General features: G+C 43.1%; 9 protein-coding genes and 2 long non-coding RNA genes across 34 annotated transcripts; 7 read left to right on the plus strand and 4 right to left on the minus strand.

Annotated features, from left to right (window-relative positions):
• Positions 1-21,494: 21,494 nt before the first annotated feature.
• Positions 21,495-37,929, plus strand: LOC108962196 (high mobility group protein HMGI-C-like). Its single transcript, XM_018914985.3, has 6 exons — positions 21,495-21,834; positions 28,874-29,085; positions 29,639-29,755; positions 30,185-30,232; positions 32,014-32,104; positions 35,112-37,929. The coding sequence occupies exons 2-6, from the start codon at positions 28,996-28,998 to the stop codon at positions 35,195-35,197; spliced, it is 432 nt and encodes a 143-aa protein (XP_018770530.1). The 5' UTR covers positions 21,495-21,834; positions 28,874-28,995; the 3' UTR covers positions 35,198-37,929.
• Positions 21,921-29,982, minus strand: LOC127060093 (uncharacterized). The gene is made up of 3 exons (XR_007778707.1): positions 29,924-29,982; positions 27,941-28,081; positions 21,921-22,116 (listed from the first exon to the last, which is right to left on the minus strand). It is a non-coding gene; the product is annotated as an uncharacterized LOC127060093 (long non-coding RNA).
• Positions 37,930-38,773: 844 nt separating the features above from the next.
• On the minus strand, positions 38,774-49,383 carry C12H3orf18 (chromosome 12 C3orf18 homolog). Of its 4 annotated transcripts, XR_007778677.1 has the most exons (7): positions 49,257-49,383; positions 45,604-45,998; positions 44,248-44,273; positions 42,613-42,742; positions 41,173-41,364; positions 40,178-40,265; positions 38,774-39,243 (listed from the first exon to the last, which is right to left on the minus strand). XR_007778677.1 is itself a non-coding variant. In XM_030228079.2 (5 exons), exons 2-5 carry the CDS (start codon positions 45,835-45,837, stop codon positions 41,284-41,286), a joined length of 471 nt encoding a protein of 156 aa, XP_030083939.1. In that variant the 5' UTR covers positions 45,838-45,998; positions 49,257-49,383; the 3' UTR covers positions 38,774-41,283. The 4 variants fall into 4 exon arrangements, 1 of the variants encoding a protein (XP_030083939.1); XR_007778675.1 differs by having other exon boundaries at positions 38,774-40,265; XR_007778676.1 differs by having other exon boundaries at positions 40,178-41,364.
• Positions 49,384-49,491: 108 nt separating this feature from the next.
• Positions 49,492-78,600, plus strand: HEMK1 (HemK methyltransferase family member 1). 5 transcript variants are annotated; one of them, XR_001990683.3, is made up of 11 exons: positions 49,492-49,678; positions 52,107-52,524; positions 52,991-53,082; positions 55,208-55,301; positions 66,865-67,014; positions 69,034-69,098; positions 70,929-71,246; positions 71,933-72,028; positions 73,777-73,890; positions 74,228-75,466; positions 78,504-78,600. XR_001990683.3 is itself a non-coding variant. In XM_009091009.4 (11 exons), the coding sequence occupies exons 2-11, from the start codon at positions 52,264-52,266 to the stop codon at positions 74,262-74,264; spliced, it is 1,065 nt and encodes a 354-aa protein (XP_009089257.3). In that variant the 5' UTR covers positions 49,492-49,678; positions 52,107-52,263; the 3' UTR covers positions 74,265-78,314. The 5 variants fall into 5 exon arrangements, 4 of the variants coding, with proteins under 4 accessions (XP_009089257.3, XP_018770528.3, XP_018770529.3 ...); XM_009091009.4 differs by lacking the exon at positions 78,504-78,600 and having other exon boundaries at positions 70,929-70,978; positions 71,141-71,246; positions 74,228-78,314; XM_018914983.3 differs by lacking the exon at positions 78,504-78,600 and having other exon boundaries at positions 74,228-78,314.
• A 25,534-nt stretch (positions 78,601-104,134) lies between these two features.
• Positions 104,135-189,080, plus strand: MAPKAPK3 (MAPK activated protein kinase 3). Of its 7 annotated transcripts, none has more exons than XM_050979540.1 (11): positions 104,135-104,482; positions 144,368-144,717; positions 175,277-175,416; positions 175,781-175,845; positions 177,934-178,013; positions 179,448-179,571; positions 181,030-181,105; positions 181,285-181,409; positions 183,253-183,338; positions 185,952-186,032; positions 187,388-189,080. In XM_050979540.1, the coding sequence occupies exons 2-11, from the start codon at positions 144,493-144,495 to the stop codon at positions 187,544-187,546; spliced, it is 1,161 nt and encodes a 386-aa protein (XP_050835497.1). In that variant the 5' UTR covers positions 104,135-104,482; positions 144,368-144,492; the 3' UTR covers positions 187,547-189,080. The 7 variants fall into 7 exon arrangements, with proteins under 7 accessions (XP_050835497.1, XP_050835496.1, XP_030083747.2 ...); XM_050979539.1 differs by lacking the exon at positions 104,135-104,482 and adding an exon at positions 137,209-137,832; XM_030227887.2 differs by lacking the exon at positions 104,135-104,482 and adding an exon at positions 143,518-143,607.
• Positions 127,238-136,139, minus strand: CISH (cytokine inducible SH2 containing protein). Its single transcript, XM_009091008.4, has 3 exons — positions 135,482-136,139; positions 130,706-130,929; positions 127,238-130,230 (listed from the first exon to the last, which is right to left on the minus strand). Exons 1-3 carry the CDS (start codon positions 135,526-135,528, stop codon positions 129,728-129,730), a joined length of 774 nt encoding a protein of 257 aa, XP_009089256.1. The 5' UTR covers positions 135,529-136,139; the 3' UTR covers positions 127,238-129,727.
• A 13,349-nt stretch (positions 189,081-202,429) lies between the features above and the next one.
• On the plus strand, positions 202,430-203,985 carry LOC127060095 (uncharacterized). The gene is made up of 3 exons (XR_007778711.1): positions 202,430-202,453; positions 202,550-202,598; positions 202,648-203,985. It is a non-coding gene; the product is annotated as an uncharacterized LOC127060095 (long non-coding RNA).
• A 31,679-nt stretch (positions 203,986-235,664) lies between these two features.
• Positions 235,665-416,880, plus strand: DOCK3 (dedicator of cytokinesis 3). 10 transcript variants are annotated; one of them, XM_050979181.1, is made up of 55 exons: positions 235,665-235,748; positions 254,818-254,901; positions 259,231-259,271; positions 261,070-261,125; positions 263,365-263,461; positions 291,867-292,015; positions 299,726-299,810; positions 307,690-307,731; positions 309,514-309,668; positions 324,531-324,612; positions 329,013-329,073; positions 331,074-331,221; positions 335,780-335,868; positions 337,940-338,065; positions 347,108-347,232; positions 351,094-351,256; positions 351,736-351,842; positions 352,536-352,707; positions 353,193-353,290; positions 354,969-355,052; positions 355,386-355,486; positions 356,790-356,871; positions 360,909-361,079; positions 362,733-362,819; positions 364,958-365,150; positions 366,089-366,216; positions 367,157-367,303; positions 369,310-369,408; positions 371,562-371,656; positions 373,137-373,212; positions 374,091-374,191; positions 374,466-374,524; positions 375,926-376,074; positions 378,314-378,399; positions 380,377-380,472; positions 382,127-382,187; positions 382,675-382,768; positions 383,444-383,592; positions 388,234-388,320; positions 389,888-389,992; positions 393,811-393,952; positions 394,635-394,801; positions 395,329-395,415; positions 395,876-396,055; positions 397,031-397,114; positions 398,412-398,528; positions 398,938-399,059; positions 400,497-400,632; positions 401,169-401,250; positions 403,131-403,283; positions 406,656-406,774; positions 407,683-407,770; positions 411,117-411,239; positions 411,816-411,898; positions 412,383-416,880. In XM_050979181.1, the coding sequence occupies exons 1-55, from the start codon at positions 235,712-235,714 to the stop codon at positions 412,887-412,889; spliced, it is 6,357 nt and encodes a 2,118-aa protein (XP_050835138.1). In that variant the 5' UTR covers positions 235,665-235,711; the 3' UTR covers positions 412,890-416,880. The 10 variants fall into 10 exon arrangements, 9 of the variants coding, with proteins under 9 accessions (XP_050835138.1, XP_050835139.1, XP_050835140.1 ...); XM_050979182.1 differs by having other exon boundaries at positions 406,674-406,774; XM_050979183.1 differs by having other exon boundaries at positions 367,157-367,261.
• Positions 416,881-421,382: 4,502 nt separating this feature from the next.
• MANF (mesencephalic astrocyte derived neurotrophic factor) lies at positions 421,383-426,133 on the plus strand. The gene is made up of 4 exons (XM_030228162.2): positions 421,383-421,549; positions 423,812-423,939; positions 424,703-424,844; positions 425,800-426,133. The coding sequence occupies exons 1-4, from the start codon at positions 421,462-421,464 to the stop codon at positions 425,982-425,984; spliced, it is 543 nt and encodes a 180-aa protein (XP_030084022.1). The 5' UTR covers positions 421,383-421,461; the 3' UTR covers positions 425,985-426,133.
• A 285-nt stretch (positions 426,134-426,418) lies between these two features.
• Positions 426,419-431,153, plus strand: RBM15B (RNA binding motif protein 15B). The gene has a single exon (XM_009091006.4). The coding sequence runs from the start codon at positions 426,508-426,510 to the stop codon at positions 429,256-429,258; it is 2,751 nt and encodes a 916-aa protein (XP_009089254.3). The 5' UTR covers positions 426,419-426,507; the 3' UTR covers positions 429,259-431,153.
• A 3,285-nt stretch (positions 431,154-434,438) lies between these two features.
• Positions 434,439-481,777, minus strand: DCAF1 (DDB1 and CUL4 associated factor 1). Of its 2 annotated transcripts, XM_050979221.1 has the most exons (25): positions 481,643-481,777; positions 476,405-476,522; positions 471,759-471,835; positions 471,422-471,495; positions 470,368-470,481; positions 468,393-468,530; positions 467,083-467,586; positions 465,810-465,911; positions 464,420-464,578; positions 462,980-463,159; positions 462,038-462,247; positions 460,652-460,821; positions 459,343-459,467; positions 456,998-458,258; positions 455,914-456,112; positions 455,148-455,230; positions 454,325-454,409; positions 452,747-452,980; positions 452,111-452,204; positions 451,547-451,651; positions 450,774-450,847; positions 449,742-449,846; positions 438,860-439,115; positions 436,076-436,131; positions 434,439-435,418 (listed from the first exon to the last, which is right to left on the minus strand). In XM_050979221.1, exons 2-24 carry the CDS (start codon positions 476,512-476,514, stop codon positions 436,112-436,114), a joined length of 4,479 nt encoding a protein of 1,492 aa, XP_050835178.1. In that variant the 5' UTR covers positions 476,515-476,522; positions 481,643-481,777; the 3' UTR covers positions 434,439-435,418; positions 436,076-436,111. The 2 variants fall into 2 exon arrangements, with proteins under 2 accessions (XP_050835178.1, XP_030084021.1); XM_030228161.2 differs by lacking the exon at positions 436,076-436,131.
• Positions 481,778-485,571: the final 3,794 nt, after the last annotated feature.

A 485,571-nucleotide genomic window follows, 5' to 3' on the forward strand; every position in this document is an offset into this window, starting at 1 on the left:
TAAAGGCAACAAGTGTGTAGTACATGTGCTTAGAACAGCTCTGCAGGGACATACAAGAGAGGAGGTAAAGACTGAAATGGCGGAAATGAAAGATCCTAAATATAGACAAGCACTATTTGGGGTGTAGACTCCAGTTCAGACAGGGAAAGAGAAGGGAGTTGAAGCCTGGGAGAGGTGATGCTGTGTTTCTCATCTGGATGAAGACATCCAGACCATTGCTGTTTTATTTAATGGTACCTGTGCTCTTCCCTGCCTCCTTCAGTACAATAATCAACTATTTAGATGGGGTTACTCTGTGTGCATATATATAAATAACAATACCTTCCTTCCAGTGTTAAGAAACAAAACCAAGTTACTCTGTGGTAAGAGTGATGGATTCCAGAGTGCATGACTGAGGCTCATTAGAGCCCAGTGAAGTATAACCCTCCCCTCTTCCTGGGGGGGAAGCTGAGGAACAGCAGTGGGATGACTTGACTCAGACAATGTGTGACAGAATTAGGAACAGGAATCGGGAATTTAGTGCTTAAGACTTTGGCTTTCTGACAAGATCATCTGTCTGTCATTAACAGAATGGAAACATATGAGTCGTGGCTTTGTCTTTAGGAAGAAGAGATTAAATCCAAGTGGGTTATTTCAGTTTGGCCTGAAAGGCTCAGTGGCAGGTGCGAACTTTCTGCTTCCTGTCATCCAGCTCTTAATTGCAAAATGTCTTTGCTGTTTGGTGTAGCATTCTGAATTGCCAGGATGTTGTGCTACAGCAAGATGACACAAGCATTGCTCTGTTGCTGTCTGGTACCAGCTTTGCTGGTAGGCAGGAAATGCAGCACTGATTCCATGGTATTACTGCCAACAAAGTGCTGTGGAGCGCAGGGCTGCCAGAGTAAGGTGCCCACTCGTGTCTGTCCCTGCTGGCTGCTCAGGATCCCTCTCTGTTTCTGATCTGGAGTGCAGCAGCGAGGCTGGGTCAGCTCCACGTGAGTCAGGTTTTAGCACTGAGGCAGCTTGTTTTAAGGGAAAGGGATGTACCACAATCAGCAGCAAGAGTCCTGACTCCATGCCCCACTCCAGTCTAAGCTGGTGAAACTTTGTGGCTTCAGGAAAGCTTTGGACTGGTTGGTCTCAGGGGTCTGCCAGGATGCTGCTCTTGCTGTAGGCATGTGGCTGCAAAGGAAAGGGATGAGAAAAGCAGTGATAGAATGAGTGAGAAGAAAGGGGCAGGAATAGAAATTGAATCCATCTCTATATTCTACATGGGAAAATTACCATTTCTTTTAAGCCAGCAAGATGGCAGAGCCTGGCTGCATGGAGATAAGTGTGTACAGCAGCTGCCCAGTGGGGTTTTACAGGTTGACAGTGTTTAGCATGATGCATTTAACAATTTCATTGCCTAATTCTCAGTGATGTGACATAAGGTGAAAAAATCTGCAAGAGGAAGGTGAAGTGTATGTGCTGAATCCTCGAAGAAATAGCTTCTCCACTCTGTGGCCTGATGAATGCCTGGGTGAAAGAAGAGGTGAAGCAAGCATGTGTGAAGGACAGAGAGCTCACATCACCTCTGTCCAGTGAAGTGACAAGGGGTTTAATGAGGATACCCTGACAACAGACTCTGCTGTGCTGCCTCTTCAGGCAGATCACTGCTGTCCTGAGGTGGCTGCTCAGAGTTTGTATGTCTTAATGAGACTCACCCATTGTTTGCAGTGGTCAAGCTAGCTTGGCTATTCCTGCCTTCTTGGCCATTTGTCACCACACAGTAACTGGAACACCAATATAGTATAGCTTAAAGTGAACTTTTTCTTCTATGGGGAAAGGGAAGAGTTGTTCTTGATGGTATCTGTAACATCTGGGAAAAGGGGTTTTTGTCTTGAAACTCAGGTGGTTCTGAATTTCTGCATAGAGATGGGAATGAGGAGCTAGAGGGTGGATCCAGTAGGATTAAGCTTCATGTTTGAGCCCTGTTCCACTACCCCATCTCACATTCTGAACTTGGCTTGAGAAATGAGGACAGCTGAGTTGATTGGCTAAGAGAGACCCAGTCTGGTAAGAGAATGCTAAAAATTTGACTCAATGTAGCTAGCAATAAAAAAAAGTCTGACAGGTCTGTGAAAGATGTCTACTAATGCATCCTAGGAGAAGGTTGGGGAAGGGGTGCCTCATTTAAGCTGAAGGGAGATGTGAGCATTAGAATGTACAATCTAGTCCTCAGCAAATGGAGGCTGCAAAGAATAAAAATGCTTCCAAACATCAGAGTGAGGTTGTGAAGCATCTTTCCCATAGGAGCAGGGGAGAGAAACTAATTGTCTAGGGCATTGCTGATAAATTACAGGGCATGAGTGCCAGCAGTAGCACAGACTGGGCTTGAAAACACAGAACTCCCCTTCTGTGCCACACCCCAGATCCTATATTTTTTAATTTTTCATGCTATGCTCCCAGCCTGGTGAAAAGTGGTGAGAAATAAACGTTGCTGCTAGACTCAGGTCCTTCACAGAGGAGCAGGATGAGAACACTTTGAGCATGTTGTCAGCAAAGTCCTAGAATTTAGCATGGAAGCTTTGAAAAGGAAGAAATGTTTAATAATAATATGTAGTTTAAACCTGTTTTATCACCACTGGCTTGCTGTGTAAGGAAATTTCAAGATGAACTATCTGCTCTAAGTACAAATAAGTATATTTTGCATGTACTTTTTTTACAGAACTGCAGGGCAATATTGACAAGCTGAAGTTAGTCTGGGCAGAGGAAATGAACCATCAAATCTCAGCAGAGAGTATGAAGACTATAATGCTGACTGCTGAGAGCAGTACAAGATCCCTCTTGAGTACCAGGGGAGAATGATGATGAGATATTTTCACAGGGTGGATATGCAAAAGAAAACAGTGCACAGTGAAACACTGGCAGGAATCCTTTGGTATCAGAAATCATCTTCATGTCTCCTGGGATTCTACTAAGTTAAATAGCTAATGCTTTAGAAAATTGACCTGCATTATTTCAGGGATGCATCCCCCAAGTTTTTATTTTATGCTGTTAGGAGAATGTTCTGATTTTCTGCAATTAAACAAAAATAAGTAACTAGTTGACATTCTGTGACTGAAGCCAGAAGCTGAATTAAATTACTGTATGTGCAGAGACAGATACCATCCAGAGAAATGGATTTGGCCAAAGAAAGATAACTATGAAGAATGGAGTGACTTGCTGCTTCTAACAGATTAGCAGCCAAACTGTTTGAAAAAGGAAAAGACCAAATGGCAGGTTTTGCTTTGACATTTTTAATAGCAGTGCTTTTTCTCTGTGTCTATTCCATCCCAACTCTTCTGACTTTTCTTTCAAATTGTTGCCAATAGTCTGTACATGTGAATATGTCTTGTATGGTCAACAACCTTGCTGCTCTTTAACAGTGGGTACCATGTAAGAGGGACTTGTCAGAGTGGTGCTCTCTGGTGCAGTTGTTAGTGCTGAGAATGCTGCATTGTGTTTCTGTGGTTGACAGTCTGGGTGTTTCCCTGAGTCAAAGGCTCCCCCTGTGCTGTTACTCTGTGCAGAGTTGAAACCAGAGCTCAGCAAAGTCTGGCAGTGTTCTTCCATCGCAGGGGCTGCCTGCTTACATGATCACCAGTAATCAGCTGCACATTAGCAGCTTGTTTTCTGCTCTCTGGCTTGTTGGAGATGATATATGAAGTATGAAGAATAATGTGAGATGTTTTTCTTAAGCTACGTTAAGCCCACTGTGCTGACAGCAGCAAAACAGAACTTGTTTTGACAAGGAGCTGAGCTAACATGACAGAAAAGCTAAACTCAGGAAAGATGAGGATCTCTGTCAGACCTTGGTGACTTTTTTTTTTCTGTTGTGGGTCATTATAAAACCTCTCCCCAGTATTCCTTTCTTCCCAGGGTTTATTTTCTGCCCTGTTACCTTCTCCATAGTCTGAGAGACTCCTTGTTTTTTGAGTTTTTTCCCACTGATCTTTGTTGCTTCTAGCAAAAAGAGTGAAGCTTTATTTTGAGACTTACGGATCATTATAATATTGGTAGTTTTGCATCTTCATGTAGTTGTGACATGTCACTGTGAGTTGTTGCCTCCAAGGAGACAGATTCAGTTCGACAGGAGGAAGACAGTGTCATATCTCATGACATGTTTCTCTGCACTGTGGGGCATATATGAGGAGTGAGGACCCCAACACAGATGGCTTGAGCCTGTAATCCTTTTGTCTTCTCTCAGGCAGGCATGGGGGCTTCAGATCAGCTCTGGGGCATGGATCAGGCAGGACTTTGTTTCTGTAACCATCAAGGGGCAACTGCTACCCCAGTAGGTCAGTGAACCAGCTCATTCTGCCACAGTCTGAAGGATTGCTTGAGGTCTGGCATTATTCATGCTGTGGTGGGTATGAATAAATCCTGTGCTCCAGTGTCTAAATTGCTTGCATAGCAGAGGTTGGGAAGGTGGTGTTGTCCCCACTCTCCCTGCAATGTTTTGTGAAGGCTTTGCATTGCCCTGAAGGTGGAAATATTTGAGCTTAAAAGAATCAGGGTGCTGAAGGTAAATGGACTCTGACAGTCAGTGACAAATAGCATGAATGCTTTTCCATGGATCACCTGGACTGGGAGATCCTATGGCTTCATTCTGAGGTTTGTCTGGGCTTGCCCAAGTTCTCTTGCTCAAGGAGGGGTGTGTGTGCTCAGGTACAACTCAACGTGATGCCACAAGGTTGAGATGGTCTGCACCAGGGTTACCAGGGTTACAAAGCCAATTATAAAGCTTCTGTTCCATAGTTTAGATTTATTGAGTTAATCCTGCTGCTGGATATTTATTAATTTTTTGTCTATGGATATTTTCTGCTAGGTTCTCTCCTCTAGGTAATGGGCTTGTACCAGTGATCCATAGGAGCTAATCTCAACAGGAAAGAACCTTTCTGGTGTTATCAGTAGGCAAAGGTGCCTTGAAAACTGCTCACTTGTAGAAGTGTGCTACCCTTCCTCCCTCAGTACTTGTTCAGCTTTCACCAGTCACCAACTACAGTAACTGAAAATCAGTCTTTGCTGCTGCCATGGGGTTTGGATGACAGTCCACTTCCCAAAGGCCTGGTCACAAAAGGCTCTTCTGTCAGTACTGGGAACCCTTCTCCAGGGCTGCATGAGCCAAGGAGGTTCCTTGCCAGGCCATCCTGACCAGATTGCAGTGAACTGAGCCAGGAAAGTGCCTCCATCTGTTGCATCTCTTTTCAAACTGCTGGTCCCAAACACAATATTGAGTAAAGTGGTAAATGTTGCTAAAACACTCTGGGATTGTGAGCTGGGAGCAACACTGAGGTTTACTGGAAGCCTGTAAAAGACTTTTGACTTTCATAATGCTGCAATTTCTGCTTTCACTGCAAGTGGCTGCAGAGCTCCCACTGACCTCAGCTGGGCAGGACAGACCCGGGAAGTACAAAACTTGTCTTGCTGCCTTGCCCAGAGTGGTATCAACAGCCTGGTTCTGGCAGGTAGATGGAGGAGTCCCATAATCTGCAGGGGAAATAATGATTAATAAGCTTTATAATGTGTTATTGTCATGACCAGCTGTTTGGATTTTGCCTTTGTGGGTCCCTGTGCAGGTGTGCATTTAACTCCTCCTCTTCCTCCCCAGCTGAGGAAGCACAGACAGAGACATGTTTCTCACATCTGCATAAGTTTTGGGGCTAGTGTTGGTGTCTAAATCAGGAGTGGGGGACTTGGGGCCATGACAATATTCTAAGGTTTGCATGAGCACATAGATAGGCCTGGATGAAAGAAAACATCTTCACTACAACAGAGATCATGCTAGCAACCACTTCTGAATGTCAGAGCAGCAGCTAATATTACAATAATTGCTAAAATTACCATAGTATCTTATCTGAAAGTGTAATGGGAGATGAATGTTGGGCAGCAGAGGTGCAGAGGACCTGAATCATCTGCAGTGGGTGATTTGTTGAATGGAGCTCTGTGTGTGGTGAGGAGCTGGATCTGCTCTGTGGTTTTCTAAAGGACTGTTGTGCCCATCAGTGGCCAGCTTAATCTTACTGCTGCAGTGTCCAAACCAGCTCAGTGTTCCATCTATCCAGAAGCCAGGGGATCAGAAAGGATGTTCTTGGCCAGGGACTTTGCCCTTGTCAGAATAATTCCAGTTGCCCTGGGCATTTTCCAGTAGGACCTGTGTGCAAGAATGCAGGTGCTGAGTTGCATTTCCAGCCTTGCTGAGAGCTACTAGCTGCACACTGGAGTTTGACACTGTAATAATAGATTTCTTTTGTCAGATGAAATTAATCTTGGATTATCTGCTTCACCAATCCAAATACAGGCTCCTACATTAGCATCCACTTTCCTTAGGCTTGAATCTTTCAGGAAATAGATGCAAATTGGAAAACCTACGTTGAGTTAACTGAGGTTGTAAATCCCAGCCACATCACACGTGAGCCTGGGAGGTAGAGAATAGCTTTCAAACTATTTCCCACAAATTGAGAGTGAGTGCTGCACTCCCATACATTTTATTAAAGCTGTGGTGAGAAACAGACTTGCCAATACAGTGCCCCTGTGCTTGAAGCAACCACTCCCATTTAGAGAACAAAAAATGCTATCATCTACCTGCAGCCAGTGACATCCAGATTAACTTCTGCCCTCTGAATTAACAGACAAAACTTTGTAAGGTGTCTCTTGAAGCTCAGTGTATCTGACACAAGCTTGCTGTGTCAAGAACTCTAACAGGGAATCAGAGGAGCACTTTGCTCTGCCTCTCCTTATCCCTGCCCCCATTGTAAAATATGGCTTTTAATTGTCTGTAAAATTTGGCTGGTTGGTGAATCCACAGGGAGAAAGTGTGAGTAGATGTGCAGTGAGTGGTGTCAACCTTGTGCTGCAGTGCAGAAATGTCTGAGCTGCTGAAGAATCATTCACAACTGGAAGCAGGATTGCCTGGGTTAAAACTTTGGGGGCCTGGACCATTTGGATGTGGAATGACCTGGCATGCCTTTCTGGATCATCTGAGATAGTCTGTCCTTTGCTGTGTGGATGTTTAACCCTATGTACTGCATCCCTCACTGCTGAGTGTCAGACATATCCCAGTTGCCTGAGATTTAATTTCAGGAAATGCTTACATTTTCTTGGTTAGTTTGGTTTTTGCAGTTCAGATGACATCCTTTCAACTGAAGCCTTAGAAACTCCAGAACTGTAGTCCAAGTGTGATTTAAAAACATGCTAGGAGTGGAAATGCAATTAAGGTACCTTAACCTCCTTTACTCTGCCCTGCAGCAGTGAAAAGGAAAACAATTTGGTTTTAAAGGTTATTGTAATCTAGAGCTTTAAACTCTAACATGCCTTAATCATTACTGAGTGGTTATTGAAGAAGTTTATCTTCATCACAGTCATAAACAACTGCTAAATAAAATGTGCCTTTTGCGTTTTTATTAAACGAATAGCACAATAATACTGGTCACTGTGGCCATTTTGTGAAACACTGAGGCAAGTATAAGTTAGCAAATGAAATAATGTGAAGTCTCAGCTGTTGGTGTTAAGTGGAGATAGTCATACCAAGCACAGGTACTGTGTTTCTTACCTTTTTGGCTTCATCTGAAGAAGGAAAATTGCTATATGGTAAGGTATATTTCAATACAAACTACATGTTTCAGGAGCTCCCACTCCTGCTCTGGCTGATGCTCCTGGAAACTAGTCACGCATTTAATGTGAAGAGTGACATGCATGTTTTTTCTACCATGAGGGCTGGGTCTGTCTTCTCAAAGCTGCACTTAGATTTTAAGCACAGACATGAAGGACCAAGGAAACGCTTTTGTCAGGTGTGCAGCAGGGCTGCTTTGCTTGGCCCACAAGGGGCTGTACCCTGGGTAGCTGTTTCCAGCCTGTCCTCACCTGATCTGCCACCAATTTGCCAATATGATTTGTAGGTTGTACAGGTCCACACAGGAGAAGAATATGCCTCTTAAGGTGATTTATCTTAATGAGGTGGAGTGCTTGGAGTGCATGGTTTTTCCTTTTTTGTAAAGATCTTGCAAGACAAAGAAGAACCTGCTATCTTTTTCTGAGGGCGAGGTTTTTAATTTTTGGTTTAGTAAAGTGAAATTCTTCATAGGACATGAAGGCTTTTATCTCTCTGTGTCTTCACTATAATAGATCCTCCTGTGAGCCAGAGGATGAGGATTTCAAAACCTGTCACTGTTGGTCTTGCCTGTTATTTGTGGTGTGAGGAAAGCTGACTCAATTGCACACTTGGAAATTTTCCACCTTTGTAGGAAGGGAAGGACAAATCCCATGTGGATCTGTGCTGCTGCAAAGCCTTGTGCTGCTGTGTGGGAGCTATGGCTGTACACCTGCAGCTTGGCTGTGCTGGGCAGGGGGTTCACTGCACATGGCCCTGCTTAGCAGGTGCACATTTTTGTTAGTGCCTGATCTGATACTTCATTTGGAAAGCATTTGCTGTCCTCTCCTGACAGTGTTCTGTGATCCATATTTTTTTATGGCTGGTATAATCTGAAAATCAAGTATTTTGGCAGTTTTCATAGCTCCATGTAGTACACTATATTCATCTGAGCAACTGCCATTTGTCTTTAATCTGTCCAGATCCAATTATTTTAAGTGTCCGCAGGTGAAGCATTAGAGACCATGTGTTCTTTCTGGTTTTAAAAAAAATGAAATTCTTTATCTGTCATGGCTGGAGGTGGGAGCTCAGTTCCTGGTCATCCAGTGGCATGGGATGTGACAAGTACCTCTCTGTGCCTTGGTTCTCTCCTCTGTACAATAATGTTCCAGCATTCCTTCATTTATAATGGGGCCAGATGTCTACAATGTGTCTAAGGTAACCAGAAGAGATTCACATCAGACCTCTGTCATTTGTTTGGTTCCACTGGAGAACAAAAGTTTATTCAGTATTATCTTCATTTTGAAAGTAAGAGCAGTGATGCTGGAGTCTTCTGTAGCAGGCGTGGTCTGAGTAGGGACAGTTAATGAAAGTGAGGAAAATGGGAACAAATAAACTGTTTGTTTGTTCAGTGTTTCTCAAATGATTCATGTTGGCAACACAACCTGAAGGGATAAAATTAATAAAGTCCAAACTGTCTGTTCTTACACTTGCCATGCAGGTGCACAGAGGTAATAATGGTAATGGTGTTACATGGGTATAATTGCATTGTATGCTTGTTTTAAGAGGCTGGCAAAGAGCTCTTGGCTATAAAGGGTTAGGATGTTCAAGGAATGCAAGAGCAAGATTCCTTTTGCCTGAAGGCCTAGCTGCATGTTCAGCATCTCTCTAATCCTCTTCTCCTCCCTGGACTGTGTTTCTTGACCTCCTTGGGGGGTTTTGATCCCCAAGCAGAAACCCCAAATCTATTACTTGGCCATAACTGCCTGAGGGGGATCTGCTCCTTAGAAAATCTTGGCACTTCCCTAGGGAAACAGGGCAATGTCTGCAGAGAGACACAGGAACTGGACTTCTTGGCATGGGTGTCCCCGTCAGGAGTCACAGCCTGTGCTTGGCTGATAGGGAATTTCTCCTCAGAAATTTCTGAGCTAGCAGAAGTTACTGTCATCTCTTTAGGGGCTATTTGGTGATGCTTAGCAAAAAAGCTTGTGGTCTCAGCTGTAGACCAGGTAGCTACTGCTGTGTGGGGGTAAATAGCCTACCAGATTTGACAGTAATTGTCCCCTCAGTCACTGGCAGTCACCTCTCAGCCAGAGAGCTGAACTGAAGCCATGGACACAGAACCATCTCCATGCTCTGAGATATTTGTGCCAACCCAGCCTGGGAGCTCAGCAGAAGCATGGTGGACAGTAGGGCTTGGGCTGTGTCCCTGGGTGCCAGCAGAGCCCTCAGCCAAACCCCATTAGGCTGTTGGGATATTCCATAGAGGAAGAGGCAGTGGCTTTGCCTGCCTCTAAAGGAGTGAGCAGGACCAGGCAGCTGTTTGACACACCACCACTTCTGCTGGCTGCCTGTGAGGAGACCAGGGAGCCCTGGGTGTGGGCACTGGGCTGGCTGAGGGAGGCACCCACCCACCCACCCACCCACCCACCCACCTGGAACACACAGGGCCCATTAAGAGTTAATGCCTACAATTAGAAATAAGCAGCAAGTGCTGGAGGTTCAGAAGGATGGCAGTGGGTGTGAAACACTCTAACATTCCCATTAATTTGAAATGTCTCCGTTCTGGCCAGAAAGAAGTGCCCAGATTTTTTAGTCAATATTAATTTTACACTTGGCACCACAGGAGAGTGTGAACTGCTGAGTTCACAAAGGGCCCATCTAATAAACAGACAATAGAAAATCAGAAAAGGGAAGATTGAGCTCACTTGCCCAGGCAATGAGAGTATAATAACCATGGGGGCTGCAGAGGGCAATGGAAAATTCTGAGCAGTAATGAGGAGTCACAGCAAGTGCCTGTGCCTGGGCTTGCTGGGCACAGGTAGGAGCCAGGAGAGAGGGTGGGATGGTGCAGCATTGTGGGGAGAAGGAAGGCTTGGATAAGGAATCAGAGACAGATGAGGAGGAGGATATCACGTCACAGGTGTGCTATAGGAATGGAGGGCCAGATTAAAAAAGCAAATTGTTCTCCTGCAAATGTATCCCAAGCCTGCTCTCCATCTGATTTCCTTTAGAAGAGGGTTTGACATTTTAGATGGGCTCCCACATGCATGACTGTTGCTTGTCAGCTCCGCTCTGCCCCTGCCTGTTTGATCACCTCTCCTTTCAATGAACCTTTCCCATCTCCTGGTAGCCTGCAGGATAAGACATCAGGCTTTAAAAGCCACCCAGGTTAGCCAAGTGAATACTGCAGAAATAAGAGAGAAACATGATTCCAAGGAGCCAGATGCTGCCTCCTTTCTAATAACCCAGAGGAAACTCTCTGGGAACTGGAGATAATTGTAAGGAAAACAGGTTGGTTTGTCAAACATGTTTCCCTGTTTTCCTCAACTTCCAAGCAGTCTGCAAAACCAGGTTTTTTTATTCAATCTTGTTGCCCAGCACAAGACTTTGCAAAACCGGAACTACTTTATTTCAAACTAATCCATGGGCTCTTAAAGCATATAGAGCTCCTGGTGCTCCCAGGCCTTGGCCTCTCCTTTCTTCCTGGGGTAGTAGAGTCCAAAGCCGGATAACAGACTGAGGACTTCATTTCCTGCTGTGCCTGAGCTGATGTTTCAAAATAGATTGATTTTTCTGCAGGATTTTTCTTTTCGTTCCTTTCCCTTTTCTTCTTAATGAACACTTTTCATATCTGTAGAATCTGAATTCTACCTCGATTGAAATGGCACCGCTGTTATCAAAATTCAAAGCCTGTATCTCAAACCCCAAGCCACTGAAATCCATGGCAAACCTAGCACCCGGTTAATGAATACATCTTGAGGAGCCCAGATACTTTATTTTCATTTCTGTCTCACAGTTAGTGTTTTTGATCTGCCCATTAGAGAAGCAAGGTGAAAGAGTAAGAACTTGCCTGTCTCTGCGTTATCTGCCTGTGACAAGGTGCCAGTGGCTGCTGCATCTGATCAGCTATAATATTCAGGACTGATTTCTGGATAGAAAGCCACTGATTTTGTTTAAGATCAGAAGAAGGAAAAGAGGCACGACTTCCCAGCAGTTGTGATCCCGTCAGTGAGATTAAAAACAATGAAGTGCATGGCATGTGAAGTCCTTGGAAAGAGAGGAAATCAAAGCCCTGGTAAAGAAATGGGGAAAACAAAGTGTGGTTAGACAAAGGAATAAGGGGATACATGTGAAGTGCATGTGTTGAAGAGATGGGACAAATAGACTCCTTTGGAAGGATGATGAATTCCTGGAGCCTCTGGTGTGAAAAAGGAAAGGCTTGTGGAGAATTCATAAAATATACTAGCAGTGAGGACAGGGATGGGAGATGGGGCAGTCTTACGGAGGAAGTGGAGTAGCTGAGTGCAGGGGCCTCCTGCGGCAGGAGAAGTCCCTTCTCTCAGGGGTGACATGGCACCAGCACTGGAGACCTGCACTTGGGCAAAGGCAGCAGCCTGTGGGAATGTCCTGGGCTGATGACAATGTAAATCATAGTGGAGACACCTGGGCCCAATCTTTTTTGAAGCTGCAGCTCCTCAAGTCCCTTCCTTTCCAAGCTAGAGCTGTGTTGCTGGAATTGTCTTTGTACAGCCTGGAGGTTTTACTGAGTTTTCAGTCAAGCTGAAATACAAGTAGATACTCTAACTGCAGCCATCTTTTGGCACCCAAATTTGCAACACTCCTGAGTATAACCAAACAACATCTGTTTTGAAGTGTGAGTTAAAACCTATTGTGCATCCTTCTGCAGGTGCTTTGCACTTGGTCTGTGCCTTTCCCCTGCTTCTTCTGTGCACCCAGGATACTCACCCTGAAAGCCTTGGGGTGTGAAGTAAGGGCTTAACCCCAAGCAGCTGTGTGCTTCTGGGAGGTCAGCAAGGCTGGGGGTGCCATTCGTGGCAGGGGAGTGCAGTGCAGTAAGACTTTTTTTTTTTTAACCTTATTCTATCCCATTTATGAAATGTCTGCTTGAAGGTAACTGGCTGTGTTTGTACCATTGGCCTGTGGTGCTGTCTGTCTTGATCATGGCTGTATCTGCGGGTAATGGAGGGGTGGGGGAGACAAGTAAAGCTTTGTCTTGATCACAGCTTCTGCCCCAACTGTCTTGGTACACAAGCTGAAGTGTGCACATCTTCTCATCTGCATTTTTTCAGTGGAGTGACACCTCCTCTCTCAGCCCTTAACGTGAAGACTTAATAAATGCAACCTTTGACTTCTCCCTTCTCTTTCATTGAACATGTTACCCTTTTCCATGTGTTTTATCACCTTGGTGTGGTGACTGCCAAAGACCACACCAGGGCCCTGCTCTGTGATGTGATGTGGATCAGGCTGCAAGGGTTGAGGTGAGTGATGATGTGTCTGTTCTGAGATAACCACCCACTTACTAACATGCTTCATTTGGCCAAATGGCTGGACAAGTAACTTACTTGGAAACACACCCCTTTTGTGACTGCTGCTGCTCTGTGATGGGGGAGCATGAGGCCTGTTGTGGATCAGTACTGGGTAGGTGCTATGCAGTTCTAATGTTGGGTCTTGCATGCAGTGATCACTGCACCTCTTACATCTGTAGTGAGTCCCACCCTCCCACACAGGGCATGTGTGAGGGTTTTGTGTAGGAGGGTGTGTGTGGGGCTTTACACCCAGCTCTCACTAGGCCTCCTTTCATTCTGAGCTCCCCCTGGCTGCTTGCTGAGGGTGTTGATAGCACTTTCTTGCTCCCCCACTTTGTCATAGAACATAAAATGCTGGCAAAACAGGTTTCTGATTTGGATCCAGAATCCAACATTTGAGCAGCCGTGAATGCTAACAGATTGCCAGGACTGGAAGGCTTCACCTGAGGTCTGAGGAACTCAAGTATGAAATAGCTGCATTGCCAAAGGCAGTGTGTAACATTGCTTTTAAAAATTTCTTGGCACCTGAAGTACAGAGAGTGGGTAAATATAACATTAATCTTTAAAAAAAGGTTTGGGAGAATCCAGGAAACCAGGAGCTTGGAAGCCTGGCATCTGTAGTACAGAAACTAGTAAAAGCTGTAATAGACAAAAATATGTTTGACAATGAGATAAACACAATCAGTTTGGGAGAAGTCAGTGTGGTTTATATGAAGGCAGGGTGCTTGTCTTGCAAACCTAAGAGAGAGCTGAGCTGTACTAGATTTCTGTAAGACTTTTGACAAAGTTCAGAATGCCTTACTGGGAACATGTGCAGACCCTGCAAAGAAGAGAAGGTCCTGAGATGTACAAATAATTGGCAAAGAGATTGGAAACAAGGTGAGAAAATGCTGCCAGAGAGCTTCACAGTTAGGTGCTGGGATTTCTAACGTTGAACCTTTACAGGAATGACCTGCAAACAGGAAGAGTGAGTCTTTGGACTAGTCTGCTAAAATAAAAATTTTCAGGCAGCAAAGATGATGGTTAACAGTGAAGTATTGTTGAAAAATCCTGAGACTGAATGGCTGGCCAGTGAAATGGTGGATGAAATTTCAACTAAATAAATGAAATGAGGTATGCAGAGAAATGGGGATTGTTGTGCATCTAAAATCATGGGCTTGGAGTTGGCAAAGATCTTGGGGTTATGTCATAAAACCTTGTGAAACCATCATGTCAAGCTAAAGAGAAAAATAAATCAAATACTAGAAACTAAGAGAAATAAAAAAAGACTAAACCAGGAAAACACTGTTGCATGGTTCTGGAGAGAGAGGTGGTGTTTGGTTTTAGTCTTGTTTTGGTTGGCTTGTTTGTTTTAGTTAAAAAAAGCCTGGTGTGCTTTCACCTTCAGTACAACTTGTGGTTCTTTGTTCATACTCAAGGAGTATATGCAGCATGGGAAAATTCCAGTAACAGCTTCTGTATAGGATTGAATGAGAAATTGTCCTCAGCTTAGAGGAGACATGTCTGAGAAGTATAGCAAAGGTGGAAGAGCTGTTGACAGCCTTCCTCTGCACAAGAACAAGGGGTTTCCAAAGAAAGCCTTGGCTTTCTTTGGAACCATCCTGAATGTTCTTACCTCTGTTGTAGGGTGGTTTTTCTCATGTATAGCAGAATCATCTATCCTGAGGAATACTGCTTTCCTATCTGAATTTCTTTGCTGTAAAGGGAAGACAAGTCCCCCTAGGTAATATCTTGTGTGATAATTTATGCATTCATTATGCTGGCCCAGCCTCCAAATAGATGTTTGGCTGTGGAGGGAGTTTCCTCACCCAGATGAATCACTCACTGGTATTTATGCCATACATGCATGATAATCTTTTTGATCTCTGTAGGCATCTGGGATTCTTCTGCTTGGATAACTGGCAGTCAGCCTGGCTCATCACAACTGGCAGCTGCAAAGGTGGAGACTGGCTAGAAATAGCTGGAAATTGATAAGACCCTTTTGGAGACCTCTCTTCCTTTTGCTTTGAAGGTGTTGCATGCTTGATTTCCATGTTTGCACCATTGCTTACAGACTGCCCTGTGTCATCTCCATTCCCACAGCACAGGGCTTTCCATAAGAGCTGGGTGAGGGGGAAAGTGAGCTCAGGGAATTAGAAGGGGCAGGGCTCAATGTGGACTTCAGAGCACCTTCATAGTCTTACTGGATGCTGAAAATACTGAATTTGCTGTCTGCAAATCCCCATCAATCTGTGGCTTAAAGACCCTGGGGAGAGTTTTGGACTGGACAGTGTTCTATAACTAGCAGGCCAGCTCCCACCTGCATTAACACATGGTCCCATCCAAAGGTCACTTGGGAGGGCTGAGCAGGACTTTTTCCTATCATGTAGGCTTCTTCTCTTTTATGGGTGTCATTACAGGCATGAGCTCTGCACCTTGTCTCTGTGCAAGGTGTGTGTCATGTTTAGGTAATAAAGATTAAGTCTTGTATTTGCCCCTGGACTAAAGGAGAAAAATCAGCCCTTATCAGGAAAGCCTGTGTAAACAACTCTTTTCCAACTCATTTCTGCTTTTCTGTCACTCCCCCTTACTCAGTCCTGTTTCTCTGGCACAGTCCTATCAGCACACTGTTATTGTCACCTTTAATCGATCCATGTGTGTCTAGCAGAGAGGTGTTTTTGTGGATATGTATATGCTTGGGAGTCCTTGGGGCTTTTCCTCCAAAGAAGTTATGGAGGGTAAATGGTCTGCCAGAGTTTAAAGTGGTTTAAAGTGGCTGCTGGAGTTGTAGAAGAGAGAAGTGCTGTGGAATACCTGAGATCTCAAAATGGTATTGCCAGAATGTTGAAGTGCAGTTGAAGTGTGCAGAAATGAAGGTGGAAGGAAAAGAGATCCTAAAAATAGATTTCCCAGCAGTTTCAAAATTAGATTTTCCTAGTGTTTGGTTTCTAACAGCTTGTAATCAGCTAATGCTTGTGCTGTCAAAGCAGGTGCTTGACCATCTCTGCGGGTTCCACGTTGTGTGTTTCAGTGACTGGTGGTTTCTGAAAGCCCTGCCTGCCCAGCTATGAGCTCGTGGGTATCTTGGTAATGGGGAAAAAACCTGCAGGCTTCCCTCTGGGAAATGTGTGGGCAGAGTGCCGCTGTGTGGTGACACGGAGCACGGCGTCCTTGGCACGGGGTGGGGGTTGAAAGAGCATCTCTTTGAAGGTGGTGGAAGGATGCCCGATTTCTTCCCAGGGTTTGGGTTGTGCCTGGTAAAGGACCAGGAGCAACACTCCAGACTCTTATATTTTGGTTATATATTTTCTCCCCAATAGCTTTTTGACAAGGGTAAAGCAAAATGTATTCTTTTCAGTTGTCTGTTAATGTCATGCCTTTCTTCAAGGAACAGGGAACTAAAGAGGTAAGAACAGGAAATGTACAGATAATATGCCATGTTCTGAAATTTTGTCCGAACAATATGTTACAAATTGTCTCAGTTGTAGACAACACAGACTCAGGTACTTGGTGCTGTGCTTTCTTGTACCTGTGCCAGCAATGCCAGGGCTGTACTGGGATCATACCTCTATTAGAGTGTGCATTTTGCACCCACAGTGCTTATACTGAGACTAAAGTTGTCTTAGTTGCTTGTCCTGGCATCCTCATAACTAGGTCATTTGGCTTTACTAATAGGTCTCACACCTTAATTCTTGCTTTTCACTGGGTTTTAGCTTATGTATAAAGTCTGTGGAAATTTTGCTTTGGGTTCTGCTCCAGGGAAGGGAAGGCTTTCTTCTGAAGTTGTTTGTTGTAAGATTGAATGGAAAAGAGAACAGTAAGCAGCCGCCACCTTGCCAGGGGCATAGCCTGCAGGCTTTCCCTGTGCTATAAACCAGGCACTGGCTCTGCAGCTGAGCCATCCATATGCTCGGTGGCTCTTTGCAGACATCATTCCAAAGCAGCCAAGCTTCATGAGCTCTTCAGCATGATCATAAGACATTTGGTAGAATTTAGAAGTGTGTGTGACCTTCCCATTTTCACTGTCCCTTTCAGTGTTGTAAGGAGGATTTAGCTGCTGGTGTCTTGAAGCTTCACATGGGATTCATGTTGTTAAATCGGGGAAGGGAGCACTACAAAGCACCTTCAGATACACACACCCTTTTTATGTGTGTGCTGCTCTTCCCCTCACTTGGAGAGCAACCCAAGGGATAGTCATGGGCCTGAACTGTCTCCCTCAGAAATACACATCTTCCTCCATATGTACACCAATCCTCAGTCTTATAGTTTCCCATCTAGTCCTCCTTCAGACCCAGCTATCTGCTGGTGGAAGGTTCATTTTGTGTTACAAAGGTCCTTCAAGGCCATCCCCAGGCCATCTTTCACAATGTCTCCACATGGCTTTATCGACCAAAGTGTGAGCTCTTTCTAATTCTAGCTGCACCTTTCTTGCCTGCAGCAAAGCTGTTCCCTCTTCACTTCACATTCTCAGTTGTCCCACCTTCCTTGTCTGCACATTGTCAGGAACAGTAACTGTCTGTTGCTATAAAGGTAGAAAAAGGTCACCCTTTTTACCAGCTGACAGTGCTTATGGAATTACTTTGGCAAGATTTATTCTTCCAAATGCAAGAATCAAATTCTGTCACCTCTGGTAATTAACTGACAGAATTTGGGGTCTGAAATGGTGAAATATTCTTTTGTTTTCCCAATATGAATCACAAGCTTTCTAGCTGTAGAACCAGTTGGGTTCTAAAGCTTCAAGTAATACCAAACCAGTTCAGGAGATTTTGCAGCCGTGGAGAACAAGTAAAAATTCATTCTGGTCCCCAGGGATCGCCTGTTCTGGCCCTTTCATAGATAATTCTGCATAAACATACTTAACCACAACTTAGTTAGAAACTTCATGTCACAGAAAAGAGGAGTTGCCAGACACGCTTCATTTCTCAGGGAATTTTTATTACCCCCTGTGCCAATCCTAGTGTTTGTGTGACCCATTTGAAGTTTCTCCATGGGAAGAGGCTCCACAACTTTACTCTAGTGCTTTGCTGTCCTGACCATTAAGTCATTAAACTTTCCTCAGTGTTCAACTTAACTTTTGCATTTAAACTAACTCTTCATCCTACCCACTTTATTACTTTCCTAGATGCTGCATTACTCTGTGTATTGGAAAGTCATTATCATGTCCTTGGTGCTCTCCTATCTCAATCTTTCTTCACAGGCCATGTTTTCTAAGCCTCTGATTTTTTTGGAGGCCTTCCAGCAAGTCCACAACTTTCTTAAAGTGAGATTTTGTAACCCTGTGTCATCCAGAGAGTTTGAATGAAGGAATTAAGAAGTATAGTATTGTGGGGCACACTTCCATTACGATAAAATAGAGCATGGCAAATCTATTTCTTATCTTGTGGAAATCACACCTCAGCCTAATCTCCAGTTAAAATATTCATTAATACAGTCTGAATAATAAGCACATATAGAACAATTACTATGAATCCAGCTTTCCCTACAATTAGGAGATACAGGTTTGTGCACATGAGAGGTTCTGACAAGACCAGGATAGCAGTGAATGAAGCTTTTTATACTCACCTGTCTCTAACAGAAAGGGATTATACACAAATGAATCTCCAGCTGGTGTTAGCCTACATATCTCACACTGGGCCACAGTGACCGGTCTGGTTTCTGGAAGACTGAAGATAAGGAATAGGAATACAGGAAGAGACTTGTACTGCATTGTGGTAAAATCTGGATGCTTCCTAAAGGAAACTAGTGAGTGTCTTGCAGGCATAACCTAGCCCTTCTGCATATCAAGTCTTGCTGCAAATACATGAAACTCTCTGGGAACATCAATGTCTTGGCAGGTCACTCAAATTGTGCTAATTTGACCCCATGACATCTAGGGAATCCTTGTACTCTAGATTTGGCTGCTGCTGCTTTTCTGTTGACTGGTGTAGGTCATGCTTGTTCCTCCTTCATGGGACCTCCAAAAGGGACATTTCATCAGATGGTGCAGTTGAGACCAGGCTTCAGCTCTTGGCCAGGAGCTGCTCATCTCCATGGCAGGAGAAGTGCTCTTCTCCAGGGTGCTCTAGGACAGGAACAGGGTTGCACAGAGCAGTGAAGAACTGGCCAAAGAGTGAAAAGAAGCAGCAGTGTTTACTGGATGGAAGGGACAGTTTGTGAAATGAAAAAAATAATTTCATGTTCTCAAAGGACTTCTTTGATCTGTGTCTGTTAAACCACAGCTTTAACAGGGCTCAAGGCTGCTCCTGAATTGGGCACACTGCTTTGGTACCTAATATTTGGAGATGAGGAGTGGGGTACAACAATGGGGGTTTTTTTAAGGCTTTAGAGCGTGAGACTTAAGGATCTCTGTCTGCTTAATTTTGAAGAAAAATTGTTTGAGTGGACTTGATAAGTGAGCAGGGGAAGCTGGGTGCTTTTCTGAGGAAAGTATGATAGGAACCAGCACCTGCAGTCTGAAAGCACAAACCAAACTGTAAATTAGGCACTCTGTTTAGAGGGATTAGCCCCTGGAATGTGTGTCCAAGGGTATGGTACATTTTCCATCCCATGAGACCTCATTCTTTGCAACTCCCTGAAAGGAGGTGGTAGATAACCACTGGTAGGATAAGAGGAAATGGCTCAAGCTGTGCCAGGGAGATTGAGGCTGGGCACCAGCAGGAATTTCTTCACAGAAAGGGTTGTCAGGCATTGGAAGGGGCTGCCCAGGGAGGTGGTGGAGTCACCATCCCTAGAGGTTTTCAGGAAACAACAGGATGTGGCACTTGGTGCCATGGTTCAGTTAACATGGAGGCATTTGTTCAAATGTTGGAGTTCATGATCTTGGAGGTATTTTCAAATCTTAATGATTCTGTGATTGTCTTCAGAAACACATTTTCCGGGACTGATGGTTTTGTCATGTGTGAGATTTTTGGGCTCAGTCCAAGAATAATGATGAAATGTCAGTCATTTACATACAGAATGATCAAATAATTTCTCTTAGCCTTAAATACTTAAGAAATTATGAAGTGTGGATATTAAATTAAAGACACTATTTTCTAGTATGTGCCCAATAAAGATTAAATAGGACTCCATGTTTCAATTTTGTATCTGACATTTCCTAACTGAGTTTAACTTCTAGAATATTAATAATGTTCTTTAGCACTTGGGGACTGTCAACCATCTCTGGTTTAGTGTTGTAGAATCAAATTTAATACTGACTTGCTGGGAGGTATTTGTATGAAATGCAGATTTCTTCATTTTGTACCAAGGGTAACAGTTCAAGTTCTGACTCAGTCATTATGATTACACTGTGTTCATACAGCATGCTTGCAGCTTTTTCTCTGGTGATATTTAAAAACAGCTTTTTAAAAGTCATTTAAAAAGGAAAGAAGTTTGCATATTTTCATATGGAACAGTAGTGCATATGCAGGAGGATATTTGATAAATATTATAGATTTATACATTTAAATTAACAGATAATAATTTTCAGGTACTTGATTTCATACACTATTTAATGATTTTTGGATTAGACATTGTTGCAGGGGTGATCAAAGGGCTCTCTAAGCATTTAATGTTGATTTTGCTTTATTAGTGGTTTGGGGCTCCAAACAAAATCTTGAGCCACTTTGCCTAAGACATTAAATTACATGGTAGGAAATGAATCTCTTCCCAAAGGAAATATTGTCTGAATAAGCCAGATGTTACCTGGTTTGTTGTCCCCCTTTGCATGTGAAAAATGGAGTATGGAGCAAAGGTGCCATTCCTGAGGTCACAGGGAAAGCATGTGGCAGCCCCAGGGACTGGACATGTTTCCAGAGCCCCTCTGACAGCTTTAACCAGAAGATCATTCCCTGTTTATAAGGTTAAGATCAGTATTTTTCCAGACTGCAGTAAATTATTTAGGTGCCATATTTAGATTTAGAGAAGTTACTGAGGAGCTCAAGAGATGCAAACCTTTTGTACAGATGACTCTGAGGAAAAAAATTTGTCTTTGGTTTATTCAGTGGTACTGTCAACTGTAAGCAATTTACTATTTGACATAAAGAAAAGCCTCAGATTTTGTCTCTAAGATACTGCAATGGGTTTTGTGCAGGTACAGATTGAGGTATTTTAAGTCTATAGTTTTGCTAATGGTGGTGTGCCAAAAAAACCCAATATAGGTGTCTTGAACATGTCAAGGCAGTCATGAAAAGTCTGCGTTTTCCTTGGCAAAATACTTTTGGGGACTTTAGTGAGATGTAATGGCTGTTAAGACAACTAATACAAAATACCTAACTTAGAGCTATGCAACATCTCTTTTCTAAATATGTTTATGCTTAACTGAGCTCAGCTTCCCATTTTTATTTGTGACTTAAAGTAAATGCCCTGAGCACATTTTGCACTCAGATTAATAACCACTTTATCATCACCAGCCTTCCTGGGGCTGCCCAATTGGGGTTTTTGTTTTGGTGTGGTTTTGTTTCTTTCATAAAACACGGTCAGCATGGTTCTCTCTAGCATTTGTAAAGAGGGAAGTACATGAATGATCTGTCCCCTTTATTCAGATCATTCATTTCACTTTTGGAAACTGGCCTTATTTTCAGTTATCACACCAGTACGTAGAAGCTGGCTGGTCTAAGTGGTCTGGTTGGGGATTTTTCTTGGTGGTGGTGGTTGTGTTCAGTGTGTGATTCCAGGCGTGTCGAGGGGAGCTGGGTTTCACTTGCAGTCACTGCTCAGGGCTGCCATCTCCGGAGATCTCCGGCAGCGCTCGCTGTTCCATATCGCAGACTGGGAGCGCAACCCACGGCGCTGGGCTCCGTGTGACGCTCCTGAGATGAGTGTGTGCAGAGACCTGGGTTAGCTGCTTCTCACCACTGCAGGGGGCTCCCAGCTACTGGATACCTCTTTCTCTCCTGCCTTCATTGCTAGCTCTGCTGGGGCTGAGTCAAGCAGTGCTGCCCAACTTCTCAACAGGTAAATCTTGTTCCTTTCTTACCTCGTCATCTGAAATGCGTATGTAGAGCCCATCTGCAAGACACTGGGGTTTATTAAGGTGTGGGGATTAGTGAATTGCAGGTTGGTAATTGGGAAAACCTACTTTCAGGCAGTCTGAGATATGGAACTTGCTGCCTCGTGTGTCCCTGTGCCAAGTGCCTCAATGCCAGTCCTTGGCAGGAAGTGCAGAAGGCCATTTCCTGGTTTTGCTCAAGTGGACAGTGTATTGCAGATGTCAGTGGTTGAGCTGTGCAAGATATTCTGTAGAGGAAAAAGACTCAATGCTATCTCAAATCAAATAACTGTGATTTTAAAATTCTTAGTAGACACAGATTTCTGCTTTTCCTGTTATTTTCCTGTATATACTGTTGGGTTTTTCTTCACTGATTTAACTCTGCAATGCTTGGGGTGCTTGCTTTTTTGATGAAAGTGTCTGGATAGAGACTATAAGATAAGAAAGAGTTCTTTGGCTAACATTTGGGTCTTTGGACGAATTCCTTGAGGGAGAATTCTACCAGGCTTGTAATGTGTAGTGCTAGGGAGTCTACAGTCTACACAGGAGTCTCCCTGATCTGGCTTGATCATTTTGGGAGAAGTGCTGGAAGTGTCCCAAGTATGAATGGCAGGTGTTTCAGACCCTAGGCCTCAAGACTTGAGATCCTGGTTTCCTTGGATAGAGACAGTGAGCTGAGCTGTGTCCCCTGCCTGCTGGGGTTTGGGAGTGGTGGGAAGTGCTGTGTGCCTCTGGGGAACCCAGCTCCCACTCAAATGCTCTGTGCTGGGTTCCCAGGGCAGGGAACTCTACCTGACAGCTTTCGGCCAAACTGGTCCCACGAGCGAGCCTTCAGCTTCCTGGGGAAAGAGGGTGGTGAGGGTGTGTTCTGCTGCTCAGCAGGATGTGGCTAATCCTGAGCTGTATTTCTTCAGTTGCCACCGCCTCTCCTTTGTGCCCGTGAGCTCACATGGGGGAGGCTGCTCGTGCATTCCTGTAATGATGCCTTGCTCTGTTCTCTGCTGCTGGGGGTTCTTAGTGTCACTCTGCAAAAAAGGCATCACTTAATCCTCAATCACTCCACCCCAGGTGGAGGGAAGTATTAATACTTCAGTGCTATTCCATAATCTCATAGAGAGAAAATGTGAAGCGTAGAAAGATTACATGACTTGCCACGTTCAGAGTGAGAAAGAGATTCCAGATCTCTCTTCCTTTCTGCTCTTGGTATCCCCACAGTGCTTTTCCATGGCTCCCTGGGATAGTTAACTGCCTCCTTGGTTTGTCTGTTCTGACCATAGGAAACCTGGGGCTTTGATAGGGTTTAGAAGCTGATGATGCTGAGGTAGGATTGAGGTTGAACCCTTCACTGTGGAATTCTGTGGTAACCTTCAGGGAAAGTCCTGTGCATGTGGACTGAACAGAACTTCAGCACAGCCAGGACTGTATGTGTGGCTTGACTTATTGCACAGGCAAATGCAAAGCCTCCCTTTTCTGAGGAAGAGCTGGGAATACTTTAGGCTAACTGCTGCAGAACTATGGCGGTATTTCTATGACTAGTTGGGGTATGGATTAAGGTGAACATGGTGCCTCTCAGAGCAATAACTGGCTTAGGTATCTGGACACAGAGAAGCTGGCAGAAAGTGCATCAAGCAAGGCTCATTCAAGAGAGCTCTTGCAGTGCCTTGATGTTGTGCTGATGCTGGGAAAGAGGAAACAGAGCCTGTTCATGTTCACATCATTGCTTAAAACTCAGTAATCATCAGTCCTTTTCCCATGTAGCTGTGCGTGTCTCTAATGTTTAGGAAAAAAAAAAGCTCCTAGGCCTGGTTTTCTGGTAGATAGGTCATTATTCCATAAGCTCCTGTCCCAGCCTTGCCTCCTTTGCTGGCTGTGTCAGAGCAGGCCCAGGCAGGATGGCCTTTGGCCTCGCTCCAGGCTCTTTGTCCTCAACCCCATCTGCAGGGCAGCTCAGCAGTCAGGGAGCTACGCACCAGATTGTGGATGGAGAACTGAGACACACAAGGGCGCTTTGATTAGGGTGGTGCAGAGGAGTCTATAGCAAAGTGTGAAATGTAGCTCTGTTGAGCTATAGGAACTCTCATTCAGACCTTGAGCAAGTCTCTAGAGCTAATGTGAAGCGTGGAAGCCCTTATGATTCCTGTATTTTTTGTCCTCTGTAAATTTAAATAGTTTCTGTCTTCTGACCTGGGTATTTTATCAGTCAGGATATGCTGGAGGTGGTGGAATAGCTTGCTGATTGAATCATTTTGGAAGCCAATGCTATTAATGTTACACAAGAACTGAATCTTCCCCACTGAAGTGTTGCTCAGCCCATGCTTCTCAGATTCATGTGAAGTTAAGTTAGGCTGTCCTCACTGCAAATAGTTTTGAGAGTAAGTATCTTTATCATAGTCAAGGTGTTGAGATCAGATTGGAAAGGGTGCAAATGACAACCAAAATGATCAAAAGATAGAATTGCATCCAAGAAACAAACGTGCTGGTTTACTCAGCCAGGCAAGATGAGGGAGATGTGTAATTTGGTAGAGTTTAAAAATGGAGGAGAGAGAAATGCTGCTGAAGGACTTGGTGATGCAAGAACAGGTGACAATAAATTGCACATTAAAAAAAACCAAACTAACCAGCAAGGAACTAGGAGACTTTTAAGCATGAGATCAAAGAAGCTTTAGACTTAACCACTCAAAGTAGTCCGGGAAATCACCTAGAGAGGTTAGTTATGATTTGGAGAAATGATTTATGGGACGGTGGCAGTTACCTTCTGTTGCCACAACTTGATTTAGTAGCTCATAAGTTCCTCTTTTTACAGAAAAGTCTGGCAGAAAAGGCACATTTGCCAGAGTGTTACTGCCACTGTACTTTCCCAAAGGAGCTGTTCCAGTGCATGGCTATCCTGCTTTTCTGGTAGAACTGTCCATGGGGAGCCGCAATGAGCTGTGTTATATCTTGATCTACTGCGAGATCTGAAAAGATGTGAGCATTTGATTTCTCGGAAGGTGAAAGTAATTTCCCGTAATACGAGTGCAGATTGTTATTGCTGCAGTTATTGGAATGAGAGTTTTCTCCCTGCCTGGCTCTTTAGATGTCTTGACTAGCAAAGTCTTTTATACTCCTCTGCTTGAGGCAGGGCTTGGGCAGATTTTTCCCCCTGTCTTTTTACCAGAGGGAATAAAGAGTGACCATGTTGATGGAGGCAGTGAAGCTCCCCTGGGTTTGCTGTCACACATGGCAGCAGCACAGTGGTGCTGTCCTGCTGAGTGGGAGTTGTGCTTGGGAGATAACTTTTCATTTTATTATAGAGACAGCGATGGAGTTAAGGCTATAATGCAGGGTCTCTTATAATCACACTCTAATTATGCTTTGTAAAAGTCTTTGCAAGCTTTTATTTTGTAATGAGTACTGCAGCCAGAGCAGCGTTTCTGGCAGTGAATCACCCACGTGGTTTGGGAGGTTCAGTGCAATGTCTCAAGCATCCCTGTGTCATACTGTGTCTGTCCCAAGGACATAGCCCAAAATGTAACCTCACTGAGGAAACAAACAGGGAGGGGTTCTGCCATTTAATTTACCTGCCCAAGTCAGCAGCCTCATCCCCAAGGCTTCCTCTGTAGTCTATGGAAAGGGAAAAGTCCTTCAAGAATACTGTTCAATACTCTGTGTTAGGCTATAGCTGCATTGCCCCCAGGAGGAGCTTTTCTTTCCTGAGAATTTATGATGTAAGAAAAACTGGCTTTGTACAACTTAGGACTTAAATCTTGTAAAGCACTATGACTGTGAGGATTCCCTGCCCTCTGCAAGGCTCCTGGGAATGCATTTGAGACATGAGGCTTTCTTTTAGGTGATGTCTCTTCAACACAGAGGTCTCAGTACTGCCAAAACCATGCAAAGTTTGTGTACGTGGCTGACATGAAGGTGATCTAAGGCTCATAAACATTTGGATAGGTTTTTCAGATCTTGTGCCCTTGTGGACGTGGTGTAGGCCTGGGCTTCAGCCCTGCTGGCTCCAATCCCAGCAGGCAATGCAGTGACCCTGGAAGGTGTACTTGGCTTTTGGTGTACAGTGTGACTCAGGATAGGTGTGGGGGTTTATATGTATACATGGAAAGTTGTTGAGAAATTTGAAGTAAAATTGCAGTGGGTGCTTTTCCTTTGTCTATGTCTTGCTTGAGTCATGTAAAGCTGACAAAAGCCCTAAGGGCTGATGCTTGTATAGTTTTGCTTGTGTGTTTTTCTTTTCACACCAGGCTTCAAGAAGGATGTGCCTTTGGTGGGTGATGGGAAGGTGGAAGAGAGATGTACAACTGCTATCTCCTGGCTGTCTCTGGCATTTGTCTTCTGCAGTCCTGCCTGTAGAAAGCTGGCTGGATATGTTAAAAGCAGAGTGTATTAGTTCAGTAAGGTTTAGCAGAAAATCATTGTGCAAGAACTAGCTTTCTTTGCATCTGGGGAAAAATTAATTCTGTGCACTGTGGTTGCTTGAATAATGACGTGCAAAATTGCGATTCCCTGCAGGTGTCAGTTACAGTGAGCTCCTGAGAGAGGTTGTGTCAGTAAGAGCAATGGCTTCAGTGTCTGTCACAACTGTGCACATTGTGTTAGGTTATGGAGTGAAGGTTGGAAGTTGCCTTGCTGCATCTGTCAGTGAGACTGTCAGCTTCTGCATGTCCTGCCTGTGGTGACCGAGGAGGAAATGCAAGCTGAGACTGAAAAATAGAATGAAAATGTTGAACTTCACCCTCCTATCAGCCTCCTCCAGATAAGCAGCTGTAATCTCTGCTCAGGGGATCTGGCCTGGACAGAACTTTCACACTTGTCCATTCCTATGGCCATCTCTGTTTCCTTTCAACTGGCAGCTGAGGGAAGGCTCAGGCTCTAGAGGCCTCAAGCCACCTTCACAGCACACTGGGCTCATCCAGGAGCAGATGTGTGTGACATGAGCTGGGCCTGGCATAGCCCTGCCTTTGGGAAGAGGCACTAAGGCTTCTCTCCTCCTAGGGCAGTCCAGAGCCTCAGTGACCCCCCTCCTGCCTCAGCCAACTCCAGATGCTGGCACCAGCCCGTTTGAGCCCCAGTTCTGACCAGAAAATGCAGGCTCAGAGAACTGTACCTGGCCAAAGGGGAGAATATTTGTTGTCATCCTCAGTTAAGGTCCTCTCTTTGGAACCTGAACATCTGATCAGACTAGAAAACTCTGTCTGTAAAAGCACAGCTGTTCTCTGAAAGAGACCGCAAGCATTTCATGCTTGTCTCTCAGGGACTCGGTGGCAACTGTGGACAGCTTGCAAGCAGAAACTTTTTTTTCTCTTTCCCCTAACTGCCTCTCCTCCAGATGCAGCCTGAACTCAGAGACCTGAGCTGTAGTCTTTTCATCACCCTCTGATCAGAGGGTTTGATAGAAAAGCTGAGTGTGCAGCAGCACCTGTGAGCTGGGGCCCAACAGTGTGCACAAAGGGCCATCCAGGGAGTTCTCTTTGTAGGACTGCTCATGCATGAGCTGGAACTGAGCCCAGCTGCTGCCCTCCAGCATTATTTTGAACAAAAAAGTCACACTCTTCTACGTGGTGCAGCGGTGCCCTCACTTAGTGCTGCCTTTATTGCCTGAGGTAGAGCCTGCTGGGGGGACCTGGGAACTCAGCAGTGCTCAAGGCCAATGGGGCAAAGACCTCTTTATGCTTGCTGTTATCTTTCATTTAGGAGGTGGAAAAGAAGAAGTAAAACAGGTAAAGTGAAGAGTTGCAAAAAGAACCAAAAATTCTCTGGCGATGGTTTAGAAGAGAATGTAGAAATGCATGATTCATCTAGATACTCCTGCTTTCCTAAGCAATAAATGGTGCTGCTTTCCTAACTGCACTATTCTCAGCTGTGTATTTTGTGATAAGAACTACTGACAAAAGAGGATTCAGCCAGCACTGCTGGCCTCTGTCCATCTGAGCTCAGCCTCCTCATCTCCTCCCATCTTCTTGAGCCCTCCCTTGTGTGCAAGAAGAAAAGGAAGGCCAAGGTCTGGAGGTTCTGTAAGTGGACTCAGATCCTTGGCTAGGTTTTGACTCCACACACAAGCAAAACTTCAGTGACCCCCACCTCTCCTAATGTGCCTGGGATTCAGGTTTCTGTTGTGGTTCTGGTCAAGGTCTCCCTTCCTCTTCCTGCTTTGGGATGTAAAGGTGTCCAGGCTTGCAGTCAGATCTCCACTTTCTCTGGCAGACATGTCAGAGGAGAAACCTGAAGTAGGGAAGGTCATTGGTTTCCTTTGTACTCTCAACAGCTCATGATCTTGATTATTTCTTAGAGCAAACAATTTGGATCAGGGCTCATTCCAACCACAGCAGCCACTAAACAGAGCTTGGGGCCAGAGAGAAGGCTGACAAGCCTGCTGAGTCAAACTTCCAGCAGACAAGTTGGTGCTCAAGATCCTACCAAAACCCAGATCTAGAGCCTCATGTAGGACTAAGGGCTGAATGGGGTCAGGCCATCTCTCCAGACAGTGCCTGTTCAATCAGTGACTAAGAACAAACTCTTGAGGGGCAGCCCCAGAGCCAGACTTCTTAGAATTTCTACCCCAGGACTTGCTCTCTCCAGTGTCCTCATGTAAGGCTCTGTTAGCTGTAGATTTTGGTATCAGGATTAGCTTTGGCATTTGACAGCATAGGAGCTCCAAAGAAAGCTTTGCCCTTGACTGGTGCATTTATAATTCATCACTACCACTTTATCTCTCACCTCCTTCCTTTTTGGAGGAAGCCTCCAAAGAGTGGAGTTTAGAGAGCTGCAAACATTGTCTTTTTTGATTCCGATTAAACAGGGAAAGGTAGATGCAGGTACAGCATCGTCCATGCCTGGAGCAATTCAGTTCGTTTGCACAAAAGCCTCAGAAAACTGAGGAATAGGCCAGGTAAAAGAATGTGCTCTATAGATATTCTAGAACCAGTTATGCTCCCAAATGTCTGCTGGATCCTGAACTCTTGCAGTTGATGAAAACCATAGCAAGCTGCCATGCCTGATTCTTTCTCATTTCAGCCTTGCAGGTAGTGGAGAATCCATAACAAGATAAAGCAAAAAAGAGGAGGCAAGTTTTCTTTCCTAGTCCAGGAAAAATAACCTGTTGGATTATAATCTGCTAAGAGTGGAGAAGTGCCAACATGAGCAACAAGGGGGCAGAGAATCCCATCTCATCCACACTGACCCAGGGCGTGAAGAGAAAGAGGGGAAGACCAAAGAAGCAGCCACAGGTGAGAGAACATCATCCCAAGAGGATGCCATGGCAGTAGCCTGATGGGATCTGCAGGCAGCCCTGGGAATCTGCTTGCTCACAAGGACAAGGGAAGGAGAGGTGTTCTGGGGTAAATGCTGGGGCTACCCAGCACAGCAGCAGGATCTGCACTCTGGGAAATCTCAGCTCCTGGCCTCAGAGGTGATGTGACAGGCAGTGACAGTTCAGCCAGGACATGTGTGAGAGGGGCTGGCCCGGTCTCTGTTCTAGCCTGGAGACTTTCACATGTCATCACCCTCTGTTTCTGCACCAATAATTGGATAGAACAGGCAAGGCCCCTTGGCCACAGTTCTTGGAACTTACTCATTTCCCCAGCCCAAAAGACAAAAAGAGGCAGGAGTATTGCTGATCATCTTCTAATGCACTTCCCAGCTGGAAAAGCAGAGACAACCAGCTATATAGGGGTCTGGGTGCTCTTAATGGGGTAAGGCAGTCCAAGACCAACCAGAATGAGAGATTGTAAATTGTTTCAGGGATCATCCTGCTTAAATGGTTTTCTCCTTCTATCCCAGGAGGATGGTGGAAACACAGCTGTTATCCCACAGGATGCTGTGGAACCACAGCCAGTGAAGAAACCACGAGGAAGGCCAAAAGGAAGCAAGAAAGCGACTGTTCTAACTGGGGGAACGGTGAGAGGAAATGGCTTATGCTCATTTACAGAGGAGGGAAGCACTGCCAGAGAGACCAGCAGGGATGTTTCTCTTAGCTTAAAAATATTGAAAGTTGCCCCTAATTCAGCTCAGCTTTAATTGCTACCGTTGGACAAATCAGTTATTGTGGTTTTAGGCCTTACTCACCTCCTAGCCTTCTGTGTTGCCACTGTCTGTTCAGCAGTTTCCTCCCAGTGTTTCTCTTCCACCACTGCCAAATAATCACAACCAGTGCAGTCAGGCAGGTGTTTCCTCCTCAACTGTCTTCTATTCCCAGCTTTTGTTTTTTTTGCTACTTTTGAGACAAGACCTTTTATACAAAGGTCACCTTGGCTACATTCAGTGGTTTAGTCACAATGCCCAGCAAATCTGAGAGCTGACAATATTTCCCCTTTGTTTTCAATAAAGGCAGAACCTTCTGCTGGGAAGAGGCCAAGAGGGAGGCCCCGCAAGTGGGTGAGTATGGTGTTCAGTCCTTTCCCTCTTCTCCAGTCACAGATCCTGGGGAACTTTCAGTTGTGTTTGCCCTTTTCAGACTCAGTGTCTGCCACAACATTCTTTCAGCTTTGGTAGCCTGGAAATAATTAGGGAAGCTCTGACTGCCTTCCTGATGGGCCTCCAAGATTCAGCTACTGAAGAATTCTGAGAGCCCAGGGGAGATGCTGTACTTAATTCAAGACATACCAGACTTCCACAGTATAGCACTTTCTCAGGCTTGGAATGTGAGACTAGAGATTCCATCCTTTCTTACAGAGAGAGAGGTTGTCTTCCCAGGAGACTTGAAAGACTGAAGCAATTGCTTAGCATGTCAGTTTGTCTTAAAAGAAGAAATTTGAAATTAAGTTAAAAGAGAAATTTGATGAATGGAGAAACTTTGAGTCCTGTCAGCAGGAGACTCTTTTATGCAACAAACAAAGGGATTAGTAAGAATCAGTAGCTAAGAAGAAAACATTTCAGGTGTAATAACAAGACAGAAGCTTTTAATCAATAAGGATATTCAGTCCTGTGAACTACTAATGGTATGTTAGCTATCATTAGGAGTAATTAAAAACCCCCACAACAGCCACAAACCATTATTTAGTGTGCATCACAAAAATTGATAGATCCATACCCAAGCTGTGCACTTGCTGCAGGAATCCATAGGTTTTTTGTACAGCTGTGGTGGCACAGGAGTGCTCAGGAGGGAAAGGAACACTTCTGGTTCAGCAGAACCAGAGGGACAGAGCAGCCTGTGAGGGCCATGCAGGAGGTTTGGAGGGAAATGTTCACCAGCAAGGAAGTGCCAGGATATGGGAGAGATCAGAAGTTTTTTCTAATGTGACAGTGGCCTTGCATGCAGATATTTCCTGAATAGTGGGAAGCTGTTTGCAAACCCTGTGCAGAAGGTCCCAGACAAGGGAACTGTTGCATAAATCCAAATGTTCCTTCTCTGCAGTCCAAGTGAGAAGGTAACAGTCTAGTTCAGCACACTGCACTTGCTCAAAGCCCATTGCTTTCCCCAAGTCCATTTATCTTATGTCATTTAAATACACTGATTGGTGAAGCCTGTGTAACCGGTGCTTAAAGCAACCAGCTGTGCAAACTGGGATCCTCAAACTCTGTGGAAAATCAGAGGCAGAAGTGGCTGTGTCTTACAGAACAAAACCTTACCCAGTGACTTCTGCTGGTGTCATTTGTGGACTGACAAATCTCAAAGACAAACAGGAATTTTTAACATTTCAAAATATGTCATTTTCACTTTGGTTAGTGAAAGATTCTGATGTTTCAGTTCAGAATTAAACAGCTGAAGAATTTTTGGGGGGCAAAACCAAAGCAGAAGAAAAAGAACAGTCATTTTGGTTTTAACTGTCAATAGACAAAATGTTTAGCTGGTCAAGACAGGGACAGAACCTGAAATATAGAAAATATTCTTGATGAAAAAGATCTCCACAGCTGCATAATGGGCAGATTTTTTCAAAGTGTTGGGCTGTGTATCACAAGGCTGATATTGGGATTGTTTACTATGGATGCTGAAAAGTGTTCAGAGACTTCAGAATGTGTGTGGACACTGCATGCCCTGGTGTGTATTCTTGCCTATGTTTGGATATAGGAGTTGGTGGCAAATGGATGTGCTGTCAGGGCTGCACAGTCTTGTTTAAATAATAATCCACCTACTTTGCATATTTTCAATTTTGTCTTTTGATATCTAATTTTGTATGGGGGGGAGCTTGTTTATTTTTGGTGTTTTTTCTTTGTAGCCTCAAGCAGTGGTCCAAGAAGGAGAGCCTCAGGAAGAAAATCCTCTGAAAAGCAATGACTTGAATTTGAACTCAGCACCAGCCACACAAGGTTTGAAATTAGATAATCATAATTACATGAGACTAAACAGTAGAGCCACGCTCTGGCAAAGCATGCACTTACCCACAAAGCACTGGCTGTAGTCTTCCTGGTAAATCCTATAAACAGAGGAGCATTTGGAAGCCTTCCAGGCACATTCCTTCCATCTAATTCAGTTGTGACTAATTCAGCAGAAGTGGAGGTAGAAAAAAAGAAAGGCAAAGAAAATCTGTCTCTTTTCAGGAAGTCCAATATTTGAGGTTCTGATCACTGCTACAGGTACAGCTCAATGAAATTGTCTGGCTGGTGTGTAAAAAGTGAAAACAGTCTATTGTTAATGTTTTGCTTTACTTGAGAAACTTTATGAATAGAAGATCACTTGGTATTTGGGACATTTTAGTACTCTGGATTAACTCCAGAATGCTTCCTGGATGGTCTTTCTCTCTCCTTCCTGGCTTGTACTGTAAGGCAGAGCTCTCTGGCAGTGGCTGGCACTGGCAGAGGTGCGTCAGCAGCACAGACAATGATGGCACTGGCCAGTTTCTGTGGGAGGCTCCAATTTATCTAAGGTTCTCTGAGATGAGATGCCAGATAACTGTTACTGCTGTTGTAGGAATGTACAGATGCTCCACCCAGAGCCCCAAGCTCACCTGAACCCTGCAAAAATACAAAATCTGATGATATACCATGCAGGACTGTTTCCAAGGTAGATTCCAGGAAAACGTGTGTGCATCTATGTCCTACCTTCAGAGAGCCTTGTAGGAAGCTCTTCATGAAATGTTTTCCCTGGGGGTGGAAAGGGCCAGGAGCCCAGGGGAGGCAGATGTTGCCTGGTTTGCCATGTGGCAGCACAGCAGCTCCTTCCTGCCTTTGGTGTGCAGCCCAGCCCAGCCCAGCCCGGGTTCTTAGAAAGTCCCTGGAAATGCCACATGATTAAATGCCAGAGGAGTTAACCTCAGTTGCTCAATTCAGTTTCCTCTGGGGCTCCTGCTCCCGTATCACTTCCTGCCACGGAGCTGAGCGCTGACATCAGCGGAGCCGCAGGCTCACGGGGGATGAGCTCACCTCCGGCCCGGCCCGGCCGCCTTTGGGACAGTTAAACATCGCCCCAAACCACAGCCAGTGCGGGGCCTTTCTTCTTCCTTTCAGTCTGAGTGGGGCCCGCGGCAGTGGCAGGAGAATCCGTTCCCTGCTGTGGCAGGGAGGCGGCAGCAGCTGGGGCAGGATCAGCGGATGCTGCGGTTGCTGGGACAGGGCCGTGCAGAGCGCGATAGCGCAGCCCCAGCCGCTGTGCCCCGGGCCGGGCACCGAGAGGGGACTTCTGCTCTTGGGGAACGTCTGCACTTCTGGGAGGACAGAAAACGGCCAGGAAATCACAGGGGATAAGCATGTACAGTATGAAACCAGGCAATCCTCTGGAAAAGGTCTTAAGTTGTTATTTGCTCAGGAGCTTGAGATGGAGTGGTAATCCTGGCTTAAAACTTCTGACTGGAAAGAGGAAGCATGCTGTTCTGGCTTACTGGAAACTGTGGATCCTGGGGCTTGTGTACAAGCACAGTGCAGCTGTAGCAGCAGCTTGCAGACAGGTAGCTTCTGGATTAACCCATTCTGTGGGTCTGGTTTAACTGGGCTATTATATCCCTGCAAGATTTTGTGCTACTCATGCAGGAGGCTACTGCTCTGAGACTTGTTAGCAGGAGTCTGTGATCTCATAATGATCTGCTATAGACACAGCCAAAGCTTTGGCCACTGAGGATTTTGGTGGTTTTTTTCCCCCTTCCAGGTGAGGATTTTTGAGGTGTTGCACCAGGGAGGGGATGGGAGGGTACAAGTGCTTGCCCATCCTGCAGGTTGTACACTGCACAACTCCAGGTGGGAAAGAGATCTGCCCTGGGCTTTGTGTCTGCAGCACTCAGATGAATTGCTGAAATAAACACTGACTCTGTGTCTCAGTCTGTTATGGAGAAAATCAAGATAATGCAGCAAGAGCTGCATTAGAAATATGCAAGATCTGCAAGCCTCCAGTGGGGCAGAGAGCTGCTTTAAAGCCAGCTGGTTTTTATTCCCATGGCCTTTACCTGGGGATACAGCTCTGCTTTTCCCAAAGCACAGGTTATGGGGGACTCCAGGTTATCCAAGACTAGGCAGAAGTTTGTTCATGGATCAGGCTCAGTTGTGTTGCTGCCTGTAGATGCTGCCAATCACAACTCCAGCATTAACATTTCTGATTTTCTCTATCAAGAAGCATTTGGGTTTTTTTCTCTGAGTAGCATTGCTGAACAATTGATGAATCTCATTTCATAGGCTCCTAAACCACAGTGGCAGATGTGGTTTATCTGAATAACTGTTCTTGGCTAATGGACTATAGGTATGAGGGGGAAAGAGGTTGCTTTATGGTAGAATTTCTAAGAGCCAATGCAAAGCCCAGAAGCAGCCTTGGGATCTTGCTCCTTTTTGTCTATTTTGCTATCCCTGCGATCTTTTTCATACAAACTTTGTCTGCTTTGTTTCCTCTGCTGCCCCAGTGGTCACCTTAGCTCTCCTGAAAGCCAGGGGTGAGGCACAGATCACAGCAAGCCTGTGTAGCCAGAAACATTCCCCACTCACACCATTTCCAGATATTCTGCACATCTCCTTCCCTGGTGTTTAATATTGGGTAGGGCACTTGGGTACTTGGTGTCTCATGAGGATTCAAGGAAATACATAATTGCTGTCAGCAGAGGTGATTGATGAGTGTTTGCAGAGCAGAAACCAGACAATTTGACACAGACTCACTTTTGGGCCCTCAGTAGCCTTCTGCTGAGCTCTGCTGCCAGGGAAGCCATTTGTGTCAGAAGCTCCATTTAGCCTGGAGCTGGTACAAGAGCAATGGGAATGTTGTTGTGAAGACCTTTGGTTGTTGGGGAGTGGATCCTTGTCACCTCTCAGCCTTGTAAGGGATACTCTGTAAGGGGTACTGGGCAGCAGGGCTCCTGGACCCAAAGCTCTAACCCTCTGTCTCCTGTCATCTTTCCTTTAGACATCACTGGAAAAGACGGCTCCAGGTCTGGCAAAACCACTGGTCTTAGGAGATGTCTGAGTAACATCCCTGCTGCAGCTCAGTAGTGTCCTACCTGTTTGTGTCTTGCTGAAGCCAGAGGAGTGGAAAGCAAACAGGACTTTTAATGTTGTATTTCAGATTCTTCATTTGTGATAATTTTAGCCAAGCTCTCTCCTGTTGCCTGTGGACTTGCTTACCCCAAACATCCAAACAAGGATTTAGGGGAAGAAATGGCAAATTGCCTTGTTGGAGAGATGCCTTTTAGAGTTTATAGTATATCTTCTGGGAGTATAATAATTTCTCTTTAAAATACTTGGATAACCTGGTGCCTTGCCCTGCCACAGAGAGCAGTACTTCAACAGAAGTTGACTCAGCAATGCAGATACAGGAAAGGAAATCTATTTACACAGCTAATGGCTGAGCTTGTCTGCCATATCACCTCTGGCAGACTGATGGAGCAGTGCCAGGGGTTGAGTTTTGCTGTGTTGCCCATAGGGACTGGATCTCAAAGACAGCCTTTGAGTCCTTTCTTGACTATTCCAGAACAAAAAACCTTCATGGCATTTCCAGCTTGCCCTGCACTGTTGTTCCAGTGGCCAGTAACTTGCATGCTTTAGAGGAAAGTTTGCACCCTGATATCTTAGGGATTGATTCTGAATTTTTTATCTTAATGTGATCAGCTCAGGGCCTTCTCCTATAACTATTTCTGGCCTGGTGGCTCTCCCCTCAAGTTTGATAGCAGCTCCCAAGTGCACAGTGCTTACCAGCTTAGTCACAGCCACTGGATTTCATCTCTTCAAAGGAGTGTCTGTAAAGAGCCAGTTAAAAAGTTGCTTCCTTGCAGAGCCTCGGGATTCAATTTAAATTAGTTTAAATTCAGTCCCTAAAATGCGTGTGTGGGGTCCTCTAGTGTCACAACTATGCAAAGAAAAGCTGCTGATAGTTCAGTTTTGGGAGACAGCAGTAGCCAGTTGGTTTGAGATTGTTGCTGGCTGCTCTCAGTTTCACACTGTTTGCAGATTTGTGCTTTTGGTGTCAGAGCTGTTAAATTCTGAGGAATTAAGGGTATTTCCAATATCCAGTTGCAAATAGTGAAATCCCGGTGGTATTTTCCATCTCCTGGATGTTCTGCCTGCCTATTAAAGGGACAAAGTGGGTATTTCAATTATCTCTGACAGGATGTAAAATTGGCTAGCTTTACAGTGTTAAATATTTAAACAGAACATAATTGGCTTTAAATTTATGGTGGTGCATAGCAGAAGCCCATGAAATGGCTGTATATATTGAACTCATTTATTATCTTTTCATCAGAGTTCTGTTCCCTTGGCAAGTATTTGTTTAACACCAGAAAATGTATGCAGAATTAAGAAGGGCTGATTGGAGAGATAATAGGGGGAAAGTGGGTTTTTTTCCTTTTGGGTCATTTTGTCCAGTCCATCTAGTTTAGTACTGATGAATCCTGATCCCATTAATTCTGCTTAGTAGTGATGATAGTCCTAGTCCTAGTTCTGTGTGGTATCTGGTTTGCCCTAAGGGTACTCTCTTCTGGATGGAGCTCGGTGGTCACAGCACAGAACTGCATCACAGATAATCTTTGTTCCTCCACTACCAAATAGCAGAGAAATCTAGGACTAAAGGGATTAGATCACAGGGACTGACCTAAATCCTGTGCTATAGGATGAGCTGTGCTGCCAGATACAAGGAGTTTGACCCCCAGCTCCTGCTGTGGGGATAACTCTGGGTGGGACATGACACAAGTGAATCTGTACTGTTGATGGGGACATAAGAAGGTGCAGCTGGTGCTCCCCTGAATTCTGCTGCTCTTCAGTGCACTTAAAAGTTCAGCTGCAGTTCATATCTGCATTCAAAGGCTACTCCAGTAGCAGACCAATATATTTTACCAACTTCTGTGCCTGATTTTCAGTTGATTTGGCAGGTTCAGTACTCTGTTTGCAAGGCTGTACTGCCTGTTTAATTAACCCCTGTTACCTGAGAGCAGTGGTTTTTGCAGTGTGAGACTGTAACTTCAGCTTCTAAATGGATTAGGGATTACATCTGTTAGAGACTCAAGCTTTTCCTGTGACATCAGACAGTCCTTTCTCAGCTGGTGGCATGGAATAGGGGTGCACACTGCCTTGGCTAGATAGTAAATCCATCTGCTTTAGGTCAGCAGTATTCCTCTGGAAAGTGCATGCAAAGTACTTCCTAAAAATAAAAAAAATTAAAATCTAGTCTTTGCTACCTCTTACCAGTCTGCTGAAAAACCACAGAAAAGAACTTGTTTCCATAAAGATGCAAGTGCTGGAGGAGAACAAACAGAATTCCACTCTTCTAGGAGCTTTTCTGTGTGTAGTTGAAACCAATTCATAACTTCAACTTCCATGTTTACACAGAGAATTAGAATGGAAGTCAATGCCTATGAAAGGTGGGCAGAATTCCAGACATCTTCAGGGAGCTGGGATTTCACACTGGATCACTTGGATTGACTTTTTTGAAATTGTAAACTTTTTTTATTTTCCAATTAGTTAATTACCTTTTCTGTGTAGACAAACCTACCTCTAAGCAAGTGCATGTCAAGTGTTTTTAAGCTCAGGCAGTTTTGGTCTGACTTGGCCAAAATTAAGAGGTCATTACAGTTGCTTAAACCACAGGAGGTGAGTGAGGTTTGTTGTCTAGCTAAGTTTGGAAGTTTCCCATAAATGGTTTTGGTGAAGGCATAGAGAGTGTTGGCAACTTGCAAATTAGCCTTGAAGTTTGTTAAATAAAGGTCTTAAACAAATCCCCCTCAGGCTCCTGCTTTGCCTTCTCCTTGTGCAGCACCCTCAGCACACACATGGCTGGATAAGGTGAGTGTCTCTTGACCTTGACTTTTGGAGATGATAACCAAAAATCTGGTTGTTCAGGAGCAGCCCAGATTGATGTGAAAACAATAAATAATAAGCATGAGGAATCACACATGGAGAAAATCAGACAGCCTCCTAAGCCTAAATGTGGGGGCCTAATTCCATCCTTTTGTGTGTCTTGGAGGCTTGATTGGAACACAAGCCAGTTCTGCTTCACATGTACACCCAGAAGTCTCCACAGTCAAGTCTGTTTCTCCCCCACATTGTTCTGTGGGCTATGCAGCTATTTAGCTTTAAATACAATTAATTCTCTGCCTGTGCACTGCCTCTTGAGTTGATCTGACAGCTTTCCTAACTAGTCCCAAGTTTTGGGGCTGTGGGCCAGATGAGGCAGGAGCAAATCTGAAATATATCAACAATGTCATCATGTTCTGTTCCCCTCAGTCTGGGCGGAGCTGCAGGTGAGCTGATGAACCCCTGGTTTATACAGGAATTCATCTTAAGGGTAAGTTGGGATTTCTTTTTGTACTCTGGATGCCCAGGAATGGCAGCTGGAAGCTCCTGCCCTCCTGACTTTTCCAGCAAGCCTTTCTGAAGGGATCTGAGTTCCTATGCTGTGGAACACTAAACTTTGACCCCCACAGAGCTTCTCCTTCCAAGTTTTTCATATTTCAGTTCAGTTTTTGAAAGAGCAGGGGAATTCACTGCACAGAAATTACCAGCAGATACTGGGCTAACACTCCAGCAGTTCCTGTGGGAAATTGCAAATGACAGGGGAAAAAGACAATCACACTAGACTTTCATGTAAATAGTTTAATTATATTTCAATGCTTTAAAACACAGAAACACTTGAATTAAATTACATCATAATGCTTCTGCTAAATTATACATCCAAGAACTGTGAGAGGAGGTGCTATGGAACTAAAAGAATATGAGCCCAGCAATTACCCACAATATTCTTTTAGTCTTATTATCTGCACTTCTTTACTCTTAAGGGCAGTCATCACAGGACAAAGCCTACCATCACAGGGAGAATGGTTCAAGAGAATTCCTGTGTAGTTGTGTTTGTTGTTGCACTGCAGCACACAGAACTGGGAGAAGGGCACACACTGGGCTGAGGCATTGAAGAAACAGCTCATCTCACACTTGCTTTTTGTTGAGTTTAAAACAACCATTGAAATTCCAAACCTGAGTTCTGGGGAAAATGCTGCAATTTAAGACAGCTGGACACCGCTACTGCCACATGCTTCCCTGTGCTGCTGCAGAGCCTGGAAAGGGGACAGGCAGTGAAGGGAGAAATCAGCTGTGGCTGCTCTCAGTGAGCACTTGCAGGAGCTGGCAAGTGTGTGTCTGTGTTGGGAGGTATTTGTCTCTCAGCTGATGGCTGGGAGTACCCACAGACACATTCCAAATTCTAAGGACCTAATCTGCATTACACTGAGTATTTGTACCCATGCAGCTTCCTTCCAGCAGCATCCCCAGGGGCAAACAGCAGCAGCCTGGGAGTGCCTCCTGCCACATCTCCTGGCAATGAGGAGTGGGGCTGTTTTTCATACCCCAACCCCTACTCTACCCCCAGAAATCCCTAGTTCTAAAAAGACAGCTGGATACTGAAAAACTAAAGCAATTTAGCCCTGCAAAGCTGCCCTGAGGGAAGCTGGAAGAGGAAAGGCTGGTAAGGAGCTGTGCCCTGCAGGGGTCAGGGGCACAGGCCCAGGAAAGAGTCTGCATTTAATGAATCTGGGAAAAACAATCACACAGGGGAAGAACAAAAACTAACAGCAGGTCCAAACTTGCTACAAAGCACATGGTACCTGAATTACCACTCTGAAACAACTCTTTGCATAAAGCTTTAGATCTGCATTCAAATTTTGGCTTTCCCTGATTCCCTTTTAACTGATGCTGTGGATGGAATAAAATCTGATTGACGATGCCTGTAACCACACAAAGATCAGGAGGTGATCAGGGCATAGCTGGGCACTGATGCTGCTCCCTGGCTGCTGTGCTGGTCTGCAGCACTTGGGGCCAGTGCCCACCAAAAGGCTTTCAGCCAACAGACCCCCACACTCTACTGCCACATGCCAAGGTGGCCAGAGACCCCTTGGCACTCTCTTCCTCCTGCAGCCGTGAAGGATGCACAGGCAGAGAGATGCTTCAGGGCTACAGGGAAAACCCCTGGCTTACCTGTCTAGTCCCACCTACCTGTTCCTAGCAGGTAACTCGAGCAGAGGCTAAGGCAAAGCTCTGTGTTCCCTTCAGCAGGAAGAAGAGAAGGCTCTGACTGCAGGTCCTGGCAGGTAAGGAAGTACAAACCAGCTGTTAGTCATCTCTGGGGGCAAACACTGGGTTGCTGTTGAGCCAATACATGTTTTTCCTTTTTTAAAAGAAAGTATTTCAAAGCTTAATGCTTTTTCCTGGATAACACTCTGCACTGTAGAAACTTCCCTGAGCCAAAGCAGGAAGGGATAGATGGTATTGGAACCCTAGTTCTGCTCAACTCTTCTTTGTGGCCCAAGCACTTGTTCCTAGCTCAGCAGGGCTCACATAGCCAGACAGTGATAGTCCCTGGCTCTAGCTGTGTGAAATCCCCTCTGTCTATACAGTAGCTCTAATTTGGGATATTCAGCCACTTCCTCAGATTAAGATGTTATCAGCCAAATCTTCACTGTTTCACTTTTTCAAGCCAGTGAATTCCCCATGCTACAACATCACCCTGGGAGGTGATGTTTATCAGCAGCCACAGGCCTGGGAGGGGATAAATCCCATAGTTGTGTTCTCCTTGCTGTGCCCCAGGTCACCCCTCAGCTGGGGCAAGCAGCTCTCCTGGCTCAAAGAGGCTTTGCCACCAGTCCCCACCCAGGACTGGCCAGAGCTGTGGTCACTGGACAGAGAGGCTCATCCATCACTTTCCTTGGGGCCTGGGCACACAAAGCCAGTGGAGAAGTTCTCTGAAATGTGCACCTCTTTCCTTCCCTGAGCCAGAGAGCACAGCTCTGTGCTCTGACAGGGTAATCTACACAAAGCAGGCACTGTTCCTAAGCTCAAAGCTTGGTAGGTGGTGTCAGGCAGTGCCAGCCCAGAAACTGGAGCTCAGGAGCTTTTAATGGTAACACACACACCAGAAAATCACCACTGCCCTCACAAAGGGTTCATTTCCCAGAGTGATGGCACTTCCTGTGCCCATGTGTAACACAAACCAACAGGTGACCAGCTGGGCTCAGTGGATCAGCCATGCTTGAGGGAGTCACTGCTTTGTTGGTTTCATCCTCCTCATTGTCAGCAGGATCCTGGAGCAGGGCAGGGCCCGGTCATGCATTGATGGCGTTGGCCATGTCAGTAAACACCAGGCGGCTGGGTCTCTGCAGGGCTCCCTGGCTCGGCAGCAGCACCTGCAGGGGAGCAGGAGAGCTCAGAGCCAGCACAGCTGCCTTGGCTCAGGCACTGGCTGCACCTTGACAAGGCATTCACCCCTCCCGAGGGAGGCTGCCTGGCTAACAAGGCGTTAACAAGGCTGTGACAGGAAAATACAGCAGGCTGGAGAGTTAGTCAGCACATCCATGCCAGTTTAAAATCCCCCACATCATTGGATTATTGGGTCCCACTATTTATATATACAAGGCAGCATGAAAAGCTTGAGATATCACGAAGGCCTGGAAATGTGCCTCTGCCTGATCTTGAGCTGTTGTTTTAGACTCTCCCTCTGTTTTTACATTGAATCCTTAAACTTTTGTACTTTCCAAGCATTAGCAAGAGGGATCTGAGGTAGCCTGCTGGCCAGTCTGTCCCTGGAGAGGATGATTCTGGTTTTAATGGGCTGAGGTTAACTCTGGCCTTACAATTTCCCCCCTTTAGTACCTCCAGGTAAGCCCCCTATGTGGATTAATAGAGGGATCTGATGTTGTCCTAGTATGTGCTACTCAGAGGACAAGACCCTTTGCTTTTATACACCACATTTCCTGCTTTCCAAACTAGTATATTTCATATATTGGTTATCTTTAATATTCCAACACGTCTCCTTTGAACTCTTCAGCAGGCTGAGAATGTCTCAAGGTAAGTATTTTATAATTGCAGTTGTATTTATTATTTCCCCTTTCCTTTTCTGCCCACACCAAGCTTGCTACAGATTTTCTGAAGATATGAAGTGTATGGAAACAGAACTGTTTGGGAGAACTCCTGCTGGACAGGAAAAGCAGGGGATGACATGGGTAACACAGAGTAGCTGGAAAGGAACGCATGAAAGGAAAGGTATGTCTGCTCCAAGGATGGGCTGTGTAAGGGACACCTGTTCCAACCATCCCTGCTGGCTCTTTTAAAAAGGCTTTTTGTGTAGAGTGGTGACAAAGTGAACAGACAACACTGTGAAACTGGACCCAAACAGTGGTGGGAAGCCCTTCTTTACCATTTCTCCTACCTCTTGTTACACTGGGCAGGAGAGAGCCTCCTGTCAAACACTGCCTGACTCCTTAGTCCACCCTAAGCACTCCAAAACACTCAAGTCCCTACCTGCAGGGCTGGCAGAGATGGGGAAGTCCTCCTGAGACCTTCCCTACCTTGCAGCCTGCAAAATCTCCTTGGCCCTGTTGGAAAGCAGCGCAGGTAGCAGTGGCTGCAGAGAGCCTGGGCTGGTTGCTGCCTACCTTGCTGTGTGATGCCTGGGAAGATGCTGCATCTCGCCCGTGTTCCAGCAGCTCCTGCTCCAGCTCATCCTGTTCCTCGGTGGGATCGAAGTTGTACATGGGCATGAGCTGGTGCCGCAGCTTCTCCAACCTGCCCGAGGGAGGGGAGGGAAAGGCTGGGCTGAGAAGGACAGGGCTCAGGCTGCTCCCCACCCCACTGCTGAGGCTTTCTGCAGGCTCCTTCTCCTGCTGCACAGGGATTCTGCTCCTGTGGCTCTTGCTGGATGAAGCTAAGAACCTATTACAGCTGGCAGGAGTGCAAGACACCCAGAGTGCAGTTACAGGAATTAACTGCCATCACTAATCTATGTTGGCAGGCTTTTATACACAGAGGAATCGGGATTTAAGTTCTTGCAGACCTTTAAAGATTAGGCTTTATGTGGAGGGACAAAAGAAACAGTGGAACATACTGGCTTGGCATGTTGTGACTTCTCCCCCTGTCCCTCTGCCCACACCAGCCCATCCTGCCAGTCACAGCCTGCCAGCAGCATTTCACTTCAAGCTCCAGTGGCCTGAGAGTACTTTAACTCTGGGGCTGAAATACATAAAATTAAACAGAAAATAATAAACAATAAATAGAAAATAGGAAAGACATTCTCACAGGGAGCTGATGCCTGTGGACACTGTTCCTACTCTTGTATCATTGCTCCAAGAGACAGAGCTATGAATTATTACTCAAAGGGTCTCCTCAGAGCTGGATGATGGATGGGGTGGCTCCTGGGAGAACACTGAGTCCTGCCTTTGGCTATAGCTGAGTTTTGGAGTAGAAGGAAACACACAAGCAGTTACTGGCAGTGTCACCACAAGTATCTATTTTGGCAAGTTTTAGGATGACACATTCTTCCCCTGCTTCTCTATGGGCTTACCAGCACAACCATTATCTCCAGCAGTGCTACTTTCACAGGCCAAGCACTGGCTGCTCCTGCAGCAGCACCCAGACCTGGGCTTTAGGGCTGGGCTAGGAAATTTTACAGTGGGCAACAGCACTTTCTGGAAGTCTGGCCTGGCCAGATCTGCCCAAGAGCAAGGGAGGGAGGAGGTACCAGAGCTTACAGATCTTCACCAGAGTCCCTGCTGTGAGATGGAAGAACCGAGACATGATTCTCCCTGTATGCTGCTCTCCTCTCTATTTTCAGGCAGGAGCTTAGCAAGGAAATTAAGACATTAACTCCTGGGCTGAAGCTGCATCTCTGCACTGTGCTGCTGCCAGTAGCTGTCACTGCCTGGGCTGCTAGAAAACATAGGAATCTGGGAATGGCTGAAACCTGAGATATACACTTGTCATGATGGAGTTCCCAGCTTCTTTATACAGCCATAACCCTCTCCTCTGTTTTGATGCATCTCACAGGTGAAGTGTGATGAGTTTGTAGGATCCCTGACCTCCTCCTGCTCAGACTTATTCTCCTTCCAAAGCTGTGGAGGAGTCTTTGACACTCTGGTGTCAGAGGGATGCCCAGTCCCAGGAGTGCAGTGTGCCAGCCTCGGTCACACAATGTTCTCCCACAGCCATCACCTGCACTGTCCCCATCTCCTCCTGAGCTCACTCTGCATTTTGAATCACTGAGTTCCCTTCAGTCAATAACATATCTTACTTACCTCTTCCTCTTCCTGATATACAGAACCTGAAGGAGAAAAAGAAGCATCATTACAGCAGTCCCAGTAGGATGGGGAATAGCTGAGAAATTTTGGGCACACAGGAAAGAGCTAGAGAAGGTTGGTGTCACTGTGCACCGCAGTGGGGGAAGGGAGAAGTGACAATGAAAATGACATTGCATATGCATCACTGTGAGCTTGGCAGCACATCATGTCTAACACTAAGTGCTCAGTGGCCTGTTATTAGGTGTGTTAGTAGTAGTAGGAGTATTAGGTGTATTACAGGTGTAGCTCAGCACATTTCTGTGGCTGCAGGACATTTGTTGCAGTTTAAGAGTGGATGAAAAAGCTTCCCTTTGTGATTTTCATGTGCAGATTTCCTATAGCACAGAAGTGCTGCTACCCCCTCCCCAGTACAAAGGGAAGAAGCAAAGAGAGAGGGCATGCTCAGGGACTTGCCTCTGTCAGCCTGTGCAGGGAAGAAAGGGAGGCTTTGGGCCTCCACAGCCTTGTTCTGAGAACTACAGACGCTGGATGCTGCTCTTGGGAACTTTTGACTGTTTCCAGGTTTTCTTAGGGGCTTTTGGAAAAATTCCTCCTGGGGCCTGCAATGAAATTTTGCAGTAGGCTCCTCTGATGGCTGTATTAGTGAAGCCCTTCCTTGCACAAGGAATGGGAGCTTGCTGCTACCTCCTGTTCTCTGTTAGCAGGGAAATGATCTGGTTACATAAAAGGAGAACTGCAGCCCTTGCACTGCCTGTGGTGAGCCCAGAACTGGGGTACCTGAAAACTTCTGCCCACAGCATTAATGGCAAGGTTAGTGACACACCAAACCTTCAAGGACTGATACCCAGCATGCAGAACTTTGGAAATGCAGTCCAGGGTGAGTCTTGCTAAGATGGCCACTTTAATTCAAAAAGAATTACCCCATGTCCACAGGGGGGACTTACATGGTTTCAACAGTCTGCTTGAAAAGTTAATATGGAGAAACTTTCTTGTGGGGCCCAAGAGAAGGTTTAAATCAATGCAGCTGTTCCAGGTAACAAGTCAGAACAGAATCTGCTTTTTTCTTTTTTAATTTAACTTCCTATTGCTATTAAAAACAAATACTGATACATATGGATGCTCCTAGGCCTGCTGAGCACCCCATTTGGATCAGACCTCAGGGAGACTACAGAAATACTGGAGCACTTGATAAAGGCCTTAAAAAAGAAAGGAATCTCAGGAACTATCAGTTCCCACCAGTTCTGGGTGAGACTTGAATAGAATGCAAATAAATTATTCAGTGCAAACCAGTCCTAGAACCTCCAGCCACCCTCCATCCTCAAGAGACAGGAATGTTTAGCTGGGCTCTCTTACCATTGCTACAGCCAAGCCAATCACAGTAATGATCCCAAAGGAAAGCAGCATGGTGCTCATGCCAGGTCCAGTGCTGGCCATATCTGGGATTTTGGTGCTGTTGAAACTGGTAGTCTCAGGGCTTATGGTGGCTGTTTGTGGTACAGTCACATCCAGAGCTGTCCCTGGGTTTGGCTTGGCTGTGGTGGGGGTGCTGTGATGTAAGTCATGCACAGAGGGTGAGCTGTAACTCATCCTGCCAGCTCTTGGTAGCTCCTGTTACCAAGCTGTTGTCCTCTCCCATCAGCTACAGGAGTGCAGAGCTGCCCTTCCAGTTGAGGGCCCCACGTGAGACCTCTCCTGCAGCATCACCACTGATGGGTTTTCCTCAGGGTAGGAACCACACTGGACTTGGCCTAGGACAGAATGACAACAAATAAGCAATGCAGAGCTCTTGGAGACAGGCACAACCTTTCCCACAGTTCCCCAATTCACCAGCAGTTTTTGAATGCCTGCTCAAAGTAAGAAAAATGGTTTTTAAGCTTACTGTGAGCCCCCAAAGTCATGCCTGATTCACTTGGAGTTGGTGATAACTCTCCCATCACTACTCCTTGTCTCTGGTGTGCTCCAGGCTGAACCAGGTGGTCTCTATCTGCCCCACAATAGAGCATCTTCATGCTTCTGTCTCTTTCTTTTAATTTTTGAAAAGTTGTATTGATCCCCTTACCAGTGGGAACATACCCAATGAAATGACACTCAGCTGTGAGGCATCCATATCTCAGGATGCTTTTTATTGAATCCAAAGTAGGAGTTCCCTGTTGTGGTGAATTCCTGCACTATCCATTGTCTCACTGCTGCTCATCCCAGTGCTCTGGAAAGGGTGGGTTGCATCAGTCCTCCATCTAAAGACACCAAGTATTTCTCAATCCCTCATGAAAGCACCCACTCAAGCTTAGTCATGCACTGGCAATTATCAATATAATTTTAAAATTAGTCCAATTTTGGACTGGAGTTGTGAAATTTGATAGATCTGTTCATGCTGAGAACATGAAAGGCTTTAATTGCTTCATACTTCTATTGTGCAAATGATCAAGAGAGAGTTGCAAAACACCATGGGATGAGCCTATGGGAAGCATTTGCACACTTTGTTTATAAAAACACTGTATGTAACCTTAGATCATCAGCTGCTTCCCTGAAAACGCAGCTACCTCTGGAGCTGAGCTGACCTGAGAACTTCTGTAGCAGTTCTCTGGTAATTTCCCTGCAATTTAGCAGACATTACATCTCTGGGCTGGAATGTAGCTGGGACAGAGGGGTTAGCGAGCTCTGAATAGAAAAAGATGTGCCTGCAAAGAGAAATGAGCCATTGTTCTGCTCCACTCTGTTCCATTCCAGGCAAGGTTACTGTGCAGTTCCCATACTGTGGTGCCTTACTGCTGTCCACAACTGCAGGAAGCAGCATGATCAACATCTGCCACTAACAGCTGGAACAGGGAAACACCCCAGGCAAGCAGCACCAGCCTGTGCTGTGGTCAGTCAGCAGATGGAGCAGTCACCTCCACTTGTCCTGCAGCTCCCTGAGCAGGTAAATGCTTTGCCACTTATGCAGGGTCTGTCTCAGTCCCCTGGAAACAACTTTGTGAAGCAAAGGGGAATTCTGAAGTGCCTGGGAGACGCTGTCAAGCTCCCTGGAGTTTCCAGAGAAATGTTAAAAATAACAGTTCTGGTCTGGTCTCTCCTAACATTGTGCTGGGTCACGAGTCATTGCAGCTGAAGGGGATTGTGCCCTTCACTGACCATCAAGCCCTGCACTCTGCTTACACCACAGGGCACCTGGACTTCTCCAGCCACTCCTGACCACAGCAGAGCTCAGGTGCAGTACACACTTGGGCACAAAGATGGCAAACTTAAAATCAGTGTCACAACAACAGCAGCAGCAGCGACAGCCCAGCAGGGAAAGGGAAGGACTTATTGAGTAGATCAAGCAGCTGCTCAGGCAGAATCCATCAATTTGTGCTATTCAGGGAAACTTTCCACAATGATAAAACCCATTTTTTAAAGGAAAAAACACTGCCAAGGAAATAAAGAGTGGAAAAAGAGGTTAAGTGAAAGGAGTGAAGCAGACCCAAGAGCTTTGCAGAGTATGGCTCTAGGTCTTGAACAGCTCCTAAATTTTGGGAACAAAATGGGTTAGGCCTTCAGCTGAATGTGGTGTCAAAAAAGGCTGGGTTGAAATAAGCCAGCTGAAACTCTGGTCAAGGGAGAATGGGGACTCTTGCTCTTGGCATCCTGCTCATGCTGAAGGATTCCCATGCAAACAGACCTAGCTCTAAAAGAAGTCCTGCATCAAAGGTTTCTGACCTGACTTAGACAACCACTCCCAGGTTCACATAGGAATGTTTCTGCTCCCCAGCTCCTCCTGGTCCAGGCTGCAGACAGTCAGATAGAGGCTGAGTGCAAGGATGGCCCAGGGCCCAGAGCTTACACAGCAGAGCTGGGGGGGAATCATCTTTCCCCACCACCTGCCTTTCCCAGTTGTCATCCTGGTGCTGGAAGTTTGATCTGCAGGCTGGGCACACTCCAAGCCTCTGATGGCAGCTGTAGGGCCAGGGACAGCTACTACCTATCACTGGCAGGTTCCAGCATAGTCCACGCACAAATAGAACAGAAGAGGAACCAGATCCTCAGCTGCTGCCAGCTGGCATTGTTCCACTGCCTGCACCAAGAGAGCTTGCACAGCCAGGAGTGTTCTGTGCTGGGCTCTGCTGGGTCTGCAAATAAGGACAACACCTTTGTTTCTCTCCCAAGCCAGCATTTCCAAACTGAGCTCTGACTGATAGGTGCTGCTCACTTCTGAGATGCAGAAAATTGTTTTGGGCCCCACCTTGAGCCTTTTCTGAAGTACTGGTTTTAATCTCTGTGCTGCTGTTTAATTTTGGGTGTGACAGGAACAGAGATTTGTGTCACAGGGATGAAAATGGGTCTCTGGATGAAGAATAACAAGTATAGTTTATTCATTACTTCACCAAGATGAAGTATTTGTAGTAACTCAGCAATGCAAGCGGCACTGTGTTGCTGCTGGCAACGGGATGTGGCTTCCCAGTGGGTGAACTTTTGGCTTCCCCCACCTCTTCTCCAGAGCTGACCAGGCACCAGGGCAGCGACGAAGCCCCCGACCGTGTGTGCCCGCTGCCCCGGAGCTCTCCGGCTGTCACCCTCCCGCTGTCCGAGAAGGGCACAGTCCCATTCCCCCGGCCCAGGCGCGGGGACCCTTCCCATCAATGTCACCGCTCCTCCGACCCCGCTCTGACACACACCGGATTAGCAGCGAGCGCCCTGGCCCCGTGCGCGCAGCGCCGCTGCCCGGTCTCCATCCCTGCGGGAAGTCCCTCCTTCCCTATCCCGAGAAGTTTCCGGGAGGATAACGGGTTACGGGGCCCTTCCCGCTGCCCAGGCGGCGCCGGCTCAGCCTCGGGCTCACAGCCGGCTTCCCGCGCGGCGCTACCGCCGGGCCCGCCCGGGGCCGGACCCCGAGAGGCCACGGCAACCCCCTAAGTGCCCGCGGGAGGGACGGGACGGCGCAGCCGACCACCCCCGCAGCGCAGCCCGGCCCGGCCCACCCCGCGCCTCCCTGGAAGCGCCCCCCGCGCCGGGGCGGCCGGGCCGGCACTTACTGCGCGCTGCCGCCGAGGCGTCCGGTCCGCCCGGGGCGCGGGCGCAGCGGCCGCCGGGGGCCGCGCCCGGGGCCGCGGGGGCCGGGCCGGGCCGCGCCGCTCGGCTCCGCGCGCACCGCCGCTGGCCCCGCCCCGCCGCACGTCGCCCCAGGCCATTGGTCGGCGCCCGCGAGGCTCGGTTCGCGATTGGTCGGCGCGGCTGTCACTCATGCGCGCGGCGGTGGCGGGGCCGGCGGTGCGCGCGCCCGGGAGCGGCTCCGTGCGAGGCCGCTCCTTCACGGTCCTGCCGCGGGACGGGAGGTGGCTCCCCACGGCTCCGGTCCCCGAGGCAGCCGGCTGTACCCCCAGCCCCACTGGGAGCCGGTTGGGCTCCCGTCCCCGAGGGAGCAGGCTGTGTCCCCGGCCGCGCCGGGAGCCATGAGGTGAGGCGTCGCTGTGCGCGCGCTCGCCTCAGAGCAGCGCCGGGCCCACTCTCGCCCCTCAGGCGAAGGGAGCCCCCGGCCGTGCTCGTGGTGTTTCATGTTTAGGGAGAGCTGAGAGGCTGGAAGAGGAGTCGCCTCCGGTCCCGGTGCTGCTCATAAATCTCGTTCACCGCCGCGGGTCGGCAGCTCCTGGCTGCCCTCCCCGATGTGGCCGCGGGGCTGTGCGGCGCCGGCTCAGCCGGCCACTGACAGCAGCTGGAACCGGACTTGGACACTGCGAGCTCCAGCCCTTGCTCAAGCCTGTGTGCGGGGCAGGGCCGAGAGTGCGAGTGGTCGAGCCATTCCCCAGCCACCTGTGCACGTGTGAGGCTACAGGGAGAGGGAGCCGGGGCTGAAAGGACCAAACCACGGAATTGCAGAGGGGAAAGGGAAATCTGCTTCCTCCCTGTGTGCAGACTGGTATTTGTACCAAGAAGTAGCATGCAGAGATTTTACATAAGTAGCTGGTCTCCTTTATTAAAGGAGACAAAACAAAGAGCCACTGGAGAGAGTCCAGCAGAGGGCAACAAAGATGAAGGGTGTGAAGTATGTGTCTTATGAGGAGAGGCCGCAGGAGCTGAGCCTGTTTAGTTCGGAGAAAAGTGAGAGAGGATCTCATTAATGCATATAAGTACTCTTAGGAGGTTGTCAAGAGGGTGATGCTCAGCAGCAGGATGAGGAGTAATGGCCATAAAGTAAAACACAAGAAGTTTCACTTCAACATTAGGAAGAGCTTCTTTATGCTGAAGGTGGCAGGGCACTGGAATAGGCTGCTCAGTGGGCTCATGCAGTCTCCCTCTCTGGAGATACACTAAACCCACCTGGCCGTGTTCCTGTGTCACCTTCTTTGGTTGGGAAGTTGGACTGGATGATCTTCAAAGGTCCCTTCTAACCCCCCAGCAGTTCTGCGTCTCTGTGCAAATTGTTTCAGCCGCAGCCAATTAAAATCTTCTCTGCCTCCCTTAGAACCTAGTGGTTGTTAATGTTTTATTCTTTTAGTGTTTCTCTTGTAGCAGTAAATGGGGCCTTGGAGTGGGAAGCTTCCCAAATAGATACTGTAGCTGACAGACCTGGGGGCTGTTTGTCTCTCTGCTGAGAGTAACACAGATGGTAAAAATGGGATCCTTGGGCTCTTAGAGCATCCATCCCTTTGCTAGGAGGGAGCAGGTAAGACAGTCTGGAGATCTTTGCTGCAGGGTATCCTTCTGCTGCTTCCCTGGGTTGTGTTTGATTTTACAGAGGAGGGCAGTGGAGGCTTGACTGTTTTAGGGTTTCCCTGTGCAGCAGGAGCAGGACTGTGGTGCCAGCGTCTGCCAGGCTGGAGCCAAGTTGGTCTCTCCAGCTCTCCCTGCAGCAGTATTCCTAGGGGGCAGCTGCCAGCTGCTCAGTAGTTGTTTGTGTGGTGATTTTTGGGAGAAATTGGAGTAGAGGAGGTTGTGGCCTCTCTGAGACAGTGTTGAAAAGCAACCATCAATAGCAAAATGGCAATGAGTGCTCAGGGAAACCCATAGTTGCTCCAGGGACTGTGAGTCAGAAAAGAGAGGGGCCCTCATTTCTCATGGATCACAACAGGAAAATGTGGTTGTTGTTCTGTTTGTCTCGAACAGTTCCAAGTGTGATATGCCGCAGCTGTTTTGTAAGGTTTCATTTCCTTTGTCTCCTGCAGTCATCTTGTTTGTTTTTATTCCCCCTCTGTCTGGCTCTGCCTCTTCTCTCCTTTAAGAGACCGACTTCCCTCTAGCAGGGTTTGCCCTTTGTGGCCTTTCCATCTTTCAAATGTTTCCCTTCCCTCTATTATGTTGTGAGGTTTACTCCTTCCTCTGCTCTTAGCAGTTCAGCTCTGGCTCCGTGTCCCCTTGTTTGTCCTCTGGGGATGGTAACAGTGTGAAACACCCTTGATCCATGAAGTCCAGGTCTTCTGTGAGCATCCCTGCCAACCTCTGACTTGTGGTTTATGAAGAGAGAGGAATAAAAGAAATAATCTAGGAGAGACTGAAGGTCTTCCTACAGGGAAACCAGGGTGATCCACCTGTGGGGTGGAGAGCCAAGGATTGGAGCTGAAGGTTGGTGTGTCAATAACTTTCTGGGACCTGGGATGGGCAGCAGATCTATGCCTGTGTGTGGGCAGCTGACTTCTGCCCTGCCATGGGCACAGACTGGCCTCTGACCTCTGGAGATGGGCAGCTCTGGGAAGAAGCAGGTTGCAGGGTTTAGCTGGTTGGCTGTCCTGTGAGTCTCTTTTGGGGGTAGTCCTTTGTTACTGGTATAGTGTGAGTAATTGGTTTTGTGCTTGTGAGCTGGGATTAGGGCAAGCAGTCTGCATTCTGTCAGAGGGGAGCCTGTTATTTAGTAGACCTAACTCCTCCTCTTCCCTTGCCTTGTTTTCTAGCCCAGAAGAGCTGCAATTGCTGTCCTGTGGAGAACCCACTGACTGTGGTCAGCTGGTGCTTAACCAGTAACCCATGATAGCACCAGGTGAATCTCAGCACTGACAGATCAGTAGGTGGCAACAAGGAACGGGTGTGGAAGCCAGAAACTTCACCACAATGAGATGCCTCACCCATCCACTGCTCAGGAAGTTGTTGAGCCTCCCACCTCAGTGTGTGCCAGGGCGAGGGACTCCAATGAAAGGTGCTGTGCTCTGTCCAAAGCAGTTGTTTCTGAAGCAGTGCTGCAGTGCAGGACCTGGGCTCGTGACTGCCACTGATATGGTCAACTACTGGCAGAAGGTGTTCGAGAAAAATGGGATCCCTGAAGCACAAGAATCCAGTCAATATATTGTGTCATTTGTCCTGGGAGCAAAAACAGTTAAGTAATAGGAAAGGAGTAAGGTCTGTGTGTGCTTCTCACTTCTTCATTTTCATTGAATCTCTTACCTTTTTATCTCATTTAGAGGAAGTAGAACAACTTATCCTCCCTTAGATGACAGAGGGGGCGAGGGGTAGTGTATTACTGCCAGTAGAACACTCAGGGGCCTCTTAAAAGATCTCTTTTGCAGACACTGAAGTGTAACATAAACATCCACCCTGACTTGCCTGATGAAGTGATTCTTAATTTTAATTGGTTTTGTGAACCCCAAAAAGTAGCAGAAGAACAGTTGTAAAGGTTTGTTTCTAAACATGCAGATAAGTTCTTCTGATGACTCTCCAGCTGGTTTCTAGCAGTCCCAGGTGGTTGTGTTTGTCAGCATCCTGTGTCACCCTGGAGGGTGCCCATGGCAGAGGACCCTCCAGTGACACAGGTGGGCAGGTTTTAAAGTGACTTTGTCTTCAGTTTCAGAGTCTGGATTCCAAAAGCCTCCACACTCCACTTACAGCACTGCAGCAGGAGCAAATCCAGCAGCTGAGCCACAAGCGGCTACAAAGGTAGGAGCATCCTCTTGTACCTGTTCCTTTGGAGGCCTTTCCTTCAGCCTAAAAGCAGCCAGAAGAGTGGCAGCAGAGGGAAGGCAGCTCAGATGTCAGCCGTGCTGTGGTGGTTTCTCATGGTGATTCAAATGAGGGGCACAACCTGTCCACCTTCAAGGCCACTGTCCAGTTGGTCAGGCCTCAGCTTGTACTGGTACATGGGGTTATTCCTCCCCAGTTTATATGATTTCATATTACTCCTTGCTGATTTTTATGAGATTCCTGTCAGCCCATTTCTCCAGAGGTCTCTCTGAAAATCTGCACACCCATCTGGTTTGTTAGCTACTCCCAATTCTGTCACTGCAGGCTTGACAAGGGTGCTCTGTGCCTTCAGCCAGACCAGCAAGGTATTGTGGGATATTGATCTTGGGGTACTCTACTAGGAATCAGCCTTCAGTTGAGCCTCGTGCTGCTGAAATCAGCCTTCCAAGCCTGACTGTTCAGTCAGTTTCCAGCCCACCTCATTTATCCAGTCTGTACTGCATCAGTTTGTATAAGAGGATGTGTTGTCTTAGATAACAAAGGTTCTATCATCATCATAGTACGAGGATTTCATATTATCAGAGCTTCTTACCTTCTTGATACAGGCAGCTCCTCTCCACACTGACTTCTCCAGGTCCTCGCAGTAATCTGACTCTCCTCACTCCTCTTTCCTTACTCTTATATAGCACTAGTTCTTATTGATTACAGGTGTGGCCTGTTTAGATCAGGCCCACCTCCAATCTTCAGCAACTGACCCAGCTGCAACTCATTGGGCTTGCAAGATCACCCTCTACAATTCCCCCTTTTTCTTTTAATCACAGAGTTGCAGCATTTCCAGAAGTACATATTCAAATAAATTAACATTATTACATATTTGTATATTTCATTTAGAATTAAGAGTTATACAAATGTTCAAAAGAGCATGTTACAGCACAGACAGATATATATTTCTAAATATTAGTTTAGTTCTACAGCTTTTCCCAATTTACAAAAGCACTTATCTTCAAGGTCTTTTACACTCATATTTAGCAAACACCAATAGCTGTAATTGAGATATTTTGCTAATAGTTTAGTGTTCAAGTCCTGTTCTCAAATCCACAGGGTTATTTTGGTCAAATCCAGTTCTCCCATATCCACGGGGTTATTTGGTCAAATCCAGTTTCCCCCAATTCTATGGGGTTACTTGGTCAAATCCAGTTCTGAATCCTCAGGGTTATTTAGTCAAATCCAGTTTCCTCCAAATCCATTGGGCAATATAGTTTAGTCCTGAATCCACGGGTCCTCCCAAATCCATTGGGCAATATAGTTTAGTCCTGAATCCACAGGTCCTCCCAAATCCATGGGGCAATATAGTTTAGTCCCGAATCACATCAGGGTCACCATTTGTTGTCTTAGATAACTCAAATTCTATCATCATCATCATAGTATGAGAATTTCATATTATCAGAGCTTCATACCTTCTTGATACAGGCAGCTCCTCTACACACTGACTTCTCCAGGTCCTCACAGTAATCTGACTCTCCTCACTCCTCTTTCCTTACTCTTATATAGCACTAGTTCTTATTGATTACAGGTGTGGCCTGTTAAGATCAGGCCCACCTCCAATCTTCAGCAACTGACCCAGCTGCAACTCATTGGGCTTGCAAGGTCATCCTCTACAAGGATGTTACGGGGGACAGTGTCAGAACCCTAGGGAAAGTCAAGACGTGGATTTGGTGCACCAGACTGGTCATTGTGTCATGGGTGACTATCAGCTCATTCAGGAGGGATTTCCCCTTTGTACATCCATGCTGACCAGTCTCAATCGCCTTCCTGCACTTGGCATGTTTGGACGCAGCCTCAAGGACTATTTGTTCCATCAATTTCCCTGGTACCAAGGTGAGGCTTACTGACTTGTAGTTCCTAGTTCCAGTGCTTGATGACAAACTGGGCTGTGGGAAGGGAGCTCTTCCCACTCCCTCAGCGTGCACATGCACATTGCTCATGCAGTTGCTGGCCCTCGGCAGGGGTTGTGCTTAGCACTGAGGAAAGTGTGCCATGAGAGCACCTCTGGTCACCCAGTGCAGTCCCAGAGCACTCACGCTCCCTTTGCCTGCTGCAGGATGCCTGTGCAGTACGTGCTTGGAGAGTGGGACTTCCAGGAGCTGACTCTGAAGATGAGACCCCCAGTGTTTATTCCACGGCCTGAAACAGAGGTATGAATGGGAACATGGTGGGGGCAGGCTTGGATGTGTGAGTTACATGACATGATACAATCAGGGCATTGCTGTGAAGGTATCCTGTATGCTGCGAGGCTGCAGTGATGAGGAAATCACATCACTCCACTTCTTATAGATTGGGGGTGATTCAAAGCTTTTGATCTGGAGCTGATGCTGGTAACCTTTGCCTCCTACCTCAGAGGAAGGGATGTTGCAAGCTGATGTATCTCTTAATTCATAGAAATCAATTGTCATTGATGGAAGGATGTGGCTTTGCTTTCCTTAGTTCTGCTATAGTAAGGACTCTTGAGAAGTTCAAAACATCTACTGCTAATGCATCTAATGCATCCCCTGTATGCTTAGTGCATACAGGAATCTAAACGTTGTCCAGAGGTTGCTAGCAGAACCCTGCAGTAGTAGGAAAACAATAGTAAAAAAAACCAGTAGTAATTCAATCCAGAGAGCCTGAGTGTCCATGTGCTGGCTGCTAGGAAGTGTCACCTACTGTCTGTCTCATGGCTCCATGGTGGTTTCTGGACAAATACAGGAAATTGAAAGGTAAGTTTTGACCTGGGCTAGAATTAAATGTGACTGTCAGTCATAAGAGTGTAAAGGACAGCCATACATGACCAAGTTAAAATTCCGTGTTCCCCAACATTCCTACTGCTATGGAAGAGCTTAAGATCTACATGGTGACACTTGCCCTGACAGTAGCCTAGTTTCACTTTCAGCACATGGGCCATCCTAGCAAGGAAACTTTTTATTTGCTAGTCCTCAGGAAAGCTTAGGATTTACAAGGTGGGTTTTTTGTTTGGTGTTATTTTGGATTGGTTTGGGTTTTTTTTTTTTACCTTCTGAGAATTTGTTTTCTTTTGGAGCCCGTGTTAACTTCTGGAGATGAAGTGGTCTTCTTACCTTACCATTTATGAGTCCCAGAAACTTAAACCTGTTTCAGTCTAGTAGTCACGTCTTTAATTATTTGCCTGTTGTAATCTGCAAAAGTTTAACAGAAATTTAAGGACAAAGACAACCTGAGCTTCTGTTGTGCCCTTTGAAGAAAAGAGTCCTATTGAAATCTGTGAGGGGGTTCCAGAGCATTTAATGGGAATCATGACAGCTACGGCATAGACATCCTCTCAAGTCAGAGAGAGGAAGAATATTTAGAACCAGAGCCTTGGTTTGGTGTGGGGCATCAGCAGCACCTCATGGAGCATCTGCTGGGCCCTAAATCATAGTGCTGACACTTGTGTCCAGAGAAGTTGGGAGCTCTCTGCCTGGTCTGGGTTGATCACTCTGTACTGATTGAGTTTGGAGATGGAGCTCCAAGGAATAATTTTGCCAGTTGGAGCCAGCAATGGTTGCCTTTGTTATTGTCAACAGTATTGCTGCTCTGGATGATCCAAGAGAGTATTTCCAACCTCCAAATCCCAGTTAGTTCATAGATGCAATGGGAGCATTGAAGTCAGGGAAAACTTGTATGTTCTGCAAGTCAAAATATCTGCTGGTGAGGCTTCCTCTGGAGCTGTGCTCTGGTTCTTCACCCCATGCAGTGCCAGGCTCAAAACAAAGGCCTATTATGTGGGGTGGAAGCTGGGCTGGCCAGTGCTTGAGAATGTTCTTAATTGAGCCCAGATGCCTAATTTTTCTAAAAGCATCTCTGCTGGCCCAAACTGGAGTGCAGTGCTGTGTTTGAAACCACTTAACATACCCTGGTGCAAAAATGGAGTGCAAACAGCTTAACCCAGACTTGACTGGCAAAACTTTATTTGTTGTGTCACTTAACTTACTATGAAGGCACATTTTTAGCACATTTATTACAGAAGACCAGAAGTTTATGATAATGATTCAGGAATGGAGCTCTGTGGGCAATGGAGAGTTTGCTTGTGATGTGCTGGGGAGGTTCGGGTGACAGGAGAGCCACGGGGACAAAATCCAGCTCTTCAGCAGCACCTGGCAGGACATGGCTGTAGACTTCTGCTGCTTCCAGGAGCTGTGTCCTGTGTGTAACCTGTGCACAAAGTGGTGTCCAGCTCCTTTCCTTCTGCTGGAAGAAAGGCTGTTGATTTATGATTTTGTGTGATGCGTTTGGTTGGGCTTTGTCTTTGTTTTGTTTCATTCAAGTAATTTTTTTCAGCCTTCACTGGACTTGAAAACTGCTGTGGAAGTACCTGCTTTCAGAAATGTTTAAGTTCATAGCATCTGTTGCTTTCCTTTTGTTTAGAATTTGTCTGCAGTGTTCTTAAAAGCAATAGTGCTGAAACTTTTCGCCAGATAATTTTCGTAAATAATCCTTGTTCTTTAGGAAGCAGTTAATTGTTATCCCAGGTTCAAGTTTATCTCTGACTGCACACACAAGCCACATGTCTTGTTTTTGGCTGAGAAAATATGACTCCCTAAACTGACTCTGTGCAGATACACAGGCAGCTTCAAAATTTTCTTCCTAATTTTCTGCATGTAGCTTCTGCAGGTGCTCCTGTATGTTGGTTTGACTCTGAGGAGAAGGGAAGCCATGTTTATGACACGCATGTTCTCTGATTGCAACAGAAGGGTTATGACTCTTGCTCCCAGCGCCTTGGTAATGGCATGAAATTAAACACAGCATGACCCAAACCACAAGCATTGTTTCAACCCTGGGGACAGAGACACACGCCGAGAGAGAAACTCCCTTGTCTGCTTCATTCTGTCCTGTGTGAAATTTGCCCCCATGTCATCTGTTTAGTTCTCTCTGGTAGCTGAGCCCTCTCCTGTTAGCTCCCTCCGGGAATATTTGTGCAGCACATGTGGCTTTGTTCTTCTGTTCCATGGGAATCTGGCTGGGAAGGGGACAGGCAGCCAGAAGCAGGGGAAGAGCAGGTCCTATTCAAGCTCTGGCCTGCTCGTAGGAAAGCTTTGGACTCGCTGCTGTGAGTGCTGGGTGGGTGTGTGAGGGCCTTTGGAACTCAGCATCCTCCCACCTTTCCTCCTGTGGCACCAGAGCCAGGCTTCTGCACTGGGGAATGTTTGCACCAAAGTTATGGGGTGTACACAATGAGTTATCTTTCTTAGGTGATTATTGTAATGTCAGGGCATCCCTCTCTCAGCACTGCTCCCTCACTATTAATGGAGAAGAAAAACCTTTTCCCAAAGCAAGTGTTTTTTTGAACTCCTAAAATTTTAGAAGTTCATATTTTGCTACTTTGCAAGAAGTTCAAGTTCTTGCTTTGGGACAAATAGGACAAAGAGGAAGAGTATTCAACCAGCCGTGGATATGTCCTTCCTTTTTTGCCCGGGTGACTGCAGGCTCTCTGATCCTGCTTTGGCTAGGTCCAGGCCCCTCCGAGGGAGGGGTGTGGGATACACGGCACACCCGCCTGGCGCCCCCAGAGGGCGCTCCAGGCTCACACTCGCCCAGTTCCTGACGGGTCGATTTCCCAGCCGTTATCCCAGGGTTTCTGATGGCTCTGGGAAGGCTGAATTGTTCAGTGGAAATAAAAATGGCCATCGTTTGTGCCTCGCAGGTATTGATCCGGGCTCCTATAGCAGATGATGGGAGCAAAATGACAAGAGAAAATGTGGATGTGGAAGGGTCCTTCTTCTCTTGCCAGTCAGCAGTTAAGGTCTGTTCTTAGCCAAAGCTGGATTTGGGGCCATCCTGCTTTGTAATTGCTAATGGATCTGTCCCCCACTGATTTGTTTAATCCTCTCCGGAATCTGTCTATGTCTAACCTCCCTGGCATCATCTGACAGCAAATCTTGTATTTTCTAGGTGGGAAAAGTATGTTCTTTGGTTCTGGTGCTGCCTGCTTTTTTAAGCATAAAGGAAAACCTTTAGTTTTTACTGTATAACACTTAAATAATTCACTACAGCATTTGTAATTTTTAGTTACGTCTCTGTCTATTCTTTTTCCACCTGTGATTTTTAAGCTCTTTTGCTTGTTTCCCAAAATAGGTTGTTTTTTTCCCATGATAACCTCTTGAAAGCTGAATTCAATACTGTTTACTTGCACCTGCCTGTAGAATGGCATTCATTGTGTGGGGTGTTCTGTGAAAGCATTTGAGTCAAAGTTTGGCTCAGAGAAACCTTTAATGAAGTTTAACTTCTAGATAAACATAATCATTAAACTTTCAAGAAGGTCCAGCACACAGAGAAGGGAGAGTTTTCTTTTCTTGACCTGTATATGCAAATAAACAGATTGCAAGGTGGGCCCTATCTCTCTCCAGTGTTTTATGTCAAAGCAGTGACACATTTTGTGTTCCAGTCAGTGCTGAAAAGAAGCCTTTGATGCAGAAATGTCCTTTCATTTCCCTAATTTCTTTACCACAGATGGATACTTCTTGGAAAGGTTTGAAGGTCATACTGTCTAGTGAGTACAGCCATTAATCAAGAGCCAAACCAAAAGATTGGCTTTTTTTCATAGTTTTGCCTCTGAGCAGTTGTCTCTTCAAGGGAAGGCTGCATCCCCTTTCTGTGTAATGGTCTTCCCAGTTTGGGAAGTGAAAAGGCTAAAAGGGCCCTGTCTTGACATAGCTTAAGGCCCTTTATTGAAATATGTGTAGACTTGTATAAAGCATATTAAACATAAATACAGTAGAACATTATTTAATAAATCAAGAATTATCTGCTATCTTTAAAAATAGAGCTGTAAAAAAATGTGCTAAAGATGGAGTGTTGCTGTTGTGGCCTCACAGATCAGATTTTGCCCTTATGATAGGCAATACTTCATCCATGTGTTGGAGGAGAAAAATATTTTCTGCAGGTGGGCTGTGGCACAGAGGCTGGGGAATGGAAGTCACAAAGGGAACAATTGGAATTGCCCTTTGAGCTAGGCACAAGTGTTTAATAGGATCATATAGAGAGACAAACAGAGTAGACTGTGCCTTGTGGCTGAGGCACTTGTGCTGCCAGAAGGGCTTGGAGAAAGATTTGGGATTGCCAGTGTCTTAGGGATATTGGCTGACCAGGAGCACCCACGTTTTGCTGCCCAGTGGGCTGATGGGATCCTTGCATGTGGGACAGGGGAATGCCACGTGCACGTAGCAGCATTAAATAATGAGTATTGCAGTAGTGGAATAGCTGCAGAACTATTATGTCCAGTTATGTTACTGGCTGCTTGAGGAAGAAGTGGAAAATTAGATTTGGAGAAAAAACACTATGTGGATTAATAGGTTGAAAAAGTCTGCCTTGTTGTTGAAGACTGCGTAGCTCATCAAAGACAAGCTTAGGGGTAAATTATCTGGCACAGACAGCAGAAATTTGAAAACTGAAGTCTCTCTGGTTTCACAGACAAGTGTATAATAAGCACTATAAATGCAGGACAGAAGAAAAGGTGCACATCTCAGGAGAGAGTGTAATTAAATGCTGAAACAGCATAGCAAGAGTCTATTGCTGGCCACTTGAAAATCAGGACAGAATGTTTTCCCCGGACAGATTTCTTCTTGTTCAAAAGGAAATGATGGAAGAAACAGGGTTCTTCCTGGCTGACTGGCCAAGATGAACTGTGGTGGTGGTTTCTGCTGGCTTCCTATGCAAGAAAACAAGACTCTGCTAGTGCAGAGAATTTCTTCCAAGCTGGTGATTTTCAGGAGAGACAAAAAAATAGAAATTTAAAGCTAAAATTTGTGCTGAAGGCAAGGAAAGCAGCAGCTGTTCTTTAAAGTCATGCACAAACCTGTCCCCCAGGTTAACTTATATAGACTTTTCTAATACGTTCTCACAGATCTCTCTGTTGTTAATGCCTGTTTTTTGGGGGTGTTTTAATCTCCCTGTTGTGGTTGAAAGAGCCTCCTGTTTCCATGCATTTCCACTGAGTCCTGTAGCTTATCAGCAGAGAAAGCATGATGTAGGACTAGAACTGGAGAAAAACAAGCTTTAAAATGGCTGTGACAGATGGGACTGAAGAAGATTTCCTCATGAGGTGTGGGGGGAAATCCTTTTCCTCTCCCAAGCTCTTTTCAAACATCCAAGTAACTAGAGCTAGGGATTAGCAAGCTAGACTAGTGCATCTGTCCAGATGCTGTGTCTGGCAGTGGTCAATACCTGTATCTGCAGAGAAAGCAAATACCTTTCTTCTGGAGAGGTGTGCCTGGCTAGGGCTCTGTGCTGGACACCTGAGGTACAGCCAGTGTACAGCAACTTGGATCCACTCTTGCCCCTCAGGCATGGCTAAATTTAGATGTGACAGCTGTGGTAATTTCTCTTGGGCATGAGCACATATGGGTTGCTGCCTGTTGGTAAAGTCATTCCTGGGTGCTGTCACAGCCTCTGCTCCAACAGATGAAGCAGCACATGGCATGTGCCCTGACATCAGGAGCAGCTGCTGTGTGACCAAAGCCAAACCCCTTCCTCAGTACTAGGTGTGTTTTACCATGCTTGTCTGTCATTGCTAATGCCTAAAGCCACCCTTTCTTTCAGGATCAGTGGCTCTTCTGGAGTTACTCAGGTGCTTTGATTCCCATCCATTTATAGTGGGACTTCCATGGGTTTGATCCCCACATGGGCCATTCTCTTCAGAGCTGGACTCAGTGATCCACGTGGGTCCCTTCCAGCTCAAAATATTTTGTGATTTTTCTCTTTCCTACTATAGTGCACGGCAGAAGAGCCCAGGACAAAAGCCCTGCCTGCCCATGAAGCAGTGGGCTGGTTTGATGGCTTGGTTTTGGAAGTGGGATACTGGCAGGGATTTTCTAGGGCCATTTGCCATGGAGTTGGGTTTCCAGCTTGGCTTCCTGGTGTTTGTCATGTGCTGTTTGGGAGCCAAGTGGGCAAACAAGACAGGAGAGGTGATTGGGTTAATATCAGATCAGGTTCTATGGAAAGTCCTGGATTCTGAGAATAGAAGTTTCTGGAAAGCACACAAATAAGTGAAACATTCCCAGGAAGTGAGTGAGAGCAGAGAGAAGGTTACCAGGGTTTCCCTGGGTTTTTTTGCTTTCCTTCTTCAGTTCAGTGACCTGGGAATTTAGAGTCTCCTGCCACCCTGGCTCTTACCCCTGGAACCCTGTCTTCCCTGCTTTGCCCTGGGGCATGGAAAAAGGTGCTTGTAGGGAATGCAGTAGTAGTTTGTGACTTCCACCCTTGCCTTTCCCGTTCCTCACTTCCTCTTCTTTATTTAGTTAGTTTGTAATTTTTAATGGCAGAAACATCGGATGGGCCCTTCCCAGGTGTGGGCTGTAGCAGAGGATCCCCTCAGCTCTGTCCTTGTGCTCAGCTCTGCAGCCAGCCTTGAGCCCAGGAACCTCTGCTGCCTCCTTCTGACTTTCTCAGGGCTGGAACCCAGCTGAGCCTGTGCTGGTTCTGCCTGGGCTGCAGCTGTGCAGCCTCTGTGGTTTGGGTGCAGGCAGTCCCTGGCCTCTCACTGGTTTGTGCAGCTGCAGTTCCAAGAAATGCAGTGAACCAGAGCCCTGGCCACAGGGCAGAGGTGACACCAAGAGCTTGTGAGAGCAGAGAGGGTGCTGGGGGGGCCTTGGGGAACCACACTTGTGGGTGGAAGTGAGAGGCAGAGGCTCGGGGGAAGCTGGAGGTGTTCACAAAGTCTTGAATTTGTTGCCCTCAAAGAGAAGGTGGGGGGGTGGAGCCCAAATAAAGGACAGTGTGAACTTAGGGTGAATCTGGCAGTGAAGCAAAATTTCCTGGAGCCACAAGGTGAGAACAGCCTGTGAGTGGTTTGGCTAAGAGACAAAAACTTGAGAGCCTCTTGAGTGCTGGAAGTGAGGTGGCATGAGAAGCAAATATTTGTGTCCCCTGTACAGGTAAGCACAGGGTAATCACAGAATGATGGAACAACTGGGGTTGGAAGGATCATCCAGTCCAGTCTCCATGCCAAGGCAGGGTCACCTGGTGCAGGTGACACAGGAATGTGTCCAGGTGGGGTTGGAACATCTCCAAGGGGGAGACTTCATGCCCTCCCTGGGCAGCTGTTCAGTGCTCTGGCACCATCAATGTAAAGAATTTTTTCCTCATGTTGAGGTGAAACTTCTCATGTTTTAGTTTATGACCATACATAAGATTTGCTTCAAGGAAAAACTTCAAGGGGCTACTGAATCCCCTTTTCCATGTGACTTCTGTCTCTTCCTCCTGGCTGTTTCAACACCTCTGCTCACTTACATATGGAATGAAATGTGCAGTCTGTCCCTGCGTGCAGGTGTCACCAGCTCCATCATGGGGCTGCCCAAACCACGTAGGGGACCTTCCTTCCCTTTCACCTTGCTGCCATTGCCAGCAAAAGCAGAGGATTTTAGATTCTTTCTGGTTCTGTCTGTTTGCCATTCAGTCCCTTCACTCCTTCCAAAACTGACTTTTGCTGCAGGAAGGAGCTTCTTGCAAAGACTAGAGGAGAAAAGTTCTTCAAAATGTTCCATTTCCCCATTCTGACACAATTCTCACACTGATACCCATGTGTCTGTATACCAGCTCCAGGATGAAAGTAGCTTTGCCAGTACCTGTAGTACTGGTTAGCAGAATTTCTTTTTTGTTGTAGATTGGGTTGTAACTGACAATAATGACTCATACTGTAAGCAATAATTTGAATGTTAATAACTCCACAATTGAGAGTTCACTCTACCCAGTGATTGGCATGCTGTGAGCAAATATGGAATTGGGTCACAAAGTGTTTTCTTTTATTTCCCGGTGGAGTTTCTGTAATTTCATATCTCAGCCTTCAAAGCTGGTGATCAAACTGATGGTTAAAATGGATTTTGGTAATGTTGACAATACATTAGCAGGTGTTTGTGCTCTGAATCAGAAGACATGGGGTATCCTACCCAGTAAAGACCCCAGCCTGTGGCCAGTTCCTGTTGTCCCAGTTTCTCTGTGCCAGTCCCAGGCACCTCTTTTTAGCACCATCAGCCTCTTTGTTGCTTTTCCCTCACTGTGGTTCCAGTAGGATTCTTGTGCAAAGGCTGGGAATGGCTGACATGTCTATTTTGTAGTCTTTGTATGAACACTGTAGTCGTCAGCCAGAAATACTTCATCTCCCAAGATGAGATTTGAAAGGGGCTCTGCTGTGTTCTGCAAAGTGCTGTAATTTATCAATTTCCAGTGGTGATATTTTGGAGGTGATGGTGTGATTGGAGAAGTACAGATTTTGCCTGGATCATTTGCTAGAAGGTGAAAAATACTGAGAAGAATCTGACGAATACAGTTTCAAAACAATTTTTGATAATTTAATCATTTCTGAAATCCAGTAGCAATGGAAGTGGGATGACAGGACATGCTCTGTGTCATGGTTGATGGATTTTCCTTATTGCCAGTTAGAATACATCTTCTTTGCTGGCCAATTAGTTGAAAATAATTATTCAACCTTTTATTGTAGGGAGGTACTAATGTCTGGAAAATGATACCATTCCCTTAGGTTGTCCCATTATTTTTTATGTCTTTTACTTTTGCACTATTATGGTAAATGTGTATTATGAGAAAACCAGCCTTTGCCTCAGTAAGAATTGAAATGAAATAACCAAGACAATGAGGTAAGGCAGTCAGAAAGCAGGACTCAATGCCTAAGTAATATCAACGTCCCATTTTATTTGTATTTTATGTGGTAAAACCTGAAATCAGTCATTTTTAAATGGGAGCTTTGGCAAGCACACTAAAATGCTTTCACTGTGGAATGTGTAAAGTAGGCATTCCATTCAAACCCATCAAGCTTGAAATTACTAATGAGAAACCTTAAGGAAGTTAATAAATGGTTAGAATAGTTCTAGTGTATGGAAGTCATATTTGGACATTTGTAATCAGTAACTTGTGCTACTCTGGGAACAGATGGTTCCAAGTTACTGTGGAGATTTCCAGGAAATGTTTGTAAGTGTCCAGAAATGGCTGGTATTTAAAGAAGTGATTTAATAGCCAAGCAGAATTTTTTGTGTGCCTTTTCTTCTGTGGTCTTGGAATCCTCAGCACCCCACCTGCTTTGCCAAAGCAAGCTGTAGCTAAAGTCTCTGGCTGTCTGCTGTGCCCAAGTTTTTTCAGGCTAATCTGGAGCTGTTTGAATGGCCAAAGCCTCTTCTCACAGAAGTGGGTAGATCAGGTGTTTATTTTTCCCTTTTGCTGTCTGAGTCCTGTAATAGTTTCCTTCAGGTTGGGAGCCTGTGAGACTGTTTTCATCCATAATTGTCTAGGAAAGAAATCCCAGAGCAGCAGTGAGGAATTTGTGATTTTGGAGGCTGTTAGAAAAACTTCCACATGAGGACAATGCCAGTAATGACATGGTGACCAGGGCAGGGCATTGTATTGTGGCTCCTCATCCTTGGCTGAGTATATTCAGGTATCAGTCCCCAAACTTGCCTGCTCCAGGGATGGTTCAACAAAGCTCATCTACCTGAATGCTTCATTTTTGTACCTGTTTGCATCTCCCTTCCGACTTACTGCACATGTGGAGTGGCCTGTCATGAAGGATGACCAACAGCTGTGAATCTCTTCAGAGGTACTGCAGCTTTGCACAAGGCATCTCTTATGCTGCACCCCAGGAAGGATGAGAGATCCAAGGAGATCCTTATGCACAAGCCTGTCCAGTTCAGGCTCCTGACAAAAGTCATGGTAAAGTAACAGAGAAGCTGACCTGCCTGCCAGGAATTGTTCCTTTTAAATATTCCAGCTTATGCCAGTTATTTTTTGTACATGTTGTTAAACTTTCTGGATTTACAGGAGAGATCCAAGAGCAGCCCTCTCAAGTAGAGAATCCTAGGGAACACCTAGGGCAGAAGGCCTGTGTGTACTGTTGGTCCCTGAAAGCACAAGGATGGGAGGGAGCTGAGAGCACCTGCTGAGCTGCTGATGCACTCAGAGTGTTCATAAGGTTTCCATCTTACAGTTTTCTCCAGTGAATAACAAAGGAAGTTCATGCTGCAGTCAGAGGAAGGCACATGTGTGCTTTCTCTTTAATCTCATTTTCACAAACCTTAGAAATCTTTGAGACTCTCCTGCTGTATTGGATTTTATATAACATGGCAAAGGGATTTAAAAAAGAAAAGATTGATGTGAGGGAGGAGGCAAAAATGGCAGAACTGCATACAGATCCAGGAGCATGGATATAAATCTTTTCTGTGTGACTTTATAGCAACAAAATGTAGGAGTCCACAATCTGAAATCCATGCAGGGAGCTGCTCATTTGGATCATTTAGTAACTCACTGCCTTGACTTTTCATCTGCAGGTTGGATTACTGGTTTAGATGCAATCAGGAGCTGTGCAACTGCCTCCTGGTCCCCTACTGTACTGAGACTGTGTAGAAATCTTGAGTTCTGAAGCTTACAAATTCTGAAAGCCAAAATTTTGGAGTAAGTGGTGTTGCAGAAGATAATGTGCTCCAGCTGTCTGGTTATTGTTTTTCCCAACAGCGCTAGGAGATTTCAGAGGATCTGTGGGAGATTGTATCCTGAGGATTTGGTCACTAATCAAAGCACCCTGTGGGGCAGATGGAGCTGAAGTGACTTCTGGCATGTCAGTTCCATTACTACCATCTGTGTTTTTAAAATTAGCAACAAAAATAGATTGGTTACAGAGTCAAGAAATTTAAACTTCAGTCTTCAGATCACAAAGGTGTGAGTCAAAACAGCTCCCTAAGTAATTTTGTTTGTTTGTTTTCTTAGGACCTTGTCTCTTTAGTTGTGGAGGAAGAATTTCAGAAATGTGAGAATTCAACCCTCTGTTTCCCAGCTCCTGTTCCTCATCCTGTTATCCTGGAAATTGGCTGTGGCTCTGGAGCAATTGCTCTGAGTCTGCTCTGTAAACTGCCACAGGTGAGCTCCCTTCAGTGCTCCTGGTACAATCATGTGCAGATGCCTGTGTTAAAGTACAATCTCACCCTGCTCATCTTCATTGAGATGTCACAAACTTCTCTGAAGGAACTTTGCAGCTCAGGTCTCTGACAGGCTCTGTAAGTTTCTAGTAGGTAGAGGAGGGATATTTGGGAATTGCTCCCTCTCCCCATTTGTCTGCGGGAATAGCAAAGGCATAATCAGAATGAAAGAAGTGAATGTGCTCATTCTTGAGCTGCTGCAGCTCACTAATAATCACCTTACTTTGAAGCACTGGTGGGTGTTGTTTTAAGATACTAACCTGGACTGAGGACAGGAGGGACTGAGGCAGGGGCACACACTCTATTTGTTGAATTTATGGGGCAGTCATCTCTCTAAACCACCTTGCTGTGAATGAAAAGATCTAGTCTCTAGGAAACTGAAGACTGATACAGAAAAGGGATTACTATAGCAGTGTCAGTACTTGGGATCAATAAGACAAGCAAATATCACTGCCACAACTGCCAAACCACGTTTTTGTAGTCTTCTGTTCCCTAGTAACAACCCACAGCTTCTGAATAGAGTAAAAAAAGCAGGAGGGGACTGAGATCTGAGTGACCAAAGCCCTTCTTGCCCTGATTCTTGTGGTGTGTAACATGTTTATGGAGATATTCCTGGTCAATAATATGAGAAATGAATCCAAGATCTCATTGCCTGTGGTCAAGGCAAAATATTCCCCTCTCCTCAGAACTGCAGACCAGCCAGTTCCTTCTCAAGAATGAGCATTTCTGTGGCCAGCCCATCCTCTTGTAGAAGTATAAGCCCTGCTGAGTAAGAATAAGAGGTTGATGCCTCTAATGGAAGGGGTGTTCCTCCTCCCAGTGACCTGAGAAGGTTAATATTTGAGCTTCATGACTTCAGAGTATAATTGCTCTGATTTCCTGAGCTGGGAGAAGAGCTTCACGCTCTTTTCCTTGCTTGTTAATTTAAAGAGCTGTGTCAATCTGTCTCTGTAACTCATGACAGTCCTTTCCCAGCCCAAACTGCTGTACCCAGGGAAATGAGGAGCCTTGACTGATTAGAATTAGTGGTAGCCACACTGACAGCTAAGTGGAGTTACACTCTGGGTAATCTCCTTAGTGTTTGAGGCAGAATTTGGCACTAAGGTACTGAGAAAACAGCAGCAGTTTTTCATTTATGGTCTCAGCTGTGTCCTTCACCTTTAGGGTGAGCTTCATGTGTGTGGGTGCTGGCTTGGGACCATAAAATTAATCCCCTTAGGAATGATGGCAAATCACACCATCATCTCCAAATGCCAAGCAGTTTCTTCAAGCACGTGTCCTCTGTGTAAATCCTACCAACATCTGTGCTTAAAAAACCATCAAGCATAGCAAAACCAAGTTAGGCCTTTGTCTGTGGTTTTCCCAAGGTGGAACTGAAGGTCAAACAAATCTCTCTTTGTGGAGCCCTGTCTCTTACCATTATGCTGGAGAACTTTTAAATACCTGACACACAGTCAAGTACATGCAGTCAATACAGGCATTGAATCTGTCTAAGGACTGCAGTGGAGTAACTGTGTAAAAGGTGTCTGCATAACAGATGGAAAATGCCAGGATCTGTGTCCAAGTGGTTGTGTTTGTGTTGAGAGGGATCCTGTCTGTGCTAGGAAGTATAAATCCAACAACATGACCTTCCTGCAGTCTGTGCCTAGCCCAGACTAGCCAGTGTTGTCTCACCCTGCCAGGAGCAGTGAGGGATCAGTGAGTCACTGTGGCTCTGTTGTTGTCTGTTCTGGTGGGCTGCTGGCTGTGCTGCAGAGAGCCTTCAGTCACCTTAGTGCTTTACACACATCACTGTGATTCCAGCTATGCCCTGCATGCATTCCTCAGGAGCTGTTCCTTTCAGGAGCCAAGAGTGAGCAGTCTCTTGTCAGTTTTGATCTTGCATGTTTGGCAGAGCATGTCTGCTCAGGAATCTTGATGTTATAACACCTGCTTGGTGGATTTGTTTTTTCTGTTCTAGAGCAGAGTCATAGCCATGGACAAAGAGGAGGCTGCTGTGAATCTCACCAGGGAGAATGCATACAGGTACAAGACCACATATTACTCATTTTTTTGTAAATTGTTGCTTGAGAAAGACCAAGAGTTGCCAATACTTGTGCATGTTTCATGTTTATCACCACTGGAAACCAGAGACTGTTTAGTTGTTGAGCTCCTAAAGTGTGAAACAATTTAGAGAGAAAAAAAAAAAAGCTTATGTTTACTAGAGTGTATTTCTTTGGCTTGTGAGCACAGTTTGCAAAGACAGCAGCCTAAATAAAGCAGTGGTACTCACATGCTGTTTGTCAAGGGTTTTTAGAGTGTTTTTTGGTAGCTGTTCTTACCCCTGTCTGTGAACTCAGGAAGCTCAGGGCTGAAGTAGAAATGTTTAAGTCACTTAAGAGGTTAAGGACAAGTGTATCCTGAGACTTTCTCTCTCCGGCTCCCTCAATCATTATTGTTGTGCTTGTTTCTGTCCTTGCTCCTCCAGAAATGCTTGCACAGTCAAGTAGCACTTTTCCTCTGACGTGCTGCCTGGTGTCCCTCAGCATCCTCCCTGCAGTCTTGGTTTGGTGGGAGTGGTGCTGGTGGATCCCATGCAGTTCAGACACCTGTGCTGTGGCAGGATGGATGTTAAGAGCTGCTGGCTCAAACACATTGTGCTGAAGTCAGAGATGTCTGTCATGTTGTCCTTGTCCTTCCTAGAGGCTCCACTTCCTCACCAGGTTCTTCTGTCATGTTGTTCTGAACTGTCACTACCACAGGGAGCCTCAGAGCTGGAATCCCAGTATGCTTCTGAGTCTCTGCAGGCTTTGTCAAATGAGCTCCAAATTGCATTCACATCCTCAGTAACTGCTGGGCCCTAGGCATTCATTAGAGCCCACTCAGAAAAAATTCCTGTTGCTATTTCTCATGGAGTCCAGTACGGCTGTGAGTCTCAAGAGGTGCTCATTAACTGGGATTTCTGTCCACAGACCCACATACCCCTCTTTTCCCAAGCTGGTGCTGGCACTGAGGGGGCTGCTTCTGGTGCTGGCTGTACTGGGCTGCATTTCTTCACTTCTTTCAAGTCCCAGCTTGTGTGTGAGTCTCAAAAGCTGAGTAGGAACTGAGTAGGAACAAGCTCTTCCCAAACTGGTCACCTCACTGTTACCCTTTGCCTCCTAGCCCAGTTACAGAGAATGGGGAGCAGAGGTTTCTTCCTAATGTGTCAGTGTCAAACCAAATTCTGTTGCAATTTTTCATAGATAGAATAAAAGCTGGCCAGATCTTTGTCTCCTTGATAAACTATAACTCTGACCTCTGGGGAAAATTGTCTTGCTTATTAACATTGCTTGTTGGCTCAAGAGTGGATGAGGGACTATAAATGCCATGTCAGAGAGTTTCATATTTCTCCATGGTTATTTTCATTGTGTCTTTATGATTGTGTCCCTGGCATGGTGCCCTGTAGCTCTTGGGAGAGAAGCTAGCAGGATAAGCTGTGTTGCTGCTTGACTGAACCCAGCTTAGATCCTGCCTGCTTTTCAGAGCTCCCTTATCCCAGCTGTGCTCTCTAGATGCTTAGCTGAGTCTTACTGCATCAATCCCAGTGCCAGACCCATCTGAGCACATGGCACACAGTGCAGGAATCCCTCCCTTTCCTGAAGCCCTCAGGACCACAGCCCTCAGCCAAGGGGGGGAGGGGGGCTGGGGTGTGGGGCCACTGTCGGGGAAGGAGAGAATATGTTGGGAAGATCTTGGCAGTTGTGAATATATGTGTATCAGATAAGAGGTACAATATTTAATGATCTGTTTGTAGAATGTACTGTTCATGAACACAAATACACCTCCTAATCTTTCTTCTTTCTGTTGTTGCATCTTGCATCTGGAATTTTATAGGTTGCAACTCCAAGAAAGGATTCACATCATCCACCAAGATGTTTCACACAGTAACTCTTTTCACTCTTATAATCCCCTTTGTCTTTTTCCCTTTTTGTCTTTGATGGGTGGAGGGAGGCATGAGAGACAGTTTCCTGGGGAGGATCTTGACACTGAGCTTATAGGGAAGATGCTGTTGTTGAGAGCTGTTTGTGATTCTTTTTCTTTTCTAGGTTCTGCCAAACAGCTGTTGCTCTGGGGCCCCATAGATGTCATAGTCAGTAACCCCCCATATGTTTTCCATGAAGACATGGCTTCCCTGGATGAAGAAATCCTCTGGTAATCAAACAAAGAGATTTTTCCTCTCCTGTTCCTTGCATACAAAACATGCAAATGTAATAAACACATGCAAAATATAGGTGTGTTTATTTGGGATATAATAATACAGGCTTGCTTTGATACTGCTAACATGCCTGAAGCAACATGGAAGTGTTTTAAAGATTTGTTAAAATAAAAAAAGTACACAGTTTGAAATTAGCAAGTTCCCAATCCAAAACCGATTGCCATGCATGTAAGAAGAAAGTCCTGCCCTCACCTCTGTACAAGATGTGCACCAAAGTAGGTTTTGGCAGCTGAGCTTTCTGCATCCCAGCTGGCTCTGCTGGACTAGCCACAGCCTGAGCTGCTGTTTGGCATGGATCAATCAAGTCCTTGCTGTACAACACCCTTGTTCTCTGGCCAGCTTAGAGAGAACAGACCTATGTGTTGGATCCCAGCTACAGTTGGCTCCTAATTTTCAGAAATACTGCAAGGGATGTTTTCTCCTTGTGCTGAATATGGGGTTTCTCAGCCCAGTGGTAGCTGCCTTCTCCCTCCCTGTATTTCCCATGGAAGGGGTGAGTGCCGTCCCCTGCTCTGGGAGAGCTGGAGTTCAGGTGTGTCAGGTGCACCTTTCTTTGTGGGGTGATGCATTCTCAAGGACCACAGGAATTGCTGTCAAAAGCCTTTTTCTTCCCACACTCCAGCTATGAGGACCTTGATGCCCTGGATGGGGGAGACGATGGCATGAGAGTCATCAAAACAATTCTGGCTTTGGCTCCTTCTCTTCTGAAGGTTTCTGGGTAAGTACTGCAATCTTTTGAATTTCGTGTCTTTTATCCATCCACTTCTGTAAATTCTGTACTTCCCTGTATGAAAACAAAACAAGAGGGAAAATAGTTGCCAATTGTCCCCCAATAGTTGCCAATAGTTGCCCCAGCTGATAATAATTTTTAAAAATGTCATGTGTGCAAGCAAAAGTAGTTTGAAGTTGGTTAATAAAGTGGTGTGAGCCCTTTCCTTGGCTGTTGGTGGCGTTTCCTGGTCATTAGTGAAGTGAGAATCTTTGAAGGTGAAAGCAGCAACAAAACCATGGAAGAGAGCAGTCAAGAAAGAGAGTGCAGAAAGCAGGGGAGCTTGCTAAGGTGAGTACCTGATGGAAAGAGAAGCAATGGACATCTCTTTGAGGATGGATGTAGATCCCCACTTCCCTCCCACCTTTTCATTAGAGGAAAATTCTTTGTTGTACTAGTATAGAATACCGAATATCCCAGGAAAATGAAGATCAGTCATGGGTGGTGTCTTATATGTTAAATTTCTCCATGATTAATATTCAAGACTGGTTGTTCCTATTCTCTGTCATGTGGGATCCATTTTGAAGATCACCATGCTGATACCCAAAAGTCTGGTATACTGTTCATGTGCCAGGGCATTCACACATCCTGTTGAATATTCCTGACATTTGGCCACCATAAGAGAGGTCATTGAAAATCTGCTGTTTTGAGAAGAAGAATGGGAATATTGAGAGGCATAGTGCATGCAGAATTCATTCCTCATGCTTTGCATGACCACAAGAGCTGAAGATGCTCTTCAGAATTTCCCAGCATTAGAGACTGGTCCTGTGGGGTTGTTTCTTAAGACAATTTCTTTTCCTTCTCTTTTTGCTTGTTTAATAAGATCAAGCCCTCATTGAGGAGTAGAAGTCTTTTAAGGTCAGAAATGAGATCCACACCCAGCTTGTAGTTAGCCTGGTGAATTTGTAGGGAGTATTCAGTGTGGGATGTTTTAAGAGTTCTCAGGAGAGCATTTGATGGGGTTTGGCTTGTGTCCTTAGCCTACTAAACGTGTCCCTTGCTGTGTCCCAGGCCATAACCAGCTCCATCACTCCCTGTGCCTGTGAGCTGGGGTGGTTCTGCTTTGTCACAGGAGGGAACATGGGGAGTGAGCCAGTGTCATAAAGCCTGGCAGAGATGGAAATTGCCCTGCAGTGCCCAGGCCTGGTCCTGGTGTCCTAACTGAGGTTATTTGATCAGTTCTATGTAGGCCATGAGTGCTGGTGTTGTTTTCATAATTGATTTATGGAGGCATTAACTGTGGAAGAATGTGTGTTCTGACTTGTACTTAATCTCTCTTGCTGCTTATACACAGAGGGACTTCAGGCTGCCAGGCCAGTGCTCAGTGTTCCTGCAGCATAAAAACTGCCTTCTGCCTTTAAATCTTTGGGGGTTTCAGAAGCACATGGCTGGTGGATTCTCTGGGTGAGCTTCAGAAGGGCTCATTACATCTCGATACAAGGCTTTAACTGCTCAACAGAGTACCATGAGAATTCCCCCCAGGATCAACACTTTCTCCCCTGAAGGAGGCAGCTGGGATCTGCATCTTAAGTGGACAGCTATGATCTGCTTTAGGGTTGTTGGACTGCACTGTGTTTCTTGACCTTTTCATTTCCTTTACTGGTCAAAGTCACACAGAAAGAAAGATCTTAATTTTTATCAGTTTAGCAACCTAAATGTGCATCTATCCAATTCTACTCCCAAATGTGTCTTTTCAGGAGCGTGTTCCTGGAAGTTGATCCCAGGCATCCAAATATGGTGGAGCACTGGCTACAGGCCCACCCAGAATTACTGCTCACCCTCCGTGCCATTCACAAGGACTTTTGTGGCAAGTAAGTCTTTTTTTGCCTTTGCATTTTTGGAGGTTTTGTGTCTTTTGAAGAATATGTCCCTGCACCTTTATGTATTGAGTGAACCCAGAGTAGCTTCACAGCTGAAGCCAGTCTTCGACAAAGTAGGGGCTCCCTGGTTGTATCTCAGCTTTCTGATGTTCTGAAACAGTCTGGCAAGTGTTTGAGTGAGAAATTCTGACCCAGGTGAGCATTTTTGATGGGGTGACTGGTTCTGGTGGGGTTATTGCCATTGGAAAATTACTGCTTTTATAGGATGGAGGTAGAGGCACATTGTCCCTCATGAGACTTAAAGCTCTGGTCTTTCTTGTTTCCACAGGCCTAGGTTTCTGCACATCCAGAAACAAAGCAGCTGACAACTGTCAGACATAACTCTCCTTGCAGGATGCTTTTTGCTCTTGAGCCCAGCTGAACAGCTGGTTGAAAACTCCTTCTGCCTTGTGAAAGCAATCTCCATTCCCCGGAGTGTTGGACTTTTCATGCAGTGACAGACCCCTCATACCCTAACGCAGACCTCATCCAGAATTGCAGAAGTTCAGCTGAGCATGTGGAAGTGTTTCACCTTCCTCAGGGAACTGCATGAAACATTTTATTTTGCTCTGCTAAAGTGACTCAATCATCTCAGGACCTAAGAAGAGTTCACAGCTCCAGATTAAAAATTCAACTTCTCAACATGCCACATCACCCATTTGGCCTAGAAAGAATTTAATTATATTTTTAAATTGGTCTGAGATACATTTATATAAAATGTGACCATATGGGGTGATAAGCTCAAATCCTGGCTTATACTGTGGCACATGGATTTGCAGGTATAACAGGACGTAACTGTTGTGCACATTTCAAATGCAGTTCTGTTCCAGGATCCTGATGCTCCAATAGCAAAGCAGCCTTTGTTTCCCACTCCTGCTGAGTGATTGTCTCTGAAGGATCAGTGCACATGTTACAGCACCTGAATTTACAGCCTTTGCCATTTGGTGGATGCTGCCAGAAATGGTCACCACATTGTAATAAAGACAGTGCTTCAGACTAGGGTTCTTAAAACAATTTCACTGCAACTATTCAGAGATGCTGGCAGACCTGAATAAACATCTGGCACCCACACATTGCTCTGATAGTAATAGGCGTGCCTAAATTCCACATGAGACATTTAATTGCAACATTTTAAAGAGAAGGCCAGAGTCGCTACGCTGCTTTTGCAGATGGAGAAGTTGAAAAACAGGAGGTGAAATGACCTGCACAAAGTTTGACAAGCTGAGTTTGCAGTAGGACCCAGTCTCTGGACAGGCGTGGGAGTAGCTGAGGTCTGTCTCTTTGGGAAGGATGACTCGGACTAGGCCTGCCTGAAACAGCTCTGAGAGAAGTCCCTAAAGTGGACAGTCAACATCATGTCAGTGTAAATAACGGCAGGATTAAATTCAAGCTGCTGCTTGCTGGTGCTGCTGTTCCAGTGGTGGAGGTCCCCTTCTGGACCTTAGCTAGCCAGGGAAGGAAAGAAAGCAAGCCCAGGAAAGGGTCTGCTCTGCCAGTCCAGATGGAAGCAGTTGCTGGGCCAGTGGAGGTGAGCTCTCAGGAGGGGTGGGAACATCCAGACAGGGCCCTGCTGTGTGTGTGCCAGGGAGGAGCTCCCAGGCTTTGTCCAGGCTGACCCAGGGCTGCACAGCCAGGAGCATCAGGAAGGAGATGCAGCAGCAAACTGAGTCTGTTGGAAGGCTGCAGCAGGTTCACAGGGTGTTACATGAGCCCTGGTACATCTGTTCCCTTTCCCCTCTGCCTTTCCCGCACTCTCACTCCTCAGATGAGTTTTGCCTATCCCCTTCACTCCTGAACATTGGCTTTGCTTTCCCACAGACACCTGAGCTCTCTCTGATGAACCAGCACTTGGGTTCTAGCTGGAACCTTTCCCTACTCACAGCTCTGTTCACAGACTTGCCTTTCACCCATTGTAATCTCACATTACATTTATCCACTCCAGTAGTTTATCATGTCCTGTACACTCTACTTGAATTTTTGTGTCTTCTCTGGCCGGCAGTACCTGCCCTGGTTAAACACAGTAGAAGAAATCTAGGGAAAGAGAGAACAAAAATAGGTCAGTTAAAGTGCACTTGAGCATAGGTTTGGAAATACCATTTCAGTGCAGCTGATTTCTGGCCTCCTAGAGCCATGAGTACAAAGTACAGTCAAAGTGTATTTTGTGTGGTTGTGGCTTTTTTTCCAATAGTAATTTAGGGGTATTAAGTTCAGTTTGTCAGACTCTGTTTAAAAATTAAATTTAAAGAAATGAGTTCTCAGATTTCTTCTGGGTGTTAGCAGTATTTGTATATGAAACAGAGCATTATACACAGCCTGCCTCTCCCAGAGGCCTTAAAAGCTGGGTAGTCCATGGGCTGATGGGGATGTTAAACAGCATCATGCCACCCTTCTTTAGAGGGTGGGCTGGTTCCTTGCAGTAGACAGGTGCTAGGTGGCTCTCTAAGAGTACCAGTGGCTAGGCTGCAGAAGGCACTGTGCTTTTTCTTGGAAGCATCAGTCAATCCCTTGTTCAAGCCCTGAGCAGGACAAATCCCCTGCGAGACAGTCCATTGGTCTAATCCAGTAGGACAAGTGTTAAATTCCTATACTTACCACTAAAACACTTGCATTTCTATGCATTTGCATTGCATACTGGTTATATATCTTGGAAAATCACATGGTGCTGCTGACCTTTTCATAAAAGGAAAAATTGCTGTTCTCCCAGGAGGCTGGATGTTCCTGTCGGACTCGCATCCGAGGGAATGTGCTGCTGTAGTACAGTGTGTTCCTCGGTGCTTTACACACATTGGCCTGGGCTCCTTTTGGTACAGAAGCACTGGAAAGCTCTTTGGAGGTTTTAAGGAGCCTGGCTGTGGAGCCCTGGGCCATGTGTGTGTTGCCTGAGGGCAGGAGGCCGAGCTGGCGCTGGCAGAGCCCCAGGCACATGAGCTGCTCCCTGGAGCCACAAAGGCTGAGGCTTCACTCGGCATTCTGCATCATCCAGTATCTAACATACGCCGAATTTTCTGGGAATTTACTGGGTCTTGGGAACTGTATCAAAATGGTGATTTGATTCCTGAGGTGATGCTGTCAGAGGGGGACTGTGTGTGCTTTCAGGACCCTGAGGAGGGTTTGTGCTCACATCTGTGTTTTGGGGTTGCCGGGTGTGCAGTATCTGCTGGGGTGACACAGCCCTTCCCCGAGGAGGAGCCGCTTTGGCAGAGCCCTGCAGATGGAGCTGCGGTCCCAGTTTAGCTGTGTCCATGCTGGAGACGCTCCTGTCTCAGCCTTCCCACTTTGGGCAACAAGGTGCAGGCCCAGGAGAGCGAGAGCTGGGGTCGGCACAGTGTAGGTGCAGCTGCAAATGGGGCTGTTCCTGTGCTGGGGAAACAGAAGTTCCACAATGGGCTTGTGAGGCTGGACTCAGCTGAGTGGGGTTGTACCTCCTGCTGAGAATGGGAGGCCCAAAGCTCCCCTAGGACTGGAGGTCAGAGATAGATCCCATTCTTCTTCTGGTGTAATGTCCATGTGAGCACCCCAAAGTGCAAGTACTGACTGTGCTCTCAGTCTCCACCTAAGATACAGGGTGAAGGGGATTTTGCAGGGACCTTGAAGACAAACATTTATCCTCACAGTGCTCTCTGCTGAGCCTGTGCTCCTGTAGGGCTGAGACTGCTTTCCATGGGAGGAACTGACAGACATAGAGGGACTGCAATAGGGTGACACAGGACATCTCTGGGGTCCTGTATGACTCTCTGTGTGTGGATTACTGGCCAGCACTCAGTTCCACAATGTAGGGCCCTAGATCAAAACAGCTTGAAAGGGAGCTTGTCTGTTATCTAGCCCAATTTCCCCATCCAAGTAAGCATCAACTTGCCTTACATCATTCCTGACAAATGTTTGCCCAGCCTGACCCAGAGGCTCTCATTGCTGGTAAGGACTTTAGCACGCAATCTGTCCTGATGCTTTGTGGTTCTGTCTGCTAGAAAGTTTTCTTTTGTCATGGCAGCTCTGCTGTGACTAAAGCTGAGCACTTCTGAGGTGCAGAACAGCTGTCTCTCTCCTTTAGAGCACCTTCTATGTGGTAGTCTGTTCCTGTATTTCCTCACAGTCTTCATTTCTGGGACAAAGAATTCCAGCACTTCTTTCTGTAGGTGACTTGCACATCCTTACTTCCCTGCTTGTGAAATGTGAGGGGGACTCTGTGTGCTTCAGACTTGTTAGTGGCTTGTGCCACTGCTGAGTGGGATAATAAAGCTGCTAGAGCTCACCCTGTTATAGAGCAGTCATTTCCCAAGTGAAGACCATGCCAAAACTTGCATTAACTTTTTAAACTTTTTTTTTTTTTTTGATTACCAAAAAGTGTATTTAAGTTTTAATAAACTACAATCCTGATGAACAAATAAGAAGGCTTCTCTCTCACACTCAAGAAGATAATGAGGTACCACGAGAGATTTAATCCAGTTTTCAGGCTATTTCCTCTTCCACAGATGTTTTGAGATGCTTTGAGTTCAGTGTCAGAAGTTTCAGATGTTGTTCTGTGGAAGGTCATGTCACAGTCCTTCTCTGTTTCTTTTCCTTGGCAGCTGCTGGCAAATCTCAGTGTGGTCCATCAGTCTCTGGTAAGTACAGGGGCACTTTTATGAAATTCATCTCATCTGCTGCTTGGTGACAAGACTCAGCGCCCTGCTCCAGTATGATAAACCAGACTGGCTGTGCTGCTTTCCCCTGCAAACCCAGAGGATGTGAGAGTGAGCAGAGCACCAGCAGTCACTTCTCTGCAGCAAGTGCCTCTGAGCACAATGAGGGGATGCTGCAGAGGGCTGGGAAGGTGCATCCTGTGCACAGCAGCCACTGCTGCTCTGACAGTGCTCAAGTGTCAAATGTGCTGCAGACAGGTGCAGAGAAGTGCTGCCACATATTGTGGTCTCTGGTTTGTCTCCTTAGTGTGGCTGATGTCAGAACTGTACCTTTAAGTGACGGCTTCTGGCTCTAGAGATCTGCTTCATCTCCCTTCACCAGCACACCTGGATGGTCACCCTTCCATGTTTTGTGTGCTCATCTAAGCATTTTGGGCAGAGTGGGCATGGATGTGTGATTTCAGTGGCAGCTGCCCTGTCAGCATTACAGAGATAACCATGAGCAAGGCCTTAGAACCACTGCATGTGAACAAACTGCTGCCTGGGGAGGAAGGAGCCTTGGCCCTGTTCAATGTTTGCACTGGGTTCAGCTTGCTTCAAAGGTCTACATAAGTAGTTTCACACTTCATCCTTTCTTTTGTGACAGCTGGGATGTTCTGAAATCATCCTGTCCATGGCAGGGATTCTCAGGTCCTGGGCTGAAATTTGCAACATGGCAAAGAAGAGTTTACCATCCAAATATCCAGTGGCAACAGGTGTGATGAGAAACTGAGGCACAGCAAAAGGAGGGCCATGGCAGAGTCACAGCAAAAGCTCAATTGCTCTTAGTGGCAGTTCTGGCAAACCCAGCTGTAGCTGTACTTCTTCCTTCTTTTACTGGTATTTCAAACAGTGTCCATCCCCAGCTGTTCCTTGGGATGATGGTGCCTCGAGAGAAGAAAGCGGTGATTGTTATTCCTTGCTGGAGAGTGTTACCAAGAGCTGTTTGATTTTGAGAGCCATGGTGGTGGGATGTGACAGGACGGTCATTTTCACAGTGTGTTACTGGCACAGCCATTGCTAAATGCTGCATGACCTGGAGGCACACAAATAGCAGATGGTTTGGAGGAATGGGGAGGTGAAGAAAACATGACATGAAGCTCATCTAGGGAAGACAAGATTCTTGGGAATGGGAGTGTTAAAATGAAGTTGAGGTTTTATCACCGAAGGGGTCTCAGGGACAAACAGAGGTGATACAGAGACTCCATCATCAGAAGACATGAAAAGGCACTTGATTATTAGAAATCCACAGTTCTTACAGAAACAATGGTGGACCTAAGACCTGATTGGCCTTTAGGAATCTTCTCTCACCTATTGGTCAAGAAGGGACAAGTCCTTCTTGTAAACATCTTTGACAAACAGAGATTGCCTGCCAGGTGCAGAGATTGAGATAATAATTGTTTTAATTCTTTCTCTGAGCTTTCTCACAGCTTCTCACAGTTTCCCAGGAAAATCCTGGGAGAGTTACATCTCTCTCTGTTCAGAGCATATGTGATTACCACAAGGTTTTAGGAGGGAAGGCTTGTGCTGCCACATTCCCTCTTTGCCACTCTGAAATCCTAGGTAGAAGTGTGGCACTGGCTTTCTATAAAGTGCAAGTTTAATATAGGAGGCAAACTGAGCATTTCTGCTTGCTGCCTGTACTTCAGCAGGTGAGTGCAGCCCCTTCTGCAGCGTGGATGGATTCCTGGTGGACTACAGGTGCTGGCAAGCAACACTGGACAGAGCTTAGCACTCTTGTTCATCAAGAGAGGAGCACTCTGAGTGTGTCACAAAGATGCCACTGGCCTAAGTTCCTATAAACACAGTTTCTGTGGAAGTTGCTAGGTTGGGTGTGAGTAATGAAGCAGACATGCCTCTGCTCAAGGCATGTCCTCAGCAGTGGGAGATTTTTGATTCCCACTTTACATCAGCTGCTACCTACAGTTTTAGCTCCCCACCTGCTGCTTCTTCCTTTCTTGGTGGTCAGCTTGTCTCTCATGTTCTGTATATACACAGCATCATGCTCACAGTGGGACATGTCCACCAGCTTGGTAGCACAGTGCCTGTGCCCATGGAGTCCTTCCCTTGGCAGCCTGAGCTGCTGCAGGAGCTGCAGTACCCAGCAGTGCTGGTAGGAGAGTGGCTTCTGCCATCCTCTCTTTTCTTACTGGAATACTCATGTGAGACTGTCTGGAATGTGAACACAGTTGCTTGGGTTGTTGAAAAAGGCTTGAATTATTATAAAGTTTCTGGCCTGGCATTTGGCTGATGATTAATTACTTGGGTTTGCTTGGTACTTTGATGTTCCAGATGTAAACCCAGAACAAGCTGTTACAACTGTGTTGACCTCAGTGGAGTCATCGAAGTCATTCCAGTTGGCACACCTGGTGCTGTGTGGTATTTGTATTCTGTGAAACCAGCATCCAGTCATTGATTAAAGTCTTTCCAGGGACTGGAGCCTCTTAAGCTGTTAATCTTTTTTTTTCTCCTGTATTGATTGCTTGCCACTTACCAGGAGTGACCTTCTCACCACACCTTTTGACTTTGAGCTTGCTTTCTCACTGGAATCCTTCTCTGAGCCTTTGCAGTTTGTGCTGTTTGTATTGCCACAGTGCTTAGAAACTCCTCACAGGTTGCTCCATTTCTCTCTTAAGTTTTCCCTTCTCTACTCCCCCGCCAGTATCTTGTTGTGTAACTCTCCCCCAGCCAGTGTTGTTGGCTTGCATAGATAAATTTCTTGATGCTGGATAATTTGGAATAGCCTTATGACAGAAAAATCCCCCTTCAAAATGCAGTTGAGTCTTGCATTGTCCTTCAGTGATTTAGCAGCTGGTGGGGTTTGCTGGGTGGAGTCCTGGTGCTGGCATGTGCTCTCTCTGCTCCAGAAGAGTGGATTAAGCTCATACTTCATTCAAACAAGGCTTCTTCATTTAATGTGGATGGGCAGCAGGCACTCAGGCTGAAAGTAGATTCTGTACTTTAACTTCCAGGTCAGTGGGTTTTTTGTGTTGTTTGTGTCAGCAGACAGTAGCCCTTTGTTCAGCGGCACAACTTTTTCCACCTCAGCAACGCACACGAGGCACATGATCCAGGTCCTGAGTTGTGCAATAAACTCCAGCAAATATGTTGCCTGTTCCACTGCAGGACTTGATTGTGTACCCTATTGACCAGCAATAAAGCCAAGAGTATAGAGGTAATTACTCATTTACTTCAGCTTTTCCATCCATGGTTGTTGCCTATGTGGGGGAAAAAACCCCATAAGTATTATGAGAGGGAAAGTTTTGTCTTTAAAGAGGTGGTCCTGGTAACTTGTGAAAGCTGGATAACTTAATAGCATTAGTCAAGTATTAAATTAAATATTTAACTTAGTAATGATGTCATTTTGTTGCTAAGGAAGGATAGGGTTACGGTAAGGATAGTCATGAGCACAAAAATTAAAAGATGAAGGTGTCTAGATGAATGTCCTGTAGCCTGCTGGAGTCCTGATCACAAAACAACTGATTGGAATCCCATCTTTGCAGGGGTTGGTGCTTGCTGGCACCTTCCTCTGCAGAGTCTGGAAAGGCAGGAGGGGAGGCCCCATCCCTCACTCATGCTGGGCCCTTTCCTGAGCCCCTGTGGAAGTTGTGGGCACATGCCAGTAGAGCTGTGAGCATTCCCACGTGGATGGGGTGGGACATCCCACACAGAACAGCACACTGCTCCCTGCCCTGCTCTGGCCTGCTGCTCTGTGCAGCTGCTGGGCAGAAGGGTGAAGGGAACCCCAGCTCTCCTTCTTCTCCAGTCTGGCAGTGCCTCACTGCTCCAGAGAGGCTCTGCTCAGCCTGGGGCCAGCTGTGCCTGCCCTGCTGTAACCTCCCTATTTGTGCTGTGGATCCCTGCAGAATTCCCTCCATCCAGATCCTCTTGGACTTTGTTCCCAGCAGAAAATCCTGCTCGGGCTTCTTGGAATTAAGGCACATGAGTCTAACTCTGAATTGCTGTTTCTTGGGAAGTTCTGACGCTGTAAAGATTGTTTGGCTTTTTTTTTTTTTTCTTTTCCCTGTAATCTGACTGAAATAATGTTTAAAATTTCCTATGAGGACACTGTGTCCCAGATTTTGAGTTTTAGAAGTGTATTGCTCTGGGATTTCTGAATTCTTGTTTTGAGCTATATCCATTTTAAATTGTTGTACTTGTTTATGCTTCCTGCTGATTTGCTAAGTAAAGCCTAGTAGCAGGTCACAGTATACCTACTATAGAAAAAATTGGTAGTTACTTTTTTTTAATCAGTAATAACAGCAGCTGCTTAATATGATTGAAACATCTCATTCCCTAGAAAAAGAACTGCCTTGTTTGCAATGTAATGAGAAGCTGGCACTGCAGGTACAACACCCAGCAATGGTTTAATCTAGAACGCTGGGTAGCATTGTATTGTGGAGTAAAGAGCAATTCATCTTAATGATATGAAAAGTATTAAAACACTGTTTTTATCATGTTAGGACAAGGTAATAATGATGAATGTGGGATAAAGACCTCTTTAAGATAAAATTTGGAAGTTATGGAATGGAGCTTCTGAGCTGCCAGAAGCAAGGCTGTTCCAAGGAGCTTTGGCAGGAACCTTTATCAATGTTCTTTCAAGAAACAAATCAAAGAAAAGGTCTGTTCTGTAAGAAGTTCTTCCCAAGAAGTTTTTTTGCTGTCCTGTCCCAGGAAAGGCCTCTTCATTGCACTCCTGAGTGCTGTCAGTAGAGAAGTCTTGGATGTTCTCATTTAAACTCAAGACTCCACAGTGAGTCCTAAAAATCTCCTCACTGCACCAGCTGCCCTTCCCTGGCTCTGCACTGCTTGTGGCACATCATGTCAGGTGTGAGGGAATTCAGGAATCCTTCTGAGGCAGGAATGTGCTGCTTGGCTGCTGTCCCTCCTGCCCCTCACAGGGGACAGGACAGCTTCTGTCCCTGCTGTACTCTTTCATGGAGCCTCCTCCACCTGCAGGAAATGCCAAATGTCATCATGCCTGTTTCTCTTCTCCAAAGTGCTGCCCAAACATTCAGCACAAATAAGTTCCAAAAAACCCCAGGATGTCCTGAGCAGGGAAGATGTAGATAAAAAAAAAATATTGTGGTAATTGGGAGTGGGGCTGTGACCCAGCCTCATCCCCAGTGGGCTGTGAGCAGCAGGTGAGCAGCACTGACAGCAATGAGCCATGGAGTGTCCACCGAGGGGAGCAGAGGGCACACAAGGAGGGGATAAAAGGCTGGGTTAAAGAACAAGAAGGCCAGATACTTGTAGCCTTCTGAAGGGGAATGATGTTACTCTGGATGGGCCGATGCCTGAAGCCTTCTAAGTGGTGAGGTGTTACTGTGGATGGGCTGAAGCCTTCTGGAATTGTGTGGAGATACTCTGTGTATGGTGGCCATCTCAACTGCAACGTGTGCTGTGACAGGAAGGTGGCTTGCATGACTGGGAGGGCACAAAATTAATGGAGCCAGAGTTTCCTTTCCTGTCCTGCTTTGCATTGAAATGGGATGTCTGGTGGGTGGGCCTTGGCTGCTTTTCTGGAAGAAGGTGTTTCTGTGGTTACCTTGCAGCCTTTGTCACTGCAGACACTTCTGGGAACCCATGGTCTGGGGAACCAAATTCTAGTGTGGATCCTAGCAAAGGTGAAGGGTGTATCAGTCTTAAATTCATGCAACTATTGCACTGTGTAGTTAAAATGAACTGATACTGCAGAAACAGCTTGTTTGTTACACACAAATATTTTCTGTTCGCAGTAGAGGAGCAGACCTGGGCTATGGAGGAATTTGTTTCCTAGGCTAACATCTGGGCCTAGCTATGTCCAAACTGATTCTTTAAGCATGGATGAAAATGCCTTTGCTTATTCTTGACTGCTCCTAGCTTGGTTTATACTGAAAGTGGATGTTGCAAAGGTTGGGATCTGGGAGATGGCACAGCTATGTACATGATATTAAAAACTGTAGGGAACCTCCAGTGAAATGCAGGCAGCAGGGAGTTTGCCCATCAGTAGGGAACAGATGTTTCATTAGCAGGGAAACCTGAGGGAAACTGAACCTTGTTAGGAGAAGGATGATCCCATTGCTCATGGCAGCAGGGAGGGCTTAGTGGATGTATGTGTTCAGCTGCATTTTAGAACTTGCAGAGTCCAGGTAAAGTCTGTGAACTTCTGAGTAGAACAGGTCTGAGATTTGAGGACCTAATAGAGACTCTTTCCTTCTGTCACCACTGCCTGAGCCATAAAAGCTCCAGATTTAGTAGCAGTGTATGGTGGAGAAGAGTCAGGGCTCACATGGCTGTAGGATGGTTTAAGGCAGACAGCCCTGCTGCAAACAGGGAGTTTAAACAGAGTGCAGGTGTGTGCCAGGAACTCTGTGTGGGCTTCAGCCAGAAAAATGGGCAGGTGCAGAAGGGGTTGGGAGGAGGAATGAGAGTCAGAAAGCCTGGCAAATGAGAGAAAACCAAAAGAGAGGGATTTGTTTTGCCTATGAAACAAAGCCTGGGAAGGAATGGGTTGTCTCTCAGTAAACACTTCATTGCCAAGGAAATACTAGAGGGGACAAAAAGTCCTTTGTAATAAAGATCAATGCTGGCACAAGGACAAAGTGGTACAAATTTGCTATTAATAAACTTAGCCTGGAAATTAGATTTTCAACCACTGGAGTGAGATTCTGGAGCAGTGTCTCAAAGGAAGAAATGGAAACCAGGGAGCTTTGTAAAGGAGCTTGAGGAGCCTGCAGTCACAAGTTTTCTCTGTGACGCAGTCTCATTTCACGTCATGCATGCAGATGCCTTAGGCAGCCTGGCCCAGCAGTCCAGACAGGAGGGTGACTTGCAGGAGCAGATGAAGCAGCTGTAATCAGGAATCAATAGCCAAGGTACAAATCAGCTTCAGGGGAGGAGAGTTTCAGAGTAGCTGAGCTCTGCAGACATCCAGTTTTGACTATGTCTAGTGGTTGGATTTTGTGAGTCCTACATCTGTAGTCTGCAGGGAGAAGGGATTTTCTTTCACTTTTCTTTTTCTGCAGTAATTGAAAAATAGAGTTAGAGATTTATCATTCTATAGAGACAAAAGTTTTCTCCTCAGTTGTCCAAACAATGCCTGTTCAGCTATGACAAGAATATCTTTGTTCTAAGCTGTTGTAGGATGTTTGCCTTAGCAACACAGAGGAATTTGGAGAAGCTGCCTACATACAGTCTTCTCTCTTGGCAAATGGAAGAGGGGAATACAACAAATGCTCCTCCCTAAGAAGTTGAAGGCATCAAGAAATCATAATTAAGATGGATCTATCTCCTTCTGAGGCTTCCCCCAAATTCTTTTGTACTTTCTGTCAATTCAACATAGAGAATAATCTGTATAGGGGCTAGTCAATGTCAATTTCTGTATTTCTTTCCATGTGGTTTTTTCCTTCCTCTGCTACTTCATTGTTTCTCTTCTTTCCCTCACATCTTAAATGAAACCAGTGAAGGTACTTTTGTTGTGCTGGTTTTGTGCCTTCTCTTTGTAATGCTCTTAGTTAATGTAAGAAACTTTTGTCCATTGAGGGGATATTCTGTTATATTAGTTTAAACAAACACCAGTTATAGAACTAAGGGCTGAAATCTTATTTGCTTTCCTTTTTTGTTACCGTTCACTCCAAACTGGAGCAGTGGATGTAATCAATTGTAGTGGATATAAAGAGAGGAAAAAATTCTGAAAAACTATTACTTGTAAACTTGGAGTTTTGCCCTGAGTACACACTCAGTATTGAAACTGTCAAAAGTTTGCAGATGTTTGAGCTGAGAAAAGGGGATCCTCAAGAGTTTGTGTGTTTCTGTAAATCATATTGAGAACCCCTCCCCTATGTACGTTCCAGAGTGGCAGCACTCATGGAATAATGGAAGATGTTTGGAAAATGTTTTCGATGTCTCTTTATGTTGTGTCACTGCCACATCTCTCTGCTGCCTGTAGGACTGAGCCACAAAATCCTGTTTAGCCTGGTTTCCACAACCACAGGGCTGCCCTAGAGATCTGGGAGCTTGTGAAAGCCACCAGTGGGTGTCAGACCCCACCCTCAGCTGGATGGAGATGCAGCCATGGAGCAACCCAGGCAGACTTCTCCAGTAAGAGAAGGAAGGTGAAAGGTTTGCTGGTTTGTACCCATTACTGGGATGAAAGAAATTTCAAGGTGTTTTTTTCCCAGTTAAGTGGTCATTTTGCCACAGTTCATGCTTATCCTGTCAGAGTGACCTTCTCAGCTGCTCCCTCAAGCTGAGTTTCATTCTTTCCACTTGAGAAAGAATGGTGAGGGGGTGAGGGTCATGTCAATGAGATTCTCTTCCTCTGGTTGCATCAGCCTCAGTTGGACAGTAAATAATGCAGGGTGGAGGAGTACATGAATGCCCAAAGGTGTGTTCAAAATCCCATTGAAGGGACTAAGAGAACAGTTTCTTCAGTCAGAACAAACAGTTTGGACTGTGTTGCACAGGATGAATTGAAAAACACTGCTGTTGCCCTGTAATCTGAATGCTCCTCCCTATGACTGTCAAGATGTTTCCACTAAAGGGATAAAATCCCTTCATTGAATAATGAAAGGCCTTTTTCCTAGGAGTTATGTCACCCATTTGTGTCTCAGATAGGACATTAGTGCAGCTCTGGTGCAGAGGACACCCCATCTCCTGTCCCGTGCTCCCACCAGCTGTTCCTGTCTCCACACTCAGCTTGGCAGCTGGGGTGGTTCTTTGTGTCAGTGTGGTTGGTCACTTCTGCTGAGATGGTTTCTTCCTCCTCTGAAGGAAAGGGCTGTGCCATTATCCATAAGGCATTAGGAGCCTGGTGCTTCTTGTGCAGTGCAAAATTCCAACACCCAATGGACTGGACCTTGTCACTTTCTCTGAGAGACAAGCCAGCTATAAGCACCCTTCCATATGGCAGATGGGGAGTGTGGCAGGAGGGAACTTGGCACAACCCTTTGGCTTGGTTCAGATTCAAGTGAAGTGAGCCTGTTCTTGAAATATGTCGGTTATAACCAGTGCCACACCATTGGATTTTGTACCACTGGGTTGTAAAAATATGTCATGGGGCAAATCTTGGTTATTTTGGATGTGGAGGGTCTCCCATGCTCAGATGAATCACTGCTTGCAGTCTCTGTGAGGATGTGGCAGATCAAAAGGAGCAGATGGGCATTAGAAGATGAATTAATGGAAGGAGCAAGAAGGCAGCAGGCAGTGGGGATTACCCCCATCTTTCCTTTTCCTAGCCATGTCTGGGATTCTACATCTTGCTTATACAGAGCTCAGTGCCCAGCTGGGAAGTGTGGCCCAGCTTAAGGAGGAGGTAGATTTTAATGTCCACTTCTCTGTCTAAGATTATGGAAACTGACACTTCTTTTGTACATCTGACTGCAAGAGAGTCCAGTCAGCAGAGTGCAGAGGTGGGATTTAAATGTAACTGAACAATTGGGAAGGACAAGAAGGAAGGGATCTTCATGTGGTGCTGCAATCTCAGTTCAAGGCAGTGGTGCCAGACCTTGGAGAGGAAATCTGCTCAAGGAAGTGAACTAACATGATGTAATACTGAAAAGAACAGTGCAAATCAGGAACTACTCCAGTCTCAGTGTTTTGCCTTTTGTTCTGACTCCTCTGGGCTGCTGCTGACCAGAAGGAGCAGTGCAGTCCCTGCAGGCATTTGCCTTTCATTTCAGTGGCTCAGAGTAAGGGATATCACACAGAGACAGGCCATCATCTGGTAAAACTTAAGTTCAGCTGCAAATGTCATGGAAGATCACAGTGATATATGTGTGAGGTGCCTCTAGCCTGTTACCATGAAGGTGTAGTACTTCTTGTTTTACCCATTTTCTGTCAAGGGCTTTGCACCTTTACAGCTCACTTTGACAACTGGTGAAGCATCTGCAGCACAATCCCTCAGAGTGACCTGTTACCCAGCCTTGATCTGGAACACACCTGTAATTTTCCACCTACAGTCCCTGCTGGCAGGGATTAATGGTAGGTGGCTCCTGCCAAGTGACTCAGGCCATGACTGGTGCCTGCCCAGCTCTGATAAAATCTCTGCCAAGCTGTTTAGAGGATTCCTTGCTCTGATCACACCAGCTCATGTGGGTGTTGTCTCCACACCCCTGGCTCTGCTGGCAGGTATCTCACTTGAAGCTGACAGCTCACATGAAGCTCTTGGGCTTTTCACTGACTTTGCCTGAATGTGAGAGATCCAAGAGCTGCATTTGTGATGTAACACACAGTGTCAAAGGTTGTGGGGCATCAAAGAGATTGGTGGTTTTTTTTCATCCTCTTTTAAGTGACAACAGAAACTATGAGCAGATTATTTGGGGTTTGGTTTATTTGTTTTTGGGTTCTGCCAGTGTTGTGTGCTGAGCTTGGCCCATGTTGGGGATGGTGACCTTTGTGTGAAGTGTTTGATGACTGAAGTGGTGAGTGGGGACACCTGTGACCAGTGGCCTTTGCCTGGCTGGTGAGGGCTGTTAAGTGCTTGCTCTGGTGCAGGTGCTGGGTGTAAATAAGGAGTAAGTCACCTGCAGAGGTGTTTGGAGCAGATTGGCCACAGGTCTGGTTTGCAGAAGTGCTTCTTCACATCTCTCTGGCAGAGTAAAGGTGTCTCAAGGCAGTTACTGATTAATTTTTCATCTGTTTGATTTTCCTCCCTGAAAGAGTGGTAGAGAGACACTGTGCCAGGATCAATGCTGCTCAGCACAGAGTGGGGATGAAGCTGCAACACTTTGCAGCAAAATGGTGCTGTATTGGCTTTGTGTTGATTAATTCCAAATATTTATTCCTCAATAGCACTGTTTGTTTCTGTGTGAGCAGGGAAAGAAGTGGAGAATTGTGCTTAATATTAATTTTCAGTGGTGCAATTAATTGTAGACTTCTCTGAAAAGTGAATATATTTCTTTTCCTAGTGTTCCTTCCCCCACTAACCTAAGAATAGGTGAAAGCTTTGACTTCACAGGGTTGCACAGGGTTGTTACTGTTTTGTCTCTCAGTTCCATGTGTAGTGAAAGGAAACAAATCCAGCCTTACACCTGTTGGGTAACATAAGGGTTGGTCAGAAGGGAGCAAGGAATTGGGACAGAAGCTCCTTGGTTTCCTCAAAGCTGTTTTCCATTATGCCAAGCATTCTCACTCCTCCTCCTCCAAGTTCCCTCTGCATGGAAGAGAAAGCACAGCATTTCAGTGCCTTTCTCCTGGATGGAGGGTCAGGGTGCTGATCTGGAAAAACTTACCCACAAAGACACCTTTTAACTCTGGGCATCAGCACAAATTCCCTGATCAATGTCAACAGTGTCAATTGCTGGAGACCTCTGTGACCTCCATCACCAGGCATGGCCAGTGAGGGGAGGGGAAGGTGCCTGTGGGTTTGTCACCCCTTCCAGAGTGACAGCACTGTGAGTAAGGACATGGCATAGCTGAGGTGGCAGACAGCTAAACTGACCTCAGTGGTGGCTGCTTGCTAAAGCCAGGCTGTCACCAGAGTCTCAGAGATGAGGGGGGCTGCTTTTGAAGGCTTTGGGAGAGACTTTTCTCAGGTAAGAGGGGCTAAGTGAGACCCAAAGGACAGTAGACCTCCTGAGTACCTCATCCCTGAGTACCACTGTTCCTGTTCATTTGTAGCCAGAACATTTAGATGTTTTCATGGACAGGAGTATTGCCACAGTTGCCCAGCCCTGGTCTTTCCTCTGCAAGGCTTTGATTGTGGGACCCTACACTGCAATCACTCTGAAAATGAAGCCAGGCCTGAGTAAGAGCTGCTGGTTAAGCACTGAGTCATGGAGGGAACATGTGGCAGCAGTTTCTCAGAACTCCTGCTGGCTTAAGTGGTAGCAAAAAGGAATTCTGTCTGTGGTTGTAACTTTGCCAGGGGTTCCTAGAGTTGTGCTGCTGTAGTGCACAGGCAGCAGGAACAGTCACCACAGGTATTGGTGACAGCTGTCATCAGTCCTGGAGTCAAGGGCAGAGCTTCAAAGGGGCTGTTTCATACCTCTAGGAAGCTGTGCCTTTAGTGTCATCTGCTTCCTCCCACTGTGTGCTTTTCTAACCCTGAGAGGGCCAGCAGGGCCTAACAGCAGCCTGCTGGAAGTGTCTTGTGCAGTTGGTTTTGGCCACCCTGAGGAGCTTTGTCTTTGCACAGGATGATTCAGTGAAGGTGCCAGGATAGAACAGTTTGACCAGACAGAGCAATAATTTCTTGTTGGGTGGCATGAGATAGCCATGGTCCTAGGAGATTAAAGCTTTTCAGGAAATGCTGTTGTTCATGTGGTCCTTTTCCATTCTTGTGTTTTCCTCTTGCTTCCACCTAGAAGGGTTTTGTGCCAAAAGAGACCCAAGAAGATTTCTACTCCTTTCACTGATGATCTCTTCCCTTGCCTTTCCTTTTGTCCTTGCCTCAGTCCCCCTGAGGCAGTGGGGTCTCAATCCCCAGCTGCCAGCCTGTGTGAGGATCAGCACTGGGCAGAATTCAGGCTCTTACTTTCTCCCCCTCTGCAATTTCCCAGCCATAACATTTATATTCCCTTCCTTCACACCTGTTTTTGGAGCACACTTCTAAGGTCTAACTCCAAGTCCAGCAGCAGTGAGAGCAGTGGGAGGACGCTGTGCATGCCAAGGAGAGCAGCAGTGTCCTGACCTGGTGCTGGGGGTGCAGGTAGATGTTAGTCCCTCGTGCCACATGGACTCAGGGACAATGGGAGTGCAGGAATGTGCATCCTGAGAACAAAGATGTATGGTGGTTGGTTACACAGATCAGCAGGTGCTGCTTCTTTGAGTGGAAGGATTGATGGGCAGTGTGGACTTCCAAGAAACCTTGAAATAGTGTTTCAACAGACCCAGCACATCTGGGAGCAAAGGATTTTAGAGCTGGATTTGGAGCTGGTAGTTGCAGCATGACTGTGACCTTGTTAAACATAAACCTAAATAAAAAGAAGCCTCTCCCAGCTAATACTGTAAGATATAACTTAAGCAAAGTTAAAAGACTTCCTGAGTTAAACTTGGCAATTGTTGTATAAGAAAACAATATTAGAATTAGGTATTCTTTAAAAACAGTGCAAAACAGTGTGATTTGCCCTCAGGAAAGAGTTATCTTCATAAAAGCTGAACATTGTTCAGTGGTGAAGACAGCATTAGGAGCAAAAAAGTGAAAGCAATGTGGAAGGGGAGGGTGAGCTGAACACAGTGAATATAAATTAGAAATGAAGTGCAGAAAACTAGAAATGAAAAGGAAAATGGAAAATTATCCTTGGCTGCTATCTTGAAGGGCACTAAAGAATTTAAACATTCTGCTTGAAACAGAAAAAGGAATTGTATAAGGTCTCTTTGAAATGGAAATGCTGCAATTGTTAATGATGATGAAAATAAGTAGAAGCATTTAGTAAGTATTTCTGATCTGTGTTTGGATGACAGCAGAATAATACACTAGACTCACAGGAGGACAATGAATTAATTTCTCAATTATTAGGCACCAGGAAAAGAAAAGTATTATAAAATACCAACTAGTAATAAGCATTTTAGAAAGTACATGTTCAGATAACGTGCAGGCAAGAGCCCCAGCAGAGGTGTTGGGAGAATTGGTGCTGTGCATGTGGCAGGTCTTGATGGTGGGGAAATCCAGGACACTGGGGCTTTAATGTGCCAAAAGGAAAACTGGATTAGCCAAGCAAAGCAATGATGTGGGCAGTTCAGAGTGAAGGGCTCTGTGGTGGCTAAGCAGCAGGCTGTAGAAGCCCCACAAACTGAACTCTGGCTTGATCTGACATAGCTGTAAGAAAGCTGCCAGCCTTTTCTGATAATAGAACCCTGTGACAGTGCAAACCAGCTGCTTTCCCTGAGAAAGAACTCTTAGCTTGGGACTGTTACATACCACCTGCATCAACTATTCCAAATCATCAAGAAGAATGCAAACAATATCTCAAAACGGGTGAGCTGACCAATCATTACAGGGTAACAGCTTGTTACTGACCAGCTGGGGATAGGCATGAGATGTTTGTAAAACTCTGTATAAAGGGATGTGTGAATAAGCCAAAAACCTTCATCACTCCATGAAAAGAATATGGCTTGTCTCTCTCAAGCAAAGACAACAGCAACAGGGCTCCTTCCTGTCTCCCTCTTTTTCTGTGGGCTTAGAGAGAAGCCCTGAGGGAGATGATCCATTTGTGTAGTTGCTGCATTTACAGCCTCTCCTGACTCTTACAGGACAGAATGACTAGTCAGCTTCTTTAGGAACAGGTTGTTTGGAGTCATGGAATCAAATAAATAAAATTTTTTAAAGGCTCTGGATCAAGAAAAGCCCCAAATTGCTGCCAACTTGAGAGACAAGTGGGCTGGCTTACATTCCAGGCCACCATTCCCCAAAGCAATGTGGATTTTGCTTTCACTGGCAGTGGGGATGGTCCCATGCTGTTTATTCCTGGGTATTCTGTCCACCAGTGAGTTAAGCTCCTGCTTACATAGGAATTCATTTCCTGTGGAAATATTCTGAATGATGATACAGATGCTGAAAACAGTAATTCCTCCTCTGATGGGTGAGGAGGGGGCCATGGAGTCTGTAGAGCTTGGAGCCTCCCTGTGAAGAAATCTGCTTGCAGGTGAGCTTTTGGGGTTGCCATGGACTGTCCAGCTGCAGGGCTTAGATGCTCTGTGAAGCAGCCTGTGACCTGAGGGAGTTTTCCCACCTTTGCACCTGCTCCAGGACAGATTTCCAAGAGGAGCTCCAGGAGGATTCTGTGTACTGGCTGTGTCTCTAGTGGGCACTGCCAGGGGCTTCCCTGCTGTGGACTGGAGGCCTGGATGAGATCTGGGAGCCCAGACTACTCCTGCATAACAAACTGGAGTGCAAAAAGGTAAAATGCTGCCCAAGGAGGCTTCAAAGACAGAAGTGGTGCTGCTTCCAAGCCAAGGCCTCACTGCAAAAGGGTGGAGCAGGAGAGGAAAACCTCATCAAAGAACAGCCTTTGCCTGCTTTTCTCCCTTGCCAAGAAGGCAAGGCTAAGGATGAAATATTACATTGTTCATATGCTCATTCTGCTTTCAGTTGTATGATAAAAAATATTTATTGTATTTTTTTATATAAATATATGCACAGTCCCCCACCTCCTCATCAGCTTTGTCTCGCAGCTTCTCCTGTGCCTCTGCTTGGATGTGCTCACCACAATGGCAGAGGTGGTAATTCCACTTTATATTCTTAAAGCTGCCTTGCTAGGAAGGTAATTTGGTTTTCTTAAAAGGCTGGAGTGCTTTTCCCTGAATTGTTATTTAATGTGTATTTTTCAGATGTACTGACATCTCCAGTGAGCGTTTCATAATTTAAGGGTAAATTATTTCTTCTCAGTCTTCTAGGAAATGCCAGTACCTGTGAGTATCATAGAGAGAGGCCTTTGTGTGTTCAGTTAGCTCTGAGAAAGGGGCATTCAGTTTCTGTGCCCTTGCACTTTGCACCTGGTATTATTCATCTGCATTCATTACAAATGAGCTTCTCAGCCTAATCTTTTGTTCCTATTATCAGGCTGCTATCTGTAATGCTGATGTAAAAGCAATATTAATCATTGGATGAATGGTAGGAACTAAAAATTGAATTACAAATGGAATTATTAGTATTTATGGAAAATTAATTATGCTGTAATGATTTGTAGACCTGCATTGGAAAATATCTGCACCACACAAGGAATGTTTTTCCCAGTGCAGCTTTATATAATCAATTCTCAGTATCTGGAGTTTTCAGTAGGTGATTTTTAGATGCAGTTTTAGAGCCCAGTGCTGCTTTTTCTGTGCAGGGTGAGGGAGGGGAGTGAGCTTGGGGGCCCTGCTTGTCCTTATCTTCGGGGGGTGGGAATGCAGTAAATGAAACCAGTTCAGGGAAATTCTTAATCTCTCTGCGTTATCTGTCTGATCTAGCAGAGATCCCATGTTATGCAGAACAAAATTTCCAGGAATCAGTAGCTTCCACATCTGGGAAGTAAATTCAGTCCTAAAACTTCTTTGGCAAAAGCTGCTTGGAGGATGTTTTTAGGGGCATACTGTGAGTGTGACAGGCTGTTCCATCTGTTTGCAGAACAGTTGCAGGCTGTGAGCAGAAGAGATGGGGAGGCACCACTGACCTCTTCAAGGGTATCACCAAAGCTGGAAAATTCAGCTTGGAAATGCATTTTAAAATACCTCCTAAGGTGTTAGCTCTGCATCAGTCTTTGCATGTCCTAACTGGCTCTGTGAGGCTTGGGGTGCTGGTATTGTAGAAATCCATAAAAATGCAGCTCCAGCTGTCAGCCACAAGCTATGCAGTTTCTGAAGCATTTCAGCACTTAAATGTCTTACTGTGTTTCTGCTTACAGAATATTTTCTTTGTTTTATTATTTTAGTAGTTGTTAGGTTAGAATGTAAAGAGGACATTTTTCCTGATAATCACATGAAAACTGGTAGTAGAAAATAATTCTTTTTAAATGTAATTCTCCTATTTAGCATTACCCCAGTAAAAAATATACTATTCAGAAGAAAAGGCCAGAAAATGAAGTCTTCCAGTTTCTCTTCTAAGACCTGTTATTAGTGAATCTGAATGAGTGCAGTGCTGCAGGCTCCTGCCATTTTTTTCCAGCTGCAGTGTGACTGCTGCCTGGTTTATGCATTGTGCAGTTTGCACTCTGGGTTTGTCTTTCAGTCACTGCTTTCTTTACCTGTTTCTGTTCACAAACTGAGGCAGATTAGCATTGCTGCAGAGGTACCTGTTATGGGAGCTGTTGTTTCCTTCATCCATTATAGATGGGGGTTCCAAGGACATTCTCATTGTTCAGTAACTCTCAAACCATGATTTGTATCTGCTCACTAATTCCCTGTACGTGGGCTGTTCATGCTCAAGGGGTTTGTGCAGAGTGACCCTGGCCTGGGTCACTGTAAAGCCACATTTAATTTAAACAAGGGTACATTCAGCTGGCCAGAGTGTGTGTTTGGAGTTTAAACTTATGGTGGTTTCCTCCTGCCTCCATGGGGCTGATTACCACACATTCCTTTCTTTTAATTTCAGCCCTCTGCAGTTCTAGGAAAAGGTCCTTGATTAAGTACTGAGAAACCAGTCTATTTGTGGGTCTAATTTTACTGCTTCAATTACATTACTGTATGCTAAATATAGGAAAGCACCAAGCAAATCCCAGATCCAGGGCAGAACAGGGTGTTCAAGAGCACTGTTCAAGTTTAAATGGCGTGGTTTGGGCCTCTGTTTAATTCTAGCTAATGAACCAATTTCTCACTGAGCATAAATGAGCACATCTACATTGATTTATAGGCAAGGAGCTGGGTCATCAGTTTGGCACAGCTGAAAATGAGCCCAGTGCCCAATTCCCTGCTTCCTGCTCCTAATTGAAGGGAGCAGAGATAAATGGTGTGTCATGCTGTGGAGTTCAGAAGTCCTGGAGGGACTGCAGGGTGCTTCAATCTCTAAGCTGGTGCTTGAGAACCTGAAAATCATAAAGAGGAAAATGTTCAACAGCCTGTAACCTGGTCTTGTGATTTGCTGCTCACTCTACATTGCTTTCTGTGCTATTCCCTAGGTGGGTTTTCAATATCCCTAAAATGCATGTAAGATAGCAATGAAGCCTGCTTGTCTCCCAGATCTGGGTGTGTGGCCTTGGCATGGCAGGGACCTCCAGCAGCCTGTGTAACCAGGCAGGTGGGAACTTTCCTTCCATCCAGCAGCAGAAAGAAACACCCAACAGACACAAACCCAGAGCATGGAGCGCTGCAGTAGGTGAGGGACTGATTGCAGTGGAGACAGAGCCTTATCTGTGAGCTGAGCAGCTCCTGTATCTCAGGGAGCAGCTCCTGGGCAGCCCCTGGTGGCATGGGGCCAGGCCCTGTCCCGGGGTGGCAGCACCACGGGACATTCACTGTCACCCCTGGGGGCTGGCTCAGGGCACCGGGCTGCCCAGGGGTGTCACACCTCCCAGCACAGCTGACACAGGATTTCTTGTATTGTCCAGCAAGGTCAGGCTTGAATTTTGTAAAAGCTGTGTGAATTCTCAGCCAGCTGTGCCAGTGACTGTGAACTTTGCAGCAGGATTGCTCCCTCTGTTCATACCTCTGTGCTGCTGCCTTGTATTTCTAGGGCAGCTTGTGGGGAACCCTGAAACAAACTCGTTTTGGTTCCTGTTTTCCTTTTTTCTCTGCCTCAAGGCTGTTCTCACATTCCCCACAGCTGGTGACTGCTCCATTTCCCTGAGTCTGATTCAGAGTGCTGTAGTTACAAGCCAGATAGTTGTCATCTCGAAAAGATGTTTGTTTCCACAGAAGAATAGCAATGAGGTTACTGTCTGCTCCCTTCACAGTCTGCCCGGCTGGGAGAAGTCCAAATATCCAATCATCCCTTGGAATTCATAATGCTTGAAGATAAAGCAGCCAAAAATAGGTTCTATGAGCTGGATGGCTCTATAACTTTCTGTGCTTATCTAACAAGAAAATGTTAGGAAGTGTACAGTAGGTCATGGACTAAACTGAGCAAGATCATGGGGCATGTGGGGGCTCATGAAGATGAGCTTATTGGTTATTTATTTGATTTACTTAGCCTCTCTCTGCTTGAGAACGGTCTTCTTGCATTGCTCTTATGTTTGCTTGATGATAAAAGGAAAACCAACCCAGCTGTACTGTGAGGCATTAAGAGATGCTGAAAGGAGTCTTTTGGGGAGAGGAGCAGGGAGAAAGGAGAGTTTGCACAGCTCTGCCAGAGCCTTATTTTTTCCTGCCTTCCAAGAACAGGCTATGTTCCATCCCCTGCCGCCCCCTCAGCTGGTGCTGGGAAGAACAGCTGAGTTTAGCTCACTGTTCCTGGAAGTCACTGAGACAACGAGCATCAAGAAACCAGCATTTTCTCTAGCACTTTCTGCTTCAATGGAAAAGATGAGCTGATCTTGATGCTGCTTGTTCACTAGCCAGGATTAACCCTCACTGCACCAAGACAGGCTACAAACTGTGCCCTTTCAGAAAGGGGACAAGTGTCTGGAAGCCTCTCTGAAATGCAGTGTCACACCTTGAGCAGATGCATCCCTGATGTAACTCAGGCTGTCCAGGTTTATGCTGGGACCCCTTTTATTGGTTTTTTTTGCCCATCAGAGCTGAAACAGAACAATTGTTCAGCCAGGCTGTAGCAGTGGCCGTGTCTTCCTCTGCCCTCAGTGAGGGAAGTGCCTATTACAGAGCAGAAAACTCAGCCACAGACTTCCCCAGAACTGCCCTAGTTAAGAAAAGCCTTGTGAGGGCAGTTCCAGCTTGGTGCTGTGCACTGATGCACAGAATGTTTGATTTTGGGGCTTTTAGAGCCATATAACAACCAAGCTATCGGGTAAATTCCAATCAGTTCAATAAAATTGCTTTTTTGAGGATTACAGATAGGGAAGATGAGTTTATAGTTTATGATCCAGTGATTTGGATTCTGTTTCTTGTTGCCTGATGGGTTCTCCAGTGCCTCAGTTTCCCTGAGTTGTATAGGATATACTGATACTGTGGTTCAGCTGGCATCCTTAGAGTTTATTAGTGCCTGTGGGGTCCCCAGGCAGAGAGATCTCCAGAAACACAATCTATTACCAGACCACTGGAAATGCACTGGTTCATTTGCTTCTTTACTTAGACTGATTCAAAGCTTGTTATTCCCCAGCTGGGAATGTCACAGCCATAGCCCCAGTGCCAAATTTAGCTGAGTCTGATGAGATCAGGAAACAGCTTAAAGTGACCAGAACAGGCAGATGTAGGCATGTCTGGTGTTATTTTCATGGATGCAATTAATAGAAGTAGACCAAAGCTTTTTCTCTTTCAGTGCTTTTGGCTTTCTTTATTCAAGGAATAAAAAAAAATCTGTTTCTTTGCCTGTGCTTAAAATTGGCTTAGACTTCTCAGCTGACACAGGTCAGCACTGATACTTTACTTTCTCAGTGGAACTCTGATGAGAGCTGGCCCCTGATGTCAGCTCCTCTTTGCAGTAACCTGGGAAAGAAAACAAATTTGCCATGAGTGCCAGCATGGGCATCTAGCACAGGGCACCCAAAGGAGAAAAAGTGTTGAGGGTAACCTGGGGTGTCAAAACCACCATTTCTGGTAGCTGGCACTGGTAGCTACATGTAATGAGACATCTTCTTGAGATGATTTTTGTGCCTGTGCAGAGTTCATGGAAGTGACAGATTTTTTTTTTCTTTTTATTTCTGTCATGGAGGGTGGAGGAAGAAGGGCTGAAGCACTTGGATCCTACAAGACTCTGCTTTGCCCCATCCTGTCCCTAAAGGGATTTCACTCCTCTTCAGTTGAATTTCAGACTTCAGAGCTATCATCCCATAGTCCTGTGAGGCAGGGAAGAGGCTGTGGGGTGATCCCTGGTGAGGGTCTGGCCTCTGGGGAAGGAGCTGAGTGACCAAGGCTATCTGCAGCTCCCATACCTGCTGTGCTTTGGGCAGCAGCTTTCTCCTGGAGTGTGCCTTCCAGGGAAGCAGGGCCACAGGGCTGGAGCTGTGGGTGTGCAGAGGGGCTGGAGGTGCTGTCCCTGGCAGCTCCCTGAGTGCAGAGCTCAGCCCTTCTGTTGTGTGTGGTCTTATTTTGGTTTGTGCTCATTCTGCTTACAGCGTGGGAAGGTGCCAGAGCAGCAATGTTCATGCTGCTGATCAGCCTGTAAGGGTTTCTTTGTTTGACTGCCTCAGTTCTTGGAATTGATCTAGGCCAGGCAGCATCTTGAAAAACACTAACTAGAAAAAATAGCTTCCACCTGATATTTTCCTTTTAGCACAGATTCAAAAGGAAAAACAGCTGCTACAAAAGACTGCAGGCATCCTGTGTGGTGAGGAGGTGTCAGCAGCTGAGTCAGGCCCACAAAACATCATTAAACAGAAATCTGTGTGTTTCTGCTTGTCTGGACACAGCTCCATCCCTGTGCTGTGCTCACAAGGTGGGTGAGTGTTTGCAGGGTGCAGAATAACTAACACACACTTAACAGACACGATAGTGATGGGTTTGGTCCCTGCACTGTGGCCTTGCAGATACCACCCACAAGAATAAAATACAGTCTCCTATTTCTGAGTAACAGGCTGATCACAGTGAAATAAGGAATGAGACCATGATAGCATTCACAAATTTCCAACAAAGTTGTTTTCCAGCAGCCTGGAATTTTCATGGGTGAAGAATGAGAATTTTCTTTGATTTACATTTTATGACAAAAATGTTCCTCTTTTGTAATCAGAAGTTGCAGTGTCATTTGCTCCCCTGCACACAGGTCCTATCCACAGTTCTTCCCAGGCTTGCTAGCCCTGGGGTGTTTGGTCATATGAGCTGTGACAATTGTCCTAGAAATATGAGGCTTGAAACCTAAAGTGTTCATTATCATTTCTATTACAGACCCATTCAGCAGTTTGCAATCTGGGATGCATCTAATGTTACAGGAAGCCATCTCCCAGGAAGCTTAGATTTGATACCAGTGAGGCAAATAAGGGGGAAAGGGGCCTGGAAGCCCAGGGTGGTTTGTCTCAGGATAGCTGACAGGTCTGGGAAGAAAGAGAAATAAGCTCTAGATTTTCTGAGTCTCAGCCAGCAGCTTTGCTGCCTCTCATCTGGGGTAAAAGTCTCTGAAATGGGTGGTTTGATCACTGTTGGCTCCTGCTTCCTTCTCTCTTTGTTCATATTCAGTAGTTTGTTTTCCAAATGATCTTGTAGGTCTCAAGAAAGCAGAGGGTTGGAGTTTGAGAGTTCAGCTACCATCAAGCTCCCAAAGGTGCCTGGGAGCTTTACTTGTACAGCAGAAATTTCCAGAAGCCTACTGGTGACCTAGACCCTTCGCACCAGGTGCTGCAGTGGTACAGCTTGGGAGTGCTGGCCCTGCTCTGCCAGGAGAAAAGAGAGACAATCCTGTATGGCTGGGAAAGGGCAATGGTTTCTATCTTGTTGCATCCCTTGGCTTTAAGGCATTAGTTGTTTTTTTGGGAATGGCACTTAGAGGTGAGCAGAGACCCACAGATGCCAGCTCTGGCTCTGGTGTATACTGAGAACTCAGAAGGGACAGAGGCCTCTTTCCCTCAGTGTGAGGTTTCTTTGCTGCCTCCATCCCAGGGGCATTTTGTTATCAGCTGCACTTTCCTCATCACTCCTAAGGGACTCTCCCTGGGTCATATCTCCATCCTCCCTGCCCTTCTCTATTCCTTTGCTTGGCCTGCACTCTTGGCTTCTTTCCTCCAGTGTCTTGTGCTCCTGACTGTCCCCTCCCTAGTCCTGGGCAGCACAGACTGCCTCCCTCCCTTCTTGTGTCCACCACACATGTCCTGCTCTTTCTTAAATTCTCTCTTTCTTATCCTTCCTCCACTTTAAAGCTGGCTCCTCTGTGGCTGTCAAGTACTCTTGTCCCCAAGAAGAACAAACAGACCAAACAAGGTTTGCCAGGTCTTTGCTGTGCTCTTGATAAATTTGGTGTTTCTGTTGCTCCTGGTTCTTGAGAGCACAGGCAGGGAGCCCAGCACCCCCTCCCACGCAGTGAGCTCACAGGGAGCTGTCACAGTTTATTCTAAGAAATCAGCTAATGTACAGTACTCGGCAGAAGCACCCCTCCCCTGGGAGGATCAGCAGAATAAGGATGTGCAGCAAGTTATCTTGGGGATTACACAATCTTATCACCTCCTCCAGGGCACCAGGGAGAGGCTAGCTCTGCTCTGAGCACTCTGAGTCACACTTCCCCTGAAACATGGTACAGGTTTCCTGACTCACTTCCTCCCAGGACTTCTGTTTCCTTAGGTCTTTTCACCAACATCACAAGAAAAAAAGAAAAGTGACAGAGAAAGGGAAGTCAAGGCAGCCATGGAAGTGCCTGCCCTGTGCCCCTTGTGTGTTCTGAGCTGGGGTGGGAAGGCAGTTCTGCTCAGCAGTGTATGGAGAGCCACTCACTGCTCAGGAGGTGGTGAGGATTTTGTTTGTCTCCCTGAGACAGCTGGGATGTAGAGGAGCACTTTCAGTTACATGGCTGGTTTCTATTATTTAATTTGGAATCACCTCATCATATATCTACAAATTAAATGCACCAGTGATCATCCTCCTGTGACTGGCAGTTTGTTCTTGCACCATCTGAGTCTGGAATGGAGAGAAGGGCTAGGAGCTGGGAGTGGGCAGAGCTGCTGTGGCACACATCCTGCCCAGGAGCCTGCTGATTACTAAAACCAGATATTCTAAGCAATGATGGTGGGCTTGTCTTGCTTCTGGCTCTTAGTTTAGGCTGCTGCCAGCTCTCAGTCTCCAACATCAGGGCATTCTCTGCATAGTTGATCTTTTCCTTCAAACCTCTGGATTTATAAGTCTCTCTTGTCATGATATAGTCTAGGATATAATTTCTTTTTTATTTTATTTTTTGAGCATATTCTCAGCCCTTGTAGTGTCAGGGAGAGCTTGGAAAATACAACTCTGTGAGGGATCAGCAGCCTGAAGGCCAATAACCAGTTCCATGCAGCTGCTCCACCCTGACACCCCAACTATGAGCATTTGTTCTATTGTGTTTTTGAGAGCTGACTCCTGCATTGAGAGCACTTGGAATAAGCCTTGTGCACTTGCTCACCTACTTCAGTGGAGTGGGAGGGGATTGCTGAGCTACTGAAATAGCTGCCTCTTCAGCACCAGAAAATATACTCTCTCTGCATCACAGCCTAGTTCTAGAGTGCACTTTGTGACATAAATAAGTTCAGGCTGCCAGTCATCCCCAGGGCTCAATTTTGTTAAGCCTTTATGGTAAGAGAAAGGATCCATATGAGGTCCAAGTCCTGCTTAGCTCCACTGTGACCTGCCTGGCAGTGTGGATTTCCAGGACATGCTGATAGAAGGTCAGAGCCTGGTTTGGTGTAGAACTGCCCTGCAGAGCTCTGGATCAGGCTGTAGCTGCTGCTGGACTTCTGACATCTGCCCCCAATACCACCTGTGTGTCAGTAGTAGCAAATCACCCTCCTCACCTCCAGCTTGTGTCTCCCTGCTGGTAGAGGGCAAGTGGAAATGAGCAGGCCTTTCCATTCTGTGTCAGATGACTTCTCTGAAGACACTGGAAGGAGCTGAAAAGAGCATAAATGTACACCCAGTTCCTGTGTTTATTTGTGTGCTTGTAGCTTGTCAAGGGAGGGAAGTGTGACTGTGTGAGGACTCCCTCCTCCTACCCAGGATGTATCTTTTTGAATGAAGATTTACTCACACCAGGCAGTGAATAGCTTGTCCCAGGGAACTGGATGTGGGTTAGTTCTTTGGGAGGTTTGGCAGGTCAGAAGGAGAACATGGACAACCAGATTCTATTGAAACACCAGGAACTTGCATTCTGCCTCCCAAAACAGCACTCTACAAGGGATGAAACACTTTGGCCTGGGTTGAGCATAGAATTTTCTGTTGTTCTAACAGCAGAGATCATAGAAAGCTGGTTTTGGGGTTTATTTGTTGATTTGATTTTGTTTTGTTTTGTTTGTGTGTTCATTAGCAGGAGCAAATGCTGCTCATCTTGTTAGCTACTAATAGCCCAGGAATGCTGCATCCCAGCAGTGCTGGCCCCATGCCTGAGCCAGAGATAATAGTCATGTTTTTCACTCAATTACAGGTGTACAAGCCAGTAACAGCACTCCTGCAAGAATCACAAAGCACCAGCTGGAGTGTCTTACAAGATTGAGACATACCAAAGGTTTCCCAGCTTTCAGAAGGGGGAACAAGGAGAGCCTCTGAGCATATCTGTGTTTGGAAAAGAGGAGTAAGAGCTTTGGCCTCTGCTTTAGGTGGAGGGAGATGGTCTGGAGATGCTCAGGGGCAGGGGAATGGAAGAGCTGTGCTGTGGAATGTTCCAGCATGTCAGGTTCATTGCTGTCGAAAGGAGGGATTGCAGACATGGTCAGATCTTAACTGTGAGCATGGGAGGTGACTGGCCTCTCCTCTTGGAAATCTGTTGCAGGTGTTTACTGTGTCCATTATGTAACTGCTCCTTTTTTTTTTTTTTTTTTTTTCCTTTTTTTTTTCTTTTTTTTTTTTTTTGTCTCCTGTTTATTGACCTTATTTGTAAACAAACCTATAGGTTCTAATAGAGTACCAAATTTATATTAGGAATCCTACAGTGACTGCTATAGGTGTACCTTAAAGGGCTTCTAGCAGGGAAAGCCTGACCTAACACAGCAAGTTCTATTGCAGGTGCCCCTTCCCCTATGCTCCCACTGGGTACCTTGTGTTTGGGGGCACAGAGTCAGGTGGATGGAAAGGACAAGGAATTGCCTGTGTGTGTCCAAGTCATCCTGCAGGACAGGGGAGGAGAGGCTGCTCTTCTAAATTTGGAAAACAAGCAGTTTGGCTCTAGCTGTCCTAAGTTTGGAGAGGTAGAAGGATTTTGTGATAGAATGTGGTCTCATTCTTTATTCCCCCTCTGACATTCCCCCCCTAAGCTCTCTGGAACACTGGGAGTTTATCCCCCATGTCTGTAAGGATTTTCTCCTAATATATGGAATAGCTAGGGAAGGAGTTTTATAGCCTGGTCTTATAGTTACAGTAAGAGTCCTTGCTTGGCAGCACTTGCAGTCTAAATAATGCAAGATAAAACCACAGCTGATAAAACCCAGGGCACAAATCGAATGAAAGGTTAGCAAGAGGGCGGCTCAGACGTAAAACAAATTAGACATACTAACTATTTTTTTTTCCCTCTGGAATGGTTGATATTAGTAATGTGGGGAGAGGACTTTCCTTGGAGGCTTGTGTTGAATTTGCAGATCTGGTCAGAGCAGAGCTCTCTGCCCATCTGCTGCAGTGCCTCGGTCTGCTAAACCTGCACAAGGGGAAAGTCTGTGCAGCAAACAAAAGGCAGCTTTGACGTCAAGACCTGGGACTGTTGCCCTGACACTGGGAGGTGGAGCCCAGAAAAGAATCTGCAGCTAATAGGCTCTGGACTGCAGTGCACTTTGGCAGAGGTACAGCTACTATCCCTTCTTTCCAGGAATAATATTGTTTATTTCTATCTCACTCTCTGGCTAGAGTTACCTTACTCAGATTTCACTTCACCTGTCTCTACCACAAAGTCATCAGAGCCCAGGAAAAATTGAATCTGCAGACTCTGTGTTCTCAAAACCCCTTCTCTGAAGAGGGATACATCAATATTGCATTTTTCTTAGTTCTTTGCTTTGCTGAGTTCATGACTGCAAATATCTCTTACTGAAGCTTTTGCTGGTACAATTCAATAAACACCTGCACGTGCAGTTTGCTCTGTTTGTGTATGGCTGCACCATGTGCAGATGCTCAAGCAAGTACCATTCGTGCCTGCTGAGGAGGAGTGGTGGCTGTGGCTCTGTGTGTGTGCAGGATTCATGGTGTGACAGCAGTGGCTGTGTGTGTGTGTGGCAGCAATGGTTCTGTGTGTGACAGCAGTGGCTCTGTGTGTGCAGGATTCACTGTGTGACAGCAGTGGCTCTGTGTGTGCAGGATTCACTGTGTGACAGCAGTGGCTCTGTGTGTGTGTGTGCAGTATTCATGGTGTGACAGCAGTGGCTCTGTGTGTGTGTGTGTGCAGGATTCACTGTGTGACAGCAGTGGCTCTGTGTGTGTGTGCAGGATTCACTGTGTGACAGCAGTGGCTCTGTGTGTGTGTGCAGTATTCATGGCGTGACAGCGGTGGCTCTGTGTGTGTGTGCAGGATTCACTGCGTGACAGCGGTGGCTCTGTGTGTGTGTGCAGTATTCATGGTGTGACAGCAGTGGCTCTGTGTGTGTGTGCAGGATTCACCGTGTGACAACAGTGGCTGTTTCTGCTTTGCGCAAGTGGCTCTGTCCTGGGGACAGAAGTTTTTTTCTGGGAAGTTCCACAATGTCGTAACACAGCATGGTGCAAACCTGATGTTCAGTGAGTTTGTTACAGGGGTTTGATTGGTTCTGGAATTATTTTAAAAGTCTCTATTTTTATATCAGTTTCAGGTTGCCAGCCTTTCCTGAAAGGCAGCAGACTGTACAAATTGTTGAGTCATAGATCAAACCTATAGTAAACTGTTCCATATTTTCTGGTTTATTCATCTTTCTCTGCTGCTCAGTCAGTGTGTGTTTGCCCCCTCTACCCTTGGGGATTCTGTGCTTTTGAAAGTTGAGAAGCTGAATCCCAGCCTCTGGACAGGATGGCAAAGGCACCCTCAGGTGTAGCTGCATTTGGCTGCATATGATCCAGGGGGAGATGAAAGGGAATTTTATGACCAGCTTTGGAAAGCTTCGCTCCATAAATCTAATCAAGTTTGCCAGAGTCCTGTGAGTTGTAAACCCTGATCACTTGTTTTTTAGGTTGGCTGCAGGGAGCAACCTGTAAATAAGCATTCCCTCTGCTGCACTGGCAGTACTGCTACCCAGACTATAGAATTAGAGACTTTTTCACCAGCTCTTGTTCAACCCTTCCAAGATTTAGGCTCACAAAAATGCATTGCTCCTCTTTTTATGTATACATACCATATGGATGAGAAGTATTGAAAATACTCTACAAGATATTAATGGCATAAGAGTTTAGAGTTCTGTCTGGTTTGGAGATTTTATTTTTTTTAAGTCACCTCTTTAGAAGACATGAGTTCATTTTTTCCATTCAGGGTCAGTTACTCGGGATTGTCCCTGGTAAGATCTGACTTGCTTTGCTATGTTGGCAGCCATTTACTTCCTCCTCCCACTTCAAATTCAGGCATGGAGATTGTCTGTGTCAAAAAAACCCCAACACTTTAAACCAAGTTTTCAGCAGCTCCTCAAGTAGGAACATTTAACAGAGGTTGTTTTTCCCTTCTAGTTCCTAGCACAAGTCTGTCGAGGATCTGTAAATTTTCAAGCTTGGGTCAGAGCTGTCTCTGCTTCTCTCTGTACTTCCCTAATCTGAATTCCTCACTGTGTGTGTTGTAAGAGTTTCTTTGTGTGTCATTCTACACAGAAACCAGATCCCAAGTAAGAAGTTTCTTTTTAAACAGTGTTTCCTCTTACAATCTCTTGCCCCACTGTCTGATTGGGTGGTTGGCAGATGAGGGATTCTGCTCTTCCCTGATTTCCTGGAAGAGCCTGGCTGCTGGCTGAAGTGACTGCAGCAAGGAGGATGGGAGGGACTGTCTTGGAAAAAAGGTGGTGATGGATGAGCGTTAATGGAGAAGAAAGAGTTCTTGGACCTGATTTAATCTCCCCAGCCTTCCTAGGAAAGGGAGGAGAATGAATGCATCTCTCCCACGCAGCACTGTTCCAGCTGCCTCCCACCCATCCATAGAGGCACTAGCTCCATATTTCTATGTTGAGCAACAGAGGAGATGCTCCAGTCTGGACCTAAAACATCTTAACCATGCTGTGGTTTCTCACTGTGTTCTCCATTGCATTTAATTACAGCCTGTTCCTCAGAGCCCTTGTTGTCTCTATAAGCTGTCCTGTGAGATGAGAAGGTGTTTCTCTCTGGGTGCCACCCAGATGTTTCAGCAGGGGAGGAAGGAAAGGTGGAGCCCTTGGAGACACAGGGGAGGACTGGAAAGATGAGCACACTGGCTGGGTGCTCCTGATAAACTGATTGGCAGTGAAGTAATTAGCACTGGCACACTGCCAGTGCTGAGCATTGATGCAATTTGCTTGGATCAGGCTTTCAAGGTTTTTTGCCCAATCTTGGTTCCAGCAACCCCAGCAGGGAACTGCAGTTCATCACAGGAGAGGGGTGATAAACTGGTGTGATGAATCTCATGGCTGCCCAACTGTGATAGGTGTAGCTGGGGGGTGAAAAGTGGAGAATTTCTGATAAAGTCTGATAAATAATCAATAAAGTCAAATCCTGGCAATCCAAATGCTGTTTGGAAACCAGCTCTGTGGGGAATGACTCTATTTTATGCTATCTGGGCAGAAAGACCTGCTGGGGATGTGTATAGAATTAAAATCTGTGAGGTGAGCCTGGGCCACCAGTGTTTGCTGGAAAAATTCATCAGTTACCTGAGTGCTGGCTGAAGGAGTTCTCTAAGAAATGGGCTATGACTGTTTGAACAGACTTAGAGTTGGTGCTGTGCTTAAACTCTGAGAACCCAAAAGGACTAAAGAGGGATGTGGAGAACAGCTCTTCTCTCCTAGATGCTTCTTTTCTTGTACTCCCATCCCATGGGACATAGAGTACAAGGCAGGTGTCTGATGCTGTAGCAGTGATGAGCAACTTTAATCACCATCTTGAGGGGTAAATATTACTTATAGTTGTGCCTTGTTGGTTTTAGAAAGAGTACATCCAGAAAGAAGAAGTAAAGAAGAAACATCTTGTTCAGCTGATTCAGTTGTTTTCTGAGAAAAGGTGGAAGTTCTGAGGTCCTGTCAAAGGCAAGACAAAGCAGCAGCACAAAGTTATGGAGAAGGAACTAAGGACAATGATTGATCAGGCTTCTGTGTGTGCAGACTGGCAGCAGTGATGGTACATGCTGTATTGAGAAGTTAATATGTAAAGGCAGAGTTATGTACTCAATTTGTGCAGTTTTACGTTGCTTAAAGGGTGGAATTGCATAAGGGATTGTTTTTCTGAGATTCAAAATTTCACTGTTTTGGCTAGCAGAATTGGAGTGAAGAATAAGGAAAAATAATGGCTGGGTTTGTAAATAGAAAGAAAAAAGGATGGTGGTTTTATTTTTTGGAGTGCTTCCCGCATCTTTCTTCTCCCATATCAGTAAAATCACTTCATGTGTTCTGCCTGAGTGAGAGTTAAATTTGCTGTGTTGTCTGTAACTTATTAGCAGTTTGAGTTACAGCAGCTGTAACTTGAATAGATTGAAGACATTTTCCGTGTGTCTGTTGCATGTTTATCCCACACACACCGGACATTAATATCTAATAGGTAATTTTCTCCTAGGATCCTTATAGGAGAGCTGATGAGGCCCAGCTCCCACCTCCAAAGAATTTTCCTTAAAGCTGTTGCCCAGCTCATCTGATGCTGCCATTCTGCCACTCAAAAAGGGGGTTCTGCTTTACATGATGTTGGTGCTGAGGGGGTTATGAACATCGTTAACCTTTTCACGTATCTGGGATGAATCTGTAAGCTATTTCACATTCCTGGACCTGCTGTATTTTAGTCTCAGTTTTAGAGATGAGTGCTCAAGGAAACTACTTGGAATTTAAGATGAGGAGCTAAATTAAGAAAGAGTGAAAATAACTCAGTGTATGGGTGGAGGAAGAGGAGCATCACCTGTCAGCTCACATCCAAGGCATTCAGAGACTCAGGGAAACTGTTTGCTACTTATCATTGGGGGACTGGTTGTCAACACATTCAACATGAGTAACTCAAGACTTGCCACCAGAAAGTCCTCCTGACAGTAGACATCCTCTAGTTAGTCATATTTTGTGGATGCCAGCAGTAATCCACGGAAACCCCCTGTCCTAAGGGCTGCAGCTTAAAAGCAACTGGTTAAGACAGCTGCCTCTGGTGATGTTGGTGTGTATTTTATGTCTTTCTGTGTCAGAAAGAGGCTTGGATCTGAGGGAAGTCAGGCTCTGCATTCCTATAGGGTCACTGTAGACATTGTGCTGCTGGGTCAAAGCCAGTGCAGGTTTGTCCAGAGTCAATGTGAGTGGGTTTTCAGCAAGAGCTCCTGGCCTTCCCCATTTGGCATGTTCTGACCTCTCAAGGTGTCATGGCATGTGGATTTTTGCTGTTTGTTCTCCACTTGTGTAGCAAGGGATGGTTTCATTTGCAGTTGTTCCTTCTGGAAAAGTGAGACCAAGTTATAGACCAGTGTCACGGTCCTCTTGATTTCTGGCTGTTTCTTTGGCCACTACAACCAGGAAAAGGACTGTCTACCAAACAGACCATGGGGCTGTGAAGAGCAGGCCAGAGTGCCTTTTGGGCACTGTGCATGCTCAATGGCCTGATTTTACAAAGCACATCTCAAGGTGTGCAAGTATGTGAAGTTCCAGCCTGTTGAGGTTTCCAAGAAAAGTAAGCTGATTATCCAAGGTGTTTCTTTGGATGTTGTGGAAAAGGCAGTATTGCACATCACTTGCTTGCTCCAGTTTCTCCCCACCCATTTAAGCTGGTGTGTGAACACAGAGGCCCCAGGTACCTGCTCTCTAACAACAGTGCTTATTGCTGGAATTCTTCCACACAGACCAGTGCCTCACTCGTCTGTGATTCATGGCTTGAAAGGATTGGTAGTGTGTTCTGGGATCGTTGTACAGTCTAAATCTTGACGTTTTATTCTTTTTCCTCTTGTGTGTAATAAATAATATTTAAGGAAGCTGTTGAGAAGGATGTGGGATTGAAAGCCCTCTTTCGTCCAAAAGCCCTCCCTACCAATATGTGTAGACAGCTGTAAATATTTTTCATTGCAGTTGTCACACTTGGTTTAAGATCCCAAAGGTGAAAGTCCATAGTAAAGTTTCTGTTTTACCCTAATATGCTTCTTTGACCTTATGAAAAACTAAATAAACACACAGTATTGTGGCCTTGGGGACAGGCCAGGAAAAACGCAGTAAATGGAGCAATATCATCACCTTTCATGGCAGTGCAGATGATTGAAGGAAAAGTATGTGCTGTCAATAGCAGGGAAATCCATTTAGTTTATTTACTTTCCTTCAGCTCCTGATTTTCATCCACCATGTCCTGGGTTTTTCTGGCTGTTACTTGTCAGCCAGGTGCTCAGCAAGCTTCCTTCTGTAAACTCTAAATGTCTGCAGCTAAATGCTGTGCTGGGGGAACCCAGACACTGGCCAGGTTCCTTCTCCGTCGGCTTGGCAGAGTTTTCTTGAGCCAGAGAAATTGCATGGGATTAGCTAAGAACTTGGTCCCAGCCATGTCTTGGCTCATGCTATAGCCATCTATTTATCTAGAAATAAATTTTATAGCTAGGTGTGTGCTTGGCTGTGCACAGAGCTGGTTGGAGCCGAGTTAGGAGCCGAGAGCCTCAGGCTCCTGAAAAAGCCTGAGGTAGAAAAGGTGCTCTGTAAAATGAGGGCCCAGGACTGCCCTGCTGTGTGCTCCTTGTGCACAACTGCCCTGCTGGTACTGGAGATTATGCCCAGCCTGGATTGCCTGTGCTAGGCTCAGCCTAGTTCAGACCTCTCTGTTGCATGGCACATTTCCATCTTGGCGATATTCATTATCGCTGATGGTTCCTGGTATGATGTGTGCTGACGCTAGAAAGGATTTTCAGAGTGATACTCGGGCGTGGCTGCTGCCTTTGGCAGAGTCGTTTTCAATCGTAGGGGCTGAAATTACTGAGAGCAAAGCTGGGCTAGGGCAGGGCAGGGAAGGCAGCGCCGGGCAGGGGAGCTGGGGGAGAGGTGCGAGCCGCTGCTGCCAGTGCAGACAGGCTGCAGCTGGGCAGCATCTCCGCCCTGCCAGCGCTGAGAAAAGCAGGTCAGAACAATCCTTCTGGGACTGACGTGAAGGAGAGGGCAATGTCTGGAGAGCTGAAGGGTCTGTGCGGTGTGGCCTCTCTGCTGCCATCCTCCCTCCCCCGTGCCGTGGCCTGGCCCCCCCCCGTGTCCCCGTTGCCGGGGGGAGCGCAGCCCCGGCGGTTCTAGGAACAGCTCGGCCCCAGGCAGCAGCCGCCAGTTCCGGGAACCGCGGCCCCGGGCCCTGCGGGACGCTTCAGGGAATTCTCGCTGCCATTCCAAGCATGGCAAAAGAGCTCGTCCGGTGACCTGAGGCTCCCCCGTGGCCGGGGGCAAAAGCTTGGAATCAGGCCACGGCAGTGGGAAGATTACCAGAGACTGGAGGGGCTGGAGATTTATGCCCGGCTCAGCTCTTTACTACAGAATGTTGTTTGGCTTCTTGAGGGATCCAGAGAAGGAATTTGCTACATAAGAGACAGCAGTAGTGACCACAGGAATTTAGAAAAGGGATATGGAGTTAAAAGGTCAAAATTTCCCGCCATCAGTCATCATCTCCATGGTAGGAGTCAGAGAGGGTGCCAGGAGCTCAGACAGAGATTTTGGGACCCTGAAACATCCCAAAACCACGTGGCCTTGAATAAGTGAAGCAAGACAGACTGACTTCCACTGCCTGGTGCTGCTGTCCCACATTTTGTGCTTCCCAGTGCCACGACTCATCAGTCCTTGGCCTGTCCTGGGTTCAGGCCTCTGCTGTGTGTTCCCTCCTTCCAAAGCAGGAGACGATGGGAGCTTTTCTCTCAAGCCCTGCAGAGCTTCTAAGGAAAATACTCAGCATGACACTGACAAATTAATGTTATTTTTGCTGCCCACTTAAAAGTTAAAATTATTTCACATACTGCTGGCAGCCTGGGAAGAGTGAGTTTCTCACAGCACTTGGCTTTAAACACATCTTTTACATGCAGTTACTGAGTTGCTTTGGGTTGACTTCAAATTAGCAGGGAATTGAGGAAGTTGTTAAGTTGGATATTGGCTTCCAAAGCACTTTTCTCAGTCACTGTAGCAATGCTGCAGACAGTGCCTGCCTTCTCAGATTTTGGGTAGGGCATGTGTGGTGGGTCTCTCTTTCCTGGAGAGTTGAGCTAACCTACCATGAGTTGCTCAAAGACAGGAGGGAAGGACTCACATTTTCTAGCCTTCTAACCAGACCAGATGAGTCTCCTAGGCCTTGCCTTCACCACTGCTGTGAATTTCATTGGGATGTTATCATTTTGCACACTATTTCCAGCCTAGTCCTTCTCTTTCAAGACCTGTAAACTCTGTACCAACTCTCACCCTGAATTTCACTGCTCTTTTTTGACTTGGGCTGACAACCACAGCTCTGTCACATTGTGCTCCAGACAGCAAGTGTGTTGTCCTCTGGGGCTGTTTGTTTAATGCTCTCAGCTTTCCCCTAGACTGTTTCTTTAACATTTAATGCCTTTCTCAGGTATCAGTCAGCCCCCAAACCTCTTTCTCCCCATTTATTTATTGCAATTCTGCTTCTAATGTTTGATTAGACCTTCTGATACTGCTTTTGCATCTTTCCTCCTCTGCATTCTTTGTTATTTCCTCTGTATTTTTCCACTGTGGAGAAACTTCCACAAAATGAGAGCCAACAAAGTCTTTTCAGCTCATATATGCCCTGAGTTTGGGAAGAAGCATATGCTCATGTCTGAGGGGGAGGCAGCTGTTCTTGCTCTTCATGTAAAAGACCTTCATGCATTCACAGGATTATGAGGCTAGAGTAGCTGTTTTATCAAAGCCATAGCAACTTCCTTGTTGCCTTTCATTTTCTTAGTCTATTATATGTGTTTGGTTTCTATGAACAACTGATTAAAATGCATAAGAGTAGCTCTTTATTAAGGTTTTATTAACATTTAATTTGCTTTTCAGTTTTTGGTACGAGATCAAAAGGCTTAGCTCTTTCCTAGAAAGATAACAAAAGAGTTGCAGTGCTGTGCTAGGATAATGTTCCTCTAAGAACTTCATGTGCTCTGCAGGGACATGGGCAGAGGCCCCCTGCCATCAGGGGTACATGGAGGGAGGGCACAGTGGAGATCACCAGATCTTGGGGTCTCCAGGTGCCACAGGCAGGAGCAGCTCTGCCAGCTGCACTTGGAGCATCCTTCCTGCCCATGGTCTGCAGGGGTTTCTCTTGCTTCTTGCTCACCTAGAAACACCTGAAATCCTGAACTCAGCCCCTCCAGTCCACCCTCCCTCAAGCCCTCTCCCTGCTGTGCTTTTATACCACAAGTGTGAGTGCTGGGCAGAGGGTGTTTCCTTGGCACAGCTTCTTCCTGGTCTCCCCCAGTTTTTGCTGGTGTGTAGCTGATGCAGGTGCTAGTGAATAAAGCTGTTGAAGAAAAGATTGCCTGTGAACTCTTCAGCTGGAGTCTTCCTTTTCCCCTATACAAGTTCAGCTCCCTTCTTGTTACTTTTCTGTGCAGAGTCATTCAGGAGCTGAGAGATCAATTATATTTGCTTTGTTTGTAGATGCTCTGCTCTAAGGGAGTTATTCCCAGTTCTTTCAGAGCATCTCCACTGAGCTTGAATGTAGCTAAAGAGCAGAAGTAGCTTTTCTTTCATGTTTATGTTTTTACCTTGCTCACCAAATATCCTCCTTTTGGATGCAGGCATTTGTTTAAAATACCCAGGATCCTTGGGTTTGTGACTTGTTGCTTTGCTATAGCAAAGAGACAGGAGGAAGTTGAGAAGAAACCAGAAAATTCTATATGAAAATGGTGGGGGGGAAGATATTTTCTTTCTTCTCCCATTTTCTCTTTCTGCAACTGATGCAGATGCTCGGTGTCATTCTCTCAGTTATCAGCTGCTGCTCATATGGATAGACCCTGCATTTCAGCTGTTGCTGACTGCCAAGAAAGAGGGGTGATTTGACACAGAAACTTCTTGCTGTTGTTGTAGATCAGTGGCAGAGAAGTAGAGCAATTATATTGTTTGTCTGTGAAGTCTCGAGGGATTTTTGATCCATGCATTGTTGCATTTTCTATTGACTTTCCTCCTAGCAAAGGTTTGCTTTGAAGTTTGCAGGTAACTCATTTGTTACATGTGTCTGCAAAGGGTGAAACAAGTCTCAACTTTTCTGGCTGCTTGCTTTCAAACAAGCTGTGCAATGATTCCTCGGACGAGCTGTCAAGGAGTTAATTTTTTTATGAATTTGTTACCTAATCTGAAGGATAAGGAAGATGTTCAGCTTACTTTTCCTATGGGAAACTGGAGTCCTAAAGCAAACAGATCCTCCCCCTCTCTAAACACTCAAATTTATTGCTATAATACTTCCTTTGTCCCATAAGAGAACCCCTTTCTTTCAGATATTTTATGTAATATAATTCCTGCCTGAGCAAGTTTCGTTGTGAGTTATGAGCAATGCCTGGAATTTGGACAGTGAGCATGGCTGTGTCCCCTGCAGATTGGACTGGCTGCCCACAGCCCTTTGGCTAACTGCATTGTGCCATGGGCTGTTTTTGCTTTTCCCCTTCTTCCTCTGGGGTGTTCTCTGTGCCACCCCTTCCTCCTCTAGGGTGTTCAGTGGAACTGATTTCAGTGGAAAATCCCACTTGCTGGGCTCCATGGAATTGCTGCTGACAGCCAGGGCTGGCACCCCAGGGAGTATGGAGCAGCTAGAGACAAGTGGGAATAGTTAACAGTGTAATGTTTAAAGACTGTCCTGGTCCTTTTGTGGTTTCCTAAAGAAGGTGCAGAAGGCATGACACTCCCTGCCTCCTTAGCCAGGGGAGACATCTGTCCAACCTAAATTAGTGCTGTCCTTGGAAGAAACTTTTCCCTGTTTTCCCTGGCTCCTGGGTGGGGTTTGAGGAAGGCCTGTGCAGATTTCTTGCTCAGCAGTGGATAGGAAGCTTCCAAAGGTATTCACAGCACCATATGGCTCCAACATGATGTAGTGCCAGTGTATTAATTCCCTCCTGAGACTGGGTATCTCTCCCTCTTTGTTTGCCTTCTTGTTTGTTAGTTTATTCTCCTGTTGCATGAGACTGTCTGGGAGAAGGCTGAAGGGAGCAGAAGCAGGTGAAATGTTTAGAAACAAGGCAATTTCCTGGAATAAGGCATTAGCAGTTGTCTTTATCGACTGTCTTCCCAGTCCCAAGGGGATGTTTAAGCAGCTCAAAGGCTGTACAAACCATCTGTGATAACAGTAAAGGGCAATGCAGGGGCCGATGCCCCACTGGCACAGCCCTCCCTGACCCCACAGCTGGAAACACTGAGCCCCTAAAGCTGCCAGGATGCAAATGGGGGGTGTTTGCATGCTTCATTCCCCCTGTCTGGCAGGAGGTGCTGCAGTGGCACAGCTCAGAGCCATCTGCTCCAGCAGCCTGGAGCAGGAGAGCACACACCACTGGAGCTCCACAAATAAAGGCTGTGGGCTCACTGTCCTTGGCCTTCCTTCCCCCACTTCACTGCGTGATCACTGGAGATGGGTTTGCACAGTGAGCAGCAATTCCTGTCTCGGGGTCAATTCCCAGTGGATTTTTGCCCCACAGCTTTCACTAAAACTGTGTGAGGCTTCCATCTTACCTCCTTTCTGGGCACTGCTTCCCAAACTGAGACACCCCCCCGCCTTGTCACTGTAAGGTGAAGGCTAGGTGTGGTTCCTTCCAGACTTCAGGGAAAGTTCATTTTTGGCTTTGTGTGCTTCCCTAGGCAATATTTCCAGCTGATCCATCTTCCTTTCTGTGTTTTCTGTGTTTCATAGAATTTGCTCTTAGAGCAAAGCAGTAGATTTTGGTTGGGTGGAGTGTTTTCCTTTTTTTTTTTTTTTTTTTTTTTTTTTTTTTCTTTGTGATAAAGCTGTTCAATTATTTTCCTTAGAAATCCCTCCCTCGGTGCACTGATTGGGCGTGTGGCAGAGGAGGGGCTGCTGTCAGCATGGCTCAGTTCCTGGAAGAGCTGAAGCGCAATGGAAATGACCCCAGGGAGCAACGGGCTTTCCACAGAAACCTGATGGGGGAAGGGCTGCCTGAGCCTGGATGGCTTTAAGAGCTCATTTAGCTGCCTTTCTGCAGCCTGACAGGGAAAGGGAGGGAGTGAGTGTTACACACAGCTTCAATCACGTCAGTAGGGTCTTAATGCAGCATCCTGTGCAGTAAGGACATTGGGCCATCCTTTTGTGGTTCTGTGCCCCCAGGCACCCTGTGGGTGCTGTCAGCATCCTGCTCTTCTTCAGAGACCCAAAAGCTCAGCAGATAAATTTGCCACTCCTTTCTTAAACTAGAGATTTGTAATTCTACATCATATTCCCATTTGTGTGATGTTTTCCTTCACCTTTCACTATTTACTTGCACTGTTCCTGCTTCTCCTGCAATTCATGTTTGTTCCTTTTAAAGGAACAAACATGAATTGCAAATTTTGTAGCTGTGATTTAACCTTTTTCCTCACTTGTACTTCTGGGCTGGGTTGGTGATAAGGCCTGAACTGATCTTTTTGGATCAGTCATCCCACAGATGTTTTGATATTTACAGAATCACTGGTATCTTTTTTTATCTGGACTAAATATCTGTTGCCTTGTGCTTGAGGGCAGCCAGGGAAGAAGGGAAAAATACCACCTCAGTCCTTATGGCAGGGGCCTAAAGGAGGTCACATTAAATGAAAAATCTGCCTGTGTTACAATCTGGAAATAAGATAGCAGTGGAAGGATCTGGAAGGTTCTTCCCACCCCTGCTTGCTTTGGGTGCAGTGTCCTGTGGGTGCAGCCTGAGGTGTGAGCAGGCACAGGATGCTGCTGGTGCCTTGTCAGACTGAACCTGCCTTGTAGGAAAATGCTGCTTTGCATGAGAGCATTCCTGAAGGCTGCAAACCTTTGGAGATCATGGTTTCAGCTGCCCTGAGCTCAGGAAGGGCAGCTGAAACCATGTCTTTGTTATGAAGTGAGAGTGAACCAAGGCAGTGCCTGGATTTCAAGTGCTTGTGCTCTGTGTTCTTGGTGTCTTCCTAGAGGTTGATTTTATGTAACTCATTGAAATGACTGAATTACCTTGTGCCTGAAACTGAGACCAGAACATGGGGGATCTGGGGTGCTCTGAAGTGCAGGGATTTGCCACCCTTCTGCAGGCTCTGCTGGGCTCTCAGGAGGACTCTTGCTCTGAGGAGTTATGCACTCAGGATTGATTCCCACTCCTGTAGTGTGGGGTGAGCCTCACCTCAGACTTCAGGCATCACTGGCACTAAGATTTAAAGTTTTCTTGCCTGCACAGGTGGCCTTTCAGAGTTTAAGCAGAAGAAAGAGATACTGCTATTGATGTCACACTTGATCCATAGATCATGCTCAGCCAGCAGCAAATATAACCCTGCTTCTTGGCTAGAGAAAATCAGAAAGGACTCTCTCTGCCCCAGGAACTTGAGTTTCCCCCACTGGCTCCTCCATTCCCACATCAAAGCCTTTTGTTAGGCTGACTGTGACCACTGCTACACAGAGTGGTTGTGACCTGCCCTTCTCTACACACTTGGGTGACTTCGCTGGGAGCTGCACCACATTTTCCACCATATGGGAGGAGTTCTTCATAATTACAAAGTATTAGTGTACCATATAGAAAAGGCAAAAAGTACTTTTCCAAGCAGGGGGATTGAGTACAATTTAAAATTTCTTTTTCCAAGCTCATTTGGTCAGCTTTGGAGACTCAAAAAAATAAGAATAGTACTTATATAAATGTGTGTGTATATATATTTTCATATATATAGATAAATAAGTCTAATACTTATAACAAAAGAACTTGACATTTAACAGCACAGAGAAGTAAAAGTAATCAGATATGTTGTATGAAGACAGCATGAAGAAATGCTGGTTGTAGTTGTTTCCTTTCCAGGCAAATCCTCTTAACTCTCTTCTGTCAAGTAAACACAGGGTGGATGAGGTGTTTATCATAAGAAGTGTGTAGCTAGATGTAATTAGTAACAGGATCCAACTTTCCATGAAAAACTTATTAGCAAGGAGTCAGGCCTGTTCAGGTCCTGCAGTGCTGCCCTGCTCCTGCTCCATCAGGGTGAGCTCCCAGGGAGCAGCAGCAGTTCCTTGCTCAGCAGAGCTGCCTCCAGCACGGTGGGGAGGAAGGGCAGTACGGAGCACAGCACTGGGGTTTGTGCAAGAGCAACAGAGCACAGGGTGCGAGCTCTGGGATCAGAGGTCAAGCCAGAGTTTGCAGTTTGAGAGGGAAAGGACCAAGAGAAGACTTTCTGTGGTGAGAAGCCGGGGACAGCTTTGCCTCCTGGGCATAAAGCCAGGATCAGAAATGTGGCATTGATTGCTGTGGGGACAAGGGAAGCCACTGGTGCTTTCCTTTATGGTCCTACCCCTCCGATGCACTTGTCTCCTCTGGCAGTGCAGGGAAGAAGGGAGCTTGGGCCACTTGCAAATTGCTCTTGCTCAGATTTGAGGCAGCGTTGCAAGGGCAAGAAAGAGTCACCTTTGCACAGAGTAACTTTGGGCCTGGCTCGCTTTGTGTCGAGGTTGCTGGTGTGGGGCTGAGCTCAGCGGAGGCGGCGGCGTGGAGAACCAACCCCTTCGCGTGCTGCCATAAGCAATTCTCTGGGATTGCTGTCGGGCTTGTTTGGAAGCTGCCCTGGTGAGACTCCTCAGGCCTGGGTCGAGCCCTGCCTGTTCTGGCGCCGGGCGCTTTGCCCACTGTCCGCAAAGGCCGTTCCCGCTGCGCCGGCGCCGGCCAGGCGCCAGGGAGCCTCTGGGTCAGAGGAGGCAGCCTGGGGGACTTGAGCACATTTTGGTCTCCTGGCCCCTCACCCAGGGTCCTTTCCAGGCCACCCATGGGCAGCCCCTTTCTCCACATCACTGTCTGTAAATCCATTGACCCAACGGGAAGCATTCACGTAGCCCTGTGGCATCCCTGGGGATAAAGGAATCATTCAAGCTCTGTTCTTGGGTGGTTCAAAGGGTTTTTGACAAGGTGCACAGGATTGCTTTTAGTGTAAGATAGGAGTAGGAGCTGCCTGGTGCACGCAGAATAACTGGTTTGAGTGAACACAGCTCTGGTTGGGCTGCTTTGACTTTGATGTAGAAGAAATGACCCACTTTCCACAGGGACAGCTGGCCTTTGAAAACAGAAGTTAAATTGTTCCTTGGTAACTGTGTAGGGTTTGAAGCGCCTTTAGCATCCTAGTTTATCCTCAGCTGCTGAACCTTGTGGTTGCCTTTGTGCGTCTCAAGGGCAGGCTGGTCACCACTGATAATTTTGTATCACTCAGGTATTTTCTGATGATGTGGAAGAAGATCTCCAGCATGGAGAGCAGAACGAGGAATAAAATGAAAACTCCACCCATTCAGGTACTTCTGTCAAGTACCATGCAGGAGATGTACATTGGGTCCTGCTGTCCTCAGCCTTTTTGTTCCTGCCTCCCCACTGGAGGTCATGGAGAGGACACACAAAGGCCCAACATCTCTGCAAAACAGAAAGAGGAACCAAAGAGGAAACTTCCTCTATTTGCTAATTTTCCTTATGTTCCTTGAGCATGCACATAGTTCAAGTGGGAAAGGAGGAGAAAAAGAAGAAGTGTTGCTAAGGTTCATAGATCTAAACAATCAAAAAATTCAAAAATTCAGAGATTTTTCAGTGCAGATGGACAGTGTCTGACATTTTGCTGTAGTGATAGTCATTGCTTTAACTATTTACAGTTTTTCTTCTATTCTTCTACCATTCTCCTTTTCCTTGCTGCTGTTAGAAGGTATCCCAGCCATGGTTCTTTCAGGATAAGGGTCAGGTTAAGGGGTTTGTGTCAATGGGGCTGGACTTGAGAACACATTTCATGCTGATTTTTAACGTAATCATCTTGGCATATCACTGGTCCCAAGGTTTAAAACTGGGGCTGGGAGGTGAAACTTAAGAGGTCTGTAGGAACCATCTTTACTCACTGGCATTCTTCACATAGGTGGACTTTTGGGGGTGTCTTCCCCAGTAATGAGTTGCACTCTTTCTTTGGCAGTAATTCCAGCTGGCACGAATACCTCATGGCAGAGAAGCTAAAGGGCCTGGGTTTTCCCCTTTTCCTTTGGTTGGCAGCATAACATATAAACCTCATTTGACTTACTTCCCTTTGCATCAAAAAGCAATCTCTACAAGGCAAAACAGACATGAAAAGTCTGTGTTCCCTGACAGAACTTGAAGTGCTTCCTTTTGTAGGCTTTAATCACCAGCTGCCTCCAAACAAGCACTGCTGCACTGATTATATCAGCATTAGGAAGGCTGGAGGGAAAGGGTAAAAAAAAAATAATTCCTTTATACTTTGGTTGCTATGACATCATCATTTGAAGTGCACATCTTGGAAAGCAAACCCCTTGGAAGAGCCAGGCACTGGGAATATTTATATCTCTGGAGCTGGGCAAGGTACACCCCGTGAGCAGTGTGACCTCAGCTGGCTGCGTCACCCGCTGTTTGTTGGGCTGTTCCCTGAGCTCCAGGGTTACCTGGAACCACCAGTGTCTGTAACGTGTTCCCTTTGCATTAGGTCATTTGTTTGGTCAATAACTGGGAATTTTGAGAGCTTTCTGCTTCTCTGCAGTAGGAATTGATGATGATAGTTGTAGGGATCCCTATAGGATATACAGTATTTCCTGTAGACCTTTTGGGTTTTAACTCACCTAAGTAATAGGCTGAAGAGCAATGCTGCTGGTGGGAAGTGGGAGGAGAGAAAAAACAGCTTCTTTGACAGTTTCCTATTTCATTAACTCAAGCATAAGGAGAGAATGTTTCTTTTCCTGTTTCTTCACAGGACAAAGATTGTCCTTGGTTTAAGAAGTTCTTTGACAGGAATGTTCCATCAGCTAATTCCTCTAAGAAGAGCTGAGACTAACGAGGTGATTATTGGAGTAATTATAGGCCAAAAGGCAAATGCAAAATAAACTGCAAAATTACCGTGCAAAATTCTGCTTGTTGCCTCCTGCAAACTGGGGAGAGATGTGTAAGCAGGGTAATATATTATTGTTATTGTTTATTAGTCAAGTAGGTCAGGATTGATAATATGTGATGGGGTTGTCTGGTTGTGTTATGGAGTGGACTTTTCTGAACACACCTGTCTTCTCATCCAAGATGGGTGGAGTATTTCCACTTCCAGTAGCTGTGCTGAACCATCCCTTTGGAATGATGGTTTGTATAAGCACTAATACCAACGTGATGATCAATGCATATTTTCTGTTAATGCCAATGCACTTCTATCTTAGGAAACAGCAGAAGCCAGCATGTGACATCTTCACTTACTGCTCCAGTCAGTGTTACACTGTCACTTGACACTGGCACAAGTTATTTTGTTTTCAGCTGTGTGCCTGACTTGTTCTGGCTTATGTAGTGAAGTTTCCTCTTTCAGGCTGTACTCTCCAGCCAGGTAGGAGAGAGCTAAGGGATGCCAAAACTGCCTTCAGGTGCCTTCCTCACATGGCCCTTCTGAACAGAAGGGGCCCATGGTGTGCACCAGGCCTCCTCCCCACCTGCTGTGGGTTGGCAAGGCACAGGAAAATCCTCCCTTACCCCAGAGCCAAGCTGGAAGGTTGTGTGCAGCCTGAGGTGCATAAGCATGTCAGATGGAAGCTGCTGTGGATGAAGAGAGATGACTGAAGGAGTTGTGGGCACTGTAGGTGAGGGAGCCCAGTCTGGTTTGTGGAGAGTGCAGCTATTCCCCACATAACACAATCCACACCTTCTGCACCAAAGTGATTCCTGCAAGCTCCATGGCAAACTCTTCTTCCCAGCTGGTTTTCAGTATCCCAGGGCAGGGAGAGTGTTCCAACATCTGCACACTGGGGCTTGGAGTGGCTGTTTCTGGAGAGTCCTGGCCCAGATGCCTGGCAGGTCATGCTAACCCTGCTCCAAAGGCGTTCATCAGCAACAAAAGGTTCTGTGTGCACAGGGAAGCCTTCCATCTCCTGTGTTCTTGGAAAGAAAAGAGTAATATGGAGTCTCCATGTCAGCCCCCACCCAGATTGTTCTGCCCCTGCTGATCCATCCCAGCCTTGCTGTGCTGTTGTGTCTTATTCTTCCCAAAATGCTGCCCAGTGCCTCTCAGCCAAGGTGAGTTCCATGGCACAGACTGGGGGGAACAGCACTAAAAGAGGTAAATTACAAAGAATCTCAAAAGAATGTAAGGAGTATTCCAAAACCAAGGGCTTAGAAGAGAGTGAGGTATTTTCAAAAAGTTAGATTTTCCAAAATGTTCCCTGGAAATAATAAATAATATTAGGTCATGCTGTAGGCTATTTCAGATTTATGTTTTAATTATAATAACACCTTTTATTAGTGCTGAGCACTTTCAGACAAGTGCAAACATATAGCATATGCACTGGGCAACATATTTCTTCATCATAATTCCAGGCTTGGAGGTAGTGTTTTGAACTCTGCCTCTGCAGTGTTTGGCAATGGCTGCGGTGACACTTGCATGATGGGAAGAATCCTTGCCAAATTGGGTAACTTCTGACAAGTATAAACACAGCTCTGTCTTCTGTAAGCTAGATTGAAACCATGTTGCTGTTCTAGGGAGGAAACAGCCCTGACATTAAACACTCTGCAGTCTATGAGAAGCTATTAAATCTCTGCCCGTTCGCACTGAGTGAGCCCACAAGGAGCAGGCAGTGAGGGACAGCTGGCAGGGAAGGGTGTCCCAGGAGATGAGCAGTGGGTCTTGCTGTCTCTTTGTCCCAGATATAATCCAGATCTGTTGTTTATAGGAGTTGTCATCACAGAAAGCTCTGTCCTAGCCAAGGTGAAACAAGTTTGCTGAGATCAATTCAGGCTTGGCTGCTCAGTTTTCCACAGGCTGATGTTTACATCCCGAAGTAGCATTGCACATGTTCTGACTGGAATGTTTGTAGGTGAATTCAAGAAAGCCAGAACTTAATTGTAAACTGCACCATGGGCTTTCCTTCTGCTTCTAAAAGAAAAACCTCCATGCTGGGTTTGTGTATGCTGGAGACAGTGTGTGAGGAAAGGGTTTTCCTGTGTTAAATCAACAGCACTTTAATGTTACAATTTCCCTTGAAGACAAATTAGTATCAGAACTTCACCAGGGATAAAATTTTTGTCTGTAAAACTAGGAATATGGAGTGAACCAAATTCAGCCCTGAAGTAAATGAATTCCCATCCTGCTCCTTGGGAAAGGAACCTGGATTTAGCCCGTTGTGTTTTACAGGTTTCCATGGCAGGGCTGTTTCAGCAAGGGCAGCATTTCTCCAAGAGCCACAGTTGGAAAAGTTGCAGTGTATCTTCCAGAGCCAGGCAGTCACATGATGGAGTTACTGCCCAGGCCAGAGTCCAAGGAAGTCCAGTCCTGGCTAAGCTCTGCCACTGAGTTTTGATTGACCAGCTCTTCCTTTGCCCTTCCATCTGGCATATTTATATCAGGTTTTTGAGAAATACCAAGTCTCTGATGGTCTGTTTGGGCAATCTAATGCTGCAGTAACCAAGCTTTTATTGTCACTGTAGTACCATGGGGAGACATTAAAACAAATGCCTTCCCTGGCTACATAGAGTGTTCTCTTAAAATAGCTATTTTGACAAAAACTAACATTGTGTTTGGTTTTTGCAACTCAAGTCTGAGCTGCTGCAAGTGCATTTATACTGCATTTAGGAAGTAATGGCATTGAGGGGAAAACCCGGCCAGTGAGGTCTGAAGAAGAGGAGCAACAGGAGGAAGGTAGCTCTTGTTCATGAAATGAAACCCTTCTCTGCAGATCTAGGTTGGTATGTCAAGGTGAAGCAGTTCTGACTGAACCCTTTCCTTTGCTGGACCAGGCTGCTTCCTCTGGGTGTGTTCTTTCCTATATTTAAATTAATCAAATGAGGATTTTGCAACAGGGGGGATTGATGGGCCAACAGCCTCTCTCCAGCCATGACCACTGCCACAACTGGTTACAGGGGAATTAAAGGACTAAGCCAGCAGTGGTTTGCAGTAAAACTTCCTTTTTTGTTGTCTCATCTGTAGTGAATATAAGCTGGAGTTCTGAAACTTTGTTGTTTTCCCTCCCCTTTCCAAATCCAAAAAAAACCACTCTGAATTATTATGTTAAGATTGTTATGATTTAAAGTCCAAATTGTGGTTTAATTTCCATAATTTTCTTTTGAAATTTAGTGCCCAGGCTAACAGTGAAGCCCTTAAAATTACTTTTCTTCTCTCTGGTCAATATGTTACCTACCAATAGCCTTTTTTTTCTGAACAATGTGTTATTTTCAAGTAGGAAAAATTACTAGTTCTTGCTAAAGTTTTGAAGAGTATGTTTATGTAGACTCCTTAGTCCACATAATTGAACACTGAAAGATTCTAATTTTATTGCTAGGGCCACTTTGTCATTTTTCCCTGAGGATGTTTTTTGCTGCACAGCAGAGGTGATGACAGATGTCTGATGGATGCTGCAGGGTCGTGCCTGCTCCCCAGGGCCACTTGCTGCACTTGTTTGTGTTGTGAGCAGCAGGAGCCTCATGCTGGGCTGTGTTTCTCGGGGAGCAGCAGGAGCCTCATGCTGGGCTGTGTTTCTCAGGAAGTGGCAGTGGGAGATCAACACCAGGTTCATTCCAGGCAGCATTAGCCTCCAGATAGAGCCGTGCCTCCACGTGTTTCTGCTGCCTGGGCTCTGGCACCCAGCATTATAAAAAGCCCACAGAGGCAGGCCTGGGTGTGGGCAGGGAGCAGACATGTCTGAGTCTGAATGTGTTATCAACACTCAGAGCAGCCAGGGCCTCCTCACTGCCCTGAGTTGGGCAATGCTGGCAGCTCTGCCTTGCCTTGACTCCCTCTTCCCAATTCAGAGCTAGCTTGCTGTGAACAGACAGGGGAGGAATGTTTCTGCCCAAGGACAGGGCAGATCTCTAAGTAATACCTTATTTTTATCTGACTGGCTTTTTTTTGTAAGGAGCTGCTCAGACTGATGGGTTTTTCTCCTGTTCCCCCTGTGAATGATGGGTGGGGGTCACAGAGAGCATGATGTGGATGTTGTGACAATGCTGTTCAGAACTGAGGGAACTGGAGGATGTTACTTGGCATCCAGAGTTGTTCTGGCACATCTTCACTGGATATTGTTTTACCCTCCACTCCAGACCATTGGACTGCTGATGATTTCTGGGCTGGGGAAGAGGATACTGTAATTCCATCAGGATTGCATGGGTCACAGCAACCATTAGGGACATGTAGGAGAGGGCTGTGATACTGGCTTCTGACAGATTTGAACACAAGAACATGTTTGGCAGAACAGCTACACAAACAGTGTCCAGTTAATTTTGGTTTTAATTCCCTTAATTTCACAGATTGCAGGTAGGACTGACAATGGAATTTGGACTAGAAATGACATGTAGTAGGTCAGTAACTAGAAACACCTAACCATGTGTATCCTAAGAGAAGTAAATACACTCTGCTGATTCACTTGATTTGATGCTGGTTCCCCTGGCTTGGACTGGGGAATGTTGGGCACCTGAGAGGATGTAGGGAAAGGACTAAGGTTTCAGGAAGTTAGAAAGGATAGGGATCTGTGCATGTGAACTGGTTATTTCACCCTTGCATGTGTTGCTTTTTCATAAGGCTAGTGATTTAAGACAGAAAATGATACCATATGTGCCTGACAAACTGCACGGGAGTTCTGCTGTGGCAGTGGGCCACAGGAGTGTGCTTTCAATCATGGACTGGGATTTCAATTCCCAGTCCTATCAGTCTGCTTTTCAGACTCTCTGAGGGCTCCACACCCAGGTTTCTATCTGCAAACAGAAACTGTAAACCAAGAGAAAATCCAAATTGTTGTGCATTGGCTCAACAAACCATACAGGTGTCACTGGGAGAGGAGCTGCAGCTGTACTGCAGTGCTGGTAAAGGCCAGCATGCATTGCCACAAATGCTCCTGGTTCCAGAGATCTGGAACTCAACTGTAAAACTCAGCTCAGTGTGCACAGAGGTTTAGCACAGGAGTTTCCACAACATGAACCTGTTTTATTTCACGAAAAGTACTGAAGGTGTAGGAGTGGGAGTTGTTAAGGTAACAGCTGATGAGGTAAAAGCAAGTGTGACTGCAGCTCAGGACCAGCCTGGCTCATGCTAATCATCTCCACCTTCAGCCTGTGGAAAGGAAACAGCAGGGTTTCCTATGTGTACTCAGAGGAAGAGTTTAGAGCTAAGAAATTAAGAAATCAGTCAATAATGTGTCAGAAATGTTACATTTTTCTTTCCAGGTTTTTCCAGGATTTGAAAAGCTTCTTTTTAAAGATGGATGCAGCTTTTCCTTCTTTTGTTTTCTCTTTTTCCTTCTTTTGTTTTCATGTTTCCACTTATTTTGTGTTTTGCTTCCACCCTGTGTAGTTCTCTTTCCATATTTCCTGTTAAACCAAGTGTGATGTGATTGTTTTTGTTTAACAACTTGATCTGGAACACATTATGGCATTGCCAACATTTCCTGGTTTGGTGTGCAATGGAAATCTATCTGTGCACTCACACTGATGAGATTGTGGAAGTATTTGTTAGGGAATGCCAGCTCCCTGGCTGGCATAGGAAGCACAGCACATGCTTCAGGAGTACTTTAAAGCAGTATTTTGAACTTTGAAGCTAGTGGATTCACAGAGGGAGAAGGATGGGAGAGGAACTAGTTCAGTTTGTTGGTGGTTTTTTGTTTTTTTGTTTGTTTTTTTTTTTAGTGTGTTTTCCATTTTGCAGTGGTTGGGAGCACATTATGCTTGCTTTGGGCAGGATGGGGGGACATCTCTTGGGCATCTCTCCTGGAAGAGGAGCACGGAGGGACCACAGTGAGTCACCTCCCAGTAGTGGCATTGCCTCAGTGTGTTCCATGTGTTTCAGAAGCTGGACAGATGGTGTGTCCTCTGGCTCCCTCTGACATTATAGGGCAGATCCAATCCCTGTGGTTTCCCCACCTGCTGTCTGGTGTCTCAGGTGATGTCAAAGGCTGCAGGGCCAGACAACAGGTACAGGGACACTGCAGCCCAATGGTCCCAGAAAAGGGAAAATGGATCTGCCCTGGTCTCCCACCCAAAGCATCATCTGCCTTGTTTCCCCAGCATTGTATTGGTTTTCTATGGCACACAGAAACAATACAAGAATCATTCCTGTGTTCTTCCACATCATTAAAAAATGTGCCTTTAGTCCTTATTAACGTGGGACTTGGGATCTGCTGCTGCTCATCTCTGTGCAGTAGGAGCCAGGCCCACACTGAGGATTTTAGTGTTTACTTTCCCAGTATCTGAAGGACCTTCTTTTTGTTGAAAGGCTTTTTGTCTTGCTTGAAAAAAATGATCAGGAGTTTGCCCTCTGTTCTTGGAGAGGATGTCTTTAAACAGAAAATGAATTAATCCACTTGGATTTTACCAAAGACTTTGAGTGGCTTTAAAGTATATTTAAAATGTTTATTTAAAATCCAGAGTCAAATAATTTTTAACAAACTGTCTCAAGATAGAAGAAACTGACTTTTTGGAGTAACTGTATTGTTTATTTGTTGTATTGCAGTAGCACCTAGAGATCCCTACTGTGCTAAATGCAGAACAAACACAGAACAGAGCTGGTCCCTGCCCGTGGGAGCTCACAGCCTTCAGCCTGGGGTCAGCCAGGAGCTCCTGGGCTCTCTTGGAGCAGGGAGTCAAACCCACAGCTTGACCTCCCCATCACCTCCAACAGAGAACAGATCAAGTAGGAGGCAAGTTTCAGAGAGCTGAACAACCTGCCCTTTCCTGCTGTACACTTTTTCAACTGTTTTTCCCCAAGTGCAGTTACCAGGCCTGTGGCTGAGCACTGTGGGCTCCCTGAGATCACTGCTGCTCCTCAGAGAGCCGTGGTTTCCTTGTTCCCAGTGTCCTCAGGCAGATAGAGGTGTTTGGATAAAAGGAAGCCTTTTCAGTGGTTTATCATTTATATTATTTTTTTTTTAAGTTTTCCTTTCTGCCTTCTAAATTTTCATTCTCATTTAGTACCTTTACATGTTTGCTGCCATAGAGGGGAAGGATATACCAAAAAGCAAACCTGACATCACACATGCACACTGTCAATCATCAAAGTATCAAAAACAAAGCTTGCAACAGCACAAACTTGTATAAATGTGGAGAGAAAAAAAAGGACACTGACTAAGCACATCAGGCCATCTTGTCCCTTTTGGCAGCTTTAAGACAGGGTGGAAGAAACTCACCCATTTTTTGAGCTTGTCTCCTGGGTCACCATCCCATCTTTTTCCATTTTCTCTTCTAACACTCAGCTATAGCTGGGGGTTTGTCCATTCTGATTTACAGAGCCTTAGAGTCCCAGGGAGGGATGAACAAGGAATCCTTCATGTTCACTCATGCTAGAACAAGTCAGGGGGTCTTAGGGGCAAAATAAGCCACATGGTAATTTGTCTGTTCCCTCCTCTACTATCACTCGATGGCAAGGTGTGAAGATTATGAGATTCAGCAAATGAACAGGAAGGGGCAACTTGTCTGTGCTGGTTTGGGGCAGATCCCATCTGCTGTCTGTCCCTCCTGTGTGTAAAAGAGCAGGGGAAGAGCCATTGTGCCTCATCTGCAGGGGGTGAACGGGATGGGGTGCGAGAAGGAAACCCAGAGCCAAAAGCCTAATTATGGATAACAAACATGCAAGTCAGAGCAGGGGGGAGGAGAGGTCTGGACCTTGGCAAACAGAAACATTGGATTGTGGTTTCCAGTGTTGTGCTCCAGCCTGGAGCTGGCAGAAGCCGCATGGCCAGTGACTGATGCTGGCCAGGAGCAGAGCATGCAGCAGTGTGGCCTCGTGGGAGCAGGGAGCAAGGACAGCTCTGTGGGCTGAGGTGCCTCTAAGTGTTACCCCAGAAATAAATAAATAAATATCCTGAAGCTGTGCGTGTCCCTGGTGCAGCCCAGCAGAGCTGTCTCTGAGCCCCTGCTCACGGAGACCCTGCTCTTGCCCCATGTCTCAGGCAAGGTCAGGGAACAGCACTTTAAAAACACAAGCCAAACACAGGGTGCTCTGAAATGAAATCCTTCTGCCTGCATATGAGAAAATTTGGTTTGTAATTACTTGTTTTGAAATGTTTTGTCGCAAACTCCCTTTAGAGATGGAGAAGATGGAAAAAAATGGGATGAGCGCTCCCTGGCCCAACCTCACTATCCAGATCTCTGTGCAGAGCTCTCAAGGAAGAAGAGCTTCCTCAAAGAAGTCTCCTGTCCACGTGTGATGCAGCACACATCTCTGGGAGTTCCCACTGTGCTCTGAGGTTGTGATACCCTCTGTAGCTAAGGAAGAATTAACAAATAGTCTTAACCTCTGTAGAGGTGGGTCTGGATACAGTCATCTGAGTCTCATATACCCCAGAAGACCAGGAGAGCTTGGATGTGGACTCCTGTAACCTGTCACAGGGACAGGCTCAAACAGAAGCTGTTTGGATATGAATCCAAATCCAAATTCCCAAAGAATTTCAGCTGCCAGTTGGCTGGGAGCCTTTAAGCTATCTCTAATTTCACAAAAGAAACAAAAAAAAAAAAAAAAAAGTAAAAGGTGCTTTAAAAATACCATGAGGAGAGAAACTACCATGGAAATAAATAGCAAAAATAACAACATTAACATGTCCGGTGTCACAGCAACTCTGACATTCAAGTAGTGTGGCCATGCCTGCAGAGCTTCTCCCAGCCCCTGCCGGCACAGCCTGAGGGTCAGAGCTCAGCTGGTGCCCCGTTGCTCACTGAAACAACCCACTCCTCCCTGGGGCTGGAATGGATGTGAAGAGAAGGGGAGAGAGGAAAGATGGATGCAGTCTCTGCTGATAATCAGGTCTTCGCTGTGTCCGCCTTTAGTGGGATGGAGCCACAAAGTTCTCGTGGTTGCGTCTCTCATTCCTGCCTGAGACAGAAGGGCCACGCTTCAGAGCTGGAAGGGATATTGCTTCAGGTATTCCCCCATCCGCCGGGGCAGGGGCAGCCGCTCCACGTCGGCCGTGCACTTGTTGATGCGCAGCCGGCACAGGTGCTGCAGGCTGGGCATGCTGTCCTTGCGGCCCAGCGGCCGGATGAGCTTCAAGTGTACCGCAGCTGCTGCCAGCTCTTTCTGCAGGGGAGGTAGAGGAGACGGAGGCGGGTAAGGAGCCTCGGTCTTGCTTTCCGTTGTGCAGGACAAGACGTAGTGCTGGATGAGACTGACCACGTCTGGGAAGGCCAGGATGCGAGGTTTGGACAGGTAGTTGGAGTCCAGGCGGAACCTGCCGTCAGTGTACTCGATGCGCACGTTGGTGGGCCCGCGGTTGGTCTTGACGGACAGCGTGAACAGGTAGCTGGGGTGGGTGCTGTCCCGCACCAGGAAGGTGCCCTCAGGCATCTTTTGCAGATGCTGCTTGGCCTCACTGGCGGTGATGGAACCCCAGTACCAACCTGGAAAAACATCCGAGAAAGAATTTGTTAGGGAAAGAACATATTCTAGGACGGGCAGTATATTTAGGGAAGCCTTGAGGGCAACCACATTGAGGGCCTGGGAAGCAGAGCCAGAGTTGGCAAGACCTTCACAAATTAAGACCAAGTTCTAAAGGTTACCTGCCTATGCTTGCCATTGCTGTGCTGGGGCTTGGGATGAGGCTGGCGGCTGCTGCAGCAGCTGCAGTTTACAGAGGAAAAAGCAATTTGCTTTTTGCCATTCCTTCTCCCAATTCAGTTACAAAAGATAAAGCAATAAATTAGTTCATGGTGTATGGAGACTGCAGATACACTTGCTGTGTGCACAAGAGCCAGCCATCCACACAGGAACCAGGTTCCTGTCTGAAGTGGAATCAGGAGATTCTTCCTGGTGCTCAGATTGTGGCATTGTGTCCCTGCACCCTTCTGACCCTGTGACTTTGCAATTGAATCTTACCAGATTCTCGCAGGTAGGAGAAGGTTTTTGCAATGCAGAGAAGGTCTTCTTCAGGGTCCCGTGTCTGAGCTGGATTGCTGTCTGGAACTGGAGCTGCAAGGGCAGGCGCAGACTCCTCCTGGAAAGCCATAACTGGGAGAGGTTGCATGATGGGCTCTGACAATTCCTCAATGCCCCTGAGTGACACTCCCCTGATCTTTTCCTCCGCCAGCAAAGGATGAGGTCTGAAATGAAAGGCACACTGTGCTATTTCTCCTTGCCTTGAGATCAGTTGCAGGGTCTGTTGAGTGCATGCTACATTATACAACGTGTTATGTTTTACAAACAGATCCTCAGTACCATTGTTTCTGAGAGAGGCAAGGGAGGAGGAGGGAACACAGCTAGAGATGAGCCCTTAAAAAACAGGGACAGTGAATTTGCCTCTTTAGTCTTATGGAAGGTGGTCAGTCTTGCAAATTACAATGATTTTGAATCTGAAATTTTTAGATGTTGCCTTTTAATATGTAGTTTCAGGGGCAGAATGGTTTATGACAGCATTACAGCTTCAGTTACATGATTACGATGTTGGAGCATTTCTCTTTCTGCCAGTGGGATTGTCATTTCTGCAATATAATTAGAAGCAGAATTGGGAATAGCTTGGGTTGTGTCCTACCCACTTTCTGCCAAAGGATGACCTGATCCTAAATGAATCTGTCAGAACTCAGAGTGAGCTGATCACATAGGAGAACAGTGGGAATTCTTGTTTTAGCCAAGTCCGTGCACTACATCCACTCCACCGTTCAGCAGCTTGATGGAGGAGTCAGTGTGGCTGTAATCCCTGCAGGACTGCACAAGGAGGCTCTGCCATGGCCAGGCTGCTAGAACACATTCCCCTGTGGCCTGAAGTGGTGAAGCTAATCAGCATCTAAATGTATTTTCACAGCGCCTGGAGCTCTCATGGGTCATGGGTGCTCCTCATCAGCAGCACAGGGATTCCTAAAGGAAAGCAGAGGTCTAGGGAGGATGGATGTCAGAGGCCAGGAAAGTCTTCATTCCCAGGCAAACTCCTGAGCAAAAATTAGTTTCTGTCCCAGTGTGTGTAAGTTCTTTGCCTCTGTGGCCCCCTGTCCTGCTGCATACCCTGTGTTACATCCCCCCACAATCCCCAACACACTTGTCTTTCAGACACTTTAAAGAGAAGATGCCTGAGAGAAATACCCTCAGTCCTCAGTGTGACACTGCCACAGCACCACTGGAGCTGGCAGTGATGGCACAGGGTAGAGCCACCTCCCCACATTGTTGAAGAGAAGCAGAAGGAGACTCTGAAGTCCTAAGCGCTTCCCTTTGGATCATCCTCCTTCCCTCTACGTGAACAGGGACACTTCAGGTACATAAATAAATGTGCTATAAACTGATCTGCACCTGATCATACCTGCACTCCACCACCTCAAACTGCTGAGACTCAAGTACGGGAGAGAGAACAAGAAGAAGAGATGTGGGAGGAAAGTAGATTAGAGAGGACCTGAAAGCATTTTCACACCTTGTAAGTGAGAGCCATGATCAGTTCCACATCTCTGCATTTCTAAACAAACCATGCAGGTTTGGAGTTAGGTAAATTTAAATCTACAGACTTGCCCTTGCAATACACATAGCAACCCCCCTGCTATTCTTTTAGTATTTAGGAAGGAACAGTCTTCTTTTTCCATATGTCAAAACACACTTCAAAAGAAGGATACCTGCTTGGCTTTCATGGTACCTAATCTATATTTCTTAATTTCTATTAATGGGTAAGAAGCCAGGCTGAATAAAAGTGATTGCTGGCTCTTGTCCTCACCAGGGATCCTTGGTCACAGGACCTGCATTTTCAGAGGCTTTGGTACATCTGGATATATTTTTATACCTGGAGATCATTGTTGGACAAGTACCAAGTTCTCTTTTAAATCCTCTTGGAGATACATTTATAGGTGTTGAGGGCTCCATTTTTCAAGATATTTGGATGTCTCCCTCTTAATGTCACAGTCTTCACAAATGCCTAGCTACCTATCTCTTTGGGGAAAGGAGATTCCCAATTCTGCATTACCCCCCTTTTTGCACAAGGAGGACCTTAGGCCAGATCAGCTGCTTGGAACATGGTGCAAATAACACCAAGGTCATGGACTTGATCCCCATATGGGTCATTCACAGTTGGACTCGATCATCCTTGTGAGTCCCTTTCAACTCAGAATGTTCTGTGATTCCGATTCTTGCCTCTGCTGACCCTAATTACCAATTGGTGCTGTGCAAGGAGGGTGGCACAGCAGTGTCTCTCACACAAACCATTCCCTAAGCTGAAAATGACTGTGACTGATACTAAGGAAAATCAGTCCTGCACCATTCACTCACCAGAATTCGAATACTGCAGTCCAAGTGCCAGATCTCGCTGAACTTATTTTCTCCTGGAAAATTTTTCTGGCCTACCCTTCCAGAAGGGTTTGGAACATAAAGAAAACTTTTCATAGAATGGAACTTTTTTTTCTTTTTATATATCAACTTCAGAGAGGAAATCAGGAATTGGCTGAGAGGTGGGGAAGGAAGGAAGGGAGAGATAGCACAGCTACACAGGGAAATGTCTGCCATGAATCAGGAGGAAAGTTGTTACTTTCAAGGGCTGTACCAGTTCACAGTTTGGTCCTCCAAAAACCACATCAACTGTGTGAATTTGTCAGTCAATTTCTTTTACTTAGCCTGTGTGCTTGAAATGAGTTTTCCCACTGTACTCATGCTCCTCTGCCTTACACTCTGTGCCACCAGAGGCTGGAGGAGCCCAGACACCGTGCAGGCACTGTGGGGATCCTTCCACGGCAGCCAGAGAAAGGCTGGCCTCACACATTTCCTATTTTCCTTCTATACCCTGGCCTTATACCTCTACAAAACCTCCCAGTGTGGCTGTAGGCTCAAAGGAACATGCTGGAAGAGAGGAGAAGGATTAGAAATTTCGACAGACTGGGAGGTCCTGGTGTCCTAAACAACTTTGTACATAGGCTGAAGAAGGAAAGCTGCTGCTGGGAGCAAACAGAGCAGCTCCAAGCACAGGAATGGGAGAGCAGAGGGATCAGCAAGTAACAGCAGACTACAGCTTTTAATGCAAGAACATTTGCAAGAGGGTTAAGAAGAGTTTACTGGGATAAGGACAGATTGAAAAAGGTTTGTTGACATTAAAATGTCAGCCCTTTGGTGGGGCAAAGAAAGGATTTGCAAATAGTGCTTGTAAGATAGAAAGCAGAGGAAAGGTGTGGAGAATCAGGACTGCATAGAGCAAAGTGTTCATACAACAGCTGTGAGGAAGAAGCAAACAACCATATGAAATTTGGCATGTCTAGCTCAGAGTCTAGGTGCACTCTCAAGAGAAACAGCAAATGAACTTCCCTGTGCTTTGGCAGCCAGTGTTTCAGAAAGCCTTAGAATGGCAAGAAAATTCAAGAGAATCAGATATGTCTAATACCATTTAATGTTGGCTTTGTAGTTACTGTGCTGATAAACTAAACTTCATAACACAGCATAAACACTACAAGAAAAAGTGTGGAGCTGCTCTCCCTTCCATCAGCTGCATCCCAACACTCCACTGGGGGCTTGGTCTGAATAGGATGGAGAGTATGGAGTCCAGGATATACGAAATCCTAGAGGATAATGAAAATGGAGCAATAAATGGCCTTCAAAATAGGCATTGAAATGAAAATATCTACACATCTGGCTCCATAATAAGTTCTTGGTGGGTAAGGGAAGCAGTAGCTCTGATATGTCGACCCTGGAGAAAAGCTTCAGATAAAGGTTTCCCAAAGGCCAAGCTGAAAACCAAATTCCCTTTGCCATAGCTATAAGAACTGCAGCTGCAGACTGAAAATAAGAGTGAAAACAAACCCCTCACATAGTAGGAAAGTAGTGGTAAACACAAGCTCTGCTTGTCTGTGGAACAGATTTTGGGGGGAAATGGCAGGAAAATCCCCATACTTCGGTCATCCCAGGCAGACAAGGAAGATTTTACTCAGAGGAAAATCCACCAAACACTGGAGTGATAGGAAAATCTGACATGATGACTCAGATTGAAACAAATGCTCACAATTTCCAAGTATGCAGCCTATGTAAAAATACCAGGTGATTCCTGCACACCAGGTATTCCTCAGCTGATAAACGAAGCTGGTCACAGGGACACTGAAGTGCCGACACATCAGTACTGATACCAGAGAAGGCATTTGGATGTCACCTGTTCTCCTGAAGGCAGATGTGGAACTATCTGTGTGCCCCCTGTGGCTCTCACTCTACAGAAAGCTGGGTATATACACATACACTTAAACTTACAGAAAACTGACATTAATTTAGCATAAATACCTCCTTCGAAATAGACCAAAGCACCTAAACTCCAGGGAAGCTTTTCCCTGTAAGCAGTTTGATTCCAAAAGGACTTTAGAGAGCACCTGAGGTGTTGGGTTGGTGTCTGCAGTGGTGCTGCGTCTACCCCACTGAACAACACACTCCAAGTTATTCTGACTCTCCCCAAGACTTTGAACACCCTGTAGTTTTTCAGCAGTAGAAAGCACGGAAATCAGGAATACCTTATGGTTCCATGATTTTGGCCTTGGAATCTAAAACACAGGCATACAGGACTGACACATGAACTCAGCACTCGGCCGGCCAAAGTCATTCCCATTCCATTACAGTCACACATGGCAACACACGGGAGCTGAAAAACTGTCACAGAGAACCTTCCAAATGACAATTATCAAAGCACAGCTTTTCACAGAAGGCTGCAAAGTATCTTACCCCTGAACACAGAGGATCATGTCACTCCCGGACCAAGGGAAAAGCATTAAGTCTTCAAGAAGGTGGGAAATTATTTCTTCTCTTCCTGCCTTCTTTGCTCTCCTGAAGCAGCGAGTTCAGCCTGTAGTTGGGGTTCACGGTGAGAGAAAGCTGGCGAGTCCCAGCAAACCCCTTCAGCAGGTTGCTTCAGACACAGCCAAAGCCAAGCAGAAGACGAGCTGTCCGACAAAGACTTCGGCAACTTTGGCCAAGAAAATGGGTGCGCTCTCAGTGCTTTAGAAAAAATAATGTATTCTTGTTCTGCTTTTCAGAAAACAGCAGCAAAAAAAAGTTAAAAAAATAACCAGAGAAAAAGGAAATTACATATATTTAAAGAGGAACTGATCTTCCTTCAGAGCACTCTGAAATAATAATAAATAGGTACCAATAAATAAGATCTCCCCGAGTGCTGCGGGAAGAGCCGGAGCAGCGACCTGTCTCAGCGCTGGCTCCGGAGAAATGAAGCTCCGTGGAAAGAGGCGGGGGGGGTGAAAAAAAAAAAAGGCAAACCTCCTTAGTAATCTTTTGTGTGTCCCTTTTAATCTGTTCCAGGAAGTGAGGAATTCCTGGAATCGTATTGTGTTCGCATCACTCTTCCTATATCAGCCACGAGGGGAGGAGGAGGGGGGGAAAAAAAAAAAAAAAAAAAAAAAGCGAAGGTATAAATAGCTGTGTCCAGCACGGCCGCGTCCATGCTGCCATGGCCAGGGGAGGGAGGGGAGCGGAGCCCCCCCGGCGGTCGGGTGGGCAGGCAGGGTTGGGGGGGAGGGGAGGGAGGGGAGGGGAGCCGTGCGGAGCCGCCGCCGCGCGTGTTCGTGGAAACGCCTTTGATCCATTTCCAAGAACTTTCCAGGAACGCGGGGCCGGCGCGCCGGGCTCTGCCAATGGGCGCCGCCGCCGCATGCGCGGGGCCCGCCCGGGGCGGGGCCGGCAGCGCCCACCGGCTCCTGCCCGGCCTCAGTGCACGGCTCCCCTTGATTTTCCTGCAGCTGTGTGTCGTTTTCCTTCCACTTGTTTTTAAGCATTTGTAGTTTTGCGGTGTCGTTTCGTGCCTCCCCTCCCCGGCGGTTCGGCATCCTGCCCGAGCTGGTGGCGCCTCTCCGGGTCTCTTGAGCACCGGTGCAGGGCAAGGCTGGGAGGCTGGAGGGGTATACAGGGACTGGGTCAGTTTCCAATGGACCCTGGGGAGTACGAGGAGGGTGATCTGCAGGGTCTGCTGCTCTGGGCAGACATTGTGTGGTTGTCACGCTGCATAGATTGTCTTAAAAGGGTTGTCTTGGTCACCTGGGAGTCTCCTGTGAATCAGGTATTAGCTTAGCAAAGTCTCCTGGAAAAGGCTACACTACCACTGTTTTGTCCTGCATTTATAGAACATTGTCGAGTTAAAATCTGGCAACCCATGAGGAAATATTTCGGTTTCTTTTAGGGTAATTGAACCTTTTATTTTTGAACACTTTATAACAAGAGCTTGATTGCTTTTATCTTTTCCTGCCACGAGTTGCCACCTCTTCTCTTATTAGAGATAAGAGAAAATGAGAGTGGTCTGTCTGCCACCTCCATTGGAGTAGGTTGAATACTTAAAAATATTAGTAATCTTTGTGCCATTCAGAACATTCAGAAGTGGATGGGGCCGGGAGCAGAGGGGAAGGCAGGATGCTGATAAGGGTGAGGTTAGAAGGGTGTTCCCTTCATGGGAATGAGCCTGAGAGCAGGCAGGCCGTGTTTAGCTCCTGACTCAGGCTTTCACTCCCTACAGTTTCATTTGGCAGCTGCTGAGCCTCCTCAGCCTCTCCATCCGTTTTCTGTCCTGAATCAGGGGCAGTGCAGTAATGAGTGCTGCTAATAATACCCAGCTATGCGAAGAGAGAGGTGCTGAGGGCCATCTGAGTATCCTGAGTATCTGCCCACCCGTCTCAGTACTCTAAGGGCCATCTCAAAGGGCTGGGAATGTCAGCCTGCAGGCACTCCTTGACCAGTTTGTTTCTGAGCCTGACTGACTTCAGCTCGCACTTCTTCTGAATGTGTGTAAATTCGCAGGGGAGGCGAGGGCCTGGCAGAGGATTTTCAGTCCTCACCTTTCCTGTTCACAGCAAGCACAACATTCAGACAATAATTCGGAGGGCCCTTTGTAGCCCTGGCTCGGGGTTGCAGAGGACACCTGCGTGCCTGTGCCCCTTCAACATGTAAATCCGAGGTTGTTTAAACCTTCTATCAGTGGTGCAGCAGCACGATGGATTCGAACAGATCTAGACTACAGAGGTAGGAGCAGCTCTCGTCTCCGGCAAACCACAGTGAACCTGCACATTCAGAAGGTATTTAATTCGTCGTCAGCCTCGGGGGGGGACGCTGAGATCCCAGCTTGGTGTGCGGCAGGAGCGTTGTAGGCCTGCGCCGGCATTGAGGAGCTGTCTGCATCCTTTTTTCACTTAGAATTAGAATTGGGCTCCATCTAGCGATCCTCGTCTGGAGGAGGTTTTAGTGCAGGCTCTGTGCTGGGGGCTGAGCAGCCATTTGTATCTCGGGCGCAGGGAAGGCACGCTCAGTACTGTGCAGAGGGAGCATCCCCGCAGAAGCGGGGTCTGCGCTGGCCAGTGCTCCCAGTACCCGTCCTGCTCTCCCGCACTGGTTTTCCAGCCGCAGTCACCGGACCCGAGCCTCTCTGCTCACGGTCCTGCAGGACCCGGAGAGATGAATATCGTCTCGAAGTAGCTGATGGGTGTGCGCATCAATGAAAGGAGCTTGCACTTGTACTGGAAAGTTCTTTAGGGGACTGCCTCAAAAAAATATTCAGGCTAATACCTGGGCTGTTTTATCTAAGAAATCTGTGATCGGTTTGAAGTCAGGAGCACTCAGCAGTGCTTCATCACTCGCCATGAACGTTGTGCTCCTTGGCATTCCTCGGGCACAGGGCAATGCCCCAAGAGGGGAACAGCACAATGTGCCCGATGTGCCGGTGTCCCAGGCCCTGCACAGTCAATATAAAGTGCTGCCATTCACACAAATTAGTTGTTTAAAACCAGTTTATATTCATATAAATGGCTTTCCAGAGTACTGTCTTGAATAATAAGGATATTACAGAGGCAGTAGCAAGAAATCTTGTTGAGTGATATCATTGAATGCTAAGCTTTAGTTATGAAAGGTATCAAGGAAAGCTCAAAGCTCGCAATAAAGCCAGGGAAGAAAATCCAGAAATAGTAAGGCAGTAAGTCCCTCAGGAAAGTTCACTGACACAATAGCACCATCTGCTGCTAAATGTGTGCTTGGGAAAAGCGGTGGCCAGAGCCCCTTCCCACTGCAGTTGTTACACGACTTCATCTGGGCATTTGGACGTTCCTGTGATCTTGTAGAGTTGGTGAAAATGAAAAGTGACATCCAGAATCATAACTCTTGAGAGGGGTCTGTGTGCCTGGGGACTTGGTTTACCTTCACCAGTAGCTTGAAAGACTGAAAGTCAACCTTTTGGTTACTACCTGGCCCTTACCCTGAGCTGTAGTGCAACAAACCCCACTGAGTGACCCAACGTTACCAACAACAAGCAGCTGTTCCTTGTTTAGAGGGGCCAGCTCGTTATTCGAGTGGGACACGCCAATTCCTGTAATCAACAACAGGTGGTGCATTTAATGTTGTGGTTTTGATTTCCCAAGCTGGTGAGTAACAATGGAGGAGTTTCCAGGGTGTGGGTGAGCTGTGCCATGGATACAGGGACTTCTGAGCTGGCTCCATGAGAAGTAGGATGTGCAGAAAGGAATGGGTTTTATTTCAAGCTGTGAAAGAATACCCTGGGTTATTATAAAGAGCTCAGCATATTCATTGTCCTGAGGCTTGTGGCACATGGTGACCTAGAAGGTGATGGCAGTTTGGCAGTGCTAGGAGTTTTGCTGCTTGATTCAAATGCTGCAGAAACTGTATTCCTGAGTGATCTTGAAGGCCACCCCAGGACTACCAGGTAATTCTGTCATACCCATTAGTTGGAGGATGTTTCAGTGAAAGAGATTAATTTCTTCTGCTCCACTGCAGCATAAAATGAAGCACCCTCTCCTGTAGACAGATTAGAAGATTTTTTATACTTTTGATTTATGATTCTTCTGTGAAAAAAATGTATCTTTTTTTTTCATGTCTGCTGAAAGGGAAACATCCAGCTGGTATCTCTCTGACTCCCCATCAATAAACTGTGGAGGAACATAGATGGATCCTCCAAAAACCTTCTCAATGACCAAGACAAGGTACCTGTAATAGGGTGTCTGAGGCAGGTGTAAAAAAACAGCTTTTCTATCCGTGTCTGTATTTCGATAAGAAAATACCTGGTATGTGCTAACAAGGAGGAATTAATCTTGAGGAACAAAGTCAGGTATCAGGACAGGCTCTCCAGATGGTGAGAATCGTGTTCTTGAGACTTCTGTTTACTTAACTAGAAGCTGCTTCATAGCCAGAATTTTAATTCCTCTTGGAAACTGTATTATAATCCCATGGACCCAAGGACAGAGGGTGTTGAGAATAAAAGAGAATTTGTTCTAGCAACAAAGCATCAGTAAAGATCATTGCCTAAGAAAGAGCTTTATAAACCTGGTTTTGTGTCAGCCAGGAGAGAAAAGAGCCAGGCTGTTTGCTGATGAGCTTTTTGAGTTTTGGGGTTTTTTTATGCCTTTTTGATAAGCCTGAGACAGACACCTTCAGAGCAGAGCCAAAAGACAGGCAAAAAAACATGCATATAGTTTGTGTTTCAGACCACTGTGTACATGACAGTCTAAACTAAAGATCCTACAAGAGACTGCTTTTGTTCTCCTTCATATCAAAATGTTACTCTGTAGAGCTGCCCTTTCTTTCTTTTAATATCACAGATGCAGTTTCTGAAGAACTTCCTGGGGGACTTAATAAGGTTGTTGCAACCACCCAGACAAAGCCATGTCCTCACTTCAACCTGACAGTACAGAGGATTTTCTCTTTGGTGACATCTGTATAATGCATCCCATGAGTGTGTGGATTTCTCATAACAGCAGAAAAAAATAGAGAGCTGTTACTCAGGCAAAGCAAAGTTTCAGAAAAACACATCACTAGTTTTCAGCTGATAATTTCTTTATCATAGCTGTTGCCATGAGACATTGCTATCAAAGGGCTGACCACCAAGGAAATCACTTTTGTATATAAGGAAACTGAGATCCCTGTACCATTCAGATATCACTCCTCAAGATCTGCCACCCCTCAGAGAACCTTTGATGATGTCAGCTTTCCTACCTCTCCAGATGACAGCAAATTCAGTTCCTTTCATGTTTATTAGAAAATGAGACATTTGAAAGTCTGAAATGTCTTTGATCCCAGCTATTGAATTGCTACAGCCCAATAAAAAGGCAGCGAAAATACCCAGTGAAATAGCCAAAATTAACCTTCTCTGTTTAAACAGAGTGGTGCTGTCTGTCTGTAAAGCAGGTATCTGTGATATTGAAAACATTATAAAATCAGGGAGAACATATCCAAACTGTGTGCTGGCTAAAATATAAAGCTTCACCAGGTTAAGACACTGGTTATAGGAAAGGGGTTGCTGCCCCTAAGGTTATTGAAAGAAGATGACCTAAATATTTGCTGTTTTCTCCTAAAAGCTGTGTTTTATTTTGGGACATAGCAGGCATAACTAAGCTACACCAAATTCTCTTTTGAAATTTAAGTTGCTCTATGTTGTTGCTGTTGGGGACTTCTGGTAAAAGTAGGATTAATGTTTAATTTACAGTGTGGAGGATTTTTGTGAGGAAAGAACTTTTGCTGTAGTGGGCTCTTAGCCTGTAATAGTACTTTTTTAGGGGTTTTTTAAACTTCAAAAAGCAAACATCAATAAATAAATAAAAGCATCTGTTTGAGTGAAAAACATCCCCTGGCTCAAGGAGCTGCAGTGGGCCTGTCAGTGTATTCTCCATCAGCATCTCCAGAGGATGCTAATGGAGCTCCACCTGCCATGAGCACCAAGAAAGGCTTCAGGAGCTGCTTTTTCTTTTGGGGTCATTCTTGTGAAGAATGAGGCTGTCTGATACTTGGGCTGATGCTAGAAAGGCTTTTTAGGAGTTTATGGCGGTTGAAATTAGCAGAGGGTTGAAGTAAGGCCTTATTAACCATGATTCACATTGGGATTTTAGGTGTTTTGCCCTGTTTAAACTTACTACTGGTTGCTGGTAAAATGATGAGCTTTGCCAAGAGCATATCCAGGCAACATCAGGTGATGAACCCAAACAAGCTTTTCATCCAGTGAGATACTGAGTTCAGAAATGTGGGTTTTATCATCCCAGTTTAACTCTTCTCATCAGGAGATGGCTCATGACTGAGACATGTAGAATCAACTAATTTCACACATCCTGTCTCATTCCCTCATCTTTTCTCCTTGCTTTCCATGCACAGCTTATTTTTTTAGAAACTCATTCTTGTAATAGTTAGAGTTATAGTTTCTTAATGAAATTCCTTACTTCTGACACACTATAGAAAATAGCAACCCCTTCAGTAGACATCTGCTTGGAATTTTTACAACATTTAATATTTCTTAGAATAGAGCCATAAATCGCCTTCTACCAGCTTCAATGTGCTAGTCAATGTAACTCCTGCCTGCTCTGGGCAGCTGTAGGCTTTTGGGTGAGAGTTACATGGAAAGATCCAAAGCAGGGCCAGGAATGGGAGCTACAGATGGGCGTGAGCAAGTATGGTTTTCAAATTAAAAAATGCAGAAGAGAATGGAGAGATTTAGAAGTTTTCTGAAGGGTCTGGCCCAGTGACTGAGTGCAGAGAAGAGAACAAATAGTTACCTGTTGCAAAGAGAAGAAAGTTACCATCCAGGACAAACAGAAAAGCAAAGACAGGGAGAAGGCATGGGAAGGAAAATCAGAGCAAGCTGGTGACCGCAGAACCATGTTATTGAAGGTTTCCAACCTGGGAGCTCGCAGTTACATATATACATTTCTCTGAGACTACCGCAGTGGGAGGTGATGCAGACTAAGAGGGCTGACAGCTAAACCTGAAAAGAGTGGAAATAGCTGTTTCCTCAGGGATTTGATTAGCCAAGAATAAGTGAACTGAATCAGGGGACCAGGCCCTCCAGCAGCTGAAGTGCTGAAAGCCTGGAAGGGAAACCTGAGGCAGAATAGCTGTAGCATCACATCACATGGTGATGTACTGCAGATCTGCATCCTGCTAAGTTGAACTACTTTTTATTCCTTGGAGAAAGGGCTCATTAGCCCTTTTAATTATTTTCCTATCTGCTAGAACTCCAGATGCTATTATGTTACGTAAAATGACAAATGTATTTTTAACTTGTAAAGCATATGAACTTTAAGCTCCTTCCAGTGATACGAATACAGCTCAATTTCGATGCATGACTCATCTTCACATGTAGGGAAAAAAGCTCAGCATTTCACATCCCTGGAACCACACTCTGTGCACCAGTGATGAGCGACAGTTGCTGTGGGAACCATCCCTTTTAGTATCCTGACTGTGCATCCTAAAGTGCCGAGAAACACTGACAGCGTCTTTGGTCGCTTTTAGTGACTGCGTTAAGTGAGAGCATCCTTTCGGTAGCCAAGCGCGTGAAGGATCACTGCCCGCTATCGCGTCTCCTTGCAACACAGCCTGTTTAACTCAGGGTTTGGAGCGAACGTGGCGATTCTCCCCTTCCCGGAGGAGCCATCGGGAGAAGGGCCGGCGATGCCACCGCGCGGGCGCGCTGCGCTACCAGCCCGGAGCCGCCGCCGCCGCCGCTGCAGCCTCATTTCCCCTCTCTTATCAGGGCAGTTTACCCCAATAAATTAATATCGTGCCTTAAATCACCGCCCTAGATCACCTTAAAACCACCGCGGGAGTTGTTCCCCACCAGGGCTGTTCAGGGGAGCCCGAGCAGTGGAACCTGAGCACGAGGCAGCTCCCGCTCCCCGCGAGGGCCCGGCCCAGTCCGGGCCGCTGGTCGGGGCTCGGCCCGGTCCCGCCGCCGGCAGCCCGGCGCGGCTCGGGGCGGGAAGGCGGCGCGCACCTGCCCGGGGCGGCGGGGCGGACCCAGGCAGAGCCCGCCTTCCCCGAGCCGCTCCGGGAAGCCTCGGCTGGGGCCGCGCCGCCACAGGCAGGTAATCGAGCTCCGGCGTGGATCTGCCCCCGCCCGGCTCCCTCCGCCGCCACCACCCCCCGCTCTCCCGGCTTCGCCTCAGGGCTTTCCCGCCCTCCGCCGCCGCCTCAGCGCGGGGGGCCGAGCCAGCGGCCCCTCTGCTCGTGGTAACGGGGCTGCTGGCGCCGGGACCCGCCCCGGGGATCCCCCTCAAGTCCCCAGCGGGACCCTCTCGTCTTTGGGAGCCACGCCATGACGTCTCCACGGACTTCAGTTTCTGGGAGGTTTGGTGGTCCCTGCCCCTGGCATGAGGACCCAGGCAATTAAAGTACAGTCCCAGGGTTCGGCGCCTGCTCAGGCAGTGACACTCTGGGGTTCAGTCCAGGTATTCATGGTTCTCTTGCGTAATTTGGGAGTGTCGCGATGAGGCAGGGGACCATTGCGAGGGTTTCTATATAAAACATTGAGGCAACAAGTGGTTGATGAGGGTTTATGAGCTCGAAGCTCTGTTCTGTTGTGCAGAGCTTAGTTGTGGGGTTACTCCAAGACGCAGCAGTTACTCAGTTACTTTTTGTTGCAGTAAAAGCAGTGATTTATACCTGCAGGCTGAGAGCTGTTTGTACTGGAAGTGGGGTGACAGGTCTGTAAAGCTCAAGTGTGCTTTCCTGAAGTGACCCTTCACTTCTCTCTGGCACCTCGTCATCTTGTTAAGGGAAAAGTGGTGAGGTGGGACGGCAGTTAGTTTATTTCAATTACTAACACTTGTTTACATTTCTACTCAGGACTAAATGGCGAGCAAATGGACTGCTTGAAGCACTGGGTTTGATTGCTTAAGAGAAGGGGCTCTGCTGAGGACACCCCACAGGAATCTGTCGGGTATCTCTCTCATCCCAGACTTTTCCCTGATATGGAACAAAGTGAAGGTGAACAGGAATCCCAGGCCGAGAGTCACGTGGAGAGCAAGAGCAGCGTGAAATCCTTGCCTGGGGGAACAGCCCATGTCAAACTAGAGATAAAAAAACATGCAGTTACAGACGACTACAAACTCTCCAAACGTGTGCTAGGGTTAGGAATCAATGGCAAAGTACTGGAGTGTTTCAACAAGGAGACAGGCCAGAAATGTGCTTTGAAGGTATGTGTGTTTTGTCCTTTTTTTCCTTATTTATGTTTTGGAGGCCAAAGTTCATTCCGTGTAAAAGCTACTTGTTCTGTGCTTACCTTTCTCAAAGAGTGATGCGTGAAGAACCTGAATATGTGGAAACATTTGCTATCACAACACTGGAGTCCCAGCTTGAGCCTTTTCCAGAATATTCTGTGTAGTTTCCAGAATAACGTTATCAGCTGTAAAATTCTCATGTTAATATTTAAAAGACAAGAAAGCGGGGGAGAGAACCGTGTCTTGGTGTGTTCTGGGAGAAAACTTGTTAGATTTTGAATGAACATATTATGCAATACTCATGAAGGAAACTATTTTGGATCTTGTGCAGTGAATAGGCCTAAACTGTGAAATACTTAAATGTTCATTGATCTTCAGTCTTTCCTCTGTATGAAGATTTTTCTTAAGGAGCATTTCTAGTTGTTCATTTATTTTCCTCCTTTATTTTTGCCATCAATTTACCGAAGGTATTTCCTGGGAAAGCACCAATTACACCAGTATGGCAAGTGAGTTTAGTAGATATTTATGGTGGTAAGTGCCACTTAAATAAATGGAGCAATAACCATTCATTAGAGAGCATAAAGCTTACTTGCCTTTTGTTCTGCAGCTTTTAAACTTGAAAATTTCCTAAGTGCTCTTAAACCACATTATTGGGAAAAAAAGCAGCCTAAATGAGAACCAGGATGGTTCAGTACCAGAAGACTAAAATCAGCTGAAGTAATTGTCATGAGAATTTCTTATGGGTGTAACAGATTCCTTGCTGGTGTTAATCTGGTGGGTCCAGGAGACTCTCAGGTATCCTTCCTTTCCTATCCTTCCTTTCACACTCCATGTGTGCTGGGAGTAGAGTGCATCTGCCAAGGGTCAGCTGCAGGCTCTGCCAAGGCCTGGAGATGGTCTCTAGCAAACAGAACTGCTGTCCCCACCAAAGCCTTTGCATTGTGATAGAGAAGCCTGGAAATACCTGGTAGCTTGGGGTACTGGAAAAAAAATAATAGAGGAACTAGAAAAGCTTAAAATACAATAATTTGCTGATTAATTCACGTGTTTCCAACACTGATGTAGTATATGACACTCTTTTGTATTAGCTTCACGTAGCTGACTGACAGAAGTTTATCAGAGGGAAACTGGAGGTTCTGACAACAGACTGCAGGTACTGGGGTTTTGCACCTGCCATGGGGAGTGCCACATCTTTGCATCTCTGAGATGATCCATTAATCAAGTCTTTCTGGAGTGCTAGCAACATTAATTTCTAAACTTAGCATACTGTGATGAAGGATAATAGTTAATGCTGAAGCTGATCTGCTGTTTCTGAAGAGTTCAGTGGCTTTGTTGCTGGTTAGAGATCATTCACACTTCAAAGGGTTTGTAGTCATAAGGGCTGGAAGCATTTTAAAATAGAAGTTGCCATTCCAGAGGGCAATCCAGTAGCAACAAGTACGTTCCAGAGCAAATTTTGTAGTTCTGGAATGAAGTAGGAGACATATTTCAATGTATATTAGCATCTGGAAACTATTTTTTTATTTTAGCCCTCAGAGCTGGGGAGAGGGAGAAGAGAATGGAAGTTGCTGTGCCCTGATAGAATGTCTTCTGCTTGATGGGTTGGAGGAGCCTATTGGTGGGGTCTCTAATACCTGTTTGTGTTTAGCACTGATTGAGTTGGCTGATTTTTTCCAGAACTTTTAATACATATTAAGGACTAAAGTTCCACTTCCCCAGTCATTACAGGTCAGCAATAGCTGATGTATCACTGAACTTACCCTGTAAATGTGTTTGTCATCCTGTTTCCCATCCAGTTGTGCAATGTGTGCACTTTTCTTCTGAACAGGACAGAAGTATGGCAGCAATATTAAGATGTTAATAAGTTCTCTCGGGAGTTTGAATGGCAGATAATAGTTTGCTGCTTGTGTGTGTGCGTTTCTCATCGTTATGGGTTTAAGTGCTGAATAAAAAGTTAAACATGCAATTAAGTGAAACTGCCAGCAGCCCAGAGAGAATCCACTGCTCTCTGCAAAGATGGTCTAGTGAGAAGATTACCCAACAAGGAGGGATAAAAACTCTGCTTGGTTAATTTGCAAGAATAGAAAGATGTTTTCCCAGCCCTGAAGATATTTGCAAGGATGAAAATATTCATAGGAAGTTTTTCCTTTGTTTCTTGTGAAACCTGAACTGGGCCACACAAGTCCCAAACCTGCTCCAGATGACAGTTCAGAGCAAATTATCCAGTCAAAGCAGTTATGTAAAAGGGACAAGAAGCTTAGGAAAAAATATTCAGAAACAGCTTCACAGCAGAATTCTCTGTGTAGGGACAACAGGGCCTTGCCACTGCTCATTCTTTTCAGGTGTGATGGCAGGGTTATCATTCACTTACAGGAATAGAAAGTGGAGACTGATGAAGCTGTTACAGAGCAAACCCAACTGGTATGACAGGTAAAGAGAAATGGAAAGACTGAGTTGCAAGCTGAACATGAAAAAAAGGGATGCTGGATGGATTTTTTTCTGGAGGTTGCTTGCACATATCCATTGAGATTTATGTATATTTGTGGACAAATACTTCAGGCATGAGAGTGCTTGCTGTAACCTGCTCCTGGGAAAGGAAGAACATCACTCCTGCTGCTGAAGATAAAGTGTAATAGGCTGTTCCCCTTCACATCAAACTTGCCCATTAAAGCAGCTCCTGACTGGGCAGATCACACTGCTTTCTGCCTGCAGGTTTTCTTTTAAATGGGAACAGAGCCAGCACAGCCAGGGTCTGGATAGAAATTACTCAATGGAAGGAATTTTAGCAGACGTACTCAAGAGGAAAGGGCTTGAACAGGCAAAAATATTCATCCCCAGAGCCATACATCAATCAAGCACTCCATGCTGTAATTGGGAGGTCCTTGTTGTTGTTAGTCCATATCCATAATTGGAACAGGTTAGAATTTCACTAATCATTTTGGAGTGGGAAAACTCAAGACATCCTTTTGGAGATACTACAGGATTTTGGTTATTTTCCCAAAATACTGTGTGGCTTAGTTTACTCAGTTTGGCATTGTGATTTGTTGCCCAGTTTACAATGTGCTGTCAGCTTTGTTTCTGTTAAATTGAAATTGCCACAGGCATTGCTGTCCTGCTCCAGAAAATCTCATCTGGTTTCTCACTTAGACACATAATGACGTTTTGGCTGAACAGCACTGTTTCCAAATAGTGAGAACACGAGGATTTAGAAAAGTAGAAGCATAAACAAAACTGCTGTGCAGGACTGTGGCCTTCTAGAAGGCAGCTATGTTTTGGTCTCTGTCTCCCTTACAAATAGAAAAGCTTCTCAGATCTCTTTCCATAGTTGATCCAGAAATAGCTGTCAAGTGAAGTCTAGTCACTCTGCTATTTTTATCTCCTCTCTGCCAGCCTGCCCCCTTCTGTTCACTTTACCTTTTGGGGCTTTAGGGCAAGGTTACCCTCCACTTCCTTAACACTGACATCTGCCCCGGTGTTCTCTGCTGGTGTTTGCACTCCTCACTGTTTTTAGGGAGAGAAGGAAACCAAAATAGCTGGTTATCTGTGAGGATAAATGTGAAGTCCTGGGACTTGCCTTCCATGAAAAAAAACCCCAGCCTACAGCTCCTTGTTCTTTCTTTTCTTCTCCCTCATTTCTTTTTTGGCACAAATTCCTGCTAAGTGGTGTCAAAATAATACTTCAATGTATTTGATGATGTCCTTTATTTTTGTGGAAGATGGTAGGAAGGGCTCAGAGCTAGAATTAAGAAATAATAAGAATAGAGAGAACAGAGAGGTAGAGAGCCTCCTGCAGGGTATTGAGGCTTCTCTGCATCTGCAGCTTCAGGATTTTGGTGGATGTTTCAGGATATAAAAACAGTGTTAGACATCATTGCCATAATATTTATCTTCAGTAAACAGAAGGTACTTCTCTCCAGAAGAAAAGGAAGGACAATTCAGGCAGAGCCACAAAACAAAGACCCTTGGAACTTTAGGAAAGCTGAGTACCTTGGTTAGGGGGTGCATTGGCACTTTTGGGATGAGTAACTCCTGAGTAGTAGTGGTAAAATGCTTCTCCCCTAAGCACTGGGCACATGGCCTGTGTACTGCAGATGCCTCCAGCCACCCAACGCTTCCAGGCTCAGGTGGAGGATGTATGAATGGACCTGCCACTTCATGGAATTGTTTAGATTGGGAAAAAGCCTTAAAGATCAAGCCCTGCCATTAACCCAGCACTTCCAAGCCCACCACTGAACCATGTCCCCAAGTACCACATCTACACATAGAACTTATCCTCTGGAATAAATAGTGAGTTAAGCCATCCTCTGCCTCATGGAAAATGTGTTGTGCTGCTGAGTGCCAGCAGGAAAGTGACTGTAACTTGCTGATTTGAAGACAACTAGGCATAGCCCAAATGTTAAATAAAGCAAAAAGCAAACACAAGATTGAACAGTCTCCTTGCCTTTTAGGTTTGAAGAATGTTTAGTGAATGATAGAAATAATTGTAGAGTAGGAGTCTCTGCTGCTACGCATAAGAGTATTAGCATAACTTTCTTCTCAGAAGGAAAGGGAACAGGTAATGGAGAAAAAAATTTTATAAAATAAGTCCTTCCCAAACTTATTCTTGGGACCCACACATAGGACTATCTAGAGAATGTTGTTCTGCTTTCCACAGGTGATTTGTTGTACACAGAGACAGGTGTTCTTCCTCAGTTTCATTTGGTCTTGAGCTATGTTTCTGTCTCCCACTCAATTTTAAGGTTTCTGATTACATTAAATTGTTCTGCAAAAGCTATTATCGAGATAGTCTGTTTCCAGTTAGTTTACCCTGAAGCTAGGTCATGATTGCTCACAAACAGGAGACTGTACAGTCCAAAGTATTTGTTTTGCAAATTATCTAAATAGCTGGTGCTTGTAAAATACCCTTCTTGCTGCCTGAAGTAAGATGAAGACCAAGGAAAATGATGCAGCAGTGGAGAAAGCACTGTACACAGTGAAAGTGAAGATTATTTTAGGCTGATGATTGCTTGTAGAATAGGAAATGTTAACAATCTTCTTAGATGCTGTAGATTGCATTTTTAGAAGAGAAATATGCTAGATTAGGAATGAAACATTTCAACATTTTTGGCATAAGGAAGAATAATGGTGTGCTAAGCTTAGAACTGTGATGACAGTTTGGGGAACCAAATGTAATGGTTGGTTAGGTTTTAGCCAGGGTGAAGCAGCTCTTCTGGAATGATTGTGTGTTTCTGGAGGAAATCAGCACTTCCTAGTGAAGTATTGTGTAGTTTCCTCTTACCTACCATGTTTCCTGCAGAGGGTTTATGCTGGTTTATCTCATGTACAGTAAATTCACTGTCAGTAATTAATACAGCTTAGTCTGAGTAATAAAGTCTGGGAGCTGTGCTGTAGATCAAAGCTGGATACAGCATAGAATGAATAGGAGTTCAGAAAAGTTCTAGTGAAATGGCAGCCCTGTCTATAGAGGAGTGCCTAAAATATGGATAGCATCAGACTGGTCCTTTAATTTTATCCTTCAGTGCCAATCTTGGTGACTATTATGTAAATATGCATAAAATACCTAAAATAACTTCCAGTCGATTAAAAAGTGGGTCGTTTCTACTGCTACAAGAATTGTTTTTAAACCAGTGAGTCATTCAAGACCAGAGTCTTTGAGCACTTTGTTCTTATTGGGGCCAGACTGGCACTTTTCAAAGTGTCAGTTGGACTAGTTAATTTTTAAAAAAACAAGGACTTATCCACTTACTTTGAAGAGCTGACATTCTTTACTGGTCTGCTGTTTATTTGAAATATAGCAAATAATTTAAAAAATAAAAATATGGGCTTGGTCTGAAATAATGGAACAATATGTAATAAGTTTTTTTTTTCAATGGCAATTAATTAAGCCTAAGAAGCAGAAACAGAAATCCAAATGTTATAAACCATTAAGTCATCTTGAAAAAGCAAAACTATGTTGATGCTACTTTGCACCTTCTCTGTTCTCCCCCGGTCTCTCAGCAAGCTGGCACACGTTATAGCCTGACTTGCGTGGCAACAAAGCTCGGGAAGATCAAGGCGTGTTCCCCGCCTTGCCAGGTTCAAAGACCTGATAAAGTTCCAGATAAGTGTCTTACTCAGCTGCGGGGAAGGTGCTGAAAGCAGAGCACGTGTGTGCCTCGGTCAGACACCGCTGATCGCCTGACACCCTCCTAGGACTACAAGGCTCTTCTCTATCTGCCCCTCCTCGCTTTAGAGTTTAAATCCTCCTGTGCCATTTAACCAAAGGAAAACCTCGCTGATTTGTGCTAGTGGGAGTCTCGTTACAGGTAACTGGATTTTGCAAATCAGTTTAAGTGCAAAGGAGCAAGATGCACGAATTTTAAACTTAATACACCTGAAGTACACTTGTGTTCTAAATTTACTTATGGTCATGTAGAGAGATTCCCAGATTGGAAAAACCTGATAACATTTGGAAAGAGTCAGGTCCACACCTGAATGTCAAGGCTCACACACATCCCTTTTTCCTTAGTGTATTTTCCTCTGTCTGTGGTAGCACCCTGTTTTAAGAGGGGCCTGGCCTGAGAATGAATGGCTTCTTGTTGTCTTTTGTGCAGTTCAGTTTCAGTAGAAAGCCGAGATTATGTTCATGCTGTGATAAATTCATGGGAAGCACAGAGAAAGAAGATGTCACTGTTACTGGGAGCAAGAGCCAATGTGAATTTGAGGAAGTTAGTGGATTAATATCTTGTCTATGAATATTCTGTTTTAATCCCTTCACTGTATACAGTGATTTATTTTTTTTCTAAAAAATGATACAATCTTTGATTTATTTACACCATCATGCAGCATTTTGCATCTCTAAATATTTTTGTAGTTGATCTTTGCTTGACCCTGAAGAAGTTCCCATTTCTCATATGACTTGAATACGTTTCCATGTTTTAGTTTTCCATGATGTGTCCTTTGAACAGCAAACTTTAGGATGGTGTGTAATATTCTGTTAGCAACAGTACAGTTGTCTGCAGAGCTTTATATCTTTTATGTCTTTTGGCCCTGCAGAGTGTGTGCAGTCTGTGTGGCTCTTGCACTTTCTGAAGACACAGCGACACTGATGGGAAGGGAAGGGTCAGGGATGTGGCCAGTGCTGGAGGTGGAGAGTAGATGACCTGCTTAACTAATTGGAAAACCGTGAGAACTTCTTTCCATCAGCAGCAGTGAAAGCTGGTGGTGTGGTCTGCCTGGATTAGGGTGTATAAACTGCAGGGATTGTGGTATTTTACACAGACTTCCTAAGTACTTAAGATGATTCAAAGCTCCGTAAATGAGATTAAGCTGTAACGCTGCAGCATTTTAATACCTCGGCAGTAAAGGGGAGAGGATTCTTGCTCAGCATGTAAATCACAAGTGGCCTCCCAGTTCCTGAATCTTTGTGATACCTGGCATTTTGCACTGGAGCTTTCACGGCCTGTATTAAGAAAAAACCCAAATATTAGATTTGTGTAAAAGTTACCTTTTTGTCCAGAGAAGTTTCCTTGCTGAATTTGTTTTAAAAACCCCCTGAAACCAAACAAATCACTCTGAGAGTACCATCTTTATGAGTAATTTCAGATGATCTGGATAAGGAGCCAGTCTTATTTAAGTTGCACTGTGCACAGATCTTAAGTCTTGCCAGTTCAAACTCTGGCTCTTGTCCATGGGCTTTTTCCCAGGATTTTTTTTTTTCTTGAATACTCTCTTAAGGATGCTGGCATTCCAAGTAACAGGCCCTAAAGCAGCTCCTGGGATCTGAGTCAACAGGGGCTGAGGACAGATTTATTGAGACTGTTGTAAGAGGAGAAATCAGGAAAAAAAAAAAAGATTGTTTATAGGTTTTTTTGATGACATTTCTGAGATATATAAATGGTTTGGGAATGGCAGGGTGTGGAGCACTCATGATCTCCGTGGCCAGGCCTTGGCTGTGCTGAGGTTTTGGCTGGCTGTTTTGTTCAGGTGTGAGTCAGCCTGGGCCTTGCGAAAGCCCTTCAGTGCTGCTTTGTGCCAGCCTTGTGTACTGTGGGGTGGGGTTGGGTGGAGTTTTGTTTTCAGAGGAGAGCAGCTTAAAACTGGATAGGGAGCAGCTGCCTCACACACCTGTGTTCTGTGTTGGACTCCTGTGTACTCCTTAGCCCTGAATCTGCCATATATTTCAGGGATGAAATGTCCTTAAAATCTCTTTCCAGTGCCACAAGGCCTGGTGTTTGTCAGTGTCGTTCTTGCCTGTTGTCCTAACACTGAGAAATACTCCTCTTTACTTGCTGAATTTTTAACCAAAATTATATTTCTTTTTCGTGTAAAGGATTAATTTCTCTCAGGGCCTTATTGCATTTTCCCACATGTTGCTTTTAGTCAATGTGGCTTTGTCAGAGGCAGTCTGGTTTCCACAGCAACGAGTTGTTAGCACCAAAGATGTCAGAGATCCGAGGTAGGGAGGGGAGGGCGCTGCATTTTCTGGCTCAGCTGCTGTGCCACGGTACGGCCTTGCTGCAGCCACGCTACAGCACAACGTCCCCATTGTCTTGGTGAAGAGTAAAAGCCTTTCATTTTGTTCTACTCTTCCCTTTCCAATCAATTTACAGTCAAAATTTGACACTTGGGAAGTAGATGGGGCTTGATGGTTCCTTGATGCTTTGAAGCTTCCTGTTCTTTCAAGCCTCTGTTGTAAGGGCGCTGCTGTGTCCTCTGCTTTTTAAGGAGTTTTTCTGTGGACAAAATAGGGCTTTTGCATACATACAAACCCTGTAGCAGTAAGTTTGTGATAAAGGGGAGCAGAGCACTATTCTTTCTGACCCATGTTCAATGTCTGTGCGTGAATGATAACACGAAAAATTGTCAATCCTTTCACCTTGCCCAGTAATGTGAAACCTGCTCCAATTAAACCTGCTTGGTTGGGTTTTCCAAGGCACCCATTTCTTAGAGTGGGAACTGAGCCTCGCTGCTATTGACCTGGGAATATTGCATTATTTAAAAGGATTTTCTAAAACACAGTTAACCTGTGAAATTCATTGCCCCGGGAGCTGAGAGGTTGTGATGCTGTGGAGATCTTGAAAGAAAATGGAGCTTCTCTGAGCATTTCAAATGTGAAGAAACCCCCTGTAGTTTTAATGCACTGTACAAATTTAGCTGTGATCTTCCAGATCCTGTTGTTACAAATGATAAACACAAAACTGTCAGGATAAATAATGAAACTTTGAGCTTCAGAAGGCATATTATTGTTTCTCTTGTGTTAAATGTACTGCTGCTTCAGGGGTACAATATCCTCCTGTCTAAGGAGAGGGAAATGGAGCTGTGGCCTCAGCTCTGCTGGTGGCTGTGCCTATGGGTAGTGTTCATCCCTTGCACAATAGTTTCATGTTAATGGTGTGTCTTCCTGGGCAACTTGTACTTGTCCAAACTTGGGTGTAAACATAAGGTGAAATACGTTTTTTGCAACAGCCATTCAGATTTAGATCCTTTTTTCCCCCCCCTTCTTCTGAAGGGCAGGGAGGAAGGTGCTTTTTGAGACTTGGCCTGTGGAAGTACAAACAGTGTAATGTTACTGAAAGTTTTTTTCAGGCACATTCTGCTTCTTATTTTCACATTTAATATGAATTCGGGTAAAACCAAACTGCTAAAGACAGTTAAAACCAGAAGCTGAAATTTCAGACATGGTAGTTAATACTTTAGACTGGCTTAAATATATGATGAAATCATGCACCCCAATGTGGGTTTTAATTCAATTTTTGCATGTCTGCTATTGACTTTTAAAGGCTAAGCTTTGTATCTGGAACTTGGAATAGAATTGCAAACTACTTTGGTAGCTGGTTGTATTCCTACTCTTTATTTCAGTTTCTTATCAAGTGTCTGGCTTTGCAGAGTTCATGGTATGTAAGTCATGCTTACAAAGGGCAAAATATCTGCATAGCTGTCTTGTGTTCTGGAATTAGGTGGTTTTCAACATTTATCATGTTTAGTTGGAAGAGTTTAAAGTTGATTTTTTTTTTTTTTTTTTTTTTAATTGGTGAAAACCTACAAAGTAGCATCTCCCAAGATTGCTGGCACCAGGGTGCAGGGAAGCAGACTGCCAGTGAGAATGGCACATGGGGGAAAGGTCAATTAATTTAGAAACAGTCCCAGTTCTGGTGGGTTGGTATCAAGTGGGACTTTTCTCCAGGCTCTTAGCCCTGTAATAACTTTTTTGTGGTGTTGAGATGCTGTTGTTAAAGGCCTTGTGAAGGTGAAGGGAGTGTGAGGGTGAGTTTCCTTTCCAGCAGGATTTCAGAAACCCTGCTTGCCATGGTGTCTCTGCTGTGACAGCTGTGACTGCCTTGGCTTGGGCAGACAGATGTCTAACTCTGTGCCTGTTACTGCTGAAAAATGGGACAAGACACTCAAGATCTGCCAAAACTGACCTCTTGCTGCACTCAGAGGAGGAGAAAAGAACAGTATACATTATTGATAAAATACTTCATACAAGAGCAGTTAGTTCTGAGTCTTTCCCACCTCTCTGCTGAATCAGTTGTGGAGGTGTGAGGGAGGGTGAATGCTGTGTTGGGTGCACAACAGCCAAGTTTCCCAGGGAAAATAAGGAAAAGGTTCTCACAAGTGTTGCTTCAATAAACATCCAACACAGCAGTAGTAATTTATTATTGCATGGTTCTTGCTGTTTGTGGCAGTCTTCATTTTTGGCAATGTGAGGTGATAACTGTGTAGGACTGCTTGGGTCTAAAACCAACCCAGGATTTTTCCTCTGCCCTACAAGAAGGGAGCAGCTTTCAGAGGAGGGCAGTTCTGGAGGAGGAGAATGGCTCAAGCTTGGAGCCTGGGCAGTCAGTGTGAGAAAGGGTTGTGTGACAGACATCTCTGAGGGTAGTGTGGGAAAACATCCATGATCCTGCTCAGTGTGGAGCTTCTCCCATGTCTTCTGTGCCATCTATCCCAAGCATCAAAGCTCATGAGGAGATTGGTGTTCTCTGGTTTTGTTTATGTAAACTCTAAACTCGAACACTGAGACCACTCAGGGTGCTGTGACTGTATTGAGGGCTCAACAACTGTTTCCTAACTCAGTCATGCAAGTTCCAGATATTTGTTTCTGCTTCTTGAGGATGCTGTGACTGGGCAGACCAAAAAGGAAATTTCTGTCTTTTGACCAATCTTTTGACTTGATCTTCCATCTGCATTTGGGCAAGTTAAAATAGGGATGGCTTGGTAAGGGGAGGTGTTGTTATTATCACCACTGGTCACCAGCTCCTCGTGTGCGCAACACACCACCTTCACCAAGGAGCATTGCTCTGTTTTATATTAAAAATTAATAACATTAATGTGTCCCATCATCCCTTGGTTTCCTGCTGTGTAGGGGATTACCAGGAGACTACTGCTTGTCATTCCCCCTTTATGTGCACAAGAGCATTAAATGCTCTTTGACTGAGATTAACACTGTTAATATATTATTAGTATAAATGTTCTGGTTTGTGTTGCTTCTTATTACCAAGGACTCCTCACCTTCTCTGAGACCAGGATCCTTCAAAGCTCCCAAGTCTACAGGTTTGGGCGTTTTTGCAAAAGAGCTCACCAGGATAGAACTCCCTCAGTTGCAACTTTTTAGCTTGAAACCATTCATAGGAGGAACTTTTCTAATGCAGTGATCCTACTGAGAAATTAGTCTGCATTAAGGTGTCTGTTCAAGCCCTCAAATGATACTTAAACTTTAATTAAAAAATAAATTAACTTTAATGAGATAATTTACACTTTCATACCACATTTAATCTAAATCTGCAAGTTACTCATTGAAATTCTTTCTACCTATGGGCTGTAGCAATCTTTAGATTCCTGTGCACATATTGTTGCATGATAATACAGAATTCTTGACTGGTGGTTTGTATCTGCACAGAGCAATCGTGTCCCTACTTCAAAACATGTGGGGGTTTTCTAATTTTCTGTTTACTTTTAGAAAATGGGTCAATTACATTTATAAAGCACCTTCCTAACCACACAGATAGAACCCTGTGCACCTTGGGAGCTGTCAGTGTGTGTTGGTCACTGAGACATCAGGAGCAGTGATATCTCCCACTTTGGTGGGACTGCTGGCCAGTAATGGTTCAGAGCTGACTGCCTGTTTGGTAAGGAGTATTTCTAGGGAGCCCAAAATCAATATTCCTGGGAACTCTGACATCCTCCCCCTTGTTTGGGAGAACTTCATCTGCAAATACTCGTGGGTTTGTGATTTCATTCAGTTTATTCCATGCTTTTTAACTTTTTTCTTCTGTGTAATCAGAGCAGAAGTTGATTCCCTTCTCTTCCACCCCCACCTTTTTCTGCTATTCATTCTCTGGAAGGATTACAGTTTAACTACTAAATGTCAGTAAATGTCAACTTTTGCTTCCACCCCAAAACTTCAGAATTTTTATTAAAAATTATATGAGGGGAAAGTAATCTGTGAGACATCACTCTATACATTTTTTCCCTTTTTCCTAAGTTCACTTAGCAGTCAATAAATAGAAATTGTAGTTTTCAAGAATGATTAAATTTGCTGCTGAATTTTTTTCCAAACTACTAAATTTGGTGTTTTCAATACATAACTTTTTTTAAATAAGCCACCAAAAAAGTAAAATTGCATTAAAAATAAAACCAGAATTTGCACTTAAACTTTTTCTGAGGTGAGATAGAACTGTATTATCTCTACTTTTTCTTTGCAGTTGATATGCTCCCCATTCAATGAGGCTTTTCCCCTAATTTTATTTTATTTTTACTAGTTATATAGAAAAGCTCTGGTGTATTATTTGCATGTTTCTTATTTTCTGAAACCATGGACCTTGTTAGCTCAAAATAAAATACATTGGTTTGCCCCTTTTTTCTTGTTATGTATCTTTGTGTAAGAACATGAGAGCCAAAATTTGTATTATTTAGAGAGAAGGAAACAAATAATCATTAATTACTGGGAACTGTAGCCCACTAGAGGCTTGCTAGTAACTGCAAATATACAACAAACCCTAACTTGTAGGATGAGTAACTAAACCAAAAATGTTAGATGCCTTTCTGCCTTTTTCCTGAAAAGCCTATTGCAGTTTGCCTTGAACTGGGAGTTCAGGTTTGAAGCTCTATTTGTTTGCTCACTGACTGTGAAAGTAGAAGTCAGTAAGCATTTTGGGGAATACTCAGGCTTCTGTACATTCTGTAAATCAAGGATACAGGAGAGAGGAGTCCCAAAGCAGATGGTGCTGCTGCCATTCCACATGACTGTGCTGTTCTTTGTACCTTTGACCCTCCAGTAACCCAAGGTTCTTCCATTTAACACTGTCCCCATGAGGTCTGTGTTCCAACTTCAACATTTACATCTTCCTATCTATCCACACAGGATTGTATTTTTACATCTTGAAATTTGCCAGAAATGAGAGTAGAAAAAATTGGATGTATAAGGCTTTTATTCAGCAGAATATGCCAAAGTTTACCTCGTTATTTTGTTCAAGTGTTCCCATGGAAGACCTGGAGGAGCTATGAGGCACATTTAGTATTTCTGCTGTTTAGCTAAAGTACTTTTACCATGCAGTTGTTACTTTTCCATGCAGTGTTAGAAGGCTGGGGCAGCAGTGGGGGGTGTTCCCTGTGCTGTTTCCATCCAGGCTGGGCTGTGAGTTGTGCTGCTCTGCACAGTGGCTGCTGCCTATGGAGCTGGTGTGGGGGAGGAGCACAATCACTGCCCCACAAGGACCCCATGCAAAAAGGACAGGCTTTCATTGCATGAGGACAAGGAGTATTCTGGGGTGTGTGTCTCTGTTCCCCCAATGTACATGCTCTCCACTCAGGAGGCATCTCCAGTACCACCTCCCAAACGGCTTCTCTGCTGAGGTGACCCAGGTCCAAGGCTGCGAGCAGCTGACTTGATCAGGGTTATCTGCATGATGACCCCACAGATGCTGAGGATGGGCCCAACTCAGTCTCTCAGTGTGAGTGTTCCTTATGAGGAGGAGCTGAGGGCACTTGGTTTGTTCAGCCTGGAGAAGACTGAGGGGAGACCTCCCTGGGGTCTTCAGCATTCTTTATGAGGGGCAGTGCAGGGGCAGGTATTGAGCTCTTCACTCTCATGACTAGTGAGAGGACTCAAAGGAATGACAAGTCAGGAAGTATGAAGTATCTTCTTATTTCACCTATTTTATTGATAGCTTGAAATGGGAGAAAAAGAGGCAGCAAATTACTTACCCATAGACTTTGTAAGATAAAAAAATAAGGTACACAAAGGATCTGGTATAGCCCAGTAGAACTGAGGAAAATAAAACCAACTAATAAGTATAGTAGGGCTGAAAGACATGGAGGTAATGACCCTTACTGAAAGAAGAGAACAATCAGATAAATGAGTTTAAGAATTATTGATTTTATTATTTCAGTTAAAATAAAACAAAATCAGAGTGGTAGAAAATTACCTATTTTTTAAGGCAGTGTAGTGGTACAGTTTTGTGTAATATAATGCTGAAATGAAGATAATTCCTAGTTTTGATTATTGGATCAATCAGGCATTAATAAAGGTATCAAGTCTTTTATTCAAGTCTTTGATTCTTTACTATACCAGAAAAATTAGGCTGTATTTGAGCAAAGCAAATGAAGAAGTTGCAGTAAAAGATGCTGAGGGTTGTGTTATGTAATTGATTCCTCTGCTTTTGTCTATGATTTTCAAGCAGAAGTATGAGGTACAGATTAATAACAATAAAGTCATCAATACAATGTTACAAAATGAAAACAAAGTGGAAGACGTGTACTTCTCCAGAAGATATGAGAAGTAGGCAGAAGTAAAATATTAAGCTTAATATGTGCACATACTTGAGTTTATCCCTTCTGGGGATTAATTAATGACAGCACAGCAGCATTAAAGAAGTTAAAGAACTTTCTTTTGAGACCCTAGGTTATATTTGGTGCATCAGGGGTGATCTGATTTGCTACAGTAGTGCTGGAACCACTTAATGTGTGGATGGAACTGCCTTTGCAGCCTGCAAATCTCAGCATCAAGTGACAGATACTGCCTATCAAGGAAACATCAACCATCGGAATTGTTCCAAAGCAGATCCTTCTGGATTAGGGGTGTTTGAAGGGAGAGCAGTGATGAAAGCTGAATAGATGTGGTTTGAAGACAGCATCAGGAAAAGGCATCTCAAAATGCTGATTGCTTTTCTGATGTAATTAGCCTCTAGGGCAGTATCAGAGTTCATTGTGGAAAGAACAAAAATAACCACCAAAGTCATTGTCCTTGCTCAGGCAAAATATCTGTAAGTTGAGAGAGTGGTTTATCTTGGTGAAGACATCAGATCTGTGACTAATGTGATAAATCTCGTGTAAAAAAAAAAATTAGATGTCAGGGAAAATGATGCTATGGTGAGGTCAATGCTATGAGTGCTCTTTCCAGGGAACTCCACTGTACCTCTGGAATTATCTCAGATGAGGGTGGCTTGGTTTTGGTTCCCCCACAGCTACAGATTGCTCTTGAACTCAGTGGAGCTTTTCAAACCCAAGCTGTGCCCCAGCTGGGAGTGCCCAGGACTTTGGCAAATCCAGCTGCAGTCCAGGGCCTGGGAAATGAGGAACAGGCAATTAGAGAGTGTGTGTCTCAGCTGACTTCCTGAGCGTTGCAGGAGACTTCAGCAAGAGCAAGAGGAGAATCCTCAGAGCAGCATTCAGCTGTGGTTAAACCACAAGACACTTCTTTCTTATGCTGCACCTTGCAGTCTGTGTGGAATGCAGAGGAGATGGGAGGGGCTGTGGATGGGGTTCCTGTCACTGCATCCCTGCCTGCATCCTGACTGGCTTCAGGTTGTGCTCTGGTGTAAGCATGGAGTTAAAGGGGGAGAAATAGTGTGTAATAATATTGTGTTTAATACATACAAAGGGAGCAATATTCAGGTTACTCACCTGAATTAAGTACCTTAAGATTAAGCACCTTAATCACGAAGTTCACTAATGTTATAAAGACCATTTTAATCATATTATAAAATATGTATTTTGCTTTTGGTAGTTATCACAAAGACCTGTTCTTAGCAAATAGAAGATAGGGAAATGGTTCTTTTTTTTTCCTGCAACATTTTATTTATTATGTATTTATTGAAAGGGCATTAAATGGTTCAGAGAAAACAATTTAGAGAAACAGCAGAACTGATGGAATTGCTCAGTTCTGCTGTGTGCACAGAATTTATATTATTAGGATTTATTACAGTTTCTGTCATCTCTGTTGAAGATTGCCAAATAATTTATGCCAAAGCACCCCACTGCAGTAAAACGTGAGAAAGTGACATCCAAAGACAGGTTTTGTCCCAAAAGAAGTCTGTGACCGAGAAAAGGATCTGAGATTCCTGGCTCCGGTCTCTTAATAGCAAGAGCTTAAGTTCTTGACCAAGCCATAGCAGTCCATGGGTTGCCTGTAAGTAAATACATTATTCTGTCAGAAAATCCATGGTGAAATCTTCCAGGCAATTCCAGGCCAAGAGCTGCAGGAACCTTGGAGTAAGTGCCACATGGAGAGAGTATCACACAACAGCCTTCAAGGAACACTGCTCAGGAGTTCAGTGGTGCTCAGGTTATTGTTGATGCTGCCATCAGTCCCTTTCAATAAAGCCTCACTGCTCTTTGTTCCTCTGAAGCCTTTCCAGTGAAACCTGCAACCTGGGCCTTGTCTGCTTTACTGCCAATTGATTTATTTTTTTAGTCAGGAACATGCAAAGATAATGACTCAGTTTTCACTCCATTTTTCTTCACAAAAGTTACCACATTTGCCTAAACTGGATCAGAACCTCAGGGGTTTGAGTTGCCAAAGCTTCTTTTACAGGTGCATCTGTTTGTGCCATGGTCACAAGACACACTGCAAATGGCTCTGGTGGGAAAATACACTGGATAGGCTAGGTTTTCCTTTCCAATTTTTATTGGCCTGGCATTAACAGATCAATTGTGTAAAAGAGTATCAGTGTATCTGGAAAGTTTAAACATTTCTGGAATTTGGCAGCCCTGTGTGCCCTGAGCAATGCAAAGGATCTTTTTTGGGGTATTGCAGGAGAGAGGGAAGGCTCCAGGGCTGGAACAGAGGGAGGGAAGATGTGGGATTGGGGATGTGATGCCTGCTCTCTTCCATGTCTTGAAGTGGCAGCTACCACTGTGAATTCTCTACTAACTTTACCCAAATAATAAAGACTTGGAAACAAGATGTCTGAGCTAAAGGCACAATAAATTAAAAAATCCCCACTGAACACAAGAGATTATTGATAATAAGAAAATCTATGGTGACAGCATTAACAGGCAAAGAGCGCGGAGATGGGAAAGATAGGGTGAGGAATGTGACTGTTGACTGTGTGCCCTGGATTTTAGGACAGGCAAGAACAAATGTGTTTTGGAAGGTTTGCATAATGAAAGGAGATAATGTTATCATATGTGGCCTAGATGAAATCTGGACTGAAGAAATATTGCAAGAATGTGCAACACTATAGACTATTTATAAATCTGTAATATTTACATTTGATGGTATCTCTGCAGAATGCAACCTTTAAATTTCACCTTTCAAGTGCCAGAGAGCACTGGGATTTAAATATATTTCTAGCTTTTTCTTCTGCCAGATATCTGTTTGGCTTTGTACCTCTTGCAAGGTATGTAAGACAACTGTGTGGTTGTATCTAGGAGCACAAAGTTATTGCACACATTGCAAAACAGCCAGGAATTCAAGGCCAAGGCCTGCAGAGTTGAACAGAGCTCAAAGGTGAGGAGAATTTATTTACAAGCTTCCAAAGACATGGGCACAAAGCAGCTTTAAAAGTTGCAGCCAGACCTCTTTTGAGCAGAGCAAGAGGTAGAGTTGTGGTAAATGTAAAATTTCAAGTTTCCAGACATGTCTAAAAGAGCATGGCAGGCTTTGTGGCTCAGTTCACTTGATTCACATTCCAGGATTGGGTTTTGTTCATTTTTAGTTCCTCTAAATAATTGCTTAATTTGAATACGAAACTTTATTTCTTTATAACATTATTTTTTTGGTTTGTGGGTTTGGTGCTATTCTGGGGTAGCCAGAATTTGGGTTGTGAAAAATAGTCACTTAGTCATTTGAGTTAAGCATCCAGACTTCAGTCCTGTTCCTGCAGCCAAACCTTATTCCATCTTTCTCAAGATAATTTTTCTTTCTGATTCAGAGGCTGAATCACCCTTTATTAGAAATTGCCTGGGTAAGCATGTTACAGAGTTATGAAGAGGCTTCACTTTCACATTCCAAATCCCAAGTTCTTGTGGTCTTTTCACAGAAGGTTCCCTGGGATACGTGAGTGAAGCAGATATTTCCGTAACAGTCCTTTGGGAAATAGCAGGAATGTTTTCCCAGTAGTTCTTGCTGTGGCAGTGTATAATCTAGAGTAAATGCAGCTCTGGCCTGGCATCCCCTGAGAGTCCTGGGTGCAGCTCTCTGCTTCTGCAACTCTTGTGAAACTTGCCTTAGGGGTGTCTTCCTTCTACAGGCTCTCTTCTGAATCCCCCTCACCCTATAATGAATCCATGTATCCCTGAGGAGGTTTTCTTGCTAAGGCTCACCTTTTCTTTTGTTGTGTGACAATTGGTTTTGGAAATACCTCTCTTAAAACTGAGCAGAAAATGGTACTGTGATTGCATGAAAACTTTATCAAATACAACAATTTTTACAACCCCCACACTAAGGAACACCCAGGAACTTTTAAAACTCCTCACAAGAAGTGAGAATAGCCATATCCTTCCCAAAATAGACATTGGTTTCCCCTCAGCTGGGCTCTGAGGAATTCAGGTCCCTATTTTGCCAGCTTGTGTTTCAGGTGTGAAAACTGGGAGGACTGCATACTGTAGGCATGCAAAGACATGAGAGCTGTAAGAGCTGGAAGGACTCATGTCCTTCCACTGAAGTGGAAGACCCTTATCTAATTCAGGCAGAGCAGGGGTCTGGAAGGAGATTTCTGCAGCCAGACTTAATAGGAATTTGTGTATTATCTGATCTGGCAATCCAGGGTCTCTTGGTGGTTTTCCATGGTGATTCTGTTCAGGACCTATGAATGCTTTTCTACCAATCTGCTGTATGTTTTCATGTGGAAACTTCTAGTTTTGACTAAAATAGTTCTAATCTTGCAGTTGGAAATACAGATAGTGATAATTATGAATTCTGGCAGAGTACCCCCCCCATGTTCAAAATATCACAGCCTCTTAGTTTGGAATAGTCACTTCTAAGAAGAAACTGAGATTTCAGGAATTCTGAGCTTTAATGCAGTAAGGTTTGAAAAATGTCTCCAGCTCCTGTAATAGTTGATATCATCATTTAGTGTTAAGGAGTGTTTTGAAAGGGATGGAGTTTGATGACCTGGTTGAGCTCGCCCTGCAGAGCTGTGTGATGAGAACAATGTATCACTGTCCTGATGTTCTCTCCTTAGACCTTCAGGGGTTCTCCTCCCTCAGCCAGAGCAGAGCCCTGGGTGTGGAGAAGCCTGTGGTGGCAGGGACAGTGGGATGATCTTTGGAGGTGATCTCCTGCTGGTTGTGAGCAGCCCTTGTCACTCCCATTAGAGACTAATTGGGGGCAGGAGGGTCAAACGTGTGTCTAAATTTACAAACAAATGACCCCTCCCTTGGTTATGAAATGTTGAAGATGGATCAAGAGATGGTTTTTAAAGGTTTTCAAAGCAGCCCCTGCTTGGGAAAGTGTTATGTGGCCATATATAAATAAACATAAAGCATTTTTGGTGATAGGAGAAGGATTAGCCCATGGAAGTTGAAATAACCACCAACTGACAGGTCTTGGACAAAATCCTGCATATTAAGCAGGTGTCATCCGGATCTTCTGGGGTGTGGCATGATGTTCAAAATCTGCAAATTCCCCTTGCCCTTGCAATCTCCACCTGGGGCTCTCTCTTCCCAAGCAGAGGGAAGAGCATCATGGCTGTGTGCCTTCTTCCCTTGCCACTGCCTGCTGTGAAGTGTTGAAGCAGCTCAGTGGAGGGAGCAGCAGCTGCATGCTTGGACAATCTGTTTTCCTGTTAGCATGGCTTCAGTGCAGGGATGGTTTCCTGTTCCCCTGGTGGGTGACGTCCAGGAGAATGAGGCTGGATGAATACACATTGCCTCTGTGAAAGCATCACCTCAGGAGTCAGGAACACTTCCATGGGGCAGCTGTTTCCAGGGTATTGATATTGGCTGGAAACAGGCAGATGTCTCCTGAGTCTCTTCTCTGTTGCCCCAGCTTTGTCACTCCCTCCTCCCCCTTCCTCAACCCAGACTCTCTCAGACATGCTGACTTGTGGAAGTGAGCCAACATTGCAGTGTACTACAGGCAGCTACTGCTGCAGGGAGAGGAGGGGAAGGACAGTGCCTTAAGAAAGGGAGATGGATATGCTTCAGCTTGGAAAGATGAAAAGGATCTAATTCCTGGAATGATTCTTGTTTTTCATCAGCGCTTTTGCTACCTCTCATTTTTCTGACCCCTGTGCATTCCTCTCAGCATGGTGCTGCTTTAGACGAGACATCAAAACATCAGACTTCCAAATATTCCTGAGATCCTCCTCCTCTTCCTTTTTCATGTGCAGTCATGAGGCAGCCAACACAAGGCAGGAGGAGAGAGGAGATTATTCAGGAATGGGAAGGAAATGCTCTTGATTTTGGCAAAAATAACACCCTTCCATTTAAGCTGCTCCTGCTCTGCTCTGCCTTTGTGGTGTCTGACTGCTTCCTGTCAGCTGGCTGCAGGGAATGTGGACCATTCCTCTCTAACCTCTGTCAAAGAAATGGAACATGAATGTTGGGGAAGGAGCCCTCTGCTCACACCTCTCACTCCACAGCATATCCTGATACAGGGAAAATCTTTAGAGTAGACAAGGTGGCTAAAAACTGAAATAAAGTGGGCAGCAAAATGGGAAGATATCCCCTTCCCTCAGGATGACTGGGGAAATAAAGTCTGCTTGCCTGGAGTATTTGGGAGCTGTGACTCACCAGGAACAAGAGTTCTCAGCTATTGAAGGAGAGTCTCCAGGGCTTGGGTTCTCAGACAGGCAGGGTGGGAGCCTGGATGGGCTGGGCAGATGCCAGGTTTGGATGGAGAAGGGGAGCTGTGGTCAGGAGGCTGTGGATTAGGAGGATGGGGCATTTACCTGGTGAAGGGATCTTAATTAATGGAGGCTGGCAGGGTGTTGAAGGTTTCTGAAGGGAAGTGTGAAGGAGGGTATGGCTTTGTAAGAACTGGCAGATCCCAGCATTCCAAGAAGTGTTTTCAGGCATTGTGGATATTAAAGAGTACTTAATCAAGTAATGAGTTCTCTAAGGCTTTAGCTGCTCCAGGAGTGTGCAGTGGGGCTTGAAAGGAAAGTCATGCTGGATTCTGCTGCCATTGTGACAAAGCAGAGCTGTAACCAGGGGTGGCTGAGCCAGTGCACCCAGCAAAAGCCATCAATGAGAATTGTAACATAAATTACAGTTTTACTGCAGTGTCACTTGACTGTGTTGATTCCATCTGTTGAATTCCCCCTCCCCCCGGAGTATTTTTCTTTTCTTTCATTGCCTTTCCTGTGTACTGGTTTACTTAGCTTTAGAACATATATTCAGACAAAATAAGGACAAGAACTCTTGGGAGAACAATTTACTTTTTCTCTTAATGGCTTCCTTTGCATTTCTAGCTTTGCTGAATGCCGCAGAGTTTTGTTTCTGTTCACAGTCACACTATTCTCTGTCATGTCGTGGCTGTACACAATAAGCAGTTCAGGGATCTTTATGCCTGGAGGACCATTAAGCTTCCATCCACAGAGCTATGTACTGAGTTGTGCCTTAGAAACAGATTCAGATCTTTGCTTGAAAACGCTGACGGCAGAGCTTGCACAGACACGAGTGTGAAAACATATAGCAGTGAGCTGAAGCACTAAAGAAATCTTACAGATGTCCTTGCTGAAGGCTTTAGGGCTTTGTTTTATTTTTGCAGAGGAGTTAAGTTGCCACAGGTGACAGCTTTTAGGATGGAGTGTTTGATGTTGTGCTGGCCAGAGTCACTCCACTCAGATTCCCAAGAACGGGGTCAAATCTCAGTGTCTCTGCTGAGAGAGACATGGAGCTGCTGCCAGTGCCCCTGATGTCAGGAATTTAGCAAGTCTTCCCTTAAGGTAATGCTTAAACAAAGTACATGAGAATGGGAGGAGGAAAATTTGAGAGTTGTTTGTTTATTTCTGGGTCCTTTGGATGATTTAGGAGTACTGGAGACAGATGATGCAGTAGGAGAGAGACACTGCTTGGTCATGCGACAGAATGCACAAATGTGGGTGTAGAAGAAGGAGATGTCGAGGAAGAACAGCTCTGTCTGAGAAAGAGCTGGCCTGGGGTGGCACATTGCCAAGCTTTGCATGCATGGATGGCAGCCTAGAAGTCAGCTAAAAGAGAGTTTAGGTGTGTGGGCAGTGGTATGACAGGACAGTATCTTTGTTCTGAATTTCTCTGCCAAATGATGGGGCCATGGAGGAGAACAGAGCTGCAGGTGTGGGGGAAGCTCATTAAGGTGTCAACTGTCCCAAAATGGGGCTGGTGATCAGAGAAGGGTGAAAAGACAGACACATGGCAAATGGCCACATCAGGAATCCCACAGGCAACCCCAAGACCCTCTTTCAAGGCCTTCCTGGGAGTTCTTGAGTGATTTATGTTCATGACTGTAGTCACACACGTAAAAAATACAGAGAAAGGCTGGGGGACAGCTCACGTTTCTCTCAGAGCTTCTGTTATCTGTGATAATGAGATTAAACATGTTCCTAATTTCTGCTTCTACCTTGTTTAGTATTATCACATCTGTGTTAATTTTCATACTGCTGATTAGAGCGAAGGCTAGGAAAGAGAACATCAGACCTAGATCTTCTCAGTGCCTTCTGCCACATCTGCTCCAGCAAAGCTCTGCCATGCCTTACTAATGTTGGTATCATTGCCCTGCTGTCCCACACAGCAGTACAGGTGATTTTCATGGCAGTTAGAACTGAAATTAGAGCACTCAGAAAAACATCTATATTTGCTCTTTCCTCTTCTTTCAGTGGAAAACGTGTAGAATATCACTACTAGTTAGGTATGCAGTAAAGGAGTTTTGGTTTTATTAAAGAAAAACAGAGGTGTAAGACAAAAATACAGCAAAATATAACAGAAATTGTATGGGCTAACATATTATTGGGAGCACAGGGAGATTAGGGATGGTTTAAATGGAGTTTAGGAACTGTGACTGTCAGTACTGGGAAGCGTGTGAGAGGGTCACATCCTGGCAGGCACGTTCCAGCCCATTTCATGGCTACCAATAGTGCTGATGTATTCTGGAGGTATCGCTGCATCAGTCATTGCACAGAAGAACATCAAAGGTAAGGAAATACAACTGGCATTTCAGAAAATAGAGTTTTTTGGTGAAGGCCATAGTTCTTGTGGAAATCTGTGTCTCAGTCTCAGACTGGCCCCAAGACAGCTCTGAGTCCTGGACAGGCAGGATGTGTCCTCATTGTGGAAGATTTCACTAGGGCAGGTGTCAAAACTGTTTGCTATAGGATACATTGCAGAGTTTTAAGTGATCCTTTATTTGCTTTGATTCAAGGCATAAAGATCTTAGACATCTGGAAGATCAAAACTGTAGTCTTGAATTTACTTTAGTGTTCTATGAATAGCTAAAGTCATAGCAGAGGGAAAGTTTGATTGGCTGAAGATGTGAGGAAGTGCAACAATATTTTGTACTGCTGCAATTTTTTTACACAGCTAAGTTTTACAAACAAGGTTCATTCGTTTTGCTCAGCCAAGGATTGAGTTGTATAAATTACTGAAGCCAAGTCAGCTGACTCCTTGTTATCAGAACTTATGAACTCATGGCTGACAGGAGTGAAGTTTGTGTTGAGGGGTAGGTTTGGGTTTTTCTTCTTTTTTTTTCCCTTCCCTTTTCAAAGGCAAACCTCATATCAGACACTTGAGTAAAATTACAAGCTAAGAAATGTCATAATTTTCAGCTGGGATTTTAGATTTCCTTTTCCTCAATTTGGAAATTGAGGAAGAGTGAATATAGTGGTAGAGCTAGAGATTATTTTATTTTAATCACAGATTAGCATGTCTGGGTTTTGGAAAGGGCTTTACAGCAGGTCTCCCCAGCTGCTGAATATTGACTGCAGGTGTTGAATGCAGTTGTCAGTGCTGGCTAAACAGCATTTTGTGGTAGTAATTGTCATCAGGAGAAGGTAGAGAGAGGAGCTGATTTCTAGGCATTCTTGTATAAACAAGTGTTGGAGGATGTTCCTGTCTGGTAGCAGTATGTTAGTAGCTGTTGGTGATTTATTTTACTTCTAAAATCCATTTGCAGTGTTTTGAATACAACAGAAGCCACATGCAGCTGGTTTGTAGCCTGTCACAACTGAGAATAGCTGGAATCTTACAGTGCCAGTAGGAATATTTTTCCATCCACACAGAATAAGCACAGTATTAAAACACAAAGTAATATTATGGTTTTAGCAAAATACATAGCATGCTTTTTATTTAAATCTCTATATGCCCCATGGTATTGAATGTACAGTTGCATATGTTTGGCACTGCAGCTCAAATACATTCATGTAAGATTATCAGAATATCAGGAAAGTCACTTTTCTTTGTGGGCATTTTGGCTCATTTTTGTGCTTCCTTTTATATCAGCCTCACATGTGCAAGGGGATACCTTTGAAATGTATCCTGGCCCTCAGCCTTGCCATTTCTGCTTCATTCCCTGTATCTCCACTAACATTTATGAGCAAAGACAGCTGACCTTTGCAGAGTGAATGGCTAGTTGCATGTGTAATTAGAGCATTAATAGTGCTATGTCTCATTTATTTACCTCAGGTTGTAGAGTCATAGCAAGTGCCTGGTGGTGACTCGAGTACTGCTACAATAAATAAAATCAGAAACCACACCAAAGTTATTTTTGAGAGACCTGGTTGATTCACTGCAGGAGAGAGGCTTAGAGCAAAATAATATTTATGTGGTGTGTGCTCTCTAGGGATGGAGAAAAAGGAGTGAGCAAAGTTCTTCAGCAGACTTGCTGTACATCCAGTGCTCAAACTCTTAGAAAAAAAGGAAAAATCTCTCTGTTAAACTGTTCTTTTTCTCCTTTTCCATTCCACTCTTTTTTCCTGTTTTCCCTTGCAAACATGTGTGTAAGGAATTTGAAGTCAGGTGTGTCCTCAGGGAGCTGATTTCAGCATGGCTCTGACTCCACGTGCAGAGAATCCTCCCCAAGTCCTTTGCACTTTGGCTTGTGCTGGCAAGGCCCCAAAGATCTGCTGCAGCTTCTGCCATTTCCAGGATTAGCTGAGTAGAGACTGGAAGAGTGGAGGGAAGAGGTGGATAAGAAAGGCCCTTCAGTGCAGGCAGTACAACCCTGACACTCAGTAGGTGAGGGAAAGAATGCAATACCACAGGCAGGAGTGATGGAAGATTGTGCTACTGACTGTTGTTCCTATTATTAGCTTGGAGAAGTCCACCTTTGGGACTGGCTGTCTGTCTGAGCCTCATGGAGAGGCCAGGGAATGCCAGCTGTGGTGGCAGCTTGGACAGCTCTGCAGGAAGTAGGGTGACAGTTTGCTTCAATGAAGCCTCCAAGCAGGTTTAATTTCCAACAGCCTAAGCAGGATTTGAAATAACAGCAGAAGAGTGAAAGGTTTATAGATGACCCTCCACCTGTGCCTGCCCTGGTTTTAGCCCTTAGACTGATGCTTCAGTACTAAATAGTTCCAGCAGAAGTGTGTTGCATTGCTTTTATTTTAAAGAGCAGAATGGAGGTTTGCAGGAGTGGATTCCCACTTGCTGCGGTTGCAGGCACACAGGAGGCTCGTGCTGCCGCTCCACTGACGGGCACTGCTGATGTGTGAGGAAGGAAACCTTGATCACTTCAATTCCTTGAGTGTTCCTACACAAAGGAGGGGTTTATCCCTTCTGAAGAGACCTGGAAACAGATAAAGATTCTTAACATTGAATTGGAAGAAATATTGGAAACAATCAGGATGTAATAAAAGACAAAACATCCAAAGCCATACTGATAGCTCTTTTTTCTTTCATTTTTTCTCTTTTTTTTCCCCCTTTTCTTTTAGTAGCATAGGGGAGGGAGGGGATGAAAGAAACATTATCCAAGCCTCTTTTGGCCATCTACCCCTCTTGAATAAAGAATGACTGGAAGAACTGCTCTCCTGCAAATGGTGTCAGGTTCTGTGCATCAGTATGAATTCAGTTCCCAAGGCTTATTTGTAGGACTCAGCATTTTTGTAACAGCCACACACAAAGAGGAAAGCAAGCAAAAAGCCCCTACATTTAGCCCCTTAGATCTTTTCTTTCCCAGCTAGAGGCATAAATAAGCTAGATATAAGTGCCTGTATGTCAGTATTGCATGCTGAGGACCCTTAGGACTGAAAATTTCCTCAGGTTCCAGTTCTCTTTTAATACTGGGAAGCCTTCCTGTGAGGAAGATAGCAGAGAGATTATAAAACTGATAGTCTTGTGAAGGGGAGTTCAGATTCTGAAACTGGTGCATATAAGAAAGACGTGTTTGCAGTGTCAGATGCTGCTTTGTTGTAGCACATGGAGGAGATGAGAACTGAGCCTGTAACATTTCTAATCCAAGCACAGCGCCTGTTTGGAACTAGGAAGAACTGCTGAAGTTTAAAATAAATAAAGCATAGTGGAGGTCTTAATCTCCTATGTAGGGAGCAGACAGCAGGTCTGACAGGAATCTGTGTAATCTGGCAGTGCATATTAAAGAGAAAGTCACTGAGAAGTGGTTGTTTCCTGTCCTCAGCCTGTAACCTACCCATGCCCATGGATATCTTCCCTCTCAGTTGTTACAGTTTCGGAGTTCAGAAGATCACTTGCCACTCCCTGGAGCCCTGAGGTTATTTCCTGGATAGATCAGACCATTTAGGTATGAGGACTCCTGCCGTCCTTCCTTGTGTATACCACACTGAATCAATGGAAAAGCTATTAGAAGATACTGTGTCACTTCCCCCCCCCCCTTTTTTTTTCCCCTTTCTGTCAAATAATTCTGCACAGGAAGAAATTCCACAGAGCCAGCCTTCCAAACTGCAGTTTAGAATTTGTTTGGCAGGTGCTCCCCAACCCCAGCGAGGCCAATGTCCCTGAATAAGAGTTCAGGTCTCCCTGCACTGCCCAGGCCCTGAACTGGCAGCACATCCTGGAGTCTCTGCTGGCATCTGCCCTCTTGTTCCTCAGGAACAGCCTGAGCACTCCCACTGTGCTGCTCTTTTCCCTCTTCAGCTTTTTCAGATATTGAGGACAATTGTGTGGATCACATCCTGTACTTTCTTACCTTCCATCCATCACCCCATTTTTGGTGACCTCCCTGTTTCATCTGCTGCTTTTAGGTACTGGTCTGGTGATGCTGAGCTCCAGCAAAACTCCAGTTTTGTACTGAGCAGCTCCTGGTGCAAACTGTCTTGTCTGACCACACACTCATGGAGTTGTGCAAAGGCTGCTGTGCTTTGTGTCATCTGGTCTCATGAGAAACTGGGAGATGGAGCATTTCTCTTGGGGTTTGTGAGCTTTTGAAATTGGGCTGGTTCATGATCCTGCTCACAGCCTATCGTGACATGGTGTGACTCAGCTCAACCCCGAGGGAGCTTTAGGCCAGTGACTGGGGGCTCCTGTGGACAAAGCTGCTCTTCCCTCAAACCAGCAGCACTGGAAACTGATCTGAAGTTCTGGGTTTGTTCACAACTGCTTCTGCACTTCTGTGCAATGTCAGGGAACCTGGTTGAAGTCTGATCAAAGCTATTGCAGAAATAGAAGTACAATCGCTCTTTGGGCTTAGGGAGATGGCAAAATATCCATTTGGGTTCTTTGCAAATTTGTGATATTTAATCACAAGTCTAAAATTTTAGACTGTGTTTCTAAATCATCACCTAAATTTTGCAGAAATTGGTGCTTTCAACCCTACACAGCTTTCATTTTACAAGTGCCTGTGTCTCTAAAATGTCTTAAAAGGTATGGTTCTGCCTTCCAGTTTTAGACAGAAAGAGAAGATTTAATTTATTTTTGAAGTTCAGAAGGAGAAATCCAAAGGTTAACGGTTGGTATATCAGATGTTACTTGGTATGTGTATGTGCTCTTTATTTTTGAATTTCCCTTTCTCTGCTCCTCCAGGTGTCATCTTGACATGAGTACATTCAATCTTGGCACAAAGAAGTGTACAAAACTTACTTGAAGTGTGGAGAAAAGAAACTGCAGCATCCTTGTGTGCATCCAAATGCTTGTAAAAGCTTTTCAGAGAGGGAGAATTGGATTCTTTGAAACAGCTTTCATAGGCACTTGGTACAAACCTGAAAAATAGCATCTCTGTACACTGTGCAAGCACAGTAGACAGAGATGATAGTGCAGTTACATAAGTATAGAGAATGGGAATGTCTGATCAGTAGCACAGGATAGAGGAGAAGCTTTTGAAAGCATCCTGCTCAGAAGTGGCATCAATCCAGTAATATCCAAACAATGAACACTGTAAGGCCTGGTTAGTCTTGAGGGAGTTTGGGCTTTATTGTGGCACATGTAATTTAATGAACTTTTGAAGAGACCTCTAGGCAACAGCCCAAACTCAGAAGGGCAGAGGGGAAAATTCTGATGGACAGTCCTACTGAGCTAGAGCACAGAGGCTGTGAAGGAAAGGCTGCTGAATGGGCTGATGGCTGAAAGAAGCAAAGCAAGCACACTTGGACTCACTAGTGGGCTCTTTGTCCAAATTGGAGCCATCTCTCTCTTTAGGAAGTTATTTCTGTTGGAAATGAGGCCAGAGCCAGGCTGGAGCAGGAAGGAAGAGGCAGACAGTGATCCCAAAGGGCGTGCTCTGGGTGCAGAATGACAGCCATGCAGAAGGAGCTTGGCTGCCAGGGCAGTACCCTTGGCCAGAGAGCTCCTGCAGCCCCTGCTCTGCTGGAATTCTGGAGCCGTGCGGGACCTCTGGGGCCGGGGGTGGGCTCGGTGTAGCTGCACACTCAGCTGCAGGGCCAGCTGCCCTTCTGAGTCCACTTGTCCCCTCCTGCAGCCTTCCAATGCTTCACAGAAAAACAAAAATGTGCACTCAGCAGAGGAGCGCTTGTCACACTTTTCCTGTTCCTGGCCTGGAAGACAAGCATTTACCCTCCTTCCAGTCATTCCCAAGCACTTCCCCAGCATTGTATGAAGGGCTACAGACCTTTCCTGCCATGTTCCTTTGTCTGCTCTGCTGAAAGAGATGCTGAAGCAGCAAAGAGGTGTAAGATTTTTTTTCCCACTGATGTAAATTGTCTGTATTGAAGTCAATAAAGAAAACAGAATTTGCATCTTCCTTCCTGTGACCTTTCAAAAACGTGTTTGCCTGTATTGAAGGTGCCTGTGACACCATTTGTGGCTTAATGGATAGAAACAGTTTCCTGCTCTGATTCATAGGTCCCTAATGACAGGTTACGTGTTAATTCTTGTTTTCAGCAATTATCATACAGTTGTGTTTTCATTGGAACCTTATAGCAAATGTGACTGGAAAGAGCTTCAGGCTAAGGCCTAATAGTCATCAATGATACTTTTTATTTGCCTGTCTGAAAACAGTTGTTGTGAGCCTTTCCTAACATAAATATATCAGAGGTGGTTGTTCTTTGCTTGTTTTTTATTCTGTTTCACTACATTTAACAATGCTTTATATAGCATCAGTTTTGTTGCTGCTCCATCATCACCATGATTATTACCATAGGGCATACCATATCAAGCTCAGATCACAGCTGCACTGTGCAGGAGCTGTACAAATGTGCAGTAAAGGGAGTCTCTGTCACAAAGTGTTAGTGGTATCTGGAGAGCCAAGGCAGAGAGGAGCAGGCATGATTCAGCAATGTGCCCCTACTGCACAAAGCTCAGTTGTGGTGTTGGGTACAGAGCAGTGCTTCAGACAGGAGGGGACACACTTCTTGTGCAGAGGTTGCAGGATCAGGAAGGATGAGCTCTTGCTGCCCTTCTAGAGATCAGTGCCTTTAAAATAAACTGGCCTTGCATGTGACAGAAAAAAGTTCAAGCATCTAGATAACCAAAAGTGCCTTCCTTACCTTGGTGGGGTCAGAAGTGTGTGTAGTAGAAACATATTCAGAGTCACTGTAAAAGTCCTCATTGTTTCAAATCTCGCTTAACTTACAGGATTTGCACTGCACCCACCTGGAAGTCTCTTCTCCCAACAGCTGGGGGCAGGTGGCAGAGTTATTGTCCTTAGCAGGGGGATTCTCTGTTTAAAGGTTTTGCAAACACATAAGAAAAAATTGCTGTTTCCCATCCAGGAGTGGGTAAGATAGACCTGTCTCCATCTCAGATTCAAAATCCCTCCTCACTGTCATTGAAGGCCCTTCCAGCTCTAAGGGACCAATTGTTTCTGTATTCCTCAGTCTAACAAGTTGGACAGCCCAGAGAAGGTGAAAATGTCATGATGGATTCTCATCCTTTGGCTGGAGAAGGTTCTCTCATGTGGAGCTCATCTCTGAGCCCCAGAGCATGCTGGTGCCAGTTGCAGCAGGATGGTGCCTGGCTGACTTTGCTCTCTGCTCTCTCTCCACAGCTCCTGTACGACAACCCCAAGGCCCGTCAGGAGGTCGAGTATCACTGGAGAGCCTCAGGGTGCCCTCACATTGTCCATGTCCTGGATGTGTATGAGAACATCCACAATGGAAAGAGATGCCTGCTCATTGTCATGGAATGGTATGGACCAGCAGCAGCCCCTCAGCAGGCACTGCCTTAGGAGGGATGGAGGGAGTAGGAGTAGGGGGCACTTGGGAGATTTCTCAGCAGCACAACTTTGGTTTGCACAGGAAATCTCTTGTTCCCTTTATGGAACTGATAAGGCAATCAGTGCAGCTGCTCCAGCCATCCTGTGTGCTGGAAGAATGAGGGACCTTTACCAGAAAATAAATTTTCATTGTGCTCCATAGCAATTGTTCTCATTAAAGCTGACTGATTAATACACTTTTGAAAGATGTCTCTACCAATACATTCTGCACAGTCAGGTGTTAATTTTGTCCTTTCTGCTAATACAAGGTGGGGGTTTCTGTGTTCTTTGTTTCAGCATGGAAGGAGGAGAGCTGTTTAGCAGGATCCAGGAGAGAGGAGACCAAGCTTTCACTGAGAGAGGTAAAAAATTGCAAGTCTAATTTTAAAGTTTGTGAAAGATTTTTTATTTCTTCTCCATTTCTCTGTCCTCTGTTTCCTTTTAGGAATTTTTCTTTGATTTTATCTGTGATGGTGTTTGTTTTTGTTATTATTGTTGTTTATCCCACTGTGTGTTAAGAGTGATTTTGAAAAGTTCCCAAGATCCAGGAATTATCAGAATTGGCCAAGTTCAGGCAATATGTGGAAGGTTTAGAGAAAAATCTTTCTACAAATCTGCTCAGCTTTTTCACTTCTGTACCTTGAGAGTGTCTGTTCCTCTGATCCCTGGTCCTGTGCCAGAGCACCTCCACTGTGATCAGTGCAGCTCCTGCTGGGATCTCTCTGGCTGTCCCTCAAGCAGCAGCACTGCACACTGTTGGGTCATGAGTATAATGAGCAAATCACATCTGATGAAGCATCTCCTGTTCAAGGGTTTTAAAGCACTGCTTGAAAGGAAGTGTTATTAACCACACTGTAAACAAACCTGCTTGTCTGTAGGGGGGGAATGAGCAAGGGTAAAGCCCTGCCATGAGGCAGAGACAGAGCTTACACTAGACTAGTCTTGCCATTTTTATTGTCTTTGCTATTTATTATGGATAAAGAACCACAGGTCTGCTTGACCATGGTTCTTCTTGCCCCCTCACAGCAGACAAGAGCTCATTTCTGCTCAGAGTGAAACTATTAATGTTTGTAAGGTGATAGTGTTTGTAACTGTTGGCCTGAAAAAATGATTAGAAGCAGAAAAATATACATCCAAGCTTTTAAATTACTGTGACTTATTTTGCAGGTCTGGTGTAGAGGCCAGTCTGTTTTCTTCTTGTGTGTTTCCTAGCCTGAGATGAATCCTTTCTAGTCCTATTAGACTTGTGCAGGGAAAATAAGCATTTTTAGTAACTTTATTTGTTCTTCTCTAAAGTACAAATTCCAGGGAGAAAACTGATTCCGTGAATTTTAGCAACTGCACTCTACTAAAAACATTACTTTTCTACATTGTAGAGCATTGTATAACATAAATACTTACTCAGAAATCACCTGGTTAAACAAAAAACCATCTTCATTCTTTCCTGAGGTAAATGAGCCCTGTGCCACTGGATTCCCCAGGTTCACTGCCTGTTTATATAGCCTCAGCTTCCCATTAGGACCAGGAGGGAGGAGGTTGTACAAGGTTTTCCCCAAAGAATAGGAGTGTTTCTGCATTCTGGTTGCCCGTGTCTGAGATTGTATAATTTCACTCTAAGGCCATGTGAAAAAGGATTTCAGGTTGCAGTAAAAGTTCTGCCTATGCAGAGCCCAGAGGATCAGGTTGAAGTTTCTGTTGTTTCCCTATCAATGGAGATGTGATATAATGCTCACATGGGAATGTCATTCCTCCCTGCTCTGAAACCCCTCCCTCTGTAACTGAACCCTTCCAGACTCCCAGAGCACTGCTGTTGCAAGGTAACTCCACCATTAGAAATTCCCACTGGGGCTATGTTAAATTCTTGAAACATATTATTTCAAAGGTGACAGTTTGGCCTTTGCTGAATAGAACTGTTGATTTTGTTCCTCCTGATGCAAAGCTTTTAAAGACAGTGAGGAATTAAGATGTGACCTATCCTAAAATTACTATATTGTTATGTTGCTCTATTTTTAGAAAATCTGATAGATCATACCCCTGAACTAGAAGCTGAAAGTTAAATTTCTCTCTCAAACAACCAAGGACATGTCCTGGACAATCAGAGACAGGTTCTTGTTGGGGCTCCTTTTCTTAACAGTTGCTGCTTGTGTACCTGCTCTGCCCTTGCTGCTTTTTTTGGTGAGCAAATTAAAGCATGAATTTCCAAGCTCCTGAGGAGTCTGAGCTGTTGGGCTGCAGTGCCTGCTCAGGAGGAGACTGAGCAGCCAGGCAGTCAGGGGCTTGGTGCCTGCAAACCCAAAACACAGCTGTTAGGGCTAATTTTAGGGTTTCTCTAGTCTTGACGCTTGCCCCATGTTCTAGCAAGCTGTTTGTAAGCCATAAGCATTCCCAAGCATGTCCCTGAATTACAGTGGGAATGTTAATGTGACCTTTCTCTAAAATTGTATTTCTAGAAGCCTCTGAAATAATGAGAGACATTGGGACAGCCATCCAGTACCTGCACTCCATGAACATTGCACACAGAGACGTCAAGGTGAGGCCCCAAGGTGTGCGGGCTGGGGAATAGAGCTTATGGCAGGAAGAAACCTGGGCAGCAGTGATTTTAACAGAACTGGGAGTACAGTCAGATGGTCAAAGTGTCCCTGTTCCTCTGCCAGTATGAGAAAGGATTTGCTCACTAGTTTGCAACTAGTCCAAGGTTGGAATATTCATGTGTGCTAATGCCTTCCAGTTGTGTACGGAATGCAGAAAAATCTCATGATAGTCAGATGCTTAGTTAAAGAGGTACTGCCCACTTGCAATCCATTCATTAGCAAGAAAATAGTACTCCTTCAAGTGAATCTATAACTTAGAGATGCCTCTTTATAGAGTCTTTGCCAGTCATTAGTTGCTTTCAGCATCATACTTGTATTAAAAACAATAACCCAAACAAAAAAAAAAAAAAACCCACAAAAACCCCAAGCAGCAAAACCCCCTTCAGTAAAGGGGGAAACTTCTGGGAGAAATAATATCAATTTCATGCATTTAAACCACTTCAATAAATGTGTGAATATTTGGGAAAATAGGGAGATCTCAGTTACTGCCAGTGTTTAATGAGGTAAAGTTTGAACCCCAATCTCATTGTAGGGGTTTGCCTGAGTTTGTAGGGCTGTATTTTGTGTTCATGCTCTGAAGTGCACAGCACAATCAAAGCCCAGCTTGCTGTATCCTGGCATTTCCAGTGCAGGGACACAGCAGGGGATGGAATGTGCAGGAGAGCAGTGCTTGTAATGATAGACTGAGGCATCAGATCAATTCCACAGCTCTGAGCTGGTGGATTTTCTACAGATGTTTGTGTGTTTAGCTGGAGGGAGAGCTGACACATCATGGTGTCACCGGGGGGTAAACTGAGAAATGAGCTGAACTAATTGGAGATAATGGAAATACCCTGTTGTCCCTGTTCTTGGGCACAGGAGCTTGTATTTCCCTCTGTGCCACCTCTGCCTGTATGGAGTGTGGAGCAAGAGCGGAATTACCTCAGGTTTCAGGAGACAGAGGAGGGGGGGGCAGCAAAGGGACTGTGTCTGTATCAGTTAATTTTGATGGAGCTGTGTCAGTTTCTCCATGGGGGCTTTGGCTGAGGATTTCCTTTGTCCTGCCCCTCGGGTGCTTGAGGCACAGTGTGATGTCAGATCAGCTGCTGTCACCACACAGATCAGTCCCAGGAAGTGCAGGGAACTGGGAGAGGTTCAAGAAGCCAGACTGGATGCCCACTGGACAGGGTTTTGTGGTTTTCTCTCCCAAATAACCTTGCTAAGAAGGATGTTGATGCTTAGTCTGAGGAGAAGTGGTACCTGTTGGGAGGGAACTTTCTGTGTGTCTGGTGACAGAAGTAAGAAGACCTAAAGGGTGGTAGTGGGTTTGACCTGTCAGCTCATTAGAGACATCTCTTCATTGTCCTGTTTATCCTCTTTTGGTGGCCTTCCAGCCTGAAAACCTGCTTTACACATCTAAAGACAAAGATGCTGTGCTCAAACTCACAGACTTCGGCTTTGCCAAAGAAACCACTGTAAATGCACTGCAGACCCCCTGTTACACTCCTTATTATGTGGGTGAGTTATCCAAGGCACATTCCTTCTGTGTTTCAGTCATTCCTTCCCTTGTAGTGGGTGGGAAATCTTCTATTCTGGATGTAATGTGAAGTGTTAGCCTCCAAGATTTAAACTGGGATCCAATCCAAACCTAAAGTCTGGTTCCAGTACAGTTCAGTGCTCTTGCTTTTTGCCTTGGTGGCAGAGGAAAAAGCCTTCACAAGAGATACAAATGAGGATATACAAGAAGAGAGAGGGAATTCCTTCTGATTACACATGAAATAATCCTGATGTTTCCTCTGAATGATGCAATAAAAGCCATAATTTGAATTGAGCTTTGTGATATTTGGGTATTTCTGTGCTAAACTTCCCATAACTTAAATTAAAGCAATAAGAGAGAAGAGTATTGCCTCAGCTGTAAAACTTCTTTAAGCTGGCAGATTGAGGAATTAGTAATGAAGAACCAACATGACTTAATCACAGCAGAATTTTTCCCTCATTTTGTCCAAAGTTGAAGACTGTGTAATGAATGCCACAGCAGACTGTCCTTCTGAACTCATTTCAGTCTTGAGTTAATAGTCATTCTTCATATGGTTTGACTGGGGCAGTCCATGCTTGGAATTTCTTTGCTGGAAAAAGGACTTAATTTGTTTGAAAAATTACTTCTCTGATAAAAGTTGGTATAGTTTTCTGTATTGAAAGAGAGTCATTCACTGGGAGCAGATAATCACATTAGCAATACTCTTTTTTTTTGATGCCTTCTTCTGTATTTTTGTGAGCTGGGTTTAGTGATAAAATGTTAAGGAGTTTACACACGTATGTTTTTATGCCTTTATATTTGTGTATAAACAAGCTGACATTTCCCTTCTCAACACCTTTTTATAAACCAGCATGATTGCTCATATGTTTAAAGAATAATTTTCCTTACAAAATCAAGCTCCCTGGCAGTTTACCTGCCCCAGGGGACAAAAGAAAATCCCCTCTAAATGTATCTCTGTCTAATTTTGTTACTTAGTGGAAAAAAAATAATGCTCTGGAGGCCTAAGAAAAATACAGTACTCTGTAGCTGCTGGAGCCAAGCACACCACCCAGGTATCATTCAAAATTTTATCACAGCTCCAGTAGGACCTTTCTATTCTGATTGCTGGAACATATGCTCCTGCCTCTTTCAGTGCAGTGTCTCCCTGCACACATTTAGCTATAGCTCCTTCTGCTTTTTGGTAATCTTAGTACTCCTTTGAGCAGAGAGACACCAAGGTGAGGAGTAGGGCATTTTTCCAGTTCTGTTCCTCCTTTTTAAAGCTACTTTAGATGCCTTTAGGAACTTGTCAATCGAAAGTGCTACCCAGTTCCTGCAGTGAGTTGTGGTTTTTTAATGCCTCTGGTATCTGTTGTTGAAGTGTGCTGCTACTTACAAGGTGATGGAGATGAAGAGAAATACCTGGTACTCTGTTTACTTGTGGTTTTAATCTTCCCCAGCCCCAGAAGTCCTTGGTCCTGAGAAGTATGACAAGTCATGTGACATGTGGTCATTGGGTGTCATCACATATATTCTGTAAGTATTTGGGAAGGAGCTTAGTGAACAGAAAGAGAACACAACTTGTTACATCTGCACTCACAAGTAATTGCTCACTGTGATCCTGCAGCCTGCAGTAGAATATAACCTTCAATAAAACTTTTTACGAGGTGAGAGGACTGCCCTAGTTATGACAATTCTTTTGTCCACTCTTACAGCCTGTGTGGGTTCCCTCCATTCTACTCAAACACTGGTCAAGCCATTTCTCCAGGGATGAAGAGAAGAATTCGGATGGGGCAATATGGATTTCCCAATCCAGAGTGGGCTGAAGTATCAGAGGAAGGTAAAAATCCTCCCTGGTGCTGATGAATGTGAGCATGGTGGTGTGCAGTGCTGCAGTGCTTACAAAGAGACTATTTCTAAAAATCTGTCTGAGCTTTTGTTTCCCTTTATTCTACAATTTAAATCATTTTCTTGTAAGATGCTACAGAGAACGACTGGGAACTCAGATACCAGCCAGCAATCTCTGTGCTACAAAAAGCAAATGACTACTGAAAACCTTCTTTCAAAATCCAGCTAGTGCTAGTGAATGCTGATATTAAACCCTCTTGAAAGAGAAGTCTCTAATCCCAAGAAAGGAGACAGCCTGGACAGCTCCAATGCAAGCTGAGCTAGAAGAAAGGCAAACTCTCTTAAGAATTTATTCAGTCTTTGCCCTCCTTGGTAATCTAGCCAGCAAGGATGGCAAGTTTTCATGCTAGCTTTTTGGGATGTGGGAATTTGCCAGCCACCACTTAAATCAAGATCAACAATTTATTTTGTATAAGTCATTGATCAAAAGCTGCTGGGCTCAAATCAGTGTCCTGAAAGTGGATATTTTTGATTCCCTCTTATCCTGACAGTCTCATAAGCTGGAAGTCTCACCTGCCTGTCATATTAAGGAGAAGGGTCAGCAATTTCCAGGCTTATCTGTTTTTCTTACAAGCCCTTTATATTGCTGTGATCCTGGTTTTGTCTGCTGTTTAGCAGTAACAAATTATCCTTGGACCCTGCTGTGCTCTGTGGCATCTTCACCCCTCACTGCATCTCAGGGCTGTGTGCAGCACAGCCTGCTGAACATTCTTGAGGGAGATGTTTTAGTCATGGGTTTCTGGCTAAATATTTTCTCTGCTTTGGGTCTTGCTCATATTCCAGCAGTTAAAAACAGGCTAGAGGAGCTAGGTGAGGGAACATGCATTTGCACTGTGTGTAGGTTTTCTGTGTGCTTGTGTGTATGGAGATAGGGGCCCTCTACCTTCCATCCTATTAAGATCATCTCATCTGTGGGTGTTCTTTAGGCTAATGAGGCACCTGCAGGAGGCTGCTGCTTTTTTTCCCCTGTGTTGTGCTGTCCTTGTCCTTTGCAGTCTCTCTCAACAAATTAAACTTGTACCTTTGACAACTTCTTACAAGCGTTTAGTCATCTTGCATGTGATGTTCCTAAAAGAGAACTCTTATTTAGAAGTTCTTATAGGTTTCCTAAGGAAATTTTGTGTAAGTTCTTTTAAATGACTTCTTTGGATGCAGTGTTTCCAGTCTGTCCACCCATCTTAATGAAACCCTTGTCTAGCCTCTCACCATCTCATATCTCAGTTACTAGTGCTCTTGCTTTGACGAATCCCATGTTCACAGAAAGCTGCTGCAAAGCCAGTTTGTGCAATCCATTTATTTGACTTTTTTGTCTTTTTAGTGGCCTCTCAGTTTGCTGTCCCTTTTTTCCACAGCCTGTGCTAGTTGCTGTTGTCCATAATTTCTTAAAACATCAGTTTATGTATTCATTCAGCCCATAATGCCCAGCTTGTTGCCATCTTCGATGCAGGCAGCTTAGCAGCTTTCTGTCCCTGTGCTTCTCTTTTCCTCCAGCTGTTGCTCTCAGAGCAGTTGGGTTGGTGATGTAGAGAGCATAGCTGGAATTCCCAGTCTTTTCTTTCCTTCTTGCCTCTTATTTTGGATGTTTTCCTGTTTTGCCCCTTTAAACACAATAACCTGATCCACTGTATGTGGCTTTTTAACACAGTCACAGCAACTGGGAGGTGTTTTCAGTTCTGCAAAATCGTGTTTCTTCATTCAGCAGGTCCTTGTGTTCCCAAGGTTATTTGGGAATGCAGTCCCAGACTACACCATGCCCTGTTGATTCTGTTTTTCAGCCAAACAACTCATTCGCCATTTACTGAAGACTGACCCAACAGAGAGGATGACAGTCTCTCAGTTTATGAATCACCCTTGGATTAATGTGAGTCTTGGATCTCTTTTTACACCACAAATTGATTCTTACATGCAGAACTTGGATATAGCTCCACACAGCACAGCGAGAGAAGGGCTGTTATTACTGCTGGTCCCTTAATTAACCTCCTGTGCCCTCCACGGAGGGTTACCTGCCCGTAAAACCACAATTCTTCTTGCTGTTAGCAGAGGACACACCAGGGGAGACACCCACAGTTGTGTCCTTGGAAGCAACAGCCAAAAATGTCTCTGTGTTCTGTGAGCAGGCAGTCTCTGTTGACTCTGCAGCATATGCATGTGTTACTCTCTTTAAAAATATAAAAATAAACTCTGTGTGCTTACTTCATCAGTGCAGGATTTAAAGAGCTATTATTAGTGGTCTCAGGCACCATTGTGCATAGCTGTGTTAGGGTGAACATGCTCCTGTGCTCAGTGGGAATTCTCATGCTTGGCAGAGTTTGGAAATGCATGGGGGAGGAGCAAGGGTCTCTTATTGCCATGTGAGAGATTGCCAGGTAGGGTGGTACAGAGCGCTATTTATGGTTCCAGTTCAGGTTTCATTCTATGACTTGGCTGAATTTACTTCTCCTTAAAAGAAATTTTTTGGGGAAAAAAGAAAAAATTGCTTTATTAATACAATATGAACCATTTCAAATAAGAGACACAAATCCCAGAAGTTACAAGACTGAGTTTCATGATACCATCTCTGCTCTGTAGGTGTCCCTCAAAATAGTAGGTTATACTTCTCACATTTGTGTCTAAAAAAATACCAGTCTTGTTCTCTCTGCCCAAAGAATCATCAGCCAGGAACAGAATCATTTCTGCTGTAGGATTCCCTTTGTTCGCATAGTCTGGTGTGTCTGTGCTGATCCTCAAAGCATGGGCAGAAGCCCAAGCCAGAGGTGTGGCTGATTGTCCCCATTCCTACAATGCCTGCTGGAGGATCTGGAAGCCCTTGGAATCAAGTGAAATGCAGCTGTAGGGCATCCTGATGGAGTAGAAAGGTGTTGTCATTCAGAGTTGAGAAACTGAGGTTGTAAAGAATCTGTAGAACAGACCCCAGACAATGCTTCTGAGTCTTTTTTAACCAAATAAAAATGTAATCACTGCTCAGAATAAATACCTTCAGCTTTGAGTGTCTGAAGCCCCAAGAAGGTGTTTCAGAAGTCAGCAGGTGAGGAATTTCATTGAGTGAGTGCCTAATAGCTAAGGAAGCTGCCACCTACAGTGACACTTGTTATTGGAATATGCACAGAGCCAATTAATGAGGAGGAAATTAGAGCAAGATCTGCAGACTCTGCTGCACCTGCTCCAACTGGAGCCCTGCTCCAATACCCTTCCTGGAGGAAAGCTGCAGGTTGGCTTTCTTTTCTGCTGAACCTGTTGCTCACAGGGGGCAGAGGGAGGGAGAGGGAAAGACCAATATAGTGAATGTCTGTGTTCTCCCTTTTCCTAGATCCCAAAGTGGAAACATGTCTGGGGAGTTTCACAAGCAGCAGGGGAGGGTGCTTGTGGCTCTTTTTTTTGAGATGGATGACAGAAGTGTTTTACTGTGAAGTGGGCAAAAACTGTCAGTTTAGGTGGAGCAGACTCATTTAGTTCCTTGTCTGCAAAATTTTTTTAACAATTAGCAGCTCACAGCAGAAAGGAACCTTCCACAGGGAAGCAGAGACAGGGACAGCACTGAAACCAGTCTGCTTTTTTTCCATTTCTCTTGTCCCAGCTGTTTTTGATAAAACTGTACCCTGGCCAGCTAGGGTTCTTGTCCACAGGATGCAGAAGTCAGGATTTCTGCTTCACTTCTGTGACTGCTGCACTGCTGCTCTGAGCCTGGGGGAACATAAGCACTGGTTCCAGTGTGGGGTTTGTTTTACAGGGATCTCCTTAGACTTTGTTGACCTGCAGCTGTAGGATGCCACAGCAGCAAACAACAAGCTTGGGTAGAAAGCATAAGGAAAATAGAGTATCCAAGTGAAATTATAGTTTGGGTTAGGGGCTGGCAAGAATTGCCATGATTCTTCCTGAGTTCAGTCAGGGAACTGTGCTTAATGTTTTAGAAATTGTCCCTTATTCTAATGTAAAGTATCTCCTGATCTTTCATGGCGGGTGAGCAGAGATCTCCTTGCACTGTCTTCTGAGCTGTGCCTCGCTCAGAACAGTTGTGTCATTTCCTCTTTGGGGCTCACTTAGTCTGATGAAGTGGTGATCTCAGTTAATGCATGTGCAAGAAAATGTCTCCTACAACAAATCCTTGGAAATAAAGGTCAAATTACCCACTTTAAGACCTTGACTAATGAATAGTGAAATAACAGTTAAAATCTAAAAGATACATAAAAATTTATGCAACTCTGGTTGGATAAATTATTCAGACTGGAAGGAAGCAGAGTGAAAGAAGCTCAGCACTGATTTCTCTCTCTTTTTGTTCTTTAAATATTCTGTGGGGAACGTAGTCCTTTTCTCCTGCACACGAGTTCATTTGTAGAGTGATTGGAAGCAGGAATAATGAGGGTCATTGGAAGACATAAGATCAAATTTTATGCCCTTCATACACAGAGAAGAGCAAGAAATCACTTCCCAAATGTTGCTTTTCAGGATTTCTTTGGGTATTTTTCTTTGTTCTCAGAGATCAATGTCAGTGCCACCAACTCCTCTTCACACTGCACGGGTCCTGCAAGAGGATAAAGACCACTGGGATGAAGTTAAAGTGAGTCAATCCAAATTCAGATTTCTTTAAGTCAAGTGTGCTAAGAGATGAAATGTGCTGCCTTGGATACTGTGGCTATTTTGAATACAATCATGTCAAACAAGGGTGCCATAAACAGTCTTGGTTAGAACAGTAGTGTGTATGAGAACTGTTTAAAAAAAGAAGGAATGCTATTTGAGCTTCATTGGCAGCCTTACAGCTGCACCAGATATCAGCAAAGATGGTGTTTGTGATCAAAGGCATGAATGATGCTCCTGCTGAGCCTCTGCATGTACCCAGGGAGGAGAAGGACAGTGCTGGGGCAGTTTGAGCTTCATTACAGTGAAGAAAGTGATGAAAATGTAGGGGGACAGGTGGGAGGGCTGAGCTGCATTCTGGTTTTCTGCAGTGCTTTTGAATTGTGGAACAGCACTGAATAACCTTAGTCTTGTCTTTTGGTGGGGGGGAAGAGGAGAGGAAAAAAAATTATCTTAATCTAAGCAGGTGCCTCACCTACTGTGTGTACCAATGACTGCTGAATGCTTCCTGCTCTAAGACACACTGAAAGTCTTAACTCTGTCCTGCTGGCCTTTAACAGGTTGCACAGGCGTGCTTTAACAATTAATTCTGAGTTTTCTGCACTTAAAATTTCCTAGAATTTTGACAATTGCAACATTCCTGTAGTGTATTTTATTCATTACTGATTTTATTTAAGTCACTGATCTGTAGTCTCAGCTGCTGAGCTATGTAATGGTAAAATTTTTTTAGGACCTGGGCAACATTTACCTTCTGAGCCAGAGATCAAGCAGATATTTTCACTTAGCTGCCTTAATTTCCATGTTTCTGAGAATTTCTTATGCTTGTGCTTCTGTGTAGGTCCCAGAGGTATTCCCTCTTGCTACCAACATAGCCATGATATTGAATTGTTTTTTCCTTTCCTGAACCAAATGTTTAGACATTTGTTTACTTCAACAGATTTTTCTTTACAACCTTATTAAAAAGTTTTAATGTTCCTGTACTTCAGCATTAATTCAAACTAAGGAAGTGTGTGAATTTGAAATGCATACTTTTAAAGATCTTTGTGTGGAGGCACAGAGAAGTGCTGGGCATAGGGACACGTGGAATTTAGGCCAGCAGAGTGTGGTCCTGTGTGCTCACTGTGAAATGCTGAGAGAACAGCTCCTGCTGCCTGAGCCCCTGCTGGAAGGAGCCACCAGTGGAGTGGTTGGTTCCTGGTGCAGTCACAGAGAGGGCTCAGCTCTTGCTGGCCAGGGGTGACAGAGGGCTCCTTGTGTCCCTCCTCTCCGGGCTGGAGGGTGGGGTGGCTGTGGGCTCGCTGCCTCAGGAGCTTCATTCCATTGCTTGCTTGCTTTCAGGAGGAGATGACCAGTGCTCTGGCTACCATGAGGGTGGACTATGATCAGGTGAAAATCAAAGACTTGAAAACGTCCAACAACCGCCTCCTGAACAAGCGCCGCAAGAAGCAGAAGCAGGCGGGCGCCTCCTCTGCGGCCCCAGGCTGCAACAACCAGTGAGGGCAGGAGCCAAGAGGGACCTGTGGGTGGAGGGTAAAAGTTAAACAGCAATTGAAAATCATGTGATCATCTCGGCCCACACCACAAAGGCAATGAGACCATGAAGATGCTATCCTGCAAAGAGGGAACAGTGTGATAATGTTTTGGTAACTCGAATCAGGGCTTTGCTTTTGAAGACTAATGGATCTGACATGATTCTGTTGCATATTGCAAGGGAAAGTACAGTAATGCCAGAAGTTTTACAGGTTTTTGGTTTGGCTTTTGCTGTGTAGGACAAGAGGAGAGAACAGGAGGCAGTCTCAGCACATTAATGCACTGAGGCTTTAACAGCCATCTACAAGAGTAACTTCTGCTGCTGTTTTAAACTGGGGAATAGGAAAGTGCCAAGTGTTCTGCTAAGAGTGTTTTAGTAGTTTAGTAGAATTGGTAATAGTCTTTATTTCCAAACTTACCTCCTATAGTTACAGAATATCATCTAAACTGTAAACAGATGTTCTTGTTACAGGAAAAAGCATCCATACATTTCCCTTTCCATGAAGTCCTCTGTGTAGTCTCATGTGAAGATTTGAGTTTGTCATGGATTCCCATTTGATAACATGTAAATTTTCTGAGCTGTAGCCACTATGTTGTATCTTTGCCACTGTCAAACCCCTCTCTTGTAATGTTTTTAATTTAACTGGTACTTTATGTGAAGAGTTTCAGTGAGGATTTAAGTAGTTGAAAGTATCCTGCAGAGAATATTTCTGTTCCCCTTGGATCCACAACCTCCAGGGCGTGCAGCTGGACTTGCAAGGGATTGCTTTAGAAGAGAGAGTTCTGAAATTTGGGAAAAAAGTGGCAAATGCATGTTCTCTGAATGGACCCTGTAATCTGCCAGCATCCCTTCTGGTAATTATCTCCAGATCCTGTGCCTAAGATGTGCTGATCACAGCAAATTGTGGGGTGTTGGGGTTGGTTTGTTTCCTGGGGTCAAGAAGGGGGAGGATGGTACTTTATTTATGGTGATTTGGTGGTGTTTCAGGATCCAAAGATTTTCACTACTTAAGGAAGATTACTTTTAAGTACATCCATCCATTGGTTTTTTCCTATTTTAATTCTTCTTATTTCATGGGAACCTGGCCTTGGTTTGCTGGTATGTTTTATTTTGTGATCAAAATATTTTTTCTCACTATATTTTTGAGTTTGGCCTTGGTTTTAGTTTAGGTGAAGCAAATATTTGTGAAAGTGTTATCAGAGTCTGGGATGAATATGATGTGCTTCCAGTGATGCAGGCAAATGCACCTTTGAGGTAGGCAGTACTGGTGTGTTAATAGGCCTGCAAGAGTGTAGAAAGGCAAAAAGGAAAACAGGGCTCCAAAGTGGATCTGAATTGTCAGATCAGAGTGACACACAGCAAAGCTCAGCTCAAGGCTTTGGACCTTGTCTGGGGAGCCCAGTTCCCATCTTCAGAATGGTGAATGAGACCTCAATTCTCCTTTGTGAACTGGTCCTAGGGTTTTGTAACATGATTTATTAAAATCAGTTTTTAATATTCCTTCCTCCTGTCATCCCTGTTTTTGTTGAGTTGTTGCAGAGTTTGCATTGCTTTGCAAGATACATTGTGTTGAAGGTGACAGGGAAGGGGAGAAGGAAAGTGTTCCATGATGTCCATATTCAAAAGCTGCCCAACTTTGAACATTTTATAAGATCACGAGGTTTTGGTTTTAAATATCAATCTCTGTAAAGTTGTGGCCTTAAATTATTTCATGTTTTGGCTATCTGTGATTATAGCATGTCCTTTATGCTTTTGTTTTGCCATATTACTCCAATGAATTATGCAAATATTATTTCACTACCTGCAAATGAAGAGTAGTGATGTGTCCAGGATGCAACAGTTGGAATTAGAGCCAGGTCAAAGTTTCTGTCCCTTTATCTAATTTTTCTGAGGGAGATATGTACATTTTTGCTGCCATTCCATCTCTGTGCCCCATGAGGGTGATGGATGTTCCCAGGGCAAGCAGTGTATGTCTGTCAGGGCAAGCACTGTCCTGTCTGTCTCAGAGACAGTGCCACTGAAACTGTTGCAAACCAAATTTTTTCCCTGTGCCTTGGCCAAGGTTTGAGCAGGAGTTCTCAGTTCCCACCTGGCTTGTCAGTTCATTCTGGAGCTCAAGGATGTGTCTGTTCCGGGGTGGTTTTCTGTAAAAAGCCTATAAAACACACCTGGGCCTGATTCCTTCCTGTGGGGTTCCAGTATTTACTGCAGATCAGAAGCCAGAAATGAGGCACCTGGCACAGCACCTTCAGCTTTCTGTCCCTGTGTAGCAGGACAATCCCTTCTCATTAAACTCAGACTAATAGTTCTTGCCTTCTACCCTGCAGCACCCAGGAATGCTGTAAAGCCCTGCAGAAACCAGAGGAAGGCCTCAAAATGGCAGACATGGAATGTATGCAAGTATTGGACAGAAGGGTTTGGGTTTATTGCTCAGAGGGAAGGAGGAGACTCCTTGGGAGCTGGGAAACAGCTGCCTCAATCTGCTGCCCTGCTCTGGGCACTGCTGCCTTCTGCAGCTCAGTGGAGCAGGACAGCTCATGTTTTACCTGGCTCTGTGACACCTGGAGCTGGGAGGGGCTGCCAAGGACCAGGTCTGGGGGGCAGGCATTTCCCCAGCAGGGCCTGTGTGCCCCAGCAGGGCCTGTGTGCTCCATGGAGAGGTAGGGATGGACGGAGTATCCGATGGGCTCGGCTCCGCCTGGCCCTGCCACACCACCTGTCCCCTGCCCCACGGCTCTGAGAGCTCCCCAAATCTGAACCTGCCCTCAGCTCCCCAAATCTGAACCTGCCATCAGCTCCCCACACCCTGCAGTATCTCAGGCCCTGCTCTGGTGCATGGCTCTGTAGAAGGTGTTGTCCCTCTGGCTGCCAGCAAGGCTCTGGGAAGGACCCTCCTCCTCCCTGCATTCACACAGGTTATAAAGAGCTCTGGTGAGCTCTGATGTTTGGCCTCTTCCCCCAGCCATGTCTTTTTAGAACCTGCTGCTCAGGATCCAAATTTATAGCCTGTTTTTAGAAAAGATAGGCTATTACAGAACTGATTATGCATTTGCATATTCATCAGCCATATAGAGGAGGTAAAGAGCTGGGAAGGGACAGAAGAAATGAATGGTCAATAGAGAAGACTTCAAGGAGAACACAGATTAAAAGGTCTATTTATTTTTTACAGCAGAAGCTAAAAAAAGGCCTGTGCACAATTCCCCACCCCCATCCCTTTTCACAGCGATTGCTCATGGGCCACTGCCTCCCCTTGTGTTTCTCTGCACTGTGCTCCTCACACATGGTTCATGGGCTCTCACCAGGGCTCTTGCTCTGATCCACACACAAATGTGTACCCAGGCACACAGGGAATTCCCTCCCTCACTCTCCCAGCTTTTGCACTACACACTTTCCTACCTATTTGACCACATGTGCCACATGGTGAACCTGGGTTTGACATGCTACAATTAAAAACTCACATTAATGATACACTCTTGGCCTAATTCTGTGTTTTTCTATTTGTCAAAACCCAGCATGCAGTCCTGGGATTGCTTTTCTGTCTTAACACTTCACTGCCTTGAGTCTGGAGGCCCAATTACATAAGTGCTTCTGACTTGTCTGACATGAGGGATAATGAGAGTGCTGCATACTCAGTTTGATCTAATTTCCCTGTCCTCTTTTCAATTCACACTTTATTTGGCCCATGTTTAGACAGAGGTGCTTTTGAGAAGAGGAAGGTTTAGTGAGGAGGAGAGAGCCAAAGGTTTTAATTACTTGCAGGGAATCATGAGCACTTGTACTGTTTTAGACCTGTGGTCCAGGTGGGGAGGAGGTGTTAATGTGTGCTCAGCTGCTCTGATGTGTTCTCCTGCTTAGCCCAAGGATGGAGCCAGCTCAGCTAACAAACCTCAGGGACAGAGAGAAGGAAGCAAGCAGGGAATGACTTCACATGCAGAACACTTTTTTCTAAGATTAAATGTTTTGGGGAGTTTTACTGTGGAAATATCAGAGTTTTAATTTTTTTTAGATTCCAATATTTCCCCTCTTCACCCAGCTATTCTCAGTAGTGGAGCTGGCGAAGCTGGGTATGGACATGGTTAATTCTCTTTTAGAGAGCCTAAAAAGGATGAAGGCAATGAAGCAAACTTGAAAGGCAGAGAACACACTCAAAACAAAAAAATCTTGTTCCAAATTCTTGCAAGCTAACAGGCAAGTCTTCATCTCTGTACTGAAATGTATCTCACCTGTGGAAAATAGAGGTTAGAGCAAATCTAGTTAATAACATTTGCTGAGGAAATGTTTCCCTGAAATCTTCGCACCAGGTAAGAAAATTCTTTTTGAGAATTAAGTTCAGCTTTAAAATAAGATTATTTATTTTCAGTTTGTATGGTTAGAGGAGTTTAATGGAGCAAAGGGAGCAGAAATGGGGGATGATGTGTCATGTCGAAGAATAAGATAAGAAATGTCTGCTGTTGTATTCTATTCCAACTTACTTTTTTACTGCAAGTGCTACCTCTGTACAGACATAGCAAGATAGATTCAACTCTTTATTAGTCTTTTTTAGCACTGGAGAAGGAGGATGTTGCTGCACTCTAGGGAAATGTGGAAGATAACCCTGTGACTGTAGATGAACATCTATTCTGGTAAATCTGTAAATGATGCCTAGCATTAAATTTATTTTTAAATTTCCTGCCTCATGAATCTGCCAGATGCCAAAGTCTCACAGGTCTGCTCTAGCTGCATGGAGGCACAGAGGCATCACTGTCAGTGGGTTTCCTCCTGCAATTTGGGACCTCAAGAAGAAGCAGTTGCTGAAATGTACTGCAGTGGTTTGAGTTTCCAGGAGCCAAAACAGGGAGAAGTTGTCTTTCAGATAGCTGGAGATGATGGAGAGGGCCAGGCTGTCTTTTCTCAGGGGAGGGATATCCTAAAGGTAACTCTTGGCCTTGAGTTCAGTTCCCAGAGCTGCTGCTAACAATCCTGGTTTAGCTGTGTGGGCTGCAGGTCCTGGTGAAGTCTCTGCTGCTTTGACACCGTGCTGGGGCCTTTCCCACTGTGAGCCAGGGACAGGCACTCATTGGGACCAGGGTTGCAAACCATAGAGAATTCTTGGTCCTGGGGCTACACTGAAGCTGAATAATGCCAAAAAGGAGGAGCTGCATTGTTTGCTTCTGTGTTTGGCTTTTGAGTGTGTCTGTCTTTGGAGGCAATTTTCCTGCCTCCAAAGTCCATCCCAGTAGTGCCAGTGTAGCAGCTGCTTCTTCTTTTGTTAACAGGGAGCACAAATGCTTCTTTTGGGGACTGCATTTCTTTCTCTGAATTTCTAAGCTGGAATGAAACTCTTAAGCACCATGGTTATTTTGTCTAATGTGTTCTCCCCAAATTTCCAGGCTAATCCATTTGGGAAACATGAAAGATGTTCCCAAGAGACTTCTTATTGCCTAGCTACTGAAGCACCTGCTAAAACTGAGCTCTTTTAAAAACTGAAAATTATTTAAATGTGAAAAAGAGTGGGTTGATCTGGAAAAAAACCTTCTCAAAAGACTAAAATTAGACTGGAATGTGTTAGAAGAGAAATGGGGAAACTGGTGGGGGAGGAGGACTAAGGGTTTTTTTAAAATAAAAATGCTACTGCTTGAGTAATGATCAAGGAAATTCTGGTTAGGATATTAGCTGCTGCTCCAACCCAGAGCAGTTCCTGGATTCAGAAATAATTATGTTTTCCTAAAGATAGATCTACAGTACAGACTCCAGGGTTTTTTTCTGAGTTAGTCTAAAGCAAGGATCAGCTTGATGTTTATAAATGAAACTTTTGAGTAAATGCTGGTAGTGAACCAAATTAATAGAGTTAGGTTTTTTTTTTTTTAGAGCAACTAATGACTGAATAAATAATCTTTGCAGATTAACTTCTGCTCTCCTAAAGTTGCCTGAGTAAGCTGATTGCAGAAATTTTGTAAGGTGAAGTTCCCTTTCATTTTTTGCTTTTGGAATTTTGCATTTCTATCTTGCACTTTACCACGACATGTGTGACTTTTGTCTTGAATAAAATTCTAATTAGTTGTCCCAAGGCTACCATTCCGTGATACAAGGTTTTTTTCTCTTTTCTTGGCTCAATTGCAATTGTACCACCACTTCTTTTATTTCTGAACTCCTTGTGGTGTAAAGGATTGGAAGAGTTTCAAGGAATCCCATTACCTGGCAGGAAGCAAAAAAACTTCATTGTCTGTAAAATGGTAGAGGGAAGTTCTAAGCAATGGCTAATTGTAGGAAAAATCACCCTATGAGGAAAAGAGAAGGTCTCTACAAAGAAATGCACCCAACTAATAAGAGTAAAATGAGGTGGTCTGGTTGTTGCCCTTTTAAATCCTCTGATTTTCTTCTGCTCCTTGATTTCAAGAGTCTGATGTGTTTTATACTGCCTGGAAGTCATGAGTACTTCCTTTAGAGAGACCTGACTGCAGTATTTCGGTTTCTTCCCTAAACAAAAAAAAAAAAAATCCTACAGAAGTTTTATGCTGTAGGATATTTTAAATCTGAGGAGTAGGAAGGAATTGCATTTCCTGATTTCAAGTGACTCAGCTTGGTCTGCCTCCTTCTTTCATAATAGATTCTCTGCATCCAGCTCCAGCCTTGGCTGGCACTCGGGAGAGCTATCAGATGTTTTCTCCAATGATTTGTCATTCCTGCACCAAGTCAGTTTTTAAGCTGTTCCTTGAGGATCCTGGCACAGGCACCCAGCAAGCAGTGATTAGCTCAGAAGGTGCATGCCTGTGTCACAAGGAATCTGCTGCTGTTCCTTGGAGCTTCCATCAGCTCCCGTTGGACAGTGACATGCCTGACCAGCAGGAGCTCAGCAATCATCAGTCAGCACTTTATTAATATTTGGTTTATAGTATCTGCAGCCACTCACACTCATCAAACCTTATTTCCATAACCACAGTCCCACATGAAGTGTTCCTTTTTTTTTCATGGTGGTCATGTTCTGTACTAACTAAATTAATTTCAAAGCATTTTCTTTTAAGCCTGATACTGTTTTTTGTAGCATTCCTGAGATTTTGTGTTTTCCTTTGGAGCAGCTATTGTTCCCACCACCAGAAAATCATTTCCAGTGAGAAGTTGAAAGGGAAGTTCATATTTGTTAAAAAGAAAGTTGGTATTTGTATGCCATGTATGGATGCATATGACAAAGTCATAATGTGGAAGAATCTAATTAGTGCTATCCAGGCAACGGAAGACCTTGAGCTTGCTTGATTAGAATTAAACTGCTGCATACATGAAAGGAGATATTTAATTCAAATTTCTATTAATCAGAAATACTATCCTGCCTAAATAAAAAAAAAAAGCCATGCTAATTTTCTGTTTGGATGATGATGATGTCCATGTCAAGAGTGATTTTTATGTTGCTTTGATCTTTGAAGTTATATCCCCTAAACAGAAGTATTTCAAGTTTTGTGACCCGAATGCTTTCAATCCAGAAGCACAAATATATATTTTGTACATAGAAGTAGGTACTCTGGCACAAAGCCTCTAAAAATGTTGTTGTCAAGTTCCCTTTTGCCTTTTCCCACAGCATCACACAGGTAAGGTTCTCCCTGCCAGTGAATGTTGTGTGGTTCTCTTTCTCAGTTTTCCCTTTCCCCTCTGCCACGGGGCATTGCTTTGTCCAAGAAAGAGGAGGAGAGCAGCAGAGGGAAAAGCCCTGGCTGGAATTGCCTGTGTTGTTCTGCAGGTGAGGCCTGGTAGGATGGGATGTTGTGGGTCTGTAAATGTTGCTCAGTATCTGTCCCCCAGCTCTGCAGGAAACTGCAGTGTTGTGGGAAGCTGCCTGGCAGATCATCACCACTTCTACATCATATTTGAGGTTTCTTATGTTTTTTTTCTGCAACAATTGGATTATAAGAACACTATGCTCTGTTGAAAGTCTTACATTAGGGAAAGGCTGTTTGATATGCTGATTGCCAGCTTTGTGTTGGTTTGTGTGTCACAAGCCATCAAGGAGTGTGATGAAATAGTGACTTGATCTCAAATGCTGCCAGCTACAAAGATGCCAGCATCCTGTCTCAGATAGGTTTGGAGGCTCTCTGTCCATCTTTGTAAGTCTTGAGAAGTCTTACAGTGTTAGAAATTATGGTCCTAAGGTTTAGCTCTGTCTGTGACACAACTCAGTGTGCTGTGGCAATATCACAGACCAGGGGTGTATTTTAGGCAGATTCCTCTGTTTGTGTACAATTGGGTCAAAAACCTCACGTGACCAATTGTCACAAAAATGGAAATATTGTACATGACTCACATGAGGAATCATGTACAAGCTGCTGTCCTGATATGCAATGGGAAGAGGAAAAGAAGTCATCAAATGTTGAATTTTGTGTTCTTTTGGACTGTGTGTTTAGCTGAGGGGTTGAACATCACCCTCCTTGATATCAAAATTAATGGATTCTCTTTGAAAGTGGATCAGAGCAGGGTATGTTCAACTGTGCATCAAAGTGCAGAAATATAAATGTTAATCTAAATTCCAAAATCTCAAGTACATGTAGCAACAAAGGGGAAAGAATATGTAAAGTGCACAAGCTTAGTTTCATGCCTTATTTTGAAAATAATTCATACTAATCTGCATGTTACTTAGAGTGCCGTCTCTGGGCATCAGATATTTCTTTTATGAAGGTAACATTCCTATCCTTGAAAGTTGAAAGGGACTTACTAAACACCTTACAGTGTTAGAAATTATGGTCCTAAGGTTTAGCTCTGTCTGTGCTCTTGAGGGAGGCTCATTGATTCTGTGAATCCCAAATGAGCTGGGATGGAGTGTGAGCTGCACTGAGCACCAGTTCATCTGTGCCTGCAGCTGCAGGGCTGCAAGGGACAGTCAAACCCAGGCTTCCATGATGGCAGATAGACCTTGAATTCCTGTAGTTGGGAAGGCAAAACTGAGACTATGTTAATTTGCTTCTCATTTAGTCCTTGATCTTCTGTCTTTATTCATGCCACTGGAGATAGGATCACTCTGACAGCTCTGGAGGGGGAGCAGGACATTTCAGGTGGCTGCCAGCCATATCCATGATAAATGGAGAGTCCTGGCCATGTGCACAGAGCCAACCCCAGGACTCAGAGCATGGGCTGAGTTCCAGCTTGGTTCACATGAGATTTGACCTTGTGCTGCTGCAGGCAGGCCCCTGTGTCTGGCATCACAGCTGCTTGTGTTTTGTTTTTTGGGGTTTTTTTAAATAGGAAAGGTAAAAGATTCCTGTGCTCTTCTTTTTGACTTACATGTATGTTCCTTTCTACTGTTTCTGGGATTAAGGTCCCTTCCAACCCAGACTGTTGTGTGACTGCTCTGTGATTTACAGTCATTGCACTCACTCTGTGAGAGTTATAAGGAACATGCAGAGAGCATCCTCAGATCCTGCAGTGCAGTCACTGGCTGGGCCAGGCACCAGCCATTGACAAAGAGAAGATAATGTCCCTTTGAATGTCCCCAGTTAGGATGGGTCTGTTTTTCAGCTGTTCATTCATTAGCAGTGAAGTAAACAGTGCAGCAGAAGGTTGTGAAGCAGGGTGTTTATTCACTTGTTTTCTGGCCTTCTCTCCAGATTAATGAAATGACTCATGGACAGTAACAACATGCTTGGAGGGGAAAAAAGAAAAAGGGAATAGAAATATCTGGAGGTGGGACATATAAGGCCAAATCCTTCTGTCAGGACACCCACTACTCACCTTATATATGTGATCTGATTCTCTTTGTTAAATGCAAAGAATGAATCACAGCCAGAACTCCAGGGCAAAAGAATGAAATGAGCATCTGAAATGTGCAGAGTGGTTTAGATCTGTGTGGAGGAAGAGGCTGGTGGAATGTGAGACTCTGCAATTGCTTGTAAATGTTTCTGTGCAGCTTGGCCTTTTCTCAGACCATGTTCCCCTCTGCCCAAGAGCAGGAGCAGTGTGTGTGATGTCCCACAGAGCTCCTCACACAGGTGAGCAACACAACACAGCAACACAGCACAACACAACTGACCCGTTGTGGCTCTGTGGTGCCACTCACCCCCTCTCTGCTTCTGAAGTCCCACCCCATGGTGATGCTCAAACCTGTGCCAGTCTCTCAAAATGGTGAAAGGAGAATAGTGAGACTGCTCGGATTTCAGAGATACTCAAGAACTCACTGTCTTTGGAGAGTTTGGAGATGAAAGACTTGGAAAGGTTACATGGATTTTGGGCAGAGGAAGAAACCAAACACAGAACCAGGTCTCACAGATGCACTTGAAACACCCAACCATCTTGGTCCTTTCCACTACAGCTTCTCAAGGAACACTCAGACCCATCTTTGTGAAGGTGATATATCTGCTTCTCAATTATTTACTAATCAAAATCTAAAATTTTCCATATTAAAAGCTGCATGAGCAATGAAGCACAGGTATCTTTTCGTTTACCAGCACTTTTTTTTTTTTTTTTTGGCAAGGTTCAACAAACTGAAAGCAGGACAAGAGAGGAATAATAATTGTGGAATCCTGAGAAGAATTAATTTATAGCAGATACTACAGGCAATTCTGATGTTGGAAAAAATAAACTGAGATGCACCTATGTGATACTTTCAAATACAGAAAATGCTGCTCAGTATTTGTATTAGAAATTATTATCAATTCAAAATCCTTGTCATCTAAGGGAAATGATTTGTGAAATGCTGTCCTAAAGACTTCTTTGGTTCTGACTTTTTCTCCATGGGAGTACTGATCACATGGAAACCTAAAGCCCTCAGCCAGCTCCTACTCTGAAAGATCCTTAATTTATGAATTCCCAAAAAACTGGTTTATAACCAAGATGTTCTGCTATTTACTGTTCATTTCAAACTGATTGTTGGTAGTTTTTATGTTGTTTCATTTTGAGAGGAGCCAGTGTATTTAGGGTGGAGATTTAAGCCACACAAGGTGAAAAACGGGGATGAAGCTGGAGAAGGAAGAGGAACGTGTCAAAGCCTGTAGAGAAGAAGTGAGGATAATTAATCAGACAAATGGAGCTAGAGAGCAGGTGTGCAGAGGGAATAGTCTGATGGAACGAAAAATGAATGTCAGAAGAGGTGAGTCTCTATTTTATGCATTATAAGCTATAACAAGAAATGTTTCCCCTAACAGGCTGAATTTTAATTTTTTGAAAAATAGCCTTACAAATTTTAATTAAAACATGATAACTTTTTGTTTAGTTAGCATAAACAAATTGATTCAAAGCAGGCTACCTAAACAGTGAAGATGGAGTCCCCTCACAAGCTGATGAATTCCAGCAAATTACTAAAATATGTTATGTGAAAAACAAATTTCCATAGTTTGTGTAAGTGAAATATGTTAGAGACACTAAACTGGGAAGAGAAGGGGAAATGTAGGGCAAGGGCAAAACCAATTTTCCCTTGATATGTTTGTAAACCAAACATTTTGCAGTATTTAGGTCAGCACAGGAGGCAGGAGCAGTTTCTACACTGTAGAGAGGGAGCAGCTGAGGTTCACTCTCGAGCAGGCAGGGCAAGGTCAGGTCCCTTGTTTCTCTGAGCAACAGGGCAGTGTCACCTCCTTCTCCAGGGAGCAGGATGTGGCTGGCAGCCCAGAGCCCATCAGCAATGGAAATTCATTCATTGCTTTTGCAAAGAGAAGCAACTGGTGTCACTTCCTGCTTGGAGATGGAGGGAAAGCACTCCCTGGCTCCATGTTTTCTCTGTAGTTGCCCCACAGAGCCTCTTGCTAGATTACAGGGTCTTGGGTCCTGCCTGCACTTTTTCCCTTCTCAGGGCACCACTGAAAGTGTTTTGATGTTCTTGGAGGCCAGAGGGCTGAAAAGGGATGAGCACAGCCAGAAGGGTTGGCTTTCTCAGGTGATTAAAAAGGAAAATTTGGAGTAACTTAAAATTAATAAAATGAAGCAGGAAGGAGGGAAACTTGAGGGATCCAGAGACCATGGCCCTACAGATTTGCAGATGGGATCATCTCAGGTGATGCTGGTTTGTTGTGGTGCCTGCCCAGAGTGATGTTCTGATTCAGACCATTTCTCCCTTCCATTTGATCCAAGTCCTGCCTTCATCCTAAAATTTAAACTGACACTAAATAACAAATAAATGTGTCTTGAGCCAGGTGAATGTCAGTATCTAATAATTACAATGTAATAGTGTGATTTTCTGTGCTCACAATGATGGCAGAGGCCCAGGGGGGTTCTCTAGGTGTCCCATAGAATGCATAGAATTTTTATTTGTAAAAATACTTGACTTACCAAATATCAGAGTGTTCCAATAATCACAAGCCAGTTTTCTGCATGAGCATTCAAAGGCTGTAAGTGGTGTTCTAGATAGGAAGGAAAGTTACAGCAGTTTTTTGGTTTAGCTGGTTTAGCAGAGGAAGCAAACTACCAGAATTATTGCAATTATCAGCCTTTTATTTTTCTTTCCTTTTTTTTAAGGAGTATTTTTTCAATTATTATTTTAAATTAGAGGAAATACCAGTAGAGACTGATCTGGACTGAAAACTGTCTACATTATTCTGTATGCAAGCTTAGCTGGGCAGACTCTCTTAATCATTTCCTCTGTCCCTGTGGATTTGTTCAGGATGCAGTGTCCAGAGCCTTGGTCAGGAATGACTTCCTCTGCCCTGAGGGTCACAGTCTCAGGAACTGGTGTCAGGAGGAGCAGGACAGAACTGTCAGATATGGTTTGGTGTGGCCTTGGCTGTGTTAGGTTTACAGTTGGACTCTATGATCTTAAAGGTCTTTTCCAACCTAATGACTCTGATTCTATGTTTAGGTCCAGGTTTAAGGGGGTAAAAAGAGGGAAGAGACACAGTGGGAACACAACTGTGACATTTGCAGCAGTTTGCCTTCCCTCAGAAGTTCACTGAGAGTTCTGCATGGAGATGACAAGAAGTAAAATCACCATTTCTCAGTGTTAAAATAGACTGGCCAACACAACTTTTCCAAGGTCATCTGTTCTCAGACTCTGTACTGCTGCTTTTCTGCACACAGTTGAAGTTTGTACTCTGTATTAACTGGTAACCATAATCAGTGCATTAAAGCCAAACCAAATTCTTCCAGGCTTTTCATTCCTTTCATGGCAGATGCTTTCTTAACCTCTGCCATGTCTAATCATGAACTTTACACTACGCTGATGAACTTTCTGAGATTAGGGAATTTTTTAGATCCAGATAAATGGTGTTTATTCCTGGAGTTCTTAAAAATAATCAGGCTGTGCATGCTGTGCTAACAGATCCAGAGCCTTGAGAAGGGTTTCCTCAGTCCCCTGTAATGCCAAAGTCCAGGAACGTTTTTCCTGGAATAAAAATAAATTTTAAAAGGAAGTTAAACCATGTGAACTTATTGCTTGTGCAAGAAGCAGACTGAGCATCATCAGTGAGATGTCCTTTGCTTGGCTGTGAGGCAGAGCTGTTGCAAACAGCTTCCTTCTGTCTTCTTCAGAGACTTTCACAAGATGCTTCAAACTCATTCCTGGTGTAAAATATGTCTGAATTGCACATCCAGCCTTGACATCTGGAGTTGTGGCATCCATGACCCAGGAGCTGTGTCAGGAGCTCTCTACACTGGCATTTACATCTCCCCTCTGGGTGGGTGACAGCTGTGGTAGGGAATGCACTTCCATTCTGCATATCCTCTCCCTTTATCCAGAGACACACCTAAACATGGAGTGTGCAATCCAATTCCCCTTGAGAAGTAAGTGGTGTTAGTAGCTTGTAGATTTGCACTTTTCTGTTCACTTTATTATCAGTACCTGCATGTTTGGTAAGTTACTTAAAAGTTTGTCTGGATAATTATTTGTGATTTACACATAGGACATGCCCCCAAACCAAACCAAAATATAAAACCTGTAAGGCCTCCACAAAGATGCTGGTGAATGATGTTTTTTTGTGATTTCACCAAAGGAAACAATAAATCCTTGGTTCTGATCCAGTAAGTTAATACTGCAAATGTTTAAAGCAGTCATGAATCATTAATTTGAATAACCAGGAACCCACAGAAATATCAGAACAAGTTCATGAGAAAAATTACTCCCATAGAGAAATCTCTTGTCTGTCTCTTTTCATACATGGTCCCTACTCTAATCCAAGGTGAATTTCTTCTAATTCTTTAGAGACTGAATAACCAAGAGTCATTTTTTATCTGCTTGCTAAAGATAGGACTGTGCCTAGAATAGTTTAGGGCTGCTGTGTGCCACAAGGTCCCTGTTGTGCTGTCTGTGATGTGCTCATGGCTCACCAGGGCTGTTCTGTTATGGCTTTAGGTTTTTGTGAGGCCATCTTATTTTTAGAATGAGTTTATGCTCTGCTGCAGGGCCCCCAAGTTGCATGGATAAGCAGATGGGGAGAAAATTGCTACCATAAATCAGTCTTAAAAGAAAGAGATCACAGAAGGAGGACAAGGTACCATCTTCAGATATTAGAAGGAAAGAAAAAAAAAAAAAGAGGGGAGACTTGAATTAATCCTAAAGTAAATGTCTAGATGGTTGCTTGGCTAAAGTACCACAGTGACTTTCATTCACCTGTAGGTAATGCATTTCCATGGTGTGCAGCAGGAACAATAAAGAAGTTGGTGTTGAGTGATGAACACTGACCTTGGTAGCACAACAATGCAGCCAACACTGCAGGGATACCTTGGGCAAGTGGTACAGAGCAGGTCCTGGCAGGGACCTCTCACCTCAAACACAGCAGATCCTGATGTCATGGGGGACACAAGGAGCAGCAGGCTGGCATTGCCAGGAGGGAGAGAGATGTGCTCCTCAGGTAATGGTTGAGGGACATGCTGGAGGAGAGAGATCCATGTTCCCCAGGTAATGGATTAGGGACAAGCTGGAGGAGAGAGATCCATGTTCCCCAGGTAATGGATTAGGGACAAGCTGGAGGAGAGAGATCCATGTTCCCCAGGTAATGGATTAGGGACATGCTGGAGGACAGAGAGATCCATGTTCCCCAGGTAATGGATTAGGGACAAGCTGGAGGAGAGAGATCCATGTTCCTCAGGTAATGGATTAGGGACATGCTGGAGGAGAGAGAGATCCATGTTCCTCAGGTAATGGATTAGGGACATGCTGGAGGACAGAGAGATCCATGTTCCCCAGGTAATGGATTAGGGACATGCTGGAGGACAGAGAGATCCATGTTCCTCAGGTAATGGATTAGGGACATGCTGGAGGACAGAGAGATCCATGGTCCCCAGGTAATGGATTAGGGACAAGCTGGAGGAGAGAGATCCATGTTCCTCAGGTAATGGATTAGGGACATGCTGGAGGACAGAGAGATCCATGTTCCTCAGGTAATGGATTAGAGACATGCTGGAGGACAGAGAGATCCATGGTCCCCAGGTAATGGATTAGGGACAAGCTGGAGATGGAAGGAGATGGGAGGATGATGACACAGCAGTAGAGCTCTGTGGGGAAGCACCTGGTACATGTCAGTGATGGTGAGAGCAACTCCCTGCTACCTTCAGGAAACTCCTATCTGTAACTTCTCTTGATTCACACACATGTTTTGGTATTGTTAGAGTTGTATTCAAACTCAAAATTACTTTTTTTTTTTGAGATTTTATTTATTGTGCTTTTCATTTTGTTTTGGCTTCATTTGATTTGGGGTTAAAATTACTCATGGAGGTAATATTTTAAAGTTAGTTCTTTAAAACTAAAATCCATGAGTCTGTCATGCCTCTGTTGTTTTCCCTGATTAGAATGGCTTTTCTCCCCTGGCTGGCTGCTGGGCTGGAGTTCCGTGTTGCAGAACAGGCAGTGTTCAGTGACCAGATGAGTATAAAACATCCCAGGACAGGCAGTAACAGCACACAAATCTTGTAAATAATGTCTCATAAATCTGAGGGAGCAAACAAGGTTTGCTGAGTTTGTCTTGTTGACAGGTGAAGTTGGGAGGCTCCTCCATGCTTGGTTCACTCTTTCCCTGCTGTATCAGGGGGAAGATTTATCTGTGTGCTGAGGAACCCTGAGCAGTGATCTTACTGCATCACCTAGGAAAGGAACAGGAGGGGCTGCCAGTTCCTCTCTCCCCACCTTGCCTAACCAGTGAATCAGAGGGAGAGTTGTGTTCCACCCTGGTAGGTTGTGTTCCTGCTCACAGGAAGGAAAGCTTGTGCTGATTAATGAGAATTATGCTGTGAGCAATAAAAAAATAATTCCTCTAAATTCTCTAGAACTTGCACTATTTCTTATAAACAAGATTTTTAAAAAGCCAGGCAGTAATGAGGGGCACCTGATGAGATTTGAGCAAACATGCTCCTGGTGTTAGTCTAAGAGACACGATGCCTGTTGCCAATAGGTGCATGGATTTGGATATTGACCAAATATATTTGGTCAATTTGGTATATTTTTGTTTTTCACACATTTCAGATGTTTCTTTGTGTAACATGGGCAACATTGTTCCTCCTAACATCTCTTACTTCTTATCTTCCTCTGATGTAAGGTAAAATTGCCAAGTTTTCCATTCTGTTCTATGGTTTATATTTTAATTCTCTTAAGAATTTAGGATTTTAGATTGTGTTGTAATTTTCTCAGTTAAATTTAGGAAAGTGTGTGTTTGTACATATGTGTGTGCGCACATATGTACACGTGAAAAATTTGGAGAGTTGAATTATTGCTGTAAGTGTATGAGAGCTGGCAGGAACTGAGTTAAGAGTTGTAGGAGCACATGAGTGTCCTGGGTTTGATGTTCAGCAAAGAAAGGTGTCTTCCAGGGCCTGAGAAAATTTAAAAAGTAGCCATAAACCACAGCATAGCTGAATTTGGGCTACTGAGAACTCAGCAAGTCTGGTTCTTTTAGCTTAATTCTCTCTAAGTAAATTAAATTCCCCTGAAATAAGTGTGTGTAGGAACAGTTCTGTTTAAAATTCATACAGTATTTAAATCTGATTTAACTTGCTAGATAGACAACCAATAATTTTCCCCTTATCTTGAATAATTTTGTATGTGGGTAACACTGTAGGGTGAAATAAATAAGATTACTTTTTTAATTTGACTGGGTTCATATTAGGATAAAAAAACCCAATTGTTATGAAAATACAGCATGCTAGCACCTTTCTGTGTTAGCTTTTTGCACATTCCTCATCCACAGTATTAAAAGGAAATGATTATGGCTCCTTTTCTGCTCCTCTTTCAGTGATTATTTAGAGCTAGGAGATTATTTAGCTTGATAGTGATCCCTTCTTGTTAATCTGCTGTGCTTGAAAATGAATTAGGATTAGGAAAATAACCCTTTATCATGAATGACAAAGACTCAGAGGTCACCAGCAGGTCACTACAAACCTCTCTGTGGTCAGTCTTGTAGGCAGTTTGGGCTGGAAGGATTCTGCTGATACATTTTTCTGAATCCATTTGATTCAGCTTTTCTCTAATTGCTGCACCATAACTCAAATCATCTGCCAATCCTTCCCATGTTATTCTAATTATTCTTCTAAATTTCTCTTTTCTCTCCTCCTTCAGTGTAACTCAGTCTCATCTTTATTAACAAGCCTCTAGTAGCTTCAGAGTACTTTGAGGAGCAGTAAGTTGTTTGTAGAGTGCAGATTGTGCACCAATGAGGCAAATGAAATCAGAAGGATTAAGTGATTTTTCCTTGGGGGAAGTTTCCTTTGGGAGCAGCCCAGTGTGAAAAACACCAATCACTTGTTTTTTAAAATTTTAAAATTTTATTAGTAATAAAATGGTTATAAAAATAGTAATACAATTAGAGTAATAATAATTTGGGCAGTTTGGATTAGGACAATATCAGACAATAGGAACAAAGAGTTATGGCCATCTGGGTATTTTTTTCTGGGCAGCACAAGCCCAAAAAAGGACCCACGTTAACAGAGGGTCAACCCTTTAACACAATAACCTGTTGCATATTCATACATCTCATACATGATGCATAAATTCCATTCAAACACTGGATTCTGTCTGGGCAGTGCCAGCTTCTTCCTCTGAATCCTAACAGCATCTTTGAGGCAGGAAGAAGTTCCTTTCTTCTGATAAGAGGGCAATAAATTCTTTTTCTCTGAAAGATTTAGGTGTCCTGTGGTTGCTATCTCACTGCAAGTCCTTTCTTTAAAAAAAGTATCCTACATAGCATAATTTCTATTTTAACATTTTTTATAACCTAAAACTATATTTAACACACTACTTACGGGTATTAATACAGCATTACTTTCTAGCACAACACATATAATCTTCATTTTAATATTTGCAAAATTGAGATTATGGTTAAAGAGGTCCCTTCTGGTGGAGTTTTTTCATGAAGTCATAAAAGTGCTTTTGACTTCTGTCAGGGAAAGTGAGGTTTTGAGGCATTCAGAATTTCCTTTATTCATGTTGGTTTCATTGCAAATTCACAAATTTAAAATAGAGGTTCTGGATGAAACTTAGTTTCTCCAGAATAGTTCCTGGAAAATAGAACAAACTCTCCTCCAGTTAAGTAGCATAAAAAGAGAAAAGAACTTCAAGTGTGATTGAAATTTATCTGCTTTTTCTTCTACATTTGGGCAGACAGTTCCATTCCTGTAAATTGGGGAGGAAAAACTTTTAAAGACATTTTATGGTTCAAATTCTGTATTATTAACTGAGGTCCATATGGCAATGAAAAAAAAAAACAAAACCAAAGTATTATGTACCATATATTCTATCTGTCCTACTCCAAGGCAAAAAGGATGAAAATTGGTGTATGAATGTAGAGCTGACCCTCCAGCTTTGCAGCTAGAGCTGATGGGTCTCAACTCTGAGCCATCCCAGGGAGCACAGTGGGATGACCTAAAACAGGAATTGCAATTCAGACAAAGCCTGTGGGAATTGGAAGTCCAGGGTCCCCTGACTTCAGACAGTGGTAGAACCAAATCCAGCTTTTAAATGCAGTGAAAGCCATTGGAAGAGCTTCATAAGAACAGACATCAGAAAAATTGAGCAATAACCCATCTTGTTTGTGTGTATTCTGTTCATACAGAATATTTTAGCAAGAAAATCCCTTATTTGGTAGTAAATTTATAGATATTATTTGCACTTAACCTTCTGTTCAGAGCACACTAAGAGATGAATATAATGGCCAGTTTAAAAGTTCCTTGCAAGTTAGTCCAGCAACAAAACAAGTATTCACTGTTAACCTCAATGGGTAAATGGAAGGGCTGTGTGAGGAGGAAGGGAATCATTTGTCATCCATTTCAGTCCTCAGGTCTCCAGCCTGTGGTTTCTAGAGACAGACACCACCCAGAGCAGTTACCAGTTTGTGATCTGGGGATTTCCAGGGAGTTTAAGGACTGTTTCTAAGGACCCTGCTAAAAGAGCAGTTATAGGTTGCTGTAGCTTGAACTTCAGAGTTATATTTGCATTGTAAAATATTTCTGTGAGCAGTGTGCAGGAGAGTGTTGGAGGAGGGATGTGCAGGCTCAGGGAGGAACAGGATCACCATCCATTAAGGAACTGAGAAGTGCTCACAGGGCACCTGGCTCCTGACCACTGGGAACAGCAGCTCTTCCCTTTGCCCTGGCTGAGCTCATTTAGCTGGGACCTGGGCCTGAGTGGCTGCTCTGAGGAAGGTGATGTTGCACAAGGGCAGGATCAGCTTCAAGGGCTTCCTAGGAGCAGAGAGAAGGAAAATCCCTTTTGTTCCTTCCTGCAGAACTACTGTTTAATTGGCAAGTTGGATTCTTTGGGCACTTCTTGTGGCACAGCTGGATGTGGTTTTGCACTCTGCAATGTGTAAATTTGTACTTGTGTTTCTTTCCTAAAGCAAACCTGAATCTCCCAAGAAATCTGCCCAAATTCCATGGATGTTTAAAAGATGGCATTGAGTATTCTTTGAGCTCTAATGCAAGAACATTGCATAGTACAGCTTCAGAAAGTTAATGTGAGCACAAGAGAGTGCTTCCTCTGTAAACTGCTGTTTCCTTTTTGGAAGCTGGGAAAAGCAAACCAGATAACTTATTCTAAAATACAGTTTTTACTGATCCCCTGGCTTTCTGCATGGCATGTTCAGAATGTCAATGCATATAAAAACCAGACACTTTCCTACGTTCCTGAGACACCACTGCTTGCAAAAGGACAGCAGTAGGGCAAGGAGATGGTGATTATGTGTTGACCTCTCACTTCCTGAGAGAACTCCATGAAATTCAAAATAATTGCCCAGTGCCCTGGTACATATTGGTCTCTCCCTTTGGGATTAATAAACTCAGGGATCTTTGGCCTCTGAGGTGCCTGACCTCGGTGGGACACACACAGAGGTACCATTTGGATCAGCATGAAGAAGGATCAAAGCTGAGAGGGGGAGCAGTGGTGGTCAGTGCCCCACATGGCACTGAGATCTTTGGTTCTTTGTCTCTTATGGGCTCCATGGACTTCAAACCTTTGTCACTCCTTTGCCAGGGAAAAGCTGTTGCCATGAGACTACAAATTTTCCAGTGGCTAAGAAAATAAAATGCCAAATCAAGGAAGCTGAAGAAAATAAGAGGGAGAAAAACTTCATAGAGTGATGGAGAGGCCATCCCTGCAAAGTTTGAGTTTCACTTCAGGGCTTTTTTAGAGGGATAAAATCCATAACCACTTTTCCCCAGTAAAGCTGATTAGTGCTCATACAACCCTTGGCTCTTTCCAGTTCCAGCACTAGCTCAGCTCTTCACTCTCTGCAGTGCAGGTTTATCCTTAAACCAGACAGGTTAATCCCAGGTCTGAAATGTCTTTGCAAGTGGGTGTGTTAGACCAGGGGTGATTTGATTTTTGAGAAAACTCTTCAGTCTCTACTGTTGGTTGCCTGAAGTGTTGCACCACCCTCCATCTTCCCTGCTGTCACACCTGCCTTTAGGAGCCTGACATTTTTGGTTGAATTGTGCAGAAAGCTCTTTCCCAGGAGTGAGCTGGGTGATTCCAAGTGGGAGCAGGGGTGATGACCTTCCAATCCCATACAGAGTTATCCTCACCTGAGTCCAGCCCACTGAGTACTTTTATCAGCATCTCTCCTGCCGGTGGAGTAAAATCAGTCAATTATTTCTGCAGGAATTAAATTATGGTTGCATTGTATAGCATGTAGGGGGTTTGCAATTGTCTAAAACTACATTTAAATGCAATGTCTTACTGAATAGCTAATTTATACTGAGACAGAGGTAATTCTGTAAGCTCTAATAATAATAAAAATATTTTCCTCTTACTCACATCTCACTTGAGTCACCCCAGTATCTCATGGGGTACAGCTTCAAATCAGTTTTTCTTTTCCATGTGTTTATTTATCAGGACTCAGTCTGTTGTTCTGAGAAGGTGTGTTACATCAGTGTTTTCCCTTCAAACTGCCTGGTTTATGAATTTGTAGGATCTGGATGTGTGCTCAAATCAATGAAGAGGTTGTGGGTGGAACAAAAGGAAAAGACAAAAGATAGGAGTAGTGTTCCAAGAAAAATCTGGTTTTGTGGTTCATTTTCTTGATGGAAAAACTGACTAAAATTGCCTGTTCATTATGTTTCCATAATTTGAGATTTGAATGGAGTTTGGGTTTTGGCTTTTTTTATGTTTGTTCTCAGTTTCACTAAGAACACAGAAAGGCAATTTTATTGTTTGCATGCTTAGGGGGCTCTGAACTTTGGTCAAGTAGACTTTATTCTTTCCAAAGCCTGCATCTGAAATTGTGTTTTTCAAGCTCAAAAATATGCTTTTATCTTTGGAATGACTTTGGTAATCACATGACTTCTTTTCCTCCCCATGAAATTGTTTTATTATCTGAATGAAGGTGAATATAAACCACAACTGAAGTTCCTAAGCTGCAGGAAAGTGGTTTTGTTCTGTTTAGGTTTTTGTTGCCCATTTATGTTCCCTGCTGAGGGCTGTACAGCAGAAAGGTTTATTTACTCTGGGCAGTTTTCAAACACAGACATCTGATGAGAGTTTAGCAAGTGCAACTCTCTTCCATAAATTCCTTTCTTTCAGAAGATGCCCACCATTTATTACACTTGTCATGAAAAGTCAACTTTTAAACTAGTTTGATTAATTATTGAGGACTTGTAACCTTGTAAAATCCTTGACACCAAAAAGCAGAAACATGACTTGATCCACCAAGGAAAGCGCAAGTAGCACATAACTCCTACTTTGCACCCCAAATCAAGCTGTACTAATCTCATGACAGATCACATTTTACACAGCTTTTAGCTGAAGAGCCCCAGAGGGTTGCCCTGAAATATTCACCTGTAAGGTGAATTGATCTTTAGCAGCTCAATGTCTTATATTAGGAAGACACCATGAGCAATACTGTGTTAGCCTAAAACTGGTGGTGGATCTAATGAGCTGAGTGTAACCCTGCTAACCACTGCTTAAGGGGAAACCAAAATGCCAGAAATTCTGCACTGGGCTTACCAACTAACTGGTATCCAATTAATCTTAGGATTAGATTTACAGAAGTCTGAGTAGTCATTTTAAATATTCCCCTTCTGACAAATTTCTCTCAAATCTATTTAAAAAAAACTGCAGCCTGACTTTTGAAAGGAGTTTAGGAGCCCTCTAAAGTGGCAGTGTACAATTGAAATTCCAGCCACGTGTCATCAGATTTGAAGTAACACATTGTCTTCTGTCTGATAGCACACAGTGATACCGAGCCAGCCCTGAGGAAATCCACTCTGTTAAAGCTCTAAGGAAGAGACATCACTTGGGTCAAGAGTCCAAGCCATTCCTATCATGAGCAATAATATCAGTATAAACCCTTCTGGCAGGCTTACTCTCAGAAATCTAAGTTGCCCCTGAAGCTTTTCTTGGAGGACTGTAGCAGAATCTTATTCCAGATTTCATTTTGCTTCAGCCAGTTTCCAGCCATTGATTTGGGATGCAGATGTTTTAGCCTTTCCTCTTCACTTGTCTGAGTATTTGTCCTTTTAAAGGTTTTAAAACAAATAATAATTCTCTTCTTCATCCATTTTTAGACAAGCTGGCTATTCTATTCCTTTAAAAAGACAGGCTTTCAATTCTTCATCTTGGTATAGTGGTTCCTCAAACTGGCCTTACTGAGGAAATTATTAAATTATGAAATAAAGCCCCACTGCCAGAGTTCTAGAGGAGGTAAATTACCCAGTGGTTGATACTTCCGTGCCTCCTCTTTACCCAGCTGTGCACTCCCATGTCCTGCCCATGGTACACAGGGGACTTGGGATCAGCTTCAGATTTCCTAATAAAGAGAAGGGTTTTTCCTCTGTCACTGGCCACAGGTAAGGCTAAGGCCCATAGTAACCTTTTATTTTTATTACAAGGAGCTTTATATTATTAAATTTTTATCCAACTTATTTATCCTCTTAAACAAGATCCTTCACAAATAAAATTCCTGTGTGTAATTTTGCCTCAGCATATACTGACTATGCCTCCCTCAGTCATCAGGGACTCTCACAAGTGCTCCCCTATTTTTTGAACCAACACTATTAATTAAAATATTAAATAAACACGGTCCCAAATGTGAAGCTGAGAAACACCAGTAGTGATCATCTTCATGCACAGCATTTTCCCATTCAGAACACTTAAAAACAAAACCAAAAAGCCCCATCTTACAGTTTTTATACTGGTCCCTTCTCCATTTTCATAATTCCATTATTCCTCATCTGGTTCTACATTGTCTATTTGTCTATTTTTCACAGGCTCAGACTGTGGCACTCAGGTCATAGCTCCCTTTAGATATAAATACATTTTACAATATTGTTGTCTTAGATATCATAGGTTCTAGCATCATCATAACACAAGGTGTTTGTATTGTCAGAGCTTCATACCTTCTTGATGATCCTCACAGGCAGCTCCTCTAGGCACTGAGTGTTCCAGATCCTTGTAGTAATCTGACTCTGCTCACTCCTCTTTCCTTACTCTTATATAGCACTAGTTCTTATTGATTACAGGTGTGGCCTGTTAAGATCAGGCCCACCTCCAATCTTCAGCAACTGACCCAGCTGCAACTCACTGGGGGACAAGATCACCCTCTACAATCACCCTCTACACATTCTAAGCAAAGCCAAGTGCCTTAGAGATTTCTTATCTGAGGTTGTCTATGCCAATGTGTTCATAGCCTATCATATAATCTAGGAAATGTAATTTTTTCCATGCTTTTAATAGTTTTTATTGAAAACAGAATAAGCATAAATTAAGTTGCTCAAAGATGAAAAATGCAGTAACTAAACTGATTCAGCTTAGACTGAAGCAACAAAATAACTCGAGTGAATATATCTACAAATTAATCCCCCAGTACTGAAGGCAAAGTGTAAAGCTGATATTAGAATATTTTAGTCTCATTTAACAGGACACTGTCTAACCTGAAGGGTGCATAAGAAGCAGATGCATTGAGGTCAGGTCCCCCAAGTGCTGCTCAGGCTGGTCTAAGGACTGAGCTATTGAGAGTGATAAAGCAGGAGTCCCTCAACATGGGGTTTTTGGGTATTAAACCCTCTCAAACCCCAGTGGGAAAAGCTGATTTGGATTGTCTTATGGCAGCTTTAACTTCTGTAGTATTGCTTTTGTTCCCTGCAGTCAGGCAATGGAGGCTTAGTTGTGTTCAGTAAAGCTTGAACTACTCATCCTGGCCATAGCACTGCCTCAGGTATTTCACCTCTTTCTCCTGGAAGGCCAAGGAAGAGAAGAAAGGAATATCTGAAGCCTCCAAAATTGTTCATTGGTCATTCAAGATGCATTTTGCCTTCATAGAACCTTTGCATTTCATAAGTCTCATTAGCTTTAGGAACTATTCCCATGACTTGAAGATCTCCGAGAGCCCATCTGGTCTGTTCCCAGAGAGCAAAATCCTCAGGGTGAATCAGAAAAGATTTAATTCCAGAAATGCAAAGAACAGGATATGTGAGTGGTTACTGCTGGTAATGTTACACCACCAGGCTTCTGACAGAGGTGGTGAGAACACCCATGATTAGTAACTAATCAGTAGCTAATTTCTTAAAGTTGCCCAATGATCTCATCATGGTTTTTCCATGTACATGTTCTTGTTGCAGTTATTTCCTGCATTCTCCTTTTTTCTCTTTTAAGAATTCCCCCAGCCCCCTTGCTAAATAGAAAGCTGGGAACCACCAGGTCTCTAACTCTCTTTACTTTTTATGCAAAAGGTATGGAAAGAATATGCAGTATAATGTATGTACAAAGAGACTATGCATATGTGATTAAAGGTTTCAAAGGCCAATTTAATTCAAACCTCATGATTTTCATCTGCAGAATCCCTTTTACCATGGCTTGAGTACTGATCTTTGACTTTCTGTCTATGACTGATTGGCCTGATGTGATCACTTCTGTGAGAACTGACAGGACCTCAGGCAAGGTAATGGGCTTCTCTGCTGTAATTACCCATCCTTAGTGTGAATATTCTGTAAAGGTTTACATTTGCCCATATATTAATCTATGGATTGTCTGTAATGCCATAACAAATTTGTTACTATTACTGAGCAATGAAGGAGAGCAGTGGCTTCAAAGAATCAGCCAGCTATAGGAACTCTGAAACTTGCATGCTTGAAGAACTTATTCTATCCTTAAGCACAGGCCATCTGTGTGAAATTTTTTACCTGGGAGAAAACTGAGTCTGTGCTTTCCTCAGTGTGTGTGTGTGCAGCTCCTGTCAGCATTAATTGCCAAATTCATAAAGAAAGTAGACCCTGAACTATTGTTTCAGAGCCAGCAGCACAGCAGATCCTACAGCTGTGTATTTGTAATTGTGCCATGGTGAAACAAGCCCTGGAGCACGCAAAGAGACTTTGGAGATTTCCCACCTCCCTGACAGCTTTTCTGACTAATTCAGCTGTGCTGGCAGGTCCTGCCAGTTAGCACATGCTATTTTCAGAATAAAATGGATCCTGCACCAGGCAAGAGGCTCCAGTAGTGACGTTTTCCCTTTGTTTCAGAGAGGTGTATTTAACCCTTCTGCCATCTCTAATGGCCGTTATGTGGGTGTGATGTGACATAAAAGATCCTCTTGAATATTCACAAAACTTTGGCTTCTCTCTGCACAATTGTTCTTTCCTTAAATTCTGACTTCAGGAGTTTAAAATACAAATACCTTAAGGCCTGTTTTGTAGGAGCTATTCCCTTTTTGTAAGCATGTCTTAAGATCTTGCTGGCCTGGGAAAATGGCCTGGTTTGATGTTTAATTGCCAGTTCTGTCTTCCTTGAGGGATCTCAGTGCAGCTCCACCCCATCACCTCATCTACCCTCTCTCTGCCTTGGGGCAGGGGCTTTTCTCCAGCCCCCTGGCACTGGCTCTGCAGAGCCAGCAGCTGGGCAGGGCAAACTTCCCTGTCCCTCCTGTGATGTCCCAGTGAACACTTTCCACCCAACCCCAGTGGCACCTTCCAGCCCCATCCATGGATGGGTGGTTGAAACCTCCCTTCCTTTGACAAGGCTCCAGACGAGCTTGTACTTTCTGCTCTTTCCCAGCTGGAACTTGATTAGATTTGGATTTTGTTGTGAAGGAAATACAATATTAATGTAAAGAAATAGTGAAGAATACCTGCAGGATTATTTTGTTTGGTTTTGCTTAAGATATTGAGTAAACAAAGAAGGCTTCTGCAAGTGGGAAATTCATTTATTCTATCAAAAAGAAATTATAATATCCCTGCAGAAAAGTGTAATAAAAGTAATATTTTATGCATAAAGACTACTGGGTTAACTTGAGTGACCAGTCTTCTGTTTTATGCAAAGCTTCTATGCATAAAAATTAACACAGGTAAGATTCCTTACTCAAGTTTTGAGCCATTTTTGACTGTAAGAGCATTCCTTTTTATTTGCTTTGGAGTCTCTGTATTCTTCTAGAACAGGAAATCATTGTAATTTATTCTTTTGGAGCCCACTGAAGGATTGCTTGTCTGGTGGTCTGCACTTCTCTTGAGACTGCTCTCTAAATGGATGCCAAGGTGGCCATTGGCTTCTTTTAAGCAGAGCAGCCTGAGAGCTTTGGGACAAGCTGGAGTGAGGAAGTGAATGGACTTGGGAGTGTGGATTTCAGTAGCAGCATGGACATTGCCCAGCACTGAAAGTTTGGTGAAAATTAAGTAGGTTGCTTTTCAAAAGTTGCCCAAACTTATTTTGTATATTAGCAAAACAATTTTCCATTCTCTGTCTTTGTTGTTACAACCACCTAAACCATCTGTCTGCAAAGGAAGAAAACAAATTACCCTGCAGGTGATATTCAGCATCAGAATGATCAGACTAAATGAGTCAAGTTTGGCAAAATTATAACTAACTAAAAACTGCATCTTCTGATGTCAAGTGTCAGAACAGTTTAAGTGAAGAGTATTTTTCTGCTTTAGCACATTTATAGCAGAATCTTAGTGAGTCCTAGAAGGAAATAAACCCTGTTTAATGTCTGTGAAAGTGAAAACAGAGGTGTTTTTCTTGTACTGTTAAATGTCTCCTTGTGTTAGTATTGCACTACTCAGCATAAAAGTCTAAATGGATTTCCTCTGCTAACAAAGTGAAATAGTCCATAATGTGCCCCAGCTCCTGCAGCCCCAGTGCCAGCTCATGCCATTAGAAGGATGATAACTTACAGGATCACTGTAATTCAGTCAAACTTGAAATAAAAACTGTGGGAAATATGTTGCTTTGGGGGAGATGAAAATATACCAGCAATATTGATCTTAGCAGCAGATGATGTTCATGCTGCATTCCAATGTGACAGGACAAAACAGACCAAAATGAAGAGCTGGCTGCCTGTCACATGACTCAGCAGCCTTTTGGAAGCAGGGATATTGCTTTGTGTCTCCTCCCAGTTCCTCTCCCCTCCTTCTGATTAGGAAGAGGTACTAAAGCAGAGCCTCCTGGGTTTCTGGCTGTTTGCTTTGCTCAGAGAAGTTTTGGGTTTGTTTGTTTTGAATAAAAAGCTGTTCCTTGAGGCTAGGACATAAAAAGAGCTTTGGCAGTGAAAGAGCTTATTATTTAGAGTGGATAATTCTTTTGAAAGATATGTAGGACCCTGTCCTTCTCTCTCCCTGAAATTTTTCCTTTCCCTTTTTCTTAAGGAACTGAAACATTTTCATTCTTATATGCCAAGAATGAGGTTTAGACCCAATATAACCATATGGTCTGTATCAAAAAAGGATGAAACCTTAAGGATAGCTATATCTGAACATTCTTGTCTACTTGGGGAGAAATATATCATCTACAAGCAATTAATTGATGAATGTTGAATTCATCTAATCAAACAAACATATTCCTAAATATTTTCTATGAGTTCATTTACAAGCCTTGGGCAGAATTTTACAAAAAAAATTATTCCCTCTTTTTGGCTAAAGACAAACTTAACACTTGCTTTCAATGCAGAAGCTGTCACTGAAGCTGATTAAGCATGCTCTAAATTATTGTAGTTTACAAGACAATAGCAAAAAATACATATATATATATATATATATATATATATATATGTCATACCAACCCATATGGTGCTATGGAAGCATTTCTCTCCAGTAGTATATGTTTAGAAAATGTCTCTCTGTGCCAAGTGCTTGAAGCAGTTTCAGAGTAAGCCTTTGGCTAGTGCCATAAAGTTCTTCTGTTCTTCTCAGTGAAAAAATCCCAGAAACAGCTGCAGACCTGGAGTCTGTGTGTGTGTCTTCAAGATCATTTCTAGGGCAGAGGCCCAGGTGCTTTGGTTTGGTTTGGCAGAAATATCAGTGATTCTTGCAGTTGTTTGCAGTGGAGTCCCTGTATTTATTTCAGCAGGCAGAGGAGCTGTACCTGCCTCTGATCTCACACCCAGACCTGGTAACTGGGACTGACTGCACCCAAAGGGCCTTGGCAGATGTGAACCTGCTGCCTCTCCCATTCACTGTGGAGCAGGAAACCAGGACAGCACTGCAGAGGCAGCTCAATGCTGAAAGGAGTGCACAAGTTCAAGTATTTTCTCCCTTTTATCACGTTTTCATAAATTTTAAAGCTCTTTTAGGAGTAGCAGGAGTTTCTCCTTCCATACCTGCTGTAGTTGTGTGACACTTCAAACTGCAGACAATTCTTTACCATTTTCATTTTGCTACCTGAATTTTGCAAGTAAAGAGAGGATTAGAAACCCTGAAACTTTTCTTTCCTGGTTACTAGGGTAGGGTTGTGTGCAGTCTCTTTCACAGTTCTGGCTACCAAGCTGTCGTCATGTCCCTCAGTCATGTTTGTGTCTGAGGACGTGCTGCTGGCACCATCTTGGTTTAGCTGTGCTGTGCCTCTTCTCCTTCTGTTCTCCTGCTGATCCAAGTCCCAGATTTTTCCTTAACAGGAAAGTGCATGTTATGTTTCTGTCACTGCAAATTCTCATTTTAGTTGAACAATCCTGTTTTTAACTTGCCAATCCATCAGCACAAGGTAGCCTGGCAGGACTTTGTTGTGAGTGCCACGCGTGCTGATCTGCGCGTCACCGTCACTCCCGACACCCTGTGCAGCCTCAGGAGCCCACTGGTGCACATTCCAGCTGGGACACTCCCCAGGATGGAGGAATCCCAGCTCTTGAGCAGGGGCAGCACTGCAGGAGGCTGATGCTCATTTTTTTGGTCTGTTCTTGGATAAGAAAGAGAAGCTGGACAAATTGCTGGGAATGATAGTAGGTATGGCATGCAGGAAGATTTCAGTACAGGCAGGTGGCTGTACTTAGCAGAGACTGCCAGAGATTAGATTTTTATCTATATTTAAATTGCCTTAATGAACAGGTTGGTTTGTATTCAAAACTGTTTTCACAGTACAGAAAAATGGCAGAAGAAACACTGCTTTGAGAAAAATTTAGGAATATCTGGTGAAAGACAGAAGTTTCATCTGTTTATTCAGGGTGGATTAATTATTTTCCATGTGTGATTTCAAGCAGCTATTTCCTATACATAGTCTTTTGAGCAAATAAATCATGTACTTTTCTAACAATTCTAAAATTCTGACCTTCCATTTCTGTCCCCTTCTCATCCCTTCAGTTCTGCAAAAAAGCAGAACATTGTCCTCCGTGTGCAACGTGAAGTCTTTGGTAAGTTTTTAATATTCTGTACAAAAAGGGAAGTTTGGATGTTTATGTCTTTTTATTTTCTTTCTTTGGGGAGAGTGGAGGGACTGGGGATGGGATTCTTTGATAAAAATGTCTCCTGAGACTCTTATCTTATTCTGTAGAATGTGCAGATAAATTATAGCTTTGAAGACACTGTAGCCTGGTAGAAGACAATTTATCTACTGAATGTATTAGGCCAGATCCTCCACTAGTAATTATTTGGATGGAGCTAAACAGATTTACACCAAAAATGTGTGTGTTGCTGCTGTGTGAAGGATATGGATTGCAGGAAATGTGCTGAGACATTGGGAAAACAAGCATCGAGTATGATGAAGAAGCCTAGTTTGGAAATGCAATTATATTTTTACATATTTCTGTATGGAAATGATCTTTCAGGACAGAAGAATCAAGATATGTGAATGACAACTTAAGTCATTAAAGGATAAATTGTTAGGGCTGGGAAGGATTTCTGGAGATCATGTAATCCACCCCCCAAGGAAGACAATCTATAGAATTTTTTCCCATTTTCTTTTTGCCACTTTCATCTTTGAATGTTTTCCTTCATTGCCAGTATGCACAGAGTGAAACTTTTAAAAGTATATTCATCAGGAATACAGGCAAATGCACCCTGAAGGATGCTGGCTGTGATGTGCCTCTGCTCTCTCTCAGTAGATGTGTGGGGTGAGGAAAGAACAGAAAGAACCACCATGCTTATACCTTGGAAATTTTCCAGGGTTGGAGACCTTGGGTCCTTGTTTACATGCTGTGGCTGTGCTCAAACAGAGTTTTGTGAAACTTCTTGGATCAAACTCCTTGTTGTGTGTGCACCTAATTCAGTGCTGTGCTGCCCTTGCAAACAGAGCTTTGGAAGTTTGTGTGGCCCCTGTTTGTAACCCAGGGCAGCTGAGAGTGCTCGAGCCAGTCCCACACACTGACTCTGGGATCTGGGACCCTCTGAGCTCTCTGCAGCTCACACACCACCAGACACTGAGCTCCTTCTCTCTGCACCTTTTGCCAGTAGAGCAGGCCCTGCAGGGCCTGCAGATGGGTCCTGTCAGAAGCAGATCTGGGAGCAGTGCTGCTGCTCCTGCAGTTCTGCACATCTGCACCCAGCCAGAGCTCAGGCAGCTGAGCAGAGCCCATCTCTAGCACCCAGAGCCACTCAAGAACAATGCCATGCAAAGTGCCTGAAGTGATTATGGTCTTAGAGGAGTTTCCAAATCAGAGAAACAACTACCAGTGAGTTTTACTCAGTGTTAGCAAATAAACATGGAGCATGCAGAGTGTGGTTACCTGGGGAAATTTAGGGAGTTTTAATCCCCAGCTTGGAAATCAAAGCAGTAGCACATAAAAAGGGAAAGATGATGGACCTTTTGTATCAAACACTGTACACAGCTCAGGCTTTCTGGCAATATCCATGGGATTATGTTCATTCCTTCTGAAGCTGCAAATTGATTAAATTACCTCAGTAAAAGGCCACTAATGACATGTTTCAGCTTGCTTTCTGTTGCAGCAGCACGTTAATCTTACATTTGGAGTTTGAATGACATGGTGGCTGCTGTTCCAAAGGACCTTTGGTCACACACCATCCAGTGGAGCCTCTGACCACAGCTCTTAGAAAACAAAGGAGGGAAATTCTACAAGTCTTGCTTCTTATCCACATTGACAGTGATGGAATAAGACTGCTTTGTTCCAATCTCATTTCATGGGTATGTGAAATTTTTAAAGTGCTCTCTAGCTGTGGTGCTGAAACATCTTTTCCCAATACTTGTTCCGTTTCTTCTGAAAGTTCCAACACCTCCCTGTGAGTGTCACTGTACCCTGGGGGGTTTGTGCACATTTAGTGGTTCATACCCATTCATGAAACCATAAATTCTCCTTTTTCTTCTCCCCATATACAAAAACCCAAGTGCCCAGGGACGGATTGCTCTGGCTCACTGGGGACTCCTGTCACAAGCTCTCAGTAGAATCTCGTCTGATTTATCCCTTGAGTTCTCTGCAACTGAACTTTGTATCATAATAGCTCTATGTGCTCCCTTCCCACCCTGCTCCTGAGCTATAGTGAGACTTTTTGACACCTCAGAAGAACTCTCTGTATCTTTCATCCTGTCCTTTCCCCATGTCCTTCTGCCATCACAGTCTCTAATTATAGCACCACACTGGTGTCTCTCCTGGGTGGCAGCAGCAACCCCTATGGCTTGAATAAATGTGTTCCTTATGGTACCTTCATCAACTTCAGGGACCAGAAGTATATACCGTGTGTTTAGTGTATTGTTAAAATGGTTTTATTAAATATTTCAGATAAGCTGATCAGAATATGAAGTTAATTACAAAATATTTAAACAGCTACATATGAATGTAATTCCCTAGACTTTGAAAGAGATTTAGGCATTACTTAAAGCTGCACCTTCAAAGTCTTTTTATCTCTAAAACTTGTATAATCAGGCCTAACTCAGTATTGTGCCTAAATTAGTATAATTTACATTTTTGTCTTCCCATCTCAATATAAACCACATTTGTTTAGGTTCCCATTTAGATAATCCCTAAAATGTGATTCACATCTCCTTCATGCACTGCTATTGCCATTTAATTAAATTAGTTCTTATAGCAGCCTCAGGTAGCAGCAGAGTTATGCCTCAGCTCTGAGCACTCTTCCCTGATTTGATGAGGTTTCTGGAGTCCCAGGTTTTCTGCAAAGCTTGTTTGCTGTGCAAGCACCATCAGAGTTCATTTCTGCTAGTGGGATTCTGCAGGGTAGTGAAGCATTTGGGAAAACGTGGCTGTAGCTGCTGCTGTGAAGCCATGCAGTCAATTCCAGGAGTTTATTTCCTCAAATTCTCTCAAAGCTGGGGGATGAGGAGTCCCTTTGTAATGTGTAACGAGGCTCTAGATAGCTCTGAAGTGAAGTGAATACTTCTGACAATCTCTGTTGGGGTCATGTCTTGCCGATGTGGATCACCAGCAATGGCAAAGTTAGAACTGGAACAGCAAGAGAAATGTAGAAATTGCCTACTAAACAAATTTTGAGATTAAATTACAAAAAAAAGGCCTTTAAAGCTGTTGAGGTTAAGTATCAGATCATTTTGCTAGTCAACTGTGTGCTTGTGTATGTCATTTGAAATGCAATTATACAAGTTCAGAATTTGATGTCATTTTTTTCAACATCAGTTTTCACAGCAGGGGTGAAATTGAAAGCTATGAACCACAGCCCCTGAAAATTGGCTTTTCGTGGGAACTTCAGACTGCAATTTCTCCTGTTATTGGCTAGTCTGGCAACACAGTCATCCCTAAATAAACTACACTTCTTTTTAGCCATGTGAGTGATTGTCCTGGTAGTAGTAAAGCTGTGATTTATTTCCTTGAGGAATTTCATTGTATCTGTTCCTTTCTATGAGGTTCTTGAAGGACATTTTTCACATAAACCAGCTTTACTCTGTCAAGCAACAGAGTCACTGGGAACCAAGGCTCCAGAAATCCTGTAGGATCCTCCCACTCAGTATTGCCTGGCAAGCCAATTAGCTTGATATTTTTATCTCTAACCTGATTTGGAACTAATTGTAAATTACTATTTTATCATTCTGTTTTCTGTGATTAATGCCCTACTCAATTATTATTAGATCTGCTCCTAGGACAGCTGAATCTCCTTCTATCTATGCCATACCTTGTGGCTTTGCAATCTGAGGATACAGAAGCACCTCATCCTACTTCACTGAGTCTTGATTTTGGCCCAGAGCACAGGGGAATGTGTTCACTCTTTGAGACAGGCAGGATTTTCTAGCACACCTTTCTCAGTTGTTTAATATCCATCAAGTTGCCTTCAAACAAAGCCCAATTCTCTACACTAAATTAAGAAAGTTTGAGCTGCTTCACATTTTATTCCAAAACAGTGTTCTCAGCTTTTTATTTGATTTCTTTTTTTAATATCAGGGTCTACCATGAGACAATGTTCATTATAAAGCTCGAAATGCAGTTTTTACCACAGAGTGCATCTACCTTCAATGTAGTTTTGAACTAAATCTCTCAGTCCTTCCCATTTACTGCACCTAGCCTCACATAGAGTGGTGTTTCAGGGCACACAGATTCAATTCCTTCTGGTTAAAATGACACTGGAATATGGACTCCAGGAACACCTGTGGATGTCCATTAAGCAGCTGGAGAATGTCAGTGCCTGGTCCACACCAGAGCTTAACCAAAGCGACACACATGGCAGTCTGTGTCCTCAGCACCAAGGGCTTTGCTGTGCAGGTGTTCTCCTGTCTCCCTTCTCCCTGCAGGAGCACTGAGCTGATGGAGATGTGAATCTTCAACAAGAAGGAGAGCTGTGGTCTGAGAGGCTCCTGCTTGCCCCAGTTTAGGGAAGTCCATTGGAGGAGCAGGATTAGAGGCAAAAAGCTCAGCTCATTACTGTCTGCCCTGTTCCCCATCTCTGTTCCTGCTGTGCTCCTGGCAGCTGTTGCAGCTGAGCTGAGTGAGGGTTGTGCTCCTCTGCCTTGGCTCAGGTCAGTCCCTGATCTGAAGAGCCAGAGTAGGGGCCAGGGGCAGGAGAGGCACAGGAGCAGTTTGCAGTCTGATTTTGCAGCGTGTGCCCCAGCTGAAGCCTCTCTCTAGTTACAGTTCCCAGGAATCACTGGAGTCATGCTCAACAGGAATGACCCATGAGGAAGGATGGAGTACATTGGAACCACAGGTACTTCCCAAAGCTGCTGCTTCCCTACAAACCTTGGCTGCCTTGCTCCATATAACTACTGTCAGAAAATGCAAGGTTCATCTGCCCAGATTTAATCCTCTGCCCCTGAGCTTTTCTCACTCCAGGGCAGTGACAAGCACAAGCAATTCTTTTCCACAGGCAGCTGAGTTCATGGGGCTGTGTATTGAAAATCTCACACAAAAGTGAACTTGGTGCTCCAAATCCCTGAGATGAGGCCTTTTCCTTCAGCATTTTAATCAAGGCCTTTGCTACAGCAAATGTTTAGCACTGTAAGTAATTGGTAGAGACTGCTGACATGATAAAACTGTGGCAGGTTCAGCCTAATCTGAAAAAAAACCCTGAGAACATTAATTGCATGAGCTGACCCAGTGAATCATCAGAAAAGCAAGGCATAATGCAAATGTTGTGCACAGCAAGTAGAAATATACCTGGCATGTTTCAGAAAGCCAACACTGAGAAGAAACAAAACTGGCTGTTCAAAGTGGAACATTTCCAGGTTTTCCATGGGAGCTGCTCCACAGAGACCCCCTTGGTCTGTTTGTCACTATGCCTTTGGCAACTGGGACCAGTATGCAGATGGCAAAATACCGTGACTGCTTTTAGCATCACAAAGTCACTTTGGTATTGAAAGTGCACAAAGTCATGATCTTATTGGAAAAATTCTGAACATCTGAGTCAGAGCCACTTGGTAATTGAGTCAAGGCTTGTATGATTCAAGAGCTGTACGTGGTTAGAAAAGTTGTTAGAAATTATAGTGTTAGAAGTCCTTTTCTCTCAGCAAAGAGAAGCTTGAGGACACTGGGGACTGATGGCAGAGAGGAAACAGCAAGTTTGTAGACAGCCAGATAACAAAACAAATATAAGTAATATGGAGTAGATATAATTTGATTTGTGTACTTTAAAAACTGCCAATACCTGTGAGTTCCAGTGGTCAGTATTGGCCATCTTATTGACACCCTGTTTGCCAAGCCATCATTTCTGGGATTTATGGACATTGCAAATCTCTGGGCAGACTCAAGCAGCTGCATTTCTCAATGAACAGCTAAAGCTGTAGATCTCTCTTTAATACCAGGCATAGATGGTACTGCCCACTGAGACCAAGGGATTTCCCAGTGAGAGTTGTCATGTCTGTAGCATCTTTTGGTTTATTAAGCCTTGAAGGAAGTTTTGAACCACAAAAATAAGAGAAGTGACAGGATCCTAACTGCTAAATTAATTTTTCCCTGGCTGTGAAAATGCCAAAGCAGCCATGTTTTGTGGTGATCTTTTCTATTGTTAGGCTGTTTCAGGCAGTAAATTATAAGGCTTCTCTCCTTTGACTCAGGTACAAACGGAATTCTTTATGGAAAAAGGTGTAAAAATTGTTTTAACTTTCAGCAAAGTTGAAATATCTGTTTCATAACATAATGCTTATTGATGGAAAACTTCACATGTAGCCTCTAGTGATGTAATTTTAAAATAATACTGTATGTGCTACTATATTCATAGAAATGTTTTTTAGAATTAAAATAATTTTTTAGGATCACCTACTTACTAATTTCTTCTATAGAATGTGGTAATAGTAACCTCCTTTGAAAAACATGGATCTGAGAATTTCATGGATCTAAGAATTACCTCAAGACTGCCCTTCATGCTGAGCTAATGGATGTTTCTCCCAGTGACAGCCAACCTAGAGTGAAAGGCTGAAGTAATAAACAATTTTTTACATCTTCTGGTAAGTTGTGCTGGCTTATTCCCATGGTTAACAAACTGCAGCTATTCCAGTCTGAACAGTTCATCAGCCTTGAGCCTTAGAATGCCTTTGCTAGATTTGAAGAGCAATCAGAAAACTCCTTGTGTATGTGCTTATAGACAGATCACATCAGACCTTGCACTTTTCTTTGACAGAGCTAAAGAGATTAATCTCTTTAAATCTCTGTATTAGGAGGTTATTTGTTCCCCAGATCATATTCTTTTGGCTCTTTTTCCTGAACCTTTTCTGTTTTCTTTATGGGGAAGTGTGGACATCAGAAGTCAGCACAGTATGCTGCAATGTGAGAGGGATGCAAAATTTTGTGGTGAGTTTAGATCTATGAAAATCACTTAGAGGGAAATGTTTCCTTTTCAGCTGAATCCATCTGAGCTCCACGTGGCCCTTGCTGAGGCCTGGAGCAGAGTGAGGTTTGTGGTGCTCAGTTGTGGAGCTGATCAGGCTCTGGCTGCTTTATTTGAGTGGTCTGGCCTGAGCTGCTGCTGCTAACAGTAGTGAGATCTCCAGGGTGTTGTATTAATCTGCATTAGATCAGGAAGGCCCAGGACACACATCAATGGGATTTTAGCAATCACAATTACCATTATGTTTTTCAGTGTTATAATACTTCTGTCCCAAAAGCACTTTACCTAAGACATTTAGGTAGAATTTAGTGGAAAGCCTCCTATGATTCATATTTATTGTAAATATAGTTTTTCAATTATTTTAAATAATCCTAGAGAAATCAGACATCTGTGCATTGCAAAGGTCTGAATTGGTGGAAATCATTTCCTGGAGTTTATCAGATGCCTCACAGCTTTGGAATGCAAAGCTCCCTGTGTAGGATCCATCACTATTTTATAGCTTGCTCGAGTGAATCACATAGCCTTGATTGCCCTCTGAATCAAGTGGCTGCAATTCCCATAAACATGTATTTAGAATAAAACAGAAAAATGGGACTTCTTAGTTTCTGTTTATCTTTGTAAGCAACCTTGTTGTCTTTGATAACTCAAGTTCTATCATTATCATAGTACAAGTATTTCATATTATCAGAGCTTCTTACCTTCTTGATACACACAGCTCCTCTCCACACTGACTTCTCCAGGTCCTCATAGTAATCTGACACTCCTCTTTCCTTACTCTTATATAGCACTAGTTCTTATTGATTGCAGGTGTGGCCTGTTTAGATCAGGCCCACCTCCAATCTTCAGCAACTGACCCAGCTGCAACTCATTGGGCTTGCAAGATCACCCTCTACACTAAGCTATCAGATATTTTAGCATTTGGAGCCATAGAGTGGCTGTTCCTAGTTGTGTTAAACTCTTCAACCTTTTCCTCTTCCCCATGAATCTTTTCATGTGGACACCAAATTGTGCTAATTTACCATGCAGCACATGAGCCTGCCACATACCCGACAGAAAACTGTAAAAACTGATTTTATTTTCTAAATTACTTTTAAGCTCTGTCTCATTTTCCTTGTAATGTTCTCCCATTTTTTGCCTTTAAAAAAATATCAGGTCTGAAAAATCTTTTTATTTCATTGTTCTTTCCTTGATATAGTTCAGATTTATTTCTGGAAGTTCTGAATTTCTTCCTTCACATTTTACAGTTGTCAGTTGTACCTTTCTCTCTCCAATTCATACCTTTTAAAAGCTCTTTTAGGATCTTCATTTGCACCATTAGCCTTCTTTGGAGTGGTTATTCCTTTGGAGCCCAGTTTCACTGTCTTTGTTTGGTACTCACATTTTAGAAATAGTAATCTATTTACAAATTAAATATATTTGAAACCTTCACATTCAATTTCAAAAGTTTTTCAGTGCAATTATTTTCAGTAAACAGTTACCATAGTTACTCAAAGATTCTTCTAAAGTCAAGACTAAGCCCAATGTCTGTTCACCATCCTGTTTAATTTAAATTGAATCATCTTACCTGCATTTGCTCCAAGGTTGTTTGGTCAGCTCTTCTTGTTGCAAGTCAAGATCCCAGTGGTTCCACATTGGTGTCACTTCATGAGAACTGGCTAAAAGCTTTGGAAAGAAATGGGGCAGCTCTCACACTAATGAGAGTGTGAATGCTACCAACAGCAGGAACATTTATTTTCCCCTTGCAGTATGGAGAGTTAATTCCTATCCCAACACAATTTCTAGAAGCAATAAAATTGAAAAGCTTTCTCATTAAATCCAGTATTAGAATGCTCTTGAAAATTTTGAGCAAACTCATTTGTTTGCTCATCATTCTCCAAAATTATTTCATCTCAGACAAATTCTGCTCTGTCCATGCTGCTCACATTTTTGTTCTCTTTGCTTCATAACACAAGTAAATCTGTATTTCTGAACTTTACTTCAGTAATTTATTTTTATCACTTTTCATTATAATTTTCCTTAGATGTTTTCATCAGGTTCTTTTAAATGTTGCATTTGACATGCAGGTTAATTATTAGCTATTCAGACAGCAATCTCACACACAACAGTAAAATATTTCCTTTACATGATCTTGCTATATATTATTTATTTTTCTTTTTATTAGTTATATTTTTATACTCCTCAGGAAAAAGCTGTATTGCATAATTCCAACTACAAAATTTTATATTTGTGTAATAAATTGCAGTCTTTGCCTGTTTATGTGCATTGGTAGTGATTCTAATAACATTATTCCTTCAGTGGCTTTTGCACCCAAAAATGTGTCCATTTTTTCCCTCAAAATTACCTGAGCTGATCTAATAAAAGGTACTTATATTTTTTCATTATTTGTGGAGAGCAGTGTTGCAAACTGCAACAATTAATATGAGTTCCAAACAAACTCAAAAGGAACAGGGAATTTGTTTCAGTGGGTGAAGAACAGATTTTAGCAGGTTGCAGGGGAATTAGTATTAATGGAAGATTACCTGGATCCTGGAAATCTTACCCTCAGCTCCTCCAGACAGCAGCTTGAAATCCTCACTCTGTGCTGAGTCTGGAGGGGACAGGGAGCAGCTGTCCTGCTGCAGCTCAAGCTGACATGGCCAAGCACCCTGAGAACAACCCAGCACTTTGAACTGCAGTGGGGAATGAGAGGTGCATCAGAGGCCAAAAGATTTCATATGAATTGGAAAAAGTAAAAGTTGCATGAGAATCTGTGCTCTTCTAATTCTAAACAGTAGCACATTTGTAGCAGTGTGTGCTGAGTGTAAACTCTTGGAGACCCTTCTCTGTTAACAGTAGGGAGAAAAGAAATAAATTATTAAAAATTGTCTGAATTTTATCTTCATAATCTGAGTGGGTTCAATTAGTTGAGGGATCTGTTTGCAGTCTATGTTTACATTTTGCTTGCAAGGCATGTAATTTCTATATTGGTTGCTAGGTTTAATACTACTAAATAAATATGTAAGGTTGTTCACTGTCTGTAGGACAGTTGCAGTGCTCATAGTCAGTCCAAACCCTGGTGGTCTTCCACCTGATGGTGGATAATTAATGAATCATATATAAAAAATATATTCTGACTAAATCCATCCTTTAATCTGTGTCACATTGTAGGTAAAAGTGTGTCTGTAAAAAATAGCTTTTGCAGACTCTTCTCCAGGCCTTCCCTTCACTTTGAAGGAATTAATGGGTTTAAAAATGTGTGCAAACTTCCATTTTTGTGGCTGAAACAGTACCTGGGTCATAGCTGGTCTCTGAGGGATCTTTTTAAGCTGCTTTCTTTGGTTTTTTTCCATGTGTGTGACATCCTGTGCCTGTCACTGAGTGCTTTATAATGTGAATGTACTTCCCTCTCTCAGAGGCCTGCCCTCAGAGGGAATGGTTCTGGGAGGGCTTCTGGGGACAGCTCTGCACTCCTGCTCCTGGCAGCTATGTTGATTTGTGTTGCTATTTGTTTAGGATGCTAACAGAACATAAAAAATTACAATTTGATTGCACAGCTTTACAGGAGATCAAGACACATCCTCACCTTTACACAAAGCAATCTTAGATGGCAATTTTTCCCCATGTGGATACCACCTGTCTAATTTAGGCTTGTGCTCCTGCTGACTGATTCAATCACCTGACTCAGTCACTTCAAGGCACCAGGACATTCCTTGCTGGTTTTCAGGAAGGTGCCTCACAGGAATGAGCAGTTTGTGTGTCTGCAGCAGCCAGACAGCATCGTTACTGCTGGGCTGTACCTGGGGCTGCTCACTGGCCTGGGGCTCCTGAATCCCTGTCCTTTTTGCACAGTGAGCAACTCTCACCACTGTACTTGTGTTGCTGAAGTGTCAGGAAGTGATAAGGAACAGGGAATATTCAACACCATGGAGATGTGTGGGTGTCACTCCCCTGCTCCTCTGCAGAAGACACCACACGGGTGTATTTAAGAGCTGTTGGCCAGTTGTGCTGTAGTGCATTATGGCAGGAGAGTGAATTTGTGTGATTATTGATTACTTCTCTGTGGGGACAGCTGAGGTGTTTGGGTTTTTGTTATTTAGATGAATCAGCTGCTGGTCACTTTGTGCTGATTCACTCCCAGAGCTGGATGTGAGTATTTGGATGGATTTACAGTAACTTCATCCTTTTTACTCAGGGACATGCCAGTTTGCAGAATTGCTACAATTGACTCATTGTTCTGCTGTGTCAGGTAACAAAATATTCTGCTTTCTTTTATTCTGCTCAAGAAGATTCGGTTTCATTACATAGGTCAAAGCTCTTAAAATAAATTCTTGTCAGATTTCCCCCCCAGCTAACCTAAGTGACACATGTGGGTGTCTTTGGATGTCACTGTGTTGAGGCATGCATGACACAAAATTTCAAGTCTGCTTTATAGGAGACTGAAGTAGTTTGGCATGCTGGGAACACATACAGAATATATCTCTTCAACATTGGAATACAGTAATGCCTTTCACAAGGATATATTTCAAATTAATTTTGGAATATGAAGTTTATATGAACACTTAACTGTCAGCTACTTGTCACTCTGGGCACATGAAACTAGGAGCTGGAAACCTGATTTGGCTCTCTGTCAAACTAATGACAGTTCAATTGTCCCCATCTTAACAAAATAATTTTTTTTTTAAGATTTGTAATATTTATATACGACAAAAACACAGTATTTCTTTTACTATAAAAATGTACTGTTTGTTTTGACTGTACATATGTACAAGGATTAATTTATCTAGCTAAAAGTAATCAAAATAATTTTACAGATAAACACATAGAATATTTACTTTTCAAATATAAATGTGTGATTAGTATGGACAGTAAAATAGGAGGAAATGTTAAACAGTGTTCCTGGGGCATTGAGCACCTTGCTGGGACTGTGTATTTCTGTAATCACTAGCTGAGCTGCAGAGCTGTGCCCACAGCTACACTGTGTGCTACAACATTCCCACAAGGAAAATTGGAATGAACCCAGATAGGCCCAGCATGACTTCAGGTTTTCCATCTCAGCAGTTCTAAATTCCAGTTTAACCGATTGCTTGTGTTTGTTAGTGCTGGTTTTATTTCCAGATCACGAGGTGCTCCCTGCAGAGGGACCGGCCGGAGCCGCGGCTGCTCCCAGTGCCCGGGGCAGGCGGGGCCGGCGCTCCCTGCAAGGTGCCGAGCTGCGGAGCCGGAGGCGCCTCCCGCTCTGCCGGGAGCGCTCGGGGAGCTCGGCCGGAGATCTCCGCTGCTGGGGAAGGCTCCGAGCTCCAGCTGGGCCCGGCCGGCAGCGGCTCCAGCACCAGGGACAGCGGGCTGGGAGCCGGGAGCGGAGGGGCCGGCCCGAGCTCCTCAGAGCGCCAGCGAGGGGTTAAAGCGGCCCTGAGGCGGCCCGGGCTGGGGCGGGACAGAGCGGCGCTGAGGGAGGGGACAGCACGGGTAGGGACAGCACGGCAAGGGACAGCACGGCAAGGGACAGCAAGGGACAGAGCGGGGTTGCTGCCCTGCCCTCAGCCCGGCCGGGCTGGACACCTCTGTCACCCTTCACACGCACAGCGCCCGCAAACGGCAGCGCAGCGCTCCGGGATGCTCAGCGCTCGTTCCCTAGGATGTGTTAGATGTTGAGCACAAACCAAGGTTCACAAACCTGAAACAAAGCCGGAACATCAGAGAGAGCACTTAGAAATCCCCAGCCAAACCCTGCCCTCCCTGCTAGGGATTTGGCTGAGGGCTGATTGTGTGATAGCTCAAATCACTTAATCAGCCTCTGGAACAGCAACATGCTCATTTCCATGAGTGATGGAACTTCTCTGATGTTGTCTTTCAATAGTATAAATTTCTTAGCATAAAAGAGATCTCTTCCACGGCAATAAATACATAAATTATAAGATATGCATAAGGTCGGAAATGAAAAAAAAAAAAAAAAAAAAAAACACCAGAAAAAACGTACTCACAAGGAGAGTTCACAAATGCTTCTGAACTCTCATTTCACAAAATAAGACAGGAGTTAATTATTACTTGTGATAGGGTTTCTTATATCCTGAACATTAAAAGAAATTAATAGGAAAAGGTATAAATTTGTCAAAACAGTGCTAATTAACATCCTATGATTTCTCACCCTTTTAATAGGTAATTTGCTGTAGTGAGAGCATTAAGGATAAGTGAGAATGAAGGTGCAATAGTATTTTCCTCAAAATTCTCAATTATTCATGGTACAAGAAGTTTTAATTTTTTTTATTTTAATATTTGAAGGGCAAAATACTCTGTTTCTTTAGTACAAGGAAAACACTTGTTCAGCATGATCTGGGATATTTTTTATATTAAGGTCCATCTGACTAAATAATTACCACCTGCACTGTAAATTTTTGGTAGTCGTACTTGACATATTGGTATTAAGGTATTAGTCAGTCCATTCTCTACTTTTGTGCTGAAAAAAAAAAAAATCAGTATTACTCTCCTGGTTTAATCCAGAAACTTCTATGCAAGCAACATATAAACCCAGGTGCTGGCACAACCACATTGATCTATATTTGTCATTCTGTAAGTCCTGTTTTTTTCTGCTTTTATAATTTGTTTTCAAGCAATGTTACAAATAGAGTGAAACTCACTTTTAATACTATATTTGTAACTGTTGTGTAAATTGGTTGTAATAGAGTTTTTTATGGGGAGTTTTATTTGGTGAGGCTTAACCCCACATGTCTAATGTTCTGGAAGGATATGAACACACCTCTTTTTCTATCCCCCATGACTTTAGATTCCCTTTGCTCTTTGGAAGACAACACCAAAAATAGGGGAAGTACTGGAATATTTTATGCTGACTCCCATTTTGCATGAAAGAAAAGTTCTAGAATGGAAGATCAGAACTATTATAATTGAGATGTTCCCAGGTTTTCCAGAAAGTTCTGCTTGCTGTATCTCACATGGTGAAGTGAAATGTGTGCTGGTTGCTGTTGGTCATGAGCTGCTGCTTCAGGCACTCTGTAGGGAATAAATGATGGAGTGACAGCAGCATGCTGGGAATGCTGCTGTTGGATGGAGTTCTGCTTCCTTTCCTGCCACTCTGAGAAATGTTGAGGGCTGGAAGCAGATTTTTTTTATAAGGAACTCCTTCTGAATTAAAAATTTGGAAAGAGTCTTACAATAATGGACTTTAACATCCTCCCCAGTCCTGAGCACTAATCAGAAATCATCCCAATTAAAGGTGTGTGAAACTGTGGGGCACAAACACTGTGATGCCTTGGAGAGAAAATCTGTCATTTGCTGCATTTAGATTCCTAACTTGCTGGTTTGATCCCTCATAAGGAAGAAATCCATGAGATGGCCCTGTGCAATAGGACAAAAAATAGAATTTGGGTTTGTGCACCAAAACCTGAGACCTGCTTAAAAGTTTTAGAAGATGAATTCACCAAAGGAAGAATAGCTCAGTTCTTGGGACACCAGAATCTCTCTTGAGGCATAAAGTAGAAACACTTGGTGCTTCAAAAGGACCCATGAGGTCATCACAGATGCTGATAGAGTGGATTTGCTTTGCATCTCTTTGCTTCTCCCTGCAAAGTGAGGAATTAATAATTTAATGGGAGGGTGAAGTTGTTCAGTGGCTTAATTCATCACAACAACAGGGGGAGAATGTGAACTTTAAAGAAACAAAAATAAAAAGTCAGAACCTCAAATAGAAAAGGATGGAATGCAATCAAATAAATTGTCTGGTCTGTCACAGGGAGTTGAGATTCATCTCTGATTGTTTTTTTGTGATGGCAAGGGCCCTGGGCCATCTTACTGAAACAGAGGCTTGAAGTAATAATGGAAGTTACCAGCAACTATGGGCCTGAGAATGGGGAGAAAGGGTAAAGTGTGGGGCTGCACTTCCCTGAAAAAGAGGGCAGGAGGGTGATATGTTCTGTGGTACCTTAAGGCTGGGATAACTGAGAGAAAGCTGCTTGCAGGGAGGTGTATGAATTTCTCTGCTTTCTGCACTCTGACCTTCCATTGTCCCTTGTAGAGCATTTGAAAGGATTGTGCAGTTCCCTTGATCTATTTAAGAGAAAGAAACTGTGTCAAATCTCTCCAATCCCAAGCCAGCTGTCTTTCAGATCACATCTATATTATGGCAAGACAGGACAATATAGGATGAACTCTCTAATGTATTTTAATTAACACTGTGTTAAACATTGCTGCCTGCTCTGTTTGGAGAAGGACAACTGTGTTTGCAGTAGCAGAACCATAAGCAACTCACAATACCTCTGACAGGACAACTCCTCAGCACAGTGGACATTAAGTAACTTCTTACAGTGTGTTTCAGAGATTAGTGCTTTTCTGCTGACTTGTCTTGTTCATTTAAATAAGTTCTTGAAGCTTGTATTTACCTTTATTTCAGTACAGTGCAACACAAGAGTATAGAGACAGAACAGCACTTAGAAGACTTCTGCAAGGGGAGGCCCCTTTTCTCTGAAAACCATTAATTTTGGGATCCACAATGCCCACCAACAGAAGCTTTTCTTGTAGGAGCTCTGACATTTACATCAGATTTTAAATTTTATTTTGATTGCTGATACAAATTTTAAAAAGTTCTAAACAAAACCTTACTAGAAGTAGGTTTGTATTCCAATTTTGTGTAGTGTTTTCAATGTGCAAACTTTATAAGGGAAAACAAAAACAGCTCCAGGAAAAAAGAAAGAAAAAGAAAGAAAACCCTGGGGCATATAACCCTGAGAATTTCTTGTTTCTGCTTGCTACAGTACTTCTCTGCTTTTCCTGTGCTTTCCAGAGCAGTATGAATATTGAAGCTGGCAGGAGTGAGCTCTGTTAAGAGAGAGAAGAGACAGCAGAAACAGTTGTTCTGCAGCAGTGGCTGTTTGCTTTGGTCTCTCCTGTGCACGTGGGTAATCCTGAATTCCAGCTTGGTGCCTGGGAGATTTGTGGCTCTGCCTCTGTGGGAGGATGAGATGTTTGTTCCTTGCTACACTTAAACTAAGAGTGTTTACTAAAGCAATCAGTATTTCTGTGGAGGTGATAGGAGCCTCATTAAAGGGGTGGATGCAGAGATCAGAGGAGCAGGTGTAAATACATTTGGTAACTTTTAACTTAAGCAAACTTGCATTCCACTGACTCCACAGCTCAGTACATTGAGGTTTTTTTCTTCCTGAAGTCATGTGGGTCATATGGCCATCTACTGACCCTCTCTCCAGCAGCAGAAGTGCAGAAAAGAGTCAAGAATAAACATGCAATAATATGTGTTGTGTTTCAAATACAGGTAAATCTGCCATCAGTGTGTGTCCCTGTCAATGCTGTGATTTGTATGTCCATGAACACACATATGGCGTTTAAATAAAGTGCTTTCTGTATGCTATTAGGTCCTTGCAGGTCATATCCTGTCCAGCTGTTTTGGTGTTCTTCTCAGACTTTATCTAACCCTAGAAGGATTTCACTTGCCTTCCCAAGTTCACCTTCATTCTGGGTTTACTTTAAGGGAAAATTCAACTCAGAAATGGTTGTAGTTTGGAAAAAAAAAAAAAAAAAAGCTGTATTTTTTTCTTAAGCAAGAAAAATATCAGTTTAAGTACTGGTCAGCTTGGCAGCAAGAAGAATCCTTGAAGGGCTGAGACTGGAATAAAGAGCCTGGAAGAATTAACCAATTCCTGTCACTGCAGAGGTTTTCTGTTCCCAAAGTACTCAGAAGACATGGAAAGGTATTTATTATTGACATATACAAAACCCAAAACACTTTTAAAAAACCAAAAACACTTTCTCAAACCCTGGAGCAGCCTATCTCCAGCAGATGCAACTCAATGACTTTGTCATGCTTTGTCCCTTCAAAAAGCTATTTCTGCATGCTGTGGGAGTGCCTCAGGAAGGGAAGGAACGGAACTATTGTAAATACAAATGCCTAAATGTGAATATGAATTAAGGTAGGATAGAATAAGTTGGTTTTTTAAATGAATAATGTACAAGCACACTCAGTTCTTGGCCACTTGCTGTTTGCTCTCCACACAGGAAAACAAAACCTGACATCCCAAAACCAAACCAAAACCCAAACAGAAACCCAGCCCTGCTCAGTGGGGAAACAGTAGTTGCACGTGTTAAAAAAATAAATAATGAAGGTTTCCACAGCAACCCAAGTTCTGTAGTGCAAGTTGATGACTTTCATTCTGTTTTATTATATAATCAGAGAACAGATATTCTATTAAAAGTGTTGGGTACATCTGAAGTTATATTGTTAAAAAGTTTAGTGCATTCCCAAAACTTCACATCAAGCAAGTTGTTTACAAAGGTTTCTGAAAAGGCTGTATAAAGTGTATTTGCGGAGGCTCTGACCAGGGCAAGGGCACTGGTCCGTCAGAATATTGCAGGGAGTAAAATTTCTGCTGCAGGAAAACTTTTGTATAACTTATTTCAGCTTTTCCTTTGCTGTGAAGAATTCAAATTCAGTTTTTATGGAAGGAAGTGGAAGCTGAACTTAAAGATGAAATCTAAAGAACGTTTCCTGTTTTGAGTACGTGTTCATCGTGGAAACCATGTGAATTTCGCCAGCTCTTTAGAAACTCTGGAGATTACTAATACCGACAAGATAACGAAACACAGTATCAGCCAACTTTTGATCTAAACGCTGGTGGTGCCAGGGGTAGCTGAGCGCTGCCAGGGGCTCGGGGCCGTGTTGCGGGCAGCCCGGGCCGCCGGGCGGAGGTCGGGCCGGCCCCGTTGCTGACCAACACGGCCGGGTTCGGTGCTGCACTGCGGGCCGGCCTCCCGGGAGCCGTTTGGGGCGGCAGGTGCGGCGGGGATGGGATGGAGCCCAGGATGGGGATGGGATGGGGACGGGAGTATGTCCCGGGACCGGCCGCTCCCCTGCCCGCCCTCAGAGGGCACGCGCCTCCCCGCGCCTCGCGCCCGCGCGCGCCTCGTGCGGCCGCACGGGGAGGGGGGGGCGGCGCGAGGCGCGCGTGCGCGCCAGGTCCGCCGGGAGCGCGAGGGGGGGCGCGGCAGCCCCGAGTCCTTCAGGCGGCGGCGGCGGGAGCGGCGGCTCGGGAGGAGGAGGAGGAGAACGAGAACGACGAGGAGGGGGCCCGGGGCTACCGAGCTCCGCGGGGCCGCCGCGTCGGCAGGGCCGGAGCCCGCAGGGGCCGCGCGAGGAGAGGCGCCGGGCCGGCGGCGAGCGGCCGCTGAAAGGAGCGGCGCGGCGGCCGGCAGCGCCCGGGCGGGCGGGGGGCGACCTCCCCCCCGCCCCCCGGCAGCGGCGAAGCGACCCCTGAGGGCAGCCCCTGCCGGAGCGTGGGGCGGGGGCTGCCGGCGCGGCGCCCCCGCTGAGCGCGGGGGGAGGAGAAGCCGCCCCCGCTCGATGAGCGGCGCCCGCCCGCCCGCCGCGCTCTGCCCGGGGACCGGCGGCCGCGGCCGAGCCATCCGGCAGCATGTGGAGTCCCACTGAGGAGGAGAAATACGGCGTGGGTAGGTATTGCCGCATCCCTCCCCCGCCCCGCTTGCCCCCTCCTCTCCCCGCAGGACCCCGGGGCTGTGCTGTGCGTGTGGGGGGGCGGCTGTTCTCCTCCCCCGGGGCCGTCGGTGGTCGCGGCGCTGCCCCTCAGGTGGAGCCGGGATGGGGGCAGCGCTGCCCGCGAGGCTGTGGGGGATGCCCGGCGCTGCCTCCCCTGCCCTGCCTGCACCGCTGGATGTGCTCTGCGTGTGCTTCGGTTCGCGTTATTTCCCCGAGCGCCGCCGCGGCGACGCGAGAGACAAGCGGAGTTCGGGGGCCCGCGCTGGGGTCGGGATCGCACAAATAATCAGAAAACGAGTTGCTGAGCCCTTAATCTACTTAAGCGCCCGGTTCCCTTTTCCCTGCGTTTCCATCTGCGGAGCGAGGCGATGTGTGGATGGAGTTGGGAAGGGGCCGGCGGCGCCGCGGTGTCTTTAGGGGGCGTCGGTGCTGCACCTGCCCGGCCGTGGGGGCGGCCGGGCCGGGGGCTGCGGCGGGCCGGGAGCGGGGCCCCGGGGCCTCTGTGCGTGCGGACTGCGCTGCTTTTTCGTTGGTTTGGAAAATCAGATTTTACAGTCGTCTGGCCTCGTGGTTGCTCTAATCTGAGGCATCACCGTTGCCGGCTTTGGTTTGTTATTTTAGCGTTTAAATCCCTGATAAAAGCAGAAATGTTACATCTAATGAAGTGGAAGATCCAGAATTTCTTTTACTTCGCTCTTGCTCATTTCGATTTAATTTTTTTTAAACTGTTGATTTGTATTATAATAAGAAAAGCTACTACTGCTACCCTGATTAGTTACTTAAACGCCTCATTAAATTTATAGTTATCAGTTGTGCATATTGATTTTTAAGTTCCACAGTGTGTAGTGATGATTGATTTCTACAAAATATTTAAAATAGTATCAACAAATTTGCTACATTATCTGTTCACCAGATCACTTTATCCCACTTTAACAGTGGGATTTTGGCAATTAACTTGTGAGTAATTAAAAGCCTTAATGCCTCTTTGTTAAAACGCTTTCTGTTAATTTAATAATAAAAAAATACTTGTTAATTTGTCATCTTGTACAGCAAATATCTTGCTTAGGACATCCCACTTGTCTGCATAGTAAAGAGAGATGAAGCAAATATTTTTTGTTTAAAAAAAATAAATTCAAATGCAGCATCAGATGAGAACCTGTAAGTATAGGGTAATAAAAACAAGTGGCAGAAAATAACACCTGGAAGTCGTTGCTTCCAATCCTGTTGCTGTGTCTGTTGGTCACTGGGAGTATATGAAGTTAACAAGCCCTGATGCATCCCAGCTAGATGCACTCAGGAATACCAAATTGTTGTTTTGCTGGGGTTTTTTAATGTAGTTGATGCTGTACTTTTTTTCATACCTCATCTGCTGGGCAGAGGCCACCTCTGTTACACTAGGATGAAACTGACTGCTAGAATTGTAATGGATGCTTCAGAAAATAATTATCTATCTTCCAAATCTTGTTGTTTTCCTTCTGTTTCTGTTGTTGTTTTTCTTTGCTGTGTCGTAGGGTTTGATAGTCAGTGTTTGTTTTTGTTTGGCCCATGTGCTCAAATAAGAAAGTCCTTGTTTTACCTTGATCCAAAAAACAGGTGAACTAATTTTTTTATGCAGATATTTGAAAAGAAAAGCTGGGAAATCTCCAGTCAGGTTGTAAACAAGTCTGGAAGAGGCATGTGGAGGGAGAGCAGTGAATGAAAACAAGTGTGATTTCAGTGATGTTCCCTGGGCTGGAGAATATTTCTCTAAGGATGGGGATTTTTCAGCACACCTGTAGGTAGGGCTGAGGTAACAGCTGAGTTGTGTAAGTTTTGGTGATTTCTAGGCAAGCTTTTTTTATTCTTGAGTAGCTTTAATTACTTTTCCTGTAATTGAAATTTGTTGTTAATCCTCCAGAGAAGGAAAATAGGTGAAAAATGCTGCTTGTACCTGGGGGTTAGTTACTACAAGTGAGGAGTGGCATATCAGTTTTTCAAAAGTAGATCTGTCATTGCTGTCTGGAAGAATAATTTTTGTATATTTTGAAGTAAATAGTCTGCAGAAAGTGTGGACCTGAGGGTTTGCTGCTGGGAGGTGCACTGGCAAAAAAAAAAAAGGGGGGGGAGGAGGGGAAATAGCAGTGTAAATTATCCTGATTCCACAAGTAATATGTGCAAAAATAATCTTCTTGGCATGAGTCACTGTTCTGAGCTTATGCCTTTGGGCTTTAGTAGTTTGGGTTTGGTTAGAGCAGTCTGTCCAAAAAACCACTGTGTGTTTTCTCTGTGCTCCTGCTAAACCATGCAAAGTTTTAAGATTTGCTTTGGGTTAAGGCAATAAACTTTCTGTCCCTGTTGATGTAAGCTGAGTGGCATCAGTTATTTCTGCAACTGGAATACCACAAAGAGGTTTCTGGTGGAACAGAAAGGTACATCTGGTCATCCAGGCCCTAGACATAGCTGTTCTTGTGTACCAAGGCAAGGGAAGATAGTATTTAAAGTGGTTCATTCTGATGCTGGTGTCTTTGTTGAAAGTAGGTTGTGCTCTGCTGCCTTATGTGGGTGCCTGGCTCAGAGGTGATAATTCACAGGACCTGATCCTTCGGAAAGACACCACGTTCCCCTCCCAACACCTGGCTATGGAAGGGCTGGGTGTTCTGCACTGGCTTCCAGGGAGCACAAAGGCATTTCTTCTGTGCTTGCTGGAGCCCTCAGCAGATATTCCTGTGCAGCCACAGGCTCTTGGCTGCAGGTGAATATGTGAAATTTCCTGATGGGAACGTTGGTGCCTTTTGGCCAGTTCTGGAGCTCTCTGTACCTACCTGCAATTAAAAGAAGTTTTCCACACTTGCAGTTGTAGACTGCCATTGTATTGCTCAGTTCTCATACAAATCACTGCATACATCTGCAGCAAAGATATTAAAAGATTGCTCAGGATATTTCTAAATAAGTTAAACACTCTCCTAACAACCTTGAATATATCTTCCTTGATTTTATTTCTCAGCTGCTATAGCAACTACCTGGTAGCTGTTGTGAGTAATTCCCCTCTATTTAGAAATACTTATATTCAGTGCCTATAATCCTAACTCTGCTTTTAAAACTTGAGACTCACTGAAGCAAAGCAGGCAGTTCTTCCACAGGTGCTTAAGATGGCCAGTGATGAACACAGATAATCAGAATTCTGAACTGATTATTGAAGGTAAGGCTCCCTAGCCCTCTAGTGTTTTTAGTATTTTTAAAGCAGTCTCTGTCTCTAAGAAAAGATTTATTAAAGTGATCTGATTAGTTAGTTTAGTCTTAAAAAGCAAGTATTAAATATTAATGTATTAAAAGAAAAAGTTAAATAGAACTCTAGTAAACAGCATTTGGCTACTGTTTAAGAGCTGATTATTTCATTAGGCTGTCAGTCTTTGCTCTTTTTTTTTTTTGTGCAAGGCGCACATTTAGGTGGCTCTCAGGAAAGTTTTTTGTTTGTCTGTTTTTTTAGTTTTGTTTTTTGTAATGTGATTGATGTTGTATCAACAAACCACTTTGTATGGCTGACCATATTAAATATGTATGTATTAAGTCATGGAGGAGAAGGAGAACCTGCCTGCATCAACAGAATCTGTTCTTAGTTTATTCAAAGAATTAGGGTTAAAATCTGTTGTTTTATTTAAAAATGCTTTTTAAATCTTTATTTTCACTGCTTACTTGGTAACAATGAAAAATAAATCCATAACCACAGATACATACAGCTAAACTTTCCCTTGTTCTTACTAAGAAGGGATGGAACATCACAATGTCCTAGTTATGGTTTTGTACTGCAGCTTTTTGATCAGTATCTTGATTTTCTTTTTTCCCCCCATTGTCACTAAACCTTGGCTTGCACGCTTCCAGTTCATATTTATGCTCGGAAAAACAGGGCTGCAGAACTTAGAAAACTCTTCCTGCCTTCCTGAGGGCTTTTGGCACAAGACCCTGCCTTAGCTGATCACACAAGAGGCAGCTGCTGAAGGGGGCTGTGAGTGGCACTGTGGTTTCACTTGCTCGCTGGAGTGGTTTGTTACAGGCTTAAAAATGAAGAGTTTCAGCGAGGTAGAGAAAAGTCCCTCTCCCAAATTAGGAAAATGTCCATTGTTTGTATGGGAAGCAATATCAATCCTTGCATCAGGTGCTGCGTTAGGGACATAGGTTATATTTCATTTTCTCTCCTGTGTCCCAGTGCCAGGGGATGTAATTGTCTGGCAGCAGGAGGGAGGTGACTAAGGATATTCTTCAGGGATCTGTCTTGGAACCAAAGCTACGTGCAGGGATGCACTTTGAAACCTTCTGTGCTCCACTGCTTTGGGAAGTGCTGCTGGTACCTGGGGACTTGCTCAGGAAAATGGGATGGTCCAGAGATTGGAGTAATTTCCACTCAGTACTTTGCTCCTAAGGGCCTTTTTTTTTAACCTGTAGGCCTTAAGAATGAGCAAAGGAATTTATCAGTCAGGAATCATAAAGGAAATGTATATGTGTTATTTAACTGGATGGGAAATGAATCACACCTTGAAATGTCTCTGGAAAAGAGCAGCTCCCAAGATGCACCTGATGGGATGCTATCCTATAGATAGGAGAGGTTACTAAAGTGTGATTAAATGTGGTGGGCAACTTCAGCTCCAGAGTAGGGTAAATCTGGAATTCTGTGGGTGCTGATAGAACTTGGAGATTAAATGTCCTGTTTTGGGCAAGAGATTAAAATAGTTTGGCTTGTCTGTCCTAGAAAAGACTAAGCCAAAGGCATCGGTTAGACCAGCTCTCATGAAGAGCTGATTTGCAGAACTGGATGAGAATTAACCTGTTAGATATTACTACTTTGAGATTATCTAAATACCAGTTGTCCACAAATGCATTTGCAGTAGAAATTAGCCCAAAACTTTCTAAATACAGGAAGAATGAAGTTGAGAAGCAAATTGCTCACAAAGGCAAGAAGTGAGATGTATATGTTAACAGTTCATTACATGGTTTGTAGGGGAATGTGGGGGTGATCCTGGAGTAAGAAGTGGTAGCAGTGCAATATGGGGTTCAAATTTGGATGATTTGATGGGGTTTGGAGTAATTTTCTCCATTTCTTTGTTATTGTGCTGTATTAAGTATTCAGTTAAGACCTGCAGGACTTCAGCCACTGGCCAGTAGGGTGGGGGCAAAAGCACTTCTTCCCCGAGCTTATCCCCAGCACAGAAGGGATTTTGGTTTTAGAATGATTTTCTAAGGGTGGAAACATTTTGATATTCAGGCTTTCTGTCCTCACCTAACAATACATCCAGTAACAAGAGACATTTGATGATGCGAGTTGGCAATCTTGGACAACTTTTCCTCCATGTTTAATGGAAATAGGGTTGGGTGGGAAGAACTTGAAATTGGAATCTCTGTGCATAGTAGTGCAGATTGAAAGCTTCTGATTTGCTAAAACAAAAAGGTTATTCAGGTTCTATCAGGTGTTTCTTGTGTGCTTTGAGTTTAAATTCATTGTTCAAGCGTTCAGAGTGAAATTAGTGGAAATTTAAAATTTCACTTTTGAACCACTTAAGGGTTAGAGAGTTGGTGTGTGAGTATGGGGTGATGGTGCAGGTAGTGGTCTGCAGCTGTATGTGGGAATAGAGGAAGGATGACTTTTTATTAGTCCTCTGAAAGCAACTTCCTTAGAGCACAGTCAATGGCATAGCTCAGCTGGGCTTGGGTCCCACTACCCTTGCAAAGCCTTTTTTGCAGCAGTTCTGCCCTTAACAAGTCAGACTCCAATGCAGACATCAGGGAAACATGTAAGACTATTACCAGAATTTGTAATTATAAAATTCTCTACCACGTATTTGCTGGCATTTCAAAACCCACAAGAGGGGGATAATTGGGAATGAGGAAGTTTTCTGTGTTCATGTGCACAATGACATGTACATAGACAAGCTTTTATGATTAACACATTAAATAGTTCTTTGGAAATGGTTCTCATACAGAAGAGCTGTAACTGCCTGATGGGACCAACAACTGGTGTTATTGGTGGCCATATGTATTCCATAGATTTGTTCTCTTGAGAAAAAGGAGCACTTTTCAGATGTGGGCGTGAAAACACCAAAGAATGGGAAGTCTGTGGAAAATTATTTAGCTCTTGAAGAGTCTGATGCAACTTTTCCCTCCTTCTCCAGAGAAATTATTTTTTAAATTTGTGTGGTTACTAAGTTTGTTGTGTTCTTCTCTCAGCTGTGCTATGCACTTAGGAAGAGGCCAGAGGAAGCATACCATGGGATCTTGGTCCAAAACCAGTTGGGATTGACAGTGGTCTTTCCACTGATTGTTTTTAAGTTATGAATCAACCTTAATCTCACAACATTTCTCACTTTGTTCTGTTTCAAATTCTGTCTGCTCACTGAACCTCAGGGCAAATACAAAATATCTCACTCAAGTGTCTGATGTTTAAATCAAACCTCTGTTCAAGTTTTTCCATGTCAAAATGAAGTTTGTGAGGTCTTTTGAGATCTTGAAAGCATCTCTAAAGTTTTTTTGGCTGTAATTCCTTCCTCTTAGACATGTTTTAGTGTTTGTGCAAACAATAAGTCCTTAGTCCAAACTTAGGGAATATATTTGAAAGGCAGGGAACTGAGGCTTTGAGCAGACTGAGTGCTTTCCAGTGCAGTTGTGAGGTGATTACTTATTCCAGGGATAAGACTTCCCTCCGTCCCTCTTCAGCTTTTAACTACTTTTTCTTTTCTTGAGTCTTTCTGGATATTAAGCCTTAAGAAAAGCTTATGACAAGTGGTGCCAGCTAACTCTTGGTGATTAAAAGCAGGCCTTTGTGCTTTCAGAGGTAAGCTGGTGTTCTCTGAAACATCTAGACAAACCTTTATTTTTATTTCAGTGCAAGGAATCTTGGGCACTAAATGCTTTTAGTGTTGGCAGTAGGCAGTTGATGGAGTGGTGAATTATTTTATTTTCTTTCTGTTGAATGTAAGTCCCTGAGCTACCCAAGGTGCCAGAGTGTAGCACAGAGTGCTTTGGCAGGTGCCTCACTGTTCTGGAAACCTCTTGTGGCTGTGTTTTTGAGCAGCAGGGCCCTTCTTCCCTCTCAAAATATTTGAGCAAGATGTTTCTGGGTACCTGCACTTTTAGTCTTCTGAACCTGATAAAGGAACCCTTGAATTCCTGTCAGAGAAACCCAGAACTGCTAAATAGAAGGCAGTTGCAAGCAATATATGACTGTTTAGGTGACAGTGCACATGGTCCTTTGCCTTGCTGGGATGGGTGCTGGGTGGGCTGCCCAAACAAGTGGTGAAGGGAGCAGAGAGCCTTTCATAGGAGAATATCTCAGACAGTGCTGGATATTCCCTGTAGGGAACATGTCTGTTTCCAGTAACTGAGTCTGGGTGTGGGGGGATAGGAGATGTTTCTTTTTCACCCACCTCTTCCTTTGTGGAGAAAAATGCCTGTGGAAGTGTCTACAGGAAGCTGCCTGCTTCACCTAGGCACTTCTCTGTGTATGTGTGGCTGTGTTACATGGACAGAGTGTAGGCTCAGGTGAGAAAGTTTCAGCCAGAGTGGGACAAGTAATCCAAAAATATGTGAATTACTGGAAAAAAGGGTTACTGAAAACTGTGCTTTGAACTTCGGTGCATCTTTGTGTTTTGTTTCTCTAAATGCTCATAATCTGAATGATTGCTGGCCTGAATTTTGATAAACCAAAGATAGAACTGTGTAGTTCTGCTGGACCTCTTAGAGCTGGATCAATATTTTTGTGAAATAGAATTGCTCTGACATCTGCTGTTGCTGTAGATGGAGCTGGACACTGCCTGTGGGCCTGGCATGAGAGATGAGTGGAATCCTCTCCATGCTTATGCCTCTGTTTAAAGGTGATGCTGTGAGGCCATTCCTCCAGCAGGGGCTTGTTAGAGTAGGAGAAGCTATCCTGGGACCTGGAAAGGTCTTGGCCCTGCTGTGTGTGCAGAGCATCCACTGGAAACCTGCCTGCTGGGGAAGCTCCCCTGGCAGTGCACAGTGATCTGCACCCATCCACCCATCCACCATCCTGCTCCAGTTCAGCCCTTCCCAGTGCACTGAAATGAGGGGAGGGCCCCTTGTTTTTCTTTTTAACAGATAAGTGTCTGGTAATCTCTGTGGTCCAAGGGGCTTATGCTAAGGAAGATTGTGTTTCAAGCACAGAAACAGCTTCTCTTTGGACTCTGGGGCAGAGGAGGTAGAAAAAAGGCTTCTCTCTCTTTCTTCATCACAGCAAGGCCCCAAACTGCAACTACTGATCTTCTTGGATTTGTTTAGTTGGTTTCATTTTGGCTTTTTCTCCCCCACTTCTGGAGTGACTGTATTCCTGGCAGAAGACCATATTCTCCTTTTAATAGGGGAAAAATAGTTTATTAAATAAAAACTGATGATGATGATAATAATAATAGTACCTGTATGGAGGACATAAAAAGAGAAAAGGAGGATTTCCCCAACATCTCAGATGATGTTGATAGCATTAAATAATGCACGTCTGCTTCAGTAAAGATTGGAAGAGTTAAAAATTGTGAAAAGAAAGCATTTTCAATTTTGTCAGTCAAATGCTTTTTTTCTTTTTTTGTATTTTACTTGCAAAGCAAAAGAGTCAAAGTTCTTATGGGTGGATTGACAGGTTTCAGAGATGTCTTCAGCAGAGTTCTTGTGTAGCAGCCAGTACAGGCTGACTCTATCTATAGAGTTTTCAGCTAAAATGCAGGAGCTGTATGCTGGTAAATATACTTTTATAAATCTGGCCTATCCTTCTCTTCCTGCTGCTCATTGAAAATGTGCAAACTGACCATAAATGCCCAGGTAGCTTTAATGTGTTAAGAACTTATTTAACAGATAGATGGGAGATCTGAAAGTCTCACGCTGTAACGTGTGCAGAATGGGACAGGCTGGAAGGTGCTGTGGGGTGAGCCTTGAGGCTTTGCATGTGTGAACATGTGCCAGTGGTGTTCTCCTGTAGGCAGCCACGTCCCTGGCTGTGTTCCTGGGCACCAGCAAGGTGATGGAAATGCTCTCTTCCTCCTTTAGTTGCCCTGGGGCTGCACCTCGCAGTATGAGGGGTGAGGTGAGGAGGTGGGAACACGGGGAGAGAGGAGGGTCTGTAAGATCCAGGGTGGTATAACCTGGGAAGTGGAGCATAGGAAAGGGTTGCCTCATGGATAGCTGCTGTCTAGGGAGGTGCAGAGAAGACAGGGCCAGGCACTTCTCAGAGCTGCAGGGTGAAAGGAGGAGCCGTGGGGGCGAATTCCAGTCAGGGACAGTGATTCTCACAGTGCATGTGGGAAAGCCCTGGAGCAGGGTGCCTGGAGAAGTGGTGCAATCTCCTCCCACCAGGAGAGTCAAAACTTGATTGGTTTCTTACCTTGCTTCCTGGTGTTGAACAGTTAAGTGTTCGGCAGTCTCACGTTTGCAGCCTGTGGAATGCAGCAGTGCAGAGCAGCTCCTCACCTCTCTGGGCAGAGTGTGCCCAGTTCTCTTTGCCAGCTGGGTGTTGGAAAGAGGGAGAAGGCTTCAGAAATTGAAACAACCTTTGCTCTCTTTAAAAGGGAGAAAAAGCCTACTGCATTCGCTTCCTGCATAGAGGGAATGATGTATGGGTGAATGAACTGATGGAATAGAGTGACAGGAAGAGGATGAAGTAACAGGATAGATCCTTGCAAAGCTGTGAGCTCAAGACCAGTTCTTTAACACAGCTAAGGCAGTGGACAACGATATGGGTTTTGGTCGGTTCCTTCTCTCCCACCTCCTGCCACCAGGATGTGCAAAACTATTTTAAACAGCTCATGATTTTTGAGCCCAATCTCTATTTTTATCTTGGAGGGCAGGGGAAGGATGCTTGCAATCCTTTGCTCTGCTACTGAATGATCACCTTTCTTCTCAGGCATCTGTTTCTTTTTTTGCAGGAATATTGTCCTGGTGCTGGTATGACTCAGTAGAAAGAGGCGGTGTTGCTAGGCAGCGGGTGAGCACTTTGCAGATGCCATGTGATGGCAGTAAGCTGCCTTGGAATAATCCATTGGTGGCAGTATTCCTGGCTGAGGTTCTGTACTGCACAAAGAAAGAAGCATCTCTGACAGGAGCAGATGCTGCCTAGCAACTGCCACTGCTCCCTGAGCAGCCTGAAATACCTTCACTTAATTGTACTGTAATTTTGGCAATACACAGAACCCAAAGTGTAATGCCGTGCTTTCAGTTCTGAGGTATATTCTTCTTCATCGAGATTTGGCATAAAAGTTCATAAAGACCCTTAATAAGGTCAAAAAAATTTAGCCCTCTTCTAAATCATGTCTTTTGTTTAATCTGTACTCTTCGATTGTAATGTTTGGATGGCTTTTAATCAGCTTTTGATAATCTTTTTTGTGTGTGTGTATTACATTAGTGCCTGGCGATTCCAATCGGATTAGAGCCCTGTTCTGTGTCATGCGTACCAGTGCACTCTGCAAGAAATGCCCCTTCTGCAAAAACTTCATGTTTTATTTGGGTTTTTAAGGTGTAATTGCATATATCTTCTCTTCCATATTTAAATTATTCATGTTGTCATCTTGTTTAAACACAGGAATGTCTTAGAAATGCTGGACCTGGGGTCTGTTCCCTGTATTCTTTGTGGATGTACTTACTGAATGAGGCCTGGACTTGCAAATAAATCTGCAAGTCTCAAATTCATTTCTGGCAAATAATTGAAACCCTCACCCACAATTAATAATTTAAATACTTGGAAGGTGTATTGCGAGGGTGAAAATATTATTGTAGGTATTTGTAAAATAAAATGGAAATGTTTTTCTTTTCATTTCCTCATGGTTCTGCTCCCTTGTCAAATATTATCAGACTCTAACTGTGCAATCTATGAAGCTGCCAGGTTTAATCAAGCAGTTCCACAAAGGAAAAAAATTAATCATATTGGCCTTTTGTTATAAAAATGTGAAAGAATTTTTTTCATCATAAACTACATCTTTTTATTTAAAATGATTAAAGCCACAATTTTCTGTGTTCAAGAACTTCTCCTTTTTGCTGGGAAAAGGTTTGTGGTTCTGAGAAATGCTCAGACTGAAAGGTATGGGAAGTATTAATTCAGTGCTGCCCGTAGGCGTGGTTGTGCAACACAGTTGCCTCACAGAAAGGTAAAGCTAAATCTCGCCTCTCTCTTGTCCTCTGTGGGATAATTTGTGTCAGTGCTGGTTTTCCTGCCCAGTCATCCTGCCCTAGCCTGGAGACTGTTCCCTCTGCCATCCCTAAATACAAAAAATCCACATCTGCTCTTCTTGGAAAATACATTATTAAGCAAAGGTAGCTTAGAAAATTCTCAAAACACAAATACCATGGAGTGGAAGAATAAAAATTGTTGGCTCACTTGTTTAATACTGTTCCTGGGAGTGTTGGTGATACAGGAGCCAAGCAAGTGAACCCCCATTTCTGTGTGATGGAAGAGTCCTGTGGAGTTCTGGGCTGATGGGGCTGTTAAAAGTGGATGTGGTTCCACAACATTTGGGTGGCTCCATAGAAGAAAAAGGATGGAAAATGCTACTAAATACATATATAAAATTAATGCAAATAAAAGCCTTCTTTTGGGAAGGCCCAGTCCACAGATATCTCAAGTTGGAGGAAACCACATCCTTGCCCTTTTCTAATACTGTTCATTCCCCTCCTTGTTTTAGCTTCTGTTAGGGAAAAGGTATTGGATTTAGAGCCACCTTTGGTCTCACCTGGTGACTCTTGGGTTACATGGAGCATTTATGATCACCTGGGTGTTATAGGAAGAAAATAAACTTTATCTTATTCAACTCTTAAACCTTGCATATATTGTGTCACACTAGACACTTAATAGCTGGATTAATTGGAAAAATTATTTTAGGGAAAGATACATGCTCATCATAATATTAGTTTATCAGTTTGGAGTAATTATTATTTTCTTAACTATTAAATACTAGATCATTTAATATTCATCTAGTATATAATTCAATCTTTAATACTTATCAATCTAAATCAGTCTTAAGCTCCAGGATTGACTTGTGTTCTGTGTTAACTGGTGACAATGAGTAGCAGTTGAATACAAAATGCTGTATAAGGACTGTGAAATTTTAGAGTTTGTGTTTACCCTAAGCAAACACATACTCCAGATTCTTTGCTAGTGTGATAGAGGTGTGAGATTAAAGCATGTTTATGTGTTATAAAGCATAAATTACACCCTCAGAGAACTTGAGAACTTTGATGTTTGTAGCACAGAGCACAATTCAGTGTCTGCTTGGTGTGATTATACCTTGTCAAGGTATTTTGGGTATGGAGCAATACAGCTACAGCTGTGCCTCTCCCATGTGTTCTCCCTGCCATTCCTCCTGGAATGGGTTTAGTTGAAGATCTACTGAGGGATGGTCAGTGCATAATCTGAATAACTGCAAGCTGAGTGTAGTACACTCAGTAATTTTTTATAAAAATTAAATTACATACTTTAACCTGAACCACTTGTTCTGCAAGTGTCATCTAAAAATATTGCAAGCTACCAGAATTTTAATAAGGCGGATAATAATATTAACAATGAGTTGAGAACTGGAAAAAATTGTCATGAAGTCCAAGAAGATCTATCTTTTGTAAATGGAGATATGTTGAAAATTCACGAAATTACAAATTTTCCCCCCAATTAACCCATAGAGTCCATTAAATCATGGCCTTACCAACATCTTATGATAAAGAAAAATCAAAATGTGGTTTAGGATATTGGATCTGTTCCAGTAGCAATGATTTCTATTGTGGATGTGAAAACCTGGGAGAGAAATAATTTTTAAAAGCCCAATTTAATCATTTAGAGACACATAGTTTAGATTTGGAGGAGGAAAAATAGACAATGTAAACATGGAAAGCTCTTGAACTGATTTTGTTTCTCAGCCCTCACTTAAATAAATTCTTCTGATTTTCATTGTTACGTCTTGGACAGTAAGGAGGGAAAGGGCTCCGTTCCTTTATGAAAATAAACAAATTACTCATGAGCTGAACTGGTATTATGTAGTGTAAATAGAACATTCTGCAAGATCAAAATATTTTTGTAGTCTTCAGTGAAATGTGTAGAAATATGTTAAAAAAATAAGAAAGTACATGAGAAGGCATATAGCCCTGTCAGTTCATTGCATAACTTAGAGTAAATGCTAAGAAAAAAAAGATGTTTTAAGGAAATGAGCAGCTGGATGTGTTGGGCTGGGTAGTTCTCTGGCTTTTCCCTGTTGTTGTCCTGGGTTTTCCCACTGTTGATGAGACAAATGTGACACATTTCTATTAGTGTGGTTATCAGGGCATTGACATCCATTTGAGAAGAGAAACGATCAGTGGCAGCATTGCAGCCCAGGTGAGACTGGGTGGGCAGGTTGGGACACGGGAACCTGAACTGGAAAGAATTATAAGAGCAAGATACATTTTAAATTATATCACCGCAAAAATGAAACCACCTGTGTGGCTGGCAGCAGAAAGCAACAATGGCACAGGTGAAATCTGTTTCAGCGTTTCTCTGTGAGTTGTGCTCTCCTCATTGCCATCCTGGTATTCAGATGAGGTCTCAAAGCAGTCACTGGCACCGGACAGCAGAAGCTCAGGCGGTGACTCCTTGATAATCCCAGCCCTGCAGCCCCATCCCAGCCCCGGTGTCCTGCCTGGCCGTGCTGCAGTGGGGGTGGAGCTTTCCCCAGGCTCCGCTGCTTCCTGGGCTGGGGCACATCCATGGATTTGTCTGTTGACTTTGGAGCTTGAATGATTATTTAATTTCTGTCACCCACAGAATCTCATGAGGAATTTCACAGTTTGTGGACTGTGTGGAAGAGTACTTTAATTAAGTTCTGAACTCTGCTGCTTCATTTGACACTGCTCTGCTTTTTGAACTGGAAGAGATGGATAGCAACAGTTCCCTGTGCACCCTCTGTCAGTTATCCCCTCTCCACCCTTTCAGCCTTCCTGGTACAGAAGTCCCAGCTTGGTTAACAATCACATAAAAGTCCTTATTCAGTCCTTGCTTTGTTCTCTCTCACTTCTTTCTACCTGTTCTTATGCTGTTCAGTCCTTTTTGGCAAAGGGGAAAACTGGCACATGGGGTTCATTGGGAACTTTATGTGGTACTGTGGGTAATGGTGTCTTCCCTTTTTCCCCAAGACAATATTCTGTGTAATGTGGGGTGGTCTCTGACAGTGGCTGAGCACTGGCATTCCAGGGTTCCACTCAGTGTGGCACTAGCAAGGGAGGAGATGGTGATTTTGTGTGTGAGGTGAGGATTGTTCATTCCTCGTGGAATGCCACGCAGGTGAACTGAACACTGCTCATCTGCCAGTTCTGCTTGTGGAGCTTGGGTCCATCTATAGCTCTTTATTACTCTGAATAGCCTGAGTGGCCTTATAAACTTTGTAGTTTCTGTATACAATGAGCTTTTTAAAATTATTTAAAGGAAAGGAAGGATTCCAATAGAGATCCCTTCAGAGCTTGCTGCTCAATCTGTCCTCGCTAAGAGAAATGGCTCTTTTATTTCACATCACTTTGCTGATTATTTATCTGTGCAAACGTGCAGTTTCTTCAAGAGCTATTGACAGGGGCTGTTAGAGAACATAGTTTGTAAAACCGCCTGAATTGTATCAATTGGATCATCTTTGTTCACACAGCAAGGAGCTGCTTTAGGTGGGGCACAGGAGGAATCAAAGGTGTGCAAAGATGCATTGGCTTAACAGGTCCTGTTTATCTTTTCATGCGGTTTCTCCTCTGCTGGTGACTTGGAATGCAGGTGTTTATATTCTACTGTGTCAGGGCTTATCCATGGGCAAGGAAAAATCTGTCATCTCCTGGACCCCTGACTTTTGAAACCATTATACCAATGCCATCTGTTCTTACATGTTGTACCCACAATCCCTTCATATGTTCTGGTACAGCATGAGAGTCAGTTGCCTGTGTGAGCTGGTTTGTGCCTTTCTTACTGATAAGTTCCAGAGGTGAAGAGGGAAGGATTTCCTTCGCTGTGGTCTAGTTTAAGTACCACAGATAAGGGACTTCAGTCTTGGAGATAATTCCTGGATCACATGGCATGTGGTGCTTTTTCAAAGCTTTCTTCTTTAGCAAATGTTGGCTGTAACTGCTGGCTGAAATGACTTTGTGAGGGGAACTGTGACCTCCTAATAGAGCTGAATGATAGCAAGGGGCTTCATATCTGAAAATGGATATTAAATATTTCAGCAGTGTGTCCTGGAGCCCAAGAGGGATCAGTCAGATCTGTAAACTGGTGGGTAAAAGCTTTGCTTTGTGCCTGTTTTGATGATGTGTTACTTGTGTGTTCTGGTGACTGAGGACATGGATCTTGTAAGAAATGATGGAAGCTTATGGACTGATGAACAGTTTGTAGGTGATCATGTAGAGTAAGGAATTTCTCTGTGGAAAGGAAAGAAATCAGTTGTCAGAGTCCTCTCTGTAAATGGTTTTCTTCAGAATAGTTGAATTACTCTGTATTTCTCATTTATATTTGTGATCATATTTTTCAATAATGCTGCTAAGAAGAACTGTGTACCTAAAAGGCACTCTATAAATAAGATTGTCTTACACAGTGCATTTTTAGCTTAACGAATGAGTAACATTCATAACTTTTTTGGAAGTAATTGTTGGAATAATAAATCAAACTATAAAAGAGCCTTATATTTCTATGATTCTGTTATAATCAGGAGTTGGTTTTACTGTTCTTTCTTATTTCAGAAGTGTTAAATTGTGTCTTGTTACACAGTTTAGCAAGACAGTTTGGTCTATTGGGTCAGTTTACTTGGATTCTTTAATTTTTCCTGATGTCAATTTAGTGTGTCTAGAAAATCATTTACTCTTGAGATTTGGCTTCCACTGTTTTGATAATACCTGTATTGCTATTCACCAATCATATGGATTGATTATTAAAATTGTCAAACAGAAGAGACTAACATAATTTATTGATGATTACAAAAGGAATTAGATTCAATACTGTTGTATTGAGAATGAAGGGGGAGTGTTACTTTTGTATTAGAATTAATTTTCTAATTGAGTGTGATCACCAAGATTGTATCTAGAGCTGATGGAATAAGTTAATTTCTGTTTTGTAATTTTTGCTTATTTAGTCTTTTTTTTTTGAGTGAAGTAGACCTAAGAAAAGAGCTTTGTTTAACTTATGAACAGAGTGCTCTGAATTCTGAAGAGCCAATTACATATTATAGAGTCCTTCTATCAGATGTTCTTTGTGTGACCAGTAGAATCCTATTAAAAATGGACAGTTTGTATCTGTAAACTCACACATCTATCAGAATTACTTTCTGTAAGGCTAAATATTAAATTAAAATCACCATTCCTGACCATATTTTAAAAAATTATTCTATCAGCAATTGAAAAAACCTGTGGTACTGTCTTTTCTTGGTACCTGTCCTTTAGCTTTTATTCCAGACTCACCTGTATTATGACATAATAGGTAGATATTTGATGGCCAAAGAATTGGTAATTTCTTTCCCAGCTGCATCCTTGATTCAGTACTTTTAATACAGTAAATAATTGTCATAGGAAGTCAGCTGCTGTTTGTTAATTCAGAGCTTCTAAGGCAATGTTAGCATGCAGTAATACTTTTCAGAGTTAGTGTTTCTTGTTGGGCTTGGCTGAATAAGACCAGTCGAATTGTTTTTCCTCCATGATTTAACTACTCTATTGTCTACAACCAGTAACACCCACATGTCCTATGACTGGTTCTCTGTCATGAGATCCATGGTGTGTTCAGAAAAGATGAAAATGGTCTGGAAACTGGCTTTTAATATTATCATACCTACATTAATTTTTAAAATTAATAATGTGTCTAAAATGACTCTCTTAAATGAATATCTAATTACTGTATTAACACTTCTCTATTTTGTTTTCTGGTGTTTTCAAAGGTAGCTTTTTACTCAAGCTGTTTAAAATTCCCCTTTTTGAGACATATATGAATTTTTTTAGTGGTTTTGGTGGTTTGAACTAAAAAAAATCACATTTTAATACAGGACTTTGCAGTTTTTTGCAAATCAACTTGTATATTCTTAATTTGGTCAAATTGCAAATTAGAAAAAAAGAACATTTTCTGTATTTAAAGGATCCAGCTATTTAAAATACTGAAGAGGCAAAAAAAAAACCAAAGGAGAAACCATTGGAGGTTTGATTTTGTCGTGCCAGTTCATCATTTCAGTTGTCAGTGTTCCTGCACTTTGGGAGAGGCTTTCAGTAGTTTTTCTTTGGTTGAAATCCATATTTATGATTTCTTCATGGGTGAAGAATGGATCCAGAATGCTGATGAGCTTGGTTTTTGTTGGATTATGCTGTCTGCATTATTCCAGTCTGGAGCCAGTTCTTGTGTTTCTCCCGCCTCTGATGTAAACAAGAATTTAAAGCCTCATTTAACTGACGGTGACTTCTGCTGGGCCCTAAGAGCTGAGAGAGCAGTTTAGGCTTCTTGATGAAATTCTGAGTTCTTAACTCTTGGGATTAAATCCTGCATTGAGTCTCACTGGGGAAATGCAAACATTTGATGCCATTTGGTTCCCTTTAGATCTTTTTTTCACTCTTTCTTGTACTGGCCTCATCTGGGTGTTTGCCTGATGGGTGTAGTTTGTTCTTCCTTTCCCAAGCCCATTATGAAGTGTGTGCAAAGGGTTAAAATGCAGTTTTGTTCTGGTGGAAGTTTTGTCTCTGCGTTTCTCATTATTTCTTAGAAATTCAAGGTTCAAGAGACCTACCTCGTGGTACATGGTGCAGGTGGGAGTCTTGGGTTCCATGGTGTTCTTCCCCAGGGCTTCAGCCTGTCTGCTTCATGTGCAGTCAGAAGGGATTCGTGGCTTTGGCATGGGAGGATCTTTAGGGAGGAGCTGGACTCAGCTGGTTGGAGCATGGTGCTGGGAACTCCAGGGCTGTGGGTTTGATCCCTCTATGGGCCGTTCACTTGAGTTGGACTCAGTGATCCTGGTGGGTCCTTTCCAACTCAGAATATTCTGTGAAATGTGCCTCCATCACATGGGAGCACCTTCACCACAGCTGGAGTGTTTGCATTCCCAGGGGAGTGAGTGTTCTCTTGGAGAAGAGGATGGTGCCCACTGGGGGTCACTGTTTCAGCTCGTGGAATTCCACTTGTAATGCTCCGGGCTGTGGAGGTGACCTACAGGGGAGCTCTCCTGAGTGTGTGTTTACCTGGAGCAAGTTTTACTGGAGTGCTTGCATTCAGTCTGTGCCTGGGGGAGTTTTTAATGCTGGGTCTGGGGGCAGGTAGGACCTTACCTGCAATTCACCCCTTGTTCTAACATCTCATGTTGAGGGAACTATCCATGTCCGTGCCCCTCTTGTGTTTTGATAAATATAGCTGAAGAATATATTATTATACACTGTGAATTTTTAAAAATTTTTAAAAAAATCTAGTTTCATTTAGTATTTTTCTTTATTGTATTAGTATTTTCTGAAACATTAAGATAGGTTCTTATTTTCCGTGGTTAATGAAAATTAAAGATACCTGGGAAAATAAGATGTATTGTCATGTTAGATAGAGCTTATGAAAAGTACAGATTCTTATGGATTCTTTCATTGTCTGCATAAATAGAATCTATGGTATTTTAGGATTTTTGCAGTCTATTAGATACTCAGATGATATTTGAAATAATTTCAACTTGGAAAAAAGTAATTGCTGGAGTTGATTTCCTGTTTTAATCTCTGCATTTTGGGTAGCCTGTTCCATTGATGGGTTGTGGAGTAGAGTAAGAATTGTGAGACAAGGAAATCTTTATATGCAATATAAATCAGAGGTTGGTGATTAAAGTGATTAAAAGCCTTGCTTAATTTAACAATCTTTTTTAAAGCTCAGCTTTTATGTTGTTGTTGAGCTTAATTTCCGATAAGGGCTAGAATAAACACACCTGACCAGGAAAAGTTGGCTGACGGGTTTTCTGGGCAGCTATGTAAGAGCTATTTTTATGCAGGGAGTGAGCTAAAGGGCTATGCTTAGAAGAAAATTCACACAAAGATCCAAGCCTCATATGTCTCTCTCTCTTTTTCCCCACCCTCTAGTGATATGCAGCTTCCGAGGAACTGTTCCGCAAGGCTTGGTCCTGGAACTAGGTGAAACTGTCCAGATCCTGGAGAAATGTGAAGGTAAGTGTGATGTCCAAGAAGGAACCCCATTTTCCATGTAAGAATATACCAATATCTTAATCTAGCAGATTTTAATAAGTTCTTTGGAATCATGATGCATCAAATCAAAGCACTTGAATAAAACCTACTCTGACCCACTTTCCGTAGGAAAGGCTGAGTGCTCTTGGCACTAATCCAGTCTGATAGGGGGTCAGTGTGTTTGAAGTTAACCATCTGTCCAGAAAATCTTGAACCCTGACCTGATTGTTGTATTGTAACTGGGTCTTACACTGAATTTTCATCATGTAAAGTACAGAATCAGTGTCTATTTTTTTTACTGTATTTTCTCAGTGTTACTGTTATGCATTTCTCTTAAGCGTATCAGTTTAATTACTTAGAAACACTGAACAGGTGGAAAATACTAATTATTAAGTAGATTAGCAATATCAGAAAAAATGTAAAAAGTATGGGTTTGGGGGATTTTTAAAAATATATCTTGCTGTATTTTGTACCTAAAGCAAAATGCCATTGTAAATTTTATAGCTCCTATGTGGCTGGAGATGTCTGTGTGTGAATAAATCGAATGTCCTAATGCTCTGCTTTATTCACAATGAGGAATGTGATTGAAGTTGTGTGTAAAAGGAGAATTATCCTAATGCTCAAACAAGTGTTGTAAAACGTGTCTGGTGAGAAGTAGGTTGACAAGATACAGTAAGAGTACATGTTTCACTGTAGTCTGAGGTGGAATAATGTAACCTTATTCCTGAAGTACTGAACAAAATCAAAACCCAGATCCACAAATTTGAATTCCAAATTACATTCCACAAAGTTGTAGATGTGTTTTTTTGTTTGTTCAGTTTAAAGTAATTTTTCATCTCCAGTGTTAATGTTGCTCCCCAGACCTTCTGCGTGCTTGCAGCAGGCTCTGCTTTGCCTCTCATGCCTAGAACCGTGTTTTGCTCTTGATGCTTTTTCTTGTACTCAGGTGTTTGTTTTTCCATTGACTTAACTCATCACAAAAAAGTCACTTTCTCTATGCTAATTTTTCTAGTAACATACATTTATAAAAATTCTGTTGAATGAGAGCTTTGCAGTGCAGTGGAGAAAATTACCCACAAAGAAGCTTGCTGTAAACAATCCCATGCTTTTTTAAAAACCCCAAGTGCTGTGATGGGCTAAGCTGTGCTCACCCACTGAGGGCAGATTGTAATTATACTACCAGGTCTTGTAAATTAGAACGTGATGCAAGCTCAGGAAAAAAATATCCCTTTGCTTAGGATGGGATAAATCTAAGGGAATTAAACACTGTATATTGCTGAAAGCAGTCATGGTATTTTTCAACTATTTCTGGGAAATTTTTAAAACTGGGAAATAAAAGCATGATCTCCAAGGAGCAGGTTTTTTACAGAAAAGCAAGTGGATAATCCAACTTGTCTTTACAGTGTTAAAATAATTAGGCTTTGAATATTTCCTTTGCTGGTAGTTTTGAGGATGATTCCTCAAAAGCAATTCATGCCAGTCTTCAAATTGCTGAGAAAGAAGGTCCTCAGACAGAGAAAATGGTTTGTACAGAATTTTTTTGGTTTTGTATTTTAAGCCTTCCATCCTGTCATTTTGGCTGAGGTGCCTTTACCATGGACTTTGTGTATAAAAAGATAGATTAATTTTGATAATAACATCTGGAACTCCACACTATGAAACTCATCTGAATATTCAGATGGTCTGTGCTGCAGCTCTTGCATGTGTGAATTATGCAAAAAACCACACTAAATGTGCAAAGCAGACCCTTAAAAGGGGAAAAAATAGCAGTTGCTTTTTAAGCATTCTTGTCTAAGTGGTTGTTTAACAGGGTCCTCTACTTCTGCGTTCTTTGCTGGGGATTCTTTTGTGTAGACAGACTGGATAAAATAATGTTAACCCACACAAAATAAGGGTCACTGCTGTGAGAGTCACAGGAGATCCGTTGCTGTTTCAGCTTCACTTCTTGAATAGTTTATGCATAATTGTCTGCAGCAAGGATTTTTCTGTCTGGGTTGAAAAGATTCACATACACAAAAACTTTTAGTGATGTGAGCTATGATTTCAGATACTCACTGGAGAATTCAAGGCTGACAAAGATTCAAAGAGTTGCTATACTTCTGAATGCTTATTTTTAATCATAATAACTTACTGAATAACTGTATTTGTATTATAAAAGAGCAAGTGCTCTTCTGTAGTGATTGGTGTAAGAAGCAGTCCCTGCTTTTAGAGCAGTTGAATGAAAGACGAGGGAATTTCCTATTTCAAGATTCTGGGTACCACTGCAGATAAGTTTTATAGATATTTGTAAAGTAAAGAAATAAATGTAGGTGCATACACACACCCACCCACATAAATGTATTTATCTCCAAGGTTAATAAATAGAAATATAACTACCAACTGATAACATGTTAAAAATATTGTTGTTGTCTATGCATTTTTAAAATGGAATAGAGTGAAATACAGTTGTCTTTTTTACTTTGGATCTTGTTCACCTGCTTGAAATTGGACCCTTTGAATTTCCCCAAATTTGTGTGCCTGCTCCTCTGTGTGCCTCCATACTAGACCACAAATATCTAAATCACTGGTTTTTAACCCTTCCTAGGTCTGCCAAAGGCTTCCCACTGCCCACTATTCCAGTAAATAACTCATGGGCTTGGTGCCTGCCTTTTTCTGCAGCTACCAAAGGCTCCACCTGTGTTTCCATCAAACACACACCATCTGTAAGGCACAAGGTGTTACCAGGGAGGTTTTGTAGTTACTGCTTTCACAAAGGATCCTCAGATCCTCCACTGGGCTTACTCAAAGGTTAGAAATATTCATCAAGATACCTGTTGGACCTGTGCTTGTCATTCACAGCTTTCCCTCTCTCTGAGCCCTTCCACCATGATCTTGCCCCTGAGGGAGAACTGAAACACTGAGTGGGGTTCTCTGCTCTGCTGCACTAATGTCAGAGGGGCATTAGTGTGGCACTGGAAATGCTGAAAGATGGAGTTTTCTTTTGTCAAGTGGGAAAGTATGAGCACACTCCGTGTTTGAAATACACATTTGGACTGTGCATTCTGAAGAACATTCTGTCTTTGGAGTCACATGGCCATTGCCCTGCCACAGGCAGTGGCTGTCAGTAACTAGTAGCATTCAGACTAAATTTAAAATGTCTGTTTTGTCCATTTGTTTTTATTGCTAGAGGGCAATTTTCTTTAGATTAAAAATGCTATAGCTTCAGTAACTATAATTATTACCTTGAGAATTTTGTATATTCACTGAAGAATGGAAAAAAACAGCTGGTGCCTGAAGCACCAGTTAAAAGAATATTAACTTACCCATGCAAATTCTGCTGGCCACACAAGAATTTATCTGCATGGTTTTCATGTGTGTACATTAATGTGTTCTTAAACCATCCATAAAATATATTTAAAGTTATTCCAGCAGTGATGGCATGGTCAAAATAAGTGTTTCTGGTATTTGGAACACTTAAGCAGCAGATATAACTTGCAATTAGGGATTTTAAAAAAATTCTTCATGAATCCAATGTGATTGAGAAGTGATGCCTTTGCCATGCTTCCAAACTGTGCCATACAGATGAGGGAGGAGTCCACTACAGGCTGTCAGTGCTGTGGGAGCCCTGCAGGTTTCCTCCCATCTGAGTCAGGAGCTCACCTGTGGCTGCCTGGGCCAAAGTGACTCCTTCCCAGTAATTTGTTTTTGGCCTGAGGAAGATGTCTCCAGTGGGATATCCATTTTCCTGTTGGATTCCCCCCCACTTTTCTTTTTTTTTCCCCCTCTTTGCATTTTGTGGGATGGGCCCATGGAAGTGGAGCCTCTCAGCCTCACACCTCTGGTGCTGCAGATCTTGCCCAGTTATGAAAGTCGCCTTTCAGAGCCCAGGAGCACCTTCTGACAGCCCTCTGGCCAATGCCACAGTAAAACACATCCCATCTCTCTCTGCCTTCTGGCAGGGCAATCATGCAGCCCTGGCATCATTATCAGCATGTTCCTGTGGCTCTGCTGGCCCCAAGCTGCCCCTGATGTGGTGCAGGCAGGCTGGGCCAGGGATTGAGCTGCTGCCGCTCCTGCCCGGCACACGCGGAGCAGCCAGCTCAGGACAGACCGCTCCAGGCTTTGGGTTGTTAAGGGTTTGTCATTATTGCAGAGCAAAACAAAAGTAATTTTTACCAAAGGCCCTAACAAAAAAATACTGTAAAAATTCACCTATGTGAGGCACAGCTGTTTTTTCAGATGATCTCAGTAACTGCAAAGTTGCAGTCAGTTTGCTTCTGTGTAAAGACAGCAGTGCCACAAATATTATAAATGTGTTTTATCTGCTTTCAGGTTGGTACAGAGGTGTTTCCATTAAGAAGCCTAGTGTCAAGGTAAGCATGAATACATGTGTTAATCTAATGGCAGATTAAATCTATTTTACTGTTGCAATCCAGTAAACTTTTCATTTTTCTTCTCTAACTTTTTTCCTGTGGGAGAATTGGATTTCTTTGTAAATTGGGTGATACTCATTAATCACTCAAAGGATCAGAAACCTTCCTGACATGTAACATGTAATTTTTTCAACATTTATAAATCTCATCCAGTTTGATCCTCTCCACCCTGCTCCCCTAAGAAAAGCATAGGTGGGTGATATTGCATTGCTTAAATGCAGCATTTTAAAGAACACATTTAATAAATTGAATTATTAATCTAAGACAACTTTGAAAAAAGTCTGTTGAAAAAGGATTTTGTAAGTTGTTGGGGGTGTTTCAGTTTAATTTTTGCAGTTTAACCATTTGATTTGGTTATTCACCATTTTTTTCCATTGTTTTTGCTCTTAGAGAACTTTTTTGATTGTTCTGGTATGATTGTGTTTGTGAGGACATCTAAGTTTTTTAAATGTTTGTATTCAAACATGCCAATAGGTGCTTCTATATGAGCTTCACTTTTTTTATTTCTGTTGGTTTAAATATTGCTTGTATTTAAAGATTCCCCATGTTTGCCTAATACCCATGTAACATGGAATATAAAATTACCTGTATTACACTGACATGAGTACAGTGCTCTTTTAATGAAATGTCTGCAGTCATTGTGTGTGTTGGTACTTTTGCTTGTGTATATGTTCAGTTTTGATAGGAGAGCCCTTCAAACCTTCCCTGGTTTCTTAGACACCAGAAATAAGCAGCATTAGCTAGAAGTGAACCAAACAAGGAAGTGAGGTAGCATTTCTTTTCTTCCTGAATTTTCATGTGGCTGAAAGCAAGCACATTTACTGTTTTCCTGATGAAGCCACTCCTTCTAGATTTAGCATTTTTCCTTCTATAATTTTAGTCCTGCCTATGAACAAGAAGGATTTTTCCTTAGCATTTGGAATCCCCCCAAAATAATCTTTTTGTTTCAAAATTGTATGGTTTTAAAGCTCTAAAAAGTGAAAGCCCACACTTGATTGCTGACATTTTTGTCAGAGGCTGTCAGCTGGTTTTTAATCCAAAGCTTTCCAATTTGCTTCTGTATTTCCCACTGAAGTGCAGGTTGCTGTTCTTACACACTGACAGATTTTGCTGTTAGGATTCAGGGCCATGTGCTTTACAGGGAATGTGGAACCCTGGGAAAAGGTTGGATTAAATTCCCTCGTTTCCCCATGTCTCAACACACAAGAGCACACTGGCACAGGCAAGGTCAGAGTCCAGCCCTCATGGGAACAGCAAAAGGCAAATTACTGGAGGTGTCCCAATGGGTTTGAACAGCTTTTCCTTGGAAAGGGAGAAAAACTGACAGCTCCAGGGTATGTAAGTAATAGAATACTTTGTCCTTGGGGGTTCAATGCAAATTTGATGGTGGGCTTTTAGTTTTAGTTTAATTTGTCTTTTTAAGCCTCTGTCTGTGTTATCCCCAATCAGCATCAGCCTGCTCTGGGAGCTGCAGATGCTGTGCTGCCAAGTGCAGAAGAGCCACTTTTCTGATCTTCCCAGGTGGAGGTTTGGTCCAGTGTGCTGTCCTGGTCTAAGACAGACTAAAACAGCCAATTGTTACTAATCTCAATGTAGAGTTTTGACTGGCAGCTTTGACACAATGGTTGTTTGGAGGGTTCTTAATAGATATATTGGCAGTTATTTATTGTGGCCTAGGTTACCAATGCTGAAAACTGCAAATGTATTTTTCTAATGGACTGAATTTTTTCTCTTGCAGGGGATTTTTCCTGCAAATTATATTCACTTGAAAAAGGCAATTGTCAGTAACAGAGGGTGAGTATTTTTCCTTCTTTTTCAGAAGTTGCAGTGCTTTTTATCTTTTAGAAGGGAAACAAAGAAATAATTGTCGAAACTTAGAGATGTTTTAGTTTGTGGTTTTTTTTTTTTTTGTGTATGAGGGCTTGAAAATTAAATGTAATTCTATGGAGTTGGGAGGTGGCTTGTTTGTTTTAATATAGCAAGAATCAGGTCTGGTGGTTACTCTCCTTTGGCTCATAAAATTGTAACTTTCGAGGTTTCATCTGAAACACATGCATTTAAAGAGCTCTACTTATATTTTTCCATTTCTGCTTGTTGTCTCACTGGCAAAATACTGTATTTTCCTATTTTTTATGGAGGCACCAGTCAGTAGACAGCCCATCTCATTTTTCTACAGACTTTCAGAGTCATAGCTGTGTTACCTTGAACGTTTTCCAAAGGATCCAGCCCTCCCCACCTCACCCAAAGAGTCACTGAAGTGCACTGCTGAAAGCTTCTGCCCTTTTCTTTGTTTGTATTCATGTGCTGCTGGCAGTGGGCTTATTTCAGTTAATGGGAATAACAACACTGGTGGAAATGTCACGTCAGGGAAGTTACTGACTGGGGGCTCTGGAACCTGCAGTTTCCTGTGAGATTGACTGAGACTCCTGAAATCAATATCTTGTGTTTTCACTGCTGCTTTTACTTGCATATTCCAGATAAAGGCTGCTGAGGGGAGATTTGTAATTGCAGTGTTTCAGACAGTGACCTGAGGCAACAAATTAAATGTGGAAGATAAAATGTATTAAATGGCTCTTAGTGAACTACCTGCAGAAAAACAGGTGACTTCTGATAGTCTTGAATTGTAGATTTGTTCCCAAAGGGCCTCAGTAAGGGCAGCTGTAATAGTGATGCTCATCATTTTGGGGTGTAATAAAACGCTGTATATTGCATGGAATAACCACTCCTAGTGTGTACTCCCCTTAGGGGAAGGAGCAGTTCCCTGGGATGTGTAGTTAATTAGTCCTTGATGTTAGTTTAGAGTTTGTGAAGGGCAACCATTTCAGGTACTTATTAGGAAAGCTGATACACTGTTTAAAAGTATCAAAGCCTCGTGCACCAATTGACACAACAGAATGTAATGCAGTTCTGAACTGGAGGGGCATGGTTATTTCAGGTTTTGTTTGAAAATCCTTTATTTCAGAATATATTTCAAGTGCCATTACAAGCACTTGGGAAATAACAGAGCATGTGTTGAAGCTGGCAGGTAGTGAACACCACACATCCCTGCTCACTGCCCCTGCCCTCCCCAAACACCCTAGAGACTTACAGGGACTGTCCCCAGGGCTGGAGCACCCCTGCTGTGAGGAGAGGCTGGGAGAGGTGGGGCTGGTCAGCCTGGAGAGGAGAACACTGCACAGAGCTGCTTGTGCCCTTTCAGCAGCTAAAGGGAGCTTGTAAGATGATGGGGAGAGGGCATTTGGCAGGGTCTGGAGGAGTCAGGCAGGGGATGATGGGTTTACATTTAAGGAAGACATTTTAGGCTGTGGATAGTGAAACCTTGGCATAGTTTGCCCAGGGAGATGGGGGCTGCCCCATCTCTGGAAGTGTTCAAGGCCAGTTTGGGTGGGGTTTGGAGCAACTGGGACAGTGGAAGGTGTTCCTGCCGATGGCAGGGGATGGAATGAGATGAGCTTTGAAGTCCCCTTCAGTCCAAGCCACTCTTGTGGTTCTCCTTTAATGGTTTTGGAAAATCTTTTGCACAAAGGAACAAGTTTGTTTCTTTTGATTAGTGGATAGATCCCCCAGATTTCATCTGCAATGTTGAAAAACCTTCCTGGATAGGGCATGTTAGTAGACAGCAGGTATTCTGGGTAGTTTTGATATTGGCTAACATTATTGAAGCGGGGGGGAAAGGGGTGGACTGGCTTAAGGAAGGGACCCGAATTGTGAAGGACCCCACTTTACAGGCAAGCTAATTAAACATGTTCCAGTAATGAAAAGTTTTCTTTGACCTTGAGTAGAAGTTGTCTTTAGAACAGGTAACCAGGAAATGCTTCACATAAGCTTAATCTTGTGGAATGTAATGGAGGAACAGTAGCTTTGACTCTGGAGTTGCTTCAGTTTTACAACAGACAAAATGATCCCCTTAAGATATTCTCCTTGTGTTGAACAAATTCAAGTTCTGGATTTCTACAAATTACAGTGCTGTCACATTTCTTTTCCTACCTTTTCCAGGGTACATTTCCTAATTTTCCCCCCTTTTTTTCTACAGGCAATATGAAACAGTTGTTCCTCTTGAAGATTCTGTGGTGACTGAAGTCACAGCGACGCTGCAGGAATGGGCCGTGCTCTGGAAACAGCTGTATGTGGTAAGAGCAGTGCTCCTCTCCTCCACATCTCCAGTACCCTGGGAGGAATGTTGCCTGCCTTCGTGCACTCAAAATCCATCAGAATCAATATCAGAGTTGTTGGATTCCTTGCATTTAATGGGGGCTCCCTAGCTACAGAATAATGGATCATGTGAGAGTCACATGGACTACACTGGAACTTTCTGCAGTTCTGAAATTCTACCTTCAGATCTGAAAATTTCCTTGTTATTAAAAAAGGCAGCAAATTTAAAGTGCTATTAAGTATGTAAGAAATAAGATAATACTTTTGCAAGTCCCATCAAAGACTTCAAAAATTATTCAGACAGTTTGTATGTAGTTGTTTTAGTGTCTAGAGTCTAAAAGGAGAACTCAGACTGTGGGAGGTTATGTACAATTGTTCCTCCATAAATTAGAAGCAGACACTAGGATAAGTGTATTAAGTTTTATACACATCTTTTTTATATAATTTTCAGTTGCTGCCACATAATGTCTCCTATTTCTGCTTTCATCCCTCTTCTTTTCTTACATTTTAATAGCCAAAGCCTATGACACATCAGATAAAAAATTTGAGCATTTGAAGGTATTTTTTCCTGGCTTTTATTTTCTCTTTTTTAGCTTAGTAATTGCAAGCCTTAACTGTAGGATTAGAATCAAGAACTGTAGGTGGTCTAAGCTTCCATTTCCTTCCTGTCCTTCCTTTAGAGAAATACCTCTACATAGAGCTGCAGGAGCTTTGTTTCCTCATTTAAACCTGCAGTGACAACAGTTCCTTGTCTAGGAAACCAACCCAGGAATGATCCAGCGGAGTGAGTCCAGTGCATCTCCAGCATAACCAGCTGTGTTCTGTGCTTCAAAAAGCAATCAGCTCTTAGGAAATCATAACTGGTCCCAGTTCTTCTATGGGGTCAGATGTCCCTGGAGGTATTCTCTTAGGAAGGAGCATCTAATCTAATGGAGTAGGGGCATGGAACATGGTATATATCATGTTTTCTACCACTCTACACCTAGTACTCCTCCTTTTTCCATTGTATATACATACCTCTCTGGGTATGGGAATAAAGTGATCTTTTCTGTTTTCTTCCTGTAAGATTTCCCCCCTCCCCTTTCCCCAGTGTCAGCTGAAGATGACAACAGTAATATTGGCAATGGTATTAAATTGGAAAAAGGGGAATCATTTTACCTACAAATGAGCTAAGCTTCCTTTCTACTAAAGTATTTCTTTTTTATTGTTAACACCAGTTCCTTGAGGGGAAAGAGAGAGAAAGCTCTAGCTGTAAACTTTCATTTAGTGATTTTTCTTTCAGGGACTGCTTTCTATTGTAGCTCATTATATTTCTTATAACGTTGTACAAAACATTATTGTATTCTTAAATAACAGGGGAAAGAATTTACTGTTCTCATAGAACTTTGGAAGGAGGCATCCGCTCCATGACGAAGAAATTGGCACAGCTTCTGAGTGAAAAACACATTGTTTTGTGTTGTGGGGTTTTTTTCCCCAAAAACTTATAAAAATTAAGAATTCTAATATAGAAATAATCATAGAATTGTTTAGATTGGAAGAGATTTCTTGAGATTATCAGCTGCCTTCTCAAGCAGGATCATCAAGACCCTGACAGGACTACACCAGCCAGGTTTTGAGTTCCTTCTGAATGGAGGCTCCCCAGCCTCCCTGGACCAAGCTGCCAATGTTTGAGCACCCTCAGGGATTTCTTATCTCCACTGATACAGTACCACAGCTTCTCTGGCAGAACAACTTACACCATTAAGTGGGTAACTGACATTTGTTCCATCTGTGGGCTGTACATTGGAAGCCTGAGGAAAGCACTGAGGTGCCTGTGGCAGAGCTGGGACTAGAATTTTATCCTTGGTGTTCAGGCTGGAGGCTATGTAAGGACATACCTTAAAATATATTGAAAGACTAAATGGAAATCCTTGTTTGTTGTTGGATCAGCAGCAGCAGAAATTTTTATTATTCCCAAACTGTAATAAGAATCATCTAAGTAATGTAATTAATGTTATTTATCATGCTGCTGTGCCTAGTCAGCTTTGTAGAAATGTTTCTTACTGTAGGAGAAATTCAAGTGCTGGTTGTTGCACAGACACTCAGTAGGTCAGTGCCTGCAAAGGGCCCTTCACTGGTCAGTGAGGCTGCCAAACAACGTGAGCAGCCTCTCTGAACATCTCCAAATAGGCTCAGATTTTCATCTCATGGTTTTTGGTGAACTCCCTACCTGGATTATGGTTTGAAAGACCAAGTTTGTTTCACTTAAAAATTCCCAGCAATTACCTTGGTAGTATTGTTGAGGTGCATTGTAAGGTTTGTGTTTGTCTCTCAGTGAAACAATGGGAGCTGGGATGTAATACCCAGGAAGCCTGCAGTGATTAAAACACTGCCTGGAGAGGGATGCTATGTTGTTCCAAGATAAGGAAGTTCTGCTGACAGAAAATTGGAGGGAGGAGGAGAACAGTGAGAAATGAGAGGGTGAAGTAAAGCACAGCTTTGAGACAGTTGCAGAAAATTAGTTGGTGTAAAATATTGGGAATCTTCCTTGTTTTCTACTGACCACAGAGAATCTGTACCAGTACTGGGAATAAACTGTGCGTGGGGAAGCTTGCATGGGTTTGAGTTACAGGAGTTGTGCAGCAATTTTAATTTAGATTTCTGAGAAATATGTGTTAGAAAGGTTAGCCTGAGATCATTGCATTGCACAGGGCTGTGATAGTCTTTAAATTTTTGCTATCAAGGTGAAAGCCAAGTTTTAGTCTGAGGAGAAAAAGGCATTTGTCCATAATGAGTTCACAGAGAAAGAGCTGTGCCTGCAATGAATTTGAAATAGAAAGATGTATGATGTGTTGTTTGCTTTACTGTGATAACAAATTATGCTCTAAGTAGTTGGATTCTGATCATATAACTCTTTAAATACTGACAAAACAGCAAGTTTTTTTGAAAATGCCAGAGGTTTTTGTCCAATTGGAAAGCAATATAAATAAAACTTGTATGGAAACTATCAGAATCTGTTATTTATATTGGATGGGATTTTTAGCAAAAAACTATAACCTTGTTAAAAATTCTATGCCTACTTAAAAAGAATCTATTTTTAAATAGATTGAGTAATCAGGAATAGAACCTAAAATATTTATTATTTAATAAAGGAGTAAAGATGATAGTACTTTTATGGTTCTGGGGACAGACTTTTTAGCAGGGCCCATCGTGGTAGGACAAGGGGTAATGGTTGTAAGTGAAAAGAGGTCAGATTCAGACTAGATACAAGGAAAAAGAATTGTACTGTGAGGGTGCTGGGGCCCTGGCACAGGTTTCCCAGTGCAGCTGTGGCATCCCCATCCCTGGAAGTGTCCAAGGTCAGGTTGGACAGAGGCTTGGAGCAACCTGGGACAATGGAGGGTGTCCCTTCCCATGGCAGGGGGTGGAGCTGGGTGAGCTTTAAGGTCCCTACTGACCCAAACCATTCTGTGATTCTATGTGAAGAGCACATTTTCCCCTGTTTCAATGTGTAATCTGTGTGCAGACAAGGCAATGCCATGCCACTGCAAAATGGAAAGCAGTTCTTTGCCTTCTGATTTGTATCCAGGCTGTATCCTGTATCCAGGCTTCAGAGATAAGCACTGAAACAATGAGATTTAGTAGTTACTTTCTGGCAAAAAAAGCCACTGTTCTATTTGGCCTACTTGGTTTGGGTTTTCCTACTTTTGCTATTGTAAAAATCATTAGGAGGGAGTTCGCTGTGAGTGTGGATCTCAGTTTTTAAAATCTCTACTAAGCAGCCACTGGCATTGCTGGTAATGTGGGTAGGATTACTGCTAACCACAGCTGGCCAGATGTGTGTGTGTTTGCATACCTTCATGTGTTTCATGTCAGTAGGTGCAGACCCAATGTCTTGTGGTATTGTTTTGCCTGGCTCCAATACCCCTTGTTCATTTGGACACCATAACTATGTCCTTCTGTGGAAGCCTAAGAAATGCCAAAGAGGGTTTTACTTATTGTTTCCCAGTATTGCAAAGGCAATAAGCAAAAGATGTCAGTGATTCCCTTGCCCAGTCCTGTACTTAATTTGGAGTGGAGGAGAAAGGAAAAGTGAGATTATTGGTGTGCCACTGTAAGCAGCTGAGCCCGTTCTTATGCCTTACTCCAAAAGGAGGAGGAAGAGAGAGCAGAAAAGCAAGAGCAAACCTTGGGGAGCCTTGTTTAGGCACAGAGGTGGATAAAGATGCAAAATTGCATTTGTTACAGTGAAATGGGTGTGTGCAGCTCTCGGGTAGTTGCTCACACCAGTCTACTGACTTCTGTTGAGACAGCAAAATGATACCAGTAAGGTTGTTAACTTTCTCTCTTACCCTGTATGTGGTGATAAGATTTGTTATTTTTATACTACTTCTAAATAAAGGATCTGCAAGTTCTCTGTAAGCTTTTGTTAATTAGGTCAAACAAGACTCCTGTGAGTTTTTAAGTCAGCTAAGGAGATCACTGAAACTCACTGCTGGTGCTCAGTAGCTATTTTAACTGTAAAAAAAATTCCTCAGAGTCTAAGATGTGATGTGAGGACTATTTCTGTTGGGAGAGCAGATGACTGTGGAGAGACCAAACATAATTGCCCAATTTAGAGTTTGGTCAGATCAATAATGTTAATTTGCTACATTGATGCAAGGAGGAGTGGGGGATGTGTGGGGTGACTTCTTGTCCACTTTCAGGAGTAAGACCTAATGGTGTTGGGAATAGGTGGAATTTTTGCCAGCTCAGTGGGAAACCAATTTCCCATTGGCTCCTTTTAAATTTCCTGAGGGATCCTATTAAGGAACAGAGTGGGTAGCAGGACTTGGTGCAATTGCAGTTATGTGATTTTGGTGGTATTGGATGTCCCTAAAATTGAAGCACTAGTTAAAATTCATGTTGAAAAATGCCATTCACTGAATCACTAAGGTAGTTTACTCGTATGGGGAGTGTTCTAGGAGAGATTTTTATTCAGTGAGATGTGCTTTGCTCTACATCTGATAAAACATGGAATTGCTGATGCGTTTTCTGAAGTATGTAGGCAGAAGAAAATGTGACATGACCTAAAATGGATGTGCTGTATCAGAAGGTCTCCCTTCAAGGAACAGAATTTCTTCAAGTCAAGGCTGAGCATATTAAATTCACTCTTAAATTCTGTGCAAGCAGACTCCTGGAAAGATGAGGTATTTGTACCAAGACAGATGTACAGAAACAGTACTGGTTGTATACATGGCCTTCTTTCCTCTTTGTCATTTTCATGTCATTTTCAAGGTTACCTTGAAGCAAAATTCCTTTAGCTTGATTGTTCAGGTTTGTGAGTCATTTTAAAAGAATCTGAAGTGCTTGTCTGGCCTCAGTTGACATTAACAGAGAGACTCAGAGTTACCACTTAAGAAGACAGGACTCTGGATAATAGTGTTCAGAAGTGGTATGGATATTTTTATATCTTTCTATGTTTGGAGTGAGGGATGAATCTTCATGGAGTGACCAGGAACTCAGATGGGAGTTTGGGGCAGCTGATAGTCTCATTAAGTGCTGCACAGCATATAAGGGAAACTAAGAGTAAGTATTTCCACTTCCAGGACCATCTAGTTCTTCAGTTCCTCAGAGGGAACAGTGCACTGAGAAATCATTTCATTGCTTAGCAACTGAATCTGAGGCTTTTAGCAGATTTGTTATTTGATTACTAGAAAATAGTTGAAGATTTTTCTTGATTGGGCAGTGATGGGCGTGTGCAGAATGATTTGGAGAATGCAGAATAATGAACACTTCAGCATTGTATAATGAAGGTGGATTTTTTATAATTCGGTATCTTTACTCATGGAGGAGGAGGCTGGAGATAAACCATGGAATGCTACAGGTTGGAAGTGACCTTGAAATATTTGGCCCAGCCTTTTGTCAGAAAGGGATCCTACATGGGATTATGTAGTACCTTGTCCATATCCAGTGAATGGTTGTTTTTACTGAAAGGTGTTTCTTTGTTTCATTGGGATGAAAACTCTCCTGGTGCAATTTACACCCATTGCCCTTTGTCTTTTCCCTGTGTCTCCTCGTGGACAGAGAGCTTCCATCCTCTTAGGGAGGCTGTGCTGGTGCTGCAGTGCTGGGATGGCATTCACAGGGAGAAAGGTCCCAGCTGTTTTTGCCTTTCCTCACAGCCCTCAGATCATCTTTGTGCCCCTCCCCTGGACCTGCTCCAGTCTGTCCCATCTTTTTTGAATTGTGGGGACCAGAATAAAGACCTGCATGTATAAGTGTCACAGTGTGATTTATATCTGCTCATTATCTTGGGCAATTAGAAGGTTTTGTAGGTAAAATCACAGATTTTTGCTGCTTGGGTGTGTTGAAAAGTTGAGTAGAAGCCCTTCTCTTGGTGTGTCAAATTGAGACTTGAATACACATCAGTTTATTAGCTATGGTTTCTTGGAGGTCTTAAGTGGATGTCATGACCTCTCTCTACATTTCTTCCTTGGAAGAGCAGTATTCATGTAGAAATTACACTTAATATTTATTAGGTTCCTGCTATAAAATGCAATCCATTTCAGTACTTCTCCCCTTAGCGCTAACTTGCTGAAGTTCAGTTCAAGTGCTTAATATTTTAAGGTTATAAAAGGTTCCCATAATTATTATTTTTTCTTTCCTTAATTTTAAGAAATTTTATGTTGTCAGTTTCTCCCAGTGATTTGTGGAAGACTCTGAGCTTTAAGAAATTAAAAGTAGGGGTAAGTTTTTAGAAGAGTAAAATAAAATTTTTTTGTAAGCAAGTCTTGTACCATGAAAATCTGAAAATCTATTATAATTGATTTAAAACTTACTTTGTTTTGAAGACCACAGGATGCTATAGCAGTTTATTTGGTTTAAACAGGAGTATAACAAGGAGCCATAGAATCAGTACCTTTCATTTACTGCCACGTACAGATTTATGGTATCATTTAAGATTATTAGGATCAACTAGACAGTTTTTATGTATTTTCAAACAAACAAAAGGTTGACTATAAAACAAAAACTATGAACTGTCAATCCAACTGTGTGGGAGGAATATATGTTTTGAGTTACCATGGAGATGGATAGATTTTTTTTTCATAGATTTTAAAAGTAAAGACAGAATTAAATGTAAGTCACCTTCTGGTGTCCTTTGCAAGTCCTACTGCGACAAATGACATGCAGGGTATTTTATAACCTCTTGCTTTGTAGGGAAATGTTATTTAGTCATGATATGGGAGGTTATAATATGCTCTTTTATTTTGGTAAATAAAACAGTAGTTGTATTACTGATGCTGACATTCATAGCAAATTGTGTGAGGATTTGGAGGGGATTTGTTAGATTAAATTTTTCAAGTATTATCTGGTCTATAGTTAACAAAGAGCTCTTGCCTCTCTGAATATCCAGTGTGCATGCTGCAAACAGTGCTACAGTACATGTGTAATGTTCTTGTGTGATATTAAAACATGGGAATTTGATTTTATTGAATGCTGCTTTAAGACCAGCTGGGAAAAACCGACAAGGAAACAGAATTTCCTCAGGGGAGATCAGTGGCTGACCTGCAGATGATTTCAAACAGTCTCTTTTGCACTGTAAACACACTGACTGTTACATTGCATTAAGTAAAGGAAATAAGGTTTTAATCAAAAGATTGAACAGAAGTTTGAGAGTTTCTTCACCTGTCACTGAAGAAAATCACCTGAGCTGGTCTAAGTCTGCTGATATTACAGAATTGCATTTGAAATACAGGCAAGTGGTAGTGTGTTTGGAGTTTAGTGCTCCAAAGGTGGACTTTGAGAAAACACAGCAGTTTGGTTTTTAAATTAAGAGTGGGGGACAAGGGCTAGGAGAGACTGGCAGTCTGACTTTTTGGAGTGAGTGAGCAAGGTGCTGTGCATGGATAGGGTTTACAAAGGAAAAGGCTGATCATCCCTAGTGGGTATTTACTGGAACTAAAAAGACAGTTTGGGCTTAATTTCGTAGAAGACAGAAATTGTTTTTCAGTAGAAAAGCAAAGAACATCTGTCCTTTTGGCAGTCTGGATGGCACTGTGGTCCATGTGGTATCAAGAAGTGTCCTTCAGTCTTACCCTTATTTATGCCATTTTCTGCTGTTTCTATTCTAAAGACCGAGAGAGAAAAAGGCAACTAGCATATAACAATTGCAGTGATTAATAGTTATTGTAATTTAAATATAAATATACATAATAAAATTATATTTCTTTTCTAAAAGGAGTGGGTAGCAGAAATTTTCACAGGTGAGAGGGGTAGAAAAATCAGTGTTACATGAATCAGTGTAGCACAAAGTGGACTAAATTCTTTGTGGCTGGAGTGACAGTGAGCAAACATTGTGGCTGCAGCAGTGGACAGCCAGCACTTGGGCTGCCAAATCTGATTACTCTGCATTGTTGCATTTGGCTGGAGAGGAGGCAATGGTTGATAAACAAACAGGACTAAAAATGCATCTCAATTTAAAAACTCAGTAGTAAGCCTGGCAAATGGATATACAATTAATTTTATATGACATATTAAGGTGGAATGAAAATATTTAAGATTATTGAAGACATATTCCTTTCTTATTTCAGCTTCCATCCATATGATTGGATATAATGTAGGGATAATTGGCAAATTAAAACTGTTCTAGAGGTATAAGCAGGGTGACAAGGCCACCAGAGAAATGCCAGTGTTCCCAGTCCAGTCTACTTTGTCCCTAAGGGTCCTGATAACAATTTCAATCTCTCTGTGAAATCAAGGTAATACATCTCTAGTCTTGCAAATGTTTTCATAAAAATATTTAAAGCATGTGGATATTCAGTGTTACATAGAAATATTAGGAGTGGGAAATATCTACCTTTATGGTAAGGTTTGAATAATTTTTAGTGAACTAAGCTCTAGGAACTGTATGTTGAGCCACAAATGATAATGAAACTCTGAATGGTTGTTCTACTGTAAAGCACAGACAGCAAGGCTGATTTCAGTTTTGTTTATCCACATTTTCTTAAGTTCTTGACTTTCTCTTTGAACAGACTTCTCATAACAGTTTTTTGGTGACTGTTGGAATGAAGAAGGGGAAAAATAATATAAATTTTATCTTTGGAAACTGCTCACATAATTTCCTAAATGGTGATTGTTACATCTTATTTTTAAGTTAGTAGTGATTAATGGCCTTTGGAGAAATGTGTTCTCCTTTCAGAAAGTCTTCTCTCTGTTTCCTAAAGCTTTATTGTTTAATAGAAATTAATCATGCTATGTTTTACACATAGAGATTGCTTAAAATAGAAGGAATGCAAAGAAAGAAAAATAAAAAAAATTGGGAGAGGTTTCTGTGAGAGTATTGGAAATCAGCTTCTCACTTATTTTTTTGTGTCCATCTTCCTGTAAATTCCATGGTGGTTTTGTTTCATTTTTAATTTAGAGTAGAGCCTTGTGTTTGCTGGTTGGTCATGGATACAGCCTTGGATTCAGTCATAAAAGTTGATTAAATATCAAAAGAATACTGATTGCCAAGTTTGATTTCAAAGTCTTTAGTTGCTGTCACTGCCATCACTGTACTGTTTAGTGAGAAAGATACTGATTGTGTGCTTATCCCTGAAAATATCATACTGCCTTTGAGGGGGAAATAAATCCATCAGGTGATATGAAGAATTAACTCCAAAAGGTATTTAGGGTGCCCTAACAGTTTATAAAACAAATACTGATTTCTTTTTACTGCCAGTGCTCCCTGCCACTAATAGGTCAAGATCCAGAGTGTTTAGATGAGATCCAATACATATGACAGAAAAAACTGTCACTGGAATAATGGAAAACATAAATAATGTGTAGGGTTATATTATTTCCTGATAATATAGATGTAGCTCTTTGTATCAGTGGCTTCCTGTGGATGTGGTCTGTAGTTTTTCTGCTGCAACACCAACTCCTGCAGCTGCCAAGGGCACAGCAAGGGCTGGAGGTGCCTGAGCGCTGCTCAGCCAAACCTTGCATCCCCCAGGGCTGTGGCTGAGGGGCTCTGGGGTGCTGCACAGCAGCTGCAGAAACCCAGGAAATCCAGGAACCTCCCCTACTGTAGGGATGGGGGAGAAGTAATAGCTTTGGGTTCAAATAAATTTATTTGCTTATGGAATTGGTATTGAAGGTCTACTCTTTGGTCTTACCCACAGCAGTTAAGATTGTGTAACTATATTAGTTCTTTCTTTTCACTGTGTTTTGCTGAGCTGGGTGTGAGTTTTGCAATCTCCATGAGCTGAAAGGGCTTCTTATAAATCTGGAAGATGCTGAGCCCTGAGTTCGTTATCTGAAGTGTGTGTTTGTTTCAGCAAAGCGACAGAAGTCTGAGTTCAAAGCCCTTTACAGAGCAGGGCAAACAGTGGTGTCTTTTATGTTCTTTTTTCTTCAGGCATTGGCTGTTTGATCTAAATTAAATTGTGGTTGATGGAGCAGATTTCAGTTTATTCTTTCTGATACAACCTCGGAGTTGATGGGGTGTTTGTGAATGCCTGTTCTGTAGTCTGTGCAAGAGGTATTCAGGAACAGAGCTGAGCCTGCATCCTGTCACAAGCAGAGAGACATTTATTTAACACCTCTCTGGACACTCCACACTGCTGTAAGGCAGCACTGCTGCTGAGAGCAGGTTTGTCCCCTGCTGTCCCCTCCTGCCTGTGACATTGCCACCCTGCCCGTCAGGAAGCAGCAGTGGGGTGGGCACAGAGCAGCCCTGGGCAGTCACTTGGCAGCTGGCTGGGAGTCTGAGCTTCCCTGCAGTTTGATCATTGCCCTCCCAGTGATGCTTATCAAAAATGCCCTCCCGGTGATGATTGTCAAAGATTTTTGACTGTGATATTACTGAGAGTGTTTCTTTAATTTAAGAATAATTATTCCAGCTTTCTTTTATGAATTAGCTTTAGCTCACTTTACTGTGCACAGGTGCATAAACAGGTGTTAAAGTCCTAGAAGTGATCCTTGTGTTGTACTTTTCCACATCTATTACTGACAGCATGTAATAATATTTTAGGATAGGCCAGTAAAGTTTTGAAGGCAATATTTTTATATTGGGAATCCATTTCTGCCTTTCTCTGGTTTTTTTTAGTAGTCTCAGAACTTGAGGTAATAATGAAGTCTTTCTGGCCTGTATGTGACCTGGCAGGCTGTGCAGAGGGAAGCTACCACTTTAAAGGAAGTTACACAGAAAAGTTACCACTTCTAAGGAGAAAAGTAGTAACATTTTTGGTATCAGAATTTTTGTTGTGACCTGAATAGCTCAAGTTTAATTTGAAGTGCTTGTGGCCAGTTACCTTCCGCTGCAGTTTCTCTGCAGGTGAGATTCTGCCCAGTGAGTGCCTCGTGCTGGTAAGTGCCTTTACTGTCAAATGGACTTGTTATTTTCTCATTAAAGGGACATGCTTGGAAAGCTGCTTAGATGGAGTTTAATGAACTTCTAAAATGTAACATATAATAGTGGCTCACAATAGTAAAAGAAAATTATTTTCCGGGTAAACAGGGAAAGAGCAGCAGCAAAGGTTTCTTTTTAACCTTTCTGACTGTGTGTTCACTAATGAAAAGGACACTGTAAAGAAACAGATGTGTGGCTGTTTTCATGATAGAGTTAATGACATTTTTGTTTTCATGATAAAGTTAATGACATTTTTGTTTTCATGATAGAGTTAATGACATTACTGTAAATAAAAGTGTAATTATGGAATTGTTGTAAGAGTGGAAGAGAGGGAAGAGGAAAATAGGATTTTACTCACTGTGTGGATTTGGGGTTTTTTGTGACAACTAAACAACTTCATTGTATATAGGTATTATTAGTATTTTAATTTCATTTAAATGTATGTGATGATGGAAACTTTTGATCTTGGAAGTTATGGGACATGCTGGATCCTTGGAGAGATGTAATATATCTTTATATTTCCAAAATATAGTTATTAAAAAAAAACCCAACAAACAACTAACCTGTCACTTTGAATTGGGAGGTGCCTATTACATAAGATGTGCCTTTTTAGAAAACATCAAACCCTATCACTTTTGTGGAGCTCTCAAAGCCCTGTGCAGGGTGGCAGCTCAGTTCAGGCTGGCTCATGACTGTGCTCTGAGGACCAGCCCCCTGAGTCTTCAGAACTCCTATCAATTATTCAGTGGCCTCAGATGTTTAACAGACAAAAACCCCGCCCTAAATATTGGGGAACTTTGATTTGTACTTTTATGCAGTGAGCTCAGCTACCCCATTTTTTCCACCTGACTCTTTCCCCTCATCTGTCCCTTTTTGTCTCATTTTTTTACAGGATCTCAATCTGAGCTTCTCATTAACTTTTTGCCTTCCTTTCCCTGATTCCCTGGCAGGCACTTCCCAGTCAATCCCAGTCTTTATTTTCACGAAACTTTAGTGTGTTTTCTTTTATTTCCTGAATTTTGTTGAGTACTTCTTGCTTTCCTAAATAACTCAGTTGTTGTTGTTGTTGTTGTTTAGTTGTTACTTTAACTATTATGAAAGAAAACAATTCAAAAAATTGATGACTGGATCATTTGTTTAGCTTATAAGGAGTGATGTGAAGAGATGTTTCAGTTACTTCTTGAAGAGGCAGAAGGGATAGGGAAATGGGGAAATCCAGTTGCCTTTCAAAAGGGGAAAATATTGTGACCAATCGAGTGCTAAGAAGATACAAACAAAACAATAAGTTTTCTGCCAGTTTTTGTCTGGTCCTTGTGTCACAGAACAGAAACAGAATGGCAGTTTGTTTTTGGGCAACTAGCAGCAGCACTGACAAGTTTAGAGTCAGGAGGATGATTTTAATGAGCCACTTAGGCTTGTTGTTGGATTTTGGTGTCATACTCTGAAAGAGCTGGTGAGTGTTCTGTCTGGGATCTGACAATAATTGCCAGGCTTGTCAGCTCTCACTGTGATACTGGTGCTGTCATCGTGGAAATCTACATTAGAAACACAGCTATATGCAAGGCTTGTGTTTAGCAGTTATTCTGTTAACAGCATAGTATTCTGGAAGGAACATAATTATGATTTGATATTTGTCTTGAAGCCACTGCATTGCTGTGTTAGATAAAGAACAGAATGCTGGTATTAAAATAGTTGCAGAAAGAGGAAACACAGACATTGTGTACTTTCCTTTTTTAAAAAGAATTCTCTTGTGTGAAGCAATCTAAAATAAATCTTTTCTAGTTGTCAGTTTTATTTATCCTAGAAAAGCCATACCCTGTTTTAAGATATAATTTTTTAACACCTCTAACACATTCCACTACTATTTCCCAAGGGGATTTTTTTGTCAGTAAATCTGGGAAATGCATATCTAGGTAGTAGGCTTTGCAAAAGAAAAGCCAGAATTCTCTTGCACATGGACAAGAGGCTGAACCATTTATACTCCGTGTTTGTCATTTGTACATTTGCTCTTCCCAATGCAAACACTGGTACTATCTCAGCTGCTTTTTTGAGAACATTATTGGGCAGTGGATGGCACCATTTTCTAATGGTGTTCCTCCATTTTATAAGGAAATGAGAGAACTGTGTCTTATGGAACATCTTTTGCTAGAGGTCCTCAAGTTGGTTTGGCCAGGACCTTCTGATGGGTTGAATAATCTAAGCCCATCACCTTTCCTTTCCTGATTTCCTCTATCCCTCTGCCCTATGATGTTGAACCTCTTTACCAGTTTGAACTCAGTCTAACAAAAAAAAAATTCATTTTCTTGCATATAAGTGGCTTTGTAGAAGAAAGAAATGTGATTTTATAGCTCCTGCTGTGGGAAGGATTGCAGTGCAACTTCATCCATATTGTGAAGCAGAAGGCAATTCAGACAGGAATTTCTGGTGGATTAAATGGGCTGTGCTGCCACAGTGCTAAAGTTCTATGTCATAACTGAGTGGTTACCAAGAAAAAGAGTTTTTATATTATTGGTAATAGTCTAATGGCAGATTTATTATTTTGTAACTGCAGACTCTTCTATTGTGGAACTTTGATTATTGCTGTGCTTGTTATCTCCATCATGGAGTTTCAGCTTTAAAAATCAGATAGAATTAGATGAAGAATATTCACCTGACTCACAGGAGGTTTTACTGCTGTGTCTTCAGTTTTACATGCACAGAATCACAGAACTGGGTAGATTGGAAGGAACTTCTGGGCATCTCCAGTTCAACCTCCTCCCCAAAGCAGACCCTATTAGAGCAGGTTGTTGAGGATCTTGTGAAGTTGAAGTTTGAATATTTTTGAGAAACCCACAACATCTCTTGGAAAAAGTCTATCCTAGATTTTGACCACCCACAAGGGAAAAACATCTTCCGTTTATCTAGTTGGAATTTCCAGTGTCTGATGCTATTAACTAACCCCCCCTTGACACAATGATTAAAGAAATTAGGTGTAGAATTAAATCTAGCACTTACTAAATGGTTTAAAAACAGATGAATTGATAAGAAAGCAGTTGAAAATGGAGAATTTTTATTCAGTGCTGCTGGTTGTAATAGGACCTGCAGGGATGTGTTCTAGTCTGTTACTCACTAGTCTTATTAATAGCAATCAGGAAAAATCAGTGGCATAGAAATTGCTGATGATGCAGAAATAGGAAGTTAAACAATGATTAGTTCAGAAATTGTGTGGTTTCTGTCAGACATTTGGCTTATTTAAACAGCACTGACTCCAATACATCCAAATATAGAAAGGCCCCACAGATGGTGTTTGTGTCCTGAGGTGCAGTGACACTTAACATGATGGAACATTGCTATGGCAAACCAATCCAACATCAGCCTCTTCCTTGCTTTTGACAGCTAAGAGGATAAGAAGTCTTGCCTTTCTAGACAGGGGGCATCTGGAGTTGCAGAAAGGGAGAATAATTGAAAAATTCTCTGTATAAATTAGTGAGATGATTGCTCGGCAGCTGCTACTGATTCTGCAGTGTCCTCTTCAGAATGGATGGGGAACAGCCAGAAAGGTTCCAAGGTGATCCATGATGGCAGCGAGTCCTCAGAGGGGGAACCTGGAGTGGATCTCCGGGTTGTCCATCTGAGTCCTTTACAGTGAGTTAAGGTCCACCTATGGCATTTTCAACATGTGCTTGTGTTGCCTGTTTAAAAAATGTATCTGCAGCAGGGGATATTTTGCAGCCTCTCAAAAATTCAGTACTTTTTGGACCGTATGAGTTACAGTTTTTTTCTGAAGCCTGTGCTCAATCTTCTCTCCTGCTTGTTATTCCCTATCCTATTTGCCATGAAGAAGGGGAAGAGCTCATTCCATTTCTCTTTCCTGCAAGTTTTTGATTTAAATTATTTTTTAATTTTGTCATTTCTAGACTAAAAAGTCAGAGTCAAATCCAACCTTTAAAAAATATGTTTCCTGAATATTTTCATTGTTGCTTGAAAGAATTACTTGTTTATCCATGTCTTTGTGATGTATGATAGATAAAAATAAAGAGATAATTAAATAAATAAATAAAAGTGAGAATAATATTCCAGCAGAAACCTGACAGAGTTAAGAGATTACTTTGCACATTTGCTCAGACAAACTGCAGAAGTTGAGTGAGGAGTCAGCCTATTGTGACTTATAAATGGATGTGTGGAGGAGGGTTGCAGGTAGCTGATTGATAATTATGGTAATCTGTCAACAATCTGTCAGTTCTCTCAAAGAAAAAAAAAGGAGGACAAGTCCCAGTATTTACAAAGCAGAGCCATGCAAATTTGAAGTAGTATTGAAGGCACTTCTTAATAATTAGGGTGATTAGCAATAGATTAATCATGGAAAGCAGTTGTTTCTTTATTACTGATATCTTTAAAACAAGACTGGGTTGTATTTGGAATGATTTGTTGCCACATTATCCTGGAGGAAATATGTTGCAGCAATCTGTGAGCAGGTTTCTATGGCATGTGCCCTGCAGGAAGTCAGACTAGATAATCACAATAATCCTTTATAGTCTTGGAATGGATGAATCTTTAAATCTGTTTAGTCAGTACCAGCTGTGTTGAAAAACAGCATTACTAAAATACAAAAAAAAAATGCTATGATGTGTTGCACTGATGTGTTTTATATCCTTTCAGGCAAGAGCATTGTATGCAAAAGACTAATGGTTTTTTAGGAGTCTTTGTCTAGTGATGCCTTTCAGAGATGAAGTGCTAATTCTTGTACCCCTTTAAACTCATTCTTTGTGGTTCTTGATGACTTATCTCCTTGGTGAGGACATACTTTTAGGCTATTTATATAGAAACTGTGCAAAAGATTGACATTCAATACCTTTTTTTGGGCTTTCCTACATTTCAAACACTGTAGGGAACAGCAGATATTTTGGATATCTTTGAGTGGGAGATCACCAGAAATGGTTCAGTTGCCTGGTAAAGGTGGCAGGGTGAGTCAGGACCGGTTCCTTTGCCTTTCAGGTGGGTTTAGCAGTTGGGATTCAGCTGTGTCCTGGAGGGCCCTGCTCTGCCAGATGTGCTAGGCAGCAAATAATGCTGCTGACACTGCTTGGCTGTCATTTATTAACTGGAGCTTTTCACCATTCTCCCTGTGCAGTGATGTTTTTCTTCCTTTCCATTTGGCCCTTGTCTGTGGAGCATCCTGAGCCTCAGTGAAAACACCCAACTTCCACCTCAGAAGGTGACCCTAATTAAAATAGATGGAAAAAAGCTTAGGAACTACCTGCACTCCACACTAACAGGAATGCTTTGGTACTGTTTTTTGGAATAATGAAATGCCCAGAGTCAAAATCCATGTTTTTGTTCTGGTGTTATTGGGATCATTATTTAAAAACTGCAGTTTTAGCAACTGCCAGCCACAGGTCCCTTTACAAATATTTGCACTGCTTTTGTCACATACATGAAACAAGCATTTTTAAGTTGAAGAGGTTGGAATTAATTCTTTATCCTGGGAGTTTTACCTGTTTTCTCTTAGCTTTTTATTTGTAATTCTACCTCTCATCTGTGAAATATTTTAATTTTTTATTTACCGAAAACTTGAATATTTTACAGTTGAGAAAAAGCAAATATTTAAAAACAGGCTTTATTTATAATTTACATCCTATTTGCTGCATTCTGCTTTTCTTTTTTGTGCTTTTTGTTTAACTGCTAAATTGTAATTTGTTTTCACTCCTGCTGTATTATGGGATGGCTATCAGCTCAGTGCCAGAGTTTGAAGCTCCTCAGCTTCACATGATCTTTCATGGGGTGAAGTAGCTTAGCTTGCATTTGAATCAGTTATTATTTTCCCAATATTTTTCCTGAGGCCATGTGTGGAGCTGCAGAAGAAATTATTTGTTTATATAAATCTTACTTTGATGGATCTGGCTCTTCCTAACAGCATTTCTGGCTGTTCTGAAACCCGCACTCTCTTCTCACAGAGTACCTGAGTAGATCATACAGTGCAACTCCATTTGTTATTTGTTCTCTGGAGGCATCATCCCAAAAACATGGGGATCTCTGCACCTCTGCATCTGAGCACAGCCACCACAGCCTGCAAGGTTCAGAACTGTCTGTCCTGGCTTCCCCAATATTCCTGTTCTCATAAGTTTCGTGTCCATGACCCCTCTGAGATCAAGGCTGTAGGAAGATGGTGCTGGTCGTTGCCACAGCTGATATTCTCTGGATCTTCCTCTTTAGAAACATTTTGTTCATTATGTATAAACACCCAATTCCAGACTTGAACAAGGGAGAGAACAGTTATGTAGTCACTGATAATAGCTGCTGGTTCAAGTGTGTGTATCCATTTATTCTGCACCTCATTTCTCCTCCTGTCATGCTCCAAATTAGGAACATCAGAGATGTTTTGCAGAAACAAGCTGTGGCTCCTGCATTTGTTTTCTCTCTTTTTATTTTTTTTTAATAGTGGTGGGAGACACAAAATGTGTCTGAGCCACCATTAAGCATTACTGTTAAAACTGTTGATAAATCAACAGGAGTTTGCATATACTGAAATAGCTCAAAGATCCATAAAGAATCATTACTTTAGTAATGAGAAAATCCTCATGTGTAATGGAATTTTGATTTTCATACTCTCACAATTTTATGTTTTGTTTCTGGTATTTGAACAGAAATAAGTACATTATAATGCACAATAGAAACAGAAAATTTTGAAACTAGATTTTTTAAAGTTAGAAAACAACTTGGGTGATCAGCTTCCCTTCCAAAAAATCCTAAGCTTACAAGTAAGGTGTACGTAATTTCAGTGCATCTTCCTCTTAATCTTAGGAAAGAGTTGTGCTGTTTTTTGAACTCTGCCAAAAAATATATTTTATGTATCTATTTTATAGAGACAAAATTAGGGCTTCCAGGAAGGATTAGAGTTGTATTAAACATCTGTGTGGAGCAGCAGAAATGGATCAATCTCTATTGAAACTTTTGGGTAAATGTGCTACTGATTCCATTGTGAAGGATTTTTCTCTGCTGGACAGTGGTCTCAGACTTTGCAAACCCACAGACTTTTTTCCTTAGAACTGTTCCTTTGAGGCTGAAATAGTCTCTTTTGGAGAACTGAAAATTACTGGAACCTATGAGAAGCATAGTTGAAATGGCTTAACTGTTTTGAATTTCCATGAGACAGTTTAGTTGGAAAACCACTGAAATCCAGTCAGCAATTTTCTTTAGGGATTCACAGAAATGTTGGAAGACAAATGGTGGCACCATGCCCAGGATCATTAATTACAAAATACACTAATCAAACCAGTTTGCAAATAAGGGTTTGTGTTCTGTATTTTGTGGGAATAATGGTGTGTGTTTTGCTTGTGGTTTTCTTTCTTAGTGTTTTAAGTGCCCCTAATGCTACTTTAAAGTAGCTTTTGGCAAAATCTTCTCTAACATAATGAACTTGTGTTATATGACCTGCAGGGACCCTGACAGAGAAAAAGAATTGTTAAAAATGTTCAAGATGACTCGTACTGACCCAGTCCTGCAGATTCTGGGACTTCTTTTGAGCTTTTTTCTCTGAAAAACTGCTGTTTGTCAGGTCCAAAGCACTAATACTCCTTCTAGAGCCCTCCAGTGTGTGAAGGAGAATATTAATTTTGTGCCCTGTGGGACAATGTGTTAGAGGAGCTGGGAAAAGGGTGAAAGTATCAGGTTGTATCCTTGAACCCCATTGGATATGAAGTTCCCTGTTAAGAATGTAAATAGCGTTGGAAGAGCATATGTTTGATTTAAATGCAGAGGAAATGCTTAAGGGAGAAAGTATTTTTCAGCTTGAAAATTTGGCACTGCAAGGCACTGCTAAAGGGAAACTATTTATCTGACAGAACTTGTAATATACTGTAATCAGTTTGAATTTCTTCAAAGATATTTATCATGCAAGTTCTAACTTAGCATGACTATTATCAATTAGTTTGGATGTTAATTATTTATTAAAACCACTTCAATAAATATGTCTTGTTTATTCAAAGTGTAAACAAAAGTATCTAACTCTACTTTAAAACTGATGTGATAGGTAATATAATTCTCTGTCATGCAGAAAACAACCTTAAAAATACTGATTTTTGTGGAGGGATATGTTGTATTTGCAAAAGAATGTAACCATTTAGTTATGGCTAGGAAGCTTTCTTCTGAATACCTTCATTTCTTTTGCATTTAAATGATAATGAAAAGTCTTCTGAAAGTGTGAAATATAGAGGCATCCACACTTATCCAATAGTGCTTCAGTTTCTTTAGACCAGAATGTTTTTGTTTGTTGCTTACAGGTGCATAGCACCATCAGTATCAAATGCAGCATCTTCCTCAAGTCCTCCAGGTTTAGATCTTCAGCAGGTGAAGGTCACACAGCTTCCCCTTTTCCAGCCTATCAGGATAAGTGGGATCTGCTGGCACTCAGTACTTCCAGCAGGAGGCATTTTGGATGGCTGTGGTGAGATCCCAGCAGGAGGCTGGCAGTGCTCCTCTTCCAGCCACATTTACCAATCCAAGCCTTGTGGGAGAAGAAATACCTTTGCTGTATTTCAGGACCATCAGTTCTCCCTCTGGAGGAGCTTATGATTCAGCAAATGTGTTTTGGAAAGGACAGGTCCATTATGGCTGTGGTTTTAGTGTAAGTAGGAGACACAAGTGTATGAGGAAAATGGAAGGTGATGATGTGAGCAGGGAACATTAGGTACTGATTCTAGTTCTGCTTATTAAAGCTCCTTCACTGCTGGGACCTCGTGTTTACAAACAGGGGAGGACACTTTGGGGATGTGAAGGTCAAAGGTGTCCTTAGCAGCAGTGACCTGGAGATGGGAGAGCTCAGGATCCTAAGCTCCCTCCTGAGGGGAGGGAGCAGGTTAAAAAGCAGGATAACAACCTCAGAAAAGATCACAGTGGGAAAAAGAAGCCTCTTCCTGTTCTTGGGCTCTTTCCTTGGTGTATTGTCTTTGAGAAGGCTAATTCATCTTATCTAGTCTTGTTAGTCATACCTCTGAAGAAATATGATAAAGCAGAATGTGTTGCCTTCATGTTCTGTCCTAACACATTTGTGTCATGATGGAGACATTCAAGACTGGGGGGAATCATCCTTAATTAAATAGCAAAAGCCTTGCATGCATATGTTTTTTCCTCAGAATAGAATTTTATCCTAAATTGTACATTCTTACATTTAAGAATGTCTAGAACAAAATGTTCTTACAACATAAAAACAAATCAGTACATTTAATATCCAAAGGATTTGGAACTGAAATCAGTCAATGTAATATGGCTTGAAAAGGGGTGTTAATGTCACTTGTTTTGCAGTATTATTGAAGTGAAGAATTAAACCTCTAAATTTATCCCTTTCAAGTCCATTTCCATAAGCTTTGTTAAAAGTTTATGATGATGTTAGGAAATGAGGTTAATGTTGCTGTTGCTCCTAAAGATTTAGGAACTTAATTCAATCTCAGCCAAGCAATGGTAAGCTTCAGGCTGTGCCACAATCTTGTTAGGTGGGGTTTCCTGCAGCCCTCAGCTGTCAGCAGTGGCAGCCAGGGTGGGGCTGGGCTTTAGACAGAGGGTAACTTTAGGGTATTTCTTCAACCAATTTTTTCCTCTTCTCATAGTAATTATCCCACAGAGCCCCTTATATTTTTTCCTGGAGAAGACCAGTCTACCTTCTTTACATCCTATTTTTTTCTGTTAACCAAAAAAGCTAAACAACACTAATTAACCTCAGAATACCTTGTCATGCTGGCCAAGGTGCATTTCCTGATGATGATGTTTAAGAGTAGCAAGAGTATATGAATACTGATAGTAGGAAGTCAGACACCAGAATTGTCTTAGATTTGTTTTAACTTGTTTCTGTATCTGTTAAATGTTGTCATCTTGTACTTGTCCCAAGTTGCTGTATTAGACAACTCAGGCATCTGAAGCTGTAAATAAGGAAGAGATATGAGAGTCAAGATGCACATCTTGACTGCCAGGGAGTGTAATAACTTGTACTCAGAGCTATTTACATGTGTGGCATAATTGATGTTTAGAGTGGAGAAGTTGTTTGTACTATACTGAGTTACTATAAATAAAAATAGGCTCTGAATTGCACATTAGTGTGAGTTAATCATTTAAGGTCTGTGTGGTGATACAAACAAATAGGAGAACATTTCTCTTCTTGAAGAAGAGCAATAGATTGGGACTAACCCTTTGTAAAAACATTTCTCTTCATAATATTCTGTGGAGAACTCTGAACTGAGATGGGTTGATTTGTTAAATAGAGAGCATTGTGACAACAGGTTTAAATATCACCCACTGTCCCTCACAGCAGATCGGAGGAAAAGCTTTTTCAAGGCAAAAGAGCTTTGCTAACATTGTGAGGATTGTCCTCCTGTGTCCTGCTGTTCCTTAAGTGTTACTGTTGCTGCAGTGCTACCTGGGCTCCCCTCTGCAAGAGGTTTAAGGCTGTAGGGTGTTTGTTTGGTTTGCAGCAGATAAAAGATATCACCAGGTTTTTGGATGTGCTGGCAGATAGCTTTGATTTAAATACACTATTTTGATTTTGAAGCAGAACAAACCATTGTTGTTTTCAGTTTACCGTAAAGAATTTGAATGCATTTAATTTATTTTTTTTAAATGTGCAGTCCAATCCAATGGAGTTCTGAAATTATTTTGGAGGCAATCCAGTTGTTGCTCTGCTGCACAAGGTTTCTGGTAAAGCATATTAAATGCTCCTCAGGAGAGGGGGAGGTCAGCACAAGCTCTGCACAAATGGAATTTCTAATACATTTAGGAGGCATGGGGGGAATAAGGAGGGGTGAGAAGTTTGCATATACACTGTTAGTGTGAGGTGCCTGTATCCAATCAGCTCCTCTGTGATTTAGGGCTTCATATCACAGGCTTCATTCTTCTGAGAATTTAGTTTTATTTTGCAGCTCAGGGAAAGCCAGGATTGTTGCTTTCTCTTTGGATTGTTGCCAAGACTGCAAGGAACCTTTTTGTGAAGTTACTGATGTAAATTCAATATATTTTTCAGCTTTTGAGCTATTTGGAGGAAGCATAAGGACATAGTATATCTAGAAAAAAATTACTACTGAAGTATGATGTATGGTAATTCAGGTAGGTTTTTTAATCTAATAGAAAGGAAAAGCTTGTAGCAACATCTCTGTTTATCCTGTACAGGCTTTGTTTCATTGGTTATTCTCTGCTTTTGCTTTCTTTATTGATGTTACATCATTCTTTTTACAGCTTAAGTTCTTCCCTTGTCACATGTCAATATTTTAAGATATTTTACTCATTTTCAATGGCAAAAGTCTGAAGAACTTATTTTTTCTGTCCCTCTGATTTACTGGGCTTTACTACAAACTATAAATTGAAATGCCCTCTGTGAATACAGTAGAGAATCAATTTAGATAGATTTTTATTGGAGTAAATAATTTCTGTTTGAAGCTGAAAGCTATGAATATTCATAAGACAAAATAAGTACAATTCATGGTAATGCATCCTTATGAATAAATTGAGAACTAATAAATAGAGACTTTCAGGATAGAAGAACAAAAATAAACCTAAACTGAGATGCTTTTCTCGATCTGTTTGTTGATTTGGAAGACTTACGTTGTTTATTGGGCTTGACAATTGTAGAGGCCTTTTCCAACCTTAACATTTCTATGATCCAGTGACTCTCAGTGTTTAAAGGTGTCCTGTCAGAGAGGGGTGAGCTCAAACCCAGCCTCTTGTGAAAACCCCAGGATGCTGCCTCAACCCTTAGTAAATGGAGTTTGTAGTTTTAATTAGGAGAAGTTGTAAATTCTTAACTTTATTCTTGCTGGATGTTATTTTCACTTATTTGTTGTTTGTATTTTTTAACAGTTTTTAAAGTCCATTTTAGTTCTGTAATCCAAGAGTACCAGCTGTCCAGGCACATATGAAGAACTGATGAATATGTGCAAGTATTAATTGTGTTCTCAAATTGCTTTTTCTGTGGGTGCTAGTCAGGACACCTGTGTACTGTCCACACCCCCCACACAAATTTTTAGCTCTTTCCTATTTTTGAGACAACTTTGTGTTGACCTGTAGTCTGACCTTTATTGATCAACAGGCACTTGATGAATACTCTAATTTGATAGGTGAACTTTAAAGTTTGCATGGTAATAATATTACAGGTTTTGAGTAAGACTAAACTATAAATATTGCAAAAATCTTTAAATTCCAACAGAGTTTTAATATAAAGTAATTTGCTTTATTAAAATCATCCTGACAAAACTGAGAAGAAAGGCCGGATTGTTGTGTTGTTTCTAGGTTTAGTATTTCCTTTCATGTGCTGATGGTGCTTGCAGGCTTTAATATCTAATGTAGATACCAAAATCCATAAGAAGGAACCTAGGGAAAGCTACTCACTTGCTTTTATAAGGAAAATAATTTTTTGTACCCTTCTCCCCCATTACAGCTTAAGGCAGTTTTATAGGAAATGTCTTAAGGGACTGCTCTTAAGAGAGGCAAAATCCTGACTTTACAGTGGTGGTAAATGAAGTCATGGTAACAAAGTGCCTATAAATAGGTCATCTGCTGTAAAATACCGGTGTGTTATATATTTCCATCTGATGTGGTATTTATTTAGAGAAGATGGCAGAGGCAGCCATGGTGTTTCACAAGGCACCTGAGGGAAGCGGGGCCTGCTCTGTGCTCGGCTGCGGGGGGCTCTGACCCAGCCGGGCTGTTGGATCCTGAGCTCCCATGCCGGCTGCTGGCCCGGGGATGGTGTGAGGGAAGAGGCCGATCCCAGCTGGGGGGGCTCTGGGACAGCGTCTGGGCAGGGAGAGATGAACGGGAAAGGGGAGAAACAGCCCCACACACTGGAGCTGAGCAGGGGGACTTGAACAGGCAATGGAGCTGGGATCCACCCTTGGATCTGTGTGGGCAGAACCCATCCTGGCACAGGGAAAAGTGGAAGGAGAGAGAGAAGCAGGGCAGAGCTGCCATGGACTGACCCCTCCATTCGCCTGTCATGGTGGGGACAAAGTGATTCTGTGAAGGATGGAGGAGTTGGGAGTACAGGGAAAATACGCTGGGCTTGGGAAGGGGGTGCTTGAGGACAAGGGCTCTTTCTGTCTTCCTGTCTCCCCGCCCAACTCTGTTGGAATGGCAATAATAAATTCCCTGAGGGACTTCTGTTGTTCTGGGATGGTGGTAGGTGAGTGAGCTCCCTGTCTTTATTTCAACCCACAAATATTGTCATTTCCTCCCCCTGCCCTGCTCTATGGGAGAGGGGCCGGGGGGGGAAGCTCCATGTTAAAAAAGAGAGCAGGCTCCCTGTACTAAAGTGATTTCAGCATTTATTTTAAGAAAAAGAAAGGCCTAAAGCGTGAGGGCCCACGGGCCGAGCAGGAGCGTTCCCGTCGAGGATGCTGCAACGCCGGCGCTGGGGCTTCTTCAGCAGCGATGGCCCCGATGTCCCAGATGGAGCAGCACGGATTCAGTGGGTCAGAAGCCCCTTTCTATCCTGTTTTTTGTCCCTTTAGATTGGTTTCTTTTTGGATCCTTCATTTGCATGAAGGTTTAAGGCGGTTGATTGGACCATTACAGTTCTGTCCAGGCTGGCTCGTTTCTCTTGGGAGCGGTGCACTTTACTTAGGTGTAATACGGTACATTGAGTACCGTATTTGTTATAACAACCATTAACCCCTTTTACGAGATCATAACCAAACTAACAGTACGTGCTTAACGATCTGTCAGCTATTTTACAACAGTTTCTAACCTATTTTTAACACTCCACACCAAACCCATCTTTTGGCTTTTGAACTCCACAGAGTTAATGCGGAGTCCTTAAAAAAAAATACTGTTAGAATTCCACTTTTTGATGCATAGCTGCACATCTGAAGATTATCCAAACATTGATTAGCGTGACTTGTTAGTTATAACGGATCAAAGAAATACAGCACATGTTTTTGTGTCTGGGGATAGTAAAATGAGGCAACAAGACATGTTAGAGGACTTGTGCTGCCTGTGAGGAGAGTCCCAATTCATTAAAGCCATCCAGGCTCTTTGTTTGTGACTCATTTTAATTACCACCATAAAAATTCTTCAGATTATATATATATTCCAGATTTGTCAAATATGTTTATAAATGCACACAGCAGGCCATTCTGGATGGACTGATAAGGTGCTCCTTGCTTGGGAGCTTGTGATAAAGCCAGCTGAAAAAATGAGAGGTCAGAGATTGTATGAAATTAACTGTGAAACAGAATGAATGCTTACACATCAGACTAACTTGCACATCTTTTATTTAACTACTAACAAGATGATAAAGTTTCAGGTTTATTTATGATGCTACTCTAACTAAAAGGGAAGGATTTTAATACTTAAAATTTGGGTGGGGGGTGGAGGGGGTAGTTTCTTAAATGTGGTGTCTGGGGCCATCTCCTATACAGGTTTTTTTGCATGGGGGTAGGAATCCCTAGTGACTTAGTTTAGTGTTGAATTTTGAAGGGGTTTTTTTCATCTTGAAAGAGAGAAGTCATTAAAATGTATCTCCTTCCTTCCTTCTCTCCCGTGTGAAGTTCATTAGTCCCTGGGCTCCTGTAGTGTGAGGAGGGATGTTAGAAACTGATTTTTGACTGCTTCAAACTCCCTTCTGCCTGCAAGCCTGGAATTAAGCCACTTACAACTCTGTTCTAGCTCTCCTTTCTCTCTGGTGAGCATTTTCCTTCACTATCATGTATCTTGCATCTATGGTTTTTCATAACAGTTTCCCTGAGATCACAGCCACAGCTCTGCTGGCTTTCCCTTTCTCTTCCTCCCTTCCTTGCCCTGGACCCTGGATTTTCTGGAGGGACACTCTGTGTTTAGCTCTCTCTCAATACTTATGCATTCAGTTTAAAGCGGGTGAAACACTTGTGTCCTGTCGTCTCCCTTATTTGTATTTAAAGTAAGTACTTCTGGTACTCCTTGGCTTGTATAAAATGACTGTTTAAACATAACCATAGAACATACTGCAATTTAACCAGCATGGTGTTCTGGACCTGACTGCTTTGATAACCTTGAACCATCATTACAGGAGTAAGAAAGTGGCTCTCTTAGCAGGTTTACTTGGGAAGTCTGAATATGATGGTTTGGGACCTGATTCTCATGATAATTTCATTCCCAAGTATTTTATTATTAAAATATACCTAATTTGGTATTTTGGTACTACCAAACTCAATTGTTTTCATCTTGTTTTCATGTGTTTTAAAAAGTGACAACCTTTTATTGTTCACATAAATAGCATATAAAAATGGACATTTCCCATACCTATTGTCATTGTCAGCTTACATAGGATTTACTTGTGACCACGTTTAGTAATAAAACCTAAACAAAAATGAGTCATTTTAAGCTTATCAGCTGTGCATGATTATCTTCCTTGCATACATTTTTCAGCCCCAGAAATTTATGTCTTTCTGTTAGGTCTGCTCTCTGTTTTTCTTTCTTTCAAGTGGGACCAGAGTATTGATGCACAGTTGAAAGATTGTGCATCTTTTCATCTCAAAATTGTTTGATAGGAACAACTGATGATGCCATCTGTGCTTAACCTGCTTCAGCAAAACAGATGTGTAATGAGGTTCAGAGAAATTAAAAAAATGCTTATCAAAATGGATTGCATTGATGTCTGTTTTCCTAAGTCATGCAGATCTAGTGGTCTTATAGGAAAACAAACTCAAGTAGGTGGAAGTTCTTTTTTCATCTCATCTCAGCTATTTTTGGTAAACAAGTGAAAAACACTTGTTCTAATAATGTGTTGCAACAGAAAACACTTATGTTTCTCTTTGTGGATGTTCCTCTATCAGATGTAATCTTGTTAGATGCAGGTGTCTGTATTTAGAGGGCTTTTATAACCCACTCATCTACAAGCAGAGACGTGATCAAGGCAGTGCCAGCGGATCAAGTCTCCTTGTCAGTCCATCCACTTGGTGTTTTCCCAAGTGACATTCAAACACTTCAGGCTTTGCAAAGCTGAGGGAAAGGAGCTCAGCTGTTCAAAGAACAGCATCCAGCTGCGTCAGGAGATCTTATTTTCCTTCTTGGGCTCCCTTTTGTGGCCCATTGGCTGTTTTGTGCAGTATTGGAGACTGACTGGGTGGAGATGAGCCCCCTTGACACACGGTCCTGACCGAGCACAGAGACAAATGGACAAATGTCCTTATTTTATCTTATGGGTGATCTTGGTTGTTGGCCTTAAACTTTCCTTTTTGGGGAATTCACATGTAGTTATTTCTTGCAAGGGAAAAAAGTATTTCCTCTTCTGTCTGATTTTGGGGGATTTGGTTTTGGTGAAGAAGTTTTTTTTCCATAATTGAGTAATACTAGTTCTTTTGGAAAGGATTACAGTGTTAGCTGTGGGAGTTTTGGGGTGTATTTTCTGTTTATTTGTCTTTACTGATGGTGGTGGTGTGGGGGGTTTTATATTATCTATGCTAATTTTTATTTTTCAAAGTAATTTTCCTGGTGGATTTTATTATTAAGTGCTTTAGTCCTTTTTAGAGTGCCAGGTAATGAATTTTCACACACCACACTTCCTCTCATACCTGGCTGAACTTTAGTAACTGGAATATCACAAATAATTTAAAAATGCTTTTTGTTGTGGTGACTCATTGTTGCTGGCTGCCCAGAGCCATTCAGTTAGCTGCTGAAAGAAGTAAACTTTTTCACCTCTATCACTTTAAATCTAAAATTTTACATTTACTCTATGATTGCAATAAGCGATTCCTGCTGTGCCTAATGAATCCTCTTATTTAGCATTAGGTTCCATCAGAAAATGGGCCTCTTAGCAGATTGAGCTTAAACCACAGGAATAAGAAGTTATTTAGTATGAATTGCATCAGTTAACACTACTTTTTGATGTAAATATTTTAAGGCTTACAAAAACTGATGTTCCTCTAGGGTAATTAAATGAAAATTGGGTAACTTATTAATCTCTCTCTTTTTCTCTCTTTCTCACACTTTCTCTTTCCAAACTTATCCTCTCCCCCTCTCTTTCCCCTGCTTTTTCCCCCTCCTTGCCTCTTTCCCTCTCTCTCCTCCCCCCTCCTCCCAAAAATGTGCCTTTACAGAAACATAAGGTAGATCTTTTCTACAAACTGCGGCATGTGATGAATGAGCTCATTGACCTCCGCAGGCAGCTGCTCTCGGGGCACCTGACACAGGATCAGGTGCGAGAGGTCAAGAGACACCTCACAGTGAGGCTGGACTGGGGCAATGAGTAAGTACTGGCTCCTGTTTCTTCTAATTCTCCTCAAGTAACTGTTATTAACAAAAAAATCCTACTCAACCTTTTTTTCCAATAGTATTTGTGCACAGGGAGAATTTGGGATTATTTGAAAATCAAGTATAACTTTTTCCTGAATTTATTACCTTCTACAGGGAGTTTTGCTCTTGGTGTGAAATGAGCTGTTTACCAGTAGGCCTTTCCAAGGGCTCCCTGCACTTATAAAAAGATTAGGTCACTTCACTTACTTTGTATCAACCTAGAGAATATTAGGTCTGGGACGATGTGTTCAGAGGTACTTAAAATACATTTTTCTTTCATTGAGGAAGTATTTTAATGGTTGTTGAAAAAAGTAGAGAATCTCACAGTTAACTAGGGACATAGGAGCTGAGGCTGTAATATTCAGACTTTTTGTATCATGACGCTTCTCAGAGGTTCAGTGTCCTTGGTCAGCTCCATGGTGATTTTGTGGAGAAATTCTTTTAAAGGCAAAAGCAACTGCAATATTCATTCGCACAAAAATGATAATAAATTGTCATTAGACAACAACCAGCCCTTGGGAAGACTTGTGTGTTCTGGGATATGGATCAGACAGGTAAGTTGTGTGTGACACACATGACACTCACTCTCAGACAAACAGAGAATTTATTTCCCACCGGGAGTGGGATTAGTGCTAATGAGTATGTGGGTGTGGGGAGGAGTCCTGTAAGTTGACAGCTAAGGAGAAAATCCCAGTGTTTTTCATTAAGCTATGTTTGATTTCATTCCTTGGTCACCTGCCTCAAAACCCCCTCTGAGGAACATACCTGAACACCCTGATAAAGGTTTAGAAGCCCCTTTGCTGCATTTCATTTCTGTCTTGTTGAAAGAAAGCTCTGAAGGACACAGACCAATAGATTGCATCAAGTCTTTCTGCAGTGCAGAGTTACAGATATTTTCCATTCTTATTCCCAACAGAGTAAATGGGAATCAAGAGACTGTTTTTGAGCATTATGCCTGCCTGGTTTTGCTCAGAGTTTATGATCAAATTAGCAACAGGAAGCTGCAAAAATGCTGTGAGGAAAAAAAAGATGGGGAGAGCGGAGAGCAATGCAGCAGTGAAGAGAAGAGGTTGTTCCATGAGGTGCCTGTAGACCTTTTTTGATGTAAAACCATTTAGTAGGAATGCAGTTCGAACCATAAAGCTAAATCTAATGCATGACAATTATGGAGAAGCTTCAGTGACATCAGTAAATATGTTCAGGATTATATTATCTACTCAGGATTCTTGTTTAGGAGAAAAAATTTCTGTTTTTTTACAACAGGTATTGAACTCCCTATAGAAAGAGATGCATGATATGATACGAGATACATGCAGTATTTAAATGTAAATGTCTTGGACTTTGGGGGTGTTTCTGCAACACCATTCTTTTCCACAGAATTTCTGGAAGAATTCTGCCACTTTCTTCTACCCCCCCTCTCTGAGGTTTATCACAAAACTTATGACCTCCTGTGTTAGTCTGCTAAAAACACTAATGACTTACATAGACATATTCACATAGCACTGCCCTTTTCAAGTATTATAATAGTGCTAGTTGTTCTTCTGTCATACTTGAGATTTGCAAATAAAAGAAATTAAAAACATTATTATTAATGTGCATTAATGTTGTCTGAGAAGATTGAGTTCCCTGCAGTTTGAGCAGGGCTGTAATTTCTCAAGACAGTACATTGTAACAGGAGATATTGCATTGCCAAGCAGCTTTCAGGAAATAGTAATCTCACACATCTAATGTGTAACATGTTTGCTTATTTAGTGAGAGACTCATTTTATCCTGACCTTGATCATCAATGAATTGTATTATTTGGGAAGGGGTGATGAAAACATGAAACTCATACTTCTTGTCATCACCAGTTACTGATTTTTTTTCACTTTGTTAAACTGGTACAATTTTCCCTTAAATACACTGGCAGTGGCTCTGGAAGTCATCCCTTGTGTCCTGGTAGGAGCGGGTGGAAATCAAGGGACAGATACCCTCCTTGAATGAATAGCTATAGATTGCTTTTTTTGTGAAAGAGCTCTTTTAGACTGTTTGAAAACAGTCTTCACTTGCTTCATTTTGTGTGCTTACTGTAAATACTAAGAAGTTTTGCTCTGTAGTTTGGTCTATTAAAATGTGGGAATATTATTTTACAATAATTTCTGCTAAATCCCTGTATTGTTGCTAATAATTTTTCTAACACAATACTGATTGCTCCTTCCTATAGCCATTCCATTTTCTGTTGCTTACACATTCTTTCTCCCCTGTACAAAAGAAAGGTCCTGGACTCATCCTTTTTTTCATTCATTCATTCCTGCTTTCTTCCTTGTTCCACTTACCCTCAGGTTAGGGTAGCTTAGGTTTGTACACATGCAGGGCTGGTATTGCTGCTACAGAGGTTTTTGTATTTCCCAATCAGACTTTGGTACCTTCAGATGAGCACCTTGCTGGTTTTAGGCTTGCACTTTTAGGCATCTCTGTATTTTTGCACAGCCAAAATCTTATCTGCTGTTTTCTTTCCTGCTTATCTTGCTGAGTTTTATAGAGAATATTGCAAATACTTCTGCTTTCTAGCAATGTTTCACTCTGATACAATTGGCCATAATATTGATCTATGGAAGTCTGAAATGCTATTGGAAGTGTCCAAGGGTCTGTGAATAACAAGGAAAAAGTTGTAAAGCATGAAACAAATGTTATAAAGCTGAAGTCTGCTATTTATCATCTCATTTAAGTCACATTATAAAGTTGCATCTTCAGTTCTTCATCTCATTTTCTGTCATGTTTCAAATAAAATAGATACTTGATTTTGAAATTTTTGTTTAGGTTTTTGCTCCTACATGAATGGATAAGTCTTTCAGCTTTTACTATTGCTTAGAATGGGAAACCAGAATGCAGCTTTTTTGCTGATGAAGAGCTGTTTCATTGTGGAGACTTTTGCATCAAAAACAGATGAAGGAATCTGCCTGACAGAGCTTCTATTTGAAATGTGAATCCTCTGCTTCTGCTTCAGTGCCAAAAGCTAATTGCAGCAGTATGTGCAATACCTTGTGTGCCAGAAAGGCAGATCAAGCTTTTTTCAAAGTAATTCAACTTGAAAATCAGAGGTCATCTCACCTGATCTTCAGGACTGATTCTTTCAGATTAATGTAGCATCTGTCAGGAGATTACCAGAAAGCATCCAGGTCTCTTTGCAAACTCAGGGAAGACACTTCCTTCCCTATAAATGTGGAATATATATTCTATGTTTTGGGTCAGAAACAGAGTAAGGAGGGGGAGGCACCAATACCTTGATATTTTTGACAGATAAAAGCCATAAACAAGATGAGTTTGCAGGCTTTTATTACTTTTTAGTCAAAGGTTATTATTTTTTCCCATAAAATGTTATTAAAATCATTGCATTTAAAGAAATTTTACAAATAGTTGCCATAAATTCTGCACAGAAAGATCCACAGGTAGCCAGAAGGTAAAAGTGAGTGTTTAAAAAGAAAAACAAAGGGCAAAATATTAGCCATATATCTTTTACACTGTCATACAAAGAAAATGAAACATACTTTTAATGTCATGGTTTTTCTCCTGCCTCAGAACTGCAGTTGGAAAGCCTGTAGCAGCTGGTTAGTACCTACTAACTACTGACATCCATAACTGTGGAGGGCAGAAATTGTGTGATCTGGCGAAGTCAGCACAGTCTTGAATTTCAAAAAGCCCTAAATTTCAGTGCTCACACTCTTAGATTATTTTAGGGCTTGGACTGATTTATCCTCTTGTCATATTTTCTTGACATAAAAGGAATAAGAATGACTTTTTGGTAGTGTTGTAACAATTGGTTTTAAGTTAGTAAAATGCATCTGGAGATAAGAATTAAAAGTACAGATAATACCTATTTGGTGAATTAAAGGCAGTTTTACAGTAGCTGTCATTACATCAAAGGAGGTCACAATAGGAGTGGCCAACTTAAACAACCATGAAGAAATGCCTTTAAGAATTGCAGGAATTGCCATTTCTATCTGAATGTGCAGCATCTTTCCCTCTCCTGAGTATGCTTGGAATAGTGATTGAGTTGGGATTTTTGCAATTGCAGTTTTTTTGTATAAGTTAACTTAATTCTGTCAAAGAAAACTGTTGGGTTGTTGTAGCAGAGCCTCAGTTTGACAAACATGCTTTTTTCATGTATTTAATTTTCTGTGGATTTCTGTATTGTATTTCCTTCAAAGTCCATTTTAAAGTCTGTACATAATTTATGTGAATCACTGCTAGCATCATTTTCTTTCCCTTCACCATCTCTATTTGTGTGAGAGAAATACTAATTATATTAAGTGAGGCTTTGATATACTAAGAGAAAAAATTAGGAAAAAAGTGGTGGCTGCAAAATTAAAGCTGAAAAGGTTGAGGTAAAGTAGATATTTTTGGAGCAAAGGGAATGAGATCTTGCACCCTCCAGAGATGTGATGAGCTCTCCCAATCTGTTCTTCAAGATGAGTTTGCATCTGAAAGGTTTTGGGTTTTTTTTACATCAATTGGCATATTTCTTCAAGGCTCCTTTAGGAAGAGTTGTGCTGACTTGAGGTTTTATGAATTCTGAATGCTGTAGTGTTTGTATTGTAAATAAGTGAATGTACCAGAAATTAGGGCTGTTCCTCAAAATTTCCATTAAACCTAAGTTGATTTTTTTCTAGAAGCCCAGGTAACCTTGAGTTGTGTGTTCATCCCTTTCACTATTAAAAAGCCCTGCATTTTTGTCAGTTGGCTTGATTTCATACTATTTGAGAGAAAATTATCTAGAGATTTTAGGTGGTGGATTTTTTAAATTTTTATCCCCCAAAGAAAGGAAAATTGTGAAGACTCTTATGTAGATGAGGAAGAATGTCTAAATGCCAGCTGGAGGTGTCCCAAACAGATGCAATCAAGAGGTAATTGGTAGGCTTGGGGATATTTTGTAGGTATACTTGGGAAATATTTTTGAAGGGCAGTTCAGTGTGAAGGCAGAATAAAAGAGCACAAGAATTTGCTTGTAAAAGGGAGTATTGTGGAGACAGGAACTGTCAAATAAACAAACCAACACATTATGTAATTTTTATGCATGCTCTGTTTTGGAGAAATACTGCCTGGCAGCTGGGGCTCTTCTATTCCCCCAGTGTTTGATAATAGAGAGGGAAATTGGGCCACTGACTGTCATTGCCATCTCAAGCATTATGTTGTCAGTCCTTCACAGGTAAAAAAATAATTGATACAAATTGAGTGTACAAACCTGAACTTCCACCTGCACAGTAAATGGCTGCATGTTTGTGCTCCAGCCAAGACACCCTTATTTGCTGGGAGCAAGTGTTGTGCAGGATTAACATAGTATTAGAGAATGAGAATCTTCTGGGCTGAAAATCCACAGTGTTAAGGGATTTAACTAAAAATAGGGTATTAGATAAGTTTCACAGGGATGCTGCTGCAGTTGTGTTGAACATTATTAAGCAGAAGATGATACTTTTGTCATGTTCTGAGTAATGAGTGCAAGCACTACTTCACCCCAGCTCTCCAGAGAGCTGAAATGATGTGAACAGAACCTCATCAGGCTGGGCTTGGCTTGGCCAGGTTTTCCTGGGGAACTGTAATAGAGCTCTGTGACTGCCCTGGAACTGCAGTGCACACACAGTGACTTTGATAATGTCAGTTCATATCTGTGTGCTGAGGGGAAATCCCTTTATCAATGTACTTTTGGGGTGGGAGTGTGCACATATGTGAATGACAGGGTGTTATGGAGGTTGTTTAGATACTCACATTCAGGATAGCTTCTGTGAATGAATTTGATGAGCATTAACATTAAAAAAAAAAAACAAAACAAAACAAACCTTTGCATTTATCTTTGACTGATTTTACCATTTTTTTGTTATATTTTTTGACTTTCTGGGATAAGTAGGCTCAACTGGCAGCTGCAGGTAAGGATTACCTAGTGTGTCCTTATTTTAATCTTTTTCCTTTGGTAAATTCAGTCATTTTCATAGTTGCAGCTGCAGTTTTCAGATACTGGTCCTGGGCCACAGATAACTTGTGTTTGATAGGTTTAATCAAAGCAAAATGTGAAACCATGACCATTTCACAATGTAGCATTAGAATTTAGAATTTGTTTTTTGACATGAAAACTACATTGGAGAAGAAAAGCTGCTCCCTTTTTTCCATTGAAAATATAATTGATTTGAACAAAGAACTGAGAATGTGGAAATTCCAGTTGGTCAGTAGGAGATTTCAATGACCGTACAGTGCTGCCAGGGCAAGTGAACTGGGCTGAGCTGTATTTTGGAGATGTGATGGTTTAGGGACATAAATAAAGAAGGAAAACCTGCTTAGGCAAAGGTTCAAAAAAAGAATTATGGAGTTTGGAAACTTCTGGGTAACATTTAAAAGCACCTTGGTGAGCAAAGGTAGCTGAACTTCCTCCAAACTGCTGCTTCTCCCCAGCTGTTGTTTTAAGCCAATTGCTGAGAAAGAGACACTGGATTGCCTGGAGCCTTCTGTTATTGCTCCACACAATTACTCTACAGTACCAGAGAGGTTTTTCTCAATAAAATTTTTCATTTGCCATCAGGAACAAGTCTGTGCAGAATGTTTCCCTCTCTGATTACAAAATTAAATTGGCTTCTGCTTTTCTTTTATAGTTTGTGACGGGAGTGCCACAGTAATTCGTGAGGGCATCTCTTCTGTTTGTTTTTTTTCTTTAAGACTGTTAAGAATTTCAGTATAAAATGTCTGGAAGTGAAGTATCAAAGTTATATCAGGCAAAAGCAGAAAAATGGTTAACTCATGTGTTGGGTTTTTTAAAAATTTACTCCTAATAATATTTTTTAGTGTACCTTTTTATTGTAATGCTCAGAAACTGAAAATCTATTTGTGCCTCAGAAACTGAAGATCTATGGAGCAAAACTTGGGGTTTGTCACCTTTAAGGTTGTCTTGTTCTGCAGTCTACAGTTATTAATTAATCATTAACGGTTTGCATTTTTTTGTCTGGATAAAGAATATCTTATTCTGTCTGCTCCTCCTGTGAAACTGTGACCTGAACTGCCTTCTCTACAGCTGAATTCCTTAACTTGCCATCTTTGCACTGGTATTTTTCCTATCAGTTTATATATTTGTTTTGAGCCAAAATATTAATTCTGTTCAGAATAATTAAAAACATTTTGTGTGTGTTTCAAATACAGATTAAGATTATTGTTATTGCAGTTATTACTAACAAAAATTACTGTGTTTACATGGGGGTGAAGTTTTATGAGCACCAGGAATATCACAGCAGCTTCCCAAGGCTCGGAATCTGTTGGCACATTTGAACAGGACTGTTAATGGAACTTTTTCATTATGTAATGAAGGATCTTACTCAAATACTTCAGCAGCAAACAGAGAATGATCTCTATTTGCCTGCTTCATTTCCATGTACAAAATTACCTTGTTTTGAGTACTGCACCAACATATTGGCCAAAAGCTTCCCCTGTATTAATTGCCAGAGCTCCACTGAATTTGGGGAACAAAAAGTAACAAGTTTGATGAGGGATTTTCTGATATTTGCATTAAATTTTCTTTAGAGTTGTTTAATGGTTAACTATTGCAGTAAGACTGGAATTTGTGTCCCTGCCCTGGAGGAGGCCCATGCAGGAGCTTCTGGTGACCATTCATGTGCCTCACTGACACTGCTCCTTCCTTCTCTTGCAGACATTTGGGCCTTGACTTAGTTCCACGGAAGGACTTTGAGGTTGTGGATTCAGATCAGATCAGTGTTTCAGACCTTTATAAAATGGTAAGAAATTCTGTGGGAGATTCCTCTGAGTTTTCACTGTGGGAGGGAAAGAAGGGAAAATGTTTTTATTCTTTACTCTTACATGTTTTCTTGTTTCTAATGCTGTTGTAAGCTAAATGTGCACCCTGATCCCCAGAACAGTGTCTCTCCTACCCTAAGCTTTGATACATTTTTATTTTAATTTACAAAGTAACATGCTGTTAACTCTTGGAAGGTTCTCTGGGTTCAGAAAATCTGTGAGAGCCATTATTTGATTCTTTGAGCAGATTTGCAGATGAAGAATACCTAAGTAAAAGGTCTGGGTTTGTGGTTGCATAGATAATAAACATCTTTGCCCTGTTGCAAAGACTTCTTGAGCTCACAAAAAAGGGGAGAGAGGAAGGGAAAAAGGGGAGAGAAGTGCATAAGTTAATTTAAGCAAAACTAATCGTTGAACATTAAGGCCATCCCTGTTGTATGTGAGTGCTCCTTAGAAAGCATGGAGTGCATTTGAATAAGAATATTCGGATTTTCAGGTAAAGTAGTATAATTCCTTCACTGGAGTGAGTTCCAAATGCTGTCATTATTAGTCACTTGTACAGTCCTGTTTGTACATAATGAAGTTGAATTTGTTTTGGGAATGTGAATTGTGCCATTAGTGAACTGTAAAGCCACTGATGCATTTTATGACTTAACTGTTTGGATTCTCTGTTAGCAGGCTAATACAGATAATTTTGGTTTGGATTGTGATGTAACTGTAGAGGGAGAAACATGTATAATTCAGGAAAGTGAATGAAAACCCTTCCTCAGATGCTGTTTTATCTACAAAAAAGACAAATAAAAAGCCCTCAGCAATTATTTTGTACAACTTCTTCACTTAATATCTTCCAAAGAAAATAGTTGTTTTCTGCATAATGTTGTTAGAGTGTCACTCACTTCTAGGAAGCTTTTAATTTCCTGTTTTAAAACAGTTTTGACTTTCAGCTATTTAGAATAGGGGCAGAGAGGTCCATGGCTTGGTGATGGCTTTGGTTGCAAGATGTGACTTTTCCTTAAACCAAGGGCATGTTTTGTAAACAAGCTGGGTGCTGTTGCTGGTTTGGATTATTTGCACTGTGTAATAGTGGATTTCATGGAAAGAAGTAAGAATTATTGCATAAGAAATATGAAAGTACACCAGTCTATAATGCTAATTTTTAAAGTTTGTTCCTAATATTCCATGGTCTGTGGAGAGTTTAGTGCCAGCACAGCAGTTTTCCTACAGCCTGGAAATAACTCAGTAGCAAATTCCATCAGTGAGGACTCAGGGTGTGAGATTAGTTGCTAACTAAGGATTAGTTTATTACTCTGAGGTTTATTCTGCACATTTTTTTACTCTAAATACTTGGAGTACTGCAAATAGGCAATATTTATTGCCAGAGCAGCCTGATTATGTCACCCCTTAGTCCTGTGACTGTCTCTGTGCTGCTCCATCCGGGGCAGGGCTCAGGACAGCGCCATTACTCACTTCACACTTCACTGCTGCCGGAGTCTGTAGATGCAAGAGGACAGTGCTGTCTAATCACATCTCTTCACAGTCAGGAGGCAATTTCAGGAACAAAAGCAGCTGAAAACCTGTTACTTTTTTTTAACTTAAATTTGGTAAAAAATGAAGGAAAGGTATGATGGTGACTTAGGTTGTTTTAGGGTTATTTCTAATGGGTTTGGGGATTGTTTTTATTACTTAACAAAAACCCAGGGAGAGAATCCTCCTTACTTATGACAAAATGCTTTATGGATTGTCAAATGAGCAGTGAGGTTTTACACTGTAAAATAATCTTGCAGGAATAGTTGTGAGAGCCAAATTATTTTCTTATATTTTCAGGATTGTAGGATGTTAAATGTGAAAACACTCATTAGCAGAGCACTGGGTTAGGTAACACATCAGACTTTTCTCTCTGTGACAACAGAGATCCAAGCACTTTTTACTCAGCCATTAGATTTAGCACTGCTCTTCTTGATAAATTGTAAGTTGTTACATTTGAGCCTCTCTTTTAGCTCTCATGTTTCATTGCTAAGTGTGTTTGTGACTGCTGGATGATGCTGTATTCATCTCTTTGGCAGAGCTGTTGTGCTCTGAGGCCTTGCACATCCTGCTTCTCCATGTTACTCATTCTGAAGCTAAATGCCAGTGGCTGCAGGATGCACAGCACTTGTCAGGAATTGTTGCTGTGCTCCTGAAGGAAAGCAAATTGCCCTTTCCCTATGACAATGTTTGTGACTTTAACCAATATGACAGAACACTTTTTAAAAATACATATTACTTTTGAATGGTGGGAAAATATGTTCTCAGGATTCTGCCACAGAGCTCAGCGCTGGAGTTGCCCCTGGATTGAAGTTGCCATTTAGGAACACAAAGTCCTGCAGAATGTCAGGAACAGTTGGATGGCACATTTTAGTGGAAGGGTTACAAGACACAAATGTCTGAAGTAGTTTCAGAAATCAGAAATGTTCAAATCTGGTGATTAATTATGTTTAGCTTTTCTATAAGGTTATTAAAGTGGGTATGTGTAGGGGGATACAATATAAGAAATTAAAGGTAGTATAGAAAGCAATCTTACCCCTAAAGAGTTGCAGCTGAGCCAATTATTAGAGATTAGGAACAGGCCTGACTCTAACAGGCCACAGCTGTAGCCAATAAGAAGAGTGCTATAAAAGAGTGGATTGGTGGGTTGAGGGGGAGCTGGAGTCAGTGGGGTGCTGTGAGAAGAAGGAAGAGTCAGTGCTTCAAGCAGCTGCCTACAAGAAACATCAGGAAGGTACAAAACTCCAGCAATATGGAACCTTTGCAATATGAAAACAACAGGTATGTGTCTTAAGGACAAGTTCAGGAGGTGCAGGAAAGGCACAGCTGTTGGCTGTGTAACTGCTGCAGCTTAGGCATTTCTTCCAACTGTGTGAGAGAAAGGCCATGAGTTCACCAGAGTTCCTAATTAAAAAAAAATAGAGTTCTTAAATGAATAGTTTCAAATTAATGCTGCCATCACCTCTGAACTGTTTATTCTCTATTCAAATGGTAAATGTGATTGGTAAGATGGAATAGTCAAGAAAATGAGAATTCAGTTACCCAAAACTCTTCTAGATAAAGAAAACAACTGAGTACAAACTAGACAGAAGATCAAGAAAACTTTGTTGATTTTTTTTTTTTTAAATTTTCTTGGTAGTTCTTTGTAAAACAAAGCAGATTGGCAGAGAACTGGTTTGTGTGTGTTGGGTTCTAAAGCCCAGTAAAAAGTCAGATGAGATAATGAAGGCAGAAAGCAGTTTGAGACTGACTTGGGAGTGATGGGATTCACTCACCAAGCATTGTTAGGGAAGTAATGAGGAAGAACAACACTGAAAACTGATATTGGTATATAAGATACCATGAGAAAGAGGTCTGATGAGAAACTGGAGGTAAGGAGAATAGTTCTTTCAGTAAATTAAAAACAACACCACAAGATGCTCTCTAAGAGGCCAAGTTGGATAAATTCAGAATTCTTTATTTCCTCCAGGCATTAGAGTGAAAGGGAAATTGAGATTACTGAGAGTCAGTGTACAAGAACAGAATTATAGAGAAGAATAATGGAATAGCACAAATGGGTAAATAGAAAAATTAGAAAGACAATGCACAAATTCAAATATAATGAGCAAATGTGGTCAATTGTATCAAGAAACAGTTTTATATAAATAACCTGGTACTAACCAGGAAGCTAAAAGAAAGTTTTTATACTGGGAAAAACGCACTGGCACGTGATGCAAGAACATAACATGGCACTTAATGTCCTTCTTTCCCCACTGAACTCTGGTAAGGTGGTAACTTTCTCAAGAAGTTTTCAGTTCTAGGGGATTTGCAGCTATGTACATTCCAGTTGGGATCTTTGGAGAAGCCATATCAGACATGTTAGTGATAATCATTGGGAAGATGGGTAAGGTTCCAGAAATACCAGCAAAGGGCAGGCCAATTTCACACCATAAGAATAGGTGATGGAGGAGGAGCTGGTAGTTTTTCTCTCCCTGTAACAAAAGCTGGAAAATAATAATAATAATAAAAGAAAATAATAGTTACTTGTAGCAAGGACATGAATATTTGTGTGTGTGAACCTGTCCAGAATAAGCTATTTTTAAAACTTCCAGAACATAGATAAGTCTAGTGGATAGAGGAGAAGCAGCTGATGCCATATTTAGATTTTGGTAAAGGTTTTAAATGTTTGTTTTAATTTAAATTCTCCAAAGGTCATTAGTTCTAGATGAAATGACTGTAATGTAAACACAGAGCTAATTAGAAAACACATAACAAAAAAAAAAAAAAAGTTGTTAATAATTTGATTAAATAGGAGGAGGGATGAATTAGCTGAATTTCTTGGGATCATCCTCCATTTTGTAGTACTTCAAGCTTAATGTTTAATTAAGGACTAGATGCTGAAATAAGGAGTCTGCTTACTAAGTATATAAAATCCATGTTGTTGGAAATGGTCTTTCTGATTCTTTCAGTGCAGGAAAGGATCAGAATTCCAAATAATAGAGAGAAATTTAAGAAATTATGTGAAAAATGTAGTATACCAGGGAGAGTCATAAATGTAAGGTTTTAACTCCTGCAGTAAGTTGTTGGCTCTTAAATGCTGACTGGGACATTACAAGCTTAGGTGGGTTTGTCGAGGAGATTTGAGGTTATAATGGAATCACAGGCTGAATTAATTAATCATTTCATCCTAATGATGGATAAGAAAAGAATCAATAGGCCTAGGTTACAATAGCAAGGAATCAATTTAAGTATCAGAAAACACTTTGATGAGGAAAGAGATACTGAACATTGTATCTGTTAAAGTTTGCATAAATTTGCAGACTAGTTTTTTTTTTGAAAAATAAAGGTAAAACTGATTTTTTTTTTTTTTAGAATGAAGATGGATAATTTTGTAGCAGTCCTATTTTTATGTCACTTTGGAAGGCTTTTCAGGTTGGAAGGGGCCTCAGGGAGGTCTAGGCAAACTTTCTGCTCTCAATGCAAGGTCAATACTGAATTCAGGCCAGGCTGCTCAGTGCTTTGTCCAGTTGGATGCTCAAATTCTTCAGAGGAAGGGATGGAATGTTGTAATGGCTGCCCTGATGGAGTTACATTTTGCCTTGTTGGAACACTGGGATGTCCCATGTCGTAGTTGATGACCACAGTATTTTGGCCAATGTGCTGTGCAGCTCTGTGGAGAGCCTGGCTGCCTCTTCATGCTGGGAACTTCATGACTTCAAGGTTACAGGAAGGCTGCCACAGGTCACCTACAATCCTTCTCTTCTCCAGACTCAAAATGCTGCATTCCCTGCATCCTCCTCAAATACCTTGTGCTGCTTCACTGGCCTTTGCTGAATGCAGTATTTCAGCTGTAGTTTACTCAGCTGAGGAAAAATGAATTAATGTTATTCTCAGTCTACTAGCTCCATTTCTGGTAACGGAAACAGTAAATTGTTAGATGTCCCTGCTGCCTGAGTGCTCCCCTGATTTCTGTTTGACTTGCTTTAGTAGGACCCTGCTATTCTGCTGCCTCCAGTTTAGGATCATCTGGGAATTTAAGACCACATAAGTCTCAGGACAGAACCCTGAAAAATACACACCATCAGCCACTACCTTTGGAGCCTGAAAATCCTACTGTTTGTTAGGTTTATTTTATCAAATAATGGGTCTGTCCATGAAGGTGTAAGTTTATAGCTTGGGTACAGGAATGCTGTGGGAGACCATGCTGAGGGCCTAGCTGAACTGGGGAGGACACAGCAGCCACTAATCTTCCCTCATCTACTGCTTTGGTTATTTTACCTCAGGGGAATCACTTGATCCAGCATAATGTACCCCTGATAAATCCATGTTGGTTATTTTCAGTCACCCTCCCATCCAAGTACCCAAAAATGGCATGTACCCTCTGGGCACTTTGCCTGGCCAGAGGCAAGGGCACATAAATTAACTCAGTCAGTGGTTGTATTGTTATAATGTGGTCCTGAAGCATGAAAGCAGAGAGTTAGTCAAATGTAATCTTTTGGTTGTGGAAAAATTTAAAAGCTGAGGTTTTTACCACTTATTGTCATAGATTTACCTCAGTGTGCACTCTGTAAGCATCAGTGTTTGCTGATTAATCTCTTCAGACCACTTCTTATATTTGTGTTGCCTGAGTGTCTCACTTTCTGACTTGGATTTAGAGATTAATTTATTAAAAAAAAAAAAGTCAGGACACCTTCAGTAGCTTAAATAACTGGTCTTTTCTATGCCAGCTGATTCTGAATGGTTGCAGGTGACAAAAAGATGAATAGGCAACTCAACCAACTTGAAGGCTTTTAACATTCAGAAGATGATGCAGTAGTTACACAAACAATGGAACTGAAGATCATTATTTTTCTACTGAGAGTGTGAATGAGGACATTTTTATAACTGTGAATGTAAACAGATGTCAAAATATGCCATTTAGAATCACAGAATAGTTTAGATTGGAGGAGACCTTTAAGATCATTGAGCTCAACCATTCTCCAGCACTGCCACGGCCCCACCAACCCCTGTCCCCAGGTGGCACAGCTTCAGGTCTTCTAAATCCCTCCAGGGGTGGGAACTGCCCTGGGCAGCCTGTTCTAATGCTTTACAATGCTTTGGGTGACAAAATTTTCCCTAATAGCTGATCCAGTAGTGAGGAGCCCAAAACTGAGCACAGGATTTGAGATGTGGCATCAGCAGTGTCAAATCCAGGGGCATCCTTGGCCAGCTGGGCCCACAGCTGGTGAGGGATTGCAAGGGGCTCAGTGAGCACTTCTGGCAGCTCCCTCAGTACCCCAGCACCTCCTTGGTGTGTTCTCATTATGAAGAGTATCTCTCCTTTTGTGGTTAAAAGTCTTGTTTGTGTTCTGTGTGAAAGACACCCTTGTAGTTTAAGAGTATTGCCAGATACATTTTGTGGGCAATCTTTTGCTTTCACCTCCTTTGAAGCTTCATGTTTGTCAACAGATCTGCTAATTCTGATATAGAGTGTTAATGTTTGATCAGAATGAGATGTTGGGTTTGTAATAGAAGGAGAGAGGTGGGGAGAATGAAGAGAATATTAATAATATGTGGCAGTGTCAATGTTAATATTTTGGTTTAAAATGCTAATGTTAAGATGATGTGCTGAGAAAGGCATGGCAGAATCATTAATGATGTTTTTTTTAAAGCTCTCTGAAACCTTTTCAATTTAGATTAGTATTTAAATCTCCCTTTGGAGATTTAATGGCTTCAGTGAGTCTTGCAGTCCATTTTCTGATTATAATATCTCCTTCTGGCATAAAAGGCCTTAAATACAGCTTCATCCTCTGAGTTTTTAGACATGTAGTTCTTTATACTGCTTCTTATTTACAGGTATTGGGCAGCTAAAATTGTTGAAGAGTCTTTAACCAATTTTCAGGATTTCATTTTTTTATTAGAGCAAAAAGATTTAACAACCTCTAAAATCCATCTTTCTTTCTAGATGCCTGTGTTTTTTAACATATGCACCTTTCCACAGACAACATAGCAGGAGATGAGGATTAGTGGTGAGGTATCTTCCCATTCAGCAGAAGAAGACAAAGATTATACAGAATAATAAAATTTTCCAACACTGTAGTAACATTTCTTTTTTAAATTCTGTCTAACTTGTGACAGCCTTTTACTTTAAAAGCTAAGGTAAATACTCCCTGTAAATTCAAGTAGATAGATAAAGAAACAGCTTAACTGGGAAAAGCCTTTAGGAAAATAAGTGGTCTTGTGAAAAAAAGGCATGAAAAGTTGGTGATCATTTTGTTAGTAATATTTTAGAATTACTGTTCTAATGCTATATAAATAAAATGTAAATATTTCTTACTTTCAAAAAGGTTTAAATGTTACTATTTTGTATCTCCACAGCATTTGTCAAGTAGACACAGTGTCCAGCAGAGCACATCACAGGTAAATACCATCCATGATTGAATTTTTTGTTGTCTGTAAGTTCTTGGTAATGTAGGTAAAGGTATAATGGGGATTACTGGGTAAGTCCTTACCCACAGAACACTTCCTCAGAAGATTCCCAAGTATTTAAGTCACTAAGGTCCTCCTTCAAATTCCATTTAGGTCTCTTTTCCTGAGCTTGTAACTGTTGTTCTTAAGAGATACAATTGTGTAGAGAGATCAAAAGCCTCACTCTGCCCCTGTGACTCTACTGTCTGCCTGTTAACACGTGGCTTAGTGCCTTCTGTTTCACACATCCTTTCTGTACTGGTATAATCCTGTCCTGGACATGGAATCTGGCTTTGATCTTTACAGACATCTGTGCTTCCACAGGTACCTGTCTTTAAAGAATGGGGATTTCCTTGGTTTAATTTTAAGTCCAGAACAAAATTCCTTTTAAACGAGTACAAATCTGAATTGTAAGTCTGAAAATTTAAGATTTTTTTTGTTAAACTGTACCTGTCAATGCATTCAGAGGAGGTGAGCATAGGGAACTTAGGATATTCATGCAACCTGTTTATTAAGATTACAACCCTTTACCTCCATTCATGCTAAAAACTGCAAGCCTACCTTTGCTTCTATTCTTTTTTCCTTTGGCCAACCCAGCATTCACTGCTGTAAATAGGTCTTGATATGATGAGCCAAACTGTAAACCTTTCTACTTTTTGGCTTGATTGGTTGCTCATGTTATCAACCCTTGTTAAGTTTTTTTATACCTGCAGGACAAACTGGCCTGTTAAGCCTTGTTCTAAATCATGGATTGTTTTTGAGAGAAAAATGCCCTTAGGATTAAGTCCAACTGTTATCCCAGCACTGCCAAGGCCACCACTAAACTCTGTCCCTAAGCACCACATCTACACATCTGTTAAATCCCTCCAAGGATGGTGACTCCACCACTTCCCTGGGCAGCCTATTCCAATGCTTGACAACCTTTTCAGTGTAGAATTTTTCCCTAATATCCAATCTGAACCTCCCTGACACGATACTACTTGTTCCTTGAGAGAAAAGACTAACCCTCATCTGGCTACAGCCTCCTCTCAGGGAGCTGCACAGGGCAATAAGGTCACTCCTGAGCCTCCTTTTCTCCAGGCTGAGCTCCCTCTGCTCCCTCAGCTGCTCCTCATCTGACTTGTGCTCCAGACCCTTCCCCAGCTCCCTTCCCTTTCCTGGAGAGGCTCCAGCATCTCAGCTCTTCCTTGGAGTAAGGGGCCAAACCCCAGGATTTGTGGTGTGGCCTCAGCAGTGCCCAGTACAGGGGGACAGTCATTGTCCTCATCTTACTGGCTCCAGAAATGACCTTTAGAATTTAATTGCAGCTGCTCAAAAGCAATAATGTAACAAATGTTACTAACAATGCTTTAAGTCCATCTGCTTTAAATGGAAATCATCAGGACCCACTCCAGTACTGTCTTATAATTCATTTTCAGTACCAGAATCAAAGCAAAAGTTGAGAAATAGGATTGACTTGGTTTACTCGATAAAATCAGGTTTCCAGTGCATAAACCATTTGTTTTGTATCTACTTGGTTATCACAGTTTCATCAATCTATTCAAATGAGAAGTGTTAAAAATAGAGGCAGAAAGCTTAATCTAGCCCCTATCTCTGAGGCAGAATATATTTGAGATTAAACTTTTACTTGAGGGTGAGAGGAGAGCAGGATCTCTGTTAAAATGCTCAAGTTGGTGTGTTCAGGTGTCCTTTCTGTGTCAGGAAGTGCCAATGGTTTTCCCTGGTTTGGCTCAGGTGGACACCATCCGTCAGCGGCACGGGGAAGCCTGTCGGATGCCAGTGCCTCATCACTTCTTCCTCAGCCTGAAGAGCTTCACCTACAACACCATTGGAGAGGACACTGATGTCTTTTTTTCCTTGTACGATGTCCGGGAAGGCAAACAGATCAGGTAGGAATTTGTCAAAGAGCTAAAAAGCTTCCTAGGAAAAGAGTTGTGAGCAGAGCAGCTACTCTGGAGATAAACAGGAGATGTGTTCTTGTGGCCCAGCTGGAAGGACAGAGCTGGGACATCATGAGTTGCTGGCCCTGCAGTTCTTGCATGGGAATATCAGAAGTACTGCTCTTTGCATAGGAAATTTAGTGAAGCATTAAAGGCACAGAATGGATGAATTTTTTGTTTTCTGACTTTGCTTCTGAGAAGGTCTTGGTGTCTCATAGCTTCCTCCTTAGGAACCTCCTCCTGTTGGTTGAGAAGCACAAATAACAGGGCCAGGCTGTTGGGCTGGTTTGAGAAGGGACTGCTGTGTGCCTCTGTAACTTTCCTCCACTCTTTGCCTTCCAGGCCTGTCACAAAATAGCTTTTTCTCCTCACTGTATTGCTCTCAACATAAACTCTTAACATTCATCCCTATGTCTGTGCTCTCAGTTTATTGAACTAATTGGTACCAGTATCAGCAAACATGAGATGGGCTGGCTTTTCCTCTTACAAGCATGTGTTTTGAATACATCAGGATATGTAGAAGAGCATTGCAGCATTTCTTTTGTGTCTTGGGAGTTTAGCAAATGCAGCTTGGTCTGATCTGAAGATCACCATATTTGTGCCATGTTCTGAGTTTTGGTAAAAACATTTCCTGGCAGTCACTTGCTGCCGTAGTCAAAACTCTCCTAGCTTTCAGCAATTGGATTTAGATTTGTTTCAGAGTGAGGGAAGATCCACAGAATGTTCCTTCCTCTTAGGAAGAAAGCTCAGAGTGAGAACAGTTCTCAGAGTACATCCCACTGAAAATTGTTCTATATTAGAAAGCTCTGATGACTTGATGGTATTCCTGATATCCAGCTTAAACCTCCCTTGACACAGCTCCAGCCCCTCCCTGCTGTCCCTGGGCACAGAGAGCAGAGTTTGGTACCCTCCCCTCCCCTGCCCCTCAGGAGGATGCTGGAGGTTCCAGTGAGGTCTCCCCTCAGTCTCCTCCAGGCTGAACAAACCAGGGGCCCTCAGCTGTTCCTCTTAAGGCTCCTCCTCCAGACCCTTCCCATCTCTGCAGCTCTTTGGACACTCCAGTGGATGGAGTTTAGGATGTGCCTATGATTCCTCTCTTGAGAGAATTACCAGAAAATAGCTGTTAGGAGGGAAAGGTGAAAATGGAAAACCAAACAGAAAAAATACACCAAACTAGTTCCTACTGCAAAGCAGTAAAATATTAAATAATTGAGATGAAAAAAGCTGCCAGGAAGAGGAAGGGACAAGTGGACAAGCTGCTGCCAGCAGAAATTGCTATGAAAGGAGGTGAATTGTCTTGGGCTGAAGTTTGTATGTAAACACTGAGTGGAGAGCCTTAAGGAAAAGGTTTGCCAGTGATGATAAAAAAAAAGGAAATAACAGTTATAATGAGAAAAAGCATAAAGAATAGGCCAGGCAAATTTAAATATATATAATAATGCTTTTTTGTGCAAACAGTTGTTATTACTTAGCTCTTTGTAGTAAGTGGTCTGCTGTAGTGAAAACAGCATAATTTTTACATTTTCTTACATCCCAAAGAGTGCTGGGGAAGAAATGTGTAATGAGACTGAGCTCTGTTTTGGAGAAGAAACCAGAAAACAGACAAACACATTGCTACAAATTTAGAATGATGTTTTTATATCTACTTTAAAACATTTTCTCTCCTCTCAGGAAATAGTACATTAAGGTAAAAAACCCGAGCAAGGCTTCTGCACACTGCACTCTAAATGAAAGGGACAAATTGACTTCTGAAATGGTTTGGAGGTTGATAAATTTCTTACCCAAGCAGCTCATGCTGGAGGCTGAGTGGCTTTCAGCATTACTGCCTTGGACATGTGCTGGATTACAAACCTCCCTGAACCTGCTGGTGCCAGGAGTTATTTCCCAGGGAGGTTAAGTGAAGAATTGCTGAAAGTTCCAGTGTTTTTCAAGGGCTGAAGCAACAGCATGCACCAGGTGTGGATTAGCGATCAGAAAGTTGGAGCAGCAGCTGAAATACCGTTTGAGATGGTTCCCAAGTTCTGAATACAAAAACGTTCCTGTGTTTAATAGTTGTCAGCAAAGGAGGAGCAGACAAAAGGGTGACAGTGGGGAGCTATGGACAGCAGGGATAACAACACTGCCAGCAGAGGGGTCACACCTAGAGGTAAACACAAGGAAAAAGTTACTTCACTTTTAATCTGACAGAAATATAGAAAGTAATACTTCTAAGTAAATAGAACTTGAAGGCTCAGATTTAAAAAGGGATTAAATCTTATTTGTCTGTTTTAAAGTATTTGGGATTTCTTTTTTCTTGCATACAAAAGACACTAGTCTAGCAACTTTGTGACTCATCTTTAATTCCTCAGTTTGTTTGCTGAGTGGAAGTTACTGGAAAATGATGTGATAATTGCTCTAGTTTGGATTATAGCCAATGATTATACCCCATTGTGAGATTTACCTTGGAATGAATGATCATGGAGTGTTCAAGTTGAGAGTCACAGCAAAGAAAATGTTACTGTAAAGATGGTGATCTCAGTAAGGAAGGTGCCAGTAAGGATCAAATAGAGATAGGTAAACTGATATGAAGAAAAGACATTTGAGAGTTGTCTGTTTCTGAATGATACTGTTGAAGACACAGAAGCAAATTGTTTGAGTATGAATGAAAAAATTAAATATATGGGGACAACAGAAAGTCTGTATCATGTTCTGTGGCTGGAAAGGCAGTATAAAACAGGACAAATGAAATTGCACAAACGGGGATGGGAAGAGACAGAAACTTGTAAAAAAAAAATGCAACTACCAAAGGGCTTCAAGGACAAAAAAAACCAGAAGAATAATTCTATAAAGCTTTACCAGCAAAAAACCTTTTTTTTACAAAACGAAGAAATAGCTGAACAGATTAAAGGGGACATTAAGTCATGAGCAGATGTTTCCAAGATAGCTGGAGTATTTAATGGCTGTTTTTCCTCAATCTCCCTAAGAAGGTCAGCTGCAATCCGATGACAAATGTGAAAAGTTGTGGAACAAATAAACTACTTGTTAGCACTAAGAAGCTAACAAGATGGTAAGTAAAAGTCAACATAGATTTGTCAAGCACAAATCACATCAAAGCCATCTAATTTTGTTCTGTTATATGGGAATGCACCTCCTGCCTCAACAGAAGAGAAGTATTAAACTTGATAGTATAAAGAGATACAGACTGGATGAACTGCTCTAAAGGAGCTGGAGACTGATGGACAAAGGCATGCAGAGTGTTATTTGTGCTAGAAAGATGCAACAAATAAGAGATATATTTACATTTCTTGACATTTTTAGCATGATTTTGATAGTGAAAATGGTTTAAATTCAGTAAAAGAGTGAAGTTTAGATACCTATATAAAAACTCTTATTTATCTAGGAAATGCATGGAATTATGCATAACTTAGAAAAATGGTACATTCAGAAGTACGATATTGGGATTTTTTTCTGAAAATAAGCTTAAGTCCATTCTAACTGTCATAGAATCCCAGAATGGTTTGGGTTGGAATGGACCTAAAAGTCCATCTTGTTCCACCCTCCACCATGGGCAGGGACACCTTCCACTCTCCAGGTTGCTCCAAGCCCTGTCCAGCCTGGCCTTGGACACTCCCAGGGATCCAGGGTTTCTCTGGGCAGCCTGTGCCAGGGTCTCCCACTCCCACAGGGGAGAATTTATTCCTGGTGTCTCATCTAAACCCACTCTGTGTAAAGCCGTTCCCCCTTGTCCTCTCACTCCAGCCCTTGTAAAGAGTCTCTCTCCATCTTTCCTGTAGGCTCCCTTCAAGTTTTGGAAGGGGCAATTAGGTTACTCTGAGCCTTCTCTTTTCCAGGCTGAGCAATCCCAATTCTCTCAGCCTTTTGAGTATGGAAAAGGATAAATAAACTTCTGTTTTATTTTTTCTTTATAAAGTTTATGTTTAAACATGTGAATGTTTTTCATTCTGCCTGCATCTTCAACCAGTTACCCTATTTTACACACCACTGGGATTTAAAATTTTCTTGTCATCTAGAAATATCCTTAATTATGGAGAGTGAATAGAACAAAAGAGAAACTCTGATGTGATTGAATTTGAAGATCTGGGGGCCTAAGCAGTAATTATGCATGGGAGATGGTGTTGTGCATATTTCTGCTGGTAACTCCTCCACCTGCCTCCTCCTACTTACTGAGCCTTTGCCATTCCCTTTATAGCAACGACCTCGTCGTGACTGAGGGTTTGGGAGAACTGCTGAGTGCCTGTGCTGGTGCTGATGGGAGTGACTGAGGAAGTCCATGTGGGCATTTCTCATACACAAAGTGTTCAAACCCTTTGTTGAGAGACCAGGTGTTGTCTGCAGTGTCTGTTTTATATATCTGCCATGTCTTTGAGGTGAGACAGGGTTGTTAACACTGCAACACGGGCTAGGAGTTTGGTTAGGAAACATCTATTTCTGTGTTAAAATTTAAAAGCAGTAGCCAAAATGACAAAAAATATAAGCTTGCTCTTTAAAGCTCTTGCTAATAGGTGATACAGAAAGATGTTTTTTGTGGAAATGTTCTCAGCTTGTGGGTGGATGATGGGGAGAATGTGAGCAGTACAGTCTGTCCCGAGTCTTGTCTTAAGGATTTAGCACCATTGACAAAGCAGTTCTCGGGAGAGAAACATGGTTTAGAAACATAATTATGCTTTAAAAAAACGCCCTGGGTCTACAGCAGGATAGTTGGATTCAGCTGCTCAAAAGTCATCTGACATAAAATCATCTGCCCCTATTTTTCAAGGCTGAGTCAAATGTTCAGTGGCAGTGTTTAGCTGTTAGTACTGCTCTGCAGTGGGGTTTGGTGGTAACTGCAGAGGTAATGGAGATAATGATTTCCTATTTGTAACTCCTCTCTGGATCTTTTTCTGGGTCCTCTCTGGGTTATTTTCCAATCAAATTATTTTCTGTGGTAAAAATCAGCAGACAAATGTGTAAATAGTTCAAGATACTAAAGGGATAGAAATATTAGAGATCACAGTTATCAATTTAAATGTATACTTGTAAATAAGTAAACTTCTCTGGGGCATGACCAGCCTGGGTTTGGTTTAACCAGTGTGTGAGTGTTAGAAGTTTTCTCAAGTTGCTACTCATTTATATAACCTGGTTCTGTAGAAGCCCCAATACTGCAATCAAGTGGCCAGGGGAGGATGGAAAAAGAAAATGTTTGTGCCAGTGTTTAGGTAGAGTAGAATGAAATGAACCACTTGGAAACACTGGATTTAGAAATGATGAATTTGTAGGGAATTTGATTTTCACTCTTTCTGTAGTAGGAGTTTCTGAGACACAGTATTCCTGGTTCAGACGTCAGAATACAAATCTGTACCAAGCTGCTGAAGGTTACCTTGACGAATTTGACAGGAATCCCTCATCATCTCTGTTTGTATTTGTTGATGGCCGTTAGCTCCATAGTTCCCATCATCATTTAGTCTTTTTTTTAATTATTCCTTTTTAACTGTCAATAGGAATGCATATCAGCTGCTAAAAAAATATTAGCAGGAACAGTGTAGCTAAAATTACATTGTGCTTACACATGCCATCTTGAATAATTTTCCTGTAGCACTTGCTAATTGCAGACGATATCCACTCTCAGGAGCTTTCATTTCAAACACTGAGCCAACCTCTGAAATGCAATGGCAGATTTCCCACAGGTCCTGTCCGAGAAGGGATTTGAGTCCCCTCAAAGCTCTGATGAGCAGGATCAGCATCCTTAATGCAGGAACACCTGTACAGAGCAGCCCTGCCTGCCCAAGCCAGGGCTGTAGGACTTGTACATGTTCTGAACACCAGAATCTGCTTGGGCAGATGGAGGTTTGGCAGCTGGGAGTGGAGAGAGGGGGGGCAGGTGAAATAAAAAAGAGTAAGACTGGCATTAATAAGGTCAGAAAGAGGAAAGAAGGGTCACTGGGTAGATAAATATGGCTGAAGTTGAATAGCTGAAAGAGGAGTTGTTAATTAATGTGGAAGGATCCACAGTAAAAACTGTGTCAGCCTGACTGCATTCTCTCCCAGGATGTGGGACTGACCTGAAGCTCCTTTTTCTGAATTGTTTCTCTCCAGTAATGGCTCTGGGAGTGCTGGGACAATGTGTGGGCATTTATCCCCAGTTAATTGCTTTAAAATATTATCATGTTCCTTTATTGCCAGTTGCTATGCAAGGAAGTAGAAAATTATATTTTATTGTGCAATATGCGCTAAATTTTCCTTTTGTTATGTTTTTAATAGCGTAGCTATTTTAAAATAGAAAAGTTATCTCATTCACTGTCAGTATAATGATTTGGCTGCTGGGAAAAAATAAATTTGTATCACTCAGAATTATTTCTTTAATATTCAGAAAATTTTCTTAGGGATTAACCTTACCAACTAATGAGTTTTTTCTTCTGCTTAGTCATGAAAAAACCCATCTTATATTTTTACCTGTCTTTTAGCAGTCTGATCTATTGGGATAGCTAATGCTCCATCAGCTCCTCCTCTACTTCACTTTTTGTGGCTTTAGTATTTCAAGAGAAGTATTTTTCTGAGTTTTGTGCAATAGATAATTCATAGCAATAGTAATGGGAGCAGCATGAGCTTTTCAACCTGCTCAAGGTGAACTTCCTCAAAAGCTAAGCAAGCATTAGGAAATATTGCTACCCACAGCAATGGCCTTGTGCTGGTCACTGCAGTGACCATGGAAAATCTGTGTGTCTCTGAAGTCTGCTGCAGACAGACAGCAGGGACAAAGAGCCTTTCTGGTAGAATATAGAACTTCTGAAAAACACAAGTTTTGTCATTACTGAAGACAAAACCTGTGGAGTATTTTATAAGGTTTTTTTGGTGGGTAGATTTCTAGAAAAGGACAGAGGAGGGGTGATGCCTTTTCATTTTCTTTATTAGGTTGCTTCAGCTGACTTTCATTCCCTGGATTTCTCTCTGGAATCTGCATTTGCTTGGTTTTCCTGTTTATTCTCTGTCTTGTTAATAGTGTATGCAAAAGAAACTGCTACTGTCTGGATTTATCTATGAAAGTTGCTCTAAGAGATGTAAGTGTTATTAAATATGTTAATTCTTTTCTATAGAATTACTATTTTTCCTAGTTCCTATGGGATTATTAATATGTAGCTATTCCAAAGCAGGAGCTTTTACAAATATCCATCTTATTTTGAACCTCTCACCACCACCATCCTCATTCCCCCACAAGTGGGGGCTTTTTTTTTTTGTTGGGGATCAAGTATGACGTACAAATAGGCAGGGATATAGAGTTTTCTACAGGGTTATTGTGATTTTTTTAACTGTTAACAGGAAGAAATCAATGAGTTGCAAGCATTAGAACTTCTTCCCTTTTCCTGCTCAGGAGGAATTGACAATGTGTTGTGAACACACCCAGCTGGAAGAAATTCTGCTCATGTGAGGGGCAGCAGGGAAATCTCTGTTGTTTAATTGTGGAAGTGAGCTCAGAAAGCGCTTCCAAGTAATTTTCTTCTGTAGGCTCAGTGGATGGAATCCTCTTGTTGTGCTTCAGCTCTTTCTGTGGGGAAATTCCCCCTCAAAAGCCAGGTCTGTGCTCCTGACAGAAATTGTCATGTGCAAACCTCTTGTAGAGCAGGAATTCAATGTGACAGCTGCTGTACCAGACCTCAGAACAATGAGCTTCTCCCAGGGTAGAGATGGTGAAAAAATCCTCATTCTCCAAAATACCTGTAATCCAAAATTAGAAGTCTTCCCTGCAAAGCTTCCCTCACCTGCCACCTGGCAGGGTCAGTCTGCCTTGCCTTCCATAATTAAAATCACCATCACTGGGGAATTGCATTAGATGACTGAAGTCTCTCTCTCTCTTTTCTTTTTTTTTTTTTTCATAGAAGCCTTTTCTAGTTGACAGAATTCCTTTCAGGAACAAAAATATGTACCTTTCATGATAGAAATAACAGAAAAAGCCTCATGATGGTGTCAAATATTCAAGTTTGGCAGAGTCATGAGAAGCCAAGGAGAATGTAATTGGTGCTTAGTTCCCTTTCCCCTGCAAGCCTCAATAACACTTTAACATTGTGGTGGTTTTCCCTTGAATGTGGCGAGAGAAATGACAGGTAGTTATTTTCACTATTTTCTGTTTCCATGGAAACCCAGTGTTTGCAGTAACAGTCTTACTGTAAGCTCTGTAATCCTCCCCTGGGGCTTCTCACCAATGTGGTAATTTAATAATTCATGAGCATTAAGCCTGAATTTGCTAGGAAGCAAACTGTGTTGCTTGGAGCCGTTTTCTCAGGGCCAGATTGATTTCCCTCACAGATTCAGTGTTCTTTTCTCTAAGATGTCTTTATAAAATACACTCCATAAACCAAAGCCGTGTACTGTGCCTCAGTTGTTTGTGAAAGCAGGGTCATTGCAGAGCTGCTGGATAAGACAGCTCAGGAAAGAACTCTCCTGCCTCCCCCAGCAAAAGAAAAGGGGAAAAACCAAACACACTGTGTGAGCACTTGCCTGAAAAGGAAGATTGTTAAACAGTCCATGAGTCACTGTTGAGACAGTGAGCAAACTGAAAGTTCAGCAGAGGCGATGCTCCTGTCTCCAGGGCTCGGCGGTGACCGCTCTCCGTGATGGATTGCTCAAACACTGCTGGGAGCTGGGAGATGCTGTTGGTTTACACTGGAAGTGGGAATTGAGTTCTTCACAGACATGGGTCCATTCTGTATGAATGCTCTGGCTTCCTCTCACACTCACACTGAGAATGGAGACTCATTCTGTGGAGCTCTGGGAGATTTTGTTATTAGGTCAGTCTTACAGCAGCTGTAAGAACCTAGATTTTTTTTCCCAAGAGGATGAGCAAAAATTAGCAACTCTAAAAGATAATCATGATGAACAGAAAATAAACTTGAAAAGCTTTTTCAGAGGATACTCCTACTGCTTAAATAATCTTTCAAGAGTAATACTAATTCTTTTTCACAATGGGAAATTACTAAAATGTCGATATAGGTGCATGCTTTCTTCATGAATGTGAGACCATGCTCATGAAATAAAGTTCAGAAGGCCTGAAGTGAGGCTTGTTTCCTTTTTAGAAAGTTCCTACAGGGTGTTCTCAAAAGAATCAGGCTGCAGTGCTGTCCTGATGTGACCATTTCAATCACTGACTGTGGTAATGCTCTTGCAGTTGACACACTCAAGAGATTTGAACAAATTTCCAAATTCCAATTTCCAGTTTGGCCAATGGAATAAAAATAAAAGTCTATTTTTTGTTGTGTGAAGTTGTGCAAGCAAATATGAGAAGCCTCATGTGGTTATCATTAACTGTATTGCAGGGTGCAGCACAAATGGAAAGCCAGGACAGTAGAGCCTGATTTTCTCTCAGCCTCCAAATAGGATGGTGGGGAGCAGTAATTGCTTTCTGGAAAACTGGCTAATGCTGCTCTCCTGGGGCTTTAAAACTTCTGCTCTGCTGGGTCAGTGCACTTCCTCTTTGATACAGGAACAGCTTCCCAAGTTAATCCATGCAAATACTATCTTGACCAAGCTGTAAGGTTTTGAGACTGCAGTTCAGTTTTCTCTCCCCTTCCCACTCCCACCAAGCCCCAGGGATCTCTTTCGTGGTGTTTATCTTCCAACTCAATTCACGTTTTGAAACAATCTCCTTTTTTTGCAGCTTTAAGAAAATGCTTTGATTCTATACCAGTAATTCCTAACATAATTCCATTCATCTGGTCAGCATATTGTCCTTGTAGAGCTTGTGCACACAGGAGCAGGAAGAATGCAGTATTTGATGGCACTGTTGAGATAAACTTCCTGAAATGTGGTGTGTGCACCAAGACTGGGATATTTTGAAGGGAATTGTTGGCAAGGTTTAATTGCCATAGAGTGACCAGCTCATCCCAAGCTCTCTCCTGGATGGCCTGTGTAGAGCTTGTTCTTGAGATTTATCTGGGACAAAATACAGTGCTTTTACAGTAGCATCTTCAAATGTTTATGGTACTCATATGCCAGCTCAAATGTTAATCTAGAATTGTTGTCAGGCATGTTAACATTCTTTAAAGAAAAGACTAGACAATTTTCAGAGGGGGGAGGGCAGAGGAGAAATGAGATAGTATCATGCTTGTCATTTATTTTTTAACCAGTAGGACTGAAGGGAGATGAACTGTCCTGGCTACGCAAGTGTTTGTAGCTTATTCCTGCAAACTTCTGGCTTCTGTGGCAGCATTTTCAGATTTTTGTTCCTGAGTTAGTATTTTGCATGCAGGCAAGGTTTTACTTGATACTAAAAGTGTCAGAAAGAAACCAGGGGAGGCACCAAGAGAAGATCAAAGTCTAAAATACAAGTTGTTACGTGATCTCTTCCACTACCACGTTACACCCCTTCCCTGAGCACTTCTGTGTGTGTCATGGACCAATGTGTATTTTTAAAATAACCTGTGTTCTTAGAAGGGATTGGCCACATGCTAAATGCTGAACTGAGGTATTTTTAATTATATTGGAGGTTTTCGGTGTTCCCCCAGTTTTCTCTGGAAATAAGAAGCTCTGAGGAAAATAAGAAAAATTAGGGAGCATTTATGTATTTGTACCTTTTCCCTTTCAGTGTCATGTTGGAATGGAGAGAGTAAAGGTTTTATTTCTGGGAGAAATAGCTGCTGGACCATTATTTAAGGCAAGGGAAGGGTATAAGATGTGATGTTTCTGCCTAATGTGCTGCTGCCCCTGCTTCAGAAAACCAATCTCCTATTCTTTGTTAAAGAATTTTTTTTTTTTTTTTAGTCCATGTTCTTTATCACCAGTCTTCAATTCAAACAGAAAATTGGTCTGCAGCCTCTCTGCAAACCTTCACAACTTTGGCATTATGCATATATTAATGCTGTACCTACATTCCTAAATTGATGCTTAGTCAGGATTTTTGCCTTGGAACACCCCCAGTAATGAAATGTGCCCATGAATGAATACAAGGGGCTCTCCAGTCCAGCCCAGCCCAAGCTCTTTGCCAGCCCTTTCCTTTTTTTGTCATCTTCACACCTTGTGTGAAGAACATCCAAAACAAACCTCAACAACAAAAACTCCCTGGGGGCACAGTGCCACTCCTTCTCACCAACAGTAAATTTTGTCCCTGTTTGCCCCCTTTTTCATGCTGAAAATATAGCATCCCAAACCAATGATGGCTTCCTTCCTTTCTGCAGAGTTCAGTATGACTCTGCTTTTCAGTTACTTTGGGGAAGCCAAGAAGTGAGACACTACACTCCTTTCATTTTTCTTCCTTTTCAAGTGAACGAACAAGAAGCTGTTTGACTTTGCTTGTCAGAGCAGTGGTTCTTATATCTGAGTAGCTGTAGCAATTACTAATCATGAGAGTGATTGTAAACCCTGGCTTAGTGCTGCACAAGAGGTGGTTTCACTATGATGTGAATTAGCACAGGAGGAGATGCTGCAATTAGAGTAATTGGAGCTTACTTATAGCATATAGGAGAAGAGGAATAAATCAGCTTTTGTTTAAGATAGTGGCTCTGATGTGGCACCTCTTGGGTCTGAGCACAGCAAGGTAAAATGTTAATTTTTTTCTCAGTTTTGATGCATTTATCTCCAATTTTATGCAAAATAACTGATTTTGGTGTATATTCAGAATAACTGAAAACTTTTTTTGGGTTGTTGGCTTTAGTTGTGGGCATTTTGTGGGTTTTTTTTTTGTTTTGGGCAGCAGTAGGATCAAGCAGTCAGATTGCATCTCAGTACCTCCCATGCTTCATTTCCACCACATTTGGCAGTTAAAACTACTGGGGTTTTGATTAATTTCCACATGGAGTTTATTCAGATTTGATGTTTTAGTCTTACTAAACTGGACTTATTGTTGCCTAAATTCTGTGTGTGCTCTCATCCTTGTGCAGAAGATAAAACTGAGCAAAAGACACACTGGAGGCTCAACTTTTTCCAAGGACGTAGCTCTTAAAAGAAGAAATTAAAATATTGAATTCCCATTAAGTTTCTTGACCCTAAATGTATGTATTTTTGTCTAAAAGCAGATCTGCAATGATAGATGAAGGCAGTGGATTTTCAGGTCATTGGAAACAGGGTTATTCTTCCAGATTTGCTTTGACATAGAAATAAATTTGCAGTTGTAAAATGGGAAGCAGCTGACTAACTAGTTCATAATGTGGGTCACCAGTGTAAAAAAGGTTCCAGTCCTATTCCAGCGACCCTAACAGTATCAGCACCACTGAGACCTTAGAATAATAACAGAACAGCAGAATAGTAGTAAACTGTTCTTGATCAGTAGTAATATCAAAGATTAGAGGAATGCTGGAGATGAGAAACAAACCCACAAGTTTAGGAGAAGTGAGCGAAAGGAAAGGAGGGAGAACTGGAGTTGGCTTGGTCCTTTGGGGTGGCCTCTTGGCACTGATGCCTTGTCACTCTCTGCCTCCTGTCCTTGAATCTCCTTTGGCCAAATGCCTCTTCCTGTTCCACAGTTCTGAAACGCTGCAGTTGACTCAAAGTCCCTTTAATTATTTATTCACGCAAACTCAAGAGGACTCTAAATTAAGGGAAGGAATGCAAAGGTTGTTACTGCAGTGGTGCTGGGATAAGGGAACAAGTGATCAATAGACAGGTGAGGGGGTGGTGGCTGCTTCATTTCTTGAAAAGCACTGGAATGGGGGACAGGAATCAGATTTTCTCCATGGCTTTAACAAGGAAAAGATGAATTGCAAATTTTAAAAGATTTCCACTTATTAATGGAGGAAAACCTTGCAAGAGACCATCGGGTGAATCTCCAGAATATCCCTCTTTGGGTGCTTTAAAAGCACACTAAGCAATCTTTTGTTAATGAATGAAATCCATACAGGCAGCTCAGCTCAAAGACTTGGCAGCCCCTTCCCTGCCATTGTCCAAGGGACAGTCTGCACAGGGTTTTGTGACACACAGTGTTGCATTCAGCTCCTGTATGAAAATGAATTGCTCATTAGAGCTGAAATAATAATAATAAAAACCCTGTTTTGAAAGTTCAAGACTACATCTTACTGGAAATTTAAAATACAATATGTAAACATTGATTTATGTGTTAGGTAGATAGAGGGAGCTGTGAAGATGTAATGTTGTTGTAATGTGACTGTCAGTATAATATTGTGAAGGTCTAGTATTGTCCTGCTCTCCACTTAACACATCACAAAATTACTGAAAGAATGGATTTTACCATGTCATTAAAGCAGTTGGTAAAATGTTCTCAACTTATTGACATCTCAAAAGAGTCATGAAATATCTGTTTCTTATGGATTTCTTTGTGGCATTTCAGCAGTCTCTGAGGTTATAAGCACTGGTAGCAAATTAATTAAAATTATAACTGAATGGGGTTATGGGATACATGGAGATTGGAGTAATAGTGAGTGACAGGGAGAGTGAAACAGCCAAGGAGGGATGATCTGGATTGCTGAGCATCATTTACTTACATAAATAATCATGCAAAGGTGTGTAATGAGATGTATAGGTCATGCTCAAGAATTAAGGACCATTTTAACAAAAGTAATAATTCTGAAAATATATCAGTGTTTATAATAGACAGGTCACATGAACTCACAGCATAAAGCTGTGTGGAAGGGCCAAGAAGTGATGTCTGATAAATCACAGTTACACTGAGCAGCAGCTTGGCTTCACCTATGTGGAACCCCCAGATGTGTTTGTATTTATGGTGCAGGTGGTCTTAGTACCAGACTGTTACAATCTTACAGTTTTAGAACTGTTCTTGAAATGCTGTTGAAAAATTTCATGGTGGGTGAGTTCTACAAAATGAATCCAGCACTTTTTTTGGATTTTTTAAACAGTGTTAAATTGCTTACTTGTGTGTGGGGATATCTCTTCTATCCCTGCCCTGCAAAAAATGAGCTTCTCTAAAGGGCTCTTTAATGCAGAAGGGCAACAAAAAGCAGTGGCTGTGCACTGAAATCAGGCATTTCCCATGGTCCATGTGCTTTAACAGCAGGGATGAGTGGCCCTTGGAGCAAGCTGCCAAAGAGGTAGTGTGAACACTGTTCTTTCATTTTCTTCAGGCCAACCATGGATAATATGCTGGCAAATGTATCAAATGAAGGTTACTGGAGTTGATGCAGTTGTACTGGATAGGACTGAAAGGATCTGTGATTATTGGAAGATTTAATGGTGTGCTCTCTCTTTATTTCTGTGAAAATCTAGGAAGAAAACTGGTCAATATTTAGAGGGCTGTTGCACACCAGGGAAAAAATGCTCATCAAACTTACTTATACACATAAATTCTCTGTCTTAAGAAGAAATATGAATGTCTATGTCTTACCATGCATTGTGAGTATTGTTCATTTTACAGTCTGGCTAAACGTGCTGGTTTTATTCATCAAAGGGCTGCTTAATTTGATTGGTAAGAGTTATATCAATTGAATCTTAATGTATTTGAATTAGTGTCTTGCTTCTAGAAATGCTCTGTGTTGAAGGAGATTGCTTAATTGGTATTCTTGTAACTTTTAGTTTTGAGTGGATTTTAATGAACTCAGATTTACCAAAGGCAGTGTACCTCTCAGCAAATTTGCCTTAGCCTTTGCCTGGAGGAGTTGTAATGTGTACAGGTTCTGTGCTTCTTATGTTCACATTATTTTAATGTTATTGCATCATGAATATGCATCAACACAATGTTTTTACATGCAGACTACTTACTATTAGAAATCTATGCTATTCCATGTAGTTTTGTATAGACCAGTGAATACTGTTTTATAGACTTTGGAATTATAAAAACCACTGCATCTTTTTTTAATGACATCCAAATCTACCTGTGTTTTGCTGTTGAAGGATGTACAGGAAAAGCTGATTGTTTTTTTACCATTGTTTGTTTTTCAGTGAGAGGTTCATGGTGAGGTTAAACAAGAATGGAGGCCCCAGGAACCCGGAGAAGATCGATCGAATGTGTGCACTTTTCACAGTACGTGTCTGTTCCCTTTCTTCTCCCCTCACAGGAGTGGGGTTGGAGGTTTCCTGAGGGGAAGGAAACCCAGTTCTTCCTCACCAATATAATCAGTAAAAAAGAAATAATTTCTAAGTTTTGTTATGACTTTGACTAAACATTAACATAGAAAAGTGAATGTACTTCTGAATTGTTTTTATGGCTAAGTGAATATTCGGAAGTACTTGCATTTGTTCCTGCAGATAGTGTGAAATTTTGACTATTTTCATTGGATGTGCTGTGCTCTTTGATAACAGAGCATGGGAAAAACTGTGCTGGCCTAAACATAAAATAAGGCACTTTTTTCTGAATGAAAATCAGACAAGTGTTTCCCCTTGTCCTGTCCCTACATGCCCTTGTAAGAAATCGCTTCTGTGCTGGTCTTAAGTAGTGTTTAAAATTCCCTCAGAATCAGGTGTCATACCATCATTTTATCTGCTACTTCTTCTCAGAAAGAATATGAAAATCTAGAGACACTGGAACTTAACAGCTCCTCACAGAATAACTGTAAGGATCTCAGGTCCCAAGTGTGATAAACACCTTCCATCGTGACTCACCTTTAGTTAGTGCACATGCTGGAAGCTCTGTAGCAGAAGTATTTTTACCTTCAGTGAAGAAGAAAGATGGCAGAGCTTTGGTTCTGACAGTGACACACTCTGAGGTCAGGCAGGGCTGGATGCTGAGCCAGGCATGGTCCCCAGCACTGTTCCCTTCTCTCCCTTAAGAAGGCAGCAGAATTCCTCCTCTTAGGGAACAGAATAGATCCAGGTAAGGATGCTCTGATCTGTCTCCATCTGGATCTAAGAGCTGCAGTCCAAAAGTAGCACTGACCTGGAAGCTGACATCAGTAGCAGTTCTGGTTGTGGTACCATCAGTGAGGTGCTGCCAGCTGGATGAACATCAGCAAGGTGACACTGCCACCCCAGAGATGGTAACTCATACCTAGAGTCTGGCTCTACTGAGTGAAGGTGGGCAGGGGTTAGGTTCAGCACTGATGTCTGAGTCAGGTGAAAGGCAGGAGTGCAGCTTTAGGAGCTGCCCTAAGGAATAATCCCAAATGGCAGCACAGCTTTGTATCCACTTTGGCACTTTCTGGCCTCTGAGGTTCATCAGTTTGAAAAAGATTTTCAGCATCCAACTTCCCCACCCTCACCCATGCCACATGACTTGGGGTTATGGAGCACATGTCCTGTTTCTCTCTGTGTGGGGAACAGTGTGAAACAGTTTTGCTCTGCCTTTACACCCTTTAAAAAATAATTTTAAATTACAGCCAGGGCCATAACACAGTTCCAGGAGAGACCTGCTGTATATTCTGAGTAGGGCCAGTGTAGTCCAAGAGCAGCCAGCCCTGGGATGGCAGGCATTTGCCACTGCAGCCCCAGTCCTGACCAGAGATACCTCCTGAGCTCCCTTTCCTATTATTATGCAAAAATACCAAAGCTGCTGCAATCTCAGCTCTCCAGGGTGCTCAGACTCCATCACTGACTGGTAGAGGTGTTTAGACTTTCACTCTTCTGCTATAGAATGTGTCTTCTACATAACAAAAATTATAATGAATGTATACTCTACATAACTGGAATTATAACTGGAAAAATTATCTGTGCAAAAGATCTCACAATTCTAAAACAGTATTTTTCATCAATGTGATCAAAGACCTTCCCAAAGTGTGTAGTAAAGGAGCAATAAATATTTGCTTTTTTGGATAACCATTTTATCTGCAGTGGTTCTATCTTATAATAATTTCTTAATTATGAAAGGCTTCTAAGTTAATATAGTTCTGTGATTTTGAGGTCTTCTCCCAGGCTCAAGATGTTCATCTTGACTTTAAATCTATTTATTTATTTACTTGCCTTACCTCGCCACACCACAGTATCTTTCTAAAACTCTCATCTTTCCCTAAGGCAAGCAGCCCATATCTTAGATAATTGAAGGGATCTCTGCCTTTTCCTGCTATCTCTGTTACTTCTAAGGGTTCAGCTGTCTCCTTGTGTAAGATATCAAAATTACCCAGGCTTGGGTTTTACATCTGCTGTCATATCATAGCAAAGGTGAGAAACTGCTTGCTCTGGAGATCAAAGCTCACTCAAGCAAACCTTAGCCTGTGCACATGTTAGAAACATTCCTGGGTCTGAATTAAAATGTAACTACACTGTAGAAGGTTGTTATTTTTGTTAAATACCTTATTCGCTGTGGCCTATGAGGCTGGCAGCTGAATTAAATAACTTATTACTGGCAGACAGGTATCCTTGATTCCAGTGGTTGGGGGTTGTTGTGATGGTGTTTGGGTTTTCTAACACACAAGCAGGCCTTTCTAGAAACCAGCATTGTAAAGAACTAACCATTATTGTAGAGTAACTCTTCTGTACCCAATACAGGTAGGAAAATTTAGAGGTGATTTTCTAAAAAGCCATTCAGTTAGAATTATAATGAAGTTATGTTGTGTATCAGTCAGTATCATTTAGGAAGCTCAGAAGGATGTGGGAAATACCCACAAATATCCACCCTGGATGCAGTCCTAAGAGTAATCAGTAAATGTGTTTTGTCCTCTCCTGGTCCTAGGAGATGTACATGGATTCTCTGCAGAGAAATCATCTGAAAACTTCCTCACAGGGAAGGAGGTTGGGGCTTTTGATTGTTTGGTCCATGTCATAGTAAGAATTTCTTGCCTTATAAAAAGCCTGTGCTGTACAAACTGAAATGCAAGGCCATCTGGGCCCACATTTTTTGTCTTTTCCCTGTGACACTTTATTTATGAAATTGGAAAAGCAACTAAAGTGTGAACCCATCAATATGTTCATGCCCTGACGTTTTCTGATGTTTTGACAGCTGCCCTTTGAAAAAATAGTTCAGTAAATTGCTGTTAATTAGAACTGGTAATCTGATGGTATAATGAAATTCCCCCTGTCAAAGTACAGATATTTTCAGGAATCTATTGGTCTCTCGAGCATTAAGTATTACCTCCAAGTTTTTTTGCTTTTTGAAATGTCTTGTCAGGCATTTCTGAGATGAAAACTATGTAAAATCTCTTTTAGTGTGGAACTTCATGTCTCCAAGACATGCAAGATAAAGGCTACCATATGTTACCCTGGTATGTTGGGTGGTGGAGAAAGCCTAGAAAGTGTGTTCCCTTCTTAGTGCAGCAGCAAAGTCGAGCCTGAGGAGAAAATGCTAAGGATGGTTTATGTGGCTTCATTTTCTGCCTCTGGAGAGACAGATCTGCTGGTTAGCAGCATCCCAAACAGTGGCTCTGCAGCTCCCTGCATCTGCTGCCCTGGGAAATACAGAGCTGCTTTTAGAGAGCAAGGAGGTACAGCCATGAATTTGTTACTTGCCTGCTGTAATGTAGCAATGTAACACAATTGGGAAGGGATTGAAACTTCTCCTTAGGATAAATTCCCTTTATGCCTAGTTCTGAGTCACTGTGCCAGCTTTTGTTGTGCTGTGTGGCACCATAGTCTGGAATTGCATTGCCATCATAATCTCACTGTTTGGGGTTTGGGTTCTCAAGTCACGTGAGAAAGAAATTCCTTGTGTGATTTAAGGTTCATGTTTTAGCTTTCAGCAAAATGAATGTTTTAATTCTAAATTGGTTCAGATTAGGGATGACAGATCTTAGATGTCCACAGTTTACATTTCTTCCTCTCTTTATATAAAAATAACATTGTTTCCTTTAATAGTGGTTATAATACCACGTAGTTGAGGAGCTTCTTTAAAAAAAAGCCATGAGTTTTTATCTGAATCAGAGACTGTTTCAGTTAATTTTTGTGTAAGTAGTACCTGACAGTGAGAAGGCAGCACTCAGTACAGAAACAGGCAGCAGCTGTTGCTGTAGAGCACAAGGAGCCTTTTGCATCAGTCTAAAGCAGGGATGAATATTCTCCCAGTACACAGTATCTGTTTAAAGTTTTGTCTGGGAGGTGAGTGGCATAGGGAAACTGGTTTTTAGGAAGAAATGTTTCTTACACCTTTCCTGTAACTAAAAAAAAAAAAAAAACCAGACAAGGAATGTCTCAGAAGTTGCTGGTTGTTTATTAAGTTATCAGTGAAAAGTACAACATACCAAGGAAATTGCAATTCTGACATGTGAATGCAAACTGCTGCAATAATGAGTTATTGAAAAGTGTGTCCTATGTGTATTTTCTTAATTTTTTATTTATTTTTAAATTTCTCTCAGAGTTAATAACACTTATTTGTCGTCTTTAACTTCAGCTTTCCTTTTGCTCTTCTGTAGGTCCTCCTTTTCCTGTTTGGTTTTTCTTGAAGCTCATTTTTAAAATTCTTGGCCTGCTTTTCTGTAACATGGGATTTCAGAGTTTTCATCCACATTTACAATTGCAGGCACTTATGTTGGAATGTCTCTCTTTTTTCTAATCTTTCAGGATCTCAGCAGCAAGGACATGAAGAGGGATCTGTACATAGTTGCCCATGTAATCCGAATAGGTACAGTATGATTTAGTGCTTGAAATATATGTAATAAACAGCTCTTAGACTATTTTTAAATGTATGTTTTAATTAGCTGACTTTATAATGATTTATACATTTAGAAAACTCACTCATAGACTGATTGACATTCAGACCATATGGAGCTAAGTGTTAGAAAGTTACTGGTGACTGTTCAGCAGTGATTTTGTTTTTCTGAATCTGAAACTGAATTTTTGGTTAAACACTACAGAAGAGGGACAAAGTAAAAGGCTTTTTGTTTAATGTCTAAAAATTTGAAATGAGATCTTTTTACTGGTGGTATAGCTGAGTTACAGGGCAGGACATCAGCCTGTGTGACCATCCACATCGAGTAAATCAGAGCCTGTTAGACAAATATATGTCAAGATTTGTTTGCTGCTGTAGGAGTCTGTGGTGCAAGTACATATTTTACCTGTGTTAAGTATAATTTATTTTAAATATTAGTGCTGAAATGTTAGCAGTGTATAGTAGGAGCAGCAGAGACAGTTTCCTCAGCTGTATTATTGTAAACAAGTGAGAAGTGCAGTGCCATTTGTGTGTTTCAGGTGACTGAAGAATGGCCAGGCGGTGTTTGCAAGGAAAGGGTTTTTAAGCCTGTCACCAACCCAGTCACTGCTCACACCCATTACCAGGCACAGGCACCTTTTCTGAAGTACAGCAGCTCGAAGCAGAGCTTTGTGTGTAGTGCTGTCAGTGACAGTGTGCCTTCAGATCCACAAATGTGTCAGAGAGGTCGGGGTTTCATTATCTGACTTCCCATGTCATAAGAGCCTACATGTCAGAATTGCTCTGTTATCACTTGAGGTGATAAATGAAGCCTGTGGAAAGATGCTGTATTAACCTTGATGCAAGGGCTGGACAAATTATTATGTGTAATGTTACAAGTTCACTTTGATTATCACAGTGATTTTTCTGGCCTTGGCATCTTTTGCTCTATTTAAAAACTGCCTCAGTCATAGGCTGTTAATCACTGAGCAGCTTTGTACTTCAGAATTCTCCTTCCTGTGCTCCAAGAAATATCCATCCAAACATGATAAACAACCAATATATACTATTGCAAGTATTATATATGATATGTAATACATTCCTTTAAAGCAGTTGAATAACATGAGAATTTGCAAATATTGCACTCTAAGGAAGGAGCACAGTGGATCTCTGTGTGGGTCAGATTGATGAGTACAGCCATATTCTTGGCTCATCCACAGATGATTTGTAGTCAGCCCAGCTGGATGCAAATATGTGTCATGGAGCTGCAAATCAAAGCTGGCCAGACATGACGATTTTCACTTTGCCCTTGGCTGGTTTTGGCTGAGTGAGGTGTAGGTTCAAATGGACCTCTGGGTTTGAAAAGTTTGAGTGAAAAGCTGTGGTGGGTTGACACCAGGTGCCCTCCAAGTCTCTCTGTCACTCCCCTTATCAGCAGGATGGGGCTGGGGAGTAAATAAGATGGAAGAAAAGTCATGGGTGAAGATAAAGGCAGTCTTTATCTAATGAGCAGAAGCAAAGGAAAGCAAAAGATTCATTCTCTTCTTTCCATCAGCCATCAATGTCCAGTCACTTCCCAGGAAGTCAGGCTTCAGTCTGTATAAAAGCCAAACCTCACAGTGACCGATGTCCCTACTCCTCCCTTCCCTTGTGTTGCTGAACAGGTGTCACATGGTTTGGGACATCCCTTGGCCAGTGTGGGTCAGCTGTCTTGGCTGTGTCCCCTCCCAGACCTGACCCCCAGGCTCCTGGAGAGGAGGAAGTTGCAGAGGCAGCCCTGGTGCTGTGCCAGTCCTGCCCAGCATTCCTGGGCTGGCACCAGCACCTCCATGGGCCCCAGCACGTGGGGCTGGGGCAAAAGCAACCCCAGCTCCTCCAGAGCCAGGCAGGAGTGTCACCTGCAGCCTGGAGCTGAAAGTGCTGGCTGTAATGAACACAGCAGGCAGGATGTGGCTGTGTGTCCATCCCTGATGTCTGAGTGTCCCTCCTTTCAGGCCGCATGTTGCTCAATGACTCCAAGAAAGGGCCCCCCCACCTGCACTACCGGCGCCCCTACGGCTGCGCCGTGCTCAGCATCATGGATGTGCTCCAGTCCCTCTCGGAAATCAAGGAGGAAAAGGACTTTGTGCTCAAAGTTTACACGTGAGTAACTCCTAGAAGGAAGTTTTTTGCTTCTTTATTATTCCAGCAGCTCATAAAAACTAATGAATATTATCCACAGATATTTCAGGTGTGTGAAATGCTTCAGAAGTTATTGAATATTGCCCAAATCTATGTGACTTGCAAAGCTGCTCTTTTATTAATGTAAATTATTTAAAATCTGCTGAGCTCAAACTCAAAATGTGCTGCATTTCATCTGATGAAGGGAATAATAACTCATGCCTCATCTGCTATTCCTTACCACTCGTGGTAACCAAGAAAAGAAGTAGAAAACAACTGAAGTCAACAGTGTGTGACCAAAATTCTCAAAACAAATCAACATTTTTTGAGCAAGAATCTGTGTCTTCAGTTATTTGTGATTTTGAACTTTGAACTAACATTCTTATTATGAAATGTGGTCTCGCAGTTGTAATAAAGAGGCCACAGACAAACTGTCTGGAGACTGCAGGGAATATTTAAATCCCTTGTCAGTGAGGATAAATACTGGCAAGATCTGATTTGCAGATGGGCTGAGGCACAGCTGACACTGCTTTGTGGTCTGTGGCCACTGTTGAGAGTAATAAGATAATTTGGTGGGTTATGGAACTTTGTCATTCTTTGAGACATGCATTCAGCAGCAGAAAATGTGACCTTCAAGGGAAACTAAATGAAAAAATGTCTTACTGTTCACTGAAGATTATTGGTGTCTCTTCATACATTGGAAATCTCTTAAGTCCAAGCAAAAGTCTCTCAGAGTCATCTCTTTCATTACTCTTTTGCCAAAAGTTATGAAAACTGTAGCAAAAATGTCAAATTATAGGGGGGAAATGGTCCTCTCTTCTCTCTGTCAGTAGAATCTGGCCAGTCTTGGCCTTTTGTCACATTCAGTTTCAGCTTATCTCAGAGCAGTGGGTTTTGGCTGTATAGTTCTATTGGCTTTGTAGATATGGTGTTAATATATTGCAACTGCAACATTTTGAATGTTTACAGAAGTGGAACATTCTCATTATTAGATTTCTGTTTTGTCGCCCATTTAATGCTTCTTTAGCTTCTGAAAAGTAGGACAGAAAAACTTGTTGAAACACTGGACTTTGTCAGTGACAAGTGAAGTCACACAGCCCTTTAGAGCAACCTAAAGTCTTGGTACGGTGATGGAATAAAAATCTCAGGAAACAGAGCTTCCCTTTTCTTTCTGCTCATCTGCAGTGATCTGTGGGTTCCCTTCACAGCACCCAGAGCACCAACAGCTTCTGCCCAAATTCCTCAGCAGATTTGCACCAGCTGTTCCTCACGTGGGCAGGGAGAGCCCCTGGCTGCATTCAGCTCTGTAATCAGATGTTTGTAATTCTTTATCACTCTTATCACTCTCCTGGGCTGCAGGAAGGCTTGTACATCACTCTTTTATGTTGCAGCTGTTTGCAGTGTTCTGTGTAAACCTCCAGCAGAAATATTCAGGGGGGAACATGGATATATCTGAGGGGCACCAGCTCATTTCCTTTGCAGCTTTGATAGCTGTTGGTCTTTCATGACAGAGTTGTCACAGGTTTGTCTCTTGCATCTTCTCTTTGCTCATTCCTTTAGCTAACCTGCCTTTTCCTGTTCGTTGGCTGCAATTGAAATGACAGGGTTTTGTCCTTTGGAAGTTTAAAGTTGAATATGAGTGCTTTAACAGCCCTTAACTGATTTTTCTTACCTGCTGCTCTTATTTTGATTACTGTTAAAATGCCTCAGGCCAACTCCTAAACATCATAAAGATGAAGTAAGGAGAGAGGTGTATTTGTACTTTACAAGGAGCAGTAAAAAGCATTCCTTTTATACACAATGTGGTTAAAGCTTACAGCTGCCACAAATGAGGCAGCTAGAAAAGCGTTTTCACAGGGAGAAGCTGGAAAAAAATTTGAAAGACTGAATACCTAACAAAGGCTGAAACAAATACATGGTCTGTAAATGGAGACTTCTTCTGAATCCACAAGAGAATGCTTATGGGAGGGGGAAAAAAAAATCAATTTACTTCACCAGTCTTTCTCAGCTTGCCTTATTATTGTTAAAGATTTATGTCTGAAAAATATTTTTTTCTCACAATTGAGATTTTTCTCTTTGGTAATCCCACAGTCATGTTAAAATCTCCCTAAGAGGATAGAGTACCACAGCTGTAGTTATAAGCTCATTATGCAAAAGCATAAAGGTTTACTTTTATAATTCTTTTTAATATATATGTAAAATAATTTTAAAATGAGATGAAAGTTAAATTCTCAGTCCATTTTTTTCTGAAGTACGTTGACTTAATATTTTGTATTAATCTTTATCTTTATTGAAATTTTTTGCTCATTGAACATTACTCTTTGTGTTCATCTTACAATTCCCCTGAAAACTTCATGCATTTCTCTTCCATATTCACTTTTTCTGGGCTTTTTTTCCCTGTCCTATTTTCTTTCAATCTTTTTCCCCTCTTTCTCCAGCCCTAGATCTTGAAATTCTTCCCCATTAATGCCTGAATGCCTCTTCCTTTTGCTGTTCCATTGTTGCTGTTTGCCCAGCTGGACAAGAGCTCCCATCCTATTGCTGTCCCCAGCTGCTGTGGGATGGAAAACATTCCAAATGTGCATTTGCTGCACAACCAGCCAGCCTCAAAGGTGAAGGATGGCTCAGGAGTGAATTCTTATTTAAAGGAGAAATAGATTCTTTTATCTGCTTGGTATTTGGACAAGTAAAATGTGAGCACAGTAAGACACATTCCAAGTGTTTCCAGGCCAGCCTGTCAATGCTGGGAGAAGATCTTCCTTCCTGGCACTCCAGAAATGCAAAGTGCAGCTTCCACTGGCACTTGGTACAACACTGGCTTTAAGCTGCCTTTAAGTTGATTTTGGGATGACTTGGTTGCAGGTTAATTTGCAGGCATAAGTCATTGGAGGCTGAAACCTTTTTTAACTTGCACTGCATAGGCTGGAACAGCAACTAAAAAATCACCAGAGGTTAGACATTTGTTTGTAACTGTGAGGAGGGAGGATGGTATGGAGTTTGTGCTATAGGTTCTCTCTCTGCTTTTAGAGAATCTTATTTGGAGTAGGATACATGGCTTCTAATGTGTTGACAATGTGAAGATAATTTTTATTTTTTCCTTGATGAGTGAGCTGAATTATCACACAACACTACAATTATTGGCAGGGTGTCCTGTCCATTAATGCCTTAGCTCTGTTGTGTTTTGGTGTTGAGGGATTGTTTTGGGGCAAATACAGTCAATTTACCATCCTGTGCAGTTCTGCTTGGTCACTTCGTGTTGATCTGCCTTGTGTGGCCGTGTGGGATCTGGTGTCTCCTCCCAGAAGGGACACAGTCCTTACAGGAGGTGGGCAGTAGAGCAAGTGAAATGTTCTCTGTGTTTCATTTGTTCCAAGTTGTCTCTGTTTCTTTTGATGTTCTAAGAACATTTGTGGGTATCATTAATTGGACCATCACAGGCTTTGGGGGTTACCTAATTATTCTTGGCAGCACATGGTTTTGCAAGACTGAAGCTGTAGGAAATTACCAGTTCCTGCTTGTAGATAGCCTGAATTCCTTCTGCCATGCTGTTCTTCAGTTACATAATGCAGCAAGAGCAAAAACATCCCCACTGTCTTCACAGGAGCTGCTGTGTGTCTTACCCTGGCTGTGCTGACATGCTGTACTCTTGGGGGGAAGCAAAAAAGGGAAGAAATTGTAATATCCTTGGAGAAGTTTTACAAAGGGGTTTATTTCTCAAAACTCCTAGGAGCTGAAAGCTTGGAGTATTAGCTTTACTCTTTTTTTTAACCTTTAAGAGTCAATAGGACAGAAGTTTAATTAAATGGTTTAATCCAATTGCTTTTCAGGAGAAATGAGATTGACTATTGCTGCTGAGTTAAAAATTGCTGACTTTGTGGGGTATCATTGAATCTTGCCATCGTAATTTAAGTAAAGCATAGATGTATTTAAAATGCAATTAGACTTGAGCATCATACTGCTTTGCCTTTCTTTTTTAACCAATAGCACTATTTGTGGTAAAGGTGCCATTTTTTTCACATGGGAGAAGATTATATGGCTCATCTTCCATTTAAAAGCTTGATAAAGGAGGCCACTTCAGTTCTCTGCCTTTCTCTCCCCAGTCTGAGGTCTCTCCCATCCTGTGGGACAGTGGCCTGTGGCCTCAGAGTGTGGGGATGGTTTCCTTGGGTCCTGTCTCAGTGGCTCTTCAATTCCTGCATGTTGTGTTTGGGATCCTGAACAGAAGTTTAGCACTCATTTTCTACATGACAATTCAGATAGAATGTCCAGAGCTTTCTTCATTCTGTCATAATCTGAAGAGTGGAACAATGACTTTTATGACAGAAGAGTCACCACCAGCTCCAGAGTGTCCATTAAAGGGACATAACTGTTAGAGAATATTTTGTTTCCTTCCACTTTTAAAAATAAGAGTTATGTGGGATTTCTCTCATTCATTTGAACCCTGCAAGCTTTCATATTATCTCTACAGCAAAGTTGACTGTTGTGTTCTAAGATGGTTCAGTGAAAGCATTTAACTTGAATTAGTGTTCTTTTCTTTTAGGTGTAACAATGAAAACGAATGGTGCCAGATCCACGAAAACATCATCCGCAAGTCCAGCACCAAATACACAGCCCCTAGCTCCAACTATGGTAAATATCTCTGGGGCTTGTTTGTCAGAGCCACAGCTGAACATCCCCTGTAGGAAACAGCTGATTATTTGTAGCAGAGAAATGCACTGAGATGTGAGGTTTTCCTTTCGTAGCTAATGAGAGATAAATAGGGACAGTAAAACCTGTCTTATCTGTTTACCTCATGTAATGATGTATGCAGTTGCTAATTCAGAGATCTCACTGCTCTCCCATTCCCAATGAAGCAGCTGATAGGATACAGTTCAGCTTCATTACAGCCAGTTCTGCATTCATTACCAAGTGCCTGAATCATGCTGATGTCCAATACTGAATTTGTCTTAATTTTGCTTGTTTGCATATTGAGACACTAGTGGAATATGCAGTGCACACTCCCATAGAAGAGATTAAGCACAACAATAAGCAAACAAAACATTTTGCAGGTGTGGAATTTTACTGTGTGTAAAGCTGGTTTCATTCCCTGCTGTTCCTCTTGTTAAAGTTATCCACTAGTCATTATTAAAAGATCTTCCTAAATTCTTTGTAACTTTGAAAACTTGAGCAACATCTGAACTTCCAAATTTGCTCCACTCCTTTTATACTGGAATTTTTAAAATTTATCTTCATTGGTTTGTTTTTTAATAGCAATCAAGGATATAAAATGAACAAGTTTTCCTGTAAGTGGCAAAAATAGTCAAGACTGATTTCTAATGAACATGTCTCTTGTATGCTGTGAAACCTTCTGTACACACAGACACCCTCATACATGGTATTCAAAGGGCTTGGATGTTTTCCATGGTTTCAGAGCCTGTGTTTTCCTTGCAGTGCTCTCCTGCCTACCCAGCTGGGCAGTTGCAAGTCCATGTTTTGGCAGCTTTTAAATACATACATGCTGACTGTCCAGCTGGCTGGTTGGCCTCTCTTTTCCTTCATTTTAAGGCTTTATCCTCATTTTTTAAATCCCAACTCCCAGTATTCATGAAATGTATACAATCTTCATGTAATCTGGGTATCTATTTATTTGCCAAATTTGACTGAAGCCAAACAACAGGCTTGAAAATTATTTCAGGGGGAGAAGGCAGGAAGTGGGTGGGAGGTACACTCCTGGTTTTGTTTCCCTGGTAACTTGTCTGAGAAAATGGTGACTAAATATTGGTCACAAAGCCCAGATATTGAGCTTAGGAAAAAGCAGGACTTTGGCTCATGCAAAAATGTGCATCCGAGGCAGGGCTTGGTTTGGTGTGTGCTGTTCTGGGCAGTGAACAGAGAAGACAGAATGAACTCTTGGCCAAGTGACAGTGAAGGAGATAAAGAATGTGGCAAATTGCTCTGTGCAGGTAATTCTCATGGATATGTGGAGCTGGTAGTGTATGCTCAGCAGATGAGACTGGGCTTAAATGGCTGAACTCAATCCTGGTATTTTTTCATATGGTAATGCTGAACTTCATAATTTTACCAGTACACTCTCCTATGTTGTAAATTAAAAGCAGGTAGAGAAAACAGCTGGACTGAGATTAAGTGTGTAATTATTCCTGGTTCAGGTGATCCACTGAGTCACAGAGCTGGTTGCTGAAGTCAGTTTGGCCAGTTGGCACTTCTGAAACATGCTGTGGAACTGCTGAGAATTTCATTAAAATCATCAGCCCTCTATGAAGCAGTTAAAGAAATGAGTAGAAAAGATACACTTTGATATTTAAGTTTTTTTCATGGTATAAAGCAGAATTAAAGGTGCTTTAGAGAAGTTCCAGAGCTTTGTGTGGTTGGTGGTCTCTCAGACAGAGGTGTCATAACCTGCTGCATGTGAGGAAAAGAAATAATGGTACTTTCTATACCTGGGACATGTCTGCAAAATTAAGTATTCTGTCTGTTAGGAGCTGTATTTTAATATAATTCTGTGTTCTTAATTGATCCTTTATAACATATAATGTTTCCTCCATTTCAATTTTCAATTACTCCAAGGGAGAAAAGAACTCTGTGTTTATATTTTGTATTACATTAACTGTGGAGCAAAACATTAGTTTACCTGCATGCTTTGTACACACAGAATCTAATTCTTAGGTCAGAGACAATGAACCTCTTTGGGTTTTTTTCCCAGGACTTATAATATCTCTTCAGCTTCTTCGTGGTGACATGGAGCAGATTCGAAGAGAAAACCCCATGATCTTTAACAGAGGTGTTTCTGTCACCAGGAAGCTGGGATTTCCTGATGTTATCATGCCAGGTAAACAGAGCAGCTCCAAGCTAAAATACTGGTCATTCTTTTCTCATACTCTCCCAATCGTGTGCAGCTGGGATGGGCACTTTACCTGAGTGGGATTTGTAACAGAGTTGTCTTATTTATCAGTAAATGCCAGATTTGGGGAGGCAAATGCTAAAACATTGTCAGGAGCAGACATTACAGTGATAGAAGGTGCTAAAATCACGTGGATAGAAGGGGATCTGGAAGGATTGCACTGATGCTCCCTACAACCCCTGCCAGTTAACATCCCTTTTTTACACTCAGCATAGAGAAGTTTCTTTTTAAATGCATGAAATTTCTTCTTCCCAACAATGCAAATCCTGGAAAAAAATAGTTTCCACTTTGCAACCTTGATGTTTTCAAGTTTGTGTGATCCTTTTGTAATGAGAAGCAGAGAAGGCACAGACATGGTCAGATTTTCCCTCTGGCCTCACAGAGCAGCTGGTCTATGCACTGTCTTGGCTGCAGCCCTGCTGTGCTTCCTCTGCTCCTCACCTCTGGAGCAGCAGCTGGAGATGCTTCTTGGCTTGGCAGCCCCAGCACAGCCAAGAGTTGATATAAAGAAGAGCCCAGAACGTGGGCAGTCATGCAGCCACATAAAACCTGGTGTTACAGTGGCTTGACTTCTGCAGTGTGGTAAGAAATGGGTTTGCTAATTAGTAGCATTTGAACTATTACTTCATTGCTGTGATGAGCAAGCCCAGGGATAACTTTACAGACATGGGAGATTTGATGAAAGGATAATGGGAAAAGCATTAGATTTTATTACTCAAAAGGCTGCAGTGAGACATCAGTACTAGAAGTAGTTGTAGTCTCATTATGGGAGCTCTTCAGAAACCACAATAAAATGAGAAGTAGGTGGGAAGCATTTCTAGAAACTAAAGAGTCAAAGGATTTAGAACAACGTGTATATTTACTAATGAGCTTGAAAATAGTGGTAACAGAGTAGCAGAACATGTGGGCTATCAAGCCAATTATAAGTTTTTGTTCTTAATGACCTTGTAGCAGTTCCAGCCATAACCCAAAGCAATCAAATAGGGAAAAGATGAATTATTGCAGGCTTATGTACAGACACAGCAGCTGCAAGGTGATCTGCTGTAACTGAGATCACAGCTGGATATGTCACACTTACACACCTATGCAAGGGAATTGATTCTCCTGCAAGAACTGATCCTCCATTTCTATGGATAAAGCTGTACCTCATGTGGTTCAGGCCACTGAAGCTGAAGGAACAGTTTTGTGTCTGCAGTGTTCCCCTGGGGAACTTTTTTTTGTTTTCTGGGCCCTGGCCCCTCTGCATGTGCACAGTGTGTCCCCTGTATTTGCTGCTTTGGGCAAGGCTTTGGGCCAGGGCTAGAGCAAACAGGTCAGCAGTGCTCATACAAAAAGTGCTCCTGCCCTAAGCTTTTAAAATTCTCTGTTCACTGCAGCTAATCCAAATTTTCAGATTCTCTTTGTGAGAACCACAGTTCTTTTTGGGGAAGACACTGGGGTTTTGAGATGATAACCTGTTTGGAATGGAACTCATAGATTTACACACACACACACACACACACATATACATATATGCTCAAAATCCTGATGGATAGAAGCAAATGTGGGAAAGGATCACCATTCTGCTATTAAATGCTTCCTGCCTCTCTAGAGGGTCTGGGCACAGAACTTCTTGATTCCAGGTGTGCCACAAGAGGTTTTCATATATTGGGTTTAGATGTGAAGCTTTTGGCGTTGTGGGAATAATGCTTCTATTTGTGAGGAAAGGCAGCTTGTACATGTCTGTAAACACCAAGTAAGAAAAGCAAAGCAGTTGAGGAAGTGTGAATCAACTTTCACTGTAGTTATAAATGAGGACATTGCCAGAGTAGAGAGGAGCTGTGAAGAGAGGGATAGTCACGAATGGGGCTCCAAACAAAGGCTTTCACTATCTTGGGTATTCCCCAGAATAATGATATCTCTGGAAAATGAGGAGATTGAAATGTAATGGAACTCCACTGATGCAGCAGTGTTCAGTCTAATTACTAATGAGGGTTTTTTTGGAACTCAAAGAATGTTTGATGTACTCAAGTGACAGCAGATATTTGCCTGTTGTTTGCTTTTAACACAACAGATCCAGTTGGGGTTGAAGTTTGCCTGACATCCAGGGTAGAACATTTGGGTTGCGTTACCTTGCAGGTGGATTAGCCCAGCTGCATGAACAAGGAATGTCTGTCAATACACTTTATACTTATCCAGGCTCAAACATTCTTCCTTATAACTATTGTCTAAAGTTGAAAAACAATTCACTGGGAACACACATGACCTAAAAAAGAGAAACAAAAACCCCTAACCAAAGACAGGAGCCAGTCATGCACATTAGCAGTTCTCAGCTGTGTCTGCTGCTTGAACTTTCTTTCTCAAACTAGCTCTTCCTTGCTTTGCTTCAGAATGTTTTTCATTAAACACAGGGTTTCCTCTTCCAGAAAACAGCACAGAAACTTGGTGACTTGTATTTTGCAAGTGGATATAAATTTGCAAGATTTTTCAGGACAGTGTGGTTTAAAAATGTTTTTTATGAATAAATTAATAAAGGCTATGTCATCTGGTACTTTAAAAAAAAGCAGTGATCATTCTGCTGAACCAAGAAACCTATTTTTAGAAAAGTAAATAGCTCTAGCACTTCAACTTAATTTTTTTTGTCATAGGTTTGAACGTTTTCATTTTCTTTTTTAACAGGAAATTCTCTCACATGTGCACATCTTAATTATTAAAATTTTGTAGCTGTGTCTCATTACTGTTTTCCTATCCCTTTTTTTTTATAAACTGTAGCTTTAGCTCCCTGTATTTCCCTCTTTTTCTGTCCCTCAGATAGGCAAACATCAGTGGTAGCTGGTCATCATTGAGAAACAAAGTGAAACTGGTTTTTTATGGGTTTGTATCTTGCATGGTTATGGAGAACAAGCTTAATATTGTACAAAACAACCCTTCCTGCCTTCTTTTGTAAAGATAAAATGTTCTTTGTTTCCTACTGTTGTGATCTGACAAGAGCATCATAAAGACTTCAGTTATCTTTTTTGGCAAAATCAGAGGGGATTTGGTCAAACCAGCCTCTTGAAGAAGTTATGGTGGGGTTTTGTTCATTTGTAGCTTGGTTTTTTTTTCTATTCCTTTTCTAAATTGTTCCTGGGTTTAAGGTCATGCATCTGATGGTGCCAATTTTACCTTTCCCAGAGCTGAGAGCAGTGAGGCCTGTGCTGCTCCTTGGGGATTGCAGCTGGGCTTTGTGCAGGACTTGCTGAGCAGAAATCTGTTGCACAGGCTTGGTGTTTGTCAGTCCCCCAAGGACATCCCTCCCCTTGCCCATGTGCTGATAAGTATTCTGCCTTTTCCTTTGATCCTCTGATGAAAAGTGCATGCTTCATCTCCAACTCGTGAGTGATGTTTCTTTCTCTTTTTTCTCTCTCCTTGTCTTAATTTCCTGGCTTCTCTCCTGTTCCTTTCCCTTTATTCTCTCCCCTTTGTTTCTGATGCAGAGATGAAGATTGTTGGGTGTAAGTTTCTGCTTTTCTGTGTAATGTCTGCTTTTTGCTTGCTTTTTTTCCATTTTCATGTCTTCCATGGAATGTTGGGATTGATAAAGACAGCGAATCATAACATCACAGGGAAACTTTGGTAACAGGGAGGTGGAGACTTTGTCTCTCTTCATACCACAGGGTTTCAGGCAAATTTAGGAACTGTGAGAGGTGAATCAGTAAGAAGCAGGTGAGAAGCATCTCGGCATCTGTTCAGTCAGGGAGCACAAAGTCATGGCAAAAATGCATTGAGGAAAGAACATGGTAAAATCCATCAACCATTCTCAGAATATTCATAGCAAGTATTAACAAGACCAAAAGCCATAATTATGTAATAATTATCACCAAGAAGTGTCTACAGGGAGAATAAAAAGTACTATTGTCATAAATAAACTTGTGGAAATGGAAAATTGCCGGAGACAAAAAGCATTAAAAAACAACTTCCTACTACTGAAAGGCAACTATTCCAGGGAAATCACTGCATTTAAAAAGGGCATTGTATAAATTCTTTTCTATATATAGAAGTCAAACAATGAATAGCAAATAACCTAATAAGTATTGCTTGTCCCTTTTCTTTGAAACAATTGTGTTCTGCTCAGTGAAAGCTGGAGAAGCACATGGAGTTTTACTTGCATAATGTTCTCTTTAGAGAAAAAAAAAGCTAATTTGCCATAGAGGGAGCAGATAAAAGCTTTGTTTCCCCTTGTTGCTGTAATATTGCTCACAATTATGTTAATAGTTGCTCACTGTAACTATTTCAAGAATATAGGCCTTAAAAAAAACCTGCTGCCTGGCTGGTGAAGGGCCAGAGAAATGAGCTGCTGAAATGGATGGAATGTGATCCCCAGAGTGGGACTGTGCCAGGAGTGCAGTGGGAATATGGGGGGGGGGGGGCTGTAGAAGGGGTGGCACTGTTAAAGCCAGGAGAGTCACACACCCAGGAGAGTGGGGGGAACAAGTCCTGAGGGGCAGCCAGAAAGCAGGACAGGGGTGCTGGAGAGCCTTCCCACTGACCCCTGGCCAGTTTGTCCTTGTCCCTTTGGTTTGGAGGAGTGATGTGATGAGCACAAAGCTGCTCCTGTCAACCTCAGCTGTGCTGCAGTCCCTGCCCTTCACAGGAAGCTGTGTGCTTGCACTGGAGGCAGCTGCACCTCCAGCTGAGGGTGGAGTTCTGCTGTTTGAGATCAGGGAGCCATCACTGGCCCCCTCCTAAGCAGCAGCATCCTGGGAAGAGCCATGCAGAGAGGGAATGTGCAGGATAAAGGGAGAGGCTCAGCCAGGAAGCAGAGCAGTTCCCCTGCAGAGGGTTCAAACAAATAGAGCCAAAACGTGTGATAGATAACCCTGCACAAGAACACAAATCCACAAGAACAGCTCATCTGAGCTGTTGTAACTTGGCTCAGGTCAGTGGGGTGATGTTCATTGGCTCTGGTTATTCATTTATGGATGGGACATAAATGCACAGGTTTGGATTTTCTTCCACAATGGCTTCTGAAGATACTCTGAATATCTTTCTTGCCCATTCACTCTTCTGTGAAGTGCCACTATTTTTGAAGAGATGCCAAACCCAGGGATGTTAGAGAGTCTAGCAGACAGTGCATCACAGTGTGGGGCCCTAAGTGAATAGGACCAATGCATCAATTTCATAAAAATAGACCTAAACACTAATATTGACTTTTTTCCCTCCTTGGCTGCCTAAATTGTAAAAGGCCAAACCTTCACCTTAAAAAATCCAAAATTCTCTTGATAAATAGCTATTTTACTTAGTTGAAACTAGACCTACACATGCAGACTTCTGGGAGCTGCCACTTTTCCCCAGCTTGCAGGGATATATTACATGTCCACAAAGTCACAAGCTCAGAAAAAGAAGTTGTTAGAATTGAGTGATCAGAAATTTGTGTCTCTTTCTCCTGCAGAAGCTTCTGTGAATTATGTACCCTTTTCTGATATAGTATTCTTCTGCACAAGCAGGGACCGTTCCTGCCCTTGGGCTCCAAAATCCTTAGGATCCCTGAATAAAAAGTGTTTGATTGCATGCAGACAGTTTCTGTAAGTTGTTACTATTTTGCAGTACAAGTAACTGGTCAGTCTTGCAGTGGAAAACCCACACACCCTGTCAGGATAAACTCCCATTTCTTCTGCTGGAGACTGGACAAGGAGTGGCTGTTGGGCTGCTTCAGGTTATTAAGTCTTGAAAATGATTAATAACTATCTGGAAGTTTTCCAGTACATTCCTTTATACTGCAAATGCAAAATCAGTATTTGGCTCATGTAGCCTTTTCCACCTCTCCTTTTTGCCCCATTACCATGAAAATAGTTTTAGGTCAATACAAGTGAGCCCCCCCAAGCTATAATTGATGATTTATAATTTAAACAACTGTATGTTGGACACTGGGCCTCATAAATAGGTTAAAACAGACAAACAAAATAAAACCCCAATAAAGGTGAAGGGAATTGATAAAAAAAGAGCCCCAAAAATTATCAGAAAATTATTTTTTGACATTATCATGGAAAATACTGTCTTTCAAGGCATTTGATAATTAATGTTGGTAACCACATATATAAAAAGTGTATGGATTATGCTAAAAAGAAGTCTACTTTTGTTTTTAACTGGAAAACAATTGTAGAGAGATGGGTCTTGAAACAAATCCCATTTTGAAAACTCTGAGGTTTTCAGTTCATCCCTGACAGGCATCCAGCACAGAGACCTCAGCTTAAAATGACATCAGCAGGCCTTGCTCTATAAATACCTGTGGCCCACTGGCCTTGTAGCACTTTTTATTCCTCTTCTGATGGTGGGAGGCCACAGCTCACCCAGTTTTTTGCTCTGTGCTGCTGTTTGGGAAGGCCTCAGGTCTCTGTGGTCCAGGCTGAGGTAGCAGCCTGGCTGTCCCCCAAAATGCAGGATTTGCTGTCACAGTAAGTGATGTGCAGTCATCTGCATGAATGGTCTGACATCCTAAACAAGTTCATTGTTTGTCTCTTTGCAATGGAATTCATCTGGCCAAGCCCTGTGTGCCCAGGTTCCCTGTGTCCCCAGCCCCACGTCGGGCTGAACTTTCTCTCTGGCCCTGCACACTCAGGGCAGAGATTGCAATGACCTGCTCCGTGCTCGAGCACTTGTTCTGGGTTCTGTGCCACCCACTGAGGTAGCAAAGCTCAAATCCCTCAAAACCACAAGCAAATGGAGAAAAACAAAGGGCTTGTGAGGCCTCAGGCCAACTCGTATGTTAGGAAAAGGAGATTGCTCCTTGTAGGAAGGTGATTTCCACCAAAATAATCACCTACCTGATGGCTAACTGCTTTTTGTCTTTGTTAGATACATTTACTTCCTATTTTTACTGTATGTAGTGACCTCTTTTATTTTTTGAAGAGCCAATAGACTATTTTTACAAGAGAAGATACAATGTTGTATTTCACTATAATACATTTTCCCATCTTTTCCCTTAGTTTTTATGCAAATCCACTGGTTTTAAGATCCCTTTACACCCCACCCCAAAGGCATTTTTTTTAATTAGTGGAGTAATATCCCTCCTGTTAAGCTTAATAGAAGATAAGATTCTATATATAACCAAATGCTGCCTTTAATTTAGGCTGGAAAATGATTTGCTATCCAACATTGGACTTTGTGTAGCCAGACTGCCTTCCAGAAAAGAGGTCATAAGTAGGGAGCTCCAAAATGCTAATTATAGTGAGTACAATTAATTTCTATTAAGATTTACAGCATACAAATTGAAACTTTTTTCCTAATTGAGCAAACCACTGAGAGAAAGGGATGGAGTCTGTTAAGCAGGAGGATTTTCAAAACAAAAGGCCCAACTTAAACCCTATTTTGTGGTGAATTTTGTATTTCCTTGCTATCCCTATAATCAGGATAGAGCTATCTCAGCTTTTGATCCTCAAGATAATTTTCTCTGTTGTGGCCTGTGGATTGTTGCATTTGATGCTGTGCTTTGATAAGCCAAAGCAGATCCAATATCCCAGGTCTTTCACCAAGCTCTGGCTGTCATCTTTTCCCTGTTGATGCCCCCTGGCAGCTCAGCCTCTGGCTGGGAGGTGTTCCCAGCCCTGACCCTGCAGGAGAGGGAGGCTCCTGGAAAAAGGAGCAGATTCTGCACACAGATTGCCATTCACAGAGTTCCCAGTAGGAAGCACTGACTGCAGCCACAGAGCTGGATTTTCCATGCTGAAAGAGTTGTACTTATCTCCAGAAATAAAACTGAAAGCAAAGGCAGGGCTGAGACCTCCTATTGTTTGTCCCTACAGTAGATTAAGGAACAAGTTCTGTGGGGTTTTAGACTTCAGGAAGAATTTGAAGTGCTGCTTTGAGGGGCACAAAAGGATGTCCCTCAGTGCCTGAAAGCAAATGCTGCTTTATTTCATTGTGCTTCTGATTAATACAGAGATTTAACTGCATCAGTTTCTCCAAGTGGAAGAAGCCAGACATTGAAGGAGTCTCTGCTTTGTTCCATTACTTCATTATTTAGTGTCTTGGGGCTGATTAACAAAATACTTGCCTTGAAAGGGTTTAAAATTTTGGTTGGTTTGTTTTGGTATTTTTATATATTGCCCTTTAGTATGTTTGCCTTTCTGGCAAGTGGATAAAAAGAATGTTAAGTGTGAACCATCATAAAATGGTGACAGTAACTAAATCTTATAGAAAAATAGGTGATACCTGCTGTCCTTTTGGTGTAGGCCATAAAATTGAGCACATTAGTTTTGAAAGCAGTTTCCCAGATCAGATTCTAAAATAAAACCAAACCAAGTGAGCTAGAGTCTGTGAAATTCAGGATAACAAGATGCTGAGACCACAAGCATTTCTATTTCTGAATACAGTAATTTGGTCTGAAAGCTCCTGAAAATGACGTAGTGTGAAGCTGGCAAGTGTCCATACTGCCTGCTTTCATATAGCCATGCATATGGATACCAGAGGCCAGCCAGAAATGTAGCAAAAATTACATTTATAATTCCTTTCTAATCCATCTGAACTGAATTGTGATCAGGTTCCCAAAAAAGCTGCTTTTATTTTGTTGTTATGATAAAAGGAAATTATGAAAATATATGAAATGCTTGAAAGGCTAACTGAACATAATGTTATTCTGATCATCACAAAAAACTTATTTTTCATTAAATGTCTTGCAGATAGGAAGTCTGAAGCTAAGGATGTTTTGTCAGGCTCAGCCTGGCACTTCTAGCTCAGCTAACAAGGCACAGTATAGCAGTAAGAGGTTTTTTTCCCTTCCCCACTTACATAATTAAAACCAGTATTGATCCTGAGTTCACATTACTAACAATGGTCTGATTTTTACGCACTGATATGAAACTGTTCATCTTATTAACAATTAACTTGCTGCTTGGAATGATTTGGGCATCAGCCATCGTCTTGCAGAACCCAGAGAAGGATTTGAGAATGGAACTGGGACAGCCCCAGTGTCCCCTGTGGAGTTTAAGGCTGTGGCTCCCTCTGTCCCTGCAGGTGACATCAGGAATGACCTGTACCTGACCCTGGAGAAGGGGGACTTTGAAAGGGGTGGCAAAAGCGTGCAGAAGAACATCGAGGTGACCATGTACGTGCTCTATGCTGATGGAGAAATCCTGAAGGTAAGTGCTCCTTTCCCTGAGAGCCTCAGGTGTTCCCTGCAGGGCACATCCTCTTGTTCCAGAGTCTCTGATGCAAGGGAAGAGTTAAAATAAAACTGGCTCTCTCTTTCTCTTTTTTTTTTTAATATATTGTGAAGTTTGTAAGCTCTATATTATCGTCAGTTATAAATCTGTAAGGATTTGGAGCACTTCCCTTATATGGGGATAGAAGACTTGGGGAAAATACTCATAAACTGAAAAGCTTGTGTGATTTCCAAATGTGATGTCAGTGGCTAAAGTAAAAAAAATTAGAGTAACTGTAATCAGAACGAAGGAGTATAGGCATATCTAAAATTAAATAATGTGTGTCATGCACATTCAAACAAGATGAAATGTGATGATTCCAAGGGAGACTTCTAAATCTGAATTTTTGGGTTACAGTATTGAGTGTAGTTCTGGAAAATAACTGGAATAAAATTTCACCCTGGGTTGGCTCCATTCCAGCTGGGAATGGGGATTGTTTACGTTTCCTGTTTTACCTCCTCTGTTCTTTTAGGTTTATTGAAGAGAAGGAGGTGGGTGGGAGGTTGTGAATATAGAGAAGTAAACAGGAAGTATTTCAGCATGAGCTGCTATCAGAAATAACTTCCCCCTACCTTTTCTTTTACCTCCACTGCAATAAAATGGGCTTTGTAGCCATTACTGTGGAGAATCTATACACCTAGAAGCGTGTACGAATACATTGCCACAATCTTTTGGTTTTAATTGAAAGGAGAACTTTCATTACTGCAACTTCTTATGCTTTCATTAAACCATAAGAAGTTGAAGTGAAGTGTATTTCTTGTAAGGAACTCGTTTGTGCCCAAAGCTGCTGCAGGAAGATCAGATTCCTTTTCTGCCTAAGCTTTTCAAACTGAGTGGCAAAGTTTTAATCATCAGTTGATTTCAGTCTGCCAAGGACAAAGAGAAGTCCCTCAAACTACAATATCAGCATCTTCAAATGCTGACACATAATGGTGCCTAATGATTACATACAAAAGCCAGGTAATTTCTAGTCATTAGCAGTCTTAACTTGGGTGATTTTGGTTGGAATGGTCATTCTCAGAGATGAAGTTTGTTTTTCATTGTCTTTGCCTGTTACTACAATTGGAAAGTACATTGGGGCTTTACATGGGAGAGTGGGACAGGCATGGCACAAACACTGGAAAGGATGGTCAGTCCAGTTCGAAAAAAATCAGGTGAACAGATTGTCCTGAGAAGCTGTGGCTGCCCCATCCCTGGGAGTGCACAAGGCCAGGTTGGATGGAACTCTGAGCAACCTGCTCTGGTGGAAGGTGTCCCTGCCCATGGCAGGAGTTTGGAACAAGATGAGCTTTAAAGCCCTTTCCAACCCAAACCATTCTAGTATTTGCCATAAAGGAGAGACTTTATATATAAAGGATCTTTGTGGAGTTTTAAAATTTACACCACATTTTTAAAAGAAACTCTCTGTCCCAGTTTTTATGGTATTGCTCGTCTGTACGGTTGCAGTCAGAGCAGCAAAGACACTCAGTTTGTGTCTGGGAGATCTTTGGTTCCTGGTGTTTCATGATGCCTGTGATTGTGGGCAGAACACTGAGAGTTCATTGACCCTGGAGCATAGCTGTTCCTGGCTGGAATCCTGGCTGCTGTTCCTGGCTGGAATACCCTCCACCATTCCTGCCCCACGGCCTTTCTGGAGCAGAGCTGCCTAGAGAGACACTGCATACAGAGTTACACAGGATGGGGGAAGTGGCCAGAGTTTTCATTTGATATTAGAGTAAAATCCTTAAACTTGTCCCAACTAGCAGCACAACCCAAATCTGAATTGTGCCTTGGTGAAGCCTTTAGCAGAACTATGCACGGCATTAATGAGAATTTTCTCAGCTCCTCATTGCTGCTGAGTGTATCTTGATCCAGAAATAGTCCTATTGAAAGGAGTGAAATTACCTCCAGAATGTAGTGCTGTTCAAAATGAAAATGAGTATTTCCTTCTCAAAATGGTCTTACTCAATTGTTAGTATCTTTCAATATAGTCTGCAATATTAGAAAAAAAATCCTTTGACACATCTCTCACTTCTTTTTTCTTTCTATTCCAATAGCAGGAATAGCCTATGAATTGCAAGGCACACTTTTAACAATAGAGATTTCCTGATCGGTTTTCTAGTTTAGCTTCCTTTCCCTGCCTCTGCCCTCTAATTCCCCTGCATATTTGGGTCTCAGGGTCACCAGGTGTCTGGAGATTAGTCTGATGTTTGTATTTTGCAGATCATGATTTAGAATTGAAGATTTACCAGTCTGCCCTCCTCAGACAATAGATTGTAGTATAACTGCATGGGAGCTAAGTTAACAACCAGAAGGAGAGACTATTGATTTATTTGAAGTTCATAGCATGCAGTTGCATTCAAAGACTGGCATTTTGTCAGCCAGAGCAGGTGGCTTCTTGATGGGACAAAAAAAGCTCACATTAAAATTTGAAATTTTACTGTACCTTGTAGAGAAAATAGAAATACTGTTTTGTTTGCTCCTGTGAGCCTGATGCAGAATGAGGTTTTGGAATTGCTGTGTTAAAGCCCAACCATTTACTCTTGCTACAGAATAGAACTGGGATCTTAGAGGTGTTCTGGGTTGCAGTACTGGCACTGCTCTCTACTAACCTGTTGTTATCTGCAACACTTATTTCTTGCTGCTGTATTAAAAAAATGTGGGGTTGTGGCTCATCCCATGTGGTTGCTGAGGATTATTTGAGAGGACTGAGTTGTGTGAGTTCAGCCTTCAGTCACTCAGTTTGGATCAGAGCCTTTGCAGTGAGTCCCTGTCAATGTTGTCTGTCCTTGCATTGAATCCCAGAATTCCAGAGAGCATTTCTTCCCTTTTGGGCTCCTTCACAAATTCTTAACTTTCTCAAAGCCAGCAGATTATTGCCAGAGGTTGAACTAACTGGGTCTGGTTAATGGGATGTTCTTGACTGGGCAGTAAGAATCTCCAAGCTGTCTTTTTTTCTGCTTGGTTTTGAGAGATGTTGTATCTCCTGCATCTCTTGTAAGTGCTGGGTCTAGAGTATGGGTTAGTGCTCATATGTAAAAAAATGTGCTTCCTGCTCCATGTCTTCATCACAAAGGACCTTTTCCTGTCCTTATTTCAGGACTTCAGTATTTATCCTATTTTCCTTCATTTGTATTTTAAGAATTTTTTTTTTCTGAAGAATATCAGTTCATGTTTTTCTTCATCTGTATTTTTGTGAAGGCATAGATTTGGCAGGATCTCTGAGTTTCTTATATCTGAAGGCAGAAATTTAGATCCAATTATGTTTTTACGTGATGAGTGTTAACACAGAAATTCTTTGCTTACCACTAAGAAATTAACTTGATTAGAAGTTTCTGGGATACTTGGTGAGGCTGGATAGTTGTGGTTTTGAAAGATGAATATTTGTAAAGAGCTTGGAAAGGTCAGTTATCACTTCTGAACTGAGATACTGAAGCAGAAATCTGGTTAAAGGATCTTTTCACAGAAAGCTAATATTACAAGTGATGGTCCTATTAAGTCCTATTTTTTGGACTCAGTTTTATATATTTGGACTTAGGTGTTTATTGTATCTACTCAGTGCTTGATGGAAAACTTAGCTTAAATAATAACTTAAGAATCTGGGACTCATCCAGTAGCACAGGTCTCTTAGTTCACCTTTTGACCCAAAACAAAGTTTCAAGATCTCCTAAAAATTCATATTTCATTGTGTCTGAATTTTACTTCTGCCTCTTTTATGTCTGCAGAAAGCCATGAATTATATAGAGGTTATCACTGGCTGAGTAATGACTCCTGGGTGCTGACGTGGTGTTTAATGCTGGCTGTTTCCTTTGATGGCAGGACTGCATCAGCCTGGGCTCGGGTGAGCCAAGCCGCAGCGCCTACCACTCCTTCGTGCTGTACCACAACAACAGCCCGCGCTGGGGCGAGATCATCAAACTGCCCATCCCCATCGACCGCTTCCGCGGCTCCCACCTGCGCTTCGAGTTCCGCCACTGCTCCAGTGAGTGCCCCCCACGGGCAAACCCCAAGGGCTCCTCCACGGCCTGTTAGAGCTGCATGAGGCTGTCACTGGCTGGGAAGCAGGAAAGGGAGGCCAGCCTCACGTACAGTGAAGGGCCACTGCTATGCCACCTTTTGCTGAATTTATCAAACAGCACACTGAAAACGTGGTGAACGATCAGTGCAGGGCAAAGCGCTTTGTAGATGTTTGTCCCTGCTGCTCTGTTGTTGTGGTTTTCTGTAGAATGTTTTCTTTGCAGGATAAACAGTTGAGATTTTGCTATGTTTGGCATGTCTGTGTTTGATTTGAAGCTTGTCAGTCCTTTACACAGAACCGGAAAACCAAATTGGAATTAGAAAAGTTGTTTGTTATGTAGCTGCTTGTTTTCTTTTAGGCATGTGGAGAAATTGGTGAGTAATCTTGTATATATTGACAGGGTATGTACAAATACAATTCCTTCTTTCTATCTCTTGCTGCAGCAAAAGACAAGGGAGAAAAGAAGCTCTTTGGTTTTGCATTCACCCCATTGATGAGAGATGATGGCACGACCTTGTCAGATGATATCCATGAGCTTTATGTTTATAAGGTACCAGTTCACTGCAGACTGTTCACTGCTCATCTCTACTTCATTACTTAAATGACTAATGGTCATTACATTATCCATCTCCCCCTTATTAGAAGTTTGTGAGGAACAGATTAATAGTAGTTTCAAAATTTTATACATTCAAAATCATATGGTTTGTCTAGAGCCTTCTATTCTAGGTGCAGCTTACCTTTTCCATCCTGATGATAATGATTTATCTGCTATTAATCCCATCCATTTTGGCTTCAAACATGCTGGTTTTCATGAGCATTCAGCACTTCTACTAGCCTGAGGCATTGCTCTGTGCCTTTGCAAGATGACATTGTGCTGGATTCAAATGTCTCATGCTGCAGTGTCACAGCTTGGCAGCCCTGCAGCAACAGATTTGGGCTTTGGGGTTTTTCCTTCCTGCTGATTCACCTGGGTTTATTTGTTCAGTACAATTTTCAGGCAGCAGCACTAAGTTTACATCTGGAAGATGTGGTGAGTTCTAACGAGGCAGTGGTTGAAGATCACTCTGTAGAGCTGGGTCCCTTCTGGGCATGTCCAGGACCCCAAGCACAGCTTTTCCTTAGAAATGTTGGTGTGCACCCACAAAAATCCCAACACAGGCACTGTTGGGGAACTGCTGACAGGCTCTGGGCGAGTGGGATGGGATGGACAAGGTGCAACTCCACCCTTGTGCTGTCCCTGCAGTGTGATGAGAACAGCACGTTCAACAACCACGCGCTCTACCTGGGGCTGCCCTGCTGCAAGGAGGATTACAACGGCTGCCCCAACATCCCCTCCAGCCTCATCTTCCAGCGCAGCACCAAAGAGACCTTCTCAGTCTCCACACAGCTCTCTTCTACCAAACTGACCCAGAATGGTAAGTTGCTGATCCCTCAGAACTGCCCAAGGCAGCAAGAATTAGGAAAGAAAGAAAACAAATTCCCTGTTAGCACTTCTACACAATCCAGAGTTTTTGCTTGGCTTTTACAGAATGGCTCAGTAAATAAGATTTTTTTTTTACAGCAACATCCCTAAAGCACAAGCAGACAGGAGTGGATTGTCCACAGTGCAGTGTCAAGTCACATAGGGAAAAATGTAACCTTTACTCTTTTCAAAGCCCTTTACCTTTCCTCCATTCCTTTCTCCATTAGCAGTATTCAGTATTGACTCACTCCGTATTGTACTTCTTGTTTTCCGTTATATATATATATATATATATATATATATATATATATATGTCATTTCCCAAGAAGTGTGGACTGCATCCAGAGGTGGAGTGCAAGGTGATGAATCTCTGATTTGCCTGGGGTTGCCATTCTTCCCTCTGTATGTGGTTCTAGCTCTTCCTTCCTCTCTCTGCAGTGGATCTGCTTGCCCTGCTCAAATGGAAAGCTTACCCTGATCGAGTGATGGATATTCTGGGAAGACTGAGACACGTCAGTGGCGAGGAGATTGTTAAGGTACTACATGAAATAACAGCCTCTGGATGTATCTGTGATAGGCAGTGAGTTCAGACCTGCAGGCCACTTCTGAAGGTCCCCTCTTACTGTGCTTTTTGATTCACACTGTGAATTTTCACCCTGTATGAATTGGGATTTTATTCTGACATGAAACTGGACAGGAAGATACCCTTGAGAATTAGTGCACGGTCAGTCTGTGGGATCAAAGCAGACTAATCCTTAGTCAGATTCTCTCAGCCACGTGTGCTGGGTCCTCAGCACCAGTGGTTCCAGTCTGCAGTCCCACACAGCTGCTGGTGCAGACACAGACCCTGGCAGGGACTCTCTGGTGCATCCAGCCAGCACTGCACCAGTCTTCTGGCTGCCAGCTCATCATTTCACCAGGTTTTGTAGCCAGTGTTGCTCTACATGATAATCTTGTGTGGCCTGAGCTTCCTTAGGGCCCAGAACATCCAATTTTGAATACTTGTGGTCTCAGCAAAACAAGGTTCATTCCAGATATGCCTCTGATAATCTTAGGTGTGCTGGGAACTTTCTCTAGGATTTATTTCTATAAATCTGGAAGTAAAAGCTGATTTCTAACACAAACAACCAAGGAGAAGAAGCTGAAGACAAATCCTATCACACAATAAGTAGTTTATCATTAAAGCCACTTCGCTCATTTGAGTGCTGCCATATCTGTTATTAATGTTACTATTTGTGATAACTTGGCAACAGTAACAGGGGAGCACAAATCCCATTTATAATGGAATTCTTCAAGAATGTCATGTATTGTACACCTCATTTGTACGGCAGTACAAGTATCTGGTTTTTATAGAGAAAGTAAAAGAAAGATATGGATTGAATTATTTCATGGGGAGAAGTAATTGATTCTCCCCATAAATCAGCTGTCATTTGGCACTGGGATATGAGGAACAGAATGTAATAATTCAGAAAAAAAGACATTTTATCATTTCAGAGACTTCATAAATTGTTATAATTTATTTCTTGTTGTCCACATAAGAAATTTAAGTAGAATAGATTAAAAAATCATGAGAGAATGTGCAGTTAACGATCTCCAGGAGTCTCCTTAACACTCATCCTTTTGGAGACTGTGCTTTCAGAGAGAAAATCACTGAACTGTCAGTGCTCAACAAGCTGTGGAGTTAAGGGTGAAAGAAGCAATTGGCAACATGTAACTTGCCCCAATTAATGCTTGTTAGAAAAGCTTTTCTTTCTTTGCGCTTTGCCCTGCACTGTCATTTAACAAAAATTTCAATATTAAACATAATTTAATGTACTGCCCAGCCTCAGATTTGATGCTGAACAGTACCTGAGACTCCAATGATTTGAGAATGAGAGCAAATTCTTTTGCCACTGGTGTCAGGCAGCACTTCAAGTCAGTTTAAAGTGAGAGGAACACTCAGTCAAAAATAAAAATTAGGTATATAGTACATATTTCTTATTTTTTAGTTTTTTGTCACTTCTGTTTGAAAATATTACTTGAAGAAAAAAGAGAGAAAATTTTCTTTGTAAAATCAAATTAAAATCTATCACATCATATGGGTGAACCTGAAGTGATTTATCCTTGCCAAGTGTTTCACAACACGATATTAACATGTATGAACTAATTAAAGCAGGGGAGAAATAACCTTTTGAATACAATTGAAGTTGAAATTCTTTGTTTATGTCATTTTAGTTCCTACAAGATATTCTGGACACATTGTTTGTAGTTTTGGATGACAACACAGAGAAGTATGGTCTGTTGGTCTTTCAATCTCTGGTAAGCTGCTGGATTGTTATTTACCTCATGCTCAGTGAGTTTTAAGTTTCTTCTGATCATGTTCTTAGTATTGTACTTCTGTCAGATATGAAATACTCAGCTGATCCAGCCATGCTTGCTGTAATGATCTTGGGTGAGGAGGGCAGGCTGACCTCAGCACATGCAGGGGCAGCAGTATTTACTGTAACATGGGAGAAACAACCTGATCACACAACAGTGACTGTTTAAAGCAGCTCATGTATTTGAATGCTCCTTACCTTGGGTCACTTGTTTGTAATCACCTGGCAGCAATGTGCAGCTCCTTGAGTTGGGTTCCCTTCTCCATGTCCCCAGGTGTTCATCATCAACCTGCTCCGTGACAGCAAGTACTTCCACTTCCGCCCCGTGATGGACACCTACATCCAGAAGCACTTTGCAGGAGCTCTGGCTTACAAGTAGGTCTTGTGTTCCTCCCTTTGAGAGGTGGCATCACCAAGCTTGGGAATGGTGGCACCATCAGGATCACAACCTTCCTGGCAGCAGTGTCCCCAAAAGTAGAGCTACTCACCTGGAAGTTTTCCAGCACAGCTGTAGGGAAAAGCTGCCAAATGTCACCAGTGGCTGAGCATGATTAGACATTTCTCTTTCCCTTCTGGACTGGCAAATCTTTCTTTTCTTTTCTTTTTTCCTTTCTTTTTCTCTTTTTTCTTTTAACTGAATAGACACTCAGTGACAACTCATTATCAGTCTGTAGTCTATAGAAATGAGCTCCCAAGACCATGTGCATTCCTCATCTTAAGGATGTTGGGATACATGACTTGTGTGAAAGCTTAGAGAACTAATTGTTACTTCCAAAGTAGACAGATATTCATATAAGATGTTCTATTTGGTTACAATTTAATTTCAGTAGATCAGAAATTTAAATTTCACTGTCACTTTGATGATTCTGTCTTATTTCCTGGTATTCAAAAGAGTCTTGCATCAGAGAATGAGACAGACCTTTTGAAATCAGTAACAGTTACCCCTCAGGTTGTTGGTTTTTTAGACCTTGCTTTTGTATATTTGAGTATATTCTATCTTTGGCCACAGTAAATTATAAAAAACAGCTAATAATTTCTTTTGATTATTTTAAGCAATTCACATTTTTGTGTAATTAAAATAAATGTAAAAAATACTCTGTCAAAGGCAGGTAGAAACCCATAGATAATATACAACACTGGGAAGGCATAGTCGTGTTCAGAGGGTAAAAAGGTGTTCTGCTTTGTGTTACGTAGCACCTTCTTCAGAAAAAACAAATGTATTTTGGTAATCTGATGTCTGAAATAAAAATGGGTTTAATACAGCTTTGTAAGTTAGTCCAGATGGTCTCGTGTACTTAGCAAAATAGATGCAGGTATTTTCTTTGTGATCTCAGTTTCTAAAAGCTTCTTACTAAGGTGAGAGCTGGGATTTCTTATTAAAACAAATGTATATTTTGGTCTTAGAACCATGCCTTTATCAAAGCTATCTTTCTAACAACATCTTTTTTATGTGCTCTTAGTGTTCCTCATGGTCCAAGTCAATTACATAGAAGAAATAATTTCCTGGTTTTGAAACTTAAATAAATGTAAATACTATGTAAATTCAGTATCAAGGACAGCTGTAAGTGACCACTTAAATAGAGTGAAATGGGACTGGTTTAGAGATCTGTCCCTGAACCCAGAATGTTTGCTGACTGTCAGAAGTGGTGCTGAAGGCTGCTGTTCCCTGTTCCCTCAGGGAGCTGATCCGCTGTCTGAAGTGGTACATGGATCGCTCGGCCGAGCTCGTGCGCCAGGACCACATCCAGGAGGCAATGAGAGTAGGTATCCAGTGGGGCACTGGTGCCTGTTCCTCTGGGACACAGAAGGGCTGGGAAAGCTGGAAATGGAATCAAGGGTAGTGTGGCACTGGTTTCCTATAATTGTTTAGCCAGGTCTTTTTTTATATAGCCACAGTTTTATTTTAGGGGGAGATTGATGCTTGTGCTGAAAAAATTGAAAGAATTAAGTTCCCTTTAGCCCTTTTGAAACCCTGTGGAGAACTTAAATGGGGCTTAGATCCATGGCCAGTGCATAAATACTCCATTGATGTGGGCTACACCTTGCCCTCCAAGCAGCAGTAGATTTGAGTGTATCAGGCATGGGTGATATGGATCAAAGTTTCACTCTTCATTTCTGGCTGTGGCACAGCTCCATTGTAGCACAGGTTGAAGTCCTGGAGTATTTTAAGCAGCCAGGTAAATGAGTCTTTAACTGGATGGAAATCCTCAGTAGCAAAGGACCTGACCTATGGTTCTGTGATAGGAACATGATGTCCCAGGGAGGCACAGCTGTGAGAAACACCAAGAATATTTTGGTGCTATTACAGAGAAATTGGAGAATAAATCAAGTATTCATTTTACCATGTGTAAGCCTGGAAGTCAGTGGGACAAGTGCATAAATACAAGATTGCCAGCATTTGCAGGAAGATGTTTTTCTTTGGGTGAATGCCCATCTGCACCCTCTGCCTCCAATTGAGCTGGTGTCCTAGCACCTGAGTCTGGACACTTGGAGAACTGGAAGCAGTGGCAGTGATCAGCCCTTGGATTTTATCACTTGTCAGTTCAAATAGGTGTAACCTCTTCCAGTTGAAGGACACTGCCGATGCCATCCTCTCACTTTCCAGATCCCCTGCTAGGATCCTATTCAGATAATACAAGGGCATTACGTCTTTGCTTGCTTTGGCTTTGTAGATATTGACATGCTTAGGAACATCTTCTTTGGCATCTTCTACCACAGATTCATATGGAATGGTAAAAATAGGGCAAAGATGTCTTTTCAAGGAATTTGCAACTTTCTCATTCTTTTTTTTTTTCCTATCATTATCTTCCTTTTTTTTTTAATTGAGAAAAAAGCTATTACAGTTATGAGATGAGATCTCCAGCTGAAATGACTTCAAGGAGGTTTTCTTGCCTCTCAAACCACTCATTAGTGCTTTATCCAGTGCAGCAAATAGAGATGCAGGATGTTGTCCCTATGTGATCTGCATTTGTTGAACCTCATAGCAGTCCTATTTGGAAATAGTAATGGCAGGAATGCTGGAATGTCTTTCAGCAGCTGGGGTTAGGGAAGTCAGTTTGTGAATATGGTACCCTGTGTCTCAGCCTCCAAGGCAGCTCTTTGCTTACTCAGGCTCTCAAGTGCTGGCCTTGAATGTGGCTGTTCCTTCTGTGAGGGAGGTCAGTTTGCAGACCTGACAGCCCAAGCCTTTCCAAGCACAGGAATTAAAATTGCCAGCAGAGTTTGTGCAGACCTGACAGCACATCCTCTGCCACCCACGCTGCTGTCACATCTTATTCAGACAGTTGCCTTTGCAGGTATCTCTTGCAGGCCCAAATTCAGGTCTTCAGCTTCTCCCATTACAGTGAATTGACTGATTTCCTTCTTTGTTTCCAGATTGTATTTCAGGCATTTGGAGAAAGTTTGTACCAAAGACATTATCATTGCTAATGTGTCATTACTAGTACCAGATTCTCCTGTTGGGGATTTCTGTGGTCTTTGATGTGTTCACCACACTCTTTGCATTAGAAGTTCTTTGAGAAGACAGGATAGCTCTGTATCCCTTTTCCCCCGAATTACCTGTTCAGTGTAGTGCCCTAAAGCTGGTGCTGAAATACTCTGCACTCTTTCGACTCCTGGCTGCTCATGTACATTCATGATGGACATGCAGATGTCTCAGAGGATTCTGATTTCCAACCCTGGCATTAGCAAAGAGAGTTCTAGAGGACTTCTAAAATTTCTTACCTCCCTCAAGACTGCGCTTAATTCTCAAAACCTCCTGTGCATCCTGGAGGAGCTATAACTGAAAGGAAATTTCTACCTAGAACACAGCATCATGCTCCTTTATTTTGCCCTATACAAAGCTCCACAAAAGCTCCATCCAGGAACAGCTGCCTGTGCCTCCCAGGGGATTTCTGTAACCAAGTGTCCATGAATGGCTCCACAGCCAGTTTTGCTGTCCCTGAGGAAATTAAGAACTAAGGAACTGTGTCAAGGAAATGCCCTTCCAGCTTCAGTTACCTTCCAGCAGAACTATTAGTGGGTTTTGCCTAGATTAGGGAACCAACAGCAAGGGCTTTTCTCCCTCAGGAGGTTTTCCCTGAGTCTTCCCTGTTGGTCACAGGGCAGAGGTCCTCACTTGTTCCATGAACATGCACATAGACTGTGTTTGTAAGGGACCTACTTTAATTTGACACTGATCTTTTATATCATGCCAAACATCACTGAAGGCTGGGAATTTATCTCACTGCACTTGTGTGTCTTTAGTCACAAATTCACATCATATTTGTGGTGCTGTAGGTAGCAAGAGCCAAAGTTAGTCCTGGTGCTGACTTGTGCTGCCAAGACTTGGTTTGTGTTTTTAGCATCCCAACCACGTGTGCAAACACTGGGAACTCCTTGGTTCACTGCCTGTGTGGGCTCACTGTCTGTGCTAAGGAAATGCAGTGCTCTGAGCCCTGCTGTCTCACCTTCCATGGGGAATTATGGAGGTTCACACACAAATGCTCTGATTCACTGCAAAACCTAATCCTCACATTGAAGTTATGAGCCTTCAGATGAGAATTATGGTTGTGTGTACTGAAGGCCTAAAGCAGCTCCTACGAGCAGTGCGTGTGCTGGGTTTGGTGTTGGCACAGGGCTGTCAGCCTTGGAGAGCTGACTGGGAACCAAGTGGCCTTTGTCTTGTCTGGAAACAGGAATGCAGCTGATATTTCCTGATGAAGTTCTTTAGTGTAAGGAAGCTTCACTGAGAGATGGTTTAGTACAGAAGTTTAAATAATAACTACTAATTACCAATGTTGCCATAATTTCGGGGGGGGGGGAGGCTGTAAGAGTCAATGGCATTATGAAATCCATGATGGCTTTATGAGGAATTTCACATTTCCTTTCTGTATTCTAAAAGCTGTGCATTCTAAAGCTTACAACATAGCACTGCATGCTTGTGCATATTGTGTGGTGGTTCAGTGAGGGACTCTTATGGGTGTAAAAATATGTCTTGGGAGCAAAACTTATATTTGAATTAACTTCCAGTTTCCCAGCATTGAAATGAGACCAAGAGCATTTTCCATGGAATACACTGAAATATTACTAAGGTTTCTGTACAGCCTATGATTGCTGAATCTCCAGCCTGTTGCTTTCCTGTGCTGGGTTTTGAGGATGTCATCAAAACATGAATTATGTCTTCCCTCAAACCTGCTTTGCTGGTGAATCCTGTTAAGCACCAACAGAAGGAATGGTGTCCTCGATATTTGGTATGCTCTGGCATGGCCAGTTGTGCACAGCCAGTATCAAGGAGGTGTGTGAAGTGTCACCTTACTGGGCTGGTGTCTCAGAACTGTTGATAGGACAGTGACTTGTTACAGCTGTTCAGAACAATGTGTTTCCTTCATGGTCACTGCTGCCAAATCAATGCAGTTCTAAATAATGCCATTTACAAAATTTTGAAAGAAAACAGAACAGCTTCTTCAGACACTTCATTGTGCCAAGTCACGAGAAAACCAGAAGTTTCGTACCTTGACCAAAATTTTCCTCAAATGATGTAACTCAGATTTGTCTCCTTTGATGTAAATGCATACTTTTTCTGTTAGTGGGACATGCAAGTAAAAAAGATTATTGGTTGAGAATGGGTACTTGCCTAAGAGTAGTTCTTCCTCAACTGAATTATGTAACTTATAAAACCTGTTTTTCATTCTCCTTTCTAAAGCTCAAGAATTTAGTTATTATGCATGTAGAGACTTCCTGATTCTCTTTAAAACTCCTTTATTTTTCTTTCTCTCTTTTTCTCTGTCTTGATCTCCTTCCTCTCCTGCTCCTTAAGGCCTTGGAATATCTTTTCAAGTTCATTGTCCAATCTCGGATCCTTTACTCCAGAGCTACTTGTGGAATGGAGGAGGAGCAGTTCCGCTCCAGCATCCAGGAGCTTTTCCAGTCCATCAGATTTGTGCTCAGCTTGGACAGCAGGAGCTCTGAGACTCTCATCTTCACACAGGTTTGCTATTTCCTGCACTCCCACTGGCAAACCACAAGGCAGCTGTTCCTGCACGGGTAGGAGGTGTGGGCACATGGGGTGAAATGCAGGTCAGTGGAGTTTTTCCCCCAACAAGCTGGTGATGCTGGAAAACAAGACACCCATTAATGGCATTAGACAGTGGTTTTGCACAGGTGAGCTGGACTGGGGGCACTCTAGGAGGAAGTGACTTCTCACATGAGAATGCAGTTTTTGCTGTTCACAAAAGTAAACTGTGTTTTCAAGTCTCCCTCATTCCTATGTCTTATGGTTGGCTGTTGCAACAAAGCAGATGGGAATCAATTTCTTCATGCAGAAAAAGCCCATCCTTTATTCACATAGTTCATATTTATAGGAAATATCAGAAGGCACTGTGTTAAACCTAACTGGTCAGCAATTTACTGACACTATTGGTGGGTAAGTGGCTAGGGTGTACATCTGTCAAATCTCTCTGTATTTGGTTAGTTTACATATTTTCTTCACTGATTCTTATGGGACGGATTTCTTGTTTAGAACAGGTGCAAATGGTTTTCTTACCAGAATAGCTTGTTGTGTTAACTGCTTTCATTCTTATGATTTTTCACATGGGAAGTTAGCTAGCAGCACTTAGAAGAAATAACAGGCCAGGTGCTAATTTAGCCTGATTTTATAAGGCCTTTCTTTTATAATATCTACTTGTATGCAACAGTTGGCCTCAAGAATATCTAAATCCTTCATTATAGTACTTCAAATCAATACTTAGGTCACAGCAGCATCACAGAGAGAAGTTCAGCTGATGTATTTGCACTCAGGTAAACAATTCCAGCATGTGCTAAAATTACAGTCAGAATCATGTGCAGCCTGACCACAAACATGTTGTGATGCCCATACTCATATTTAATGCATCATTAAATATGACCCAGGGGACTTCATGAAGATTTTATGTGGGCTGAAGACAATACTTCAAGTAAGTAAGGATGCTGCTGAGTTTTGGGCTCAGTTTTAAAGACCTCTGTAGTGCCTTACATACTGCTGCATTTAAATTTTAAATGTCAAACATCCTGTTTGATGCCTCTGCTCAGAGAATGTCAGAATGGAGCACCCAGAGCTCCCTGGTTAACGTGAAGGTGGTTTGTAATCACTAATGCAGAATTACAGGTGTTTGGAACACCTGCTGTATTTTGCAAAAGAAGCAGCTGCTGTGAACATTGCAGCCAAGCAGTGACTCTGCTGGTTCAGGAAGCTGCCAGTGGAGTGATCCTTTTCTTAAGGAGCTGCTCTGAAAGACTTGAGAACAGCTGCTCTAATGTTTTATTTAATCACCCATTAGTGGGTATAATAAGATGAGCCAGGAACAGGAAAAATCAGTGCACAGAATTTTGCAGACAAAGTGATGGTGAATGGAAACAGTATCTGCTGAATGTTTTCCAGTTGTGTTGGTCCCAAATAGAGAGGGAGAGTCACTTTGAGGATGGGGGATTTTCCTTTTTTTCCTTTGTTTCTCTTCTTAATTTTTTTTCCTCCCTTCTCTCACTGTGCTATTTCTTACTTTGGACTTTTGTAATTTGTAAAGCCTGTCCTTGTTGAATCTTTGAAAAGTTTACTTTTTGTTTCCCCCTTGCCACTGTGTTGCCCCCTGACCCCCTTGCCCCGTAGGCCCCCCAGCCTGGAGGGCAGGCGAGCGGAGCCGGGACAGGTGCCCCACAAAAAGGTGGGGGCACAACAAGGCCGACATTTAATTCTGTAAGTAATGATCCCCAGGACTGCTCAAGTGTTTCATTGTGGATGTTCCCAGTTAATCTCCTTTCCCTACCCCAAACACTTTTCCTGCGTATAAACTAGAGTTTGATGTTTAAGTGGCCGTACTTTAAAACTTGGAGATGTTGAATATTTCAGTTATTCATGGACCAGTTTATGGGATCCACACACCAAAAAAGACAGTACTGAGGGTGTACACAAGATTATAGAAGTCAAATTTTTCAGGGGAGCCAAATGTTTGTTTCTTATTTGATTATTAGTTCTGGAAATCTGGACAATAGTTAAATACCCACAGAAATGCTTGAGGCCCTGGCAAACATAATCTCCCTCACACTTGTCCTCTTCTCCAGGATATTTGAGAGATCTCAGTATCTCAGTTTTTTCCAGCAATGAGAGTAAAACTGATTTCCTTCCTCCCAGGCAATTAGTTTGACATGAGTAATGTTCCAGTATATTTTAGGGTGTTGAGCAATATGGAACCCTTCAAGGAACTGTTGAAATTATGTCACCTCAGGACGGCTCCAAATCTTCCTGAAGAGATCCCATGCCTACCCTTGAATTGCTAGGAGTTATCCAGAAATCCTTCTGCTTTAAAAGTAACAAAGTTTAGGAAAACTCCTGTAAGGATTTGTTGGGCCAATATTGTAATTTCACTTCTGTTATCCCAAAGATAATGACAGTGACTGGATTTGAGGCTGTTACTGCCTTCCAAGAGTACCAGGAGCTAGTGAAACAATTTACACTTATTTATTTTGTTAGTGCATTGTAGGTATGCAGGAACAAATAGGTGACAACACCTAGGAGGCCTTGTGGGGGTTTGTGTAATCTGAATTGATTGCAATAAAACAAGATTTTGAGAGAGAACAAGTAGAAGAAGGAGGTAAATTTATATTCAGAACAAGTTCATGAGCTCTACCATGTTAGTTGTAAAAATAACTTGATTTTGCTCAAATACTATTAAATAGATTTCACTGTTGAAGGAGAAAAGACTTGGCAAAGAAGGAGGCTGGGATTATATGGATTAGGAGAGTCATGGCAGTATGGAAGAGATAAATGTTTATGCAATGAGAAAACAAAAAAATCTCTGAGGAAGAGGAAAAGTCTCACCACTCTGACAGTGGTGAGACTCTGGAAGGGCAAAGCTGAACAGAGATCTGCAGTGAAGTCTGGTAAATCTGAACTTGTGCAGGAAATCACTGAGGGGTTTGTGTGGAGGGCTTTGGGGAAGGGAGGTGGCAATGGCAGGAATGGAAGAGTGGAGGTGAGGCTGGCTCAAGAAAGCAACCATCTAGGAATTAAAATAGTTACAATGAGGAAGCAGGTGTGAAGCTTGGGTAGGATGTGGAGGAATGGAAGAATTTTACAACATTAGAGGTGGTGGCAGTTGTTTGATAGGACACCGAATGTGCAGAACTTGAGCACAGGGTGATGCATGGAATATTCTACTCCTGTGAAAAAATTAATTGAAGAATAGGAAATAAGAACATGAAGGGATTTTTGTTGCTATTGTGCTGAACCATTTCTGCACTTCAAGAAGCACTTTCAATGATAGCTCCAGCTTACTGGAAATATCTGTTACTGCAAGAATCACATGCACACTCGCATGATGTGATGTCTGTTTCACATGGACTCACACCCCACCCCTGCTGCAGAAATCCTGGAATGTCACATGGCAGAGCTGGTTAAGGGTCTGTCAGCAGGTTCTTCACTTCAGAATATTTTCTGAAGAGTTTTAAGTGTCTTAGGTAGTCACTTAGTATTAACAATTGGTATAGAACTCTCTAATCAGAAGCAAGAGTTGTATTAACTGAAAAAAGTAAATCAACAAAAATGGACTATCTTGTCTGATATCTCAATTTTTCTTCTGTTTTATAAGCTGTCTCCTAAATACAGGAGAATCTGCATCTATGTGCTCTACTTATCCTAAGATTCACTATTGCAGCAGCACTTGATTTTTCTGTGCTACATGTGACTTGTTCACTCTGAGCTCCAGGTACCACCAGCCATAGCACAGTCCGTAGTAGCTTTTGTGCAGACCCTAGTTCAGTGTTCCTGTTGTTCCCACCTCTCTGCACTGATGCAGGTGGGGAGCTGCAGGTGCTGAGCTGCTCCTGTCCCCGCAGGCTGCCCTGCTGAACTCGTTCCCCGCCATCTTTGACGAGCTGCTGCAGATGTTCACGGTGCAGGAGGTGGCGGAGTTCGTGCGGGGCACGCTGGGCAGCATGCCCAGCACAGTGCACATCGGCCAGTCCATGGACGTGGTGAAGCTCCAGTCCATTGCCCGCACGGTCGACAGCCGCCTCTTCTCCTTCTCAGGTGAGGGGTGAGGGGCTGCTGCTCGCTGAGGGCAGCAGCACCTTGGGTGCTTTTGCAGTGTCTCTGTTGGGAATAATTCCCTGCTGCATGTCAATAATGTTGGTCACTATTTCTCTTGGCAGCGTCATTGATAAATGTATTCATTGGCTCAGTTGGTTGGAGCAGGGTGGTAATAAAGCCAACGTTGAGGGTTTGATCCCTCTTTTCCCAAGGGCTTGCACCTCAGAGTTGGATTCCGTGATCCTTGTTTGTCCCAACTAAGAATATTCAGTAATTCTGTTAACTCTGTTCAATACAAATGCTTTACAAGTTTTACTGTGGTAGGAAATGTTTATAAATCCATCCTAGATAAATTGTAGTTACTAAAGGTTGATTAACATACATTTAAAAATTAGTTAATTATTAAAACTGCCACGTCTCACTTCACATTTCACATTGTTCTTACCATGGACAGGAAGAAAACCTCCCTTCCAGCCAACTTATGCCTGAGAAGCAGGGGGATAGTCATGTGAGAAACCCACCACATTCCTCTAAAGTATCTTTAGTCTTTATGTTGTAACTTTAGTATTTCTTAAGCTCAACACTTTAGTAACTCTTTAATTCTTAAAATTTCACTTAAATATACTTACATTATTGCTTAATACTGTAAAACAGAATTTTAAAAAATCTTTAAGAACTCAGTGGAAAATGGCTGAAGATTGTGAGTGTGTTTCATACATGAAGGTCTGAATGAAAGAAATCATGAAGGTAAAGTGGAAGATAGAAAGCTCCACTGGGTTTCTCTTTCCTGTAGTGAGAATCTCAAGTTAGTGCACTTAAATTATTGTACTCAGTCCAAGGTGAGAATGATAACACCATAGAATTTTGTCAAAACATCCATTGTAATTGTTTGTAAATATTTTCTTTCCTTACATTCGTAACAATTTTCGTTCATTCAGAGTCCCGGCGCATCCTGCTGCCTGTGGTCCTTCACCACATTCACCTTCACCTACGACAGCAGAAGGAGCTGCTTATTTGCTCTGGGATCCTCAGTAGTATCTTCTCCATAATCAAGACCAGTTCTTTGGTAAATCTGCTATGTGATTTCAATTTTTTATTTGGTTTAGTTAAATGAAGAGTGAGACATTTTTATAGGTTAATACAGTTTTTTCAAAGAACCTTTTAAGAACAAGATCCTGCTGTCAGCAGGAGAACATCTGAAATGAGGGTCTGGCTCTGTGTGTGACTCAGAGCATTCTGATTACACAGTGTGCTTGCTGTTAGGAGGGGGGAATCACATATACCCTCACCAGCTTTGACACTGTTTAATTTTCTTCATGCAATCCCAGAACTTGGATGTCAGTGGAGTTTAAAAGTTCTACTCAGCTCAAGGACTCATAGTTCTGCAAGAGACAGTAACTAGCACTTTGTGGTTCACATTAAAAGAATACTCTAAAATTATCCAATCAATGAATTCCCACTTACTTCTGGAAATTGCTGCTGAGTTTCAACACCCAGCTTTGACGGTCATAATACTCTGTTCTCAAATGGTAACTGGATCATGTGAAGCAGTGCTCACAAAGAGGGGGTGGTGAAGTTTCCCCACCTGACTAAAGTAGGAAGCTCATGGTGCTAAATATAATTCATACCAATGTGTATTTCCAATTACAAGTCAAGGTTCTGTGTGAAAGGAATGAGATGAAAGGCATCATGGAAATAAGCTAAAATAATACTGCCGTGGAGTAAAGGTTCCTGAACATAATCTGCTCCTGTTGTGTTCTAGACCTTTGATTATAGACTAACCTTTATGGCTGTGACCCTGAATGTTTCCATCAGAGACTGTCCAGGTAACACACACACACTGACAGAACAATAGGATCTGGGACCAATGAGGAATTTGATTATACTTCTGTAAGCCTGTTTCAGAGCTCTCTGTCCCAGGGAGCCTGGTATGGCTCACTCAGCAGAACTGTCTTTACCAGTTTCATTTCTCCAGTTCCTAACTGTTTGCTCACCACTTGCTGTAGGAGGGAGATGTCGTGGAGGAGGTTGAGATGATGGTGGAGAGCCTCCTGGACGTGCTGTTACAAACTCTGCTCACAATCATGAGTAAATCGCAGTCTCAGGAGGCGGTAAGAGGGCAGCGCTGCCCGCAGTGCACAGCAGAAATCACTGTTAGTAACTAACAATCAGTTTCTATTTCCTGCTTCTCTAACCTCTGGTTCAGTCCCTCACCACCACTGGCACCTCATCATCATCTCTGCTGCATGAATGCCCAGGGCTTTGTCTCTTTCCCTTAATAAGACACAAACCCATTCCTTTCTCCCTGTGCCAGTGAGGGCTGCAGGAAGCAGTGTAGCTCAGGAAGCTTTAGTGGATTTCCAGATTATTTTCTTGTTTGCCTTTGCAGCTGTAATTGTGAGTTATTGCTTAAGACTCGAGGTACTAGGGAGCTGCCTGGAGCTTCACCCCTAAGGTGGGATCACCAAGGGCTGTAATGAGTATCAGGCTGTGATCCCCAAAACTGAGGATATGGCAGTGCTCTGTGGTTAAATCCCTTTACTTAACACCCTGGAGAGCTCCTGTCCAGGTCACTGATTACTTCATCTACATGAAACACAACATACTTTTTCAAAAGAAATTAAGAGATGCTAAGTCAAGTGGGCTGTTGAGCTTGGTGGGAGAAGCCACCACTTTACCCAGGCTGCCAGCCTTAGACACAGGGAAGAAATTTTTTTTTCACGTGTGGTGGAAGAGAAGAAAAAGAATAGAATTTTGATGTTCAGCCTTTTTCTTTCCTGGATTTCTGCCCTTTTCTATTTTAGCCTGTTTTTGTTTGTCGGAGTCTCTAATGCAGCTTTTGCACAATGTAGGATGTTAAGCTGCTGTTCAGAACATCCTTTTTTTAGACTTGTTTTTTAGCAAATGGCTGAAACCTCAGCAACACTGCTGGGGGCAGATGTGCATTAAGGTGCACTTCTCACACAAGAGAGAAGGTTGGATCTTTCCTTGTTAGCTCAATTAACAAGATGTGCTTTGATACAGAAGAGAAAGAGACTGGTTTGCAAATGTCCAGAAATATCTTAGTTGCCTTTTACTGCTGCCATTTGACTTACTGCTGTTTCCCACATGCCAGCCCACACAGAAAAGCACATATTTCTTCCTAGTGAGGTTCAGCCCTGGAAAGTTTCTTGCAAAAACCTATGTCAAAGCTTCTGGGTAGATGCTTGAGCCATTTAAGAGTAACAGTATAATGGAAGGCACAGTCCCTTGTATTTGCTCCTCTATTTACATTTCACAGCACAGTTATATATGGATTCTTATTAGATATGGCTTAGATTTGTTCATTTTCCAAATTAGTTTCTCTGCTGCAGAAAAAAATAGTGTTGTGCAAGGGACTGGCAGTCAACAGACCCAGTCCTGATGTTTTTGGCACCACTTTGCTTGTTCTCTTGGACAGATTGCTTAACTTCTCTGTGCTTTGCTTTCAGATTTGTAAAATGGGGGAGCTTCTCTTTGGAAAACACTTTGGGATGCTGTGGTAACTGGTTAGGGTGCATCTGCTTTGCAAAATTACAGAAATGTTATTGTTGCTCATGTAGGCTTACCCAGACTGTGCTCAGGAAATCTGGCTGCAGATCTGTCAGTACTGGAGCTTTGACAGCACAGAACTTGGTGAACACTAATAAGCCATATATTTACAAGCTTCCAGACACCTTCTGTAGCCCAGCCTGATCCCAAGCTGTCACTGCTTTACTGGGCAGAGTCACTTAGTTCAAATAACTGCTGGTCTGTTGGCATGAGCTGCAGTCACACCTCTGACAGACACTGTGTATTAAGTACCTGAAAAAGGTATTGTCAAAACCTGCATGCATGAAGGGGGATTTGTTAATGTCTGTATTAATGATTTTAAATTGCTTTTGTTTAGACTAAAATTTTGATTAAAAGATCTTTAAAATGGGCATCTGTGGAGGAGCCTTCTGGATAATACAGTATCCCTGTATTAACAGTAACTCAGGAACTGTTAGCCTGCAGTACTTTCAATTTCTGCATGTCAGCTGTCCCCTCATAGGCATTGGGGCCATTTCAGACCCCTCCCTTTGTACCTTCCCCTGGGTTAAGCTTTGTATTGTGAAATTTCAGATTGTCTGAATGAAAGAGTTTCTCATTTGGTCAACAGGGAGAATATGTCTCCTGCCTTTTATCTTTGCTTCGTCAGATGTCAGACACTCACTTCCAGCACTTACTGGACAACTTCCAAAGCAAGGATGAGCTGAAGGTACAAAAGGATGTGATGTTTGTAGGGTGATTCCCTCAGAATGGGAGAGCAGAGGGGAATCCCTCCACCATCACTTGCCTGTTAATCATTCCTATCCACTGGCACTCTGTTCAGGGACCTCCCTTTCACTTTTACAGTCTTTGTTGTAGTGTTGCAAAAACACATTTAAGACCACAGGGCACTGAATTATCTTTATAACAGCAAATATAGTCCCAGGATAGATGATGTTGGACATAAAGGATATTGTAATTGTTACATATAAAACACAGGCAGAGGAACAGGGCTTTTTAATCCTGTGAATGTGAAGTCAGTTGTTGTGTAGCATTTTGCTACATGTTCAGTATGCACCTGAGCTTTCTTACAAAGGATATCGATTTTATGCCAGAAGAGAAATTCAAGCCTTTTGGGGGTTACAAATGTCTCTAGCAGATGAAATATTTTTTGGGAAAGCTGTAACCTTACCACTCCACTTGCTGCAAGCTCCTTTATGAACATCAGTTTAAATTATGTCTCTCCATGAACAGCAGGGGTTGGTGAGGGGCACAGACCTCTGACATTTTGAAGTGGCACATCTCACATCTCATACCACCAGAACTTCTTAACTCAGCTTCAGTGAGGAAGAGGAGTATCTGCAGAAACAGCCTGTTTAAAAGGCAGACTAATCCTATAAATAAAGACAAGCTTTTATATAAAATTATTTTGTTTAGCATGGCACTCAAATATGCACAATAAGAGCAATGTAATGTTACCTTAAAATGTTCTGTTACCTTAACAAATGAAATGGAGAAGCAGTGAGAAGTCCTTTCTGGATAGACTTTCAGCTTTTAAATATTTTGTGTGCATATAGAGAAGCTGAATAAATCAGGGAGATGAATTTGGAATGATAAAATTCTTATCTTTAGGTTGCAGGGTTCAGTGTATCTCAAGTTGATAGTTATGTGATATTGCTGCCTTTCTGATAACTTTGAAATTGCTCACAGGAAAATTATTTGGTAAATTAATTCATAATAAATTTTAATAGATATTTTAAAAGCCATCTAAACTATAGTTCTTATGTCAGACTTGTGGAAAGGTCATTGAACTAAAATTTATCGTTATGCCCAAAAGAACTGTTGCATCTCTGATAATCTGAGTATATGTTCCAAGAGTACCACAAAGGCTAAAGATTTTATATATTCCTCTATTTTCCCATCAAATATGGCTGTTATAATATTTTCAATACTTCTTCTGGCATGGAAAGGCATTTTATTCACTTACCACTGTTACACTTTGGGCAAAATGAAGCCAAAAGTCAAGGAGCTTCTAATGGTTTACTCTGAGCTCAGTTACACCAAGATATTAATCAGACACCCTCCACTAAGGCATAATGGTAGCATGGTTTTGAAGAATCCCTGCTCTGCCAGTTTCTCTGCTATTTTGATTTTGTCTGGAAGGAAAACAAAACAACAAAATCATAGGCTGCAAGGCCAACAATTTGTCATATTTGATCTTCCCTGTTGTTCTGTACAGACATGGAGGTGCAGGTAGTCAAAAACCAGAAATGTCTTCAGGTTTGGGTGGGGTTTTTTTTTGGGTTTTTTTGGTGGTTGGTTTTTTTTTTGTTTTTTTTTTTTTTTTTTTGGGAAAGCAAACATCCAGCTGAATGTGTCTAAGAGCTCTTTGCTGCTGTGTGTTGCCAGAAATGGGGTTTTCTGTTACTATTTTAGAAAGCCTGTGTAGGAGTTTTATTGGGCTTGGGGGTATGGTTAGTTCTCAAATTGTGACGCAAGTCCAAAGAAATTTGGACAGATAAATTAATAAAATGAATGCATTAAAAAGTGATTATGAGTCCAGTATATTTGAAAATAGCTGCAAATTGACACTGGAACTCTGGGTGATAATATGAGAAATCAGACACAATTATGCACATAGGGAAAGTTTTCATCTCCCTGTAGAAGTGAAGATTTTAAAGAAGCTGGAAGTTGTGTATTAGACTCAAACAAAAGGAATAGAGCCATATTCCAGTGTACGTTGCTTTCATGTTTCCAGGTGAATGGCCTTGCAACACAAAGCTCAACTAGAGCACACTTAGCTTAACTGTCTTTCTTACAATCAAGAAAATAGATTCACCTGCAACTGCTGCTGATTTTTACATATTTTCCCCTGTGTGACAGGAGTTCCTCCTGAAGATTTTTTGTGTGTTTCGAAACCTGATGAAGATGAGTGTCTTTCCTCGAGACTGGATGGTGATGAGGTTGCTCACCAGCAAGTAAGTAGAGGAGCAGGTCTAAAATGTTGCCGTTCTGTGGCAGTTAAAGCCTGGGGGCAGTGTTTTTCCTCAGACTGAGATGTAAGGATCAAGACAGGAATTCTGGAGTGCTCATCCTCATTCTGCTGTTGTTGTAACGCTCTGGACCAAACCTGTGTGTTTGTGGGTTTGTTAAACTCCAGCAGCATTCTCAGGAGCTGCTCTGAGGGTGAGGGGCTGAGTGACCCAGCAGCTCCAGCACACAGGGTGAGCCCAGCTCCCCACACCAAGGGCTGTTTATGAGCCTCTCCCTCCCTTATCAGGGAATCCCTGCCTTGAACATCTGTTTTTTCCCATGAACTTCCCTCTGTAGCTGAGCAAGGAGAGACTCTTCTGTATTTTGGGAAAGGGGGAGCAAATCCCACCCATGACACCAAAGCATTCCACAGAGTTTCTTCTCTTTTCAGTTGTCATCTGCCATTTTAATGCTCCATTTTATCTCCATTTCTTGCTTCTGCTGGGTTAAGTACTGTGCTCTTTGGATCAGCAGCAGTGTTGAACACAGGGTGGCTGGAATGATCCACTAGTTCCCTTAGCTAAACTAGCTGTGGAATTCCCACTGACTGAATGACAGCTGGAGCATTCCTACTCTGAGGAAACACCATGGAAATGCTCCTAAAGGCTGCCTGCTCAGCTGAGCTGAATGCTCTGCAAGTCCACCCTGCTAATGAGAAGTGAAAGAAGTGGATTTCAGTAATTCAAGCGTAAAGATTCAATGAAGTTCTGTAAGAAAAAAGAAATCCACCTGAAGCATGGCTCCCTCAGATGCTGCAGGTTACCTGTTCCCTTGGGCATCATTTTGCCACAAAGCTTTAGACTGTCAGCTACATTTAGCAGTGCTGCTGGAGTATTGCTTGCATGTGAATCAGAGATGTGCTCTTCTTTTGGTATTACTATTGCCCTATCTACATGCCATTTATTAATTCCTGAATCTATCACGTGCTTCATTGCCTTTCACTAAAGTGTATGTAGCCACCAATAAAAAATAACACAGAATCAAAAATTAGCAAAATACTCACAAATATCTTGAGTTGAGTGAGATAAAGGACTACATAGACAAGAACAAGGACAGCTCAAACTTTTTTAGTTACTCTCCTCTGGGGAAAAACATTTCTGCTTACACAGGAGGAAAAGGGGTGTATTATTCCAGTTCCCTGGTGGTCATATGGCCCAGCCATGCAAAATAGAGACAGGATTTTAAATGCTCATGTGTAAATTCTAAAAGTTACAATAATAGTGAAAGTTCATAATCTTGTATTAATCAGTACAAATTGTTCATTAAAGCAAAGAACAGTGACTTGTGTGTAAATATCACAGAGATCACACAAAGAATGCACTTCTCTGTACCTGTAGTAAAACCAGCACCACCAACCACTGTAATATGCTGTATTCCAGATTCAAATGTTCTCTTTTGTTTTCTTTTCTTTGTTTTTGGCTGCAGTATTATAGTTACAACAGTTCAATACTTGTCTTCTGCCCTGCATAAGAATTTCACAGAAACGGACTTCGATTTTAAAGTAAGAATTGATTCAGAAAATGTTCTGACATCTTTTCAAACCAGCAGTAACAAAGGAACAGGAGCTGCCCTCTGCATTAGCTGATGATATTTGCAGCATTTATTAGAGTGTCTGTCAGGAAGATGACCTAACTGATAAAGGACAGGAATGGAATCTGCTGTGGAATTGATGGGAAGTAGAACAGATACAGTGTGAGATTAAATCAGGAAAATTGAGTCCCTCATAAAGGAAACTGGTAATTCCATAAGCATGGAGCCAATGGAGCATCTGTCTGATGGATAATGCAGTGTAAACTCAGGCAATGCTTTTCCTGAAGCTGGTGCATTCTCCCAGAGGTCTCTCTGGCTGATGACACAAAACCTGGAGGGACACAGTCCTAGGGAGTGTTGTCCCTGTGTCTGATGTAGTTGGAGATGGGCAGCAAGTTCACTGTTAGTAAGGAAGAGCTGCCAGACATGCACCTAGGGAAAAGTGCACACACCAAGCTGGCAAAAACCTCATGTCTTTGGGAAAACTGACCAAATTATGGGGGTCCTATGTATTACTTACTTTGATCTCTGGGGATTCTTGGCAGATAAAACCTGTTCAACCTACAGAAAAACAATTTAAAAGTTTGCTGATGTCACCAAGTTTATTCATTCTTGAGCTTTGGTGCAAAGAGGAAAACCCAGTGGCATTGCTTTTGTGGGGGTTTTCATTTCAGTTCCTACCAGGGTTTAAACAATCCATTTGTGCCTTTAGGAGTTATTTTGTATCTCCATAGTAGGAGACATATTGATGAAGTTACCCCTTGATTACGAAAAGGAGTCTGTCTTTCTCTACTTCTTTAAAACTTACTCTTGGAGTGTAATGTTATACAATTCCTTTGCTTGTCACAGGTGTGGAACTCTTATTTCAGCCTGGCAGTTTTGTTTATAAACCAGCCAAGTCTCCAACTAGAAAATGCCACACCACCTAAGAGGAAGAAGATTCTGGATAAGTAAGGATATGTTTTCTTGGGTTTCCACCTCAAAAAAGAGCCTTATTTTCCTCCCATAAGTCTCTGTGATTTATTATGAAGCCTGGGATGTGGAAATGCCTGGGAAATGAATAACTAGATCTCCCAATACAGCAATCAGTGATCAGTCAAGTTGTTTGATATTTACATTGACATAAATGTGAATTGAATTTTTTTTAACCATTTGATTATTTTTTCACATCACTGCCTTGCAAGTTTCTGTTCCCTGGGCAGCTGTGTCTCTGTTCTCTCTCAGGTATGGTGATATGAGAGTGATGATGGCCTATGAGCTCTTCAGCATGTGGCAGAACCTGGGTAAGCCTCTCCCTCTCTCACCTGACAACCAAAGCCGAAGGAAAACCCCATTTCTGTCAGATTTTTAAATTTTTTTCATGTTTTGTGGCATCACAGAATCCTTTGTTTCTCTGAAGAGAAGCACTTCTCCCCCCCAAAACTCTCTTCTGCTCTGTATTCTAGAGGAAAATAACAAAACGTTTGTTGATAGAGATCACAAATACAAGGATATAAGAAGGGATGAATCACTAAGAGAGCAAAGGGAGTGACACAAGTCAGATTGGATAACTTAATAATGTGGCTGCAAAATATTCACCAACCAAATACAAACATTTTATGTGTAGGAATGTAGGTAGGAGTTGCTATTCAAAAAATTAAAGACTACAAATGTACCATGGTGATAATCAGCTGAAGGGGAGCTACCTGTAAAATACTATGAGTAAAGAAGATTTTGTAATCTTTGAGAAAATATGTAAGCATATGGAGTAAGAGAAGAGGCACCATGTTACTGTCATAGTGCTTTCCCTAAGTGCACTTGATTCTAGATCAGTTTGCCCAGTCCTGCTTTCTACAGCTAAAAGAAACAACAAAACACAAAAAATATAAACCCAAGGCAAGCTGGACAAGGTTCAGACAATAGTTAGGAAAACTATGGAAGCAAGAAAACTGAATAAGCCTGATTTGTCTTGTACGACTAAAATGATACAGCCAGAACTGGTCACAGTTCAAAGGATCTGTGTGGAAAACAGAAGGCCCTCCAAGGTAACAGAGATCCAATACCCAGAAAAACAAACTGGACAAACTCAGCTGAGACGAGAGAAGCCAGTTTTGGATGTGTAGATGCAGACATTTATCACGGGATGCTGTTCCAAATCAGGCTTTGTTGAGTTTCTCTCTGCACAGTGCAGCACAGGGCTCAGAAGAGGCTTTCAGCAAAGTGCCTCAGGTCCCTCCTGGAGAAGATCCACTTGGTGCCAGTCAAGGGCAGTTAGGAAATCGAGACAGCAGTGGGGACCCAGAGCTCTGTAGTTCCTTGAAATCTAAAAGTGCTCTATTAAGTACCACTATCCTTACCAGCCCTTTCAAAATCTTCATGAATTGGAAGTACCCTGGCCTCTTTCCCCCCAGTTAGTATGTTTTAGTTGGGTTACTTTTGACAGTTTGAATTTCTTTGCAAAGAAAAATGCACTGACATTTTTTGCTGAAGGCTTTCACAGTGAAATTAAAAATGCCCTTGGAGACTTTGCAAGAAATGGTGTAAAGCAAATACTGATTTTTCATTCCTTTTCAGGAAAAGAATATTTGCTTTTGTAATGCTCATGCTTACTACTGTGCAAATGTCATTATTGCAAGGGTTCCCTATTTTCTCAGTGACAGATAGCAAAAGCCTTTATTTAATTACCATTGTTTTGTGTTGTACAGGTGAGCACAAGATTCACTTTATTCCGGGAATGATTGGCCCCTTTCTGGGTGTTACCCTTGTTCCACAACCAGAAGTCCGGAATATCATGATCCCAATCTTCCATGACATGATGGACTGGGAGCAGAGAAAGAATGGCAACTTCAAACAGGTGAGGGCACTTCCCAAGCTGTCCTTTCCTTGCTCTGTCTGCAGTGTCCAGCTGGAAGCAAGGAGTTTGTATTTTTTTATCTGACTGTCAATATGTCATGTAAATGTATATAAAATAGAAAATTCAAAACCTAATTCACAAGGCCCCCAAGATTGTTTAAACAGTGCAAGCTGCATTTCCCATGAACATGGGGAAGAGCAGGGGTGTGTTCAGCACATCACAGATGGGGCAAAGAATTTTGTAAGTGCTGGGCTATCACTGCTCCCAGTGGTTTCAGTTAAATTATTAGTCAGCCATTAAATGGGTCAGACTGAGAACCAAAAATGGGGATGTAAAGATTTAGCCAGTCTTTGTGAAAACAGTGCTCTCTGATTCTCTGTCTTCAGTTTGCAGCTAGGAAGTGGTATTGTATAATTAAATCATTATACCATGCCTTGAAACAGACTTTGTAGCTGTTTTTATTTTCTGAAATTGCAGCAGCTCTCTGGGAAGGGTTAAGTCCAACAAGAGCTCTGCAGTTTCTACCTGCTGTGAGCTCTGATTGCAAATCAGGGAGAGAAATCTTCCTCATTGTTTCCCAGTCATGGTCAGAGAATTGCTTAGATTTTCCACTGCAAACCAGATGCCTGAAGTGCAGAGCATTGCTAATGAAGGATGGGCTTGGTCTGGATCCTCAGATGACAGCGTTTCACTGTCATTGTGCTGGGGCAATAGTGGGGACCAGTATATGCAAAGGAGTGCTCTGAATGAGTAAATCACCATTAAATTATCATAATTCATGTCATTAGTTATTTGCACAGTCATTAAAATGCCAGATCTAATCTGTCATTCCAGGAGAATAGCAGACCTTTCCCATAACCTGATCTATTAAAGGCTGTGTGGAAAAGTATTACCAAGAGCTTGTTTTTCTTCCTCCGCAGATCCCATGATTGCTACAATTGTTATTATTTACTATTATTATTATTGCACTAGCATTTTGATCATAGTCCTCTTTCCACTTGTTTTAGCATAACAATAGAACAGTCTTCTCTGGAATTTACAGTATGAAGCATCTACAGTCACCTTGGAGTTTCTGGGCCTATTTATATTTTCTGTATCAAGATGAACTCTTCATAATCTTCATTTAATTTTTATATTCACTAATGTATTTTAAACTACAGCTCCAAGAACATTTCTTAAATTACCTGTGGAGCAAGTTTCCACAGTTTAAGAAGCATATATTGTAAGCTTCTAAGGTTTAAGATGAAATAATCTATCTGTGTAAGTGATTAGATAAATAGTTAAATACCCCAAGAGGTAATAAACCTCATTAACATTATCTGCTGGAACCAGGCAGTTATTTGCTTTCCAGTATAATGCTGGATAGCTGGACACAGGCATTACTGATTTCTGTAATCACTGTAGATCACAAAGGGAGGGAGGTGGTTTTTTTTTGTAATTCTGAGCTTCTGTTCGCCTTTTGAATATTCAGTTGTGTGTCAGAAATATAAAAACCCTGAAAATTCATTTTCAAGCCCTTTTTTCATTTTCTTCAGTAGTTCATGTTTTTACAAGGTTATTTTTTCAGCAAGGCTGGATAACAATGCAGTCTGATTCAGGGATGAAATCAGGTCTCCCTTTAATGATTTCAGCAGCAAGAGCATCAAGTCCATTTGTGTGCCACTGGCTGTTTTGTTTTTCTTTCCCATCTTTACCTCCTTTGCAATTGGCAGCTGAAAATGTATAGAAGTTCAAACTCTGCTTGTCTTTAAATGAAAGTAAGCAGTGTTTCTGCAAATAGTTTCAGCCTTTGGGAGCCTCTGTCTTCACTAGTAGTGAAACTGTCTTCTGTGAGATTTCTGACTTCATGAAGTTGTTTTTGTTTAATGTTACATACATCAATTTCTGCACTTGAATCAATTTTATGAGAATATCTGATATCACACTTGATATTTAGGGTGGTAATTAATATGTATGCAAAATCTTTCTAAGAGAAACATAATAATGCTGGTGTGGCCCTTCATACAAGTGAAAGAAAAAGCAAAAGTGTCACATAATCATAGAGAGGCTTAAAAAGTGGGGTTTAATGGACAAGTAATCTTCTAATATAATGATGCCTGGGTGATTGCAAATCAATTCCACCAGCAGAACCAGCAGAGCAGTAGTGCTGGATATTCTGCTGTAGCTCAGGATCCAGTTTACCTGATGTGCTGGTTCACTGGAAGAGTCTCTGAGTGATGGATTTGGTCTCTTCCTGCAGGTGGAGGCCGAGTTGATCGATAAGCTGGACAGCCTGGTGTCTGAAGGAAAAGGTGATGAGAACTACAGGGAACTCTTCAGCCTGCTGTAAGCTTTGCCAGTTCATGCTCCTCGTGTTGTGCAGGGCCGCTGGAAGAGTCAGGCACTGATCTGTGCAGCCACAGATCTTTGGGGAGGGCAGGAGGGGCTTCCTGGCTTCCATGGAATGGCTCAGCAAAGTAGTGCTGGAAGTAATGCAGAGACCTAAATTCTTCTTTGTCTTCTCTCTGTGACATCTAATAAAAGGCTGCACAGGTTATCATCCTCCTATCAAAAATTCATTTGCTGGAGGAGCCAGGGCCCTTCTCTTTCCATAGCAGTGAGTGAGATCCTGGTCTCAGGAGTGTTTAGAGAGACACTGTATTATCTGCAGAGTCAGGCCTTGTTAGAGCAAAGGAGATTTTCCTCAGCATTTTTCTTTCTTTCCTCCTATTTTTGAAGGCTATGTTTTGGCTAGGTTGGTTCAACAGTTGCCACTTGCTTCTCTCAGACTCCATTGTGACACTTCCTTTAACTCAAACAATTCACATTTAGAAGGATAAACTTAAAGATTTTGTCTGACTTTACACTTCACTACCTTTGATTACTGATCTGTCTCTAAATTTAATTTTGAGTGTTCCTAGTTTATTTCAGGAGAAATTATTTTGAACTCTTGACAGTCCAGAGCAGTTAACCCAAATTTTTTAATACTCTAGTGAGCCAGAGAGATCATTAGCAGAATTTTAGCCATATATTCCAATTTAACATGGCCTCCAATAGCACACCAGCTGTTTGAGGCATAAACCTTTGTCTTGCTGGAATCAGTAATTCTGTTTCTGAATTTGCAATTGCACATTCATTCATTTCAAGCTAGATAAGCCTGCCCATCCCATGTGCTTATCCTCAGGAAGTATGGAAATGTATTCAGTTTGGATTTGTGTATATTCACCCTTGGGAAGTCTTGGATGTTATGTGTACAGATAAAGTAAGTCTATTTCAGGGATAAAGGAAAGGAAATATCTTTTTTTTTTTTTTTTTATCATATGGCAAGAGGAATAGTTTGCTTTTGCTGCATTTGAAGACATTCATTACCTGAAATGTACCACCTAAAAATTCAGGGACTGTAGCTTTTTACTCATTTTTAGGTGGTAGTGATTGGATGCATTACCAAGAAACACAGCCTGGACTTCCAGCAACCAGTTAGTTTAATCTCCCACCAAGTTGTCTGAGAACAATATGAGGAAACATAAAATTTGTGGAAAAAATTCCATACATTAGTAAGTGCTGTGTGAAGAAACCAGTTGACTCTGAATTTTATTGTCTCAACTATACTGCTGTAAAGGGAATTGGCTCCCTCAGATGCAAATCATCCCAGTACTGAAGAGTTTGCCTCTTTGGAGGATGTGACACCCAACAGAATTTCTTTCCTAGAAGTGGCAGATTCTTTGATTGGAAATCCAGTTTCAGGAAACTGGCATGTAAATTTGCTTTCTTTTTTCACTTTTTAAACACAATGTTCATTGTTCTCATTCCAGCCTTCTCTCTTCCTTCACAACTGTGTGAGATGGGTGCTCACTGTACTGTCTGTGCTAGGCAAGAGCAGATTGCTGTTATTTCCAGTTTAAATACAATGTGAATCAGGGTTGGTTGGTTGCTGATTAGCAATGAAAATTTATGGAGGGATGAGCAAAGAAGAAATATTTGCAGTAGGTTTGGACTCCTTTTCAGTTTCTGACTGCTGGTAGTGGTATTTAAGCTGCAGATAATATTGTGAGAATCAAGTATTGCCATGAGTGTTGCTCTTTTTCATATCTGTTAAATGGCAGTGTGAGGATATTTTTCCTTTTCCTGTCAATTCTGTAATTTCCTTGTCTTTAATTCATGCTGCCTGGAGTAGAACCCAACTCTTTGGGCCTTATCCCAGGTAAGATGCTAATTCTTCTGGAATTTGTTGTATGAGGGAGAAAGCAAGTTGTCTCCATCAGTCTGCATGCCCTGTACCATTTCCCTGGAAGTCTCACTTGCTGCCTTTCCATCTCCAAACAGTTTGCTGGAGAAGATTGAGCAGGAGACTTGGCGGGAGACTGGAATCTCTTTTGTCACATCTGTCACTCGGCTCATGGAGCGTCTGCTCGACTACAGGTATCTGGCACCTGCAGGGACATGGTCTAAGCATAAGAAGTTTGTCAAGACATGGCACCAAATTCCCACAGGGAAGATTTTTATTGACTATCAAGCTGCATACATGCAAGCCAACACATCACTGCTGGGTTCTGATCCTCATCTCATTCTTGTGTGCTCGTTCCTGATAGTTTTGTAGTGAGGTTTATTCAGGTTATAAAACATTAATTCCTTCTGTCACTGAAATTATCTCACCTAATTCAGCAATATAGATTTAATGCAAGAGTGATCCACAAAGCCTCATTGAACCAAGGTGTGCTGAATGCCTCATCCAGGCCTGCAGGGCTGGAGAACTTCCATCTAGAAACTCTGACACATCAGCTGGTGGCTCATGAGCAAGATTTCACTATAAATTAGGCAGCCTTTGTTTAGTTTTAAACTGAAGTTTGCAGGACTGTTGTGTCAATGCAGCTGAGCTTTGACTTAGTTAGAAGGAAATATTTTAACTTTAGATTTATATATACACACACACTCAGAGGGTTTTTTTTTAATAATAGACAATTTGAACCTATATAGAACTGCCCCAGATATTTCTATCTTTAGCCTACTGACAGGAGTTCAAACAGTTTTTTCTTCTTCTGCTGCTCATTAGAGGTGAAACCCTCTGACTAGGCTGGGTGTTCTGCAGTCCCAAATCCTTTTCTGTGCTTTTTAGTTTGCTCTTTTTGTTATCCCTACCAACTTGATCCAATCTCCTGTGTTTTTCCTGGCAACAACTGCTCTACAACTACTGTGCACAACCAGGTACTGGAGGCACATATAAAGGGAATGTAGGGAAGCTGCTTGGGGTTTTTTGGGGGGCAAGGTGGGGGGTGTTGTGTGGTTTTGGTTTCTGTTTTTTGTTTTTTAATGATAAACAGCTGCCAGAAGGCAGCTTTGACACACAGGTACACATTTCCATGCTTAATTGAGAAGCACATTCCAGTTTTTAATTGATTTTCAATCTGCAGCTTATTTGTCATTCCCAGAACAGGGAACTGGAATGTGGCATTGGAATTTAGAAATACACAGACATTTCTTAGAGTCCAGCTGCCAGTCAGTAGCTGCAGTAGTTCTCAAGATGGTTTGCTGTGTCACTGCTTTAAAAATTTAGTCTCTTGTACTGTTTTTTGAATAGAAATAATTTCCAAAATATTCCAGAAACCAAAGATAAATTTTGTGATTTAACTTACCTATGCAAAAGTTAGAAATCTAGTCTAAATCCCTCAGCTTGTATCCTTGTGTGCCACACCACACTGCAGAGCTGCATTTATGGAAGCCAACTAGGACTATATGTTTACATCTGGATAAATAAGAGTTTTTACTTTTGTAGTAGATCTTGCATTTGGACTATTTTTGACATTGTATCTGATTTTTGTTCAGATTCTTGTGAGAAATGAAGGAACAGTCATTTCAGGACCTTGTTCACAGATGCAAACTTGTAAGGGGACACTCAGTTCTCACATCATCTAAGCCCTAATATGGAAATTTTTCTTAGAGGAACTTCATAAAATTAAGTATATGATTATCTGTTGTTTGTCATCCAAGGAAAGTCTGGAAGAAAAGATAGCTTCAAATCTATTTTAAAAGAACTGTTTTTGCAGATGTTTGTTTCAACACTGCTCTGCTTTCTTAGGGACTGTATGAAAGGAGATGAAACAGAAAACAAGAAGATTGGCTGCACTGTTAACCTAATGGTAAAGGTGTTTCCTTTATCTCTTTGTGATACTGTGCAATCTCATGGAAACTGGGATGGGAAAGGCCGGGATAGGAATCTGTGTCAGGCAAGTGTAGCTTCAGAATCCAAGCACTGGGATGACAGAAGAAAATGAGGAGGATTGTGAGGATCCTCTGGAGGCCTCTGATCCAACTCTCTGCTTTAAGCAGGGCCAGATAGGTCAGGCTCCTCAGGGCTGTGTCCAGCTGAGTTCTGTGTATCCCTGCGACACAGGTTCTACATCTTCTCTTACCTCTTCTTTCAGCTTTTGACTACCTTCCTTTTGAAAAAAAAATCATGCCACAATAAAATCAGTGGGTTAGATCAGTGTGAGTGTGAAAAGAATCATGACTTTTCTTTCCCATTAAGAATGTGTTCTCTTTTCAATAACTTTTCGCATCCACAGATGCTGCTGAGTGCTTGAATGGAGAGTCTCAAGAGTAACAACTCTGTTTTTTCTTTCACAGAATTTCTACAAATCTGAAATTAACAAGGAGGAGATGTACATCCGCTATATCCACAAGCTTTGTGACATGCACCTGCAGGCTGAGAACTACACAGGTGAGAGAGACATTTCATGGAGTCTGCTTGAGCTCCTCATGGCATTTTGACCTTTCCTGATGTTATATAATATCTGGCTCATTCTTTTGGAAAGAATTTGCATGAATCAGTTATGGCAGTTGCGAAGGGAAGAAGCTGAGGCCCAGCTCCTTTCCTCAAGTTAAATACTCTCTGTTTATGCCTGCACAACCACGACTATTGCATTACACTTCAAATTTTACATTAAAGTGTTTTTTGAAGAAGATGGATTTAAAAAAAAATCACAACAGTGTAATGAAACTTAAAGGAAGATTAGCAAAAGCACCATTATATTATCACTTGTCATATTTCCTTGCCTTGCAGTGCTGAGGGAGCACTGGGAACGTGTATGGACTCTAATGCTCCGTTGTCCAAGCTCTTTTTACAGCTGCAAGCCCCAAATCTAGATACAGATCTGAACATCTGACTGGGCATTTAAATCAAGTAGCTGGTAAAAAGAAATTTGACATATTTGTACCTAAAAATCACGTGCTGCTATTTTAAGTTATCGAATAATTTAATAGTCCCCTAAGAGTTGAGGGTTTTTTTCACAAACTTTAAGTCAGATTGTGTCAGAAGGCAGGTCTGTGACCTTTAATATTGGCTGTGTTTATCTGCTGTCATTGATTCAGTGCTCCATAACTGCCTTTCCTACAGAGGCTGCATTCACTTTGCTTTTGTACTGTGAGTTGCTTCAGTGGGAGGACAGACCTCTGAGAGAGTTCCTGCATTACCCATCTCAGTCAGAGTGGCAACGTAAGGAAGGTCTGTGCCGTAAGATTATCCATTACTTCAACAAAGGGAAGGTATGCCAACTTCTTCTCTCTTCCAGCAGCTTCCTTCCCTTTTCCTGACTTAGGGCTTGCAAGCCATCATCTCAGTCCAGTAGTCTGGAAGTAAATTTGTATCAGAAGGGTTTATAACATGACAGATTGGCTCTCTGGACAAAAAAAAAAAAAAAAAAACAGATGAGAAAAGGTATTTCATTATGTAGGGCATTTGGAATGGGTTAGGGAGGCCAACAGGACAAACACCAAAACATTTTTAAATCTTTAAACTGAGCCTTGGATCAGCTGATGTGGCAGAGCGCTGGTTCCTCAGCTTTTGGGGGGTGGGATTGCATTTTGTAGCTGTCTATGCAAACTGCTCTGCTATGACTCACTTGAGAGCTTGTTTTCTGCTTAACCTACAAATGGAAATGGCAGGCAAATGCAATAGGGGTCTCTTTATTGAAAAATATTTAAGTCCTTTCAGTGTCACTTATTTTAAAGTGATTTTTCAATTCCATCCACTGCACAAGAAGAAAATCAATCCATCTCAATTTCATATATTGAGTATGGGATTTCTACAGTTAATTATATTTTTTTTTCAATTACTGCAGAAGTAGATGTTTTAGTCCCTTGTGTCATGGTGTTTTGGGAACATTTCAGAGGTGAATGTTAAAAGTGACATCATCTGTTGGAGTATTTTCAAATTTTTCCCTTCTCTAGGAAAATTCCTGCAGCTTATGTTCTTGGGAGATAACATCTGTATGTGTGCCTCAGGGTTCATTTTGCCCATGATGGCAATGACAGTGGCATTAAATACAAATGTGAGTTGGTTCTTATGGGCTGCCATTCCAGATAATTCATTCCTAGTCCTGGTAATAGGAGTTGCATATGGCAGAAACATTTTCTAAAGAACCTGCAAAAGGAAGTCAGATTCCTATGTGAAGGAAGAAATGGCCCATTTATGAGGAAGTGATTTAGATTTTTCTGTGTGTGTGTCTGCCAGAGTTGTTCTTTTGTTATAACACTGCATATGGTTCTCTCATTTCAGAAATTTTCAGGGCTTTTCAGACTGCTCTTAAAAACAAATAACTGGCTTGTGCAAATATTGTAGTACTGTACTGTCTGACTAGACAAAGATGATAGAGGCAATATGGAAAGCACGTGAGCCTTTATTTTTGACAACAACAGGAAATCCATATACACAGTGAAGTAGAGTAAAAATTGACTGATGTAATTAGGCTATAAAACTCCTAACAGATTATAGAGTGTTAACCTCTTGAGGTTTTCTCCACACTGGATGTTTTTGGAGTTACTTGATTTGTGTTTTAATCCTGCTTTATTACAAATGGTAGCTGAATGATTAAATAATCCACTTAAGCAGTGTGTATGTCACTCAGACTATGGAAGTGAAAGATGCTGAGAAGCCAAATCCTCCTTTTCAGCACTCTTGTTGTATGACAGGGAGCAGCTCAGGGAATGAAAGAAACCTCTTTCCCTCTACTTGTGTCTGACAGCTTCTCTTTGCACTATCCTGGGATGGTCCCTCCTCAGGTTCTTCAGAGCAGGATTTGGTTTTTGTCCTTCAGTTGCATTTCCATTTCTCATGCTGCTCCTGGCCTCTTCCACCAAGTGAGGGTGTCAAGGCAGAGTGTAAAGGCTGTAAAAATTCTGCATTTGTTTATAGGAGAATTTTCTCAGGACAGGAATGGGAGGAAAACTGCCCACAAGAGTGTCTTGTGACATGCCACTGACACAGCCTGTGGCAGGCCTGGGATGCTGCAGTGGGTGCAGAACTGACTCCCACCCTCAGCAGCGTCAGCAGCAGCCCTGTGCTGGGAAGGAACATGGTGTTCCAAAGCCCTTTTAGCCTTCACTGGTCATGTGCATCTTCCTGCTGATTTCTGCTATGCTGTGAATTGGTTTGTGGCTCAGCTGGCAGTGTGTGCAAGTACACAACTTAAATTGAAGATATTTTTAACCCTCAGTTACAATTTTGACCGTTAAAAGTTCTCTAGTTGAAGACATCTGTGAATGGAACAGTTTGAACCCGACTGATCATGTTTCTGCACAGCAGTACTTGAAATCCACACAGCCCTTTTGTGTCCAGTTCACTGCTGGATTTATTACCTGACAATTCTGAGCAGCTCCTACCATGGCACTGCAGGGTCTGTTCTCCCTAGTGCAGCCAAGTGCACACAGAGACCCAATGCAGCATTCCCAAAGCACTTAGTTTTTGATCATGTGCTCCATACCCAACACTTGAAATAATTTCTGTTGTGTGCCCTCATGGGAATCATTTCCAAAAGGAATCTGCACATTGGGATGCGAGTAAATAAAGGCTGGCATTCAGAAGGGTTGATTGTCTCTACCTGTGCCCCCTTGTTTGCCGTCAGCTGAGAGTTGCTGGTGCCATAGGAGAAAGCTGCAATAAGTGCCCTATGAATGTGGCTTTCAACTAGGAATACACAACATGCAAACACATCACAGGTCAGCAAAACAGAAAGCACTAATGAGGAAAATTACCAGTGGAGACATCAGGAAGTTATTTGAAGAGGGAAGTGACACTTGCATGTCACATGGAATTTCATAACAATTATCTGTACTGTGAAGATGTTACTCATTAGCATCACAGATTTTAAAAGTGAAGCTCCAATGACCTGGATATCCATTCATTCCTTTTCCTTTCAAATAGCTACAAACCATTTTCTCTTTAGGAAGTTACCTGTATGTTGTTTTTCTTCACTTCTTTATCTCATCTTGTATCTGCAGAATACTCAGGTAGCGCAGTGGAATTTCTTGGTGTGGAAACTGAAACAAAGAGAGAGCCTGATTTAGGATGACAGGAATGGTATCAAGGTACATAGAAAAGAGGTGGTATATAGAGAAATCAGATGTGGTTGCATATTGTTAATTTAATTGACATCAGAAAAGGAGCATGAAAAGGTTACATCCCTCATATCACCCAGAGGGAAAACAGCTGGTGAGATTTCTGCTTCTGTCCAGAAGAGAGATTAGAGAGTTAGGCAGGCTTTCGTCACAGCATCCCATTTGGAAGTAAGACTGCTCACACTCTCTGTGGGGAAAAAAAGACATTTATTCCTGGCTAGATGTTTTAGAAGTGAACATAGATCAGCTGAGGACTGAAAATCTGTGTATAGTACCTCTGTAAAGAATGTGCTGCAACCATGAAAAATGCAGTGGTGTTTGAGTTTGCAAATACAAACACTTAACTGACTATGGTTGATCTCAGTTCAGTGGATCAGTTTGTGTGTCATGGACTTTGACAACCCACAACAAAAATCCTGTTAATTTGAGATCACAAACACCTCACTAATATTCAGAGTAGTCAAGAAACTGGTCTTTCAGTTCCTTTCCTATTGTGTCTGTTGCTTTGATCTAAATAAATCTCAGGCCTCCCATTCTCCCAAAGTAAAAATACTGTCAGAATATCCAAATTGATTCTGGTACAATATTTTATTTAGCAAGTTTTTATTGAAATTTTTGTAATTAAAAGAAGCTAAAGAGCTGTAGTAAGGATGTGGTAGTAAGGAGAGAACAGACACTACAAATGAGGGCTTAAAGGGAAACAGTGTAAACTGCCTCATAAATTAAATCAAATAGAGATTCACTTTTTAATGTACATGTAACCAGGAAAACTGTTTCCATATTAAGTCCTAATATTTTACATAATTGCTGTTAATGACTGTTTCCAAGAATTTACAATATTGCTATTAATATTCTTAAAACTTAAGGTGGTAGTCTAACTCACACATCAGTTTTGTTTTCACTACAGCAGGGTCCCATGTAAAACAACTGGCAAATTAGTCCAGTAATGCATAATAAAACTTAATCCAGTAAAGGTTCAACTGAGACCTTGGTGCTCTAAATCCTTTACCATAAGCATGGTAAGAAACAGCCACTCCCCTAAAAGGCTTCCAGTGTGTAAGGCTTCCAGGTAAAAGGTAATGGAAGAGGAGATTTCAGTGTAAAATGAGCTCTCCAAAAAGCCACCTGAGGTAACAGGGAAGTCTTTCTCTCAATGGGGGTGTGCCCAAAGTGGTTCTCTGTCCCTCCTGACCTCTGGGATGATGCGTATGATGTGCTAGGAGAGACCCATTGTGTGGGATTGGGAGCTGAAGAAAAGAATGTTGCTTTCTGAATATGGATATTGATTCACTGCAGTAATGCAGGTCAGTTCTGAGGATGTTTTGTGTATTGGAGTGTTCCCACTGCCTGACAGTTTGTGCTTTCAGTGGGAAGGAGCAGCCTGGGAAGGGGAGCACTTTGCTGGGGAGCCAAGCCCTAACTCTGTACTCCAGGGAGTTCTAGTGCAGGAAGCAAAGGAGCTGTTGGGGGTGGGTTGAAGGGGTGTCTAGCACGAAGAAAAATTGTTAGTTTTATTATCTTTCTCCTGAGAAGTTCCCAGTCTCATAAATGAACTGTCAGAACAAGCAGTATGTGTGTGTAATTTCCACGGAACATATGCCTCTGTTCCCATCTTTTAGAAGGAACTGATCTGCTATTTAATGGAAATGGTTTCACCACATTGCATTTTCACATCTAATCTCTGCCATTTCATACCAAATGAGTTCCCAGAGCTGAGTTTCCATATTGCTCTCAGCTGAGCTGGCAGTAGCATTGTGTTTGCTGTGAGTGTGATTTGCTTTGGCCCTGCAGAGCTGGGAGTTCGGCATCCCGCTGTGCCGAGAGCTGGCCATCCAGTACGAGAGCCTCTATGATTACCAGAGCCTCAGCTGGATCCGGGTAAGTGGCAGCACCTTCCCTCCTTGCACACTCTTACCTCATTCCCCAGAGCATTCTGAATTTAAATATAATCACATTCCTTATAGAGCTCCATGCATTCACTGAGACTCCCTGCCATTGATTCATATTGATGACTTTGTAGGTGCACTGAAATAATTCCAAAGTCTGGTAGCAGTAAAATCCTGTGAGTATTTGAAGACAGCACACACACATACACACACACACACAAAGAAGCTGGGCTTGCTATTGCAATGGCATATTTACATATATTTTTCATAAAATATCCTATTTTTTAATACATATTTCATTTTAATTCCTAAAGAATCAAGGACAGTTTGTGCCTCAGTGAGAAAAGATGAATGAAAGAATGAAGAAGACAAATGTTTATGGCATTCTTACCAGCTTACAGGGATCTAGTCCTCTGGTACAACTAAACATGTGATGAAATCAAGGCACATTTGCAGCATCATACTTTAATCAGAAAAAGCTGAAGTTCCTTTTGTTATTTTAAAACTTTCTGAATGTGAAAATAGTTCATCTCCTCCTGTCCTCTAGGGTAGCATACATGTATCCAAATTTGAGATTTATGCTGCGTGGATATACGCAGTGGTTTAAATTCTCTTTCTAAAAAGTCCCGTTTGTTTTTATCTGAAGACACCTGTCTAACAAGGTTTGATAAACTACACTTCTGAAGAACCTGTTTTCTCCAAAGTGGCCCCAAACAGAGCACATGACCAGCTTGGCTGTGCACTCTCTGTGCCATTCACATCACCACCACATTCCTTGATGCTTCCTGCAATGACTTTGGGACCTTCTCCTACCTGGAAAGGGAGTTAATGTTTGTGGGAACTGACCACAAACCAGGATGCAATATTGCAAGTTAGGGTTCCTTGCAGTGGAAGCAATGGTGTCAAACTGGTTCTTCTCCTTGAAGAGCCACCTTTTGCTACAGTGAGCCTTTCAACTGAGGTTCAGTTTGCCAAAGGGTCTGGAAATCCCACTCTTCATCTTTGTTGGTCAATTCCACAAAACTGCTTATTGGAACTAGAAAAAAGTCCTTTTCCTCTTTCCAACCACCTTTTTCTTCCATGTTAAAACCTTCTGGTGCACAGAGCTGTAGATTTAATTTTGTTTTATCCTTTTTCATGCCCCTCAACTCAATTAAGGCAAACCCAATTAGATGTAATTTTCCAGGCAGTGGTATGGATTTTGTTCTGTGCGAGAGAATAGGACACTGTGAGCCAGGCAGCGTGGATCTTAATCTCAGCTTTGGCATTAATTCTGCAATGCAAAGAAAATTACATGCAAGACCCGTTTAATTTAAAATAAGATAAACCAGGAAAAATTAATATTTCATCTTTCAAAATGTAAAATGAGTATGGTGATGTTCTGGTCTGTTCCACCATGTAGACTGGTCTAATTAATAATTTTTATCTTTAACAGAATTTTGGTCTTTTCATAAAAAATCATGGGGGTAAAAGAGTAATGTGAAATTTTAATGTGTTGAGATGGTAATGTTTTAAGTGCAGCTTTAAGGTCTGATAGCAGCTATCTCCTTCCTCTACAGAAAATGGAAGCTACCTATTATGACAATATCATGGAACAGCAGCGCTTAGAACCGGAGTTTTTCAGAGTTGGTTTTTATGGTCGAAAATTCCCATTTTTCCTGCGGGTAAGCCAAACTTATACAGGATGTGACAAAGTGACCATGCTCAGAGTAGCTGTTAAGGCTTTGTATTTTTGTTTTGGAGATATAATGTCTACTATTCAGCATATTTTTTTTATGCCTGCACAAATAAAAACAGTTTTCTAGCTAAACTGAAGGACACGGTCCACTGGGAATGTTCTTGGGAACAGAGATCAGAAATTTGACTCATGCCACTGTGAATTTTTGATGATCTGCAGATGCAGCACAAACTGCCTCTATATTAAGCAAAATGCTGTATTGCAGCAATGTTGGGTCATTACAACTAATTTTCATCATCTCAAATTATCACACTTTAAAAAAAGTCTCACTTGACAGAATTCTAATCCCAGCCTGATGACTCTTATGCTATATGCAAGTGAAAATTTCCTCTCTTCAACAAAAGCCAAACAGCTTCTTTGGGCACATCCTCACTTGGAGCTCATTGTCTGCTGGTGTACCAATCCATTTAAAAAGTGAAATTTTCTTCTTTTCCTAATGAGGAATCAAATTTTAAATGGGTATTTGTTTATACAATGTCTTGTTGCTAGTTTAGAGCAAGGAAGGAATATAATCTGACAAGTGTTCCAAGAGCTGCCTGCAATTTGAAGGCAGATGCCATTGAATGTGACAGGACAAGGTAACTGGAAGCTTTCAAGGACTGGAGGTGCATGGTTTGTGTTCTGTTTGAAGGAATGGTTGACAAGAGGTGGCACCAATCAAGGTACACAGGATGAAGCCAAACAAAGCCAAGCCATTTTGAGAGCTGCCCTCTTATACTCCCCTCTGATTATGAAGTTGTTTGTTGTTTTTTTTTTTTAAAAAAAGGATTTCAACACTGGGGTTTAATTATAGTCTTTTAATGAAAGCACAGACGGGGTAAATAAAGGCAAGTTGAAATTAGTCAAGGAGAAGAAATACCAGTGCATAAAGGGTAGTGGTTTCATGTTATTTGAAGGTGAACAGTGCCAGAATCAGAGAATCACAGAATTATTTAAGTTGGAAAAGACCTCCAAGATCATCGATCCAACCTTTGACCAGTCACTACCTTGTCAACCAGACCATGGCACCAAGTGCTATATCCAGTTGTTTCTTAACACATCCAGGGATGGTGACTTCATCACCCCCCTGGGCAGCCCCTTCCAATGCCTGACAACCCTTTGCATGCAGAAGTTCTTCCTGATGTCCATCCTGAATGTCCCCTGGTGCAGCTTGGGGCAGTTTCTTCTCCTCCTGTCCCTTGTTCCCTGGGAACAGAGCCTGATCCCCACCTGGCTACCACTTTCTGTCAGGATGTTGTAGAGGGTGAGATGGATCCCCCTAAACCTCCTTTTCTTCAGTCTGAGCCCCTCCTCCCCCAGCTGCTCCTCACAGAATTTAGAATGTAGCAGCCTGAAGCAGAGGAATCCAAAGAAAGGATGTGTGCTGCAGTGTGAACCCAGAGCTGCCCCACGACGATCTCCAGAGAAAAGTGACAATTCCTGGTTTTTATATCTAACAACAAATATTTCAGCAAGTGAGTGACAACACAGTCATCATGGCACACAAGCATTCCTAACATCTGAAGTACTGTCAGTGACTGGAGCTTATCTTTTTGTCTTGTGGATCCTGGATCCTCCCTTTTACCTGGGATCCTGCATGGCCAAGGTGTTTGACACTGCTTGAGCTACCTGTGCTCAGCCCTGACTCTTTGCAGAGTGCTGTAACAACGTGGATCCTTGGCTGGAGAAATTACCAGCAAACACAAGCGTACATAATTATAATCCTTGTTAATTCTGCAATTATATTTGGTAGCAGTACTTCTGATAGTAGATTACTAATGTAGCAATCTCATTAAAAGTCATCCTCCTCCTTTCTCTCCCTAATGATCCATACAGCACACACATTGTGGAGCACAGACTAAGCCCATTAGCAGTCACATCAGCATGGATCACACTGTAAAGAGATTGGAAGCAGCTATTCTAGAGAAGAAAAAGATTTACATGGATTTAAAATCTTCAAATGGATACGGCAGTGATTTAAAGTGATCAAATAACTCCAAGCCCTTTTCTCATGTATTTTTCTATTGCTGTACAGCTTAAGACAGAAAATAACCACTTCTTTCTGTATCTTTGATTTTTGAAGACCCTTTGTGTAGAAAAGTCATTGTTCATGTTTCTATGAATTCTGCATCAATTTCTAGCCTTTCTACATAAGTAAATTTAAATTAAAACTGTCCATATCTTCCATCTACCAGAAGTTCAAGTAAGGCCTGACAAGCCATGTTTTGAGATCTTGTGCTGGCATCTGTCTGAAGTCTTGTTAAATTTAGCTTTAAGGTGTTTTCAGGGCATTATTTTTAGAATCACAGTAACTTTATTTATAGGCTTACAGTTTTCTAGATTGCTGCAATCAAAAGCTAAAACAGAGAAAGCAGTTAGTGCCATGAAGAGATTCACCTTCAAACATGGGCTCACTCCAAATTTAATAATAGCTGCAAAGTTTGAGCATTACAGACTGAACTGTCAAGATTCATCATGTGATTCTTCTCCCAGTCCATTGGTTGCTGTGACTGATGCATAAAAAGTGACACATGTCACAGCCAGAACAGGAGATCCTTTCCACAAAATTGAAATGAAAAGCCAAAGATAATTGAACTCCTTGGCTGTGTTTTATGATCTGGTTTTGCTACTTTCCCTTCAATTTTTCTACCAAGATTAAGAACTGCTTGGCCACATCCTTTTTCCAGAGCAGTTAAAAACACATTCTAGAATATACTGCAGCCTCTAAATGCAAGAAATAAAAGGCTGTTCTTGTTTATTAAATTTTTTTATTGTTTTATGAAGGTGAAAACCCTCTCTGTTCTTCTAGTTACTGTGTGTATGAGAGTTTAAACTATCAAAATTAGAGAATTTGCCTGCTTTGATTGGTCATGCACTAGGAGATATTAATACTGATGAAAATTGTGGTTTGTGAGGGTTAAGACACTGGAATACCATCTTCCTGACACTGAGGAATTTCGGAATCCGGTATCATTCTGTTTGGAGTTAAGAGATAGCTCAAAAAGCATCCAAGAACTCTGCACAAGTGGTTTAATGCCTCAAGAGTCATCTAAATGCAGCTTTCCATTATTAGCAGAAATGAAATTTTGTTCATCAAGAAGAAAGTGCTTTTAGGGCTGAAGGGGAATTTGTTAAGTGGCCACTGAGAATTCTTGGTAAAGCTTTTCTGTATTACTGTACTATTGACAGGGGAGTTCCTGAGCATGGATTGTTCATCACCATCAGGGCTGGGTTGTATGGCTGTGATAATACAGCAGTGATTAAACAGTGATTTTTGTGAATAGTTTGTTGCAACTTCTCTCTAAGGAGAACTGATAAAATGATAAACATATATCTCCCTCTGTTCCATCAGAACCTCAGGACTTTTATCCATCTGGTATAAAGAGCACTTGACAGCAGCTTTCCCAGTGTAGAACAGCCAAGCTGGTGACTTAAGTTTCAGTTGATATGTTTCAATATAGTCCAATTAAAAATAGTGCTTTTTCTGAAAAGCAGGTAAGAAGGGACCACAAGACTGAATGCTGGGTGTGCTTGAATCAGGGGCATTGTGCTGTTCAGAGATCAGTGGAATAGTCTCCTCGTTAATCACTTCTTCATGAAATATGTTGTGAAAAAAAATGAAGGGATAAAATACATCTACTCTCACATTAGCATACTGCCACTGTAATTTATCTTTGGTTTTGAAGAAACATTTAAAGTGAGACAGAAGTTAGTAGAACTTAAATTACTTTTAAGGAGACTAATTTATGCTTGTCCTTCTTGCAGAACAAAGAATATGTGTGTCGGGGCCATGACTATGAGAGGCTGGAAGCCTTCCAGCAGAGGATGCTAAGTGAGTTCCCCCAGGCCATTGCAATGCAGCACCCAAACCACCCTGATGACTCCATATTGCAGTGTGATGCGCAGTGTATCCTTCTGTGAAAGGGCAAACTCTCCCTGGAGCTGGGGCAGAGCACAGAGGTAGAGGTGGATATGGACAAAACCAGACCCTGTCTGCAGCAGACAGTAACTGGTTGGTTATGGGAGGTAATGTTGGAGAGAGCGGTGAGTTTTTATTCGGGGAGTAGTGCAGGTCATGTTCCATGTAGAAGGGAAGGGGCTGTGCTCAGTCACATCCATGCTTTACTAACAGCACTGTCATCACACAGAGTGTGTGTCTTTAGGAGTATTCCTGATATCTTCTCTCGGACAGTATTTTGATGGAAACAGATACTAGTTCCAAAGCACTATTTTCCATTCTGCTTATTTTTCTTACATCAGTATTTTACTTTTTTGCAATTTCCTTTTCTTTAAAACTGTTGAACTTTTTTATACCCAAGGCTTTGAATCTCATTCTCTTCTCACTGGTCACCTGTACAATGCTCAGTGCACTTAAGGACTGAACCACATCACATTTAAGAGGACTGCAGGGACTTTGGAGAGGTTAGTCATGGAACCTGCACTATTTGGCTTCTGAGAGAACATGGGTACTGTGCAGTATTTGAACTGTAATGTCACTGTCAGCAAAAGGAGCCTTCTGTGTGGGTTACTGTTTCCTATTTGTCTTTCCTAACACATGGATAAACTTTCTTTGACTGCACAATTTCCAGATTTGCAGATCTATGCAGTGACTCCCATCCCAGACAATATAGACGTGCTGCAAATGGACCGTGTCCCCGATCGCATCAAGAGCTTTTACCGCGTCAACAACATCCGCAAGTTCCGCTACGACAGACCCTTCCACAAGGGCCCTAAGGACAAGGAGAACGAGTTTAAGGTAGAAGTAGCAAATAAGCCATGCCTAAGTGTTCATCTCTTCAAGGTGAAAACTGTCTTCCTATTTTATGCTGATAGAGCTTTTTAGGTAATCCTGATTTGATAGCCAAAGATACTGCAGTAACTCAAGTAACAGGTTAAGTCCATGGTCTGACTGAATATTGTTGAGTTCTGACCTGTTTTAAAGCATTGTCCAGTTTAAAGGTGTGTTATTTTAGTGTCCAGAGACACTGTTTGTTTGGCTGGACTTTTTTTTTATTACTGTCTACAATGTCTTTTTGGATCCCATGACACAGCTGGTGACTGGACAAGTTTTAAAAATTAATAGAAATGTTGAATGTGTTGTTTCAAGCATACTGAATTCCTGGTTTGTTGTTTAAGTGACTATCAGGAAGACCTTCTACAGAATTAATGGTCAGGAGGTTAATGCATTCTTTTCTGAGCCTTGCCCCCTTCGCACTTGTAGTAAGAGTACAGAGGATGTGGTTGTGATTCACTGTTCCTCACAGCCTCAAATACTTCTTGCAGAGCTTGTGGATTGAACGCACCACTCTGACCCTGACTCACAGTTTGCCTGGGATCTCTCGCTGGTTTGAAGTGGAGAGAAGAGAACTGGTAACATTCATAATTCCTGTAATTGGGGGTCAAAATGATGAGTTACTGAGGACGTGGGATAGGCAGCTTAAAACTCGTTGGGCTGAAATCTTGCAGTTTAAAATGGTGTTTACCAAGAGTTAAATACATACTTTTTCTACCACTTCATCTAAAGAACTGCTGAATGTAACCAGGGGAATTGTATTAGCTAACAGTATATAATGGAGACAGTGCCAAAAGGATGGAATAATTGCATTGCTGCCATGTCTTTGTTATATAGAAAGACATCTATTATTGCAACTGAGTGACCCGAAATCCAGCACTGCCAACAGTGGAGTTTGTTAATGTAGCTAATTTTCTACAAAGCAGTAAAAGCGAAGGGAGCTCACTGAACAATCCTGGAGTACCACTTTATTACAAGGAAGATAATAAATCTCAGTGAAGTGTCCACAGAATTAAAGTATATTTTATTGCCTTTGAGGTTGAAGTAAGTCCTTTGGAAAATGCCATTCAAGTGGTTGAGAACAAAAACCAGGAGCTGAGGACACTGATAAGCCAGTACCAGCATAAACAAATGCATGGCAACATTAATCTTCTCAGCATGTGTCTGAACGGAGTGATTGATGCCGCCGTTAACGGGGGAATTGCGCGGTACCAGGAGGTGAGCCAGGCTCTGCTTCTCATTGAGTATCACCCTTCCTCAGTTTTATTTGCATTTCTGTTTCAATGATAGTGTGGCTTAATAAGATAAGAAATTCTCATGTGCATTATCTAAAGATGGGGTTATACCCCCATTTGGTTATTCTGCATCAGTGCTTGCATAGCCACATGCAAGGAGGCTCCAGGGGTGAAGCTGGGATCTCTCATGGAAATAGGTACAGGTAACAGCAGGGTTTCTCAAAGATGACACTTGGCTTACCTGGAAATCCTCACTTGGCAGGTAAAACAGTGTAGCAGCTCTTTTAATACTGCTTACATTCCAAATTCATTTTGCAATAGAGGCTGTGGGACTGGTGGTAACAGATGAGGTCTAGAATCAGGAAAAACCACTAATTCATGCTATTGAACCATTATCTTTGCTGACAGGCTAATTTCAGACTCGCTGTAGAACTAAAATGATGTTAAATACAATATGTTATCCAGCATCATCTCTTGCAAGCTGTTACATAAACTGAGCATTGCAAAAGGTAGGTTTAGGGTAAAATACTAAAAAATAGCAGCAGTGGTTCAGGGGTTTGGGATGTGTCTTCACAACAGAGCCATGGAGAGAATGCTCTTCAGGCTTTACATTAGTTGCCAATTTACTCACTAAATTCCTTTAGCTTTAGGCAGTAATGTGAAGGAAACTATAAAATTCAAATAACTGGAAGATACAAGGCTTAGTGGTATTGCTCATCACTGTCACAGGGGGAAACTTGGTCAGAGTCATGATTCAACAGAATCATTTCAGCTGCCAAGCCCATTTTCTCTGCGTCCCATAGTGCTAAAAAACAATAAAATTAAGCTCTGCTGTTACCTTAATATATTTTTTGTTTTTCTAAGATTTTTGGACCTTTTCCTTTCATCCTTTGACTCCAAGTTATGATGAAACACCTTGCCATAAGCAAAAGGCACTTTTTTTTTCCTCTTCCTGCAGGCCTTTTTTGATAAGGATTATATCACAAAGCACCCCGGAGACGCAGAGAAGATCACCCAGCTCAAGGAACTCATGCAGGAACAGGTACTGTTTTTCAGGTGCAGAAGAACATTGTTACATTGTCTGGATTCATCAGCAGTCAGTCTAAACATCAGATCCAACTGATTCATTCAGAAGCAAAAGATTTTTGGTACAGGAGATTTAAATACATTCAAACAAAAAACAAAAGGGAAGTGGGCAAGGTGATTATGACAAGTCAGTCACCTTATGGGAAGTATATTAAAAACATTAATGTACTTTCATAATGTACATTAAAAAAAGTACATTATGAAAGTACATTAATTTTGTTTTATACATTTATTATCCAACCGATATCTTGCTGCATTTCAAGCTTGCCATTCATTTTTGCTATTTTGTCTTCCTAGCAAATTTCAAAGATAATCGGAGACAGGATAGGTCAGGCTTGAGATTAAAGTGGTAGAGCCACATATGAAAACTTAATGCCTGTTTATATTATCTGCAGTTTTATTTTTCCATAGTGTCTCCTTGAAACATCTTGGTAGATAAAGCTGCGGGATGCTTTGATGGGAATGGGATCAGATAATCACATCCCTCTTAACTGAAAGTTTGGAAAGATATACCCCATTAAACAATGTGCCCAAATCTGAATAGACCTACTAGGCTTGTTCTTCAACAAATCACTGAATTGCATTTCAGATTCCCCATCTGTAAAATAATGCTTATTTCCCTTCAATCCTCAGGAGATGTTTGAAGATTAATTAGTTATTGTTTGTACAGACTTTGGATCATGTAGGGAATTACATACATCTTAAGCCTCCTATCATTGCTATTTTCTTTCATCTGAGACCTTATATAATCTCATTCAATCATTAATATTATATGTTTGACCTTTGAAACAGTGACCTTTAGAAGTAACTAATGAGGAACAGGAGGAGTGACTGCATGTGCCACACTGCTGCTGTTTGTCTCAATTATCAGAAACTCCTTTTAGAAGTCTCTGCTGGCAGCTCAGACACTGTCCCTGGCACTGGGAGGAGTTTTTGTCACAGGGCACTATCTCTGTGAGGGCATAATGCTATTCACTCTGCAGAGAGAATCTAGCTGGTTGCTGGGTTTTTGGGTTTTTTTGCAGTTATCTCCTAAGAAAAGCAATGCAACATGACACAAATGTACTTGCTCACACTTAAATACTTGTTCGAGTAGTATGAACTTGCCAGGACTCCAAGGCTTGCTTAATTAGCAGTCTTAAAATGGACAGTGGCATATTCCTTGCACATTGCCAGAACTGCAGGACAGACTTCTGTTCCCTCTCTTAGACACAATTTATTTGGGTTTCTGATGTTGCATTTCCTTTTTGCAGGTACATGTCCTAGGAGTGGGTCTGGCAGTCCATGAGAAATTTGTACACCCTGAAATGCGTCCCCTGCATAAGAAACTGATAGATCAGTTCCAGATGATGCGATCCAGTCTGTACCATGTAAGCCAACAGTAACTTTTCCAGTTTTGAATTTTATGATAAACATCTGTCAGTTGTAGTAAGGTTCACAAAAGAACTGGGCTGATACACCATTCATTGAACCTACTGGACTGCCAAATTACCAATGGAATTCTTGATTTTTGTGCAAGAAGGCAGTTGTAGAAAATATGTTAACTTGGCCTTTCAGCAAGAATTGTTAATATTTGTATGTTCTTTGTCGTATCACAGTGCAGTTGTAAATCCTAATTTTCAGTTGCTGTTTCACATAGCAGAAAATTATGTAAGAGGAAGAGTAACAGGATGTGTTGAATGTTCTCTTCGAAAGAAGTCCCATAATTGGAAGTATCATGGATGAAGAAAATATGCATTTTTCCATGAGGGACTTAGCTGAAGTGTGTTTGCTCTGCAGGAGCTTCCTGGTTTGGATAAGCTGAGCCCAGCCTGTTCAGGCTCCAGCACTCCCCGCAGCAACGTGCTGGTGTCACACGGCCCCATGAGCCCAGAGAGCATCAAGCTGGTACATCGACACAGGTAACTCTTCCCTCTTCTTCCCAAACACCCAGGGGCTCTGCACGCAGTTCCACCAAGGTTCCAGGATCTAAGAAGTACTTAGCAGTACTGCAGGGTGGCAGCATGAGTTCAGGCAGAAGTGCCTTATGTCTTCATTCAGTGCTTGGAGAATTGGAATAAGAAAGTTGAGAAATCTATCTTGCAGCAAATACTGAACACCTCCAGGTGTGACTCCATCACTTTACTTACTGTAGAGGCAGAAACACAAACCTGCCACTCAGTTCTCCAGACTCAATCTGACTTCAGAGGTCCCAACCTCTCCTACTTCTGTTGCACCAACATCAAATAACTGGGTCCTTATCTACCATAAAACTGTATGGCTTGTTTTAAAACCCAACTCAATATGTACCCATTTTGAAGGATCAAAATTGTTAACATCATTATTTTTATAATTCTGACTAAATCAGAAGCCAAATACAAGAAAGGCTGCTTTAGTGTTTTGATCAGTACATCAAAAAATGACCCTGTGGTGCTTTTTCAAACTGAATGCCCATATATTAAATCTAAGATAATGACAGAGGATAAAAATTGGCATTACAAGGACAAAATAGTGTTTTTTATATCCAGCCAACATTGCTTATTTGAAAACGCTAATTGCTCTTCTGTGTTTATTTTTCTTATTGGGTCACTATATTTTAGCAGCTGTGGAAAGTTGGTCCATGAATCCAGGATGGTGACAGTCTTTATGCTAGTAAAACTGAGTAGCTTATACTGTTCCCATGGCTTAGCAGTTGATAAACAGTGTCTGGGTAATAACTTTTTTTTCCTCAACATTCCTCACTTTGACAAGGCTTTTTTAGTTTTTAGGACAAACTAGGGAAATGCTGTGGTGTACAATGTATCAGTGTGTGTGGTTCAGAGTGACAAAGAAAAGTTCATTCCCTGAGGGAGATCAGGGTACAGCCTGCACACCAGCTGGGCTGTATTCATTTACTGTCAGCTACAAAATTGCCTTCAACTGTAATGCTGAGGCCCAGTGCATGCAATATGGAAAACTGGATTTTGACCTGTGTGTCTTGTGCTTGGATTCCTTTGGAATGTTTTTTTTTAAGCTGCTCCCACTCAGCATTAAAAATGTGACTGGTTTCAGTGGGTTCTGTTATAAACAAAACAGATATGCACCCAAGGTCATGATGTGACATTACCCTGGGTTGGGGTTCTGAAATTCAACATCCTATGTACTATTCTGTTTTACCTGTAATCTTCTTGTCACCTCTTTCATATTTACCCACATTTATGGATTTGTTTGAGCTTATTTGGCCTTCTTAGAAGTGTTTGACACCTAGAGGTGACCTAAAGCAGCAGGTAACTGTAGGTACTTATTAGTTTGGAAAAAAATCAGGCTTCACAAACAGGTTTAAAAAATAATTATGCTCTTGCTCTGTTTTTTCTTTCCAGCCCACTGAACATGCTTGGTTCAGTCCGACACTCCTCATCCTCTCTGTCGTCGCACACCTCCAGTGAAACAGGAAACCTGGTTATCCTGACTGACAGCTCTGTGGGGGAGACTGCTGAGGATATGTACCACATGCAGGTACAGCTCCAGCACAGCCAGGAGCAGTGGCTGGGAACAGCACAGAATAGTTCCAGAGGGTTTTGCTTAGGAGCAGCACACTTTACCTGAGTACATGCTCGGATCTGTCTGTGATACTTTTTTCAAAGAACTGAATAGGTATAATCTAACATCATTCAAGAAATATGACAGTAACTCACTAGATTAACTTTGGGAAGAAATCTGTTTGTACAGTGACTGTGGTACTGCAGTCCAAGGTCACCCTGCTGCTTTCAGACAGGGAGATTTTTATCCCTTTTTTTTTTACCTGCCCTGTTGAACATGTGCAGTTAGTGCTGCTGTTGGTCTGGGGAGGTGGAACAAGTCCCACAGTCCTGAGTGCAGGTTAGCAGTGGCCTGCACTGAAGCTGCCCTGACTCATCTGAGACAGGTAAATCCCTAAGGCACTGATGTGCTCAGGTCTCTCTTGACAGTTTCTCTGCCTCCTGCAGCTTGTTTATCCTAAGCCCAGGTACCAAGGCTCAGTCACCAATGTCTCTGTTTTATCCTCATCCCAGGCTAGTCCTTCCACCTCCAGCCTGAGCTCCACTCACTCGGCACCATCCCAGATGATTAACTCTGCCCCTTCCAGCGCTCGAGGTAAGCATGGACAGGCCCTGATGGCGGGGGGGCACCTGCAGATGTTCCCTAAACCTGGCAACCTTGGTGACTTACAGGTGAAACACCACCTATATTGAAACATAACACTGTTTCTCTTTTGGACATGTAAATATCTCTTCAATACGTTTTCTTTACAAATGGTTTAATTCCCCATTTAAGCTTTTTTCATCTATATATCAAATGTATCTCTAATACATGCTGGTTTCAGGCAGTTGAATTTCATAATGATTTTCATTGTTCCACCACAAAATTGTGGCAGGCAGTCTACAGGAAAACAAGAATAGTCCTCGGTATAGTACCTAAAAGAGAGATCATGAAGACAAAGGCAAAGAAATAATTTTACAAGCTTAAAGAAATTATGACAAAAAAGGACTTGAGGCAGTTTAGCAGAAACATATGTATACAAAAGTAGATGTATAGGATGAATGTTAAAAGATAGGAATTTTAATTAATGGAGATAAAGAAGGGCTTCCCTGCTGGGAAATTCTTGAAGAAAGGAAAAATATAAAAGCAGACTCTGGGGGTACTCATACTGCCTTTGTGTTACAGTAGCTGGTCTTGATAATTATTTTCTTCCCCAGCTGAAGCAAAACCATTCCGTGTGATCTCCTGACTTTCAAAACTTCTCTTCAAGGTTTTTGGTTTTTTCCTCTCATTTTGGGTTCTCAGTTGCAGGTTCTACACCTCTTTTCACAGGCATCTGAAGAAGGTGTCCAGGATATAGTCAGAGATAAAGGCTGACATTTAAATCTTACCCTTTTTTCTGTACAGGAGAATTCTGTGTCTCCTGATGGAGAGGGAATATGGAGAAGAGCCCTTTCTCTCAAGCAGTCTTGGGGCTTTTTTTGCTCCATCTGCCAGTAAAATCCCAATTGACTGGCTGTTGTTATGACACAGATGCAGCAAGGTGATTTAATTGAGGGATCAGATGGAGTAGAAAGGTGAGAAGTGAACATCTTCATATAAAGGCAAATAGCTGCACTAATTACCAAGGACTGGAAGGAAAATCATAACAAACAGTAACCAGGTGAAACTGGAATAACAGGAGAGGGAAGATGGAACTGAGGAGAGGGCTATCATGTTAGGAAGATGTCCCTAAGTGGATGTGCCTCAGCTGGCATGTGAATCTTTGGGGGGATCTGAAGGCTTTGGTGCTGTACTGTTTCACGCTGTTTTCCGCTTTAGAAGTCCAGTGACAGGCTCACAGTGACAGGCTGTGACAGGCTGTGACAGTCTTCCTGAGCCTGATGACTGCAAAGCATCACCAGCTTCCCTCTTTACGGTATTATTCACTGTTGCTTAGAAACCAACGTGATGAATGCTCCAAAGGCTCTGGGCTGCTGGGTGAGCCAACAGCACCTCCCAGGGATGGGACCCAGATAAATTTCATATGGGAAACAGTAAGAGAAGTAATGAGTTTGAAAAATATTTATATAGCCTGTGATACAATGTTTCTTCTATGCTGTTCTGTTCACTTCTACATTAGGTGAGCGCAGCATTCAGACATTACCCACTCGTGGGATTTCACTTCTAGTAAGGTCTCAGATGCAATCTGTGTTTTCCAGTGTGCCAGTCACTGTCCTGGTTATTACAACACTGCTGTTGGAAATGGAGCTCTTCCTAATGAGAAAAAGCCCTTACACTTAAATTTCACTGTGAATGCAGCTGTGTTCTTCTCCTTGGTGATTCTTCCTTTTGTTTTAACTGGGTGAATTTTATGTTTGTGAAAATGAGATCAGTATCACTGGCTGGAGCAAGGTACTTCACAGACATGACATGCAGCTCTGCCAATGCACCTCTATCCTTTTTTTTTTTCCTTTTTTTTTTTTTGGTATTTATTTATATTCTTTTTAATTTAGCGCTGGTGAAAGGTGCTGGATTGACACCACTGGAGGCTGAAGCCCTCTATTTACCCACAGAGCAGATACAGCATGGGCGGCAGCTGTGCAAGTTCCCCCACGCTGCCCCCACCCATGTGCCTCATCTCTGTCCTGGAGGGACCACCTCTAGAGGTGAGAGGATAGTTCAGTCTCCATGACCCATCCAACCCTTGGCCTTTCTGCTGAGACTGCCAACAAAGCTACGAGAGTCACGATGCTGCAGCTGAACACTTGTCAGATGGGAAGTGGACAAAGGCCAACAATTCATTTCGTAAAGGCCACCTAAATTTATCAACGTAACATCTTTGCCACCTGTGGCTTTAACCTGAGCATGCTTGGGTAGGATTTCTAGGGTTTAGCTGGATTTTTAAATGCTTCTCTCATTTATTTAAATGAAAATGCAGGTACTTAGACCACCTTCTCTGTTTTACTGCAGAGTCCTTTCCTGAGGAGATGGATATCTTTAAAACAAATTAGTTCCATCAGTGACCAAAGGAAGCCATGGCCTTTTGTATTAAGAATCCAGGAATTTAAATTGTTCTTCACTTCCAAAAAATTACCCTTTTATGGATCTTTAAAATAGCAACACAAGTGATTCTTTGGCTTGTTCAAAGAAAATAACTAAGCTATTAATCTATAAAGAACTTTTAAAGGATAGTCATCAAGAAAGTTGATCAATTATTTGATTTTATCACTGAACTGCAGAATAGGGCATCAAAATTTATACTACTTATAATATACACAAGTTACAGCAGAAGTCTTAGAACTGAACTCAGAATACTGCAAGAATTTTCTTATTCTGTGCTAACAATAGACATTAGTAGTTACTCATAATTACAAGTATGTACCTCTCAGTTTTCACCTGGCTTGACCCTTGAGTAGTTTCTTCCCTGTCAGGGAAGCACCACTGTTGTTGTGTAAAAGGCCAATAAGAAATTCAGTTCAGTTTGACTTCATTTGAGGTGGTTCATGAGGCACTGCTGAACTTTACTGCAGTTAAAAGATTACACAAGCCAGGGGTCAGAAAGCAAGAAACTACCTCAAAAAGGCCTGGTAAGAGCTAGGAGTGAGTTAGGGTTTATCAGTAATTTAATTTAAAATACAATTAGGACTCCTCCAATGCACTCAAAAAGCAATGCCCACATGACACTTGTCTGGCCTCTAAAGGCATCTCTGCTGCTTCCTCAACACTGTCCCTTGTTAACATGTAGAAAATGAGTCCTGGTGTCTTACTCAGCACTTCACAAGAATATATGTACTTATATTAAAACTTCCTTTTTAAATTAAAAAACAAAATAGGATTTGGTGCAGGAGCAAACTTTTCATAACCATAATAAAAATGATTAACCAGAAGAGATTCAATGATTTTGGAGTTTACATTAATGTTCAGTTTATTCCTTAAAATTAATACTTTTTACAAGTGGATTAATATATAATTTCAAAAGCAAAACTATCTCTGGCTTTAGCACAGGTTTTCCTTTCTCATTAGAAAGTACCTACAGTGCTGCACACATCAAGTGCACCAAGCTACATGCTAAAAGGAGTAAGCTCTGGCACATGCTGCAGCATTTTATTATGGCCACTGTCTGCTCTGGAAGCTTTAGAAGCTTTTTTTGACTTTGCTGTTTAAGTTTTGCCAGCCAGAAGCTGCAGTTATTGTGCTATGTGTCCAAAGCAGCAATACTTAAATTTTGTTTGCAGACCAGACACTTGGCATAATCGGTTACCATTTTTATAGGTATAGTTAATGACAAATTTAGGGTACCAGTTTTTTAAACTACCCTCTGCCAGCACATGTGGGATTTTTTAGGTCCTGCAGTCCAGGGTCTTTTGATGCTGTGATCCCATATAAAATGACAGCAGGTAGAGGTGGTTCAGTCTTTGATAGGAAAGAGCAAGGATGACGAGATAAATAAAAAGAAAGTTTGCAGTGTAGGTTGTGCTGTGCTGTAGTTCTGGGCACACCTAAAAGTTCAGCATCTTAACATTTGTCCTGCAGAACAGGACTATCTGTGACCTGTGAGGAAAAGACTCAGCACAAAGCGTTAACACTGTGTTCTCCAAGCTAATGTTGTACATAAAAGCAAAGAATGTCGTCCAATTATGTTTCTGTTCTATGTCTGGGGAGAAAATGAGTTCGGGACTAGAATGCAGATACTCTGCTACTGTTCATGTCACAGAGTGGGGGTGCAGATTAATCTGGCATCTGCCCCCCTCATGGAAATGTTGCAATTGTAGGACTTTATCCTGCATTCTGCTGGACACATTGTTCCTTCCACTGTGTGCTGAATATTAGTCCCCAAAACTGCATGTTTGCTTTTGCTGGGGTAAAAGCTGCATCAGCCAGCACCAATGCCTTTGCTCATATGTTGGAGTGCTGTCCAGGTAATGTGTGTGGTTGTGGAAGTTTGCCAGAGGGGGCATGTATTCCCCAAAAGCCGGCATGGCTCTGTAATGCGCTGTGTGCTGCCATCTGTTCAGTGCGTGTTTGTGACGCAATCAAACAATCAGTGCAAATTACAGCTCACTTCAGCAGCTTCACAACATCAATCCTGCCTAATATTGTGCATCCCAAGGGTTGCGTGTATCAGTAGTGTCAGACTTTAGGAAGTCACTAATGAGAATCATTCTTCTGGCAAACCCACTGTCAGCTGTTGCACATCAGAAGGTGTATTGTTATGTGGCACTCATCTTGAAGGACATGAGTCCCAAGTAATTCCACCTGACAGGAAGCTGTTGCATGAAATACGCCAATATCTTAAATGACAACTATACAGATAATTAATAGATAAATCAACCTTATTATTGCTACTACAAAACCTTAAGCATTGGTAAATGTCTGGTGTCATCCAAAGGGCTCAGTACAGCAACACAACAGTAATCATCATTACAGCAGCATTGTAAGCAAAGTGCCTCTCACATTTGTAGAATATGCTATTTATTATTTGGGTTGGTTTGCTTTAACAAGAGGAAGCTGACCAAGATAGCACCAGTTAAATGGCAACACTTACCTCTATCCAGAACCAAGGAATAAAGTATTTCCCCATAGATTTCTGCTTTAACTGAATGGTGTATCTCAAGCTTTTATCCCTTTCTTCCACGTTCAGTCTTAAAATGAACAATTTTATGGCATTTCTGTAACTCTACAATAGTTTATGAGGCAAAGGAGCATTAGGCACAGCCACAGCTGATTACACACAGATGCCCACTTTTTTTATGTTTGAAAGGAAGCACTTTGCAACATACCACTAGGGACACACACATCTTACACATCCCAAGTATCGTGGTATGTCCTTAATTGTATACAAGAAGCCAGTTCTTACTCCATCCTCGTGCTATGCACCCACCAACAGTCAGCTGCTTAGTGGGCTCGGCACCATGTTTCCTTGAGTCCTTTGAGCTCATGTGTCCGAGCCAAGCGCACAGGAGGACTGAGATCCCTGGGCATGCAGAGACATGGCTGTTGTTTGTCCCGTGTACGTGATTTTTCTCACTTGTTTACAGGCTCTCCCTCTCTACCAGATAAGTACCGCCACTCTCGGGAGATGATGATGTTGCTGCCAGCCCACCGGGACCGACCGAGCAGCGCCATGTATCCCGCAGCTATCATGGAAAACGGACAGGTAGCAGCTCTGATTTCTTTTGTGTCACTTCAGCCACCTGAAATTGTGGCTGTAGTTTTGCTGGCTTTGACCACCTTAAAGCTTTCTTTTTGATTTTTGGAAAGCACAGCAATTTAGGATCATTTTCTAAGGTAAAGCAGAACTTTCCCTATCAGTCCACCCCTGGAGGCACTGACTGTGGCAGTGGAGTGATACAAACTGTACTGACTACTAAAAGAGCAGACACAACCTGTGAAAATGGACTCACTTCCCAACTTTATCCTGTGAGCCCTGGTCCATTGCAAGTAGCTACACCATTTTCTTTATTTGTTTAGAACGATGGCCATCCATCCTGCAGTCTAGCCTCCAAGTTTATTCTAAATAACTTTTTGATTTCCAAAGGTATCAAAAACCATGAGAGGCTGAAATAATATACTGATATGTGGTTTTAAAAAAAATCTGTGCCCTAATTTCCCTGTACAAATTGAAAAGTGTGCCTATGTGTAAGCATTTAAATCTCACCCTGGCCTGAGCTTTTGAAAGGAATCTCCTGATCCTGCCCACTTATCACACTTGCACTGGGGAGATGTCTCAAAGCGTGCAAAGTCAATGTTCAAACAAAACCAAAGATAAGCTTCAGAGGGAAAACAATGTATTCCAGCTGCTAATGGGCACAAGGCCAGGCTAGAGTTAGTCTGAAATAACTCCTCCAGAGAGCAGGAAATGTGGACCCTCAGCACTGTTACATCCTAGAGATCTACTCATCTTGCACTGCAGTACCTGCCAATGTAGGCACAGCTTAAGGTTCCCAGGGAATCTTTAGTTTAAGAACTTCTTTGCTTAAAAAAAAGGAACATAAAGTCCCCATATTGCCCCAGCTGTTCTGTAACTTTTTTTAACTCTTCTTTGCTAACTTTCTTCTCTCTTAGCCTCCAAATTTCCAGCGCGCCTTGATCCAGCAAATGATTGGACCATGCAAACCTTGCAGTGATCCCAACCTGTCTGTGGCTGAGAAAGGTACTCCTTTTCCTCTGCAGCATGCATGCTTGCTAGCTACAAATTATTCCTCTGGTCATGCTACAGCAAGTAACAAATCGGCTTCTACATTTCCTGGCGGAGTGCATTTCTCGCACACTTTTCTAATTAACAGTTTAATTAACTGGGCCTTCTGCCAACCTACCATCATTTCAGAGCCTTCACAGTAGGGTGGGGTGGCACAGACCTCCTTATTTCAGAAAGCTTTCTGAGTTTAGCATTTTCTCATTGAAACAATTCCTGCAGCTTTTGTCAAGCAAACTTGCAAAGCAGCAAATGAGAAGTTATCTAAGAACAGCCCAAGATTGGGACTATATTTTTTACTCATGAGCTGTACTGGTTTTTAATACACATGTGTTGCAGAAAATACAAACATTCCTCATAATCTCTCTCTGAGGTTGTTTATATTTATTTATCATTAGCAATATATGCTTTTTTAACTCATTCCTTTGAAAAAAACAAGGCAGAGTCCCTGTAGAGAGGAAAAAAAATGAAAGAGGAGAAAGAATTTATTTGGTGTAAGAGAAAAGGAGCAGCTTGTGAAGGAGATGTCATGGACAAAATGATGGGCTCAAAAATTATCTGAAAGGCAGAATTCTGAAAAAGCAGAAGAGGGCAAAACTCCTGAATCAGAATCTGAGACAAGGAGGCTGACTAAGCAAGCAACAGTCATGTATGGCTGGAAAAAATTGTATCCTAAAAGAATTTTAAGGCCAGGAAAGACCACTGCAGCTATCTAGTCTGACCTACATAGTACACTCAGATTTTTATCTTTTTGTTTCAGTAACTGTGCCAGAACTAAACTGTACCTCAAAAAAAAAAAAAAAAAAAAAAAAAAGCTGAATTTTATTTTAGTATTTCTAATAAATCAGAATCCCCTACTTCAACATGAGTGGTCCAGACTGAAACCAAATAACAGTTCTGAATAAATGGCAGAATGATGACTTGATGACAATAATGAGTGATGACAAGAGAGTCCAGATGGGGAGTGAGGGATAAGGAGCTCCATCTTAGCAATGTTAGTTTGAACCAAACATGTCATATGACAGAGATGGTGAGATCGTTGTACGGGACAGGAAAAAGACCTGAAAAGGGAAGGCAGACAAGTATTTATTATCTGTCTAGGAAAAATTATTTGAATTTGTATCTGTGGGTGATATTATGCAGGAGTGTGGTATTCAGTGCCAGGAGATCAAAGACAGAATCCCTAAGAAGCCACAAAAGACACAGGTGATGTTCAGTGCGGATGGTGAGGCAGGAATCCCAGCTCTTGTGCCTGGCTGGTGGCAAAATGCAGTTACAGGTGCTGCTGGCAGGCCTGAATCCTCAGCATTCTATGTAGTTGGATGCCATCTGTCCTGGATTTTGTGAGCAGTCAGGGCCCTGACTTCCCCCACCCCCTCTTGGCTGTGTCAGAAGTTCTGTTTGGTAATTCCCAGTGACAGTGGTGACATCAGTTGCCTGGGGCAGAATGGTTCAAATGCAGCCTCCCCACTAATGAAACTTGGCCCCTGAACAGTCAGAGAGACTTGGGCTAAGTCACAGCACTGGGAGCTCCCTGCTTCAGTTCTTCCCTGAAGCAGTTTGGCTAAAACACTGTTTTTACTGAGCAACAGCCACTGTTCAAAATCATCTCACCTTCCTCCAGCACTCCTAAATACTCAAAAGGCTGTGAATGAGGGAATACTGAGAAAGCCTAAATCAATTTTTCACTGGGGTACCATGTGTTCTTCTTCACATTCTCATTCTGCATCTCAGTGTTTAAAAAAAACCCAAAAACAAGCACACCAATAGTTTTACAGGCCAAGCAAATCAGGTTTTCTCTTGAAACTTTTCATTTGATGATGGGATATGGCAGGAGAGATGAGCAAGGCTGGCACTGCTGTTTCATCTTGTCCCTCTGTTTTAGCTCGTTGACACCAATTGCAGAAGTGCAAATTAGAGCACTATGGCATGTGTACAGGGAAAATCCATCTGGAGCCACATTACTTATATAGAGAGGTAGGCCTTGGTTTGAACCTGTTCTCTGTCAAGATTTTTCTTCATATACCTTTCTCAGGTTCTCTGGCTGAGAGTCTCTCTTTAAAAAAAAAAAAATTATATTTTGTGGGGTTTGTTCTGTCTTATGGAGCTGTCACTTCATGATCTTTTTTACTTTAGGGAGTTTTAGGCCTTGGGGAGCCCGTGCTCATGATAATTCATGAACTAGGGAGAAAAAAAAAAAAAAAAAAAAAAAAGAGAAACCTTTCAAAGTCATTTTAGAAAAAAATGCACCAAGAATGACTGCAGGCATTTTAATTAAGGAGAAAGCCTCTTCAGATGTCAAACTCCATGTTTATTTCTCCAGGCTTCTATTTTGCAAACTGAAGATGGAAAAAGCTATTTTTATCTCAGTTTTCTTTGACAGGCTCAATTAAATACTTTTTTCCCTTTCTTTGCTAATCTGAAGAGATTCCAGTTGCTTATTTGTTTTTAAATAAACATACAACTATTGTATGTATCTTCTCAGAATAAATCAAGTCTTGTTTGGAAGGAAGGTGCATTTTAATAATGTTCAAGGTTGACAGAATTCTCAAGATCTTGAAAAGGTTCATGTTCATGTCAAGAAGCAGCTTTTATGTCGATGAAAAACCAAGTCCATGAAGTTAATATTCACTCTCTTAAATGCAGCAAGCCTTGTTCTCTCTATACTTCCTGATTCACAAAGACTTGATCTCTTCAGGAGACTTAGTAATACAAGGAGGCCAAACTGTTGTCTTTAAATATTTTGTCATCAAAGCTCTTGATCAACTCTGTAGCTTAGTAAATTTAAGATATGAAGTAATTTCTTTTGCAACAGATTGAAACAGATTGAGGTATAATTTCCTTCATGTCCTTTATTCAGTCCTCACTGAGCCTGCAGTGCAGCCACAGGCTGTCCTGTGCTTCCAGAGGGCTTTGCCATGTTCCCTTGTCACCACTCCCCACAAAGCAGGACAGCTCACACCTGAGATCCAGCCACCGTTCCTTTGGTGGGATTTCATTTCTACCTCCACACTGATTTGCAAAAATCCTGCCCAAGTCCTACTGCTCTTCAGATTTGCTAGAAATGAGCTCAGGGATGGAGGGTAGCTGGGCAGACTAACCCTGCAATCACCTAACTTTCACTTCCTTAACAAAGCATCTCTAAACTTAACACTCTGTAGCCTTTCTGTGCTTTCAATCCTGCCATTCTCTGAGTCCCTGGAATCTGTCTCTCTGCTGCTGAAGAGCTCACACTGGAAAGCCAGTGCTGGCCCCACAACCTCCCTGTCCTGTTACCGGAGTTACATATGTTTCAATCCTTCAGCTGTGCCAGCAGCACCCAGTAGCTGGAGCCTGGACAGCGGAAGCCGAGAGGCGCTGCCATTCCTGTCTGCCCACGCTGGGAGCGTCCTGGCCCCACCAGTGCCTCCCCGAAGCCTGCCCCATGGTAAGGACGTGCCGAGCAGACCTGCTGCAAATGCCTGCAGGTCACACACAAATCCAGACCACCTAAAGCTGACTATAGCCTTTTCCCCCCACCCCTGTAAAAACAATCAGATACAAAAACCCTGTAGTCTTTACCGGTCTGCTAGGTTTTCAGGTTTGTTTTTTTTTTTTCAAATCTTCAAGTTCTTGCAGTCCTTAAGCAATGTGGACTTGTGTGTACTTTGGGACTAGAATTAAGTGTGAGAATGCCAAAGCTTGGTGTGGCTTCTTATCAATGACCTACTTTACCAATAATTTAGGCTTACAGAATCAAACTTCAAATGTTCATTGTTTAAGAGCCTGTTGCCTTGCCATGAAATTCTCAATAATGGAGCAGTGAAACATCTCTCTCTGCACTTAATTTCTCCTTAGCAGCCTGTGTGTGACAGATGCACTCCGCAGTATCCATCAGACAGGCAGCCCTAGACTGGTGTTAGCAGCATTTGGAGCTGTTACCTGGCATTACCAAGCTAAACCCAGCTCTGTGGCTGCAATGAAACAACACAAGTCTGCATTTCTGACCCTTGTTTCGTTCCAGGACACTACTCACTGCACTTCGATGCCTTTCACCACCAGCTCAGTGATGCTCCTCCGGCACTGCCCGCGCGAACGTTGCGCAAGGTAATGGCAGGAGAGCAGAGAGGGATGCAGGAGCACAGTGGGCTCCTGAAAAGGATCCCCCCCTTCTCTGCTCCCACCAAAGAGCTTATGAACACAGAAACACTATTTATAACATGCTAGTAACTTGCACATGAGAAAACCCACCGAAAGTTCTTAACCTATTCCACAGCTGAATGCTACAGAAATAACTCACGGGATTTAGGTCCTTCCCTTTTCCTTTTTTGCACCATATGCTGTGATTTCAGCACCCTAATATCACCTCAGCTGCTGTTTCTCTAACAGCTCTGGTGTTGTTGAGTGCACTTGTCTGCCCACAAGTGGTACTTCCATACATGTAAACCAATAATCCTTGACATTCTGAACATAAATGGAACTGCGTCATTGTTAACAACGCTGTCACAAAAGCTGAAATGGGGATCAACACACAAGATGCAGCATTGCCTCCTTTGTCAATTTTAACCTGGTTTTGTTTCTCTCCAAACAGTCCCCTCTTCATCCTATCCCTGCATCGCCCACCAGTCCGCAGTCTGGTCTAGATGGCAGTAACTCCACTTTATCCGGCAGTGCCAGCAGTGGTGTCTCTTCCTTGAGTGAAAGCAATTTTGGACATTCTTCTGAACCACCTCCTCGCACAGACACCATGGATTCTGTGCCCAGCCAGGCCTGGAACACTGACGAAGATCTAGAGACACCCTACCTCCCTGTCAGGTACAGTCTCTCTGAGCCTGATGTTCTGGAGTCGCTCAAATCCCAGCCATGCCGAAGCCACTCTGCTCCATCTGGAGTCATTCCTCAGGACACCATGGACCCTCCTGCTTTACCCCCCAAACCCTACCACTCCCGGCTGCCAAACATGGAGAACGAGGAGGGGATGATGATCGAAGATGATGACAAACACCGCCCATTACATCGTAAAGTGTCCCAACCGGTGAGTGCTGGAAAGGAAGAGCAGGCCAGGGTGGCATGGGAGCACGGCATCAGCGAGCAGTAGGGACAGCTCCTGGTACACAGCTGGCATTGGCATCCCAGGTCTGGACACGACAGAGAGAGAGCAGGACTCGGAGAACAGCAAACTGATTTTCTACTGCCGCAAGGTTATGTCTGAAGCCCACAAAAGCAATTGGGCCAGCATGGCAGGTTGCTGCTTTCCTTTTTAATTTCTTTTTACACCTTTCCGTTATGTTTTTTAACTTTCTGTGCAGTGGACAGTTTATTCCTTCTGCAGTTTCTTAACCACATCACACGGCATATGAGCCATAGAGACTTGCAGAAGCTGAAAAATACAATTTTAAGTGGAGGGGAAAACAGGGGGAATGTGGCAAGTTGATTTTGAACCTGCTTTCCTCCCAGTTCTGAGACGCACATGAGTAGAAGCAGTTGCACTAGGGACATATTTCTTTGCTGTACAGAATTGAAAGCTCATTGCTGAAATCAGGGATTCTATGAACTGTCAGGCTGGAAGGTGCATGTGCTGCAGGCAGTAGAAAGATGGCAATTCTAAGAAGAAATTGGCTCTTTTGAGAGCAGGATTGTACATATCTGTGCAGTGATCTCCCTGCATTGGTTCATAGGTGCTGAGGCAATCTAAAGCAGTGCTGATGCACTGATCTCCAAGATATCATTTCCAACAAACTCTGCCTCCTTTGTTTTTTATGTACTGTTTCATTTCTTAAATTTTGCTTTCACTGGCTAAGCCAACCTGCTTTCTCATGGGAATCGTGTTATTCATCTGTGCTACAGAATGAGAGGAGGTTGGTGGCTACTGGAGCTACAACCTCATTGTAGGCCTTTCCCATGCCCAACTTTGGGCAGGCTGTTGACACCAGCATTTCTATTCCACATTAAAACAAAACCAACCAAATTGAGTTTCTCATGCCACAAGCTGGTTGATGACCCAGCCAGTAAAGAAAAGGTGGCTTAAATGCATCATATCCAACAATCCTTGCCTCAGGGCTGAACATCATAACTCTCACCAACTTCCATCATCCAGGAGCTGAGATTCATTCCTGTTAATTCAATATCCTCAGTCCCTCCCAACAACTCACTGCAGCTGGTGTGCAGAAAGAATCTCCCATCCCTCAAAGCAGACAGAAAACACCAAGACTTGAGCAATGCCTGGTATCAAGTGTACACCCCAGAGTCAGGGACCTTAAAGGCAACCTGTAAAGAACAAGTGTTTGTTTCCTCTTTTGCTTCTTTAGAATGTGTAGTAAGAGCTGCTGCTCCTCTTTTCTGGAAGGTTGATTTCTTTTTCTCCTCAGGCAGCAATACAGCCTTTCCCCATCCCATATTTTTTATTGATAAGCTCTAGAAAGGGCTGAAGAACATTGTGGGGGAACCAAGCCACACCACACAAACCAGAACTGTGCAGAGCTGAAGACAGTTCAGGTCTACGAACCCAAAACATGCTTTTTAATCAGCACTTGCACAGTTCAGGAAATAAAAATCTGTGGGTAATATTGTTCTTTACAAAGAAAATATTGTGGTTCTAAGAAACCTTTTATTCCTGTTTTCATATTTATCAAGAAATTTTCAATCAAAATAGTATCAAATATTTAATGTTTTTAGATGAACAAGCCACCTTCCTTTCCCTTGCCACACCCACACACATTTTAGCCTGCCTTATATAACCCTTTCACCTGCAGACTGCAAAGCACACACCGTAGGATAGAAACAGCCATCCCTCTTTCCTACCACGGAAAAATCTGAAGCACATTAAAGTAAGACCTCCGCCATATAAATTAGTACCAGAAACAGGAACAGCACCCAACTTACGTCTTGAATTCTTGCCTAACTGCTCAGTTTCTCCTGCTAAAAACAGGATAAAGAAGCAAAAAAGGATCATTATAAATCTCTTACAGGTCACCTTTAGCACTACCTCTAAATACAGTGACTGGGCAGAGTACATGGTTTCTGAACTGGCTAAAGATGGTCTGGCTGTATAAAGTCTGGACTCAGCAGTTGTATGAAGGGGACTTTAAGAGGATTTGTTTGTTTTCTTTCTCAAGCTCTAGCCCATGCAAAACTACTAAGTTATGGATTTGTTTCTTAAATGGCCTATTTGGCTGGAACAAAGTCTCTCTTGCTTCCTCTATTTTGTTACTAACACAGGCTGCTTGTAATCATTATATCCTTCACAATTTAAACAATGATAATAAAATCTGACCTATAGTGGATGTTTCATCTTTAGCAGGAAGGAGAGTTTTCCAATGCTAGATCAGTCTTCAATGTTAACAAACCAAGCTGGATCTCTGGTATAGAACAAATGTAGGAAAACAACTGATGTTTTCAGTAAAGGTAAGTCAAGGTAATTTCTTAGAAAAGGGTGAAATGTTTTCACATATGCTATCCTCCAATCCCGCTGAGACTCTTCCAGTGAAGTTCTTCAAAGAACTAAGTTTTAATTCTACCTCCCTTGCCCCAATTTCTTTTTTTTTCCTGGCAGCAAGAATAAAAGTAGTAAATGTAGTGACTTACTGAGCTTCCTTAATATGAAAAACCAGCAGGTCTTGCAAATAAAACTTTGCAGAACCAAGAATGCAATTACCATGGGACTGAGTCCCAGGCAGCTGGAAAACCTGCCCACCAGATCTCTAATCAGTCTCTGAAAATGCATCATCCTGTTCTGATTAGAGACCTGGTACAACAGCAGTGAGTCCATATGGGGAGTCTGGCTTTCCTATGTATTTCCAAGAGTTTGAAGATCAATCAATCAGGTGATGTATACAAATACCTAATTTATGGCAGATCCACATACAGAAGGGTGGAATAAATTGCTGAATTTACCAAATTTAAGCCTCTCTGGAGTTAAATTTCTGTTATTGTTCTGATATCTACCAAGTATTCTGTCTCTCTTTTCAGTGTTTGCCTTAAAGGGAGCAGAAGATAGAAAGACTATTATTAAGATTTTGTGTATCTTGGAACTAATATTGCCTGGAACTACTATTTCTCTGTAGGGTGAGGTGTCTTTTAGCATAGTACAACTCCAACATCAAGCTCAGTCCTGGACTAGGTGGAAGCAACAGCAGTTGTTGCACTTGCCCAACAGGATTTGAAGATTCCTTGTATAAACCACAGCAACAGGATGTTTTGAACATGACCTTGATATTCTATACCTAACTCTAATTCAAAACTCAGTGTACTTGCCTTCATTGGGTTTTCTTTGCATTAGAAAATAGCATGTGCATTTCTGAGAAAACTGGTGGAATTCTGCTATAAATCTCTCCATCGTCAGTGTACCTGCTGGCCCCATCCGAAACAAAATTGAGAAGGAGCTACAGTGATAGAAGAAAAGCAATTAAAACAATTTCTCTGAATCCTACTTTTTTTTCCCCCAATAGTTGGGTTGGTTTTATTGCTGTATGCAAGACTCAGATCCTTTTTCGTATTTTCCTCTGTTTGGTTTTTAGCTTATTTACCCTTTTTTAGGTAAGGGATATTGCATATCCCTTCTGTGGAGTATCAGCCAAAACTGGGGAGGCTGGAGAGAGCAAGAGCCTTTGGGAAACAAATTATGTGATATTTAAATTTCCTCTGGTCATGCTTCTTTGTAAATACCCCCATTTGAATGCTGTGTATTTGTACAGGAAATTGAGCAAAAAATGTATAGATTGTGATGTCTGACTGGTATTCTGCCCTGTAAATGTGTTTTTAACCTCTGGCATTCTGTGCTTATTTAAAAAAAAAAAAAAGGCGAAAACCTCTAACCACTTCTCTTTTGTGTATTCATGTTTAAAATAAAATGAAAACAGCTATCTTATCTATAATGGAAATCAAATTCAAAAGGAAAAAATTAATTTGTACAAGTGTCCTAAAGGTACTTCATTGTATATATTGTGATAGCATGTTTCCAGAACCAACAAATAAGTGGTGTGAATTTTAGATGTAAATATCTGCCGTTTGTTTTGGGCTCCTTTCCCTTACCCATTCACTCGACTGCTGTGATGTGGAATTAAAGATTAATACCTGATATTAAAACAGTACAGCTGTATGGTCATTGCTGTCCTTGAGGTAGGGCTACCCTCAGGCTGCTCCAAACCTTCATAAGAGACAAGGAAGAGCCCTCACTTCCCACCTTTGTGTGAATGGGCAAAATGGGGGGCAACCCAAAGGACTTTGGTGGTGAGGGAATAGCTTCCATGTTTAAGTATTACTTAATATCAACTTCTTAAAGCAAGCAGCAGGTACAGCCCCCTCCTGGTCTAGTCAGGTAGATGGACATGGCACTTGCAGCAGCCCCAGGCACAATTTTGGGACAATACTTTGACAAAGCTCTCCCCTAGGACAGCTGTGGAGTGGCTGGGTGCCACTTCCTTATCAGCTGAGGTTAAACCACCACTGTCTCACTGTCTAAAAGATTGCTACTCTTTCATTGAAATAATACTTAAATACTGATCATTTTAATAGAATAGGTGTGAAAGAATAGTAGTTAAGACATGTATGAATACAGGATCTGGGAACTGAGAGCTATGGTGACTTCTACAGGCTCCTAATCTCAAATTTTCTTCCATTGCTACTAACCAACCAGGTCATTGTACAGGAGGCAAAATAACTCATTTAATGTCTATGTTTAGTGACAAACCAACAAAAAAAACTTCTGAAAACTGTCTCAAAAGACATTTAGCAGCAAGTCCGACTCTTCAGGTGGCCCCAGGACATACAAGGCACCCTTTGCACACACAACATACAAATACTGAGAAGAGAAACTGTAACAGGGTACTGAAGTCTGTATCAGTCAGAATAGACTCATAGAATCATTCAGGTTGGAAAAGACCTCCCAGATCACCAAGTCCACCTTTCAACCGAATACCACTCTGCCCTCTAAACCATATTGTGAAGTGCTACGTCCACTTGGTTTCTGAACGCTTCCACAGATGGTGACTCCACCATTTCCCTGGGCAGCCTGTTCCAGGGCTTAACCATCCTTTCAGTGAAGAAATTTTTCCCAATATCCAACCTGAACCTTCCCTGACACAGCTTGAGGCCCTTTCCTCTTTTCATGTCAATTGTTCCCTGGGAGAAAAGGCTGACCCACACCTGGCTTCAACCTTTCAGGCAGCTGATGAGAGTGATAAGACCTCCAGCCTGAACACCCTGATGCCCTCAGCCACTTCTCCTAGGACTTATATCCCTGCCCCTCACCCTGTCTTAAATCAGACCCTTTGAGACTGCTTCTAAGCCAGCTTACTAAACCTTAGTTAAGTATTTTTTTTCGGACAATAATTATTTATTAACCAAGCACAGGTAATAAAAACTGTGTTTTGGCACAACAAAAGATGTGTGAAGCCCTCAGCTTGAAACAAGAGTTTTAAAAATACTCTAGTTTCTATTAAACCAACAGAACAATTTTTTTCAGTGCAAGTCCAATACTTTATTTAAGCTGCCACTAGTCAGATTGAAATCTAAATCCCATGTCCAAATACCTCTTCTTATCTAAATAAGAAAACTTCAGCACAGTTTCAAAATATGATTGTCCAACTCAGTATGAATTTCATTACAAAGCTGATAAGAGGAGAAATTAAACCTCTAGAAATTACTCTAACCTGGCAGATGAGAGATGCAGCCTCTTACACCCTATGCATAAATGTGCCTCCATTTCTGGATGATTCTTAACAACCCATGGACACAAACACAGTTCACAAGGCAGAGCTCTGAGCTCAGGTGTCTTAAGAGAAGGTTCACACACCACTTCTCTCTTTTGATGGCCTTTACTGTCAATCCCACATAAATTAAACCCAAATTTGGAATAGTAGATCTATTACATTTCATCTTCTATTCAGCATTCATTCACAGCAGTCCTGCATCACCTTTTTCCAAACTGTTTCCTGTCCCCCCGACAGAACTCACTTCTTTGCCCTCACAGCCCAACACCCCAGGCTGAGCCCCTTCATCCCTCCCCATGGCTCTAAGAGATTTGTGTTCTCAGAAGGCAGAGCCAGCACAGCCCCAGCCCCCACAGCTGCCAGAACAGCCTCTGTTTACCTGCACTTCCCAAGGACTCCAATCCCCACAGATTCACTGAGCTAAATTAACTCTCCTGCCCACTCAATTGGCTGACTAGCCAGGAGCAGACCTTAGAGCACCTTCCAGTGCCTAAAGGCATTCCAAGAGAGCAGGAGAAGGACTTTGGACAAGGGCCTAGAATGATAAGGACACGAGGGAATGGCTTCACACTGACAAAGACCAGGGTTAGATTGAATACTAGGAAGAAATAACAGTGAGGACCAGCGCAAGCTCTCCCTCACCCAAGTCTCAGCCAGGACAAATCCCTAATGCTTCAGAGAGACAGGGCTTGGAGGGTGGTGGAACAAATAGAGCCCCAAAAACCTCACCATGGATCAAGAAGAAGCACAAGGTAAAATGCAAGGAATCTATTCTAACTGCTGAAACCATCTATAAATAAAAAGAAGGAAAAAACCCAAAACACAAAAGGAGTCCTTGATTTTCCTCAGACCCATTTGAGGATCCCATATTGAAATAAGAGGCTCATTTCCCAATCCAAAACCAAATAAAATCACTTGTCTTCTGTCACAGACATGTTTTATGAAAAATCCTTTCCTTAGGAGCTTTTCTCCTGAGAAGCTGAGAGGCCTCAAGAACAAAATGTAAGCAATGATTATCTGCTGCTGTGGAATGCAACAGGTGGATCTGTGGTTGGTGTCATGTGGTTGTTTCTAATTAATGGCCAACCACAGTCAGCTGGTGCAGACTCTCAGAGTCAGGAGCTTTTGTTATTCATTCCATTCTTCTCCTTTGGTAGCTAGCCTTCTGATGAAATCCTTTCTTCTATTGTTTTAGTATAGTTTTAATATAATATATATCATAAAATAATAAATCAGCCTTCTGAAACATGGAGCCAACATTCTCATCTCTTCCCTCTTCCTGGGACCCCTATGAACACTACCACAGTCTTCTCTTCTACAAAAATGTATTAAGTTCCTAGTGTGAAGATGTTTCATAACTGCACTATTTTGGTAGGTAAACTCTGTCCTTATTAAGACCTTCCTAAAGTCACTTAATTCCAAATTTAAGCCTTATTTCCACCTAATAAAAAAAAAGCTACTTCATCTCACAGTTCCTTTGGCCACTATCCTTATAAGAAGCAAGGGCACTTCAAGCCAACACTTCTCTTCACAGCTAAGTGACTTTAGTGAGCAATGAGCATTATTTTTAAAAAGCCAATATTCTTCCTAAAGCATACTGATATTGAGAAATTCTGGAAATCATTATGGACTGACATAATAATATTTATATTGATCTTAACAACCACACTTGGAGAGATAAAAAGATCTAGAAATGTGCAAAACCATGTCTCCTAAGGAACAAATGATGTACTCTCACTGGTAATTAGTGTCCTAATTACTGCTCACCTGCTGACCTTTCCTGAATCAGGTGCTCCTCCTCCCCACACTGCCTGTCTCACCTGGTCAAGCTTATCACTTGCACCTGATGACCTGCAAGAAAATTCTGATTAAGCACTGCCCCACCAGACTGCCTCAAGAGCCTGCCTGTGCAAGAGAGCCCAAGGAGCTACATGGGAGCTCCCTTGCCCTAGTACAGAGCTGTGTGACTTTGTCTCTCCTTTCTTTCACTGGAATGATATCCCAGGATATACAGAGTTACTCATAAAGCCGCACAAGGAGCTATCAGCAGGTGTGTGCTCCTCTCCCAACTCCAAGGGAATTTATAAACTCGCAGTGTTGGGGATTGTTGAAGGTAATTAATGGCACAAACTGTGAGAACTTTCGGAACAGAATAAAAATATTCTGAGTTGGAAAAGACCCACAAGAATCACCAAAGTCCAGCTCCCAGCCCCAGGCACAGGACAACCCCAAGAATCCCCCTATGTGCCTGAACAAAAGGTGATAGGCCCAGAGACAAGGATATTAAGTTGGAATTAAACAAAAAAAAATTCTTTCTGCAAAAACACCCACCCAAGAAGCCAGAAACAAATGCACACAGGTTGCTATTTTGACCTCTCCACTATCCCTCCTCAAAGCTTCCAGTCCTTGTACCTCATACCTCTGGGTATACCCAGAGCCACCCGTGACGGGCTGTGCCCGTGGCAGCACCGAGCCCGTCCCTGCCGCTCCCCACCTCACGGGACACCCATCCCACAAACCGCCTGCCCACGGGCCTCGAGCGACCCCTCAGCCTCACCTTGCGCCGCCTCACACTGCCGCGCCGCCGGCGGGAGAGAGATGGAGGGGGGGGAGGGCGGGGCGCGGGCCCGAACCGGCCCCGCCCGTCCTCAGGTGTGAGGATCTGCCCCTTTCCAAGATGGCGCCCACGGCCGCCGTCAGGGAGCGCTCGAGAGCGCCCTTCCCTTAACAAAGATGGCAGCGAAGGGGGGCGGGGACCCGCGCCGCGCGCCGGCGCTCCGCCACCTCTCCCCAATCAACGGCCGCCAACTCTCCGGTGGAGGCGACGGCGCGGCCAATGGGAGCTGAGAGCGTGGCGGCCTGGCGGGGAGTGGGCCAATGGGGCGGCGGCGGCGGGGGCAGCCGGTGTGGGGTGGTGGTGCCGGTGGTGCCGGTGCGGCGGGCGCTGTTCGGCGAGGCGGGATGCGGGCGGCCCACGGGCTTTGCGCGGCGCTGGCCCTGCTCCTGCTGCCGGCCGGTGGCCGAGCGCTGCGCGACGGGGACTGCGAGGGTGAGTGCGGCCGGGCCCGGCCCGTGGGCACGGCGGAGGGAGGCCGTTCCTCGCCGCCGTCTCCCGCAGTCTGGCCCGTCCGCCAGGTTGTGGGGCTGGGACGCGGAGCAGCCTTGGGAGTGTGACAACTCGGCCGCCGGGGCTGGGCCGGGCTGGCGGGAGCGCTGCCTCCAGCGGCAGGAAAAGTCTCCCAAGTCTGGCAAAGTGCGGACGGGCCAGGCCGGGCGCTGCTCGCAGGCGACCTGTGCCGGCGCGGTGCTCGGGGGTGTCCCGTGCCGGGGCGATGCGCCGGGCGGCCCGCGGGGCAGATGGGGCGGGGCTTCCAGCCGTGCCCCGCGCCAGAGACGCGATCTCTCTTCCGAGGGTGCTGCACTCTGTCGGGAAGTTGCCGTTGCACGGGGTCAGCGGTAGTGTAGAGTCACGACGGGAAAGAGGAGCGACGACTCCGGGAGACCGGACCGTGTCCAGGCCGGGAGATCAGCACTGTCGCAGCTCGGCACTGGCGGGGCAGCGCTCCCCGCCGGCTGTCCCTGCCGGGTGTCGGTGACCAGGGCAGGGAGCAGGAGAACGCGAGTGAGGTTACTCACCCGGGACTCCCCCTTAGTCATCCCAGTATTACGGAGTGCTCAGAGCCCTCTCAGTCTCACAGCCAGGAGCCGCGAGCAGGTGATCCAAATCAAGTCGGGCCCTTTGTGTACCACGGAAATACAAACGCCTCGGGGGTGGAACCTGTTGAGGTGCACAGGTTAAGCTGCTCCTGTGCAGTGAACTGAACAGATTCCCCAGGTGAAGCAAGAAGAACTTGAGGTGGGGCTCTAATAGCTGGCTGAGAGTTTGGGATGCTAATATCCCTCTTCTGCAGTAAGACAGAATGAGGGGAGGGAGCCCCATAAATCAAAACTTCCAGCTGCTGTCGAAGCACTAGACTAGAAACATGTTTCAGTCCTACGGTGGCTGTCAGTGTCACTGCCAGCAGCAAGTTTTTTCTTCCCAAGGTTTTCACTTCCCAATAGCTTACAGTGGACATCAGTGTGTCTGTGACTAGGGATAGATGGGTGGGAGGTAAATAAATGTGTGCTGTATGCATACAAAAAATGTTTTCCAAAATGGCCCATCTTATAATTAGTTGTAGTTTTAATATAATGAGAGTACATTTCTGGTCAGTTCTGTGATGCCCATGCTCCATTTCCTGTCATGCCCAATTACTGTGCCATGCATTGTGTTCTGAGTTGAACACAAGTTGCTAATGACAATAATATTTTCCAGTCCCTTCCTGTTGGAGTAAACAAATCCCATAAAAGCCATAACTCATACCTGTTCCTTAGAGGCAGAATGGTTCCTGGCACTCATTTTGCATAGGAAGGTGTGAGAATCCCCAGGAGCTGAGCAGGAACTGGGGGGGACTGAAGAGTGCTCGGTCCAGGTGATGCTGATATCCACAGATGAGTTGTGAGCAGCAGGATGACCAAAATCTGACACTCGGGGTGTCCCTCAGTCATCACACAGGCTGTCTGCCCTCCTTCCCAGCCACACACGGGAGCACCTTGGAGCCCGTGCGGAGCGACTGCTGCCCAGGGAAGGAGCAATGACCGGTTTGTGCAGCCCTTCCCACAGGCAGGAACTTGGATCTGTTCTCTCAGCTGCAGCTGCACTTGTGGGAGTTGCCTTATGTCTAAGAGTCTTCCCTCTTTCCATCTGAAACTGCGTCAGAAGCTTGTGGAAATGAAAGAAGGAGAAAGGTGCCACGGGGACATAGCATGGGATCACATTTCTTTTTCTCTTGGAAGTAATTTCAACTGAAGCAGCCTGGTAATCAGTGATACCCTGTTACTGAAGTCAGCACACGGGGAGTCTCAGAGGATTATGTACAGAGTTGGTTTTCAGTCAGCACTGGGTTTCACACCCATGTTCTTACAAGTTGCTTCCCAAAGCAGCAAGACAACTTTAAATGTACATTTTTGCATGAGCATGGTTTTGTGTCCATCATATGATCTTGTGCTCAATCAGGACAATGTACAGAGACCCCTAGACACTCCCATGGATCTCATTTCTGATTGTCACACACCAAAACTACCAGGGCATGTTGTTGATTCACGTGTGCTCTGAATGACTTTCTGAACCATGGGTGAAGTTCAGAAAACTTCACTGTTTTCCAGTTATCCAAACTGTTATCCAAAACCCCGATTCCATTTTCCTACAAGTGTTCTCTAAGAGCTGCCATGAGATTGCTGCTCTGGCTGATAACTCCATCTTCCCTTCCAGTGTGTGTCACATTCCTGGGAAGGTTCTACCAGAGTCTAAAGGACAATGACGTTGAATTCACACCTTCCAGTATTGAAAAGGAGCTCTTGAAATCCTGCAAAGAAGCAAAGGGCAAAGAGAATCGTCTGGTAAGTAGGGGGAGTCAGTAATATTTCCCTTCTGTAAATGAGGGGAAACTGAGTTTGTATGACATGGTTTCCCAGGGGCTGTTTTTGCTGGCTCTGTGGCCACAGTGGGTCCTGTATTTTTTATGAAAGGACTTGAAGAGTTCAATCTCTTTACCTTAAAAAAAAGGAGAAAAACCACCACCCTGTCAACAGTTATTAGACTGGCTGTCATCTCACTGTTACTGAAGCACTGGATATTGGAAAGCTTTTGTTTGCTGTAGGGCTTCCCTGTCCCTTAAATGGTATTTGGGGTGCTATATAATTTGTTAAAATATTTATATTCTTCAGCTGTTTAGCTGAAAACTAAACAAAGGAAAACCAAATTGCCCTAACTAAAACCAGAGGCAATTTGTGAATGAAGAGGCCCAAGGAAAAGGCCTGAACTCTCCTCAGAGAGCTACAGAGATACCATATGACATGCAGAGGAGGAATACTTCAGAGAGGCTCTTTGAATGAAGAAGACTGTATTTGTAATCCTGTTCAGTTTTTATAAAGTTAAGAAACAAGACCAGCCTCAGCAGCTATAAAATCATTGCAATGGAAAACACCTGCTCAGTATTCTGGGCTCAGTTAGGCTCCTTTTGCCCAGCTCTAGCAGTCCCCTTGGGAGGTCCTCTAACTGTAAACATCAAGCTGCACAACCAGATGATGACAGGAACAGAAAACTCTGCTTTTAGAAGCTTTCTTTCCATGCATCCCCACTTCATTCTTTTCTTTCCTCTAGTGTTATTACATTGGGGCCACAAGTGATGCAGCCACCAAAATTATTAACGAGGTATCAAAGCCCATGAGTCACCACATCCCTGTGGAAAAGATCTGTGAGAAGCTAAAGAAGAAAGACAGCCAGATCTGTGAACTAAAATACGGTGAGTTGCCTGCACGAGAGGAAATGCCCATGATTTGCTGGGGTGTGGGTGACTGGGGGTGAAGCAATATCCTAAAACCACTCAGTCCTGACTTCTGTAGGCTAGTTAGGTTGCACAACCTGGGTTGCTCTCCATGAACATCCTAGAGAGTTCTATGGAGATGCTTAGGTAAGACTGCTAACCCTTCTTGGCTTATGCAGGGACTCTGATCAGCCCTGGAATAATAAACTTCCAGGTGTAGCAGCACTGCTGTGCTCACATTGCTGTTTGGAATGTCATGTTTGGGAGGGTGTGTGGTACAGCCTGTCCTGGCAGCTGGCAGGGGTGTCACTGTGGCAGGGCTCAGGCCCTTGGCTGAGACCTGCAGTCCCAGCTGCTCTCCTGTTCCCAGCAGCCAGGTGATAAAAACTGCTTTCTCACCTCCTCTGGTGTCTCCTCAGAGCATTCCACTCTCTATTTCTCATCACCTTCCTTGAACTCTCATGTTCCTAGATGACTCCTCTTCCTGAAAAGACTAATACAAAAAGAGGCTTAGAAATGCCTCTTTCTCATTTTCCTTATAGCTGCCCTTACACCCCCTGGAGACACCCCTTGGATTGTGGTCTTTATACTTTTCATTTCTCCTACTAAGGTCGTGTTGCTTCCTAAAAAGCTTTTTTGTTGTTGTCACTTTCTTATCTTTCCTCTGAAATCACTCTGCTACATTTCTTTTATCCAGTGGAAAAGAAGTGTTGCTGCTCATGTAATAAAGGGGTTTTCAGGGCTATTGTGGTACTCCTGCATCTAAACTGCAACCAAGCTGTCTGTCTTCTAATAATTTTTAGCATTAAGAGCCTCATCTGCTGTCCAAACCTAACTTAGACGTTCCTTCCACCCCTGGCACCTCTTTTCTCTCTTGGGTTTTGGCTTCCTCGCCCACCTGGCATGTCTGAGTGCAGTTCTGTTCTCCCCGCAGACAAGCAGATCGACCTGAGCACTGTCGACCTGCGCAAGCTGCGCGTCAAGGAGCTGCGGCGGATTCTGGATGACTGGGGCGAGGTGTGCAAGGGCTGTGTCGAGAAGTACGACTTCATCCGCAGGATCCACGAACTGATGCCCAAGTACGCGCCGAGGGCGGCCGGCGCTCGGACAGACCTCTGAGGGCCGAGATCGGGGCGATCCTGGGGCTCTGAGGGGGCGAGACCGGGCCTGTGAGGGGACTGTGAGGGGCGACCTCGAGGCTCTGAGGGGCGACGCCGGCCCCGCGCTTTGTACGGGACTTTCATTAAAGTTCGCCGGTGTGTACCGGGCGGAGCCGTGCCGTGTGACGTGATTGCAGGATACACCCTCTGCGCACCCCGCACCGCCGCGTTCCGACATTCCCTGTCCCCCCCTCCCCCGCCCTCGCTCCCGCTCCATCCGCGGTTCGGCCCCGCGCGCGCCCCCTCGGCCCGCCGAGGGGCGGGGCTTCGCCGCCCGCCCTGATTGGCCGCCCGGCCGTCGCGCGCGGGCGGCGGGAAGCGCTGTGTGACGTCACGGCCCCGTGACGCCGGCTTGCGGCGCGGCGCGCGCGGAGCGATGACGTAGGGCCCGCGCGGCGCGGCGGCCGGAGCCGCCTTCGCTCCCTTTTGTCCAAGATGGCGGCGGCCGCCGGAGGCGCCTCCTGAGCCGCGGGCCCGGCGCGATGAAGCGCGGCAGCGACCGCGACTCGAGCCCGCCGGGGACCGCGGGCGGACGCGCGGCCGCCGCCGCCAAGCGGCCCCGCGACCGCGACCGCGAGAGCAGCAGCCGGCGCGGCCCGCACCGCAGCTCGGGCGCCTCCCGCAGCAGCCGGGACAAGTCCACGCCCGGCGGCGGCGGCGGAGGCGGCGGCGGCACCACCACCAGCAGCAGCAGCGGCGGCGGAGGCGGCTCCAGCTCCCGCAGCCACCGCGGCGATGAACGCGCCGGCGGCGGCGGCGACTCGAACCACCGCCCGGCGGGGAGCGGCTCGGCCTCGGGCGCCCGCGGCGGCAGCCAGGCCGCCCCCTCGTCCTCCTCCTCCTCCTCGTCCCGGGCGCTCGGCGTGCCCAAGGCCAAGGCGCTGCCGGGCGCCGTGGTAGCCCCGTCGCTGCTGCTGGCCGGGCCGCCGCCGGGCGCCGCGCCCTCGCTGCTGCTGGCGCCGCTCGGGGGCTCGGCCGGGCTGGCCGGGGAGCCGCCCGGCTCCTGCGAGTACAAGACGCTGCTGGTGAGCGGGCTGAGCGCGGCCCTGCCCGACCAGCTGCTGGAGGACGGGCTGTTCCGCCTCTTCCAGCGCTTCGCGGGCGGGGGCGCCGGGGACATCAGTGTCAAGCTCTCCCACACGCCCGAGCTCGGCCGCGTCGCCTACGTGAACTTCCGACACCCCGGGGACGCCCGCGACGCCCGCCGGCACGCCCGGGCCCGGCAGCTGCTCCTCTACGACCGGCCGCTCAAGGTGGAGCCCGTGTACCTGCGCGGGGGCCGGCGCAGCCGCACGCCTCCCCCCGCGCCCTCCCCGGAGCCGCTGGGGTACCTGCCGCCCCTGCACAGCGCCTACCAATACAAGCAGCGCTCGCTGTCGCCGGTCACCAGCCCCTTGCTGCGGGAGCCGCGGCCCCGCCACGCCGCCGCTGCCGCCTTTGCGCTGGAAGCAGCCGCCATCGGGCTCTCCCGGGAGCGGGAGCGGGCCCTGGATTACTACGGGCTGTACGACGAGCGCGGCCGCCCGTACAGTTACCCCATCGTGGCCGAGGAAGACCTGATGCCGGAGGATGACCAGAGAGCCACCCGCAACCTCTTCATCGGCAACCTGGACCACAACGTGTCAGAGGTGGAGCTGAGACGCGCCTTCGAGAAGTACGGCATCATCGAGGAGGTGGTGATCAAGCGCCCCGCACGTGGCCAGGGCGGTGCCTACGCCTTCCTCAAGTTCCAGAACTTGGACATGGCTCACCGGGCCAAGGTGGCCATGTCGGGCCGCGTTGTGGGCAGGAACCCCATCAAAATCGGCTACGGAAAAGCCAACCCCACCACCCGGCTCTGGGTGGGGGGCCTTGGCCCCAGCACTTCCCTGGCAGCCCTGGCCAGGGAGTTCGACCGCTTTGGAAGCATCAGGACTATTGACTACGTGAAGGGCGACAGCTTCGCTTACATCCAGTACGAGAGCCTGGACGCTGCCCAGGCCGCCTGCGCGCAGATGAGGGGCTTTCCCTTGGGCGGACCGGAGAGGAGGCTCCGAGTGGATTTTGCCAAAGCAGAAGAGACGAGATACCCGCAGCAGTACCAGCCTGCGCCGCTGCCCGTGCACTACGAGCTGCTGGCTGACGGGTACAGCCGGCACCGGAGCCTGGAGCAAGACTTGAGGGTTCGGGATAGGACTCCTCCGCACCTCCTGTACTCGGACAGAGACAGGAGCTTTGTGGAGGCAGACTGGGCCAGCCCTGCCAAAAACGCCGAACGCAGGAACAACCTGGAGAGCTACAGCCGGTCCGTGCGCAGCCGGAGCGGGGAGCGCTGGGGCAGCGACGGCGACCGCAGCGTGCCCAAACCGTGGGAAGAGAGGCGGAGACGCCGGAGTCTTTCCAGTGACCGGGGGAGGACTACTCACTCGCCTTACGAGGACAGAAGCAGGACAAAGGCCAGTGGGCCAGCTCTAGACCGCAGCCCTGACAGGGCTCGCAAGGAGAATCACACTACAGAACCCGGAGCCGAGAAAGAGCAGAGCAACTCCCTCCAGAACAATCGTCACACGGCCGAGGAGAAACCCCATCGCGAGCCGGCCGATGCTCCCCAGCCCAAAAAAAGGGACAGCGAACGCAATCATCGAACTGGTGAATCGGAATCCAAAACTCACGAGGAGCCAAAATCTGAGACCAAAAAGCTAAAGAATTTATCAGAATATGCTCAGACACTGCAACTTGCTTGGAATGGGCTTCTTGTGCTAAAAAACAGCTGCTTCCCCACCTCTATGCACATCCTGGAGGGAGACCTGGGTGTCATCAATGGACTCCTCAAAGACCATTCATCCGGCGGGAAGCTGACGCAGCTCAAAATCGCTCAGAGACTTCGGCTGGACCAGCCCAAGCTGGATGAAGTCACCCGGCGCATCAAACAAGGCAGCCCCAACGGCTACGCCGTGCTCCTGGCCACCCAGTCCGCCCCGGCAGGGGCAGGGGCCGAGGGGACCTTCCCTGTGGTAGAGCCTGGCTTGCAGCGACGGCTTCTCAGGAATCTGGTCTCCTACTTGAAACAGAAGCAGGCTGCTGGGGTTATCAGCCTGCCCGTGGGAGGGGCAAAGGGCAGGGACAGCACAGGCATGCTTTACGCGTTCCCTCCTTGCGAGTTCTCTCAGCAGTACCTCCAGTCAGCACTAAGGACATTGGGGAAGTTAGAAGAAGAACATATGGTGATAGTTATAGTCAAAGACACTGCCTAGCCCACACTGTCTTTTCAAATTCCATGTTTTCTTTGTGTGTCACACAGCCCAGTTGTTTTTAAGGCTGATCATTTTGGTTGAGGCTCAAAACACCTTGACCAAAGTGGTAAGATTTTTAGTTTCTAATTAATTTTAATACCTATAATATCTATTAAAATTTTAAATAGAGCCCATTTTATTCGTTTTTAATATGTGACACTGTCCGCTGTTGTTCTGTATTTTTATTTTTTAACTGTATGAAAAGTTGTCAGTAAAGCCTTGTTCACTGATGGATTTCTAAACTTGTGCAGTATCCGAGTTCTTGTGGCCCAGGAAGGAAGGGTGAGCTCCCTGTGCTGCAGGAGCAGCCAGGCCAGGCCAGGCCCCAGCCCAGTTCAGTTCTCAGATCCCAACCTTGAGCACCTCCTTCATCTTTATGTGTGTCCTTCAAGGTGGGCGGGGAAGGGAGGTTCTTAGTGTTGCTGTATCAGAGATTGAAAGGTTGGTTCTCTGTTTTTTTTTTTTTGTCCTGTTTGCTTTTTATTTTGTAAATTTGAGTCTGGATGCTTTGCTGTTGAGTCTCTCTTTGAGAATAGAAGCTTCCCAGGAAGCCAGCAACCACGGAAGCAAATCCTGATCAAGAATAAAAGTGTTTTTCATTCACAAGAAAAAAATTAGTTGATACTTGGCAAAAAGTTTGCTACTGAGGAGTGGATGCTGTATTCAAATTGGTGAGGTTTGAGACCACCTGGCACATGTCTCAGTCATAGAAATTCTTGGATAAAACAAAAAAGGTTTGACATTACCAATTTTTATAAAAGGCAAAACAAGCAGAAGAAAAAAAAAGTGATTTAAGGGGGAACCCCCTTGGGCCCATATTAGATGTGGACAAGCTAGGGGCATGAAGGTGTTTGTTGAGCTGGAGGTGCCCATTTGCAGTCAATCATGTTGTGCTACCTGGAATCCTTTATTGAAATATAAATGGCTATTTTTTTTCCCCCTAAAGTTTAAATTTGTTTGCAGGCTTACAAAAACAGACAGAAATGTGTCTGTCTGGCTGAGAATGTGTTCTGTTAAAACAGGTGACCTGTAACAGTGGAACCACTGGAGATCAAAATCTGAGCTCTAAAACGGGATGGATCCATCACCTTTGCTGTCTGTGCTATGAGGTGGTTGATTGGGAGGCCAGACCCTTTGAGTGCTCAGCAGCATAAGGATGTTGTAACGAGTCCAAGCTGGAGTTAAAATCCACACTGTTCTGTTTGGGGATATTTTTATTTTTTAAAATAACGCCTGTAGATTTTAGGAGACTTACAGAAAATTGTGTGGGATTAAAAATGCTACGTTTTAAAGTTTCTTTAGATTTGCAGGTGGTTTTTTGTTGTTGTTCTCTTAGTAAGCAGGTGAACAAACTCATGGGAGATTTGTCTCGCACCAATCTCTGTGACCCAGCAGCTCACTTGCTGAGGGTCGCCAAAAACCCTTCTAAAAGTCCTCTCAGGTATGATTGTTGCTGTTATTTTTCACTTTTTAACCCTGCAGGGACATCATCAGCTGATGATGGATTATTAACATCAACAAGTGTGGGTTGGTTTGTTGGGCTGGGAGGGTTGCATTGCACTTGATGCATCTTCTATGAAGGCACGGATCAGAGGGGAATGCTGAATGCTCCACTGGGAACAGCAGGAAGCCGGGAATGTGCTGTGGGAGCGAGGAGCAGCTCCACTGCCAGAGCAGCCAGGCTGCAGCGGTGGCTCTGGGCTGCCCTGGTTTCACACGGTCATAGGGACACCGACTCCGCCCTCCTGACCGAGTCCCCGGCGCTGCCCCTAACGGTGCCAAATGTCAGCAATTGTAACTGTTCGGTGTTACCTGAAACCAAGTGCTATTAAATACCCCTGGGGGCCGGTCCTAGAGCGATTAGAGCCTTTTGTGGGAGTATGCTGCCTTGGAAGTGTCTGGGCAGCTGGAGGCAGTGAGGTGGTGGCAGGACAAGTGCCCGCCTGGCTGATGGTGGCAGGGAGGTGCAGCTCTTGGTGCTGTGCCATGGCCTTGTGTGTGCTATGGTGTGTGAGTGTTAGGAAGGGGAAGGAAAAAAAAAACCCAGTTAATTATAAAAGCTGCAACTGTTTGCTGACAAAGCCAAGGAACAGCCCAAAATCCCCCATCTCCCACTTTCCTTGTGAAATAAGAAAATAATAATGTAGGGCTGTTTAAAAGCCAAAGGTTGGGTGAGATTTGAATGATGGGATTTCTCTTCCCAGAGAGGTGGCTGATGGTTTTAAGCATGTGAGACCAACAGTCTCACATGCTTAAAACCAGTCTCCCTCCAACCAAGATTAATAGTTGTAAAGGAGAAGTTGGAGAGTCATGGTAAAAACACCTGGGAGAGAAGAAGCAGCATCCATCTGACACAATCACCTGAGCCTTCCCTGCTCCCCAGCAGGCAAGAGAGCCACACCATGGCTTTAACAGACTGTGCCAAGAGCAAAGGCCCCATCCTGGATGTGTGTCCACCATCCCTTCCCTTCACAGATGCATCCAGGCCGATTCCAAGAGAAGCAGGCCTGAAAAAGGGTTGGCAGTTACAGCAAAGTAACTCAGCATCTGGATCTTGCAGCATCAAAGACTTGGGCCCTACACTGGGATGGGCAGCAGCCCTGGGGAGAAGATGTGGGGAGTGGGAGGCCTGGGCCCCTCGGTGATGCTGGAAGGTGCTGGGGGAGGCAGTGCTGGGCATTGGTTTTGGGAGGATGGTGCCTTTCAGCCCAGTACAGTGGGGCAGTAGGGTGATCATGGCAGGGTAATGGTGTCTGGCTCCTCAGGGTGATCTGAAGCTCAAAGGGGGCACAGGGTGTGGGATGGTGGATGGGCTGGTCTGAGAGTGTTCCTGCTTAGCCTGAGGTATCCCATATTTTATTCTAAGCACCCATTCAGCAAACATTCTGTCTTACAAGGCCTCTTGAACAGCACCTGCTGGCTGCCCTTCCTACTGAGACAGGACTGAGAGCTCTGGACGTGCTGAGCAGTGCTGAGGAGCCTCAGTGATTACCCTCAGCTACACTTGGTGAGGTTTGTACCCTGCTCTGCCAGTCTTGGCCTATGGGAGATTTTTGAAGCCCAGCCCTGCAGGGATGTGCTACTCCCTCCCACGGTGCTGGCAGGGCATTCCACAGGCTGTGTTCCATGGAAGGGTGCTGCAGTGCACCCCGTGGGCCAGGCAGGTACTCAGGTCCTGTGCAATGAGGACCACCCTGACAGGAGGGCACAGGCTGTGCTGGGCCTGTCTGCTCACATCATGGGAGAAAACAGCACCTCCCTGCTCCCCTCTGCTGCAGGAGTGTGTCTTAGCCAGCTGGCAGGACATTTAAATCTCCTTCCACCCCCTAAGCCAGGGTCTGTGACTGCTGCATAGAAGAAATACTGTATGGCACATCAGCCATGTGCTGTGAGTATTCCAGAAGATTACAGGATTCTTTCCAAGCAACATGCTCTTAAATAGATTAAATCATGATGCCAGGGTGGCAGGTGATTTTCTAAATGCTGAGAATTCTCCCCATCCCAAGCAGCTGCAGAATTACAGCCTGACAAAAACAAAATAAACCCTGCTAGTCCCCAGTTCTGAACTCCACTTTGCACCCAGGCTGGTGCAGTCACCTGTTCCCCAGAACTCTTGTGAGACCCCCAGAACTCAGGCAGTAGCATGGGGTACAGGCAGCTTCCCCAGGTGTGTATTTAACTTCAGAGGGGCCAGGTCTGCCCAGGACAGAGGCTGGGGGGCTGCTTCAGCAGTTTTGGGGGTGACCTGCAGGCCCACAGGGTAAGGCCCAAACCCACTCCTTTGGCTCTGTTCAGTGCAACTGGGGCAGGTGTGGGAGTGGAGGGAGGCTCATAATACTCACAGCACCTCAGCTTCAAGTCAAATGCACACACAGGAGCTCCAGCCCAGGTGTTTTGGTTCTGTCTCACAAAACTGGCAAATGCCTCCAAAACAGCCAGGCCCAAACCAGCAACAGATGCAGCCAATTACAGCTGGGGTTTAATGAACCAGAGATGGACATCTGGTACTGCATCTCCCTGGGAGTAGTAGCTGAGTACATGCTTTATTTTTTCCTCCTCCTGACCTGCACATATTCTATGGTGAAGTTGGGTGGGATGGTTTTTGATAAGGCAGAGGCTACTTCCACAGCTGTTGGGTGGCAGATCCAGTTTTCAATCCCCTCATTTAATCAGAATGCTGCTCCAATTGCTGGTCTTAAAGGCTGTAGTAGTCACTTGTTCATCTTTATCGACTGTGTAGGGTACAATTATCCATTACAAGTTGCAGCAGAACCTTTCTTTTTAATTATTAACAAGCAGCCCAGGGTGAGTGCATTACGTAGATGCAATGCTGGAGGGGAAAAAAGCTATCTCTTCTTCCAGTTAGAAAGGAAATCCTTCCTCTTCAAGCAGTAAGACTTTAAGCCTTAGCTGAAATGAGCAGTTCTTGGTGGAAAAGTGGTTGTAGTGTCAAGGAGTGAGAAGGCTCCAGTTCCCTGTTCTGCCTCAAACCTTATTCTGCACGTGGCCAAAACAGAGAGAGGGTTAAAAGGTGAGTGGATGGGAAAAAACAGCACAGCCATGGTCTTGGCCAGGCAAGCAGGGAGCACATGCACCTGCCAGCTCTGAGCACAGGCCCAAGCTGGGCAGTGGGTGCTGCACTGAGAAGTCAAACACTCCTCTGCCCTTTCTTCCTCCTGTTCTGAGGGCAGGGCCTCTTGTCAAGCCCCAACCTGATTTTCACTGTGCCCTGACAGCCACAGGGCAGCCTGGGCAATGCCCAAGCACAGGAGGAAGCAGGTGGTGCTCCCAGCTCCTGGCACATCCTGGGAGATGTGGAATTCCCTGAGTGGACACGCCAGAGCATCTCCCCACACAAGAACAGCTCAGCACCAGTGGCATCATCTAGCTCCCACTCAGTGTGGTGAGCATGCCACTGAATTCCAGGCTGTCAGGCAACCCAAGGGATAAGACTGGAACCCCAAATGCTGTGCTGTGGCCATGCTGCACTCCCAACTCCCTTTTTTGTTTCCTTTGTGTTTCCTTTGCCCTTCCTTACTACAGAGAGGTTCCAGCTACACCTGACTGCTCTCAGCCAAGCCCTGCAGGCACATGGAGCACTTCTTTTGCATGGCTACAATTCACAGCCATAGACACAGAGAGGATTTGTATTTAATTTTTTAATAAATACACTTTACATTAAAGAAAAAGGCCTTCAATTTGCAGTTTCCACACAGAGGGCAAGAGAAAAAAAAAAAAAAAAAAAAGAAAGAAAGAAAGATTAAAAAACTTGAACCACAAAGGGCAGAGGGGAGAAAAAGGGCTCAAACTTCAATCCCAGATTCCCACGTCTTCAGGAATACCAGGCTCTGACTAGGCCCAGCCAGGATTTCAGCCTCCCACTATAGCTGGTACCACAGCACAAATTGACATTGGCAAACACCCCAGGGGCTCTTCCCTGGAGGACAAAAGCATCTGGAACACACTGGTGCATTAGCAGGTATAACACCTGTAGTTCTTCTTTTTAAAAATAAAATCATATTTAAAATAAAAATATTCTCACTCCTCAACGATATTAGAAACCATGATCCTCTTATTTCATTTAGTAGTTGCATAAATTTTCTTTTAATTTTAAACAATTTTTCTCCCCAAACCTACCCCATGGTACAAGGTACTACAGGAATACAAAGGTCTTCCCTCTTTACTAGAACACTTGCCTTTTTTTTTCTTTTTTTTTTTTTTTATAAAACTATTTCTGTTCTTTAGGAAAGAACTTTATACAAAGAAAATATATTGTGAAATATCTTCAGAAGTTTCCTTGAAGAGTCATCTCAGCCTAAAATGAAAAATAAAAAAAAAAAAAAAAAAGGCAGAGAGAAATGAGGCCTAGCCCCAGGTCTCTTTATTGAGACTTAGCCCCGAGCCTCGAACTGACTCAAACCAACAGAGTGGATCGGCAGGAGATCCTCAGGCCTTCCCAGGAAAAGCAGGGCTGGGGTGCTCAGTCACTTTCCAATTTGGTCTCTGGTCTCCTGTGGGAAGGGAGCATCTCCTCCTGCCCACACCCCGCCCGCAGCAGCTCCTCACTCGTTCAGGGACAGGATGATGTCGTCCTCCAGGTCCGAGTTATCGGAGCTGTCGGCTGCAAAGGAGACGTGTGGGTTATGCTGGGTTTGTGACATGGCCACCCCTGCTCTGCACCATCAGTGCTCCAAACTGCCAGGAAATCTGCACCAGAGCCTTCCTTCTCTGCTTACAACAGAGGCTCAAGGAGAGCAGCTTTAGCAAGTGGAGGTCCTATGAGCTGGCAGGTTTTTCCCCGACAGGGTAGGGAGGACACCAGCAGAGCTGCCTGCACAACTTCCTGTGCACAAAAAAGGGCAACAGCTCTTCACACCAGGGGCTGGACAGATGTGGCAGACATTCCTCACAGCTGGACAGCTCCACCAGCCTGGCCCCTGTATGATGAGCACAAGGTAATTCCTTATGGAGTGAGCTGGACCCCACTAAGGTGGAAGCAATCCACACACTCCCAACTAGATAGAACCTTCCTCTAGTAACTCAGAGGTTTCTGTAATGAATTTAACAACAGGTCACCTTCTAAAGGTGACCTGCAAGTTGTGCTTTTCCTGGTTTTCTTCATTGTGGTACAGAATGAAGACATGAAGGGATTTACCAGAAGCAGTCACACACACATACACACACTTGCTTTTTATCTTGAAACACAAGATCTCTCCTCCCTCAGTTGTGCAAGAGGGAAGTGGTAGCAGCTCTGGCAGCAAGAGGGCTCCTGCCTTACCTTAGAGGTGATGTTGGCTCTTTTTCTTATGCGAATTCATTGGATGCAGCAGATAACTGGGTGTTAAAAATAATTAAAAAGAAAAAAAGACACCAAGACTTCCACTTAGCCATCTCAGAAATGGTGGATCTCTAAAATGCCTGTTAAGGTAGAAAGACCTTCTGGAAGGTTCAACCCTTCTCAGATGCTATCCTTAGGGAAAAAAAAAATCACAGGCAAGCAGAGAGGGCACAAACCCTTTTCCCCAACCCTCCTCCCTGAAGATCAGCCAGCTGCCTTTCCACTGTGATCAGCAAGGGATGCTCCATCTCACCATCCATCAGACTGAGCCTAAGCTAAGGGGTCCTCAGTGCTCCCAGAACAGCCACAGCCACACTGGGGAGTTAGAAAACACCAGCCAGTGCTGCAGTAGCTACACTTACACAGTAAGAGGGAAAGAAGCACAAGCAAGATAGAAATTCAGAAAGCTGAGAAAGTTGGAGTTTTGGGGGGGGGGGGTGGTTGCTGGTTTGGGTCCTTGTTAACCGAGAGGAAAGCCTTGAGAAAGGATCTCCTCCCTATTCCCCAGTTCACCACACAACCTTCCAGTTCTGAGCTCTATGTCTGCAGGTAAACCTGACTGCAGTTAACTGCTTGGCATAATTAGTTTACACAGACCTGTCTGGAAGTTGCCATTTTAGATTATGGAAGAAAAGAGGAATCAGAATCAAGTCAGGCTGCTGGTGAGAATTCTATATATTTCTTCCTATGTCACATATGCATTTCAAAAATTACACCCAGCTGGCCCAGGAAGAAGGTCTTTAAAGACCTGCAAAATGCATGAACTGCTTTGACAAATAGATCTAATGTCTCCAAGGTGGTAACATAGGGGGAGGAAGACAAATTCAGGTTCTCCATGGATTATTTTAAAAAAAGAACTAGAACCTCTTCTAAAGCACAAGAGACCAACGACCAATGTCACTCACTCCCCTACTTCAATTGTTCTCTGAATTATTTTGCTTTGGCAACACTCACTGTATGTTATGGAGGTTCATCCACAATACAGCAAGAATCTGCAGCAGGGAACACTCTAAATGCACCCCGTGCCAGTACTCTCTACACTGGCAGTGCCATTCCAACTTTTAATTCTGGAACAAGCACAAGCAAAGGAAAACATTAAATGCTCTTTTCTGGGTGGGAAACAGAAAGAAGTCAGATGAAGTCACAGAAAAGCTGCCACAGAACCCCACTCATCAAACCCATCAAGGGCCATGCATGCTTCAGCCTGGCAGAGCAGTACTTCCTGCTCTGAGTTCCTGAAATTGCTGCTAAGCAACCTAACAGCCACAGGATGGGCTGGCTGCAGCTCCACAGCCATACAGATCCAAGGTCTGCTCAAGTAGCTCTATGAAAAATGAGGTACAGATGTGGCCACTTCATGACAGTGCTCTGCAGAGCATGCCTGAAATTTCTGTCAAGTAGCCCCTGGTTTGTTCCAGGAAGAGTTATTGAAATGGCCTGAACATCCTGGCCATGCTGCCCCTTGGATAATTGAAGGTACAGCACACCAGGTGCTCTCTGAAGAGCTTTTGGCTCTGCATTCCCTGAGGAAAAACGAGTGGAGTTGTGTCACAAAGATCCTGTCCACTACTAGGACACAGAGGTTCCCTGTAACTCCAAAATGTTGCACTGCAAGATGCCATTAATGACTGAGCTGTGCAAATATCTTATTTGGCTCTACAGTATAAACCTATTTCCTTCTAGAGGACAGCAGAGTGACCCCACAGAATAACTCTGGCAACCTCATGTGGCCACGTCCTTAAAAATGACTGAGCTACATTGCCAGAGAAGACATGGATGAGCCTGCCAGCTACATCACTGCCACAGAGGGGCCTGGCATGCTTCATCCTCCAGCTCACTGCCAGGGAAGCCTGATGTGAGAGCTGAGATGGGCATCAATCTATCACTGCAGGACTTCCCACACCTTGCATACTGTAATTACTCATCCTTACCAACCTTTTAACTTAAGGTAACCACATTATGTCCATTTTTACAGCTTGAAAAATTAAAAATAACTAAGTGGTTTGGCTGCACATACTCATAAATTGTGCTGGCAAAGAGGGAACAGAATGTAATGTCACAAATCCCAAGCCTCATGCTATCCTACTCACCTTTTTTCTTGTGAAACATTTTTCCAAACATTATTGCTACATAAGAAGATCAGACCTTTCTGTGCACACATACACACACACACTTTGTATTTTCAAATCTCTGTATTTGTAGAACACCCAAAAAAAGAGAACAATTTAAACTGCATCCCAAAAGTTTTGTTAGCTTCAGAACAGTCTAATAAAGGAAGTGAAGTCAGAAATGCCATGTTGGCTTTGCACTTTAAGCAATTACAAAAGAGAAAACAAAGATCAAAAGTGCTTCTCTGTCCTTATAGGCTCACAAGAGGCACAGAGGACAGGTGGGGTAAGAGTTAAACCTGTGTCCCCTTGAAGGGCAGGACAGGCAAGCAATCATACAAAGCTTCTTCACACAGAGTTCTCACACACACACCTGGGAGCACCTGAAGAAAGCAGATACCTCCTTTTCCAGGATGCACAGTTGTTCTCTCACATAAGAGCTGTTTTTACCAGCAGATTACTAAGAGAAGCCCCAGGTGAACAAGAACGATGATGTCCTGTCACTCATACCAGCCAGGGACAAGTCAGTTAAGTCATTTCAGGGGAAATTTAGATGTTACCTCTTTGTCAGGACCTTAAGCAGTGGACAAGGTCACCAAGGTGGCCACACACTTACTATCTCCAAGAATCAGCTCAACTTCCTCATCAGCATCAGAATCTTCATCTTCTCCCTCATCTCCCTCTTCCAGGAGGTTGGCAATCTCCTCATCATCGGAGGGAGAAAAGTCATTTTCTCCATCCTCACCAGCATTCTCATTGTTCTCATCCTCCTCCAGCTCAGCCTCTAGCAGCTGGTCTGTATCTAGTTCATCAAGGTCATCTGTGTCATCATCATCTTCATCATCATCTTCTTCTTCTTGCTCCTCTTCCTCCTATAAAGACAGCAAAAACAGTCCATTGCAGACATTAAGATAAATGTAAAATGGAGTAACAGGAACTAAAGAAAACCTATAGTTTTCACTTCTCCCCACATCCAGCCATTAGATGTTAAAAACACTCTCCCATCACCCATCTAAGCACTCCCTCCAAAGCTTCAGAATGTCATACATGCCAGATCACCTGCAGGCCTGCAAAATGCTGGTGCAAACAGGTACCATTGGCTCAATCTCCTCTCCAGGACTGGCCACCAACACATGTCACCACAATGCACCCTTGAGAAGGACATGCAGTAAGACCTGTTAATCCATGGCTTTGTTGCTAGTCTTGTGCAAACTGCTTTAAGTTTCAGCAGGACCAAAAGCTCCGCTTGACAGCAAACCACATGCACCATCAGTCTCTGTCATTGCCATTTAGATGAGGTATAAAATGTAGGGAAAAATACTTTTAGCCTAAGCCAATCCCTGAATCACTCAGCTTCAGATGACAGAACTGTTAAGGCAGCTCAGGAGCCACATCTTTGGTATTTACCTGTGGATCAAGATCTTTATCAAACCATCAGAAATTGCCTTCAGTAAAACAACTGAATTCCTCATTGTACAGAGAAAATCCAGAGATCTGTGTGTAGTGGATGAGACTGAGTGGGAAGGAGCTGTAACAGTTCCATCCTTCTCCCAGACAAACTGCCATCACAAGCCAAGCTCCAGAGTGTTCCAGGGCTGAAAGAAAAGCTTCAATCCACCTGCACATCTCCTCAGCCACAGCCTGTTTCTCTAACAGAAAGCTCTCAGCTCATTCAGTCCTAAATGCCCCTTTGTTTCGGGAGGTGACACATTTTGTAAACTTAGGAAGCAATTAAGATCTATATCTAACAACCCACTTCAAGGGCTCCTTTGGTCCTCAAGCTCACCACACTCCCACTGTTTAGACTGCTGCATTTTCAGATCTAAAGGGACAGAGGAAAGTCCTTTACTGTCATCTCCCCAACCTACTTTTGCTTCAGTCAGTGCTATAAAAACCACCACACCCATATAAATCCAACATCTGTCACAGGCAAAAGAAATAAAGTAAGCCAAAAAGCCTGAGTAAATTGCATTGTTTCTTCACTTGCAGAAGGCAGCCAAGTCTTCCCTGCTGACCAGAAGTGCCATGTTCTTAAATGCAGATTACAGCACAAAAGCAATGGTTTGCTACATACAGTTTCCTTTATGAAAGTTTATATTAAATATAAAATTAAGACCAACCTCTTTTAAAGTCTGTGCTTATTTTAGGAAATTACAACTTTACTTTGAGTTAATGAGTCCTCAGATAAACAGACTTAATTGTATACACACTGGGAGGGGAAACACCTTACTTGCAGTTCAATTTTATGCAGTGACATATTGGGGATAATTTTCCATAAAACATACTGAATTGAGTATAAAAGCTTTGCATTATTAATTTGTATTTCTTTTTGTTCTATGCAGTATCTGCACAGAGACCAATGTCTTAAATTTTATTACTCTATTCAGAATTGAAAAGCTGATTAAAAACTGAAAATGCAGGAGAGTTTATTTTCCTTTTCAAGTGTCTATACAACTCTGAAGCAGAAAAGAGACACCAATTTATTCAAAAAATCTTGGAAAGTTTCTCAGTCTCTGGAGATAGAGACACACCTGTAGGTATTAGGAAAAACAAATATGTTGTCTACAAGATCCATTTAGAGTCCATGTAGGTAAAACTTGTAGGATTCTGAAATGAGTTAGGTCCCCTCTGTGTTTCTACACACGTGGAATTTCTAAAAGTATTTTCTTCCTAAATATCTAGTCCACAAGGATTCAAAATGTCAAAAACACTAAATTTGATTATGTTTCATGTATAACGTATTTCTTGGAAACTGAATTACTGTTTCATCAACGTTCAAATTCAAGCTTAAGGCAAGGCCCTTATACCAATGTCACCCTTCAAATACAGGATGAAGTTAAATACAGTTGTATAGAGCTAACAATCCCTTCTGGCTGACAAGAGTAAGAACCAAATTACACAGAAAGGTTGCATATTTAGCTGCAAATTAACTTTGAAGGGTTATATCAACCAGTGAAGAAAAAATAATTTGTGAAAATACAAACAAAAAATGAAATGTTTCCACTTTTACCATTTAAATTACTTAATCTGAAGTTGGTGATTAGGCCACATTAATTTAAAAACCACCTAAGAAGAGTAAGATGAGATGAAAATTATACCTGTCCTTTGTAAAATAGAAAACAGTGCATAACTCATGCTCCAAGAGGTCACATGTGCATGTGAGTGTGACACACACAGTGACATCCTTACAGAGCTGGAGGGGTGACACATCACAGAGCTCAAGAGGAGCATCTTCATCAGTGAGGAAGAAACCTGTACCTTGCCATGTTCTAAAGAACCCAAACACCACTTGGACACTGTGAAGCTTCTGCTAAGCCACAGGCAGATCAATTCTGTCTCGGTTTCTGAGCCAAGCCAAGCACCAGCTCTGCCGGGCCAGCGCAGCATTCCCGGTTGGAGCAGACGGCTCCACACAGAGCCTGGGGACAACTCTCCCAACAAAGCACCCAGAGCTTCTGCTCCAAACCCAGCCCCTGGGACACACAGCTGAGAAAGGGCTGAGCGAGTGCCAGGTGCAGTCTAACACCACCACATGTAAGTGATATCCAGGCTGTTCATGAGGACTCAGGATGCATCCTCATGACACCACAACTGTCTCATCTAAGGGCTCCCTAGACAGAGAGAAAATGTCACACCTTCCCCAGGGACTCAAGCACTCTGAGTAAGAGCAGAGAAAAAAAAGCTTTGTGCCATGGCACAAGGAAAGACAAGACAGCTATTCCAAACCATATCCAGGTTGTGTAGGAAAAATTTATAAAGATGCAATAGTACAAGAAAACCTGGACATAAATTTACAGAATCAGAAAAGTTGATTACACAGCAAAGGACTATCTCAAGATCATCTCAAGGCAAATTATTGGTAACTTTACCACCAGTTTGCTTCCAGAAAGCTGAATAGATTTGGTTCAATTAATTTACCATTTCCCCCAAAGGAAAAAACTAAACATCCCCTAATGGAATGGCAGATACTGGGGTGGCTACACTAGAATAAAAAAAAGCTACTTGACCTAATTCTTCATATTACCAGTTTTTACAGCCCTTTCAGAGCTTAGTAAATACCCTTTACACTTGTTCAAGCATTATGTTTTCTGCCATATTGTTCTTTGATGCTTGTTGGCATGCACGTCATAAGCTTTCATCATCATCATCAACTTTCCTACCATTCCCCTTTACCAATCATCTTGCACATACAAAATTCACAAATTTGTCTTTTTTGGGCAGCAAACCTTATTGATACTTGACATACTGGTGTTCATCTCTCAAGAGTCATTCAAAGGCTCAGGAAAACTCCAGTATTTCACTTATTCAAACTGATGCAAAATAGATGTTAGCTAAGCAGAACTTCTTGATTTTAACATATTTCTGTAACGTATTCTAACATTAAATGAGTGTATGTACAAAGTGCTTCCAGGAAGTACAACTTACAGCACTGCAGATCTGCAGTATATAAAAATACACCAGCCTGCTTTCAAGTACTCTCAAGACATTTTTATAGAGTTTTCTCACATTTCTTGAATCCTAAAGTTTATGACCACGTGACCAGAATTTGAGACTTCTCCACTGCATATTACACAATCTCTCAAATTTGCATTAGGCTGGCATTTAGTTGCCACAGGAAGATGCCACAGGTCTTTTTCAATTGTTGATATTTGGGTTTGAAATTTTGATTCAGTTTTGAGATCTACAGGTCACTGATTTTTTGCTTGTTTTACATGGTTTCAGCTGTTACAAAAAGCTTCATCTGTTTGTCTCGCACCTCATTGACTTTTTCTTCCTCTCCTCCCATCAGCACCTCTCACCTCCAGCTGCTTTTCCAGCAACACTTCCTCCCTCTGAAAACACAATCTTTATTGCACCTCTCAGTTTGAATCATGCTAGATGGTTTTACTCTAACGATTCTTATTTTCACCTATCTTTTTGCTATCTGCAGAACAACTAATCAATGTTAGTAAAGCTTTTCCCACTACTTCAAATGTTTCAGCTCATATTTAATTCACTTCTGGCTACTTTTAGCCAAGTCAAATTATCTGCAGGTAATATCTACTTCTAGCAGTTGTTTATTTTGTCTAGGTTTGTTTTCTTTTTAAACAAATTTATGTTTCCCATAGCCTCATTATTTTGGTTAATTTATTTGCTTTTGCAAGAAACAGCCTAGAGGTTTACTACACCCTCCTTCCCCAGATTTCTCCTGGAGCAAATTTGTAACTTCAGTAATCTGATCCCTTCCAGATTATCAGTATTATTTTACTTACTCCCTACTGCCAAGCTTGGGAAGGGGCTTTGCTTTCACAAAAAAGGACATATGATCATTGTTCAAATACAAGTGTATTGAAGAATGTTTCACCCAGAGGAGTAAGCCTCTCCTTGTTCTAGTAAATTATCTTTCACCACAGACAATTCCCTTGTCATATCTTCTGACAATTGTACTCCTTGCTGAGTACCAGGTTGGTACTTCCTGGGCTTTTGCAATGCAATTCCCAAGAGTGACAATGTCTGCATTTTGGTCACTTCAGAGTTTCCATCCAATTCCCTCCCCACAGCTACTTCTTAACACTCCTGGACAATGAGTAGTGGAAAAACCTTGAATGCAGCAAATAGACTCCCTGGTGAAGCATGTAAGGATTTTCATCTCCCATATTACCTAGTGTCCATCCTCCCCCTCAGCTAGCAAACCCCTAATTCCTGTTATCTACCAGTAAACCAATTCCAAGTATTCATCTCCTTCACACAGGGCTGCACCTACTTTTACCTTCTTGGCTACTTCAGGGTTAGAATTTCTACTTCTTCTTAGCCATTAGTCACAGAGCTAAAAATATAGAAGCCTGGGAAGGTGCAGAAGTTACCATATGTAACAAGCAAGGAATCTTACCATAGGCTGCTATGCAGGTGTAGGTATATGCAGATTTAAAACAGGAAACAGCACACAGCATACAGAATGTCACAGAGGCAAAACATGGAGTGAAGAAATAAAAAGCAGTTAATCTCTTAGTCTGTGTAAGTAGGTTTAGCTTGTCTAAATGACTACTTACCTGTGATGAATGACAAACCATCCATGATACAGACAACCAAAGCTTTAAGGGAATGGGGCTCACAAGGAGCAGGAGGTTCAGATGGGGCTCTTTTGAGCAAACTCAGGTTTTGCCTGTTAAATGTTTCCATTTCAATCTAACTGTCTGCAGCTGATGATAATCAACCTGGCTCCAGCCACTGCCCTCTGAGGCATGTGCAAGCCACCATTACACAGCTGGTAACTTCCTTAATGCTTGGGATAAAGGGGCTCTAAGGTGACTTATTCTATTGTCTGTGCTGCAGGGCTCAGAGGTAATGTAAGGAGTACAGAACTGGGTACAATTTCTCAATATGCTTCTTTTCCTTTCTCAACTGATTTAACACTCTCACTTAAAATAATAAATTAATTTCTTTAATTCAATGACACAGATCAATAGTGCATAAAGGAATTTAAGAATTTGGCGGGTAAATGAACTCCCTCTCTATGGACAAGATTTTGTTCTTTTATTTTCTCAAGCTTCTGACTGGCATTTCTCATGACAGCTGAGGCATTTTATTTACTTGGATCCCAGCTACTGTGGGAATTCTGGAAAGATGAGTTAGGCAAGAGGAAGGATATCTTTGATTTATGTCACTGAACAGGCAGAATATGTTTTTATCTCTGCTGAAGCTGTTTTACACTGTAATACTAAGTCTGCCCTTCTGGAAACTCCAAATATTTATCTCTTTCCAAGAAATTCCTCTGCTTGCACTGCCTGAGAGCTACTGAAAATAGATTCTGAAACAATAGAATAGTCTAAAGTAGTCACAGTTATTTGCTACTATCTAAAAATGTGGTAAAAAGTACAGGCACTGTTCTTTTAAATATCAGTTTTAGAGGATGCGTGCTCAAAAGATGAGTCTGTTATATAAAAAGGTCTTTGACAGAAACCACTCTTTACTCAGCCTTCCCAGCTGCAATTAACCTCAAAGATTTCTATGAAGGTGTGCAATAGACACATATTTATTATCATTTAGGATATTTGTCTGGAAACACCCATTCACAGCTATTATTCTGTAAACCATTATATTCCTGAGTAAGATCTGAAATCAAACTGTACCTTCAAATATTACAGGAACAGATCCTAAAACAAACCCTTACTTTAGGGTCCCTGGAGACAAAAATCATTCTAGTCAGCTTACAGTGGCAAAGCACCACCATGGTCTGATGATTCCTAAATATTTGTGCCAATATGGATTAAGGTTTGTGGGGTCTTTCCCCAGCAAGTAAGTATTCACATGAAAAAAACAAACCAACTACATCAAATAACAGCAATAAGGTACAGTGGAATTGCTGTTGCAGGCACACAGGGGGAGAATCCTAAAATAACAGTAGAAACTGGCATCACATAGACATAGAAAGACATAGAAAGCTGAAGAAAACATTCTCCACCCTGGCTAACCCATATGTTAGAATAGTGATTGCTTTTGAGTCTTTATTGCCTTATCAACAAAGCTTATTTCCCATCACCTGGAATTTTCTAAACCAATGCAAAAAGACAAATTACACACCTACCATCAACCATTTGGATAGCCCAGAAGCACTGCAGGATAATTAACAGTTCTTCAGGTCTGGCAAAAGAAGTAGAACACTTTATAGGACAGGGACAGCTAGGTGAAGCAATGTGCTACTGAAGCCATAAATCTCTCTGAACATGACTATTACTGAGGACACTACTTGAGACTTACAGATGCAACATCACCCACATGTACAACTGAGAGAAAAACAGGCCTTAAACAAGTAATATGGAAAGAAAAGCTAGAACATGAAAGTAAAAATGAAAATCCTAAAACCCACTCAGAAGACCACCTCATCCAGACTTCAGTTCCACAGTTTTGAGTCTACTCTGTTCCCTTGGTTTCAGCTTTTCTGAGCACATAATATTTCTGAAGTCTCCTTTTCTAGCCCACAGCAGCTGCCATGTGCCATTTCCTCTGAAATTCCTCATCTGCCTCTCTGCAGAAGACAGCAGATTAACAACAGAAACAGGGGATACTAATCAGCCAAGAAAGAGAAATAAGAGAATAAAGCAAGATAACAACTAAAAGATGGTCCAAGATCTGTACCAGTAGCTCAGACACCCAACTTATTTTCACTAAATCTAACTGAAGGAGTATATCAGAACAGTGGCAAATACAGGAGGAAAAAGAGGAAGATCTTGCAGCCAGACTGAAAAATAGGAAACCCTTACCTATTTCCCTGTGTGCTTAACACAGTTTTGCAAATACTTATGAGTAAGACTTCTGGTTATTGATGAACACATTTGGATACTCACCCAGCAGTGAAATAATTCACAAATCTCATGGAAGTTCAAGGCATGAACACTGGTATTTTTGGAGTAAAACACCCAACCAAAGAGCTTGCAAACAAACTCTTGTTAAGCATGTTACACCCTCACTTTCCCTCAGTGCATAGTAAGTACAGACCACAGAGCATCAACATTCCCTAGCATTTGTTTTGTTTAACAAGGCTTGACAGCTCTAGCCATACCTAGGAAAAGACAGCCTCCCAGGGATCTCACTGGAAAGGCTGCTACAGCAGCAGGGAGGAACCAGGCCACACTGGTGCTGTCCTCCAGCATTTCAGACAAACCCACAAACATTCACTGCAGCAGTCCCATGCTCAAGCCACTGAGTCAGCCCCATCATTTGAGGGCAATTTATGTAGCAGATCAGTTGATCTTACAAGGTTAGTTTGAGATAGGAGGAATAACATAGATGTTTTGTTTCTTAAATTACAGAAGGAACTGAAAGATGTCTGTAGACCAAACATCCCTGCTAGACTCATTTTACAGACTCACTCTTTGCTTTTTGGAAAAGCTGTCATGGAGCCATCAGCTGACATTCGTCAAAACTGACATTGTGAGGCATCAAAATTTAAGGAAAAAAAAAACAGATATTTTTCTCCACAGTTCTTATCTCATAGCACAGATTTTACAGCCATTTCATTGTGCATCACATGACTTCTGAGCAAGGCTTGCCTACAAGCCACCCTTCTATCTGAGTACTCATTACTGAGTACTCATCGTTTTGTATCTTCTGTATAGGCCAAAAAAGGTATCCATGGAGGCAGGTAGGTCAGATATAAAAACCCAATATACACCAAGTCAAGGTGTGAAGAGCAAGAGATTAGTTTCTGTTTCACAAACCTTGACTAAAAAGACACCAGATTCATGCTGATTCATATGCACTTCCCCCCACCACCACTTTCACCAAAGATCAAGAAAGCATCTTCTTTCAGCCAGAAAGGGTTTTAGAGTATCTGTGAGAAGTTCCAATAAGTTTGAAATGTTATACCAAATTTTTCAAAAGCCAAATCACAGAAACTAACTAGGCAAATACTAAACACTTACATATGTGTGAGGATATGGATATGCACACAAACAAAAATTCTTCCAACAGGGAACCTCTCAACAGACAAGTGTACCAAAGAGATTCTGTCTTTATTCAGGAAAACCTCTATTCATTCTAGCTCAATGCTGGATGTTTCTACAGAGACAAAACCTGTATTTCTTAAACCTAAGACAAAAATAAACCTGAAGAAAAAGCACAGAACATCTGTGGGACAAAGACCAAGGGGCTTAGTTTATGTTTGGCTAGATATACATACACTGAATTGAATTTGGGTTCTTAAGTGTTGGTTATTTTAAAACCAAATCTCTCCTACTAAAGAAACTTGGTTGTAACAATCCCTAAAAGTTGCTGTCTAGGAAACATGTACAGACCCCAGAAACAGAGACCATAAAAAGCAGCAGTTATGCAATACCAACTAATCACTCTTAGCTTGCAAATCAATCCAGGAGCAGCTTTGTTTGAACACTCCATCAGCTTCACAGAAAAGCTTTTAGCACACTTAGATTCTGCCTGGGGCCACCTCTATTTGTAAGACAGAAAGTGTCCCCAGTCACATCTGATGGATGGCAGATCCCTTATCTCTGTTAGGTACCTGGTGTTACAGCCTGGAACCATTGACTGCCTTGCACAAACACAAATCTCTCTTAGGTCAACACTTACCAGTCATTTTGCAAAGCAGTGCCCTGACAGCTGCTAGTTAATCATTGTACAATTCAAGACCCATTTCTGCTACAAACTATTCTTGGAGATTTTATAAAGAAAATATGAATACTAAAATATAGTGCAAGTGAACAAAAACAGTGGAAGTGGAGATAGAAATAGTAAATATTGCCCAGGGCAAGCATTGGATGGCTAGGATGCAAAAAGGAAGGAGGGAGCAATAATCTTTCCTCCCTCCTCATTGCTTGCCAAGGAATTCTATTCTTCTAATCCATTCAATCTAGGGATAGCAACAGTGACCAAAGACTTAAAAAGAATGCCAAGACTTCAACTGCAACCTTGTAGCACACTCAGTGGCCAGGAAAGCACATTTCACACCCAAACCAGAACTACTGCTTTATCATTTTGAATTACAGGGAAATCGTAACAACAACAACTACTCACTGCAAAGAAAGTTACTCTTTCCTGAGAGCTGCTCTCCAGTCTCCTGAACTAGAAAGTACAAGTTCTAACCTAGCAACAGGAAGATTCAGAGATAGAAAAGGTAGCACAAATCCAGCTTTCCACACAGTGGGAAAAACCACACTGAAGTATCACCTTCACCTTCTGGTATTTTTTGGAAAAAGGTGAAGTCAGCTTTTCTCACAGGAGATACAAATGTATGATTTACTACAATGGGGACACCAAAAAGCAAAAAATAATGCATTTTAAATCTTTAGGGAATTGAAGCAGAAGGATTTTGCCTGTCCAAGAAAACCCCCAAAACACCTGACATCCACAAAGTTATAAACTGATTCTGTGGAAATTTAGTTCTCACTTTACTGTAGTAAGCATTCTGTGCTACTGTGTATTCTACCAGCTGCACCCTGAGGAGCACTTACTGCAGTTCTGAGCTCTTCTGTCAAGTTGCCAGAGGTGAAGCAACTGATCAGAAAAGGAACACCAACGCATCCCAGTGCAAACCTACAGCCCTCTTCAAAATTCTTTAAACCTTTTGCTGTGTAGAAGTACTGTACAGTTTCACTGCATTAGTCACAAGCCGTGTCTCTTTCGGAAATTAGTGATTAATTAGGTCCAAATATGAGAATTGGAATTGAAAAAAAGGAAAGCCTCAAGCTAGACTACTGTCTGTATTGGGGGTTGAAACACTTTAAAAAAAAAAAGCAGAACAGAAAGCAAAGCTTTTGATCAAGACTGAATACTTAAGGAAATAAATAAAGTATTATTTAGTTTATAGTGTGTTAGTTTACAGTGCACAAAGTTACTGTTCACCCAGGTTCTGCACCAGACAGTCTCAGTTTACACTGACAGTAAAGTGATCTATTTCATATTAGGTGAGGCCAAATGAGGCCAACGTACTTTCTGGGTAATAAATGAACACATGTAGAGGGCTAACAGCTACTCTAGAACACTCAGATCACTGTTATGTTTCTCACCTGATCTTCTTCTTCATCCTCCTCATCTTCTGCCAGCCGCTGCCGGCCCACTTCATAAAGCCTGCACACGGTGTCCATGTTCATGGCATCCATGCTGCCCTGGTTCTGCATGGGAGATGCCCACATGGGAGTTAATGCCAGGAACTGAGCTCAGCTGTCATATTCAATGCTACATCTGACCTCAACCACAGCACCATTTCCAAAATCCTTCCCTCCCATTTACCAGCAGCTCTACAATTAGCAGTAAAAATGAGTCTCTTTGGTTTCAAGACCTACCATGTTCCCTGAAGTAACATTTCCAGTGATTCCTATTAAAGAAAATTTTCTTGGTCTCACAACCCTTGTCATCTCCAACTTCAGTAGTTAAACGTGGAATTTGCCCTGCTACAAATCCTTGACTTGCTTTTGTGGTCTATAGGGATCAGTGATTCACAGAGTATAAAGCTGTCAGGACTTTACATTACTCACTACAGGGGCATAATCAAGCTTCAAGAAATTGGGTTCTGACAACATATTATGGAGCAAAGAACTGCATCCCTAACAAACTAGAAGTTTAGCTCAGTAATTTTTGCTTCAAATCCTTTAGCTTCTGTGATTTTTCTAGGAAGACAAATGTAAAAGGAACAGTAAGAGTGATTCACAGAAAAGCTCTGTGGGAAGCCCCCGAAAGACTGCATTTCCCAGTTATTTGATACAGTGCACATTTTAATTTGCAATAATTTGAAATTATTGCTATGAATAAGAAAAATTCACATTTTTCTCTATGCTCATGAGAAGGAAAATCTCTGTACATTTTAAAGTGGGAAGAGTTTGAAGAAGAGAAGCAAATGTTTTTGGAAATTTAAGGAATAAAAGGCAGCAAAACAAAACTGCAGGGGGTGCAGAATAAAAAACTAACAGCATCTTTAGCACCATCAAAACATCACCACTGTATAGGACATGAATTTAACAGCAGGAGCTCCAAAAAATAAACAACAAGCAGTGCATTCAAACCACAGCTACAGAGAGCAGGGTTTATTTTAGCAGCTTTACCTCAATGACAGCCAGATAGCAGTCCTTGCTGTCTGTGCACAAGTCAAAGATATTCCGCTTTACATCTATGGTAGCTGGAAAACATCACAGGACAAAGTAAGTAGTTAACTGCAGGTTACTTAATGCTCACTGAGAAAGAAGCATCTAAATCCAAATAATACAGTTTTGGGACAAGAAAAAACAGCTGAAACTAGTGAAATGAATGTTTGTAGTAATAAAGAATAGAAATGTTGGAGACCATTGTAAAAAACAGCCATGTAAGCTCTTAACTTGCTCTACACAGTGCCTCCTCCCTTGATAATCCATTTACTGGTTTCCCTAAGCACCATAAACAACACATTATCCTTCAGAATAGGTGGCAACAAAGGGACTGAGTTGTGACCTATGCCTCCCTTCAACAGCAAAAGCCACATTTGTACATGTCCACAGCAGCAATTAGCTTAGCTCCATGAGCTAAAAAAAGAGCCCCGTGTGAAATGAGAGCAATGCCATCCTGGCCAAGGGACCTACTGTCTCAGATTATGCCTTACTTGGAAAGAAAAGAAGAAATAAAGCCAGAACTGCTGAACAGGAGCAAGTAAAGCAGCCACACACTGAATGGGATATGATACTTAGAATTATGTCAGTGTTAAACCCAGCTCCTGTGCTTCCTCCAGAACAGGATGTAGCGGTTTATTTTCTCACACGTGCAAAGAGAGAAGTGAATGTTAGTAAGCAAATTTTCAAACCTTCAAACCTCCAGACAAAGCTATTGGTGCCTCTCTTACTCTTACCTATAGGTTTATAATCAGTTGCATTAAATGTCCTGAAAGAAGAGCCAAAGGGACTTCTCATTCTCTCCTCCAGAAGGTCATCCTCATCATCTGCCTGCAACATAGCTGAACCAAGGAAAGATTATTCCAAAAATCTGCCTTCCATTAGTCACTACCATTAATCAACTTCAGATCAAATGAGACTCTGACATGAATTTTCTTTATATTTAATAGCTTGGCAAGACCCATTTAATATCTACTCTTCCAGAGATGCCTTTATTGATAGTACAGATCATCAAAACTTAATACAGAGGACAAAATTATTTTCTCAAGCATCACTGGATCTGCCATTATACAATAGGTTGCTTTTCAATCTCACAAATTAGTTGTGATATTGCTGATGTTACAGAAAACTGTCTTTGTCAGCAATACAAGTAGCATGAACATCCTGGAAAAAATCCAGTTCACATATGCCAGTAAGGCCTAGAGTTACAGAGTCTCTGAAGCTTCCCATTTCACTGAGCAAGCATCTACTTATCTCACAAGAGGTGACCCAGGAGAGTTATGCAAGGGGAGAAGTCCTACCTCCATACATCACTGTGCCAGTATAGTTGAAGACCACACGACACTGATCCAGTGCAGGTACTGTGTGTAACAAATGGAAAGTTCGGAGGTCCCACTGAAAAAAACACAGGCTAAGGAGCAACAAACAACTGAAAATTTTTATTTCCTTTTCAATGGAGTGACAAAGAACTAGCTAACTGCATTCAAGAAACCTCATTGCCTCTGTCTTGCAAATATGATTAAAGCAGAGGTGGACACTTGCTCTTACAATTCCATTCCATGTGTTCAAAATAAGAAAGCTCTTACTCAAAATGCCATTCCCAGACATGAGAAGCGACTGCAGTATTTTCAAGGCTGCTCTTGTTAAGACATGGGAAGAGAGCTGAGGTGCTATGGAGTGTTATCAGAGAAGAAAAATCTCTCTTGCTCTCTCTCTGTATTAAGTATTTTCTCCAGACTGCATCAGAGGCAGAACCCAGATCTAAATTAGCTACCTAACAGTCCCTACCCTTCCCTGATTCACAGACAGAAACTCCTGTCACCACAAACAGCATGTATCACAGAGGACCATTAATACAACTCTGCAAACAGCTACTTGTTCATCCGTAGCAGTTCTTGAGGTCCCAGTACCAGCTAGCACAGTGGCCCAAAGGATACAATTTCAGTGTTGACAATGACCTCCAGCCCATTGGGATGGAAAACACCACTGATAGTCATGTTGAATTTGTCAAACTTGTGGATGGCTTGTGCTGATCTGACATCCCAGAGGACACCATCATTTAGGACAAGGTCATCAGTGGGGTTAAAGGTGGCACAGTTCTTCTTGTAGTTGTTGGCAAGATCTGGGTTAAACAGAGTCAATAGCTTGTTGCCAGTCTGAATATCATAGATCTTTTAGGTTAAAAAGAAAAAGAAAGATTAGTTACAATTTGTAATATACCTGTGCCTAAAATCTTCCCGTTCCCCTTCCTAGACTGCTTACAGAATCACCCCATTCTCCATTTCAAGTGACAGCATTCCATAAATAACCTTTCCTACCAGCCCTTTATAGGTTTTCACAGCTGGAACCAAGCCTCACAGCAAGTTTTGGCCAGTGCTTGGCTTACTGCAGGTTCACTGACACATTTCACTACAATCAGGATGAGTTCCAAATAAAATAACCTCACTATGAGGAGTGGACTGGAAAGCTGCAATCACAAGGTACCACTTAGCCAGAAACTATTTCTGAAATGAAACTGCTTTCAGAGCAGATGGTATTTACAAACATTAAAACTCCAAAGCACACAGTGAGGGGGGAAAAAAGCCAGAAACTACAGAAAATGAGTTAAAATTCCTGGCATTTACACAGAAAGGCAAATTTGAGCTTTGGCACAAGAAACTTTTGGAATATAAAAAGGCCTTTAAACTAGTACAAAGGGTTTGTGATCATATCCTCAGATAAATCTGTTCTGTAACATCCCTCAGAGCCTAGCTCTTGTTCAAACTTACAGAGGAAAATATTCTCTAGAACTGGAAAACAAATCCGTTTACCAGATAAACACAATAAACAAACTTCTAGCTAAATCCAAGTTAAAACTGGGCAGGAATGGAGAGTTTAGTTAAACAAGTCAGAGTAACATGTGAAATTACAAATAATTTGAATAAGTTATATTTCATGGAAAATTTTTATGCAAATTCTCTTTTAAGAGAGAGGGGCCCATAACAAATGCAAATTAGCACAGCAAAGCAGCAGAAGGTCTCTGAAGCCTTGTCTGTCCACCTTGCAGGAATTCATGCAAAACACTACAATACTCTCTGAAGATACAGTGGTAAAGTTAAATTAGCCAAAAGTAAGCTGCAAATTTGTGGGGGGCAAAAGGAGGACATTTCTAATAGGTCATTTCCACAGCTGTTGACTGAGCTACTGTTTACAGTGAAACTTGATTATTATTACTAAAGAGCAATGCTAAGAAAGCAACTTGAGAGGAAAAAAAAATCCTGCATGATCTCTCTCAAATGAATAAAACAAAGCAGACTCTAAAATTGCCCAGGATATTTGCCCAGAGGCAACACACTGCTTGTGATGGTCAAGTTTATACCCTCAGGAACAGGGAGAAGTTACTTGACACGTTGAAAGCTTTCCTCTGAAGCTCATCAGTTACACAGAGCATCAAAGCACACATCAATTCACAGCCATCCCATGGAGAATTACATTTCTGCCAGAGCTTCACAGCCGTGAGCTTTCCTGGTACTTACATGTGCAATGTCTCCCTTTGTGCCAATGACCCTGTCCTGAGAGTGCTTGCTGAACTCCACATAGTGGTCATCAGGGAAGGAATGCCTGCAGATACAGTCAGCAAAGAAGTCAAGGAATTGCAGATTCTACATGACCCAAACAAACCCAACAGCTTCAGCACAGGTTTCAACAACAGAGAGAAGATGTAGAAAACCCTCTACCACTGACCACATCATACTGCAGTAGCAAATTCAGACCTGCCATCAACAGAGCCTGCCAGAAATATAACACTTTGGAGAAGTCAGCAGGGAGTTATGAACATTGACACATGCACCTTAGGGAGTCAAACCTTTCCTCTGAAGAAAAGCCTCTCAGTGACCCCATGCAGGTTACACCAAAACAATTGTTTGCAACTAAAGTAGACAGCAATCAAACCTTTTCAAATGAAGAGTTTTCCACCTACTTTTTTATGGGAAGGAACAGTTGTAAATACTGCAATAGGTTTTAAAGAGTTTGCAGTCCAGCTTTGACAATTTCACAATGCAAACCACCGTGCTAGTCAAATTCTGAACTGGATACAGAGAGATCACCAAGATAACTTACAAACGTGAGAATAAAAACACAAACATCAAGAGTAACAGTGACTTTAGCAACTTATCTCGCATTTAGAATTTGCTCTGCAGCAAATGAAATAGGAAAATTACTAACATAAGAAAGGGATTGCATTGTATTTTTCATAAGAGACATTTTGAGATCTGTGCTATTCTGTTTTAGAGTTTATTCCTGTATCAAATGGTTCTTTAAACTGCAGCACATCCCATCGCTGAATCAGAGTGTACCTACTTCATATCAAAGACAGACTTCATTCCCCACAATGCAGACAGAGGCTGGCTCCATGTAGCAGATGTCAGCAATAAAGATCCATCCTGAATTTCCAGGTTGGCGTAGAGGAAAGGAAAAGAACACCAGGGAAAACAGAGGTTATCATTTTACCTGTACACTTTTAACTTACAACATCAATTTAGAAACTGCAGAGCAGACACTTTTGTGCTTAATACTACTCCTAAGGGAATAAAATCCAAGTATCTACTACTGTGTATAACAAAGAACCCAAAGTAGATAAACTTTACAGGTAAGAATAAGAGCAATCTATGATATTAATAGCAGATAAAATCAGGATAATCCATGGCTGAATTCTGATGCCCTGTGAGGGGAGTCCATTCTGCTTATAAATCTTTTCTTTCTTCCTAGAATCATCCCCTGAAAGGTTTCTTTCTCCAGCAAAGATATATAAACTCTGATATCTTATCTCACACATAAATGTGTAATAGTCAGTCTAAGCATTTTTCCACTTGCAGACATATATATTAATTTCTTAAGAAGGCACACAGCCACTGTCTAATCTTCTTTATTATCTTGGGAAGTAAAAACCCTAAACATAGAACTCATAAGAGCAACAATATGCAACTACTGTAAGTACTTCCACAACAGGCACTGCAGGCCAGCCAATAGGTACTCTTCAGATGTACATACCCAGAAGGGCCCAAAACATCCCAGGGCTTAGGCAGTGAGAACTGCTAAAGATCAGAACACGTTTGTGGTTCCTTACCCTGGATGGCTCAAGGTGCGTGATGGCAGAGTTGTGGCAGTTGTAACTGGCCTCTTCCTGTCCACTGAACACGTTATAGAGCTTCAGCTGCCCCGTGCAAGTACCCAGCATTAAGAATCGTTCTCTTGCAGAAAATGCACAACAGGTAAAGCCACTCTCATCCTCATTTGCTTCCCTGAACACAGAAATTGGACGGAACCTAGAGAAGGCAAAAATACACAGGTAACCCAAAGGAGGGAAGCAAAACTGAAATGCTGTGTGATATTAAAGCCAGCCTTTAAGGTTACACAGGTACAAGTTATAACTTTCTTCTAGAGTAAGCCAAGTGTCAGTTTGAAGACTAGTGCTTGAGTATTACAACAGTGTTTGCAATCTTTCAGGGTTTGTTTTCCACTATGTGGTACTTCTGTTAAAGCACATCATTAAGCTGAAGAACTTGGACTCTATCTTCAAAGCTGGACTGATAGAAAACCTGTAATGTCATTACCTGGGTAAGTACCAGAGAGCTAGCAAAAAATTCCTAACAGTTCTGAAACACTTAGCACAAAAAGATGTCACATGAGCTAAACAACATCCTGGCATCATAACTTCACACACTGACACTGCTTTCACTGTGAAGATGCTCTCGTGTATGTGTGACCTTTGTTTTCATAAACTTTACATCACCTTCCAGTTTAACCTCAGGAAAGGCCACTGGTGGTGCTGGTGATTCAGCTGCAATAACAAAATACAGATTTCACTGTCCTCCATCTGTCAGCCAGCCATCTCAAAGCTATCCTACACTCTCGTAAAATTGGTGCTGCATACTCACCCTCCAAAGGAGAACAAAGAGCTACCAGCTTCATTAGTCAATGTTGCTACTGAAAATAAAGTATGCTTCAAGTACTAAGGGTCGGCACTAAGGACAAGACAAACAAAACAACTCCTAAAAATGCCTTTCAATGATCTCTCACTGTTGCTGTGAATGAAATTTCTTTTGTCTCTAGGGATACTCCACCGTGGGACTGCATAGCCTGAATCCAGGTAAGGCTTTTTGGCACAGGGTACATCCTGAGAGAGATCACAACATAGTTTTCTTCCTTACCTGCTAAATATAAGGTGTCTATCAAAGCAGCCACCATCCACCCCTCCGTACTTCGGAAAGGCCGCCCTGCGGGTCAGCCGTGAGGTAAAGTTAGTGGGCGCCTGGCGCCTCTGTTTTGGCTCAGGACACTGGTGGGGAGTAAAGAGTGAGAAAGGGGGACAGGTGGCAACAGGGTTCTTGCAGCGGGCATGCTGCTCCCTAAGGTACTCTGTGATTATACTGTCCAGCGTGGGTGGGGAAGGAAGGTGTCTGTCCAGCTGCTTTTTGATAGCTGGGCTCTGGCTGTAGGCGCCATGGTCCGATTTTTGTCGCAACACTCTGATTTTCCTGCCGTTGCAGGGAGATGGCCTCTCCCTGACAAAGCTAATCCTGCCAATCAGAGGAGAGTTGCTGGCATAAGAAGGGCCTGGAAGGGCAGGTGGACCTTGGGATGCAGACGGTCTTGCCTGAGTATGGACAGAGGTGGCAGTGGAACCTACAGCAGTGTGGCTACTCAAACGGGCCGAGATGCCGTTAGCTATGCGAGGAGTGCGAGGCAGAGTCACCGGAGAGGCAGCGGCTGCAACAGGGGTGAAGGCAGAAGAGTGAGATGCTGCAGTCATGGGCAGGTCAGCCTCTTTTGTAAGGACAGACGCCGTTTCCCCGAGGCCCTTAGAGATGAGGTGGTTCCGAATCAGCAGCAGCAGCTCCTTCTCAGGAAAAGTGATCCTCGACTGGGCCACCACGTCAGCCTTCTGCAGCCGCGCCAGCGAGACATCAGTGCCGATGAGCAGGGGCTTCCCCGAGACGCGCTCGATGAGCTCGGCAGCGTACTTGCAGAACTTCACATGCTCGCTGCGCTTGTCCTGCAGCACCGGCTCCTTCATCAGCTGCTGGATCTGGCAGCTGCTGAACAGGGGCAGCTTGCTGATGATCTGCCGGACGGTGCTGCTGCGCGACAGCCCCACCAGGGCTTTGCAGGCCAGGGCCCGGATCTGATCCGCGTCAGTGATCGGCATCTTCACAGACAGCAACGACAGCAGCACCTTGATGCCGTTGTTGGACTGCACCACATTCCACATCTTGGCTAACGTGTGCTCGCTGCTCTTGGGGGCCTGAGGAAGCTTTCGACGAGGAGTCCCAGAGATGAATTTCCCGATGCTGGAGATCCGGTTATCTGGGCCACACACGCAATTGATGATGATCTGAAGGGCTGATTTCTGAATCTCAGCATCATGGATGAAAAACTCACCCTCAGCAACCCCAAGGATGATACTAATACCTAGTGAGGGAAAGACATAGTTTCTTTATTACTCTAACATGTTATCTTACACAAGTTGATCAGACAAGTAAGTGAGTCTTCCAACAAATTTGAAGAAAATAGGGAATTTCTGGAATTAAGGGAAATACCTAAGTTCTGCTAACTAGCCTAAGACATACTCTTCTACCTCCCTAGCAGAATATTTTTCTGACCTGCTGATCCTCCACCTCATCATCAGTAGGTAGTGTCACACAATCTCTTAGACGTGGTGATCAAGCACAGTCCAGGAGTAAAAAATCTAAAGTATCTGGACAGAGCAAGACACACAGACATGCTCTGATTCCTACCACATAGAGCAACTCTTGTACAAATACCAACAAAGTATATGCCAAGAGGAAGAAAGGGGACCAAATCATCGAGGACAAAATAATCATATCACAACTTCCAAAAGGAATCAGGCAAAAAAGAAACTTTAGGGTGACATTTTTCCTCCCACAGAACCCACAGAATTCCCATTAGTTTCACATCTGCTTCAGAATATCAAAACCCTCACAGAATTGGTGTTCGCCTAGAGACGTTTTGTGCAAAAGGAATTGTCTTCTGCCTATATCTAGTATTCTGCCTGCATTTATTTTCTTATAAAGAAAAGTGAGGCTCCAGTTAAAGCAGAAGCCTTGGATCTGAGCCAGGCACATCTCATTTATATGCTGAACCTGGAGGTAACCAGTTAGAGCATAACTCACACAGCAATAATTGTTCCTCTCCCTTACTCTCAGATGCTGTATTCTCAGGAGACCTAAATTTCTGAGAAACTGAGGAAACCTAATAGTCCCACTACAAAAGCATATTTGCCTCCACCTGTATTTAATGAGCTCTTGAAAACAAGTGCAAGAGAAAGACCTGCCTCTAAATTTGTAACCCAACCACAGTGCTAATCATGACACAATTTTAACCACAGTGCACTCTCCCATTTATTTGCATCCTTGACAGTAACTCTGAGTACATTAATTACTTTAACCCTTGTCTCACTGTAAATGAGGAACAGCCAGGCAAAACCTATGTAGCAGGAGACAACTGATAAATGTGTAAGCCATATTCTGCTTACCCACAGTGGAAACAGTAGATCCAGCTTCATCTAACACATCCACAGGTTCTGCCAGTTGCAACTGGATTTTAGGTACTACAGTCAGGATGGCCAGTACATCCAAAGCATATCGTACCGTGTCATTCCTGGAAGACAGCAACAGAAGGACTTCTTAGAATTGCATTTACAGAGTTTCAATAACATAAAATAGTAATTCATTTACTCTACTCCAAGAAATGGAAGTAAATCAATCTCATCTGCTGCATTTGATGGTGCCTTTTGATTTTAGACTGAAAAGGGCTGGTCTCCATGGAAGGCAGTGCTCACATGCACACCACTGCCTGCAGTCTGCCAGCATTTATCCCACATGGCTCACAGGCTCCTAAAAGCATAGTAATTGTGTATTTATAAAAATAAGAATGTTAGGACTTACTAAAGAAACCATTCTAAATTAAGCTGTTAAATTTAATCTAACTCTATATCTTAGCTGGGAAACACTGCTATCCAAAATACTCTGTCACTAGTTAACTAGGTAGGAAGTTTTCTGAAGCCAAGGGAAACTGTTCAGCAGTAAACCAGACAACTCTGACAGTCAAAAAGACACCAACTTGGGCTCCACCTTAAGAAAGATGCAGGTGTGTGGAAGGTGAAAAGGGATGTTCAGCAAGAGGTGAGAGAGCAGAAAAATGCAAAACAGAGGAGATTTTTAACCTGTGTGGAAAGGTAGGAGTTAACCCAGACAGCAATTAGGAAACAGCTGCAGAAGTAAAGAAATGGGAGAACACAAACTACCCAGGCAGGAGACTGCAACCTGAGAGTGGGAGGGAGGCAGGGAACTGCAGAAGCAAAACAGATTTCAAAGGCTTTCAATTTAAGTTAGGCAAGAAGCTCCAGTAGGCAGCAGAAATAAGGAGGGAATCCTGGCCCACCTCATTCCAGGATTAAGATATGTCTTGATTTCACCCTCTTCTTGGATCATTTTCTAGCCTCTCTCTTAACAAAAGGTAAACAAATTTTGAGACAGATAGAAAGAGGCACAGAACTGTGATGAAGCTTTTCTGAGAAATCAGTGTCATACTAATCAAAGGCCTGAGGGATTTTGGCTCTTCAGAAATTTCTTGACATCCCTCTCTCTACCTTAAAATTTTAGTCCTGCTTTTCCCAGAGTTAGCTTTGATAAGCACTGTGTGGCCACAGCACAGGCACTAACAGCACTATCCAGCACGTGCCTGTTTTAAACACTATCAGGGTAGAAAATCTGGAAATGCAAAGTCCTGCCCAAGAGTCACAAGAGCTGCACTCAAATAGAGCACTACAGCAAAGAGCTCACCTTGCATAGTACGTCTTCCAGTTGCAGGCAATGGAAATGAGCTGAAGCATGAGCTGGACACAAGACAGCTTGAGAAAAACCTCTGCTGGCTCCCAGTAAAGCTGTGCTGGACCATACTCAATCAGGAACTCCATCATCTCCACAATCTGCTCATGAGTATAGGAGCAGGCCTGCAGGGTCCAAGGGACACCATTAGATCACAAAGGTTACAAATTTGCACATCAAATCCCTCACTGCTGGGATTTAACTGAAAACTGCATCTATAAGATTAGACTACTCTGTGTCTTGAAGATTAAGTATTTACTTCCTGGTTTATTCCCCAACTATAAAAGAATACAGCAACTGTCACTATAATACACAATAATAAGCTTAAGGATAATATCCCTAAAGTTTCTTTACAGTCTCAGAAAGCTAAGGCAAATACAAGAAAAGAAGTTACAAATAATTAAAATTCTACTCTGCTTTTAAGCTACTAATCTAGTAGTTACTACACCATAATTCAATATACATTTATGCTAAAATACTAAAAAGGTTGCTAAAAATATTCAATTACAGTTTCTAAGTTTTGATGACAAAGCATACTGAATAAAAAAAAATCTACAAGTTTGCCTTTCAATATTTTTAATTACATGAGAAAGTAACATTTTATATACATTTTTTTGTTACTGAAAATAAGTGATTTCTGCAGAAGCAAAAACTCCCTTATATTTTTTTACTTCAGTTCCTTCAGAATATCATCATAAATTAAATTAGAAACCACAGGTGAATGTACTTTCTCAAAACCAGCAGCCCTAAAATCTGTTTTTAGACAACCTAACAAACAAACAAATCCCAAACAAATCAATAAAACCAGATTTGCAGGGAGAAATCAGGGGAAAAAATCATGGCCAAGACTATGGATTATTATCTATCTGGATCTCACAGGTCATTTCTAAAAACAGTAGTGTTCAAAAGACATTTCAGTTATCATAATCAAATTAAGCTTATTTCTGAGTTTTTCAGCATTAAGTACCTCTATACATATACAAATTTTGTCATTTCAGAGATTCACAGCACAGAAAATACAAATATCAAACACAAATATTTGATATTTGTATCAAATACAAGTATCAAAACCAACTTGCCTTTGAGTTTTTGAGAGATGGAAAGGGAATCAGAGCACATGAGCAGGAGCCTTAATCAAATGTAATTCAGACAAACCTCTAGAGCTCCTCTGTATTTCCCTATTACAGTGCCATTCCAGACGACAGGAAAAGGGTACAAATAAAACAACTGCAGCCTGCCTAGGTATTGCACTGGCTTCAAAGGGTATCTACACATGTCTGCAGCTTGGATTCAACTGAGAAATGCAACAACCTCATGAAAAGCCTGCAACGTGCTCCTCACCTTGTAGGGGGGCTGTGGATGGACCAGGATGCCGCCCTCAGTGCGCTGCAGCGACTGCTTCACCTGCTCCAGTTTGATGGCAAGGTGAGCCTCGAAGTAGCGGCGCAGCGCCATGCAGGTGTGCTTCCCCGTCTGGCGACTGGCAAAGATCTCATCATCACTCAGGAGGGCTCCTTGGTCTTCCAGGTTTAAGATCTCCAGAGTGCTTATCTTCAGAAAGAAGTTGGGTATGGGAAAAAGTTTCATCAGCTCACTCTTCAGAAAAAAAAAAGCTTTTACATCTTTCAGCTGCTCTCGTACCAAACCCTAACACTGCCTTTGCTGTACAGGACATAGAAGCACACTGAGAACTGACAAAGGCTGGCTGAACAGAAAAGGGTCTCTGTGTGGGTAACCAGCCAAAATTGAACCATGCCCTCTCCTTCACTATCCATGAAGACAGAAATCACAGAATCACATGAATGAACAGCAACACTCTGAAGACATTGCAGCTTTTCTACATGAATGGTGTCTTGAACTTGTGCCCAGAAGGTACCACAGCTCCTGCAGCACACACACAGCCATTCCTCTCCTGGAACAAGGCTCATTTATCCACATCCAACAGGGTGCACATCTATGTGGAGTGGCAAGAAACATCTGGACTACCACTAAGCCACCACTGTTTGAATGAGTATTGCTTAACCCAGGAGTTGCACCAAAAAGCTCCCAAAGGGTATAAAGTCTCTAGACAATAATCATAATAATAAAAATAATAAAGATAAAAGGATGCATGTGAGCGTTGCTTAGAAAACTCAACCCACCTCTCCATTTCTTGGAAACTGAGAAGCAAAAACCCCAAACAAAAACAAAAACCAAAAAGAACAAAACTCTACACAGTTGCATTTACAGTGTGCAAAGCCTGCCACTAAACCCCTGTTCCCTACTTAAAGCCACAGCCCTTACCAGGTTAACCAGACGCCGCAACCCATCGTGCCTATCAAAGAGCTCCAGGACAGCACGGAAGGAGAAGCAAATGGAGAAGAACATGGTGGCATGGCAGCAGCCCGAGGCATGGGAGCACTCCATCAGCCACAAGGTGTAGTTCACTACATCTGAAAGCACATTATGGGGGTGCATGCACACCTAGAAAGCAAAAGAACATTCTTGAGGAAGACTTCAAACATTGCTTAAGAGATTTGGTCCAAGGAGAATGAAGAGTCTTTGAGAAGCAGAGGACAAGCATCAGCTATTTTCAGCTTGACTTTTTACATCTGAGACATGAAATAAAAAGTCCCATTTCCAGACCAGTAAAAAAAGCTGCTGACTAATAAAGACTAATAAAGAGTATGATTTGGCAATGTAGGACTAGAAATTGGTCTATTCCCAGAGTAAAGCACAATGAATACAGCAGCCTTAGTGTAGTATAATTCAAGAGTCCTCCTCCATACCACTTCCACATATCCAAGGAATGCTTCACTAGAGGCAGACAAATTTCCACTGAAGAAACACAAATTCTGCTCAGTGAAACCAAGTACCACATGCTATGTAAAGGCACTAGCAAACTCTGGCAGCACTGAAGCCTAGGGGAATTGCAAGGATTGCTAAATCCAAGTCAAAAGCCTGACTTCTCTCTGGAAACAGACAACTGAGATGGTCTTTTCCTGCTCTCAGACCATGCCCCCAAGATGTGCAGACCATACACTCAGAACTGCACTTTTGCATTTGCCTATTTACTTCTACTGAGGAGGAACTGGGAACCCTCTGTCAGGGTCAGTGACAAGAGGAACTGAAGTGCTGGCACCAGCTGCTGGGTGCCAAGTTAGCAAAGTTTTCTATCTCTTTTCTGCTGCTGGATATACTGTTGGATATACTCAAAGAATGCAGTGCTACCAGCTTCAGACCTGAGGTCTGGCATGGACTATTTGACAAGTGACTGTATCAATGTACCACAGACACCTGCTCAGACTGGGGATAATATCTGGCAGAACATCTGGAACCATGCATGAGGAAAAACAATTGCAGATGTAGTAGTCTATTGGAACAGACAGGAAAAAAAAGGCTAATGAGAATGAAGGAGTTTTTGGTTGGGATTTTTTGAAGGAAAGAGGGAAGAATAGAATGAAAAGGGTGATTAAAGCATTAAGACAAGGCTGACAAGATCTTCAGTTAACTCCCTAGGAACTGACATCCACACCCTTAAAACAAAACACTGTTATTCATATACACACCTCGAAACAATATACTATTATTCATATACCTCCTAATGCCTCTGCATATATCAATTAATCATCCATATAAATTTGCTTTTAAGCTTAGGAGATGTTTATTCGCTGTTTGAACACAGGTGAAAACACTGAGAAATTATGGGAATCACTGCAGTTAAAGTACAATAACAACTCTTACCCTCTCCATGGCATCTTGATTGTACGACAAGTAATACAAACACATGGACACGCCTGTTGCTGCCATAGAAGGACGAGGAATCTCCAGCAACTTTTGCACTCCTCCATGAGCAACAAACTCTGTAGCAAACTTGTTGTGCAACAGCAATGATGCCAAATGCTAAGGAATCATAAAAGCAGATTAGACTAGGATTCTTGAAATATCAATTCCATCTCCACCCCATAGAAAAACAGACAGCAGAAAAAGTAACTGCGTTGTGCACCTCACTTCCTCCTCCCATTACATTTAATCCAGAATACAATATTTATCCCAATGACAAAACCAAAAGAGGCACTACAAGTTTTTTTTTTACATATCTTGCAAAAGAAATACAAGAAAAGCAGTTGGATAATTTCTGAGCAACTCAGAAATTATCCAACAGGCCACCTTAAGGTCTTTCTGTTGTTTTCAAATTCACTCACTTTCTATTATCACCACTAACTATTTAAATTTCCATTCATATTTTGATTATGACATATTGGTGACAAAGGAATTTTACAAAATGAGGTGTAAAGGCAAATAAAGGGAAGCCTGCAGCTGCACTGAAGTGCACTGCACACTGCTTTTCTGTATTACCTACATCTTAAGAGGAAACAGTAAGAGCCACTGTAAATCCCACTCTACTCCCAACTGAAGTAACCTACAGCTACTCTAGGAACACTGCTCCTTCAAAATAAATTCTCAGGCAAATGACAAAGATACAGAGGGGAAGGCTCTGCGGAGCCTCCTCAGGGGAGGATCAAAGGCAGAGAAGGTATTGTGAAAGAGGGAAAGGATGCATAGAAAAGATTAACTTGTGCTGCTGCACTGCAGGTTTCGTTTGAATGAGGCTATTTTGTGAGGCTTTTTACCTTGGGGAGGTAACCTTAAAGTCTACTCACACAAAACTAGTATTTAAACCACTGAGATCAGAGATGTCATGTTGGGGCTTCTGGGAGTTAGATGTTCGTGCTCCTTACTCCTCATAAGTGTCCTTTGAGATGGCAGGCAGTGGAATAAAAACCAGGAATGCCATCTAAGGGCAGCATGAACACAATCATTTGGCAGAAAAAAGAATTTTTATAATCTTCAGATAGGTAGATGAAAGGCGAACTTAATGGCCCTTCCTGCACAATTAAGATCTTTTTATTCCCTCCTTCCTTTCCTGTTTTTTGCATTTTAAGTGCTTGACACTTCAAAAATCAAAAGCTGTAATGCATTCAGCTTGAGTGAAAGCCACTTCCAATCCCAGGAAATGCTGCAAGACATCAACCTAAAGAAGATGAGCACTTGCCTCTGACACATAGCAAGCATATATTACATGTTTTTACAATGTTTATGGTATATTTTATATATTTTGAAAGTAACTTACCTTAAGGGCTTCAAAAGTGAGCAGCACATCGTTGGTTCGCTTCAAATCAATGTAGTACATCATCAGCTCCCTTGATCCCAGTTGCATAAAGATGGGTAGCAGCTGAGAAAACAAAAATGGGACACTAGCTGAATGTTTCATGGGAATTACAAGGTCTCTTCTGGTTTATACTCTCTCAAACCCCCAGTTTTCCCCTATTAGCAGATACCTGTTATGAGAGGTCAGAGGTAACCAGCTCCATCCATAGGAAGCAATAAAGGTTAACAGACCTCTTGTAATACATCTGCTGACTGCAGCAAGGTGCATGGCAGCTGCCACACGGAAATCTTAAGACTCTCCTCCAAGTGCGGCTATGGAAGTCCACACAGAAACCACCCTGGAGAGAGGCTCCACCTTCCATCTGTGCAAAGACAACTACCCAACAACTGAACAGAAAAAACAGGAGAGCAGGGCAACAGACCAAAACCCTTTGCATCATTCTTGTAACACCTTTATGCTGCTAATTCCTATTTTTATAGCCTATTATTGCTGGCATATGAAGCAATTCAGTCTGCATGCAGGATGTTAGGGGGTAATGGTTTCACTGGCTCTCACAGAAACAAGGCACACATGTGCACACACAAGATCTACCACAAAGCAAAACTGTGTTGCTTTGTTCTGTTACTAATTAAGGTAAACCACAAAAAAAAAAAAAAAAAACCAAAAAACAAACAAACAAAAAAAAACCCACAAAAAAAAAAAACCACCATTCTTTGGTAAATCTGATACAGCCACCTTATTTTGTCCATTTATGTACTATCAGTTATCAAAAGCATCTGCATAACATGGGCCCTGCCACTTCTCCTGAAAACTACTACAGAGGTTACACAAACCACTTCATTTAGAATTTCAACTTGACTATTTACTCAGACTTTTACTTGCAGAACTCTATTATATCCACCACAGGAAACAGGAAATGTCTGCATTTCAAACAAAGCTTCCAAGCACCAAATTTAGCAGGAACATGGGACAAAATCCCCAGGGCCATGCTCCAACTACTAGACCACACATCTGCTAGGTTCAGGTTTGAGTATTACCTACCAAGTAATATTCAAACTAATGACTTCATCAGCCTAGAAGTCATCAACAACTCAGGAAAAGTTACCAGTATTAATCATGACAGGAAATATCAGAGCGTGATATAGCAGTTCTGCCAATTTCCCCCCCCAGCTCCTCTCAGCTTTGTACAGAGAATTAGAGCACAGAGTGCTTCCTCCCACCTTCATATGCTCACCTCTTGGTACTCCCCCAGGGGAGTCAGGTACTGAAGAATCAGCCTCTGCTCTATGGCAGGAGTCAAGGGGTAAAGCGTGTAATTAGTGCCAATCACCCACGGGGACATTTCTGACCAGCTGCTGTTGGACAGTTCCACAAACATCCGCTCTGGTTCCGAGGTGGAGAAGCCCAGCTTCTGCTTGGCCTTCCGGAAGCCGTCTCTTTCATGCTGTTTCCCTGATTTGCTTCTTCTGAGTCCCCCATCATCTAGCTTTGTAGCAGAGTTTACTCTGCTACTGGTCTTATGACTTGAATCGAGATGAAAGGAGATCTCCATATCACCAGAAACTTCTTCTTGCTCTCCATCTACTGTCATCTCCCCATAATCCATATCCACAGCCTCTTCATCGAGGGGCAGCAGAGGATCTGATGGCACTTTCCGAGGACTGGGGCGCTTGTTTTCCTGTTTTGTGGTCATTTCAGTGACCTGCAACTCTCGTAGCCGACGGAGCACTAGAGCCACCTGATTCAGAAAAGCAGCACTCATGAGAATACACTCCTTGCTTTGATCATGCAACTCATCTCAGCCATATTTTTTGTTATCATCATATAACCCCTCCACAGCATACAGTGCTGAGTATGCTGTGGTGTACATTTGCCCAGAGAAATAACTTCAAAGTGACTGAGAGAACTGAAATCCATTTTGCTACAGCAGCTCTCATTCTAAAATATCAGCACCGTGTCTCCCATGTGAAAAGGAAGTGGCTGGAAAGTCAGTAGGAGCAGATGAGCTATAGTGGTGCTAACAGAACCACATACCAGTTTGCAGCATCCTTCCACCATCCCTGCCCAGCCTGATAAAGGAAACATTCCCTTTGGAAGCAGCAGCTTTGGTAAATCACAGTTCCACGAAACCAAAGGTCATGCTTTTACTTTTAATGTTTAGAAGAGAAGTCATAGCTGTCTCCATGTTGACTCACCTTTCATTTTAAAACCTCTGTCTGGTGGGCAAATCACAATGTGCAATAGTTACAGATGGAGAGCTTCTGAAAGTTGTTCTTTAAGGAAAGTATGAATATAAGCCTCATTAAAAAGTAAAGTATTTGACTTCTTAGGTTTCCATTGGCATTTGGAAAACAACTGCTGTTAACAGAATATCAGGCTGCATGTTTCAACTCAGGCAGGAAAGGATGGAAACCATGACCCTTACAGAGAGTACTACAACCACTGCAAGACTCATATATTAACCTGTGAATGTGAGCTGCCCATAAATAAAATTTATAAAGAGGTAACTGCTCCACAAAGAGAAAGTGATGGAGAGATCATTACCAATTGGGAGTTCTCATCCCTGTAATTTGCAGCAATGTCCTGATTTTCCATAGCTCCCCCCAACAGTCCTGTTGCATACGTCCTTAGTGGCTGATCAGCCTCTCGTGCCCATTTAAAGAGATTTTCAACTATGCCTTCCTAGAAGGGAGAAAACAAGAAACCATTTCTAACAGTTACATTTCATCTTTAACTTCTCAGTCCCAGTGAAAGCATCTGTTGGGAAGAATTCTCTCTTATTACAGTAATGACCAGGCTGGATTTCCTACCAAGTACCAAGCATGCAATGAATAAAAATAACTGCTGAAAAAAAAAAAAAAAAAAAAAAAAAAAAAAAAAAAAAAAAAAAAAAAAACAAAAAAAAAAAAAAAAAAAAAAAAAAAAAAAAAAAAAAAAAAAAAAAACCCACACAAAAAAAAAAAAAACCCAACAAACCAACAAAAAAACCACCCCAAAAACCTAAATCTTCAAGCTGCATGAAACTATGACCAAGCATCAGATATCTGGATTTGCACACCTGCAAAAAGTGGCCAGTCAAGGTACATCCTGGGAGGCAGCAAAACACTTCAGGTATGAATTAATCCAAACTAACAAGCCCAAAGTCCTGGTCAGCTTCACTAATAAAAATCTCCAGCAATTTAGCAAATTTCAAATAACCTGTGTTGAACTTATATAAAATGAAATGAAATTTGGCTAAATTTAAAACAGATAATTAGAAAAACAACGGTTTAGAATGAAAGATCATTTTTTTTCCTCTAAATTGCCAGTGGATTCAAAAACATCAACAACAATTATCATGACAGAAATCTTGCCCATAATTTGAATTACAGGTACAATATAATAGAAGATCAGAGAAAAGTAATAATGAAGAGACACATTTTAACAGGAACTCAGCTTACAGATTTTTACTGCCTGTTATATACTTAAAGACAATTGCATTATTATTTCAATGCTCTTATGTAATCAAAAAAAAGTCTAACTGATGAGCTGTGAAATCCCTTGGTCGCTAGAGGGCCTCTTTGTGACAAGAACAAAACCCTCTTCCCAAAGCCTCCTATGTACAGGAGTCCTAAGTGCCAGAACAGAGCTCTAGATATTCTCAAGTCAAAAGGAAAGAAGTCCCTCAGTGCAAAACTTAATTTCATTTCAGTTTACAGAGAGCTTTTGTCCCTGGAAAGAGATAGCTTTATCCTCTTCAAACGGGGAATTACTGTTTTGGTTTTAAATTTTTTTTTGATCAAGGCTTCCCATCCTCAGCTTTTGGACAGATCACAAAGCTCAAACTAAATTAAATCTTTCACAAAGGGAGCACATTATTTTCTTTTATCATGCTTTAGAATTCATCTGCATATTTCCAATAGTAGATAAATTAATTTAGAACTTCTATATACAGCACTGCCTCATTTCCAAACTTCAGTAAAATATTAATTCTAACAGATGAGGAAACTGTGGCTTGAGCAAAATTCACTTTCTCCTTACTTGCCACTCTGTGTGCATTCCTTCAGAACAACTCATTTGTCAACATGTGAAGTCTGGTTCAGCTGTCCATCACAGCTGCAGATAATGCCCACAAAGCTTGTGGATTTTAGACTGCTTAGTTAAAGTATGACTTGCTTATCACTTAGCTCTAGGAAAGCTATTGCTCGGCCAGAGCTGGGGATTACTGGGCAAGTCCTCCAGGTTCTATACAGCCTGCTCCATTCACAGGCCTAAAGTAACACTTCCCAAAACATTACATTAAATTCCAGCTCCTCTGTTTCAATCAGTCACATCACACTTGACAAAGCTATGAAATACTTAAGATTTGATTAATTGAACAAGTCAAGAGCAAAAAGCCCCAAACCGCTAGTGAGCCTGAACAGACTGGCTCTCAGACACAGGATTTTAATATGGCTTTTTACTGGCTTCTCCTTTGGGAAATCATGTTGGAGTACAAAATAAAAAAAGCTTAAAACCCAAGCTTTAGTGCAGGTGATACCTTTTCCTGGAAGACAACAGCTGTTTCCAGTCCTGGCATGATGTCCAGCAGAAGTCTGCAGGCAGCAGTGTTTAGTGGAGGTTCTCTGCTTGTCATCACATAAGCATTCACTAGCTGGAGAAGATCAGGAACAGCACTGGTTTAAAATTCAACTCTGACCAAACCCAGAGCAGTGAAAGCCTTACAGCTCCCATGGCAGGAAAATAATTAAGTAAGGAATGCCAGTCTTAGCCCTGGATCTCAACACGACCAGCCTTTAGCCTGCACCCTCAGTGCCTTAGAAGTCAAAACTACTTCTCAGAGAAGCAGAGAGCCTCTGATCAGCTGTTGACTAAATATCTATCTTGAACTGATTTGTAAAGACAAAAGCCTTGAAAAACTGTAACAGTAGAAACATTAAAAAATATTTTTTCATTAACACAAGAAATTGTACATTTTTAACTGCACATGTATTTCCTTATCACTTACAGTTTAAGACAGAGAGAGACATGCAAGCAATCTGTCAGAATCCTTCCAGCAATGTGTACTGGTGCCTGCAGGCATGCAAAGGTAACAAAATTCTAGCTATTGAGTCATGTTAGGATTTAGCAATGCAAGTGGAAAGGCAGACTCTTGCCTCCTCCTGATTCTCTGCCTGAGTCTTCTAGAGCTGACATGCTCTTCTGTTCCTGCAGAAAGTCCAGTAGTTCCAAGCACTCAGACACAAGGCACTGGAATTAGTGGTATTTCCATTATAGAAAGAAATTATGCTTTTGGACTTGTATTAGAGAAGACCCATTTTCTTTAAAGAGACTGATAAACTTTGAAAACAACTAATTCAGTTGTTGCTACAAACATTCCAATAGCTCATTAACTCCTCTTTACCTGAGTGACTCTAACAGTGGCAAAAGAGTTGCTCTTAAACCCAACTTAAAAACTAGTATAATGGAAAAAGAGAATTCTGACACTACTAAAATAAATATTAAACAAGTAACAAGGTCAACCAGCACAGAGGAAATAAAAGCTATAAGGTGGTGTGAAGAATTGACAAAGAAAGTTCTCAGAGAAAACCTACCGCATTCATGAAATCATCATTCTTGAAGAGTATCCTCAGTAAGTGACCAAGCATGCACTCTGGATCTGCCCGACCTGTGGGACAAACAGGAACACAGGAAAACACTCACCTTCCTACCTCAAGATGCCAACATTAATATTGAACTGCTACCTTCAAACTGACTGTGGGATGCTCTAGAGTCAGCACTACAGAGCACAACTTCCCAGTAAAAAGCAGTGTCAAACCTCTCAATCAGCAGTTGGTACATTCAGGCTAAAAGCTGTTTACTTCTGAATATGAGCTACCAGGTAAGGCTGGGACACAGCTGGTGCTGTCACCACTGCTCAGGACACCTCACCTGGGTGTCGGTCATCAAACGGGTCTGGGTCCCCTTTGCGGTACTCTTCAGTCTCCTTCTCGATCAGCTCGGACATTCTGCAGCAGGAACACAAAGTGAGCAGAATTCACACTCCTGGAGCACAGCTCCTCACAGTCACACATCTGACAGAGCCCTCCAAACCAGCCCATCAGCTTTCACCAGTGCTCAGTGCCACCTGAGGATTTCTGACTGTCCACTATAGAGGGGGGATACACTGGCCTCTACTATCTCATTTTTAGCTCCAGACTGCACTGAACCCATAGCAACACCCCAGAGATGCATAAACTTTGACACTCTGAAGGGCCAACACCTTTTATGTACTCATGCTAGACTCCTTGTGGTATTCTACACACAGTGTAGAGAACTAGAGTAAATAAAGGGCTTGAGCAGTACTTCTTACCACCACAGTGCCTTTTGCAGCAGAGCAAGTCCTGAACAGGTAACTTATTCCTCCCCTTTGTTCAGTCTGTGCAGGGGCAGCTGTTCAAATTGTCTGCACAGTTTTTTGTTATTCTGCACATTAAATTTCAATTGTGTTGTAGAATTAAATATAAATATTTCATAAATATTAAATACTTTTATTAAGTGCTGTGTAACCTCTATTCAGTTATCAACTTTTTACCATGCGTCAACTACCACCACGGATAAGACAAGGAGAAACTCAGCCAGCTCCGTGTTCACATATCTTTAAAATACATTAAATGCTCCTCTCTATCAGAAAAACAAAATTGAGTTGTTTTGGTGCTTGCCTTCCCCTAAACTTAGAAGCAGCCTCAGCAGACATAAGAAATCCTATGCTCTAACTCATTTAGAATAAGCAGTAAGAGAATTAATTATTATTTTTATTTACACAAAATCAAGAAGAGCAAAATTATCTCATGGTCAAGCAATAAATAACTCCATAGTCATTCACTGTCCTTCTCCATGTAGTGTTACAGCAAAAACATATGCAGTTTGAGGAGAAATAAAGAGCACTCAATTCAATTGAAAAAACATTAGGAAATTAAATCTCATTTCCTTGGTATAAAACATTATTCCTTCCCCTCTACAGAGATCCAGAGTGGGAGGCAGCAGCTATGTGTAGCACAGCATTTTAAAACAAGGTCTTAATACCTCACAGTAGTTATCTAGGCAGAGTTTATCACAGGGGAGGGAAAACTGCTGGAAGGCTGCAGTAATCCCTAGAAAAATATTTGTCTTTCACAGAGTATTTCCCTTGCAGAACACTGCTGACTTCTATTCCATGCCTGTTACTTTCCAGAAAATACCCAATGTTCCCAGGCATGACTAGAGGCAAAAATGTACTTAGTCCTGCCTCTGTAAGCTACACTGACTTGCCAGTGTGACAGAGGATGACTCCTGCCAGATTCTAGGAACAGCAAATTAGCTCATTGGGAATGAGCAGAGAACTTTCTTGCTTGCCTTTGATCTAACAATTATCTTTCAACAAGCTGTTGATCTTGTGGGGTTCCAATATTTACTTTTATAAGCCTGATTGTGAAAGGATGCAAATTGTGTCCCTTGTTAATAATAGGTGGCACAGCTTGAGCTCTCAAGAAATTCTGGCAGAAGCAAGTCACTTAAATACTCCACTGCCAGCTCCTCATTTTTTTCCATGAGAACTAATAGCTTGAGGGATGTCTGCTGACAGAAAACTCAGACAAATGGGGAGCTGGGAAACAGCACTCTCGCCTTGTCAGGTCTTTTGAGGTGATAATTAGCATTTTGGTGATGTGCCAGAAAGGACAGACAAGCAGCATGGAAAGTGAGCACAACACTCTGGCCAGTGCATCCTGTCTGGGTAGGCAGCCAAACAGCAAGCCAGCTCCCAGTGCTTTCAGGGACAATAACATTATCACAGGCACAAAGAAAGACAAATGTGAATCACTAATTATGGAGGGTTTTGAGACAATTATTTACAACTCTTTGACCAAAATTAAAAAAAAAACCCACAAAAAAACCCCACACAAACATTGCCTCTTTGAAATTTACCTTCAAAAATCAAAAAAAGGAGAAAAATCAAGCTTGCTTACAATACCCTTCTTTTAGCCAACACATACAAAGGTGGTTTGTGACTTGACTTAGATTTATCTATCTAGATCCAACAGCTTTGTCAATTCTCAATTGAAGCAAATGAGTGTCAAATAACTACCAAAGCTCATTTCTGCCTTCTAACTTAGGCACCTGGTATACAGGGCTGTAACGAAACACAATTCACAAAACCACAGAACTTTTATTCAAGTTTCAAGATTTCTTTAATTCACTTGGCATTATACTGGTTCTGTAGACACTACAATTTCTGCAGACAAGATGTAGGATTTACACTGAGCCTTTCACTTCTAATTTTTTTTTTTTTTTTTTTCTCTTTACAACTGTGTTTGGAAAGTCAGTCAGATCCTCATTTCCACTTGCCACAAACTCAGCTCACCTTGGGAGAGGGGAAGGAAGACAGGGGTATACAGAAAACTTTGTCAACTTTGTAAGGCCCCCAGTGATCTAGATGGAACAACAAAGCCATCCTAATCCTGCTTTGTGTCATCACCTGGCATTAACGACCAACTTGAGCCTTTACAGCAGATTGCCAGAGCATAAGGTGCTCTAGGATCCCACACCACAGCACAGCTGGTTTGTGGAGATGAAGTTACAGTGTTAAACTGCTGATTTATTCCCTTGATGAAAGGGGCTCCTGGGACACAATAAATTATCTGAGTCTCACGATTTGCCTGATTGGTTGAACATGACTTGCATCCAGTCTATGAAGTAAGACTATTACAGGATCATTTCAAATTACAATGTTTTCAAAACCATGTATATTACATATCTGATTTTTGCTGATAGGCTTTCCGAGCAATTTCTTCCGTTCATACCTTCTAACACTCAAGTGTTTGTAAATCCAGCTTTTTGGAAGTGACAACTCAGCTGTGGTTTGTAACTGGTGCTATAACTGTTACTGTCCTTGTCCTGGTACTGCACTCCCACCTGTGCTGCCTCAGCATCACATTCAACAGAACCCTATCCACACAGGGAAATTTTCTTTCATTTGGCTTACAAGGAGGAAGGAAGTAGAGAAATATCACTCACCAACAAGTATAACCACAGCTCCCTCTGCCCTAAGACCAAACCAATATGCAAGCGCATTGCTCTGCCTCAAGACATTGGCACTGCAAGCTCCAGTTGGTGAAGATTCCTCAGGAGCATCTCTACAAGCAACTCTAAATATCTAAAACTCTCTCCTACAAACAGAAACATGGCTCTCATTGATAACTGAAGCACTGTAAATCTATTTTCTGATTTTAACTTCTGGTGAAATCCCCATGCTACCTTAAATAAATCTGTACTATCTCTACTAAAGCAAAAATACCCAAGCCTTCACCACTCATAACCACTCTGCCTGCTGCACAGAAACCTTGAGAATCAACATAGTTATCAGACTTGTCTGAGCATAAATAATACAAGGAGCTCCAGGAGCCGAGGGGGAGCAAGAAGTGCCAGACTGCTATAAGCATTAAAAAAATACATGTTTAGTTGAAATGTCTTTAAATTTCTTAGACTACAGTAAATTTCTGGTTATGCCTACAAGAAAAAGCCTTGAAATAGCACACGTTTCCTTCAGACAATACACAAAGATACACCAAAACCTGTCTCATTATTTTCAAGAGACCCACTAATTTTCAAGTGTTTAGGGTTGGCTTTCTATTGCTCATCTCCTCCTCCTATGCTGCTATTTTTAAAATGCAGTAAGAACAGCAAAGAAGTTGTGCCCAGTGGATGAGGCACAGAACAGACCTGACCAAAGAACCTCCACCAGATTCCTGTTACTTCCACCCAGTGCCAGCTCCAGCTCTGTGCACTGACTTGTCTGACCCAACAAGGTAGAAGAGACACCTAGACTGCTCCTAAACTGCAGAGCAGTTGAGTCCTGCACACATTAGGCAGGCCATGGATCTGCCAGCAGAGCAGTGAGAAACAGGGGGAATTTCTGCAAACCTCCCCTTAAAGCAGGAATAATGTCAGTCTACACAAATGAAGCCTGGCTTGGGAAAACACAAATGTAACTGATTATTCAAATCTTTCTTTTGTACTAGATACTGTCTTATAATTAATGGTGTTACCTAAACAGCCCCAAATAATTTACTGGTCCAGGGCATTTTTCTTGCAATACAATGCCAGTCGACCATCACACAGCTTAAAAAACAATCAGGTTTTAAAATTTCACTTTAAACATGCCCTATGAGCTTCACTAATACCTTCTCAATATAGTTCCTCCTACTCATCCTACTCTCACCCTTTCATTTAATCTGATCAATGTCACTGCAATCTCAAACCCCTCACATCTTGCTTCCCATCTCAATGAATGTTTTACAAGCCTCAAGTGAAGATACCAAAGTTATTTCAAACATTTAATGATGCTCCTGACTTCTCCTATTTCAGAGAATTTGTAGAGACAGGGTAAGATGTCATTAAAAGTTTTTATTTAAATACCACACTAACAGTTCATTCTCTAGACCAGGAAAATGAATTACAGGTTATCAGGTATGTGAACACCTCAAGAAAAAAACAAGGTAAAAGCTGCTGTCATGTAACTTCAGCCATTCAGCTTTAGGGATTTGCTTAATAGATCTTACCTGGTGAGAATAGGGACCATGTCTTGCCCGCTGCCATGTTCTTTCTCCCATTGCTCAAGCAAAGTAGTGAGCTCAGCCTTGGAGTCCACATGCCCAGATCCTGAAGTCATGGCTTAGCCTAAGGCAGAGGTAACAACCAGGGGAAAAAAATGGGATTAAAATGAGCAAGAAATCCCACTCTTTTACTGTATTCTTTGAAACAATCTAAATCAAATATTACAAGTCATTTGAAAGAGGCAAATAATACTCAGCAAAAAGGAGTGAGAAGACAAAGTGACAGAACGGTGCTTTCAAATATGAAAGTTTCTTTCTGGTCCTTTGCCTGCAGACTAAAGAACATGTGCACCTCTGAACACAAGTCCTGACTGGTGCTCCCCAGCCCTGACCAGGCTGTTTGGAATGCACAGCTCACCACAGCTGTGTTCACTGCCTGACCCTTTTAAAAGCTCTACCTCAACTCCATGAGCAGACCTGAGTTACCCTTTGTGGTGATTTACTCAAGAACCAACCCAGCCAGGACAGCAAGATTGTGATCAGTGTCGTTATCCCAGTTTAATGCCCTGCAGGCAGCGGTGGAGGTGCCAACAAACTCCTGAGGCCCACAGTGCTGAGGAGCAGAGGCAGCCCCCGAGTGCTGCGGGCAGTGGGAGCAGTCCCAGGACAGCTGTGGTGGCAAAGAGCTGGGCAGCACTCCTCCAGGGCTTCCACTGCTCCTCCAGGGCCTGCCCCGCTCCCCCAGGGCTTCCACTGCTCCTCCAGGGCCTGCCCCTTCCACTGCTCCCCCAGGGCCTGCCCCACTCCCCCAGGGCCTGCCCCATTCCCCCAGGGCCTCCAAGAACAGCCAGTGGCTCCAGCAGAAAGGAAGGATGATCACACGAGGGAGCACTGGAGCAATCACTTCAGATTTATCAGCCTTTACTTGCATGACAGCAGTTGACAGAAGATTTATCTTCCCATCCTCAAAAGTGAGAAACTCCTACAGCACTGAATGACTTGTTGAAGTATCATTTAATGAAGGGAACTATCACTGTAGGTTCTGTTTAAGCCTTTAAATTTCCAGGTGTCAGCTTTTGCCGAACTGATAAAAACCTACTAGAAATATTACCAGCTTAAACTAGAACAAAATCTGTCTTGAGATACTGCCATGCCCCTAGTTTCCAACCTGACAGACTGATTGCTGTGAAGAGTTGTCATTTCTGGAGGAAGGAATACCCAAACCTAATTTATAAATTGACTTGGTATTGGAGGTAGGGTGAGTACAGCAAGCAAAACAGATTTTTTCACATTCAAAAACATACAAAGATTTTCAGCATTTCATTAGCCATAACATAGCCAATATCCATCTGTCATGAGATTAAATACCCATTTGTCATAACTGACCCAGAGAAAGAAGTTTCAAACCAGTGTTAAACACAGAAGTGTTTTAAGACAGTGACAAACACATCAACTCCTGAAATACATGTTCAGGAGTCAGTCAATAAAGGCAGCCATAGCATAGATTATACAGGCATTCATAGCCCAAGTTGTCTCTGAAAAACATCCCCACAATTTAACTGTGTGCTGGACAACTCCAATTGGTTTAAAACTTCTTCTCACTCAGGGAATGGATGAACAATCCTACAGTTCTACCTCATGTCTCATAGGTGCTTCTGAATTTAATGTACTGTGACTGGTTAGTTAAATGGGAAACAGGAAGTTAAGAACACTGGCTGAAGATTAAACTGGCAGAAACTGCACAAAAGTTATCACCCAAAGACTATGAAAAGATAAACCTGTGATTGCAAGAACATAATTTTGTTAAGTACTATATGCAGTGTACATATGCTAACAAAAAAACCCAACCTAAGCATGAAGAAAGATGATGCTTCCTAAATCACAAGTAATTATGATTTTATCTAGAGCACTTATTACTCATTCATTCATTTCAGAACTACATCAGGAAAGTCAATGCAAATGCATAAATTGCTTAGGAAGAAACACCACCTAGATGCAGGCAAAAACATAATGAGATTGTACACACAGACACACTCCCAAAACAACTTCAAAACTAAAAACTACTCCAAGCTCATTAAGTTCCATTTCCTTTTTCATTAACTGAACACCACTTGCCAGCAGCTCTTCAGAGCTTTTAAATATCACAGAAAAACATTCACACAAATCCACTCTGGGCCTCAGAATACAAGTGCTGTAACGGAATCCACATTCAACCATTTCAGACATCCCCATCTTCATTCTGTACTCAAGGGATATAGCAAAAAGGGCCCTGTGACCTCAGAGCTTGTACAGGGCCTGCGCAGGCTCCCCTGCAATCTGGAAAACAATTTACTTCATCTAACAACCCTTAACTGCTCCTGCTGGAAAATAGAAAAGGTCCAGCAATACCTGCAACAGGTCAACGAAGTCCCAGCCAGAAAGACCGCAGGAACTACTCACTGCCCTCTGGGACACCTTGTGCTATACCAAAAATCAAGTGAAAAAATCCCAGCTATCCCTAAAACCTGCCTCAATAAAGCTCATTATTGGTCTAAATAACTGGTACTGAGAGAGAGCTGTTTTCCTAAAATGAAGTTATAGCATAGAAATGCCACCCTTTCTACTGGGACACAGCAGTGACAATAAATGTCTTGCCAAGGCATCTCCTCTCTTCCACAAGCTTATCCCTTCCAATCTATTCAAATAAATACAATTATTTTAGATGGCACCACAGAAACGCCTACTGTGCTCACTTTTTTCAAGAATTTCACCTTAAATCAAAGTGAAGAGCTCTGCAGAGAAGACAAGAACATAAATGATATGAACTAACCTGTAACTGTCAGCTATATACCTGGCCTGGTGGAGAGGAAACCTGGGAGAACAGCTCTGACTTTCACTATTTCCCTTTTCAGCACAAGTTGCTGCAAAAATTCAATCTTAAATTGCTCTCCAAGAACCAGCAAAACCGATCAGATTTCAATGGGGGGGGGGGAGGGAGCAGAGTGATGTAATTTTTTTCTCTTAATAAGTTTTGAAAATCACAGCCTATTACAGATTTCATTTTGAATATCTAATAAGCTAAGGAATGGGATTTTTTCCCAAAAAGTGCTACTGCCAAAATATATTTAGAATCAATATTAACAAAACATAAAACACTAACTCAGAGGATTTGACTTTGAAAGACAAATATTTGCAGTCTCAACTACCACGGTGGCCACTGTAAACCCAGATGTGGCTGTTTCATCACACTGTGCTTGGTGCCCATGGCACTGCTGTAATGCCAAACACTGCCTGGTGCTGCTGTGCCACAGCAAAGCCTTTATGAGCATTTCTCTCTTCTGAGCTTAGCTGTAAGAATGTGACATTACAGGGAAACAAACCCAGAGAGCACTGAGACACAGATTCCTCAAGGTACTCTCATGTTTTTGAAACCTCTGACACTTGAGTGCTTGAGTCACCTTAGTGAGACACCTCTGAACAGCGAGGAAATAAAACTCCAGTGACCTCTAACCACAAACCTTGACTGAGTGCCTGGAACAGTTGGAGCAATTCAGCTCCACCCTTCTGTCCAATGGAGCCTCACACCAACTGCAACACCACCACAGCTCATTCTCTGACTGATGCTGAGCTCAGGGAAAGGATCAGCAGGTTCTGAACACACTGACTGCCCACAGATAAACATCTTAAAGCATGAAACCTCTTAGTGAATATAAATATACTTGTAAAATCTGAAAACCAACAGTTTGGTTATTTGGGAAACGAACACAAAAGGCCTAACTTAGCAATTTAAATGCAAAATGAATGAGCTATATAATAAAACCAAAACTTATACCGCAAGCAAAATTAAAAAAATATCTCCCCAAAACGACAATTTTGATCAACTTTGTAGGAAGATTGCACATTTAAACAAATGTGCACATTAATTGAACAGACAAAAATTACATGAAGATTTGTAATTCCACATGCACAGGGGCAACTCAAATTCTAATAACTGCACTTTGGGCCAGCTTAAATAGTCCAGTTTGACATTGGTCCCAAACTTGATTCTAAGTATGGCTAAGGACAAAATGTAGGGAAGACTAATGTAATGATGTACCACTAATGAGTTGGACTCTAGTTAATTGCCCAGCAAAGCTGAGCAGTACATTTGTAGGGTCTTTTATACTAATGCTTTAACACAAAGAATTCCTTACTTTAAGAAAAAATAAAATTCTCCCTTGCATCACAAATATCCTTTAAAGAGATGAGGCACCTGACAGCTATTTGTCTAAACCTGTTGAGCCTGAAACAAGCACGTGGAAGTTAAAGTATCACAAACCGTCAACACTGAAGTTCACTTGTGGAAATAATAAACCACCAAGTAAGAAAAGCCTCAGAATCTCTGGAGCATAAAACATGGTTTGGTGTCCTACACTGAGGGAAGTCTATGTTTGCTCAACTTCTTGTTTAACAGAGCTCCAAATTAGCTGTTATACTGAACATATCCCTAATGTTGCCTTTAAGCATTTGCTTAAAAACTCGGTTGTTGTGGGGTTTTTTCTTTCTTTCTTTTATTTTTTTTTTTTAATTAAGGTATTTTAAGGACAGGGGAAAACTACAAGGTTATTCAGTTTCCTGGAATTTCTCCTTTTACAAAACAAACTTAGAACTACGTTCTGATCTGGCAGGACAAGCCCAAAAAACAGGAACAAACTTCTGCTGTCTACAAAATAAGGGAGGAAAAAAAAAAAAAAACAAACAAAAAAAAACCCCGCTCCGTTTCAACATCAATTCCTCTTCGTGCGGCTACAAGGGGAAACACGCGGGCCGCACCTCGCGGGGGCGGCCGGTGACAGCTCCCGCGGGGTCCCGCACGGCCCGGCTCGGCGGGACGTACGGGCGGCCCCAACGTTTAGAGGTCGGCAGAGACCAGAGCGAAGGGAGCGAGGAGCCACAGATCCTCCCGCCCGAGCAGGCCCAGCGCAGGAGGAAGAGCCCGGCGCAGGGGGCGGGCCGGGCGGGGCGGCGCAGGCCCGGTCCCGCCGGGGGGGACGGGACGGGACGGGACGGGCCAGGGGGGGGACAGGCCAGGCCGGACCGGGCCCCCCGCCCCGAGGGCGCCCCCTAGCGCGGGGGCGGACCTGCAGCCAACCCCGCGCCCCTGAGGCGCCCCCCCCCCACACCCCGCGCCGCTGCTCCTGCCCGGCGCGGAGGCCGCGGCCGCCAACCGGCCCGGCGAGGCTCCGGGGAAGCGGCGGCGCGTCCCGCCCACCCCGACCCCGGTACCTGAGCGCTGCCCCGCGGTGCTGCCGCCGCCCCCGGCCCCTGCTGCCGGCCCCGCGCACCCCGCGGCGGCCGCGATCGCTGTGGAGGGCGCACACTTTTTTGCGTCACCGCGCTGCGTCACGGCGAGCGCGTCACGGCCGTGAGGGAGAGGGGCGGGGGCCACGCGCTCGGCTGGCCTGCCGGGAAAGGGAGTTCGCGCGGGGCGCATGCGCGTCCCGGGGCACTGACGCCGCAGAGGGTGCTGGGAGCTGTAGTTCGCGGGGCGCGCCGCCATTGCCCAGCGCCGTGTCTCCGGGCGGAGGAGTCGGTGCTGCACCAGGCGCTCTCCAGAGAGAGGGGCGAGGTTGTTGGCTCCGCGGCCCGGCGTGACACGGAGGAGCCGCCAAGCAGCAGCTGTCGGCCCCGATACCTGCGTGTCCGCCCCGATAGCGGCGTGTTGCTGGGCACGCCGCCATCCGCCCTGCAGCCCCACGGCGGGACCGTCACCAGCTGCGGCTGCTCTTCCTTTCTCAAGGTTGGACGGTGTTCGCTTTGTTGTTCACCTCCAGCTGGACAGCGAGGTGTTTCACAGGGAGGAGAGCTTGCAAGAGAGCTCGGATACCGAGCCTGCCGGCTCCTGCCCCGAGTGATTCCTCCTGTCTCCAGCTTGGGCAGGAACATCGTCCTGCTGCTTCACTCTTAAACGAGGGCTGATTTTGGCAGCTGTAGTTAAACCCCACAGCGGAACTGAGCACCCACCTCCACCTCTGCCCTGGACCATAGCAAAGGAGGAAGAGGAGACTCTCCTGAGTGTCTCAGGAAAACTTCTCTTCCCACGTTCCCACCCTTCCTGCAGCTGCTCATGACGAACTCCGGAGAGCTCCTCCACCTCCCAGTCCTTCCCTCCACCACTGCCGAAGTTATGCACCTGCCTGCGATGGGAGACTCTGTGTGCAAAGAAACCCTTCAGCCCTGCACAGCCCATCCCTGCGTGCCTTCCACGCGCAAAGTCGTCTGTTCCTCTGGGATTGCTTTTCTTTGTTGGTTCACTGTGGGAGTATCCCTGCTCTGTGTGCTTTCACAGTGGCCATGAGCTGTCACTCTGCACGGCCCCTTGCCCCGCTCTGTCGAGTGGAGAAGATCCACGTGCCCTCAGCGAAGTTACCATTGCTGAGGGGAAGGAAGATGTGGAAAAGCACACTCCTCACCATCAAAAGAATCAGACCTGCCTGCAGTGTTATTAGCCAGGAAAGATCATCACATCCACAGCTGCACCTTCCCCCCTTGCACGGCACCTGGCAGCCTCGAGGCAGCCGTGGGGCTGTTCAGGAGGAGCTGCAGAGGTCAGCATTCCCCTCCTCATCCCCACGTTCAAAGGGCTGAGAGCCAAATTAGGGTTTCCAGCTCCTGCCATATCTATGGTGCACTGGAGAAAGGGTCACTTCTCAGAGAAAGTGGTGTTCAGTTCCCAGCTCACCTGAGCCAGGTGAGGAGATTCAGAGCCTGCTGCTCAATGCCAGAGCCTGGCACGTTGCTGGCATGGGGCACAGCTTGCAGCCAGCCCCTGGCTCTGCCACAGCCTCCTCTACAAACTGCCTGAAATGCTCAGGCCTCCAGCTCCTGCATTTCCACATCTCAAAGATATTTGGGAAGGATTTAGTCCAACATTCTTGTTTCCCACAGGGCAGGTGGGAGTCCTGCTGGCTCACCTATCAGGAACAAGACAGCATGAAAGCAATGACATCCCAGTTCATGCTGCTGTGCTCTAGTAATTGCCCAGGTACTGGCAGAAGTCTTTCTCATAGAAGTATAAAATATGAATAAAAAAATGAGTAAATAAGGGAAAGAGGGCCCTCCCCCTCAAGGAAAAGCTTCATAAGTACCATTCCTATCTAAGATGTCCCACAGTGCCCACATTAATCCACTTTCTTGCACTGCAACTGCATAAATCCCTGCCCTGGGAAGTGTTTGCACAGGTAGAGATTCTGCTACCACACTTACAACATTTGACTGTCAGTCTTTATTAACTCCAGGACAATGAGTGCAACAGTGGGAATCCTGCAGCACTGGATGCAGTGAGTAAGCCCCCACCCTGACAACAACACTTCACCTTAATGATGAAATTGAAGGGAAAAAAGCCACAAAACAAATGCAAAATATGGTCATGGATTGCAGAGCAATGAAAAGGAGAGACCAGCAGGGAGCTGGCACCTCTTGCCCTGTGGGATCTTGTAGCTGAGAGAGAGGCCTGTGGTGTGCAAGGAAGGGAAGGTTCAGCTCCATAAGCTCCCCAGCCAGAAGAACAACATATTACACAGGTTGACCAGCTGATAGTAACAATGACTTCAGGCTGAGTCACAGTTTGAGGCTCCTTGAACAAAGGAACCACTTCTCCCCATTGCTGCCACAACCCAGATCACCTCACAACACTGTGGTTTACCAGGAGAGGATAAATCCATTTCATGGGGCCCTAATAAACTTCTAGACTTAAGGACAATTAGCTGTGGGATCAGAAGAGGAACAGCACTGTGGGAAAGGCCAGGAAGACACAAATTGTGTTTCCAAAGGATGCCTTGTGTACAGCCAGGGGTGGAAAATTGTCTGGAATGCTTCATCTCTCACAGGTGCTGGTAAAGGCAGAGAGCCCCAGACCCAGGCTCCAGGCTGCAGCTTCACCCTCTGCCTGATCAGACCTTCACTCTGAGAATGAGAAAAAGGCCATTATCCACAAAATCACAACATTCAGAGACGCCTCACCACAGCTGTCCTACAAGGAGAGGATAGGACAGATTCTTTAGTCTTCTAGGGGTGTTGATTGCTCACCTTGATCTCCAACACAGATCTACAGTGATAAAGTTTGTTGACTTCCTACACTTAACCTGTCATTAATTGCCCCATCCTCCTGAGGGACTCAGTTTGCTTGTCACCGTGTTTCTCCCTGCAGCTGACCTCCTGTTGAAGGGCAGCTGTGACAGTGCTTACTGCCCCAGCAGTGCCAGCCTCTGCAGCACAGTTTTGCTGGGTGACTCATAGCAGGTGAGTAGTGAGCCCAGGAACAGAGTTCAGTCCCAGCTGCAGCTGCACCCAGCACCCGGCTGGATTTCCCAGCAGCATCCAGGGAAGGGTACAATGCCGGGGCCTGAGCCTTTGGGAGGGTCCGAACCTGCCCTGCTCAGCTGCTCTTAAACTGAGGGAGTTTCTTTGCACCGCCCGTGCCCCGGGGGACTGCGGATCCGGGCGGGAGGTCAGACGTCTGGGGAGCTGCACCTGGGAGGAGAGCTCGTCTGCCAGGGCAGCAGAGGAGGCCAGCGGGCTGTGATGCACTTCTGTGCCCAGTGCCTTCCCCCTCCCACCCTGCCAGTCTCCTGGGGGCCTCTGGGAATCTGGGGAGTGGCCAGCAGGCACAAAACCCTGACAAAAAGGCCTCAGTTCCAATCCCAGGACCATCCATTACTCTCCCAGCCTGCATCTGCCCAAATAGTTTAGAAGTGGTTTTATGAGGTGTGAAGCAGATAAATATCTGCAATGATACCCCTCATGCCTAAAGGGCTTTAAACACTATCTAGACTCACCCAGAGCATCTGACTGACATGTATCTAGTGCTAATATTGCCTGATGGATTAATTATGGCCATGGGTGATCTGCACGCTGGCAGCCAACACCCCTCAAATGATCTCCCATTTCTTCCCCACAGAGACTGCAGGGAATACAGTAGAAAGAGGTACAAAGGGAGGAAAGAAGGTACAAAGTGAACTAAGCAGAAAAAAGCTGTTCAGTGGGATGCCCTCTGCCTGGACAGACTGAGCAGAGCAAAGGGGCTGCAGGCATTGCCGCAGGTTACCTGCGATGCAGATGAGCATGGGCAAATGGGGCAGACTACGTGCCCCGAGTGTTCCGATCAATGATGTGCGACAAGGGAATAATTCAATCACTAGGTGGCACACCGGCAT

The sequence above is a fragment of the Serinus canaria genome, chromosome 12 (assembly GCF_022539315.1).
Source record: "Serinus canaria isolate serCan28SL12 chromosome 12, serCan2020, whole genome shotgun sequence".
Lineage (NCBI taxonomy): Eukaryota > Metazoa > Chordata > Aves > Passeriformes > Fringillidae > Serinus > Serinus canaria.

Coding starts and splice junctions, on each gene's coding strand:
- LOC108962196 (XM_018914985.3), top strand. CDS start 28,996: ATGAGCAACAAGGGGGCAGAGAATCCCATCTCATCCACACTGACCCAG. Junction 29,756..30,184: donor CTGTTCTAACTGGGGGAACG/GTGAGAGGAAAT, acceptor TTTTCAATAAAG/GCAGAACCTTCTGCTGGGAA. Junction 32,105..35,111: donor CTCAGCACCAGCCACACAAG/GTTTGAAATTAG, acceptor TCTTTCCTTTAG/ACATCACTGGAAAAGACGGC.
- C12H3orf18 (XM_030228079.2), bottom strand. CDS start 45,837: ATGAGTTACAGCTCACCCTCTGTGCATGACTTACATCACAGCACCCCC. Junction 42,743..44,247: donor TATATCAGGAAGAGGAAGAG/GTAAGTAAGATA, acceptor TCCCTCGGGCAG/GTTGGAGAAGCTGCGGCACC. Junction 41,365..42,612: donor CCCAGGCATCACACAGCAAG/GTAGGCAGCAAC, acceptor GCTCCCCTGCAG/GTGCTGCTGCCGAGCCAGGG.
- HEMK1 (XM_018914983.3), top strand. CDS start 52,264: ATGAGATGCCTCACCCATCCACTGCTCAGGAAGTTGTTGAGCCTCCCA. Junction 69,099..70,928: donor ACCAGGGAGAATGCATACAG/GTACAAGACCAC, acceptor GGAATTTTATAG/GTTGCAACTCCAAGAAAGGA. Junction 72,029..73,776: donor TCTCTTCTGAAGGTTTCTGG/GTAAGTACTGCA, acceptor GTGTCTTTTCAG/GAGCGTGTTCCTGGAAGTTG.
- CISH (XM_009091008.4), bottom strand. CDS start 135,528: ATGCTTTTCCCTTGGTCCGGGAGTGACATGATCCTCTGTGTTCAGGG. Junction 130,930..135,481: donor ATGATCCTCTGTGTTCAGGG/GTAAGATACTTT, acceptor CTTTCATTTCAG/ACCTCATCCTTTGCTGGCGG. Junction 130,231..130,705: donor CTCCTACCTGCGAGAATCTG/GTAAGATTCAAT, acceptor ATGTTTTTCCAG/GTTGGTACTGGGGTTCCATC.
- MAPKAPK3 (XM_050979540.1), top strand. CDS start 144,493: ATGGAACAAAGTGAAGGTGAACAGGAATCCCAGGCCGAGAGTCACGTG. Junction 144,718..175,276: donor GCCAGAAATGTGCTTTGAAG/GTATGTGTGTTT, acceptor CTCTCTCCACAG/CTCCTGTACGACAACCCCAA. Junction 181,410..183,252: donor GGCTGAAGTATCAGAGGAAG/GTAAAAATCCTC, acceptor TCTGTTTTTCAG/CCAAACAACTCATTCGCCAT.
- DOCK3 (XM_050979181.1), top strand. CDS start 235,712: ATGTGGAGTCCCACTGAGGAGGAGAAATACGGCGTGG. Junction 389,993..393,810: donor AATTCCCATTTTTCCTGCGG/GTAAGCCAAACT, acceptor TCCTTCTTGCAG/AACAAAGAATATGTGTGTCG. Junction 407,771..411,116: donor CCTGTCTGTGGCTGAGAAAG/GTACTCCTTTTC, acceptor TCAATCCTTCAG/CTGTGCCAGCAGCACCCAGT.
- MANF (XM_030228162.2), top strand. CDS start 421,462: ATGCGGGCGGCCCACGGGCTTTGCGCGGCGCTGGCCCTGCTCCTGCTG. Junction 421,550..423,811: donor GCGCGACGGGGACTGCGAGG/GTGAGTGCGGCC, acceptor CTTCCCTTCCAG/TGTGTGTCACATTCCTGGGA. Junction 423,940..424,702: donor AGGGCAAAGAGAATCGTCTG/GTAAGTAGGGGG, acceptor TCTTTCCTCTAG/TGTTATTACATTGGGGCCAC.
- RBM15B (XM_009091006.4), top strand. CDS start 426,508: ATGAAGCGCGGCAGCGACCGCGACTCGAGCCCGCCGGGGACCGCGGGC.
- DCAF1 (XM_030228161.2), bottom strand. CDS start 476,514: ATGACTTCAGGATCTGGGCATGTGGACTCCAAGGCTGAGCTCACTACT. Junction 471,836..476,404: donor ATGGTCCCTATTCTCACCAG/GTAAGATCTATT, acceptor TTCCTGCTGCAG/AATGTCCGAGCTGATCGAGA. Junction 460,822..462,037: donor ATCCACAGCCCCCCTACAAG/GTGAGGAGCACG, acceptor TGGACCCTGCAG/GCCTGCTCCTATACTCATGA.